General features: G+C 40.7%; 4 protein-coding genes across 6 annotated transcripts; 2 read left to right on the top strand and 2 right to left on the bottom strand.

The window, feature by feature from the left end:
• Positions 1–6,251: 6,251 nt before the first annotated feature.
• Positions 6,252–31,590, top strand: DNAJC15 (DnaJ heat shock protein family (Hsp40) member C15). 2 transcript variants are annotated; one of them, XM_065639722.1, is made up of 7 exons: positions 6,252–6,420; positions 12,820–12,871; positions 14,783–14,856; positions 21,752–21,828; positions 26,220–26,290; positions 29,349–29,390; positions 29,479–31,590. In XM_065639722.1, exons 1-6 carry the CDS (start codon positions 6,319–6,321, stop codon positions 29,354–29,356), a joined length of 384 nt encoding a protein of 127 aa, XP_065495794.1. In that variant the 5' UTR covers positions 6,252–6,318; the 3' UTR covers positions 29,357–29,390; positions 29,479–31,590. The 2 variants fall into 2 exon arrangements, with proteins under 2 accessions (XP_065495794.1, XP_065495784.1); XM_065639712.1 differs by lacking the exon at positions 29,349–29,390 and having other exon boundaries at positions 6,256–6,420.
• A 36,311-nt stretch (positions 31,591–67,901) lies between these two features.
• On the bottom strand, positions 67,902–433,215 carry ENOX1 (ecto-NOX disulfide-thiol exchanger 1). 2 transcript variants are annotated; one of them, XM_065637549.1, is made up of 17 exons: positions 433,157–433,215; positions 356,232–356,305; positions 316,925–317,002; positions 206,543–206,676; positions 205,535–205,672; positions 172,210–172,383; positions 170,204–170,410; positions 162,645–162,878; positions 150,291–150,503; positions 135,262–135,368; positions 131,885–132,002; positions 112,285–112,469; positions 95,650–95,757; positions 90,859–90,915; positions 74,854–74,956; positions 71,792–71,877; positions 67,902–68,626 (listed from the first exon to the last, which is right to left on the bottom strand). In XM_065637549.1, the coding sequence occupies exons 4-17, from the start codon at positions 206,550–206,552 to the stop codon at positions 68,495–68,497; spliced, it is 1,872 nt and encodes a 623-aa protein (XP_065493621.1). In that variant the 5' UTR covers positions 206,553–206,676; positions 316,925–317,002; positions 356,232–356,305; positions 433,157–433,215; the 3' UTR covers positions 67,902–68,494. The 2 variants fall into 2 exon arrangements, with proteins under 2 accessions (XP_065493621.1, XP_065493628.1); XM_065637556.1 differs by lacking the exon at positions 90,859–90,915.
• A 25,199-nt stretch (positions 433,216–458,414) lies between these two features.
• On the bottom strand, positions 458,415–465,033 carry CCDC122 (coiled-coil domain containing 122). The gene is made up of 4 exons (XM_065626757.1): positions 464,908–465,033; positions 462,240–462,638; positions 461,393–461,509; positions 458,415–458,579 (listed from the first exon to the last, which is right to left on the bottom strand). The coding sequence occupies exons 1-4, from the start codon at positions 465,019–465,021 to the stop codon at positions 458,415–458,417; spliced, it is 795 nt and encodes a 264-aa protein (XP_065482829.1). The 5' UTR covers positions 465,022–465,033.
• Positions 465,034–468,528: 3,495 nt separating this feature from the next.
• On the top strand, positions 468,529–477,919 carry LACC1 (laccase domain containing 1). The gene is made up of 6 exons (XM_065654560.1): positions 468,529–468,683; positions 471,993–472,597; positions 473,856–474,037; positions 474,493–474,658; positions 476,491–476,716; positions 477,493–477,919. Exons 2-6 carry the CDS (start codon positions 472,033–472,035, stop codon positions 477,665–477,667), a joined length of 1,314 nt encoding a protein of 437 aa, XP_065510632.1. The 5' UTR covers positions 468,529–468,683; positions 471,993–472,032; the 3' UTR covers positions 477,668–477,919.
• Positions 477,920–576,716: the final 98,797 nt, after the last annotated feature.

The raw sequence follows: 576,716 nt of genomic DNA on the forward strand, positions 1-576,716 counted from the left end.
ATTGAATCTTTATTTCCAACTCTGCAGCACCATGAACTATACCAAAAATGAGAGATAGCAGAGATCCTTTCTCACTTCAAAGGATACTCAGAGTCCTGGTCAGCCACCTCATCCTTTCTTTGGGAATATCAGATGAGATAAAATGATCTTCTACAAAACAAATACTATTTAAAAGGAGAAAGAAAATAAGTCTTTAAAACAATGTCATGTCCCCTGCCTCTCCTTCCCTGAAAACACCTGTTCATTCTTCATGATTTCACTGTTGGTTTACGGATTTTAAGGTTTTGCATTTTTAAGTTTTTTACACAACCACAGACACTTTTCATTAAAACCTAAGATTTTCATTTAATCCAAGGAGACTAGAAGCCTAAAGCCTGAAGAAAAGCATCAAACTGCAGGAGACTTTTGAGAAAGACAGCTAAGACAGCCTAGATTTCCTACAGCGTACTCTCGCTTTTTCCCAGGAGCCAGCAAATGGTATCAGACAGCCTTGACTGCTGGAGAACTGCTTTTTCCTTTGCTGTCAGCTAAAATACTTAGTGCTACAGCTGAGCATGATGCTCAAGGGCTCACATACATAGTTTTTTCCCTGGATATTCTGGCTGAGCAGGTAAGACAGACAGCTGAATACACTACAGAGCATATCTATGTAATTGATCATTGGGAACATCTCCCTCTATTTTAGGGCAATGACAAGGGATGTCAAATATACCTAGAAACATACCTATAATTAGCGCTGGGTTTATATCATCATGGCAAAGTGAAAATGGAATTTTTAAAGATGCATTTTACTTTACAAGGCTTTTTCTGGCTGAGTACTCTAGTCTGCTGTACAATTAGTTGTGAATGGAAAACCTTAAGCTGAACAATGCAGCAATGCTCAGCTCTACTTTTAAAATGCTTGTTCTGAAACATGCCTATGGAAAGTAAAATACCCAATCTCACTGTAGACCAAACCCATAAAACATTAATACGAACAAAAGCTGTAGTATCACTTTTAGATTTGTGCACTTCACATAAAAGGTTTTGTTAAGAGCAAGATTGCTCTGTTGCGAGGACACTGCATTCTGCAGGGCTGATTGCACGAATTGCTACAGCTCAGGATGCTGAAGAAAATAATATTCCCTGCTCCCTGGAAAGGTAGTCCTAGAAAGAGGGCGAAATGTCAACATCTGGCCAAGATTTACTCTTGTTTAGATTTAGGACTGGAATTTGTCTGGCTCAGCAGAAAGAATGCCATTAGCTTTGACAAGTGCGTGTGTGTGCCTGTGTTGGGTAATCTATTCAGGAGACGTAAAATGCTGCACGCACTTTCCATTTTATTGCAAAAAGCTGAAATTGACGGTACCTGTCAAAAACTATCATCTTCCACTCTTGAAAAGAAAATTGACCCTTGCTTTCTCTGCAGTATCCTTCAGCATTAGAGCAGGTCCACCTCTCCTTTAGCTAATACCACTTCAGTAAAAGGAAGTCGAGATTGAAAATATAATTGACCTGATGTCCAGAACTTGATATATTGAGGTCCTGAAGTAGTGCCTGAAAATTATTGCTAAATTTTAGTATTATTCTTCTGTCTGGAGACTGCTATGCATATCTATATTGCTATATAAATAATACTACATAATAAAGCAGGGCTATTTTAAAGGTCTAATGTTATAAAACCAATCAGGACTACCAATGAATGTTTTATACCATTAAAAATGCCTGCAACAAACCTGTTGGAAAAGACAGTTGCAAATTAACTGGTAAACTACACAAATGCTATCAGAAAGAAAGAATTCTTACAGGTATTGCTCCACCATTGTATCCAGAAAGAAAAAGTCCTTGAGAAGTTTGACAATATTAAAATAATATTTGTAAAATTCCCAAATATATCTTTTTCTTAACAGTTTTTTAAAGCAGATAAGATTTACTCGTGCATAAATTATTTCACCTCTCTTATTCACAAAAGATACCTGAGGGTCTTGCCATATATACCATCTTCAAGGAATTTGTACTCTTGTAATTCCTGAAGGCCATGATTAGTTCCAGTTTAGGATTTTCTATAATATACTTCCTTGTGGTACCTAGTCAACCAAAGGTGTCATACAGACAATTGTCACAGTATCTAGAAAGAACATTACATTCTTTATTGTTTAATGTTTCAGAATACGTTACTTACAGAAACTAGTAGAAGTCCACAGCTCATGCCTCTTTTTGCTTTTATAGTATATTGCGGTAATTAAAGAAACATACAAACACTTTTAGGAGCAATGAACTCTTCCAGCCTCTAATCCTGGTGCAGTGGCTGGGAAGATTTATTCTTTACTCATTTGTATGCACATGACAATTTGGCAAGGCTCAAGTACTGACTCTAGCAATTTTACATGATACGCCTTATGATTTCCTTGATAACTCTCCATTATTATACACTCTTCTCTGCCTGACCTCAGAAACTTTAATCTTTGCCATGAAACTCTAGTCACTGCCATTCTAATGCCATTGGTCAGGTGCTACACTTACAGGTACGTTGGAAATTCTCAGTGGTAAAGGGTAAATCCAAAAGGCCTCCCCCCTTTCTGGTTATCAATTTCACAAGCTTTAATCTGGCATCTGTTTCTAGATTCTCCTTCATTCCTGACAGAGATTATTGCCAGCATTGATCCTGACGGCAACATGGAATATTGTACCACAGTCTGTTTAGGAAAGTCATTTACAGGAAAAGTATGCAGACAATTAACTTAAATGGCATAACAAATATGGACAACATTGCTACACATTAATAGTGACAATATGCTGGAACATACCAGTGTTTAGGATTAAATTAAAATAGTAATGGACAGATTGTCTCTACCAGTTCCATCCTGCGTCTAGCATAGCACACAGCTGTGCCATGCTGAGAGGAGCTTCGGGAGAGAACCGTCACCAAAGACCACCTGCTTTCGTTCCTTCCCTCCCTCCTCCCATGGGAAACAATCTACAGCCCTTCACTTCCAGCACAAGATTTCTTCTCCTTGTGTTCATTATCTTCCTGAGTCTCACTGTCCACAAAGCAGTAGCAGTAGCATAGTTGGTAGTATGAGGAAGACATTCAGAACAATGTTTTCTCTCTCAGACCTCACCTAGATGTATTTGGATAGATCATAGTATGACCCAGTGTCTTTAAAGGTCAAATTTTGCTACTCTTACATGTTTCCTGAGTGGTTTGATGATAACTGCCTTGCAAAGGTGATCAAGGAGTTGAGAAGGGGAGATGCTCTTCTGGATCTGATACTTACAAATGAGGAAGAGCTTGACTGCAGTGACCACGAGACAGTGGAATCAAGGCAAAATAGCAGAATTGCAACCCTAGACTTAATGAGAGCAGACTCTGACCTGTTCAATGGCCACAGGGATCAGCTTGGAGGGATCCCAGGGGATACAGTACTAAAGAGGAGGCTGGGAGAGCCGTTTGATTTTCAAGGATCCCTAACTAAAAGCTTATGAGCAGCAGGAAGTCAAACAGGAGTGGCAGGAAGCCTGTGTGGATGAACAAGCTGCTCTTGACTAAACTCAAATATAAAAAGGAAGGGTACAAGAGATGGGAGCAGAAGCAGGTGACCCAGGAAAAATATACAAAACACCCTCTGAATGTACAAGGAGGAGAAACTTCTTTACTTTGAGGGTGCCAGAGCACTGGAACAGGCTGCCCAGAGAGGCTGTGGCATTTCCTTCTCTGGAGACATTCAAAACCCACATGGACACATTCCCGTGTGATCTGCTCCAGGTGAACCTGCTTTAGCAGGTGGGTTGGACTAGATGATCTCCAGAGGTCCCTTCCAACCCCAACCTGATCTGGGGAAATACAGGTTGTTCAGCCTCATCTTGATCCCAGAGAAGGTGGTGAAGCAAATAATTCCTGGTGGACAAGATGACCATAAGCCAGCAAAACATTTGGGATTCCTCACTCTCCTGTATTTCACATAGATTTTATATGATACCACTTAGGTTTTGTAAATTATGGTTGTATATTTGGATATTAGAGAAACTCTTCTAAACTACTTTGGGGTTTGGTGGTCTAGAATTGCAAAGCACTGTTAAAATTAATTATTGTTGATGATTTTTGTCCACTGAGTCTTTCAAGTTTTCAAAGCAATGCAGCTGTTCTTGTTTAGAGCCACTCGTGTATTTCCTAGAGTTGCCTGGCCAAGCACACATGGTGGCTAAAATCAGTAACTCTCATTCGCTTTTCCATCCCATTGGACTCAAGGATGCTACTTTTATGAGCAGGTACTTTTCAATATGAGTAAATGTTTCAGCAGCTGGAAAAAATTGATATTATTTTCTGCAGTCTTTCACTTCATCGATTCCCCTCTTACTTTCTTCCAGTCTTATTTTTTTTGGCTTCTTTTTATTTCTTGTCATTTCAGTTTTCTCCCCCAAACAAACACAATGTTTCTTCTCCTATGGCCGATTATCTTTTAACAAAGAGCATTATGTCAGCAGGAGAAGATCTAGATTTTTTTTAAACAAGTTGCAATAAAATGCAGAAGAGGGAAGTTAAGGAAAAAACCTAAATTCCAATACTTTCAATTTATTGTTTTTTAAACTGAGTTTGCTACTCTGCATTACTTCCATGCAAATTAATGAACAAAAAATGATTGAGGACATTTGTATAGATTTTAAAATAGGTTTTAAGATTACAAGAAATTCAATTTCACTGAATGTTTAAATAATTGATCATGTATGATAGTACATGTTCAATGAAGAAGTAAAAAGGAATGCATTTCTTCCCAAATGGACCATCATACAACTTCCAATGACTTCTGTGCTGCAGAAAGTTAAATTTATACATCTGTCTGAGATTAATGAAATGCTATATATGGTCAACTCGCCTTTATGGTTCATAGCAGCTGTAATTTAAAGAGATACTTGAGATGAGTTAAAGCAGTTGTCTTGTGGTGTTACAGGATTGATGAGTATCAATCAGATATACAAAACCACGGTATGTGCTCTGGAACGTTGCCTCAGAAGAGCAATTGATGTTTGAAATAGGAGATTAAAAGACTAAGTCTCCTTGTTGAGTTACACCACTTAGCATCTGCAGACAATTTCATTCCATTGCCAGTACTGCCAGCTAGGAGAGAAAACCAGCATAAGGGCAAAAGAAGAGCTGTTATGCTGTGGTACTGAAATAAGACTGAGCATTTCACATTTTGTGGTACAAGACTAATGGTGATTGCGACATTCTCCATATGAAGTACCACTTGAAGATTTTCAGAGGGTGAAGTATGATCCCAAGTGTCAGCATTTTCAGGAAATTATAAATATACTGAAACATATGCAGATATCTAACTAAGGTGCAAACATATAAAATCAAAAAGCATTTTTAATGCTTTTGCTTTTTTTTTCCAGATTAATTTCCCTTTATCCCTTCCATGTTTTCCCTCTTTTAATATTAAGATGCGCACAAATAATTTCTGTGTTGCCTTTCCTTCTCCCAAGTGCTTTCTCTCCTTCTTCTTATCGCAGAATCACAAAATGTCAGGGATTGAAAGGGACCTCAAAAGATCATCTAGTTCAATCCCCCTGCCGGAGCAGGAACACCCAGATGAGGTTACACAGAAGGCGTCCAGGCGGGTTTTGAATGTCTCCAGAGAAGGAGACTCCACAACCTCCCTGGGCAGCCTGTTCCAGTGCTCTGGCACCCTCACCGTGAAGAAGTTTCTTCTCATATTTAAGTGGAACCTCCTGTGTCCCAGTTTGTACCCATTGCCCCTTGTCCTGTCATTGGTTGTCACCGAGAAGAGTCTGGCTCCATCCTTGTGACACTCACCCTTTACATATTTATAAACATTGATGAGGTCAACCCTCAGTCTCCTCTTCTCCAAGCTAGAGAGACCCATCTCCCTCAGTCTTTCCTCATAAGGGAGATGCTCCACTCCCTTCATCATCTTCGTGGCTCTTATCCTATTTTTTAACGCATAAATTCTTATCCCTTCACCTCCTCTCCCCTGCTTCTTTCTTGGCTGCCCTGGGACTCAGCACAAGCAGCCACCTCCAGCCTTTCAGCTCCTCAAGCCCGTCAGGGGGACACATGGAGGAAAACAACCCAGCCCCTGGTCTCCCACCCCACGTTAAGCTCCTTCCCCCAGGAACCGCCTCCTCCTCGCCCCGAGGGCCCCACCGGTGACCGACTCCGCCGCCCGCCCGGCCCCGTCACACAGGGGCCATGACACACGGAGGAGGCGGCGGGGCGGGCACGGCGGATTGAAGATGGGAGGAGCTCCGGAGTCCGTCCTTCCCACTGGTTTGTCCCTCCGGCCGCCCTGTAGCGCTTCCACCTCCTCCCCCACCGCCATGGAAGGAGCCGCGGCCTCCTCCGAGGGCCTGCGCTACGCCGAGTACGCCAGGGTCCCTACGGGCGCCGGCAAGGGCCAAGCCGAGCTGGACCGAGGGCTGGTGAGCGCGCTGGGGGCGGGGAAGGGGGTGCAGCGCGTCCCGCGAGTGGCGGCCGAGGAGAGGGGAGAGCAACAGCCGGCTTGCCGGGGGATGGGGCTGCGGGGGGCAGGCGTGCTCCGGCTCCGCGCCGTGTCCTGGGTGCACCAAGCCCAGCATTGCCGGCCGGGCAGGGAGGGCATTGTCCCGCTCTGCCCCGCACTGGTGCGGCCTCATCTGGAGCACTGGGTGCAGCTCTGGACAACACAGGTTAAAAAGGATATAAAGCTACTGGAGAGTGTCCAGAACAGGGCTATGAGGTTGGTGAAGGGTTTGGAGGGGAAGCTGTCTGAGGAGCGGCTGAAGTCACTGGGTTTGTTCAGCCTGGAGAAGAGGAGACTGAGGGGAGACCTCATGGTGGAATGTAGAAATAAGCTTAACAGCAGAGTCAGTTATACTGTTAAGTGACATTCGTTATTTTATCAGCGCTGGGGAGCTCTGGGGATCATCCTTCATAAGTGCTTCAAAGACTGGATGCTCTTGCGTTGCTTATATTCACATAATCATTACATATGCATTACAATTTTTGAAAGTTTTGACATACAATACACCTATACTAAAAAATAATGGATGATGTTAGTTATAATTGTTTAGTTTCTTACTTACGATACATGTATTAATTAATAGTTAACTATAAACTAAGCACTCTGCTTCTAAACAATGTATTACTTAATCTTCTGTCTCCCTCTTGTCATGCAGAAGGATCTAAAACTTGAAAAATATCCCCTCGTTTTGCAGGTGGTCAGAAAGTATTTATCTCATGTTAACTGGTTAATGATGGGTATGTCTTTTATAACTTAATCACAGTATACATTAATTTGGCAGCGTCTCTTCAATGGCGGCTACAGCTTCCTTACAAGGGGAGGAGGAAGGGCAGGCGCTGATCTTTTCTCTTTAGTGACCAGTGACAGAACCCGAGGGAATGGCAGGAAGATGTGCCGAGGAGGTTTAGGTTGGACATCAGGAAAAGGTTCTTCCTTCAGAGTGTGGTGGACACTGGAACAGGCTCCCCAGGGAGGTGTCACGGCCCCAAGCCTGACAGTGTTCAAGAAGAGACTGGACAACACCCTCAGACACATGGTGTGACCTGTGGGGTTGTCCTGTGCAGGGACAGGAGTTGGACTCGATGGTCCTTGTGGGTCCCTTCCAACTCAGGACATCCTGTGATTCACATGGAGGTGGGCAGGGAGGTCGGGGTGGTGGTGCTTGGGATGAGAAGGTTTGTGCCCCTTCGCCCCAGGCCACGCGTGGGCCTGGTGGTGTGGGGGGAGCTGCAGCGTGGGCAGCGGGAGACACGGGAGCGCTTCGGCTTTCGCTTAAAGCGCTGCGCTGCTCCAGCATTCACAGGCATGAGCAGACACGGCCTCAAACTTCATTCCCCTGCTGTAAAGAGGGGGATACCTGTGGAATTTCCACGTGCTGTGTGAGTTTTGTTACCACAGCCTTGAGCGTTAATGGCTTTGTAGAGCTCCATTTCAGAAAAGTTAATTCTCACATGACAGTTCCTCGTGGGGGAGAGGCGGGATGGGCTTCGAAGTGGAGGTGAAATGCCTCCAAAGTTTCCTATGCAGTGCCATGCTTTAGTGGGAAGGGTGCTGGAACTTTATCCCACGCCTTCGTTCTGGTCACTTCGACTAGTTCATGGGACAGTGACTTCTCTTTGGAAAACAGTTGTGAAAAATACATGGATTGCTGCTTAAAGCACTGGATGGTGAAGATTTCATAGTTGTAAAATGGCTTTAAATATGTATTTGCCATACTTCATTGTGTGTATGCTGTTACATCTACAACATTTCTTTTTTTTAAAAAAAAGAACATTTAAAAAAATGTTTAGTTAAGCAAGCAGTTTACACTTGTATGCTTATTTCAATCTAAATATGTACTTTCTATTTTACTGATCCATGATTAAGCATGGACTGATAACTAAATGCTATCCAAATCGTCACGAGTTATTATTTTGCCTGTGCTTTTTATTCCATTACAATGTAGGTTTTTGAGGCAAAAGATGGTAGAGCTCTTGCTGTGTGTCTGAAAGCTAGTTGTGAGAAGAGCAAAATATTTTCCATTTGACTAAGAAAGGTGTTTTCACTGCTTGTGTTAGAAGAACCAGTGTATAAAATACAAATCCTATGCAAGCAGGTATATTTTCACATTCGTAAAGGTGGTTCTTGTAGCCAGATGTAATAGCGTTATGCTGAAATTTTAAAATCATGCTTTTTTTAAATTATTTATAAGTTTAACTTTTTTCTGCTTTATAGAAGGAGAAGCTTCAATGCTCAGAATTACAGATTTATTTATTTGTTTGTTTGTTTTAGTATGATTAAGTTGGCAGAGACCATGGATTAGAAATTTGCAGAAAGAATAACTCATTCTTCCCTGTGTCTTCTACTGAAAAATTTAGTCTACTGGAAAAATTACATGTTAAAGGATTAGGCTGTAGATCTCTGTATGCCAACAGCACATGATGTATACTTGTAAACATACTGTATATTAATTAATGTGCTTTATCCTCTTGTTTGCCAAACACTTTGGTGAGTCAAGTCTTACAGATCTCTTTCTAATGTGCGTGTTTTCTTATACACATTTCTGAAAATATTTTTTTTAAAAATCAGGTTTTGCAGATTTAGCAAGACTTTGTTTCATTATTTTCTGTATCTAAGAGGGTTTGTTGCAGAAAACTGAACTACATAGTAAAATTAAAATACTGAGATCAGCAGAATAGCATAGGGTTGATGACTAACCTTTAGGAGCTGATTCATTGAATAAAGAAAGGGACAGATGCTACTTTTTAATCTTTTATTTCTTTATTACCCCCTCTTGGATTTCATTGAAAACCCACATCTTAGAAATTTCTTAATGGCATTTTCGGTGGGGGAGGTGGAAGGTCAATTCTGTCATAATTCATAGTCAGTAAGTATCTATTTTTTTAGCCTTTATGAGTCTGAAAAAAAAATGCATCTTCAAGCAATGGGAGCTAAAAATGTTTGTGGTGGTAGTTGTATTAACATGCTGTAAATGAACTGATCCCTTCCACACTGATAGTGTATTGCTTTCATTTAGTATTGACTTGAAGGGAGTGCATTTAATTAAAACTTTATGCTCTAAATTTCAATGCAAAAGACTAGCATCGACTTATTCTTCTAATTAGTCACCTGAGATGAGTGAACGTGGAAGAGGAAACTGAGTCAAACCAGATTTAAAGCACTTATCGGTTAGTGCTTGAAGTTGCCACTGATTTTATGAGAGGCTGTCAGACAAAAACTAACCATGCAGTTGTTCTTATGTTGATTCAAATGAAGTGTTTGTCATGTGTATAGCTAGGATTTATTCACACCATAACAAACGTTCAGGGTGCTTTGGCATGACAAGTTATCGCTTCTTGGCTAGTAAGTGGCAAGTGACTCTTCTCTAACCTGCTCATAATGCAAATAAGGTGAATTGCCTTAAACCAAGGTAACTTTTCTTGTGGTTGTGCCTCACTTGAATACGTGGGCAGTCTTTCATGCCTCTCTGGCTTGAGTTTTCCATCACTTTTACCTAGTTTTCTGGCTTGTCTTCATATTTCTGTTGGTGTCAAGTACTGCTCCTATTCTATAGTTGCTGCCATGCTGCTTTTTTACCTGCTGTTTCCCCACTAGCTTTCCATTAACTGGTAGTGCTTTCCACTGAGTTTGAAATAATGCATCCCAGTGGACATGGCTGGCTATCAGAGGCCCTCAGGGGTGTCTACATCATGTTCCCAGACTACTGTGCAAAACCACTTTAAGCTGTTTCTGCACTGAACTGACAAGAGTCCAGGTATTATTTATTAGCTTGGTCTCTATGCTTGGCCTTACATGTGATGAGGTGTCTGCTGCTAATGCCTTGTAACTTGCATACTTTGTTGTAAACAGCTGACTTAAACCACCTCTTTGGTGGCAAAGCAAGTATAACTTAATTTGGACGAGCACAAGCTAATAAATATTACTTTTTGCCAGTGTGATCTATTTCACACATGGTTGCTCTCTTAATTGACTGTAGCCATTTAGTGAAAGATTCTCACTGTCATTCTAAACAAGTAAAGTCTCTATTGAATATAAACCCGTGGTCACAAACCACAGAATAGAATAATATAGAATTTCTACAGGGTTATGATATTTTCAGAAAAGATGTGGCTGTTTCTGGTTAGTGTCTAAACAGAGGAATTAGAATTTTTTAGAAGGTTTTGAATATTGAGAGCCTGGGAAAACCGATTTGTGAGAAGAAATGGAAAGAATTTTGGTTTAGTGAGGAGATGAGCAACATGCTTCGCTATTTTACATCTGCTACCATTTAAGGCAACATACTTTTATTTTTTCATGGTCTAAAGATGAAGGGAAATTTAGTGGAACTGAAAGGAACAACAGACATAAAACTACTACATTAGTTTTACATTCAGAAATGAATGCTAATATCGAGACTGAAGACTACACTGAGATGGAAGAGTGAGTTTACAAAAATGGAATAGACAGGCAGATTTTTAATGCCAGAACTCCCCTAGTCTTAACTTTGGAGCTCCGCTTTCAGCGTGTTTAGTGAGGTTTTTTATTTTTCTGCTAGAAACCTCTAGGTAACTGCAATATTATGTTATGCAAATAGTTGGAATAGCCCCATCCCAGTAGGTGGGAACTAGGTATTTAGTTAAAACACACAGGATCCAGAAGCTAGATATAGAAGAATACAGCTGCATACAGATGAGCTCAGAGCAGGCTCCTACTTTTTCTGCGCTGAGCTCAGTACTGCTGGCAGCAATCACGGACGCTTGCCTTCAGAGTCGAAGCCATAGGTGCCACTGGGCACGATGGCAATGCCCACGTCTTCTATGGCAACCTCTTTGCTGGGAAAGTTGTCAGAATCTGTTGTAGCCCCTACTAAGCCAGTTCCAGAAGACTTTAGAACTGATATTTTCCACTTCTTCCCCTACTCCCTTTCTTTCTAGAGATTGAGTGCAATCAAAGATACAGAATTTTAGCCCCAGGAGTCTCAGTTGCGAAGGCAACTTGGCCCCAAATCCAGTTATTGGGGCACTCACATTGAAATTTGGGCTTTAAGGCCTGCTGTCAAGTTTGTTGGTAGAAAATGTGTTAACCAGTTATTGGATAAATGCAGAAGTCAGTCGCATACAGAAGAGTCAGTTGGGTGATAAAAGCATTTTCAATGTAGTTATGTTTTGTATTCAAGCTGAACAGGCCTAATCTGATTTCTTATGTTTCCTGGGGGAAACTGACATATAACTAACATAGGATGAGACACAGCTAGTGCCACAGATTATTTCATTTGGTTCAAAGATTGTATGTAGGGTTTTCAGAAGTAGATCGATGCCCCCAGCACACATGCACGTCAGTGCTCATTTTCTTTTTTGCATTCTGCAAATGTGTGAGAAGTCAGTCCCTTCTTCAAGGTTTAGTATGTATCTTTCAGCAGCTTCTTGTTCAGCATGGAGATATTTCTTTTTGTCCTTCTGGAGATGCCTGACTTTCTTCAAGCACTGTAGGAAAACACACGTACCTCATCTGGGAGGTTTGAGTTAGCAAAAGGTAGGAGTTACTTTTGCTTAAATCAGATGTTCAAGTTTTTGTGCTTTTGAATTCGAGAGCCCAGTTAGGCTTAGAGCAAATTTTAGTTGCTAATGAACACTTCCTGGAATCTGTCAGAAGTCTGCCTGTTTACAAATATTTGTGCTATAAGATAGAGTCCAGCCAGTGACTGACACTCAATAATGAAAATAGGTTATTGGGCTTTATGTCTTTATCGGGGCTTCCATGAGTCAAAGTGTGAAAGATGGAAGACACTAATATACATTTGTGGCCGTAGCTGTGGGATGGGGCTTAGTCTTTGAAGAGAGTGCCAGGAGTCAGCTGGGACCCGGGGTCTTTCTTAGTTGGGTGAGCCTAAGTACAGTGTTAAGTTAGTATTCCAATACCACTTTCAAGCAGTGTCATGATGAGATTCCAAGTGAAGGACTTTGCAAAGCAATATTAATACTCTCTGTTATGGCAAGTGACATTTCAGACTGTGTTGAACTGGTGTGCACAAATAATTTTGAGTGATCCTGAATAGTTGTCTGACTTGTGTTTTTATCATTACATACTGTGAGCTCTTTGTCAGCATTCGTTCACTCATTTACTAACAGATAATTCCACGTTCAACCTAATACGTTGGCATGGGTTAATGGGGCTGAACTATAAAATCTAACAGAGCTGGTGCAATACAGAACTTTATTTAACCTTTCATATAACTTATACATGAAACACCAAGTCAGACATCAGAAATACTCACTGTTAAAGTGCTTATATTTCAAATTAGAGTTTGAATGTTATTCTGATTCCTGTTTTTCTGCTTTAGGCCAGAACTATGATCGCGGTTGGACTTGGTGTTGCAACTGTTGCGTTTGCAGGTGAGCTAAATCACCGAGTGGGGAACTGCCACTTGTCAGCTGCTGTTTCCAAAGGGTTGATGGAGTTTTAATGAATTTAAATAGTGGAAAGGTTGGTTGAGAGTGCTATGTAGAATCATGTCCAGTTGTAGTTCCTTTCCCTTCAAAATTCCTGACACATTTTTCAAAATTCTTTTTGAACGGTCACAGCTGGAGGAGCTAATTTTATGAGCAGCAGCTAAAAGGTTCTGTCTGCATTTTGTTTGTTTGCAAAATGTAATGTGAAAAGATTATTTATCAGCAAATTACAAAGTAGAGGACCTTTAGTACATAAGAGTGGAACAGGATCTTGTGGTGTGGAGGTGCTTTACAAATTCAGATAGAGAAAAATAGAAGGTTTTAGTGGCTACAGTGATTTATCATATTAAACTGTTCCCATAGTATATTGTTTGTTACCTGAACTCCTGCAGCTAGACTCTGCTATCTGAAAAACAGGTTCTAGTCTCAACACAAGGCAGGGGCTTAGCATGATTTACACTCTGGGTTACTCAGGGCAGATAAGTTTTTTCTGTTCTGATCTTGAAATACATAAATCAATTTCCATTATTTTCAGCACGTAAATTGACCATGGTCAGCTATGTGCAAATGCACACACCAGGAACAGATGCAATAGATGAACAAGCTGCACCAGATTTCAGCAGGCTTTTGCTGGGTACAGTTGTGTTAGGTTTTTATGATGAGGGCAAGGAAAGACAAGATCTTTGGTGAGGTACATCCATTAAGGAGTTGGTTTAGCTATGTGTTTGTACATAAGTAGAAGATGAATGCTCTTTGAATTTCTTCTGCTTGTTGAGCTGAAGAATTAATGATAGCTATCAAAGTAGTAGTAGTAACAGCATTAAGAAGGCGGCGAGGTAATATATTAGTACATCACAAATTTTCAGCAGTGATACTCTAACAGTGGTTTTAACTTCTGTGTTAACATAGGCACAGGCTTAGATGACTAAAATAACCAATGGACGCATCATGTATTTTAAGAATGAAAGTGAGATGCTATTTGAATGAAGAAGAGCCATATTTTATAAAACACTTTTCCGTTGTGCATAGTAGTAAGTTACACTGCTAATGAATAGTTAATCAAAACAATAATTGGCAAGAAGGGACTTACAGGGAAAAAATCCTTGGGTAATGTGGCACAAGTCTTAATTCTGAAGTTGCAGACCTGCTTTGTGCTTCCAAGAACACAGTCTAACAGCATTCCCTATGGCCTTCTCTAGCTATAGACACTCACTGCCAGTGGGGAATTGAATGGCTCTGAATCCCAGAAGATCCTCTCTTTGTAACAAAATTAAAAATGCAGTACTTACAAAATGTGTGATTAAGCATACAACATCACAGCAAGAAACATGCAGTACATAGTTTTATTTTTTTGAACACATAACCTTTGAACAGTGTTTAATAAATAATGTATATCCAAAGCTAATGTTTCATACTACCCTTTTTCTTAAAGTTCACAAGGCAGATATCTTCATTTATCATATTGAAATGCATTTAAATCTATTTGTTTTGTGAGCAAAGACAATGTATCTTTGCAGTCCGTTACTAGGTTTTTAGATGAAGTATATTAAACTTCTCCCACTTCCTCCCCCAGTAATACAAAGATAGAAAAGTGCAAGCCATAGCAAGTTTACTGTGGGACTTTGGCTGGGCAGGATTCAAAACCAGCTGTTGAGGGAACATTCGAAAGCAGTAAAGTGCAATGGCGCTGTACAGCAAATAAATGAGACAAAAAGGTTATCAAGGAAGGATTTTGATTTTATTTTTTAAACGAAAAATATTTCTGATGTAAGCCGATGAGCATAAGTTGGAGACTTTTTCTTTTCCTTTTAGTGAATGTTGGTTATAATGTCATTTAACTTCAATCTTTTCCAGGTCGTTACGCTTTCCACCTTTGGAAACCATTGGAGCAGGCAATTTCAGAGACAGCAAAGAGGATTTCAACTTCTGTAAGTTTAGAAGTTACTTTTTGATAAGTTTATGATTTTATATTTTCAAGTATTTAGAAAGGAGACATGTTATATACAGCAAGTGGCAGTTAGACTATTTTTTTCTAGGATACTTGTCTCTGTGTATGTTCTGGCATGTTATCTAGTATATTTTAAATCCCCATAGATGAAGCTATATGAAAAGATGTTTGTGAGTTTGATAAACAGTTCTGATTTTCCTGGTGATGTTTCAGAACTCTTTGCTGGTAAGCGTATGATAAATTGCTAAAGCACGCTGTGAGAAAATAGCTAATTCCTAGAGATTACAAAGCGATGACATGCAGTTTCCTTTCAAGAAGCTAAAAATGAAAGAATTCAGTAGTTTGTTTTTCAGATACAGTATTAAAAATGTAGAAGACAAATCGAGAAACTTCTAGGAAAGGTTACTATAGAGATGTGAGTTGCCTTTTCTTTCTTTCACGGCTAATTTTAACTTTTAACCAAGTTTTTGGTTTTTGTTTTGCCCTACATGTTTAAAAATATAATCATGAGGTAAAAAATGAAGAGGTAGATTGTTGTGAGAGGAGCATATGCAGGGAATATTTGAGAGCATTTACTTTTTGCTTCAGTGGCTACATTGTCCTCTGGTAAATAAATAAAAATGTTCTATTCCTGTTTGATTAAAGTGATTCCCCATAAAGTAGATGATGTCTTGTGGCAGTGCTTTCTTTCAGAGGTTGTAGTCTGTGAACACCTATCCACAGTGGGAGGAACACTTTTCCCCTTGCAATGCCAATGGGTGAGGGTGTTGAGGGAGTAGTTGTTGCAGATTATTATTTTCTGAAAAGTATATTAAAGGTAGGTTTTTGTTTAAAAGTGATCATTGGCATTGTACCTGTTTATGTGAGGCAAGTTGCAACACAGAGCTTGTCTATATACTGAATATGCAATATATAGACAAGATGTTAGGGTCCAAATTCATTTGCCATCTGTAGTTTCTGTTAGTGTGCTGAAGGTGGAGGCAAGCTTCCTGGGGAGGGAAAGACTCGAAACATGGGCTGTCCTATTGACAATCGTCCACACTTGTTCTTGATTGTGATGTCTGTCAGCCAGACAGTGTTCCTGTATCAATTTTTCTCTCTGTTCCTCTGTTGCATTGCTGTTGTGACACCACCACCATTTATTGTTTTGTTGGTGTTTTTTTTTTCTTTCTTTTCAAAGTAATTTTTTGGGAGATTCCCAAGTTGCCTTCAAAAGCAGCAGAGGGGACTTCAGGTACTGCAGATTAAATTGCTTTCATATGACGTGGTTACAGTCTGACTTGCAGGCTTGCTGGAAGTAGCTAGCAATAAGGACATGTGGCTTTGGAGTAGGGAGTGCTTCAATCTTCACTCTCCCTCCCCAGCAGTTTTACTCCAGCATTTCTTCATCTATCCATTTGTAGCTACAGGCTAGAGAATCTAAATTCAGACGTGTTCAGATAAGAAAGCAGGCAGTGACTCTTTTTAACACATTGAAATATGACATGCTATTGCACAGAGAGGTGTCTGTTCCTAGGAGACTGTACCCCTCAGTACCGATATACTGGCTGAACCAAGCTCATTACAAGCCTATCTCATTTTTACTATAGTGACTTTCAGAGGCCTGCAGAATTCATGAACAGCCATAAAGAGCAACCCTGGAGCTTCTGCATTCTCAGAGCTCCTAGTCCCTGGAGCTGCATCCTCTGTCTGCCTTTATATCCCACCTCACAGCCCAGAATTGGATGTGGATCTCCAGTAGAGTATCTTTTCTCTGATTCTATTTCTGAACTTGAAAATATGAGTTTTCAGTGTAACATGAGATCTGCTGAATACAGTAAAAACTCTCTTTTCTGGTTTGCCATTAACTGTGTATATTTGACAGCTTTATATTTGTAAGAGTAGTGATAATATTTTTCTTCTACAATCCTAGTCCAGATTTAAAACCCTTGTATAATTCTTAGCCAAGATTATTTGTTCTTTAATGCTCTACAGCTCCTACTTTCCTGGATTGTATTTTTTTCCAAGTTTTTTTTCTCCTCCCCTTAACAATCAATTATTTCCTATTTATAACTTTTCTTTGAAACAGCAGAGAAAACATTAGGTACAAAGATCCTATGTCAGTGCTTATTTTCCAAACTTATTTTGTTGCAAAATTTGAAGCTGCTGAGTATAAGCTGTGGATTAGCACTTTCATCACATTTCTTTACAACATACTGCCTTCTAAACTATGCTGACAAAAGAAATAAAGCAGTTAGTACTTCTACCTATGCTAACTGGAAATATGCCATTTAGTGTCTAGGCTTAGTCTTACTTAGCTGGTTTCCTGTGGTGTTAGGAGGTGCCTAACTTGGTCACTGTAGTTTTCAGTGTTTGTTCTAACTTTATAGAATCAAACTCTGTCCCTCATCACCTTTTTTTGAGAGACTGTAAAGCAGTGGCATATTTAAAAGTTAGCTTGTTCTCTCTGTAAGTCCTGACTCTTCCTCTCCCCCATTTGCAATAGAAATAACAATTCATGTTGGTCGCAGTCACACAGGTAATCCAGATGCTGTTTATCCTTCCTGCTCACTTCTAAATGACTTGGGTAAGGTCAAGTTGAGCAATTATGAAGCACTGATTTAAAATGCCTGCTTACTGTATCCTGAGTACTCGACACTTTCTATTTACTTATCTAAATAAATAAGAAGTACAGTCAACAACTGCACTCATCTTTAAGTTAAAAACAGTAAGTAAAGGCAAGTAAATGTGCTCTGTGTTTTTCTGAACTTGAGGCCATTTCCTCTCATCCTATCACTTGTTACTTGGGAGAAGAGACCAACACCCTCCATGCTACAACGTCCTTTCAGGTAGTTGTAGACAGTGATCAGGTCTCCCCTCAGCCTCCTTTTCTCCAGGCTGAACAGCCCCAGCTCCCTCAGCCGCTCCTCATCAGACTTGTTCGGTGACACAGCAGTGACACTGTGGTGTTTCTCTGTGTAGTGATGAGAGTCTGTTGCCAGTAGAAGGTGCATAGTGCTAAGCAGTCATTTAGCTTTTCTTCCTCAGGCAAACCTTAATGCTGTTAATTATAATCACAGAATGTTAGGGATTGGAAGGGACCTCGAAAGATCATCTAGTCCAATCCCCCTGCCGGAGCAGGAACACCTAGATGAGACTATTTCACATTTTAGGAAATATTAACATTATAAAAAAAGGAAGTATTCGTTACCTGTCTTTGTTGAATCAATGATATTGAAGATTGAAAGATACGTAGGAGATATTGAAGACAGAAACAGCAATTCTAGGCAAAATCAACTGTCAAAATACTCAAAGCCCACAATCCTGGAAGTTCTGTGTTCCAGAAGAAAAGGATGTCTTCCATAGCACTTCATTAGGGATTTTTGCACTGTGTTTCCCTTATTGGATCTGATTCTGCTCACTCTCAGAGTTCTCAATTGAGAGGGAAGGGTAATGACCGCCTCCTTTGTCCTTCACTGAAAATAAAACTTCCAGAGAATAATGCAATTTCCAGTCCATTTTATAGATTTTTTTTTTCCTAACTGAACTTAAGGAAGTTAAAGTTGATCTTAGCAAAATGTAGGTTATAACATAACACAGCTTCTAAATAGTTTGTTCTTGTAGGTTTGGTTTTGGTTGTTTTGTTTTCTTTTCTTCTTCCAGTGTTTGTTACCTGTGCAATGCAGGATTGTATTGGTGGTAGAACAACACATAGAGTTTTCTGAAAAATTCACTGCTTTATATAATATGATGAATGGTTTCAGTTATGGAGTTTTGAATCTCTTACCTTGGCATGGAAGGAGTGATTACACTTTCCCTGTGCTATGCCAGGAAAAATATCTTGAAGATGTCACGGTCCAAATGAATGGGATTTTCTTAGCTGACTGCCTTTTATGTGAATTTATAAGAGTGAATATGCATTTGCGAAGGAAGTCCAGCCATTTTCTGTTCTTCCCCCCTACCTATTAATGGCATTTGTTCAGGAAGCAGAATTTGCTTTGGTAAGTTGCTAAATAGTAACAACATACAAGGAAATTAAATAAATTAAATGTAACCCCTACTCTCACCTCAAATAGCACAAAGAAATGGAGAGCTCATTGTGGAGATTTTTCCAGTGCAGAATTTGTTTGCAGTAGCCAGGATTAAGAAATAATGAAGTACCTAGAACTGTCTGCTCATCAAGGAGTTTTCATACCAGAAAAATATCAGAGTATCGTTTCACTTCGTTGCGACCATTACTTAGAATTTAAAACGAGGAAAAAAATGCTTTAATTTGAATGGTGTGGAAAAGTTGTTTCATTAGGGTAACTAGATACCTGCCCAGGTATTTCTTCCCCTTATTCTAACCAATGGGAAAAATGGCTTTTATGTCTAACTTCCTTTTGCTTTAAATTCTGTTTAGGATCAAGATCTTATATTTAACAATTGATTATTCTTGCCATGTGCTTCACTTCTAAGAAGAAAATGGTTTTTTTCTTCATGACCAATTCAACAAACTGTTTTTGCTTATGTGCCAAAGGACGCAGACAACAGCACTTATTTTTCTTCATTCCTCTTGGAAATGAACCAAATCAAGGCTTTCCAAGGTTAGAACAGTGTCAAGGAAGCAGGCTTTAAAAAACATGAAAAAATATTTCTGAATTTAAGCCTATAGCCATCCCTTCTCATTCTCTTATTTCAAATAGTATTTTAGATTAAATCTACCAAGAACAGAGACGAGCTGTATTGGAGATAATTCAAATACTGCTCTTCTCTACATGAATAGTGTACCAATGTCCTCTTGTATTAGAGTTGTATGCCAGGGTCGAAGGGTGGAGAATTAACCTTTTCAGAAATCCATCTGCACCCAAGCTGCTTTGGGTGATGTTCTGGAAGATCTTTCAGAGGACGTTACAGTGTACTTTTCTCTCCTCACTGTACTAATTGTTCAGCATCATTACAAATTTCTGTGCAGCTCTGCCTCCTCAAGGGTGTTATCTGGTTGCCATTAAATCACGAGCATCATTTCCTCTCGAAGGACTGGAGAAGCCCCATGTGTTCCTTAGCGTTACGTACCTGAACCCCAGCGTCGGTGTGCGCTGTGACAGACCCATTTTGTGTCACCCTGTAGCTACAGCAGCGGTTCCTCAGAAGATTTTTGCTGTAGATGTGACACATCCACAGTTGCTTTGGCTTTGGTACATGTACTGTTACAATAGCAGTTATTTCATGTGTGATTTGGGGTGGGAAGAAGAAAGATAAGATTATTTTCAGATAATAGTAGTACGCCAAAAAAATAGCCTCTGTGGCTGCATGTGTGACTTCATGGTAGCAACAGGTGAAGTATTTCTGAACCTTGCTTTTGGGTGAATGTCACTCCTAAGCTTAATTGAAGACTTTGCTTAGATATCATAGACAGAGCCCTTTAAATGCATTAGTGCTTTTGAAATTACATAAGAGAGAGTTTGTGTAAACAGAAGGCAACATTCTCACTAAATATGAATGAATATATTTAGTGAGAAAAGTGTTTTATTAAAAGCCAGCACATTTTCACTTGGGGGTAAAAGGAACACTTAAAAATAATCTCAGCTCTCAGGACAGACTTCCCTTTGATAGCAACAAAAGAAGCTTATTTTCCCCCAGTTGATAGGTTTTGCATTGAGGAAAAAACTTCAATGTTTTTGAGTGATTTCTGTGTGCCAGTTCCCAAAGGCAGGCTGTCTTGGAGCTACATCTGCTGCCTCTGGGACTTGTGCAGCTTAGGCTATTATTTGTGTAGCAATGGGCTATTCTCTAATCTTTTTTCCAGAAACATTTACATTGAGGTCACTAACCATCAGTGGTGTTCAGTAACTTTTTTTTTTAAAATTTCTGATGTATTTATGGTTGACAAATATACTTTCAACCCATTTTCTATGACAATTAATTGTTGTAATGATTTACTCTTACCTCTGTCTCCTTTTTAATGTTCTTTTCCCACTCATGTTTTTTTCTCCCCTTAAAACAATGGCTAAAGTCTCACATGCCAATGAGTTTAAAAAAACTAACCCCAGATCCTGTATCTAATCATCATCAGTCATTGATGTCTAGGGAAGGATGTAAAGGCGTTTGTCAGAATTTCTCCATATACTCTGCTACTTTTCAGTGTTTTCTAGCTCAGTGATTTTTAAAATAGAGGTTATGGCTTTATGTTAAGCCTTTTTTTGATTTCTTTTTGTTTATTTTTCAAGCTTCCTTCAAAGAACTCTTGATATATATTTTTTAAAGTAACATTCCTTTATGTGAAAAAACATAATGACTCTTCATCAGTATATTATATTTATCTGTTCTTATCCTTTTGTTTTTGGTGGTTTTTTGTTTGGTGGTTGTTTTTCGTTTGGTGGTTGTTTTTCTTTTGGTTTGTTTGATTTTTTTTTTTTTTTTTTTTTTTTTTCTTTCTCTACCTTGTTTGTAGCAATATCTAGATTTCAGAGTGACTGTCCATAATTCCTTGGATGCCAAAATATTGTGATTTTTGCCGTTTTCCAGTGCGGCGGTACCAAGTCCATTCTAAACAAATTTCCCCCTTTCCCTCCCCTGCCCTCACCAACACACACACTGTACCACTCTGTGCTGGGGTATACTTTGATTCTGGACTCTTTTGCCTGAGGGCAGGTTTTTTATGGTTGTAGCTATTAATATCTCTTATTAGCAGTAGTTATTTTTAATAAATAACGCATAGTTATTTTTAAGTTGTTTTTCATATGCGTTAACACTCAGAAGTCCTTTCATATTGTCTGGTTTGTAGTTGTTCCATGCCTTCAAAATAAATTATAAATGAATGTAGTGCTGTGAATGAGGTCATAGAAACATGATTTAGGTCCTGGCACCTTGTACATGAAACTAATTATTGCTTGTTTTTCCTTTCTTCTTTTTAGAGCCTTTCATTGTACTATAAAGGAGGATTTGAACAGAAAATGAGTAGGCGAGAAGCTAGTCTTATTTTAGGTGTAAGGTAGGTATGTTGCATTAATATATATTTTTGTTTGGTAAGAATCGAATGAAGAAAATGCATATTGTGAAGACGTGGAATACTCTTGCCAAAACAGTAACTTTTTTTAAAAAGGCTTTTAATGGCTTATAAACCATTCTAATATTCTGCTTAAGCTAAAAAGCAAACAATAAAATGCTAATAAAACATGCGACTTGCGTTTGGCTTGAAGGCACGGTAACATTGCAGTAGAGAATTGGTGCTCTGGAAATAATCAGAGTAGCACATACTGTGCTAATTAGTGTGATCACATGGGCTGGTCTTCAAAAAACCCCTTGAGATAAGTAATATTGTAGATTATATTAATAAACGAGGAAAACAAATCAATTTTGCCTTTTTTTTTTTTCGGTAAGTCAGTATATTTTTTTTTTTCTTTCTTCACTCTTTGATTTGTTTGGATTTAAAAGGTTGTGGCATGTTCTAAACAAAAATACTTAGAGAGATTTGTCATTTAGAGTAGGTATGGGAAATCTTCTCCAGGCTGAGTAATCAATGGATTTTTCTGTGGATTTTTTTCAAAAACATTCGGGTGAATTTTAAAATTAAAGAAAAAAAGAGGATGGCTTTAATTATACCCAAAATAAACTATTCCAAATGGTGAAAACTGGGATTTAAATTCTGTTTTGGTGTGCTATTTGTGTTTACTTCTGACATAATGGAAGTTATAGAGATTTAGCATTCATTTTAAGGAACTGTAAAATGAAACATAACGTTTATTTGAAATATTTCATGCTTGCACACTGAAGAGGAGATTTATAGGAATACTCTTCAGAAATATTTCCTTTGACCTTTAAGGTTGATAATATATTAACATTTTCACTTTATAAGGGCAAATTCAGTGATATTTCAGAGTAGCATGCTGCAGCTTATTAAAGTGTGTTTACAGTGGCAAAGCCCAGCCTGAACACTGCTCATGTACACGTCTGAAGCTTCATCACATCTGAAATCAGTCTCTTTTAATAGCTTGAATCTGCAGCGGGAGCAATGACACTGCTTCGTGTGTTTGGACTCAGTTTTGCAAATACCATTATTGATCAGATTTGAGCAAAGTTCTTTTTAATGTTTAAAGGATTAAACCTTTAACTGTATAGAAGCATGGCTAACAAGTTTATAGGAAATTTTCAGTGTTTAAAAACACTTTTCTAGACCAGTTTTAACTCGCTGCTTACTGTAGAAATATATATATGCCACCTAAAAAAAAAATGCAAGTGAGTTTTAAAGTGTTGTGGAAAATGCCAGGATATGCACAAAGGCACAAACTAGATCTGTCTAGGCCCTGATCTTATTATTGTAACGCTTGTCCTCTGTCTCATCGCTTCTAAGTCATACTAAATTCTGAGGCAAAGTTTCTTCATTATTTCAAGTGCTGAGTATGCGTGGGAAATATAAATAATAAAGATGAGCCCTGATAAAGGTGGGCATTTAATGGTAGCTTTTAAATTTCAAATATATTGGCCATTATACATTCCAAATGTTATTCTCTAAGAACCATCTTGTAAAATTGCAGGGTTTTGGTAGAAACATGCATATGCATTATTTTTATTGAAGCTATGAAAAAGGTATTCAGAGCTACAAAGTACTGTATTGGAAATATTGACTAATTTCAAGTTTTATTTTTCTTGCATTAGTCGTTATGAAGCAGCACTGATTAATGAAATTCATTATAAACATAGCGATAATTTTAACAAGTATATGCTTTGTAGAAGTAGCTGCTGATGGGAGAAGTGTCTGAGATGACATGGGAGGTGAAAATGTTAGGAGTGTTTTCCAAACATTAGACAAAACAGATACTAGCAAAATATAGCTGTCCTAAGTATAATGGTTGACAGCTATCAAATCCCTAATGCTGGACTTCTCAAGTTAGAAAATATGTCTGAAAACCAGAAGTTAAAATTCTAGATAAAAATAAAGAAAATTTTCTGTATTGTACCATTTCCTCCATGAAACAAGATGCATACTTATTTTTTCCGTAGGAAATATGTTTGTTAATGTATTAAATATATATATGCATTAGTTAAAAATGTTTAATTCTTAAAACATAAATGACATAACAAAAAAAAAAGGCTATAATATTAAAAAAAAGTATAGTACATTGAATAAGTATACAAACATAAATGTATTTATGGTTTAATCACTCTGGCTTTTTTTTAAAAAAAAAAATATTTTATTTTACTTTTAAACAGAGCTTACTGCACAAGTATATGATATGATCATAAGACCACTCAAGCTGGGAGGGACCTCAGGAGGTCTTCAGTCCTTCCTCCTTCTCAAAGCAGGGCCACCAGTGGGTTCAGAGCTGGTTGCTCAGGACTTCATCCAGCAGGTCTTTCAATACTCCCAAGGATGGAGATGTGCAATCTGTCTGGGCAACTTGTGTCACTCCTGGACAGTCTTTGGAATGAAAAAGTATTATGTCCAGCCTGCACCTCTCTTTTCATCTTTTGCCCATTTTTCTCTCAACCTCCCACCATGCATGAGTGTGGAGATCCTGGACCCATGTTCTTTATGACCTCCCTGGAGATGCTGGGGGGCAGCTGTGAGGTCCACTGGCAGCCCTCTCTTCTCCAGGCTGAACAAGCCCCTCTCCCTCAGCCTCTCCTTAGCGGGTGAGTGCTCCAGCCCCCAACCATTGTGGTGGCCTTTGCTGGACCTCCTGCAGTTGGCCAATATCTTTCCTGTACAGAGGTCCCAAAACTGGATGCAGCAGCTGGATGTGGTTGGCCAAGTAGAGAAGCACAGCTGCTTCTGTCCACCTAGTGACCTGCTCCTGTTCATACAGGCCAGGAGGCTGATGTCCTCCTCTGCTGCCAGGACACTCTGCTGGCTCTTGCTCTGGCTGTGCCCCAGGTCCCTTCCAGCAGAGCCGCTCCCCAGCCTGCAGCTCTGCGAGGGGCTTCTCCTTCCCAAGTGCCGGGCTCTGCGTCTGCCCTTGTTGAGTTTTGTGAAGGGTTCCTGTCACCCCATTGCTGCAGCCTCTGCAGGTCCTCCTGAATGTCAGCCCTGCCCTCCAGCAGATTGACTGTTCCCACCAAGTTGATAGGATTCTCAGTCAGTGGGTCACGTTAGAAGGCAGCGTGACGTTGGTGTGACTTAGGTCGTGAGGCTCAACTGGTTCAACAAAAATGTGATTTTGACATTAAAGGGGTTTTTTTTATAGTGATTACGAATCTTTGGAGACCAGTCTGACTGTGGAATAGGGAGTGCAGTGGAGAGCCACAAAGATGGTGAGGGGTCTGGAGTATCTTTCTTATGAGGAGAGACTGAGAGAGCTGGTTCTGTTCAGCCTGGAGAAGAGAAGGCTGAGAGGGGTTCTTATCACAGCTTATCAATATCTCAAGGGTGGGTGTGAAGAAGACGTGACCAGACTCCTTTCAGTGGTGCCCAATGATAGGATGAGGGTCAACCAGCACAGACTGAAGTATTGAAGTAATCTTTTCCTATGCAGTTCTAGGAACTATTTTTGCAACATACCCTAATTTCCCTGTGACAGAATAATAATTAGAGGTTGTTTACCTTGGGAATGTAGTTAGGCTGATACCTTGCATTCAAACTGTATCTACAAAAAGATTAATTAATTGAATCATCACTGATTAAGAAGTCACCTGAAGTGGAAAACACTGCTTCATTTCTGCATGCTAACAAATTAGGGAAATCTAAACCATTCAGACTATCCTTTTGCATACAGTAGCCTTACTGCATCCATAAGTGGTTATTTGTCTGGTAAGGTACATATTTAATTTAGGCCAAGTACATATTTTATGTATCTGTATAGAAGGAAACAACATGATGTAGCACTTGTAAATCAGCGTGTCCCTGAATGTAACACACTGAACAGCTTTGCAAAAATAATAAATACAGGGTCGGGTTTTTTTCAGGCCCCAGCAGAAAGAAGAATTATTTATAGCAGCTATAAAAATATTTACAGTAGAACAAAATGTGATAATATTAAATATTTGTTGGTTTGTCATTGGTCATATAAATACTTTTCTAGGAGGGAAAAAAATATGTTTTCTGCATTTAATGATATGAATAACCAGCTAGATACACTCTAGAGCTGCTAGATTTTTTTCTTCTGTTTTTTTCTTCCCCAAATTGTTTATTTTAAATGAGTGGATTTATTGCATTAAAGAAATGAAATATATTTGTTTGTGTAAAATACACAGGCTTTTAAAAAATGTCCTCAGCATGTCTTACATGCCTTTGTTATTGTTACTTCCTCAGAGATGCAATTTTATGTTTTGTCCACAAGATGGTGAAAATCTCAAGTTTTAATTATTTTTGAATCCAGTGTAAACTGTTAATTTATATCTGAGTGCAATGGCATTTATGGTAAGCAATTCAATTTATTTTTGCAGCCCATCTGCTGACAAGGCCAGAATCAGAACAGCCCATAGAAGAATCATGATTTTGAATCATCCTGATAAAGGTAAATAATTATTACTTAACCAGAGCTGGAAAGGAAGCGGCTTAAATGTGATCCTTTAAGTTTACTGATTGTGTAAGTAACCATGCTAAGTGCCAATGTATGTTGTTTATTTACACACTTGAGCTTCTGTTTGCCATCTCCCAGATAAACTAGGCTTTATGAACCTCAGTTTTGCCCGTCTTTCTTTAATGTTGTTTCCTAGAGTTGTGCTGCTTCAGTTAAAACTATGAGGTTGGGGACCAGTCTTCCACACTTAAAACAACTTGTTCAAAATAAGAAAAAATGAGCTATAACATTTTTACATTAAACTGATATTCCTGCTTTGAACTGAGATGGACCAGTCACATGTATAAAAGTAACTTTCTGTGGGGAAATGTTCTGCAGTCACTAAATACATCACTGATGAATTTCAGACTTCCTGGAATTCACTTGGAAAAAATGTAAAGCTGGGCACTGTCGCTTTACTGGCCAGGTTTTTAATGTAAATTTATCTTCAGAAAGGCTATTATTATAACTTTAACTACACTACAGCTGGTTGAGAAAGAAAGCCCATATGTTCATTGCTGTTTCTACTTTAAAATAACAGATGGTGAAGAGTTGCACTGTATTTCAGAAGTCAAAAGGGGAAATCGGAGGGCTTTTATATCTTTTTGACAGAATTACAGGGCTCCCTGCCAGCACCCCCTTTTAAGAAAATGAAAAAAATAACTCTGAACCCTGGCCATGGGAAGTGTTTAGTTGATGCTTTTCTTTGCTGTCTTCACCCCTCAGTTTAATTCGAAGGACGTCCTGCTTATTCAATTTCACACTTTCATTTTTTTACACGTTTTATAATGTATAAGCTGCACAGACATAGAAAAGAAATTATCTTCTGCATTTCTAATATATCGTGATGGTCAAAGGCCTCTTAACCGCTACAGTATCTATTAGGCCAAAATTTTTTGATAATGAGCTTCTAAGTTGATTGTAGCAGTGCTTAGAGATGCGAGCCAGAACCGTGAATCTCCATGTGGATGTCGAGTAGACCTAAAGAGGCAGTTCCCGTGACGAAGATCATACATTTTAACTGCCCGCTCTTGCCGCTGTAATGTACCTGCAGCTGGGCACAGCGTAGTGCTGGCTGGATGGAGTGAGCCCTCCTGTGTGCTAGTACGGTGGAGCATTTTCTCAGTAGGAACACCAGTTGAAGGGATTTGTGCCTTTGTGCTGCTCCTGCAGCTCTTCTGGCATGGCCATAAAAAAAAATAATAAATAAAAAAAATTTTTAAAAAAAGCTTGTGTAATGTCTTCAGCTGCAGAGCGAGGGCCTGGAGTGATCCTGAACATGTGGCATCACAGGGAGACTTGTTTGCTCATGTATATGTCTTGATTTCTTCTGGCTGTGGGTAGCACAGATGTGCTTTTAAAAATAATATTCAACATTAGAGTGTTTATTTAAAATAATGTTTTGCCGGCTGCAGTTGACAGAACAAAGGGTAATAATTACAGATTTTTAAAAGTTATATATGTTATCTGAGATCCAAAATGTTGAAGAGGGGATTATTAGAAATAAAGATATAAGAAATATATAAAAGTTTGCATAATAACATCCCCAGTGAGCACTGCTGAAATGGTTGCTTATTAAAACTGCTTTACAGTTCAGTTTAAAAGTGTTTTTATATTGATACATTGTATGTTAATGTATTAGTTACTAATTTTATGAAAGAATATTTCCTCACAGGAAAAGAGGAAGAGAGAAGCCTTTTGGACTTGCCCTAATTATAAACAAACACTTAGGCAATCATGAGATTGCATTTTCTCTTGTTGGAGGGCTACAAAATTAATATGGCACTTCAAGATGTAAATATAGTGAAAACACTTCCAGCAGATTTGAATTTACTTTAAGATCCCGCACTCTAGACTTGTAGAAAATCAACACACATTCAAAAATTACTTAGGGTCCGTTGTTTATTGCAGTTTTTAGTCTTTACTGTTTGTTTGATCCTCTTGTCTACTCTTAGAAAGAAGCAATACTCAGTGTAGTAAATCCTGCCCCTGGCTAAAAAGGCAATTGGTTTAAAAAAAGAAAAAAAAGAATTTCTAGTAGCCGGCTCTCTGCTCTTCCCCTTCCCTCTCTCGCTTTCCTCCAGTGTGTCTTACCTATTAGAGCTACGTTCAAACAAAACCAAAACATGAACAACAGAGCTCTATTACTTTTTCCAGTGGTTTTATTACACCACAAAATGACTTTATAATTGTTTGGATTCCTGCAGGAATGTCCTAAAGAAGTCTCTAAGCAAACCTTGCCCTTTTTTTATTTACATGTGTCTACAACTAGTTCTGTGCACTTCTGTCATTATCTTTTCTGATGAAAAGAATGAATGAAACAATGAATGAAAAAATGATTTAACAGATGCCTCAGAAAAGGCTGTTCAGTGCACAGTACTGCCGGAAACACATTTTCATGCTAAAAATACAGGTGTATTATATTAAGTGTAAGTTACTGATACAGACCTTGTAATGTGTTTTGGTGAATGTAAATGTAGGCAGATGGTTGACACTCAAGGGGAGACTAAAAAAAAAAAAAAAAAACCAAAAAAACAAACACAAAAAGACCACTGAACTGTAATCAGATTGTTAGATGGAGCGTAAAGCAATGACAGTGTTCGGGACTAGAAGTTAGAAGGCGTACCGTGTTTAAATGGCTTTAATGTGATGGTTTCTGGCTGGTAATTCTGGGCACCTAGCACAGGAGAGGCTTGGTGTGTGTGTCTGTGCTTGCGCAGGCACTTAAATAATTTTGACAAAGAATCGTTATACGGTTTTACCTCTTAGTTTTTGGGGTGAGTGAAAATAATAGCTGTTAACCTTTGATGAATGTTCAAGACAGCTGACCTCGCATACATTTGCAACGGCACTGCGCTGCAAGTCTAAATCACACCAGTGTAAAGTGATTTCAGAATTCAGTCTTTGAGACAATTTGTTCAATGTTATTCTTGAGTGACTTCAGTTTTGATTAAATTTCTTATGTTTCCTTATCAATTAGTTTACTTCATACCGATGTAATTTTTTTAAGCAGTTGTATGAAAAGGATCTCGTTAGGAAGAAGGAGCTAATAAAAGTGAGTCATAAGGGGATACTGCAAGTGAAGTAGCTTGGTACTTAATACTGATGTTTAAATGGTATTCCTTTTCCCTTTTTCTTCTCAGGTGGATCACCTTACTTAGCAACAAAAATAAACGAAGCAAAAGACTTGTTGGAATCCAGTGCCAAAAACTGAAATCTGAAGCCTTGGGTCACAGGAGATTCATCAACATTGTGCAACAGCTTTCATATCTACTTGCTCTGCACAGTTTCTTAACCCTGCATTGATTGCTCCTATTTATTGCCATAATTAAAAATAAATAAGATTATTCAGAAGCAAACTGAAGTCTTTTACAGTTATGTGAAGTTATGTACAGTTATGCTCCTGGACGGAGCAGGGCGTTGAACTTGATGATCCTTATGCGTCCTTTCCAACTCGAGATACTCTACATTTCTACGTCTCAATTTTAGTGAATTTTTACTGAATTACAATCCATTACAAGCTCTGAAAATGTTCTCTTACTGTGTCTTTCTTTGGAAATAGTTACTTCTTTCGTTCAAGCTTTGGAGCTTTTTAAAATTTAAAAAATAGTCTTAAATAGAGTGGTTTTTTTCTTCATTGAGGAAGACCTGACCATTGCCAGAAAATCTGTGACAATGTATTGAGTCACAGGTAGTATAGGAGACCCCATATGGCAACTTTTCAGCATTACCTGACACTCGACTGTTCATTTGCGAAATAGTAGGGTTTATTTGTGAATGCAGTTTGAGAGGTGCAGCTCGGACCAAAATGACTAGCGGGACTGCAGACTGCAGTTTCCATTAGCTGTACGGAAATATGAGGGAAGGGTCTTGGTTTTGGTTATTTCTTTTGCATATTCAAAGATTGCTGAGATTGTCAGCCTGGCATAGGACTGAGATTGCAGGGAATGAACAGGACTGATGACGGTCGCTTTGCTAATGGCTCTGCGTGGACTTGCTGGGTTATTTCCTCGGTAGTTCTCCGTTATGCTTCATGTCCCGAAGTATCACATATAGCTCCCTATGTAGCAGCCTCGCAACCTCACGCTGGCTTCGGGGAAAACCGAAGCCGTGGATCTCTAACTTCAAAGAGAACAAGTTTTAATGCACAGCTGAGAGTAGGTGCTATTTGGGACACTTGGCTGCTGCAAATTCCTACTGGTAAGTTGGCTGCAGATGAATTAACTCTCCTAAGAGGAGGATGATGAGATGAGACAGGCCAGTGGATTCAGTGTAAGACTGAGAAACTTTCTAGTATCTGTTCAAACTCGTCTCATTTGAGGTACAACAAACAACTCGCTGAAGTGCTACAAATATATATAAATACATATAAAATATAAATCTCCCATTTCCTAGGTTATTTAGCCAGAGGACAGTGGCTAAGAGCAGTTAAATAATTAAAGCATCCGACCTCCTATTATCCAACAGAACATGCATTTATTTGTTCATTCAGTGGTCTGTGTCCAGATGAAAGGAAAAAAGCATATGATTTTTTTTTTTATCAGGTTCCTCCCACTTTGTCATGATTCCCTTATTTTTGTTAAAGACAGATGAAGTTTAAGTAGGCCCTGAAAGAAAATGCTAACTTTGGGTAATTTAGAGACTTCTTTACAATTAAAGTGGCAAGACATATGACACAGCTTGACTGGATAAAGTAAAAACAGACTGCAGGGAAAAACCTGCCTGGGAATAAGCATATGCTGTACAACACTTGCGTCATCTAACTAATGCTCTAATACAAGAAGCTTTAATTTAAAGATAATGAACTTTATTCCTACGCAGTAGCTGTAATGGTTTGTTGGGTTTTTTTATGTTAAAGGAGTAGCCACCAATTAATGCACATTTAAGGTTATTCCTTTCACTGGTATATTGCTATGTATTAGCAAAAAAAAAAAAAAGAAAATCATGAAGGTTTTCATTTTGGGAGGAGAAAAGTGAGATGGTGCAGTTCCTAATTTTCTTAAGTGAAGTCTGATCTGCATTATTGTTCAAAAGCAAAATTGATGTTTATGGTAGGTAGCAAAAACATTCTAATGATTTTGAACTGACTAGCTGTTGTTTTCATATGATTGCCTTTTTTTTTCCTGTGTAAAATGAGGTATGAAGAGATACTCTTATCAGTTGAAACAAATGCATTAAAGATGGCAGCTTGTTCTGTTCTTAAAAATTAACTTCCCATGTCTTTGTAGGAATGATGGCTTTTATTTTTGTGAGATTGTGTTGATAATTTTCTTCTGATCTAATTGTTTATATCTGATTTATTTCAGATGAAACACTTTTTTTTCTGACTTTCAGTTATGAGAGAGATTTTTCTTCTTAATAAAAAGGAATCAAACCAAATTCTATTTCTGCTTTCTCTCTCTTTTCAGAGCAGGCTACTAACCAATTAACAAATTTGACAAATTATCAAATTTTTTTAAATCAACAAATTAACCAGCCAGTCATATCTCTGCAAAATGCTGTAAAATGAGTGACGCTAATGAATAGCAGTTGTGAAGGCATCGTTATTGTATGTCCGGTGCCATAACATCAGACATACAGTAGCGTAACGATGTATCCGTGGAAGCAACTAATTTTTCTCGTCTGTTTGCTGGCAAAGCTTGCTTTACCTACTAAATGAGGTTTGGGAGGATGGAGATAGGACACCGAAAGGGAAGATGTAGTCAAGCAAATCATGTAAATACTGCTCAATTTGTTGTTGCTGATAGTCAACATTGCAGGCTAAGGAATGTCTTTGGAGACTGCCTTGCAGAACAGCACCTGGTTTGGTGCTCAGCTGGGCTAGGAAGAATAGGATACAACTTTTTTTTTAATAGCACAGCCTGTTAATTAAACCTTATAAATGTTCAGCCTCTTGAGACTGTCTGTTTGTCAGATGCAGAAGCTTTTTGTGTAAGAAAACTGCATAAAAGTTGATTTATTCTGGTGCAATTTCTGTCCATCCATAACGCCAGCACCATGCACACTCATTTTTGAGGGTGTGTGCTTTAATGTTTAGAAAGTGGTCGTCTGAAATGTCTTAGCTCAGGAATTCCCACGTGGTTTTCTATTTGCATGACAACCAGGCCCAGGTATCCTCTGTAACTTCACAAGTTGGGTAAGACTGAGTGCATTCATTTGGCATTGCTGGGGGGGATTCCCAGGTTATTTAATGAAGCACAGGTTGCTCATCTGCCCGGTTTTTGCTCTTAGTCTGTTGGAGTTTTCTTTGAAATTCCTTTCTTTACCTTTGCCACAGCAGACGGAGGCAAAAGTCCACAAAAAGATTCAGTGAAATCTGGTTATCTGCCTGCACGAGTGTAACTTGCAAAACCTTTGCTGACCTAGAATGGGACTTGGGTAGAACTGAGACATATAAATACAAGGGTACAATTCACAAAACCTTTGCCTGATCTCCTAGGTAATTTTAAAGGTAAAAATTCACTCTCCTATGTGCTTAGATTTCTGCATCTGCACAGGTGTGAAACTTTCTTCTTGCCAGGTCTTGGCTCAGTTTAACACTTTTCTCGTCCCTAAACCCACAGATTGGCTGTCTGGTGTCCTAAGTTCCCTGAAAATCCAGATTTGGGAGCTGTAGTTGTAGGGTGCTTCGTCAGCCTGGGTGTGATGGTTCTTGTGTCTGTCCTGGTTCTCAGATGAGGCTGCTGGTTAAGCTGGGATGAGGAGGTGACGGCACTTGCCCCACTTCTTGCTGCAGTTGTGCCTCACTGCAGAATGGAAGGTTCATAAAGCCCGGAAGATCCAAGGGCCAGGGTACTGAACTCTTGTCCCCACTTCTTGGTCAATTTAAGACATTAAATGGTGTCAAAACCACTTAAATAATTTCACCATCAAAGGAGTTGATGCCTGCTTCTTTAGGAGCATCGCTTTCACATGTTGGGCTTTAGGGTCTTTCCTTTGATTCACGCTCTTCTAGGAGCTTCTATCTGTCCTTGACAAGCAGGACACGTACACTAAATTGTCAGCTACATCTTCCAGAGCTTCAGCTGAATGGCGATAAAAGTAACATTTTCCTTGAGTCATCAACGGCAGCTTTTGGCAGGTAGGTTGCTACGACATATTTGTGAATTGGCATCGTCAGTGATGCCAGCACCATCTTGGGACTTTTGACCTTTGTCATTTCAGTGATTGCTGTCAAGCGACAGAATGTGTGTGTGTGTACATGTACGTATAAGCACATGTGTTTGTACACATACACTGCTTTTCAGGATCCTATGAGGAATTTTGCATCTGTACTGGGGAGCACTTTTAAAATAACGTTTTCCTTGAGTCTTTGACTTAATTTTCCAAATCAGATTATTACAATTTGAGAGCAAGAAGAACTTTCCTCTTCATGGGTATATGCAATTTCTGCCATATCTCCCATTCTTTCAAAGACAGAAAAAAGAATGCTAAAGTAAATTACAGGTCTTAGTTTAATTATTGTTGCATAAATAGGAAGCCAATTAAAACAAAACAACAAAACCAGAAAACAACAACAAAAAACCACAAACAACACACACCACCCAAACATCTCCGATTTATGCTCTTCATTGAGTTTATACCCATGTTTGCTCTGGTATGAGTCAATGTACATGAAATGTAGTTATGAGTCTTTTAAAGAAATAGTGCAACTGTACATTGGCATCATCACACTGTATTTGTACAAGCTATTTTTTACAGATCCACATGCCCAACTTTTTAAAATGAGGATAACATAAAACTTTAGGGAAAACAAAAAAATGCTGGAGCTCTTTGGGATGTTGCTCAAATAAGATTTTCTATTTGCAAATGATTAAAATTTCAGCTACATTTAAAATACGCTTTTGTATTTTACTTTCTCCTGTTTCATAAGTTTATTCATTTACTTGGGGCATTGAGTAGGACGGAAGGAATTTTAGATCATTATTTGATGTCTTACTGACTGTTGTTGATCCATGAACCACAGAGTGAGAAACTCCTCTCATGAATAACCTGAATTGTCAGCCTAGATAGCAATACACCTACTTCCTTTAATATTAGGAAATCACAAAACTATATTTAGAATGAGAAATATCATTTTGACAATGGTAACATCATCCAATTAATATTCCTAAGATTTTTCAATAGTTAGTCATGGTACACAAAATAATTACTGTACAGATTCGTGTGATATTGAAACACCCCTACTGTGCTGTTACAGTTTCCTACTAACTTATACAAGGAAAGGTTAATTAGGTTTTTTTAATGTAGCAGATACTGCATCTAATAAACTCTAGTTTTAAATTGTGGCAAAGTTCTTCTCCAAAACGGTTCCTCTCCAAAACAACTGTATGATTTAGCCATTGCATAGAGCCTGGTTCTGGGTTGAGTGATGTCTCCTGACTGTTGGGATTGATGTGGGCAACTTGGATGTTCCTTATATCTGGCAAGTAAGTGAACAGCTTGGGTTGCAAAGAATAGTAGGGGTCCTAAACATTGCAGTGAATACAGTTTAAATAGTACCATATAACAAAAGAAAACTAAACAAAATTCTAGTGGAAAACTAGTTTGGGGACCTCTGTACAAGAAAGACCTTGGCCAACAGCAGGAAGTCCAGCAAAGGCCACCACAATGGTTGGGGGCTGGAGCACTCACCCGCTAAGGAGAGGCTGAGGGAGAGGGGCTTGTTCAGCCTGGAGAAGAGAGGGCTGCCAGTGGACCTCACAGCTGCCCCCCAGCATCTCCAGGGAGGTCATAAAGAACATGGGCCCAGGATCTCCACACTCATGTGTGGTGAGAGATTGAGAGAAAATGGGCAAAAGATGAAAAGGGAGGTGCAGGCTGGACATAATACTTTTTCACTCCAAAGACTGTCCAGCAGTAACACAGGTTGCCCAGAGAGGGTGTGCATTCTCCATACTTCGGAGTCTCGAAAAACCTACTGGATGAAGCTCTGAGCAACCAGCCACACTGGTGGCCCTGCTTTGAGCAAGAAGAAGGACTGATGACCTCCCGATGTCCTTTCCAACCTGAATTGTCTTATGCTACAAGATTCAGTGGAGGAGACAGATGGCAGAGGTTTAATAGCAGAACAGTCATATCAGGCAAGTGTCTTGCAATAGTTTCTACGGGTGGTTTTTGTTTGTTTGCTTGCTTTTTTTAAAGTCTGAAGTACAGCTGAACTTAGAAGCACAGTTAAAATAGTCTTGAATGTTTGGAGAGCTGCACTATACAAAAGATTTGTATTTTACAATGTTGCTGCATGGTGATTTCCTGGAGCCAACGCTCCACAGGACTCTGAGTCCAGTCTTGGTGTCACTGGTCGGGTCAGTCCTTTGTTCTTAACGCCAGGTGGTGAGAAGCCTTCTGGTCTCCACTGGGCCCAGAGCAAAGACATTCTGCCTTTTAAAACTGTCAGTGGCCTAAAGAGACAGAAATATCTCCTCAAATCATGAGCACCTAGTTAGCAGGTTCAGCGGCCGGCCAGCCCGTAATTGTTTAGTGCTTCCCTTGCTGGCGTCAGTGGGAATTACTGCGGTAGGAATTGCTGTAGGGGACAAATTGATTAGCTAAGAGAGGCTTAAAGATCTGAGTGCTGAGGTTACTGACAGCTGTTCAGGTTTCCTGAATTAGTAGAGGGCTACAAGATTCCCAGTTAGATTTTCTTTACTCGCAGCTGGGGAAGAAGCAGTGGGATTCCCCTTCGAGAAAAAAAAAAAAGTCCTTTGCAAGCTCCTATTTTTTTATGTTTCTCCTGATCTCAGCATATTATTTACTACCAGCCAGCACTGCTCTGAACAGCACATAGATACCTTTTCTTCTGGTGCCTTATATACCTGGGAGAGCGAGCTGGAAGCCAGCTGCTGTGCCACGGAGCAACATCTGCACGTTGCTTACATGCTCGGTTGGCATCTCCATATGCTGATATTGCACAATTAAATATTGCAGTCTTTGGTGAGTCAGCTTTGGTCTTTTCTGCTGTCTCTTTCATTAAGAATACAATCCTGCAGATGTTTCTGGGGCTCCTGCCTTCCCTTCCAGCCATCTTCTCGGTAATGATGAAAATGTGCTCGCTGTGTGTCTTTTCCTCGGTGCAGCCACTCTACCTTCAGTCCTCCGTAATTTATAAACTTCCAGGAGGTGCACCAAAAAGATTTTAGCTACCTCCAACTTTTTTGGACAGAAGGATAGCAAAAACGACTTCGCAGTACCAAAAGTATGTCAGTTCATTGGTGAAAGCACTTAAACATAACTCATTAGCTATTCAGGAGTGAGGTTTCGCTAAAGGTACAGTGCATTTATGTATGAAAGTGCAGCTCAGCTCCTGAAAAAGGACTACGTAAATAAGCGCTTGTCACATGTTATTTTTGTTGACTTTTCCCTTCTCCTTCTAAATTTGTTTTCTGCTGTTAACTCTATTGCTGTCATGATTTTAACTGAAATAGCTGGGTCCTAGTCCTAGTGGACTTAATTACCAGTGAGTTGCACTTGTGTGTTGGCACTGATGAGGCGTTACTACAGGCATTCCTTCAAGATAGAAGGCACAAGTCAGTGTCACCCATGGCACAGTCTGGCCTCAGAAACCTTTTGAGTGTGATGTTTGAGATGAAAAGATCAGCCTGTGGTCCAGTTTTCTAAGTCTGGGGAAAAAATGGTTAACTGAGAATACTGAGATAAATCCACAAAATGTCTTAAACTTTTAATTTCCACTGAACTTAGCAGAGTAGGTGCCTGCATGTCCAGTGGTGGGTCCAGAATCACTTTGGCTCTAACAGCATCTGCCGCTTATCTAATTTCCTAGCTCATTGGTACCTGTTGGGTAAGGGGCAGTTAGCACTAATAGACTTAATTCTACCAATGTGCAGGGGCAAAACATAGTTTTGGGGAACCAGAGGCTAAATCAAACAAAAATATAGCTGCAGTACTTTTTGAAACTGAGGTGAAAAAGCAGCTGCAGAAGGGTTTCTAAGTACAAATCTGACTGCAGGCACTGGAATTCAAGTTACTTAAATGTTTGGCTCCTTTTATCTATTTTGGATCTAGCTGTTAGCACCTTGGTACTTGTATACAAAGAATACTTGATAGTGCAATCACAAAAGCAATAAACAGCCTTACAAAGGCATAGATCTAAGGTGACTCCTTCAAGTGGAATCTTACTTTAAGCGCGATTTCAATGTCACATATCATAATTGCATCTAATATTAGAGACGGACTTAATGCAACACAATGTCAATGACAATATAAATGCAATCATGAACAGAGAAGATAACTTTAAAATGTTTGGGGGGATGGAAGGATTACACTGTAATGAAGACTTCTCTGGACCTTACAAATCTTTTCAGCAACACTGAGGGATTCTTTTTTTTCTCTTAAGCTTCTGGACACTTTATCTGTGTTTCCATTTTGATACTGGAATCTGCCTGGAATCTCTAAATGTGATTTATTTGGGGTATTTCTTTTTTTCCCTTCCTCGCACTTGTGAATCTATCTACCGCTAAGCCCTGAAGTTGCATATGTAAAGCTGGTTAGCAAGTTGATTAGATTACCAGCTGCTGAGAATTAAATAGGAAAGGGTTCTCTTCTTCCCCCCAGCAACACTCCCTCCCCAAAGGGATACGGCTTGTAAGGTGTGAAACTAGACTATTTTGGCTCTGTCAGAGCCTGAAGGTGGAATGAAAATGCCAGATCTCTTCCTAAATGACTAAGAGTCTCCAATTTTTTTGCGGACCTGGGTTGCAGCAGCATGACTTGCTTATACCAATTTAATATCACGTAGCTACTGAAGGCCCCCTTGGCTTGCACGTGGTCCCCCCTTGCATTAGTGCTTGTGATGGGGTTGTAATCTCAATGAACCATGTAACCTCATGGTCTCTGGCTTGCACTGATGGGAATGAAGAAGGGCACACACAGATGCTGGAGACGAGCAGCCTTTGGCAGTGGCACAGTTTAGATCTTATGCCCATCATAAACTGGCATCTTCCCTGTGCTTCACGACAGTGGGTTATAGCTGTTTGGCTGGTGTATAATCTTGAGTCCCCCACCAGAGCGACGGATGCTTGCCTATTTATGTTCAGCTGAAATTTTGAAGTGACAAAACTAGAGATAGCACCTTGCAAGTGCCATGCAACCTAAGCAAATGAAGAACCTCTGCAGAGGTTAATGTGGCAGCAGAAGTGAGAAGAGTGTGAGGGGTTAGAGCCTGAATCACGGGAGCTTGCTTGGGCCTTTTCTACTCATTTACGCAGCTTCCCCCTTGACAAACAAAAAAAACAACTCAGAGATCCAGACACCATCAGTTGTACTCCAGTCTCATTGGTCTGTAAGGAAAGCCAGGTTGCTGGAGCTGAAGCTGAGGAAAGCTTTAAAGGTGACCCTACTGGAGTCTAACAATGCCTGAATTGTCAGGATCTCCTGCGATAGATATGAATTCCCTTTTTTGTTTCAGTGGGCTGCAATTCTAATAATGCTTTGAATGTCGGTAGTGATAACTATTCCTAATTAGTCCTTCCACTTCTGGGAGGAAGGAAGGAATCCATAATATGAAATGAATTCTAATGAGGGACGAAACTCTCCTCCTAAGAAAAAGTGCTCCAAGAGCTGCAGAGACTTGCCCCACTGGGACCTGGCTGACACTTTAGCTTAACACTTGAGAGTTTAAGTGACCCTACAGAATATAAATTAGATTATGCTACTTCAGCGTTAGCTGCTGAGCAGCCAGTGCTTGGGAAAGTTGACCTGTTTATTGATGTTGACTTGAAGCTTAGCTGGAAAAATCACCCTTTTTTTTGTTGGATTGGGAGTGGAGGTGGGGAGGGCACACAATTTTGTTCTATGCTGTTAAAGTCTCATTTCAAAAGCCTGCCTATGGATGACAAGGAAACAGAAAAAACAGAGAGTGCTGAGGTGTCCTTGCTGCCTGGTCAACTCATGGCTTCAGCTTGTCCCCAGTTGAGGAGGCTGAACTTGTAAGCAAACGACTTTACAGCCGTGAAAACGAGCCCACTGATACAAGCTGATGCTAGCAATAGCCCCTAATCAATGTGCAAGCATCTTTTAAAGTCCAATAATTTAAAAGTTCAAAGTACAATTACTTGAAAACTATTAATGATGCCAATTGTTAGCCTGTGTGATTTTTGGACAAAAGAAGAAAAAAGCCATAGGAAGTGAGCACTTATAAAAGGGTGGGGCAGGGGAGGGAGGCAACACCATTAGTTTACAATATTTCCTGAAATTTAGCAAAAAGTGTGAACATAAATGCTTTTGCATTTTTGAATGACTCAGAGTTTCATGGAAATGCAGAGGGGAAAATTATTTCACAAAAGACAAAGGCATCATTTCAATTAAATAACTCATCCATGCCTGGAAAAGCCACCCTGTGATTCACTTTTTCCTCTGCTGTATCAATCCAGCAGAGGTTGGTAACGAGTCTGATTGCAAGAATCTTCTTTTACTTTAGTCAGTAAAGTGAAGCACGCGTGGTTTTTTTTCCATCCGTCTTTGTGTCTGCTTTTGTATCCCTGCTTGGATTTGTGAAAAAAGTGTTGAACAGGCCTAAATGCTCTTCATCTCTGATACCTGGTAGCCTAGAGCGATACCAGTGCAGCCTGGTAGAAAGAAGGCTGCCTTGCTTTTGTTGCTTTATGAAATACTCTGCTTTTACTTTTAGTTTTTCTGCAACCACCAAATTGCTAATGCCTCTGACTGGCAGGCAGGGTTGCCTGATCCTCATTGCTGCAGTTCTGCTACCAACGCCCAGGGCTAAAAAGACTTTTTGACAGCATGAAAGACAGGCTGAATATGACCAGGTGGTAGAGTTGGGCTTGGATTATTTTTTTTTTTGAGGACTTCGTTTCACTTTCTTTCATGTCATAAATATTTCTAGGCTTGAGAGGGAGACAAAAATAAGTGTTTGTCGTTCTTTTGATTATTTTTCTTTAAAGAGAAATTCTTTTCTCCCTTCAAAAGGGATTGACATGGTGGTCCATGCTTCCAAGGGGGATGTGTCTTCAGTTTTCTGTTCTTCATCAGCCTGCTAGGCACCTTTGTGGAGGTTCAGAAACCTTTTGTTTCCAGTCAAGCAGCATGGCAACAGCTGCATGTATCTGGAAGTCCTAACAATCCAGCCCAAGTGGCAGTACAGAAAGCAAACCCCACAAAAATGTTCTGAGAATTGAAGCTGTGGTGTTGCCTGTATCTCATATCATTTGAATGTGAATAATGAAATCCAGTAACCATCACTCTTGGCTTCATTAAAAGTGTGCATGAGAAAGTAAGCACTTTAAACAAGAAATATAGTGCTGAAGTCATCTCTGCAGTAATGTCCTCGAATTCCCTGGAGTTATAGTAGGGATTAATTTGCTTCATAATGTTTGAAGACTGGAGAAAAAAAAGAGTTAAGACTTTCTGCCAGAAATTCCAATCAGTGTTGAAGAGGTGAACAAATACTACTAAACATAATTTTTATTTAAAAAACAAACCTTTTCTGACCTGCTTAAAGGTTTAAATGAATGTTTTTAATCCATTTTTCCTCTCCGTGCAATGGCTTTCCTTAGTGAAAGTTTTACCAGCACAACCAGTTTGGGAAAAATGAACTTTACATCTAGACACAAGGGTTAAGAGGAAATATTTTTAAAAATTATTTGTAAGTGAACATTTGCATGACCTGTGCAAATGTATATATCCACTGAGTGTCAATGGAAGAGATATTGTGTTTAAACTCAGCCGAGATATTCTGCAGTAACTACTTGTGCAACTATCGAGTAAAAAGAAATATTAGTGGAATAAATAGAGGAAAGGAAATTACAGTCTGCTTGTAGATGTATTTTTGAGAGCAAAAATAGAAACTAATTTATACACTTGAATTATTCACTGTGAATTACTCACTTAGATTTGGCCCACTATAATGGAATAAGATGAACTGATATACTGTTATAAAATGTGTGCTCTCATTTGAAACCTATTCTATTCAAAATTGAAATATTTTGAATTTTTCTAAACATGTCAATTACGAAATATGTGGCCAGTCGCCTGATGCTAAGAGAGAAATGGGAAACCTTGATGATTAAGCTGTTTGTGAGTACAGTACAATAAACTATTCAGCAAAACAGTTGCAACATCTATAAAGGCAACAAGCCTTAGCTTCTGGCCTGATGCTGTGATAAAGAATGTGCAATCTTCTGTATTGTCCATCTCCTACAGATTCCTTTTTCACAACCATAATTGAAAAAATTACTGGGAATTGCTTTAGTATTGTCTTTCTGGCACCGGGTTTTACCGATCTGCTGAATAATTTACACTGAAGTGAGTGGTTTCTCTAAATACTTTCGACCTTTAAGGTGAAATAACCCCATACATAGCTTTCAATGCAAATGTTTATAGCTGCTAAACAATTTTCCAATGCAGCTGACCATTTCTATATCTTGAAAAACTAGTAATGATACAAAGAGTTGATTATGGTTTACAATGGCAATAAACCTCTCAGTATTGGTTGTTACCAAAATAAACTGCCATTCTGTTAAATGTTAAATAACAAGTCATAAACTGCTGAAAACAACCAATTTCTTGTGGATTATTGCCTGAATAAATTTTAGTAGGAAGTGCAGATCGTGAAGTTGTGAGCGGCAGATCAGGCCTAACGAAATTTTATATATTTTAGAAAGCTGAAGGATCTCCAGAATATAATGCAAATGGTAACACACATTAAACAACAAAAAATTAAATTATCTGATACTTTTTTTTTTTGCAGGGCTTTTGTTACCTTCAGACACAAGCTATTGTCATTTTCCGTTGTCTCTTTAGGCGTTGAAAAACCCTATCGATACCTGCACGCTGTACCCACTGAGAAGGCAGAGAGGAGCCGGTTTAGATACAAAACATCTATACGAGAATCTGCACAGAAACAGGCGGGTTAGTATCTGTGTTGGAATAATTGCTATGGCTAATCTCAAAAGCAAAAATACTGTCAAGCATTCATAGCACAGGCGCCATCTTCCCAACAGTGAGTGACAGAAGACGTCTTTGCCATGGCAACGAGCGTTATCTCCTAAGAATAACATTAACCTCCCTCGTTACCAGTTTTAAATCTTTGAGTATAAACAGCAGTTGTGAGGCATTCGTGCCTTGATTGTGCATTTTCATTACTTAATGTGTACCGAGCATCTATTAGCTGAAGTAAGACTAAAAAAGACATCGCCAGAAGAGGAAGCAATTAAAGGGCTGGAAATACAACCATTAATAATCCAGGCCTGGAAACACGATCAGGGAGAGGTATCCTGTTCATTCTTATGAAAATCGGACCTCTCCACAGCAAAGCCTGGCAGAGAGGGCTCTTCAACAGCAGCATCCTCCCCCTTGACCCACTCGTTGATTTTGAACATTGGAGAGTGACGGGAAAAGAGAGCAAAAGGAGGAAAGGGAGAGAGGGTTATTTCTAATTCTCTCCCTTCTACACCTCCCTCCCCATATGCTCTTTTCCCACGCAGGGCTGAAAGCCAGCAAACTTGAACCAAATATTGTCGCTGTTTTAAATTGCTGCATTATGCATTTTTTCAGAATGTCACTAAAGCTTTTTTGAGTAAAGCAGATGAAATTCCCCCCATAATAGCCCTGTAGGATATGGTAATATCCTGGGAGTGCCATAAAGATGCCATTAAGAGACATTTCATTTTGGCCTCTGGAGTCACTACACTTATCTATTTTGACTTAAACTCTTTCTTCCATCTCTGCAAGAGAGGAACATGACACGGGAGTTGCACAAAATGAACTCAGATCAGGGAAGACAGATTGTAAATCGAGACTTGCTAGAGCTAAATCATGTTCTCTCTCTTGATCTACTATCTGATAACTGTTATCCAAAAGGGTATTGAGGAAGTTAATTGCAACTGCTAAGATGAATCTTTAGGAAATATCATTCTCCAGAGCCTTCTCTCCCCTGCTCCCCAGACCCTATGCTGCAGGTTGGTTTTTTTTTCAAGGCTTCAGGTATGAAATTGTTATCTTGTGAATTTTAACCTCCTAATACTTTCCTACAGAACTGTTCAGATGAGAAGAAAATGGTAACTTTTCATTTCTAAGATTTAGGAATCCAGAGAAGCAGAGCGCAAAGGGGGATGGAGGTAGTTTTCTAAATTCAAAGACTCACTGTACTCGGCAAGATAAAGACAAAAGTGAAAAAGGATGTTTTATGTTCAGAGACTGAAGTACCGTGGACAGTCTTGGATCAGAAACAGGCTGAAATTTGTGTTGTAAACTTTTAATTACCCTGTGTGGCCTGGCTTCTGGATACACTATCTTGCAAAAACAATTTTATATTTATGAAAGAAAGCTGATGTGGGTGGAGTTATCATGAGCCAGATAGCTTCTTTGAGAAAGTCACTCATGTTCTGTGTCATCAGCAACTCCTAGGTGGGGAGCTACGAGTACATGTTAAGACAGCTTTAGGCATATAAAGAACAGGTATGACTGTATTGCTAAAGAGAGTGGGAGACCTAGTTACTTTCTGGAAATAGGTATCATAAAACTCTTAACAGCAAAATATTGCTGCTTACCCCTTGCCAATATTCAATATTTCAATATTCTCTGGACACCAGTCATTAGAGTAGAGCCTGTTGTTATTTAGTTGAAAGAGCAGAGGCATCAGCTGACGTGTGAATGTTTGAAGAAAGACAAAAATGTAACCAATAGCTATTGGAAAATATCAGGTTATATCACACTCGGAAGGAGATCTCTTCCCTCCCAAGTAAGACAGATAGGTAGGAAGGACATTATAGTCCATGCAATGCATTGAAAATCCTATAAGGCTACTGCTGATTCAAATGTGAGCCAATGACTATACCTATAATATGGACACGTTGGACAACATTGAGAAAATCCAAGCTTGAATCCTAGAATCATAGAATAGTTTGGGTTGGAAGGGACCTTCAAAGGTCATCTAGTCCAACTCCCCTGCAATGAGCAGGTACATCTGCAACTAGATCAGGTTGCTCAAAGCCTCATCCAGCCAGGCCTTGGACGTTTCCAGGAATGGGGCATCTATCAGCTCTCTGGGCAAGCTGTTCCAATGTTTTACCACCCTCATTGTTAAAAATGTCTTCCTCATGTCTAGCCTGAATCCCTCCTCCTTTAGTTTAAAACCATTACCCCTTGTTCTATCACAACAGACCCTGCTAAAAAATCTGTCCCCATCTTTCTTATAGGCCCCTTTTAAGTATTGAAAGGCCACAATAAGGTCTCCCTGGAGCCACAATAAGGTCTCTTCTCCAGGCTGAACAACCCCAACTCAGCCGGTCCTCATAAGAAGAAACTTCTGCTCTTTTCCCACCCTGCTCTGCAACAGCCGCAAGGAGGTTGCATGCAGTGGGTTTCCAGCACTGAAGGTCTCCAGTGCTGGAGATGCTGTGTCCAGGCACAACCAGGATCACCTACACCCTGGGAGAGCATCACAGGTGAGCGCCAGCTCGTCAGTGGAAAGAAGAGTGGGTGGCCTCTAACCTTCCCCTCTTTGCCCCATGAATGGCCTCGTATCTGCAGTCATGCTGCTTCCTCTGCAAGTGATTAGACACCTCCTCTTTGCTCTGTCTGCTGTGAGGGAAGGGAAAATCCTGTAGAAAACCCAGCTCCGGGGCTGTAAGCTCCTGGCCAAACTTCGAGTACACATTAGGTGTTGTGTGATACCAAGGGTCATCACTGCTAGGTGTGCTCTGAGGATGCCTAGAGGATTGTGTGCTGCACAAAACATTTTGGCAGGTGTGTGTGTCTTTCAAAACAAAATGGGAAGTGTCTCTTTGTTCTTTTTGTGTTTAGCTCCTTTCCCTTGCAGGGGGACTCAAGCCCTGCACTTTCAGATCTTCGAAATGTCTCACAGAATATGTCCCATTTTGAGGAAAGAGATGGAAAGTCTTGGGTTTTGTTCTCTGCTCTGAAGACTTCTTAAACCACAATGATGACCAAAGGAAACTCTGCTTCCACCACTTGAGAAAAGACCTACCTCTCCTCTCTCTTTTGCTTTTGTTATCTGCACAACACGGTGGCATCTCTCTGCTTTGCAAGGACCTACCGGGAAGCCCTGCTTGACCTACCACGTGTGATGGAGTTCTCCACATATGTAGTGGTTGTGTTACACATAGTATGTGCCTGCAAAGTGCTTGATTGTGGCAAGGCACAAAGAATTTTGTGAAGTTAGTTTTGATTAACCAGCAATAGCAAACCCAAGCAATATGCAACGGGGTGGCTGGTGTGCATGCAATAAGGCGGGCTAAATACTGTTTGTAGGAAGCAAAAGGCCCCATCTGCTTTGACACCAAGGCAAGAGCAAACAGCTTCTAACATTTTGCACACTGAAAATCAAGTAAATTACCATCTTGCTGACAGCTTCAGCAGTGGCATCAAAGCTGATTGGATACAGCATCTGAATTTGTGTATTATCTACTTGAAGATCCAAGTGATTTTATATTTTAATGTGTCAGAGAAATGGGTGTGTAAGAATCTTGCTTGCTCAGGAATATGTTAGTTATGCACATATGGGGAGGGAAAGGCATTCCAAAACCATTTCTGTTATGTGGCACAGAGAGAGGGTAAAAAAGTATTCAGAAGTACAACTGGATTCAGTGATGTATTTTTTCCCTCTCACGTTGACACTGTGTGCAGTGAGGGGCAGCAGTTGCACAGGCAAGAATCAGAACTGGTGTGAGGCATGAGAACTGTGTAAATGTTCATACACATCACACCCATGGAGAGATGTGTTAACTGTCTACGTGGGGCAGCGCACCCATTGCATCCACCGATCCCGAATGGAGCTCTGTTAAAGTCATCATTTTTTCCTAGGTGCCACCGTAGTTTGTATTCACCTACAGTATTCATTTAATTTTTGGACTCTAGTTGTATCTGGCGTAGCTCCTGATGAGGCATTAGACAGAGTGTTATTTTCACAGCGCTGCTGACATCCGCGGTACTGTTGGGCAAAAGCATGTAATTGCTTGCAAGTCAAGTAAGATGGCTACTCCACAAAACCAGCAACAGGTAGGGAGGGTGTGCGGGAAGCAGAGGAGGGGGTGTAAAAAGTAATCAGTGTGAAGCAGCAGGAGAGAAAAAATTTTTTTCTGAAGACACGTTTTCTAAAGGAGAAAAGATTATCTAACCTTTATTACAAAGCGTTTTCCTTTTGGTGTTTTCCTTTTTGCTGAGCATGGCAGAGTAGAGATTCACTGTGAAATTTAGCAAAAGAAGCGAGCTTTGATGACAGATAAATGTAATATTTTGTCTGCTCAGTGTCTTAAGAGCTGCTTTAAGGCTAAGGTCAGAGGTCATTAAACAAAAGCATTCATCTTTTGTTTTGAAAACACTTAATGGCACATATATTTTGCACTGAAAGTTTCTTCATACAAAGCAATCAATACCTTGGTTGTGTGTTTCTTTACATGCAAGTACAACCAGGACAAAAACCAAAATCACAAAAAAAATGTTTTACAGAGTTATATTTTGCTGCAACACTGGCATAGCAAGTGGGAGATCTTTGGGAGGAAAGCACCAGATAGGTGTTAACATGACACCATTTTCTAACTGCAGTTTTCTTCTTACATTTTGAAGCAGCTAGATCTTGTTAAAAGGTGGGGTCCCTGAACCATCTACATTTTCCTCTATATCTGCAAGCAGACAATAGAAGGCATAGGCTGGAGGATCTGTGTTTCACATCACACGTTAGCATTTCTACTGGCCAGTTTGCATTCATCCTTTAGAGCCCACAACCCTCTCTGTAGGCAAGGATGCTCTGTGGTGTGTCATTGCCATGCCAGCAGCTCGTACAGTTGTAAATTTGTCTTTTTACACCCTATCCAAGGTAAGTGAGAACCCTTGGAAACTTGCACATCCACTTAGGGGCTCCTGAATTCATTAACACAGATGGCTCATAGCCCATAGTTTGGTGTCCCACCAAACTGAGACAGTGGTCCTGCCTACCCAGTCTCCGATAATGGTACATGTATATCCCACAACTATGTGCCAGGCAAAGAGGCATCAGATAATACACTTCCAGCAGGGTCACAGTAAGCTGAGAGCTGTGCTTTGGAAGCCAAACTTTATACCCTTTTTCTTTTTTTGTCCATTTGCTCTGTCTACAGCTGTTCTCATTATTTTCATGAATCCCAGAGCTCTGCTGGATTTCAGAGCGTGGCTGTAGAGGAGCTCTGACATGTCCTGTGACACACAGGACAGGAACAGAAATGTATCCTCAGGACCATTCACAAATTACCCTCATTTTGTGAAGCTGTCAGAAACCACAGTAATGGCCTAGCTGTGAAAGGAAGTTTTGAATGGCAGTTTGTTTTATGACTCTTAATTTATTTCTCCTTCAGTTGTTGGTCTCATGACTGACTCCTCCTTCCCTCTCCCACTCATACCGTGCAGTGTTGTTCTGCAACAGCTTTCCTTACATTTCACTGTATGCAGCCTCATAATTTTTACCACTGTGAAACACTTTGGCATATATGCAGTGAGGAAAAATCTGTGTAACAAGCCTGATGCCTTAAAAATATTTTGTATGTTCCTCTGCAGAGCATAGAAAGTGTTTTTAAGGGGAAAGTATTCAGTGGAAAAAATGTATTGCTGTATGTCACATGAATGCTATTTGAGAGTTACGGGTTCCTTCACAAAACATAATAAAACATAAGAAACGGCTCTCCTGCTAGCCACCTACACGAGAAGGCACAGCTCAGCTGCCATGAGGCTTGAAGATTGGTAGGAAAGGGACAGAGAGGAGGGAGGAAGAGAGAGAGAAGCCCTCAGACTCTTCTGAGCAGATGGCGTTCTGAGTTTCTCATTCACACTCTCGGACAGTGTGTGACACAGGTATCCCTGCAACCCCTGAACCTATGCTTGAGTGAAGCAGCAAGCTGTGATGGAGATGCTCCTGCTTGGCCCTTTCCCAGGGTTTGCTTGGAAAAGTCAGACAGAGCTGGTGCTGAGCCAAGGTGGGATGATACTTATCCTGCATTCCCTCTACCCAGTGCATGGCCTCCCTGATGGGGCTGCCACCTTGGGGTGAGGAAGGAGGCCTATCTCCTACCTCCCTTCTTGCTGTGACAAGGTACACACTTTTCTCTTCACCGTGCCTGCCCAAATAGCACTTTTCTCAGGTTAAAAAGGTGGTGTGGGCAATGGAAGTATCTGTGGGCTGCCTTCGAAGCATCCTGAAGCTCTTGCTTGGTGTGCATGCACGTTTTGCTCTTCCATCAAACGATGGGAAGGAAGGTCAAAAGAGCTCAGTTGGAAACAACTGCCAGGAATAGCAAAATCTTATAAATTAACGTGCCTTTTGGGAAGAAGGAAGGCAGTGCAATTTTGATGAGAAAGGCTGCTTTCCTTTTGGGCTTAATCATGCAAGGTGCTGAGTGCCTTCAGTCCTCATTCTTGTTGATGGGAACTGACTGTCCTCAGACTACCTGGCGGGCACAGTTGCCAGGTCAGTTCTCATTCCCCTCTCCCCTGCAGTCTGTCACTTCACTTCCTAAAGAATGTCTTATTTGATGTTATCTGTATCACAGGGAATTAATGAGGTATTTTTTTTTAGAGTCTTTCCATTTGTCCCCAGAAGATCAGAGGGACACATATTTCATTCTGTTACGTAACAAATCTCTAGGAAGATGAAGGAAAAGAGCTGTTTGGATGCTTTTACCATCGCTTTCCCAGAGTGGGGAGGGGTCTGGACCTCTTTTGGGTCTCTGCAAGCTTATGGGCTGCAGTTCTTTCCTGTTTCAAAGCATTGCTTACTCTCGGGGACCACCTCTGAGCAGTGACCATGCAGTTTCTCAAGAACTGGATGCAAGGCATGCTTAATGTCAAGGACCTCTTAATCACATGGTCTTTGAAAAGCGCAAAGGCCAAGACAAGTACTTCTGTTAGCACGAGAATGATAGTATTCGATAAATAGGGACTGCATGCATCTAGTTAAGATGCTCATATGCTAAGCTGTGCAGTTCACAAAATGTAAATGGGTTGCTTATCAGATGGATTATTTTCAAAAAGCACAGGCAAAATTACAGTAATTACTTTTCCTCCTGCAACATTATCTGCATTCCCAAGAAACTTTATAACTTCGTACAGAAAATAAATAAATATTTACTTAAAAGATCAGAACAGCTGAGTAAAGGTTCCCTTCACTTCCCACAAAATCAGCATTTCTCAAGCACAGAAAGCTGTTCTTGGCAGCATAAGCTTTTCAAGGGAGGAGGCGGGGAGGAACAGGCATCGTCAGTGGAAAGTTTTTTCAAGGAGATCACCAGATATTAATCTAGATTTTCATAAAGCTATAGTTTCCCTATGTTCCCACTTCTTTAGCATGACATTAGTTATCCCTACTCTTCTTCCCTCAACAACTGAGCACTTAGGCCTCGCTTCTTAGATACAACCATGAAGGTTATTGCCTGGTGATAGTCAATGTGAAGGACTCACCATTTTAATACGAAATATTCGTCTACTTTGTCAAGCCACAACATTTTTACTCCCTTAAGCCTGCCTATATACATGCATTTGTTTATATTTTGTGATTCACAGAGAATAAATCAGGACTGGCTTTAAAGTGTTAAAAAAAAAAAATCTGCCAGGGCTTGTTCATCTCATCAAACTGTGTAGATCATGGTGTAATTCTAACACCACCTGGTTCTACAGCATCTCAGAGCTCCGCAGACAAGTAATAAACAAGCCTTACAACACTCCCCCATCCATCCCAAATGTAAGCATTTTAACTTTAGTTGCTTTTTTATTCTCACATATGAAAACAAAAAAACTTCCTGGGCACTTGTGCCCTTTGTTACTCTAGCATGATAGAGCTCACAGTCTTTAATGTGTTTATTCCCAAAATTTCTACCAAATATGGTAGAAAGTGCTGTTTTGTTATCACGGAGAAACTGAAGTGCAGGGGAGTTAGAAGACTTTTCTCCTGGACACCTGGAAAAGTCAATAAGGGGTCAAGAACTTAAGCCATGAATTCAACTGGGACCTTCTCACTTCCTTTCAAGCTTGCTTTTAAGGAAAATGGATAATGGCAACTCTCACATCTCTGACCTGGGAATACTGCAGTGTCCTCATGGGGTATGTCTGGATCTAAAACAACCTGACAGACTGTACACTGAAACAGCCTCAGAGTGTTCACCCCATTCATCACACTGTTCACCACAAGCTGTGAAGATGGGAACAAGCGGCTGGGAGGTTCTACACACTTTAGCAAAAAACCCAGAAGGACAGCTATTTCCTTAGTGATAACACCAGGATCTGAGACTACCTCCAGTTCCTAGGACACTACTTCAGCCTCTGAACTAACCTTCTTCCCGTTAAATGCAAGCATGCACCACACATGAGTTAATATGCAGGTGCCTGGTAGCTGGGCAGAGACCTTATATGGGACCTATGTGATCCCCAAAACATCCATTTGAACCTCAGAAAGCAATCAACATGAAAATTCAACCTCATCCAGGCCAGTCCATGCCCTAAGTCCATGGAGGGTTCATGAGGAACATTGCTGTCCTGTAACACATGGGTTCAAATAGTTGGAAAATATGTCAAAAAGTATCGAGTAGATAATTGAACATCAGGACTGCAACACTGCATAAACTCCTCGAAAGAGCAGCAAAGAGTGAAAATTGCTGATGGCAGTTTCCACAGTAGAGTAATTTAGCTCAGAGGCAAAGAGAGTGGTGAAGGAGAGAGAGAATATATATGTCAGCGTGGGAGAGGGTGAATTCATACAAGGGGGAGTGCATTAGAGTATGTGTGAGTGCGGAGGAGGGTTAGAAGTGAGTTTTTCAGAATTAGGACGAATTCTGCATTCATAGTAGACCTTGCAGAGAAGCTGCATGTGTACATATGCACACATGTTTTGGCTTGGTCAGCTCAGGGTCCTTAGTGTTTTTTGGGACACATCTACTGAAATATATTTTCAGTTCTTGTAAGTGTAGGGGAAAAAAACCCCAGCAACTTGAAGGCAGGATTGAAGGCCAAATGAAGATGCAAAGCCCAGAAGTTGTAGCAGGTATCTGGAAAAAAAAAAACGTAAATAGGAAGATTCTTTCTTTTTTCAGTGAGTGGAAAGATGGAGAGGGGGAGATGGCAAGGGGGAACTGTTGCTATAACTGCCTGCTGAAAAGATGCTGCCTCATAGGCAATATTTTTCAGAAGAGGAAATACAGGGTGGTTATTCCAGCTCCGTCACTAGGCAGGGAGAGATATCTAGAGGGTCCTGTGTCACTGAGAATAAGGAGTAGGAGTTAAATTGGCACAGATTCCTCCTTCCTTCCTCTTTCACCATACCAGTGTGTTCAGGTAGGCAAAAAGAAGTGTTTGCTATAACTCAGGGCCGTTGGATGCATACAGGAGCATCCTACTTCTAAGAAATCAGAGGTTGAACCAGTGAGAAATTATGTTCTACAGCAATTTAGTAGAAAATATCTCTTTATTGAGATGTGCAGTGAAGTAAATCCAAGGTCTTTATGCACACTGCATCTCCTCAAAATATATTCCAGGCAAACAGAATCAGATGTTTAGGCTCTGGTTCCTACTCATTACTGGTTTCCCTGGTAATCCACTCTAGCAGTATTCCAGCTTTGAGACTGCTAAACACAAATTTTTGGGCTCATTTCCAGTCACTTATCTTTCCAGTGGGAATAGTCTATTTCTTACTTCTCCCACTTAGACACAGCAATTTATACTTCTGATTCACGCTGTGGAGGACTGAGGGGAAGATTTTATAGTGGTAATACCAATTGTCCCCTATTCCACAATAACTTTAAAGTGCTTAACAAAACCTTGGGAGGTGTGGGAATGTATGACAGGAAAATAAAGTGTTCATGTAAGTATCAGAAATGCCCTTTACATTTTCTTTTACTCCCCAAAATCAAGTTTACAAAACCAAGGTTTCTTCTAATTAAGAAAGCACTTCACAAGACAAGGATTTCACCTTTAAAGGTGTTTCCTTTGCCCCCATTTCTGAAAGCATCATAGAGTGCAGCAAATATATTCTCAGTGGTCATTGATCCTAATAAGTCATTGATCTCTTGGTCAGTAGCTAAAAGACTTGACTCTGACCACATTAACCTATGGGTGAATTTAACTATACATTAGGTTGTCTGTATTTTCTTTTCAGTGCTGTCTTGGCTAAGGATGAACAACATTTATTAGGGCAGTTTCTGTGGAACAGCTATATTCCCCAAATTTTCCACAGTTAGAAACTCCTAGCATCAGTAGTCTCTACAGCCAGTGTTAGGATCACGTAAACGATTAAGAAAGCACATCATTCCCTGATTTTGTCCTTTTGCATTACTTCTAGGTGGGAAATGGAATACAATCCTGAGATTTGGGCTGGCTGCATGCTGACCTTACAGGGCACAGCCGAACTATTGGAGATTAATATTTCTCTCAAGATACTGTATTCCATTATGGTCTTCTTTAGGAGTGGAAACCATCTGGGATTGACTGTTTGAATGAAACTCGATTTCTAGAAGCTTTACTACATGCATGTGGCAATAATTACTTGCAAAATAAAGGCTGTGTGGATTGTGTTTTACCAAATGATTTAGATATTTGTGATGGATTTCCACCTGTTCAATTTTTGATTGCCAATTGACTCTATGCAGAAAAAATATAGGAAAGGATCAACACTGTGTAAGTGAGGTAGACACCTCTTGATCTTCCAAAAGCTGCTTAATTGGTTCCCATTGCTGAATTTTCTTCTTGACTGTGCACTATCACAAACTCTACATATGAATTTTCAAACTGGTTCAAAGCACCAGGCCACAAGCCACCAGCATCTCTTTGGAATAATTTAATGGTAATGAAGTTAAAGATAGCACTCTAAATAACCCCTTTAACATGCCAAATCATTAACACATGCTTGCATAAATTCCACTTCGAAATGAAAGCTTTTACAAGATTCCAAAAAGTGTTGCATGTTGTAGCCCAAGTACATTCATACACAAGTCGGGGTGATACTGTATAAGGTAAAGAAGTGATTAAAAAGTCATCAAGGCTCATAGGCCAAAAGCTACAAGAACCTCAAAGCACTTCTTGACTATGGATTAAATTAGTATTTTTAGAGACTGGAGAATTAAATGGGAGTTCTGGGTCTCAGTTTCCACTTTGGCTCTGGCAGGCAGATACGGTCCATGTTAGACTGAGCTAAATCCCACACAAGTCAGCTTGTAGACTGTTCCAGCCTAGATTAGTGACTGGCTTTTCCACTACCTGTAATGGGAACATGGGCACTCTGCTCACACATGAACCTGCACATTTGAGTGCATAAACTGGGGCCTCATCCCTCTCAGAGCCTACACCTCTCTGAGCCAGGTAAGGAAAGACTTTTGTTGTGTCTCTGTGACCAGCTCCTTGTAGACATAGGTGGGTTTGCAGATCGCCTGAGAGACATTGCAGAGCGACAGAAACTGGATGCTGCGCCATGTAATCAATCCCCGTGGGCCTGACCGCTCCTGCGCAAAGAAGCACTGGGCATTAAGGTTCAGGTCCCGAGATCCCTTTCCAAGAACAAGTGAAGATACAGACCTGCAAGCCTCCAGTCTTTGTCTCAAGGCTGCTGAGCCACTTGGTGTTTATGTTGCAGTTCGGCTTAGGCAGGACAAGTTTATTGGCACACATTACTGAGCTGGGCTGCTGGGCAGTCCGTAGTCTAGCTCCAGCTCAGTGCTTCAGAAGAGAACTGAGGCCTTCAGAGGGCACTGTATCATTAAGATATTTCTGAGTTGCTCTGTGGCCCTAGGAAGAGCTTCATGAGTTTCTTCCACAATTCTCAGCCCACTCTTTAAATTTTCCTTGCTGAACTGAGATATTGGCTTTGCTATTGAGGGCAGTGGAGAAGGATATCAATTTATCTGGAGACTGAGGTCTGACCCTCATATGTGGATATATTGAAATCTTACAGAGCTGTTTGTTTTACAATTGATTGTATATTGATACTCTGAGAAAGGAAACATTCAGTCTTACACGTGGGGACTAGTTCAAACAAGTGTGTTGATAATGGTTAAGTTGTGATCAGCCTACTTAGGAGGCAGCAACTTGATACTGGAGCTAGTGCAACCAGCTCTAACAATTTTTTATATTGATCTACCATGTCTAGTAACATCCAGACTTGTCGTTAAAATCACATTCACTGATCAGACTACCATTACCTGGGATGACACTGGCTGTTGTTGGATGCAAGACGTCCTTATCCTCACAGGGATGAATCGTTGCTGGTTTATGTGTACTGGTATAGAAAGTATAACAACCTTTGGCCATGACTGAGTGGAGCAGAAGCTGCTGAAAGTGACTGAAGCCTCTCTGTAGCTTATATATGAGTGTTAAGATTCACCTCCAGACCATGTCTATTAATCTATTAATCCTCAGACTGCCTAATGAAGGGGCAGAGCTTGACTGACAGCCAGACTGATCAATAAGAGCATTCCATCCCATTAGCATCATGCTTCATATACAAAGAGAGTCAGGACCTTTCAGTTGGTTTTTTTCTTCCGCGCTCTCTCAGAGGTGTAGTCGGGGGAATTTCTGTCGGGACATTTAGTCCAGCTTTTTACTGTTTTGCAGAGGCCTCTGAGCCTTTCTGCCTTTTTCCTCGCTTTTCTCTCTCTGGGCTCAGCTTTGGGATGAGGTGCTGTTTCCTGAGTCTGGCTGCTCAGCGTGTTCATGAGGAATTGCCTTGAGTATCTTTTATTTCTCCCTTCCCTTTTGATACTCTCCCTTATTGGGTGGGGGTGGGGGAGGGGGTGAGTGAGCGGCTATCGTGGTTGTATTGCTAGCTTGGGTTAAACCACGACACCCGTATTTTGAAAATAGTATTGTCCATAAACGAAGCTACATTTTGGCCTGGAAAATTTTTACAAGATGCCGTTTTTCAATTTCCAGTGTAGAGAAAATGTAAACAAGGAGACACTGAAGACGAACAGTAGCTGCAGCACCACAAACCCATCACCGCAGGTACGGGCGAAGCAGATGCCAGGTCTATCACCATCACTGCCTGAGAATCAGAGGTATGGATGTGTATGTGGATCCTAGTCCTACACTCTTTCCTGGGATGACACGGAAGTGCAAAACTGCAACAACTAGTTTTTAAAAAAGCCTCACTAGATCTAAGTTTGTGTTCGAATTCCTGTCTAGCAAGGTGCACTGTTTTCTCAGGGTTTTTTTGTATTTCCTGACCTCCTCTGAGCAGGACAACCAAACACTGGCTGGCATTGTATCTTCATGTGCAAGTTTATTTATTTTTTTGTATGTCCAGGAACATCTTTGTGTATCTGTGACGTTTTGTTGTGGGACATGAAAGCTTCCTATGCCTCTTCCACAACAGTGCATCTCTCAGTGTGGCTGTGACTGGTCACTTGACATCTTTCTCTGCTTATCTTGCAGCAATCCTCTTTTTCTGTCAGTACTTGGAACAGGTCAATCACTTTGAAAAAAGGTTTTAGATTAAATCTAAGGAATGGGAGGGAGTTTACATGATTTGAGCTAGCACAGCACTATATAGGGTCATTAAACAACTATTTTTAGAAACTATTTTCTTTTAAGATGCATTTACGATTTGTATTGATATAGCCTTTTCCCTTAAGTGTCTGGGATTCGAAGCAGTATGAAAAGTTATCTCATGTTTAAAATACCACCACATTCTCCTGGCTGATGATAAATACAGAATCTGACACTAGGAAAATGTTCCTCTATTAATCTGATCGGCTTTATTTGTTAGTTTGTTTTTCAATTTGTCCCTTTAGAAACATTCTTGTAACCCCTTGGACATGACTTTTTCTTTTCCTCCTCAGAGATCCTGAGATGATATTGAGTTACTTGGGAAATTAGATTTGTCAGCTTTATTTCTGGTTGCTGTCTACATTAATTTTATAATTAAAACCTGGAGATGTGTGTCTAATATGTATGAATCTACAAAAAGCAGAAAGAGGAAGTATGCTTAAGCCCATACAAAAGAAGTAGTTTGACACGTGTCAGCATTACATTTCAGTGCAAGAAAGGAAATATTTTTTTGGCACAGAGCTCAGAAAACATGTAGGCAAACCAAGCAAAAACTCATAAATCTGAAAATTAGTTTGTGAAGTGTTTGTAGTCACAATCAGTTTTTGCTAAAACATTCAAACACGAATTATTGGATTGCAGATTGGGTGTGCAGTATGAGTTTTGCTTATTTATACATCTGTTACGTATGTTATACTTTCTTATTCAAAGCCGGGATAAAGAAGGAGAAAAAAGGTTAATCAGGGAACTTATTTTCTGTCCACATTCTCTCAACTACGTTTTCCCCTGATTCTGATTATTCATTAACGTTTAAGCAAGGGGAAAAACAGGTTTTCGTCTTCTCTATTCTATAATGTCTGGCATTGTTATTCACCACGTATGTTATAACGAGCTATTTGCTTTGTCTGCAGCACCACGACCTTTGTGTGAGTTGCCTCTTCTGGAGGTGTTGTGAATAAATCACTGCCTACGTGTGTCAGCAGCGGCAGCGTTTTCTGCTGACTGACACCTTCCCGGAGCGGTGGTTGGAAGCAGCAGCAAGGTGATGCTCTGCAGATGTAGGAGCACCCTGAGCAACAGCAATCGTGGTCCCCATCGCTGAAAACCCTGCTTCAAGTAGCAACATTTACCAGCTGTTCCCTTGTTTTACTAAAATTGGAAGGCTCTAAATGAGGCTGACAAGCTGTGGTCTAGCATTTCCAGTGAGCCACAGCTGCAGATGGGTCCATAAATTCAGGACCCCCTTAATGAGGTGGAAATGCAGTATCTTGGACTGGACTGAACACTAGATCTGTCTGCTTGAGCCTGAACTGGTATGAGATAAAATCACTGCCATAGACACGTTCCAGCCCTCTGTGTTTTGAATAAAGTGATCATTGGCTGGATATTGTAACCCTTGATTTTCTAGCAGCTATCTGTGGTGAAGACTAAGTGCACTTTCCTCATGCTTGTTCCCCTTCAGCTAACTTGTCATGATGCCTTAAAAGCAGAATGTTCTGAGTGAATGGTGAGAAGTCTTTCTCCTTTTACAGCATGGCTGGACTGTGAAGGCAAGGTCCAGCCCTTTTTCCATGGGACATATTGAGCCAAGGCTAGATTCTAGCCCTACCTGCCAAATGCCAGACTGAACTTTGTAGCTACTTCCCCAATCATATGGCAGAAGCCTCAAATCACGCTTGGTCTCTTGAATTTAGGTGTTGTAGTGGTGTCAGTGCCTGAAACTAGATACTAGTAATCCATGGTCTCAGTCAAGCACTATAGTTTGGGTTTCTTGTTTCTCATATTTGTATTAAAATTTAAGTAATAGGTAGCTTTTTGTCCATCAGGACAAAATGACTCTGAGACTTTCATCTTTCAAGACTAATTCATATTATGCATTTATATAAATCTTTATGAATTCTCAGTTGCAATTGCTGTTAAACGTAGATTTGCCCTATGCATGAGCTTGTCATTATATGTAATTTATTATGTGGCTTGGCAGATGTTTTTCCTTTGCAATTCCCCACTACCCATATGACTTCCAGTAAAATAAACAGAAATTACATAATGAACACATTAAAAGGTGTGATGTGCTGAGGAGATAAAAAGCTATAGTCCACATGAATGGTTTTGAGACCTCACACAGACATGCATACAGACCCACAAAAATCTGCAGACAAGATGAGCGATCAGGATTAAGGACGCCCAAAGAGAGGCCTCCTTAGAAGCCCAGGAAGGATGCCCTACCCATCCATGTGCTATATTTCAAAGCCTGGATTTCTTGTGTTTCCTTATGTTATGCAGAATGCAAGTGAGTGACCCTCAGAATTCAGAGGACCATGGCTGTCAGTCCTGGCTATATGAAGGTATGCCACAAAGGTATCTGAGAACTATCTGAAAACCCAGCAGTGAGGTGTGCACCTACGGCTGCAGCTGGAGATCAGTCTAGAAGATAGCCTTAGAACAGGCTGGATGGATAAAACCTTGCACAAAGTGACGGAAACTGGAACACTGTGACTTCTTGCTTATACAACAGTTCAGCAGATAAAGTGCATGTCTTGGCAAGGAAAAAATAGGCTCTGCTCTCTAGACTATAGCATGAAGTGGTGAGATCCTGCAATCACTTAAAAGTTTGTCTAGTGGCTAAAATCTTTCACATCTTTAGCTCTGTGACCACATTCCAGTTAAAATGCTGGTATTGATGGCTTTTAAAAGCAAATTCTTGATATGAAATATGCACTGTCTGGCTGGGTGTTGGAGTATTGCTGAGTAACTTTAATATCAGCTTCCCATGCTGGTGTATTTGTTTGGTGACAGCTCTCAGACATTCAGAGGTTCAGAAAGCCGTGGTTTAGTCCAAGTCTGTGTCTTGTCATGTAATACATCTGTGATTAGCAAGAACTTTTTAGCGGTGAGTTATACTTTTACGACATGGCACAAAGTGGTAATTTCCCAATATCTCTGCTGGGAGAAGAGCCTTAGTACGCATGTATAGCTTTAAACTTGTCCGTCTCCTGCTCAGCTGCAAAATCGAGACTTTGTGTATCAAGAGTTATTTTCTTTGTTACTCAGCTCTTGATGTGTGCTGTTTAGCTGGGCTCTAGTGGGATTTTTTTGTCCTTTTTTTTTTTTTCCAGCCTAAACTTTCTCATTTGGTTTGTTTCACAATGCATCAAATAAAGAGAGTCAATGAAACCTTATTTTAGATTAGTTACACAGAAGAACAGTGGCATTGATCTCGGGATTGTCCTCAAGGGACCTTTTTGTAACCTTCCCAAAGCTTTGAATCACTCCCATGACAAACTATGAACAGCTTTTGCTTTCCTTTGAACATTGTTTGTGCCTGGACTGGGGAACTTAGGACAGGTATGAGCCAAATGGGCCTGGGAGCTGGCGCCTTATTCTAGTTATTTCTGAAAACCTTTCTGCTGCTCTGTCTTCTTTGGAAATTGGCAAATGAAGTAATTTCAAGGCCTTTAGCGAATTTAGGAAGAAGTTGTCCAGGTTACTTTTTTCAATTAAGATCCACTGGCTCTTGCTGCAGATAATTCACAGTCTTCTGTTGACAATACAGCTTGTTAACTGCCTGAAACAAGGCTTGAATTACTTCAAAATAAACTTTTCAGAAGAAGAAACCATGTAGAAAGAAGAAGTCCAGAAGAAGATGGCTCGGATGGTACCATATCACTTAACCTGGGAGCAGTAAGAAGTGTGTACTGAGCTGGCTGGAAGCTGTACAAACACGGCTGAGATGTTTCCTGTGGCCGAAATAGCCTGTTCGGCCCCAGTGTGGACATCTGCACAGTGCTGTGTGACAGTCACATCACTAATTAGCCTTCGACCAGGGCTCTTTGCCCAGATCCATCCAGTTTACCCTCCACTGTCTTTCTCAAGACTGCGTATGACAGAAATCTCACCAGTCTTGAAAGAGAAACAAAAGTTTGAAGTCTGAATCCTGAATCTGTACAGTTTTCTTGCTGGTTGCATGACTAATACGTGTCATTGATCTTCTAACCATCTACCTGTGTTTTATTGCTGAAAATAAAAGGCTCTGCACTGCAGAAAAGCAACAGTTCTGTGTTGCGTAAATGACTGCCCAGTTCTATTTCACTCAAGCATGTACCTCCTTGCTTTTCTTCAGATGTTTGAACTGCACGGACCACAAAAATCCAACACAGGATTTAAATCCCATGTTATTCCTGCTCTTGACTGTAAACCTTTGGAACAACAGGGATTTCAATCTCCACATTGAAATCTCTTCAAAGAGGAATAGCAGTGAATTGCTCATAAAAGAGAATATTTTTTTTTGTTGCTGCTCAATTTCCCTGTACTAACCTCTGTTTTAAGAGGATCTCATGGCTATAAAATACAGGGAGGTTTTTTTAGACTTGAAAATAATCTCGAAACATTCTGCGCGAACATAACACGCTCTTTTTCTGTCTTTCTAATAAGATGAACTTCTTTGCCAGCCATGTGCTTCCAAATCTTTTTGCTCATTGTGAAGGTTGAGGGGGAAGAAGGGGGTCACCAGAGAATGCTGCTTCATTTGTACTTCAAGAAAGGCTGCCTTTCCCTCCTTGGTCATTGGATAACTTCCTACTAGGATCGTAGATACCCATTTTATAGATCAGAGATTCAAATCCAGCCCTGAAACAAAAATTTTAACTAGCAGAAGTTCTGTGGCCTGAAATCAGGGTCAAATGTGCATTCTGGAGATGTCTTCTTCCTCTGCAATTTGCAGGAATAAGGCAAGGACTTCATAGGGATAGAAATGAAATGGCAGGTGCTTTCTGTACACCTCTGCTGGGACAATATTAGATGCCTTCACTGTCCTACCCAGTGGACAAATAAAATACCTGTTTCCAGAGCTGTCAATCAAGAACCTCCCAGGGTAGGAAATATGTTTAAGAAAACTTCTGCTGTTGAGCCACCATCTGGTTTCCTTCTCTGTCAATATGTTTTATTGTGCAAAATAGGCTTCCAGTATCATCCTGCAAAGCAGTTCCTGACTTGCAACTCTTTATTAGACGAATCAGCCTTGGACTTGTGGCACGGTGTTTGTCCATAGCTGTTCATCTTCTGAAGACAAAAGTGAAAATTCCGCCCTGATGAGACTTCAGCTTTTTTGTCTCCATCTAACAAAGTGACAAGTTCCACAAAGGTGACAACCAGTCAGAGTGGCAGGGTAGAAATGATATGCGGAAATGAGTTCTGACTGCTTGGCAAATATTTGCTTTCCATGAGTAATATACGTCCTCACTAGCCTTCAAGGACAAGAAAAGTTTTTTCACTAACATCACCATTCTTTATCAACCAGTGAACTGTAGAGCTAGAGCTGCATATTTTTCATGCAAGGGGGCTCCTCTGCCATTGGAAGTTAGTATCTTTTGAGTAGCTTATTTTTGGGATAGAGTCAAGTGCAGAGTGATTTTAGAATCTCCTCATCAGAGAGTCTCAGACACAACACCTGCCCAAGCTGACTCCATGGGCAGAACCAGCTGAGGAAACTCACAAAACCTCATTTATTCAATATCACCATACTTTACAATGATTTTTACTGTAAAAGCTTATCTCTTTTTCCTCCCTTTTCCCCCTCTTAGTTTATAACCGGCTTTTGGGATGTTCTGGGATTTGTATTCTTTTTTTTGATGGAATGCCAGGTTCTAACAAAATCCCTCCCGTCTCTATTTTTAATCCTATTTTATGGTCTTGTGTTGCTCCACTCCCACTCCTCTCATAAGTGTACCATGTCCCCCCTCTGTGAAATGCAAGTCAGCTTTTGACGTCAGCAACCCGATCTGCAGAGTGTACAAGTTTTCCATCCTCCTCCCCAGACTCAAACAGCCTAATCAGCTCTATTCAGTAAGGAGCAGTGATGAAAACAGAAATGCACCAGAGGGTTAATTTTTAAATATGACACCTGTCACACGGGAACTGGTTTTTTTTTGTGGGGGAAGGTTTGAAAAAAAGAGAAAACTCAGCCAGGTAAGTGCATAATGCTATTATATTGAACTATTTCAGAGTAACTGCTTGAGAATTAATGTCTTTCTGGTTTTAGAGACCTGGAATAACTGTAGCCCTGTAAATTCATAGCCCATCTTCTCCCAAATTAACTGGTCTTTGCAGACAAGCCCTTGGCTAACTTGTTCTAAAACTCTAAAATAGACAAACCAGTGTTGACGCCAATGCCCAAGGGCCTAACTCAGCCAGCTTTTCACATTAAAGGCATTATGCCTTGTCTGCATCAGACTTTTAAAACATATCAGCTAATATGTGCTAATGACACGCATTTAAACCCTAGTCTAGACAAAGCCTGTGCGATTGCCCTCTGAATGCTTGATGCGATCAGCTAACATCTGACAGTAGATCTGATTACCCCATGTTAATCGTGTAAGGCTAGAAACATCATAGAATTATCCAGACTTTCCTCCTAGCAAAGAAGGAACCCTGAAGGCTCTGCATGGGATCTGAGCCCCAAAATACCCTCGTGGGGTGGGACCTTTGCCCTTGCACAAACAAGTCTATTGCTGGGGATGGAAAAGCCAGACTTCGACCTACAGAAACACATCTATGCAGAGGAAATCTGTTACATGAGAAAGCTGAAGAAGGTGACCTAACAGTGATTTACGAGGACTACTACTTTGACTTTTGTGATTAGTTAATAGTCCAATAGGAATAGAAGGCAGAGAGCTGAACTGGAGCAGAGATGTGACTTCATGACTGTATACATTATTGGTCACACTAATTCACGTAATAGCTTTCCTCTGCACATTTTAAAGCAGGTGTTGAACAATTGGAAAGGATATTGAAACAACGGATGCAATGATTTGAGGAAGAGAAGAGAAATACTTTATAGCAAAACACATAAACCCCCAATCTGTTTAGTTTATGAGAAAGAATACTGAGAAGTAAATAGACTACAATATATAAATATCTTCACGGGAAGAAAATATGCAGTACTAAAGGATTATGTAATCTTGCAGAGAAAAGCAAAACTGGCTAGAAGAAGCCACAAAAGATCAAGTTAGGAAGTAAGGACACCATTTTGATAATGCTAATCTCTTCTAACAAACTATCAAGCAAAAAAAAAATTTTCTATCATTTGATAACTTTGATTATGGCTGGATGTTTTTATGAGAGATGTGTTTTAATCCACCATGTGCTGTTGGGATCATAACAGAATTAACTGTGACATGGCTAAGATACAAGCAGTCAAAGCGGATGATTTTTTTTTTTGAGGTTTCAATGTTGTGTATATAAAAGCACATAAATTGGCAAGAAGTATTTAGTAGCCAGAAGTCTGAGAAATGTTTATAATATGGCTGTGGTAGGATCACAGGAGTGCTTTCTGCTAGGTTTAAAGGACTACATAACTTTTTCTGTTGCTGCCCCAAGATAATCCCTATTGAGAGGGAATCTGGCATTGGAGTCAGCCCATTAAGTATGAACAGGCACAATGTTTATTACGCAGTGTTAGGCAAAACACTTAATCAAAGGTAGTCCTGAGCTTATCCATTTGATTTTATTTACAAATTAGGATTTCCACGTATTCAATGTAACTGGTTTATGTAGACGGAAGACCTGCACCTTGCAAGCATAATTTCCTGATTTGGATACTTCTTCAGTTGACTTATTTGCTTTTGAAACATGCAGTTTTAACTCGGTAAGTAACTAGGCATGCTTTGCAGCCCAAACAGTCACACTGACTATGCCCTTAGGGAGTTTGGGAGAAGGAATGGCTTCCTTCCAATCTTGTCCTGCTTTATAGGCACTTAATGCCAATGAATGTAGGAGGATTTATTTTTTTTTCCTGAGCATCTCAGCAGTTGCTTCCAGAGGAGACTGACTACAGAAACAGAAGGAATTTGCTGCTGTTTCTACTTTCTATTTGAGGGGAAAATTTGGATAAAAGAGCTGCACATCTTATCAGGGTAACGGGAGTGACAAGTCAAGGGACAGGAAAACTTGTACCCTTTCACAGGGAAAAGATGACAAAAGCCTCACACTTCAAATGCTGAATCCTGAGATGCATTTGCTAAACTCTTCTTTCGGCAGGATGGACAGAATATGATGCAAAGTGGACACAGTCCTATATCTGAGCTAGCTACTACTGGAGGCGCAAAAGGAATATATCTCCCGAACCAAACAATTACTTTCCCTCTTCCCAAACCTCATTACCTAAATCAACTCACAGCAGCGCAGAACATTTTTGTCAGACTAATGCTGCCTGTCAAAGCCATTCTGATTTTAAATAAAAAAATGCTTGCAAGACCAGAATTTTGACTTAAACAAACCACCCAGAATGCTCTTGTGACAAATTTTCTGGCTTTATATTCCATAGCATTTACTGTACATGATGTGTAGCTAAATGTAGCATAGCTTGATGCAGGATTTTCTCTAAATCTCAATACAGCTATTCCTTAAGCAAATGTGACGCTCTGGCAGTTGTGAGCATGCAAGTTTTGCCTTAAACATGCACACTTCAATAAACAATTAGACTCCACTGTGTGCAATAGCATGAAGTGATATTAGAAATTTCCTTTTTAGTAATGGGGATAATACAGTGTTCACCAAATAATGTATCTCTTGTGGGTATAAAATGTAGTTTAACAGAGAAGTTACACTCATCTTCCCATGAATGTGCAAGGTGAAAAGTACATTTGTCCAAAACGTTTTGCACAGTGTATCTCTCAAGCCTTCAAATGGGAATCAAATACCGTGCAGTAAGAGGCTGGCCCTCTAAACTGATGAAAGCCACCACTCCAAGAAATTTCAAAGCCAAGGATGAGCTAAAGAGCTCTCCTGGGAGAACAAGGAGTTCAGGACAACTGAGCTTGTAACTCCCTGCAAAATACCCGCAGCATGTTTGGGCAGCTGGAAACCAAATCTTCTCCTATTCCACTGGTCCCTATTTGAGAAGAGGGGACACGGCTATAACTTTCCACCATTACTTGCAGTTGCAGGCTGTTGCAGTCTCACTTCTTGAGCTCATGGTCAGCCTGATGGTGTGGTGTTTCTTTGGCCTGTCCTTCCCGTGTTTTCTTTCCCACTGCTCCTGTGAGGTTCCTGCTAACTGTAAATGACTTTGAGTCTTTGCCAAATGTGGCTCCTCCTTCAATCTGACTCAGCTGGAGAAGTTTGCTTTAGGTCTTGCACTGCCTTATTTCACTAAGTACCCCTTGGCCACCTCAACATCTTCTTCTTTCTGGAGGAGAGCGTGCTGACTTCTGCTGCAGTTGACCAAGCCTCTGTTCCAGTCATCAGGATAAAGTGACACAAAGAAAGATTAGTCTTCTTTTCCATCATACTAACTTCTTCTTTTACTATAGTTAAGTGGTGTCACCTCATGCCATTTTCAAAAGTTGCTTTGCTGCAAGGCCCAACAGTGCTAAGAAGAGCACCGTCACTGATAGCCATGCCTACAGGGGTTTACAGACATTCTCCAGTGATATGCTTCATATGGAGCACATCTTTCTGGCTATGATAGCATCAAATTGACTGACGTTAGTGCTCAGACAAGCCAGCCAAAGGATGCATTGCCAGAATTTAAGGTTGGCTTGCAGAACATCACTGTCTTCTCCATATATGAGTGACATATATGCAAGAGATGTTTTTTCAAAGGTGGCTTCCTTGATATTCATCCCATCATGTCACTTCAAGACTGCCAGCTGGATCCCACAAGGGTCATCACAAGGACATTTCCACAGCTATGTTGTAGAGTATTTCAATTTAGTTTCCCCCAAAGCCAATGAGCTCACAATGTTAAAGGCAGTTCTGGGTCTTGGCCTTATGAGGATCCCCACAAGTTTCAAGGTCTCAGCTGATATGTTACAATACTGCAGGATGCTTACGTGCTTTTTGTACTTTAAGTGTAGATATTCTATGGTGGTATCTAAAGACCAGTGACGGAGGTTCCCTTTCAGCTGGTACCACACTCTCCTAAAGTATGGTATAAACAAACAGTAAAAACCCCAGAAGAAAAAAACACACACAGAGCAAATATAGTGATTAGGTTACAGGGTCCTGTCAGTTTTATGATGTTTTGTGGCTATAAGGGATGGGAGTTGTTTTGTGGGAGAGGAAATGAGCTAAAGGGAAAAAGGAGCACACAAGGGAAAAGGGAGGACAGAATATAATGAATAAGTACAGCATGAAGAAAGCTGAGGTGAAAGTTTTCCCACATCTCTTTTCCCCAGCCATAGTGCCATCCATACACATTTATGTTGCAGTACTTAAATAAGAGCTGTCAGACCTAACACATTTTTTGCTTGAATTATTCATAAATCTGTATGATCACAACAGAAGAGTTGCTATTTGTATTGAGCTAGTTAATTTTCATTAACATTACTAGCATCTAATTACTAGTTTCACCCAAGTAACTTACCTTAACACAGGTTCTGTAGAAACCATAATAGAGATGCATGTGCTTTAAAAAGATTTTTATGCTTACTGACGGAAAGCATAATTTTCTCCCATAATAGACCCGCTATGCCTCTTTCTTTTTCCCTTTTGTACACAATTAACGTTTCATTTAATATTTCTGTATTCCAGCTAGATGCCAGAAGAGAAACAGGTCCTGGAGCAGTAATCACTAACAGCCATGTGGGAGAGTTCCTTCATGACTAATTGCATTTGACACTAATTGCTGTTTATCAAAGAACTTGACACTCTGACACGTACCTGGCTACTCCCTGCATCTGTTGCAATTTGCCATATTTCCTGCTGTTGGTAACTTGCTCTATAGGGCCAGCTCTCTGGTGGCTGCCTACACAGAGGAGTGACTTGGAGGAGGCTGCTGTTTCTCATCCAGCACCATGCTACATGCTGTACTGATGTAATTCTTAAAGTAGGGCTCTTGGAGGAGCGATTCCTTCCACACTCTCCTGGCTTGGTTGATAGACACACTTCTTCAGCTTTCGCGGCCTGTTACAGGAGGGTGTCCAGAAGAGGGCTACAAAGTTGGTGAAGGGTTTGAAGGGGAAGCCATATGAGGAGCGGCTGAAGTCACTTGATTTGTTCAACCTGGAGAAGAACAGACCAAGAGGAGACCTCATGGCAGCTACGGCTTCCTCACAAGGCGAGGAGGAGAGGCAGGCACTGATCTCTTCTCTTTTATGACCAATGACGGAATCCGAGGGAATGGCAGGAAGATGTGCCAGGGGAGGTTCATGTTGGACATCAGGAAAAGGTTCTTCCCCTAGAGGGTGGTGGACACTGGAACAGGCTCCCCAGGGAGGTGTCACAGCCCCAAGCCTGACAGTGTTCAAGAAGAGACCGGACAACACCCTCAGACACATGGTGTGACCTGTGGGATTGTCCTGTGCAGGGACAGGAGTTGGACTCGATCATCCTCGTGGGTCCCTTCCAACTCAGAACATTCTATGATTCTAGGAGTGCTGGAGTACTGCGTGATTGACAGTAAATCCTACATTATAATTTACATCCGTGTGTCTACATAAGGGACACCACCAAAAGTGAGTTATTCCTTTCCTTGGCTGGCCAAAGGCCAGAAGCACTAGCTGGGAGTTAGAAGGAGGTACCAATTGGATGCATCGCAACTACACAACACAACACTTGAAAATGAGGAATTAGAAGGTGTTCATTTTTAACCTGGCTGCTTGTCTGAAAAAACAAATGAAATCTATTCAGCTAAACAGAGGTCTATGCAAGTGCTTCCGTTACCAGTATTTTTCATTATTTTAAACTTAGCTAATGTTGCAAACTCTTTTTTTTTTGATTCGTAATTAAGTTAACCAAGTTATCTGCAATTAATAGTTTAGGTAAGAGAAAGATAAGTGCCAAGAGACTCTTGCTGAATTGATAAAAATTCAAAAAACCTCAGAAGAAAAACTAGTACAAACAATATGGTAGAAGTCATATTTATTGATAAAAATTAATATATCTGCTATAAAATTTTAACAGTAATGCAACTGAATATTTATTTTGATGCATAAACCTGAATGTTACATACCAAATACAATACAGTAACACTGGTTTCCTCATTATTTACATGTTTATGAAAATTGATATGCAATCCATGTTAAAAGAACTTGTAATGGAGAATAGTTACATTAGAAAAATAATATTCTTGATAAAGCATTCTTGAGGACTCCAATCACATTTTCAGGCCTCTTTCAATAAGGCAAAAATCCCTGGTACAGCATATAACTTAATTTACAAAATACAATAACTTCAGACACATCTTCAAGTTTTCTTTTGGTATGCTTTTCCTCACTGTAAAATTACTCATTTTTCTTACTAAACAGAAAGAACTTTCAATAACGAAACTTAATGAGTTCTACTACATATTACATATACATCGCTGTAGCTTAGCGATCATAACTGGGCAATCTTTCTCCTTAACTGTTTGCTCAATGAGCTTTTCTTAGATGTAGGACATGTAGTATTTTGAAATCATTATGACTGTGGTATCTTTCTTCAGTTTTCATAGGAAACAGATCTGTCACATTTGGAAACTTTTTTTAAAAAAAATTATTTTATTTTATTTTAGGAACTGGTGCACAACTACATTTCCACTCACAAGAGAACGTCACAAATATAACTAAAATTAGCCTTGGATAACTTGGAAAACATACTACTATGTGCCCAACCCCAAATTTCTTACTTGAATATTTTATTACCCTGCCATGCTCTAGGAATTCTTCTTCTGCATAGCTTCATTACTAGTCACAGTCAGATAGTTTTAATTCCTTCAAAGGCACAAAACTTCCACCTCTTTTCCAGTGTTGCTCCTACACCAGTGAATTCTTGTTTAAACATGCGTGGCAGTCTCATCAAAAGCATTTCTATCTCACTTGCAGAGATCTGAGAAGGAGAGAAATATAAAATTAAAGTGAGAAAGCTGCCCTGTAGATTGGAAAGAGGAAATATGGAGAACAGAAATGAGGGAGGAGGTGGAAATCCAGGGCAGATTAAAACAAGCAATTATTTTTTTTTAACCTTAGTCCAACACGAATTTCCAGACTCCAAAACAAGTGCAGGTTCCTTGCAGGAATGATTCTGCTTTTGTAAGTGTAAAAGAGTGTCAACTGCTATGCCCGGGCTGCTGCTACAGTGTTGTATAAAGTCCACCTACGAACTATGATTGCATGTATACTTGTGAGGAGAAGGAAGCAAATGGGACCTTATTCTTTCTTTTCATCCCATGAGTTCTCAAATCCTTCTCCTCACAGCTCCATCAGTTTTTGCCTTGCAAAAAGCGAACACAGGGATTTTATTTTTAATTAGCTCACTTTTGTTACTTGGGGTTGACTGTCCGTGGAGATATCTTCTCCCAGTTTGGCCCAGTTCAGTAGCCCCAGATGACTAAACAGTGAAGTTCCTGACTCAGCATTCCTCAGGATATTTTTATGGTCTTGAAAACAATAGCTGTTCACCTTCTTAATGCGAAAGATGATGTCATTTCCGAAAACACTGTCACAAAGGCAAACTTTCTGGAATAATCAGTAGGGAAGTGAAGAAATCAAAAGTCATGGCAAATGAACCATTTTATCCTGCAGCTACTTCTTCTAAAGTGATAGTCATGAAAGGCACAGTAAAAATCTATGGGTGCTGTCTGTTATCCCCAGGTATCTCCGTGGTTTGTGTACCTCCATGGTTTGATAGGCTTCTCTGGAAATTACCAGATTTCTGCTTATTTGTATTAGTAGGAAACTTCCATGATGAAGTTTTATTTTTTAAAGCAGTGTATAAATGTAAAATATGCTAATTACACCTCATTCCACCAAGGGAGGCGAGAAAATATCTACCACCTCTTATTTTCCTGAAGAGGTTGGTGCAGCAGAGACATTTAATGATTTGTTAAAGGTGGCTCCGAAAATCAGTGTTGGAGGCGGTCTAAAGCCCCAAAGTAATCAGGTCCATCTTTTACATACTCTCATGACAGCAACAGATAGCTGGTTACCTTTGCGTAATGTGTGTGAGCTCTATACTGAGCCCTCAGCCTGCATGGGTATGCTGACCTTATCATTCTTGTTCAGATGAAGAATGACAGGCTAACCACGGCAAGTAATTGAAATTAATATCTGAGATTGCATCTCTGGATTGCGCTATTAAAAACTAATTTGTTGCTACAAGTAGTTACTTCCAAAATAAACCAACGAGGTCAAATTTTGCATCTCGTGTTTATTACACAGCAGGTAGGTCAAGTGGCAGCTGCAGGGGCTGGTGTGTTGGCACCTCGGTGAGATGGAGAAAATGCTCCTTCCATGAAGACTGTGTTTGCCAGTTCATGGTTTGATCCTGGCAGCCTTGCAGAAGCCAACAGGTTACTCATGTGCATAGAAATTCAAGGACAGAGCCCACAGACACACACAAGGAGGGACCGCAGCAGTGAAGGGGGAGAAATTTGAAGAGCTCAGTGGGCAAAACCAATGAGCAGCAGGGCAGCCCAGGGAGATGGTATCTTAACTGAGTGCTGTTGTCACTCAAGAGATACAGAGCTGGAGCGGTCAGCGAGGGGGAAAAGCAAGTGAAACTTAGCCGAACGTTGTGTGTTAAGGAAGGACTTGAAAGATGACTGAGGAGTTTGGGCAGACTGGGTGCTGCAGGAACTGAGGACAAGATGAAGGAAGGAGTACATGTGGCAGAAGCAGGGAGCAGGGAAGAGGAATGGTTGCAGGTGTGAAGCTCTGGATGTATCAGCTCTTGATAAAATTAGTTTTTTTGGGTTTTAATTGAAATTCATCAGTCTCTCATCTGTTTCTACTGTCCTCATCCCTTAGTACTTTGTCGTTGTGGGTAAAAGTGGACTGCAAAGCTCTAGCAAATCTGAGCTGTCATGGCCCAAATATAGTGCCTAAGAACTTCATCATCCTTCCTTATCTCCATGCAACCTGTTTTATTTCCAGTAGGCTTCTAGCTCGGGATCTCCTGTGCTTTTAGCTATGCATTTTTTTAATAGAAACAGAGGAAGAACCCCAGAGACATGAAACAGCCCATCAAAACAGTCCAACACAGCAGCTGGAAGGAGATTTTGGCAACAGGTGACATGGCTGGAGGAAATGTTTGGGCACAAAATATTACCAGGATCGAGGCACACCACACAAGGAGTGCTGCTCACATTCTTAGTCCAGATGCCTGACATAGCTGAATCCTGACTCCATGTTAAAAGAAGATGTGGCCAAGCACCATCATCCCCATGTTCAGTGGAAGCATTGGCAGATGTGGATCAGAGATATGTCCAACTGCAGTGTAGCATCCCGTGGAGCAGTTGTTTAGGACTTAGAGTGCCTTCACCTGATTGAAGGTGGCTATTTCACAGCTGAGCTTCTTACCCTTGACTTGCTTAATATTCAGTAGAGAGGAATAGGCACTTTTGGGCCTTGATTTCATCTTATCCTACAGTCGATATTTAAAAGTAAGTCAAAGAATCTTATCCTACAGGTATGTATTGACTATGGACTGTATGCACTGATGCATTAAAAACCACTTTGCACACTGTAGTGTGTTTCTGTCATTTTTGTGTTGGGCACACCTTCTCCGAATTTAGCAATAGGGTCAGCCAGTTCCTTTACCAGGCCATCTCTGCTTCCATGTGAAGACAAAGGGTATGCTTCATGGTCCATTCATGTGTTCATCAAAGTTCACGTTCAGTGTGACCCATAACTACAAACTTTTAAAAGGAATCTCCTAAAACTCTGCACATTTTAATGGCCATGGCTACACTTGCCTCTTGTTCTGCTTTGTTTCTTCTCAGCTGCATTTCAGGATCATGTATCATAAAGTCATCTGCTAGTCTTTGCCATTTAAAGCTCTGGTCTTCTTTGCCACAAAGAACAGCTAAATAGAGTGAGGCAAAGACCTTAACACAAGCACATGCACTGTAATTTGTGAATGAATAAAGACTGCAAACCCCCAAGCCCCATATCCCATTATCTTTCTAATGGAAACACACAAAGAGTTTAACCTGCAGTAAAGAATAATACAATATTTCTATAGAGAAAACAGATTTTGATTAAATTTTTTTACCCTAGAGTCCAACTGCTGCATATAAGACCAAAGATATTCTATATTGGCTCCAAAAGGGTGGACGTGAAGAAATGTGGATATGATACCTGTATTAAAAACAAAGGAACACATAGTGTTGAAATTACCTCAGACAATCTATCATTAAAATAAGCAAAATAAATCTGAATAGTCTGGTCTTGCAGGTTTTTCAGTATGAATTATGATTCTTATTTTTCTTACACAACCCAATAAACATAACAAAATGGCACATTTTTAATACAGTCATAATAACATGGTAAACACAATAGCTCGTCTTCAGGAATGACAGCAGTTAGCAAGTAAGTGACCAAGATAGTATACTGATGAATAAAGGAGTTTCTAAACAAAGACTTTCTGGAAGCATTTCGACTACCAATTTTATGCTTGATTTACCAATATAAAATTGTGGATATTGTAATGGTAAAATTATTACTTTTTTCCCCTTCACTGGATGCTTTGTTGTGAAAACATTTCATATAATTGTGTCAGAAACCTCACTCCCTCAAATTTTTCTAGTAATTATGCTGATGCCGGTTATGAAAAGTGTTTAATCCATATTACCCCTAACTGCTGCTGAAGAAAACATAAATCCTTTATGACATATTAACTTTCTCTTAAAAGAGAAACAGTTCTCTCTGTCTTCATTGTTATTTACAGGATCATTGTAAAAGGTATGGGAATAAAAGTGGTTTAGATGGAGTCAGAATCTAAGTCTAGAGATTTTTTCTGCAGTGGAAATCAACTGACAACATGATAACGATGACCACAGGAACAAGATTTAGGGCATCAAAATTGCTATTAAAAGCACTATCAAACTTCTCCTCTTCTAAACAAACAGTGAAAATACAAAATGGCATGTGTGTTATTTACTGTTTGGGGAGAGTTGAACTGTAAGAATCAGAGCAAATATTTTCAACTGTGTTTGGATGGGTTTCTTAGCTAAACCACCCTAGGGGAAGTTCCTTATACTTAAAGCATAAACACCAGGATTAAAAATGCTCACAAATGACAAAAATGGGTCACTGTATCTTGTGTACTGCAGGCCATACTGCTTTCTTGATGCTGAATGAATTAGGATAATCTTGGATTTCATTTTTCCCCATATACTAGCCATGGTTGAAAATGATAAGTAAAATTTAATTCATTTTAGACTGGCTTTGCAAAGAACACCTTTTTTCTTCCTCCCTCATTTTTCCAATAGCAATTACAAACTTGTAATCCTGCAAAGGGAGAGGCATGTGTTTAATTTTATGCTATGGTGAGTCCTAGCAGCAGTTGCTGCCCTTGTGCTGTGTGTGACCATAAGCACACACACAAGAGCTCTTGAAGCAAAATCCAAGACCATCACACTTGGATGGGGTGATTGGAAATTCAGTTTGTATTCATATCACATTTCGTCAGTGGCATTGTATTCGTTATTTGTGTTCCCAAGGCTTTTCAATTCAGGATGTTCAAAGCTAGCTCTTTCACACAATGTAAAGAAAAAGTCATTTGAAAATATTTTATAGGGATTGACTGGGGTTCCATGATACCTTTTTAGTAATTTTTTTTCTTTTATGCTTTTTTCTTCTGACAACATTGACTTTTGTGAAATATAGACAAATGTGGTAAATGGATGGAGACAGGGCCCATTCTACCCTTGCCATGACTGAACATGCCTCAGAGGAAGAGGTAACATGAAATCTATCTTGAACAATCTGTTGCTTTTGAACTGTAACAATGAGCCAGTTGAGGGGGTGTTATGACCAGTTATATCAGGACTGAGATTACACCATTTAACTGAGCGTGCCACTGGGCAGCTGGTGGATGGGACCCGCTTTGGGACACTGCCACTACTTGTTACAGTCAAATAATGGGTGACCTAGAAAAAAAAGTTATTTATTCTGTTCTTAAAATCCTATATTTTTTACCCTTCTCACAGAAGTTATCTTCGATCAGATCAAATACTGTCCAATACAATTAAAAGTTCCGAATTTTATTATAAAAAGCAAAATTAAATCAATGTATGCATTTCTGTACATCCTACTGTTCTGCATCTCACCAGTCACAGAAGTTTGTGTACTAAGCCCTTAAACATTTAAATTCATTCTTCACTTTTAAATGACCTTTTCAGTCTTGACCATCTGAATCCCTGCCCCAGCAATAAACCGGCAACTTCCCTGATACTTAGCAGATGCAAATGGGTTGCATTTAAACAAATTAAGGTAGTTTTGGAACTACCACCCACCAGGATGTCGCTGATTTTGTGAAAAGATCAAACCGAAGAAATTAAGTCTGGTCTTTCAGATCAGCATTCTGGTGAATGGCAACCATGCCGTAGGGAGCACTTCGGACCGTGGGCCTCCAGGCTCCTTGAAAACCTGCCCCACTGAAACCAAATGCCAAACATGTGTGGATATAAATGGGGCATCTTCCCTCCAAGGGCAGTACAGGTACAGCCGGCATTCCTGTGTGGCTAAATGCTGGGTACTGGTTAGCTGGCCCACTGCCTATAAGCTTTAGCTCTCAGGCACTCTTAAAGAGTTTACTTTAAAGATTCTATTCTAGGTAAAGGAGATGACAGTCCTTGTGGTATTCTTTATAAATATTCATATCGCTAATTCCCTCACCTAATGTCAAAAGCATAAATCTGGCTTGCTTAATACATCCAGTATGCATATTTTTTTGCTTGGTGGTTTGCTAATATTATTTCCATCCCCTTTTTCTTCACCATTTTGTCTAATAATCAGATAACAAGTTATGCAATTCTAGCCTGCTAAATCTTGATATGAATAAAGTCTTCATACATTCATGTTGCAAGTCCAAATGCAGATCCTGCAATTTCCTTCATACCTGAAATCCTTTCATTAAACTCTGCAGTATTTTTCAGAAAGTAAAAGTTCACTTATATTTTAGGATTTCTCTTACTAAAAGCTATTATGAATAGAGAAGAAAAATAAGATTTTTTTTTATTAGTAAAAAGATGCATGTAAACACATATGCAAAACAAAAGCTTGTTAAAAGGCATTGTATTCTACAAAAAATCTTCTTTGGGGTTATCTTACCTATTAATAGTGCCTCTTTCTCTGATTTTAGACCGGGGCTTCGTTTCTCTGAATTTTTTTCTCTGTCTTGGTTGACCAATGCTACCGTCAATACATTGATTTCCTATAAATTTTAAAAAACAAAACAGGTGGTCATGTAGATTTCATTTACTTCAATTAAACCTGTCTGCTTCCTTTCAACTCTATAAAAAAAGATCATTACTTTAATTCACATCTAAAGACAAGACAATTATAAATAATTGATTTGTTTGTAGAATATTAAGACACTTTTTGAAGTACCTCTATGCCAAGAGCTGCCAAGAAGAGAAATTTTGCTTGTGGAGTAAGTAACAACTTTGTTGCTAATGCTGCTTCATTATAACAGCTTGAAAGATATTCCATAAAGTGTGGGGATGGTCAGAAAACTCACATTTTCCAGCTCTAACAGCTGTAAACAAAGACCGCCTCTAGGGAACATGGATGGAAATATTCAGCTACAGCTATGAGAGTAAATTCGCCAGTCACTAGCAATGTTGGTACCTACTAGAACACAATTATCTACCCCGTTATGCCCTCCAACCAATGCCTGGCATGGCGTTGGCCCCTGCCCCAAACTATTCCCAGACATGTTTTGGGGGCAGCACATTTCAGGGACCATTCCTAACAGACGCTTGCGTATGGCTGCCTTGTTTTGAGGACTGAAAGAGAGCCAGGCTTAAGGGCAGACAAGTCAAGGCTCCTGCTTTGAGCTCCTTTTTCTGCAACCAGGTGGCCTGAAACATCTAAATCCCAACCAAGATATCACGTTAAATGTTCCATCAGAAGTACCCAGGCAGTTGGGTGCCACAGATTGCTCTTCTCCTGGGTATATGTGAAGTAAACAAATTATCTCTACTTTGGAGGCATGTAAGTGGCTTTGAAGTGCATTGCACAATATTCAGGCATGTACACGGGCTGTTTCCATGGAGCAACTGAAATGCAGCAACTAATTTCTTGGTGAGGCCGTGACTCACACTGCTGCATCTGCTCTGTGAGACGCTCAGCCCTTCCATGCAAAACTTCAGAGGCAGAGAGCATGGGGCTGGAGATATGGTGGCATGAGGTGGGATTGTGCAGGAATGGTGCTCTTGTTCTTGCTGGAGGAGTCAAGGTAAGCAGCTGGAGGCTGTGTGGGTCTGGCCAGACTTAAATGCAAGTAAATTTGCACTATTTGATGTAATGATGTAGCCCATCTAGAATGTACACTTGGGGCGGTGCCTTGCTCCAAAATTCTTGGCAAGCATTTTTGGCAATAAAAGAGAAACACTGGGTTTGGGTCACTCTAGGGCATTTCTGGAGGTGTGAATAACCCATGATAAAAAAAGGCAAAAACTCCAAAATATGTCAAATGTTCCTCTTTACAGATGAGTAAAGCCTGAGTAAAGGCTTCACAATTGATGAGACCGGTAAAAAGAAGCAGACACTTCCCCATTCTCAATTAAAAACAAATGTATACCAACACAAAAAACCCCAGTGATGTACTTCACAGGCTGGCTCCAAGGACCAACTGCCTGATAACGCAGAACCTGATGGCTCAGATGCATCATGGGTTCAAATGTTCCCTCGCATTGTGAAGAGGAACAAGTCGCCATGTGTCAGCTAAGAAACTGTATGTGCATTTGAGTGACATAGACACATACGTGTACCCTTAGCCCCCAGCAACAAAGGGCTCTGACAGACATTAGCCCACAGTGAAGGAAGAGTGAGATGCACGCCTGTGGTGTGCTGCAGTCGTAGCGGCCAGTCTCCTGGCCAGAGATATACGTGAAATTGTCTACATGTAAGCTAGTCAGCCTATACTGCCTTTTTAGTCAGTAGATATGAAACAATTTTTTTGTCATGTATTTTAGTTATTTACTTTAGGTTGAAATAAACTCAACCTTAGAGGTGCCTATTTTATTTTCCTCACTGGCTGCAAATGGAAACTTATAGCACAGATTTAGACACCTATAGGTAGGAGGGAGTCTGCAAATCAAGAGTTGCAGTGATCTCCTCTTAAAATACCGGTGTGCCTGAGCGCTCTGGCAGCTACATCACCTTGACACTAAGACTCCTGTAGTGTTGTAATGCACATAGCACATTACAGCAGCAGGGGTATGCTCCAAGTTGTCCAGTACTGTTGATTCCCCTCCTGACAGAGCCAAAGGCTAATGCAAATATTCATCCTCTGCTGGCCATGACATCCAAGAACAGTGAAAGAAAACCCAGACAAGAAACAGAAATAAGGGAAGTGTTTGCATTAATTTCTCCGTAAGGGCAGTAATGACAAGGGGGTGACAGATCAGAAGAACAGAGCTGGATGACAGATTTCATGATACTGCAGCAGAAGAGCAGAGCAGCATATGCCACCAGAGCTTGTATAGGTTAAGATGTAACTTTTGATTCCATCACAGATAGAAAAGCAGTCTAAAAATAACAATTCCTGAGAGGGGAAGGAGAGAGCAGAGAGATGTGGATTTGATGTAACAGGCCCCAAACACAACACACTAGCAGTTTCAGATGGGATTAGAAGTTTTGTCAGCAGTGATGCAAAGAAAGAAACTATATTCCCATTGGGAGCAAGGAACAGATGGATTCTCATTTAATGCCTAGATTTGAGCCTGTGAGGAACATTTTGTATGATTTATAGGACAGGATAAATGGATGCTAAAGGAAGTCACATCAAGCCTTCCTTAACTGTGTGTTGGTACAGAGGATAAAAGAGAAAAACGTTGTTTATGGGAGAGCCTGAGGAAACTAAGAGTGGCAAAGGTTACTACTCAGGAAACAACTGGCTTTAGAAGAAGGTTGCAGGTTCTTGGAGGTTTGAAAAGAGGAGGTTTCTGCCATTGCAAACTACCTACTTCACAGAGGATGATAAATTAGACAACTCTGATGTATTTAGCTGCCAAAATAAGCTTGCACAGGACATGAGAAAATCCAGGGTGTGCATGGTCACATAAAGGACTCAGCAGCAATGCTGCTAGGAACTAATATTGATTTAAGAGAAATGGGCATAATTTTGTCTGAAAAATGAGTGTGACATTCACCCAGAAACCAGGCTAATTACAGTCTAAGTGAAAACCTTCAGTATCTGACTATGCACTGCAGATGCAAATCTGGTACCTATGGAGACTCTGCAACAAGTCTTCAAATGGTTAATTCACACATTTTTAGAGGCACTACCTATGCCAACCCACAGAAACAAGACTTATATAGAGGTGAATGAGTATAAAGGTGAATGAGGCAATAACTAACTGGAAACAAACAGTTGGGTCACCTCTCTGACATGAGAAAATGCTACCAGATGCCTGAGGAAAATTACTTAATATATATACTACATTACAGTATTTCCTTTCTTTCCTGGAGACCATCTTTTATTTCACAAATTATATTTTCTGAGGCCCTAAGCAGTCTCCTTCAGCAGATTTCATTATAAAATGAGTATTTTTCTACCATCTGTCAGTTACTGCATTAAAGGACAAGAATACAGCGGAGCATGTGTAAAACCAGAAATTATTAGAAGCAAAATGACCTTGCAAGAACTAAATACAGTATGTGGAAGGCTTAATCCAGGTTAAATCACACCTGGAGATCATTAGGAGCCTGGCCCTATTCATTATTCACAAATTACATCAGGCATTGCAGAACATGGAGGTCTGATTTGATGATGACAACTCCAGAGCTGCTCAGCATGAATGCAACCATTCGGTATGATGCTCTCACCATTGCCAGCTTGGAGCTTTTCCCTGCAAATGACACTTTCATCCTTCAGCAGATGATGAAAAAACATGAATTTCACTCACGGGCTTGACAAACCTTATGATTCTGTAGACACACCTTGGGACCAGCATTTTAATTTGGGGCTCCCTGCTTTTGAACCAGCGAGGGAGAGGTGGAGAGAGAGAGTGTCTGTCTGGAAAAATTTCAGGAGAACTTGCTAGATGAAACAGACGATGGCATAATAATGATTTTCTCACATGGACGTCACTTCCACAGGCAGACCTCTGACACCACCACTGACACAGAGCTGATGGCTGTGGAGAGTTGTACATGGCAGTTTTCACACAGGGGTGTATACCTTAGCCATGTCCTGGCCATAAGGTGGGACAGAAGTTGGGTTTGTGTCATCCTCTCATGTACCCTGGCTTCTTTTGGAAGCAAAGGCAGAGACATGGGCAAATGGATTGCTGCAAAAGGTTCCTGGTCTCACTGTCCACCGTGACCCACCACAGAGCAGCTGGGTCCCACACTGTAGACACAGTAAAAAAGAGTGTGACTCCTGAGAAAGCTGTATTTGCTAGAGAGCAACACAGAAGTCCCGAAGAGTGGAAGAGATGTGGTGTCTCTCTACACCGGATAGTCACAGGTACCGTAAGAACAAAAGCCTAGCTCTGCACTCCAGGGGACTAGCAGATCAAAAAGCCCCAGATATTGGATCTTTCAGTCTTTCATTGGTTTCTTTTTTCCCCTGATGCAAAAGTATGATGTTAAATAAAAAGTTCTCAACCTAAACATCAGTCGTACTCTACAGGCCAGTCTTGCAGCAGTGCAAAAAATGCAGACAGAATATAAAACGTCTGCTCTTGTCTGGGTCTTCTGTCCTTAGCAAAAATGCTCCTCTTAGGCTAAAAAGTTCTGTGATTCTGAAAACATACGCCAGTTAGCATGCCTAAAAAAGGGGCGGGGGTGGGATGAGGACTTGTCATTCCCCATGAAAGTCGACCAAGAGCTGAGCAAGGCTTGAACAGTAGCTGCCCTACCTGGAAACTACTCCTGCCAAGTGCAGTTCCACATCACAGGACTCTGCTTGAAAGGCAGAATATGGGATTTAATGAATGTGACATTGAAGACATCTGGCATGTGATCAGGATGCAAATTACAAATATTCAAAGAGTTGAAAAGCTCCCTCCACTATCTGGGTAGTCCAAATATTTGATAATTACCTTTCAATCTAGGGGGAATGATGGCTGCTGGCATATAGGCTTCAAAGGCCACATTCCCTTTGTTGTAGTATATGGGATTCTGCAGGATTGTATGGTGAGGGATAATAAAAAAATCCTACCAGACTCTGGAAAAATTAGCAGGATATGTTGGTGTTCATACTATATGTACAAAGCCCATTGTCTGAGGCATTAAAACAGTAGCAGAAGGAAAGAGTAGATGTTGGACACAGCAAGCATAAGACAGAGCAACTGCTGAATGATGTTAGATGTAAGGGATACACCACACTTTCTCATCGCCCAGGGGATTTATGAGAGAAAATGAGTAGGAGGAGACAAAACTATATATCTGAAACATAAGCAAAGATCTTGCATGTTATTAGCAGCAAGCCAGAGAGATGCTGTGAGCTTGAAAAGGTAATTTTATGATTTTGATAGAATAAAGAGCTGTGAGCATGTGATACCAAATCTTCAGTCCTTAAGCTCTGAAAAGCATACAGGTACCTGCTCTGAGTCCACAGAACTTGTCTTAGATTTCAGATGTGTTTGCCCAAACTGCTTATTGATGTTCAGGCAGATTTGACGATTCCACTGCAAACATGGGTGGAAACTGGCCTGTGACATGAAGACTGCACATTTTTCATTTATTTTCATTTACCTGGGGATCTCCTTAAGTCTACTATAGTTGTGTTTGCATTGCTGGTCTTTCTTTAAAAGTACTTCGGTCCTACATAGGAAAATTTAATCTTGCTGTTTCAACCTGAATGAAGCCTAATTCAATTTCCAATCAAGTGAATGGGAGCCTTGCAATAGTTTCAATGCACATCAAGTCAAACATCTTGAATTTATGGGGACATGCAAGGTTGAGGTACAGGACAACTTTGGACAGCTTAACATGGTTGTCCGTTGAGAATGGGCTATTGTCCTTTCTATGTTCTTAATCATGGTGAATACAAAATTATTAAATCCAAGTTGAGCTAAACTACAACGAAAGAGCTTATTTAAATGTAACTTTACTCAAATTTCCTTGCAAGTGTGGCAATGTATGAGTACACTCACAGACAGTGATTGTGACTCAGATGATCACAGAACCACAAAATCATGCAGGTGACCTTGGGATGTCCTTACTCCAACCTCCTGCCCAAAGCAGAATCAGCCGCAGGGTCAGAACACATGGATGCACAACAAGGGGTAATACTCCAATGACTGGATAAGCCTCAGCAGTTTCTCTGCAGCATTCCAGTTCTGCACCCTCATCAAACAACATGTGGAATATGTCATCAACAGATGGGTGCTTCCATCCCCTGCAGAAGGGATTTTCCAGCCACCGTCACTTGCTGCTTGTGGTTACTTGTGATTAAAGTCTTATATCCATGAGCATAAAAAAGGACAGAGACACCATCACAGATGGGGAAAGCCTGATAACCCAATCAGAGAAATGAGAGTCCCCTGACCCAGCTCCTCCCAGGGCTGTCACAAGAGAGCATCAGCCCCAGGGGTCAAGCATGATGTCTCTCGAGATCAATCAGTGGAAATCCTCTCTGGATCATCTTACAGAGTGAGGGGGACACTGTCTATACGGGTATGTGACTTCTTATGGGACATAGGGAAAGAGCATCTTGGTATTGTACAACACTCAGCTGAGAGTCCTTAGTGAGGAAATAAAAGGCAGGAAAAGGGAGGGATCACGGTGGTTTGGGAAAGGGATAAAAGAGACTGGTTGCATGTAAATAGGTTGTTGGTCAGTACACTTGTCTGGCCATGCCCTGATCAGTGCATTACACTCATTGAACTCAATTTCTAACTCTTTTCCTGGGTGAGGGGCTCTCTATTTTGTGTCCATGGGGGTATATGCGGGGTCTGAGCGCAGCAGCTGGAGTGGGAGCAGGGGTCAGAGGGACATGTGTCTGAAATGCTGCAGTTAGAGAGACCAGAGTGCGTGCTTGTGCTGCTCTGTGATCACTGCTGAGCATCAAGCTAGACTAGCCACTGGGTAGGATCATAAGCTTGGAAGCCACGTACTGAAGTGGCCATAGGTCTGGAATGGATCCAGGAGAGACCAGAGAGACTGTGCATGACCTACTGGAGGGATCGGGGAGTCCAAGCCAGCAACTGGAGACAGCCTGGGGTCTGGGGCATGACTAAAAGACCTGTTTGTGTGTGTATGCAAGAGGCAGGGACCAGCTATGGGATAGACTGAGAGTCAAAGGCCAGTTACTGGAGGGATCCACATTGTATATATGTGTAAGTCTGTATATATATTTCCCACTAATGGACCTTTATCCTGTTCAGCCAGAAAGGGGAGCAAGATGAGGCCATCAGTACTTGTTGTGCTTATGAATGCTGAGTTTGTGCTGATCTGTGTGGCTGCCCATGTGTATATACATGCATGTGTTGTATACATGTTTGTGTACGTTGCCGTGGGGAACACATGCTCAGACTCACTGCAGGTTCGTCGCATGGAGCTACAACCACCTTGCCTCTCTGTTAGGGGGCAGGATTCAGCACCTCTCCACAGCAGCAATGCTTGGTTTGGGCCAAATGGCTCTAATTCTTCTTTAATGGAGCTCGTTCCCCTTGACAGGCTGCTACGGCCCTGTGCTATGCTGTGACACATGGAAATTTGATTGAGCATTTGAACTCTGAAAGTAACTCAAAATTCTCTAGGAACATGGTATGTGTTACACAGCTCTTCTTTCAGCATGTCCTCTTACAGTGACTGTTTCTGACTCTGCTGACTACTCCTCTAAAAATACTCTAATGACTAGAAAATTGCTCATAATCTTTGATTAATATAATTCTTTTGTTGCTGCAGATGAATTGATCTTGTGCTAGCAAATTAACTACTTCCTAGAAATACTATATTTTACGGAGTCCTGGTTTCTCACAGCCTAAGAGTTGATTTCGGTAAAGTGACTGACATCAATTTAGGTGGTCTTGCTCACACACTGTATGTAGAGAGGTTTTTTAGCCTTTTCCATATGCACTGGAATAACTCAGTTTACTGTAACAAATTACAGTGTTGCATCATGTATAGAAAGAATAAGGTAAAGCATGAGGCGTCCAACCATCTGCCCAAAATCAGAGCTCTCAACAGCAGCCTACGCTACTTTTACAGTTAGCACCAGGTCACCAATACAGTAAAAAACATGTTGGTTTTCAGTGTTTTTTCCAGAGTCTCAGAGGATTCTTCACCTCCTATCTACCTAGTGATGCAGAAGTACGTATTTGCCATATGCTACACTGCTGGTGAATGTTGTAACAGTTTTTGCTTTTGACTGGTCTGTCATTAGAAAGGATACAGACCAGGTGTTACCTTTTCATTCAGATCAAGCGTAAACTTGGTATCTTACTTTGTGCTATGCAAGAAACCCGTCCAGGTTTTGTCAGCCACAGCACATTGTAATTACTTTTATAGTACACTAATACAGAAATTTACTTTTAAAGTACACTAATGTAGAATTTACCATAACTGTAAATTTAAGAGTGCTCTGGTATTAACAAATAAACAGTTGACAACTGGGTTGAAAAATTATCCGGCATTAAAATTACGGCAACAACTACGAAGAAAAATTAGAACAGTGAATATAAGACCTTGCAAACGAAGCACTTCAAACACACCTTTATGCATCTAATATCAGTTTGTCTGATCTATCCTACATGATAGAAGTGTTTTCAGCAGTGAAGATTAATTGTATTATGGTGCTCTTGACATCCTATTTTTCTGATCCATTTGCCAGAGAGACGCTTTTAACTTTTTCATTACAAAGCTTTTACTATTATAACTTTCACCTGCTGAGTTAAGGCAACTAGCAATAATCTGAAAATGCTTTTCTCATTGAAGCTATCTCTTTATATTGTTCTCATTGTATTTGAGCACATCTATTTTATGGGAATGTACATGTGCAAAATACGGATGACTAATATGAAAGTTGCTTCATGCTTATTTTAAAAAACATGATCAGGTTGCTTCATTTTCTAAAGCTGGATTTATGTGTAGGTTCCTGATGACTTAACACAGATGTTTTATGTGATGTGAATGAGGTTGTTTTGCAAAGGAAAAGGTAATTGTCATTTTGCACACTTTGTGATAGGGAATTGCAGCAAACCAATGGTTGGCTGAATGAAAACATTGCCTGCCCACCAGCTCTGCTGAAGTCATTGTAGGAGGGAATACTTCATGCTTACTTGAGATTGAGAACTTTTGAAAGCCCTTTCAAATGGTCTTTAACACAAACATTGCTCTAACAATCTCCTTGAGAATGATGCACTTCTAAAAAAAGTTAAAGAGAGAAAAAAAAGGCAATTAATTTCTTTTCTGGGATGTGTAGAATTGTTTTGAAAATGTTTTTGTTGAAATAAAAGGAAGTAATTGGAGGGGAAAAAACCCAAACAAGCTTAAATGTTTTATGAGAGTAACTGGTTTTCAGCAAGGATTTGTATTTGAAAAAGAATTTTAGGTATCTGAAAACCCAGGTCAGCTCCCATATTCACAAGAATCTCCATATCTGAAGACATGAAAAGTACTTGAAACAAACATTTTGGAGCTCTCATTCCTTTGGATTGGATCTTGATTAGGATGATGAACTCTTCTTCCAAGAGGAGTATCTCCTGGGGATACTGAAGCTCCTTTCTCACTTCTGTCACTTTTTGCTATCCATTCCTTGAAGGACTTTAGCAGTTCGGAGGGAGTGTGAATATGGTTTACAGCCTCCAGGACTGCAGGAGCAAGTCTTGTGGCTCAAGCAGAGGTGGCCCATCACCCTTCAGGTGGCTGCGGGGGAGCCTGAGTGCTCTGACAAGCCAATCTGCCTCGTACACTGTGTGGGTTAAGCACACAGCTGCATATGTATAAGGCTGAATGTTATTCCTCACTAGAAATCACGGGATGACTCCTGTATACGTGTGCAGTATAAATACTCAGGGAAAATGCTTCAGGATGAAAGGCTGCGCAGAATGATCAGATTATTATTAAAATGTCAGGTAGCTTTGGGCATTGAAGAACTGTCTCCCTGTGGAGCTCATATGAAATTTAAAGTCAAAAAACTTCTGTGATTTGCTGAGTGGGTGGCTGAATAGGTTTTATCATTGTGTCTTAGAGTTCACTCTTCTCAGATGATGGGAATTCAGTCCAATCAAAAGCCAAGTTATGATGCCACTCTGACACTTTTAATTAGGGACAAGGGAAGCGGTGTGATTCCTTGCTGCACATTAACAAGGGGGTTATGGCTACAGCCCAGATCTGCTTCAGGTGGCACACACTGTGTCAGAATATACCTCGGTCTGCTGTAGCTGTTTGCTCCCTATAGGGTTAGATCGTAGCTGAAACCACAGATACTGTGATTCTGCCAGCAGAGATCTGCACCGTGCTAATGAAACTCTACTGCTGTCCTCTAACATGCTGAATGAGGGCTGGGGTGGTGAAGGGGGGAACTCAGGGGGACTCGATCTATCAGTGTGTAAGAAATTCTGAAGGCTGAGCAGGTTCTTTGATAACATGGTCCTAAACATTCAGTTAAACTCCTGTTATTTTCAGGCCTCGCGGTATTGAATTCATGAGGCGGTCATTCCTCATGCCTGCCGTGGTAACTAGGAAAGCTGCTGATCTGCGAATGGTCATAGCTGCTTGAATTTATCATACTCCACATGCCTTAAATTGAAGGGAATGAGAAATGAGTGATGGAAGGGCTACAAATAAACGCCTGGAATAGAAAAGGCAGGGAGTAGAAAGGGGCACAGCTACTCCTCACTCCCTGGTCCTGGGCCTACCAGGATGGAAGAACCTGAGTACAGACAGTAAATGGGTTTCTGTAATCTCTGAGGGCTTTACACCTTGCTCCAGTCAGGGTGCAGGGTCCTTGCACCTTCTTACAACATAACGAACCCATGATGAGAAAACAAATCCCGCATTTCTCTCTCCTCAAGGAGTTTTCCTGATCCATGCACTGCAACATTACCCTTGCTTGTTTTCTTTAGACAATTAACTACATTTGTTAAATGAGTTAGTCAACCAAATACAATCTTGCTGGGTGGAGCAGCTAAGACAGAGGGGTTGGAGAGTGCCCGTAGCCCACACTCTTTCTCAGGAAATGTAGCTTTGAACCTTCTCAGGTGGAAGAGAGAAGCAAATCCCAACTTCTGGCATCCCCTACGAGGGGCATAACCCTTGAGCTCTCAGGCGTGGAGAGGCTGCCAGCGCCATGTCCCTACTCTAAAATGGACCCAGTGGTCATCACCTCCCTTTTTGCAGAGCTCCCTAGCTCCCATATGCTCCAGAAATGCCTGCTGCAAGGCCACGGGACGTCAGCAAAGCCAAGGCAGCTACTCCCTTACTCGCCTCAGCTTGCTGAGGCTGAGGTTCACAGCTTATGAACCTGAGACACCCAGGAAGCTCAGAGAGAAAAGAAACATACCATTTCCTGACATACACAAGCCCTGAGTTGGGGTTTTCTGGCCTAAAACTTTAGGCCCAAATTGCTTTTATATTACCCACGTAGAGCACATTTTTTTGTCAGATGGCTGTGGTGTTCTGGGAAGAGCAAGCCTTTTGAAGAGTGGGCTAGCCAGGAAATGGCTGTTGCACTCACAAGGAAGTGAAGCAAAAGCATCAGCAATCACTAATCTTCACTAATAAAGGCGACCAACTTTTGTCCCATAGTCCCAAACCACTGGGACAATTTGAGCAGGCATTACATTCTCCTCTCCTCTCCTCTCCTCTCCTCTCCTCTCCTCTCCTCTCCTCTCCTCTCCTCTCCTCTCCTCTCCTCTCTCCCTGCATTCAAGGGCCCTTTTCATCTCACTAAATTTTCATCACACTGAACCTTTCATCACACTAAACCATGTCCCTAAGAACCTCATCTACATGTCTTTTAAACACCTCCAGGGATGGTGACTCAACCACTTCCCTGGGCAGTCTGTATGATTAACCATACCATGCGAAAAGAGAAGACTGGAGTGTAGTTAGGAATAAGATCACTTTCAGTGTAGCATAAAGTAAGCAATTTAGTAAAATGGTTCAAATATTTCACCTTGGGTATACTCCTCCTCAGCATCAGGGATCATCTGGTAACTGCTTGAAAAGCAGATATAGAGGGTAAGAATTAAAGGAAGAATCAACATCAAACGTAAGATGCTTGATGGTTGAACTTGAGAAATGCTCTGACAACAGCTTCAAGCATTCCAATGGAAAAATGTATGCCTACTTAATATTATTGATGCCATGTCTGGAAAAAACCCCACAGAATATTGTGTCCCAGCTGCAGGAGACCCTAACTGGAGGCAGACAGATAACTGAGGTCAAAGTCATTACTTTCTTCAAACAATGAAACTCAAACAGAATAAAAAAGCTGGTAAAAAAAGGTGTGATGAAATCAGTTTCGCTCTCTCAAATATATTCATTTTATTATGCCTTGGTGATAACAAAGTGACCCTGAAAGTCTTTTGGTGAAATCCTGGCTTTTTAACCTGATGCGAGTTTAACTATTTACTTCAGCAGGACTTTACCATGCGGTTGCAATCTGGGCATTCAAAATGCTTCTGCAACCATGACCCATCTCTCACTTTGGTCTGAACTTGGAGGACTGATATTCCTAACTACCGCTTTACAAAGGGTAGGAGTTATTCGCAGGAGCTATCTAAGGAAGGCAGCTGTCAAGGGAGAGTACCAAACTCCTGGAAGATCACTGACTACTTCTAAAATGAGGCTTGCATAAAAAAGTCTCGCTTTCTCCATTAACAATAGAGGGATACCATGGAAGTTAACCTTCCCACCCCCAAAAGAAGGATATATTAATCAAGGCTATATAGGTGCATTTGCATGCGGTACCCTATGTTTACTGAACTCAGTAGTGAGCAAAAGGAGGTCTTCGATCAAAACACAGAATTAACCTATATACAAGAAACTCCACAGAAAGGCACTGAACTTACAGAAACAGTGGAAGAATAAATTGCCTTTATAGAGTTAACCACAAAACGTGTGATTATCATTTTCAGGTTGCAAAATGTTCTCTACTCGAGCACATCTCCCAAGCAAGGTTTTTTTTTTCATATTGGCACTAATCAGGTCCCAAGAGTCTGGGAACATCCTGGAAGAGGATTATATCTGAAATTATAATTGTCCATTGGCCATTATTTTCTTTTCAGTTAAGACAGAGATGTGAACTAAATATCATTACATGCAGCAATGAAGGGGAAATTAAAAGGGGGGCAGATTAGAAGCAAGAAGCAATCTTTCCTAACTGCAGGGATGAAGGAAATGAATGCTCAGTGACAGCACTTCTGTCAGTCCTGGGTGTTGAAGTCTCTGTTAATACCAGGCGAGGATCTTGTAATGCTTGAGCCTGACATTTGGCCTTTCCTGACACAGAGTATGGCTGGGAAATATCAACAGCCATAACAAATATTACTGCATGTACCTGGCAAATCACTCATGAAACACCCTTATGACTGTTTACAGACCCTTGTAAGATGGTTTTGCTTTCTGAAAATAACAGATGTACTGACAATACACTAAAATTTCTTTTTCCGCCCCCCCAGATTTGTATGTGAACTGCTGTGGCAAGGAGGGTAACATTGCAATCGCTCCAGCCCCTTAATTAACTGTGTTCAATTCTCCTGCAAAAATAAGAGAAAAAACTGAAGATTGTTCCATTTATAGGTTGGGCGCATTTCAGGAGAGATATTTTTCTTTTTGCAAAGGTGTCAAGATCCCTGTTTCCCTTTCAGGATGGTCTCACATAACGGAAATGTAGAAGACACACCAGGATAGGTCTAAGTATAATTTTTCATCTGTATCTGGTTTTGCTAAGAAAAGTATTTCCAGGTTTTATTTTAAGAAACAATATTTCCTAATGTAAAATATGATGCGGACCAGTGTCATCAGCAGAAAGCCTGAGGACTGCAGAAAATAATATTTTTAAGATTACAGTATGGGCTTTCTTGATGTGTATGCAGTGTGCCTAAAATGTCTACTGTCCTTTCTAGGAGCCTGATTTTCTATAGACTAAGTAACCTAAATATGCCATAGTGTGAAGAATAGATTGTGTGCTCAGTGTATAGACATTCGTTGCCATTTTTCCTTACCAACACCTCCCACTATTGCTCTGCATGTAAAGGTATTTCATTTGCTGAATTCAACCCATCAACTGTAACAAATATGTCCTAATCCCATTATATGCATCACAGTTCACTAACAACCAAGCCTTTTTCTCTTTGATCATCCCAGATTTGCACACTGGCCAAGGGCAAGAACCATGAAGTCTGCTGAGAATAGATGTGGAGAGACAACCTGCAAGCCATAACACCTGAGCGCTGTATATTTGATATAAATGACAATTGTTTAAAAGGTACCTCAGCTTCCATTTTACAAAGTTCATTACTGTAGCAAATGCTTTAACATCAGTTCTTTCCCTCTATTTCTCTATTTCCATTTGTGCTGCTGTGCTTTCTCTGATTTCATGGTAGCATAATTATTGAATACATGGCTGCAACTATGACTCAATAATTGTAGCTGTCTAGTCTCTCTCTTCACCGTTAGTTTAGGTATTGACTTCTTTTCTTAGGAGTCTAATATTGCTATGAGATCATCATAGGAAGAGGTCATGGAAAAGAGGGACAGAAAACAGAGTTTCTAGCCTATAGAAAATTCAGGCATTTGAACAATTCCTACAATTACAAACTGGAACAAAATATTACATTTTGAAAAATTTACCATTAAACAAAAATTCAGAAATATTTCGGTTTAGATATCTGGGAACGATGCACTGAAACACTCTCTTTACACAACTGAAATGTTTAATTTTAATGCTATTCCAACCTTTATATTAAGTGAAAATATAACTTTCAGGCTCTTCTGTTTTATCCAGTTACATATGAAGTCTTACATTTCTAAACTCCTTTAGGAACCCTGCAACCAGCTGCTGTACAAAGACAAGTTTTTAGGTAGCTAACGTGAGCATTGCAAGATCATCAGTGGATTAATGTCTTTATTTTGGTTTGCAAACATAATCTTTCAAAGGGGCAATGAGACGCTGTGCAGACAGACTGCAATTGCAGATTTGTTGGAGCTATCAGACAATATTGAATGTCTCCTGTCCAAATGCTGAGAGCTATGAGGCTCTATCGACTTCACTGCGGAAACAGACCACAATGAATGAGATTCAGGAATGGATTAAAAAGGACAAAACAACATTTCCTTATCACAAAGCAGTCCACAAAATTTGAGCCTGACATTCACGTTTAAAATGAAACTGCTTTCCTGGCTGTGCCATTAGAGAATACACTGACCAAAATAGATGTTAAAATATATTAGTGTTCAGACTGTTGCTTGTTCTCTTGGCTTGGAGGAAGATATCGTATATAATCAGTTTTAATTTTCGTATGTTTATGACAAAGCACAAAGCTGCACAGTTTGGAAGATGAACATAGCAGGAAAGTTTTCCTTTTTAATCTCTCCCCTTATCCAAATTACTGTTTTGACTGCAATCATTAAGGGGATAACAGAAGCATTTTTTTTTTGGCAGCAGGTTTTAAAAAACATGACCTTAAGTCGTTTAGTGATTTTGGACAAAATAACAACTCAATGAATTAATTTAGTCCTTTTTGTGCAAATTAACTGTTTCCAAATTATACACGTGTACGTGAATCACTTCACTCAGAACTGAAATATGGGCACACTTGCTCAGCTGCAAGGTGGCAGCCACAGACACAAACGGTACAACTTTGTAGCTTGACTAATCCTGGACAGGACACTACAGCAAAGCATTTCTCTTGCAGTCGTTTCCATGGTATCTTTAACACCCACATACAGCAAGTAGGACATTGGTTGTTAAAGTCTCAGCCAAATAAATCCTACAAAGTAAATTGCATGGAACCCAATTTATCTACCTCGAAATGAAGTTTTCTGGGATTTGAACCTGTGATTCTGTGTGAAAAAAACCCAGGCACTTCAAACCTGATGTGCAAATCATCCAGCCATTCTATCAGCTTTAAGACATAAATAGTATATTTGAGACCATATGCATGCATATATATATCTCTAAAGCTATACATAGATAGCTGTACCTACATTTGCTTGAGATTCATCATGCCCATTGATTTCTGCTAATTCCTTGGCACTTTTTAACTGCAAAGAGTAAACAAAAAACAAAACAGAACAAAACAAGCACATTACTTGAGTATTTCACACAGTTATCTTTGATTTATTTGAAGGAGCATTTTATAAAGCTTCCAATGAGAAAAACAGATGGAGCATATAATTCTAATGAGTTTTTGCTCAAACCATTTTGAAACCAACATACTTAAGGCTTGATAGGTTGGCAAAAAAAAGGAAAATAATAAAACCGGGCCATTATTTTTTAAATAATAAGATTAGAAAGTAGTTTCAAGGCATAAAAAGTATATAGAATTGGCTCTCAAGAATAATAAATGATTTCATTTCCCATTCTTCTTACTATTAATTTAAACTTTACAATATTTGCAAGTTGCCACTAGCTAAATAGTGTTTTGCTAATGATTACTTTTGAGTGATATATTTTGAGCTGTTTAAGATGCCAAAGTGCTACTGTATGTTTCCTTCCTGAGGAAGCATCTAAATAACTGGCTCCTGGGTATGATGGAAAAGGAAGGGAAGAGAAGAACAACGCTTTTGTTCAGTCAGTGGCAGGAAGAACTGAAGAGACACTGCCAATTCCAAATATATAATCTGAACCAAACATTTTTTTTTCCCTCCTGAATTAGCTTTTTGGGGAAAATCCAGAATTATTCAGGTGATTGTAAAAATCACTCCCAAGAGAATTAAGGAATGTCTTAGCTCATGTCTTGAGCCACAGTGAAATATGTAGTCATTCATTCTGTGATTGAGCAAACACAGAAAGGAGACACCACAGATCTCCTAAGCCTATAAACCATGGAGGTTTGTACACTTAAATGAAGCACTCAGAACCTTTTCCTCTTTAGGTAAATCTCTGAAGAGTCATGCTTTTATTCTAACTTAATTCAAAGTAGATATTTGGGAGGTGGATCTGGGGTAGCAGGAAGTTGGGAACATTAAACAGAACTTTCCCCTACATTCCTTGTTTTTACCCAAAAAACTGGGGTTGATGTAACTGTTGACGATACAGCTGTGATCCTAAATGACAACAGTCCTAAAATCCAGGTGAATAGGAACACTATTATGTTTCAATTAGGTGCCTGACTCAGAAGCGTTGGCAGGCTACCACCCTAGGGAGGCTTGGTTACCTCCATCATCTTTTTGCCATGTAACAGCAACAGCTAAACCATGTGTGACTCAGTTCCTGGCCTCTCACAGTTTACAGTCTGACAGTTAAGGTAAGCGGGCCATGGTCTCTGTGTACCTTATTACGCAGGGCTGTAAACTGCATCGGTTCAGGAACTGCTGCTCAAACTAAACCCATTCTGATGGAGAGGGAAGGGGGCGGCAATGCCTGATAAAGCAGTACAAAAGATAGCTGGGGATGACAAACTCATCAGGTGTCCTGGTTCAATTCACTAATGCTCATCTTTCAATACCCTCGAAAAGTCTGCAATTTATACTGACAGCAGGGTGATGCATTTCCAATGAGTGCTACATGTTTTTTCCCTGCACTGAAAAAAACAACCATGTTGTCAAACCACCTCACTTTAAGGATGGCTGGTAGGAACGAGCCGAGAGGGCTACTTCCAGCCAAGCACCAAAGTTCGGTACTTCTGCATCCTGGTGCAACCAGAAGAGAAATTTCCCTATTCTGCCACCTCTTCATTTATAGAAATTCACTTCACATGAGCAGTCCTGTTGAGTTCAGCTGAATTTCTAATCTGAATATGAGGTCAGGAGAGCATGCTTGAGTATGTAAAACCTCTCTGCATGTTAATGCCATGTCCTGAGTACTCGGGGAGTGCTGTTCATTACTTACTTTTTGCTTCTCCTTTTACAGGCTGATAAAGCGCCATCACCCCTTGGCAACTGTCACCTTCTTGGGAAATGCTCCACAGACGTTCTGCTGGTGACATATCACTCCCCTGTCAGCCACATGTGCTTTTGATGGGAGACTGGGCTCAGCTTCTAGCTTGTGTAGGTATGGCAGGCTTCCACCTCACCATGGTTTCCCACCATGACTGCCCTGGCACTGCTCTACCTAACCCTAATGCAGACAGGATGTTTGAGCCTTTCCATCTCTTTTATTGCCTGCCGTGCTCTGAAAAGGATGCCAGAACTCAGGCAAGAAGGTGCTAGCATCCACATCTACACTAGGACCACTGCAGTAGGAGGTGGAGGTGAACCAGTGGAGATAATGGTGGAAAACTTGTGGGTAGAAAATGTGTGGCTGCATTCTCATGGGGTAAAGTCCCTTCTTTTCCAATATTTTTTTTTCTAAATTCAAATTTAAAATAGATTTTTCTCTCACATCCTAAGGAGTGAAAGGTTGAAATATGAACCTCAGAAAAACATACAATATTGGAAACACAGGACTTGCCTTACCCCCTAGGCAGGCTCCATCGCAGGTTGGTGGCGAGTGTGATGTTGTTACCAGCAGAGACCGTGCTGAGGCAACACACTGAACTAGTGCCAGTAACTACCAAGGGCCTGCCTGAAAGGAAAGGGGAAGGGTTGGGGAGTTAGAAGTCTCTGGCACATCTAATGCCATGGTGGGGTAGGTCTGACTCCAACCAGAGGGCATGAATCCCTCTGAGAAGCAGAGCTGGTGGCCATAGGCCAAATCTAATACAGAAGCCTTTTGGCTACAGTAATGCAATATGGTGCAGAAGCAAATGGGACCTCTCCCAGCAGGATGTTCCAGCCTGGATGCGGCTGGATTAGTGCAACTGGATCAGTGCGAGACGTGCTGAGCCAGCAGACGTGCTCGGACACAGCTGCACTTCTCCATGCAAACATGCCCATGGTGAGGCAAGGCGGGATCCCTCTGCCAGCTTGACATGAAAAGGCAGATTTCAGCAAATGTATCACAAAAATGAGCCATATAATCGAGGTGGGAGCCTGGTGATATTTATTTTTGAGAGAAATGTTCACATTTACTTGACTCTGCCAGATGATTTTCAATGTCCATTGTGGATAAAACACACGGATGAGCTGTGGTGCTTGTAAAAGAAAGCTGTGAGCCTTGGCAAGTAGGGGTCATTACTACTACGGCTTCTGCAATTCTGGAAAGTTTTGGAACTAGTTCAGGGTTGTCAGAGAAGCACACTGGCTGCATAGCACTCCTTAGGAATTCTGGCTACTTACAGTCTTGGCCTTAGGCATGTTTCAGAACTAATTCTCAAGAGAAATGCAGATCCATCCTGCCTTTCTTCCAGCTACTGTTTCGTCTGTCTGCCTAGCATGAGTGCACATTTGATTTGCAATTAGTAGGAGTCTGCACAGATTCAAAAGTCTGCCCTGGTGGTCCCTACTGAGGCCCAGTGTTGCAAGATCTTCTTATACATTTTTGTAGTATTTAATTGTTACCAAGATATAAAATAACTTCATGAAATGTCATTATTTCTTTTGTGGTTTTTTAAAAATATTTTATAACGTTATACCTTGAATGCCATGTAAAAATGTAAATGAGATGCAATTAACTGAAGAGATCTGGTGGGTTCGATGTTTATAAAAGTTCTGTCATTACCAAATCCATTCTTTGTCACGATGTTTTGTGTAACACAGTCTTGCATCAGCTCTCATTTAGAAGGTTTTCTTTGTAACCGTAAGTGCTAAGAATGCGTGTCTGAACATAAAAGCTTTATTTTTTCCAGAATCTAAATTATAAGTTTCTAGAATGTATTTGTCACTAGATATGTTCAAAGGCAAATCTTAGATGTGGAACAATGTCTCAGCTTTCATAAGGAGCATTAAAAACATCTGATATAAGCATAATTTACTTTTCCCAGTATGTACATTAAATGTATAAATCTGCAGGCATATTCAAACATACATGATGAAAAATCTTGAGCATAAGAGTCATCAGCATTTTGAATCTCTGCCATCTAAGAAATTCAGATCCCACAGTCTTTAAACTGCAAATACTTAATGAAGTCCCTAAATATTTTAGCTCAAAGTTTATATAGAAAGGATTAAAATAAGGTCTCAAAGCAGAGAATGTGACTGTGCAGCACAGTGGGGATTTGTGATTTCAGTATGTCCAGCTATGTGCTCTATACAGACAACATGTATTTGTCCACGCTGTGTTTGCACACAATGCACTGTTTAATCTCCAGATTTGCAAATTTAGCACCAGATTTTCTTTTTGTTGTGTAACTAACCATCTTACCATGCTTATAAAACTATACTATCAAATATTCTTGTCAGTGTCATAGAATGCCTTAGTATCAAAGGTGTGATAATCAGACTTGCTGAGGTTTGCTTTTCACTGCTTAAATAAGTGCATTGATCATCACTTTTTAAATGTTGTTATAATAAAGTTTTTTGTATACTTTTATCTGCATGAATAACACTGGAGATACCAAGCTCTCTCTTTTCAATACTAGTCTTAAAATAAAGAGCTCTTTTGTTTCAGGTATATTACCCTCTCCCAACATTTTTTTTTTTCAAATTCAGAGTGAAAGCACACATCACCGATACCTATGCAGAATAATGTAAGAAGAAATGTTACTCACGACATGAAATTCATTACTGAATAGGATAAAATAAGGGTCATTTTCACTCTGTTTTCTCATGCTCTGTGTTAGCCTCAGCTGCGTTCACAAATGCTAATCAGAGCAGACACATAGGCCACATAAGGTTATGCCTTGCTCACAGCGTATTCTGTGGTCAGACTCCTATGGAGTTTGGAGGTGAAGCCACGAGTCCTTCACCTCCTTAGCATGCCTAAGCCAGTATCTTTCTCCCACCAGAGACACTCACCTGTTCCTGCAGGACTTTAAGCATTGCTTGTGTATGTGTTTGTTCTTCCTTGGCTTGCTCCAGTTCAGATTTTTTGTTATTTAATTCTTCCTGTATGCTCAACAATTGCTGCACAAACAAAAGAAGTTTCTGGTTAGCATCGTCTGGATCCAAAGTGGTTTTAAATCCTTAGTTTGATAAATCCTGATTTCAAACAATGCTTTGCAGTCTGCTCCTACATTTAGTATTGTTGCATAATATGCTGTGTCTAAATGGACCAGAGGTAAATTATTCTCATCTGCATCTCCTCCTGCAGCAGTGCTCCGCAAGTAATATATCTGTTAATGTGTGTTAAGCTATTTGTTACATTAAAGTAGAGATTCTTGGTACAGTATATCACCCACAGAGTGACTGTCACATTCGTCTGAACCAAAATCTTATTTGTAGAAGTATATGTAGTGGTTTTAATAATACTAGGGTAAACACTATGGTACATAAATAATTTAAAAGCACAGCCCTTTAATATAATTAGTCATTGGCCGACAGCCATTTTCATTCTATGCAAAGCAATATTCTGGAAAGCTTTCGCACTGAGTTGCCAAGAAGACAAAAGCTTTTGCTTTTTTCCCTTGTGCTGTGATATTTTGTTAGATCAGGAAGACTGATGCCCTACAAATCAATGTATCAGCCAGGAAAGACTGCTGTTCCGAACTGTCAAAATAAAAAGCTATGATCAAACCCTATTTTTATGAAGAGAATTCTGGGATGTGGGAACATCTTTAAAAGCCTATGTCCTCTGGTCTTGGTTAGCTTTAGGTTCTGCAGAGATTTATTTTGACTATCAAGAGCAGGTCAGTAGATGCAGTTAACTGAAATAATTATATATTTTTGTATTGATGTGGTAAATGTTAGAGGCTGCTGAAGAACAAGAGGGGACAAACACAAGATGAAAAAGGGGTTAATGGTGCTTTCCCTTAGTGATCGAGAAAGGAAACTGATTTGCTGAGGCAACACATTGCTTGTAGGTACGCTTCTTTTAAGGACTACTTGAATGAGGAATTGCTTTACTACTGATCTAACCATGTATCTAAGCATCTAAAGCTCAGTTTATGCTTATGCTTAGAACTGGTAACTCCGACTCAGACTGATGTTGCAGGTGTTCAGCATCTTGGTAAGTTACAGAGAGCAAATCTAGAAATAGTCCCTGGCCTTGTTCCACTCCACCGCACTGGAAGTCCCAGGCATCGAAAGACTTGGTACCAGTATTGTTTTCAGAGCTGCTTGGAAACAGATGACATTTCAGGGACTGATGGAGCCATTGGTAGTGTATTTCTGTTGTGAATAAACACCAGTAGGATGGATCAGTTCAGCCACTGAAGTAAAAATACATGTTGGTATATGTCTGAATATATCTCACACACTCTACAGTCCAGCTGGGTTAGCTTTTTGATGGATCTTGCCGCATGGATTGCTCCCTGGGAGCCTTCAAGAGACATTTGGGTATGTGAATTCACTCTGCCACAGCACAAGAGCATTTCAAATCTCAAGATTTTACATGAAATAACAAGGTCTGTTCCACTGAGGCTCTTGCCCAACCAGCTTTTGTGTGGGAAGCTCTACTGTGGCGTTTCCCGACCAGGGATGGATGGCCACCTCAGGCCTGTGTTTATCTTGCCAGTTGGGTAATACTCCCTATATTATCTGAAGATACACTGAATTTGTGTATACTGTCATATGTCACACACTGATACCCATACAGGTCCTCAGCAGAGTTATAGCTTTCCAGATATTTTGTAACTTGTTAGCCCAGAAGAGACCATTTGGTCACCTTGTGTAACCTCCTGTTATTACGGACCATTAAGCTTCACCCAGGAAAGCTCTAGTGGATGTCTGCAATTTAGAAAGAAGTGACTCCAATCCTCCTAAGAGAAGCAGAGCATACAAGACACCACAAAGATAGCATAAGCCCATTCAAAGGTCACTTTACTGAGACATCTGAGGTTTGGTAAGCAGATATGTCACCTAATAGGGGCTGGTGAAATGTCCTCTCCTTCCCAGCTGCACACTGTTTGACCTTATACACCTGAACATGGCAATGGTTCTTAAGAGAAAGGAGTCTTTGTCCCCCATCTTGAAGTCTTCTCTGACCAATTAAGTCTCACCAGTGTGGCCAGCCTCTGATGATTCCAAGGGAGGAAACAAAATGAGTTAAATGATCCTCAGAAAAAGCCCGGAATGCATCCTGCCAATTATGTATTGGGGGAGGGAAGCCCTTGTTATCACCTCCAGTAATCAGCTGAAACTTTGAAGCACGGGATTTGATTATCGTCATTGCCTCAGTGCAGTGCTATAAGTACTAGGGAGTCTGAGGAGGACCTCACAAGAGATCTTGTTTGCTCCATAGCCTCTGAAGGAAGTGAATAGCCATGCATGTCCAAGGAGAACATCACCACCATCCAGACTGCACCTTCATCCTGGTCCAGCTACTGGGAGAAACCCTAGAGCACATGCTTCTGAACAATGTAAACTCCCATCTGGAATGTCTCAAGTGAGTTTTCAGACCATTTCTGCCCCTGGAAATCCTTTTCACTACTGAATGGCTGTTACAAATGGGAAACCAAGTTTCACTTATGGGTTGAACTTGTTACACTTTGACTAGAAGTGAAATCTTCTTCCCCATCCTACCCACCCCATGGCTCTTCCATGGCCAAGTCTTACATTCCATAGATCAGCTCACGAACTTCCACTGTTTCATTCTCACATCTCCCACTGTGATCTCCCACTGTGATTTAGTCTAATTATATCCCCTTTCCTTTGATCCTGACTTTTTCTGTTTTGTGTTTGAGGCATTTTTTTCCAAAACTGCCTAAGCATGGGAGGAAGTGCTGTGGAAGACATGCTCTGAGAGCACGAGAGAGATGCTCCCTGCTCTGCATCTTCGTACTTGGCTCTGGACCAGCCCAGAACAGGAATCCCAGGAAAACATCTGATATGCTCAGTTTCCCTGGGATTCGAGTGTGCATTCTGGTTGCAGTATGATCTGCAAAGCACTTTATATGAGATAAAAGCTTCCAGCAGTCTTAATGGTTAATCTGTCAACTACTGCAGGCTTACTGTGTGTGCACAGGCTTATATTTTCAAAGACAGCAAATGAGTCTTATTTGCATGGGGGTGGAAAAGAGAATATCTATAACTAAGGTACCATATTCCCAGTCACACATATGATTTTTCTTTCACAGAACTGGGACCTTCCTATTCAAGCCCCAAAGATGTCAGAATTGTTTAAACCTTGTAGCCATCCTTTGGGGGTTTAACTTTCTTTCTTTTTCTCTGCCTCATATTTATCTCTAAATGCTGCAGAACCTGCTTGGCTTGCATAGGTCAGGTTCTGAGATTTCTTTTTCCTGGGTGGTTGATGCTGCCACCAGGAAGCTGCAATAAGGAGTTATACTGCCAAACAGCATATTTTTACCTTCTAGTCTCATTTTGGAAAATGAAGAAATAGCTTTGAATGAAAAGAATATCAGCCTAAGACAGATGAACAGCCTACAAAATTTCAGCACAAACACGTGATGTTTGGCAAAATTAGAAGCAAATGGGAAGAGGATCTTATACTGGCAGGAATGAGGCAAGTTTCATAACAGAGACTGCTGTCGGGACTGCTGTTGTGCCTGCTTATTAACAGACAGCCTCTCCATAAAGATTTTAATGAAACGGTGCCAAGATGATGGTATTTGAATATTCAAAACTATTTTGTTTTTCACATAAATGTGGTTATTAAAAATCAATCCTATAGATATTTCTGCTGCCCTTCAGATTGCTTGCAAGCATACACCACAATGAATTAAAATTAAAAAAATTGGTTTGGTTTTAATGTTTGTGCTGTCTGATACTGTTCCACCTACTATGCCGTCTCATCTAGCGCTTCTGCCAGAGCTTCCACGCGTGCTCACCCACCCGTGCAGCATTTGCTACCCTGCTTCTACCTGTTATGTCCTGCTGGCTTGTCTCACAGCTACTGCCAGCACAGCTATCAAAGCATCCCATCCTTTAATCTTTTCTTACCTCTCTGGCCATTTCCTTTAAGCCCTGATGACCTCAACTTTGTGGCACAGTCATTGCATTCAAACAGCAGTTCACCAGTGTCCTCAGGCAAAGGAGTAACTTCTTGGTTACACAGCCAGGAAATATCTTGCTCATCCTTCTGTTGTCTTCCAGTGGTGCTCAGTGCACAATTCTTTGGGTCTCTGAGGGTCCCCTGCAAGTTATGCAAGGGTCTTTTCCCTGAGCCAAAATCTCAGTGTCAGGAAGCAGAAAAACACCTCATGGTGCTCATGGCAGCTTTGAGGACCCTGGAGAGAGACACCTGCACAGTCTAGACTCCACTAGCACCAGTTTGGAAGCTCAGCTGGTCTCTGTTCAACCAAAATCACTTGTCACCATGGCTGCCAGGTTGACCTTAGGAGATGAAGCCACCTAGCAAGTTCAGATCAGACTGGCAGACATCACGGATATCCTCTCACTGGCTTTTCCAGAGAGGAGACAGGAAAGGAGAAAGAATTAACCTGCAGGTTGTCTTTCCAGAGATCAATCAATGCATCTTAGACAAGAAAATGCAAGACAGATTGCTTATTGCCAGTGGCAGCTCTAGATCTGCTCTGTACAGAAAAGGTAAATATCACTTGCTGGTGTTAAGCTTCCTTTGTTCACGAGGACCAAATCCTCCCGGTACATGTGGGTAGCTGATTTCTTTATATGGGGGGGAAGGATGTGTGTGTGTGTTCTGTTTTGTTTTGTTTTTCCAAGCATTTCCACCTCCAATGCTGAATCTCTGTCAGAGACAGTTCAGTACCGCCCATATTGCATAGATCTCAAAAGTGCAGACAGAAAATTACCATCTTAAACCATTCTTCACAGCTTCTGAAACATTAAATATAGATGGCATTATCGAAGCCAGCTGAATTACTCAGACTGTGTAGAATGTGGCGCCAGTGTGGCCAAGAATGCTAACAACCAAACAGCACACAGTGCCTCAAAATATATGAGAAGCCCTAAAGGGAAAGTAATAGCTTGCTGTTGCGTACCACTGTGCAGCCATGAAATACTCCTTTTCTTTCCTCTCCTCCTCCCTGCTAGCAGTTCTTCATTGCTCCCCAAAAGGCAGTGTTACATGTGTACATTTAAATATAAATTATGGACATATCTGGAAGTGTGGTCACACACCGAGCCTAGCAGGACAGAGAAGGGTCTCTCAGAAGGAGAGCGCGGTTTCCAGCATGAAACCATCAACTTAGCACGCTAAGAAAAGGGAGGCAGATTAGAAGAGAACACAAGGCCCGAGGCTGTACTTAAGATACTGTAAGGCTGACAGAATAATGAAAAAAGGCAAACCAGTGTTTGCCACAAGTTTAGCAGTTATACTGCTGAATGGTCCTGCCCCTGCTATTTTGATGACGGTTTTCTGTACAGCTTCTTGAAATGAAGTACGAAAAGGTTACAAAGACCTTAAAGAAAGAGAAATAAAGAAGAACAGACAAAAGAACGCCTCTGAGGTGAGAGCGCTGACTTTGATCATGGGTTGCACAGGCAGTTTCAGCAAACCGAGCCTGTTCAGCCATGGGAAGGAGGTGCAGACTCGCCCTTCCGTTTCTGGAGTAGCTGCAGTGTGTCCAGAAAAGAGCTGTGGCAAACTCTTCTGAAATTAGTGCATCAGTCAAAGAGGGATGGTCGTACACAGCCTAACTGAGCCAACTCAGTTGAATGACCACCTTAGATATGCGGTGAACTCAGGCAAATGAAATTCTCCTATCCGTATAGTGTCTGGGGACAGGATATTACTCTCCACTTACTACCTATAGGGAATATATCCCTATACAGGGAAAACAGGGAGACCTGATTCACTAGGTGACTAAAATGAAGGCAAAACCCAGGTGCCTCAAATAGGCAGGCTGTATCCCAACCAAGGCTACCTTTTTCAGTCCCAATGAAACCAAGACTTGCACACTAAACAGTAACCTCAGGAAGAAATTTTCACTTGTGAAAAAGTGCAGCCATTTCCCCTAAAGTACAGTAGAATCAGAGATCTAAAAAGTATGATAACACAGACCTTGAAAGGACTGCAGAGTTCACCTGAAAATTAAAACACTCAGGCTAGAAATTTCAGAGATTTTATTATTTTTTTTTCCCCAAGTAAAACCTTGCTGCATGTTTTCTAACTTTATTTTATGGAAAGGAAAATATTAGTAAGTTAAAGTTTTCAAAATGGAAATGGACAAAAATTAGCAAGTGTTTCAAGTGTTTCTTAGACACTGTTCACAAATAAAAGAGGGGAAGGATGGTAAATATTTATTTTCAGAATCCTCCTTAAGTAGAAGGAAAAGAAATAACAATTCAAAATGAAATCTCAGGTACACAACCACTTGCAAAATAAAAATACAAATCCCTCTCCCAGTACTTTCACAGACCGTCTGGAAGAGTGTTTTTCTCTTTTTGTAAAACAGATGAGATTTCATATCACAAATGGCCAGCACATGGCAGGCTTGAATAATGAGAAAGTGACTTCCCAGCTGAGCAAATATGCATTAGTAACAAGACACTGATGAGGCCAGACAAATCACCAAGGAAACAGGAGAATGTGAAAGACAAGTCAAAGAAGCTTTAGAAAAGAGCCCTCAAGGAAGTTAGCCATGTTGTAGCAGTAAGGGCAAAATACATGCCACCCTAACATATGACAAAGCACTATTAAAATAAAGACTATGATTGTGAATTTTTTTAAGAGAGCTAAAAGAAACATGGTCTAATAGTTCAATGTTTCTCATCCCTCTCACCTTTCAGGGACCACCTGTGTCATATGAACTACCCAGATGGTGTTATTTGGATGGATCATGGGGTTTGCAATGACAAAAGAGTCCAAGCCCTGACACCCCTGCCCTGTGCTGGTGAAGACCTGCACTTGGATCAACAGCCCAGCTCCTGCTTGTGGGCATCCAACTGCAAAGTGAGCTTTCTTGTCTCTCCGGCCAGAAGCAAAGAACATGCTGAACATGTTAGCTTTACAGATTAACCACCTCAGAGAGGGCCAGGGAGCTGGACACACACCTCATGGGTGAGTGGGTATGGTTGCACTAATGAAGAACTGTCCAGCTGCTTCCTAAGGAGATGTTTGACATGTTCCCCTCCCCCTGCCATTCCATTGACTGCAGAGGTCCCACAGCTTTACAGCAGACTAGGAGCAGGTGGGACTGACCCTGAGAAGTTTGCCAAATGAGAAAACAGACAGATGGACACAGACACATCTAAACTACCTAAAGAGATGTTGCAGAGAAGATGGATTCAGGCTTTTCTTGAATAAGGGCTGAGAGTGAATAGAGGCATATTGAACAAAGAAGATTACTATTACGTATAAGGAAAATATTCCACAGTGTGAGTGGCCAACCAGTTGAACAAGGGCTCAGAGAAGCCGTTGACTCTCCATTCTTGGAAGTACTGAGAACACAGCTGGACAAGGTCCTGAGACAACTCCAGAGCCACTCCTACTTCAAGCAGAGGGATGGTGTATGTCACCTGCAGACATAACTTCTGACTTATATTCTTCTATGATTCTAAAGGGTACCTAATTGATATCAGATAATTAGCTCAGTTTCTTTTTTTCCTATGAGGCATAGTAATTCAATCAAGCCAATTACAAGAGGCAATGTTAAAGGTTGGACAGCAGATGAAAAGACAACATGGATGGTGCAATGAATGGCTGAAGAGCCAGTCTACAGCTTTCCTTTGCCAAGTAATCTTTAAGTATATATCTTACTCAAGAAACACAAGTTCTCTTCGGTCAGCTATGGAGCTTTCTGCAAATGAGCAATAGACCCAAGTCCTTAAGAACCTTACAGAATCAATCCCTCCTCTAAGAAGTTAAATTATACCAATTTACTAATAGATATTTAGTGCTAGTATCAGGGATCCCTCCCTGGGATCTAGCTTTCACAGCAAATTACACAAGGTCTTTGATTTTGACGGTGGAGGCGAGAAGTCTGACCAAAGCCCGTTGCACCTCATCAAAAAAGCTCCCTCCTACCTTTGCTAAGTGTATCAACATGTTACACAGCCCTTGGCTTTACTGGCAATAGGTGACTAGACAGATGGGCTTACAGTTTGCTCTGATCCTGGTCAAAGGAAGAGGGTTGATCCCCACATGATGGTCATATTCCCTCTTCCCTCATATCTACAAGACAACCAGTTCATGCCTGGTATGACATACAGTCAAAAGAAGACGTGATCATCCATTCATAACAACGTCATCTTCTCCAACCTTTCACCTGTACTCTTCCATTGTGGATACCTCCTTACCAGGCAATGGCACTTGAACTGTATGATCCCATCTCTTCTTTCATGGGACTGTAAATGAGCATGATACAGCATGCTCTTTCTCAACAGACCAAATTAGATTTTTTAAATTTTTATTTCCTATTCCAGAAGAAATATTTCATTCATTATGAAGAATAAAAAGACCTGACACATTTTAATTAGAAGAATGACACGAAGGAAGAGAATCAATTTACCCATTGTAATTTCCATTGAAACACAATTCCTAGTAGTGGAAGCAGAGTTCCTAGTAATGATAGCATCAAACATGTTTGAAAACTATGTAATCAGTAAGTGTCATGGTTTAACCCGAGCTAGCAATACAACAAGGATAGGTGCTCACTCACCACCCTCCCCACCCCCGAAACAGGGGAGAGAATCGAAAGGGGAGAAACTCGGATTGAGATAAACACAGTTTAATAAATAACAAAATGCTAATGTACTACTAGTAAAAAAAAAAATATATATATATATATAATAGATATAGAGTATAAAATAAGAGATACTCAATGCAATTCCTCAGTAACTCCATCCACACTGAGCTGCCAGTCTCAGGAAGCAGCACCTGGTCCCAACAGCCGATCCCGAAAAAAGAAAAGGAGGAAAAAGGCAGAAAGGCCCAGAGACCTCTGCAAAATGGCAAAAGGCTGAACTAACGGAAGTCCCAAACAGAACTCCCTCAAACAGGTCTCTGCGAGCAAAGAAGAGAGAGAGCGAGAGAGACTCAAAGATCCCGACTCTCCTTAAACATGAATCATGATGCCAATGGGATGAAACACTCTTATTGATCAGTCTGGATGTCAGTCAAGCTCTGCCCATCCATGCCCCCCTTCCTCGATGTCTCACACCTGTGGGCAGAGTGCTCAGAACGTCCTTGGCTCTCAGACCAGAGCAATTGAAAACATTAACTCTGTTGTTCTCAAACTAAGTCCAAATAATGACCATGCTAGCTATGAAAAAGAAAGGTTTCTAACTGCATGAAGAAAATTAATTCATTTTCAGTGAAACTAGCACAGTAAGCCAACACTAGTATTTAGGATCTTTTAAAGAATTCACATAAGATCACCAGACTGTAAAACTTAAGAGATCTGTTCTTCACCACCACTACACAAACATGTTAAAGAAGATATTAGTTGATTTCTTTCATATTTAAAATAAAATGTGTGCACCTGATTATTTCTCTCTGAAGTGTTTATTCTTGCTGCCAAACTCAGTTTAGCTTTACCAGTGGTAGCAGGCACAAAGATGCTACCCTGCACCATCTTACCACTAGAACAGCTATTGAGAATATCATGCTTAAAAGTGTCTGTGAGCCCTTATTTACACTTCCCCTAATATTGTTGAAGTGGTGGTGGCAGAAGTGGGAAATTAAACACTACTTTCAATAAGGAAAGGTTGTTAAACATAGAGGAGGATCCGTTTGGCTTGTCTGAGATCTGGTAAATAATTAGCACTTAATTGCCAGCTGCTCCTTTTTTTTTTTTTTGATATAAACAGAGTAAGAATTTTGTGGAAGTTTGTGGACAGCACTGTACAGAGCCCTGAAAAGCACGAGGGAACAGAGATAATACTTATGGGAACATCCATCTCTGTCCTGGGAGCAGACATATTTCTTAACCAGTTTCCAAATATCAACCATAGGGTGAGAGAAGAAGAGACAGGCCTGGAAGTGAACATCAGGACACTGGGTCCAGTCCCTTGCAGTTATCTTGTATCCATTCCCTATAAAATTATCAGTGTTGAACAAAATTGCCATTACTACTCCAGTGCCACTTTTATAGGAAACCAGAAAGATCTAACTGGAATTAATACTGTAAGAATAGTAAGAAAAAACATTTCCAGCTTAATTATTCTGGTCTGTTTATTCAGCAGGTACAATGCAAATACAAGGGGTAATGTTTATTATCTCTTTTATTTACTCTTCTCTTTAATACTGTATTTGGAGAAGAATCAGTTTATAGTTGTGCATAAGTACAGTGGCTGGGTTATACGCTGAATAAATGTTTGGTGAAGAAAAGGTAGGTCAATAAAAAAAGACTACACATCTCCTCTGCATTTAGGCTATATTAATAAATATAACCATAACATGCTTCATCTGATCAACAATAATGTTAATTTCAGTGCTAAACTGCTACTAGAACCTGTATATATTGTTACTAGAACCCATCTATTTAAAGGTAAATGGTTGTTATAATGGTCACAGCACTCACATGGTGCCAGATTTGGCAATTTTCAGCCAACAGCGTATGTGTCTGTGACTTCTAACATTTCAGAAAGTTTGTATGTGAGAGGAAGGAATGGCTGTGACAGTTATCATCATCTGTGAAGGATCTGAGAGCTGCAGACCTAAATGCCAGCAGAGGCTGATTGGAATTTAATAGGTGGTAGACTGGGTAGAAGAGTGATGTGGAAGAATAGCCCTATTCCACTAGCTGTTGAAACTTGGACAGAAATGTGCTTTTCCTCCCTGCTTCCACTGAAAGAGAGTGGACCATGGGAACAGTCAGTTCTTCCATTACTTGTATGAGAAAAAAGTACTTTTCATATAGGATAGGAGGAGAAAGACCTGAACAATGCCACCTTTGTTTGCAGAAAAAAAGTCTTGCTAGCTCATGAGAACATCTGAAAATGAGCTAGCTCTCCTCCAGTGGCAGGGAATGGTAGAAATCCAGTTCATTTCAAAGGCAGCACAGTGAGGTCAACACCAGCAACCACTGGCTTTTCTACTCAGAATGGTCACTATACATTAGAGGTACATCATCTTGCTTAAAAAGCTGAGAGATGACTCTTGTGCCATCTCACTTAGACAAAAGGGCCTAATCCAGCCCCCAGTGACCAAACTGTGGAAGCTGTGTGCACCCTACAGTCTCCGTCACCAAACATATACTGTGGCCAGAGAAGGGCCATAAAGATGATCAAAGGACTGGGAAGCTGCCATATGCGGAAAGGCTGAGAGAACTGGACTTGTTCAGCCTCGAGAAAAGAAGGCTTAGGAAAGACCTCATCACCACGTTCCAGTATTTGAAGGTGGTTACAAAAGAGATGGAGACTCCCTTTTTACACGGAGTCACATGGAGACGAAGAGGGGTAACGGATACAAGTTACTCCTAGGGAGATTCTAATTGGACACAAGAGGAAAAAATTTCACAATGAGGAAAAACAGCCATTGGAATAATCTCCCCAGGTAAGTGGCGGGTTCCCCAACGCTGGACACTTTTAAGACTCAGCTGAACAGGGTGCTGGGTTATCTTGTCTAGACAGTGCTTTTGCCAGGAAAAGTTGGACCAGATAATCCTTGTGGTCCTTTCCAACTTGGTGTTCTATGATTCTGTGATTCCTTTGAAGGAGCAGTGAGTGTAAGGAGGGACCTGCGATGCACCCCAGCAGCTCTTCTCATCATCCCGACCACAACAGTGAGGCATATCATAGACCAAACCATCTGTCCCTGGATGAACACTGAATGTCTGAAATGCTAGTCTGGCATTTACCAGAACCCTTTAAAAAAAGGTGTATAAGTCTCAGATGCACATGCTATTTATTTTACATGCTAAACGATTAGTAAAGTGCAAAAGATAGTCCTCAGGAGGTAGGAAATGCCAGGAGAATTTGGCCTTTGCAGTAAGACCATGAGTTGCATATTGAACAGCAAGGACAGGAAGATATTGAATAAGTGATGATTAACTGTGCAGTGTCTGCAGCACTGAACAGAGAAGGGTCTCTGAGGTACACAAAGCAAAATACACAGGTGTTAATTCTGGCACCTCCTGGCTTCTGAGTGCTCGGGTCTGCAATCTACATTGCTATTCCAGCAAAACTGATATTGTTTGGAGAAAAAAAGAAGACAAGGCAAAAAAAGACTTTCAGCATGCTGCATCAGAGTGAGACCCATGTGGGTCATCGACAGGTCCAGAATAGGTTCAGTCTCCTGCTGAGACAGCCCGAGGTAACAGAGTCAGTGGCACTCACTGCAGTGTATCAGCCTTTATGTCAGCCCTACGCCTACTACCCACCACTGTTCCTATTGTTCTTGCTTTCCACCCCCAGCACTAATTTCAGGAGAGGCACCCCTGTACGTCCCCTGCTCATGCGATAACCCCATGGCTAGGCTTTAATGCTTCACCACCACCAAAGTCGAGTTTGTGCTGTTGCTGTGTGTTAGGAGTATGAACCTGAGCTCGGCTAATGAATCAGTCCCTTTAGGGGACAGGGGCAATGAGGTGCCTCTTAAATGTCCCAGATACACCCAACTGTTGGCACTTGTATACATTTCCTAGAGAAAACACAGGTGGAAGCATGGTTTAAATGGGGATTTCTGGATGACATCCTTGCCTGCAGGAGCTTAAATTTAGCCCATGATGCTCAGGGAGTTGTGAGAGGAAAGAACATTATCATACATTTACATGATGCAATGAAGCACCGTGCAGAATTACCAGTCTATTGGAAAATGAACCAGTCCAGGAATCAGTACAGCTATGCATGCACAGTCCCATGCCTTGGCCAATTAAACCTGATGAAAAGTTGGAACTAACTTGTGCAATAAGAGAGCCATGCTAAAGGAGGTGTGCTCTGTAGACTTAGGACTAACTTGAGGAGTAAAATATGGCACCGATGACTGTGCTATGGAGGTTGTTCATGAACAACCCCAGAGGACTGGTAAAAATCTAAAATTTACTTGGATATGTGCTAATAAGTGCCATCTTCTATGTGGCAAACTGACATTTTTCCGAGTCTTGTAAGGTTATCAGTTTCAGGCAGATATTATAAAGGATATGGAAATCACATCATTAATTCAATAGTGACCCACTGTCAAATTCTGAGTCCTTGTTTAAAAGCATGAAGGTGGCAAGTGTATTTCCTCAAGAATTTCTTTTTGGTGGACAACAAACAAGAAAAGCATAGTTTTCATGCTTTGTTCTTATAATGACAGAAACATTTTGATGAGTATTTTTCAAAAGAATTCTGCTTGCTACTCCACATAGAATATGCTAACACAAATTGTTAAAATTTGGAGAAATAATATACCCACTGAAAACTGAGTCTTATCAAGCATTAAGCAACTAGGTGATATTTTCTACATTACCTATAGTCATGTATCTGGTAAAACATTTCAGGCGGAGACACAAGATATAAGAAATTGTTAAAACTGTTCTGTGAAGTATTGTGAAAATAGTTACAGCTAAAACATCCTTCCTTATGATCACAGACTTTGTTAGAGAATACCAAACACTGCTGGAAAAATAGAGCCACTCCAAAAGTGATCTGCTTAGTATGGGTGTTCTCATATAGAAACAGATTGAAGGCAATACCACCTATGCAGCAGTGACAAGTTAATTCAATTTCCATTTCAAAATCAGGTAAAGTGTATGTCATTTGTTACCATGGATACAAGACATTATTTCCATTTGTTTGAGATCTCACAGTAGGTATGAAATTAAACTGTGACACAGTTTTATGGAGGAAGTTGGCTAAAACCCCCATAAGTTCAATGTCAGTAGTGCAAAAGATTTTCTTTTTTAAACACAATAAATAAGCAGGTTGCTACTACTGTCCCTAAGGTATACTTCATAAGCAAACACCTGTCTGATTTTGCTGATGCTACTTTGAATCAGTAGGAGTGATGGAAGGGAAAATATACATTCATTTCATGAGTCCTACAAATGTTGGAAAGAATCCTGAAAAATGTCCAGATAGTGGAAGTACATTAAAAATACATATATATTGGGTTATATTTTATTGTTTGGCCCCAAATATGTTTACAAAAAATTCATTTATTCTGAAAGCGCATTCACTTTTCCTCAGACAAATCTGCTTTTCAGGCTGCAGCTCAAATCACTTATTCTCTAGTTTTCAAAGTCAGAAGAAGAGGTGTATGAAAAAGCAGGGGAGAATCAAGAGGAAAGAAGGAGAAGGAATACATTTTTTTTAATGCTGACATATATGTAGGGTTCAGGAATTCAATGGCATTCAGTTTACCTTGTCTGAAATTAATTTTAAAATATACAAAAAGATAAAAGGGAATACAGGTCTTCTTGTTAAATTATTACTACTCAAGTCCTGGCTATATGTTTAATATTTCATAGACTGATTTCCATAGATGCTGAGTACCTACCAGACTGACGGATTTCAGCTAAGGTTGTCATCTCTCAACATTTACAAAAACAAGCTGAGATGAAACAGAGTCCACCTAAATCAAAGGTTTATTTCTAAATATTCATGCATGAGCTGCATGAAAAGCACAGAGGTTATGGGATGTCATGACTATGGCTAATCATTGAAATCCAAAGCCATCATCCAGCTGCTTAATTGACTGATTATTTCCACCAAATATTCTGAATTCCACCTCCTGTGCTTCTGTGTTGCTGCCCTCCTCAGCATATTGTCAGACTGGATTATCTGCAATGTCTTCTCCAGCTCCTTGGGCCATCTCTAATTATATCCCATTGGGAGTTAGTAGGTCTGACCCCGAGATGGCAAACTAGAAAAATTCAGTACCTCACAGCAAAATTGTCACGAACACAGAAGCTCTCAGAGGAATAGGGACCACAGTGTCCTTTGCTAGCTGAACAAAGAGATAAGTAAGTCACTCTCTGTTATTGACTTGCATTATTAACATTTGCTTCAAGTTAGAATAGAAATCTATTTATATTTTACAGACTTGATTATCCTTCATCCAGACCCCAGGTAGGAAATTATAACAATGCAAAATGAGCATTAGGGCTCTAGAATTTTGATTTAGTAGCATTTTGCACTTTTCACTGATTTTAATAGAGAACTAGCACCAGGCTGAAATTTAGCACAATATTTATATATGCAGTTAAATTTAATGAAGCCAGTGATATTTAAGTATCCATTTATATAAGGATAAGATCATGAACAGACCTGAAGCATATCTAAAGTATACTGAAACCTCAAGTATTTCTGATTAATTACTTTATTCCTAGGTTCAGGAAAGATTTTATTCCTGAATGGTCAATGACTTTTTTTTTTTTTTAATTTTTTAAATATTTTGTTCAGAATTACTCCACTTTATCATTAATCATCCTAATTTGGTAAAACTCTGTGGGCTTCAAAGGGGTATATGTTCATATGAACATATGTGTAGGCTTGTCTTGTGCTCTGTTATTTGGTGTTAGGTGGAATCTGCAGACTTGTTGGATTCGATGGGTATCATGATAGCAGTGCAATTCCAACAAGCAGATCAAACGTAAATGACTGTCTCCTGGATTTGTCATAAAAAAGCAGTTTAGTACAATCTGAAAATGGGTACAGCTTGTCCCCTTCTGGAGTCTAATAACTGGGACTGATAGAGGAGTGCATGTGTTCCTTCGGGGTACAGATGGTGGAGGCAAAATTAACCTCTGCAGTGACATCTTGAGAAACTCCATTCTATATGGGAGCCCAGTTTAGTGTCTTGGTGAGCCACTGTCCTTTTGCTCTGTCATGTAGCAGCTGAATACAAGTGCCTGGGCAGAAATTAAGTTATACACATGTATGTTGAATGAGAGTTGCCCATATGTTAATGGCCATGTTAGACGAAGCAGTGGGAGCAGTCTGGATGTGCTTGCCAAGACTTGTGCTTCACAGTGTCAGGAGCACACTGACAAATAAGGGAGAATGGGTAAGATAAACTGACCCTCAGCTCTCCCTCCCCCAAGGACACATTGCAGTTTCTCTCTGACTGATGTCAGAGAAAAAGCTTTGTTGCTGCACTAAACCACTTAAAAATGCCTGAATGAAAATGTTACATCCATAGGTCAGCATAAATGATAAAAGCTCAAGAGACGGCATTAATGTTATATCCACTTGCAACTTAGCAGGAGAGTAGTCTGGACAAGCTGGAGATGTCTCAGTCATCCTCGAACGAGAGTCAGCAGAAAAAAGACAAAGCCAAGAAGTGGAGAAGCATCTAAAGATGCCGATGACTGCAAATGAAGGCACCACAGAGCCCTGGCCATGCTACACTGGATAAACTTTCTTGAACTTTAGTGCAGAACTAGGGACAGCTGGATTAAGTGAGGAGAACAATAAGGGATGTACTGAAGTAATATTCCCCTAAATAGAACATGCATGAGGGGTTTCCTTGAATGATCAATAGATTTACAGTTCATGAATTCCTAAAACTACTACCCCTAAATATGTTCCCATTTCCTCCTCCCTCTTTCCCTCACCTAAAATCTGCAAGACTTTGACTCTGAAAAGAAATCAGGACCTTCGTGGCTGACAGTCTTGAGTACAACACAGCCTCAGGGCACCACTTTCCTGAAAAAGAAGACCAGTGCTTTTCTTCCATAGCAATACCTGCTGCATGCCTTGCATTGTCTGCTGCAGGAACTGCAGCTGCTGATCCTTTGTAAGGCTTTCTTCTGTTCGGAAGAGCTGTCCTTTCTCCTGTTTCAGGAGCTCCACCTCATTCCTGTAAGCGTCCAGCTGCCATCGAAGACTATCATTCTCTTCCTTTAGCGCATACGCTTGGGCGGCTAGAGCTAAGAGAAAATGAAAATGTGAAGAAATCAGTAAAATGGATTGTTTCCTTACAAATAATGCAGAGGACATTGTCAAGGGAGATGATAATACAGCTGAAAGCCAGTGAGAGACATTTCGGAGCTGAGACAAGACCCAGCAGAGCTGAAAATGATTAGGTTCTGGCAAAGACTGTTGCTGGGAAGTTATTTCCTGGGATGGAAGGAGCCATAAAGGGACCCTGGATAATTCAAATGCTACTTGCAATCTGGCTGCTAAATTTAGGCTTATATTTTAGGAGGAAACTGGCATGCAGTCCAAGAGCGAAGAACCCACCAACTTTACACCATTTTTCCCAGTGATGTTCTAGGAACTGATAAAACTGTTTAATAATTATACCAGTGTAGTGCCCAGATAGCCCAATCAGATCTGTGCTAAGGAACTTTCACTACATAAAGTTGCTGGATTTAATCCCATGAGAGAGGAAGCAAAGAAATTCCTCTCCAATCTCGTAATGAACTACTTCGTAGCAATGGTTATGAGGAACCATTTAGACAGAAAAAAATGATGTAATAGAGTAAAATTATATAAAATGCAAATGCTCAAAAAAGTGTTGGCACTACAAGAACATTACTACATTAACGGCATTGAAAGACACTTAAGTCATTTCCTTAGGAAGCTCCATTTGGCCCCTTTTCAATTTAGAATGGCATTTTTATTATCATAACTGATAGCAGGTGTTTGTGAAGAAATCGATTAGTATGCAGGGTTGGAAATTACATTTGCCAAATGACTTGCACAGTCTGCAATATAAGCTAAAAGTTGTGTAGCAAAAGGCAGAAGGCTATAAAGCATGTACTAGGAACATTATTTAAATAAATTATTTGAACATGAATACATATAGGAAAGTGCGGCATTCATTATTTTAGGGATGTGGTTATCATCCTATAGAAGAATCCACTCCTGATAGTATTTATACTTGGCAGTAGCAGTGGTCATTTGGCACAGCAAACTGCCATACTATACTATTTTCCTTCTTGGAACCTGGTAACACGACAACATTACAGAGCAGCTGTAATTAAAAAACAACAATCTACCATAGCCAATTCTATCAACATTTGGTAACTGAAGCACAACCAATTTACATTCCTGATTAAATGATTTTAGGCTTGGTATCGCAGAATTCTTTCTTGCCCACCTACAACAGTAATATGGCTAAACTCCAAATTATAGGAAACTGTATATTAACTCCATTTAATATTAGGCCTCTCTTGACTAGACCTTCCACAGATGAAGAGTCCCCTGTTCCCCATGATAATATGATTCAACAAGTTTGTGAGATTATATCATCACTTAGATAGAATGTCACAATATTCATTACCAATAAAAATGTTTTATCTTTGGTAGGACAAATCTACCTTTTACTCAAATCATTTTTACTAATTTTAAAATAGTACAAATGCATTATTCATAACAAAGTACAGTTAGCTACTATTCAAATACAGACATGGATTGGTTATTTTGCTTATTTTGGATATTCTACAGAATTTCTCTGGAAGATTTAGCAACAGTTACAGTATTGTTACATCAAATTAAATTGTTCTGAAAAGCATGTAATCATCCTTCCATGACAAAATTTACCCTCAAGAAATGGCAATGATGAGTCCAATGGGTAAATACGAGGATGAAATCCTTTTTTTTTTTTTTTTCGTAAGAGCCAGCAAGCTATAATAAAAGGAAAAAAGGCAAAGAAAAACCTCAGTCCTCCAAAAACTCAAGTCAAAATTAAACAGTTTGGGTTGGAAGTTACCTCTAAAGATCATCTTGTCCAACCTTCTTGACATGGACATGGATATCTTTCATCAGATCAGATTGCTCAAAGCCCTGTCCAACCTAACCTTGAACGCTTTCAATGATGGGAACTTCTCTGGATGACCTGTTCCAATGTTTCACCACCCTTATCATAAAAAATGTCTTCCTTATGTCCAGTCTAAATCCCTTTTCTTTCATTGTAAAACCACTGCCCCTTATTCTGTCATTACAGGCCTTGGTAAAAAGTCTCTCTGTCATTTGCATTCTCTTACTGCTACCAGTTAGACTCTCCCCTAACGTAAACATCTTTTTTTTCAAATGTAATACTCAATTTTAGCCAGAAACTGCCCAGCCTTCTGCTCTCTGAGAGCATGAAAGAAGACCATCATGGGCACAGTCAAGTCTTACAGTGGCTTGGGAGCAGCAATTCATCTGCTGTTCATCACCTAATCTATCTCTTAAACTTCTGAGAGCTGCTGCATAAGTGGAGGGCATAAGACCTATGTACTTGTTAATCACTGTCCCCACTGATATGTGGGTTAGGACCCAGATTCAGCTGAGGTTCAGGCTGCCCGACCTGGAAAAGCTGCTGTCATGTATTTTTTGGGTCACACTACAGCCCAGTTGGAGATCTCCTTCTCCTTTTGTCCTCCCAGATGAGTTCAGATGAGTGGGGCTAGGGACAGAGAATTAGGGGAAATAGGAAGGGCTATGGCATATTGCAAAAGTAAGTAATACATAGGACATGAACCTGTTAGGATCTGAAAAACAACTCATTCAAATGGAGCAAGTCATATTCTATATGCGCAGTGAAGGTAACCACCCACTTTCCCTTTAGAAATAGAAACCAGCTGTTTTGCTGCTAAAAAATTCAGAGTGGGACTTCTGAGTACCATTATTTTATTTTATTAAGTTAAAATTAGCTTTTTTATACCATATTAAAACCTATATGACAGTAATTACATTGCAGTACTACCAAGAAGTCCCATCCAAATACGAGTGCCCCATTATTCTAGATTCCGGACACCAGAAGACATAGGCTGTGTTTGGAAGAGGTTACATTCCATTTTAAAATGGATTTTAAAATAGCCCAAACAACCTAAAGTGAGAGAATAAGAATAGAGTGGAGATAAGTTTGCAGGATCCCCAGAGGTGTGGAATTTGTCATCATTCTGGTGATCTTCCTAGCCATTCATAGCAAGCAAGAAAGAGCGGAGTCTAAGGTAGAAATATGTCCTTAAATAAGGAGGATGTAACACATATAGCAACGGTGTAACAATACTAACTTGTCATAAGCTTTAAAATGAGTTAATTATAGGTAAGACTACACAAACGATATGGTGTTAAATACACGTAGCTCTTTTGCTATTTAATTTAAAGCTACAAATAGCCAGTTCTTAATATGTGCTAACAGAGTGGTTAGCAGAAAAGTAGAGTAAGTCAAAGAGAGATGTCTGATGGGCTTCAGGGGCTCCAGCTCATTCAGCACTTGGTAACTGTTTTAAACAATATCAGAAACATTATTTGTGTTGACCTAACATAATTATAATTTTGAGATATTTACATTTTAGTGCACTTAAATAACTCTGGATTCAGACCAGCATCTCTTTTGATTCCAAACAGAATAGCTATTCTATAGAAAACTAATTATAATTTATTTTTAATTATACTTCATTTATAATGATTATATTTAATAATACGCAATTTTATTACATATTATATAAATAAAATAATTTCATTGAATGCTAAATTATAATTAGAGGAGAATTTTTTGGGAAAAGGGAATATGTATGTTAAAAAGTAACCATTTTTCAAATTTTTACAGAAATTTTTGCTTTGACTTCATCGACAAAGCCGATGAATGTATTTATAGTGGAAAAAAAATTTACTCTGCTCATCTCAATGCAACTTCTCATGCCATTTTAAGTTCAGTAGTTCAGATACTCATCTACGGAATCCCTCTCTGAGACATGCTAAAGAGCATCTTAGGATTAAAAGGCAACCAATGCTGAAAGCATTTTCAGAAGAACTATATACAAGGAAGCTATATCAAAAGAAAACTCTGATGAGAATCTCAAACAGCTGCCCGTGCTGCAAGCAGAAGAAAATATTCCTACTTAAGCAAACACAGCTGGAAACCAGCTCAATATACGCTTTACAGCATTTTCACTGAGGGATGCAAAATGGTACCTGCCAGTCTCAGAGAGGTGGCTGGAGGAAGATTAGACTTATGTAAGTGGGGGAAACCTTCACACTGATACTTTGAGGATATCTAAGAGGCTAGTGTGACTCCCTTGTGCTGAGGCAGAAGTGCTTTATACAATTTGGCAACAGCTTCAGTAGCAAAATAGACTCCATGTAGCGGACCCAGGCTAGACTCAAAGCAAAAAGAAACTTTCTAAAACAAAGTGAGTGGCTGATCAGAAATCCACTGAAATTTAAGGATATACTCATTGACTGATGACTCAGAACAAAGCAATTTTTATTTTTGTAGAGCATCTATCTTGGACCGTTAGGAGCATACCTTCTTTATGAGTAGTACTGATCTGTATCTTTTACTTTTAGCTGGTATTCTGTGATTATGTTTAAGCTAACACATAATAGTGCACACTGGAGCTAAGGCAGAGTAAGTCTTCACAGGTGATACAGGGTAATAATTGTATTTTATCACACCATGTCTTTGCAGCCAGGAAATAAAGTGAGCAACCCAAATCTCTGAATGTATTATATCTATCTATAAAGGAAATAAGGGATAATTTGAAATTTTCTACCAGTTCTACTAATGCACACCTGGGCTGTGCCTTTCCCATTAGATGATGCCCTAATAACATTACAGTTAACATCCATGGCAGATTACTACTTTGCATACTGGGAACACTTGAGCTGAAATGCAGAGGCAGTATCTTATCTCATCTCAAGAGTCTGAGGCATTCTGGAAAGAGTGACTGAAAAACAAGTGAGCAAATACTAACAACAAAACCAGAAAACCCTCTTGAAAATACAAGAGCACAGACTCCCCTTAAGTCCTACAAGCGGAACTTTTTCTATAGATTTTTTTTTTTGTAGATTCTTTTATACTTGTATAGAAATAGATCACAAAACTGACAACATCTGTACTTATTTGTCTGTCTTCAGACCTTTGGCTCTAGCCTCTTTAGCAGAATTTCTCAGGGTTTTGGAACTTTAGCCAATGTATCAATGCAGCGACATGGATGAAAGCAGACGAAGAGAACATTCCCAAACCTTCCTGCCATCTGAGTTCTACCTATGTCATTATTCTAATTTCTTGGCTTGAAAAGAAGGTTTAAAAATATCTAATGTTCCTTTTGATAACATCAACAAGAAAAACATCAAAAACTCTCAAAATGATGGCTGTTGTTATGGCAATTTTTCGCATCACTCTTATTGCAGAGCATTTACAATGTCAAAAAAGCCATCTTGCAAAACACAGCTACTTCTTCAAAGAGTTTTCGGCTTGAGGGACTGAACAAATGTGAGATGAGAGAAATAAGGACACAAAGTTCACAACTATAAATATAAACAATAAAAGTAATCCTTGGCCTCTAGCTAGCTTGCTTGTTTTTCAAATAAGTGAACTGTGAAGCAGTACAACCAGGGGAAAATCAGCGAGGAAAAGTGTTTCTGGAGGATCTGGAAGGGCATGAGCTATGTCTTGACGCTGTAGCAAACAGGGTAAGTTATACAATAATGGCATTTGTCAGTCGTAAAGAAGATGGTCTTATCAGAAGTATGGCTTGGATGGTCTTAGGTGATATGTTGTGGGATATCTTGATAAAGGGCTCAAGCGAGTGCCAAAGAAAAGGAACTCTTGGAAGAACATGAGGTCACAAGGTTTGGGTATGAATTTTGATAGAATAAAGGCAGAGGTCAGATTCTAGGATGAGCTAAATGGAAAAAAATAAAATTTTGGACGTGAATTGAATATGTGAAGGAAGAGAAAAGGAAGTGTGGTAGGACTTCTGATAGTGGCACTTTTAACAATTACTGGGTGTAAGGAGGAAGAGTTCAAAAGTGAGTAATAGTAATAATAATTTCAAGTTGAATAGAAAACTGTGAGAGAATACACTGAAATGTGCCTCCTGGCATGTCAGGAAAGTGCGACATGAAGATTGGGGGTTCCTTGAAGGAAAAAACTTTCAGTTTCATAGACTAGACAAGACTGCTGGACCCTCATTCATTTTTACCCTGGAAGGCTCTACTTAGTCCTCCAGCCCACAGGAAATTACATTTTGTGCTACAATCTGAGGATCCCGTCATGGTGACTCAGCGGTAGGGTGTGTGTGTGAGGTGATGCCAGTGAGTGACCCATGCCCTGAGGTGGATGGGAAGGTTGGATTTGCAGGAGGTCTGGCCCTCATTGCAGACAGAAAGCTGGATGGCCTCTGAGGTGGGGGAACACACTGAGCAACTAGAGAAACTTTAACTTACGTCTTCACTAGTGGTCACTTTCTGGTAGAATGAGTTGAAGTTGTCATTAGCCACAATTGCCCAGGTATAGATCCTCTTGTCTCACATCTGACTTTTGTAAACCCTACCATAAATACTGAGCTCTGAGAACAAGCCTCAGTTACACATGCTCTGTGTACAGTTCAAAGGTGTTTGGGAAAGTGAGTCTTCAATGGTGTCTCCAAGAAGCTTTCTGGAAGAGTAAGACTAAACTACACCTTGGTCACCCAGAGGCACCTTCTCAGCCCACTTTACAACAATATCAGGCTCCTGAGCCTTCTGATATCTAACATGGTTTTGATCCATTGCCTTGACTTCCTAGAGGACACTTCCTTTTCTTTATGGACATAAATAGTGCTCAGATGTCAATGTCAGGTGCATAGAAATACGTCTGACATTAGAAGATAAAAGCAACATTATTCCTATACCGCATTCTTTAATAAATGCTTCTTCCATTGTTCTCCCATGTTTCCACAAAAATAGACTATGTCTCTTGGCTTTTTAGAAAAAAAATCCTTCGGTTAAAGCTTGAAAGCAGCTAGCTAACTAGCCTCAATAAACTCTGAAAACAGAATTAGAATGGTATAAAAATAAATAATTTGGGGCAATTACAAGCCAATCTAGCTATGAACAGTTTTTTTCTTTCCTGCTTCATACATAATGTAACCAAACAATGAACCAATTTCCACATTTTTTTCTAATGTTAGGCACATTGTTGTTTGAACGTCTCGGTATCTGCAAATTTAAACTCTAAGGGCACTAATTATCCTATATGAGGAGGGGTTATTGTCATTAATGTTAGTGGGAGTTAGGGCCCACATACTGGGAGAGAGATTTACTCCTTTACAAAACCTGCTTTATTCAGGTGCATTTGCTTCAAAGCCCTTTATTCACCATGTAGCCTACGTTCAATGCAGAGAAGTTCATTATACCAGTTACATTCATGATGATACCAGATGTTCAAATTGAATACTCATGAGAATTATTTTCAGGCTTCTTATTCACACAAAACTTGCTGGCAAACAATTAGTAAATGGAAAGATGCTGCCAAATGAGAAAAAAAAAAGAAAGAAAAAAGAAAGAAAAAAGAACAGTTGCACCATCATTTAACTGCAATTTTATCCATCCCATCTAGTACAGACAGATGTAACATTTGAGAAACCAAAGCATTTCTCTGAAGAGAGATTTTCTCAGTTTACAAAACTTCTCCCTGCTTAGCAGACTTCAGCAATAGCACTTTCCTAGGTTTACTACACAAGGCTCACCAGTAATTTATGAAGGCTTATTATTTCTTGTGTAATGAAGCATAACTCTTTGCAAATAGCAAAGAAGGTGTAGGGAAAGGAAGGGAAGATTACAGTCCAGCTGGGCCTAATAACAAAAGGTAGCATGCAAATGCTGGCTCTGCAGTGGACTAAGAATGCCCCAGAGAGCTGAGCTGCCAGCTCCTGCGGTGTTATGATGAGTCTCATGATATCTGACATTTTATTTAAAGCCCCAGAGAGATCATTAACTGAAAATCCCTGCTTTAAGTTTCTGGACTAGTGGCTTCCAGACTTTCCAGACTGTGGATCAGTACTGGCTCTCTGCATTTCACCATGCTCTCACAGACACTGACTTTTAATTAAAAACACTAACAAGGCAATTTAATGTCACTGTTTTAGCCAGTCCTAGGAATAAGATGTGGATTACTTACTGCAGTCTTACAAGTGATCATTGGCTCAGGAGCTCAGTTTGGGATCATTGATCTAGACCTGATGGCTGCAGAAAACCCGCTTCAACAGCGAACCAACTTTCTCTAACAGGCTCAAAAGACAGAAGGCAAATCTTCCACTTTAAGCCAGTTTTTCTATCCCTCTCTTCATACCTTCCACTCTTTTTCCTCTGTACTTGTTCTGTTCCGTTCATTTCCTCATTCAGCTCCAAATGCATGAAGTCCATCACTTTCTTCCTTTGTAATTCCCACTTCCCTGACTTTCCCAGATGTTTATCTCTTCCATCACTCATACTTATTTTGCACTACGTTCTCCAGTCCCCTTTTACCCAGTTCTGTCCCAGGCAAATTGCAGCATTAAGTGTTTTGGACTTTTTCTACAAAGATGTCACATCATATTACTGAAACACATATTTAGAATTTGGAAGAGACCACCTTGTTACAATAATATCAAAGCCTGTCACATTTTAGGTCTATTTTACTTGACAACATCTCTTCGGAGAACAGGAATCCACACAGCTCGTAAATGATATTTTGACAGTGCTAGCTAATCTGCCCCATTGAGACTAGTTTCTCCAGGTCATCCCTTTAAAGCAAAGGACCCTCGTTTCCTCTCCTTTTTGGGTTGCATTTCTTCTACCACCACCCATGGTATGTACCAAGCCTGATTGATTTGGTTTATGCATAAGGGAGAGAGGAGAGGGAAGAGTTGCCTCTGCACAGACAGCTGCGATGGATGGACTGTTAGTTGGGTTAGTTGTTGTGTTGCCTTTCCTGCTTGGTTCTCCTCTTGAACGAGAGGTGCAGGAAGCAAGCCATCATAAAAAATAAATGTAGGGGTATGGCTTTGATCAAAAATAGTAGCCGTTCTCAGACATTTTCAAAATTCTGTAAAAATCACTCTCACTGCTTCTTAGAGTATTTGGTTTGTGATGAGATGATTTTTTCAGATACTTATGCTTTATGTTTACTAATAGCTGCTGCCTTAGTTAAATACAATTAATCAAGTACTGAATATCTTTCAGAGAGTCTGCTTTTTTCCCCTAATTGAGAAACAGAACTGTTGCAACACTTTTACAGAGACTGTGGTTTAAAGAAGCAAGCAAAGAAGTGACTTTTCATCTAATTGACATTAAAAAAAAATGACTGTATTCCTCTAATACTAAAAAATGATCAGAGGAGATTTAAGTCTCAAGGGAGAAGGAGTATAATCACTCAAGTAAGAAAAGCACTGGTTTCTGGGGAGATGTTAAGTGGCATTGATGACCCTCTCCCACATCTGTAGTGGAAAAACACTAGATTTATTAATGGTGCTTTGCAACTGAGGGTACAGACATTTGAACTCTGCAAAGCACAAGAGGTGTTGATGAATGCTCAGTGTTTCACATATGTTATGTTAACCTTATGTATATTGCACAAATGGATTGTATATATGTGTGTATACGTGGTACATAAATTATTTAGGATATTGAAACATTCTATATAGGTAAACCTCTGTATAGGTGGGTTACTGATGGTTACTTCTTAGGAGTCCAAGTAATTCCTATATTTTTATTCAAACTTAAACAATAAACATTGGCATTTGCAAGATGCATGGCCGCACTGCTATTGTTGGCATTTGAATTAGGAATTGCACTCAGGCCCAGCACCACTGTGACAACTTGAAAAGAATAATCTGTAGGACTTGAAAATGTGAAGAAACTGTCATTGCTACTTGGAAACAAGCTTGACAGTGTGCACGTGAATCCTTCAGTTTGTCACATTCCTTAGAGAAGGAAGGGCTGATCTGAATGTTCGAAGTGACTGTGGTGTTTTGCATTGTTCTGATCTATAATAGGGAAATTTTTCTCATAAATGTAAAGTGCTTTCTATAAATGTGAGGATAAACCACCTTTGTACAAAATTCTGTTGCACCTTAAATTGTAGGAGAGCATTTATCCAGCTGTCTCTCTGACCTTGTACTGGATTGGAGAGCTGAGCTAATTTTTCTTTTAAAATTTTATATAAGACTGAAATATTTGCAGTTACTTTGGCCTTAGATAACAATGGATCTTAAATATGGGAATATATTTTTACCCCTTTAGAAAGCATAAGTGAGTGGTCACATGAAGCTTGCAATTTCTTGACTCTCACATTCAGAGACAGCATTTCTTGAACCATGTATCCCCTCTGTGAATGGAAGGATCACTGTAAGACCTACATTTGCAAGCCCAAACCTCCTTTCTCCCCTCCATCCTGCCTTCAGCATACTTAGTATCTGCAAATAGAAGACACTGTGTTTCTCTGCAGTTTAACATGCTTAGTAAGTATTTTCTCAGATACTAAAAAATAAAATGTGTTGCAAACTTGCAGATGACAGGGTTCTATGGAGCTTAGTGGTATTTCCAGTCCTTTCAGAAACAGACAATTTATTGAAATTTGAAAAAAGCGTGTAACTTTGAAGACATAACTGTGAAATATTCCTTGCACCAGACTTTCTGGGTAAGCCACTGCTTAGGACTTTGTGTCTGTGGGTGTTGAGCAGAAGGTGAGTGCAAACACCCTGAGCAGCAGGCAATAGCTTGTGGGATCAGGGTCTGACAGCAGAGGCATCTCAAAATATATCAACAAAACATGATGAGACAGATGACTATCTGATAATAAAACAACTTGGAGAGAGGTACTGCTTTTTACTGTGTTTTTCCTTGACTGTTAAAAGTGCTCACTTGTCTCCAGAGCTCAGACAAATTTAAGAGGGATGACAGTCTGTATCTGACACATGACAAAGAAGCAACAAAGACACTGGTGTTGTGGACTAGCAACCACCCAAATCTCTTCAGATAGACCCCTGGTTGACATGTGAGGTGGGCACTTGGCAGTTGTAGAAGCAGCTCAGAAATCACTGGATACAAGACCTGTAAAGACATGCTTGGCACAGTTCTTGCGCTTGATGCAACTTGCTGTGCATCAAATATGGGGAGGGCTGAATAAATTAAAAAAAGGATTGCAAACTGTTTGCCCATAGAAAGGCAAAAAACCACAGCAATTTTAATTTCTAATTAAAAACACCAACAAAACAAACCACCTTTCTTTTAACACAGAAGAAACAAATTTTCCTCCTTTGGAGTTCTATATGCTCATGTTCAAAGAGTCACATGCTGGAATTAGTGGAGAAGTGTAATAAAATGGTATGGTTTTGGTATGGTATCCAGTTCTTCAGTTGGTCATTTCATATTCAAGAATGCTTTTTTTGTTTTCTCTTCCCTCTGCCATTAATCTAAACCCACATAAGACTGAAAGAAGATCACTCACCTCCAAGCAGTATTGAATCCGCTTGGCTTTCATCTTTGTGAACTAAATCCTTCAATATATTAGTCACAAAAATGCTATGCTATGGATATCTGTCATTAGTAAGAAATGTGAAGTAGTCTTAATCCAAAGCCAAAGAGCAGGACACCATGAAACGCCTCTGAATCTAAGATTCATTCACCAAAGTGAATGAACATCATAAACTAGTAGCAGTTTTGGGAACTGCTATCGCCATCCAGCTTCAAACATGAGCTCTGCTGGGTGGGTTTTTAACTCCCGGCATTCAGTCACACCACAGACTGCCAGTCAGCTGGATGCACAAGGACTGAGAAGCTGCATGCTTTGAAAAGGAAACCTTGAATGCTTTGGAAACTTCAACCAGCCTTGCATCTCTCATGACATAAGGAGGCTCCCCAAATCTGTAATTATGAGTCTAAAAGCTTGTACTGACATTGGAAAAGACTCTGCTTTCTGATCATTACCTCCTCTGACATCTTAGCAATGGCTGAAGTTTCCTGGTTTTAAGGGTGGATAAGAAGGTACCTAAATCTCTACCTCAGGCAATATCTGCAGGCTTCTCCAATGTGCTGGGGTGAAAAAGGTTTCTAAAACCAATAGGGCATGAAACGCGTCATAATTAAGAAAGCCTAAAACCAAGAGCTTAGTTTAAACAATAATAGAAATGATCTTTCATAGGAGGTCAGAAAGAGGGTTTAGGCTGAAGCTCCTCTTGAAGGAATCTGTTCTTTATGCTTTGTTCAGAATCAATCGTCTTCAGTGTTATAAATAGGGCTCATTCTCCTAAAGGCTAAATATGAGAGTAAGAGCACAAAAGCTTTATAGTGGAGAAGGCACTATAAGGAAGGTCACTTTATAGAAAGCATGAAGTGTAATTTGGAGAAGAATGCTAATACCAGCTATATCAGATTGAGAGGAAGCTGAAAACAGCATATGTTCTAATATTGTCTTTTATTGATTTTGCTGCCAACATCCCACTTCAACAATGTTACAGGTGCACTTCAGGATTCTTAATGGAGGGGGATGGAGAAAATCAATATACAGAGCTTGCTTCTGCTCCCATTGAAGTCAATATGAGCTTCATTATTAACTGCAATGAGCACAGGACGGAGTTCAGACTGTTTTGTCGCTTTGTGTTTATTTTTTCTTCCCCTTTTTATTTAACTTCCTAAGGGGCAATGTGTACTGCTATTTTATGTTTTAGAAAAGTCCCATTTAAATAGAGCAGGTCTATGCATTCAGAAATGATGCCCTGCTTTATGAAACCTAATGAAAAATTATAGCCTGTATCCTGAACTGGGAAAGTTATAATAAAAGATATAGGATTTGAAATACATTCTAATAACAAAATCATTTCTTTCTCAAAAATATTTTCATTCAGGTATAAAGAAAATAAAACCAGTTTAGATTTCACTGACTTCTAAAATATTACTTTCAGCGTGCATTGTTTGCTCTATCACAAAAAAAAGATGCATTCAAACTTCTTTTCACTACTATTTTAGTACTATTTACAGAAAATGAAATATGCCAAAATTATTTCAAAAAATTATAAGCACAATCTTCATTCCAACAACATGCTGTTAATTTTGTTCAAACATGAATGCAAAACATATTTTACCATGCTGTCAAAATGAGATACTAAGAATGTCAATAAAATGACACTAAAATAAATGTAAATTTAGATTGCTGTCACAAGTGGCTGCTTGGTTTTGTGAAGATGTTAGGTTGCTATAGCATTTTCCATAGCAACTTTGCATCTTATTACATAAATAATCCCTCGGTGTCCTTAAAGCTTACTAAAAACAGGATTAAATCTATTCTCGTATGTAATGAAGCTGCAGAAAACCTTATCAGTATGAAATAACCAGAAAACATGATAAAAAGTAATCTAGATAATAGTATTTCTGGCAGTCGAAAAGCATCAAAGCGCAACAGACTTGTTTTGTAGCAAACGGGACATCCTCCTAAAACCCATATTAGGAAAATGCCTTTGAAGTGTCTGTTTCCTCCAAAGATTGAAAGTTAGGTTAACTCCTTCAGCGCTGTGTCCACAAGACACGGCACAGACCTTCATTCTGAAACTGAGGAACCGGCCCAGTATCTGGGACAGGACAAGGCTGTCTTTATTCCCTAGGGAAGACAGGCTTGGCAGCTACCTTCACCCCTCATTCATCAAGGCATTTCTGCTAAATTCAGCTGCACAAAAAGCATTATTAGAGCCAAAGGGACTTAAAAGCAGGGCCATAAAATTAGGCCCCTGCCTACCTGCTTCCTGAATTTCAGCCTATATTTGTAAGAGCTGTGGGAAAAATGGAATGCATTTGAAGGCACAAAATTGGAGTCTGCCTGATGATAACAGCTCTGAACTGGTGTGCTGTGAAAGACACTAGAGCAGACTTTTCCCGGCGTAGAGGGAGTAATCATCTTGTGCTGCTTTCTAGTGATCATCCCTGATGGTCCCTGGGAGCAAAACTGATTGTCTGCTGTGTCCAGAGCATTTCCATTCAAAGGGAAGTTACTGCACTCGGAGACCTCAAAAGGGTTGCTCAGCTGTCTTCTCTAGCCAGAGAGGGGTCATGTCAGTACAATGAAAATTCAGAGATTCAGGTTTAAATATGTTCTCTTCTTCTAGGTTGCTTATAAAACCTGGTCAGTAGATTTTGTTAGCAGTGTTTAATTTCATCCACCTTTATATGTTTGTATACCGCAGGGCTGATTATGACACCCGCTGCTGATGGCTTTGAAATGGTATTGATTTATTTGAGGAAAAAAGCAAAGCTAGCCCATTAATTTTTAAAGTAAATATATCTTTGTTATTTTTTACATTATCTTTAGGAACAAGTGTTTAGAAGGAAAATAGGCAAATTATGGGCTTGTAAAATACCAGTATCACTTTCACAAAATCTGATGCCAAAAAGCTATGGAATGGAGTTAATGACAGGAAAATAAATCAGACTTTAGTTAAAATCTCCCATAAAACCTAAAAGATTAGATTTACAAGAAAGGAAAGGAGAAATCCCTGACCCTGGGATCAGTAGGAAGAAGAACATCTGACATGAGATCTGCCGTGACACTGGGCCAGTTGGAAGAAAAGGAAAAGCAAAGCTCAGCTCCACACAGCTAGGAGTCAGCAATTTCTATTCAAAGTTGTAACAAGCTATATAAAGCTTTCCTACCAGTTTAATCCAGCCATAAAACACAGTTTCCATTCCACGTGTGTATCTCTGCATTCACACAAGCCTTAGAGAAAGCAAAAAGAGGATTGAATTGCAGAGAAAAGATGAATAAGCATCACACAGATCGCTTTGGTGTTGTTTCACGCTTTCCTTGAAGACTTGCCAGGCTTGCAACTTTCAAGGTAGATTTAGGAACAATATCACAAAGCCTGTTTTATGCTGTGTGCACCAGGGTGCGATTTTCAAATGCTGACTTTCACAAGGACTTACACTCTTCTAGGGGACAGACTGTCCACTCTTCAGCCTGTCTCCTATGGCAAGTGACGGAGCTGATGCTGCAAACAGGACAGACCAGTTCAGGAGAGCATTTAAGATCCAGGCTACTGTTCAATACAGAAAGAGCTTCAATGTTTAAGTTTGGCTCCTACTTTAGGTATGTCTGAAAATCCTGCCATAGAGGATGTCTTTTCTGACTTGGAAAGCAGTGCCAGTCTTATGTGTTCAAACTGGGCTTGCATTACATACCTTGCAATTTATTATTTGCATGCAGTCCCTGAGATGTCATTCAGTTACTTCACCACAGGTAATACAATGGTGATGAAATGCTCCAGGGGACCAATGGATGGGCTATTGCAAATCTGTTGAGCTGAAGACAGCCCTATACCAAGGTGGTTATCATTCACATGGACAGAACAGACAGTGGCTGAATGAAAGGAAGCATCGTGGCCTCCATTTGGTAGTACGGAACTGAGACAGCACAAATCCATTGATCAGACCAAGCCGGGGGTATGTAGCAGAGCTGGGATTTGGTCAAGACTCTCGGATCCCAGTTAAAAGCCTTAATCACACGACCATCCTTCCCGTCTCCCTCTGCAAGCACTGTGCATTTCTCTCTTTTCCGCAGTGCCAGCTGCAGTCTCTCACTGAAGTCGGAGTTGCTGGAATTAATGGCACATCGTTGAGAACTGCAAGAGGAAGAGATTAACCCACCTCCCCTTAAAGTAAAATTACAGGTGCCTTCTAGGCATAAACCAAACTTCAGCTCTTTTCTACAACACGCAGCTTCACTTCACTAATTCTTAAAATTACTTTGGAGGCTTTTACATGTGGATCCTTACTCCCAGTGCCAGCAGGTGGGAGACAAAGCATCCATAAATCCTGATCATTCTGAAGATTTTCATATAACCTCTAGACTCCAGCGCTGAATCTCTTTTATTTTTCCCCTTGAGCTAATGCTTCAGTAGCTGCACCTTGACTTTCAAATGTATTAACTGAGTTGCCAATCATCATTATTATTTTTTTCTTAGCAATCTCCCAGCTTTACATCAGCAATCCTCTTGTCCCTTTCAAATGCTGAAATCCACATTGCAGAAAAATCACTGTTCAGAGGTTGAATTTTGAAAAAAAAAAAAGAAAAAATCATTTTAAAGGAATAACTGATCCTACAGGTGGGACTTGCTCAGTCTCAGGTCAACCCTTTGCCACCTTTCCCCATAATGCAAATGACCTTTCATCCGTGAAACCAGGAAGATTTCCTATAAACTAGGCATGTATGTTAGTTCAGCCAACTTACTGAATTCCCTGGGGGGTTCTTTGCGGGGCCCTTCCAGGTGTTTGAGATGCTTTCCATAGAAGAAGCAGGTAACGATGCCTTCCTTTTCCTTGAAGATTCAGCTTGCACACGATAAAGTAGGGTACTAACTAAGCCTGAGGAGAGTGACCTGTAAAACAACTGTAGGAGCAGAAGGTCTTTGTGCAAGAGGCAGTGTCCCAGCCCTGCAACGTGGACTAGAGGGTAGAAGACAGGTTCAGGAGACTGGAGGTCCCAATTCTTAGCTCTGCCACTGAATCACTGATATCAGTAAAGCAATTTCGTAATAAACAACTAAGAGAAGAGCAATGGGCAGATGAAAGGAGAGGATTTAAGTCTCGAATGGAGGGATGCACTTTCCAACAAGTCCCTCTGGAGCTGTTCTGCATCGTTGCAAGTAACAAACCCAAATCTTCCCCAAAAAATGGCTATTATAATAGTAGATTTCTAATATGGACCACGACCTGATCTCTTGCATGGCTTAATATCTTGCATGACTTGAGGAAAAAATTCAAACCATTCTTAGTAATAGCTTTTTCATCGTCCGCCCCAAACCCCCAGAACTTATTGTGTACAAGGGACTCAGCTCACTGTAACGCTCCTCTGAAATCCAAAGTTCCAGCAATTCTGGTTAAGTGTGCAGGCACTGAAGACATTTTGCACAACCTCAGAGCTTAAATGTGTTGCACTGTGTTTTCAAATGTTGGGGCTGGAATCCACCCTCTTTTTTTTCAGGGTGATGGATAGGTTTCTCTTCAGATGTCCTGGAGAAGTTTTTGTTCTAAGCAGTCCAGCTGTGAAGAAATGTGACACATTCAGCACCATACTACCTAGATGCTCACAGAGTAAGTCAAAAGGGCTTGACTACTAGAAGAAATTACACTGGAAGTCTCCTGAAACTACATTTTACCAAGACAGGATGAGGTCTTATAAACCACCCTAAATTGTTGAATTATTTAAGCCTTCTTGTACTAGGAGTGATTTGACTAGGTGAGCCAGTTAGAAAAGACCTGACACAGGAGTTGAAGCCTGGGGGAATCTCTGTCACCTTTTGTAGCTTTGGGGATGGTAACTTCCCAGGAGTCTTGTTCTCATTGTTGAGTAGTGCAGGCTGAAAAATAATGTCCTCAAGAAAATAATCGGGATGGCAGGATAGGCAGTCCAGAACTCTGGAACTATCCAAACCAATTTATCACATATCGTTGCTTCGACCACTTTTGGATTTAGACTCCTAAGCCTTATGTGTGCACGCTGTCCTTGAATTGAAGAGGCACAATATCTCCTTTGTGTTTTTCAAGCCTTGCCCTTCCCATGGTAAAGCATTTAGACAAACATCTTAAGAAAAAGGGTTAAAAATAAAGTGTCAATGTCTTGATACTATGCAGAATTGTTTCTTTGTGATAAAATATTCTTTAAAAGACATTCTATGTAGAGCAGAGGTTACTGTGAATACCAATATCCACTCCAGTGAGACAAAGAGATGGTTCTGGAATGACATACTCAAAAAGAAAGAAAAAAAAAGAGAAGGCAGCTAACACAAATAGTAATTTCAAAAAAATACTAAAAGAAGGAAGAATCACTTCTCTGTGCAGAAAAATGAAAAAATGAATGTCCTCCTCTCACTTTCTTTTCATTTACCAATGTTTTATATCCAATAACTTTTTTGGTTTAAGTCCAAGTTCCCTCCATTGTCAATGACAGAAGAATCAAATCCCCTTGCTTTAGCTGAGAGTGTAATGTTGGAAGAAGAAAGCTGTAAAATTAATTTTAGAACTGGACGACTCTATGCATGCAGCAGGCAGGATCAACTCCACTAAGATCAAGAGGATGATGAATGGTACAATGGACAGTGATGGACGAATGCTCATGTGGATTCATATTACTAAATTTTGATGTAGTATGTGGCACAGCATTGAGCTTGCTACTGTTATTGCTGAGACGACTCAAGTGCTCACATTCTAACAATACAAACTAAAGTTGTTTGGGATGGAACATTGTAGAAATCTCAGATATCAAAACATTTGATAGCAATGACCATTTTAATAGAAGAAAACCAAAGCTGCCTTCCCAGTTGTGATGTTCGTAATCAGAGGCAAAAAGAATGACCAGCGTAGCTTAGCCCTAAACATGAATATATTAAACCCAGCTGAATTGATAGGTATGACAGTTCAAAACATCATTACTCTTCTCCTGGAGTGCAGGCTGTGGGTATTTCTGGCTCTTCCTTCCTGTTGTTAATTCCAATGACTTCCCTCCGTAACACTGGACACACAGTCAAGGTAAAATGATTAGACATTTATAGAAATCTCTGATTGCTAGCAGTGCTCTGTCTGCGGAGACCCACTGTCTCAGCTCCAAAAATTTGCTAATGGCATCTAGAAAATTTAAACCCTCACCATTAGCCAAGCAAGAATTAAGACTGTGCTTTACAGGTTTTATTGTTTTGTTTTTCTTCCAAGAAAAACATTAAATCACCCCTCAAGAGAGATGCTGTAATAAAAATTTCTTTGCTAGAGTGACACTCCTTCCTTCAGTCTTTAATTTTGGAGTCATTCGATCTCACACAGCATCTTGTTGCAGGAGGAGACAAAGAGCTTTTTTCTGCGTAAGCTTGAATCCACGCTTTTGCGTGTCCATTTAATGGACGAAATTCTTTCCTTTCTTTATGTGGTGCCTGCATGAAAGGCTTAGATAAAAATTACCCTTATGATCAGACTCTCAGTTTCTTTCCATCTTGCTCCCTCCTTCTTTACCTCCCTTAAAGCTCACTGCTGGCTGGCAGTTTCCAGTCATGCTTTGGCTTCAGCTTCTGTAAACTTTCTTTCTGGAGTGTCTGAACAGGCAAACCCTTGTTAGCTACTCACAACTTTATCAGTCACTGTCAAAATATCAACTATATCACCCATCCCGATCATGTTACCAGTCAGTAATTCAGGCAGCTTCTGAGCCACCTCTTGGAGTGTCCGCCCTGGAGAGCAAAGTATTTGTAGAAGGCTGAAAAAGTTGCTTTTCTTTCCACATATTACAAGTACCCTTGTTCTTTCTTTCCTGATATCCACCTAATGAAAGTCAAATGAATGCAGTGCACAGTACCGTATTGTGACATATGCACCCTTAAAAGTTAATTCCACAGAACGCACAGTTAAAATAGGATAGCATATTTGTTAGGGTACCTATAGATCATAGCAGGTGACAGATACCTCCTAGAGACAGCTTGCATCATTCAAATAACTAATTTATGAGGGTGTAAAATAAGATACTGCCTTATATAATCAGCTATTAATACGTCACTTCTCATACGTAAGTTTTTGTTTGCTTTTAAAAAAACCAGTAGTTTAATACACTTGACATTATAGAGGGATTTGGATTTACCTGAATCATCTACTCTCAGCTTTTTACTGGGATTGTCACCACTGTCATCATCAGACATTTCCATCTCCTCTTCCCGGCGGATTCCCATGAGCTGTTCACTGTGAGCATTTCGGAGCTCCTAAAATCCAAAATGACCTTTTGTCAGTATTAACTTCCATGAAGTCATGATGTATTATTTAGTATCTGTTTTATATACTGCTCTGTTTCTATTTATACACCATTTATCATTGTAATCATATTTATTTGTATGTGAATATTTATAACAACAGTAGCACAGGAAATTCTTCCTGTGAAAGAACAGAGTTTGTCGAAGGTAACAATCAGGGAAAACAAGAGAAAAAGTGAGTCTCCATGTCAAGTGATCTTTAGTTCTGCTAAACATAGGAGAATGCTTCAACAGCAAGGATAATGCTTAAAATTGTATATAAAGCAAACTGATCAAGAGACTGTCAGTCTGCTTAAGGTGCAGAGAATTCTTGCTTCTCTCTGCCACTTGGGGTAAGATTCATCCAGCCAAGTGTAGGTGTCTCCAGTAAAACTAGTTCCTACGCAGGCACCTTTTGCAGAAATGCAAAGAAACAGGCACTTTAAGGTGATTCACATCCACAAAGTAACTCACCAAACAAAGTCATATTAACTACACCCTAAGAGTGCCTCATTCTCTCTGCTGATGGTAAAGGGAGCCAAGAGCAGCCAGTGCAGAGGGAGTGCTCTATATTGTAGGTCCCTAATGCTGGGCAAAAGAATCTCGCCCTCTGTGTCTATGCCCAGATCACCTCACATATAAAAAACTCAGCCCGGTAACGCTGTCCTGAAATTCTCTGGATCTTGATCCAAAACGAGTGCCAGCATGGACAGGGCGGTCTCTGGGCGACCGCCGCAAGGGCAGGCAGGCAGGGAGCCCGTGCACATGTCACTCGGTAAATGATGGGCAGGCACGCGGGCTTTGTGGGAGTCTAGACGGTCTTTGTTCTGGGTAGAAAAGCTGGCGCGGGTGTAGTGACTGGCTTTTTAATGGCAGAGCCGAGAAGATTGAGAGGACTCTATTTTGTCCTAATAATCCTGTCAGGTGTAACATGGGGATGCTGCACCGTGATTAGTGTCGGCCCTTTCAGTCCGCAGACAGCTAATTTTTCTGCCAACAAAAAGCCTAATTCCCAAAGAGGTGGTTTGAAATCTTTGAAACAAGGAAGAGTCGCACAGAAGGAGGAGACGGCATTGAGGAGCCCGACCGCTGCTCTGTGCAATTAACAATAAGCTGTCAGAGAGGGACTGGGCAAAAAAAGAGAAGGCGTTTCCCTTGAGCTGTACCCTTGGTTCATCGGCAGATCTCAAATATTGTGATAAATGTATATGTGCCCATTAATCCCAGCAAAAGCAAGGAGGCTAATTAGTGGGCGTTTTACATAAGAATAATTCCAAATGAAAAAAGTAAGTGATTAAAAAGGTAAATTGTCAACCAGTGTCTCACGCAATCAGAGGCACCTCTGAAAGAAATTAGCATGCTATTAATTCCTTATTGGAAAAGGCCACCTGCACTTCTTCTTGGGGAAGTATACTGCATACACGAGCAGACATCAGCTTACATTTTCTCCCTCTTTAGGGGATAAATGTCCTTGATGCATCAATGTCGACATTAGCAACAAAGCCAATAATCTTCCATGGAGAATGTGTATGTGCATGAGTATTTGCTTTGGGTTTGGGCTCCCAGCAAAGCTTTCTTAAATTCAGAGAAAAAAAAAAGGAGGGGAAGTGGTCAGGTAATTAAACAAATTAGCAGATAATTCCATAGTTAGGAAATATGATTTGAATCAAAGACGCCATTTTGTACATTTCCATCATATTTCACATCTGAAAAATCGGCATTTCTAAAATATACTGGTTCTTATCAAAGATTTAGAAGGCAGCAGATGAATAACATGCCACATCCCTTTGCAGAAAGTTAGTTTAAGAAGGGACAGTCTTTGTGCAACTGAAATAAGCTATTAGCAAATCATATTTTCATACTTCTGTAAAAGATAAGACAAACATCAATCCCCAACTTCCCAACTTTCAACTGAACAAAGGCTTTATCTACTACTTATATGAAATATTTGTGAATAAAATGAAAAATATAGTTTATACCAATAAATTATGCTAACATTCTATTTTAAGTGTCCCATTATTGTGAAGCCATTTGGTATTCACCATAATAGCACTGATAATAAAGAATTCATTTGGTATTCATGTGGATGTTACATTTAGTGCCATTGGTATTCAACTATAATTTAGCATTAGTTAATGGGCACTTAAAATGTTATCCAAATGATTTATATCACAGCACTTTAGTGTTTTTCAAGCTAAGTGTACAATGCTTATTTTACAAGTGTACTACAAAATAATTAAATAAGTGCGCCTTACCTTCTAAAGTTTTTATTCTGAGACAGAGAAAAATCATTTAGAGGACTGTGATACTAACAATAAACATACTGTACTACATGAAGGTAAAACAAGTGTATGTAAATTGCTCATATAAAAAAAAAAAGAAGAAAGAAAACAAAGAAGACAGCGGTACTTACTTTTTAAAATACAGGCTCATAGCGTATATACTGAATTAAAAACGAAAGCTGGATGACCATAACACAGGATGAGGTCTAGTGCTTCCTTTGCTGCCACTCGCAGCAAGGGGAGTTAAAATCCCATTTCCTCTGCTCAAGCTTATGACAGTCACACATGCATGGCCCCACATTGCTAACTCTCTGTGGTAGTGTGATTACATTTATACTGGTTTCTTTGCAAGCATAATACTTAGAATCAATACAAGTGATGTATGTACTTTTTCAAAGATAAACATAAAACAAACGGGAAGGAGTATGTAATAATTCTGGACTTAAATGCTTAAGTCATTACTTAGGAAAGAAATTGTTTATTTTATTTTCAGGCAAAGTCATCTTGTAATGACCATATAATGGCACAATGAGAAAAAAAAATCTGTGCTACAGAATACTTCTTTTTAAAACAGATCACGATGACTCCTAAGATCTTTTTCAGAAATAATTCTTAATTCTATCCTTAGTTGAAAATATTGTCCCTAATTTCAATACTTCAGTTCATTATTTTTAGCTAGTAAACATAATCCTCCAACGACTTCCCAAATTTTGCATGAAAAATAAAAACACATTGCTCTCTGTCTTAGTGTTATTTAATGACTATTAACATAATGAGAGCAATGGGAGCAATTCATACTGTAGATGAGACTGTATAATGGCCATTTGATTAAGAGCTAAAATGGTAGCCGTAAATATTGCTGCATACACTATGTCCAGCTACAATCACACTCGTTCTGTGTCAATCCAGCTGTGAGATGATGGATAGAAAGTAATAATAAAATCACCAACCTCAGAATGCTTTCGCCAAATGTCTATGTTCTTTCGCTGGGCTTTCGAGAAATGGTCCCAAGCTTTTTGTCTGGTAGAAGCGTTGAAAACGGCGACAATCTGCTCAACTTTGGTGAACAAGGAAGTCAAACAAGACAAGCAATTTATGTTGTGATCACTATAGAGAAGCAAAGCAAAGACACTAGGAGTCTATGGATGATGTCATTACTGAAACAACATCATCAATATCCGTCCAATGATGTGTCTTTTGTACTTACATTTTATCAATGTTGGAGATGTCTCCCTTCAAGTCTGTCTCCATAACTTTAGTCTACACAAGTTATAACTATGTACCAAAACACACGCATGCAGCTGCCTCCCCGTGATGTCCGTCATAACTCTGCAACCACGTGCCTTTGCATGGGTGGCTATAGGTGTGTGACTACAGAAATGACACTCCAGACATAAGCCTGAGGCACGTCCCCCTGCAGCAGCTGCGTACAGATGAGCAGGCTGTAGAAATGGAAGCGTGAAAGACAAGCAGGCTCTGCTTTGAAGGGTGGCTATCTGATAGCGGGAATTTGCCAGCAGATGGGAAGGGCTAAACTATACATTAATGATACATTCTGTAGCTGCAGCTTCTGCTTCTCTGTTGTTTAATATAAACAAGCTCACCTGTGGTAGATTATTCTGTCCTGTGTCCATGGCCTATGTATGTTTATGCATGTGAACAATCGCATTTTTGTGCATATAAGATGAAGAAGAGATGTGAAATGGGCTTCCCTTGTCGAACTCTGATGAAATTGTTCTGAAGCTAGACATCCATATTTAGGACAATTATCTACGACAATTAAGTTTTTAGCTACTTGCTCATCCTAAATCCAAAGCTTATCTCTCAACACTCTTTCTCTTCACATCAGTTACAAGCAATATTGTCCTTCCACAACAGTGACCTGCCTAGAAATGATTTGACCAGGATGTAAGTTGCTTTAATCCCAGCACAGCTAACTGCAAAATTACCAAGAAATCCAAATTTTCTGCAAATGACCTGGGCTGTACTCTTGAGTGAGCAGCAGTGCTGACCTATGAACTCAACCTGGAAAATGCTTCAAGTCTTTGACAAGGTGCTTGGCTATTTATCTCTTTAGATTCCTGGGCTGAAATGATGTCCACCGATTTGTAAAGATGCAGCTTGCAGCACCTCCCACCCACCTCTTTCATTGAAAAATGGTGGCAGGGGTGCTGTAATTCCCTCTGATCTGGTCTCTCATTGAGTTGATCCATGGCTGCTCTCCTCCACTCAAGTCTGAGTGAAGGATCTTATTATGCATAACAACCTTTCTTTCCCAAAGTAGTGAGCTCACCTAGTAAGTCAGTCATTTATCCTTCATGTCTAGATCTGAACGTTAACCCTACTTGCTTGAATAGGGGCACATTTCTTCTCCTTTTTACCACTATTGCAGGCTGCTTTCAGATTCGGGGAGACTACAACACTCTGAACCACATATGGAAATTTTTCTTTGCAATCATTAGCACTGGCTAATTAACTTGTAAAGCCATAGAAATAAATGTTGTCTTTTTAAATTAATACTTACACTTAGTTTATACTAAAGAAGATGCCTCAAAACTACTGGGATGATCCAATGTATTTGTGATCTGTTCAAGTTTTAAAAGCAGACATAATAATTTCAGCCTATTAGAACTTTCTTGGAGTGAAGGGTGGATGTATCCCTTGTGTATATTTATTCAATTAATTTGAAAAGAATGAAAATTCTAAAGTACTGTATTATTATGTGTACAGAAACTGAGGCTAGAATTTAATTACTATCATTGTGTTGATGACCCAGGTGCTCAGAAAATCTTGCTTAATTAACAATCTGTTTTTAGTTTGTAAGTGGAAATTCAAGTGGAAAAGTTTCACAAAGATATAAGGAAGAGCTGGTTTGCCATTTTCCACTAATAGGTATTAATAAGATCATCTGAATTTTGTAAAACATTTGAACTTTAAAGTGTTTAATTTCTACTCTGTGAACAGGTGCTGAGATTTATCAATAGCCATTATCTGATAATTTCAGAAACTCTCCTCAATGGAAACACAAGCTAGGAAGATGTCAAAGAGTTTTTCTTGTAGTAGACAAAGTGAGCAGAAAAAGGATCTCCTTCACTTACCTAATTTTCAGATAGTAAAAAACCTAAAAGAAGTAGGGTACTATGAGTACTAGATGCTAAAAATCAAGGCATTTAAAGAAACTTTATGCAATAAACAGCTAGGGATAATAAAAGAAGGAAAATGTAGGGGAGAGCATAAATTAGTACATATCAAAGACCAACATCCTAGTACTCTGTATTCAAAGTGTCAGTGTACACATAGCAATTTCAATGTACACAGCAATCTAGGCTATGAAGTGGTACAAACACCCACAGGTAATATCCAACATAAAAGGCCTCGAAGCATTTCATTAGAGCTAAAGAGCAGCCAAGGTCATGGTTTGACAGTAAAGTGGCTTCGCATCTTTTTGTGCTGCATCAAAATCCTTCATTCATGTCTTAGGAGATGACAATCCAACATAAACCCATTCTGCCAGTTCACATTTGTTTGTAGGTTAATGTAGGTTGCATCAGGATTGATTTGTTCTCCCACAGACAACCTGGAAGTCTAAAGCTGGCATAACTCCTGTGCTCTGGTTAATTACTAGAGAAGAGGTAATGTGCCCAACCCTGATCAGGATGAAATTTGTATGGGTGATCTAGTCACACACAACCCACTAAGATGGCAGATTCATCCCTAAGGGGAAGCTAAGAGAGTTTACATTAGCTGAAAACTCTCCAGTTAACTCACTTTTCCTCCATGTCTGGGTAAAATTTGGCCAAAGAGATTTTAGGCTGATATCTGCAGAAGCTGAGTGAAACAGTTGCTCCTGGTCTTGCTGCTCACCATGGTTTTCAGAGCATTTCCTGACCTCCAGAAAGAAATTACCAAAATGAAATAACAGGTCATTCCTATCTCTCTAAAGCACCTTGAACTCTAGGATGCACTGTACTGTCAACTGTGACTGGTAAGTAGAATTATTAAGTAACATGAAATATTCATTTTCAAACATCTGTTGGTAAGTTCTATGCTGTATCAAATTTTCATTGACCATATGCAAAGCTGTTTCCTTACTAAATTAGGGTTTAAAAACCCACATTGTTCTGGAAGGGTCCATACCATGTTGTTGTTTTTTCTATCAATATAACTTACAGGGTGTAAATAATTGCATCTTTCCTAATGACTTATTCTGCTGCTTGTAATTATGCAGCATGCTTCAGATAAAGGATTATTATCTTATTGTTTTTTCTGCTGAGTTATAAATAACTAAAAAGACCCAACAACTACACCTAGAGTGATATGTAAGTGTCAATGTCTAACAAATGCAGTGTAACAATAGTGCACTTTATTAGAGGTGCCTGTTCATACCAAGCATATGAAATAAAAGTTTAAACCTCAATTTCTGTTGCTATAAAACAGGCTACCAGAATAGTGTGTTGTTATAAAGTATAAATGTAAAAACAACCAGAAAAACTAGAAACAACAACAAAAATCCCTTAAATGATGCCTGGAGAAGTTGCATACAAGACTGGATTAAAGGGAAAGCTAGAATCATCTCCAGGAGAAGAGAATATTTGACATAGGATATTCGAAAATGATATAGAGAAGAACAGAAATAAATGAGAACCAAAGCATAGTCTCATCTGTAGATTAAGAGGTAGAACATTTTTACACTCCATTACATTTATCAAGCAGGCTATTTTAAATACATCGTTGAGTGAAGGCTGAAATTTCTCCTTGGGTTCAGGAGACAAATAAGTACTCAATTTTTCCTTTGCTTATTACATTACCAGCTACTGTGCATACATGATTATTTTTAATTTCTTGTATGTAAAAATAAAGAATACCGGCAACGAAATGTTTTATAATGCCTTATGATAAAAGAGACAAAATAAAAAACCTGAAACACAAAGTGTTAAAATAAAAACAAAACTCTTATCTGGCAGATAAAATAATCAGATTTCATGTAGAATTCCACTCCTAATTCCACCAGTTAGGGATACAGGATGAAAGGGGCTTTGCACTAAATTACTGTAAGTGCAAGAGTAGAATATATGGCAATTTAGCTCAGAAAAATTCTGTAAGAGAACGACAGTTGACACGCAGGGTAAAAGAAAAATTCCACCCATAAAATTACAGCGTAAAGGAAACTGTTACAGTCACTGTATAACATGCTTTTCAAATATAGATTTGCAGCACAGGGAGGATATAGAGTTGGCGTGGTTTAGGTCAGAAGCCTTGCTGCTGAATTCTGAGTAAGCTGGAATCTGCCAATCGATTTGGCTCCAAGCCCAGCAAACCAAGGAATTACAGCAGTTAAGGCTACATGCTGCGAGCGAATGAATTAAGAGTCTCCAGGTTCATTTTGAATAGGAAAGATAATATTTCTGGCAACAATACTGAAAGTCATTTGGTAACTTACTGAATAGATCTTAGCATTAAGAAGTACTGGGGCCTCCAACATAAGATGGTCATGGACCTGTTAAAGCGAGTCCAGAGGAGGACCATGAAGATGATCAGAGGGCTGGAGCACCTCTCCTATGAAGACAGGTTGAAAGAGTTGGGGTTGTTCAGGCTGGAGAAGGGAAGGCTCCAGGGAGACCTTCCAGTATCTAAACATGACCTACAGGAAAGCTGGAGAGGGACTTTTTACAAGGGCATGTAGTGATAGGACAAGGGGTAATGGCTTTAAACTGAAAGAGGGTAGATTTAGATTAGATATAAGGAAGAAATTCTTCACTGCGAGAGTGGAGAGGCACTGGAACAGGCTGTGGACTGTTGCAGATGCTCCATCCCTGGGAACGTTCAAGGCCAGGTTGGATGGGGCTTTGAGCAACCTGGTCTAGTGGACAGTGTCCTCCCTGATGGCATGGAGCATTGGAAATAGATGATCTTTAAGGTCCCTTCCAACCCAAACCAGTCTCTGATTCTGTGATTCTATGATAAAGTCCAAGGCTAAAATTGCACCTAGAAACATGACGTGTGATGTCAATAAAAGAAACAGTAGAGAGATCACAAAGAAAGAAACATTTTTTTAATTAATCTAGGTGAAACTCTCAGTCTTTTGGTCATGATACTGTTTACTTTGAGAAAAGAATTTGCCTCTCACACATTTACAGCTGGAAACGTGAAGGCCCTCTCTGTTACCCAACTCACACGTCACAGAGGGAAAAACACATGTGCCTGCCATTGACTGGCAGAAGCAGAAAACATAGATGTTGGAAATATCACCCTGGAGAAGGCTGCAGATAATACAAGGGATAGGGCCTAAAGTAAGACATACCGCTGGTCATCAGCTGGATACCTAAACAAATGCCATTATAGATTTCTATAATGAAGACATTGATTTTGACAGCTATGCAAAATCACTCATCTGCCACAATAAATGGTAGCTATGGTTTGTTTTTGCTTTCTTTCTGCTTTAAAAACAAAACAAAACAAAAAATCCCATAAAAAGTCAATGGGCATCAAAAAGAGGGTGAATCCCAGCTGTAACTCCATCAGAGAAGAGCAGGTTACTGTTGGGTCTGCTTGTTGTCTCGGTGGCTGTAGGTTACTTAAGACATAGTCTGGTCTTACGATATAGTGTGATAAAGGAGAAAACCATAGGGTTTATCTATCGTATACCCAAATTCCACCTTTTTGGACAGACCAAGAGAACGGTGCCTGCATTGATTTAGCTCCCAAATTGTTTTGCTGTGTTGCAAGTCAGCTTGCAAGGCTGCCATCCCTCAATTTGCCCTACTGCCAACCACTACATCTGTAACAGCAATCAAAATGAGCCAGGGACTATTCTCGTTCCTTGAAACCAACTGGCGCAACATGCTGAGTGTCCTTGCAGCAGCAACCTTTCTCTCTTCCCAGAAACATGCTTTTGGAGAAACTACTTGGCTTGCACCAAACCCTGAACTGTACCCGCATTGCGTGGGAAAATGCTAGCTGGCTGAGAGCAACAACATTCTTATGGCTGAACAGTATGGACAGACCTGCCCTAGCTCAGTTTAGTTTAATCCTATAGACAGAGTCAGTGGGATCACCTTTTACTGGCAGCCTCATCTTTTCTGCTCTTGTCCTGATGCAGGGTCTTGGTGTTGCAGAGAGCCATTACAAGTCTTACCAGAAGAAGAAGGATGTTTTCCTCTTCCGTCTACCCCGTTTCACTTACTTGAATACTAGAAAGACTAAGAAACTAAGTGTCCTCTCTCTAAATTACATGATATTATTTCTACATTTCCCTTTGATCTGGCCTACAATGTTTGAGACCAAAATAAGATTTGTCTGGGTTGATGGTTGATTCTACTTCCTCTTCCATCTGACTTCAGACTGGTCCTAGTCAACGTGGTTGCATGGATTACTAAGGGGCTGAGTGAATGTCAGTGGTCTATATCTGAGTGATACAGGAAGAAATATTTTTTCATAATACAATAAGCAGATTCCTCCACACAGATGAAGGAAAAAATAAAAACACCTATACCACATCACAAATTATAATCCCTGATCTTGTAAAAACATCAAACTTCAGTGTCAGCAGCTGTTGTTTTCCTTTCTTCTTTCAGCTAAGCTGTCCAGCAAGAAAGAGTGTGAAAGAGGCTTTATGGGAATACTGAAAACACCCCATTTTCAGGATTTATACTGAAACTTGCACAGTAACTTCTCTGAGGTATGTATATCAACAATTAATACTTCTGGAAATGGAAGAATACTCCATGTTAAACTTTGAAGTAAAAAAAACACAGTTTCATCAAAGAGGGCCCAGTTTGGTCTGCAAGATATTTATAGAAAATCTACCTACAAAATAAGCTTCGAAAATCTTTTAGGTTGTGAAATGTGGTTTACTTAGCAACAAAGAAACTGACAGCTTGATGTAACAGCAAGTGCTGGCCATGTGATAAATCACTTGGAGTCAACCAGACACTTCACCTCCATGTCATTTCTCAACAAACAAGAACCTGACATCAGGCCAGCACACCACAGTAGGGTAGCTACAAATGTACGGTATCCGCTCTTTTAATACTGTCATCTTATATTATAGAAAAGACTTCATGGATCTTATGTCGACTTCCAGAAACAAACTTAAAAAATCCCCCCACACACTCCCCTCCACACTAATTCAAAGAAAGATTGAATGCTACTTTCTTCATCAGCTTGACAAGATTATAAACCATCCTCAATGCACTGCATTTAATTATCTGTTCTCTTTGTTATTTATGGTTAGGCGGACCTCTTTTTCAGTTCTCAGATTTAAAAAAAGCAAAAGCAGGAACAACTATTTTTGTAAGCCCGTCCAAAAAAAGAACCCCAAGGGAACTCTGAGATGAAGGAATGTCATAAATGTGACTGAACTCCGGTTCAGGTCGCATTAAGGGAAGGGACTCTTTCTAAGCAACAATTGTCCAGGCATCTTGCAGATTAGAATGTTCCTAGGAGACCAAGCGGGCTATATTTGTTTTGGGCATGATATGGTTTCTTTTGCCGAAGAAAAATAATAGAGAGACAAATGAGGAGGCTTTAAAAGCTGAAGTCTCTTCTGGTAATCAAACAAAAAAATCATCTCACACTTCTTATGAGGGAACATTTACTTCTCCATTTGTTGCCTGCCTTACACTGCCCTGCTTGCCAAGACTCGTTCCCTTCTTTCTTTGTTTACTGCCTCCAGTCTTATCTTAATTCGGTATTTTTGTTTTCTCTTTCTGTGTGTGTCCATCTCTTTCCCTCCCACATACTCTATCCCTTTCCAAAATTCTTCTCCTGCCCCCATAACATCTTTATCATCATCACAAACTATACCATTTGGGACGAATCCAGTAATTTGACACGAAGCAGGAATAGTGCCTACTGAACGGAGTATTTTAACCAGTCATAGTTGCATAGGGTTATTCATTTTCGTATTTACATGTTTTTTTCATTCACTTATAAGCAGCCTGAACAGTTTTAGACGTGCAGGCAACATGATATATGTCCTCAGCCAATGCAGAATACCTTTTGCGTGAAACCTCCATCTTTCCTTCTTTGCTCCAATGCCTTACCCTCATTCTTTATTGTTCATTTCCATACAACATTTAGAGTTCATTTCTGTGAAGCATCAGGCCCTTATCTCCATCTCTACTCATCAAGGCAGCTCAAAGCCAAGCACAGATTTCCATGTGATTCAAGCACATGATTCTTTGCTTTGACCCTTGTTTCATCATCTAGGAGATCCTTCAGGATCCCTCAGGATCCAGGCAAGCGGCATGAGTTGTCAAAATGGGGCCTTAGACTGAAATCTCTTGGGAGGCAGTGCTTTTATTCAATGACCTACATTAAAAAAAAGACGACTTAAAAATAACGGTAGAAGAGCTTCTGTTGAAATTCTGGCCACGCTTAAATCGATACCAAGATTCGTATTGACTTTAGGTGGAGTGAAGGGTACAGACAATGGAAGGAATGAAGAAATTCAAAGAAAATGAAACACAAAGGAATGAGCTGACTGAAACACTACAGGCTGCGACCACAAAGGGTTGTACTGCCAGAAGGTGGGGAGGAATTATAAGAATGCAAGGTAAAATAGAAATGGAGACTTTCATCTCTATTCTCTGCCACTGCTGCAGCATCCTGGATAGAAAAGCTTTTGAGAATACGTGCACACGAGATGGAAAATGGAAGGACGAGTGAAAAAGAATAGAGATACCCAGCTGAGCTTTACTGGACAAATTATCAGTACAGAAGTAAGCAAAGAGTACACTGACTAAATGAGCTAATCAAAAGGGACTGAATGGATTGTGAAGATTATTTTCTATTTAATTTTTTTTCTTTTCTTTTCTTTTTTTTTCAGAAATACATCAAGGTAGAATGTAATAGTGGCAACTAATGACATGAATGATTAATGTTTTTATTTGTATTACAGTGGCATTCTATGACACCAACTGAGATCTGGGCTGCACTGTAAAAACACATTATATGACTCAATCTGTTTCACAAAGGGTTTAATGATGACCTAAAAATTACACACAAAGTAAGCTCATATTTTTGAATTAGTCACTGGCAAATGAAAGAAAGAATGTGAGACTGGACAATTAAGGAGCAGGAAAATCCTTTTAAAAGTTGTTATTAATGCAGAGCAATGGAAAGAATAATCAGAAAGCATGAATATATATAAAAAGTCTGACTGCTAAGAGAATTTTAACCAGCATGCTTTCAATATCTGTGGTGAAACTGGCTTCATTTTTAGTACTAAGAGAATATACTGAAAAGTGGAAGGCTTATTGGGAAAAAGGACTGCAGTACAGAATTTAAAGCAATTCAGATAAGATGATAATTTTAGTAATCACCATCATATCAACGTAAATTCTACCTTCTCTAAAGTAAGAGAGAAACTTTTGAAGTGAACCTGAAGTGAGAAGAACAAAACTGATCCAAATCCACTTCTGAAGAAAGCTCCAAAAGTATTTTTAACTTTTTTTCTTACTTCTTCTTTTTTATTAAAATTCAGATTCTATCTGTGAAGGCACTGATAATGTTAAAACAGATTAAATCAAATCCAGAGAGATCAGAGAATGAAAATGAACAAACCTGAAGAGAGGAGAATTTTATTCCGTCTGTTGAGAATGCACTTCCCTTCAGAATTATTTAACTTCAATTTATTTCGGGGGTTGAGGGTGGGGGAGGAGGGAAATGTATATCTAATACCTACCAGCTATTTGAAAAAACGAGTACTCTAATACACCACTAAAAGTCCTTCAGAAGGAAGGGAGAGACAACTCAAGGTGACAATCCTGATCTTCCCAAGGAGGGGAGCACAACACACAGTCTTCTCCTCAAACTTTTGATTCTTCTTAATGAACAGCCATACTGAATTGGCTCAAAGGTGTATCTAACTTCATATCTTGTGCCACAAATAAAAAGGCTAAGGATGCTTAGCAAAAAACTAAGTAGGTAAACTGCATAATCTCATAAATCCAGGTTTCTTTGGTTTCAGGACTTCTTGAAAGATGAGCATCTCTTTGGTTTCACTACCATGTACACCATTACATCCAATGCAAGAGCATAGGGAAGCAAACAAGCTTACTGGCAGCAGAAAGAAGTGGCAGGCACCCTGTATATTAAGCTGTGGAGTGAAAATTAGTTTCTCTCAACAGCACGATGAAAAGAATATCTACATGATGACTGGAACTGGACTATGCAGTTCAGATCTTGAGGTCATTTTCAAAAAATCAAAGCATGCAATGGCAGGTAGAGTTTTCATAAAATTGTGGCTGGAAAAAGAAAGGTGTCAGTATGCAGCTCATCCATGAGGTCTCCTGGAAACATCAGGATCTCCTACTGGTGTATACTGGTGTATACTGGCCCTGAATCCTGAGAATTGCTACACTGGATTGCCACTGACTTGACTAATGCCAACAGTAGGGTTGTCACTTAGCCATTGTGAGTGGAATTCAGGATGGCAACATTTAAACATGTTGAAGTGATTTAGGGGGTTCTGTTTGCAAAAATTGCTTACTGAGAGCCAATGAGCTAATTACTGCTTGCCAAGGTAGGGTGAGAACCTGCAGCACATCCATCTCTTCTCCCTGATGCTAGCTAATGCACAAAGGGATCTCAGGGTTGCTGGGAATTGCCTTCCCTTTTCCAGGGAACCTCACATCCACCAGAAGGTAAGGACATAGGAATAAATGACTCTGCAGGTTTATACTCCATCTTGCCCTGTAGGATGAACCATGTATCTTCTTACACCTTCAGACCCATGTTTTGACACTCAGGCCTTTTACACAGGTTCGAAGACCCTGGTGATTAGCTGTAATCAGCTGTGATGGGTTAAAGCTCAGGTGTCCGACAAAGTACAGAGGAAAGGCTTCACACTTAGGAATGCATATAAGGGCCCCTGCCTTAACTAGCTGATGGACAATGCATATGCATTGCCTGGGTGGGAATGTGCCCTAGATGTACGTAGCTGTTCTCTCTGTTCAGTGCCATGTTACAGGAGGCAGGAAAACACCTCCTTCCAGCTGACATTGTTCTGGATCAGGTGCCTAAAAGCCATCTGTCAGACACCCTAAGGAAGGTCAACATTGCCTTCTGAGCACCAGATCTTACCATTTAGAGTGCTCTTGGAAGGAGGGAAGTTTAGGTTCAGTTCCTTCATGGCATTCATATGGATACTTAAATATATCTTTCCAAAAGGTCATCCTGACTAGTAGGCACTGAAATTCCCTGAAGGCCAAAGAGAAAGTGAAGGCCACCAGGCGACAAGCAAATCATCTGGCCAGGGGTCTGCATGATAAAAATCACCCTCATACTGTTCCCCCACAGGCACATGAGAGACTGACTCATAGACCCTGATGGGGACCTAGTGCCTAAGTCCCTTGCAGATTCATCCATTAGTAAAATTAACAAAAATGACAAAATAAGTGAGTGTCACTAGCTGCTCAGTATCCAGGCGTGGGGCACTGCTGTTAATTACACTGTGTATCTACCTACCTGCAAGTTGGAATATTTCCACACCCTTGTGTGTCTGGCTCTTGAGATATTCAATTAATTTTTGAATACTGCATTTTGGATCTTCACTCATCTATAGACGTTTTTGAAAATGTCAAGGGACAGTGCACTAAAGAATCTAAAACCTCAATAAGAGGTAGACAAGATTTACAGTGCATGGAGGAGAAAGCCAGAGGAGAGAACTGCAGATTCAGTGTAGTCTAAAAAACAGGCCAACGTGGATGTCTCTAGGCCTTCGATATTTCTTAAACATGAGGATCAACATCTATAAGCCTTAGGCTGAAAAGGTGGGTTGGGAGGAAATGAAACAAAGATGCGTGGAAAGACAGGGAGCAGTGTCACGTGTAACTGTGCTGTGGAAGCAAAGTAGAATTTAGAAATCACACCACAAAGGCAGAACTATCCAAACTCCTGGAAAACGATCCGTATCTTAAGCACAGATTCAAATATAGAAAAAAATAAGTAATTTAATAAAAAAGAAGGAAGTGGACATTTTTCTCTCTTTATCCCTTAAATAACTGAAGAAGCACCATAGCAAGGCTAAGACTTGCTGTAGAACTTAAATCAGGGGCTGTAAATTGGTGGTGTGACAGCAGTAATGCACTTTATTTCACTGATTATCCTGGCACAGGTACTTTGGTCAGGTAATTAATTCATGTGCTGAACACCTGACCCAAATTTTTATGGGTAATCCGCTTGGTAATCTAAATACCTCCAGGCAGAAATTTGTAGAAGGGATTTAAATACCTGTACTTCTTTAGTAGCTGGGCCGTAAGCTGAAATGTTCTGACCACACTAATCCTCATTAATAAGAAAGCATTTTACACTGAGACCCACATAGATAGTGTGTGTGTTCCAGGTGGGTGCACTTGAAGCCCATTTTCTTAATGTATTTCTTCACTCCCCATAATATTCACTGATACGATGCTGGCTTTTTTATCTAAATCCAAGTTCTTCCCTTGTGCCACATCCTTCTGTATCAAGACTACACACAGTAAGTGGGATTAATCTGCTCTGAACAAGACTTGTAAAAGTGGGACATCTGGTTTTGAGCTAGACCCCTGCAAATCCACTATGGGCAGCAGAGAAAAAAATTACATCTCCTTCATCTCACTGGAAGAGCACCATGAGGTTGGTCTGATGACTCATTCCCTGGAGATATTTGTTTTTCTCTGCTGACTGCAAAGAAAGCCCAGAATGGTCAGCTCAGAGCTGGACGTCTGACCTAGTTCATAACAGAGGAATGCCACACAGTATTTTAAAAATACTGTAATATTTTTGTCAAATGGCCACACAGCTGCAGCATTACACTAGACTTTTGGATCCTTACTGCAGAACAGCAGACGTGGGGTTTTTGCCACTTTGCAAAATTTAATAGACCACACACACCTATTTTAGATGCCTAGTAATTTCAAATTCTTCTTCATAAAGCAAGTGACATTGTAACTGATTATACAGGGCTGTGCGAAAACAATGGAAAAGGATGCATGAAAAAAATTCCTCAGATCGACTCAAATACGGGAAAATTCTTGAAAAAGGGAAGCTCATTTCACAGTCTCCATATTTACCAATCTTAGGCATATACACGTCTAAAGCAAAACCATCGCCCATCTGTTCGTAGCAAGTTTGCAGAGAATTTTAATAAGACACACTAATGCTAATAATGGCCAATGTTTATGATGTTTATAAAATAACCAATATGGAACATCTGGAAAGCTCATAAAATTTGTTCTTATAAAATCCACAGAGTGTAACACCTTTCCCTGAGCCTGTTTTTTTTTTTTCTGACCTTGTCCTCCTATGCCAGACCTGTCAGAAACTCTCTTCTTCCAGGCATTGCTGTGACTGTGGCACTCTAAACATCACGTTTTGAAGTCAGACCTATTTCTGTTTCTCTAAGTTCAGCATTCAGCACATTACAGGAACAAACCAGATAGCCAAAACCGCAAGTTGCCACCTGAAACTACAGGGATCTCGATTTCCAAGTGACAGATGTTCTACAGCAGTTGGTGACAAATGGACTAATTTAGACTGATTTAACTAAAGTTCAGCCTGCTGACAATGGGGGAATTTTTTAAATGCAGCTGAAGAAGGCATTTCTGAATGCTAGGGCTGGCTGTTGTACACAAAACTAGAGGCCCTGGTGTGAACTGAACAGCATGGCCACGCATGGTGCCTGTGTCTCTGCTCCTCACACTGCCTTTTAGTTGCTGAGATGGAAGATGACGTTGCCTAGCAAATTACCAAGAGAATTAGCTGCTCTTTAAAATTTACTCAGTGAACATACATCCTCAGAAACCAAATACCTTTGGCCCAGAATCTTTCTTCCTAAGTTCAGGGATCTAAGCTCTTACATTAGAAGGACATGTGCCCTGGGATGAATTGGTCTGAGATGCTGAGCTTTCCATCACATATGCAGAAAGCTTCCAGGGGCTGCCCTCCTAACCCAGGCAAGTCCATCCAAGCTTCTGCCTTCAGCCCTAACTTCTGAAGGATGACCACTGAGGGACCAGAAAAGTATCACAGAAAAGCCTTTAAGACTTATTTTTAAATGTAAAGATTAGGGGTGTGATTCAGAAATTACAATATAACAACGGTGTTGTCCTCTGTCTGGTAAATTGTCTTGGTTTTTGTTTATAACCTGCATGTGAGAGCTGGCTTCAAGCTCTACCCTTCTGAGTTCCACAAAGTCTCTTCCTTGAGCAACCATGAGTAGACGTGTCAAAACCAGCAACAGTGAAATTAGTCTTCTCCTCTCCTCTCCTCTCCTCTCCTCTCCTCTCCTCTCCTCTCCTCTCCTCCCTTCTCTTTGAAGAACATTTCTAGACAAGTATTCCAATAATTGTTTTATGACGGAACCTCATTAAGGTAGCTTAATTTATTATATTTCTGAACTAAGAAATAGCTGCCAGTACTAAATATTTAAGGCAGTTTATCTGCCAAATTACTACTGGCATTGTAGCAGCCCAGCAGTCCCGATGCCAGCAGCAGTGCAGCACATTCTACTGTGGGGGTGGCCTGTATGCTGTGAATACATGTCTAAAAGTTGCTGAATCCTACTTCCTTTTACCTAAACCCAGGCTAAAAATATAACCTAATTGTCCTCTATTCTGTAATTGGCCTAGTTAACTAGCTTGCAATGCACAGGCTACATATCACTTCTCTCCACAAAAGTATGGTCTTTGCTCAGAGCAGGGACGCTTCTGTCTGGTACGTTCCTGAAGCGTTATGTCTACGCAACAGTAGACATTATGCCTAGAGCATGTCTTCATCTATTAATAAAAGAACTACTGAAACTTTGCTCACCTTGAGAAATAAGCTCTTAGGAATGGTCCTTGTTCCTCCAAATTGCCATAGAGTATGGAATAGGATGTGAAGTAAAATATGACTGCATTGCAACTACTTACCCCCAAACAAACAAAATGATAAAAAAACCACTACCACCACCACCACCATCACTACAACACTGGACAAAAAGGGAGTTACTTACATTGAGTGAGGATCCCCGTTAAGGCATTTTTGAAAGTCTCCTTGGCTTGCTCCATTTCTTGCTCGTGAGCGGCCTTCTCGTTCATGAGCCGGCGGACGTGGCTGTTGGCCGACTGCACCATCGAATAAAACTGGTTTGCGGAGCGACGATTCACCTCGCCTCGCTCAATCCAGGTAAGCAGCACTGTGATGGCCTCTGAAAACTTGCTATCATCTAGAACAATCAAAGCACAGGTTTTAAATTGCTGGCATAAATATCCTGCCAAGAACACATTTTCTGCTCCATGTCACATTAAAATCACCATAAATCCTTCTTGCAGTATATCATTTTGGGCAACTTTTGGATCCTTTGTTCTATGAGATGTAGGAAGCCAGTGCTTCTATGTGAAGCTACATAAATCTTCCTTCAAGACTTGTCTTCTGCTTATTTTAATAGCTTTTTCACAACAAAAAGCACCCCTCATCCCCACTCCCCTTCCTTGTGGCCTTATTCCTTGCTTTCACAGTGTCTCCCTTAAGCCGTTCAGTGATATGGAATGACCTTACAGCAGGGGTGAGGAGACCTCTGTGTTACTGGACCCACTGAGGAAACGAAATGTATACACGTTCATCTGCCCAGCCAAAAGCTCAGTCTTGGAGCTTGGGCTCAGCCGTATTTTGTCAACAGATTTCACTAACATCACATTCTTAATTAATGAACAATGACAAGGCTGAACAATTTCTCCTTAAAGCACTGATTAATTACAAGGAACTGCTTTGAACAGATGTATGATGTATCTGTGTTCATTTTGTATTTTGCATTTGTCTGTGCTTTTTTTTTTTTCTTTTTACAGAGCCCAGACATATCCAGGTAAACACCTGGATTACAGCTTTATGTTTACCACTCAGGTAAGTAAAGTTATATTTCTCTGCAGAAAGACCACCAAAACTGGTGGTTAGATTTTGTGCACTCCTTCCCCAAGTAATCTTCTTTTCTCAGACTGTGCTCTCAGCTTCCTCAGAAGGCTCTTAGTGCAGCATCCATTACACTTCTGGCTTCATCAGGATTAAGAGGACACATTTATTTCTAAGTCCCATTTAGGCTGAGCTGCAAGAAAATGTTATTACAAGAGAGTGTCTTCCTGTTGAACCGTTTTTGTGCAATTCTATCTCGTTTTTTCCCAGGATTTTATTCTATAAAACTTCCATTTCCTAACAAATCACTTTAAACATCTCATCTAGTCCTTGTTGGTTAGATCTCTGTGTATGTATTTTAGATGGTAGGTATACCTTTCTACAGGAGAAGGTATGCAGTTATGGTGGGGAGAAGTAGTATAGTTATAACAAAAAGATACTTAAAATGAAAATTGAAGAATATTAAACCCAACCAACTGTGTTACAGGATACAGAAATGTGGGGTATAGTTTGTAAGACTCTGCTTTCCATGTGCTAAGAGTAATGAAATACTAATACGTAAGTGATGATTTAGGCTTTTATTTTGAATTACTAATCACTTTCCTAAAAAGTGAGGAGTCTAAAGTACAGACAGGACAAGTGACATGTTCTGTGCTCAGAGCCTGTAAGAATAGATTTTACATTGCCTGATCTTTAGCATCTTATTAACTGAAACATGCTTTCAGCTACAGCAATAGGATTTGCACTCCGCAGCTGGACAGACATCACCCAAGATCCCAGAAAAAATTTGCAAAATAAGAGCATCATAACACTGTCCCTTTGTAGGATGATGTATCTGTGCGACTTCACGTTAACATATGATTCATCATCATTCATTAAGTAATTGTCTCTGGGGAGGAAGAATCAGTCAGGCATATTTTCTTTCAATTTTGTCCTCTTACATTAGACTCTGTGTCCTAGCTTTACTGGATATATAGGCAGCAGGTACGTATTAAGTGGCTCTGATGAGTGAGGTTGGCTGAATATGGGCCTCAGAAAAGCCAAATGTAAACCAGGCTCGTGCAAAGCATCTTCATTGCAAGAAATCACCAGGAAACGGTTTTCCAGGCTTGGGTAAAATCTTCAGCCTGCAAAATACGTGGGAGCTGGATGTCACGGATCCAATACAGCCAAGAAATCATCCCCGGAATGTAATGTTTATTATAATTACAGTAGTCAATAAGAATAACCTGTAATGGCTTCTGGCAATGTTAGCATGCAATTTCCAAGAGTCTGTACAGTCAGGTCAACCTGCAGATGGCACCGGCCTGTTAACACCAACGATGTGGCTGATTGTGAGTAGAGAGTAACTACAGCTGAATGTTCCTCTTTTTTCCTTGTAGACATCATTATCTATATCATCACACATAATTTATCACCCAACACTGAAGTATCATTTAGAGTAAATTATCCCATTCAATCTAGGTCAAGACGTGAACAGCAAAGTTGGGAGAAATGATACACAGAAGCATGTCTGAAGAAGTACACCATGACCTGTGAAGAAACTGTGTGCAGAACTGAGCAAAAATGTTTCATGGAGGTGCATGAGGTAAATCAGTGGCACATAACCATTCTCCCTTTCTCTTGCTTTAACATCTCCCCAGTACACAGACTTAGGTTGTTTTGCTATAGAGTCTGTACAAAACAAAAATACCCCTTTTGTTTTTATCAGGCACAGTTGGTGTCTGTGAGGAATGTTCATAAACGTGCTGTCCTTCTGCTACATAGATTCAACCCCTTTAGAAGGACATGCTGAAAACCTGCTTTCAACATACTATACTGCCAGGGAGCTGCAGAGGTCTGTGGGCCTGTCATAGTTAATTCATGGCTCTGTACCAGCAGGAAAAAATACTTTTGTTGGTAAACATCAGCATCTTCATTGATTATATAATTAGAAGATACATTAAAAAATGCTAGAGGGTAATATATGCAAAACAGGAGCACATCAGTAAATAAAATATTTTCTCTACAGTTTTAAAATTTCCTTATTTCACCTTCATTTCTAACTTTTCTATTCTTGAGCTGGCTGCTCAATGACTGGCATAAGGTAACTCACTGTGAGTTAATTTTCTTTATCCAGAATGCAGTGACTCTTTTTGGGCAATCAGAGGTTCACTTAGAAAACCAGATTTCTGTACGGGATTGTTCATTTATTTTTTATTTAGTAGATAAACAGTAGGAGAAATGCAGCAATGGAATCTAATTTAAGCAGAGCATGAACTGACTTATGATTGCAGTCATTCATTAAAAAGTAAAACAAAACTCCTAATTCTGTTCAAAATTATTCCCTTGCGGTAGAATGCACATAAATATACACTGTTTAGAAACACACTCTTAAAATAAATTCCTTTATGTAAGACATGCTTCCATATGTAATTGTTCTTTAAAAATGAGCATGCAGCATATTATTTCTCACACTTAAAGCTTTTTTCTCCTCCAAGTTACAACATGTTTTAAGCAAATAAGTTAGGATTCATCCCCCTTATGTCAATATCTGATTTAGTAACCCCGGGGTCCTGGTACAGTCAATGGAAAGAGATGGACACCAGTCAGACAGGCTTTGTCTTTCCTGTTTTAGCTGTGTATTTGAGGCGAACTGTGCCCCAGAAGTGCCTGCTTCAGGGAGCCTGGGATGACCTGCTCGATATAGAGACATCTCTGCAACAGACATCTACATTTGCTCAGAGAAATCACAACCGTTACACAAGCGCACCGGTTACAGAACACCTACCCAATATTTGTGTACCCGTGTCGGGTTCTCAGCAATACTACAAGCTGTGATGCACGTTACGTCATTTTAACATTACCCATCCTCTGGGGATCGCTTGCTGTGTGTCTGCCGATACTGATTTCCATGTGTTGCTACGGGCCTCTAGAGATAAGATATTTCGAATTCCTCCTGTATCAACTGAAGATATTTGGCACTTAAATCCTAGCTCACAACTTGGATGGAATGAAATATAAAGAAAAGAAAATGCATCCCTAGAGCTGTCTGGGAAATTGTTAACAGGGATATTTCTATGAAAAAAAAAGGAATAATTGTTGACAAATATTTTGCATTTTTCTGCTTGTAATTTGACCACATCTAAACAACTCCAACTGGCATAAGCTTTTCAATAGAAAAAGCTATGACAAGAGCTGCTACAAAATGGAATACTGGGAAAAAGTGTCAGAAACAAAAGATTTTACTCTCAGTTTATAGTTTCCCTGCTGTAACACAGGGCAGAACTCAGAGCAATCTGAAACATTGTAACTATTTGTCTCTCAATATTAAGTACCTCCATAAGGTGCTTTCACAACTCGGATGACAGTGTCTAAGATCTTAGACATTAGAAAGGAGATAGATTAATGCATCGCTCCGAAGCCAGGCATCCAAACACTCATTACTATTATTTTTACATTTATAGACACATTTCAAGTATAGCTAATTTTATATTTCTATATTTCGAGATTGACATTGTTTGCTGGACTTCTAGCTAGGACAAGATCAAACACCAAGCTATGGTTGCTTTTAGCCTCATTAGTATCTTCCCAGCCCTGGGAAGAAGTTTGAAAAGTATCTGAGGTAATTCACGCAACAGTTGGAGCCTGTCTAAATCACAGCAATCCTTTGTGTTGTCCTACAGGCCATGGTGCTGTCCAGAGTCAGCACATACTGTTTCTTGTCCCTAATCTTTCTCCCCGAATGCAATTTTCTAGACTTGCAAGGAGATGCTGAGAAGACAGAGCTGTTGTTCTTTATCCTAATGACTACAGCTAGAAAGTTCCTGTGCTGGCTGGGTATATTTTGGGTTGCATTAATGATCTCATTTTTCTCTGGTCCTTCTGTAAGATGGGAAGGAGCAGCTATGCCCTTATGCTAAGCTCCACCTGACCAGTAAAAATCCAGTTAACAAACACCCCTTGAAGGTATTCTTGTGAGCACTGAGAATGTGCTGCAGGGCATATAGTGAGGAGAAAAGAGTCATGGGATATGTCCTATCTATTTGCCTCTGATTGACAGCCTGTCCTCTGGCAGCTATAGCTGTGCCATAGGAAGATGTCCCATGCCCTCAGGTCTGCCTGGAGCTGCTTGTCTCATCACACTCCAGTTCCAAGTTTGTCAAACTGGGCCCAGTCCAGTTACTCCAGGAAAGTGGAGGGGACCACTTCAGCATGCAAACTTCTTCACTCCATATAACTGCAGCCAGGGGTGGATGTATGGCCAAGGTTACTGTTCATCTCACTTCTGATATGATAATTTATCAGACTATAACTAAGATTTCTAAACCGCGAAGACTGGATTCAACAAGAAAAATAATAAACCACAGCGGGTGACTGCTGTGCGTGAATCAGGTCAGGGAAAAGGTTTACTAACCTCTCTCAACAGCAGGTTCAGCCCAGCTCCCCTATGCATCAGGAACAATTTGCTTCCCATCACACGCTACTTTTGGTGCCACAATGACGACCTATTTTTCTCTTGGCTTAAGAGCTTCTCCTGCACAGAGTGTCTGCCACTGACCTAGAAACACAACTCTCCAGTCTACTACCCTCACCTTCGTTTTTTCCCCTGCTCAAATACCTTATATAATTGTGCCGTGCAACACACACATCAGTCTAGTACTTTTGGGATTAATAACATTTTTAACCCAATGGCACTGCATAATAAGTGAGAATCAAGGAATACAAATTCTTACTGCCAAAGGGTTCTTTTAAAGAATGATTAATATCCACCTTGCTGTTTCTTGAAAAAACCCTTAGCTGTATGCTATAACCAAGAAACTTTTCCAGTTATGTAATAAATGACTAACTGGAACTAGATTTAATAAAAATATGCATAAACTAAAAGATACCTTAAAAGGTACTCTCTCCCACCTGTATCATCAAACTCTTTCTTCCAAACTAAATCACACAAGATTCTTCCAGAGGTGGGTGTTTCATGTGAGACACAGAAATCCATTATCTTATCCTGCTGATGCCATTATTTCCAATAAAAAGTAATTATGAAGGTATTGAGTTTCCTCCCTATTTCTCAAAATCATACCACAAACTTTCACATAGGCGAGCTGCAATTTCCCAGTTCATAGTAATTAACTTGAGTCATTTTGCAGTGCGGTACATTTAATCAAGAGGGTTTATATTAAAAACCTTAAAATTTGCATTGATACAATACAGATTAGGTGAGGGAGAACACTTTTAGTAATACACTAAATAGCAAGTGTACTTCTTGCAGGTTTTCGGAGGAAGGTGCCCAGGGAATTGGGTCACCAGGCTGCCGACAGCTGAACCCACCTTACGCTCCCCTGCCAGCATACAGAAGCGCCCTCACACCGTGGCTGCTCACAGCCCCCGTGCGAGGCCCTCGGAGCCAGATGTATTGTGTCACGGCAGATGTCAGGAGCATATGGAAGAAGGAAGGAGAAAATGATGATCTAAAAATGGGAAGGGTGAGTGAACAGATTTGAAGCTAAAGCACCGAAACATGTCTGTGGTAGGGCTCTGTCTTGGTATACTAGTAATAAAAAAAGATTATGCTAAAAAAAAGGGTCTGGAGTATTTCAGCGGATATTAAATCTGGCGTTCATTGGATTCTTTTGGAGAATCTCGGCTTTACCTCCCCTTCTGACGTAGCCCTGCCCTGAATTCAATCCTTTCTGTGTGAGACTTGCCTCTCTGGATAACTGCGCCACTTCTGTAGCACTCCACAAGTCGGGCTCTCAAGTGCAGAGTGATAATGAAAACAGCGTGGTTTTCTTCTCAGTGAGATATCCTATTTCCCAAGCAATTAAATGTTGTTTATATTTCAAACAATGTGCAAGGGTTGACATTATCGGGCTTGATGTTACCTGAGTCTCGCACAAGATGCATCCCTGGTATAGTTCATTCTACTGTAGCTGCCATCTATTTATTTAAATTTCCAATCTGTTCTCTCTTCAGGGGATAATACAGCGCCTGGCAAAGAAGCAGTTTCTCAGTTTTTCAAATTATATTTTTCTTAAATGGAAAGCCACATGAATAACTTTCCTGTGCTCATAAAGGAACACTGTATTTAAAAGGGAGGTAAATTCCAGGGTATCGTATATAACTTACAGATATTTATGTCTCCTTCGCTCAAAATATTTAAAAAGCAGATAATCAGATATGAAGAGATGTCTTTGTTAGGTGGTGGAACTATGTGACTACCTGCAGCAAATAAGACAGATGTAGTATTTTAAAGGAGCTTATTTGCAAGAAGTGATTTCTGAAGATGATACCATTAGGTACAGATATGCTTGAATTTAGAATACTATAATGTTTGAAATTCTGCTTTGAAACGCAAATGTCATAAGCACGCAGATTAAAGTGTTTTGTTCCAATGCACCTGACAGAGCAGCGTTCCACTTAAGGATAAAATGTTCAGCCCATCTCCAGTTGTGTGATGTTCTGGGCACCACATTACTCAACCATTTATAAAGCACCCAGGAAAACAGATGTCAGAGTATGCAAATTTGATCCTAAATATCTACTGACACATCTCACTGTGCAGTAATAATGCATCTGATTTAACACTAAGGAACTAAAATCTCAAAGACACGCAAAAAACAAAATGCTGCAATGAACCGGGATACAAAAAGGCCACTTTTTTATAAGGTAATAGCAGAAGACACAATATCCTGCTGGTTTTGTCAGAACAAGAACTCAGCACTATTCTCAAAGGCTTTCTAACAAGGCAATTCACATTTACACTTCACTGTAAGAGACCTTGGTTACCCAGTACTAACATCTATGAATTTCTTGAGATATTTCCTTGAGGAAACACAGATTTTTACCTAAGGCAGGAGGATGTCAGAAAGGAGGCCAGAAGTTTCATTAACCTGAGTTATGCTTAGCTCTTATCTTATTCCATGGCAATCAGACAATGATTTGATGAAACTATGTGCAATGTTGTTAAAAATTTTGGAATATTTGGATCAAAAAGTACATGTGAAGAGTACCTTTTGAAAAAGTGAAATTTTACCACTTTAAAGAAATGGTGCCAAATTCTTGTTTCTCTTTTCCCCTTCAAACCTACTTTAGTGGTTTGGAAGATCAAAAAAAACCCCCAAATAAAATAACTTGTCATGCAAAATTAAATAGTGGTTTTATTTTCCCAACCAGCTTGCAAACCTAGAATGTGTAGTAGAAACCGAAAACTGATCAGTATAGCCCTGGTATGAGAAGCAGCTCATGTTCTTCCCTATTTTACCCACTGAATCTGAATGCTGGAACTCATTTAATTCTGATAATCCAGGCTCAGGTCTCTTCTGCCTTCCATATGCTGGAGCCATGGAGAGTGGGACTTTCTCATGGGAGTGCATGGGAGTGTAGGAAAAAAATTAAATCAAATATTTTGTGACAAGTCATCTTTCCAATGCAGGAAATCTCCCCTTTTATGAACTATCATCTCCTTGGCTTCTCCTCCTTTTGGCTCTGACTATGACCAGCAGAGAACATCACTAGCAAATTAACAACACAGGGCAAATGTTTAATCAATGATAGTCAGTAGTATAGGCCTGCGTTTGAGCTACAGGCTCAAATCCATGAGACCTACACCCAAGATACTGGCCATATGTCTGTTACAGAGCGAAAAGTGGCAATAACTAAGCACAATAGCTGGACAGGGAGAGGAACAACATCACAGCACATGGAGAAAAGAAAAGTGAATATTCTCTTGGCTAATAACACGAAAGGTGCAGAAAAAAAACGTCCACATGGCCAACAAGGAAAAAAGTTATGAAGGATTTCATTTGCAGGATCCCAAAGATCTTAATGGAGGAAAAAAGGATAAGGAGAAGGAGGAGAAGGAGAAGGAGAAGGAGGAGAAGGAGAAGGAGGAGAAGGAGAAGGAGGAGAAGGAGGAGAAGGTTGTCAGGCATTGGAACAGGCTGCCCAGGGAAGTGGTGGAGTCACCATCCCTGGAGGTGTTTAAAAGGCATTTAGATGAGGTGCTTAGGGACATGGTTTAGTACTAGAGTTAGGCTATGGTTGGACTTGATGATCCTGAGGGTGTCTTCGAACTGAAATGATTCTATGATTCTACGAGAAGGAGAGGGAGAAGGAGAAGGAAACAGAAAAGGAAAAGATACCCATAAACCAGCACTTGTCTGCCACAATCTAAATTAGAAAGTGGTGAAAAATTACACTAGTCCACAGTTTCACCTATTTCTGCAATAATCAAGTATCCAAACCAAGATCTTTGCAGATATGAAGGCATTTGGGATAGTCCACAGAGAGCAGGGAATGGAGAGCAAGTCATCAACCCTCATGCTTTTGCAGGTATGCAAGGCCTCACATGCAGTGAGTTCCCAGCCCCAGTCACCAGGCAGTGCATTTGGAGAAGTGCCTTCTTTTTTTTTTTTTTTGTGAAGCTCCATACTAGTAGAGACTACCCGGCTGAAATTTTATAACAGACTTTTGTGTCCAACTGGCACAAGAGATCCTCTATACTCTCTCACCCACTTTCCTCTACAGCAGCTACTGCTGTACCAAGTGACTCCAGCACATGAGAGGACAAGGAATATGCCGACAACACTGAGGTGAGAGTTTCCAGCTAAGTCTGGTACACAAAAACAATGATTTCTTTAAGTCTTATGCTGCAGTTTGCAGAAGGTGAAAAAAGATATTGCCACCTCTGTTATAGACTCAATAAATATCTAGACCACAACAGGGGACTGGCTGATGAACCTAGTTAATCTCTGCTCACCGTCAGGTTTCCTTGCTGTCAGGAATTTCCAAGGTTATTTTGACAATAAAAGTTGCTTGGATTCAGACCAAGTTGTCTACATCTGTGATTGCAAAGCAGTATCTTGGGATGACAGATGTTTAGCTATTTTGGCTTGCTTTTCAGCTAGTGTTGCTCAGTGAACTTTTGGAGGCACTGCAGGAGCTGAAACCTGCTTGTTGGGCACCTGCGACTCTGTCTCATGAGCTGGCAACAGAGCTCAGGCGTGTCCTGAAGTGGGTACCATGAGGAGGTCATGACTTTCCTTAAGAAAACAACTGCAAAGCGTATGCGCAAAACCTAGTCTTTCAAGGTAAATCATGCCAACAGCAAGTACATTTTGATCCTTCTTTTCTTTAGGATGAAATGTCCAGGCTTTTGCAGCAACATGAATCTGGTGATATCCAGAGGTCTGAGATTTTGACCCAAAGTTTTTATATCTATCTATCTGTCTATCTATCTATCTATCTATCTATCTATCTATCTATCTATCTCTACAGATGTGTGTGTGCATGTGTGTGTACATATATGTAACTTCTGTTAGCTTCGCTGAAGTCCATATTTAAATTGTCAAGGTATGATGGCATAAACTGCCCTTTGCCAGAGTTAAAGAAGTTTCTTTAGTGTAGTTTTACTTCTGTTTTTAGGAAGACACAAAGGGCTCATTTGGTGAATCTGTGTTGCCCAAGGGGAGCCACAATGTTCCACCGTACTGCCTTATAGATACTGGCTATGATGCTATAGGAAAGGGAAAGTAGACCAGCATAATGACTGAATCACACCTCTGCTTTCTAGACTACCTAATACAGGAAATAACTCATGAACAGTGAGAAGAAATGTGGCTTTGCATTCTCCATCCCCAACAATCTAGACAGATCCAGGGCTGGTGCCATTGATCTCGCTACAAGGAAATGGTTAATCAGCAAAGTTTTAAAAACTGCAATATATTATTTTGCTGGATTTTAGTGATTTTTTAACCAATAAAAAATAAAATTACCATTTTGGTTTCTTAATTTATTATATTTAATTCTAAAAATTTTGTTTCTAAAAATTTTATATTTATTTCCAGAGAAACAGTCACGTACATGGTGTTGGTCTACACCGTGCTCAAAATATTTCTATATTAAACTTGTGCTTATATGTCAAGCACTGGTCAAATGTCCCTCAGAATAACTAAAGATCTAAATGCTTGGAATAAGTCTTAATTAAGTATGGAAACTTCCCAGAATGAAAAGAAAACCCCTTCTAAACATAGACTTCTTAAACTTCTTGCAAAAACCCACATTCAGTTGCTCCAAGCAATGGCTAGCCATATGGAAGAAATTGTCCAGACTTCTCACATTGTCTGGCTTAGTTCAGGAAACCTCTAGGCCTTACTACATAAAGAAAAACTTCCTTATAAAAGATTAACTCCTAAAATATTCAATTCAAAACAGATTCTGGGAACAGATGGCTCTAAAACTCTGTATCGTATTGTATAACCTCTAGAGAAGCTGGACTGGAAGCTAGGTGAGAATTAAATATTCTTATAGTTGGTCCTCTTTCCTCCTTTTCTCGTGGTTTTCAAACTATCTGGGTTATTTTACCTATTTCCCAGTTACTTAATGAGTTATTTACCAGAGGACTGTATGTGGTGTGAATATCAGTCAGCAAAACCAGCGACAGAGCGACGTAGCAGTAACAACTAATGGTGAGCAATGCAGTACTCAGAGAGACAGTAGGGTGCATCTCTGCTCCATGCTCCAAGGATGCAACACTTTGCACTGTCCTTCTCTGGCTTCCCAAACATGTTTCATAGTTAGAACAGAGGCTGTTGTGTTGACAGCTAGATAGCCTAAGTCTAATCTGGATAATTCTGAAACAGTGGCAAGAATCACAGTTTCTTGTGACCTGGCACACAGTAAAGTAACATGCTTGGCCACCACGTGGGGAAAGAATGTCAAACACAGCTGCTAAACACTTTGTGAAAATAAATACAACTCTAAGGGGTATGAGGAGTTGCTTGTTTAATCTTTTTAAAAAATTTCTTTAACATGAATAATTCTATTTCTTTGCTTCTCACTTTCTATGTTAACTATCAAAGATGGGAATCTTCTAGCTGCACCATTGAAAAATATTAACTCGTTAAGCATGCCTAGAAAAAAAACAAGCAAGCAAGCAAACACATACCATAATAAGCTATCTTGCACAAGTTATTCTGCCCCTAAAGAGGGTATGAAAGAATGGGTGGTGCGTGTCAGAGATGAGGTGTACCACCACGTCGGAGGGGCATGTTGAAATGCAGCTCACAAGGGCAATTTAAATGCTAGGGATTGGGACAGTCACATGCATGTCATGTAGTCAAGGAATAAAGACAATTTAAGAATCGGGCCTTTAATATGAAGGATACTTTTAACAGGTTGTCTTATTATGAGAGCGTTTCTAAGGTAGACGATGACAGAAAATGGGCTGAAAAAAACCCACTGAAGTATTCTGAAGGTTGTGTTTCAGCTGTTAAAGCATAGGTGGATGGACAGACGTTATATATTTCTAGCAGGTGGGCGAGTATCATTGCCATTGGCATAGAAACGGCAGAGGAATAGGGGAAAGCAAACAGGGCAAGTGATGAAATACATCGGAGGGAAATCCGCTCCCCTGCTCTGACTTCTGGATGGCTCCTGCTTTTAAGGAATAATACACTGAAAAGCATCAAATGCTGCTTACCTTTCAATTTTTCAGCCAACAAAGCAGCTTCGTGTTCAGAATAATGCATTATTGCCGGAGGAGAAGGAGGGCGCAGTCTGTCTTCTTCCATTTTGCGTCTGTGGCGTTCCTCTCTGGCCAGCATTCTTTGTTTACATTCCCATTCATAAAAGTCATCTCTTGCCTGAGCAAAATCAACATGAAGGCGACCTGAATCCTTTTTGTCTGTGCTAGATCCTAATCTCATGCGGTAACCTGTAACCAACAAGCAGAACTAACTGTTGCAGAACTTTTTTGCTTATTTTTTTTTTCCTTATCACTCCCCCCCAAATGCAGTTAAGTAAAAATGTACATTAACAGATTCCCACGTATCTACCCAGTATCTATCGATTGTTGTGCTTTCACAGGAAAATACATATCCACCCACCCATTTTTGCTCACAATCTTCTGTATCATCTGCCAACACAATAGATGACCTGAAAAAGTTGACCCAAATGTACAGAATCTACATTCCTGTTTAGGAGTTTCTCAAAATGTGTAATTTTTCCACCTGATACTCCCAACCTTAATAGGTGCAAAGGCCAGCTAAACAAAAAACAACTACTAAAAAAGGATCTCTTTTGGTCTGAATGTAAAGTCTGTCTTCCCCTGATCCTGTTGAGTTCATGTGCAATTTGGTGGTTTTCTCCATCCTACCAAAGGAATTGGAAGTATGGAGAAAGGCTGAATTTTACAAAAATCATGACCAAAGACAAATTAGAAAATTGTGCTACATAAAGTCCTGGGCCACAAAGAGGGTGGTGGCATTGATGCTAGATCTCAAATTTTGAGGCTTTACAACTGCAAACACTACTTCCCAGTTCCCTATTGGAAATATTCTGGCAACAAATATAAACCACCTACAAATGAATTAAGTTCAGCATTCTTTAAAGTAATATTAAAAGCATGGATGGATGTATTTGTAAGACCCCTTTCAGATCAAATAATGAAACCTGTTGTGCCTCATCTTTAGAGATGTTCTACATATTCATAATTGAGTCAATGCATGGCTAGCTAAAGCTAGAAGACTGCAAAGGCTTTGTCAGGACTACACAGCAGTACAACAGGGCCCTGCTCTGAACTAAACCCCCTGACTCTTGTCAGAGGACAAACAAATCCTGCCAAAGCTATAAAAGGAGCTTTTTGCGACCATAATGGGGAAAAGCATATGCTGGGCACTTATCTTTTGCAAGTTTTATTTCCAAGGCCAAAGATGCTCGCTGAGCAGTTTCTCTAACTTTTAAAATGCTGATTCAGAGAAAGTGTGAGAAAACACTAAGTAGAAAGCTGCAAACAGAGCCCTCAGATATAGGTAAAATTAACCAGCCTGCACAGGACTAGCTCTAATTTCTTGGTGCCAACCCGCTGCTGTTGCCTCAGAAGCAGAGCAGCCCAGCAGAGACTTCTCAAATCCCAGGATGCTGCAGAGATGAACCTTGTGCTGAGCTGGCATATAGAAGGCTTTTCAGAAACACACACTGCTGCAACCACTGCGTAAGAACTCCAGAGGCAGAAAACTTCTGTTTGAAATGGCAGGAAAAGTGGTGTTTGCCGGTTTTAATAGCAAGTCAAGAGAACCTGCCTTTCAGTTTTGTGGTTTGCCTGTGGTTTGAAGAGCTTCAGTACCTCATCACCACAGTTAAAATTCAGTTTTGAACTCTCTCCAGCGACAGCAAAGCTAAACTTGTGTAGTCAATTAGGAGCATCTTTGCAAAAAAGCATATCTAGGTATAATCTGTTTGTTTTACTGCTGTAGAAACATCCTGCTGTATGAATACAAGGGACAGTCTGTACTACAGCACATATAAGACAATAGCTTCAAAGACATTAAATATCCATATGTGTAGTGACTCTTCCAAAAAATTAACACTGCAAGTGCATTTTGATTTGACATCTTCCTTTCAGACTTCTTGTGGAGTTCAGCTAAGTAGCCTGTCAGTAAGGAAGTGGTATGACTTTCATTTTCCAGTGAGGACTCCAAACCCAGATGAAAACTCAAGCTAACTGTTTACGAGGTCCCTCAAAGCCAGAAGGTATCAAAAATGTCCATGAAACCTACCAAATCTGCTCTCCAAGGTTCACAAACTTGGGGTGAAATAGGACTGAGTATTACAAGAGAGGAAAAAAAGGGGATTGTTTATTTTAAAGCCCCTCTATTTTGCTCTGCTTCCACTTGCACAGGGGAGTAAACACAACTTTTTCCTCCAGAAGGCTATTTGTGGTCATATAAGTAGCTCTAGTCACAAGGTGTTGAAGGGAAGAATTATAGATATGCTACATTCAGTGAGACACAGCAGAAAAAGAGTGTGAGTGACCTTTCAGAGCTGGCCCCTGAACTAATGAGAGAGTAATTATGTGGTTTTATCCACAGAGGTGTAGGCATGAAGGGGCCAGCCAAAAGGGGTCAGCTACCCTGATAATCGTGACAAATGTTAACCCCCTCCCAGCTCAGCTCACCAGCTGCATTCCTCAAATAGTGATTGCTCTGTGCCAAAATGGCATTATCAGCAATGTGAAAGGACACTGCCAAGGTGCCAGGTCTCGTGAACCTAAAATTAGATCTCCCAGCTGGGCTGTACTTTCCAGGAAGACACAGTTTCTCTTCCTCTTCCCCATCTTTCGCCTCCATTGATGACCGCATTGGGCATGGACAGACCGAGAAATGCAGCACTGCAGGATGCAAAGCTCTCACGGACCTCAAAGCCCCATTTAATCTGAATAAAGAGCTAAAGAACAGGTTGCATGTGCACTGGCAAAGCTGAGTTTTACTAAAGTGGCCCGCATTTTTGAAGTAAATGGGGATAATGGAAAAAAAAAAAATAGAATAAATTGCAGTCCAAGACCCAGAACCCTTTGTAGCACTGGACAAATCATAGAATCATAGAATGTTCTGAGTTGGAAGGGACCCACGAGGATCATCGAGTCCAGCTCCTGTCCCTGCACAGGACAACCCCACAGTTCACACCATGTGTCTGAGGGTGTTGTCCGGTCTCTTCTTGAACACTGTCAGGCTTGGGGCTGTGACACCTCCCTGGGGAGCCTGTTCCAGTGTCCACCACCCTCTGTGGGAAGAACCTTTTCCTAATGTCCAACCTGAATCTTCCCTGGCACATCTTCCAGCCATTCCCTCGGGTTCTATCATTGGTCACTAAAGAGAAGAGATCAGCACCTGTCCCTCCTCCTCCCCTTGTGAGGAAGCCGTAGACCGTAATGAGGTCTCCTTTTAGCCTCCTCTTCTCCAGGCTGACCAAACCAAGTGACTTTAGCAACTCCTCACAGAGCTTTCCTTTCTAAACCCTTCACCAACTTCGTGGTTCCCTTTAGGTAAACAGTTTAAGTGTCTCTGAATTAACAGATTTTTGAAATTGCCCATGAATCACACTGAAAATATCTCACCGCTTGCTTAACTCCTAAGACTGAATGTGACCAGCCAGCCAGGAGGTTTCCACCACCACGGAAACCTAGAATAACCTGGGATGGAAAGACCTTGCATGTCATCTAGTCCAAACCCCCTCTTAGAGCAGGGCCAACTTCAAAGTCAGATCAGATTGCTCAGGGCTTGGCATTTTTCCCCTAACAAAAAAAGCAAACGCTCCTGTCATGGCTTCTTGCATCCTCCTAAATCAGGCTTTGCAGACACTACAGGATCAATGGCCCGGTCAGTGAAGAACAGACTCTGTGATGGGTTAACAGCCAGCAAGATGCTGTGTAGCAAGGGGTGCACAACTGGCAGGTCCTATTTCATATGTGGGATCCTCAGGCAACCATTCGGGTTGGCAGCTCTGAGCTGCAGGGTCACTCGGAGGCTCGCTCTTTTCCAATACCCTGTCTCCTTATTGATGTTCAAGAGTATTTAAATGTATGAGAGAACCACCTGCCACTGCCTCCCCTTCACGTATGGGCAACGAATTGCCCTCACAGAGCCCTTTCCCCATCTCTTTGCTCAGGACTGCAGCTAGCACTGACTGCCTGCCAGGCTTGTCATTTTTAATTTCAGTTTCGTATACAATGGCAGAGGAAAAGACTTTGGGAACTTGCCAAGATCCTCACTTTAAAGGAGCAGCAACAGGAAGAATTAATGAGGGTGGTAAATAAAAATCAAACACAATATTTCCATATCACAGGTCTAGTCAAAACTCCATGGCTTGACTTACCTTTGAGTGTTGCTATATTGGGGGCCAGCTGATAGCTGATCTCTAACTGGGGATCTAGATCAGAGTGTTGATGATGATCATCGAGAACATAAAGAAAACCAGGGCATGGTACTAAATGGAAACTCACAGGGGAAAATATCAGCACAGGAAAAATGCATACAAAGGCTTTTGGGGTATAAAGAGATCTGTCTCAAGCCACCTGTTTGTCTCATATTTCCAAGTCCAGGGTCATCAATATTTGCAGGAGCTACTGAATCGTCAGCTACAAGAGTAAAGTACATACAGTTTGGAGAAAGAACTTTCTCATGGGCTGGTATGTTGATTTTAGAAGTCTTTTTCTCAGGAGATCAATATGTAACCTTCAGGGCTAAATGAAAACTGCCCTTCCTCAAGTCATCTCTTTTATCATCATAGTCTTCTACCCATCTCTACCCAGTCTCCTTTTCATACATGTTTACTTGGGAATAGAAAGGAAAAAAAATATCAGTGATTAAACTACTTGCTGTCTTTGCAATCACTTGCACTATTCTGATGATAAGCATGGTATAAATACAAAGTTTGATGAGATTAGATGGGGTAGACAGATAAAACTGATTAGGTAGACAAAATTATCATTATATAACAGACATCAAAGGCATGGCTTTCCCCTAATATAACACGCATACTATATTAACCACAAATTCTGTTTGTACATCTCTTTTGTCTCTTATGGGGAAAAGAAAATAAATTAATAATATCCTTTATCCCTACCATTTTAGAATACATTGTGTTCGAGAATAGAATAAAGACTGGTCAAAAAAATGCCAATATTTCAGCACAAATAAAATGTGCCCCTGCCTAGTGTCAGACCTCCTTGCCCTGCAGTGGTGGGGGACAGTCAGTGCTCCCTCTTCCACCTGCGGATTCCAGTGCTGATGGTAAAAAGAAGTGAAACTTGGCTGCAGCGTGCTCCTGTTTTTCTTCCTCCTCCCTAGCAGCTCTCCTGTTGTTTTTTTGTTTTTTCGTTTTTTTTTTTTTTCCCCTGATCTGGTCAGAGGCACTAAGTATAATGCTTTAAAAGACAGAAAAGGTGTGGAGGAAAAGATAGATGGGGAGAGAGGATGTGGAGCAGGCAGTAAGAGAAGCATAGACAGCCCTGCGACTGTGAGGAAACGGAAGAAGGAAGGGCGGATCAGGAGCTTCGAAATAAACTGGCAGAAAATTCAGGATGAGGAAGGGAATCTGCCACCTCTACCTCTACTTGTTTCCCTTATCCTGAATGCACACTCTAGTTCTTTATGAACGAGGGCACACGGCAGCACAGAGAATTTCTGACCTCTAATCATCAAATCTGGTCGTCCAGGATTTAAGGCATATAAAATTAAAACAAAACTTGGCTTGGAGTAAAGAAAAGGGTGCAGTCAACTGCTGAGAAGTGGGAAACTGAGCTAGAGAGACACTGGTTCTGGCCCAGGGTGGCAGCCCGTACATTTCTGAGCTTCTCTTTGCTCTTCTTGCCACTGTTTTGTTCATCATACACAGTAATACTAGCTCTGACTGAATCCAGTGTGCCCCTCCTCTGCTCCATTACTTGTGGAGATGGGCCCCTTAGACGGAAGTTGGAAGCTGGGAAATGTGCCGCGGCTTCCTACTACTATGATGCCTGTAATCTGTCCCAATGAACTACAGCGTTATGGAAGTAATAAGTGAATAAAGAAATAAATGAAAAGGATGGAAACTGGAAAGAGAAGATGATGAGGGAAGAAGAAATGAAGTGAAAATTAAAAACGAAAAAGAAAAAGAAAAAGAAAAAAACAGCATGGAATGAAGTTCTGGAAGAAACCTGAAAATACAGCAATATTTCAAAGCCATTTTGCATAGACCTTATAAAACTCATAATTTTCTGTAGCTTTTCAAACTGACACTTAAAGCAAGTGGCCAAGTTAGAAAAAACACCCCACAAACCCAAACACAAGAAGATTTGTAAAACAAAAGAGCTAGGTTTTTCCTGACCACATATTTTAAAAGTTCAGATCTTTCTTTTCTCTTTTCTCTTCTTTTCTTTTCTTTTCTTTTCTTTTCTTTTCTTTTCTTTTCTTCTCTTTTCTTTTTTCTTTTCCTTTTCTTTTCTTTTCTTTTCTGTTCTTTTTTCTTTTCTTTTCTGTTCTTTTTTCTTTCACTTCCTTCCCTTCCTTCCTTCCTTCCTTCCTCTCTCTCTTTCTCTCTCTCTCTCTTTCTCTCTCTCTCTTTCTCTCTTTCTCTCTTTCTTATCTTTCTGTTAATGGAAATTTGAGACGCCACTTGTTTCTACCTGTGTGAGCTTCCCATAGACACCTACAGGACACTGAAGTTATGTCCTTACTGCTAAAGAGAAGATGACCAGGGTGGGGGCTCAAACAAGGTATATCTAATCATTAGCTGCCTCCCAGGCTCCAGGTTGGATGGGCCCAGTGGGTCCCTTCAAGGTCACCCTACACAGGGTGGGTGGCTGTAAACCAGTCTATGTCAGCTTGTCTTGGCCAAGGAGCAGTCCCTGGCCCTTCTTTATTTAAGAATACCTTCCATGTGGGGCAAAACAACACTTGTGAGTCTCCCCAGTACCCAGAAAGAGAGGTGAACTAGCCTGTAGAGACAAATACGTGCAGGGGATGGGATTCAGCCCAGAAAGGTGAAGAAGAGCTCAGTTAGGAAGCCAACCGTCATGTGAAGGAGCCTGTAAACTTAAGAGGGCACTGACAGTCACTGAAGCCTGATATGTGAAAGCAGGATTGCTTTTTATCTTTTTTCTTCTTTTTTTTTCTTCTTTCTTTTTCCCTGTGAGTTAGAGTCTTTTTTTTTTTTTTTTCTTTTTTCCCCTGTTTCTTTATTGGAAAAGAAAACATCTGAGTTTCTGTGGCCCTCATTGTCCTGGGAGGCAACAGACATAGCCTACAGATGAGGCTCAGAATCCAACCCATGTGGTAGCTGAATATGTGCACGCATAAAGGCAGACTTTATTCAGGCTGCATTGCAAATCTATAAAAATATGCCAATGAAATTGCCAGCCTATCAGAGAAATTGGCACTGGAAAACAGCAGCATTCCTGGCCTAGTGCCCTTTTCTTTCTACAACCTGTGAGCAAAACTATATAAACCTGTGTAAATCGAAAATAAGATTGTTCTGTAGTGAATTTTAGGATCTGTTGCATTGTTGTGGGATGGCAGGAAATTGCTCCAGGGTAAGCAACACACAAAACCACGCACAAGCCTTGGCAGACAGAGAAATACAGAATTGCCCCTTGCCACTGGAAGTTACAGCCACTGAGCTCAAGAAAGACTTGCTGAGATAAAAGCTAAGAAAATAAGTGAACATTAGCATCACAAAATACAAATGAGAAGCAAGGAAAATCCATTAAAGAATGTGAAGTACCAGAAAGGTAAATGGCTTTATCAACCATGAACTCCTCTGCAAAACGAATGTGACAAAAATTCTTCTTGCTTTTCCGAATTGCTGTTATATCTCCACACTGCTCAAAGACTTCCTGAATAATTTCCTCCGTCGCATTTTCTGGTAATCCTCCAACAAACACTGTTTTACACCCAGGAGGTCTCTCTCTTGTCGAAGGTGGTGGAAGATCTAAGTCAAAACAGAAATCACATTGGAATACAAAATTTGTCTTTTGATCCATTGCCTCTATTCATTTCCCTAATCAGTTCTGGGCAGCAACAGTTATTTGACATAGCATGGAGGCGGGAGAAAAGGAGAAGCAAAATAATTGAACATTGCAGAGATTGTCCAAAATTGATTACTTGAATCTAAACCTTTTCAAGTTTTAGGTGGCGTTTCAGAGATTAATTCCTGCCACAGTGGGTTGTTTTCCAGGACAAACGGTAAAGTCTAAAAGTTTCTTTCTTTTCGCTACACCAAAAACCAGAAAATATTCTGTTTCAAAGCAAGGGAGCTTCTGCAACTGATTTGATCCCGAGCACAGATCTCAAGCACTGATCTTAATAATCTCTGGCTCATACCCATCACTCGCCACACTTGCCAAGTGTGTGGGCCCTCTGCAAGCCAGCCCGTGCTGCGTACACCTCGGGCACTTGGGCTGGATGGACACTTTTCCCTGGTCTTAGCATGATTTCATTTCTGTCTCAGAGTACAAGAGCGCAGCAAACAGAAAAACAAAGTGGGAAACACAACGAAGTGACAGCATGATGAAAATGCTCTACTGGTTATCTGTTTTGTCTTGTTGCCAGATAATGGAGCAGATGCCAGCACAAGGGAAGGATAACCTCGCTGTTTACAAGTGCTCATGAAGTGGAGTGGCTAGAAATGTTATTTTTATATATATATATATATACACACATAATATATACACACTTAAATCATGACAACTATTAAATTTTTGAAGGCTGTATAAAAATATACTGTCACAACACTTCACCTAGTTTATATGTAGATTACTAGAGCGTTCATCTAAAAGCAGTTATCTAAGAAGGAATCTGATTCATATAACAGTCTTTTGGCCCTTTAACACAGTAAATGGGGTTATGACCTTAAAATATACATATATATACATATTTACACACACAGCCAGTTTGATTAAACCATGATCTGGGTATGCTGCAAATCCAGAGCACCAGACTTTTTCCTTAATTTTCTCTTTTGTCATCAGAGTGATAGTGAAAGCCACTGGTCTGAGGGCTCTGAAACTAAACTCCTGGGGCTAACAAACACAAAATCAGGGTTTGTGCCTGAGCTCGTGGCTCAGAGGGAAGAGTCTTCCATTTGCACAACATCCCAGAAGGAGCAGAAGGAAGCCTGGTCCCTGATCTCAAACAGGAGAAGGAACTCATCTGCCATGCTGCCCCCCAAAAAATGTCAAGAGGGGGGACATAGTCCCTCTTTCATTCCATCTCCCTCAAGGAGGGACCAGAGTTAGTCAGCGTCTTGGTGCAAGGTGCTGTGTTCAGGGACATGAGCCCAGATTGGTCCCATCTAACTGCAGGCATCTGAAGGGGAGCACAGAGATGATCAGCACCATATATGCGTTATATTTTGTGGCATTCTAATCTAAAGGAAAGACAGATTTCTACTATGAGAAGTGTAGATCTTCAGGCTCTGTTAGCTTCGTTTAAGTAATTATTTTTCTTTTTTTGTGCAGGTTGTGTAGGTTGTTTTACATGACCTTACAGAGATGAATAAGCATGCTCTGATATACCATGCTTTACACACAGAATAGACCTTAGGAGGAAACAGCATAGAATCACAGAATCATCGAATCATTTAGGTTGGAAAAGATCTATAAGATCATCAGGTCCAACTGTTAAGCTACCTGCCTACACTTTGCTTAAAAAACTTAATTTTTATTAGATTAAAAAATATTTAATGCAGTATATTTAGGAAAATAACATTTTTTCATCAGATCCACTTACTTGGGTTTGGAGGGAAGAGTGTGCAGCTTTTGCAGTGAATTATTTCTTTGACTACAGGCACATCTGTTGGTGGTGGTGGCGGCACTAACCCCATGCCTGGTATCATTGGGTTAATCGGAGTGATTCCAGTCATCATGCTAAGGCTTGGATCAAAGCCTGGTACACAGATTGAATCTGTAAATATATAACATCAAATTCTGTCTTATAAATCTTGAAACTACTTGTTACTATTTTCTTCCAGAGACAGTTTTGCTTTAGGCTTTTTTTTTTTTTTCCTCCAATCATCACTGTTAAGAAAAGAAGGAAAAAGAAAAAAATGAAAATGGGGAAAAGGCAGAGCAACAGGGAGAGAGGGGGAGGTGGATTTTCAGTGAAAAAAAAAAAATCTATGCATAAAGAAGAGAATGTTACATAATTTAAAATATTAACATGACTGAGTAAAACATAGCACATTAAAGTGTAAAATCATGCACTGTGAATATCCATTATTATCTGGAATGCGATTTTCTGTTTTATAATGCTACTGCGATGTTTACATTGCCTTCTGACCAGAGTGTATGAAGACTATCATTTCATATCAATATGCCCTCTCCATCTAATTGTCAGAGAGATTTACCACAACACAGCCTTCTCACATAAGTGATCTTGATTTACGAACACTACAGAGAAAGATCCATTTCTGGCTGTTTTATAGAAGTGTAGTTAGCCAAGACTTCTAACCATTTTACCCTGGAATATAAAATTTCAGCTGCATAGAATGAGGTCTTTTTGAACCTTGGAATTAATTTCTACTTTTCCTGTTATTTAATCAGATTAGTAGACTCCCTTCAACACATGTATTATTAAAATATACCACCATAGCCCCATAAAGTAAAATGCATATTTGGCAAACATTACCCTTTCTTCCTTCCTGACTTCTTTGCCAAGACTTCCATACGTATTATTTAAAGCTGAAAGATTTACTGGGGAGCACCAGTGCTGTAACACCAAGAATTGTAATAAGCAGATGTTTCAGATGAACTGAGAGCCAACTTCTGAAATTTGCTTTCGTTAAAAACAAGGCTTTGGGTTTCTTGCGGCATAATGAATAAAATATTTTGAGAGACCGATCTCTTTGTTGGCATAACACTGCTGCTATTTGGCATCATCAATTATTTAAAAGAAGAGAGTTACTTTGGTGTTCTACAGGTTTTCTGCTGAGCTTTCTGGCTAGCAACTGGAAAGTATTTTATGATACATGTAAACATGGGATTTAGTAGCTTGGGAGCTTGCTTGTTTTGAAGAAGCAAAGGGCAAACAACTCCTTGTCTATGATTTTTGGTTTCTATTTATACTTAGGAAATTCAAGCTACCTTTGCTACAAGGCAGCATGATCAATAGAATGTGACCAGAGAGGCCTGTTTCTTCATCCTAAATCTGCTGCTGAGAAGTGACCCTGGGTCAGCCACTGACCTTTCTGTATCTTAATTTCTGCATCCGAAAAACAGGTACAATAATACTCACTTACTGGTGAGGATTAGCTCACATTTCCATAGCACTTTACAGGTGTTAAGCACTCTGTGGGGGCTGAAAATTAGCATTATGATTCCTGTAAAACATCCATAATCATCTTCTCTTGGAAAGACAACTGAGGATTGAGAACCTCTACTCCAACGGAGCTCATGTCTGCCTCGGCCGCATGCTCCCTGCGCTCTGCACACCGACTGAGCCTCCATCACTTTCTGGCAGCTCTGTACAACAAGCGTAGCAAGTGCACAGCAGGCAGGGATTTGCTTTAGGCCTACTGAAGACTAGTATTAATGAAAACTCATGATATTACATTACTTTTTTTTTTTTAATAAGTGGGCTTATGAAAAAGGATTTGCTCTCAGTGTGATGCTTTTTTTTTTCAATACCAATGTATATGCATTGTTTTTCAGATTAATCTTTGAAACTTTAAGCCTGTCAATTATTCGACAGGATGCAGTGGTGGCCGTATTAAATATTCATGGATAGTGAATGCTGAGAGATGAAGTCAGAGGTGAAAGGGCAACATATAATTCAAAGAAGTCCTTAGGCTATGCTAATTCGCTTGATCTCATATTTAACATCAGACTTCTGACAGTCACAGCAGGCCATCCTGTGCAGCATGCTCCTGCTGCGGGTGGAAGTCCATCATTGCTACTCGCTGCTAAAGCAGCCCACAGAGCTCCATGGGACACAAAGTGGAGCAACACAACAGTACTCAAAGCCTGGTGTCATACCGGTCCTCTCCCAGGATCAGAGCAAACCGGGAGTGGAAAGATGCCAAGGGAGGCATCTTGCCCACTCCTCTGAACAAATGTAGGATTAGCTACAGTCCCAGATAGATATGAAATTTCATATGAAATCCAACATCCGTAGTAGAACCACAGCATTCTGTGGTAAGGATGGACCAGTATAAGAAGGAGGACCAAAAGCCAAGTTCTGCCTGTCCTGCATGCATATTTCAGGTCCTATGTGACCACCAACGAAAAATAACATCATCCGGTGACTGCTACCACAAGTTGTATTTAACCATTGCTCTTCTCTCTTTGAAACAACCACTAGATACATTTCAGCTTCTCTACAGGAGTAGCAAACTGAAACATCAGCAAACTCTGCTCAAACCAGAGATATGTGGTCTCACCTAAAGCGAAGATGGCAGATTTCAATAAGGTACAGTTTTCCGAATATTCCTTTAGTAGCGGTGCAGATACAGAGAGAAACAAATCTAAGGGAGATGACAACAAAGAAACTCATGCCCCAAAACATTGTGAACATGGCTTTGCAAGAGAACTGGGAGGGAGAGTTTTTAGGTTGCATGTCAATCAAAGCAGGTTTGTGATTAAAGTGGAAGAAAATTATTTGCCACTAATTCCTGCCACATTCAAGGAAATGTGACTTTGTAACTAACTTTGCCTGTGTTAAATAAGTACATGGCTTTGTCATCAGTTTCTTTTATAACTGGAATCAATCTAAAAGAGCATGAGCAGGGTGCTCAGGGCTAACACTCCCGAAACGTCCTTCTAGGTGTGCTGGGACTCCGTGCCTCCAGAAGGTGACTGTACTGAGGTATATTGAAGAGGACTCAGTCAATAACTCTTGAAATCTAATTCTATATCTTCCAGGCACTAATCCAAACCCCGCTAAGGTCAATAGCAAGATTACTGAAGCCATGAACAGCTTTTAACCAGGCGCAGGTTTGCTTGCTCTGTCCTCTTGGATAAGTTGCTTCAGTTTCCCAATGTGTTAAATTGAGAATGAAATGCTTTCATACACCACATGAGCACTGAGAGGATGCACAGGTATCATTTGCAGAGCACCCTGGAAATGAAAATAATTTTCTGAATACTAAAAACTATTACTATGCATTGCAATGATGGAAAATTCAGCTGGATTTCTGAATAATGAAGATCTTGTCCAGACCCCCGAAGAGATTGACGGTGCTTATATCTACAGAGAAACTGATGCATGCAACCTGCATACTGCTGACAAATCATGAAGAGAGCCCACAGATGAGATGTCCAAAGGAAATACTGGTCTGGACTCTGAGATGCAGAGAAAAAGGAACTGATAAAGTCACCGGACAGGAAAGTCAATAAATTTGCCACATAGGATCCAGCAAATTCCCAAGTTTAACTATATTAATGCTACTGAGTGGTGCAATAATAGAAGCTGGATGTACAGCTCTTGTCTAGGGGTAGGGGACAATCATCCATCATCACCGCCACTGCAGTCTGCCCCAAGTCCTGGCATAATGCCTGTTTGGAGCAGGACCAGGGGAACACCAGAGTTAGAGCTGGAGACAACTTCGGTTGAACTTACTGGTAAGTTTGTTGGTATTCAGAATCAAAGATAATGACAGAGCTATACAAGATTACAAAAAACAGGAATCAACCCTGCCCACATATGTTTTTTTAACAGATCCATTTGGACATATGTTTATTAAGATACTGTAGACATGAATATGCTACATTAAACACAGAAATACATTAAATGTCTATACTACACATCTGAAGAGGTAAACAAGTGATATTTTATGCTTTCAGTGATCACAGCATTATTTTTAAAGGGTTCTATACATACATTTATGCAGCCAGATATGGGTTTATGATCTCTTGAAATTATAAATATCCACTTTGCAGAAAGGAGAAAATTTACATTCAAAAAATGTTAGTAAATAATTACTAAACTAAATTATTCAAATGGGAAGTAATCAGAGGTGATAAAGAACTTCAAGAATGGAAAAATATGTTGTTCAAATTTGATTTCTTGTGGCTAGTGTACATAAGGTTTGAATATTCAGACATTTGTACAAGAAAGTAAAAGCATTGAATGTCAATATTTTCAAGTCCATGTTCTGCCTATATTTGGCAAAATGACTTAATTCTTCTTTAATATAATAAGAAATTGGCACGGTGGAGAACAATGAAAACCTAGGAAGAACAAATATCTGGAACTGGAAGTCAAAGAGGCAAGAAGAAAAATCTTCTTGAACACTGGAAGTAGTTTTTAAAGCTCCCTTTTCTTTCAAGTATCATGTAGGAAGAACAAAATGTTCCACATGAAATCTTTGGGTCTGGAAAAATAGAAGGACAATAAAATCCCTTTAAGGATAACTATTCTAACACAGTACATAGTCTAAAACAATTACTTTTATTAGTCTCCATTTTGGGAGTGCAGGACCAACTTCGTCATCCTTAAAAATAGCTACACAATCTTGGAGAAGCATCCTTCTTTGGCAACGCTTGCTGTCTGAATCACCTTCTGTTTTTGTCACATTATTGCTCTGCCCAAATAACATGGCTGCATACTTCTGCCAACTGTGCTTTTGGGGATTGCACTCCATCACCATTATTAAGCTACCACCACATTTCCACCAGCCTTTACCACAAGTTATATATCTGCTCATATTGCTTTTTGAGGGTATAATCCCCTATATGATTTTCAGTATTAGCCCTTGGATGTGTCATTTTCTTTGCCTGCAACTGCCAATTGTTTCTGCGGTGTTTTATGAGAGCTGCCAAGTTGTACTTCTGTTGGATGCATAAGAAGACCCCATGTGCAAACACGGATTTGTCTGTGTGCCCCTACTCGCATGCATGGAAGGTTTCCACCAGGGACATCATCAGCCATGTGGCTCAGACCTGCTGGTTGAACACACAGAATGGTGGTGGGTGGTGAAAACAATGCCCTGAGAGCAAAATAGCTAACCAAAACAAAAAACACTACAAGGGTCCCCATGGCCTGGGAGTGATAATTTTTTATCTAAGAAAAAATTCTATTAAAAAATATCTGGTTCCAGGAAGGAAGTTGCCTGCCAACACGCACTGCAAGGATTAGGACAGTCCAGGCAGCAGCTGGTAATAAATGTACTAAGATGCCCATTAAACTTTGGTTTTTGTGAGAAAAATAAAATAAAAGCTTCTGGAGACTAGAGATTTGATTTTGTCCTTCAGAAATACCATTGCTGAGTATTCTGAGATGGAACACAGAGTTGATTTCTACAAGTTGAGATTTAAGTTTTGCTGAAAAAGGGCAAATCTAATACAGTGTCTCCTCCCTTAAAACAAATATATATATACATATATATATGTGTATATGTATTACTTGACAATAGCAAAGAAAGAGTAACTTTTTTCTCTCTGAAATCAAGAAAGACCCTTATTAGAATAAGATCACTATTCTAAAAACTTCTTCTATTTTTGTCTAAAATTCTCCCTCAAAACTCTACAGTCTGCCAGTGTCTTTATCCTCATGTCAGTGTCCTTTTTTTCTGTATCAGCAATTAAGAATAAATATTCAGCTGCAACCTAAAGATCAAGATTGGATCATTGTTTTCCCTGTTCATTCAAATATTACCATCGTCTCGGTTTCAGGAAGTTTTTGGTGGAAGTTACTAATTTCGTCAGTACTACAGGGCTTCTGACAATGTAACAAGTCTTCCTCAATAGAAAAAAAAAAAAAAAGACAGAAATGGCAGTAGGGAACCGACCACTGATGTTCCTAGGAGATGTACCAATTGAATTTGGTGTTGATCCAGCTGGAGTAGCTCGGTTGTGGAGCATCGCTATCAGCCCCTTTGGAACACAGCAGTGTGGCAGCCACCGGCACCTTCCAGCACCTGTCCGCGTCCAGCTTAGATGTCATTGACTGTCTAGACTTCTCTGCTTCTAAAATAGATGCTGGATTGTCTGGTAAACTTCCAGACGCATTCAAATAAACAAAGGCAGGGTGAAAAAAGTCTGACAGCTCTTCCATTTGACCATAACCACTATCATCCTGCCTCAGCACAAGGACCACCTGACTGTGGCCAGTAGCAGATGCCAGGGAATCAGAATAAGAAATAGGCAGATAAAGAGCAAACTATTTTTAGCTTGTATACATTGAGTGCTTACATATTGACAGTGGTAGAGATCACAACTGAACAATCCTTCCTAGCAGGCACCTATGACACATGACTTGATTTATACCTTTTCACTAAATCCTACTGTGCACCTATTTACATTTTGAATCTGTTGGAAGCTGTTTACATCTCTGGCTTTCACAGTGTGCTAGTATTAGGGTAGTAACAGAATGGAGAAATGTCCTTCCTTTGCTTTGCTAAAACAAGGTATCTGGCAGATCCAGGCACACCTTCTAGTTCCTGCATCCTGAGAAACTGCGAATAGCTGTTCCTTATTCACCTTATCTACAAGATTACAGATTTTATTTCTGCTTTTATACTTTGCCATCTGTTTGGCATGTGATCTTTGTCTCTGCAGAGCTGCTACAAAGAATATGGATATGGAACCTCTGACTGTGGCCTCTCTTAAAATCCTGAGAAGGTAACTGCAAGGGCAGAGACATCTTTGTAGGTGCTCATCTAGTCCCGAATTTTTCAAGAAGCGGATATTAAAGACATGGGCAGATGCCCTTAAATAAGTGCTGCATGTGGGCATAGGGCTCCTGCAGGAACAGGAGTGAGACACACAGCATCAAGGTGTGTGTCTGTGTATGTGTTTGCATGTGTATATTCGGAAGAGTGGAAAGGACTGAATGAAGGAGAGGCAGGAAATCACCTCCTTGACCTCCAGCTTTCACAGTTGGCCAGGGGATCCATCTTAACACTATTCAGCAAGAGCTATGTTTTGTGAAACAGAGCCTGGATTGTTGCAAAAACAAGTCTCTAAGGGAATTTTGGCGAAAACGGGGGGTGAGGAGGAATCTAGATGAATGTTTCTCATTAATAATCAACAAAGTAATAATTTATACACACTCTACAGTGTCTGCCAGACCCACTCCATAAACAAAGCCCTTGTAGCATCATCAAAACACTTGCCACTTGAAAATTACTTCTACGAGACATATATCACTGACAAAGCTTTAGGGCTGTATTGTTGTACTACTGTTGTTTTGAAGAAAGCACTGAGTCTGCACAGAGGAATAGTTTACAGCAGACAATCCTGAAACTTTAGATGCTGTTCCTCAGAGCTGGCTGTGCTGTAGCTGAAAACACTAAAAGCAAATCCGGCCTCCTCTTGATCCCTGCCCACAAAATCACACGACAAACACTATATTTGGAGCAATATACATGACAAAGACTAAATTAAAGAAAACCACCTTCTCTTTTTACAAGCAAATCACAGGGTGAATCACTCCTGGTTCATCCGTTATTGCTGCAGTGCTTGGCACAACAGGACCCCAATCTTGTTTAGGGCTTCTAATGCAATGCAAATAATAGGAGAGAATAGCAAATAATAATACTATAACAAAGTGTTACCACAATAGATGCCACTCCCCTGCTCAGATGCAACTCCAGTGCTGTTGTGTAAAGAAATCTACAGCGTCACTATAATGCTATTTCTATTACTCTTTCTGCACATGGATAGCCATCAGTGCCATTTTGACCTCAAAGGGGTCTTGAACGCTACCTGCCCATGCTGAATCTATTTGGTTTCCCCTTAGAAGAGCTCTGCACAGAAGCACCTGACAGGCAAGCCTGAGAATGAGCTGGAAAACTCAGGACTTGATGTTGAGGGAGTCTGGTGACAGTCTGTCAGTTTTTCATGGCTGACAGCTGCATGTGTAAGAAGCTAGAGTCAGAAAAAAATTGACTAATCTTAGTCTCCATCCACGATCAGCTGCTCTTCCATGTGTAAAACCCAATTGCCATTGCAGTGGAAACTTGTGGAGGTGAAAACAGAAGAGGGGAAAAAAAGAGAAGCGGGAAAATAGGGAAGAAAGAAGGCGGCAAAGAGAAAGATCAAAAGATATGCAAGGAAGGAGGTGAAGGAGAGAGAAAGATGAACAGACAACAGTATCATCTGGAAGCTTTGTGTCATGGGTCCATGCTCTATCCACAGGCTGTTTCGAGCAGTGCCAGAATTTTGAAGGATTCATGAGCTTATAGCACCTCCCGACATTCAGAGTGCTGACCTCCCCAAAGTCCCTGCTGCTTAGGATCTGCTCCATGCAGAAGGACCAATGGGCTTCTGCCATCTCCTCATCAATAAATCACTTCCTCATATGGGGTCAGTCACAAGTTCATTGTGAAGAAAATAACAAAATTGCAAATTCTGCAGGCTGCCACCTGATCCCCACTTAACAGTTCCAAAGTCGGTTTGTGAAAACGTAGGACTGGCCAATATGCGAGATGCAATGTCATATATTGCTTATGCAATGTAAAAATGTGTGAGGCTGTATTTCCTGACTTTCAAAAGTCTTTGTGCACTCAGTGTACACTGCTTGGGATAACCCTCTCCACTTTTGTACTTTTCTGTTCCATTTCTGCAGTTTTGGCCACTTCATGGAGGGTGATTCATTAAGGCTAGCCTTAGCCAAACGAAGTAGCCTCTTTAAGAACCTTCAATTGGAAGCTGTTCAATCTGTTTGCCCAATGAACCTCTTCCGAAAGTAAAACTTTGCTCTGTTCCTTGAAAATGAGATCGCCTTCCACCTCAGAGCTAGAGAAGATGAGAAAATAAATAAATAAAGTATGATTATACAGCCTAGGAACTGTTAACAGATTTTTTTTTTGCTTGCTGTCTAGGAAAGTGCTGTATTTGAGAAATTTGAGAGTAATTTGTATGGCACAAAAAGGTTATTGGAAGATATAAGGACCTAAGTAGCTGTAAATGAATACTGAAAAGAAGTTGGAGAAATAGGAAAAGATTTCAACTCCCAAGCTAGGCTAAGAGTGAAATAAAACTCTTGTAATGGATGAAACATAGAAAGCCTCCAATGTGTAAAAGATGGTAAAATACCATCTTCTGGATACTAATGTGACCTCAGAGAAGCAGAGGGGGAAATGAAATTCAGACATTCCAGTGGACATTTCCCAAATGAAAACAAAAGAGACTCATTTTCTCATGAATCATGAAAGAAGTTCTGGTTGTTTAATTGGCATTACTGTGTGGATCCTTGAATCTGTGGAATGCATATAAACTCTCTCCTTGCCTTTCCAGGGTCACAGGAGTAACAACAGCCTTGCTGCAACCAGAAAGAAGCTGCACAATCCAGAAAGGCGTAATCACCTGCATGAGCAAGTTGTTGCACAAACACAAGAAAAACTGGGTTCTGTCAGACTGAAGGAACCTTCTAGCCCAAAAACCTGCCTCTAGCAGCAAATCCCTAATTTTGTTTAGTACCAGAACAGGAGAATCCTGAAAAAAACCCTCCATATAATGTTCTCCAAATCTCCAACGCTCTGCAGCTCAGGGGTTTCCTAAGCCAGAGAAAAGTTCTGTGTCTCCTTCAGGTTTAGTTTTGGATGAAAGGACCAATGAGCTTTATTGCAAGGGATGTATTTCTCTTGGTGTCATTACTAGAGATGACAGAAAGTTGTCCTGTGAAATCAGCTGGAAAATCTTTAGTGACGATATTTCAGACTTTAAACCAAGTTATTCTATGTGCATGGTTCTCCTTTAAAAGCATGAATAAGCAGGCTTAAACTATAATGTTACATGATTGTTCCTGGTGCTATTTTCCTAGTTTCTTTCACGTTAAATCATTGAAATAGTAGAGTCCGAATTCCTAAAACCACTCTATCTTTAACCCAAAGAGTACTGGAAAGAGGGTAAGTATACTAGACGTAGTAAAGATTTGCTGGCTACAAATTAATGCAGTAAGAAATCTTGATGTTTTGTATTATCCTCTACTAGAACTGTTTGACCTCCATATAGTTTATGGCAGTAACTTGTAAGACAATATCTGAATGCTCTGTGCATGGGCAGAATACCTGTTGAACTTGAATTTGATTAACTAACTGTTGAGTAAGTAATAAAGTGGTACTTGGTGAATTAATAAACTGTTTATTACTTAATAATTAACCAAGAATCCTATCTTGAGAAATACTATGCAACATAAAACAGAAGCCAGAGTTGATAGCAGGAAGTAATGCTCCTCAGTGTCTATAAAAGAGCTGTCTTAATTAAATTCCAATGCACTATGACAAAGCTATTTTGTTAGATTTGGGCTTTAAAAGCCACCTAGCACCTCAGCAAACCGAAAACATCCCTGTGTCCTTAGCTCTCCTTGCAAATACAGAGCGTTACTATGGCTCTTCAGGACCATGAGAAACCATGAAGCTGCTTTACAGAAGCAGGTATCTTCGCTAATGGCAGGCTCGGGTCATGGGCAGTGTATCTCCGTACAAAACAGAAGGATTTGTGAGTTCACAGGTGTCTCAGGCAGATATGGCCTGACGAGTCAGTAGGCACATGGGGATGAAAAGAATGAGCTCTGGTGACTAGAGAGCTTGCACATAGATACAGATGACAAAGCACATAATATCAAACACAAGCGACTTAAAGAACAGGTATTTTTCATGGAGAAGTGTGGGATTAAAGCTGTATAAACAAAGAGAAGGGAACCTACCATCCAGCGTGTGATTCCCTCTACATTCAAAAGAGCAAAAATGGCAAAAGCCCCCCATGGAACGGAGGATCTGACTGAGCAGTGTGGCTTGGGCAATCACCTTTGCTTCAGCTTTGGATAACCTGCAACTCTCTCAGGTTTTGGCTAGACACCTTCCAGAAGGGAGGGTAGAAAAGTGTGCTAGAGAAGAACAAATTATGTTGCTTATGAAACCGGTGATTCTTTTTAATCTTTCCATTGTTACACCTGCAATTTGACCTGTGTTCTCAATCTCAAACAGATTAAATAAAGAAAAGATTAAACAGTTATGAGTTATAAGCTTCCACATGTTAGCATTGCCTTGACCTGCAGCTGGTAAGATCATGAATGTAATACTTTGCTTGAGCTAGAAGTATTCAGAATGGCAGCTTTTGAAACATCTCTTCATTACCTAAGGCTTCCTTTAACTACCACCCATTTTTTCAAAATTTACAGGGTTTTAAAATATCCTGATGCATTCACTGCAATTAAAGATGATGTTTACTTCCCTTTCCATCTATGAGTCTGATGGTTTTTAGATCCTGATTCTACAAGCACAAAGGCCCTCTCAGCTCTCTGAAGCACCTGTTTTAGGCAGCCAGACTCAATGATCAAACGGCTGGGCAATGGCGGTAACTGGAGTACTCTTCGTGGCTGGTAGAGAAATCCCAAATGGGATACTCCTAACTTCATAATAATAAAACAATTCTTCTTCAACATGTTGTTTGAGTACAGTAATTATTCCACTGAACAATTTAGAAGAGGCTTGCTATTGAAACAGCATCAGGAGAGTGTGTGTCACGCTAAGGTAAGTAAGGGTAGTCCATATGTCTGAAAGCTGTTATTTCAGTGTTTCAGCAGACTTAGACAGACATTTCTGCATCCTCTGACATCTGGGTCACAACTGTAAAGTTTTCCAGCACAAGTACAATAATTATAACATTATGACTAGCTTTTTCAGCTCCTCTTCACTTTTTTGCATCTCCCACAGAGCAGAAAACCCTTCTTTCTACCATCTGGGTATATCTCTAGTACAAGGAAGGCCAGCAGCAGCTAGAGATGCCAGAGTGGCCAGCTGCTCTGCAAGCCTCCCTCCCTGGGGCCTCAGTACTGGAGCCATTATCAATGGAACGGTGCGGACTAATAACCCTTGATTTTGGCAAATAGCCCAGGTGCAGCCACCTGGGATGGGTTAAAATTGTCCTGAGGTTCTTTTAAGTTACTCTGGGAACCGTGCAGGGCAGTGCACAGAACTGGGTTAATGCTTTTGGCCCCCAGTGACTCCTTCCATCTCTCCTGTCTCTCACAGCATGGGGAAATGCATGTCTCAACTAATAATAAACCAATGCTGAGCATGTGGAGAACACTGTGCCAAATATCAAACAGCTGGGGCTCTCTGGCCAGCCATTAGCTAGCCCAATCACAGCATCGCCTGAAGCCTTCAAGAGAAGAAGTGAAAATAAGGTGAGTTAAAAAGAAACTTCCAAATCAACAGGAAAAAAAAAAAAATCTCAGAACATTTTTATAAAGCTCTTGTCAAGGAGTTTATTATGACACAGCTCCTATTTCCTAACAAACAAAAACCTCTCATCATGTTCTTCACCAAAAAAGGGACTAAAAAGGTGACAAATGTTTATAGGAGGAAGAAGGAATCTCTCCAAGAACACTTGCATCTCTGTACCAACAAAATAGCTTAAAATACAGGCATTGCTCTTGGCTATCTTTCAATATTGAAAAAAAAAAAAAAGGTTATATTTTTCCTTGGAAAGCAGTAATCTTGACAACATTCTTACAATGTCATTTTTCATTATCCAGTTTAACAGGGAAAAGACCTTGTTTGAAAAGAAATCAGAAGTCATTATAAATGAACAGCATACTTCAGGAAGCAGAATGAGACACTGCGTGGATGAAATTAGTTCAACTTGTATCCCGATTAAGGAAGAATCCAGGCTTTGTATCACTTGCACACAACACATTTTAATTTAGATTATATTAGCGGTTGTGTGCAAAACTTGTAACTTTAAATTCTTGCTGCTAGAAGATTTCATCTGTAATTTCTGGCAGCCTGCACCAAGGATTCATCTGCTAATATTTCAGAGCAGCAAACTAAAGGCATAGCAATTTCACACACACTCACACAAAGAACCAACCCCACCATTCAGAAATGAAATTAGCCTTTTTGGTATTTGCAATTTGTTATCAGAACCCTCTACATGTGACTCAGAGAATGCTTTCAAGAAAGGTGCATGTTTAAAACCACCAAGAACAGAAAAGACATTCATTACTCTGAGAAGTACCCATTTTTTTTCAAATTAAAGATAAAACTAAATGATTTCAGACAGACTTTGTTTCAAATTATAATTCTTTATCCCATTTGCAAGGAAAATGCATTTCTTTGTAACATTTATGGGCTAGAAAATGTTATCCACATTAAGATGTTTCTTTTGCCTCACCATGTACATTTACACAGCTAGGGTTCTGTCAACAGTGTTATAATAAACCTTTTTTTTTTTTTTCAGAGGTTTGTACATCAACCATAGAAATATATTCCAGGATGAAAATTGGCACTGTGGATTCTCACTTCAAGGATACATTATAGTATTTTTCTTGATAAATTTTTAGCATCTTTTTCCAATACGAAAAAGTAACCCCAACCCAAACTTCCTTCAGAGGCTTTGCTAAGCGTTTTTTTAAAAGGTGTGAAACTGCAATCTCTAGTAGTGGGGCAATATAAAAATAACATATTAAACTTGCAGCATGCAAATATATTGGGGAAAAAGATGCCATTTTATTGGGCACTAAATGTACAATAAATGCAGCATAATCGAGGAATGCTCAATAAATAGTGTGCAATTACTTAAGCTTGCAAGTCTTTGATAAAGTCAAAGAGGCCTTCACAAGAGGTGGTCAAATAAACTGTGCAGGCATAAAGTGAGAGGTAAAGCCCTGTCATGACTGATAGAGATCAGAAGCTGGCCAAAGAGACAGGAAAACCAAGAATACAAACAAACAAGAACTTTCTATCTCAGATGAGCAGTGTGATTGGAGGTAATGTGTTGCTAATTGTATTGAAAAGAGCGTGAGTAATGGTGTAGCAAAACCCACAAAAGACATGTAATTATTTGCCTGAAAGATTGGACAAGGGCCGGCAATGTGCGCTCACAGCCCAGAAGGCCAGTTCTGGGCTGCATCAAAAGCAGCGTGGGCAGCAGGCCAAGGGAGGTGATTCTGCCCCTCTGCTCTGCTCAGGTGAGACCCCACCTGGAGTCCTGTGTCCAGCTCTGGGGCCCTCAGTACAGGAAAGACATGGACCTGCTGGAGAGGGGCCAGAGGAGGCCACAAAAATGATCAGAGGGCTGGAACAGCTCTGCTGTGAGGACAGCCTGAGAGAGTTGGGGTTGTTCAGCCTGGAGAACAGAAGGCTCTGGGGAGACCTTGTTGCGGCCTTCCAGTACTTAAAAGTGGCCTATAAGAAAGATGGGGACAGACTTTTTAGCAGGGCCTGTTGCGACAGGACGAGGGGTAATGGTTTTAAACTAAAGGAGCGGAAATTCAGGTTAGACACAAGGAAGAAATTTTTTACAGTGAAGGTAGTGAAACACTGGCCCAGGTTGCCCAGAGAGGTGGTAGATGCCCCATCCCTGGAAACATTCAAGACCAGACTGATGGTCCCTTTCAACCTGAACTATTCTATGATTCTATGATCGTCATTCTATGAAAAAATGTATATTTCAAGAGGCATTTTTGAGGAACCAAACACAAGGAAGTCAGTGGGGCATAAGGATGCCAGTGCTAACAAATCCCAAATGAGGCTGTTTGCAGAGGATGGGCTGAATGGCTCATGCAGAAAAGATCTGGCAGTGTGGCACTGCAGCAAAGAGGCCAGTGAAGACAATTAAAGGTTAGCCTGTAAGAGGGACAAAAGCATGGGAAAAATACTGCGAGCCTCTTAGGAAAGCCAGAGTCTCACCTGACATACCATGTTCTGAATTAGTCACCCCATCCTCCTCAAGCAATATAAAAGCACAGCAAAAATAAGACAATGAGTATCATCAGGAACATTATAAAGTAGCTCACAGGAACCATCGTAGAAAAGCTTGGATTGCTCACTGGGGAGAAGAGGCAGTTGTGTAGGAGCATTACGAAGCTCATGAAGTTTAGAGAGGGTAGGTGGGCAGGTTCTGTGGACTCCATGATACAAAATGGAAAGCATTTAGTGAAATAAATAAAGAGGCTGTAGATGAAGAACAGGTTGGCAGAAACGCTTCTTGGTTGCAAGAATTAATTGCTCCCATGGAGCTCCATGTTATGCAAAACTGAACTGAAGGTAGAACTTATCAGAATTAAAATATAAAGAAAGAAAGAAATACAGACAAAAACACAGAAACACATCATAGACCTTAGACAACAAAAATGTTCAAAATGATAAAACAGGAGGCAGGGCTGCTAAGGTCATCTATTATTTAAATGGTCTGACACTTCTTATTACAACACCCTGTTGTCAGTTGCTTTTAGCTTTGCCAATCATTAACAGTTTGGACTGAAATTTTACACGTCAAATATCTGCCTGAGGCTGATATACTCTGGAAAATTTTAGTCTGAACAATTCAACTAGTGCACAAATGGGGCTGGAGAAAAGTACTTGTTTTTTATTTTTTTATATCATGTTAAAAAATTTGACGTTCTGTCTTGGCAGTCATAGCCCCTCCAGACTTTGGAGGGAGGATGTAATATTTCAGAGGTGAAAAGCTTTCACACTGTAGCAGTGATATTTGCCATTCTCTTCAAACTCGACCTGAAAATTCAGGCAAATTATGCTTTTGAATAAAATTATGTTCACTCGTACTCTGAAAAATGGACCTATTTTTGGCTTTAACAGCTGAAATCACAAAGGATTATATCTTTCATGGATATACTAGATCATGTTCGAGCCTTTACTCTGCAACCAAGGAAAGAGTTAAAGCAGAAAGAGCTCAGCTATTGTCAACGTTTCAAATTATTTGTTCCAGCTTTTTAAAACTTGAAACCTAAAGTTACTCTCTACTTCTGTGCTGTTTTTCCTTCAGTCTGTGAAGTTTCAAGCTTAGCCAGCGAGGACAAATCTAACCTTGTGACTCTTGCTGAGATCAGAGTGGTTAAATCAGAACATTGTCTGAGCAGCTTGATTCTCCTAAAAGCCTGTCAGGTCTGGAGCAGCTAATTGGGTCTTGCCCCATATGTTCTGCCTGTGATTTTTCCTGCAACTGAAGACAGAGTGCAACAGAGCCAGCAGGCAGGTTTTTCCCAAGTTTTGCTATTTTTGTCTCTCTCCTCATTTATGGGGAAAAATATCTTTCATGCCTATCCTAGGAGACGTTTGCAAAGTTCTGAAATTTTGGCTTTTTTTCATTCTCTGGCCATTTCATTTGAAATATCTCCACTCTGCAGGAGTTTTGAAGGGAAGCAAACTTTTCAGCCTATAACTTGCAGTAGAACACATTATGACCAGGATGTATCTAGTCCACTCTGAACCAACTGCCAGCTCAACACCCAACACCAGTTTCACCAGGGCAGTAGAAAACAGCTTTTCAAGCAGTAAGTGAGGACCAAGCAGCTGATGGCAGCTTCTTGCAAGTGTCCCAGGACCAAAGAGAGAGCAGGTTAGAGGTGACCATAGCACCTACCCTCCTCTCTATCAGGAGCAGCTCAGCTCACCATATTGCTCTGTTATGGGCACCTGAGGGGCTGCTGGCAGAAGAGAGAAGGGATGGTGACTGGCGGTGCCATCAGCTTGGTTGGCAATGGGTAGATGGCATGAAATCTGGATGAGGCCCATGCAGCTGGGTTGGCTGAATTCACTATAGTCAGTAGATTTGGGTCTTTTTTTATTTATTTTTTTTTTTTCACCAGCAGAACTGTTTAGCTCTGCGGGTCATGTTCTCAGCTGTACTACAGCTGTATTCAGGGCAGCTCAGAGAAGAGGCTTTTAGCATCTGGGACTGCAAGTGGCTGCTTTGTCCTTCAATTTGTGCTGAAGTGGCCTCAGGACAGTTCTGAGTTTTGTAGGGCTGAGGTACTTAAAGAAGGCTGCTAATGGGCCACGTGCCCTGCTGCCCCACTCTGCATAATGCCAGCTCTCAACCACCTTTGCCATGCCGGTGAATTTTCAACCTTTCACATTTTAGGCAGCTTTATAGCTTCCTTGCACTGCTGAAATGGGACAGAAGGACCAGGTTAGGAAAGGTACTTCTTAAGTCTAGCATACGTGCTTTAAACTCAAACAATAAATTCGCTGTTCAGAGAGGTTTCCGACTGGCTCCTTTGGTCTCTGGGTTCCAGCACTGAGAGGATTTATGTTTCACACCATGTACTGCAGTTCCAGATATTTAAATCAAGAACACACTCGGCCAGGCTTCACAGGAAAGTATACTACTTCAGATTGAATTATAGCCAGCATCTTTATGTTTTGTTGTCACTAAAGCATTAAACAGCTCCATGCTGCCTTGTGTAATTCTCAAGTCAGGTTTCTCAGATTAAATGCCAGTCTCACATTATGAAACAGGTTGTGTTCCTGAGAACTAAATCACAAAATAACTATGGTCCTAGTCCAGGAATTCACATGTATTATTTTTGCACTCACCTTTTCCAGCATTTCCAGATTTTAAGTTTTATGTTACCATGAACAGCCATGGTCATGGTACACCTCAAAATGTAAATTGATATCATTCTGAATCACAGATGAGATATAGTCCATCCACCAAAAAACACCCAGTGTGGCAGAAGTAACGCAAAATCTTTCCCACCTTATCTGTCACTTTATAAATCTGACTGCACTTGTCTGAATCTTTTTCCCTAAGGCTTGTTAAATTTCAGCAGAATTCTCCTTCATGTTGTGAACTGAATATGAAAAAGCAAAGCGGCAAAACTGATACTCAGCAAAGCTAAAATGCATAGTAACACTGATTTGGGAGGTGAGCAAACCACATTTTATTAGCATAATTTTCTAAGCAAAGGAGGAGGGGGAAAAAGAAAAAAAAAAAGCCTCTTCAGGAGAGAAAGAAATAAAGAATGTCATACATCTTGAAAGGGAAGAAGAGGGATAAAAGAGAGATGACTGATATGAGCATAAATGAAAATGTAAAACACCCAGCAACTCCTTCTTTGACAGTCCCCTTTGAAGGCAGTCTACTGCAGAGCAGAATATTCTAAAATAAATATTTTGGACTGCACTTTGCATCCAGTTCCACCAGTGTGACTCCACTGCTACTAGCAGGGCTGTGCCAGGGTCCCAGGTGGCAAGGATGAAAACAGAAGCTCATTATGGAATGAGAAATGTAAGAATGCTTTGGTGAAAGCACATTCCCTGCAGAGTGCCGCGCAAATAATAAGAACATTTAAATAATACTGCCCCTTGATCCTCTCAAAAGCTGAGAGCACATCTATTCAGCTAGAAATCCAAAAACCCAGCCAGTTTATAAAATGTGCTTGATCCTTGTGTAGGTCCCTTTGGCATTTTCTTTCAGTGAAAAGATCTCCAGATGTTATTTTTACTGTTCATCTTAAGTAAATGTATGTGTTTAGCTAAACAGGCTTTAACGCAAGAGCCACCTAAGAGAACAATGATAAAATGCTTGACTTGATTTATGGACCAACTGTCAAACCCTTGTTTATGAACATCTGGCTGGGAAGGTGATTTGAAAAGTTTTTCTGTCAGTAAATATCAGCATAGTAAGCTCTTCTACTTACAGACAGCTTTAAATTGTGAATGTAATTAGTGGAGAAATGGCATCAGCATGTATGTCTAAAGTCACGTTCAGCTTATCCATGCACACAAAACATTCATTTTACAGCACTGCTAACATGTAATGTGTAATCATTCGCAACTTCTTAATTAACAAAATACACAAAATACTGGGTTCAGAACCCGAAAATTGCTTTCTTTGCAAGCTGCACAAGCAGGTGCAAGGCTGTCTCTCATGACAGCCCTTCAAAGTAAGCTTCATGTGCCACCCTGACAACTTCTCAGCAACCACTGTGGCCTGGATTCGGCAGCCCAGCTTTCTCCTACACCTCCATACCTGTTCCCTCTAGCTTTGTCACACAGGTCCAGCAAGAGCTCCTGGGAGAGAGGAACCTCACCCCTCCTCTGCCCACCTCCATCTGTTTCTTAGCACGGTTTCTGCAGTTTTCCATGAACACAACAGCTTGCAAGGGCCTAAATGCCACAGCAACATTCCTAATTCAAAGGCTGATATCATCTAAAACCTACAAAGCAAGGCTGATCCCAGGAAAATCGGATTTTTCTCTCCTTCTTCCCCTGTTTTGTGACAATATGACAACTTTGAGATGACACAATCCCCTTTCTGTAATTCAATTCTAGTTCTGAAGCAAAAGTCTACTTTGATCCCGGGTCTAATCTAATAACGGGGAATGAAGAGGTTTTTTTCTGAGGAATTTCTTTGTTCGCTGAGAAACAAAGCAGCAGCTTTATTGCAGAAATAAACTTTCAGCTGAAATGAAGATAATGCCGATCTGGGACCTCACTATAGATTCAGAGAGATTCATATCACCCGCACGATAACATATAACCATGGCACCTAGGACAGGATCCTTTTCACCTCCTCGGATGGTCCATGGAAAAGGTGGAAGATTGTGTAGAGTGACTCAGCCCACCCACAGGAATCTCTGCATCCCCTGATGGAGAATTCTCTTTCCAGAACCTATGACAGAAGCCTACTGTCATCACACTCCTTTCTTTGCCACTTCTGTTGCACACTGAGTATCAGGGAGGCAGAACCTTGTACATCATTCCTTGCTATAACGAAACCACTGGGAAATTACTGGAGTACCTCAGTAACTCAACAACAACAAAAAGGAATTAAATTTTGAACTCAGCCTTGGTGGAAAACTTACTGTGACCCAGAGAAGTGACTTAGAACAATGTTGTTTTGATTAAGTCACATTAAAAAAAAACTTGAGTGGCTATGCATACAAGCAACAGCCAACACATTTACTGAGAAGGATGGGATGTTCAGACATGCTTAAAACATTGAAGGGTTTCACCACATCAAAACTTCACAAAAACCATTGACTAGAAAACTGTTGCAAAAGGGGCTGTTGCAAAAGGGACAAGATGAAAAATGTGTCAGACTGAAGCAGAGTAGTAGTCCATTTTGAACGAGGCAAAAGGGATTTAGGAGATAGGGAGCACAGGAAGACAAGCTGCAGCTTTTTTTAAGACATTGTGGTTATAAATGATAAGAAAAATAAGTATGGAAGCAGCATATTTGTTTCAATTTCCAAAAGTATTTGACAAGTTTCCATAGGAGAGATTAATGACTAAGAGGCACAGAACAAGAATAAAGAAATAAAAAAGTCTTCTGTGTATAAAAACTACCTCAAATTGTTGTTTTGCCCTTAGAAGAAGACTACCTGTCTCACACAAGAGATCTTTTCCTTCCAGCCATAAATTGACCATTATCCTGTGGGTCTGGATGTAGAGGGCTATCTTAAGAATAATGTTACACATTTGTAATAGTATTGCTGTAGCTGTAATGGTCTAAAGTCATAAGCAAGACAAGGTTTATTGGCCAGTATAGTCAGAAAAAATAGAGAAGCCCATGTTCAGGTCGGAGATAGCAGCAGTGAACTTCTAAGCTAAATATAAGTAGAGAGCACATCCTTTGAGTTTAATTAGAGATATTAAGTCAGGTAGAAAAAAAGCTGGTTGGCACATGTAAAAGAGAAGGGAATATTAAAAAGGAAGTGGTGACATGGTGGTTATTCTGTAAGGAAATACATAGGCAAGCGTGTGGCAGATGAAAAGATTAATAAAAAGAAGAAAATTATAATGTGTTGCAAAACTACTCCTTTTTTTGAATTCACTTTTTTTTTTTTTCTTTTACTGTCTGCTGTAATTAAAGTTTTAATCCTCTGGTTGCCTCAGACCATCAGAGGGCTGGTGCAATTTTCTCCAAATTTTTCCAAGTTGGTCCAAGGAGCAATATAACTTTTACGTACAAATCTTGCTTTACACGGCAGGCACACAACTGTGCAGGCTCGCTGTACAGTGCTCGCTTCCTTGCTCGGTGAGCAAACGTATATTAGGGGGGCCCGTGGTCACTGGGTCTCTCCTCCTCCCCTTTGCAGCCACAAGACTGGATTTGTTATCGGCACACAGTCCCCGAGGTCAAGGCAGCGCAGGCTGTGAATAGGCCAGGGCATTAAACAAGGGGGTTAATTATATGTGATGGAAAAGACTTTTGTTTGTTTGTTTTCTGGGTTTTTCTAATCTAAAAGACAGATGAAGCCTGGTCTTTTATGGTCAGATTAGTTTTTCTTTATTTTACTGACACAATGGGAAAAAAAATTACATCTCTTATTCCTGCTGGCTCTGCAGACTTGCGTGAGTGGAAGAGGGAAACTGGGTCCTATTCTGGTCTGTTATCACTGACGTCGGGGCTCTCTCCACCTAACCCTGGGGTCACTCTCTTCTCTTATGTTCATCTCCAGAACTCCAGGGGGGACAATCAAGGCTTCAACCACAATATTTGGTCAGCAACATTTTACTACTGAATTTTACTGATGCCAGAGTGAAAACAGGTTTGTTACCCTTTAAATTCCCAAATGAGTTTGCAGAGCAAGCATTACTTGCAAACCTGTAAACTCTATTTATATGCAGCCATCAAGTAACATGGACTTTCCTGATATTTTCAATCTATAACATAATCGTAAAAGAAAACTATGACAGGTTGTCATCTTTTGATCATAAAAGTGTGGTGAGCAATAAAAAAAGTCCTCTGGAGGACTTCAGTTCATGCTTACTATATACATATGTGGATGAGACATTAAATACAGTATCTCAAAGCTACAGATGAAACATATCTTGGAAGAACAAGAAATAACAGGTCATATAATCAAGCCTAGTGAGATGTGGCTCTCATGCAATGTGGCCCACAGAGGGCAGATGACATTCTGCATCAGAAAATGTGAAATAATTGAGCTAGGATAAGGCAAGAAACCTAAGAAATGTGTGAAAACCCACACTGGTTTTGAATTCTATCAAGAAAACACTGAGAAAATATCACTAGATCCACAACCTGAAGCCTGTGAGCAATAAGAAAGGACAATTACAGTATACAGTAATAGTGGCTAGAACACGCAGACGTGATAATGTTTCTGTTACATGATTCTTAGAATAATGGGATCCCTCTTTTACTACTTGCAGTAGCTAAGAGACCTTAATGCCCATTTCTGTTGCATTACAGAGATCACATTCAAATCCACACCCACGCTTTGTCGATGGAAAACTAGAGATCAGGGGAAAGAGGAGGCAAGGAGGTAGGAATACAACTGTCTGTTAAAGGAGCTGTGGTAAAAAAGCCCTTCACTAGGAACTCAGGGCCTCAAATCCCTGAATGAATATTTGGAAGGATAGTTAACTCTCGTGTCCCTGGTGAGCTCAACTGCTGAGGTAAAACACTGGAAGAGAGGCAGTCCCTACGGGACACCAAATGGTGTATATGAGTCATTAGCTATCATCATTTTGTTTTCTTAGCACTGCACCTTTTTATTTCTAAGGTGTGCTCACGTGTAGAGGCACGTGCCACCCCATCAGCCGGTGCTGAAGCAGCTTGTTACAGGGAAATATATGCTGGGATCCTTTGTGGAGATAGATGTTCCCTCTTGAGGCCCACTGCTAGAAACTTCCATTCATTTATAATAGCCCCCTTGCTTTCAAGAGGACAATCTTTGTCATGATGATTACATGCAAGACTGTTTCTGCAGAATTGGATGGTCTGGGTTTGTTTTATTTTAATTCCACCTTAAATTCCACCAGATAACAACAACAAAAACCAACAGAAAAGTGGGCTGGTTGCTCTTTTTGAAGGGAAAAACGTAGGGCACATGTTCCAAACCACATTTAGATTTTAAAGATCAGAATGAACACCTTGAATTGATGCCAGGAATGATCTTAGTCTTGAGGCTGAAAGTCCTTAGTTTTGGGAGTGGATAAACCAGTCATGACAAGCCTGAACTGGCTATGGTTTATTATAAAATCAAGTTTGATGATCTACTTAAGGTAATTAGACAGACCAGAACAAAAGGACGTGAAACTAAAAGGCAACATATGTAGGAAGAACTGGAAGAGATATTTTACTTTACACAGGCTGGTGGATAGCAGATGAACTTGTACTTGGGATCTTTTAATATACTGAATTTGGCTTAATAACATAAAGGAACCCTGCAATATTTATCATAAGCAATTTATTAAATCAGCTACTCTTGGAGCTGCTCAGCTGCAGGTTCCCATTCCCTGCTGTCTGCACACAGCCCTGATATCCAGGTGCAGCATCTGAGCTCTCTCCTCTCACAACCCGTGATCCTTCTTTAAGTCCTTAGGGGGTTACAAAAGTATTAAAAGCACAGCAAAGAAAAAAAAAATGGTGCTATGACATTTATTACATTAAAGGACAGCAGCACTGTCTTTGGGTCTAAACACATTAAATATGAGGGAATTAAAAGAAAATAAAATCTGGACACTTCATGCTTTCCTGTCCTCTTGGTTTTGGAGAGTTTATTGTTATTTTTAAGGAATACTTAATTAATTTATGGTACTGGCTATTCTAGCAGATAAGGCTGTAGGACATTCTGCTGTGTCTTTAAAATACTTCTACGAAGCATGCCTAGAGTGCCAAAATTGTTATCAAAAGGCCTCAGAAAACAAGGTTTTGATGATTATTCCTGGAAGGGCTGAGTCACGCAAGTTCAAGTATAGATTACATCCTAAACCAGAGGGTTTCTAATAGAAGGGTTAAATAGATTTGACAGCTAGAGCTCAAAATAGGGAAAAACCTTGGCACTGCATTTGGTTATAATATTCCACATTTATCCCTAGTGAAATGAACCATTAGAAATACAACCGTCTCAGGGAGAACAAAAAGAGTTGAAGAAGCATAGAACTACTTGCCTTCTCCATCCACTGCAGTCTGGTTGTGTGTCTTCGGAAGCACAGCTCCTGCTGCCAGGTCTTTACAAAGAGGTGACAATAAGCACATCTGCACCTTCTCCCACGGTGCTGTCTCCTCTAAATGCTAACAAAGCCCTTTCACTTCCCTTGTCCCAATGCTTCTCTAAAAATCACAGCAGCATAGTCTGAGAGGCAGAGCAGGTAGGAATTGTCTGCCTGTTCCTAATGCGAGCAGTAGAGTTTGCCTCTTTCTCACTGCCTAACTCAGAATATCAGATAAAAATAGCTAAACCACTTTTTCACTTACCACCATATTACTGCTGTGCCAACATACCTATTAAGAAGCTACACAATAGGCACGCAGCTCCATAATCACTGCTGCTTTTCATGCCAATCAGTATTATCCCATTGTTTCCATGTGGTCCCTTACCTGCCTGGTTTATCTAAGTGAAAGAAAACAGACGATGTGCAATTTGGGCTGGGATTGACTCTTAAGGGTTCAGGCAGTGTTTAACTTACTGGAGCTCTCTATCTCTAAGCCTTTCCTGAACACAAATAACAAATAATTACTAAATAATGAAGGCATTGTGGTCAGAAGGAGGAGATTATTTATAAAGGAAAATCAGCTAGGGTCAAGAGAACCACTTTTTAAAGAATAAAAAAGCTGAATAAGAAAAGTGCACATACAAGAAAGGCAGATGAAGTTGTTCTTGTTACACTAACAGACCTATTAAATTTCTGAAGCCACAGTAACAGAATATCTTTAATATTCAGGCAGAACACAATCTAAATGCATGCTTCAGAATATTAGAGCATATTTTATGTATTAAGTTTAATTATCTTTCACCTACTCCAGTGACCAGCTGCTTACCATTACAGAGACATTACTCAGAGCTGGTGATGTCACGCACAGTGTTTGTCACCACTGGCACATGGGAAGGTGCAGTAAATCCACTGTTTATCTGAATGAAGTCAACATTAGTAAAGTATTATGTTATAAGCTCACTCACATGTCCAGGAGTTGGGCCTGCAGAAGCCCAACTTTCTTCTTCAATGTGGACCATCAAAAGACATTTTTCTGCACTGATTGCCTGTGCCGATATTTCTCAGACAGATTCCTGCAGCCAAGTGGATGGGCATCTTTACGCATTTTGTGAGACCCAATTGTCATGCAATAAGCAAAGGGCATTTGAAAGACAGGTGGCAGAAAGGAAAGAAAACCATGCATATGCACTTAATCCCAAGATAAAACATAGAAAGCAAGCTTATCTTGCTTGCTCTCCAGAGTCCAAGCTCTAAGCATCAACCTAGACTATACAGGCAAATGGAGAGCCTGACTAGGGAAGACAGAAGATTTTATAGTCCTTGATTTGGAATGGCTGCCTGGGGATTAATTCCTATTCAAGTCTTCCCCTCCCAAAGAAGTCTTGCATGGTGACTCTCCCAGGCAATGCCATCTGTGCCATCCTGATCACTGCACTCTCCTGAGAGCAAGGATTGAGCTAACAGTCCTCTTGGGACTGCTGTGCCCATCTCCTGCAGACCACCTGCATGCCCTGCTAACAGATTTGGCTTTAGGGCTTCAGGTAACACTGCCTTCACCCTGCACCTAGACGCTATGACTGTGCTCAGCAGGCCACCTTCAAACAGTCTGCTGTTAACAAGCCTTTATTTCCATGCAGATAGCTAATTTGTTATTCATACCTTGTCTTTGTTTAGTTAAAATGATCAATTTGCTCTTTCTGTTGATTTCTATTCAAAATAACTCAATTTTCCCATGAGAGAACTGTACACCACACAGGGGTTACACTGGATTCCCCATGTTGGCCAAGGAACCTGGGGTGCCTGGATGGGGAGCGATGTTTGAAAGAAGAGTGCTGCAAATAAACGGTGCTCCAGCAGAAAAGAACAGTCAGTAGCAAATGGTTCCCAATAGCCTCTTGGCTTACTTCATGCAGTGGGAAGCTCATAATTACTCATGGGATTTCTTGTCTAGAATAAATAAACACATGGAAAATAGTGGGAATGGAGGCTTTCCAAAGTGAAGATAGAAGATGGGAAAAACTTCTGCAGAAATAAAATGTTTCCTTATGTTACTTTACTGTAACTTCAAATAAAAACATGTCAAAAAGATTTTTGTTAGTATAATTACCAACAGTCAAGAATATAAATAAATAAATAAAGCCCAAACATCGTAACAGTATGGCTGGCATCATAAATTCCTTCTGGTATTTTGAGACAGTTAAGTAGACTTATGCCAAATAGTAATCAGTCTATTTTCCTAAACTGTTAACTGTCTTGGACAAGATTACAACAACAGAAAGAGAGACATCATATTCCAGAACAAACCCTCACCCCACATACAGTAGAAGCTTTGAACTTAGTAATTCCCTTTCTCTGCCCCAGCTCAGCTCTGAGTTTTGTTTATTTGGGCCATTCAGCCCCTCATCCCATGTTAAAAAGCACTATTTATCTTTAAGCGATGAGCAGATTTTAATAATTATCTTCATCCTTGGCCTCAATTAAGGTCTAATATAGAGGAGGCACTTGAATGACCTAAGAGGCACACTTAACCCTGTCAAAGGCACTTAAGTATTTCTGCCACATTTCCTTTGGCCATCAGATCTCTCCTTTTTCTGTTGTAACCTGACTTTATTTGTTCCTAGCACTTTAATATCCCCTGGTGTGAAGTCTCCTTGAGTAACACTGACACGATAGAAAGTGTGATTAACTCTGCAGGTGCTTTTCAGGCCAATGAAAAAAACCTACTTGTTACACTAATATATAATACTTCTTTAGAGATGTTCCCAGTGGCTCTACATATTGAGATTCCCACAATACCTATTATCTTTCACTTTTGCTGCTATCCTGTGTCTCAATAACAAAAATACATTGTTTCATCCGGGTACAAGCTTGACTAAGCCTTTTGAGTATGTTTCACAGCTCTTTAATTATTTGGACTGGTCATTCAGATAATTTAAATGGTAAATCTTTTCCTCTTGACTAAAATGTGATGTTTCTATAGTGAAGACTATAAAAATCAAGCAGGAAGGAACAAGAATAAAATTAGGAAAATTATATTATTTTCTTCAGAGCATGCCTTACTACATTTCTCTTGCTCCATAGGCTGGATTGTTATTGAAACACAATGTACAAAACAGGTTGGGAAGCCATCATAGCTGAAAAAATGCCTTCCGAAGATGCCTTGCAACCTCAAGAGCTTTGCAAAACCTATGGAAAACTCTGCAGATGTTGTTAAGACTTTCAATATCTTCTTTTACTGGCAGATATCAAGCCAATGCAACATTCAGAACAAGCCTAACCAAGATGTACGCTACCGTGCCGCTGGGATGATGAACCTTCCAGCAGCTACTCGCGGTCTGCATCTTATAGGGGCAGGGGAACAAGAGTGTGTGGAGCACCTTCCCCAGCTGCCTGTGCACTTCAAAATTCACATCTGGAGTGTGCTAAACTTTAGTCACAGTCACAGATCCTCGAGCATTTTTTCCCGAATAGAAAGGTTACTATCTTCAGGTCATAGTACAAGTGGCTCAGTTTAAAACTTTGTGGATAGACCCTGTAATCAATTGGAGTTCAGTGTTAATTAAAGAAAAGGAAGCTGTGTTTTGTTAGGCATGTCTTGGATGATTCGAGTTATGTGCTCATTGGCACGTTGGTTCAGCGGCTAAGCAATGAAGTGTAGAGAAAGGAAGCTTTAATAGGTAACAGGATAGCACGGGTAAAACAAAATGAGACTGCCAGATGGCAATCAGTGACTCCAAGGCTTCAGTAGTGGAGAGGCCACAGAAGAAGAAGTATACGCATGAGACTTGGCAGAGTCATCTGGCCAGATGACTTAAAGTCTTCAGCACTGCTTAATGTACTGTCTTGCTTTGCAGAACTGCTGAATATAATTAAATATACCTTGATTTCCTTCTTTATTGGATTTTTCTTCATTAACATTACAAAAATAGTACACAACCAGAACAATGAGGGATATGTTTACAATTTAGTCAGCATATTACAATGTGCAGTCAACAATAATTCACTGAACATGCCTCATCTATTTTATGGTGGAGAGACAGTGAAGCTTAAAGGACTTTTCCATAGCCAAGGCAGACTGGTGAAGGAATTATTAAGTCTCAGCCCACTCTTGATTTTTCTCAAATAATCCCTAGGTCTTCTCCTCTGCATAGGAACTGAGGAGCTCTTGAGACACTAGAATGAGCAGAAGAAGGAAAAGTCATCACACTAGTCCTTCCCCTGGTGTGTTCATCACATGGAAAAAAGCTTAAGATTAGTCAGAATGTGAATATAGTGCTTGCCTTTCATTACAGTCTTCACTCTGAAGAAACAGAGACTGAAAATTACATCTTCAAAGACTTGGAGGTCTTGAGCTAATAAAATTCTAGGAGGGATATTTAACCTCCTGTCTTGGGATTTGGCAGTCTGTAGATCAAAATTTCCCAGATTTTTCTGATATCAAAAAGTAAACATGGGGTTGTGGTTTCAGGATTGCAACAACTTATTGTCACAGGTGTTGCTTCCAAAAGAGAAGTTTTGCTGAGCTATGACTTGATTTAGAAATATAACCTCTAGTTTGGGGAACCCTGTTTTATGTATTAATCATTAAGAGGAGAGCCCATCAGAGGGAGAAGCACTTCTGTGCTGATTTGCCTTGAACTTCTCTCCCTGTGAAGTATCTGATACTCAACACTGTCAAAAGCACAATCCTGAATGAGGTGACCTGATTGGAACTGACAGCTCCTATGTTCCGCTAAAATCAGGTCAAAAGACAAGTGTGTGGGGAAAGCAAAGACAAATGGAAAACCAGTAAGGCTGATGTAAGTGTCTAATATTTCACAACCTCCAGTGTCTAAAAAATACACGCCTGAGGCCACAAAAGTCATGTATGTTTCTTCTATGCCTTTTGGTAAGCAAGACGTTAGGCTTCAAAGCTTCCTAGACTCTGATTTCAGGATTTTGTACAAGTGAACAAAGACGAACTTCAGCAAAAACAGGACTGGAGGCCACTGAAAATTTTAATATCTCAAGGCTGAGGCATGTTGGCTGTACTCAAACGGAAAAGCTTGCCTTAATAATTTTCCTGTAAATAAGTAGAAGGGATCAGTTTTCAGGCATACCCTTGACTTCTAGGCAGATCTATAGCTTTCATCTTGGATGTCTGCCCTTGTGGTTTGTTATATTTCTCTTTAAGAGTACAAATATGTGGCACAGGGCATGAGCTTAACTGCGTCTAAAAGAATTACCACTTATGTAGCACTCTTCTTGTTCATTTGTACCGAGGAACTTTTTGACACGCAACATTTTTGACTAACAAATGTTTAGGTCATCTAAGTAATTCTGGAGGAAAGCATCTCAAAATTGCTTCATGTTTTTCAGGGCAGTGGTTCATTAGTGAAATGAGAACCAAACTGAACTAGAGGAGTAAATAATTTTCCTGACTGGATGTCTTCCTTTAGAAAACAGGTGACCTGGTGCCATTTGCTGAAACAAATGAAAGCGTAAGAACACTAAATTCAGCAATGCTAAAATTGCCTTTAAAAAGTACCAATGCAAAAGCAAAATAAAACATTCTCAGGTGGCCCGAGGTTACTTAGTTTTTCTACCAGTCCTAAAATGTAACAAAACAGCAGACTTCAATGTACTTGAAAGATGTGCTTGAATCAGAGTTGCTGAGTGCACTAAGAGGATTCAGATCTCAAAACGGTGGAGTACAAACTAACCTTCTCCTCTCATCTGACCATTTTTCTCAAAGTCGCAAAGCAGAGAAAACAGCAATTTTAAGACCTGGATAATTCAAAAGCAGTTTAGCAGATTTTGTCCAGTCTGTCTGGGCTGAGACCAACCGTGAGAAATTTCAGCCCAAAAAGGCAATTTTTTGGAAAAAAAATTATAGTCTGTTGAAAACAGAGGTTTAGAATGAAAGTGCTTCTTGGCCATAACTATTCCACATCAATCTTTAACACTCTAGTTAATGCATTATTAAACTACAGTTTATTGTATTAATTATGTATACATACTGTATAAATGCATATATTAGTGTACATGTAACACAGTAGGCAAATATTATGGAAAAAGTAGCTTTCCAAATAGCAATAAATATAAGCAAAATACATGTAGAAACAGAAGAGATATTATAGAACTATTAACAAGAATCTATCTTTACAAAAGAATGGCTCTGACGTTTGCCCAGATCAAAAATCCAATTTTACAGCACCAGGAGATAAGGAATTAAATAGAGTGCAGATATCATCTAAACTGGTATTAAAAGGTTAGCAGCGCTTAAAATTGATTAGTTACCAAGACCAGACAGCCTGCATTGCAGGCAGGGAGAAGAGTATTGGCCAAATGTTGCAGAAGCTTTAGTTGCCATTTTAAGAAACTCTCGGGCTATGCAAGAGCTTCACAGATTGCAAAGTGGGGAGCATAACTTTGTTACAAGGCAGGCACCTCAGCATGTTACATGGCAGCAAAGTTAACAACATTTGGGGAAAAAAAAAAAATCATCAAAAACCTTCAAAAAGATCACAATGTCTCCATACCTAAAGGAACAAAACTGACCTGCAATTTAGGAATTAGGAACCAGTCAGTTTGGGGAAGGAAAGGCCATGAATAGATAAGTCATTTGGAAACTGAAAGAGAACTAAGAGATATGTCAGGATACAGATGAGCAGCATACACCAGATTTCAGACTATGGCAGGCTATATAAATCTATCCAGGAAAGATCACAGTCTCCCCAAGATTAATCTAAACTATTATACTTACTGCTTTTCCTAGCTGTCATCAAGGCAGGAAAAAAAAAGAATCCAATAATTTTTTAAAGACAGACAAAAAGTTAACACTGGGACACAGGTGTGCCATTTTCATCTCTGAGAAATGTCACAGATGACAGTAGCAAAAGCAATATATGACTGCTCACAAAGAGGAGTTCATTACTAGGATTAATAGTAAAAAAATGAAAAAAAGTCAGAAAAGGCTAAGGACTAGTTAGATATTGGGTAAACATGGGAATGCAAACTCCCACTGAATGCAGATACGGTAAATATATTATAGCAAATAAGTCTGTAAGTCTTTTAATGGTAAACTGTGGTTTCACTATTATGGATTTGCCATGAAGAAAATGTGTCCAAAACTTATGAATCATAAGGAAATATAATGAAGTGTCAAAGCACCTATTTGCCTTGAAAATACAAGAGTCTCAAACAAAGGAAAGCAAAAGGAAAGAAGTTATTCTGCACCCATAGAGAAATCAGGCGGCACTTCAGTAATTAATATTTATTACTAATGGCACCTTTCATAGATTGAAAATGCTGAACAAATACCAACTGACCTGTACAACACTCCTACAATACGTGATACACATAATTATGGAAATTACAGTAGGGAGCTGGCAATGAAATAAAGTCCTGGAGATCCTCCCTTGTGGGAAGAAGCATTGCACACGAGATGCGGCTGCCATGTAGGGACTGCACAGCACACCTGAGGACACAATTTATACCAAAACTGGAGAGGCAGAGGAAGAAGGGAAGACAAGAAAGTGGGCAAATCTCCATAGGATATGCAACTGAGATGCTTCTAAATGCAAGCAGCAGAAGCTGATTTTGACATGTGGCTATTTTCAGATTTGGAGGTAATTACATTCAAGTTGACCGCAGCATTTGTAGGCAAAAGCCTCACCAGAAAATGAAAAAACAGTTTCCTGGCCAGCATGTACAATTATAAAATGTCCTGAGTTGGAAGGGACTCACGACGATCACCATTCCCACGTGTCCTGTCACTGGATACCAGGGAGAAGAGATCAACACCTCCCACCCCATTTCCTGAGGAGGAGAAGCAGAGAGGGAGGTGCTGATCTTTCTCCTGGGTATCCAGTGGTAGGTCTCGTGGAAATGGTTCAAAGCTGCACCAGGGGAGGTTTAGACTGGACATTCAGAAGCATTTCTTTACCGAAAGGGTGGTCAAATCCTGGAACAGGCTTCCTAGATAGGTGGTTGATGCCCCAAGCCTGGCAGTGTTTGAGGCATTTGGACAATGCCCTTAACAACACGCTTTAACTTTTGGTCAGCCCTGAATTGCTCAGGCAGTTGGACTAGATGATCGATGTAGGTCTCTTCCAACTGAAATATGATATACTATCCTATTCAATTTAAACTATGCAGATCTCTTTCTTAGGCCTCTCTCCCTGTGAGGGAATCAATGGCTCCTCCTCACGTAGTATCATCAGCAAACTTCACGTGGACTCAACTCCTGCACCCAGGTCATTGATAAAAAACATTGAAGAGAACTGGCTCCCCAGAAGCAGATGGTTTTGCTTGTTTCTTTTAACCAGGAGCATGAGGTTAAAGCCAGAGAGAGAGAATCAGTTCACGGCCTCCACCAGCTAAACTCTCTGCTTGAGACCAATTCATTATAAATCAGCTTTCTTGCAGCTTAGTTTGCCCACCTGTAAAACTGGTAATTGAGAGCCAGGGCATCAGCTGTGAACTGGCACAGCTCCACTCGGTTCCCAGTTTCAGAAGGGGACATATTTGGCCAAAATTAAGCATCACGCATCCTGAGTGAGGCAGGCAGGGCGATTTACATCATGACCTGGCTCACCACATCCATGTCTATGAGGACAGGTGCAGATGTGACAGGATGCTGCTCTGATCCAGATGTTGCACAGCACTTCTTAAGCTGAAGTGTCAATGCAGCTTCCAGAGGGCACCTGTCACATGTCTGGCACGTGGCTTGTGTCTATAGGGCACACACCTATATAAAAATAATTTTTCTCTGCCTCACAGGAGCAATGAAGTTTTTTTAATCCCAACTAATTAGGCCTCTTGTGCTGACAATGAAGTCTGATACATCCAGGCTTGTCTGTGAAACACTGCTGGTTTCAAAATATTATTTTTATTATTATTAAAATAACAGATCCCCTACAAAGCTCCCCCCAACTGTGTGTGGGAAGTGAAATAAGAAAATCTAACAAGAACAACCTCTTGACATTCAATTTATGGAGTCAGGCAGAAAGTAAATAAGCATACACCTGATAGGAAAGCTTCACTTCGCTAGTATCAACTCAGTATATGAACTGAATGGGCTTCATGATTTTCTGCCCAATTAACATGACCTCAAAATCTTTCTCTGGTCAAGAGTTCCCAGACCAGGGTATTCCTTGGCAGAACCTCAAGACATCCTGCTTGAACAGAAAAACAGAAACAAGTGTTTCTTTTACGTGACCTGCTTCATAGTCTTGACCCAGCATTAGTTGTTTGATTTCCCTAAAGAGTTTTGGCTTTTCCACAAGGTTAAAATAGAATATGGATTATATACCTCCTACAAGAAGAGACTACACAGTACACAATACTAATCACGGGTAATGTTTTCAGAATATAAAAATATAATATCCTCAACAACCATTCCATATATTTTTAAAACAATCCAAAGAATGCATGGACGGTACAATAGATATCTTTAAAAAAGAAAAATCTTACCTGTCACAAGCTGTTGGCCAGCTAGTCCTACTGGAACCATCCCCAGGTTATTCATAGCTGTAGCCCAAGCTGTCGGATCAGTGACTGACATGTTAAGTTGTGTGGTATCTATAGCTATACTTCCCAAACCATCAGCCGCTGCAAAAAAAGAAACACACTGTAAGTAGAAAAGTCAACATACCACAATTTTTAACCGATACCTTCAGTCAAAACGAGATATCACAATCACTGATTATTTTGGGTTTGTTTTTTTTTCTTAATTGTGATTCACCTTTTAGACCATTAATGATAGTGCTCGATATTCTATAGCAAAACATAAAGACACTGAAAACATTCAAAAGACGTAATACAAAACAAGAGTGGTTCAGGCTGGTTATATGGAAAACTTTTTCACCACGAAGACAGTCAAGCAGTGGAACAGGCTGTGCAGTCGCCATCCTTGGCAGCTTTCAAGACTCAACTTGGTAAAGTCCTGAGCAACTGGTCTGACCCTAAGGCTGGCCTTGGTTTGAGCAGGAGGTTGAATTGGAGACCTCCTGAGGCCCCTCCCAACCTGAATGAGGCATGCTGTAATCCTCTGATATAATTTAATTATATATATATTCTCTGGCAACTTGTCAGAAAGCTGTAAGAACCAAACACCCTCCAATAAAAGACTTGTTTTCCATGTGATTAGCTTTTTTTTGGTAAAAGGTTTTAGAATGCATCAGCCCCTAATTAAAGAGAAGTCAAACCAAATTGACTCACTATGGGAAATACAAAGTTTTATTGTAAAACCAGAAGAGAATTGTCATTAATACAGTCAGAATAAGTTAAGCCCAGGTATGGATTTTCCCGGGCTGGGAAAGGAAGAATGGGTCACACAGCTAAAGGATGGTACCTTTCTGATGTCAAACCCCCAAACACAAGGTGTGGTCACACATTTGAGCTACCCCTCTCCCTGGTCACAGCTGAAATCAGCTCTTTCCACCTGCTTTCTTACAGCCTTTGCAGATCTAAGATACTTACCGGCAGCCATTGCTTTCCAAAGTTCCTTTTGTTCCTGTTCGACTTCTTCAGCTAGGAATAATTAACTACTGTATTAGCAGCATCTTGAGATGGGCTGTCACTGAACGCAGGGCCCACACGCAGCTCATTAGGCTCTGGAAGAGAAAAGACAAAATCAGCTATCAAGTGCCGCAGTCAGAGCACAGTTGCAAAACAACAGACCACTTTGGGAATCCTCTCGAAGCTCCTGCCTGTTCCCGCTGGATCGCCAGCCCCAGCCTCCTCGCACGTGTTTAGCAGCCACTACAGAGGCATTCCAGCCAACGCTCATCCTCACCCGCTGAACAAACACTACCACATATGAACCTGTCAGACCGCTGAAAAGCCCTTCACAAATTAGGTCTTATCAGTAGCTACACAGCCTCCTCAGCATGAAGGCATCAGCTGAAAGAACATATTAAAGGATGAATACGATTTTTTTTTTAACTGTTAACAATTAACTGATGTTGAAAGTTTCAAGGAAATAGCCTCCCGTTCTGAGATAAAAAGGGACAAAAAAATACTCTGCAATGACTTACAGAATGCAGCCCGCAGAGACGTGGAAAAGTAAGAAAACCTAACAAAGCGGAGGATGACGCCTGCTCCTTAACTAATGCTGTGCCTTTGGCTCACCAAGGTTAGTTAGCTCGAAACATCTGCTTCTGGCTAAACCACATTGCTTTCATCAGGTATCTGTCAGACCATGAATTTTGCATAAGGGTAACTTCTTGCTGTTGTTATTGCTGTTGTTATTGCTGTTTGTGAAGCTCACCACGTTAGCACATCGCTGATCAGAAGGGAGGCTGAATGAGCGAATGGGTAAGAGGTGCAACCAAAGGCTGTGAGCTCTCATTACTCACAGCAGAGGGAAAAAAATGCTGGGATGAAGATGATCACAGATATATGCCCATGTTGATCTTTTTCCATTAGTTACATGTGACTATAGGCAAAGGTGGGCTGCGGTATTTTTTTTGGCAGGCTAGCACCCTAAGGGGTCTTTGGTACTGGTGGCCAACAACTGACCAAGTACTTCCAAGTGTTCAGGAGAGTCATTAATGATGTCAGGTGCGTGTTAGTGACTTGTTCAGCCCTAAGATATTTGTGCTGTCTTTTTAAAAATAAGTACTTGAAAGACCTTAATTGAGAGGTTTCCAACATGCAAACCCTAAGAATTAATCTTTAGAAAAGACAAAATTAGCTTAGTACCTCCCACACTTTTCTTTTTTTCATGTGATGTGCATAAAGTGCAAGCTAGGAACTTTTATATCATAATTCCCTGAAGGTGTACAGATCCCTTCATAGGAGCATGACTACATCAATAGTTGCAAAATTGAAGAAAGAGCCAGGATCAGACAATGCTGTACATTTTGTACATGTTGTATTTTTCATATAATGAGTATACTAGGCTAAAAAGCATTTCGTTCAAATCTACAGAGGGTCTATTTAAAAGTCAATATTTATCAGCTCTTAATATTTGAATTTGCAATTCCAATTCTTATTTGATCTCCAGTATTCATTATACATAACATAAAATAATTTTATGATAAATTTAGCTTTTAAATAACATCTATAAACACCAAACAAACATTGAACGAAATCTTCTGCAGGGAATGTAGCTAGCATAAGGCAAACCACCCAAGATTTGTCAACTTTTTAAAAACTGGGTGTCTTCTGTTCAGCTCCTTAAACTTGTACTTAGCTCTTTCCACTCAGGTGATAACTTCGGACGACAAACATCTATTTCAAGGTTAGAGCTGGCTGAAATGCTTCTTGTCAATAAGCTATTTCTCACATAGTACAGCCCCCCTCGCCCTTTATGAATCACTCCCAAATCAATCCTGATTTACAAATATATGCTGAATAGCCCAGATGAGACTGCTTCACTTTTTTCCCTGACCGGGAGCCTTGTTGCCTTGATGTAGGAAGGCATGCCTGAAAACCAGTAGCGATGAAAAATGCCTCTTATACCTCGCTGTGTGCTAGATGCTTGTCCCCATAATGCACAACCCTGACTAATGGGGAGGAAGGAGGTGTTGCCCCATGGTTTTGGAAGATGACCTGCAAAGGTACGGATTACTGGGACAAGGGGCAGAAAAACAGGTGTTGGACTCCCTCTGCCACCTCCTCTCCCACCGTTTTACTCCTTGTGAAGTGTGCTCTGGGTGACACAACTAGGTCTGCTGCTGAACTCTACACTCTCTTCCCCCAAACCCACATTGCAGCTGTACCAGCACTGCCAGAAATGGGAACTGGTCCATACAGAATCAGACACTGGGGTAGACAAATGCACCTCAGCCAGCTGGGAATTAATAGGCAATTTTTTTAGTGTTTGCCTTCTATCAGGTTGTCCATGTATTTCAAATTTTGGTGTATTTTCTTGAGTTAGCCACAAGTATTCGTCAAAGTCCTTGCAGAGGAGGAAAACCTTATAACAACACTGTGAATATGAAATAAAGCAGAATCAGTGGGTTAGTTGGTGAAACTCCTGTTGACTAGGCCACCAGCTCTGCTCAGTGTGCCACTAAAGCCTTTACTTGAAACATAATCTCATAGCCCAGGCTGGCTCTGGGCAGTTTTGCTTCGTCTCTGTCCATCAGGTCTACTGTTTTATCATCAGGACCTGGATACAGTGCAGGCTGAACCAGAGGAAAAACCACAAAAGAGCACGTGAGGAGCCTTAAGTGGAACTAGTCCTATCTAACCAAGAACTGCTGCAGGCTATTTTGTCAGTGGAAGAGAGCTGAATAACAAGCATAAATGCACCTACGGACACTGAATAATTGGCAGCAAGCTGTAGGCAGAACTAATGCTACATCCTGAAGGACACAGCCTGTAGAAACTAGCTCTCTTAAAAAGAAAAATACTAATTACGAACATCCCTTGTACCGACAGCTCGCTGGTTATATTAACACAGAGCAACATAATATGGCTAAAATAATCTTACAGGCATTTTACACCTGATTTAGACTTAACCATTAGCTTTCATTTAAAAACTTTCAAAAATTCAGATGAAAGAAGGTTTTGTTAATGCTTAAATTAAAATCAGCTTTAGGCAAATTTCAACATTTCTTTGTATAGCTCAGACGCTGTACTATTATACCCTTCATGACACTGGAAACAAAACAAGTTAGAGAAACAAATAAATCTACTCACTAGTCATACAAACACCAAAATGCTGTGGATGATGAGAAATATACCTACTAGCAAAGATCCCTGCTTTCTGAAAAATAAAAGGAATCACTGTGATACTGGTTAAACAGGCAAGGAAGTGTAAGCTTATGCAGGGATCCTGTGTATCCTGAGCAGACATTAATCAACATCGTTTCACTGACATCACACCTTTAGAAAGCGTTCCTGGTTTATAACTCATCAGCATCTCTCAGCGTTGATGACCTGAAGATATATGTAAAAGAAATCTGTGTTTATAAACACTTGAGCATGAGAGTAGCTTCACTCCAGGGGAGTGACTTCAGAAGCAAAAGAAGCCGTAATCCCGATTTACAAGAGAAAATGTGTAAAGTCTTCTTGGTGCTGCTGTTCCTTGAGGTTTGGGAGGGGTAGGGATATTAATACAAACTTCCTTATTTGAGAGCTTCTGATTAACAAGATTTTAACACCAAACATTTTGTAAAGCGTCTCCACAGGACACTTTTTGTGATCTCTCTTTTTGCAGACACGCAACGCAAGTACCAGTCCTTGTATGGGGGGTTGTGGGAGACATTTAGACTTTCCTCAGACAGGTTGTCAGGAAGATAAAGCACCCTCAAGCCCATACCAATGAGCACTTCTCAGTCATGACAGTCATAGCAGATTGTACTTAGTACGCGTCTTTTATACCAAGCAATTAAATGCAGTTACCCAAATGAATACGGAAGTCGGTTATATATTGTGCATCAATTATCACAGGCAATGAATGCCATGAGACAAAGAAATTAACACAACGTAAAACTAATTCAATAACACAGCAGATTGCTAAGTTAAAATCCTACCCTTTAGATATCCACAACACCACAGTCAATGAATTACGACACGAAGCAAAGATGAATAAATGCACCATGGTAACGAGGTTCTGGGGAGTGCCCGGGACAGCGGCCAGCCCCGGGATGCAAGGAGGAGGTTCTCTGCCCAGTTCTGACACTGACCTGCTGGGTGATCTTCAGTCATTTCACCTCTTTGTCTAATTTTAGTGACCACTAAATCCTTCAAGGAAAAGGCTGATGCCATGACCCTTTTGAAACCTGGGACAAAGAGTCACAAAGACATTAAATGTTATTGGTGCCAGTTCTTGAGACAACACAGATGGGCAGGAGCGATGTGATATCTAGTAAACTCTTACATGTAGGCGGGTTTTGCAGTTCTTACAAGAACAGCATGTGCAAAGTGTTTGTTACTGTTCACTGTGATTCATAGGACAGCGGTCATTAGGTTGGTCACAGTCTACCTGACCTGCCAAATACAGGTCATTTACCAGACTAGCTCCAGCTGTCTTCTAAAATACATCAAGTTTTTTTGTACTGGTGCATCTTCCCAGTGTTTTTATTTCTCCAACTGAAGACGGGAGTCTCAGTAGAGAAGGAAGAAAAACAAAGAAAAGATAGACAAGGATCTGCTGTCAGTCACTATCCATTTCTTCGTGACCATCTTAAGATGAAGAAGAAAGTTGGGAGTAGCAACAATGAACATGATACTTTTGTGCTGTAGCCAGCCTACCTGGACTGCATGAAAAAAAGAGAACATCTACAGTGTGGCTCTGAAGATGGCTTTTATTAATAATATTGCATGTGCAGCATTTCAAGAAGAGGCATTGGCTCATATTTTTGCATGGTTAGTGGTATGGTAACACCTAGAAAATCTCACTTAAATTCTGAAATTCAAAAGGAATTGAAGGAAAGCACACATTTCTTGGAACAATTTGGGAAAAAAAAACCCAAACAAAAAACCAACCAACAAACCAACTAAATCAATTAAAAAAAAATATGAGGTAACAGAGCATTTTCAAAAAAGTGTCTGTTTTTCTGGGATAGGACCCTAACTCGGGCATCTAATGTACGCTTCATTCCCGCACAGCTCTGTTAAAGAGAAGCCAGTTGGTTTCAAGGGTCTCCAGAAAGTCACCCTGTCTACCTGGTTTGCTCTGTTACTTCTCCCTCTTACAGGTGGCCATTGAAACCAAAGGTTGATTCTGCAGGAACTGGCACTTTCCTTAAGAAAACTGCTTCATTAGGTACAAGCCAGAGAAGATAAGCAGGGTCCAACCCTTCGAGTTTAAATGAGAGCTCTGGTTATGTGTTCGTTTATATAATTCTTCTGATTTTTTTGTCTTCTGAATGAATCATAACACCTTTTCTCTTTCTAGATTATGCCATTAAAAAACTAGATCATTATCTTATAAACTCATAAAACATATGCTGCAGCATTAAGAGATTTTACTTCTTACTATGTACATTGAATATGTAGGTTTTTACACAGTTACAAAGGATCCTTTCCACCAATTTTCACTGAAAAACATTTAAGGACTAAATCACAGCCATACTGATAGGACTAAGAAAACATAGAGAAAAATCACAATGTATTTACAGTTTCCTTCTAAATTTAACAAAGTCAATTTGTACAAAACACATTTTCTGGAAGAACTGCTCATTTGAGATGCTGTTTTACTTAAATCCTCTCTGTCCTAGCACTTCTTGAAGATAACACGTGGTACACACAAAGGCCACATTTCCCTCAGAAATCAGAACACCGGAAGATTTCAACAGTGAAAAGAAAAATAAAACAAAGGCCTTCAAGATAAACAGGTATTCTTTTGTGATGCTCCTTGGAAGGTCACCCAGTAATATTTCATGCTAAATCCTAAACTTCACTGGCATCTCAGAGCAAATCCTTAACAGGTCACAAATGTCCTTTTTCTTTTTGTGTATATTTTAGCAGCTACAGTCTGAATATGCTGAAATCAATAAACAACAGAATCTGGAGGCACATTAAGCAAAGCATTATAGAAGTCCAGCTTAGTGATTGAAAAAGCATATGCAGTCCCAAAATCATCTGGAAGTGGAAAAAAAAAAAAAAAAGGCAACTTTGCAGGCTAGCAATGCAGCACAGCCTTAATAAAACCAGGTCTGATTATTCCTTGAACAGAAAACGCTGTTGTCAATTGATGATTGTGTCTCATTTTTTCACTCTGCCAAGACAGCTTGCAACTGTGAATCACTTGCTTCCCATTTAAGAGGGCAGTGTCTTTAACTAACTAATTTAGACCAATCCTTGTTTAAATTTCTGCATTTTAAGAATTTCTATTTAACAGCAAAAAAAAAAAATCTAAAATCTTATAATTACTTCCACCAGCATTTTAATAGTAGGTATCACAGTTTTCTACTAAAGGCCACTGGCTGCTTTAGAAACATGACATCCCACACCACTGTGTTTCAGACAATAAAGAAAGCACTCCAAGCAGGTCTTGAGCAAATGCCCTTCAGCAACTTCACTGGAAGGCTGAATATTGAAATGGGAGGTGTTGGAATAACCCCTTGATGCCATAAAGTACCTAGGCCAGTCAATATAAGTGGGCTATATATGCTATTTCTCATCTCTCTAGGCTTGAGGGAACACCTGTATAAATGCACCACACATAGCAAATATCTTCTCACGCTCTACTGTACAATGTCCTTCCCTCATGTTTAATAGAGCTACTTCAAGCAGCTGCAATACAAAGAGTTGCCTGATTGGTTTTGTTTGTGAAAAACAGACAAAGAAAAATTTTAAAAAAAGAAAAAAATATAAAGAAAAAAAAAAAAATGAGCTGGGACACATTTCCAGAAAGACCATTTTAGCTTCCTGGCTAACCTAAAGTGAAATCACTCCCGTGCCACCTCCTGAAAAAAACGAGCAGCTTGATGGGCAAGCCCTGTTTGTGGCAGAGCACTGGGAACACTATCATACAGTCCATCAGAGGGAGGGGGGGGCTTGTTATTTAATTTCCAAATGAACACAGTTTGCTCTCTTCTAGCCCCAAAAGACCAGGAAACAGTTCAGTTTCACATGGCAACATTATGTATGGAAAATTTATTTTAAGTAACTTTTTAGAAGTTTCTAAAATGCACTCATTATCATTTTTCTTCTCTTTCGAAGCCTGTATAATTGAAATCCTGGAGTTAAAGCAGCCTGTCTTTTCAGGCAGAGATTCATGGGGAAAAAATATCCTTGTCAATCAAACTATTTTCATATTTTTAAAATACGCTTTTATCATTGGACCAAATTGTGACGAGAGGTGACATCTAAGTGTCCTTGGTTAAGTGCCTGGGTGATCTGCAGAGCAGTTTTTTGCAGGGGACTGAAGCGATCTAAAGTCATATTGATCAAATTTTTATGCAAGACCATCAAGTATTTGCTCAGTGACAGCTGCAAAGTGAAACTCTGGAAAAGAGGTTCAGGCTTGTTTTGTTTGTTTCAATTCATGGTTTCTGGTGATAAATTCTGCTTAAGAGAAAAACTCACTATCTCTTCTATCAACTTACATCTGTCCTCACTCTGAATGCTGCCATCCCCTCTCCGCACATCACACTTAGGATCTTTTTTCCAGATACGAGCTCTAAATTGATAGCGTGTTCACTGGTCTCATTTATCTTGTATTCCTTTCATTCCTCTCAGTATATCTCCTGTTCTTCTCCATTTACCTCACAATGCTCTTTCTCGCTTTTCTTTGTATTTTTTTTGTTTCCATCCATTGACTCTACACTTTCTCTAGCAACAGAGGCACATTCCTTGCCACAGTCTGCCACAGGCCATTCGCTCATCCAAATACCTCTTCATAGCCAAGGCAGTATCATCTGTTATATTGTGTTGTTTTGTCAGAGGAGGGATTCATCTCGCCTAACTTCAGCTAACCCGGGCGTATAAGCCTGAGCTTTTCTTCTGCGCTTGTCACCAATTGGGAGAACCAGATACCTGTTTCAGACACCTGCCTCCCTAGGCAGTGAAACACACCTTGGAGGTACAGAGCTCACTTCTCTGGCTAGAAGTCTACATTCTGGATATGGGCATCAGCTTTGTCAGACACCCATGGGACAAGATGAGCTGGGCTGAGCAAATAGTGCCTTGGGAGTCCAACCACTGCTCAGCTACCTGCGTGCCATCTGAATCCCAACAAGATGCTCAGTCCCGAGGGACCTGGCTCCCATTCCTGTCTGCCTGATAACTCCAGCACAGCAAACTTCAGGAGAACAGAAATCATGAGTCAGTCTGTAATAACTCATGATAATGTCCCCAAATATAGATGAATATATGGATATTTATAGAGAGAGATGGTTTGCTTTCCGATTTATTTTCCTGCCCATCTCCAGTGAATATGCCAACATATGACTACTAGTGTTTGACAACGGGAGCTGCCCACTCAAACACATTTCCTACAACTGTGATGCCCTACCTCTGCCTGTTCTCTGGAGAGAGAATTCATCCTGGACCTTTTCTTCCTACTTCTAAATGAATCCTATCTCCTCGGCCCCATTTCTTTACCAAACACTGAACTCCCTTGCTCCTTGGAGCTCCTATTTTAAAGATCAGTGTGGACCACACAGACCTTTCAGCTACCACAGTCGTGTATTTCTGCCCATCAGCTTTGCCCAGGCTGCTACTGGCTTTCTTCATCCTTCATGCCATGCTTGGGGGCAGCACTTTATTTTGATTAGGAGATGAGGACAGCTACAGGGATTTTCCCTCTGTCCCTTCCCTTTTCCCAAATTGTTTGTTATGGGTAAATGAGGGGGACAAAGATTTCCCACCTCCCACAGGATGGAGCAGAGCTTCCAGGATCTTTGTGCTCCCTCATATCCATTGGCTTTCAGCAGAGGTTGAATTAAGCTGCTAAGCAGAGACAGGAATTTTGTCTATTTTCTGAGCAGTTGTGTATGAGATTACTAACAAGTAACTATGGGCTGCAAACTTAGGAATACCACATACTGTGTGAGTGTGATCTTCTTTACAGGACACTTGGACACCTTCTTTCTCTTCCACTGAGGGAGAAGCAATCCCATATTTAACATAGGTTAGATCAGGTGAATAGCAGTTACTGTGCATCTGGCAACAAAAATTATCCAAGGCTTCTCCCTCATAACTTGCTGTCAGGGGATCAGGGCTGAGGAGGCTTGGGCTGTAGATCATGGTGAATATAATGATGCTAAAAGTCCTCCCTCCCCCAGGTGGTTCTGCTGTACCTTTACCCAGTCAACAACCCTTTCCCCGAAACTCTTTCTGTATGTGCATTTGCTTTCTCCAATTTCAATTATAACTCTTCGGGGCAGGAAATCATGTGGATTTTCCCTCAGGCAGGGCTAAAACTTACTAGACACCTGGTGCTCCTTGTGCTGTAATTGGAATGATGGAGCTCCTTTAGCCAGGAGCCCCCTAGGCAGGGATGTCAGCAAGCCAGTGATGCTCCGAGATCCAGGGACCAGGCCATTCTCCTGCCAGGCTTCTGCACAGCACTTCGTGCAGCCAGGCTTTTGTCTCTTTTGAGACTTTTAAGATGTTACTGTGATGTGAAATTGGGAACGCTGATGATGATAGCATCCCCCTCCTTCCTCATGCAGGCCCTCCACCCCTTTCACATAGTTAATAATCCTTTGGCCCACTCTTTTCTGAAGAGTTGTAGGTTTGTTTGCCTTGTTGTATTTGAATTATAAGCTCTTCAGGGCAGAGAATTTGCCTTTATCTATGTTGGTAAAGTACAATGTAAATTTACTGCACTATATAAATACTTTCTAATAACAAGAATAATAACAAGAATAATGTATTTACTTTACTGTAATACAGTATTTCCAAGCTTCGAGATACAATCAGAAACAAACCGAAGTCAACAACAAGACCAAAAGATTTGCAGAACCTTTAACTGTGAAGCGGAAGCCATGAAGTTGCTGTGTGAAACTTTTGTAAATTAGTTACTTATATTCATAAACAGCAGTTGTTACTGCAGTAAAAATCCTTGCAAATTGGCCCTGTGGAAAATACAAGGCAGAAAGTAACCAGTGTAAACCAGTAGAACACTGATTCACATATGTATTATGAAGGTCACAAATAGCCTTCTAGTTACTTTTTAAACAAATGCAATGTTAATACTTTCACTGCAACATTATGAATAAAGCATTTGGCCTGTAGCTACAAATATGGTAAGTGATGGCTTTTGAATAGTTTGTTTATATTGTCACCCAGCAAACATCTGTACCATCGTCTCCTGGGACTAAATCTTGACTTCATCCATTGAAGGTGCAGAGGACACAGCCTGTGTAAAGGGCACTGGAGTGCAGCATTTTCCCTCAGCTTCCCCCAACGTAGCTTGACGGCCCCGGCTTGATACCCTCCCTGCAGCAGCACAGAGCTCTTCTGGCACACAGGAGGGAGAAGGGGGTGCCAGGGTCAGCGTCCATGCCTCTTTGGCACCATCTCTGCTCATGTTGTTAAGGGCTTGTTTGTTCGAGTTCCAAGGCACCTAATTAATCAAAATAGTTGTGATGATGCAAGGGATTAAACTGACAGGAGTATGAACTGCCCTTGTTTATCCAGGTGATACTACAGGAGGAGCAATGCAGATACATGTAGAAAAAACAAAGCCTTGAATTTACAGACTGAATAGAAAACACTTTGTGAGACTGGTGGGTTTTTGTCTATAATATATGGTTTAATTTAGGAGCATTCAGGTGACACTAGTGGCCTGTGATATATAAGTGGTCAGGTTAAAAGACCTCTCTGTACCTTCTTGCCTGAAGCTCAGAGCAACAGCAAGTGGAGCAGTTTGAATGGGTCCCATTTATTTTTCTTCTAATTGCCTGCTGATATTTCTTTCAGGAGGAAAGACTAATAGACCCCTTCTATCTCCAAATGTCTCCCAAACTATCCAAAATTGCAGTTCGGGCAAAACAAATCAGGGGTCTTCAGTTCTCTAGAAATGGAAAAGCAACTGGACGGGGATCCAGGAGATTCCTGCTCCTCATATAGCTCTGCAATACAGCTTGAGTAAGTAATTTAAACTGTCTATGCCTTGATCCCCCTCCCATGAAATGGTGTGATAATACTTTCTTTATTAGTTTTGCCTAGCTGTGCTGTTCTCTGCTTATGGGGTATGTCCAGCATCACAGGACCGTGACCTGGGCCTGCAGATAACACAGGATTGCACAAGGTCAAGAAATATTTTTTTTTCCTAGTAAAAATCAAAATCAAAGCAGAGTAGAATATACCAAAAAAAAGAGACAATAGTCACAGTTTCTTATGGAATCGTTGTCTATCTGTATGTGGAGAAAATAGCAAGTTTCCTTTAAAAGGACTCGCAATGAAAATCACACTCTGTCAGGTGTAAATTACAGCCTGTATCTCATCTGTTCTATCTACAGCTCCTTTCTTAGTCATGCATAGCAGCAGTGTACAAAAATATTTCCTGCGTGTGATCAAGCAAGTACGGGCACACAAGATGCAATAAAATATGGGACTTAAAAAAAATTGTTTACTAGTATCTTAAAAGAAAACGAAAAGTTTGTAATCATGTTGTTTCTCAATCTGATAACTGATACACTTGGGAACACAATTGTGCTTCAGAATACAATTTAAATAAACCTATGTAATATTTTCTTTAGGAAGTTACAGGGAACTGAAGTAGCTAAAAATAAATGACAAAAAAAAAAAAAATCCCAGGAACACAATTATATTGTGCAGTCACAGATACAGTAGATCCCTTAAATTAAGTCCTGAACATAATAGAGCTGTTCAGTGGAACTGCATGGGAGATATGCTTTTCATCTTTTTTTTTCCCAGTGTTTTACACAAGACCTTCTGATTGCATATGCTTTATGACATCTAATAGATTACTTCAGGCAAATAACTATACACCATACTAAACACTGCAGAAACCCAGTTTCATCTCTGCTCATCTTTGAAAGCGTGAACTCCTCCCCAAGTCCCCTGGGTTGGTGACACTGCAAAGTGCATCACTGGCACACAGTGAAGCATCACCAAGTTCAGGAGGAGTCACCAGATGGAGTTGCAGCACATAGTTACATTAGTCCATATTTCAGGGTACAAACAAGATTTCAGCACGAGTAGAAATTCAATACTGTCAATCTTCTTTAGGACAACTGTGGCTAGGGGCAAGGCAGCAGCATATTCTTTTTAATCACATGCCCAGAAATGACTGAGCTAGGAAATTCTCTTTTAAGCTGACAATTTCCTTTCATTCAGGAATAGTTTAAAAAGTCTTAATTGTTAAGCTACTTATACAAAGACTATATCTAAGCTGTACTACTGATTAGCTCTCCAAATGTTTATCAGTTGGTGACGCCTTGATGTCTGCCACAGCTCAGAGGAAAAGCAATAATTTTCTAGATGATAATCAAACCCCTTTGTTGGGCACTGAAGTTAAAAGTTTGCTTGTTCAAATAATGCATGAATAAAACAGCTTCATATTGTTTCGTAGTAAATGAAAAGAGATGCCATACCTGCTACGAATGCCAACAGATCCTCTGAAGAATCCACAGACAAGGTAATAGATTTTCGTGTCATTTCCAGGACACTTTTTGCACTTTCCAGCATAAGGCAATCAAGCTTTGACCCTTGGCTTCCTAGTGATCAACACCTGGGCTAGTAAATACAGCTAAATTGGGGTCCATGTGTGTTTCTAAGGGGGCTTTAACAGTGGAAAGACTCATGTTCCCTCTCATCTCTGAGGGAGTGAGATTCACGTATGCATATCCATCACTGAGAATGGCCTGGCCTCTGTTATTATTAATTGAAGCGTATTAAGAGACTTGGCAGAAAAAAAAATTCCAAATTTGAAATATCAAGAGACAGATCCATCTAGTTTCACATCCTGTTGTTATAATATACCTTAATTACAGTTAATTAGGAGATATTGTTCCTAGTGGAAGAGCATCTGACACAGCTTTCGTGGGTGATTAAACAGAGAACAGAATTGGATATATTCGTTGAATGAGGGATCTGTTTATTATGAATGTACAGCTCTATCTACTGTATCGTTCCTGTTACATAGCAAAACAAAAGAAAGTTAGAGGCCAAAAATATTTCATTTGTCTTATGATGCTTTAATATTCCCTGCTGTCGTCTTAAATTTTCTACTGCTGGCCCCTTGGGACTTCAGTGCATGATTCAGCTCCCACTGAAGTTAATCAGGGGCTTCTCAGTTGGCTTCAGCTGAGCCACATCGGATCCTAAATGAACAGCAGATAGAGGAAGGGGCTGCGTGAAAACGAATGCTACAGGGATTGACCTCTGTGGAAAAACAATGCAGCTGGATACAATGTCAATGAGAGCTCCGAAGCCATTTGTGAAAGAGTAATCTTTGTTCTATTGGAGGAGTGCTATTAGCTGGAATCATTTCCTCATACAGTATAAAATGTAAAAAGTGGAAACCCAGACTGAAGCCATGAGCTCAGCTTCTGCTGGGGTCAATACGGTTTGCACACACTCATTGATCTGTGGCTGTATGTGACCCTGATATATGGTTTGCTGGGCTGCCTGAGATCATTGCTCATGCTTAGAATAGAAATGGCAGGATTTGTTTTATCACAGGAAAGTAAGCAGTGCATGTCCTCTGCCTGAGAACTAACCAAATTACATTTGGGAAATAATCTTTTTTCTCAGGTTAAAAAAAAAAAAAAAAAAAAAAAAAAAGGAAAAAAAACCCCAAACAAAACAAAAGTAGAATTATTGGCTAGATTACTTGTACTAGAAAAAGTCTTGTTTTCCACAAACTCTATGCACACTGGTTTCCTAAATGCTCGTTTACTCTGAACTGCAACAATTGTAATAAATCATTTGCTATTTACTCTTTAGTGCAACTATATGCTTTGGGCAAAGATTTTTTTTCTTATTATTTATTTATTTTTAAAAGCAAAACCACTCTTTTGATGCATTTTTCCATTCCCAGTGATGGATTTTATCTTTGATATGTGATCCAGCTATTTAACTACCTCTCACCACTTCTCCCATGAATTGTTTATACAGCAACTTGGCAGCATAATTTGCATATCACAGGAAAGATCCCATTACATGTTCCCAGTGGTGCGTTTTCACCAGCTTTATCGCTTTCTGCCACCTATGCATATCCCTGAAGCAGAGTGTCTGGTTAATCCAGAAAGGTGCTTCTTGGCTGCCAATATCAATTAAACATTAGTGGTGCAGTTACAAAATTTTCAGTCACTCCAAAGTTATCTCCCCTTTGTCTTTGATAAATATAATACCTAAAAAAAGATATTTATCTTTTCATACAAATTTTCCTGCTGCAGGAAGATCACAGAGCACTACCTTTACTGTATAGTGTTCAGCTGTTGCAGACTCAACCTAAAATAATTAGGCAAGGAACAAATGCACAAAGAAAGAAAAGCTGAAAAGAAGGGAAACGTACTTGGAAGCAGATTAACTCAATGTACCATGGAAGAGCTGGAGAAGACTTGGAGCTGGGGATGGTATTTGCTCTCAGGACTCTTATTTTATGATGGAAGGGGACAATGTCTCTAACTGCAGGATTCTTAGTGATGAAAAGCCCATGTTTGGGTATATTCCAGATTATTCTTCACCCATTGTATGAAACATTAAAAAAATGACAGCAGCATAACTTTCACTGAGAGGAACACTTACTCCAAGAGCACTCTAGCAACATCAAAGCTTACAACCACTGGGGATCGGGACAGAAATAAAAGGGAAGCCTGATCCACACTATAGTAAAACAACAACAAATTTCCTTGCACAAAAAGCATTGCTACATCCAGATGTTCTCCAAATACACAGCCTTCAAATAGAGTCGCCCAACATACATTTGAGGGGAGCAAACATTGCAGGTAACAAACCTTGCTACCTTTGATTGTCCCTGTGCAAATCTGCCTTGCAATGAAAGGCTACGCATGTGAAATTTAAAAATGCTTACTCAGTTTGGGTGAAATTTGGAGTCTGAGATCTAGAGTAGACTCATTAACAAAACCAGACTCCTTAAAGAGTAGCCCAGGCAACCCTCGTAACACAACTCATCAGTTGCAGGCAGTGCAACAGCTGTCCCAGCACCTTTTTCTCCAGCAGTAAGATAAACCCACAAAATCCCTAATACTATAGAAGACTGGAAGACAGAGAAAAGGTTGATTCACTGGCAAAACTAAGGGGCTATTGAGTCAGTATCCTTTGAGTCTCAAGGTCAACCTCAGTGAACACTGAGCGAAACTTGTTATCTTCCCACAGCTCAAAAGCGCGTTATATAGTGCAATAGCCAGCAGTCATAGTGACGGAGCAAAAGGCAGATTAAGCACAGCTGTCCCCTCAGGTCCAGGGACAGCCTGGTGGGCAGGAAGGAAAACCTGAGCTGTTCCCACCTGTTTAAAAGAGAGCATTTAGTTTTCAAGCCTGTCAGCATGATCCTTTTGAATGCGTTATGTTTACTGACATGCCACTCTGACATTTTGGTTTAGTAGTACAAGAAAAAAAACCCACAAAAGAACAAAAGGCAAGGTTATAAAATCAAATATTATGTTTTCTGCATGTTAAAAGAAACATCGCTCCCACAGAGACCTGGATGCTCAAACCACTGCAGTGCTGTTGCCAGTACGTGAAAACCAAAAAATGGAACTGACCTGGGCTTCACAGTTCAAGTGTGCCGTGGCAGGGATCCTGGCACTGCTTCCAAATTCAACACTTGAATAAACACAGTTGTAGTTTCTTGAAGCGGATGCTTTTAATGCAATCTGAAAAGGGTGAGAGAAAGGGCATACTCCTGAAGCCTATATTTCTTAGGCAGAAATCATTCTGCCTGGAGAAGCCCGGCTCGTGACTGTTTGCTATTAAGACTGTACGGGAGAGAGGGAGCGTCTTTGAGTTCACATACTTAACGCTCAGTGGTGTGTCTGCAGAGTGGCAGGAAACAAACAGCAGCGAGCAGGGGTTAACCAGAGACCTGCTGGTTAAAATCTATACTCCTGGAAACAGAAGGGAGAGGGATGCAAGGTCAGATGTTGTTTTACTGTTTCTAATCGGAGAATCAGCCACAGGGCTACCAGGCACAAAGGTGCCTATCGCAAACTGTACGCACATCCCATCTCCCCCCCTAAACACAAAATACCAGTCGTGCATGTCATATCAGTCTTTCTGAACTGATCTAAATGTCCTCCTAGTCCCTAATAGAGCACCACTGCAAGCCCCTATACAATGACTAGAAAGAGAGAATAGAGATTAAATAAACCACCTATGCATAGATTATCATCAGAATACCTCAAAGCCATCAATCTCACCCCAAGATGTATTATCCATCTTATTTCCTAAAACAGCTGTGTGCCTTCTGGAGAAATGCCACCATTCTTCCATGATTGCAATGAGGGAACATCCATGCAGAAGGTCAGATGCAATTAAAAACGCCTCTAAGCCCGATATGAGATGGTAGAAGATCCCTTTACTTGGACTCTGCCTACAAAAAAATCACCACTGCTCCAATGGATTTCTCCTTTCATCACAATTGACACAGTAGGCAGGAAAGAGAAGTGCTTGTTGAAGTCATCAGCAGTGGTTGTAGACATTGGTCTAGAGTTGGGCATGGAATACAGCATGAGTCACAAAGTCCAGACATGGTGAGGGCTCCAGAGGAGGAGGGAGGGCAGCTGCCCATGACAATTGGACATGTGTAGAGGAAGAACAAGTAAATCTATACTTCAGAAGAGCTTGTTCAGCTGCAAGATGTAAAGGATACAGCAGACATTTTCCAGAAGAGGATCTGTCACAAGCACTGAAATTGGCAGAAATCAGATGCGGCTGAAGACATTTTGCTAATAGTCTTCTCAGTAACTTTCTCAAACAAAGACCTGGTCTACTGTCCCCCCTCCAAAAAAAACCCCAACTGTATAACAGAATTACTGGACGATAGTATTGAGGAAACCCCCATTGTAGTGGAGAAACATAGTGTAAAGTATAATGTAGTACCGTGGTTGCATATGTTTTTTGCTTACAGAGTATTTATAGATGCTAACCCGGACAATTTCATATCTCTAGGTATTCTATGTTTGTAAAACAAAATGGCATTTTTCATCACATCTTGACTGGAAGAGAGAATACATTTAGGTTATAAATTGTTTAGAATTACTTGTTAATGCTATCAGCTTTTCTGTATCTGCTTGTAGGAGGGACAGGAGGGAGACAGATAATGCCTTACACATAAAATCAGAGAAGAAAACCAGAAAGCAAGCTTTGTTTTCTACATGTTTAAACTGTTCAAATGACAGGAATCGGTTGCCTTGGAAGCAGATCCGCAGCTGAATGAAACCTTTCACCTGTCCGATATATGAAATATTTATTATCTGACGGTGACTAGAGATTCAGTAAAGCCAGACATACAATGCAGAAAGCAGATCCTAGCAGATCCTAGCTCATCACCTCCATGAATTTCACAGGTCCTGTGGTAGCCAGATAGATTTTACCACAGAGGGAAGTGGGCTGAATTGCAGTACTGGGTGTAAGGAGAAACAAAACAAGAGGAAGCAACATCTTAACTTTATAGTCAGATTAACCAGGTTGGTAAAGCAAAATGCCAATGCTCCTCCTATACTGTGTTTAGTAAGGCTGCAAAATGTTATCATTTCCAATTAGAGAGAAGAGCCCACTCCTCTTTCGATAATTACTTTGCCCATAAATTATTCTTGGCCATTTGTTTCCCCATAAAAATTGCCCAGGGCTTTTGACTTGTACAAGTCGTGAGTATTTTGCCCTCCTCCCCCCGTTCTCTTTTGTGTGGGTTGGAATTAATTTATTATAGGGCTGAAACTGGCAGAGATCCAGGCACAATGATCTGAAAAATGTTCATACTAAAATTCAATGATGGGATTCCTCCTTGTTTATTTTATCTCAGAGCCTCCCTGAAAATTTGGTCCTGCACAATGGAGCACACTTGATGCCCAAGTGGAAATGTAATCCAGTTCACTTTATTTTTCAGGAAAAATACTTTAGACATTTCTGTTGCTGCAGACACAACCTTGAGTATGAACAAAAGCCAGAACCATTATTTAAGAAACTGATATTCTGCACAGCTGCTTGGAGAAGCAAATCACACTTTGAAAGGACATTGACATTTTTGCCCTTTGACACATTCATTTTTTTTTTCTCAGAAAATCTGTATTTCCAAGGCCTAAACAGCTTTAACATCTGCATTCAAGAGGTGTTGAATTGTCTAATTAAGCTAAGAGGTAAAAATAAAGATTGAAGTCCAATGTCATCATATTCTAAATTGTACCAAAATAAAGTACAATATTTCTGCTAAATGTATGTGTGTGTGTGTGAAGTGACTGAAAAGTTGAAGTGAGATAGTACACAACACCAAAATACCATCAATCCTTTCAGTTCATGCCACTTCTTTATCACATTCCACTTGGCAATCACATGAAGATTTTAGCAGTAAATATTGGATCAGATAACATCATTTCAAGTCAGGATTGCAGGCTCTTGGGTGCTGCACAGAACTGATCCTGCCCTAACATTAAGATAGAAGTGAGGTATGAACAAGATGGGGAGGCGAGAAGAAAAGGAAGAAGAGCGTGAGAAAAGAGGCAGTGTGGTCTCTGAACGATGTCACTGTCCAAACTGTGCCACCACGGTTTGAAACGGATGCATACACTGCTGGAAAATGAGGATTCTTGGCTTCACAGTGGCAGGCAACATTTATCTCTATCCTCTTTCGCAACACAGTAGACCTTAAGATATGAACTGGTCCTCTGTTCTAGTTATGTTGTTCTGGCACTAGTCCTGTGTCTTAACAGAGTGCATCTCTGATCTCGGGTAGGAGCACTTCCCCAGCCCTGGCACATAATACTCAGTTACTCACTCAGGAGAGCAGTTTTTTTCTAGACTGGCTTCACTTTCATTGCTTCTGTGCAAATTATTTCCTCCACGTCTGTTACAGTCCCTTCACCCTCTCACAGAGCGATGTGCTTGTGCTTTCCAAGTTTGCCAGAGAGAGGTTTCTAGGCTCCAAGTGCACCAAAAAATGCAGAACATGCCTTCTTTCCTGCCTTTCCACATGCCTGGAATACCCCCCTCCTTTCCCACAGTGGTACATCAAGTACCTTCCCTTTCTTTCAGAAAGCTGAGAATCCATCTGTTCGGCAAAGTGCTCCATCTGTAACGACAGTGAGTCCAGTGATGTGCTGCCAACATTTCAACAAAGACCCCATTCCCTTGGGTTGGTAACACAGCCCACGTCCCCCGGGTGGGGATGCTCACAGACAGGAGGTGTGCGGGACTGGCGGGCTCTATTCATTTGGTTTTCCCATTTCAGCAAAATGCTTTCCCATATCCAAGGAAAGAGGCAGCAGAATTCGGTAAACATGTTTCTGTTACATGCCACCTACCAGAAACATTCATACTTGGGTCCTGGAAAGAAAAAGAATAATTCTACTTTGTTGGGAGAGTTGCAGAGTGTTCACCTGGAAAAAATACAAGGGATGAAGATGGTAGGGAGGGATCTGAATCCTTTTCAGGGACTGCTGTGTCAAGCAAGTTGAGGGAAGGCATTCAGTTACAAAGAAGGACACGATGCCAAATTTTCCTTTCAGCATGATGCTAGCAAAGGGCTGAGCATTGCAAATGTGACTGGTAAGTCTGAGGATGGGGATGAGCAAAGAAAGCTCAACAGTTCAGGAAGGCAGTTTTACAAAAGGCAGACGTACAGCACTTTTGCCATTCACACGTCTGTATTAGGTCTAGCTACATATCATAGAGTGTATGAATACATATATGTATGTATGCATATATGTATATACACATGTATGTATACATATTATTGGACAGGAGTTGCTTTTACGAACTTTGGCTGCTGCATTTGCTTCATACACTGTTCTGTCTCAAGCATTTCAGAAGCCCAGGCTTGGTAGTTTTCCATGTATGATTTATACAGGAGCTGATGCATGCAGGCTGGGATGCTTTGACTGTGTGTACTTTGGATCTCCCACTTTTTCTGTTGCTGTTTATCAGCTGCACAGCATTAGGTTTACGGCAAGTTGCAATCACATATAAATGACCATCTGTTAAATTACATTAAACTCTGAAAGTTTCAAAGGTGATAGTATAATACTTTATTTGCTATTTTTAAAATCAGCAATTTCTTAAATCATTAGAGGGTTTTCTTAAAAAAGCAGGAGAACTGTTTGCATTGGAACATGTAACCTATACCACTTCAACTCCCTTATTTTGACATGCTTCTTAAATTGTACTTAAGAAAAAAAAAATGGGTCAACAATACAGTGAAAGTAGCTTGCACTAAGCAGCAGGTTCTTCAGAGAAAGAACAGTTTAAAGCAGATGACTTTTGTCAGTTTTGAAGATAAAGAACACAAGTTTAGTGTCAGTGGTTGCCATCACATAGTTTAGCTTGATAGCATTAATCTATACTACATATGCAAATTATCACACTAAATAACCTGTTTTACATGTCAGGAAGCAACTTAAAAAAATACTTTCTGGTTTTGCCTATTTTGGCTGCCATATCCATAGCAAAATGTCAAGTCTCTTACCTAAAAATGCAGGCAGCACTAATGCATCTGTCCTATAATGAATTATTTCAGAGAGAAATATAGATCCTTATCTAACAAAGCACATGAACACATTTTGGAGCTCACTCATCTACGTTCAAACACTTTGGCACATGTTTATGTTTAAAGGATTTGTTGAATAGGCAGAGATTAAGCAGGTGCTCAACCAGCCTGTTGAACTCGGGTCTGTCTTAGGCTTCCGCAAGGTGACCTGAAATGCTCAGAACCCTCCTGCACAGCCACCAAGCTGGCTCCAGTGCCCCGGGTCTTCTACAAAATACATCTAAGAAAGATGCTATATGAAAAATAACACAAGACAAGTAAAGCCCAAATCCACACATCACTGGGAAATTTCTCTCCAAGTTAGGCAAGGCTAAAGCTTTTGAAACAGAGGGCTGATGTGGCCCAGGAGGGCTGGAGCACTGCTGACCCAAGGCACAGACACGACAGTCCCCGAAATCCTACTGGCTAAATCAGTAAGGGAGAGTGGTATGGGTGGAACACAAGGATCATTAATTCCTTTTTGCAGACAGTAAAATGCGGTACAAATTTAAAAAAAAGAAAAAAAAAAAAGAAAAAAAATCACCTGCTAAAGACTTGCTAAAGCAAAGTTATGACAGGAATTTGAAATGAATCCAGATATTCTGAATTCTAGTTTGATTCTCTATCCATCAAACCAACATCCTTCCTGCCTTAGAAATAAACATTCAAAGTATAATTAAAGTAATTTATATGTCCATCATGTTAGCCAGGCAAGGAATTAAAAATGCTTTGCAAAGAAATGTCCAAGTTATTTGTCACGACGGAGACGAGCTGAACTGGTGAAGGTGCTGCATGGAGCTCATCACTCACAAGAGCATTTTCCTCTTCCAAATAGGTGTAAGTTAATTGCCTCCCCATTTTTCTCAAAATCTCTTAAACTTCCAGCAACGTGTCCAGCCCAGTTTCACTTAGTTTTGATCTTGGCAAAGTATCCTATCAGTCTTCTTCCTACTCTTTGCCCCCAAAGAGATTGCATGGCACAGAAACCAGTTTGTTTTCGCAAGCCGAACTCTCTGTAATCTGTACAGCTCTCGTCTGGTTAAAAGCATACAAACAAGAATGCAACTTTCTGTTAAAAATGTCAGCCCATCTTTCCTTTTGGAAAGAAAAGCTCCTGACCCCACTGATATATGAGTGAGCAGGAACACAAAGCCACCAGCCCTGACTCGAAAACAGAGGGGGTTGTGTTGGGCTATAAGTGGGCCAATAAGCTTGAGAGTGGGATGGTTTACACCATGCCATTAGTCTGAAACATTCTGTATTTTCAGTTTTGTGAGTAGATATCCATCATATAAGCAAAGTTGGAAACTACACGACAGAGATGCCAGCTGAGTTGTGTTTCCTCTAGCATTCACACTTCAGCTCTGCTCTTCTGTGTATCTGCTGCTATGCCACTTTCTGGCTTGAGTGCACCGTGTCCCCACTAACCTCCTTGTGCTTCTTCTCTCCACGGATGCCGGAACCCACCACAGGAATGAAATCCAGTGATCTAGTCGTGAGTTTCTGCTGAGGCCCCACTGTGACATCTCTCTTTGCAAATGGTGCTTGTAAAAAGGAGGGAAGATGCCGTCCAAATGCAAGAGTGGATGTATCTTGTACTAAAACTGTGTGGTGATCATGCAAGTCTGATCCTTTAAGCTGACCACAAGCCTGCAAACCGAGAACCTAAGTGCTGCTGATAGGAGCAAGTCAGTAACACATGAAATATCCCAGTGTGAGCTCTGCCAACTAAAGTGTGTCAAACTTCTCTCCTCCCTTCCTCTCTCTGAGAAAAGACCTGTTTCCCAAAGGATGGATCTGTTTCCAAGAGCACACATTAGCACTGAAGCTGGATGCCAACACCGCATGCAGTTAAAGTGCTGGCTGCAGCACAATTTCATCTCCAACACACATCTGAAGGACCCAACCCCCTCATTTTTTCTGCGGTCCTTCAATATCCCATCACTCCAATGCAGTAGGTTTCAGTCAAGCCTATATAAACTGTCTCCTAATAAATACAGGCATGTCTGTGCACATACACACATAGCTAACAGATCAACCAACCAGCTAACCAGCAAGCTAACACTGTATATTTATACTTAGCCTTCGGACTGTCGGGTACCTTATTTTATTTCTTAAAATATTTTCTTCACATTCCCTCAAATTTTCTTACCACTTCAACTCTGTGTACAGCTGCTTCTTCATGAGGCAATTTTGTTGCTCAGTTAACTATCACATTAATCAGGTGAATGTGTCTCCCCAGTATATCTAGCAATTGCTCATTAAATCAGGTCTCCAATACTCTTGAAAAATAATTAAAAACCTTTTTCCAATAAACAAGCTATAAAGGCATTAAGGACAAAATAGTGTGTAGGAAATGTATTGGAAATGCAGGGACAGAAAATCCTGACCAGGCACAGGCTGTGCAGAATTAGCTGAATACCAAATTAATTGCTAGTAGTGTCAGGTAAACAGTAAAAAGAAAGTTATAAATATTCACTTCAAATTAACAATGAATGTATTATGGCTGAACACAAACTCCTTTTATGTTTGCTTCCTACAAATAGTCATGCAAAGCAAATTCGAAGCTTATACACTCCATGATTTGCTTCCAGAATAGGAGGTATAATTGATATGGGATTTACACAGCTTGACAAAGCAAGGGAGGCTGGGCTCCCAAAATCCTTTGGAGCCAACACACAAAGGTAATTAAATGAACCAGTGAAGGAACTGGCTCCCTGCACCTTCTTTAGCTAGCACGGTGCACAAGGATACCTAATTACAGTTCGTCAGCAACTGGAGTGATGAGCGAAATCTGCCATCAGGCAATTCAAACAAAAAATAAACCAGAGATAATAATACTTCCATTGGCAGAACAAGAGACTGAGTTTGTTGAGTAAATGATTCACTTTGCTTTAATTGCTACACACAGAGTGAAATGACACAGTGATATCTCAGTGACCAGATAAAATATGTCATCTTCTTCCCACCCAGCGAACCAAGCAGCAGTGAACAGATGAGTTGCCTTCCCTTGCCTGCATTATAGGAGAACAACTGGAAAAAAAAAAAATCTAAATCAAGCACTTTTACATCAGCTCCAAGTCAATCACCCCATCTCCAAGTCAGCCACTGACAGCAGAGCCAACATAGCAATAATGAGCATTTGTATTTTGCAGTTCTTCTATTTGTGTCTAGTTAGAATAGTGGTGGTTAATCTATGTTTCCACTTTATGAAATACTGTTAAATTTATACTTAAAGCATCACCTCACATCTTATGACTACAATTATAATTTATAACTCTCCATCTTGCATCAATCACTAATTTGCTGTCTGGCAGCATAATTTGTCATGATGCAGCATTCATCTTTAACAAGTCAAGGTGTGCCAAGTGCTCCTAATGCTACAGTGGCCACTTGCCCTAGTGAAACCATGAGCCCAGAATGAAGAAGTAGTAGCTATCTTCCTCTTGAAAACCCATGGCATGTGACAGAAGGCATATTTATCATATACATGTAGTCTTGGAAGGGTATTCCTAAAGCATGAGCATGCTGAGAAAGCGTGTGCTGAGGACACACTGTTATCCTGTGATGCAATTGGTGAACAAGCAGTGAAAACAATTTAACTACAGAGAGAAGCAATGACCAGACAATAGAGAGATGATTATCAGATCCACAGAGTTAGCAAACAGAAAAAGGGGGAAAACCCCACACTTGCTATAGCTGAACCTCCCCCCCTGCTCTAGAAAGCAGACGTTTCTTGTAAAATAGTGGAAAGAAAAGGGATTGGAGGACAGCCTGACAAGGAAGCCGTGGATAGAAGTGAGATTATTTATCTTGATTTTGTATCTTGCTGCAAGGCTTAGCTCTGCATTGCCCTCTGCTTACTCAACACTCCAGGTATCAGTAATTTCCCAGCCGCACAGTGATACTCCTACATCTGGCTGAGGTGCTCCTGTCTTCTCTGTCCTGTGTGTTAAATTAGACCGTTTTTTTTTTCCTAGGTATTGTTTTGTGTCTGCACTTCATGTGTAAGGATTCTCCCCCTGACTTTTGGATAATCCCGGCCTCTGTGGAAGGCATACGCATATATAAGCATTATTTAAACAAACATAGTATATGGTTTTATGTAAGCAAAAGCACGTGCAAGTGCGTCTCTTCTGAAGTAGTTTGCTCTTCAATAATATGGCAGAACAAACTTTTCAAAGGGGACCTACATCCCCTGCTTTTGGAAATCCCTTACGTCCTAATGATAAGTAAGTGCCAATCATCATCTGTCATAACCTGCAAGATCTTAAGAATATTGTAATTCTGTTAAATGGTTAGATTAAAGCATACAGATACATAGTAGAATAGACATTTCTAAAACAAAATAAAACAAAATAATTATTGTTGCCTGTTTTTTTTTTTTTTTCCAACAAGCAGGGAGAGGAAAAGCTATTGAAAATTAAATACAATTTAAAGCAGTCCTTGTCCAAGAGTAAGCTGTGTGTGTAAAACATCAACATTTTTGTCATGAAAATGCTTCAGAAAGGCTTCATGGGAGAAGACAAACTGTTTGTCTTGCCAAAATTGCAATCTTGGCTGCTTACAGTTAAACTATACAAACCACTTTGTTTAGTGAAGCCAAAGCTTTATTTCTCATAAGCTTTATTCAGAAGCCAAGAAAGCCAAGGTTCAGAACGAAAGTAAGAGTGAAACTTAACCAATCTGGTCACAATTATTTCATTATCTTTTATAAGCTTAGAATGATCTGTAATTGGTACTTATAAACAGCTTTGCTGGCTGAGTAAATAATACTGATGAAATCCTTTTGGCCTTTACTGTATATGTTTCTTGCAAGAAACATCAGTTTTCACAGGATTTTTTTTTCCTTCTCCCCAGGAGAACTTGTGGAACTGTGCAAGACCTGTCCCAAATGAATAAAATTACTACTTATAAAACAGATGTTCCAACAATAAGCACAGGATGATGTGGTAGGCAGAAGTAACCATGTACAGTATTTATGTTAAACTATTCTGGTTCTGTGCTAGTTTCTACTCTGTTCTTCAGAGAAGGGAACAAATGTTTATTCAGGTGCAACAAGCCTTGGAAAAAACATAGACTTCCTTTGCAGTTTGATGGTTTTTACCATCATTCCCTTCCCAGGTTGTTTTATATCTAGAGGTATAAAGACACTGGAGTGTCTGTTGTGATTGCAACCCACTTGAATCCACAGAATTAAGGAAATTTCAGCTTTCTTTTTTTCCAGAACACATCTATTGAAGTCCATTGTGCTGGTTTTGGCTCAGATAGAGTTGATTTTCTTCACAGTATCTTGATTAGTGCTAAGTTTTGGATTTGCGATGGAAACAGTGCTGATAACACAGGGATGTTTTAGCTGTTGCAGAGCAGTGGTTACAGAGTCAAGGCCTTTTCTGCTTCTCATCCTGCCCCACCAGTGACTGAGCTGGGAGTACACAAGAAATTGGGGGGGAGACACAGCAAGGACTCAACTAACCAAAGGGATATTCTGTACTGCATGACATTGTGCTCAGCATATAAAGCTGGAGGAAGAAGGAGGAATAGGGATGTTTAGAGTGATGGTGTTTGTCTTCTCAGGTAAACTTTACATGTGATGGAGCCCAGCTGTCCTGGAGATGGCTGAACACCTGCCGGACGATGGGAAGTCGTGAATTAATTCTTGATTTTGCTTTACATGTGTGTGCAGCTTTTGATTTACCTATTAAACAGCCTTTATCTCAGTCCAGGATTTTTTCACTTTTACCCTTCTGAATTTCTCCCCCATCCTACCAGGGGGAGTGAGTGAGTGGCTCTGAGGAGCTTGGCTGCCAGCCAGGGTTAAAACAAAACCTCCATTTGACACCTAGTGTTCATATTCTGTATGCACATACTCCACATCCGTACTCCAACTTTTGCTGCAGTATGTTATAAAACACATTTTGTGTTGGATAGGAGAACATTCTCCTATGCTATAAGAAATTCTGGTTTCTTTAACCACCCTAAATCAGGCCAAATTTGTCCACCATAATATTAAACATTTTGTTGAACTGCAAAGAGAATTTCAGTTAATACTTCATGTTGAATTTATTTTAAAAGTCTGTAAATTTTCTGGCTTAAATTTTAAAGAAATATTTCAAATAGAAATGTACAACTTTTTAATTTGCAAAACACTGCTATATATCAAACAACATCAGTTTTAATTTTCAGCTTTTGATAAAAGAGTTTTTAAAAGATCTGACTTTAATAAATTGCCAAAGAAAGTCTTCTGTGGGTAAGGTATTGCAGAAACTTGCTATGCAAAAGATGTATTTCCACTAAGATACAGACTAATCAAATAAGCAAAAAGAGATGCTTATATTTATATGGAAAAGCAGATCTATCTGTGGCAATAACAACATTTATTAGACTTCAGCTTACTTTCAATGTGAATGCAGGCATGTTTTAATATTCTAAACAACCATAGAATGCTTTTATTTGCTTTGTTCATTAAAAAAAAGAGAGAGAGAAGAAAACACTGCAAATATATATTATTCATGGATACTGATATCTCAGTTCATAAAAGCAGTGAGCTCTGAGAACATATTTTCTACCTGGTGTTATAAATTAAACGTATAAAATTCACGGTTCCAGAGAAAAGTACAGGATTTTGCAGTTCACTGAATTCTTCCTTTAACAACATTTCCATTTCTCATTTGTGTGAGCAAAATTTCTGAAAACACACAGAACATTTCAACTTTATTTAAGACTTAGATGAAAATAGAAAACTACATAAAAAGAACAGAATTTATAGAAGCAGAGTACCACAGACAACACAGGCTGGAGGGCACCTTTGGCAGTCGTTTGGTGCAATTCCTTGCTCTAAGTATGGCCAGTTTAGATCTGGTTGCTCAAGACTGCCAGGTTTGAATACCTCAAGAATGGAGATTTCAGTCACTTTGTGCAACCTGCTCCAATGCTTGAGCACGTTACTGTGATTTTTTTATTTTCCTAATATCCACCTGGGATTTCCCATGTTGCAATTTGTGTCCATTCCTTCTCCCCTTACAAGAAATGTCTGGTTTCATCTTCCTTGTATCCCCATTAGACAGCTGAAGATAACATTTAGATCTTCCCTCAGAATTCTTTTCCTAAGGCCAAACAGACTCATTTGTCTTAGTTTCTTCTTGGATATCATGTGCTCCATCAACACTCAAGAAACCCTCATAGTGTTTATAATAAAGTCAACATATCTGGGCACCGTCCAAACCCCAGGCAAGCCAGCTGACAGATTATCATCTATTTCAAAAGACTTTTGATCAGGTCCTTTTTTTCACATGTGCACTTGAATGAACAATAAGGATGGCAGGAGGTGGGCAAAGATTTATTATATCACAGAGTTGTTTAGTTTGGATATCTCTGTTTTCTTTTTAAAGATTTTTCATCAGAATTCATAACTGGAACTTAAGCATTTTAGTTCTTATTATATCAGAGGTTATACACTGATGGCTTCAAAGAGAAGTATTTGATTGTCCTGATGAATAGTTTGGTTTAAAATTAAATGGTACATTACACATATCTGTTCTACACTGTGTACAAATAGCTGGTGAGAGTGAGAGCACATTGCCACATCTGTGTCACAACACTGATTATTTGATTCTTATTAAAGTTCTAACATTTAGATATGTCTTAACTTTCAGCTCTCAGCACTAGAATTCATCTGTATTTCTGTGTACCTTTACTCTTTGGACATTTCATTATTTCCCTTGAGACTATAAGGAAAAAGAAGCTGTCTATACATACATTAGATCCAGAAATTGATTCACTTTCCCAATAGAAGCATGAAGTAATAGGGTGGTGAAATTGTGAATTGCCTATTCTGTGGCTTTAAGGCAAGCTGGTAAAGTCATAAAATGAAGCTCCCTAGAGACACTGAAACTCACCATAGCATATTACAGCATATTTTCTGAATAATTTCTTATTTTTTGACCAATGCAGTTTTGAGTCAAACTTAGAATAGCATGATTACTTCTGTCATCATCATGTAGTCATTTGACTGCTTTTTAAAAGAACAGCCACCAAGCAGGGAATTTGTGAGCATTTCTTCAGAAACACCACAAAGCCTTTCACCATCAAGTGAACTCCATGTTTCACTGTTCCATTCCCTTGAAGCAAGAAGCGCACTCACTAGCTATTAGATATGAAGTGGCTCTAAGTCATTAGTATTTCACTTTTTCAAGGATCTTTTTTTTCCCCAGTGTTTGAGGGCAGTCAGCCAGCAACATTTGCTGTGTGACAGACATCTGCAAGAAATGCGAACACACACAAAATTCCAGCTCTCAGACAACTCAAGCTAAATTACTAACTTGAAGTTTCAATACAAGCTTGCTGCTGTATGCAGCAAAGACATGCCACAAATAAAGGCAATTCTCTCAAGTCCTAGAGATCATATTAGACACAACCAAAACAAGCTACTGTTGAAGCAGGAAGTTCTCTTCTGCTGATTTCTCTCCTTCTTTGACTAATTATTCCTTTAGTTTGTTGCAACTTCTGCAATACTCTGATAAGAGTGAAAATTTCACAGAATCACAGAATGTTAGGGATTGGAAGGGACCTCGAAAGACCATCCAGTCCAATCCCCCTGCCAGAGCAGGAACACCCAGATGAGGTTACACAGGAAGGCGTCCAGGCGGGTTTTGAAAATCTCCAGGGAAGGAGACTCCACAATCTCCCTGGGCAGCCTGTTCCAGTGTTCTGTCACCCTCACTGTGAAGAAGTTTGTTCTCAAATTTAAGTGGAACCTCTTGTGTTCCAGCTTGAACCCATTACCCCTTGTCTTACTGTTAGTTGTCACTGAGAAAAGCCTGGCTCCATCCTCGTGACACCCACCCTTTATATATTTATAAACATTAATGAGGTCTCCCCTCAGTCTCCTCTTCTCCAAGCTAGAGCCCCAGCTCCCTCAGCCTTTCCTCATAAGGGAGATGCTCCACTCCCTTCATCATCTTCGTGGTCCTGTGCTGGACTCTCTCCAGCAGTTCCCTATCATTCTTGAACTGAGGGGCCCAGAACTGGACCCAATATTCCAGATGAGGTCTCACCAGGGCAGAGTAGAGGGGAAGGAGAACCTCTCTCGACCTACTAACCACTCCCCTTCTAATACACCCCAGGATGCCATTGGCCTTCTTGGCTGCAAGGGCACAGTGCTGGCTCATGGTCATCCTGCTGTCCACCAGGACCCCCAGCTCCCTTTCCCCTACACTGCTCTCTAATAGGTCATTCCCCAACCTGTACTGGAACCTGGGGTTGTTCCTGCCCAGATGCAAAACTCTACATTTTCCCTTGTTATATTTCATTAAATTTTTCCTGCCCAACTCTCTAACCCGTCCAGATCTCGCTGGATGGCAGCACAGCCTTCTGGCGTGTCATCCACTCCTCCCAGCTTGGTGTCATCAGCAAACTTGCTGATAGTACACTCAATTCCCTCATCCAAGTCCTTGATGAATATATTGAATAATACTGCTCCCAGTACCGACCCTTGAGGCACTCCACTAGATACAGGCCTCCAACCAGACTCCGCTTCATTGACCACGACTCTCTTGCTTCTTTCCTTCAGTCAGTTCACAGTCCACATCACTACCTGATCGTCCAGTCCACACTTCCTCAATTTAGCCATGATGATGCTATGGGAGACGGTGTCAAATGCTTTACTGAAGTCAAGGTAGACCACATCCACTGCTCTGCCTTCATCAATCCACCTTGTTATGTCTTCATAAAAGGCTATGAGGTTGGTCAAGCATGACTTCCCCTTGGTGAAGCCATGTTGACTGCCCCTGATGACCTTCTTATCCTTGATATGTCTTAAGATGGCACCAAGGATAAGGTGTTCCATCACTTTCCCAGGGATGGAGGTGAGGCTGACCGGTCTATAGTTGCCCGGGTCCTCCTTCTTGCCCTTTTTGAAGACCGGAGTGACATTTGCTTTCCTCCAGCCTCAGGCACCTCTCCCGTTTCCCAAGACTTGGCAAAGATGATGGAGAGTGGTCCAGCAATGACTTCGGCCAGCTCCCTCAGCACCCGCGGATGCATCCCATCCAGACCCATGGAGTTACGGATGTCCAGATTGCTTAATTGCTCCCTAACCCAGTCCTCATCAACCAAGGCAAACTCCTCCATTGCCCTGCCTTCCTCTGGGGCCTCAGGGGTACGGGGCTCCTCAGGACAGCCTCCGGCAGAGTAGACAGAGACAAAGAAGGCATTCAGTAACTCTGCCTTCTCTGTATCTTCTGTCACCAGGGCACCCACCCCATTCATCAGTGGGCCTACATTGCCTCTGGTGTTAGTTTTATCTGCCATGTATTTGAAGAAGCTCTTTCTGTTGTCCTTGACCCCTCTTGCCAGGTTTAACTCTAAGGAGGCCTTAGCTTTCCTAATTGCCTCCCTACATCCTTTAACAACAGCCTTATATTCTTCCCAAGTGGCTAGCCCCTCCTTCCATGATTTGTAAACTCTCCTCTTCCACTTGAGCTTACCCAGCAGTTCCCTGTTTAACCACGCAGGTGTCCTGGCTCCCTTCCTTGACTTCCTACGTGTCGGGATGCTCTGATTTTGTTTGGCTAACAAAAGGTCTCCTGTAAAAAGGAAAGAGTTTTTCTGTAAATAATTTTGATGCATTTAGATACAACGAGGGATAAAAAGTGGATTTATTTGAATTTTAGGAAATAAAGGCTCTGGCACTTGAGGCATGGAAATGACAACAGAAAAGGTGCACTGTGCTCTCTATTACTCTTTCTGGATGATTTGGATGAGGAGATCTCATAAACATCCAGATCAAAGGGGAGATAAGACCTTGAAAGTAAGGAAGAAAACTCTTAATGTGATTTCTCAGGAAGAGAGCTTCCACTCCAAGAGGAAGGTCTCAGAACGCTGAGGAATGTAATTAGAGTAGTTGCATCTTTGCTAGGCATGCAGAGCAAGACATATATGCACCCCTTTAAAAGTTCTTAAGACCTTTCTTAGTTACAGCTCCATGAACTTATAATTTTTTTGAAACAACTGGCTTTATGGGAAAGTTGACCTGGGAACTGGTCTATAGAAGAGCCCTGGACTTTATGTAGATGGGAGTTGCAAGCTGACACACTGAGAGCATGCCAAGCCAAAACAAGCAAGAAGGAATAAATTTTTGAGTTAAACATGCAGAGATTAACACAGGGGCTCTCCAAACAAATGAGGTCACCCATGCCGGAGGTATGGAGGGAGGATCCCATGTCCTGTGGGAGTTCAGCTGAAAGATGGAGTGGGAGGAGGAGACATCCCAAATGAGATGTAAGAATGATGAGAGAGGGAGGACACAACCGTAAAAGCAAAGGGAGGAAAAAGGGTCACTGAGACTGGAATAAAATTAAAGTGAGGTCCTTCTGGAAGTTGTTATGGTTATTATATAAATCACATATTTTATTTACCACTTACGGAGCTGTTTCACAAACAACTGCATTATTGAAATCAATAGAAAACTGCCGAGGTGCTCCACAAACACAAGCTTGGGTGATGTACCTGCCCTGCAACATTTACCATCAAAATGAGCTTGGTAAATCTCATCCATTCAGCCATAAATAATAACTGCCCAAACCTCTGCCAGATCGGCACTATTTCCAAACTTCAGCTATATTTACACACCCACAGTTAGCAGCTGACAAGTCATATATGAGGGAAATTGCCTCCCTCTAAAAAAGAGCTGCTGTCAGAACTGCTCTGTTTCACATGGAAATAATTCAAAGGACTTGTCACAAAAGAGCAGCTATACTCAGAATAGTTACCACAATGGACATTTTTACTCAGCACCTATTCCAGTACTTTTGCAGTACTTTTGTTCAGCTAATGAGTTAAGTACCAGAAATAAATGTGTTGGTTTTTTTTTTCTTAAACTTCTCATAACTCCATGAGGCTATCAGAAAAAGAGATTGAAAGAACCAGAATAGAGTCAATGGCTCTACTGTGAACCAAACTCTTTTCTGAGATCCAGGCAGTGTCATTAAGGTAGAGCTCCAGACACAGGCACGTAGACATTGCCCAGGGGTGGTCCCTGTCTAATTTATCAATGCCTGGTAAGTGTTGTCAATGCCTGAAAAGAATGGGGATGGGTCACTCTAACCTGAGAAGTCTTACTATATGCCTTGGCACTGCAAAACTGGTCTAGAAGGGTAGACATCTTCTTGCCTTTCAGTAGCCACAACCTTCACACCGAATTCTGGCAACACCTGCAGCTCCTCCTCTGGCAGTCTCTCTATATTTCCTTTTTCTGAGTTTTTTTTCCTTGGGAGGACCAAGAAGGTAGAGGAAGCGTCATTTGAGATCAATAGGGAACACAGGCTGCCTTTTATGAGCTGGAATGAAAATATGATGCTGGATGGTGACAAGACAAGTCTGCAAGTGCCAGGAGATGTGAGCTCAGAGACTGATGTCCCAAAGAGAGAAGGATGCAGAAGGAAAGGGATTTCCTTTGAGAAAAGAGAGAAAAAGCCCCAAACACTCACTAAAAGCCTCCTACAGCCTCCTGCACAGGAGGCTCCTCCTCCCCAGCCCCACTGCCTCTGCAAATCTCCTCACACCTTTTCCCCAGCTGCTCTTACCCACATTGCCCCATACATTCCCTTTCTCAACCCAGAGCTGACCTCTCATCTGCCTAGGGCATCTCCTGGAGCCTCGCTACCGCCTCAAACCCCTCGCCCTCCTTCTCCTCATCCAGAGCCCACCTTGCTACTGCAGAGTGTCAGGCTCTGCCTCCAGGTCCAGGAAACCTTGCACTGATCCCTCACAATGTTGGACATTCAAATGGCAAACCTGTCCCTTGTGTGGGCAGCACACCTCTTCAGCTGGGCATAGAGGCATGAGGTGGAGAAAAGATCGTATTTCTTCTGCATTCAGTTTGCAGGCCTTTGCAGCGACATGGCACTGGGCATGGGAGTTATCAAAATACAGTCATATCACCTGAAATGTCACTTTCTGTTTTGATTTTTTTCAACGTAAATACTGAAAGGAAATCTTTATAGTTTTGTTTGAAGGTAATTTAAGAAACTGCTTTATTCCCAAATCTAAGAAAAGGCAATACCACAAATGCCACAGTGATTTTAGTTACTTGCAAAAAACTTAGTAAAGATTTTGATATCATCTACTATATGTGAGCACTATCACCCTAAGTAAGTGAATCCATAAAGAACAAGTATTATTATAGGGTAATATTAACCTCAGTGAAATAATCAGTATTCCCGAATCACCTCCGGTTTGGTTAATGGAGATACTTCTTACAGATAAACCCAAGATAGAAAGACAATATGCAGCGTCAAAGACATTGTGTGAATTTGGGATACTTAATGTTTTTGGTGGATCCAAAATTCTCTACAATGAAATGAAATATAATACTTTCTTAGGTGCCAAATACTTTGTCTGGTTTTGTTTGGTTCACATAACAACCCAAAAATAAAGAAGTCATTCTTCTCAAAGCAGCACTGCATAATTTCAGATAATAAGCGTGAAAAACTGATGTTATACTTATATATACATGTTGCCACACCAGCTTTTGGACTGCGCTGTGCCACAAGTTATCATGGCTGTAAAACAGTCTGGATAAACTTGAAAAGAAAACATGGACAGAAATCCTGCTTTGCTGAACGGCATGCCCAGTAATGCTCTCAGCTCTAACATGATGCCAAAACTCACAGGACCTGCAAAATTCCCAACTCTCCACCATGACCACCAGCCAGAGGAGTTCTTGTCAATGTGCCATACCCAAACTGCTAGTGGGAGCTATCTTCTGTACATTAATTAAGCTGTCTACAAATTCGACACCTCTGTAGCCTTCATCTGACTATAGCAACCAAGTAGGTTTCTTTTTCTCTCTTCCAAATTTTCAGACTCAGAGCCATCACTTAAGGAGTTTGAGGACTCCCAGTTCATCTGCTTGTTATATAGGCAGTCAGAGTGGGAGAAAACAGGTGAGACAAATCTACTTTTTATCTATTTATTCTAGGCTGGCACCTCTCCTTCTGCAAAGCATCCAGTGCCTGCCTTGGCTCACTGTCACACGTTCCCCAAGCAATGATAGAATGATATGGACATAATCCTTGGCATTTTTTTACCGCTGTCCAAAATGTTCTCAACAGAAACAGTGAATATTGTCCAACATAATCAGACATTGAGTAATGTGAAGCTAAAATAAGACAGAGGGACCAAGCAATGATAGCCAAGGCTCCGCTCCCCAAACGGAGTCAGCCCATGAACCAAACCAGATGTACAAAACATTCCCACAACCAGCATCACACCTTAAATCCACAGCCTCCTACTCCAGAGCTCTGGTAGGATTTGTCTATTGTGCATTCAGCAACCTCTCCCCACACATTTAGCTCTCTTGTTCATTCTCTCCTTCAAATGTCAGCTAATAATGAGAAGGAAGTATGCCCACAAATTGTGGACAGGAGTGGCTTTCAGCCATCAGGACGAAGAGCGCTACTTCATTTTAATCTATTTGGCATGCTAAAATATGCACTTCTCTGCCTGTCTTGTTCTGACCACACCATACTCTCAGCCAAGATGTAAGCCAAGAAACACTCTTTGCAGGATACAATCAAAAAACAAACCACACAGCATCGTTAGCACCTGAATAAACAGCCATTAATTATTTAGGTGTGTGTGCCAGTCCTAGTCTGCCTGGCTTAGAGGAGGTGCTGAAAGGGGAGCCAGGACACGTATTCTGTGCGCTGCTCTAAATGGGAAGTGCTCAGTAATTTTACAGAGGGTGACACATGCAAGAGGCTTAAATGTCAATATTGAGGGCTACACCAAAGTCTTTGTCAAATTGTGAACACAGGGAGATCTGTGTCATAGCAGGGAAGCTTGTTCTGAGTGTTTTGGAGGGTAACAGATAAATGGTGTGCATTGCCTTACAGGACACCTACCATCGGAAAGATGCACAGTTTTAGCCAAGATAGTTCTCCTCACTGCAATAAGAGCACATTGACAAAACCTGAATATGATGGGGTACAGACTGCCGAAATACACTTGGTTGCATGTGGAAACTAGGAAAGAGCCATACACCCGAGCTCATACCCGCCATCAGATGAGCAGTGGTGAGACAGACATTCACATCTCTCAGGCCAGTGCTTCAACCTCTGTAGCTTTTGTGCTCGGTCTTTCACAGAGGCCAGGCACAGGCATGGAACTACTGACTTAGTCCTATTAAGGCTGACCTTTGCAGAGCAACACAGAAAAAAAAATACAAGTAGTCAACAAGTGTCTGCTTTTGAAACCTTTATGACGCTTTTTTTTTGTTCTTATTTCTTCCTTCCCCCCAGGCCCACTACTTTTGTAATAGGGACTGCTGCACCTACTGAATTTGTACAGCTGCACTACAAGTGAGCTTTATTTTCCATAAATTAGAAAACAGCAAGCAAGCAAATAGCTGCAGGTGGTTATTATTTTGTATCTCTATCCATTTTTCTAGTCTCTATTATCTGCACAAAATCTCTGTTGGAACTTTTTGATATTCTTTTTTTTTATTCTAGCAACTATTATAAAGTATGTGAGACAAGTTGCCTCTTTCACTTAGACATTACGTCAGTACACCCTCTCCAGAAAGGATAAAATATTTATTATGATTAATACAAAAGACATTACACATAGAACATTTCAGGAACATCAGAACAGATTAAAATTTAAAATAATAGCATACCTAATACCTTCCTCTACTTTGGGAGCTGGAGGACTGTACTGAGGGTCTTTTACCATCTTAGAAAAAACATTAAAATACAGCCTTCTAGAATATACATTTAGGCCTAGTGTGAAATCCCAGTGAAAAGCACACTAAATTCAGATTACAGTCTTTTTAAACTCACCATGGGCAGGAGAAGTTGATGCCACATTTCATACCAGCAAGCACTGCCTGGGTAACCTGGAGCTTTGCTTTTATTTTGTTGACATAATGAGAAGCAATAACCCTTTGGGAATGATGAGCAGTCATTTTTAGTCTTGCCTGATCAATGCCAGCTGAACTCGCTGTAGATCAGCTGCGGTGTGGGACGGGGCCATGAGTGGCCTGGCTGGGACCCTCTTCCCTCTCAGCTCAGCAGCTGCGTTTGCACTCAGGCCCTTCCCTCGCTCCCCGCCTGTGTTACAGACCACAGCCATGCTGGGCCTGGCCCTGCATCTTGCTGGTCCCAGCCCTGGCTGGGGCACAACAGGGCTGTGGCCATGCCGGGGGGGACACTGCCCTGCTTATCCTGCCATCTTCCTGGCTGCCCCAGCCCCGCAGAGCTGCACTGGCGCGGGGAGGTGTGGAGACATCCCATAGTTCCCATATTATTTCTGTAATGTCTTAGAAAGGCTCTACACTCATGTCTTATTTTCCCCTCACTAAAGGTCAGTGCTTTATCAGCCTAACACCTTATGTGAGGCCGGACTGAAAAGCACCAAATGTGCGTATTTCTTGAATTAAGCAGTTTTACATGCTGACCACAATCCGGTGAAATCTTTGATTTCCCCAGGCTGACTGAGCAATAAAGCCAGGCTTGCGGCCACGGCCCTTGGGATGGAGAAGTGTTTGCTGGACCAAAATGGCTGAGTCTTCCCCCACCTGTCCTAGTGCGACCGAAGGAGGAAGACAGAGCTTGGGCCATTTTGGAAGTACGATTGCGCAAGATAAACAAGGAAGATACCTGTTCCAGACCACAAACACACTGAGGAAAATGCTGACGAGGGATTCCTTGATCATCCATTTATACTGTGCAGGAGAGAAAGCTGAATTACCACTGAGGACTTCAGTTTCAGTAGCATACACTAGAGGCTTTGTGTTGCCTTGAAATAAATAAATAATAAAAACCCCACAAACAAACCAAAACCAAAACAAACACAGACAAACAAAAAACCAAAAACTACATAAGGACGTATTTTGAACGCAATAAGAACTGCATTTAGCTTTCAGGAATTTTATATTATACCTAATCTTGAAAGATTACATAAAATTTACTATGGAACTGATAATTAGCTGTTGCTTCTTTATGATTGACTCCATTTGCTCATTATGTTTCTTATTCACAAACAGGGTAACATGAAAACAAATATACCTGGTGCATTAAAAGGATTCATTTTGCAATCCAGAGAACAATTAGGAGCAAATTCAGCTGGGAGAAACAGTTTATTTGGGAAAAAGATGAAAGCTAGGACCTGTTTAAGAACATTTTACCAGAGACTAATGAAAATGTTAACAATGAGAAAAAAAATAAATACTTGCCTGAATCATCACACTGGCTTACTGAAGTAAATATAGCTATAAAATATAATCTACATCAGGGCACAAAGAAAATGGATTGCAATTAATATACATAAGGTAATTAGGAAAAAAATTCAAGAAGAAAGTAGAAAAAATCAATATTTTGCAGACTAAAGGACAGTAACAACTTTCTAAGCATGGCAAGCAGAAATATCAGTAACGACATTGGTCCTTTTCTGGACGGAAATGATAAAAATGCCAACAGAGATGCAGGAAAGCTAAACATGCTCAATAAATAGATGGGATCTGCCTTTGGGAGTGAGAAGAAATTCTCTTAAAGTTTAACCTTCCACATCAAATATGTCTCTCTGCCAAAGGCATTTCTTTATTCTAGTTTTGTGCTGGTCCATTTGTATTTTAAAGTGTTGTTTTGACGGTCAGTGTTTCCTTTTTTATTGTCCTATACAACATTTGCTTAGATTGAGCTTTTCTTCTCTGTGCTACCATTTGATAAGTGGACCTGAAAAGACTCTACGGAGAAGTCATGTTGGTGGCATTCTTAGGAGATACCTGGAATCCCTCCATCCTTGTCCTCGACTCACCCCCACCATGATACATAGGTGCAGTTTACTTAGCATCTTTGATGTTTTAATTCACACTCAGCTATGATAAATATCTTCTTTGTTGTCAGTAGCTTTGAAGCATATTAAACAGGAGCTGTATCAGCACTTTTGTATAAAAAGCTGGCTTAGGAGGTTTTGAACCACCAACATTGGTTTTCAATTAATCCTAGACTACGAGGCAAATCCTAGAGCAGTGGAAGAAAGCTGAAACTATGTCAGTTTTTATAAAAGGTAAATAGGATGACCAAGGTTGCACAGCTCTATCAGCTCATCATCAACCTGAAACAAAAAACCAGGGTGCTTGCTATCTGATGTCATGCTACAAAGCTATTGTTAATCTTGCCCAAACAAGCTTCAATGATGACAGGGGTTTCCTGAACAAGACCACAGAAAACCAATGGATTTAGCAGAAGCAAAACACATCCTGAAACTTGAATTAATTTGAAAAAAGGGAAGAAAACAATCATCAGGCATTTTAAAATAATTTAACCCCCCCACACGTAGTCTTATCCTTAACAATTTGTTTGTGTTTCATCTCCCACTCCCAACATTACAGTGCCCTTTTAATTTAAGTAAACTAAAACAATAGAGAAATTTAGCAGAATAATGACAAAGCAAAAAAACACCATTTGATGTATTAGGATATCTTCTGGAACACTATGTTTTTATGTTTAAAACATTTCTATATACACTAGGTCCTTTGTACATGTTTGGTATGCTTTTTTTTTCACATCAACAAGTAAAATTTTTAAAATGCATAGAAGAAAACATGCTGGTTTTGTTTGGTGAGTTGTTTTTAGTAAAAGGTGAAACAATCACTGTTGCAAGAAAGAAAGCTCCATAACAAGAAATATTTCAAGGAGTTTTACTCATAATGATAATGAAATTTTGTAACAAATAACTATATTAAGATAGACCATAACACAGTTTACTAATGTACAAGATGAGTTATCTTTCTGCTTCCTATGTTTTGTATGCTGAAATCATCTGGCTCCTGTTTATCAGTCATTCAAAAAGGTGACTGTCAACATGTTCACAGGCTGTGTTTAGGAAGCATTATTTGGCCGTAAGAGTTGCAGATCAACTAAGCATGTTTACAACCTTGTACAAAAGTTATCCTCGCTAGTCTTTGCTAAAGAGTAAGCTGAGTCTGATATGGCAGCTAAGCAGCTTTCAGTATTGTATTGAGTTACCTTTCATTGCTCATAGTGATGTTTTTTTCCGCTAAATGATCCATTTCAATTTAGAAACTGGGGGAAAAAGAAAGATGAAAGAGGACAGGGGGAAAGGTACCCTTAGTTGTCTCTCAGTCCTCTGTAAAGCACAAAAAATTCTTCACCCACCAATGGTTTCTGTGTGGAATTGCACTGCAGAGAAGTTCAAGACCCTTGCATGAGAAGAACTTGAACAGAAAAATTACTCTTGAGAATAATAGCATAATACATTAATAATTGGTACACTTCAAACCATCTAGAAGACTGCCCCGTAATTGTGAAAGTCACTGAAAATTTAGATTATTTGTAATAAAATATCTTAATATTTTTCTTTAATTATTCCTTCAAAATAAATTCCTCTTCTTACAGAAAAGAAATATGAAGCACCAGATTCTACCTGCCTGTCACCAAGTACACAGGATTTGTAGAAACAGGAAAAAGTTTCAGCATTGACTGGTCCCTAAATTGAATTACAGTCAGCCTATCAGGTGAAGAAGCTCAGACAACAAGTCTTAGTAAGATATTGAAAAAAAAAAAGAAGTGTTATTTTATCATTTTTAAAAGAATTCTGCTCCCTATAGAAGAAAATAAAATAAAATAAAATAAAATAAAATAAGTGGCCTCCCTACCCATAGTTGCTGAGGTAAAAGCTGGAGGATATGGAAGAAGCCTTCGCACCCATGGCAAACCTCAGCTCTCTCAAGCCAGTGAAGATGCAACTCCCAAAACAGAAAGTCCTTCCCAGTAACACCCAGTCTCCTGGTGCGAGCTGTACAGATCCAGGACCTGGCAGCAAGAGGGCAATCGGCTGCTTTGGAGTCTGCGTTAGCAATGCAGGGCAAGAGCGGCTATCTCTAAATAAGCTGCGGCACCACACTTTCAGGTCTCTCTGTATCACATTCAGCCCTGGGTTACACATGGAGGACTGTACAGAGCATGGAAAGAGGATGCGCTGTGTTGTCTCCAGGTGATGCTATCTAAACACTGAGCCTTGCCAGCTGTTTATAAGAATATCAGTCCCACCTCTGTTTGATGTGAAAAAGAGACACGCCAGTCCTTCCTGTGCTCAGTCATCAACTATTCTAGGCAAACACCAAGAGGAAAAGTTAACGTGATGTTGGTACTACAGTACAAATCTTGAAACCACCATAGCAGAAATTTTTATAGAAATATCATCTTTTGGCAATTGTTTACCACTGGAAACTTACTCTAAACAGTATAGCCACCATGCATTGAATTGCATTTGTACGTGCATCCTGACAGTCGTTGGTGGACCTGCCAAAGTCCTGTCCCCTCCGCTAGCATTTGACATGCTGTGAAGAGAGACCTTGAAATCAGAGCTGCTCTGCAGGTTGGCTTGCTGATAACCGATCTATATGAGATAGCATGACAAAATGGGAACAATAGTGCTTGACATCCCGCATGTTATCACACACCAGAAATGTTTGGAGGGTGGAACAGAATGACATAAAAATAAATTATGTGGAGCATACTTTTATTTCCACGTTAGGCAAGTGACATTGTTTTGGCAGCTCAGACTGACGCAGTAAGTACAGTATCCTATATATTGTCTAATTTGAAGAGATACACTAATCTGAGGGAGAAGCGCATTGACTTCCTTTTATTTCAGTTGGAGCTGTGTATATTGAAATGAAGTACATATAATTTAGGTGTCTTTGCTTATAAATAATCTCATAGACTAAACCCCAGACTATCACACTTGCTTCTTTAAACAAGGTAGAAGACTTCATTCCCTCCACCTGAATTTTCTCAGCAGATTTGAAATAAACATGTATTAAAACAAGAACATGTACAATTATGTTTTTTTCTTAAAAGCAACAATTGATGAACACAGAGCTTTTTCCAAACCAACAATTGATAGCACTTTGCAGCCTCTCAGAGAAACAAGTGGCTAAAGCACAGACATTGCAAACTCTCATTTCCCAGGGATCAACAGCCCTGGGATGTGGCTTACGCACAGAAAAAGCTTTGCTTCCCTCTCCAGGAGAGGCTTGCCTGCTCTAACAATTAGACCATAGAAAACAGTGGAGGGAAAACAGGAAACGGACCTCTTTTTTCTCTGGGGAAAAAGAAAAAAAAGCTTAGCTTTCTTTGGCAGAGTTATATTATCTTCCCCCTTCCCCCCTCAATTATCAGATTTTAATTGTTTGGGGTTTATGTTGTTCCTCCATACACAATTCTTGTCCAGGCCCAACCCCAGTCTGAGGAAAACCTAGTATTTCACCTAAATGGCTATTTTCCTATTTAAACATTCTCAGAATTGTCTTTCTCACAACTTTTTGTTACGTGTATTCCTCTCTGTGTTTTCCCAAGGAGTCCTGTTCCCCTTTGCACCTTGTAGGAAACAAATACTTCACGACAGAGAACATTTTGAGGGCTGATTCTCAGCTGATGCTGTCAATATATAGACTGTATGCCACCCCTGGGCTATGATGGTATTCCTTTTCAGCAGAAACAACAGTGATTTATCCCCTTGTCACGCATCTGCCTTTTTACCTACGCAATCTTACATCCCAACACCATACTAACTACATCGCAACGGATGAGCTGTGTACACACTAACTCAGGAAGTCATTTGGTAAAATTAACATTTAGAAGCAGGCACCAGTAGTTATTTCACACATTATTAACTTATATTACAATTCAAATAAGCTTACAGCTGGCAAAAAAAGTCTCTTCTGTAAAGTGATCTCAAACATAATAGGCTTAATCAGAGATAAATTAAATTAGTCAGTCATGCATACTACAGCATATTAACACTGAGTAGTTATTAAATACATTTTCTGTTATCAGTTGTGCAGGCAATATTGTAGGCAAACAAAGTGCATGAGAAACCAGTAAATAAACTTTATGTTTGGGAGGCTACATGTTTAACACTTCCTGGGTTTTATCAAAATGTTACACAATCTTTACTACTATAACTGGCACCAGGTTAAGTCCGCATAAATGATTCAACTTCACTCCCAGGCAATTAGCCAAAAGCAGAGCAGACAGAACTAATGAATACCTAGACAGCAGATGTTCAGCGTGGTTTTGTGTTTTGGAGGGGATTTCTTCCATGGCAATTTTCAGAAAGAAAAGAGCATGCACGAATGAGTCATAGCTGGTACACAATTGATAAAGAGGAGACAGGCAACATTTCTATTTGTTATAAAATTAATCTTTGTGTTTAGGGCTTTTCAAAATTTATTTTCTCCTTCACTTCCACTATTACAGTTTGAAAAGGTCTTGTAATTGTGTGCAAATATTGAAAAGCATTGCTCTTGCCTTGCTGCTATCATAACTTCCTTTTGTATTGCTCTTACAGCAGCTTGGCAGCATCACCTTCATCTCCAGCTAAAAATTTGTGTGAAAAAGAATACAACACAGAATCACTCACGCCTTACAAGAGGAATCGCTATTTCCTGATAGGATCCTAAAACCATACCTTGTTCTTTCATCCATCTTTCAGAAACCTATCAGTATAGTACCTGGAAACATCGTAAGTTGTTGAGCCTGACCCAGAAGACTTGGGAGCACATCTGACATTCTCTTACACTCTCCACATTTAGAACTCAATGTAAGGTGACAAGAACATTAAGCTGCCCACAGAGCAAAATGTGAAACTAATCAGTATCTGTTCTGAGCCACAGGTACAATAATTGGAAAATTAAAGTGCCTGTGAACTGCTAGGGCTGGCTGCATCAAAAAGCAACACCTTGAAATGATTAATGAAGACAAATGTATGCAACTATTTCTATTGACAACAACTTCAGACAATTGCAGGCTAAAAGAATAACACTATCGTTCTAATTTATGTTCCTCTAAAGCTTGCCCCTTCCAAGAATCTCCTGTCAAGAAGCCTGTAAGCACTCACTGGTTAAAAAAGAGTTTCAAGTGGAAGCACCTTTAACCCAGAGATGTGGAAAACACAGGTCCTTTGCTGCATTTATGGTAACCATCCTCTGTACCACCTGCGGCATGGAGGAAGCCAGCCGGGACAGAGGCATTCAGCATCAGGCCCTTCACCTGAAAATGCTAAGGTGACCTGTAAAAGTAAAGTGACTCAACTAATACGTGACGGCAGCGCTCAATGGACCTCTTAAGAAAGTCATTTGTGGCAATATTGTTTCAGAATGTACCTTTCTTTTTCAGTGCTCCCAGAGCATCCATCAGTGACAGGGTCAGTTCACTCGCCCGAACAGGCTGTCCTGTTGCGCCCCATCGCGGACGGGGCTGCTGCAGCGGCCCTGAGCCACACACGGGGAGAGGCTCCATTTCTTAGGCGTGAGAGGCGGAGTGGGATTAAATAAACTCCCTTAAAGAGTAAATGGTAGACGTACATATATACATATATGCATAAATCAATGTGAACTTTTCAGGGTTGCCCCTCCCCTTTAAAGTAGTGCTAAAAAAATAAAATTCTTTGAGTACTACAAGACATCAGAATTGAGTCCAAAACAGAAAAGATTAAACCGTATCTATTTTTAAAGGGAATTTATTAAAGCTTATTGAGAGAAACCTGACTCCCAAGGCAAGCAGAGTTCTGACAATATCTCTTTAGGTCAAGGAACGTCACGTGCTTGGGAGTCACTTTGGAAAGAAAATTAGCACTACAGGCAAGAAGTATCAGTCAGGCTTGGAGAAAAAGAAAGGTCTTTGTTTTGAAGGCAGTCTAAAATAGAAATGAAAAGTCCTGTATTCAGAGTATGTTATGACTATACAATTATACATATATTCAGAAGCTAGGAAATGCAACTAACCACCGTGCCTTTATCAGGCACGAGTATGTGCGGTGGTAATACCCATGCAGCTCTGTCCATTTCTATGTTCTCACCACACACAATTCCCACTGCCTTTTCTTAGCAAGGTTGTGCTCAGTCTGTTTCAGCCAAGTCCTCTCAGGCGAGGCTTTTAACAAAAGCAGTAAGAATGGTTTCTGACAGACAAGCAGAATTTCTTCAAGTTTGTTTATTTCTATTTCCATTAGAAGTGGTGTTTTGGATGAAAACACACTTGTGATGATGCAGCTGTCCGAAGGCAGGATGTTCTCACGCGTTACATTTTCTGTCCTTTTCAGTTACCCACAATGGAAAATTACAAATGATTATTTAAAAATCACACACACATTTAAAATACAGTTGGGAAAAAGATACTGTGACAAGGAAATGTTTCTGTGCAGACACAGGTCTACAGTATAATTCTGGCCAGTAAAGGAGACAGAAATGGGAAGTTTAATTTAACACCTAAAATATAGGAAATCTGGTTTTATTCTGTAGCTCTACAAGAATTTCTCGCATGACCTTTGACAATCTCTGAGGTAAAACAGACAAATCTTGTGATATTAGATACTATCACATATGGAGGGAAAACTTGAGTCACCGTGAGAAACTTCGCACAGGACTTCCAGGGGTGCTGGGAACAGAGTTTAAGAAGATCTGATGGACTGAAAGATGGCTGAACATCTGGGCCCAGAGGGCTGGGATCAGTGGCACAACTGTGGGCTGGTCCCTCCCGATGTGCTCCAGGGGTCAATATTTGGGCCAGTACTGTTAAGCATCTTCATTGAGGACACGGATGATAAGGCAAGATGTACCCTCGGCAAGTTCACAAATGATACAAAACTGGTGCACCGGAGGGTCATGCTGCCATCCGGAGGGACCTGGACAAGCTGGAGAAATGGACCAACAGAAAACTCATGCAGTTCAACAAAGGAAGATGTCAAATCCTACCGCTGGGGAGCAATAAGCCCAAGTACGAGCACATGCTGAGTGACAAATGGCTGGAAAGCAGCTTTGCAGAAAAGGACCTGGGTGAACCCAGGGGACAGGTTGACTGTGAGCCAGCAATGCCCCCTTGCAGCATAGGCCAACAGCCTCCTGCGTTGCATTAGTGAGAGAGTCACCAGCAGGTCAAGGGACGCGATCCTTCCCCTCTGCTTAGCACTAGTGAGGCACATCTGGAGTGCTGGGTCCAGTCCTGGGCTCCCCAGTACAAGACAGACATGGACATACTGGAGTGAGTCCAGAAAAATGCCATAAAGATGATGAAAGGACTGGACCATCTTTGAAACGAGAAGAGGCTGAGAGAGCTGGGACTGTTCAGTCTGGAGGAGAAGGCTCAGGGGATCTTACCAATGTGTAAAAATACCTCATGAGGAGGAGTAAAGACGAGTGAACAAGACTCACAAAAGACACAAACTGAAATACAGAAAACTCCATATAAGCCTAAGAAAAACTTTTTTTAACATGAGCGTGGTCAAAAACTGGCACAGATTGTCCAGAGCGGTTGTGGCATCTCCACCATCGGAGATATTCAGCATTTAACAGGACGTGGTAAATCTGCTGTAGCTGACCCTACTTTAAGCAAGGGTTGGACTAGATGATCTCCAGAGATGCCTGCCAGCCTTACCCTTTCTTTGGGGATCTGTAGGCAGCAAACATTTATGGAAACAAGGTCCAAGTGATTCCAGGTTGAAGGGTACAAAATGGATGTACTCTGACTTAGCTAACTTGAGTGTCCTCATCAGGCTACAAGAGATTACACAGTACTTATATATATCCTCTCTCCACCTTTCATGGCTGTCTTTACCTTGGCTTACATGTTTTCTTTGCCGTGAACTAAAAACAGCAGAAAACTATGTGACAGAAGAGAGGTAAAAACCAAAAATGAGGACATAGTGAAGGCAGGCATGGAAGGAACAAGATGAAAAGAACATGCTCAAAGCTAAAACATGCACTCCGACATCTCTTCCACTTAAAGAAAAGCATTAAGTAAAGAAAGACTGGTCAGTTTTTATCACACTCTTTTCTAGAGCATTCACATACCAAAGAGTTAGGTATTCTGAGGTGCAATTTCATAAGGTCTATCAAATGCACCAGATTCACAAAATCTTGATATACAATGTTTAAACTATAGATTGTTCCTTTTCCGAGCTCTGTAAAAATGGGCACCTTCACAAGTTCACGGACACAACCTCCCAGTCATCACTGCCACGTGAATTCCATGAATATAAATCTCACCATAGAAAAGGAAAACTTGATCCCTTAAAATTCATCCTGAAGCTCACATTGCATCAGCGCTACAGCTCTAATGTCCTACCCAGAACCGAATAACAAGTAATAGATTAAAAAGCTCTGAATACGTACTTATATCCTCCTCTTCCATTATTCTGCTGCAATCCCTCTGTTCCCATCCTTAGTCACAGGATAAGACTTACAGGAAGAGATTCATCTCCCACACAGATAATTGCAAACCTGATAGTCTGATTTCCATTATTCAGTTTGATTCCTGTCACCTCGCTTCATCCATCCTTGCTGAAATTTAAATTTCTTAACATCCATTCCCCAAATGTAACTCCCTCAGTATTCACAAGCATATTACTGACTTCATTTTGCACATGTTCTGTTTCTCCTAAACCTCTTTTAAAGAATACCTTCTTATTCCTTAATTTTTTTTCTTTACCCTGTAGGAGCATTTCTTGTTATTAATACGATACATTTTTCAAAATCACCTGAAATACTCCCCAAAACCTCACCTTCCACATTTTCTATTTTATGTCTGACATGCCTCTACTCTCAGATTCAAGAATTATAGAGTACCCCAGGGTTCAAATAAAAAGCAGTGAGTGAAACACTGTATGAAGACTGCAGAATAAAAAAACTCACTATATGAACAGGGCCTGGACAGTTCATCAAAACTATAACAATCATACATTCTATTAGCTTAAACAGTAAGTACACTACTCTATGTTTTATTGTCTGCTTCCAGTGACTTTATCTTATTTTCACTATCAATAAAAAATATGGATTTGGGGAGGCATAAAGTGAGTTTAATGAAGAATTTTTAGAACTCTCATAAAATGATGGATTTACTAAGCAAATACATTGATTTCAAATGCAGTAAAATAGTGAACACAACTGCATTGCCCATAGGTAGGCAAAGGTAATGCCAGGCTTTCCCCTAACAAACGCTGGTTTTCACTGGTTTCAGAATTTGGCCTGCAGACTCTCACATTTGACAAAGAACACTTCAGCCTGGGAGTATTTTCTTGCCACAAATAAATTTTCAAAACAGATTAAATCTGAGTCATTTTTATGTGGTTAACAGTGCAAAGGACATTTTCTATGCTTGTTAGTGGTCTTCAAAAAAAGGGCTTTGGTTTTTAAAAATATGAAACTTGGCAAGTGATGAATCCATAGAACTGTGCGGTTGCATTACTTGGGGTATTCTGAAGGCAAACTCAGTTAAAAATAAACAAAGAGAGTTTCACTTAGCCACTTTGTACTTTTTTAAGCAATATTCATGGTTATTTTTATATGTGAGGCTTTGCAAAGTTATCCCCATTCTCCAGTGGAGATTTAAAGTATATTTTAGCACACTTTTTAGCATACAGCCCTTTAGCAATGCAGAGGTTGTAAAGGTGCATTCAAGTGATGACACCAGAGAAAAATGACCCTCAACACCTCAGCCCACTGCTTTGCTAATCTGCATTTAGAAACTCAGTTTCAACACATATTTAGTACTGAGAAAGGAACACTTTAATGTCTATGTTTAGGCTCACCTCTGCTGTCCACCAGTGGCTTCACATGAATTGTCTCATGTTAAATGCAAAAAAATACTGAGAGGATTAATTCCAAGCTCTGAGTAATCACATTGGGATCTGGAAAGGACATGGACATTTCTCTACCTAAACCCTTACTAGTAATAAAAGACTTGCACATAAAATCAGGCCACTACTTATACTTCTGCTACCCTGCTGATTTCAAAACTTGTTGTCTCTCTGGCAGCTGTGCAGAGTTTCTGTCTTCAGCACATTTCCATAGGTGACAACGACTTAAATGTAATAAATGACTTTGTTGCTATTGCAGAAAAGGAAAAAGAATAGAGTTTTCTCTCCCATTGTTGCACTCCTCCTATGGTCTCAGTAGGGATAAAAAGCCTGAATTTACTATAGACACTGAAGCGGAGCGGATGTGACCCTACAGAAGCAGGGAAAGGACCTCTCATCAGATATGCCATTTTACCCGTTGGCATGTAAAACACAAATAGATACCCAAACTTCGAGCTCCTGCATGCAAAAGGTAAGTCGATTTCATATATTACTGCCTGGTTCTGTAGCAGAGGGGGACATGTGCCTATGCCATATTTACTCAATACCCATCCTACCCATAGTATCACATAGCCCCCTTCTCTCTTGGTACAAGCTAAAATGACAACCTCTGTGCTGGGGCTAATCAGGTATAAGCACATGATCCCTCTTCTGCTACCCTTCACTTCAAGGGCAGTGACCTCAGAGAATTATTGCTGAATTACCAAGAAATAATTCAATATTGCAAGGTCTTAAACCACTGCAAATTAGACCTACCAGAGCTCATCTGTCTGCAAGACCTGAACTCTGGAGCCTTTTGTAAGAACACCCTTCAGAAAGCATAATGGGGAGAGCCTGCAGCTATGGAAAGAGTATCCGGGTGCAGCTGTGTTTGCATTTAAGTTGATGGATGGGCATGTGCCAAACTGGTTGCCGTCAAGGGGAAAATGTGACACCAGAGACGGTTCTAGCAACCTGGAGAACCCACAACCACCACTAGACACCTGCAGTCCTTAAGATCTGTCCATTTGTTTGAATCTATAGTGCAGTTGTTGGATAGATGATGATGGATGGATGGACAGAAAAGAATTTTGTGAGATTCTGGGACAGCTCTGGGATTCTGGGACGTCTCTGGTGGCTGGAAGGACAGATGCACGTGTTTAAAGGAAAACACCTTGCACAAAAGATATTTGAAGCTCCAAGTGGATTCTCTGGTGGCTGACAGTGGAATATTTAGTTGGTGCCTTTAACGGTAAGAACTGTTAAGACTACTGGAAAAGGGGTCTTTCAGTACACAAACAAGGTACCTGAAGAGTATTTTAGAAGAGCTGGTGATCATGGCCTTTGAAAAAGCCAAGCTTCTAAGAGAGTGCCTGTGGCTGACTGATTTTCAGTGTGACATGAAGGATTAATCTTCCCGATGAGGCTGGACTGGATTAGGTGGTTTCTTCAGGGCTGACAGGAGTGTTTTCGCAACCCGTGCCAAGGCTGGAATAAACTGGAGCACAGCAACACTGAAATGAATTTAAATGCCCAGAAATTCAGGAGCTCCAACAGCCTGCTAAGGTTTGTGTTATCACAAAAAATTACTTCAGTAACAATTTTTCCAAGCATTAGGAAAAACAGCTTTGAGAATAGATCTTCCATGATGTGTATAAAAAAACATCATTTGAATGTTACATGCTATCTCTAGGCTGTATTGAGCTTTATTGCAACAGAAAGGGCTCATTTAAGAATGTGTTATTTCACTATGACAAGTGGTACAAACATACGAGGAATCACATGCAGTGCATGGAGTTACAGAAATCTACACCTCAACAGTAATACAGGGACTCTACAGTCTTCTGAGACTACAGTTTTTTCTACAGTTACTCTGCCTTTTTTTTTTTTAATTAATTCAGACTAACATAGTGCTTATAAATGTGTGGTTTGGTTCAGGACATAAACAGATGTATTAATTAGTGGGAATAATTTATCTAAATTTGTAGAATAAGTTAGTAGCAGGACCTTCAAAGGGGTGCCCATTAAGTGCAGCTCTCAACTTGAGTGTTGAGATGTGGAATTTAAACAGTTAAACACCTGCAGAAGGCAGGGAAAAGTGCTTTGGGCAATTACTTTTTGTGTTCATATATCCATACGAACTGCAAAATAAGAATAGACAACTAAGAATATCTTAATATGACACAGTGACAAAAACAATGACATAGAAACATTTTTCTGGTCAGATTACTTTACAGTCATTTAAAAGGAATAGTTTAAAAAGTAGAAGGAAATTAATGATTGCAGGCAGGTTACATTGCAAATGTGTTTTTCCCTAGCAAGTTGTCATTGTGTACAGAGGTGAAATATATACCTGCAAGTAAAGAAAATACGTGTCCATATTTTTAAATATAATGTTTATGTTTTATTATTTCCTGTTTTTCAAATGCTGTTAAAATCATCTAGCATAAAACTAATATTTATTCCTCTATTCTGAGTACTAAGCTACACTGCAAAACCAGGACTTGCAGCTATACAAACACATCTTATTTCATGAACACAAAGAGAAATATGTCTTCTCGATACCTGTTGGGAGTGCAGTCCAAGTGTGTGGTTATCAAGCTTTAAATCAGAGACTAACTTGAGGATATATGTAAACCATTTAATCTTCTGTTATTATTATTTCTTAAATTATTTGTCAGTAGCATTATTTTTTCACTTCTGTTATTCTGCCACTTGTGGAGGTGCATTGGTTTGTGCTCAGTTATTTTTTTAAGTAAATAAATAAGCAAATAAATAAATAGAAAACTCACTCTAGAAGTGGTGATTTGTTAAGGAGAGACAGAATATACCCAAGAGAACCAGACTGCAGAACATTCACCTTCTTCAGAATGAATCTCCAGATCCTAGGCAATTGCAATTACTGGACCCTTCCACAGCAGGAACTCCTGTTGTTATTGATACCTTTTACAGTCCATGTCATGTAAAGAAAGTCCCAGAAGGTTTGATATTGCAAGAGCAAATCAGCCTGGATGGAAAATAGAAGCAGGTTGAAAAGCCTGACATTTCTGCTTGCTTCCCCTTAGAAACAACCTCCAATACATCAAGATGGGGAAGGTAAGTTATGACAGCGAGCTGGTTAAACTGATAAAGACAATCCCATTTGAAAATATAAATTCTGTTTGTGCACCTTGAACTGTAGTGAAAGACAACTATACATGAAATATTGCACTTAAACCACTTTAGTGACATGTGTATTTATGTTTAGATAATGCTATAGAATTGTAACTGTAGTTCAGAACTCCACCAGCCACGAAGGCTGAAGTTTTCCATGTGAGGTGTCTGCCTTGGGCTGTTCTCCCTCACCTATCCTCTCCTGGCACCCTGCTCCCAGCAGATCAAAAATTAAAATCAACTTGTGCCAGTTCATCTAAACAATTAGGTTGTTTCTGAGAGAAAGTTTGACAGAGATTTTTTTTTTCTGTATATTTTCTTTTGTTAAAATGTTCCACTGTCTCCAGAAAAACATGCCTATTGAGCAGGGTCAAGCAAGGCTGCATTTGCTATGTTTGTCAGAGTCTGTTCATATTTGTCTGCATAGAACTGGGCTCTTGAGAAATGTTCTTCGCCTGTCTTCAGCAGAGAATTCATACATATTCAAACATACAGACTTTTGGTAGCACCAAATTCTCCATAGATGATGTCTACACTTGAGTGTGCCCCAGCCCGTTAAGTTCCAGTCCTCCAAATCTATCTCCACATATTAAGCTGACCGTATTCCAGGACCACTCCTGTTGATCATGGGCACTATCTCTAAGATCACGAAGAATCTTTTACTCTGTGCCCACTTTTTACCCTGCATTAATGTCCAGTTGTCATAGGAGAAAAGATCGCTCTAGATGGGATTCATGTGCCCTAGCTTTTGCTTCTTAAAAAGGAGACATTCAGATTTAGAATAGGCCTTTTACAGTCATTGGGAAAAAAAAGAGGTTCTTCTTGAGGGCCATCTGTTCTTAGGTGTATATTTTAGGTCTATCTGATCTTAGCTGTGTATTTTATGATGGTACGAGTTGTCCCTCAAAAGGCTTATTTCTCTTCAGATAATACAGAGGAAGCTCCAAGAAGCTAACTCAAATGTCAAGTCTACATTTCAGATGACTCAAATAGAGTAGACTAAACCTACTCATCCTGACAGTGTGAAAAGAAGTAAATAGCAGCTGGAAGAGGGACTAAGGTGAATATAAGATGTAAGAAGAGGCCAGGTGCAGAAAGGTTAAAAAAAAATGGGAGGACGGTGGAGAGGAAATGTTTGAGTGGCAGAATAACCATAAGCTTGGAAGGTATAAAAATCAAACCAGTCTGTAAGTAATGGTTACATGTCTCTCTGTGGAGCCTGGCATTGATCCTAGAGAGCCTGAGTTCTCACATTCCCCTGCTTTTACAAAACACCTCTGAAATTCACACAGAAAATTACTTTCTTAGTCCTCCATTAATGTCTGGTGTCCTTGGAGGGCAGACAGCTTATTATTACCATCAGTTCCTCCACTAACTCAAATGGGAGAGGTACAAACTGTGAATCCAGACATTTCAAGCTATGGTTAGCCTTTGAGTGGTAGTACGTAAAATACCTTTTCTTAGTTTGTATTTTAAAAGAAATCACACTAAAGGAGTCTTAAGTCAAGCTCTCAGGAGGCAAGCAAGACTCCAATCTAGGCATTTTTTCCTAGATTCATTATAATTCTGATACAGATTATACATAGGATTATATGTTAATGCAGGTTTAGGCTGTAAAGTGAAGATAACTCTATTTCCTGCAGAACTCACAGCTAGTTAGCTGCAGAAGAACAACGGTATTTTGGGAACAGGAGGTGGGACTATAACAAAATGGCATGTATGTAATACATTGTATGTAATGGCAGTGGGATTTCAGTAGGGAGAGCCAGCTTTTGCATTTGGCAGTTATGAGTTATCTATGGGGTGCTGAATGAGCTACAAAAATCTGATTACTTCATTTTGAGTTGGGGTGATGTGGCAGGAGCACAGCTGTAAATTGAAATCATCATCCATTGTGTTTGGAACATAGAAAGTGCTATGAAAACGTGCTGTACTCTAAAATATCAAAAATACCCTGAAAAATCAATATCCCGGTCTGGACACTAAAAATAGGTCAATGTATTTGGTAAAGCTCAGCTGGGACAGACATGTGATGGGAATTTCAGCCTTTCAGCCCTCCCGTTAACCTCAGAGATGGTTAATTTCCAGATGACTGAAAGTGGTTTAACCTCTGTTAACCATGCCTCTATTTCCCATCTGCAAAAGATAGATAAAATCTTGCCTTTGTTCCACTCTTTTTCTGCTGTGTCTGATCTAACAGTGATTTTTTTTTTTTAAGCAGGAACTTTGTAGCTCAGCAGCACTTAACACCTCTCCTATTGCTTAATATGCTTTGCTAATCAATAGCTGAGAGACAGTATGATTGTGGTTCATCTTGTTGAACATTGGACATGTGCAAAGCAGATATTTACATTCAAGGTACTTGTCCGAGGCTCTTTTTACAGACACAAGAGAGAAATAAGTGGGTTTTGGCAGTGAGTTCATTTCACCTATTTTAGACATGCCCATTTTTCTCCTCTAGCAAGTACTGCCATTGCAGACATATGCATTGGAGAGGTCCAAATGTGGGCAAAATGAAACCCGCCTGTCACCCTTTCAAACTGAGAGACCCAATTTACTAAAATTAAATGGTTTTACACCGAAGTGAATTTGTCTCAGGATTTTTAACATTTTCATATACCTTACAATTTTCTACTCTTTTTTCCTTGTTGTCCTTATCTTAGACAGATTTAGGATATTGAACATGCACAGATAAGCCTCCATGACTACCTACTTTGACAGGTACACAGATAAGAATGTACTGTTAAAGTGATTTAGCAAGGTTGAGGTATTTAGGAAAAGCTTTAAAGGTGCTTTGAAAGTGGTTTAGTGCCACAAAGGCATCATTAAAGCATTTATGCTTTTTTTCTGCTTCTTAAGAGGAGCCTGGGTTGGAGAAGAAAGAAAGGAAGCAAGCAAGCAAGAAAGGAGATATAAATATAAAACCTCAACATTAACTCAATGCCAATAATAAGAAAGGAAGCATGGGAGTATGCCCAGAAAATTCCAGTGTAATTATTATTAATACACGTCTGTAATTTCTATAATTATAATTTCCTTTTCTACTATAATTTATTTTTTCTCATTTTTCTTCTTAAATATAATCCATTGAACTTTCTGTTATTTTCTGTATACCATAAAGAGGTTTGTGTTAACCTAGAGAAGGAAATGTTGAGAAATACTTTTCTCCCCAGCTTCCTAACTGAGTGATCAGATTGTCACTACAACTGCTACATTAGTAAAGATTTGGGATCTTGAGGTGTTTTTAAGCAACACCTTTAAAGAAACAATGAATTTTCAGCATGCAGGAGCAATTAGGCAAGCCCAGAAGTGAGACAGAGCTTTGCAGATAAATATTATTTCCTTTTTTTTTTTTTTGAGAACAAAGTTGTTCTGATTTTGCAGTATCTCAATTTTGTTAAACTTCCAAGGACACACAAACTCTAAATATTCTCAGTATTTGACTTTACCCTCTGAATGAAGAAGGTCTCTTTCTCCTTGCTTGTGGTGGGCCACTTAAGGCCAAAGTTATGAAGCAGTTTTTCATACACCATTTAGTGCATTGTACTTTTTACTGAGCCTTATAATTTCAAACAGAGAACACTGTAAAATGCAAAACTGAAAAGAGACGTCCCTTTGTTTCTGCTGAACAGCACCCTCATGGCTTCTCCTGCTGCGTGACCTCTGCAAAGAGCTGCCATAAGAGATAGCCTGAAAAACATGTATAGCTTACCTACAACAGGAATATGTTTAGAGGGTGCTGGTACGACCGACGGAAACTTTATTTCATATATTTATAATTTTTTTTTAAGTCCTCTTTGTGGCAGAAGTCCTTCCCCAGACAAGAAATGAAAGAAGTCCAGTAAACTGGAAGTGCTTTAAATTTTCTGATATAATATCTTTCATTTTAGTCCACAGCAAACCTGCTGCTCAGCTGGAGATGGATCAGGTACTAAACACAATTATGTGATCAGCAACTGCTTGTGAACACTGAGGGTCTTTATTTTCTAAAGACACTCCCATCAGATTGTAGAAAATAGCTTTTTCCAATTTGATATTCGTTTTTAATTCTGATAGAAGTATTCTATTTGTTTTCACTTAGAAATTGCTCTTCTGTGAAGGACACCCAGCATTTGAAGCAGTAACTTCAAGTAATTGATACTCTGCTACATGTATACAAATTATTGTTACAAACTTGCAGGTGGCAAATTCCTAATCTAACCACTCTCAGTGTTTTAACTACAAAAGACTCAATGAGAATCGGTAAAATATTTTGTAATAAAAGCTGAAAACCTTCATAAACTTAAAAATGTGGGTTCCTGGGGTGAAACATAAATCTCATCGAACATCATAAGGCTTCATTGTGCTAATTTATAACTATGCTAACATGATGCACCTACATAAAAGACACTCATAAGAGGGAGGATCTTCTACTATCCCCAAACACATGTGAGTAATGTCACTACATGTATGATGTGATCGTGTGGTCAAGATTTCAATATTTTCTGTGACACTAGTCCAACTAACAACAGGTGATGCAAAAGTCACATTTATTTTTACAGGCTACCAGGAGTTGTATACTGATGCACATGTAGGGAATGTAAGAGATACACTTACAATTTATTTTTTTCACCATGAAAGTACAGCAAAATCCTATATTTTATTTGATGATGGAAGTGGGTTATTAATTTTTTTCTATAACATCGCAGAAAAAAGGTACATAGCAGACACAGTCCACAACAGTTTTATGAATACTCTTATTTACACTGTGCTTAAAAAGAAACAACATCTGTGACTGCTATATGTATTCTTTGTTTGCAGACTAAATTTATCTGGTTTACAGGTACCTCTGAAAAAGAGCTGAAACCTAAAATTCATCACAGCATTGTGTTCAGTATTTGCCCTTTTGCTGATAAATACCTGGTCAGGCTACAACAATTGAAGAGGATTGCAGTTCTTTGCAACAGTAATGGAGAAGCATGAAGGCAAGATTTAAAATGTGAGAAAATTAATTTCCACAACACAGCTGGCAGTAAAAGGTACTTGTGCAGTGGCTGCAGTTCCTACAGAAATATTGTGCGAGTAGCTCCTCGGTCGCTGTGCTGGAGGTCTCATACAAAGCATTGACCACTGCGGGTGGTGTCCTTCATGCTCCTGTGTTTCTAAACTGGTGGTGCACATGGCTGGACTAACAAACCTGTCTACACAAAATCCTAACGTTATCTAACTCCAGCACAGTGCAGGACTGAACTGAGAGGCCACCGAATACATACGTGTCCAGCATGGGTCAAAGAAACTGGGCCTGCTCGGCAAACCAGACAGTCTTCTGTGTGTCTGGGCATGTATATGCATGCATATACACATGCACACACCACAACAGGGGTGTCAAACTCATTTTCACCGGGGGCCACATCAGCCTCCCAGTTGCCTTCAAAGGGCAGAATATAATTTTAGGACTGTATAAATGGAACTACTCCTACGGTTCCGGTGAAAATGAGTTTGACACCCCTGCACTAGAGCTTGTAGCTTCCCAGCCGTAAATCCTTGCTAAAGACACCACTTAACATGGTGTTGGCACTACAGTTGGACCCCCTTCACTTCTTTCTTTGATGAAGTAACATAGTAATAGGTAAATGGGATGACTCTACTACATCAATACATGTGTTTTGAGAGGCACATTTCTGGGAGAAGCTACTTCAGGCTACACGAATCCTCATCAAACTTTCTCCTTGATGCTGGGATGTTACCAGTCAGCTCACAGAATACTTTGAATCACGAAGAAAGCCATTTTGTGTTATGTTTTTCAGTTGCCATCTTTACCCACACCTTAGGAAAGGTTTGGGAACATGTTGCAAAACTTGCAGGTGGCTGCAAAGCCTAAGAACAAGAAGCACCAACACATGATGACAGATGTATTTTCATGGAAGACTTGACATAGAGAGGAAAAGGGCAGCATACGTTGGGAAAAGGATAAATATAAAATGGCATAGCTCATCTTTGCATTTAGATGAGCAGTCAAATCTGATGCTCTGAAGCCATAGGGGACAGATGACAACATGAGGTCTGCTGCCCTGTAAAACTGACAGTGAGGTTTTTGGCCTTGATGAGCTTCTGGTGTATACGGTCTCTGTAAGAGAGCAGGTATATCTATATCCCCAAAAAACTGAAGGCTGCACTGAGATGAGTGAGATGCATTTCAGTCGCTTGCTTACCATGGAACAAACTCCAAGAGCAAAAATAGTCAGTTGTATTTCTTTCGGGGTTTCAGAGGAGTAAAGCCAAGACAATCTGTGCAGTGCAATGGATGTCGCTCAGGCCTGGGGCTGTGCTGCTGCATTCCAATCGCCCGCAGGGATGTTCTAGCTACAAAGTGACCTTGGGGACAAGGGACATGAACTCAGTATTCTGGCAAGTTTTCAATGGGTTTTGACAGGGAGTCCCAATTAATAAAATCATGTTCCACCATTAAGGCTGGTTCAATATCTTTATTTGTGGCTTCCAGTACAAATGTTGTTTTCCTGCCAATGGCCTTCAGTCCAGAAATCTCTTTACTCTTTCTATTGAGTTTTCTTCCTCTTGAAGACTGCCTTTATTCACCCCCATTAATGCAGGCTGGGTTAAAAACCTTTTATGCTTCTGGCACTGGTGACAGCATGTACCATCTTCTTGTTAGGACAACATCCAAAGACAATCCAGGAATTTGTGTAGCTGTATCCTGAAGATGGACTCCTCTGTCTTTGTCTGCCCCTAGAAATCTTCTTCAGTTGCCTCGGATGGATGTGATTGAGTGTAGCCTTCTTAGGAAGGGAAGAAGCAGTGTGAACTGGTGCTGGACACTCTTTTGTTTTGTTTCTTTATCCGATAGCAAGAAAACATTATTTAAACAGAATCAATACAATTACCTTGTGTGGACTTCAACTGAATGTATCAATTCAGCAGCTTCAGAAATACCAAAAAGCCTTCCTTACTTTCCTGTTTCTCAGGGACAAGGTGCTTCATATTCAGCATGTCAGGTTCTGCACCTTTGTTGTTCAACTCCCAAGTAAGTCCATGGCAATGTGACTAGTAAGTTTTCTAGAAAGATGCTTAAATTACTGGATGATTCCCATGTGTTGGTCCTCAGACATACTCATTGTATGGCTCTCTTTTAAACATACTCTTGATTTCAGACCACACACTGAGCTCAAAAGCTTTGGAACAAGTTGAGGTTTCCTTGGCTTCCATGTCTCTGTAATGGAGTCAGAAATCATGCTATATTTCTGAGTTCTTTGATTCTGTGCTTCCTGGCCAGGAAACATGGAAATCCTGCTACAGCCCACGGCACCACAGCCACAAACCAAGACAGAACTGATGTTCTCATTTTGACTGAGATTGTTGCCTTCCCTTACTTTTAAAGATGATCAAACCCCACACATTCCAGGTATAATAGTTCCAGTTCATCAAACTGGCATTTTCAAGACTGGTTGAAAAACTTCTGCCTAGTTCTGATAGTAAACAGTAATTGTGTGAGTCTGATTTGCCCATTCTTGTCCTTTCCAGCCTCTCAACCATCACCCTGCCTCAGCTGTGCAATGGCCAGTGCATTGGCATACATCGCTAAGGTTGATTTTGGCTTTGTAAAAAGAACACGCAGAACTATTCTATTGGCAGGTGAAAGAAATAGAGAGCTCACGTTTAGCGATGTTGACTCTGCTGCGCTAACACAAATAAAATACAAAAGAGAAAAAAAAACCACAACACAACACAAACCTTTATTTTTATTGTTAGCTTTGGAAGATAGCATACTGAATACTCTCTGGGATTAGATCTCCTGAGTCAAACAGCACTGTATTTGCCAACACTTTTCAGAGAAGAACGGCCTTTTAAGTGATGCTTAGCAACATACATCCTCCATTCTACTCTGTCTATTAGTTTTAACACTTTACATGTTTACCTTTCACTTTGAGTGCAAAATACACAAGAGAAAAATTTCATTCATACTCTGAATGCCAGCATGTTCAGATGTATGGCACTGGGCACAGGAAGCTCTTTGCAACTCTGACATTACATTCAAACTCTCTAGACAAAAACTCAAAGCCTCCCAACTCCCCAACAGACGCCAGTCATCTTTGTATGGATATGCTTACACTTCTTCCAGAAACAGACAGCTATAGGACTGCAGGATGGACAACCAGCTTCCAAAGACCAGGGTGAACCCACAGCCTATGAGATGTTATGCATCTGCATATCCCACAGAAATAGAGAGCTGTGCCGAGCAAAGCCTCTTAGGACTGAATTTGTACTCAATTAGACTTCAGAAACCCAACAAAGAACAAGAGACTTAATCTTGCAAAAGATAAACACATCCAGCCAATGCACTTTTACCTAGAAATGGAGGGAGCTCTGTACCTCAAAAGGCAGCTCAGAATAAAATAGATTTGGGCCATCAGTAAGTAAAATAGCAAGGAGTGAGCTATTGCTTATTATTCCAGATCTCTTCTATAGAGCATGAGTGGCCGAAATTCTAATCCCACCCTGTTTTTCCTACAAGTCTTCTGATTTAAATGTAGGTACTGAATATTTATGTGTGTATATGATATTGGATGTATAATGGAAAAGAATCAGAGAAGACAAGTAAACCTTTTCCTGTGTTCAGAGGCTAATCTACACACACAGTGGCAGAGACCACCATGGATCTGAACAGTAAAATCAAAGTTCTTCCTCCACTGAAGTTTCAAATATTTTCATTCTAATTCCTTACCATTTAACTGGACCTGTGTTATTATACAAACCATGTTTATTAGGACTGTCATATGAGTTTGCTGTGAGTTTTAATACAATTCTCTACCAGATAAACTAAAAAATCAACTACTTTGATCAGGATTAAACCATGGCATCAGAGTTCACATATAATACTTAACCTAAATAAAGAATTCATGGGAAACAGAATCTTGCTATCATAATATTTATTGGCAAGGTATACAGGAAGAAAAAATCCATACATGCTTCTCAGGAAAGCATAATTTCCCAACGGATAGCACTCTATTCAACTTGAATCTAAACTAACACTGTAGATTCTAATAGCATTTGGCAAGCTGCAGACACATCATTTTTTAACTGAGGCTTACATTTGAATTACCTGGAACTCAAATTTCCAATGTGACCTTTTCAGGGTTTTGTTTAGGAACAAAAAGAGTTCTCACTAGAGAGAGAAAATACGTTTTAGAGAACAAGATATATTGTTGAGGGTGGAGGCTAAAATAGTACAGTGCTGCTGCTAGTCTAGAATTAGAAAAAACAATGACTATGTATGTAAGCTTTGTTACCTTCAGCTGTCAAAAGGGAATATACATTTTTTACATTTAAAACCAAATTTCTGATCTTTTGTACTGTGCTTTCAGGTACATTTTTATTCCTCCTGTGCCTGAAGCTTATAAAATGCAGGAAGGTGGGTTTTTTCTGCCTACAATAATGGATACACTAAGGATGTACATGCCGAACAGAATGTTTTTGTTTGTGTGTTCAATTCTGCAAGGAGTTCTGCACCAAAGAACTTAATCAATGAGAGTCCAAGCATTTCGCACCTCTCAAAACAGACACTGGAGTCTTTCACGACCATGTAAAATTCAAGAATATGAAGATCTCTGGTCACTAGATTTCCCCCCACCCTCCATCCAGGTTTGCTTATACGAGAAGTGCAGAAAATCTGACTTGCAAAGTACAATATCCTGTTCTGCTCTGTAACCACATCTATACTGGAGCTACAGACTGTTCTTGTTCCTCATTTCCTTTATCCTCTGGTAAGCTGCGTAGTCTGGCTTTTAAACTGCCTTTTCACTGCCAACTTCAGAAATATACAACAGGAAATTTCAACTGCATATTTATATAGAAAAAAGTGGAGAGCATGGGAGAGCCAAATAAAGCTTTGAGTCTTTATGCAGTGTGCTCAAAGCCACATGTGGGGAAAAACCCAAAACAGATATGGTATCTACTTTCTAAATATTTACTTAGTGCAATCATAATTTATTGAGGAAGAAGAAGATGAAGAAGAGTTCAAATATTTACGGCAGATAATAGTCTTACTTAATACAGATGAGGTTTTGGGGAAGAAGTCTGCGGTTCCAGATAAAGATCAGTTTACGTTATTCGAACTGGTAATGCCCTTAATTTTCCATAAAGGCACATTTCAAAATACAACATAGGATTAAACAGTTTTTCTTCTGAGCCAGCCCCTTGCCTTTAGTTCTTCTTCTGCCTGTTTTATTTCTGTATAAAGTGCTTGAATGAGTGGTTTGCCATTCAACATGTGTCTTTCTGACCCAAATGACAAAAGACAAGCTAATATAGTCTTTACTGTAACAGCAGGCATATGCCAAAAGGGCAGAAAGAATCACTATGTTCATATTCAGCCCCTTACCACCTATAAGCCAGAAAACTGCTCTGCACACAGACAGAGCAAATAGAGGAGGAGATACTTATCTCTGGGCACCTGATGGACTCCAGTTGGAAATCCATGCAGGCAATAAAATCACCATCCTCAGAAAGAACGTGAATGATCCTTGACATTTTGAAAGTATATTTTTTTCAATCTACAGAGGCTTTGCCTGCAAAGGAAAAATTTGGGTCCGTGTACTATTTGAAATACAAGGTAGACAATATGGAAAAATTTTGAAAACGAAGAAGAGCTACCAGGATGTGCTCAGAATGGCCGCAGGAATTAGCCAACATGTCAGTTACTAGTGGATGTCTACAAAACACCACTTTTGTCCCGTTTAATGGATCTAATTTATATGAAGTGTATTCAAAACATCACTTAAGGTTATTACCACATCTCTGAAATAATTTCATTCAACTGAATAACTGAAACAATTTATGTACCTTTTATTAATGCATAAACATGATTAACTTGCACTTTACCCATCTGAAATATTAAAATGTTAAAAGGAGCATAAAACCAGAAAATTACTGGACATTTCCTGGTTGTTGCTGAGTGAGATAGGCAGGTAGAATGAACCATGACCAACCTGTGCCCCTTCCCTTCAATACTAATGCCTCTAATGAAATCTGATGTCAATCAGAAACCTTCATCAAAATAGCCTGATCATTTGCCATCGGCCCCTTAGAACATAACAATCTGAAAATTGAATAGGAAAGAAGTATTTTGTTAAAGATTGTCTCAGCAAAGTGGCTGCTTTTATTATTTATATTCCACTTATGTGGCTAATGCTGCATCTGCTTTTGGTTGACTATGGCCAGATTAAATTTAGGTCTAACATGAAGTACATAGTGCTATACAATCAACTCCAGCTGAGATTCCATGCAGCATTGTTAGAAATATATTATTTTTCCAAAGATGCAGCATGAAGGCAATGTTATAATGCTCTAATTCTATTGAAACTTCTCTTTCATAGAATCAGAGAATGGTTTAGGTTGGAAGGGACATTAAAGATCATGTAGTTCCAACCCCCTGACATGGGCAGGGACACCTTCCACTACACCAGGTTGCTCAAAGCCCCGTCCAATCTGGCCTTGAACACTTGCAGGGATGGGGCATCCACAGCTTCTCTGGGCAGCCTGTGCCAGTGCCTCACCACCCTCATGGGGAATAATTTCTTCTTTATATCTAATCTAAACCTTTCCTCTTTCAGTTTAAATTCATTACCCCCTGTCTTGTCACTACATGTACTTGTAAAAAGTCCCTCTCCAGCTTTCCTGTAGGTCCCCTTTAGGTACTGGAAGGCTGCTACAAGGTCTCCCTGAAGCCTCTTCCAGGCTGAACAACCTCAAATCTCTCAGCCTGTCCTCACAGGAGAGGTGTTTCCAGCCTCTGACCATCTTCATGGCCCTCCTCTGGACTTGCTCCAACAGGTCCATGTCTTTCTTATGTTGTGGGTCCCAGAGCTGAATGCAATACTCAATAATGTTTTCCAACGTATTTCCCAGTATTTACCAATAATATTTTCCAACACTGTGGTAACATGAATTACATTAATCCTCTCTGGGCCAGAACAGAGTGCTTGAAGAATGAACAGTATGAACTCGAGAACTGTGATTGGGATCATTGAAAAACAAAAACCAAAAAACAAACAAAACCCAAACAAACAAAAAACACAAAAAACCAAAGCAAAATTGTTTTTTTCTGAATAGCTTAACTAGGTAAGGAAAGATAAATGATAACAGCAGGAGAGAGGATAAAAACTGGAGAAGTAAAAAAATCTCCTTCAAACAATTAGGAAAAAAAAAAAAGAAGTGTAAACTTTATATTAGTATTCATGGGGCCACAATATGGCTAAAAGCAGGTCTGTACTATGTCCCATCTGGAGGGTCTAGGATTACATTTTCTCCATTTCTGTAGGCTTTTAACTGGCCCCTTGTCTGACTGCATGTAAATGCTCTTTGGTTTACTGTTGCTTCAATTCTTAAATGCTTTTCAGTACATGATACACAGCTAAAAGAAAACTCCTCACGAGCAGATCACATGGATGTGTTATTTGGCCATCTAAGTTCTTTTTTAATAATAATATAAATACATTTAAATTCTATATGCTACTCTATGCCAGTAAAACTCTTCAAATAGGACACACTAAGCACCTTTCATATTGCTAAAAAGAGAAGCTTTAGATTCAGTCTGATCACAGAAAACATCAACCGGTGTGCCAAGGGAATCCAGAGGCTGAAGATAAAAAATTCTGGGAAAGAAAGGAAAGTCGCTAATGTCAAAAACAACATATGAACTCATTTAGAGACATTTGTAGCTCCAAAATCTTGATCTGATGTTTTACCGATTTGCTGGTTCTTAGCCTTTCTCTGCTCTAATGCTTTGGGCAGTGCAAGACCAAGAGTCTCTGTCATTCCAGGCTCATTTCCACAAGAAAACAGCATCAGTTGCTTTCAGGTTGAGTAACAATCCCACAGACTTGCCTTCTTAAAAGAATAGGAAAAACATGGACATTTAATCTCAGGACAGCGTCTAGCAAATAGTACTTCTGTTTCACCAACTGCTGACTCAGAAGGCACCATGGGCTACCAGTGAAAAGTAACCACCAGTCTGCAAATGGATTTTGAAGTGTGGTTGTCTCTAGACTGCTCCTCGGCATCCCTGCCAGGAACCACTAAAGCAATGGACAAATCCTGCCACGTGCTAGCAGCAGATGGGACCGCTGTGCCTCCAAGGCTCTGCTTGGACATCCTGCAGTGAACTGAGGGGAGAGAACAGCAGACACAAAGACTCAGTTTCCCCGACCTATACTGAGCTAGAGCTACTCCTAATGCAAGTGAGGAATAAGCAGCAAGGTCTCTTTCATCGGCACCCCTAGCACAATAGTTATTTGAAGGGGTCAGAGACTCAGTGGAGTCCTGTCTCAACCACTCTGTTAATATCTACAAGAGGAACATGGAGAACAGCAGGTGCCTAACCCTGTTTGTGCGGCCAGAGAGACGCGGGGGGAGCACGTCTCCTGCCTGCTGGCAGCCCGGCTGCAATCCTCTTGCAGCACACGTCCCCTGAATTCTGTCCAAGCATTGCAGCATTGTCTTTGCAGCACAGACTTCAGTTTAAAAGTCGTCTTCTGGCACTCAATTTGCAGAATAGCTGGCGGTTTGGCACCCTCCGCACCAGATGTTATCTTGTAAACTAAATGCACAAATGCTTATTCCATTCTCACAATAAAAGAATAATCAGGGTTAGCACTTAATTCTGTGATTCAAAGTTAATAATATTTAAGATTTATAAATATGTAACAGAAGTATGTTAATTCCGTAACTGTACTAACAAAAAGGCACATAGCTCAGGAATGAAGCAAAATGTGTCATGAATATGCCTAACAATAAGGATTTAATTTATTAGCAGTTTTAGCAGAACAACTGCAAAGAATATTGCAGTTGTGAAGCACGTTTGTCATTTGACAAAGGAGAGGCTGTTATTCAATATAATAACAATAGTACGTTCATTTTGTTTTAAGTATTCAAAAAAAATCTGCCTGAAAAATTCTCCAGATTTGACTGTCTGTTTCTAATCTCAAGGTGAATTTCACATCATTAGTTAAAAGAGTTTAACAGATGAGACACTAAGGAGCACTGCATCACAGATCCTCTTATATTTATGTGGCCAGTTATGACTTCACAGTAATCAGAAGCTTCATAGAAGAAGGAGAAGTTCTCAGACCCCTCTTTGATAGAAGAATGGCTGGGGCACTTTATTTTGCTTTTTTTTTAATTCCTTCACTGTGGCTACTTCTATCCTAAGTGTGATAGATGGGGAAAACTAGGCATCAAAACAGCAAAAGATTAAATTAATCTTAAATCATTGCGCACCATCAGTTTATATATTTATCCTACTCTGCGTATCTAAAGTTGAATAAAGTGCATAGAGGTTTTTGGTTGAGCAGGCTGAAGTAATGAAAACAATTTCCTAAAATAAAATGTAAGCATTGTCAAGAGTTCTTAAATAGAAGTCCAGCAAGATTAGTTTCCATCTCAAAAAGAGCAGAAAATTGGTTCCTTCAGATCCCAAATCAAATGTGCCAATAAATGAAATTTTGCCTATTGAAATGGAAAAACAGAGCGCTGAGAAATGTGATAGTCCTGCAAGTTAAAAAGGCTTGATATCATAATCACAGCTGTCACCAGAAAGTTAGTGAGAGAATTTATATTAACCAGATCAGCTTGTTCATCAAAATCCTGTTCGTTCAAGACCAGTCCTTGTTTTTCTTTCCCACTAAATCAAATGTTGAAGATCAGTTATTTTTATGCCAATTTTCAAGGATGTACCATTCTCTCTAACTCATGTACTTCCTTACCTTCTACAAGGTACATTTTCACAACGAAAAGAGGTCACCAATGATGTTCAGAAGGGAGTGGTGCGGCAACCCCAGATATTGAACATATTTATTAGCGAAGCTGAAAGACAGTAACCCGTATGGTAACAAAGCTTGTAGATTACACTAATTTGCTCTGGATTGTAAAGATGAGGGCAACTGGAGAAGTACTGCAACAGGACTCAAAGCCATGTCAAAACTAGGAAGAAATGAGGATCAACAGAAGCAGATCTGTACAGTGAAGCAGTTGCTGCTGAAGACCACATATGAACCCCATTTCAGGATTGTTTGGGGTTCGTTTGTCCTTTTATTTTATTTGGGCTCATTCCAGTCTGCTCCTATTGATCGTTGAACATCTGGAGATGGGGCACTCAAGTTGTACTTCTGGAGCTTATCTTTTGGTTTAATTATATCTGAAAGGAGTCCAGTCCATGGGCTCTCAGATCATCTTCAGTGTGTACAAATGCACGGTAAGTGCAAATGATGAGGAGATGTGCTTCAAAGCGCCCTCCTGCTCCTACAACAATGGTACAGATGCATTCTATGAGGCTCAGGGACCAAGTAATAAAACAGAAGGTAAAAATGAAGACAGATAAATTTGGAGTGCTGTATGTGTGGTAAAAGCCAACAATCATGACTTTGTACACAGTGTGATGAAGTCTGGGTAGACTATTGTAAGGCTCAAATGAGACCTCAGAGTCACAATAGTCAACCCTATGAACAGCTCAGCTCAGTGCTCATGAAAGCAAATCAAATTACTAGGAAAGTAAAAGAAAACAAAGAGAAGTATTATCTCTCTTTGTAAAAATTTCAGCCTTATCTCCTGGTTTCTCCACTCTAAAAAGACAGGGTAAAATTGAATAAAATCAAGAGGAGGGTGGCAAGTACACTTAATGGCAGGTAGCAGCATCTAGGCAAAAAACAACTTTGCAGAGAGGGGCTTTTCAGTCTGGGAAAGAAATGACTGAGGATGGGATGTGACAGACATTCACAGAATCGTTACGGGAATGGAGAAGGTGGGAAGGAACTCTTCAGTCTGTCTAAAGTTGCAGAGAAGAATCAGGGCATATTGCATGAAACTAGCATGTGGTGAATTCAGAACTTGCAAGAAGATGTGGTTCTTCACACAAAACATCATTGTTAAATTGTGTGCAAGTCCTTGCCATGGGAAACTGTAACTGCTAGTTTAGTGCACAGGAAAGTTGACTGGACCAATTCATCAGAATGATAACCTGTCAAGGGCTATCACCTCTGGTTCAGCTAGTCTTTGAGCAATGAAGTGCGGCAATACAAAGCATTTTTTGGAAATAACCATACCTACCTGCCCTCTTCTTGTACTCTTTCTTAGGCATTAATTTCAGAGCTGAAGATCAAGTACTGGGTTAGGCTGACTTTTGATCTGACTCAGTGTGGCTATTTCTGCATTGGTATTAGCCTTTCAGTCACTAGTCAACGGGACTAGTCCACTAAAACAAAAAAAAACAGAATTTTACTCTGAACAGAAAAAAAGAGGTTGACTCAACAGAAATTCAATTTCTTTTTATTTACTCTGGAACATGAGATTGGAGACTTAGATTTATAACCTAAATTTGTGCTGGGAAAAGAGTTTACACATCACAGTCCTATATGAAGATGATGGAAAACTGTAAATGTCACAGAAAACACATTTCTGGAAGTCTGAAGTTGTCTTTCAGCATTCAGAATCATAATTTTTCAACATATTTATTCATTCCCAATGAAATTTCCTAGCAAATGATCATGCTTTTAGTATGCTAAGATCAATTTAATTAAAATTTCATATATATGATGGAAAAAGAAATATGTCAGTAAAGTATGTCAGTTATTAATGACAAACTCTAAATTATGGTAGGCTGAACATTCTCAGCAGGCTGGAGTATTTGATTGTAGTGTTTTAAGTCTGTCTTACAGAATTGCACATTTTGCCTTTTAGACAATATTTATTATACCTCAGAGAGTCAGAGAGCAAAACCAAATACTTTCACAAAAACAATCACTTAATAGTAGTTGCTCTTTTTTTTTTTTTTTTTTTCCTTTTTCTTCTTTACAAACGCTTCCCTGTTTCAGGTTTTTCCCTATTCTTTTCTCCTATCAAAGGTGAATTTGGAAACAGTTTTCAAAAGTCCTGTTTTTCCCCCGCCCCTTGAAACCTACATGGTAATTACCCTAATCTAAAATGATCAAGTTTTGTAATGTGTTCATTTACAGCTTCAAATAAAATATTGATACTTGGTGCCAGGGTTGAGCGATTATAAAAAACATTTGGTCCCTGTATTTTGCGAACTGTGATTTTTTCATATGTATAATGGAGTCCAAAAGACTGCAAATGTTGGCTGGGTGTCACTAATGATAATCACTATTGCTCCCAGCTGTTTTTTCTTTAAATACAGGACACAGCTGAAATAAGATATGCATCTGCCACCATTTGGCTTCCCTATTCTTGAAGAGGGATCATACACGTCCTGATTAACTGTGAACATGATTATTCAACAAATCCCATACACAAACCAGCAAAACAGAATTAAAAAATGATGACTGTATCTTGATGAAAGTGGTTATTTTGAGTAAATTGGGGCCTCCTGTGGTTTTTTGCCACCTTCTTTGACCATTACCAGAAACTAAAATTCCAGTTTCATAGAGTTGCTATGAACAAGCAGTTAATAAGACAGCTGTCTATGGCTTCAGCTGCTCTATGTAAACTAAGCTATTATTTTGGAAGTCATGACATAACTCACAAGGAAAAGGTGATTAATCCATCACATAAACTAGGACACCTCATACTATGACTATAAATATGCATTATTCATTTGATCCAATTATCATTCCAGGTATTGCTACAGCAGAGACTTTCGATTTTTTTTTTTTTTTTTGCCAATCTGGAATTTAAAACTTTACAGGGGAAAAAAAAAAAGTAAAAGATGGAAAAAATGGATCAGAGGTGTGGTTAGATTATCGAAAGTAACTCTGAAGTGGGATTATGAGTGCCACACAATGCTACGTCTGAGCAGCTTTGCCAGCTGTGGAAGATATTTGTAGCATCAAACGAGTGACAGTAACAAGTAGAGCTTAGATCTTGCTCAACCACAAACACTGAAAAGACCAAGTTATGCCCTGCATTAGACTCAGCTTTGCTAGTCCTAAGGTCAGGTTTTATACCTACCTCTGGGATACCCCGATCCCTCACTCAGTCGATACCCTGTCCTGACCAGGGTCTTGGACTACTACTGGGTTACAAATGCTGCTGTGGCAGCAGTTTTGGGCCCCAAAGGTGTCTTATGCCACAGTGAAGTCCCTTCCTTACACCCCAAGGCATCCCTTGGGCACAGCCTCTGCAGGGGGAGGCATCTGCCCTGCTCGTTGTAGCCTGCATAAGAAAATTACCATTATTTTATTATACCTTCAGCATGCCTCTTACCATTGACTAGGTGAAAAGACGTGGTTTGGGTCCAAACAACTGCTTGTGGTGACACTGTGTCAGTGATATAAGTGCTCTGCACCCCCAAAGCAAGAGCTGAGGAATAGTAATGTTTCTATATTCAGCTTATAGGTGCAAACACCTCACTGCTCTCTGGCCAAGACACAGTCTGCAATCATAACCGTGAAGCCCATCATCATGGCATAAAAGCTCTAAATGGTGGTAAATTAAACACAGGTTAGTTTAGAAGCTGTAATCACATGCAAGCAGGTTGCAATTGAGAGTTTGGAAATCTGGGCTGACAAAACCTCAGGAACGTGCAGTGCTGTACATATAGCACATACACAGATGCAAATATAGTGATAGCACTTAGAGATTTGCTGCAGTCTTCACATTATAGGATGGGTGAGCCTTATACAGCAGTGTTCTCTTCATTGCCATGACTTGATGTACTCTTCAGCAAGACAGACTTACATCCTAAAGTTTGCCACAGCCCAATATACTCCAGCAAACTGGAAATCCTATGTCATCTGGACTCCCTGTGTCATCCAGGTTGCTTTGCCAGAGTTATTATAATACTTTTCTATGAGACATTAAAAAGAGGCCCCTGAAGGAAGCAAACTAGAAGCCTGAATTGATCACTTTACCGCTTTAGAACAGCTAATCCTGTACTTATTTTGAAGCTGGAAACAATATCTCAGGCACAATCAAAAGTAAAGTATAGAAAATGAAAGAACTCTTTAAACAGAGACATTGCCCCAGCTTTTACTAAGCATCCAGTTGCAAAGAATTCATTGTTAACACATATGCAGTTCTTAAGTATACTTTCTATTTAAATTTCACAAAAAACTGATTTTGAGTTTTGTTCACATCAAAAGAATTACAACAAAGGAACAGCAGACTGAATTTATGATTAAGAAAAGCAGACACATTCATTTTCTTTTCCAAAGCCAAGCACCATAAGAAAACCACAGTACGGCTGCTGAAGTTATTCAGTGATGGAGAGTTTAGATTAGCATGCAAACAAGAAAATGTTTGACTACATAAAAGATAACCTGAGTACCAGGACCATATTTTATGCAGAAACTAGTTATAAAACTGTTGCATAAACGATCCCCATAGGGATAATTTAAGGAAAATAATCTAAGATATTTACGTACCTGACAAACATTCAAGATTCTGGGAGATTTTTCTGCTGTTTATATGCCTGTCGTCCAAACCCACAATGTTTGGCTGCAATACCCAAGGTGAGGCTGACCAGAGTAGCCAGCCTTGGCACTGGGAGCAGCCTGGCTATGTGAGAAGGGCTAATCGGCCCAGGTGGAATATCACACTAAAACAGCCCCGGCCAGGGTGTTCACACAGCTCAGGTGTTACTGCAGCCTGACATACAGACACATCCAAAGGTGCTAAAGCTAGTAGGACAACTGGCCTCCAGACTACGCATATTAACATTTCATCTCAGCAATAGTCTGTAAACCCATTGCAAAATGCTCACAGCCCAAAGGATATATCCCCCTACACCTGTCCAAAATTACTTATCGGCCTCTCCCCTTCTATTGCACATCTTCCCCACTGAAATGCCATGTCCTACCTTGTTCCTGCATCCTCAGTCAGGAGCTCCTGCCAGCACAGTGGAATACACAGCAGAGCTGGAAGTTGCTGCTTCATACTAGAAGCATCACACATATCAGAGCATTGAACAATGATCCTGTGCCTATTTATTCTATTTTCTTACCTTGTAGTGCTGGCAAGACACTTTTGCATTTTGGACAGCATCATTAACACTGGATAATCAGCAAAAGAGACACATTGCAAGAGCTTATGAGCCACAAGAATTTTGCAAACTGGAGTTTGGCCATTGTCGTCACAAAATGAAAATGGACCAGGTGTTGAAAAAGCTGCAAAAATCAGTTTGGAGAGTGCTTTTTTTTCCTTGAAGGGAGATTAGAGGACCTTAGATTGTTTAGTTTAGCAAAATGAAGAGGAACAGCTAAGGGGAAAGGTAAGGGAGGATATGTTTGCTTTCTATTAAATATTAATTAATACTCTATTAATTATTAATAAGTAACTATTCAAGATAGAAGGTAATGGTGTCACAAAACAAATGGATAAAGGTTGTTCATGAATATATTTAGGCTAGCAATGCAAATAAAGTTCCTAGCCATTAACTGGGTTTGGAATCAGCCTTCCATTGGGAAAAGTGGAAGGAAAAGGCCTCAACCACTTCTATAATGAAGCCTGTATGGAAAGACTATGTCCATGAACACCATGTACGAAGAGTTGGTTCAAGCCTTATATGCCAAATCTGTCTTTCTTTCATCTTCCTGCCAGGGCAAGATGCTAAGCCCTAGCTTTTAATGTCCTCTCCTAAATCTTGGGCAAAGACAAAGTCAGCATTTCCTTTTCATAACACAGGCAGAAAACAACATAGTCTCAGAAGATTTTGATAACTGCTATTCATGTTTTATGTGATTAAGTCCGCTTTCACTATGAGCTGAACAGAGATCTCTAAGTTGTCATCTGACCTGCTGTCAGATGGTTATGGCATTTCACAGCTGCCACCCCGGCCTGGCTTTGAATTAGCAAACTCTGAACCTTATTTGCAATCTTTGCACCTGCACAGTTCTCCTAAGATCCACCTCTAATACATGGATCCATCAGCAGAAACATAAAAAGAGATACACAATTACAGTGGCAGTGGTGAATGCTCCAAATGAAGTCTTCAAGAAGAAATTGTTTAAATTTCAGCTGTAGTACTACACTGACAAGCTTGCCTACTGAATTATACTGTGGTCAGTGCTCTGCTGTCAACATACAACTGATATCTGTAACACAGAGGTGACGTTTAATATTTACACAAAAAACACATTCACGACAAAAAGTTGTTTCCTGATACGAGTCATCCAGCACGAAGCAAGGATTTATTTTGAATGTTGGGTCAAATACACTGGGATTTATAATCACATCAAAATATACAGTTTTTACTTCTGCTGTGCTTTGTTGGAATAGTCTTCCTACGAATCTAATTTCTTTGTGAGAAGTAAGAGAGAGAAGAGAAGTCAAAGATAGTTGGAATAGAAGGGGAAAGTACACCAGGAAGATCAAAAAAGAGATCAAAAAGAAAAGTCAAGTTTTCACCAATAATTTTAAAGAAGAGTGTTAAGAAAATAAATGTGTGTATAGACACAGAGGAAATGGACTGTGATAGTTTACAGAATGCAAGGAATCTTTAAAGACTCAATCTTGGACTTAAACCCATTTAGAAAAAATATTTCTTTCTAATAGCAGTTTCATAAACCTCTTAGAAGTTTTAGTACAGTTCCCAGTGAGAAAAGAATCCACAGAATGAGCCAATATGTGGCATTTATGTGACAGCATTATCAAAAGGCTCACACACTTAGAGAGAGCCTTGCAATTGCAGTTACTCCATCCCCAGCAAGTGGTTCTTTCAAAATAGGGTAGAGGTTCACCATTTCGCAGTGAAGAATAATTTGCTGACCTCCTCCCTCTCCTTCAGTTGCATTTGTTTTCTGGTTCAGCAAGTGACTACGAATCATATGTAAAATGTAAAAGTGCTACAGAAACTCCTCAAACAAGTCCCAGCTTCCTAGGTTAGCCACACTGATCCTTTGCTCTTCAGTTGTTATGACTTAAATTCAGTTCAGTCACCCCACTTGCAAGTCAGTACAGTAGCCAAAAGGATTTCCACTTTTTTTTTTCTTTTTTTCTCACTAAAAGAGGTTCTTCCATATTTCCTTTGGTCTGTGGGCACATAAAAACAGTTATACAGGATCTCCAGCTGAGATTAGCAAGATACCAGTCACGTCTGTGAAAGCAGAACTGTCAGTCTCTCCATCTCCTGGTTCTGTGCCTGGCATCCAGCAATTTCAACAGCTCTAACTGGGAGTTTTATGGGATTACCAAAGAACATTAGGTAAGAAAAATAAATTGAAAGAAAACCAAACCCCACAATGCTAGAAAATGCACAAACTACTCCAATTTAATAATTGTCAAGGTTTTGGGTTTTTTTTTTGGTTTACATTTGTTCTGTGTACAGGTCCCATGACAGTATTACCCACTATAAATAAGAAAAACTAATCTCTGCTTCTAAACCAGCATTTCTGGACTGGGATTTCTGACTGGAAAAGATGATGGCTATACAAATGAATGTAGCAAGTTGCTAAACTCTGCTTACAAACCCATCCCCCATAGAAACCACAGATGTGTATTGAGATGCGCAGGTTCAGCAGGCAGGATAGAAACCCAGTGCTATGTAGAGCCTTCATATATTCTATCAATCATATTTACATGCAACTATCTGATGAAGTGTATTAGACTGTCTTAACCCTTTCAATACGTACCCTTGTTGAAGTCTGATTTCTTGCTACACAGAACAGGGTTATGAAGGATTTTTCACCCTGTGAAGAAAACTGATGTGACTACAACAGCTCTACTCCAGCAGCAGGGGATGTGCAACTGATTCCTGGAACCATCGATCGATTTAGGTTGGTTGTTTGTTTTAATTATCTTCCTTCAGATACCTGATTGTGATTTAATGTCAAGGTACTCAGAAATTAATGCAATGATCATGTCCTACTCTCACTTATATAGTTGTCAGCACTGGGAATGAGTTGAGAAACGAAAGAGAAAATGGGAAGAGAATAAGCAGCTGCAGTGAGATAAATGGAGCAGGTCCTGATCCTCAGAGGTGCTGAGCACCTCACAATGCCTCTTGGGACAAACTGGGAGCAGAGGCAGCTCACCGGATCAGCATCTACCCAAAACCAAAGAAGACAATTTATCCACCTGCCAGATATTACTGCCAGCCTACAGAAGGAACATTGCTCTCCCTTATTTACAAACTATAAGTTAAATTAAAATACTGTATCTAGAAGAGTTTCCAGTCAGGAATGAATGTAATTGCAAAGTGGCTACTGTTTGTTTTTAAATGACTAAAATATCAAAGTAATCTCAGGAAGTCCTCTGGAAAATTGAATTTATAATGAAAAATATTTGCTGACCCACAGAAAAATGAGAATACAGTTCATGTTCCCATTTGTCTTTTATGGTGCTTGACAAATTGACACACAATTGTTAATTATGGGCACGGAGCACCACACAATTATGCATAAAATATTCTAGCTGATTGGAGCATAAGTCCAATAATATTTGCAGGAAATTAAGTAGCATCCTTACAGATACTGAAGCCTGCAAATTTTGAATCATGACATAATTAAATTTCTGAAGCAGATATTTGAAATGTTCTTAATTTTTAGTTAGCATTTAACTGTATCGTAACCTGAGAGGGTTCTCTGAAGAAATGTTTGGAACACAGACTTTGACAGCCACTGCGTGAGACAAATCTGCAGATTACTGAAAATGATTCAAAAGAGTCTAACCTGTGACATTTATTTGTGTAGGGTATTTTCCAATTTTTTCTAGAAAAGCCCTTTAGGTATAAGAAGTATTCCTCCAGAAATGTGCACACTGGCTTCTTTGTCTGGTATAGCTCAGCTCTGAGAAGTGACTCTGCTAACAAAACATTTTCAAAGAGAACAAATACAGATAAGCTGCTCAACACAATCAAGGGCCTTATGTTCAGTGCAGTAGAAGTTTCTAGTTCAGGCTGAAGATAGAATTCAACAGTGTTAAGATAAACTCTCACATGGACACAAATATTTTAATATTCAACTGTAGATAATGCTTTGCCTTGAGAGAACTGCAAAGGACCCTCACCAGGTTCCCTTTGCACCAAACGCGGCCTATACCACCCATCAGCTACAGCCCCAAGGGCTTCATCTTGCTGAAGCAGAGATTGTCAGTGCACACCATGAGATGCCAGGAGACGTTCAGCTTTTTAGTACGACTGGAAATCCCCCAAAATAAACCATAGAGGCACAAATGTACCTCCACTTTATACTTCTCCCCTTCCATGGAGCCTTCACAATATTGATAAAGCATTTCACTACTCAGCATCATGTTCTCAGGTGCTTGGGACCCACAAGCCTGACTGGGTTTTCAAAAGAGCTCAGTTCCTTCCTCATTACGTTTTCCAAATGAAAGTAGCACCTTTCAACACAGTGAAGCTTCCTACAGCTCCCTCATCAATATTTATAGAGAAGATTTCTGGATAGCTTAACGTTCTTCACTGTATCCTTTTGAAACCCCCGGCTGTGTGCTAGGAGCTCAGGCTGGAATCCGAATCTTTCTGAAAAATGGCTCCTGCTGTGACCTCCAGGCATATTTGAAAACAGGCAGGTAATCAGACATCTCCTCATCAAAACCAGTGAAAGCACTGCCATCTCTTTCAGTTGAGGTAAGATATGGAAAGAAATAAGTGTTTGAGGTGGAAAAAAAAAACCATTCTACTTTCCAAAGAGTTTGGTTTTAGCAGATGACTGTAGGATTCTAACAGCTACCTGTAACCACTTTTGACATACCGTGTAAACCACTGGGTATATATAGATATTACAGAATGCGCAAAATGGACAAAAGCTGGGAGGACACGGGGGAAAGAAGAACCACCATGCTTGGAGATGGCTTAGCAGAGAAAGGTTGAGAAGGACAAAGGAAAGAGAGAAGATACATGAAAAATGGGTGAAGACACAAGACAGAACATGAATTTTGGTCAATAGTTCAGAAAAATTAAATAGTGCTAATGGCTGTTTTTTTCCCCTGCTATATTTAAGAACCTTGAACTACTAAAATAAATAGGCTTGTAAAAACACTTGTTCAGACTGCAGATGGTTTAGATCACTGCACGGTTCACCCATCCAGGGCCACAAAGGCAAGTGTTAATGGGCGGTTTGCAACATGCAGGGTCAACTTGTGACTATAGGTACAGAGAGAATACGGTTCAAGGATGACACGGACACCATGTGTGAACACCTGCCCAGTGGGCACTTCCACTCTGTCCTGCATCAAGAAAAATTCAATTCTGCTAATATTTAATCCATCAAATTTACTTTGTTAAAGTCAGATTTTTTTAATCTTTTGATATTTTTAAATTGCATATACACAGCTGAAGGAAATCTCAGCATGAAATACAAATATTTATAAACAAAAATCATGCTGTCTCCATGTCTCAGTTCATTTTTACTGCAATTTTTACAAACTGTGAGAAACATTTTCTCTGTTTCTAGCAAACCCAGAGACTTTTTTCTGTAGCCAGTTCAACTCCAGCTTCATTTTCTCTCATCCTATAGGGCTGGATTAAAACAAAATCCATCATTCCTCCATCTGCTGCAAGAGTAAAGGATAAAAAGACTCCAAAAATCCATCAGTCCTCAGCCCATTTCCAAGGATAGAGTTCTGTGATTCCTCTTCAATATGAGTGATCTCTTGATTTGGAGTTTGCAGACCCCTTTTTCCCCCAGCTAACACGAAGAGCTCTTCAGTGCTAGCCTGCAGAGCAGACCCTCAGGGTCTGAAGCCAAGGATAAGATTACCTTTTAGCTAAGCCCCCCTGGTCAGTCATGTAGACATGAGAGAAATAATTGCTCTGTGTGCAGAAGAAATCTCAGCAAATTGAAAGTGAAATAGATGAAGTACAGGGAAAAAACAAACAAAACAAACCAAAAACCCCACGATGTTTACAGAAGAGAATTTCACTTTTCTCTCTACCCTACTGGGTAAAATATCTCAAATAAGTTTGGGTTTAGATTTTAGCCTGTTTCCCCCTGAGGTTAACTATGTCCTTTACACATGAGGAAATACCTCAGCATCTCACATACTCATTTCCTCCTGTTGCTGACCAGACTGTCTCAAATGAACATTTGTCACCATGGGATCCACACACTCTTTGGCCCATCATGGGAAATGGCATTTATGAAAGACACTGTGGTGTTCCACCATGAAAATGTCTACAGCACTACATATGGTGGAATTATGACCTCTATAAAGAAAGGAAAAAAAATAACCCAGACAGAATATGGGGAACATCTGTTTATATGAACACCCATAGGATCCACAGTCTGAGCATGACAACCCACAATATATAGCAGGCAAAAGAGTAGGTAGGCACTTGTAGGGCAGATGAAGAAATGAGACCTGAAAAGTAACATTTTAAAATAAATGGTTTCTTCTTAGATCTGAATTAAACCAAGATGATCACTTTAAGATAATATAGCAACACTGTGGAAAAATGACTCATCCTTTAATTGCCACAATATCATCATCTACAAAAACTACAGATGATTGGTAAATTGGATTTTGTGTACATCCTGAACAAGCAAATTAGTACAGAGACTATCTCCTGCAATCACTCTCTCACCAATTCCTTCCCATCTCCTTTTTTTTGTAAAAATCGTCTGTACTCATGCTTCTTAATGAAGCAGGTAACTAGTTTTGCATTTTGGTAATTTGTTTCCTTCAGCTTGAAAAGTTTACACATTTCAGTTCACCCAATCTTCTGATGATTTACTCCCATGCGCATCAAAATATAAATTTTACTAAACTATGTTTATTGCTAGGAGAACAAGCACTTAATATGCACATGGCATTTAAACACGAGTAAAAAGTATAACACTGTTTACAGAGAGTATCAATAAAACCCTCTTGTTTTTAACTTTAAAACTGCTGTAAAGCATGATCATTACACTTGCAAACATATCTACTGCTAAGATGGCTAAATACTTAATAGAAATTATCAGAATAACCAACTTTCTCCACACATCTGTCTGAGAGCAGAGGAGCAAATTTATTTGGACTGTTTTGCTAATTTCTTTCCAGTCTGCTCCTCATTCCTCAAATCTTTGCAAAATAATTTTGTCGCTGGAATTCTAAAATGATTCTGCAAAAGTCTAATAGAAAATGCATTTTGATTTTTGCACATTAATTTATCCCAGAGGTCACTAAATCCTATACAGCTAGGTGACTGAAACCAGTACCACACATCCAATTAAAAGAGCGAAACCAATATGCTTTGAATATCTGGTTGTATAAGTGATTACAGTTCATGAGAAATTCAGCAGTCACATTTGTTTATATATGTTTTCGTCTGTCAAATTCTGAAAATAAACAGCACTGCTGAAATTGCGATCTGTTCACAGATAAATGACAACAAAGAAATGGGGCCAACCTAATAAATTATTTGTTCACTGCATATAATTCACCTTCTTCTGCCGTGTCCTTAAGCAAATATCCCATCACTTTCAGTCCACAGAACAGCTGTTGAACTGCCTCCTGGCTTTTTGCAGGAAGTTTGCTTGAATGACGAGCAAGAATTAAGGACAAATTTCAAAACAAGAGGAAAAAAAATGACTACTTCTCTCTTTAAAGAATCCTGGACTCATTTTAATAAACTACAATAAATCACTTTTTCTTTGCATGGTGAATCTTCAATTTATGAAGTGCCCCATTTAGCATTATTATGAAAATAGACTTCATGGCTTTTAATTGGTTTCCTTATCAGTCCCAGAAAAACAGTTTTTAATAAACTGGGAACTGACTAACTCATTCTGCTAATTTCAAATCCATGCTTTGCAGAGTAGAACTCAGATGTAACGTGGCTTCTTTCAGCTTAGACAGCAATGAGGGAGACAGAAGAGAGGGAAAATAAATGCAAAAAATAAAAAGGTGTTAGAGGAAAAGGATTCTTACCGAAAATACAAACTACCTGCAAAGGGGACAAAACTGTACCACCTCCTTCATCCAGAACAATGTCTCAGGGATGTTTGGGACTGTGGTTGGATTCCTAGAGGATGCAAGGCCACAAGCAGAGCTGGGGGTTTGTGGGCAGTTCCTCACCTCTGCTGAGGTGTGTGGGGACACAGAGATGAAATCTGGCTGAGGAGGAACAGCAGAGGCAGGAGAGATGTTACAGTTCCCTCCATCCCTGCCATGGCGTGCCTTGCACCAGAAGGGCCGACACTTCTGCCCTGTGATGTGCTGGACAGGGAAACGTAAGCGCTCATGCAGGCTGAGGCACTTTCGAGCAGGGATGGGGCTTTGCTCTTTGTGATCATGTCAAACCCACCTCCTCTCCCACCCATGCCCTCATGTAACCAAGGAGGTAAATGCAGCTCTTTGTTGGTTTTCCTCCCGGGTTGTAAGCTGTTTCTGGAGACCAGGACCTCTGTAGTCATTACACTGGGTCGTGTACCTTCAATCACATACCTGATCTTGGCATTTTGGGGAAAATGGGTCAGTAACACCACATGGATCCAGGCTTCGCTAAGTCTTACCTTGTGTTATTCAAGCTTGTCGGGAGGATCCGTGTCTGCATTCACGTTCAGGCTCTATGCAATCAGCTGTATAATGGCCAATTCCAGCTTTGAAAGTCTCACTGATTGATATATTATCTGGGCCCAAGCTGACCGGATTTTGTTGGGAGAGGATATGGCAGTGGGAAACCGAGCTTGCTGAATGTAATTTTTAAAAGCCACTACAAGAACCAGAGCACAGCAGCACGGTCCTGGCTCCAAGCACACGGCAAGCAGACCCTGGATAGGTCTGGCATGTAGAAGCTACAGTTCCGCAAACCTGGACCCTGAGGGTACTCCCTATATTGCCCAGGTATGACGATAAATGGCTTTTGCTGCAGCAATTACCCTTGACCTTTTCATTCATTCAAAAAAATCACATCAAAATACAAAAGATTTCTAAATGCACAGGAAGGGTCCCACTTGGCCAGCACCATTCCCTTGCACTGCATGGTTTTAAGATGCTTACCTGGGAATAGACAGCCCTTGTTAACACAGTTTAGGGCCCATGTTAACACAGTTGCAGTTTCACAAGTTAATTTCAACTCTGTTTTGAAAGTATAGAGTATAGGTTCCCGCCTTTGCTTAACCAAGGCATTAAATCAGTTGAAGACCAGGAAATTTATGAAATCTGTGATGCTTCTATCTATTCCACTAGATTTTAAATAAATACATATAAAGACTAGAGTGATTATTAATGAGAAGTTTCTGGGCTCTATACTCTTCAATAGAGTTTATTATATTTGGCTGGGTCACGAGTGTGGACTCAAAAGATAAGAACTCTAATCTGGCAGTCTTCTGGGTTTTGCAGGTGGTTTTTGTTTTATTTTGTTTTAAGTCATGCTTGGCTTTTAATGTTTATACTTCTTTCCTTCAGCTTGGAAAATGATCCTTAGCTAGGGACATACTACCACCTTTATACAAAGTATCTGCACTGGGCTAAATCTTTTTAAGAGAGTTCTACTCCTCTGAAAAGTCAACTTTCTATCGTTATGGTGGATCCCAAAAGACAGGTATACAGAGGGGGAACAGGTGTTGAAAAACTACTTGTGCTTCTCAGAAGAGACCTACAGTAGATTCCTACTCCGTTTCTGGCATCTTTCCACTAACAAAAGGCACATGGGTAGTGCAAGAGGGATCAGATACCTGTGGTGCTGGTGTTTAAGGTCCAATGGGATGGACCCACCACGCCAAGTCCTGCCAAGACTCAAGCAGCAGAGGACAGGGAATGCACTGGTGTAATTTAAAAGATATTTTGGGGCCTGGTTCCAGCAGACACCAATTAATTCCCCTGGAGAAACTCAAAACTGAGACAGCACATCACTTCCCAAATGGACCAAGGATGTCATGCTTTACCTAAGAGCTTCACCCACTCTTTCCATTCTTTCCTATTAACAAAATATCAAACCCGGCGAAAATATCAAAAGCAGTACAACAAATACACGTTTTACCAAGAATAGCATAGCAAATAAATTACATAATCCAGTCATCAAAATGTGTGCATGTGTAGGCCAACTATATACACTTCTTTTTGCTAGGTTGCTAAATGAAACCACATAGGGCAAGTCTAGCAGAATGAAATTTAATTTTTCTGACATGTAAAGCTGCCAGAGTCTAAGACAAATAATCCCAGTTGTTGATATCTGACTCTTATATTCAGAATGATACATTGCAAAGAATTTATCAGACTTCATCCTGTATTTGGGTTTTCCTTTTTTCTTTAAGACTTAGGGCAAAACCAAATGCTGCTGAGTCTTAGCTTTAAAAAATGAAAATGTCAAGGTTGGGACTAAAGTCTACATCTATTGACAAAGTTTCATAACTGTAGGGCAAAAAAGAAATGTAACAAATAAATGTAGAAACAATATCTTGAAGCAGAAACACCAAACACCTTCCCCATAAAAAACTATCCGCCAAAAGAGCTGAAGTCTCTTTGCTTTTAAAGCAGAAAGCCCTGCATTGGCTACATGCAAATTTCATTATAATACATTTATGTTATCAGTTGAAATTGTATCACCCCTGGAGAATGCACAGGTCAGGGATTAGAAATGGCTTTAATTGTGTGTTTCTTACAGGACAAACACTCTTCTAAGTATTGATGAGAAAAATTATTCGATGGCTATTTGGTGGCCTTTGTCCAGTTTTCATTGACATGTGCTTGTTCCACAGAAACAGATCACAGCTAAATAATTGAACAGCCAAGGGATCTGTTTATCCCTTATTAGAGGGAATTTCCCTGCACAAGATTTTAACACATTTCTGAGCAGTAATGCAAAACATGAACCGTGTCACCCACAGTGGACTAAAGCGTACAGCCTGACAAACTACCTGCTACCAGGATTTCTCTGCTTCAGTAAAAACCTTCCTGTCAGCATCAAGAAAACAGAGAAACTGGTTCATCCAAGGCCTTAAAACCAGAGGACATCTGTGATCCCACCCACCACTGGAAACATCCTTTCCCTAAGTCACCAACAAATGTTACTAATGTCACAGCAGATCAATTCAAGTTTAAATGTCATGGGTGACATTTCTCATGCTGCTGCATCCCTCTGCTCCCACTGATTTTTTTTTTTTTTCCTACTTGCTCACTTTGAAAGCTATTAGAGCACAAGCTTTATTATGGCTCCCTAGAAACTGTACTTAAAATACCAAGGTTAATTCAAAGTTTTCAGACTTCTTTGAAAAAAAATCCATGGCAGATGTAACAAAGAATTTCTAAATGGTGATTTTTCCCTATGAGTAATCCACTGTTTTATGTTTCTGAAGTTTCTACTTTTGTTTACGTGCGTGTGTCACATACATGCAGAAGAATGTAAACCAGTCTCATTCCTATGCCACTGTAAATAAAAACAACTATTAATCCCATGGCCATATTTATGACCTCTTGTAAGGCAGTACTTGTTCCTTAACAGATGCAGCTTTTCCCTGTTAGAGGAAGTTTGTGATTTCAGCTGGCCTGGTGGGTAAAGCTCAGCCCTGCGCACTTGGAAGCCAAATGACTTAAAGTCATTTGCAGAACTCCCGCTTTCAATACGAGAGGCTTGTGTCTCCCCGCAAAGCGCAGTGCTGCTCATGTGAAATGCAACGAATGGGCCTCAGGAAAGGGCATGTGACAAATATTAATGAGATAAGTGACTTGGAAAGAAGAGTTGGATCTAAATTATGGCTACTGAGAAACAGTGACTGTGTTAGGCTATACTGTTTTACCACTGCCTCCCAGTCTAACATCCTACAGGACTGTGATCGGTTTTCTACCTTTGGCAGTATTTTTGATTGATTTTATGTTTTGCCTTGGGGAGATCAGGTTGCTTGGGTTTTTCTTTTTAATTTTCTGCACACAGTTCTTCAATTCGCCAAATTCTGTTTTCTTCCAAAATTAGAAAATGTCCCTAATTTTTCAGTTTTCTTCGATATCTACCAGTGCCATACTAGTGACTTCAGTATTAAGAGAAAGAAAGGAAATCTGCAGGAAACAATGAGGTCTGAGAAACTGCCAAATCCTAGAAGCTTGAAGCTCCATCTATTCATGTGCACATGGGCCAAGGAGCTCAAAAGAAAAAAAAAATAGAAAAAAAAATAGATAGGAACAATTTTTTAGTGTTCTAGAAGTAATATTTTCCCCCAAAGAAATGTGGAGTACACAAGCAAAGGAGTAATGAAATCCAGTGGTGGCAGTATCAGGACTGAAAATAGCCCACAGTATAGCTAGACCACATCGAAGCCCACATCACTGCATCTTCACTGCTTCTGGTGGCTGGGCTGTCCAGAGTGAGCTTTCTGCAGGGTGGTCCCCACCAGCTGCACTCAGAGCCCTGCTTGCTCTATGGACGTACCCAGGATTTTGCAGATTCTTTCCCATTAACATCTCTCAGACACACCTCTCACTGCCAGCCAGGCTGTTAAATTCTTATCTAGGCTCTCATCACCTCATGTCTCAATTACTGCAACATTCTTTTCCTGGCCACTGACAAACTCAGTTGTGCCCTGATGATGTATTGATCCACAATGCTGCTGCAGAGATCACTCCCTAACCTCACACTTGGCTTTCTTTTTGCTCATCTTCCCAGCTCCTTTTCCCTGTCATACTGAACAATCAACTGGCCTTCAATTTGAAGGACTCTTCTACCTTATTGCTCATTTTATTCAGCATCGAAAGGTCAACTCGCTCACCTGAACAGTCCATAGTCCCTGCTGCCACTCACCACTTGCCAACTTTGCAATTAGGTATCTTTGTAGTGTCTCTTGAGACTCTTTGCTACATTTGTGGGAAAGTGTCTGTAAAACTGTAATACTACCTCACTGCAGCCACTCAGCCTCTCTTCAGAAGTAACTTCTGGCCAAAAAAAGTCTTGCCAACAGTTATGCTGCAGGTGGGCTCAAGTGTCTGTCTGCAATATCCTTTCGTTAAGGCTAATTTTAGCAGAAAGGAGGTGCCATAACATCACAAACCTTTAGAAACACCATAAGAAGTCGCTTCCCAAAGTAACCAGGAACAGGTTGAAGTATGCTGACCCACAGCATTTAGTCTCAAAATGGAGCTCTTTGTGAGGTCTTTCAGATGGTTAGCAACTTTCCATTCTCTGTTTTTGTAGGATCTACCAGCATCTTTTCCTTGTCTGTGCCCGAGACCCTACAATAATGAAGCAGACAATCTACAACGGGTCTCTGATGAGTTGTCATACAAGAAGCTATTAGAGAAGCTAACCAGCCATGAATGAGTGAAAAGTAATGTCATAGATGAAAAATAGGCAGGAGGAGACAGGAAAAAAAAAAAAGTTTAATTGCTAGCTTCCATCTTAGGAAAAAAGTTAGCAGTTTTTCTAAGATTTCCTCCTGTCTTATGACTTTCCATAAATATATGATGGAACAGAAAGCATGTGTGGGGTGAGAGCTGCAAGATAATGAAAGTTGCACATAACTTGTGTTTATCATCTGAGAGTTTCATGATAAACTGTAGAGAGACCTAAACTAAGGCAACACAGTAAAAAGAAGAAATGATGATGCTAGTAAATATGTACTGGAGGACACAGTGGAAACGCCAACACACATTACACGGTTCAGCATTAAGTGGGGCAGCTCTCAGACCAAGGAAAGTGGTTGTTCTTCTCTACTCAGCCCTGCTTTGAGTAGGGAGGTTGGATTAGACGATCTGCAGAGGTTCTTCCACCCTCCACCCTTCTGTGTTTCTATGATGTTGTGATTCTGTATTTATTAGAGAATAAGACTGTGAAGATTATATGATTACATGATTACAACAAATTTTGAAACAGGAATATAAAAAACCTCATGATTCCAGGGGTCACAACGAAATCTAATGGGAAATTTCTGAGTTCCTTTCTGACTTGTGGCCCTTTTTCTCGGCCACTTTTCCAGTCAGGACAGAACTCAAGGACACTCAAATTACGTGTCAGTTCCTGTGATTCTACAAAAATCCTTTCCTTTTTCCCTCTCCAGATAGTTGTCTGAGGTTCAGCCTGGGCAGGCAGACATTTGGGATCCAGAGAGGTTTCCCACCAGCAGGATTCCCAAAGATGTGGACAACATTATAACAGAGAACCTTTCATCATCTCTTCATAGTCATGCAGCTTTCTGCCTCTCCCATCCTTGTCACAGCAGCCACTCACAGGGAAAAACAGCATTCAGAGAAGAACATAAGTTCAGATAAATATATAGCTGCACATTCAAGGTCAGAACAGCATTCTCAGCCATCTCTCCATCCTCTCCCATGAAGTGCTTCATGCACCAGGAAAAAACACGGCAAGATTGCACATGCCTGAGTTAGTAGATTATGATAGGAAATGCCGTCTTATCTTCTGCTTTACAGCAACACACATTACAAATTGTCTGGCAGCCATTCACTCATTCACTTTCTCTGTAAATAACTATTCAATACAATCTGATGGAACTGTGCGAGTTAGCAAAGTCTCACTGGGACTTGTGGCACACAACTGCCAGGCTGCAAAATCGTCGGGTCTCAAGGGCAAATACTGCACAGCTGGGGAGAGGCTGGTGGGTCCTCCTAAAGGTCTGCTGAATTTTGGTCAAGTACAATTTGTTTGCTTGCTTAGTGCTTGTGCTTCACTATTATTATTATGTCCCCTTAGGTGACTGCTATGCCTGTGTCTCTGACACAGAAACCAGCTCTGCATCTCCTGGACCGCTGTGCGGTAGGAGAACAGGTCAGGACTGCACCGAGGGAGGGATTTGTGGCTCTTCTTCTAAAATCTTGGCTCCGCTCCAGACCTGCGAGAGCTCCTCGCCCAGTCGCTGGGAATGCTGGTGCCCCCTGAGACTGCAAAGAAATCTCTGCCTTTTTTGCTGGCTTTCATACAGAGAAGTCATTTGTCCCAAAGCCCAGAACCTGGGGAGATCTCTGGTGTATTCAGTTCTATTAGAGAATGTGTTAATTACGGTAATAACGCAACTAATATGGCTTAGAGAAGCGAGTCTCAAATGGTGCTTATGATTTCCTGCTTTTCCTTTGTATGCTGCCTAAACAGATGGTTGATTAGAAATCAGCAGAAATTTAGGTATTTATGTATTTAATTTTTGTTAAGTGGCCATTTACATGTCATGTGTCTGCAATTTTTTCTCTCTTGCATGGATCCACTTTCTCTACCTGGAAAAGGGGAAAAGGTAATCTGACACCTGCAATTTTCTGTGTTTACTGAAGCTTTTCAGATTGTGCCATAATTACCTATATTTTCTAATTATGAAATCAAAATTTGGGAAAAGACCTCTTAGGGTAGAAAAACTACTGGATGTCTAAAGTTGTCTGTCACTTTTAAAAACAATAATAGAGTCATTCCCTCTTTCTTAAATCACCATTCTGTGCTGCTGACCCAGAGGTGACATCTATTGCTTTTTCTCACCTTCAAGAAACAATTTTTTTGTCAAGATTTTTCTCACTTTTCCATTCTCATCTGCTTTTCTACGTAGCCAGAGGAAGAGGCAGAAGACAGTTACAGTTATAGCAGTGAGAAAGCAACTGTGTCTGTAGTCACCGCCGGCAAACACAAAGCCCCACTGCCGTAGACAAAACAGGACTAAGAATAGATCTCATGCTGGAAAATTAAGCTTTGCCATCATGATCTCTTAGGCTCCCCTGTCTGAGGCCGGGGCTTGGAAAGCATGAGCTTGACACAATGTTTCTTGGTGGCTGAAAGGGTAAGAACTGACAAGAAGCTACAGGAGTTTAGAATTAATGTCCACACAGTGCAAGGGTGTGAAGAGATGCTAAGAATGAGAAAAAGAGCAATTCAGCCTCTCAGGAAAGGATAACTCCCCCAGCAGAACAATATATTTCTTAATCACTGACATCCATTGACCTCCTTCTTTTTAGCCTATAAATCTTGCCAACTATCCTGACTCACTGAGACCTTTGACGGAAATACAGTAATTTAATTCAGACGTAATCCGTTCTTTAATGATAGAGCATGCAGGAAAAGCTTACATGGGCTTGCCTGTACATGTAATTAGTAGATCAGAAGAATAAAACAATTAATTTCTCTCTGACCAGTTTGAGGAGATAAATGTTTATTTAATCAAATTAAAATGTTCCTTTTTTTTAATTTATTTTTTTTCGTTCCTTCTTCTAGCCCAAATAATGGCATATGATTACAGCTGGGCAAGAAGCAGCATTTTTATACCACAAAAGCCTACTAATTAGAAGAGAACTAAAGGAATCTGCAGTAGGATGAAATTACAGATTTTAGTTGTTGAAGATTTTTGTGAAGAGGCTTTTGTTGAAGTCTGCAACCTGTCAGTTGTGATCACACATCTCAGATGAGTGGTGTGTACCTAAGTACAAATTAGCCCAAGTTCTCAGGTCAAGCATTGACTCACAGGTTGTGACCAGAAATTCCACCCTGGATTAGACAGATCTTTCCACAATGGAAATTTCATGGCAGCTGCTATGTTTTTTCATCTCCTTTTCCTGTCCTCTGAAGAAAATACCTGTTTCTAACAAATTGAGAGGTGAATACAGCTCCCAGCTGGACAAGAGGACTGGGCAGCTGTGATTATGTCAGGCAGTACAAGACTGTCCCCCTTACCAGACAGTGCTGAACCGGAATGCAGGAGGAGACAAAATCCTGCTGGAATCTGGTAAATACATGTCAAAATTGAATTTTCTCTGATGAGAAACTCATTCTTCACACTGACCAGCTCTAAAAGTCACCTCTAAATGTTAAGAGATAAAGCAATGCCATTGGGAGTTACAGTCTCTCCATTTTGCATGAATCTTAAATTTGTTCTTCTTCCAGCAAAAATAAAACTGAGGGAATAAAAAATCCACATTCAGCAATTAAAGCATTGTGTCAGAAATCTGTGCCATGCATTGCAGGGATTTTAGAACTGGTGTGAATGGCAGGGAAGAAATGAGGGAGATGATGATTTTAAAGGCAGAACGCTTTAAAAAAGATAGCACAAAGCAGTTCTGAACATAAAAAGTCTTAGCCTGTGTTGCACATGGAAAGCCCCACTGCAGGTGAAATGCAAAGAAATATCTTCTAGCCATTTTGGGCAGCAATTGACAGGTAAGATTTCCTGTAAAAGGGATGACAACACTGACCTTTAGAAAATTATGACCAGACAGTAGAGAAAAGCTTTCCTCTGTTTATCCTTGGGGGACTAGGAGCTGCACACTGACATGATGCCCAAACAAGACAAAAACCTTTTGGTATTTTTGAGTGTGCTGGGGAGCTACACGCACCCTGAGACAACCAGCTTGGAAATAAAGCTTTAGGAACACAGAAATAACACGCTCATGAAATGTCCTGATTATTACAAACATCAGCACTTTGAGCTGACCCTTGCCTACAGAAAGGGCTCCATTAATTCCTGTTAATGGAGTTGCCTCTCTCCAAAGGTGATTTTCAGGCAGACTGAAAAATTAAAAGGGAGATTTGTCCCCTGACACCAGGAACCTTTGCTGCCTGCACACACAGAAATCAGGAGAGAAGTGTCCTAAAATTATAACTTGTGGCAACCTCTTTTAACAATAGGCAGGCAGGCATATGGATTTCAGGAGAAATTATATTAATTACTCATACAGATTCTACTTCACAGATGAATTAACAATTTCCTGCTATGCTGTCTGTAGCTCTAGCAATCCTCACGGCCATCAAAAAGCAGGTTCTGGAGCAATGTCAGCCAAGCATCCCATCAGCAGAGAGTGGTGAAGTCCTGACTCAGACAGGAATGGCACAAACGAACTTCTGACTTTTGGCATCTGGCAATCTGACTACTGAAAGGAAAGTAGTTCTTAAAAGGATTCTCATTTATCTGCTTGCCCCTTTTCTTTGTAGATATATTCTAAAGAATAAGAACTCCTTTTTATTTTTTTTTTCTCCTTTTGATGAGACGCTTGTCCAAACCTACCCTTTATAGAAGCACGGCAGAAACTAGTGGCTCTGTGGACTGGTACCAGTGACCCCTTGTGGAAGCAGATTATCTTCTCTTGGTTCATAAATCTACCTGTCAGCCCTACCTGGAGAGCAGACAACTCATCAGTATGGATTACTGAAACCACTTGCTGCAGAAATAAAGCTACAGCAAGATAGATTAAAAAAATAAACCACAGATTCCCCTTGGGATGTGACAATACCTTAACCTCAGCCTCAGAAAAAAATACAACCTTGAAATGGAGAAAAGTGATCTGTAAGACCAGATGCTGAGAAGAGCAACACAAACAAATGGCAAAGGAGCTTCTGCAATGATGCTTGATTCAATCTGGTTCAGAGCACAGGTTTACTTTACGTCTCATATTTATCACAGCCAATAATGCTGAAACTGTACATTTCAAGGTTGCATCTGTATTTCAATTTACAGATCCTTATGGTTAGGGGATTTAAAATTCCACCATAAAAACTTGGTCAATGTGACCACAGGCCAAGGGCACTTTTCTTCCTTTAGTGTAATAATGTAATAATAATAATGTAATAATTTTGCTTATGACATTGGTCACACATAAGTGGATTCTAAGTAAGAACCTCAGAAAGAAGAAAAAAAAAAACAAAAAAACCCAAACAAACAAAACCCAAAATGAACAAACCACAGAGCAGTAGTTTTCAGTGACATCTACAAATTCAAAACTGTTTGCAGAAATGATCCATTATATGGTGTGGTGACTGGCAACAGAGGGGTTTTGTGTCAGTTTAGAGGCATCTTTAATTTAGTGCTACTTTGGTTTTAGTTCCTGCACAGTAAGTTTTTCATATTACAGCTCATAGCACATAGCTCTGTAGTCCTCTAATGGAGAAATTAATCTAGTCCTGCTCAGCTAGAAGGACAATGGCCAGTTAAAGAGGGAAAGATAAGAGATTTATGAAGAGAAGGGTTGGTCCAGGTATGTGGCCTGGGCATATCTGGTAGGCCCGGCCTGTCCACCTAAGGCAGGCGGGCACAGAAGCTCAGCTTGTACCTGACTTTTCACGTCACTAGGAAGGCTCCATTCTCCTTGTATGCTCAAGCTGATATTTCCCCAGCAGCACATGTCCAAAAATGAAATTTCAGTGTATTAATTAACAGAGAATGGTTAAATATATGGCTCCAAGGATGTACATGCTAAGTCAGCACAAGTCCATCGCCTTCCATAGGCTGGTTAATTCACCTGAGCCAGCATTACAGCCTGTAACATTACAGATGATCTCGAATTTCCTGACCTTTTCAGTCAGTGTGATAATGTTAACATAAACTTAAAGGAACTGTCATTTCTCTTTCTGAAAACCCTTTTTCTCCTCAGATTGCAAGATCCTGAATCACAGGGAAAAGAGGGCAAATTTCTCAATTGCCTGAAAGAAAATGACACCTGAGGCCAGACTGATGTATGCAGGGACATCTTCTATTATATCCAAAGGGAAGTATATTACTTCAAGGGCTGATATATTACAAGTTTAGCTTAATAAAGCTGAAACATTGCTTTTACTTGTACTCTTCTTATACTTAAAATAAAATGTTTGGAAGCGGTTTCTCTTTTAAACAAAAATTGGTGTCATTTAGACTGTTTTCAATACCTTAGGTGTCATTGTCCATGACTCTTAAGGAGCTCCCTAAAGTCAATAAATTCATGCCTGGGTTAAGTCTGTTTGGTGGACAGTAATCGTTTTGCCTCATTTTACAGAACTGGAGTACATCAGGGGTTAAACCACTTGCGAGGGAACACAAGTCAAAACAACAAACTGAAAAATGCAACCAAATGTTGCTGAGCTCCACTAACCCCTGTTTACATGATATCAGCATCTCTGCAAAAATCCTAAACACACAGACTCCTGAATGACAGTACTAAATGACTGGTGATTATGCAGAGAGCAGGGATATAAATAAACCTCGTTAGGGAAAGTTAGGTTGAGAATCAGCTGTGCATCAGCTGCTGTGGTACCAGCTCAGAGTATGTTCTTGCCCCACAGTAAAGAAAACCCCAAACCTTTTGTTGTTTCACTGAGGAATCAACTGCCCCAAACTCCTTTCATTCACTGGGGGGTAATGGTGTGCACAGATCATCTCTTACTCCATAGACGTGTGATTGCTGAAATACATTCAGCAATGGTAACTGTTTGCCACTACAACAATGTAAATGCCACCTTGTAGGTCTTTTCCTTTTGAAAAAAATAAATTTAATTGAAATAGTGCACAGTATAATTTAATCACCTTTGATTAATTTTTAAGCAGTTGACCGTAAATTCAGATCAAGCCCAAAATAAAAGTCCTCTGGCAGAGATGTTTGAACTGTGTTTCACACAAAGGAAGGAACATATAAGTCAACAATGGCAAAACAGAGCTCAACAGGATACTCTTGCTTTGAAAATTTCATCCCTGATGTGCACTGATGCACTTTCATCTACAGTCATCTTTTTTAAGGGATCCAATCTTAAAAAGCTTTCCTCTTACAAGCACTCTGACAAGCTCATTGGAAAACCCCATGAATATAAAGATATCTTATGAGAAGAGGTTGGAAGACGGGGTGTTTATATATTATGAGCTCAGTCTATAAGCACAGCAGTGCACATCAGATTTATCTTAACTCCTATGCTAATACCAGCCCAATAACATGGCCAGATAAGTGAGGGGACTGACACCCACAAACCAGCACATCTCAAGTCCAGAATTTCTCCCACAAGGTCCAAACTGGGACAGCTTTATTTGCATCTGGTGGTACTTTGCACCAGCATGAGCAGGGCATCTTGTGAAAGAGCAGGGCATCTTGTGAATGAGCAGGGCTGTCAGAAACCAGGTCCACGTGGGAGAGCTGGTCACCCCAACTGAGATCCACATGATGAGGGATTAGGGCCACTGAGCAATGCATTAAAGCCAGCACTGCCACCTCTGCGGGCCAAATGTACCATGTCCTGCCTAAAAGCCTTCATGGCTGCCTGAGTCCATTTAAAATAAAAGAAGTAAGCGTAACAACCACTTTTTGCTTTACAAAAGAAACCAAGAAATCTCTCCAGGTCAATTCTGAACGACAGAGAATAACCTCATTTTACCCGAATGTGAGCAGCACCTCCAGACTTCCCTGCGGTTCTCTCCCCATTACTTACAGCATATAAAAAGGGCAATTTAACTGGAGGAGTTTATATTTAGGGCTTTTTTCAGCACTGTTTCCAGAAAATAGCAGATGTTGGTTAATGATCTTTAGACAATAGATCATAAACCACACTCATTTCAAACACTGCAATCGGAGTGATTATTTGTATATCATTAAGCAACATCCTCAGAGCAAGCTCAGTATATTTCCTTATTGTCTCATTTAAAAACAAAAATATCAGATAGCTTTTTATTTTCTATTTTTAAATTTACAGGCTACCGGCAAGGTTCTTACCATCCCTTCATTCCCTCTTTTCAGCAAAGCAATATATAAACACAGTGCCATTACAAAGTGCAACATTTCTTCAACTTCACAACACACAGACACAAAGCAGATGACATTTGTCCGCAGTGACACATCAGATGAGCATTAAAACTGAATCTTATGAGTTTCCTTCTTCCCAGAGTTACACAGCACAGTGGTCCCCACAAGGCGAATGATTTATTTTAAATTCCAGAAATAGTATCAGGTTGTTTATTTGAAAGTGAAGATAGATGGGTTTGAGTTAGACTAGTCTGGGTTTACCTCGGTTTACTTAGTAATATAGCAAATGTCTTTATTTTCAGACACATAAAATCTGTATATACATATGCACCACATATATATGGAGACAGTGAGTCTTACATGCACTTAGACATACATATATATTTAGCATATCTATCTGTATATGCCTATCTATGCATAGATATCTATAATTGCTTATACATACAATAGAACATGTTAAATACTACAATATTAACACATATACAGTAAAATTCTACCTCATAACATGAACTCAGATTCAGTTTTATCTAAATATCAATTAGAAATATTAGCTAGGCCTCTAATTCGCTAGAACTACACTTAAAAAATTAATCACATAATATATGCTGAGAAATGCCTAGATACATGACAGATAAACGAGTTTCATTTCAACACATGTGGTGTATGAAATAAATTAATTCAATAAACATTGCGACTCTCATCCCACAAAAGTGTATGAGTCCCAGAGAGTTCAGTTGTAATAACTAAAATTATTCATGGGCAAAAGTGTTCTCAGATCAAGGCTATATATGTGATTTGGTTGTTCCATTATGCTAATTTGGGATCTACTATTTCACCATAAAATCTGACAAGGCGGAGCCATTTATGAGACATAAATATAGAGAATTGAATTATAGAGTCCTCTACATACATAACAAGATCAATTATTAATTAACATTCAGAGATGCAGATACGTTGTCGCAGATAAATTACTTCAGGGCATCTATTGACAACGCTGACCACGGGCTAGGATCCTTTCTGTTCACTCCACATGTGCCACTGTGATATAACAACAGCAGCCCAGGAACAGCCATGCCTGGGGTTCCTGCTGAAGGGCCCCCCCTGCCCCCTGTTGGAGCCTTTGTTTCCATCACTGTTCCAGCAATTTACAGTAGCTGGAACAAGGCAAACCCATGCATCACGTTGGCCTGTTTAAAGGAAGATACCTCATCCCCTGGATGGTATTGTAATTCAAGTAGAGAATTACCTTTCCGCCAGTCAGATCCTGCGCTGAAGTAGTCAGCAGAGCTCCGTTGGCATTAATGGAGCCACACAGGTTTACATCCACGAAAGCTCCTTCTCCTACACTCAAATCAGAACCACACCAGCAGTGACCTGGCACATTGGACATGTAGAGTAGACCTCAGCCAACTTCAATAATTTAAGAAAATCGGGATTGCATTTGAGCATGCTATCTAGGATTTCTCAGCAGCATCTTTTCTCCTTTGGAGACTTTGAGAAGGTAATTCATCCCACCTACCACTTCATCATAGGTTCATCTCACTGAACAGTGGACACCTCCCTCTGAGCTAGTCACTCCCAGCTCCCTTCACTGTTAACAGTGGGAAACAGTTTTAGGGTGCAACGAATCTGATTTATTTTGCATGTCTATTTAAAGCTGATTCCTGTCCTAGAAATGCCTGCTTGTCTCCATTGACTGTGCAAGGTGACTAGCTCAGATGTGGATGACAAAAGTCATGTCACCTACATGACAGCTTCATTAGCAACAGTGCTTACACTGAGCAGAACAAAACACAAGTACCAAATGTTAACTAAAACCAAATTTTGAACAGAGTAATATTAGCATAATTAGAGATACAAGTCTCAATACAAAGCAACATTAATAGTGTCCCCTTCTGTGCTTTTTGGCCAGAGTTTTGGGGGTATGTAATCGCACAGAAGCAAGGGACATTTCTGAACAGCAGCAAAACTTTCTCTGTGTCCTGTCTTTAACAGTCTTTGCTGGACGAAATTTTTCAAAGGACTACACAAAAACAATTGCTGACAATCTTTCCCCCACAGGCAAAGTATTTCTGACTCCTGAGTAGTCTGAAATTAGCTCTAACCATAAAGTGTAAATATTAATATACCTCTACTAATATGTTTTTACTGTTGTAACTCTGGAACACAAATCTGTGGAAACCTCAACCTTATCTGAATCTAGATAGTCAAGATATTGACTAAACAAAACTTTGAAGCAGTGAGCGCCCCAGTCTTATGAAGAAGAATTTCCTTTAAATTAGCATTACGCATATGACTTAGGTTTGCCATACCCCAGACTGAGACTTCATGCCTGAATTAAAGGAAGGAAAATGAAGACAGGATGAAACAGAGGAAACTATTTCCCTCAACACTGTGTCTACAACCATTGGATACATGGGCGATCTGGTCTGGAGGTGACCAGGACATGTCCATCTCCATTTGCCTTCTTTTTGGTGAACACAACTGTGCCCCTTAAAAGCATTGTTCTGTATTTTTCATATAGCTGTCCTTTATTCTCTTTCAGCATTTGTGGCTACCATAGGAATAAGGCACTTCCAGAGTGGCTAACAAAAACTACAGAAGGAATCAGCTCTAGTTGTGTTACAGAATTGATGCCTTCACTACCACCTTGCAGGCATTAATATTAGAAAGCTTTCTCAACAAAGAGAAGGTTAGAATAGACAAAGAAGAACACAGTGGGAAATACCACTAAAATGTAAGCATAAGTGCCATTAATAAATCACAGGTCCAGCACATAACTCCATATAGTAATTCCCAAAAAGACAGCCCTAATCAATAATATATACATAATTTCTCTGAATTTGCTATTGGTTTTTTTTAATAGTATGGAACCACTCCCTAATTTGAAAGCACTGCCCAATGACTCTCTGTATTATGTAAAGTACACGATTTGGACATGTTGACTTCTCTAATTAGTCTATAAATACTTGACTTTTACCCACTGCTTTGGTAAGTGTGATAATTGCTGGGGAAAGGCCAAAGCATTTATGGTCAATCAGATGATGAGAAAAGGAATATGGCCCTTTCAGTGAGTAAAATGTAAGGCATTTTGTGGCAAGGCAGAAGCTATTAGCAGGATCAATATTTCTCCTAGTACCTTAATAAATCATTATATCAAAGAACAGTTGCAGGATGAAGAAAACCTCATTGTACCAACAAGGACGCTTCCAAATCAGCAAATAAAACATCATTTAAATTACAAAGACCTAATTGGTGTACAAAGGCAAATGGTAAGCATAGAATACAGCCCTCTGATGCTAGATATGTGAGCATTTTGAATCATTAGTGAAGGAAGAAAAGCAGAAAGACAAAGAGACAGCTATGCTAAGAGCTCCACACGCATTATTTGCAATTTGGTAAATATGCATGAACCCACCATGCAGTAGCTGACTGATGACACCATGTTTGGTATATATATCATAGGTGGCAGAAACAGAAGAGCACCTGGAAAACAGGATGGCCTTTGGTATCTTTATTATTGTACTGAAAATAATCCCTTTGCTATTATTTGCACCGACGCTTTTTCTTCTTCTTCACCTTAGCTAGCTAAGAAAAAGCCAAGATTTGTAAACATTAGAGTGAGGGAAGGTAAGAAGTATTCGAATTACTACTTTCAAGCAAGGGAACTTTTTCTCTTGGCAGACACAGCACTTCACTGCTTTCCTGATGCAGCTACCATCATGTAGCCATGTAGGCCTCTTGGCCATAAAACAAGAAGTAAACTCTGAGTAGAACTAATTGGAGTTCTGTCCACATAAGCATTGAGGGACCACGATCACGTACACATGCCACAGAGTAGGTAACCCTCCTGTTATACATATATGGCTGTGAGAAGATAAGGCATGCCAAGCTACTTCACTGGTGTTGCAAACCTATATGTTGCTATGGAGCACACTAGTGTACCACTTGTGAGCAGCCACCACTGCGATTTTCAGAAATACCAACTCACAGCACTTTTAATTTATAGTGTTACCTTTCAATCTAATAGAGAAATGATGAAAACTGGTGAGGAAAGAGTCACTAGAGTACTAGCCATATGAGTTCCCACCAGGGGACAAATGTAATTTACTGTTGTAACCAGTGTTTGGGTTTATTCTTTTGTTTGAATAGTCTGGACTTAGCTCTACTGAAGAGTTATTATAGAAAAGCAAATGTTTCTCAGTTGTTTAGTCACTACTTTTCATCCCTGTCAGAGCCTTGAAAGCTTGTTCCTAATTTATCCAGAGGCAACAATTGTTGATTTTATGAAGGAAAGTCAACTGTAGAAGGAATTTCATTGTGGAAGTCAAAGTGGGTACTCTTTGGGTCTCTAGTTCGTATTTCATACTCTTATTCCATGTAGCTGACACTTTAGAAGGTCAACTGTCATATGGCTAGAAAGCTGACGTCTCAAGAAAGTAAACAAAGCCTGAAGAGGACAGAAGACGACGCATCCTGTTGCTATGTGATAGCTCCTCTCCCCACTCTGAGCCGGCAGAGATCTTGCCTGTCTATCAAAATTTCCTGGAAAAGTAGAGTTTTGGCCATATGTCAATTGACCTTACAGGGTGCTGACCATATGCGTTTTCGCCATATGTCTGGATATTTGAGTTAAATGCATACATAAAAATGAACAATGCCCAAATGTTTTATGCTCTAAACTGTCTGTATAGATGTATCTATTTTCTCAAACTGTAATTTATTCCAAAAAGTAAAGCGGATCAGTCTTTCCATAAGTAACTCCTTGAATCAGTTTGTTGGCTGGTCCTTCTGTGGTAGAAAACATATCAATCCTGCTTTACAGAGCATAATATGCCAACTTCAGTAGTAAGGAAACTGCTGTAGTTTATATACTTAACTGCCTATAGGTCTCCCAAGGGTTCTTCCTCTCTTCCCAGGGAGATTATGTATTCTTCCCCTCATCTCATGCCCACTAACACATATCAACATAATATCTCTTCTAGCATCCCAGAACTATTTTAAAAAGCAATTGGAAATACCCTTTTTGCCTATATCCCAAAGTATTACTTTTGGCTTGGTATGTATCAGCTTTGGAGACTGCAAACCACTCAGGGCAAGGACTACTATTTGTTTATGTCCTCAGTGGCCTAAAGGCATTATCAGCTTTATTCATCAAATTATCAGCAGTAGAGGGAATCATTGTGAGCATGACCCAAACTTTAGCGATCATGTCCAATGGGATCACAGTGGGAAGGCTAATGGAGTACATGCGCTCCTTCAGTTCTATTATCATAAACCTCTTTTTTCCCAGTGCAGTAAAAAGACACACTAACTCTTCAAACAAATAACCAAGAGCTATTGGGATGGTAGTAAATGGATTCAGCAAAGATTCAGGATTTTCTTATTCTAGTCAGCCTGAACAATTAATTAACAGCCTCCTTCTTTGTCATTAATTTTGTTGCCATAGTAGCTTCTATAAATGGTTTCTAACAAACAAGGAAGATTCATCTTTTTCACTCTAAATCGATCAGAAAATGGATGATTTCACATTCATTTTTGTTTCGTGACAGGTAAAGCACAGTGAATCATCACAACAGGGTCTTCTGAGAAGGACAAGGTGTCAGTTATCTTAAAAAACAATCTTAAAAAACAGACCTAGACATTAAAAGGAAAGTGCCACTTCCATGTAAACAAAAATACTGGCTCCATAAGGAATATTAAAAAAATGACAACAATTTATGAATAATAAATAGAAGAAAGTTTCTAGCTTTTTTTATTTTAATCCAATTGAGCATATTTTGCTTGGGTATAAATGCTTCCATGAACTATTTTTTGCTCAAAATTCACAGCTGGTGAGATACGAAGGAGGAAAAAAAAATGTAAGAGAATTTCCTAAAGAACAGAGTTAAAATTAATTAGTTGAAACAGAGGAATTTTTCAACCACTTTATATAGCTTGGATTGTAAAGAGAACAGCATCCCACAAGGGAGAAGAGAGGGGGAGGCACATATCTGCAGACTAAATGCGGAGTAAGTTCTGGCCATCATCATGTGCTAAAGGTTTGGACATGTTTAGAGAAGTACAGGCTGCAACCTGCAAATTGGATCAATATGTTTCTTGCCTGATAAATTCCAGGAGGGAGATAACGGGTCCATTATTGGAAAAGATTGTTGTTGCCTTTCTTTTAGAGGACAAGGTGACAGATTCTCTTAAAGCAGTAACTGCTCTTTGCTTCTCTACAAAACCATGCTTTGAAAATAAAGAGTTATTTCAAACCTTGTCCAATCAATAATAGTCTCAGTTGGACTGGGGAGCAGGGAAGAGTTAGAGCATGGCAACGTAGCCAAAGTACTCAGACTTCCTTGATTAAGAAGCTAGTAATAAACCCAGGTACAAAATGCTCTAGTCACATCGGTCAACTCCATCCAACAAAGAAAACGAAACAAACATGAAGGCAATGGGACTTGTGTTTCTCATTATATTAGTCATTTCCTACAGCCAAATGCAATTATACATGAATATTTTCTTACAGTACTGATAACCAAAGTAATCGACTCAGCTATGCTGCATAGCACAGTTAAATGTTATTGAGATCAAATTGTTTTATTCTTTACCTCACCTCTTAAAAGATCTGAAGAGTAAGCTTTTGGCCATTTCCCATGCTGCCTAAGGAATGTGAACACCAAAGTGCTAAGGAGATCATGCAACCATGAAAGCCACATTGCCACAAATACAGAATGACATCAAGAATGAAAGAGGAAGGGAGAGGAGAGGAGAGGAGAGGAGAGGAGAGGAGAGGAGAGGAAAGAGAAGAGAAGAGAAGAGAAGAGAAGAGAAGAGAAGAGAAGAGAAGAGAAGAGAAGAGAAGAGAAGAGAAGAGAAGAGAAGAGAAGAGAAGAGAAGAGAAGAGAAGAGAAGAGAAGAGAAGAGAAGAGAAGAGAAGAGAAGAGGAGAAGAGAATAAATTTCCATTGGAAAGGACCTATGACAACCATCTAGTCCAACTGCTGAGCAATTCAGGGCTGACCGAAAGTTAAAGCATGTTGTTAAGTGCATTGTCCAAATGCCTCTTGAACATTGCCAGGCTTGGGGCATCAACCACCTCTCTAGGAAGCCTGTTCCAGTGTTTGACCACTCTCTCAGTAAAGTGCTTCCTACTGTCCAGTCTAAATCTCCCATAGTGCAGCTTTGAGCCATTCCCACATGTCCTGTCACTGGATACCAAAGTGAATATGCAAAATTCTTGATATTTTTTTTTTAGTAAAAATGTTTCTTATAATTTACACAGTCAAATTTTTATTGTTCACTTTTGGGCTGATAGGGCAGTTTCTTTCCTGGGACAGGGTTCTATAAGCTAGCAAATTGTAGAGATAAAACACATAGAGATAAGAAGACTAGTGAGCAGGGATTTGCCCTTATGATAACAGCACTGCAGTGAGGGATATAAAGCCGGAGATGTTGGTGAGTAGACCAGGGCCTTGTTCTTGACCCATTCTCCCTTCCACCACATCCCCTCAGCTGCCTCAGCTCAAGCGTTCATGTGGTCACACCCCAAACCATACTGGAGTCATTAAAAACAAACAGACAAATAAGTAAGAAAGTAAGTAAGTAAATAAATAAATAAATAAATGGGGAAGTGGTTCTTTTAACATGAATCATTTCTCAGATCCAGTGTAGAAACAAACTGCCGAACCACTAAGTGCAGCCAAAGGGAGAGTAACCTCTGGTGATGAGTGTGGAAATGAGAGCTTGAAGGCAGTGTGCTCTGAGATCAGATCTGTATAACATAGTATCAAAATAATACAAAAATGCAGCCTAAGAGCAAAGAGCAGGTACTATTTTCGTTCTCTCTGGTGGTTTTTAACTGAACCTCTGCCTTTACACCTTTACTGGCAGAGCTGGGGCAGTAGCAAATTTGAACCCGCTTTCGAGCCAGCGTAAAAGTTGGAGAGAAGTCACAGAAGGTAATTTCATTACCAGAAGTTTAATGAAAACCAGCAGCCGGATAGCAAAGCAGCACACAAATTGCTGCCTACAGAGAGGAAGGCAGGTAGAGCACCCAGCAAAAACTCTGCCTGGGAGAATCTGATGGGCAGGTGCGGGTAGACCTGCTGGCTGGCCTGGATGTGTCTCCACAGCACAGTCTGCCCCTTGTCTGCAGGGACACCAGGGGAAGCTCAGAAACTGAGGTGGGAGTTTTGGGGGACATTCATCCACCTAACTTTTTTGCTTTTCCTTTAAGTGTTGGGCAAAGCCTATGGTAGCACATGCCTGCATGGTCTGGGTGTTGACATCAGCCTGCTCAGCCCACACTGAGCAAATTCAAGATTGTTCTGCTCAGGGTCGGAGGCAACTGGCAGTCACATAAACTTACTAGCAGCACTGAGGCCAAGTTTACTGTACTGAGTCAGGGCTAATAAACACTGCCAATGATGGCAATTTATTAGTATGTACTCAGCATTATGCTAACTGTGCTATACAGCTTCTGATTGGCTTGGAAAATGGGCAGAGGGAACTGTACCAGTAGAGGGTTGTGTACATGTAAACCCTTAGCTATATGTCTGTGGACTCTCACTGAGCACCTGAATCCTGGTGAACTGAAATATAAACCAATCATTTCAAACTTTCAAGGAAATTTTGCAGGAGGGAGTACAGAAGGGGAACTAGGAGAGTGAAGAATGGACTCTGGACCAAGACTGTTGGCTGCTGAGTTCCAGATTTCTACTGGAGGTGCCAGGCAAAAAGCCTGTAGTCTGAGCATATGTCTGGAGGGCCTGGGATTGCAGAACAGGGTCTTAGATTTGATCCAGGCTCCATAATTTTAAGCACCTCATGCATTCAGTGGTGAGACTGTCAGCAGTCCACTGAATGGTCAGCACGTGCAGTAAAACCTCTTCATAGAAGCAAACAAAATAAATGCTGCCACAAAGGTCACCCATGTAGACTTGTTTGGTTTTTTTTTTTATTCTAACTTAAAGACCTTATAATAGTATGTTGCATTTGGCTATCAAACACTGATTTATTTTTTTCTGAAAGCCTGTCCTGTGGCACTGCAAGCTGTCTGCTGGCTGTATGGCTCTTAACAGAAACTTCCCAACAGAAAATTCAACTCACTTGAACCTACAGAAGGAGTTACAAAGGTGGAAAAATCAAAGATGCATTAACGGAGGAAGGATTACGGGACTTACCGCTATAAAATCTGGAAGCAAAGGTCTCCAGCATTAAAGGGGTATGCTCCTGGAGGGATTATAGAAAGATCAGAAGCTCAGAATGCTCCATGCCCCAGAAAAAGTGGACAACCAGTTCTGTCTGTATACCTACATTTCACTGGGGGAGAGAGTGCATTTGATTGATTTCACTCATGTGTGACTGACATGAGAACCTGAAAGCAAGTGGTCTACAGAACTTTGGCCAGGATTTTGGAAAGACTGCTAAATAGGTCACACGCACACACACACACACACAAGCTTTGTCCTTAACCTATTACTCTGTCATCATCTCCTTTCCCTTCTCCCCTTGTTTCTTTGCCACCTCAAAACAGTAAAAAGGCTGAGTGAAGAGAGATGAATAAAATATAAGGACACTTGGGGTGTTTTCATGGAGTCAAAGAAACAGAACATTGTGATTAACTACATAAGAGAATTAGTGGCCTTCAAACATTAAAATAACAGCATTATGAAGAAATTATTTCTCCTCCAAGCATGCCACATGATGTCAGTTAATTTTATGAACCAGGTGCCATATTTCAGACTCAGCCCTCTCCTGGATTTAACATATGAGCTTTGCTTTCAAGATCTTTGGTCACTCTGAAATGTTTTCCTTCATTCTCTTTGATGTTGGTTCATTGTTATTAGTTAGATCAAGTCAGGTTTCCAATGAGGCTGTAAGAATAGTGACACCTGTGTGTTACCTGTCAAGTACTGTCATAACTGCCTTCAATTGCTCTTGTAAATCTAGTGCCTCTGTGGAATCCCATGTTATGAAAATTTTACGCTGTCTTTCAAAGCCCTTCCTCTAGTCTGCGTTAACATTGCAGTGCACTTTGGGTAGGGGGATATAAAAGTAGAAAATCTTCCTAAGGAAACCACTAAGTGCAATAGTAGGAATATCGCTATTAGCAATAGTGAGAAGAGAGAGTTGGTTTGCTACTCAACGGGAGGAAAAGCTGTTAGAAGGATCAGCTGCGACCAGAAAACCACAACAATTAGCACTAAAGGCAAAGGAGTAGAAATTCAGGTCATAGTAGAAAAAAGTAGATTAGAGGAAACCGAAATAGCATTTTTCAAATTGGCTGGGCCTTATGAATTTCACCCTAGAAAATGTAGATAACTGACTGAGGGAATCTTAGAGCTGCTGGCAAATATGTCTGAGAGGTGAGGTCAGAAACAGTCTACTCAGGAAACACTCAACAGGAGGTAACCAAATAGGTTTGGTCTTGCTAAGAAGGACATGAAGTTATCCAGTGGATCACAAGCTTAACCAGAGTCAGTGTCACCTAAGTACAAATGTCAGATTGGAGGTATAAGTGAGAATGTTATCTACAAGACACATGAGGAAATTCTTCTTTATTACTTCGCTTTGGATAGATTTCAACCATAACCTTATGTGCAGTGCTGGATGCCGCATTTTAAGGAGGATGTGACCAATTGACAGTGAGTACTCTACAAAACATGACAAAAAACTGAAGGAACAAATTGTTGTTTAATGTTAAAAAGTAAAGACTTGGGGAAAACATGACAGAAGACCCTAAAAATATTAAAGATGGTGGCAAGGAAAAAGGGAATAACCCATTCTTGTTCATTGCAGGTAGGACAGAAGTAACTTGCAGGTTAAGAAAAGCCAAAAATTATTTTCTAATTGTAAGGAAAGTTAGGCCTTGAAATGAATTTCTCAGACAATCTCCATTAGTGGTGGCCCTCAGAAATGAAACAGGTCAGACACAGCTCTAATGGGAAGTGTCAGCACAGCTGACGCAGCTGCAGGGCCCTCAAGCTACTTGCTGATTTTCTATGATTCTAGGAAAAAAAAACCTGTGGATAGTGAGCTGGAGAATATTTTTTGAGTTCTAGGAGATTTTTGGCTATAGTATGTATTACCTTTTCCTTAGTTAATTTTTAATAGTGCTCTGAAAGCTCAAAGTTAAAGAGTGGCTTGAGCCACTCTTGAGCCAAGTGTCTTGAGCCAAGACATTCTTTCATCTTTCTATTTTCAGTTTTGCTGTTTGAGCAAACTGCTTGGCCAAGCTTTCCTCTGATCCTTGTAAAACCTTCTCAACACAATATTCAGTGGGGTTTTTTGGTTGTTTTTTGTTTGGTTGGTTTGGTTTTGGTTTTGGTTTTTTTCCAAATGTGGGATCAAATCCGTTAATTAGGAACGCGTTATTTCCTGCGTGGTTGCCTATAGCCATTATTAGATGATTTCTTCTATAGAGCCAACCAACTCACATTAATGTTGATGTGGTTTTCTTTAAGTTTTGCTTTTTGTTTTTTCACTTTTGGCATCTCATGATCAATTTCAATTTCTTTATTTTCTCCCTTTTCTGAAACAATAATTGGCCCTAGAAATCTGAGTCATTCTGAAGCAGCATATTTTAGGACTTTCAGTCCCAAAGTGATATGTGTACTACACTTCAGCCTAGAAAGAAGGCTGAAACTTTATCAAAATGAAGGCTTTGCTTAAATATTACTTATACTATTGATTTAAATTTGCTCGGTTGTGAGTCGTAAGGATGGACCAAGGTTGCTCCTGAATTAAGATAGTGTCAAAGAGGTTTTACAAGGCTGCCAAGAAAGAGATGAATAATCATCACAGGCAGATTCTAATGGTGGTAGCATTGCAAATATGTTCATTGCAGAAACAAACTCATCATCATTCAGAACTAGCGTGGCCAGCAGAACTAGGGCAGTGATCATGCCCCTGTACTCAGCACTGGGGAGGCTTCACCTCGAATCCTGTGTTCAGTTTTGGGCCCCTCACTACAAGAAAGACATTGAGGTACTGGGGAGAGCACAGAGAAGGGCAACAAACCTGGTCATGGGTCTGGAGCACAAGTCTGATGAGGAGCAGCTGAGGGAACTGGGGCTGTTTAGCGTGGAGAAAAGGAGGCTGAGGGGAGACCTGATCGCTGTCTACAGCTACCTGAAAGGAGGTTGGAGCATGGAGGGTGTTGGTCTCTTCTCCTGAGTAGCAAGCGATAGGGCAAGAGGAAATGGCCTCAAGTTGTGTCAGCGGAGGTTTAGATTGGATATTAGGAAAAGTTTATTCTTGGAAGCAGAGGCTGAGCATTGGAATAGGCTGCCCAGGGAAGTCACCAACCTTGGAGGTGTTTAGAAGACCTGTAGACGTGGTGCTTAAGGACAAGCTTTAATGGCGGATTTGGCAGTGTTAGGTTACGGGTTGGTTTCTATGATCTTAATGGTCCTTTCCAACCTAAATTATTCTATGATTCTCATGTACACAAATTTTTAAAAAAAATCCTTCAATTTTTACTATTTGAACTGGTAGCCTTTCTGCATATCTTAGCTAAAAAGCAAGAGAGAAGGGACACAAGTCTGCCAGCATTGTGCTGGGCTGTGGTGGAAAAAAGAAAGGATTTTTTTGTAACTGTTCGTTTTGGTTGGCACTTGGCCATCTGAACACTCCTTGGTTTTTTTTTTAAGTAAGAAGCTTTGCAAGTTTCACTGCTATTTCTGGTGACTTGGACAGTAGCAGTGACAGTGGATTTCTCCTTCTCTCAACTGGAGATGTTTTAACTGCCTTTCAGAAGAGAAATCAATTAATATCTTTCTGTTTATGGCAACAGACTCTCACTGGAGCTGCAGCTTATGACTTTTATCTTGTTGTGACACCTGCTTTGGTCAAGGGGATTACTGATTACTCCTCCTGGAAGGTGTCAATACTGATGATGTTCAGTTCAGCAGCTGTCCTCCCTCTTCTATTATTATTATTCATGACGTGAGATTGATTCTTCTGAAGGTCTTATTGATAGAAAACTTAGCAGTGCTTTACTGTCTTTTTTTTAAAGGGACCTGAGTGGACAACTATTATTTCTGAAATATGCTATGGCCACCATTTCACCTCATCTGTTGTTCAGATATCTATGTGCAGACAGAATGTGGGCAGTGAAAAGGTGCAAGATGTGTCATTATCCATACGCTGAGCGCTATCAGTTGCACACTTGTCTCTCCAACAATGCCATTCATTACCCAGTATCATACTGAGAAGAGTTTAAAGGGCAGAGAGAGAGAAGACACTAGCAGTCATTCCACCTGAAGCTGAAGTATGATATGGACTGGAGTCATTTTAATGGAGGGTATACCCCCATAATAATTATAGACCTAAATTTTGGGCTTCTTTTATGGAATTTGTATCCGTCTGGAAGTCATATTGACTATATTCAGCTTCTGAATGCTGACACTTGAATCAAGAAGTTAACAATACATGTAAGGGTGAAGGTACATGGGAGGAAGACAGGAAAAAATGTTTTGGAATGGGACCTGTAGGATCTGCAAACGCTTATTCTGAAAAATAGATAAACAAATGAAATCAACTACAATGTTAAGTCATTTTTCCTTCTGATATTTGACAGCTTACCATAAAGTTATGTTCAACTGTTCTCTATCTTCTCTAGAAACAAGATACCAAATGGCTTCCTATGCAGCAAATGAAGCATAACTTGGATTTTAGAAATACCATCTAAGTGTTGTGTAGTTCTGGAAGAGACTACACGGGGTGGCGCTGAAATCTTTCTCACTGGAAGATTAGATAAATATCTCTTACAGAGTATCTAGACATCTTTGCTTTTGTTGGTAATGCAGCTGAACAAGCCAAATTATTTTTGGTGCCTCTAAGCTGTTCTTGACTGTTGACACTGAAGATCTTCCTTCTTTTAAGTAGTGCCCCAGGAGTTAAGATCAGCAAAGATCATCCTATAATTGCCACTTTGAAACAGAGGATGATGGGCACTGGAGTAAGGCTAATAAAGAGCCTTACTCCTGATCTGAGTCTACAGACACTTTGCGTAGTTTGCAGGAGTCTCTCAACTGTTTTCCCATTTTTCTGGGAAGTAGCTGTGATTAAACAACAGGGAGGTATTTAAGGATGCTTTCAGGCTGTTCCCCCCAGCAGAGGAAGCACTCATCACCATTCCTTGAAATTCCTTGGAAACAATTCAAAACATAGAAGCCAATGGAAGGTCAGTCTGCCTCTTGCAGAACTCCTGCTCTGGCCATTGCTCTTACTCAGGTGAGCAAATGGTCATTTTCTTTTTTCTAGTAATCACTTGCTCCTTTTTGTGCTGTGGGCAATAAGAAACCTAAGTGGATGGTCACAGATCCTCTGAACCATTATTCAAAAATAAAAAATGCATATATGTGTTTATATTAGCTTGCACATACAACCCATGGTTTGGACACAATAGTCTTTACAAACTCACAATCTTAATTTCTGTTCTAATAAAATGCAACTGTCCCTCCATGGCAGCTTTGTGAGGTTTACTTCCCCCACCCTCCCATTTTATCCTGCCACATTTCCTTTGAGCATATAGCTTATAGATTTCCTCCAGCTACCAGGCTATTTGGTTTCCCTCTGTTCAATAATTCAAATATATGCATCAAATGCACACATGGCATATTTCCAGGTAGTAACATCCCCTTTCTTTTCCACCTTTTCCTAGCCAGGTAATTTGCATACAAGTTGCATGAAGATAACACGCTCCCATTTGCCTCGACGGTTCTGGTTTGTGCATTAGCTCCAGGTCCATGTGCAGCACTGCTACGGAGATCAAACGTATGGTTGCTGTGCTTACATGCTCGTATGGAAAAGCACTCTCCCTAGGCTCTTCCCCTCCTTCCTCTCTCCCCTCCATGACTTTTGACAGATAGATTGGTATTTTCCCAGTTGTGTTTTCATTACAGAAGGAGCAGTAAGACAATGGAATAGCACTCTCCACACAAAACACTCCCTAGGAGCAAGCACCAGCTGACCATGTGCCCAGACCATGTGTTACAGACAGGAGGACGGGGCAGAGGAGCCCAGCTCCAGGAGATGGGGGCTTCCCATCCCACATGGCACCGTGAACTGTTTTCACTGCCTTTGTTTTAATCTGCTGCCCCTAAAACCAAGACACTTGTTTTGCTGTGCCAAGAGCAAAGGTTTGAAGACACTCCGATGCATCATTTAGTGACCCCAACAGAAAAATTTAAGAAACTCCAGCAATAAATGAATAAAACTCCAACAAAGAAAGAACAAGGAACAAATATATCAGAGACAAAGAGACTTCTCTGGAGAATGGGTGAGGAAATGAAAGAGAGAGTAAGAAAACAAGAACTGTACGAGGGGAAGAGATACTGATGAGAAAAAAAAAAAATTTGCAGTGAAAGACATGGGATAAATGGAAAAACCTGACCTGGATTAAAGAAATTATTTGGCCAGACCAGTATCCTCTTTTCCTTTAATGTCAATACCAGATGCTACACAGAAGTAGTACAAGAGATACCTACTTAAGCTGCAAAAGAAGCTTCACCCAATCCCCAGGTTGAGGACCAATGAGTTCAGTCCTCATCCAGGCAACTGCTGTATAATTGCTTTATAACTGTGTAATATGAAAAATACATCAATGATGGCATTCTAATTGATGTAAATATCTATTTCTTGCAAAGGTTCAATGCAATACCTTTTGACAATATCTTGGGGCAATACTTTCCAACGGAAAATTACATCTTGTCTATCCTTTTCAGTAGAAATGTCTTGCCTTTCAGTTTAATTGGTTTTCCTTTGCTTCTGCATTATAATGTAGGTGCAGCACAGTCATACAAAGAACATTTTATGCCATTTAGTATACATATACCTAGTATGTATATATATCAAATTAATATAATATTTATCCTCTTTTCAAACAACACAATACTAATTTGTATGTATATCACAAAGCCATTATTCTTCAGGAATCAGGCTTGTGAACAAGGAAACTTTTAAAACATGTTTTAGACAAATTACTTGCCTAAGCTTTCTTTGCATAGCAGCTATTGACTGTGTTTGTATCAAATTCATTAGGACACAGGCCCAACCACACTTTGCTTCAGCAAATTTAGCAGCAGCTCTTGGAAGTCTTTGGTGAGCCATGACTCAAATAACGCTCGTAGATAGGTCTAGAAACAAATATTTTATAAAGCTGTTGCTGCTCGTAAAGGGTTTACAACCCAAATACCAACACGTGCAACAAGTTTTCTCCCTTTATGCTAAATGTCTTCAGTATTTGCACTTCTTTCTCCCGCCGCCAAAGAAAAACACAAATTTTTTGTCCTACGGAGTATCATCATTAAAGAAAGAAACTGTGCAGTCATAAAGCTTTAGCATGACATAGATCATTCAACGGTTGTGCAATCAGTCTGAAAAGCTACTTACTTTTGAACACAGACCTTTCACTTAACACAGGCCCGAGGCATCGTGATCAGATCTGTAATCTGCAGTATTTCAACCAGTTTGATCTGGGGCTTTTGCTCATTATGGAAGCTGTAGCCATGCGTGAGGTTTATATCTAGGTTCAAATAGTTTCTAAAGCACTTTGGAGCTGAGGTGGCTTTGAAAGATATTACCAAATCATAACATTTTCCAAGAATGAATTAAAAATTGTTTTGGATACATCTCATGCCCTAAATCCACCTGCATTTGGTTTTGTTTAAGGTTTACAAGCCACTTTCCCAACAGAATTCATACAGACTAATGGCATAGTAAGTGCCTACACAGGCAACAAAGAAAGCAATAATACCTTAAGTCCTCTCAGATAAACCAAGTGAATGAAATAGAACATATTCCAAACATGAACATTTTTAAAAATTATTATTTAGGGCCAGATACAACTCCCAGAGACCCTGAGTGTGCTCTGATAGGGGGGTGTGACCAAACAGATGGAAAAGTTGATTCCTTTTTTTTTTTTCTGACCAAATTTCTATAAAAATGCTGTTCAGTACTACCTTTGAAAACAGCACAAAATCAATTTTTTCTCTGTTATATAGCTGCATAGGAAAACATATTGAAATGCAGGGCAGTGTTTTCGACCCTCTAAATCATTGTGATTGCGGACCACAGTGCTTATAACACTTATAACACCATCATTCTGGCTGACAAGGACACAGCATCAGCTACAGGCTCCTCACTGTTCCTTGCCACGCTGACACTATAGGAGTCAAGGCATTATTATTCTGCTCTTTTTACAGTCTCTTAAATATCAACATTTTTTTCCATTTCATTAGTTTCTTAAACTTTCCATGAACCTGAGCTCCTCCTGACCTGAAAGCCCCAGTAATTCTGCTGACCCTTTGCTATCTGTGCTTCTGGAAACATCCACAGCTATAGCGGTGGGACAGCCGCTCACATATTAGCAACCTGGGTGGGGGCAATCGATTGCAGAGCCTTTTAGGGTAATGCAGTTTCAACACATACCGAAAGACATAGTGGTGAGGTGAAAATTACTTACAGGCCCAATTCCTTTCTGCAGTTCAACTCTGTAAACTGCAATAATTCACTTCAAAGGAAAGATGATGTGTTACTCTACATATATACAATGGTAACAGAACCTAAACATGTCCCAAACATTTTGCAAGAAACAGAAATATTTTTTCACACTTGCTCCAGAATAAAATTGGGTTTTAATTTGCTTTGCATGCATTTGAAATAAAAATGATAACAAGTCATCACAGGAGTCTACATGCTGAAACAGTGAGAATGCAATAGTTTACAGACCTGTAGGAACTAAGGTAACTTCCCAGAGGCCCCATCACGGTATTTCCAAAGCAATGTTGCAAATTCTCATGGCCAACCCTGCAAGAAGTGGAAAGTATGCTTAAAACTAGAAGGTTTACAAAGGAAAAGCAAATAAGATCAGCTGTCTCCTTGGATACATAATGCTAAAAGTCAGTTTAGAATTGGTTTAGAGGATGTTAAACATTTTAAAGTACAGAAGCAGAAAGATCATAACAATTACTTAAATATAACAAAGTCTAAGTTAAATAAAATAAAAAATGGTAGGTTGTTTTTAAAGACGTGTTATTGAAAACAGTCTTGATAAAAATACAATGAATGTGTGGGATTGGACTGGAAAGAAAAGAGAGAGAATACTGCACCAATTTGTATTCCCTTTGAACTGTCTGTAATACAGACCTTAAAGTGCATTTTCAAACATATAGCATATCAAAGAAGCAGACATTTATTTCTAGCCATGGCACTTCTAGGCTTTTGGTAAATGAAACCAGAAATAGTCTAGTGGAACTGTGCTGTGTGATAAAGCATGTACTGATGGGTTCTGCCCAACATCAGTAAACAATTGTTTTTTCCTTTAACCGAAGGAAAGAATTTCAGCAGTAAAAAAATGCCTCGCATCTTGCATGAATTCTTCAACAGAATCAAAGTAAACATGTCTTTTCACACCTCCTGTATGTGCTATTTCAAGTCAAAATACAAGTTATTTTCCCTGAGATCTATCAGTTGCTATGTTTTCAATTGTGACAACCATGATACACAAGGGTAAATCCACTACATGATAGTTTTCTGCTATAATCCTCCTGGAATCCACACCCGTTGTTGTAAGGATAATTATCTGGGTATCCCCGAGGCCAATTTTTGCAGTTTTCATATAAAAATCACCTCTTGCATAAGACATGAAATTTAAAATCATCCCCTTCACAGATATCATTGAGTCACTCCATTACCTCTGGGACAGATATAAATTATGCATTCTTTGATTCTCTTTAAAATTTTAGATGCACAGGGGGACAGAGAAGCATCTAAACGGTACTAAAAATATAAGGCATTCAAGAAAGAAACAATAACTTGTATGGCATTAACTGCTACAGTGCTCCGAAGGCTCCCTGCCTGGTCAAGAAAAGCACATAAAGCACTGAAACATAACAGCAGGCTTGCATGCTAATGGCTGCTAGTGACAAGGACTCATTGAATGTCACTGCTTCACATACTGCGTACTGTTCATTTTTCTTATCTATGTGACCTCTCCTTTGAAATGACTGATGAAACTCCCGTGAATTAGCATCTCCGCTTCTGGGCATTTGCCATCAAGAAGGCACTCAGTAACATCTCTACTAAAATGTAAAAATAAAGCAAGGGGGGGAAAAATATAATCTTAACAAAAAATAGTCACTATGTCTGTTAAAGGGTACTTAGTGTGTACTGCAAAGGGACTGCTTCTCTGAAGCCTTCTCGTTAGGTTAGTTTTTACCTTGATGCCCTTTAAGAGCATTGGCTTGTCACGATACATGCATCCACATTTCAGACTCGGCTAACATTTTCATAATTGGTGCGAATAAAAAGGAATAGCTGTTACTGCAAGGAAAAAAAAAAAAAAAAAAAAAAGAAATATCTCTGTTCTGATGCCCTGCTGCTATGATGACCTATTTCACACTAGCATCTGTTCTCTTCTGATGAACCACTCCAGATGTAAGCTGGCAAAACAGTACTGCAAGTGTGTTACCCAGACGTCCACTGAGTGCTGCAGATGTTTTCTTCCATGCTTCACATTAATGTGCGCCTGATTAATTTTTTCTTTATTATTTCAGCTACTTGGCCTGCAGAGTTTCCTATAAAGTTTGCAGAATTCAGGATCCAATCTGCAGCCATATAGAGCAGCTCCCTTTGTGTGAGCAGGTTCATTAACGTCTGGAATAACGAGCCAAAAGATCCTGCTCTGAATTGCCAAAAGAAATGCAAACTTCAGTAATCTATTATGCCTTAATATTATTTTCCTGAGGATTTAACACAGTGCTCGTTTCAGTTTCAAAATCACAGATGTTTGTAATATTCAGATGCATCAGTCTGACCAAAAATATTATGCCTGTTCTCTGCCTCAAGCCCTTGACCTGAATGAGATTAGTGACAGGGATATGAACGACTTGAGCAGAAAACGAAACACAAAAGTAGTTTTATCGTGAAGTACAATATTTCTTCTGTCACTTAACCATTTTTTTTTCCCTCTCAAAATTACAGGGTAGACTGCAAATCTTCAAGGCTAGCAGCCACTACGACAGCCTAAGTGCCATTTAAAAGAATAATAATTTATGAGGCGCCTTGCTAGAATAGCAAAGGTCACAGAGAAGACTCCCCAGGGAGGAGAGAATGACAAAGGTTACAAAGATAACTAAAGACTCGCCTACAGGAAGGATTTTCTTGGGAAGAAGATGTTTTGTTGCAACAGCTTCATCCTACCTAACACACAGTCGCCTCATCCAAATCATCAGTTCACCTTTAAGTCACCTATAAGGAATTGTTTACGAAATTTGCTTCTGAAATTCGTGGCTTAGCAGCTTGACCACGTACCCAGGGCCCATGGGGCTGCTGCCAGACAGAGAACGCTATGGGTCTGTCCCACAGGGCACAAGAAGATGCCTGGTGACAGATTTGATCCCACCTGAGGGATCAAACTTGAAAAATCTCTGGAGTCTTTGCAAGCCAGTCCCCAAACAGAGGCCACTTCTGGGGCACTCAGTACCATTTGCAGACCTCAAACAGGCCACAACCAACTGGTGCAGTTGCTCTTAGAAGAAATGTGAAGAGCTGGTATACAAGGAGCCTCAGACACATGGCTGACACATTGCTCCCAGGCAGTTGTAAATTTGCACACCCATCATCACGCTACACAGCAGTTTGGGATGCTTTCTCTTGCCACAGCTACAGCACTCCCCTCCTTCAGCTGCCGCAAGTATAGAAAAAAAAAAAGACAAGGATGAAGACAAGCAGGAACAACTCTTCTTGGCACAGCTCCACTCTCCGCAGCATCATCTCTGGGCTCATAAAATACACATTAACTGGTGGGAGAAGCTGGCGCTGCAAACCTGGGGGTAACCGGCAGTGTCTGCGGAACATCACAGCGATAAAGAAAAGTTTAACCTGAAGCCAGCATGCAATACAAGACAACTCTTATCTCTTCAGAAATGTGCAGCCATAACCGTTTAGAAAACTGACAGTTTCCAACTACTCCCGATCGGTTGTGGGAAGCTTCTGCAGCCAGATCGATGGCTGGCACTTGCAGAGGAGGTCTGCATGGGTCTGAAGGGTACAGATGTAATATTTGCCGGTCAAGAAGAGGCTACTGATTGCTTTGAGTACAAAGGATTATGTGCAATTGCTGCAGGACAACTACTAGAGCCCATCTTCCTGGTGTTTGATCTCCACGCCAGACCTTCCAGTTCATAGACGGGTACCCAAGGGCCAGGTAACCATTCAGGTAGATTTACCCAAGGCAATCTTTGGGGACTCTCATATATTTTCTGTACTGAAATATGGCAATTAACTGAAGGGGACTAATGCAGTGGACGTTAATAGCATCTGCATTCCCTTGCTCCAGCAGTCCCTGGCCTATCACCATGGCCAATGAAGCCTTTGGCTGGTTGTTCAGATCACAGAGCATTTTTACAGTCCCATAACCGCATGCCGACAACAGCAGAATGTGTCTTTGGGAGAGGGAAGGGCAGAAGGCAAGTAGAAGGTGGGACGCAGCCCAGCAAGCCCCGGATTGTAACAGCATCTTTTATCTTGCACATCACCTGCAGAAAGAAGGCAACAGCACAGGAATGTTGTGAACAAAAATAACCCAGGTGATGCCCACTCCCAGGTGACAAATCCACTGGACATGCTGCCAGGGAGCCCTCCTGAGACTGGCTGAGAAAGGGAACCAGCATATCTAGCTCATGCTTTGCCTAACACTTAGCATCACCAGCTCCAGCACAGCAGCTCGCTCACGGTGCCAGACCTTGATGGGCTCTACATGTGGGGCTTTATACTCTCCTGTGTTGGTTTTGTGTGCTCCGTTTTCCTTTATTAATTTTAAACAGAAGGGGGGGGGATGTAAATTCACCATTGGGGATATGTCAGTGTTTGCTCAACATGCTCTCCACACCTTTATTAATTTTGTATTGAATGGTGGATGTGATTTCAGTCTGGGGGGAAATCCAGGACAGCGAAATGCCTTTCCCACAGCAAGGCAGCAGTGGGGAAGGGGAGGTTATTTCTCTGTGGGTTTGTTTTGAGTGATTTGTATGCTGTAATGGGCCTGTAAAGCTGAGGAACTTATGCTTTCATGGACAGGCAGTTTCAGTGCCATGACCTACTGGTCTGAAGAGGTTGATTAGCTCAATGTAGCATTTTTTATGCAAGTCTTACAGCTTACAGTACATTTTAAAAGCAGTAGATGATGCCATTTTATAGTGTAAGAACACTATATAAAGGGGAAAATCAAAAAGCTTTCAAAATTAAGACTCATTTCCAAAAGAGACTTATTTTTTAACAGTGCAAATGCATAAAAAAACCCACATGGACTACAAAACATTTAGGTTTTTTGACACGGGTTTGCAAGGTTTAACTCTTGGCCACAAAGTCTAACTCTTGCCTCATTGCAAAAGTTGCCACAATCAGTGTGACCAGCTTGGCAGCCTGTCAATTCCACCCCTGCAATTCCCAGCCCCCCAACAAGCCGACACTTGGCTTGGAGAACACAGGGACACTCAATGCCCTGGACTGCTGTTCCCTTAGGCTTGATCGAGATGTTGCAGAGAGTACTTCACTTGTAGATAGCTCTTTGCTATCTACTTTTAATTCACACAGCAAGGTTACACTCCATCATAGCACATCCCTGTGTTTCCAGACTCTTGGTCCCAGTATAGACCAGTGAGACCGCATCTAGAATATTGTGTCCAGTTCTGGGCCCCTCAGTTCAAGAAGGACAGGGAACTGCTGGAGAGAGTCCAGCGCAGGGCCACGAAGATGATTAAGGGAGTGGAGCATCTCCCGTATGAGGAAAGCCTGAGGGAGCTGGGGCTCTTTAGCTTGGAGAAGAGCAGACTGAGGGGTGACCTCATTAGTGGTTATAAATATGTAAAGGGTGAGTGTCATGAGGATGGAGCCAGGCTCTTCTCAGTGACAACCAATGATAAGACAAGGGGCAATGGGTACAAACTGAAACACAGGAGGTTCCACTTAAATTTGAGAAGAAACTTCTTCATAGTGAGGGTGCCAGAGCACTGGAACAGGCTGCCCAGGGAGGTTGTGGAGTCTCCTTCTCTGGAGACATTCAAAACCCGCCTGGACGCCTTCTGTGTAACCTCATCTGGGTGTTCCTGCTCCGGCGGGGGGATTGGACTGGATGATCTTTTGAGGTCCCTTCCAATCCCTAACATTCTGTGATTCTGTGATTCTGTTATATCATTATTCACCAGTATCATGATAATGAAAGGAATGTCCCCTTACTGTCCTATCTACTTTTCTGGAGAAAATTCCAAGAGGAAAAAAATAATCATGCCTCTCTCAATTTCCAGAGGGTCTCAGGTTGCAACTTTTGCCAATATTTTGCCAAATGCTGGGAAATAGTAAACAGTGCTGCCCTGATGGGTCTGGATCTTTCACATACAATAGCCGAAAGGCAAGGAAAGTACAGGTGCTGTTCATCGTTTAGTTTTTCACTGCAAAAAACAGGTATTTTTTCACCCACGATTCTGCAATGCCAGGTACAGAGCCTGCTCCCACTTTTGAAAACCTCTGCAGATCATAGGTCTCTTTTTCTCTTCTCCTACTGACTTTCAGAGCACAAAGTCTGGCAGTTTGTAGCTCCTCTCCAGCTTCTCCAGTGTTCAGAGGATGGAAGCCAACCCTATGTTTACTGCATGGGGCAATCCGGATTGGGATTCCTCTGTACAGTTGACTCCTCTGTGACTCCTCGGTCCAGGGACCTGTTGTGGGAAGGGGGCCATGGGGCAAATGTATCAATGAACAGCAATTTGGGGACAGTTTGCTGTGCGGAGAAGGGAGGTGAATATTCATGTGGGCAGTTTAATCCTTTTGTTTGCCATTCCCTAGGCAGCTGTGACATGGAGGACACCTGACCAGACAGCAAAAGACCTATTTTAGTGTTCAGAAGATGCCAACATAAGATTTATACTTATAAATAAGGATTTCCTAGGATTTATACTGCTGAACAGTCCCTTACTGAGATTACTGCTCGTAACAAATTTGAAATGGTGAACTGAATTAATTACTTGTTTGAGAAAAACATGTTACAGACTTGAAAAGTGAATAATGGACTAGCTGGCTCTCACTGCACACGTTTATGGTCTAAGTCATTCTTTTCCTAACCTGCTGCAGCTGGCACATGAACTCCTTGCGTGACTGATGGAAGGGGCAGAAAGTTTCTGCACTGAGAAGCACTGTTCCCATTTGGAGCATCAGAGGGAGCGGAACCACTTCAATTGAAAAATGAGGGAGGAAAACAAGAAAGGAAGGGGCTGGGGAACTGCAGCTGGCTGTCACGGGCTCTGTAGGTCAGCGCTTTTATACTTGCTGAATACAGCTGGATTTTGAACAAGCAAGAGGGAAAGAGGAAGGGCAGGATTTGGAAACTGGCTCACATGCATCCAAGACGATAACATGCAGCCCAGGGAAAAAGGAATAAATCCCAGGTACATGTCACAGCACACAATGCTAATGGCCTTTAATAAAGGCTAATGCAACGATACTCGTGATCCTCCTTGCTGTGCTGCCAGCAGCCTGGGTGCTCCCAGAGACTGAAGGCAGGCAGGGGGCTGGGAGCACAGGGAGTCAGGCAGCCCTGCCTAGCTGTGGGCACCTTGTTCAGCATCCTGCTTACTGCACCCATCTAGGAGGACGTGAATTGGCCAGGGCTCCACATCCTTTGTCTATTAGCTGCGTTCTAGAAAAAACGCCAGTCAATAGTGGTATTCTGTGCCCAGTTCCTCTCCAAGTCCCCTAAATATACAGTGAGAGCTGGAGTTCTGGTTTCTGTCCTTTGCCTTCCTGCAAGCCATCCTGCTCTCCTGTCTTTCAGTGTCATTGTTTATGAAATTCTGGAGAGTAATTTCATTCAGCCATTGCCTCTCTTCACCCTGGAGAAGAGAGGGCTCAGTGGGGTCCTAATCACAGTATTCCAGTACTTAAAGGGTGGCTACAAAGAGGATGGAGGCTCTCTCTTCATGAGGAGCCACATGGAAAAGACAAAGGGCAACAGGTACGAGTTGCACCAGGAGAGGTTTCACCTCAATATAAGAAATAATTCTTTTTATAGTGAGAAAAATCAGTCACTGGAGCAACCTCCCCAGGGATGTGGTAAAGTCCCCGTCACTAGAGGTTTTCAAGATGCAATTGGACAGGGTGCTAGATAATCTCATCTATGCTCCCTTTCCCACAAAATGTTGGACACATGACCTTTCAAGGTCTCTTCCAATGTGGGTTGTTCTATGATTCTGTGGTTAGCTATCCCCTCAAAATCCTACTACTCTGAGTCTGATTTCCAGAGCTTCCCATCCAGACCTCCAAAGCTGCCAATATAGTCTACTCTCTTCCTCTGAGGATAAGGTTATCACAGAATAATTTACATTGGAAGAGACCCTTGGGGGTCATCTGGTCCAGGCTGTTGCTCAAAACAGCATGCTCAGGGGCTTCTCCAGTCAAGTTTTTAATATCTTTGAGGACGGAAATTTCACAGTCTCTCTGGGCAATTTGTGTTGGTGTTTCATCACACCCATGGTGATTTTTTTTCCCTAATATATGTACTCGGAATTTCGTATGTTCCAAATTGTGTCTGTTACTTCTTCTCATACTGCTGTGTTCCTTTGAAAAGAGTCTGGCTCTGACTTGTCTGCCCCCTCCCAGTAGGTAGCCCTAGACAGCAGTAAGATCCCCCAATGGCCTTCTCTTCATTTAAACAGTCTCAGATCTCTCCACTTCTCATACAACCTGTGCTGCACCACGTTGTGCATCTTGGTCTCCCTCCATGGGACTTCCTTCAGTGTGTTCATGCCTTTTTTGAACTGGGGAGCCCAAAACCAGACACAGTACTTCAGAAGTGGCCTCACCAGGGCAACAATCCCTTCCTGCTAAGCCAGGTCCAGCTGAAAGCATCCAGAAGGCTGCAGAGCACAGAGCTAGAACAAAATGCCCTAGAAATGCATGCCCAAATGTGAGCAAAATACACAGATGTTTGCTATGAGTGGACTAGGACCAAAACAAGGGGATGAGAGTTGGCCACCTGAGCCCAGAGTAGCTGCAGGCACACAGGTAAGACAGAACAGCCAATTGAGAGAAACTGCACAGAAATTAGGGAAAAAAGGTAAGGAACACCATAATATTTCAGAGCACATAACCACTTGAATATTAGTATGAAGCAGCTACAACTGAGCTTAAAATACTGCTGATCCTAACAGGAATAAAAACAGCAGTAATTTTCCTGGTATAACATAATAAGAAACTGTATCACGCAAACACAGATTTTCTTAGTATCAGTGTAGTCTTGTTAAATGTTGTATAGCACCAGCACAAACAGATCATAAAATGGGCTAAAGGTGGTCTAAACTGCTTGACTGCAAAGGCATATCTGTAACCCAGTATAAAAAAAACCAAAGCAAACCAAAACAAAAACAACCAAAAAAATCCTGTGATCCATTCAGTCTTTGTCAAGAGATGACATATGACATATTTGTGTCTTCTGTCCAGACCCACAGTGTCCTGCAAACAAAATTATTCATTGTTCTGCAAAGCTGCATCTCCAATACACAATCCTGCAACCTGCATATACCTAGAAGTAAGACCACTAATAACAGGAGAAACAAATTTCTAATGAATACCATGAAAGAAGCACACATGCATGTGAGAGGAAATATAGTAACTCCATCAGTAAAGAGCCATTTTAGTATTAAGACCATGAAGTCTACCTGAAACATGGTAGCACTGGTAAGTCTAGAGAAAACGACAACCTATAGGAGAATGCTTTTGTCAGGACTGCAAATACTTGCTCTATTAATGAAAAAGCAACTTTGCATTATTACAGGTTTTTTATGGTGGCAACAGCAGTATGAATTGAGTTCATACCCAGAGCTGATCATAAGGAGCAATGAAGAGCAAAAGTTGGGTTTCTTCTTACTTCATTAGGAAGGAAAAGAACAAGAATGAAGGAGGCTCTTGTGTCAGGAATAGTGCTCAAAGCACTGGAGCAGCTGGCAAAAGTTCCTAATCAGTGCAATGGTTTGAGAAATCTGCACATGAAATACAAATTCTGCTAAATATTTAAGATAATATTCAGATAAGTAGCACCCTGTCATGGATACTTTTCTGCCAACATGGATTTATTATGTGGACAAGACTTTCAACAAGTCTCTTCTAGATCAGAAACATCATCCACTTGTTCCGTTTTCCTGTAGAGAAGTCACTGAAAATCAGAAGTTAATGAGTTATACAAACTTACTCTCTTTTTTTGTTCCTTCAACTTTACCCACTCTCGCAAAAGGCTTATTCTGATTTCTTTTCATACTGGTTTCTTATAGAGCTTTACTTAAAATAAAGTCTTGTCATTGACTCAGCAAAATTTATGCACTGATGGTATCAGAGAATCAGTTTTATGCAGGGAGGGAAGTGGTGTTTTGGACTGAACAGCCTTCTCTAAAATCAAGGTTCGTGACTTTAAACACAGTCACAAAATACTTCCAGCAGGGGTATAAGCACTTGCCACATCTGTATTTATTCAAAATTATCTGATGAGAGTGGGGCCACAAAGTGATTGTTGTGGTTAGAAGAGGTTAACAGCACAAATAAGGTTGAAAACTGCTATCTTAAACTATTTAGAGAAGAGCAAAGCCAGGATTGGGAATACATTATTTTTTAGACTACAAGAGTAGAGGAGTGAGCAGTGCTTGTGGGGGTTCCCAAAGGCTATTTCTAACTAGATAAACTGTTGGGATGGAGATTTGCTGGAGCTTCTTGCTGGCCTCCACTTTCACTCCCAGTCATTGTGTACCACATAATTAATTCTGGAGGGGATACGTGTGTGTCCTGACATGCCAACATTCACACAGGACAGGTTCTGCTTGAGATGAGATGAGATGAGATAAGGCTTTCTGGTTATCTATGAGCAAGAATCAATGAGGACACCTAAGGGATTCTGCGACTCCATGCCGTTGCAGTAACCAGCAGGCAGATGCCTTTGATGGAAGGAAGGGTCATTATTTTTCTGAACGTTTTCCCTACCTGCATCACCAGCCTGCTTGCCTCCAGTTCAGCAAGCTACTCTTTAGGCAGAAATCAGCCTGACAGAGACTTTGAGAAAAAAAAGTATAATTAGGACTTGTTAAATTTGGGATGTTCCTTCGCTACATTACCACTAACTTTGGAGCCTGCAACTACTGGCAAAAAGCTTTCAGCAAAGAAAAACTTGAATGAAATAAAAATAACCACCACCACCCCCACCCAAAAAACCAGCAATCATATATCACGGGGTGTCTTCCAAAGGAAAATCTTAGTGGCATCCTTTCACATCTCTATAGCTTTGCATGGTGAAAGTTTCTGCAAAACCATCCTGTGTCCAGTGAACACCAAAGAGCAGTAAGAATTTTCTATCGGACTAAATTCTTAAAGCACTTGTTCCTGCACAAACACTGAAATTGCAAAGTGTCTGAACTCAAGCAACTACAGCCATGCAAATTAAGGTCATGTTTTGAACAAAACAGATTCCTCCTGTGCCTGCAAGTGACTCGTACACGTATTTGTAATGTGCCCATCACTAAAGCATCTGTGCCATGAGCCAATAATGGAAATAATAACAGAATAATGGAAAAGCTGCATGCGCAGACAGGTCTTATACTGAAGATTGTGTAAGTACAAACAGAGGTCACCTCTGGAAAAGATGGAGACAGGGCCCACAGTAGCCTCGTCCTTAGAGCCATACTTTCAAAGAACAGCAGCTATTAGTGCAATTGAAATTCTGTGTTTGCAAGTACACATGCATACTAAAGATGATAAAAGCAACAAATTAGTGAGGGAAGAAATGTCTTATAAAGCATTTCTGAAAACAGCGATGGTCTGCATGTGTGCTAGCATATAATATATTTTGCACCCTACAAACATAAGTGGGCCACTTCTCTGATATACAAACTTCTACTTTCATACATGTTCTCCAGTTAGACTGAAATATTTCAGTTTATTTTTTAAACTTTTGAACATAGAAGCTGTTAGAAAAATTAGAAATGGATTTCCACCAGGGTAAAGGGGTCACAGAGAAAGCCTGAGACTGTTTTGAGTTTGTTCAACAAAATAAATCCTTACAAATTCTTGACTACAAGTTTGCAAAGACAATTATCCAGATTTCTGCAAAGGTCATTTCAGGTAAAGCTTTGAAATTTAGACTGCTTCTTTAGATATACAGGTGTATATTCAACAGTAATTAGAATAAGAAGAAAATCTGGTTTGTTTTGTTTGCTTGGAAGCTGTCACCTTTAAAATCAACTTGTTAAAAACACTAGTCACCATCTGCCAACGGCACTGCAGCGTACATATAGTGCTTTAAGTGCAGAAGAGGATACCAAGTCCCTCAGAAAACCCATGCTGTGCTGTTTAGGAGATATTTTGATGATGTTTCCTACAAGTTTCCAAGCAATGGCTGGGTCAGCAAGCTCTGGCATAAAACAGCACACAGCTGGGTGTGGACTAGGCAGTGTGTGGATGGGAGTCAGGCTAAAGACACCACTTGAGCCAGAACGGTTGTTTCTGCAGTGGAAATAAGGCTCTAATTTCTAAAGCATCTTCAGGATACTCCCCCTCAAAAAAAAAAAAAAAACAAACAAAAAACCCACAGTCTTAAAACTACATTACTTAAAGTTACATTATAAGAGGATTTATGACTAAGATGGGAAGAAAAAAAAAAGCTTCTAAGTTATTACTTGTAATTTTGAGGAAGATACCGTAGAAATCTAAACTGTTCTGCACAGCTCAGTAGCACCCACTTTCACGAGTAAGGATACGTGGCTAGAGACAGGCTTGCAGGTTTAAACGGTTTGCTTTATTTGTGACATAAATTTCCTTCTACTAGTCAGGGAGCTGGAAATGTCCTGCTTCAAATAAAACACAAGATCATATAACGGTTAATTTATATTTGTAGGGCAGCTTGAAAAACTCTTAGGAAAAACTGTTTTTTCAAAATATTTTTCCCCACTGAACAGCTCAGAGGAGTGTGTCCCTGACAAAGGCCCATAAGGGGCCAAACACTGGTTATTTGTTCCCTTTTGCTCTTTACAAATGAAGCAAAATACAGTTAATACATTATGCATGTCTTTGAGCATATTTTTATTTAGCCTGTTTTGGTTTGTTGCGCCTTGGGAACTTTCACTTCGCTTTGTTCTGCTTTGGGAACTTTGATTTGATTTTGTTTTTCTGGTCAATAATAAAATTGAGATATTAGGTCAGGACATCAACCGATCTACAGCGTGTGAGATTTGTTTAAGTTTCAATGAAATGGCCTCTCAACTTCTTTTTTTTACTCCCTTATCAGTCACCGAGCCACTCTCAACAAGCTGGCCTGTCACGGGAGCAACGCAGACCGGTTGCTATCAGTCATTTCATTTCCAGTTAAGATGATCTGTTGTTTCACTTGCAGGAATAAGATAGACTTTTCCAGTAACATGCTATAGCATCTCAGTACCATACAGTTTGGGTACAGAAACTATTCCGTGCCTTATTGCACAGAATAGTTATTGGAGATGTTACTGCGGCCTTTCAGTACTTAAAGGGGCCTATAAAAAAGATGGGGACAGACTTTATAGCAGGGTGTGTTATGACAGGACAAGGGGTAATGGTTTTAAACTAAAGGAGGGGAGAGTCAGGCTAGACAATGAGGAAGAATTTTTTTACAGTAAGGGTGGTAAAACACTGGCCCAGGTTGCCCAGAGAGGTGGTGGATGCCCCATCCCTGGAGACATTCCAGGCCAGGCTGGACGGGGCTCTGAGCAACCTGATCTAGTTGAAGATGTTCCTGTTCATGGCAGGGGGGTTGGACTAGATGAGCTTTGAAGGTCCCTTCCAACCCAAACTGTTCTATGACTCTATGGTTATACTTTTTGAATTGTCACTAAGGTAGTGCTTAAAACAGGTAAGTACATTAAGCAAGAAAAAGGCGATCTTCTGTTGCGAGGAATTTACTCCTATTGCAGAAGTGAAAGAGAGAGATAACAGGAAAGCCTAAGGGAGAAAGAAGAGGAAGAGAGGACCATTGTCATGAGATTAGACAGTTAATTCACATCTCAATATTGCTTTTTTATTTTATTTTGGGATGGAGGGTATCTTTTGGCATGTAGCAGCAATTTGTGTTCTCCTGGGAACATAAGGGAAAGGTGAGTAGTAAGAATAGATTAAGCAAAGTAGGACCAAAGTGGTGAGTAACAGGGTGGTAGTCGAAGGGTTTTGATGGGGCTGAAAGCCAAGTTCAGAACAAGTGACAAACCGAGTGAGGCAGAGAGGGGAAAAAGCCATTAGAAATGAAGATTTGCAAAGGCAGGAGTACAGGAGTGAGGAGTCACACAGCAGGGCTGGGGCTTTCCCTCAGCAGCGTTCAGCTCTGCTCTGTTCTACCCAGCTGGCTGCAGGGCAGCATCCATACACCACCGCTACAATAAATGGTATTCTTGGGATGCTGTTTTCCCCCTTCCTCTTATCCCAAGGGGATATCCTCAGTCAGTCCCTGACTGTCCCGAAAAACTTCCAATCTGAGGCAAAGAAGGATGCCTACATGGACACTCTCCTGGACAGTCACTTTTTATTTTTGCTGCAGGATGCACAGAAACTGTCAGTCTGCTTGTGTATCTCTAGACAGCAGTCTAGAAATGTGCTGCCTCTCCTTCTTACACAGCTGCAAGACAATTTGGACTGAACCAGCCCTGTTCCTGGCTCTTCAAAGGCTTCAAGTCTGTAGGTCCCATGCAGCAAAACAAGTTAGTCTGAAACTCTCAGTGGAGAGACTGTCCCAGTCCTTCACAGGGTGCTGGAAGACTGTTCCAGGATGCCATCCTCCTCTGTCCTCTTGTTTAAGCACCACATCAATGGAGCTTCTCTATTGTGAACAGCATCCAGGGTGGAAATTATCTGTCATGGAGCAAGAAATTTGCAGTCTTTTCTATATGTGACCAACTTACAACCAAGCTCTCCTTATTACCACTGATTCTGTTTTTCTGTTGGTGACTTCAGTTTGTTTCATTTGCTAGGAGTTTTTTATGTATGTATGTGCTCATTTAATTTATTTATTTCCCCTGGGTCTGGTGGGACCCTGAAAAGGTGCAAATTAAGTGCTGAAGAGAAGCTCCTCAGATGCAAGCTGAAGGGACTGTCTGGCTGCCCAGGTGAGGGAGAAGGGAAAGACTTCAGTGTCTCACAATTAAACTGTCTAATCCTGCCAGTTCCTATTCTCCTCCTCTCCCTGCACTCTTCTCAACTGTACCTAGTTGTACAGTCATACCCTTACTGTCAGGCATCCTCCGTACACAGATAACATATCTGGGGATCATGCTCTGGCATGCTTCAACTGAGCAGGAATTTTCCTGGCTCACAGCCTGAGAATAAGCTGAGAAGGTCTGGGAAGCTGGAACGGAAACCCTCAGTGAAAATTCCCACTGGCATCTTGGTATCCCTCCTCCAATAAAGTTTCCCAGGGTACCTCATATGGCTCCTACAAGATCCACAGCCAATTTAAGAGGCAATTGCTAAAGATGGACTGAAGTGAAGCCTCTGAAGCGCCTTTTTTATGATGTTACTTGTTCTTGGGACTGATAATTCTCAGTAGCAGGGACCGCAAATGCTGACAGCTGAGATCAGGCTGGTAAAGCCAGGTCTAAAAGACAGCCGGCAGAATGGCTCAGGTTAACCCCAGGCTACCCACCATTGTGCAGATCTTCAAGTGGGGATTTCAAGTGTCTGCCAGGCATAGAGCAACAGCAAAAAGGTGAACCCAGAATTAACTGCCCTGGTTCTGCTGCTCTTCCACTTCTTCCCTTACACCACAATGTATAGTCTTTTGCCTTAGTGGAGTAAAATCCAGCTCAAACTTTCCAGGCTATTCTACCAGGGGAAAAGAAAATCCTGTTAAAAAGTGATATTCCATAAAACATTACTGTGTATTACACTTTCATCAGCTTTAACTTCGTACACTCAGTACTCCTCAGCATTCTCTCTTCAAGCAAGTAACACAACCATCACATGCTTATGCTAATAAAGTACATGTCAGATCCTCTTCCTCTCTGTTTTCTTTTCTGTCAGGGGTCCATATATTAGAAAAGTTATTCTTTAAAAGGTGCTTAGAAAAGCCTCCAACTATTTCTGTTTGCTTTCCTTTATCACTGTGCTGAGGTTGCACCCAAATGATACAGAGGTTCCATTTTTCCAGCTGGGAATCAGACCAAGACACAGCAGTAAAAGCAGCAGTCAGATCCCACCGGCAAGACACAGATTTTCAAAGCTGTTGTGAGTATGAACTCATTTAAAAATCATTTAAGAACCATCTAAATTAATTACAAAAAAAAGAGTAAGAAAGCTTACCTTACTAATAGCTTTAGGGTCTGTACTATATCTCATCTCTCAGCCTGGATCCCAGATGGTCATAGCACCAAATTGCTATTTGAGTTTTAATTATTCTTGTTATTATATTCAAGATATGTTTGGAGGCAAACTGTGAAGCTCCTTATGAGTGGCCAGGAAGTAGGCACACACGAAGACCATCAAAAGGCCTTGTCATATCTTGTGTTGTGGCAAGGCTCAGGTCACCGAACTGTCCCATGCAGATCTGCTGTGATTAGAAAAGCTGCAGGCAAACAAAGTGTCCAAAAAGTGTTTGCCCAGTTAATATCCATGCATCATGCTCCCTATCAGAGATGCTTCTGGGTTTCTGGGATCTGTGTTTGCTTGCAACACTTTTCAAAGAGTTGCAGAGGTGCTCAAGCTGGCCATCTAACGCCTTAGATGAAGCTGACTATCGAGCTGATTAGAGGTGCTGGCTTGAGTCTTAGGACCGTTCTACTTCACCCATACAGAGAGAGCAAAGTGTCGAATGATTTTCCCACAGACGGCATACGGGATGAAATGCTGGTTCCTGGCATTCCTCGATTCCCTGATCTCCATCCCACATTCACAGCAGCATTGAGATGGTTCGCACACCAGGCTGGGAGTCCTGACTAGCTCCAGGATGCATCAGGGCCAGCAAAATCAGTCACTCCTGAGCAAACAGCAGCTTGAACTGTCAGTCTCAGGCAGGGGTGAGCAAACCAGCAGACAGGCACTCACATCAAAATCTTGTTTGGCTGGTACATCTGAGGTATTTCAGTTGCCTTTGCCATATTATTAATTCATACCCTCTTCACGCATCATTGCCCAACTTAGAGTCACATAGAACCTAAACATATATTAAAAACACTATCACTGCATAAACAGCTCATTAAAATGGATTTAAAATGGAGTCTATAAAAATAAAATAAACAAATCTAAACCAAGGGTAGAATGCCCTTAAAATTAGGGATTTATGCTTGACTGGAGAAAACAAACGAGAGACAGTTCTTTCATTTCAGCCCTACAAATGTGCCTACCCAACTGTATATCCTGTAACAACTTAAAAGGCAGATCCAACGTGATTCCTCTCTAGGTAAACACTAATCTCCTTACCTTCAGAGACAACTGAAAATAAATGGAAGTTGAATTCTTGGTAGTTTAGCTAGATTATTCCAAACAGACTCTATTTTCTCTAATTCCACAAAATAGATCCCTTTAAGGATATGCGTATGCGCCCAGCAGTTGTCCTGTGCTTCATCTGCCCATTATCTGAGCTGCAAACTATGAGACAGAGACAGCTTCACTCTATGAAAAGAGACCAGTTCGATACCTTACTGTAAGACCATGCCCATGCTAAGAAAGCCTGCCTTGAGGAAACCGATTTTTATACCTCAGTGGGCACATATATTACCAAAAAACCTCCGAGACCGTGTTTCAGCTTTAGTGCAACTAAACCGACCTGGATTTCACAGCAGTATTCACCTCAAAGTGCAGAGATGTAGAAGCATTTTCAAGTGGTCAGGATCTCACAACAAGACAAGAGACTGACCTGCTTCTCTGCCCGTACGGAATGCAAATACAGGATCTGATTTTCTGACAGTATTTAAAAAATATTTGTAACTAGTCTCACAGATCACAATTAACAGATAAGCGACCTAGCCAAAATAAAGATAGACCATTTAATACAGCAAGTTCAATATTACATTTAGTGCTTTGGAAATCTTCCCTTATATCAGACTGCCAGGGTCTACATCTGTCTATTCATCTTTTAAGAACAAAAACCACATCACTCTTTGGCATCATATTATATTATTATGGGACTGGTTATCAAAAGGTATGTGGCAACAATAAGAACTCCGAGTATTTACTGCTTAATATGCTTGAGATCCAGCACTTTCCAGCTTGATGCATTATTACTAGGAACATTAGTTTCAACATCTAATTTCCAAAGGACATGAAATGTTCAAACCCAAGTAGAAGAGAAAATGAACACGTCCAAAACATGAGATTTTGAACAACAGTTTTAAATAGAAATTTTGCCATTCTAATCTATAATACCTAATGCGCAATATCCATGATTCTGAAACAAACTTACACATTTTGCCTTCTGCTTTCTTACTCATTTTGGAAAGTATGCATCACAAAAATCTTTTCTATGGTGTTTTAAGAAATAAGCCATTTTCAGAGATTTTAATAGTGCCACAATAAAAGTCATAGCGTCTATGATATGAGAAGTCACCATTTGATTCTTCCTCCCTCTTTCCCTTTTTTTTTTTTAACCTTCTTTTCCACTGGGACCCTTAGCAAACCACAGCTCTTCCCATTCAAGGGTGAGACACCAAACATAACAAGAGAAAGAGCCAGTTTCCCAGCTCTGCAGCACTGGCGTGATTCACAAGGGGAATTTTCTGCCTCCCTCTAAACAGATGTCATGGCAGAAGAAGCAGACACGCCCTCAGCAGATGGGTCTTCAAATGTCTTGATGCTGACAAAACATGTTTCCATTAAATTTTATGTCCAGAGTGACCTGGTTCCACTTCTTATACAACTGATGCAGCGTCCCAGTAAAGGCTGTTGATCTTTTCCCTTAACTGTTGTCAGCTTTGCAGAATTGGGAAAGGTCTTGCTAGGACAAAAGGACCTCAGAAATGATCTACTAGTTCAGTGTTCTTCCCTGAAGAAATGTTTTGAACACCACTACTGCGAAAAAGGAAGTTTTCATGCTTGTGTACTGCTTTCAGTCTGAACTATCTGTGGCAGATAACAGAAGAATATCTGTTACTATAGTCAGTGTTATTAATATCATTAGGAAATATACTACTCTGAACATCACAAGCTTTTTCTCCCAAACAGCGCCTTTTGGTTTTGTGTTTCTTCATTGGAGATCATAAACAAAACTACCCTCAGTTAGAGACTCTCTTGGAAATCTGCCATAAGTCTCTTGAAGTCATGTAATACTTGAATGCCACATAACTCATACCACTGCTGGCAAAAAGGGGAGCAAGTCCGTTGATATCGGTGGTGTTTCATCCTTTTAATGCTGAAGAGAAACTGGCAAGTGGTGGAGACACTGAATGACCGCATTGTATCATTTTATTGCTCTGTCATGTCCACCCTCCATCTTCAGCACAGGGTTTTATCCAATTTTGGAGGTGGTTGGTGTTTGTAGTGTTGACTTAGCACACCATGGAAAAACAATATCCATGGTACATGTGATAAGTGTGCTATAATGTCTGCCTCAGCTTCTCACAAACTTGATCCACTGTGGCTACTGTCTTCAGAAGACCTGAGACCTTGCAGTGCAGCTCATATGTAAAAATTTCGTGAGGTCCTTCCAGTTAATAAAACAGCACCATAAAAATTAAATTGCTTCTGGCTGCCTGTGGATATTTTGACAACAAAATGGAAAAAAATATCCTTCAGCTCACCTGTGAGTGACCCATGTTTGCTCTGTTGATAACAGCCTGTCTTCTGCCATTCTTGCAGAGCTCGAGAAGATTTATGCCACTCTTACTGCCTAAATTCCTTTTGAAGAAAAATACTACTCAGGTTGCATGAGTTAAAAACCATCAGCTTTAAGATAAGCCAATTTACTTTTAATCTCTGTGTGTGCCAAACCACACGCTTGGTAGTACGATGTTAAGTGTACCAAGCTAATTAAAAGCCAATGCTTCTTCTCCACAGCTTCTACTAAAGGAAAATTCATATTCTATCAGATACAGGTTACTGTGGGAGAGGGAGACAAAACAAAACAAAACAAACACCTGTCATAATGGTTGTACAAGTTATTCAATAATTATGCTCTCACTTGGTACAAAACCCCCAAATATTCAGAAAATTGTGATCAACTTCTACTTCATGTAATACATCTGCTGCATAATCTGTTGGCTAGGTCTTTGATGTTCTGAAAAACACCAGTAACTGTCATAATTAAATCCTCTCTAGTTATTCAGCTGCATAGCTCAAGTAGTATTTCACACAATACCATCAGTATGAAAGCCCACTGATTCTCTGACCTGCTAGTATAATTGGATTAAAATAATTATTTTTGAATGGAACCAAAGCTTGAAGTTTGGTATATCGTGGGGATTTCCATCTTTCCTTTCCATCAGCAAACAGCTCTGCTGCACAGCCTGAGAAACACTTGTCTTTACTGACAAAGCCCCATCCACATTATAATCTTGCATAGTAATCTCATGCGATGTCAGAAGTGTTGCTTTACATCTGGGGAATAATTTGTCTGGATAAATAGAAACCATAAAGCAATATGGAGAAACATTTTATCAAGGACAAATGTCTTCTTGTGGATTTTTTTAGAGTAGGACTAATTACTTCCATGTTCTTTTCTTCCGTGGCCCCAAAAGAGGAGTTTTAAATGATGTTATTAAGTTGATACATTTGTGCTCAGACGGAAGAAGTCAGAAGCCACTGTTACACATCTGCTGTTTTTCGTTTTGTGGTTTCCAATCCCAGGGCTTCTTACCAACTGCGAGGCACCCAGCCCCTCCTGCTTTCTCTTCCCTTCCTCTCTACCCAGCCAACCCACATCAATCCATGTTAAAATATATTTAATTTGTGCTACTTTGCAAATACTGCTTAAAATTCTCAAAGCTCTTTAAACATTTCAAAAGTTTGTGCCTTTTTTTTTCTTTTTGTTTTCTAATAAGCCCCTGCAGACAATACACTGAAATGTACAGTTATTTTTTAAAGAACTCTCTGTTGTTGGTAGTAAATATTTAAACATCGTCTTTTGCCAGATTCTCTGCCAATGTGAACTGCTTGGCTCGTTCCCATGGGGTTTACAGCCTCAGAAGCATGCTCGCCCACAAATGCTGGGGGGGGAAAGGAAGTTAATGTAATTGATAAGTTAAAAAGTAAACATGCAAGATCAATATCGCTTCTGGTATAGCAAGCATCCTTCAGTATGACTCACATTAATCCAATACAGACCATACACAGTACTTTCATCTTGAAGAAGCTACAGCATCTTGCAGTCCTAACAACTTTTATAGCATGTCCTTGAAGTGTCCTGTTCCTTTCATCACTGCTGAGAAAATATCACAATCCCTTTACTTTTTCTACCCATAATGATAGGGTGAGCAGTGCCGAGAAAAAAAAATGCAATCACAATAACAGAGAAAAAAACATGATTCATGGGCATAGAAAGTAAATCACTGGGAAAGCCTGTCTTGTCCTCCTTTTTATTTTGCTCATAGGTCAAGCAATCTTAATGAAGCCTCCTCCACATGCGCTTTATTGTTTGCTCTTATATACAGCATGGTTATTTCAAACTCCTTAGTTATTTTTAAAAGGTATACTGAAAGCTCTGCGTGGGTTATACAGGATGTTTGCTGAAGAACTGCTACAAGTATCAAAGCCAGAGGACGGCACCGTTTTCTGCTCTGGGATTTACCTGCTGGTATCGGGTAAGTTTGCCGGTGGAATACTGTGAATGATGATTACTCCCATCTGAGTAACCAATGTTAGATAAGGAAAGGTCTTGCTATCTACCTGCCTAACTTCCCTCTGACTTCCTGCATACAAATGAAGGTTGCTAGCTGCCTGCAATTTAATCTGTTTACCTGAATAAAGGTGATAAATTACTCTATTACTTCTTCATATACAAATTTGAGGCTGGATTGAAGTCAAGTCAAGAATCTGCTTCAGCTTCCTTGCTACATATTTTGCTACATATTTAGACAGGGGCTCTTATCTAGTAGAATAAGCAGGGAAGAAAAAGCCTTTGGGCAATGGGAAGGAAAGGGGAGAAGGAAGGAGAGAACAAAGGTGCATTTGCAGCAGGGAGACGTTACTGTGCTACCTTAATCTGTCTTTCCCGTTTGGTAACTGTTTTTGAAACAAAGTAAACGCAGATATCAGCATGACAGCATCCGAAATACATTCCTAGGGTCCCTGAACAGTCAAGCTGAAGTCTTTGCCATTGCATCTTCATTGCTACCTGGAGCTCCCCAAACCAGCCAGACGTATTTGCTAGCCTGGAGAAAGCTGCCTTTAAGTGCAGCGCAGACTTAGGCAGTGCCTGGCAGGGGCTTTACCACGATTCCTTTGGCCTTTTTCTCCAGCTCTTGGCAGGCTCGTTCCACCTGTTCTCCCTACTTTGTTCCACGCTGTGCTTTTCTGCTTTTTCCCACAGTTTCTTTCTTCCTCTGAGTGACGTTTCTTCCTGTTCTGCTGCTCTTTACTCACAGCATAATGGTGATGGAGAGGAAACGACTGCTGCTTCTGAACATCATTTACAAACTCATTCCCTCCTTCAGTTTATTGACAACTTTAAAGCCATCCCCTCCCCGTCACTCCAAATATTTGTTCTTCTCCTTTTAGGTAAAAAAGTTCTCTCAGGCAGAGTCTCAAATTCCTGAAATGCTGGTATTGACTGGGGAGCCCACTTACAGCCATATATGAACAGAATACATCAGCAAAGAAATGTGGGGTATTGAAATATAAACCACTAACATTGATCAGTCAGCAATTTTTTCAGATCACAGTACAGAGATAGCTCAGACTTCCCAAAAATAAGAGGTCAGTATGCAAATCTGACCAAGATGCAAATTTAGGTCAAATCCTATCCCAAAATAGGCATACCCATTTCCCACTGAGTCACAGTGTCTGGATGAAAAAATAATGCAACTTTTAACCTTGTTTAATACTCTGAACAGGGGTAGTCTAATAATGACCAGCAAACTCTTTTTGCCTGATGTCCAAAGCAAATGAGCAGTGGGGATTCTCTGCTGGAAACCGTGTCTTTGCTCAACATCTTCTCCAGGGATGTTGAAACTCTTGGTGTCGTGAAAGGTGTATAACAGAAGTAGCTTATACTAACCCAGAAGATCTACGAAGTGAATGGACACAGTAAAAACCCTAACAGCTGAATCTGAATTGCTTAAGTGTATCAATTTTATGTAGACCTGTGGTGGTGTAATTCCTATAGAAGCTATAGTACTCAGCGCTATTTTTTCAGACTTGTTCTTATATCTTTTCCTGTTTATGGAGCCATCCATTGAAGGTGGGCAGGCATAGTCCATTACAGTTTTATTTTACTTTTTTTCTGAAATATGTGTTTATTATAACAAAAAAACCCTTATCTCTGGATTTATCTGGCTGTTTTGGAAAGTAGATGTGGAACTAAAAGAACAACAGGCCCTTCTATGATATCTTCAGACTTGCTCCTGGAAAACTGAGTTTTGTTTTGTCTATTCAATCCGTCTCCATCCTGATCACCCTAAAGAAATTCAAAACAATGATTTCTTCCTTCCATCCACACAATGTACCTTCATTTCTACAATACTACTGAAAAAAATAGTAATTTCACATATTTCGCTTTCAGATCAAAAACCTTGGAATATCTTTTTAAGACATGCAAAATGCAGAAGTGACCCCAAAACAAATATATACTAGAACATTAATAGCAGAGAGAGTTATGGTGGCAGCTTCTCAGACAATATCAGTTACATTAATAGGAATAGAGCACTGTGGTAATTCTCCAGAATTCTGTTATAAAGCCCATTGGCATTTAGAACCATTCAAAGATCTTTGTTGATAGATACAATACTTTCTATATAAACCCTGCAAAATTTCCAACAGCAGTAGACAAGAAACAGATCTGTTTTCTTTGAACCTGTAAAAAACAGATGCCTTAAGGTAAATAATTGCACCTCTGTTTTTTCTTTCAAATCTTCCTGTAATCTTGAGATTGGATTAATATCTGATTCATACTTCCCTGGAACTACATTTCAAATAAACTCTCACTGACATCTCTTGCCAAGTCTCTCCGGACTATTAAGGACACACCAAGTATTTCTGGACTTCTTTGGAAAGGAAAGATGTGGGTGACACACCCAGAATCACCAAGGGCTTGCATCATTGCTCTGAGCACATTTCCATCACCTCTGGAAAAGATGAGTTTGTTTGTTGCTATTTTTTTATCTCTTGAGTCCCTGCTTGTTCCATTCTTGGCAAAAGGAGCTTTATAACACACAGGCTTTTGCAGACAGGATTCTTCTTGTTTTAAACTTACTTTCGACTATATTTCATTTGAGAGTCTTAGCCATTTTCCAAACTCCTGCCATCAGCAGGACCATGCTTTAGCAATCTGCTACTATTCGCTTTGCAAAACAAGACAGTTTCCAGCAGCATGAAGCTTTGCCCAGAGTCTTACAGGCTCAACCTCTGGCACTTATCTACTCTTTGTCTGCAGCAATGCACTATGTCTTTCCAGATCATTACTTCAGATTACAATAGACAGACTACAAGTTGTTTCAAATTTCACAGAGATTTTAGCATGATTTTCCATTTAATTTTATTTTTATTCTCCTTATGTCCATTTAAGAAATTGTATTTCTTAGGTAGGGTGGGTCTAAGAAACCCTAGAAACCTAGCTTGCTTTCTGTAATTGCCTGCAGGCAGCTGGAATGGGTGCCAGTTGCATTTGGAAGTATTGTTATAGGCAGCAATAGGTTCAGAGAAAACGAGGCCCACATCCAGTCAAAGCAAAGGGCTCTCGGGAGAAAGAATGCTATTTTTCCATCCTCAGAAAGACTCCAGCTCTCTGGTCTCCTTGCTGTGTAATGCCACTCCTGCCATTTCTGACAGCTCCAGGGTTCCTTTCACACCCTGTCCCGCAATCTTCCTGAGCCGTGGGTTTGGGATTTCATTTCAATTCACTTGTACTCTCTTCTTTAAAAGTATCATTAAAGAACCTACGTGGGAGAAGCCCTATTTAAATCCATCTACGCTGAACAATGGCAATAAAAAATGATTGCATGGTTAAGCTTATAGAAAGCCAAGCATAAGACCTGGGCCAGTATTCTTTTAATCAAATAATTGCTATTGAGGCGAGACTTTCTGTGCAACAATTATTTCTTTTAAAAAGCCCAAAAAATACTTGAATGAACTCAAGCACTTGAATGACTTTATTTAATGCCCATCATAATATTATATTATAAATATATTGGAATATTTCTTTAGCTTTGTATATATTTTCTTTTCTAATCATACCACTAGAAAAATAATACCACGCTCTGGGATAAAAGAAAAACACTGTTATTGGAAAGAAGCTTCTTCTTTAGCTTGCCAAGTAGCTACCAGCCTTCCAAGCAGCAGAAACAGCATACAGTAGGGTTGCTATACAATATAATCAGTGGGACTTGGAGAATTGCTTTGCCATTTCTGAATGTATAATGACTGTTCTGAAATGACCATGTTTTGCATGAGGAGGATTTGAAGGGAAGCAGGTGGCTACTAACAACAGTAAACATCGTGCTGCTCTTAGGGATGGAGTAGGAGGAGGGCAGGAGTATTTCATTTCCTCGTCAGCATCTCAGACAAGGACTTGGAGGGGGAAAAGGCAACTCTGCTGTGACACATCATCAATCCACTGAAACTCTAGTCTCCGAAGGTTTTTACCTTTTTAAAACATGGTAATAACTATCTGGCCGGACTGATTTCTCGTTTTCCCCTGATGATTTCATTGTAATAAAATTTCACGCAGAGTGGTGCTACGTGTGAAGGGTCACCAAAGACTTAGTGTAAGAACTCATTGTTAAAATTCAGGCATTACAGAGGAAAGAAAAGAAGACAGAGAGGAAGAGAGGAAGAGAGGAAGGAAGAGAGGAAGGAAGAGAGGAAGGAAGAGAGGAAGGAAGGAAAGAAGGAAGGAAAGAAGGAAGGAAAGAAGGAAGGAAAGAAGGAAGGAAAGAAGGAAGGAAAGAAAGACGGAAAGAAAGACGGAAAGAAAGACGGAAAGACAGAAAGACAGAAAGAAAGACAGAAAGACAGAAAGAAAGACAGAAAGACAGAAAGACAGAAAGAGAAATTTGAGGTTATTTACTTGTTTCTAACAGGCTTGGTTTACTTTGTGAGTATAAGGAAATTCATCATGCCATCTAGACACGACAGTGTCTACACTTCATCAAAATATTTGTAAACAGCAGACTCTTTTATCTATAGAATGGATCAAATTCTGCTCCCCACGAGATAATTTCAGGAAGATTTTCCAGAAGGGGGATGCTCTCAGACTCCACAAAATACAGCTTGCCTGCTCCACTCACATTTCAAAATACTAAACACTACCAATAAAATCAAATATATGTACACAAACATACGTATTTCCTTTGGGAAGAAAAAATTGCAGCAGCCTGTCTCTGTTAACTGGGAGGGTATTTCCTGGCAAAATCCCACTAATTCTAACTCCTACCAAGAAAACCCTGCCCTCACCAACGAGAAGGACTGCAGGGCTGGGAGATAATTCACAAAGAAAGTCAACCACACCATTGGCAGGAGGAGAGCTGCGTGCTCTCCTCTTCTACCAACATACCCACACGGTTCTTTTGTTTAATTAGCTGATGCCTGCTGTTATTTTTCTGGGGATTGTGCCCATTTGTGTAGACCACCAAGATTACAGAATAGCACAAACGCATCCAGTAAAGTGCCCTTAACCAGCATTTGCCTGCCAAAAGAGAACTACCTCTATTCTCAGAACAAAGCCCTTGTGTTTAAACGAAAAAAACTATTAATAGCTTCCCTGTTTCTTCCCCTCTGAAGGCTAATGCACTCCCCAAAACAGATTTTTTTTCAAAAGGGTAGGAATATATCTGGAAGATCTCCTTGTTAAGCTACTGGCTACACACAGATAATACCATCCTGGGGACAATTTTCTCCCGCTACTTTTAATGTGAAGTAGCTTTTTCAAAATCACTTTGTCAGACAGCTCTTCTGCATGGAAAGGGCTTTGAATTCTGATGGCCCCAAAGTAACAGTAATATTGCCTCTGCTGTAGAGCTAGCTCTGCAAGACACTAAATGTCCTTGACTTCCATTATTTAAAAGTGCACCTTTTCTGGTAGGATTTTACACCGAAGACAATCCCTTTATGAATGCCAAGGACCTTGTTGGAATCCAGAAATAATAATAGTAATGATGTTAATTATAATTCTAATAGTGAGTAGTTTATTGAGCTTAGCAGAATTCTACCTTACAAAAGAAGATGTCCCGCATCTCAACTTACATAGCTCAGTAGCTACATTCCAGTCCTGAAGTGGCTGGGTAGTTGGACTACATGATCGTTGTAGGTCCCTTCCAATGGAGCTATTCCATTCTAGTAAATGAGCAACCATCATTATCAGTGTTCCCATTTAAGAGACAGCGAAACCAGAACGCAGGCCAGCACCATCAGGGCACAGTGGAAAGTCAGAGGATGAGGTGGTGGCAGAGCAAGTAAAAAATGCCCAAACATTTGAGCTGTGGGCTTTAGTTGGCAGACCAGTGCATCTCTATACAGAAACACAAGACTCCTAATGTTTTGAGCAAGAGTTAAGAAAGAGGGTCTCAGTCATAATCCATACCAGAAGGTAGCATGAAAAGAAAAGCAGTGACAGAAATAATGGTACAAAACTGCTCTGGAGAAAACTTAGCCTATCAAAAGAACAACTAGCAGGCAGGAATCTCTGGATCCACTGAGTTGGACTCATCAGATAAAACATCACTGTCCACATCAAACCCCGTCAGCTCAGGCTCCTGTCATACTCATCAGATAGAAACTGGCACATGTTGATGTTCAGTGCTTGGTCAAGTGCACATGTTTGTTCATCCCAGGGCAGGAAATCCTCCTTCTAAAGCAGTGTGAGAAACTTAATCTCCTTCACAAGCAGACGTCTACAGTTCTTCAGTGATCAGCCAATATGGACCAACTAAAATGTAGATGAAGATACAGACCTCAGGACTCAGCTGGAATATAGGGCATCTCTTATTTGAAGACCAGTGTCGCTATTTTGTAAATAACAAATATTCTATCGACTGATGCAAGGTAAAGATTAGCAAAGGAGGGAGGATTTCCCAGTTACTTTCTCTTACACATTCAAACATGCTAATATAGCTAACTTATGGCATGTTGCCTTTTAGCTTTTTAAACTGTTTTGCTACTCTTCTAGTTTTGTATGCTCCCACTGTGCCTTGCATAAGGATCACTTATTCAGTGAGGAGAAGGCGGGGGAGACTGATGAACCTTCATTAAAATGGAAAACACGAGCCTGGAATACTTTGCGTTAAGCATAGAGAGAAATTTGTTTTCTGATGAGAAATAAAACAGACCCTTGAACTTAAAAGTCAATGACAGAAAAAAAAAACCCTGAAGATATGATTTATAGTAGTAAAAGAAAGTTATTCAGGAGTCAATAATTTTTCAAAAGGATTAACAAGGCATATGCAGCATTGCCCATAATGAGATAGGATGAGTATGGGAAGCTCAATTTGCATGCTATTTAATTCAACAGATAGTTACACTGTTGATATCTAAAGTGCTGTTGTTGTGACAGTAAAGGTAGAAGGTCCTGTACATCCTCTGAAAATTAATACAGTTCAAAGAAAACGGTAAAAATTGCAATCCTTTTGGTATCTAGTGGGGTTTAAAGTATAAAAGAAGGGTGATCCTTTAAATGACTAAACTTCCTTTTCACCCTCAGGTCATGGGGGTTGGCTAAAAAAGGTATCTAGGTAACTTTTTGAATTCAGATCTACCTGCCTCTGTGATTCAACCAGGAATTTAGCGACAAATGGAAACACTAGGTATGCATGAAAGCTGAAATAATTTATCACTGCTATCTTTTCAACAGATAAGCATTTCTTTGTTTGAACAAATACACATTACAGTATAAGAAAACAAAAATGTTTTGAACAGCACAGCTTCCACAGTGCTTCTAAGTAAGGAAATTTCAGAAAACATTCAGTATACAAGTTTTGGTGCACAAAGATTATTAATTTTCCTTCCACATGACAAATAGATAAATACCTCTATGCGAAACACAATTTTAAGTACCATACACTATTCAAGTTCATATTTTTCAATGCTTCAGAAAGCACAAAAAGGTGTAGTTAAATTATTAATTTCTCAGCATAGAAAGTTTAAAATGCCCAAACAATTCAATTGAAAACCAGTTCAGTTGATAAATAATAGCATTTGTTTTTCCCTAGACTGTCACTTACAAACCCAACGTTGATTCTGTCTCATACGTCATTACCAGTCATAATGATTCCTCAGATCCTCCTGCTGCAGCCTCACTGTCTTGTATTTGTGCTGTCAGCAGCAGCTGTTTTACCAGCCTATGTTTTCTTTTAGGTCATCTCAGTGACTAATCAACTGGAATTTAGTGTACAGCCCTTTGGATGGTGCATGCCCCGTTCTAACTGTTTTGGCTCAGCAAAGTAAATGAGAATTAAGAGCTATACAGTCCTTTCTCCTCCCCCAATGCATATAAGGGAAAAAGACAATTACAAATGACATACAAAATCCTACTACCATAAATAACAAGAAGTAGAAAGTGGTTGTATTTGTACCTATCAGATAAAATGTATGAGATTCTTATACATAGTGAGATGGTTTTTAAAAGCTGATAAAGAAGATTGGAATCTGGAAGCATTAGTATTAGAGGAAATAAATTATTATGTGCATTTTCTCTTCTATGTGATTAATTAAAGGGAGCCAGGTATCCATTGTGTTTTGACACTAGTGTCAGATGTGACTGCTGATACGGTGATCCAACAGTCTATAAAAATGGAGGAAGAAAAAAAAGATGCTCTAAGTACAACTAGAGTTTATAGCAAATCAAAATCACTGTACCAAAAGTTTACATGAACCTGACGAATTTGCAGAAAGATAGAAAGGAGGTAGCCTGATCAACCCCTTGTCTGTCACAGCTTGTGGCTATTGGAAGGAAAAGGAGAGATGGCTTCTCTCAGGAGTAAAAGCAAGCACAGACAATAAGGAAAAAGAACTAGAAGATGCTGCAGACAATCTACCAAAGAAGAAGAAAAGTCAACAGAAAGGATCCTAGAGATTCTTCACTCTGTTGTTGAATCTTCGAGGAAGAGAAAGAACTTACAAAAGAACAAAGAAAATGCCTTTTGGAGAAAGGGTGGATTTTCAACGGGAAGGAAGCCCCAGGGAGCAGTGGGAGCTACATGTGGAAGCCAGACACAAATGCGGCTAAATCAGCGAGAGGAGAGAGAAGCTGCAGAAATGCACAGTATCTGCCCTGGTTCATTTCCATGTTCACAAAAGCAACATAGAAAGTCACTTTGCTTTAAAAAACTGAAGATCTAGTCCAGGCTAGCAGCCCTTGTACATCTCATATGGTGCTAACATCCCTTCTGTCCTAGGCCTCCAAACCACTTAGTGCTAGTATTCAAACTTTAGGGTAGAAACAGATCACTGAGGAAGACCATTCTTCTTCCAGTCCTCTTAACTTTAACCAGTACTCTTGACCAGAGAACATCTTCCCTGCGTGCTTAAAATGTTATAATGATTCATAATTGAGCTTTTAGCTAATGTCCTTCAGAACAGGCAGGATTCAAGAAGCTCTACCCGTGGACTGGCAAGTTTGTCACATGCTTCTTGAGATATTCAGTCCTTACAAGTGTGGTGAAGTGAACATTCTTCCATGGATGATAGTTCCTTGCTCCTCTGGGAAAGACAGTGAGAAGACAGTTTCTGGCCTAATGTGATACAGTTCTGCACATCTGGGCTGGCAAAGCCTGGCACAATCCCAAACCAGCCTGCAAAAAGGCGAGAACAGTGCCGTAGAGAAGCCTTCACCAAAGAGCAATCTAGGAATGACAGGTGGATGGATGGATGGATCTATAGCTGGGTCATATCCACACTAGAAGCAAGAAGTTCTCAACATTTTTTTTCCCTTTCAGATTTTCAAAAGAATAATGTAAAAATTAATGTCTGCTGAACTGGAGGCAAGGAGAACTGCAAGAAAGATGATGATGTGGCATAATGAGGTTACAAACCAGACAACAATATGTCTGCGGCGTAAGAAAGTTATAGCGTAATTTTCTGAGTTGCCTGTATCAACTCAGAAAGAAATGTAGTCTCTACCAAAAGAATGTATTGCAGCAAGTCTTCTTGCTGATTTGGGATGGTAGCATTTACCTTTCCTTACAAGCCATCAGAAAGACAATTGTATATTGTGTAAATACAGTGGGGACATGGATTAATTTCAAACCTATCACATAATCTGATGAGATTTCCCTTGAGATCTCCTAACTCTTTGCAGCACGGTGAGCCGTTATTTCCATACTTATTGGAAATAATGTCTGAGCCCAGGCAAGGCATAATATTTCCACTGAGACTTGTCATGACGGGAGTGGAATTAATTCTTATTGTCACTGTACACATCGAGGGTCTTTTTGGCATTATCAGCATGTAACCCCAACAGTATTTAAATCCATGATGATACAGTATACCATACAACAGTATCATCTGGGGCCTCCTAAATTTGGACCTGTGTTCCTTGCTACATATACTGAACACAAGTCAGATTTCACCTGCATCTACATAAGCCCAGTGCAATTCCATCATCTTCACTGGTCAAGCTCCTGGTTCACACCAGTATGGAATCCAAACTGGATCTGTGATATAACGGAAGTACTCAACATCCTTTTAAGATGCAAATTATTAAGAAAACAGACATTAATCACAATAAGCTGTGATGCAAGTTGTCATAGGTTAGAGGATGAGCAAGAAGCTTAATTTTTTTTCTTGCAGTCAAATTCATTCCCTCTCATTATGGAGTTACTTGTCTATCTTAAGTGTTCTCCAGCTGGTTGCTGTTACCAGATGTGGAGAGATCCCTTTGTGCTTCACTATGAAACTGGCTGTGCTGGCATCTTTGGCTGTACAGAAGACTCAGATACATTAAAATATTTTTTAGATTTCCAAGCCATTCTCCTGCAAACTTTTACCAAATATTTCTGGTCTATTTTTGCAAGCAAACTTTTTCTGGTTTTAATTGATCTGTTTCTCTTACCTGATTCATTCAAGGATGCTTGTAACGCTGCAATTTGTCACCACGGAAACAACTGTTTGGTCACTACAGTTGATGTCACTGAATGAATCAAGTAAGAAAATCATGGAAATGATTAAAACAGCCCATAGAAAAATCAAACAACCAAACTAATTCAGTAACAATTTGGAGCAACCCGGGAAGAAATTCAATTGAATGTGATGACTTAATTTCAGCTTTCAAAATTGCAGGGTTTTTTAAACTTTTTATGTTTCTCTGTGGGTGGCAGCCACTGAGTAAAATCCAGTAAAATGGGTTCTAGCAAGCTCATCTCATACCCAGCACCACATCTCACAATGAGATTGCTGCAGCTTCAAACCTGTCTCAGCCAAAACTTTCATGGGAAGCTGAGGCACAGCAGTCTTCTCCCTGAGGGCACGCTGAGACCTGACTTGTCCACTTAATTAGCCACTTAACCATTCCAGCCAAAAAGGCTGAACATGCAGATGTCTGCAAACAGCCTGCCGTTGCCCAGCAGCTTTAAATATTACATATATATATCCTTCTCCAGCTCCATTTTCCTGACAGAAGCAACCGTAGGCCAGAAATCTCTTCAGCTGTTGTTCCCTTCATATGTCAATGCTACAGTAATGCCTGTTGTATGGATTGATGTTGATTTTCATCCAGGATTCTGTAAAGTTTTGGGGGAAAAATCTTGTAAAGGGAAGATACCATTTCATAATCCAGGGCAGCCTTTTGGAGACTTACCCATAACTCAAGTACAAATGCAGGATAACCATATTTTTTTAAAGTAACATATTTCTGTTTTTAGCAGGAATTTAGACAAAACCATTTAAGATTTTGGCTAATTTAAAAATGTCTTACATATTTCTTACAGCTACTGGTAACACACAGCTAAAAAATGCCATTCCAAGGTGGTTCTAACTTTAGAAATAATAATAAATCCTATTTACTTATTATCTTAATGTCTTTATAATATTGTATTAAAAGATAACCTCACCGTATTTCTTATATAATATGATTGATGATGACTTAGAAGCAGTGACTTTCATCACTATCACATGTGAAATCTCTGGAGGATTAAACTTTAGGAGAGACTCTCACAAAAAGAATCACCTCTTTTATAGCCTTACTAATTAAATGTAATTAATTTACTAGTGCCCTGGAATTGCAGGTATTAAAAAAATAATAAAATCCCTGAGCACTTTTGTTTTGCATGTGATAAATGCTACAATCAATCTTTCCTTTTAAGGAAAATACAGAGGAAATAATATTAGCTGACAGTGAAGTTCATCGCAGCAGGTCGATTGAGATTGTCAGGATTCATTAGCATGCGTGTGACTGGTAAATCATTGAGTTAATTTTAGGTTGAGTGACATATTTAGAAAACTACGAATCACCTTATTTTGTGAATTTAATCAACCTTTGCTCTTCCCTGGATAGTTCACCGTACATCTGCAATATTAAGTCAGAACTGGCTCTTCACACTGCAGCCCTCACAAATACCAGCAGTGTGCAAACTTTCAAAACCATCACCTCTATTAAATTCTGGCCTCTAGCAAGGAGTTTGACACAAATAAAGGATCACAATTACCGAGAAAACAAAAATATTGAGATTTATGCTGAAATCTCAATTTGCTTTGTTACTAAGAATAAAAATGCTAAAGTCCAAAAAATACCAACGCAGAAAGATTACTTCTCTGGAAACTTTGCAAAAAAATAGCTTCTGTTCAAACAATATAGTCTATCCTTAAATGCTTCTTTCTGACGCTCTGTTAGCCCAATTAAATTACATTACAAAAACAAGAATTGCACTACATGTGGATCTTCCTGCTCTGGCTTGTAATAAAGGCTGTTTTCAAAGGTAGGCAGCATCTTTTTCGAAGCTTAGATTTATTTGGAAATAAGTCACAATTCCTAGCTAATGTGAGCTATTCATTTATTTTTCATCTGATGTCTTCTGATCTCTTAGCACAAAGTTTCTCTTCATTTCCAAAAGACATTCTATTAGCACCAGATTTGATATTGAACATGACAATATTTAGGTAACACAGTGGGCTCCCCTATGTAAAATTTAAGCTGTGAAGATATGCACTTGCAAAAAATGGCAATTACTCTTCAGTTTCGTCTTTTGAATATGCAAGCAAATCGCTTGTGGATTACTGGCAGCTACAGCCTGGGCTCTGACACTTAACTGTTTGTTATTAATACGCAAAGCAATTAATGTAATTATAAATATGAAAAAGAAAAATATCAACACTATTTACATTAGTTAGTTACTAGGAGGTAAAATACTTTGTCAGCTATAACACAATACAAATTGCTGCAAAGCGTTTAATACAATTATAACAGGCATATATATTCAAAGCACTACAGTTTATATTCTGGGTCTGTTCTCCTGGGATCAATTTATGATACTCTGTGCTGAGTATCTTGTCTTGACAAAATAATGATACTTGGTTCCCGTGTTGCTCCATTTGGCTACCACACACTTTATGTACGTGTAGGACTACAGACCCAAGCACTGTGCAGCAAATAGCACATCTCCGGGATGCACAGGGCTGGGAAGCAGCGGGAGTCATTAGTATCTATACAGAAAACACCACACACGAGTGTGCACCTGCCTCTCCTCAAACATCTTCCTCAAGCAAACATGGTAAAAAAAGCAGAATAGAATCAACAGCAGTTCATATACACTTCTTCACTATTGGCATTGGTTTCTTGAGTGTTCACATTAAGAAAACTACTTGGACATTTACCATCTTCACTCCATTCATGCGTGGCATGCAGTGACAGGCAGCAACTCTGCAATGGAGGTTCAGGAGGTCTAAAGAAATGATTCTTAGAGATGACAGCCAGCTAGGAGAGTACTGTAAGGTGGGCAAAACACACATCATGAAGTGACTTTCACTTTATCAAATACTCAAAGTCATCAAGCCATTTAAACAGAAAGACTGCCCTCATTTTCCTTAATTTTCTTGCATTTGGAATTAAATCTGTGTTCAGAATTACTGGTCTTATGAATAGTAACCAATCTTAAACAAGACTATTTCAAAGCTCCTTATTAGTGCTTTAATTTTAAAGTCTGACAGTTGTGTAACACAGAATCATAGAATCATAGAATGTCCCGAGTTGGAAGGGATCCACAAGGATCATGGAGTCCAGCTCCTGTCCCTGCACAGGACAACCCCACAGCTCACACCATGTGTCTGAGGGTGTTGTCCGGTCTCTTCTTGAACACTGTCAGGCTTGGGGCAGTGACACCTCCCTGGGGAGCCTGTTCCCGTGCTCCACCAACCTCTGGGGGAAGAACCTTTTCCTGATGTCCAACCTAAACCTCCCCTGGCACATCTTCCTGCCATTCCCTCGGGTTCTGTCACTGGTCACTAAAGAGAAGAGATCAGTGCCTGCTCCTCCTCCTCCCCTTGTGAGGAAGCTGTAGCCACCATGAGGTCTCCCCTCAGTCTCCTCTTCTCCAAGCCAAACAAACCAAGTGACTTTAGCCTCTCCTCATACGGCTTCCTCTCCAAACCCTTCACCAACTTCGTAGCCCTCTTCTGGACACTCTCTAGCAGCCTAATATCTTTTTTGTACTGTACACAGTATTGACATCCTTAATTAACCACGCCCTGTGTTACTTGCTAACATACAGCACGTTCAGCAGCGTGATTCAGCCATGACTGTTCACATGAATCAGAAGATGTTGGTTCCCAGGTACCAAAGTGGCACTCTTGTAATCAGCTGTTGCAAACACACATTTTCTAGCACTGCAAAGTGGGACAAATGGAGACAAAGGGAGACAAACGGTGGCAATGGCTAGCCAATTCAGAAATTGGAAAGGTTTTAACACATAATTTCTTTGCATAACTTTGATAAATAGAAGGGACAATATAGCAGAGATGCACATTACTAAATACGATGCAGTGCCTAGATGGGGAAGCAAGTTAAAAATGAACAGGGAACTGCTCAAAGCTGACACTTCTAACCAAACCAAATTGCTACTGTCCAGTCAATAGCGGCTGGTGCATAGTCCTGTTTTGTTTCCCAGCTGCTCCATGGGGTTGCTCCAAAGCTCATCAAGAGCAACAGTCCTTTTTGGGTGAAGCTCTAGGTGAAAACACGAACAGACAAAGCATCTATATGCAAGTCCTGGCTCAGGGCTGGCTGAGGGCTGTTACAACTCCAGCTTTTTGCTGGAGCAGCCTTAAGGCTACTCTGACTGCCTTCCCTGCAGGCCATGGCCCCGAGGAGAGAACACAGTGGTTAGAGACCGCTGTTTCATCCGTGTTCTCTCCTCCTTTGAACGGAGCTCCCTTGCTCAAGTGCTCCAGCAAGGAGCTGTTTGAGGAAACAGCCATCCAAACCCAGCACTGTCTGCAGCGGCCTACAAACTTTGTGGTTGTAAGGGGAGGAAAACAGCCACCCTGCACCTCCAAGGGGGTCTTGTTAGCCATACACACCTGCAAGACTACCAGACACCGTCCTCCCTGCTACATCAGGCCATGCAACACCTCGGGTGACCCAGATGCAGGGACAATCAGGGGACTGCCTGCCTTGTGGGTGACCACCAGCTATTAATCCACAAAATTGCCCGTACAGCAGCACCAAAGGACTCCGTGCCCTGCACAGGAGGTTTGCTGTTTGGGTGGAGAACGCACAACCCTTCCAGCAGAACTTCACAGCGTGTGCCTGGTTGTCACAATTCACCGTTACTTTCCGTGTTTAATGTTTCAGATTTGTGTGTAGTTTTAAAAAAAATAAGTTGGAGTGTGCCAGTTACTTCTCCAAGGTTTCAGAACACAAACTTTGCAGTTCTTCTGCGGTTTGGCACAGGCTGCCACAGATGGAAGACAGATATCTATCCGCCAACATTTAAAGAGGACCAGATTTTTTTGTTTAGAAATTTTGCTGTTACCGCTCCCAGTATTGCAATCAGCCAGACCAACCCTTCCCTCCGTAACAAGTGCACACATGAACAAATGCGGGAGACCCTTGCCTGTAGAGGATTCACATGCAGAGACATCTGCAGTGCATTGGGACTACCTTGGTGGTTAGTTTTGGAAAGAAAGGGGCAACTTTTTCAAACCTGGCTTGGAAAGCTCTGAAACTCAGATATCATTTACGAAAGAGGAAGGAAAACAAGGTTGCCCAGTAGCCATTTCAGCTAATGTCAGTCAAAAAGATTTGCTGTTTTGGAGTCCTTCCAACCCAAACAGCTGAGGGAAGTTTTTTAATTGGTGCACAGTCTTGCTAAATTGGCTGCGCTCCTTTCCCAGCTGACGGCTGCCAATTTAGACTGACCTCAAATCCTGCAGCTTCCTCCCCTCAGAGTTACAGTCGTTCTCTGTCGTCGCACCTGATCCTTCGCAAAAGTTTCCGCACCTTCCAGGCTCATCACGACAACCCTTCGAGTATAAGCCAAAGCCAACTTAACACAACAGATTTTGTTTTTCTCTCAGAGGCACACATATGCCACAAAGATTGCAGTTCATCACCTATGCTTTTCCAACATTTCTTAGCACGCTCAAGTGGGATAGTGCTCCTGCAAACAGGGCAGTGCTGATGCTTCTTTTTCTTTACCTTTTTTTTCCTCTTCTAAAGTAAAAAAAGTTGCTTAAAGCAAGTCTGTTTGGAGTTAAGTTCATGGTTTATGCTCAATGAGCTGTCTTGTGCTGTATCTAAAACCGCCATAAAAACATTGTCACCTTTTCCTGGAATCCAGTGCACAGTCTGGGGAGTGGGGCTTCCTCTTCTGCTCCAGCATCCCTTGAGCCTGAATACTTCAGAATTTGAAGATTTCTTCCTTATGCAGAAGGGTATTGCTACTGGGTGGTGCCTGCATGACTGTGTGCACGCATGGATAATTTTCCAGGAGCAACAGAGAGTAAGATATGCCATAAAAGTCCTACAGCGCTTACTGCTTTCTTCCTTTCTGCATGTCGTCTTGGGAAAAATTCAGGGAGAAAATGAATGCTGACAACCGACAGGCATCGGGCAGTGTCTCGAGGAAAGCAGGGAAATGTGCTGCCCCTCAGACAAGGGCACCGGTGGTGGGAAGGGAGAGGACAGACGGCTGGTTCGCTCCCAGACAGGGATTAGGAGTCACAGGTGAATCGAGGCCACGTGCCCTACTAATAGCAGCAGCTTCCTGCTCAAAATAAGAAGCAGGTTCACACATTTGTTCTCCAGTTGGGTTCAGACATAAGCTGCAACACAGATGTTCACAGGGCACGAAGGGGACACCCAGCAGAGCTGGCTGCAAAAGAAAATTTACAGGAATGACAGCAAGTTGCCTTTTACAGCAGGCTCTCTAGAGAGGCAGTAAAAGGGAAACTCATTCTGCTATGTTGGTTTTTTTTCTGATACTCCTCCTTGTGTAAGATGCTACTGCTGCTAATCTCCAGAGACTGAATATGAATTGAAAAGAGGAGGAAAAAGAGGAGAGGGGGAGAAACAAAGAAACAAAGAAACAAACAAAACCAACGACAACAAAAACAACCAGTCAACCAAACAAAAACCCCAAACAAACATGGGAAAGCAAAATAAAGGAGCGAAGGAGAAAACAAAGCAGAATGAATAAGACTGAAGAAATGTGCCACAAAGAGGGAATAGATGAAAAGGAGAGAAGTAAAGGCACATCGATAGGTTTGAAAAATAATAAGGAAATGTAATAATCAGAAACACTACTGAGACCTTCTGCACACACTCTGAAAGCACCATTAGACATAAGATCCTCTGACTGGCTTGGACTCGGGTCTGAACATCCAGGAAATCCAGTAATAGGACAATCATATATTAAGTGATCCAGGCAGGTACCTGATCCATAAAATGGATCTCCACAAAATTGAGACAATCATTCTTCTCCAGCCTTTGCGAGACATCTTTGGACCTACAGATGATGCACGCTATGAAAGTATTTTGCATTCTGATTTTTACAGAACAAGCAACTTACTGGGAAAACCTGTTTTTGTAGTGGGGTCCTCTACACCAAAAACTGGTCATGGATTTTATTCATAAGAAGCATTCAACCTCTCCTCCATTATAAATCTCTTCAAAGTTTCTCATATAGATCAAGGTAAGTTCAATTGTTACATCCATCTGTTCAAGAAACCTTTTCCTCTTTAGAGTTAAGACTTAAAAGTTTGCCTAGGTCTATAAACCCTTTAGAAAGAATAAAATCTTCTAAATCTTGTTTCCCTTTCTCCATTGCTAGTTTCAAGCATCATAAAGTGTGACCAGACTCTTGAAAAAGAAATCACCTAAAAATTGCTTCGTTATATGCACGAAAGTATTTCTGAAACTGTCTGAATATTTTCTGTAAATGTTCCAAGTGAGATACTAGCTTCACTGAAACACTTGAGAAAATTTCCAGCAACTTTAACATACCAAAGATTTCAATCTTTATGGCCATTTTTTTCCCAGTATTTAGTCACATATGTGTCTTTAATACCTTTAGCAGCTGCAAAGAAAACCAAAGGAAACACAGACGAAAAGCCAGTTAAAGCACAGCCCCAAGTATGGGGCAATCAAGAGTAGAACTACTTCTCATGATCCACTGATTTTACCTTCAAAAGTTCTTACTTGCTCATGGAGACTTAACTTTTTGTTCAGTCTGAAGTTAAATTTGTAAGTTTGACTACACATTTCTCTCTGAGAAACTGTGAGCATCATACCCTTCCCAATTTCTGCCATACAAATACCATATGTGCTACTGAAAATTCAGCCAGCAAAATCCACCATACTGACCCTTTCATGGCACCTGAGATTTATCAAGAGCTGTAAGAAGTTCAGCATTAAACTGTCAACAAAATTCACACACACTCCAAATTATCCAACACAAAACATGAATGTATCCATTACACATACCTATTTATTCCAGATATTCTCCAAGTTTCAAGAAGCGTATAACCAAGAATTGCTTCAAGTTCAGAGTCCAAGATCTGAAAACAAGATAATGTATTTTTTTAGAAGTCACTAAAAGCATATGGCTTAAGCATACAAAAGAAAACAAACAAACAAACAAACAAAATAAAACACATTGTGCAAAATTACTGTTTGGAAATGAGTTTATGAGCTAGTCCTTCTAACACTCTGCATCACATGAAATGTGTTGTGGGTGGTCAAAACAATGGTATGATAATGTATAGGCTATTAAATTCAAGATATATATGTATCATACTGTGTAGATTCTTAAGCAGCTTCTACATATGAGTTCCAAATTAGTAGAAAACTCTGAAAACACATGAAATTTTCAAACAGCAATTTTGCTACAACTATCTGCCATGAAAGAACAAACCCAACATATTGAATATGCAAAACCGCCAGTGGCATAGAAGAAAATACAAATGTATAAGGAAACCATAAACATCCCTATGTATATTTAAGCAATATTCTGCCTTTAGTTTGCAGCAAGACAGCACTATAAATAAGGTAACCACATGAAAAATCAAGGATATCATTATGTGCATTACCTCTTTCTTGTTTAAATATGCTGAACGTGGCATTTCTGCTACAGGTGTAAAATTCTACATGTACTTTTTTGTAAGCATACGTATAACACCTAATCACAAATAGTCTTAGAGTCCGTGACCCTAGGCATAATGTGTTTGACAAGTCTAATGTGCTTAAGAAAGCAAAAAAGAGGAGGAGGATGCATTATGAGAAAGAAACAGGCCCAGAAGACCAAGGAAAGACACAAAGTAGGAAAACAAAGAGGAAAAAATTGTTCATATGTCCAAATGCACTTGGTCCAATCTTTGTTCTGGACAAAGACTTCTGAGATGACCACATCAGCTTCACCATTATGAGTAGATGCTGTATTTAGATACTTCAGTGGCACCATTAGCACCTTTGAATTCTGCAGCAGGACAGACTATTTCACACAGTGCTGCTAGACAGCCACAGCTCTTAAAAAACTAGTTAAGATCCCTCATTAGAAGAAGCCTTACCTCCTCCTTTTCCCCACAATTTTGCCTGAGATTTTGCCTGCAGCTGCACCACTGAGACCCACTGCATGATTCCCAGTGTAGACAAACCAAATCATCCCAGCGGAGTTCAGACGAATCAGTTATAGAATAGCCTATACCCACTAGGCATCAATGGTCACCTGGCCAGGAGCACCTATGTGCTCCAGCTGAAGAGCAGGCATTTCCTTCTCCAAAGGCTTGGCCCACCAAAGGAGTCCTAGACTTCCTCTGTTCCCTTCTGTGAGCCAGTAATTTTCAAGCAGAGAGACACAATGTAAATATCAGCATGGATAATTATTTCACTGCTCATTTTTTTTGAAAGATAATCAGACAGAAAGATAAGGCTCGCTCTGAGAAACAGAAGCAGCAGAATTTTTTATCCAGCAACTGCATGAAGGATTCCGCCAATTCTTCTTACAAAAGCAACAGTTCATTGATGTGTAGCTGCTGCCTACCTTCATGGGCAAGAACAACTACAGAAATCCCTCACTGGTCTTCTCTACATATTTTCAGGCAATCTCTATAAAAATGACAACTTCCAGCTTTATTTATTCTATGCATTACGTTGTCATGCCTGCTGTTGATGTCAACTGCAGACGAGCCAGGCTCAGATGCTCAGGTTCCATCATAGAGGCACAAGTAACACCAGATCTCTGCCCTTTGCACCTCCTACTCAATTCCCAAAAAGAAATTTGGACAATAAGGTGTAGAGAAATCACACTGAGAATGCCATTAAAGTTAATGTGAAAATCAGCCAAATCTCACCTCTAATAGAAGCTGGAGCTATTTACTAGGCAATACTGATAAAAATCCGCAAGATCAGAGGATGGCCAAAGTTTACCCTTTATTTTCTGCAGTAATGTCCTCTGTTTTTTCTGCAATTCGTTCTCCATCAATTAGCCTTGTAGCACTTTTTCCATATACATTCATGCCCCTTGCTTTGTTTTTTCCTCTTACTTATCTCCCCCATCTCTTACCACTGCATGTTTTATTTTCATTTGCAAGGTCTCTACAGTTGACTACAAGCACTCATGTTACCACACCTTGACCAGGAGTTACCACCTGTAAGCTGAAGCACACTGACCACCTAAATACATGCTGTTCCTTAGCTGTGACATCTTCAGCCAAGTGACCTTCATGCTGTGTAGTAGATTCCAGGGGCTGAACTGTCAGGTCCAACAAAACTTGTGTCGTAAAGGCAGCCTTCAAAACACCAACTGGGTGTAAGATTTTACTAATGTGGTAATGCATGAAACAATATTGCTTAAAGACACGTCTCAAGGGATTGTTGACCTGAGAATTTCCTATGACATATTTATAGAGAAACAGTATGAATTATTGCGTGGCTGAGATAGCTCTGTGACAGAACATTTGCAGCCAAAGAGAAGAACAATTATATTTAAGTATAAGCACATGATTTGCTATGCATAACAACAGTGGTGTTTATTTTAGAAGTGGTTCCCCATCTGACAGTTCCAAAAAACCTCATAGAGTTAGTAAAAGATGCCGAGGAAAGTTTTTACTTGTAGTACACTCTCTATCTTTAATAACACCAGCTGTTGCTTTTACAAACACATTATGCCCTTCACAGTTATCCCATATTCTGCAAACACCGAAAACCCCCCAAACCCTCCCACAGTTATTAACATCTGCTTCATTTACTAATTCTGACAAACTGAAGGACAAAGGCATGATTTAACAGATTGCTCTGCTTAAAGAAACAATGCAGTTCATGAAAGGATTCATCAAATGCCCCTGTCAGAAAGCTTTACAAAGCACAGCTTAATGAACGTATGCAAATTGCTATAATATATAAAATGCCTGATACCACTTCAACGAGTAATGTGCTTATGAAATCTATAGAGAATGGTAAGATAGACCAATCTAATTTGTCTTGGAAATAAAGTGATTTGGTTTCCTCCGGATAATTCCAATCTCTTTTTTTTTTTTTACACCTGGTAGCATGACAGCAATGCATTACCTATAATAAACCACTGCTTTAGACCCTAGAAGATGTGATTATTCAATAGAAAAAGCATCCAGCAACAGACAAACTGGAAGCACACTTCAATATTTTCCTTCAATGTTTTGACATGCTGGCATTCTTTAAAAATGTTATTTCCAAGCCTTGCTGCATTTAAGCAGCCCCTATTTTTTTTTTATTTTTTTGTTTGGTTGGTTTTTTTGGTTTTTGTGGGGTTTTTTTGCCATTGCTTGATGTGAGGTTGAAGCCTGAATGTAAGTTAGGCTGATATTTACAGCATGAGGAACTGCTCAGGTCTGAAGCACATCAGAAAACAACATGTATCCGGGATGATCACTGCTGTTGCTGGTTTCAACATTATTGATCTAGAGATCTGATCGTTTTCTTTTCATCAAGATAAGGAAAGAATGGCTTATGAGCCAAAATGATTTTTGATGAAAAAAACCCACACATTTTCTAGAGCTTCTTTCCCCTTACAACTGGAAGTTCTTTTCACAAACTTACTTTGAAAAAATATAATGCATTTTCAGTGTTTTGTCAAAGAAACTAAAACCCACAATCACCTTTTATAAATTGATGGAAAATAAATAGAACTTCTCTAATTTTTTACTTGGAAAAAAGTACATACAAAAGAACACAGCATAGTAATTGCCTCAGAAACTAGCAGGTGCAGAGTTTCTAGATCTTGGCTTTACTATTTAGGACTAGGCAAGCATGGAAGAGAAAGAGTGCCACGTGATACCATGATTATCTCATTGTAAAGATCTTTTTTTCTCTGAAAACTTCTGTCAGAGGACCCTAGGTCCAGGTAGTGATGCCTTGAGACTGAGATAGCTTATATCCCTGTTTCTCTACTTCTTATTTTTCAACACATGTGCTACCCATCCTTTAGAATCACAGAATCACGGAATGTCCTGAGCTGGAAGGGACCCACAAGGATCATCGAGTCCAACTCCTGCCCTGCACAGGACAACCCCACAGTTCACACCATGTGTCTGAGGGTGTTGTCCAGTCTCTTCTTGAACACTGTCAGGCTTGGGGCCGTGACACCTCCCTGGGGAGCCTGTTCCAGTGCTCCACCACCCTTTGTGTGATGACTTTGAAAGAAAAGTCTCCAGACCATCCTGCGTACTAACATAAAAGTAATTCCTGATAGTTTATAATTTTCAGTCCCCTTCTTACACCTTCAGCTTCCCCAGTCATCCACAGACTACAGATACAGAACACAAATCAGCGTCTTCATCTTCCCTTCAGTCACATTCCTCTGGAGTCTGTGATGGACAAGGTCCAGGGTGCAGTTGGGCAACTCTTTTACGTGCTATTTATTAAGTCTACAGCTCTCCAGCTGGAGGGTGTCCACCCCATTCTACAGAATTCAAATTTTCCTAGGAAATAAAAGGAACACTTGTGCTGGAACCACAAAAGGAACACAAACTAACACACTCTAAGTAACACTTTGAGTGGTTCCTATGCTAGGAGAAGAATCCCTGATGTGAATATGGTGCGAATGCTAGAAAAGTCATACAAGGAAAATTTTCCCCTCTACAGCACAATAGTCTAATAAATAAGCCATTTCAATTCTTATTTTACATCATCCATTAGATGTTTCACATTACTACAGAAGTAATTACTGTTGCTATCAAAGCTAGACACAAGTTTTGCTCAGTGCCTCAGGCAAAATGACTAAGTTGGGCAGTACTCAGTGCAGGATTCTCAAACCTCCGCATCACAGCACCGCAGCTTCTGCATTGGGAATTAACTAAACTATAAAATAAGAGTCCAGGTTGAAACACGATGTCAGAAATGTATTGTCATCTCCTTATTTTAAAGGCATTAACTTGTAAAATCCCTTCCATTCTGTAACAATGAATATTCAGTCTGTGTCAGGCACTGTGGAAAAGGTTTCTATTTCTCTGCAAATGAGTATACATTTAAGTGAGTATTTATAACATTTTTATAGAATTGGGTTTGTGTCACTGACCATTAAGGGGTGATAACTCTAACACTGTATCACTTTTAGATACCAGGCAGCAATATATAACAAAGCAGGCAGTTCTCATTTTTACATTTTTTTTTAATTCAAATTTGCAAGATGGTGGGTTCTCCAGCTTCTCATTCAGTTAAAGACTGAAGTCTGGGAATAGAAGAACATGCCAAGCCCTTTTTTATTGTATCTCATTTCTCAGAGTAACTTTTTCAGGTGCCATCATTACCATCCCTATTTTAAATTTGTTCTTTTTAACATAAATCTACAAGTACGGAAAAATGTCTCCCCTTTTGAATGTACATTGAGGCCAACAGATTTGCAGTTGATACAGTTAATAAAGGCAAATTAAGGAAGCACCATCTCACACCTCCTCTTTTATCTCCTGAACTCATATTAAATTATACTAATCATCGTAAGTAAAATTAAACTTTTTAACTTTTCCTTGAAATAGGAAGGAAATGATTTATTCCTGGGAGTCAGTCTTGTTACAGCTCCCCTAAGATGCAACATCTAATAGATTTCAGGGTAAAAAAAAGAGCCTCCTGTACAGATTTCAGTTTCAGTCTAATAAAGCAGCTTCAATAAATTATATTAACCTGCACAACCATCATTGACAAAATTACATTCATGCTGTGTGCAATGGAGTGTGCTACGTGATAATGCAATAAAACATTTTTTTTAACCTGTTACTTTGTTGTTTTTCGGTTTGTTTGTTCGTGTTTGGATTTTTTTGTTTTTCCATCACGGGACACTAGTGTTTAAAGTCAGGGCGCACTGCTTTAACTAAATAGGTGAGAAGTGGAACCAGTCCACCCAGTTCCATGTCCCTACCCACTCGCAGACTTCTACCACCCATTGCAGTGAGAGTATTCACCCATCGCTGTTACGGACAAAGTACCTACACTGGATCTCAATGTAATCAATAACAGCAAACAGTCCTGGGACTATCCTGAACTGACACTAAAGTAGACTAGGAAGTGAAATCATTTCTTTGATAATCATATTGGCAAACTAGTACAAACCCATGTTTCCTGTTGAAAAAAAATTTAAAAAAAAAAAAAAGAGAAGGTTTGTAAGAAGGCAGACTTTTTTCTACTCAAAGAAAGCTAATTTTTAATGGATGAAAATGTCCTCTTTCCCTAATCTGTGGGAAAATGTAAGAAAGTACTCACTGCTCTAGAGTCTGTCTCAAAAGTAGCATCCAAGGTGCAAAGACTCCGAACCCAAAATGTTGCTGTGAAAGTACAAAGTGTTGAACAACTTTAGTGTGGCGGGTACTTCTGAGGGGCAAGGATCCTCACCTGTCCCAGCACAGGCAGAAGAGGGGCACAACACGGCCACTGCTTTTGGTTTGACAATGTGGAGCCTAAGCTGCCTTGCTGCATCTCTACAGAAGGTCTGAGATATGCAGAAATGTGCTGCCAACATTACAGTCTAGAGGTTGGAATAGAAACTCTGTAAGAAGATACATCCTACTTTATTTTTTTTTTCTTTTATAAGAAAGGCAGAAGCATCAAGCTGCACTATTTCATCCCAGTGAAAGACTGGGTCAGCAGCCAAATGCAATAGATGCAATAAATCTCTAACCCTTCCCTTCTTTAACTACAGTGACAGCTGCTGGGAAAACCCAGTTCAGATAAGCACAAGGAATGTAAAAAGGGGTTCCAGTAAGTTGAATATAGATCATATTTTTCAAGAGTAAGACCTGTTGAGGACATCATGGGTAAGTTCAGCATGCCCATGACATTCAGTTGTCCTGGAAGGTCCTTAAACAACACAATATCTGAAGATTATGACACCTCATTCCTACATAAAAGGAGGAACCATTCAGAACTAGCCACCAGTAAAGTCCAGTCTCAGAAGTCACAGATGGGTCAAAAAATCCATAAAAGAAACAAGATGTCCTCCCTCACATAGACGCCTATTTTAACAGGGGCCAGCTGCAATTCACAGGTGTTTGCTCATATTATTTTTAGTATTACAGAAAAAAAAGGTCAATGTTTCCTCTTGTCTTGGTGAAAATATGGAAGCTGGAGCTGTGAAGAGGTGCAGGATCAAGCAACTCGAGAGGAGTCTTGGAAGCCTTTCTAAGCAGTCACTCGTGCCTCCAGCTAAAAGTGGAGGAGAGGCACCAAGATGTCATTCTACAAAAAGTCAGAAATAATGAGGAATAGCTTATCAAGATAAGGACTGTTAGCAGACAGGCTAGTGGCAGAGTTAGTTCACCACGGTGATGATAGAACATTAGGAAGGCAGAGCAATTTTAAGGAAAGGTAGCTAAAAATACCTGCCCAACACACACTCTTCCAAGTCCTTCTCATCTCCAGTACAATGATGCTTCAAAGTTAACGGTCCCAACAGACAACCCTATACTCTGTCTACCAGCATCAAGATGAAGCATTGCACGCTGTGGTAGGCCTGCAGTCTCTGAGGATTGCGTGTCTGTATGAATGACGAGGATAGCTGTGTTTTGTTCCAGTTACCGTGAATTAGGAGCAGAACCCCGTTGCCTGGCAAGTTTTCAGCACAGGCTTCAGCTGCAAAAAGTCTGGGTACAGGGCTGGGCTGTAGCATTGAAGGAAGATACTAATCTGAAGGACAAACCGTGTTGTCTAGTTTTCTGATCTTGCTTTTCTCCAGGAGGACCACACAGGATCCATTCCACAGAGACATGCTCACACTGCTCAATCTTTTCCTAACACCACCAAGAAAAGACCAAGACCAGTGTCCCAATTTTTTTTTTTGGAAGGCAGCTGACAATCCCAACCCCAAAGGTCTGGCAAAAGCAAGGAATTTCTTACACTGACCTCAGACTGGGACCTTCTGGCATCTGTTAGGAAACAGCAGAATCCACCAACCACTGGATTAAACATAAAACAGGTGATAGTGCAAACATATGAGCAGCGGTCAGTCTCCTTTCTAGATCCTTTGTTAACACTATAACTTCATACTGTGTATTTAATTATATATATATATATTTTTTTTAACCTCTCTAAATGCTCCTATGCATTCTCACAAAACCTTCCCTAAATTTACCAAATTCTGTCTTCAAATTATTTTGGTTTTCTACTTGACTAGCATATTTGGAGTTATTATTCCAGAATTTCATCTCTTGGGATGTTTGAAAAATTTATTTTAATTTTCAGTCTAAATTCCTTCAGGACTAATTAATGAACATATTATCTTGTGCTGCTATTATCCGTCAACTTCAACAGGTCTCCTCCCTACCTTGTTGCCCTCCAAAAGTCTTTAGAACAGTTTCTTCCTGAATATTACATATAAATTATAGGGAATGGAGGCTTAACATACTTTGTCAGACAGAAGGGAACCATCGTCTGGGAAAACATATTTATTTTTTTTACTAATGAACAAAAGGCAGACACTAATTTCTTTTCCTAGTTACTCCAGTACAAACTGGTAATAATGCCAGTGTGAAGAGCAAACTATAACCTATGGTTAACCGAGAGGCAAGAATTGTATCTGAGTAGTCATCTGCCTAGGGCTGCAGTTGGGATTTGGAGCACCAAGCTGTCAGTGGAGAACAAATACCTATAATGAGGAGAAGAAAGCAGCAGGGATCTGCCATATAAGAGCCACCCTTTTAGAGGCCTTGAAAAGCGAAAGACGTTGACCATAGACTTCCTCCAGCCTGAAGAGGCTTGAAACCAAACATATCTGTCATCTACATCTCCTCCTCTCTAGGTAAATGCTGCACCTGCTTCAGGTCAGACTGGACATTAGGAAAAGCTTCTTCACTGAGAGGGTGGTTGGTCACTGGAACAGGCTCCCCAGGGAAGTGGTCATGACACCAGCCTGTCAGAGTTCAAGGAGCATCTGGATGATGATCTTAGTCATATGGGTTAGTTTTAGGTAGTCCTGTGAGGAGCAGGGAGTTGGATTCGAGGATCCTTAGAGGTCCCTTCCAACTTGAGATCTTCTGTGATTCTGTGTCTATGCAAAAGGCAATTTTATCTGCTCTCGCATTTTTTAGTGTAACTACCACACTTATGTGTTGAATTTGGTGCCATTCATATGCATTAGGAATGGTCTCAGCACACATAATGCATCAGGTCTCTCCGAGTGGCAAAGCGTCTCACTGCTGTCTCCAAGCTGTGGAGGCATTGCCAGCCATGGAGAACACTGAGACTTCTCACTTCAACCATAAGGCCTGAACATGCACAGATGCTACCTTTAAAGACCAAAGAAGGTCCACGGTTCAGGACAGAGGGACTGATTGCTGTAAAACAGGTGGCCCTCCAGCACAGCTGCTCTGTATTGATCTCGACTTCAGCACCTGGGAAGGTTTGTCTCACCAGCTGCAGATGTCAATATCTGAGCTCATCACCTTGGGCTACCCTTAACTGAGAGAGAGAAATAGGTGCCTCTAGGGCTCAGTTCCTCTAGTCCTAGTGCAGATATCTAAAACAGCTTAGATGAATTGCACCCAGCTATAGGGTCCAATGATCACAAAAGGAATCTCGAGGTAGTTGAGACAAATCTTACTGCTGAAGCCTGCCTAAGGAGAGCTGTCATTCAGACAGATCTGAAGTCACAAATAGGGGTTCAAAAGATGCGTTTTCAACGACACCATGATCTAATCTGTAATTCTTTATTCAGTCCAGCCTTTGCTTGTTGAATTTTAAATAGAATAATTTGAGATTTGGCTCAATGATAGCAGTAATAAAAGTCATCATTAATCTAGGAAGACTGATTTATGAGAAAATATTAAAATAACTAAATATGTATAGCTTAACTAAAGCCACTATTGAAAGAGAAATATGATAATTATCTACAAGCTCTGGAAGGATGCACACACTGAGGATTTTTTTAATAGGGATTTCCAGGAAACTATAGCTAAAAGTAATGTGATTATACTGAGCAAAGTAAAATTTAGGCTGACAGGGAAAAAATTCCTAATAATGAAGTGTATTCCATTGTAAAATAATCTTCCAAAGGAAATTGGCTGAAGTCCAATTACATCTAAAGCCAACTGGATGAGGATCCGCAGAGAACAATCCTATATTAGGCGCAAGATGGACTAGATGACTCAACAGCACTTTTTCATTTTTAAATTCCTATCATTCCACTGTATGAAATAATCCAATAAGCCAAAGGGAAGAGGGAAATAGGCTTAGCAACAACGGCACAGCCGTCTCTTCTCCAAGGTCTGCGTGCTGCAATCAGTGTGTCTTGCACTGATTGCACTGGGGGAGGAAACATCTGCACGTGGTGAGAGCACTGTGTTAATTCAGTGCTAAAAAGTCATATGCCTGATGTCCCCTTCTCCCCCTTGCTCCACTCCTTAATAAAATAACATTACCAGAGGAATTGACCCTGTGTTATAAATGTATCAATCATTATTTTTGCTGCACCAACTACTCATAATTGGTTTAAGCTTTCTTGATCTCAAATGCCAAGTGGTGTCAAACAAAACACAAAAAATAAATAGCCTGTAGGCACATATTTCCGCTGAAATAATCTTTCCACATGTTGATCTACAAGTAGTAGGGTAACAATGTTTTCCTAAAATTATGATACTCATCTTTAAAGCTGTGCAATAGTTTACTCTTCAATTTTGAAGAGGCTTTGACATTTTATAACTAAAAAATCTTGCTGACAGTCTATGTTACTATATTCTCTGTTTTCTGTCACATTTAAGCTGTGAACAACAGAAGTCTTCTTGAAGAATGACTATTCAATTGAATTGTGGATTTGGTTTTCCTCTCTAGGGAATATTAGATGGTCTTAACAATACATATATATAAAATATTTTCTGAAGAAAGAGCTTTAAAGTGTAATAGTAGCTTTCTACAACCCATTGCAACGCCACTTTTCCCACAGCAGTCACAGTCTGTAATGCAGCCTAAACCTCTTCTACCCACTTCATGGAGAGGTCTGAGAGTTCAGAGAGCGTACTGGGGGTGTATAACAGGAGACAAGTTTTCTTAAAAAATATTTTTCAATAACATCATTACCTGAAGAATAGATCCGAATGCCATAGGGCTTTTTGGTTGGTTTGTTGTTGTTGTTTTGTTTGGGTTTTCTTTTCTTGGTGTGGGTGTTTTTTTGCCTCAAGTGCTCAATTAAGCATACAACAGCAGAGACGGTATTTCTGTTTTTCAAAAGAAGGAATATTAATGGAAACCTATGACTGCATAATAAAACAGTGATCAACAGCTCCTAGCTTACACCACTGACCGAATTATTCACATAATTTCTTCTTGATTTCTTCCCCTTCTCCAACAAACTTTCCAAATCAGAACTCAAGTTACTATTTTCTTACCTTCTTTCCTTTATCAGAGTTAAGAGAAAACAAATATTAGAATCTTAACACCTGCAATCCTCCTAAATGCTTATACATTTGAGATTTTTCCTTCTCTCTTGTCTTAAGGTAATAAGAGACATAAAACATGAATTACCCTTTAATCGATACAGCTGCTTTTTCCCACTCCAGGCGATGAGCTAAGGCAATAAAGTGGCAGCTGTGTCCCTGCACTCTACCGGCATCTGAAACTGAGGTTTCCTTAGTAGAAGCATCCCACCACTTTTACTAGGTCTGAACGTATGTCGAGAGGAAAACTGGCTGCCACATTACAGTTCAAAAGGGTTGGACATACACTGCTGCAGGACACTGTTCAAAGTGCAGCCTGAGATGATGAAAAATGGAAGGTAACCAGCGGGACGGTCCTGGGGACCAAGAGGAAGGTCTATATGGACCACAGGGGTGCAGGTACATGAGAGGGGCAGCAGGCAGGGGGTAGGAAAAGGAGCAGATGGGGAAGGAGCCCACATAAAGCACTATTTTATCACCTCCAAAATCACCACAAGGCAGAAGATCCTGCTGATCAGAAAGCCCTAAAGATGTGAGAAGCTCCTTTTATCCTGCAGTTTTCTGGGCAACCTGGGCAGCGTTCTGGATGCAAAGCTGGCAACAAAGTCTCTGTGGTAGCCTTTGGGCTTCTCTTTCGCTTGATGTCTAAGCAAAGAAAAAAAATACCAAGACTGGGGTATGATGAGACATAGGAACGGAAAAGCTGATTAAAGTGTTTTCCGAGCCTCACACAGAGGGACAGATCAAGGAAGAAGTGGAAGGAATATTTTAAAATTATTTTTAGGAAATTATCACTAGGAAACTGGTTGTATTATACTTAACTCAGACAGCTATTTTTAATGATGATATTTTAACCTAAAGCTAACCTTGCTACAATATTTCACTGATTCACAATGTTGAAATAATTATGAAAAAACTGAGAAGAAATACTGTATTTCTGTTTTAAGTAAGTGGGTTGGAATCAACCATTGAAAAACAAACACGTGAGGACTTCATAAAACTCAGCTTGAAGGATGGCTTTTTCCAGCAGTTAGCAGGACTGTCAACATAGCAAAGATACTATGACATGAAAATACCTTTCATAGCTTTACAGCAGAGTAACTACTTGAATTTTCTGTCCAGTTTTGCTTTGCTCTCTTAGGAGACGTGGTCAGGCAGCAGCCGTGAAGGCTACGTAATTTCCTGCTGCAGGTTTCTGCACCTACATGGAAATATCTGGAGAGAGGGATGATTTAATGATGGAGCATGTTCAGACACGGGGAGTTTCTTAAGGATGGGTAGGAGAGAGAGAGAGTGGCCATTCCTGTACAGATGAGTGCGGAGCAAACTCACAGTAAGGCTCCAGAGGTGACAGAAAGAAAGGGACTTTGCTCATGGAGATCTTCCAGTGAGGATTTCAGAGCATCTGTAGCTAAACTTGAGAGCTGCAGGCTGGAAAGAGTGACCAAAGGAAAGCACTATCCCAAGGAAACTATCTGCAGGGCGGGCAGACTTGGTTTTATTCCCTTTATTTCAGGCTGTCTCTCATAAAAGGCCACAGTTTTCTCTATTAAGCAGAATTTGGCTCTAGTTTCATGTCATGCACTGTAACACTCAGCATTAGGAACCAGAAGCTTTTGGGGTCATTGATTCAGTGTGCTCACTTTTAGGAAACCAAAAGTGCCTGACCTGAAGTCCTGCCACAAGCTCAGATTATTATTGAAATGATAATGGAAAATGGAAAGAGACTGCAAAAAATAATACATTTTTATTCAACTTAAATGAATAATTTGAAAGCTGGGAAAAACATTTTGGAGTTTTGGATTTTATACCTTAGCATTTAATAGTCCCATGACAGCAGGGACTCCAGGGGACCACGTGATAAAATAGGAAGGAAGAAGCAGGACAGTGACAAGCGTGGAGCAGTTGTGCTGCTTTTAGGAAAAGCAAAAAGAAACAGTCTCACCTAGAGAAAGCAGAGAAGCCTGTGAACTAAAGGTGCACTTTTCAACAACAAATTATTTCCCACACCCTCATATGCACAGTGAGAGAAGTCATGGGAAATTAAAATGCATTAAGATTGAGAAAAAAGTTTTCCTTACTCTTAAAATCTCCTAATTTGGGAGTCTGAGTCTTGACTTTTAAGCTTAGTGTGCTATCATTGGCATCTCTCTTGTTTTGCTTTGAGATGCACTTTTTAAGCTACTGTTCTGAGGATTTCTTGCAAGTTTTTGTTTGGAGGGTTTTGAGTTTAGGGGATGAGGGGGACAAAAGGGAGTAGAAGGACATTATAATCTTTAAAAAGTATGAATATATTTCTCCAGTGTGTCACAAGAGTTTTTAGGGACTAAGGACAGATCCTCGCAAAGCTGAAATGCTCTTGGGCTCCCTTTCCGCTGCGTAACATTATGCTCAGCAAATTACAAGGCTTCTTAAAACTAGAAACACTTACAAAAAGATACCAAAATATGCTTGGCATTCTGAATTAGAAGAAAATGAGACTAATTCATTACAAATGAGATTCTTAAATACTATAACTACACACAAAAATCCAGCAAGTTTACATGCATTAATTGTTGCCACAATATTGAAGTGTCTGTGAGTGCAATTGCATTACCCAATTAAGACCCAAATTGTCAAATTTATTCATGCAGTGCAGGCATATCATATTTTAAAATTATCCCAATCAGTTAGATAATGCTCCCTTTCTGCACATGAAACCATTCAACATTTAGAAGAAAAATACCTTTCCAGTTTTCCTTTAGATCCTAGGCGGGTTGGATTTTTCAGCTTATGCCTCCCTAAAACAAAGAAGACTAAATATCGAAAGCATTGTACAGATTTTGTAATTCAGAAAATGGGCATTTTGAGGCACATATCACACAACTTTATTAAGAGCAAAGGCCTAAGTTCTTTAATCACAATCCCCACTGCAATCTTAAGATATCATATCACAGTCCTCCCGCAATAGATTCCTCTGTGTGTTCAGGTAAAGGGAAACCACTTGTCCACAAACTATGAAATTTAAAATACGTGTAACTAATTAAGACTAATCATATATATGGAGGACTAAAGACTGCCATCTTCCACTTAGGAAAGAAAGGCACACTGTGGCACACCAGCTTTTGAAGGATTTACATCCCAAGCACAGGATCATGAGGTCTGCCATTTACACAGTGTTTTCACATGACTGAAAGAGATTTTCTAGGCACTAATAACACCGTTTTAAATTTTAATGGGGCTGTTCTGAAGAAAAATAATTAACATATGGTTGACTTCCCCTATGTTAGAGAAAATAATAATAGTGACTAAGTCAGTATCTTCTGTAGCATAGCATAATTTCAGCTGTCTTGGTCGTGATGAGTTGTGCGGCTGACTCATCTCACAGACACGCATCACATAATGAGAACAAACACAAATCGTTTGCAATGTCAAGCATTAGTTTTTACCTAAGACGGAGGACATAGGACCATATTATGAGAGACTACCTAGAAAGCAGCGGCCAGCCAGCTAGGCATTACCTCTTTGAGGCACAGAAAATCCCTGACAGGTGGTTAATTGATAATACTGTATCATGAGTCAATCTCTATACTGTCGGCTTGACGGCTATGCTTCAAGTGAGAGCACGTAATCTTGGCTTTTCACAGCCCCGGAGTTCAAGGTGTCATTCTGAATGCGTGGTTTACAAGCCCCAGATGCCTGCAGAGTTAAGTTCTTATTAGAAATATGTATGTGCTATAAAAGGGGCTGAAGGCAATCTCAATGGCAAAGTCGTAGAGAACTTATTGGGATGCTCTGTCCTACCAATTATGGCCACCAACCCAGCACTAGTAGATGTCAAATAGAAATCAGGACACTCAATCTACCCAAGAAGCTCTTGTTAGAGCCTGTTGTAGAACCTGCTAGGTGATGTCTAAAGATGTTAGCCGAAGTAAACAAAATAGGGAAATGATTAATAGCATCGAGTCTGGCAGGTGGGTTCTTATCCTGGCAGACACTCAGCAGACTGTGGGTTTGACTTAGTCACAAAAAGAGGATGTGGAGAAGCCGGATCAGATAACAAAAAAAGTCTGCAAAACACATGTCGCTACTTGAGATCAGAATTATTAACACAGCCATTCAGGCAGTCTTATTCTCAGAACAAGAACTAAAATAAACAAAACAACCCCAGCTGTCAAGAGTACCACCAATTAATCATGAGTTTTCCTATATTTCAAGAAAAATAGAGAGGCGTCTAAACTACCACCCACTCCTTGTCTAGGTTCCCCTCTGTATTCAGTGGAGTAAAATTAGGAGCTTATAGCAATTGGACTCCTGACTGAGATAGCTGGTTAAGGACCTAGGAATGGATGGAGTAAATCCAAGCTGTCCCTATATCACATTTTCATACAGTGTGGAGAGAGATAGGTAATGTCAAAATACAAAGCAAAACATAGCTGGGCTGAATCACTCACTGAAGCTGCTTCCTCAGCTGCATGAGGAGAACAGGCACCTAACTAACATCTGTAGGATCTGATCTGGATTCATCCCACCTCCAGCTTGGCACAGCAGACTCCCTACACAAATTCAGCATGCCAAAGGATGTTCATGAAATGATTGCTGGGGTTCAGAAAATATGAGTGGCGTGGTAGACAAACTCCTGCTTCCATCAATCAGCTTTTCATTAACATCATTCATCCTGTTCTCTTTATTCTGAATAAAATCTGCATTCTCTCTTTACCATGCAAATACCTCTTACATAATAAATACTGCAACACAATGAATCCTTCAGTGTCCCTTTTTCCTTGCTGAAAAACTGTCTCTACACTGCTTTATGCTGAAAAGGTTCTTCAGACCTCAGCACCCACATTATTTGTAATATTTCTTTCCTGTGCAAGCACATCCAAAGATTGTCTTTTCTATTTTCTCCCTGGTAAGGAAAGGCATTGACATCCAAGATCTTCAGCTCTACTCATTGAGCTGTGAATCTTTGCACGCATGAAAGCTCCTCCTAGGACTGTCCTAGTTAGGAGAAGCCTAACTTAGACCTTTCTTCAAAATGAATGAGGTGTGAACAGTGGGTTCTTTTGGTTTTGTTTTGGTTTTTTTTTTGGTTTCTTTGCTCTCATGTTTGGTTCGCAAAAGGATTTTCAGATATCATTTAAGGAAAGACAAAAAAAAAATTGAAAATGGCTTTTAGCCATAGAAACAAGGTACAAAAAGAAAATAACCTTGTATTGTTTTCTTCTAGAAGTTCTGCCACATCCCAGAAATATGATTCTCCCTTCTCCTCCTGGAAAATGGGTGAAGTTCAGAAATAAAATCCAAGCTTGGACCTATCTCTAATTTTCATTCATCCATTCTCAAACAATTTATCTGTACACTGAAGAAAACACCAAAAATCTCTGTGCGCATGTGAAGACAACCCTCTGTAAGCAAAAGGATATTTTCTGAGTGTAACAAAGAAAAGGCAACAGGAAGATCTGCTCCCGTAGTAATTACTGTCTGCTGTAACAATATCATTTCAAGTTGTCAAAACTTGGGACCTGAAGTAACCTCCTCCATGTTTTCTTCAAGGCTTTCCTGTGTCCAACTACTGCTCTTCTGAATCGTCTTCATCAATTCTGATTCCTCCACAACCTGTTACTGACCTTCAGGGAAAATACTCTATGCTAGAGAGCCAGATTTTCATATGCAGCTCCAAGACTGTTCCTAATCCTGCATTATTACCTCCTCTACTGCAAGAACACTGCTTCTGCTGGGAAGAATATTATTTCCTCACTTATCAACACCTTCCCCTCCACATTAGCCTGTTTCCTCTCACCTTCCTTCAGTCACATTGTGCAAAAATCCTAGAAAAGGCGAAGTGTTGTATGTGTTAATGAGAGGCTGATTAGGAACTGAATGCTAATGGCATAGATGCTGCATTCCATATTGCCATGGGATTTTCTACCAACTATCAAGCTGGAACACGTGTGCACAGGTAGCAAATATACCATGGAGAGGCACTTGTGCACCTTGCTATTAGCCTGAAACAGATTTTGCAGCTTCTGAGCAGTGACCCGTTAATAGCGTACATAATGAAAAACAGCACTGAAATGAGTCAGCACGCTTGGCAAATTCAGATCATTAACCATGAGAAAGTGCTTCAAGTGGATCAAGGGAGAAACACATACCCCAGAGAACATTAAATAGAGAAGTCTTATTAGTGACGAGTAAACAGGTGCAGCATTGCTCTAGAAATGGTGGGATGGACACCTTCATTTCCGATAGACAACTCCTCTCTGAAAGACGAGGACCCACCGTTCACAACAGAATACATGCTGGGCTCTTGACATCCCTTCTCAGGTATCTACTCACCAAAAGGGAACTCTGGAAAAAAATAAGTAGGAAGAGAAAGCACATGGCTCCTACAACTGCGATTCACCACTGTACAAACACAGCAGGAAAAGGCAGAGATTAAGAGCAATCAATATGCAGATCCATACTGTACATGATGTGATAAGGAAAGACTGGGGCCCTCTGGAAGGGCTGCAAGGCAACTGGTCTTCACTAGGTGGTGGCCACAGTGCTTTTCTGCAGGAAGTTTGACCGAAAGTAAAGCAGGCAAATGAGTTTTTCACTAGGAAAGAAAAAAAGCATCCTGAAGCTATAGGCAAATCATTCCAGTTAACAGCATCACCAGAAAGAAACTGAGACACAAAATTCGTAAAAGTCTACACTAGGGCTGCAGCTGCTCCTCTTGGACATTTTCTCCATGAATGGTGACAACTGGTTATTGCACTGTTGGTCTTTTACCAGCTTGAAATATTCAGAGAGGTACTTACACCACCATTTCAGAAAGCCTGGTCTAAACATTTTGACCATCTTAAAAAGATATTTCAAACACTTTTTTTAAATAGATTTTTTTAAAGGGTGAATAAATGCAAGATAAAAATGCAGTTTCCACTGACCCAAATCAGTATTTATTATGTTCTACATGAAAATGTAAATCAATGTAGATTGCATGTTAACTCAAAATGGTTTTGTGCTTTTTTTTGTGTGTTCTTTTGTTTGTTTCTTTGTTTGTTCATTTTAAAGCATGGTTTAATAAGCTTTTTGGAAAGTTAATTGCTTGCATTGCAGTATAAAGGATCAGAGCGCATGAACAGCATACTTTGTCCTATGTGAAATACCTTAAATCTTAGGCTTTCCAGAGACACAGTCACCAGGATATAGCGAAGCTACCTGAAGAACTCACGTTTCACACTTTCAGTAATCCTCCACTTCTGTTCAGGATTCTTGGCCTTTATCCTTGGCCATATCCTAGAGATATGACGTATACTCAGCAGTTCCCCATATTTCATTTTTATGAAATCAGACTGACTCCTTTGATGTAAAATACGTAATTTCTTCTCATAAAAGACCAATACGGGGGCCATTTGACAGGATAGGATGTTGCACTACTGCTTGCGATGCCTATCTCTGCAAGCGAGTCTGACGCTACACACAATGCTCACTTGGCTTCATTTCCTTATCTATTTTATGTGCATGAACAGCTGGAGATGGACGTATAGAGGCTTTAACCTTTTGCGGCACATCTGAAAAAGTACATAACCAAAATCTATGCAGCTGTGAATGCCAGAAAGCCATCTGTATACAAGTTAATTGCTTTTGGTTTGAATAGTTTCCATTTTTATCCTGCCATCTACATTTGCACCTATTCAGTGGTTCATTTTGGATGCAGCCAGGGAACACAAACCACATTCCAACCCAGCTCTTCCATCTTCCAGGCCTGCTTCGCTGCAAGCCTTCCTTCAAAATCATTCCCTCCTTTCAGCACTTTTTTCTCTATTTGTCTCAGAAACCAACGGAGCAAACTTAAGGAGTGCTATTTTCACCAACACTTCTGTGGAGTGAATTACCAGGCTGAGTGTATGATAGGAGCAAAGCACGGGTTTATTTTCTTGTTTCCCAACCTCACTTACTTTGTGGTGACAAAATCAGGCTGTCCAGAAGCAGCAAATTCAGCCCTGAGCAGAAGGACTAGCAATGTCAGACTACAAAGCACCTTTAACCAATTGCTTTGAAAAACAACCAGCTGTTCTTTTTGTTCATTAAGTCTGTAGATACACATACGTATGCATGTATAGTAAATTAACAATGCAAATCATACTCCAAAAAAATCTCCAACATCTACTTAAAATCTTGCTACTAATTACAGCTGTGATTCAGACCAGTGATGTATTTCTAATTATTAATAACAAAAATAATCAGTCCTGTTTTCCTTGGAGGAAACAAGTGTGGCCTAAATAGCAAAAATAAAACTAAAGTTAACACTAAACACTCATTCTTTGTACCCTCTAAACAGTTTTTGTTAGCTCTGGCAGATCTTCATTAATGACCCTATAAAAGCATCAATATTATCTAAGCAAATCCACTATTTTCTTCAAGCATCATCATCTGTAGATCTCATCTCGGAATGCAGTTTCTGTCGGAGATTGCTTATGAAGATGGAAGTTGTTTTATAGTTGGGCTTAAGCTTGCAATATTTACTGAGACCAAAATAAGAAAGTCTTCTGAGTTAAGTACATGGAAATACTACTAAAGAAACATGCACAGCATACTACTAAAGAAACATGCACAGCAACTTTTCTGTATTTACAGAAGGCATCACTGAAAACACTGGAGCTGGGTCATCCAAATCTGTCCCTTTATAAATATATAGAATAAGCCTTTTAAACATTGTTTGCTAGCTGTAAGAACAACAAAAATCCCTGCAGTGAGTCACTGTGGTTTTCCAAGAACAATTAATCTAAAACACTATTTATAGTGACCTTTCCTGTTTACTTCATAGTTACTGGTCAAAAGTACAGTGTCACCCTGTGGACACGCATAATCAATTCTATTTTCCATTCTAATTGAGAAATGGAGCTGCTAGTGTCAAGAAACATTAGAAAGAAGCTGCTCCACTGAACTTGCTTTGTCTAGCTAGCTGGTGTTAGACTTTGTGATAAAAAAACACTCTGCAGGCACCCAAAGGAGCACAGGGGATCAATGGTTTAGGGGACCCAAATAATCTCCTGTCCTACTCCCCCCAAGCCCATCACCAGAGGCATCTCATCTGCAGCACACAGGGAGGCTGGAGGCACTGTGGCAGCTGGAGGAGCCCAGATAACCCCTGGCAGACACAAAACCTGACCCAGACACCCCAAGAGAGCCTCCGTCTTGGGGACTGGTGGGGACATCCGTGATGAGGAGTCCATGGGAGGGGCACTTTAGGTCACCGGGGTCACAGCCCGCAGGGGAAGGACATTTTGTAATTGCCTAAGACCTAAAAGTCTAGAGGAGGAATGAAAGGTGGGGAGAGGCAGCAATCAAGATGAGTTGGGGAGGAACAGCCATGGGAAAGCAGAGGGATAAGGGGATAAAAGAGGCTGGTCATGTGTGAACAGGTGGGTGGTCACTGCACTTGTCTGGCCATGCCCTGCCTTGATCAGCACGATGTGTCCCATCTCCTCACGGAACACCATTTCTAACTCTTCCTCTGAGCGAGGGGCTCTCTCCAGTGCACAGGGTGGGGGCTCCAAATGCAGCAGCTGGACCAGGACCAGGGGTTGCAGGGCACCCTGTGCCTGGGGTTCCAGCACCTGGAGCGAATGAGGGTGTGTGCATCACCATACGAGCACTAACGAAGACCAAGACGGATGAGCTGGCAAGCTGCTGAACTGGCCTGGGAGCCAGCTGTGTCCCCACAGGTGAGGCCACCAGAGGAGATGGCTATCACAGGGACCAGGGGAGTCCCATCCAGATGCCAGAGATGCTGGGGGACCAGGGGGTGGATTTGGAGACCTGTGTGTGTGTATGCATGTGTCTGGATGTGAGGCACCAGGGGAGAGAGAAGATCCAAGACCAGTTTCTGGATGAATGGCCTGTGCAAGGCCAGCTGCTGGGGGTCTGCAGTGTGCACGTGTGTCTGTGTGTCAGGGAGTCAGTACCAGCAGCTGGACTGGAGCAGAGGCTTTGGCAGCTTGTATGTCCAGGTGCCAGCACAAGGCGAGACTGTATATCAAAGCCAGGTGCTGGGGACAGTGACAGTCCAAGTCCAGCAACTGGAGGGATCCACACTGTACATACATATACATTACATACGCCCCACTAATGGGCCTTCATCTTGGGTAGCCAGTAAGTGGAGGCGGATGTGGTCACTGTCATAGAATCATAGAACGTCCCAGGTTGGGAGGGACTGTTTGCATGAGTACTGAGTGTGTCTGTTCATGCTGATCTGTGTGGCTGGCCGTGTATATCATGTGTATACACATATATGTATTTCTGTGTGTCTGCATGTGTGCCTGCTAGCACACTACCGTAGGAACATAGCCTGGCCTCACTACTCTTTGGACCTGAGGACACGGAGCTGCTGCAGCCTCCTCTTGACCAGGCTGCTGGATTCAGCCTCCCCATAACATTTGGAAGTTCTGAAGAGAGGCGTTATCCGTCATGGACGAACTAACATCTATTTGGAAATAAAGTGGTGTGACAGAACCTGTAATTCACAGCCAACTGCCACGGTCGTGATCTTCTCACAGTAGCTGTGGCATAGACAGAAAGCCCGGACGGGAAGATTGTTGTGGCAATCTCAGAAGCGTCTTTTGTTTAGAAATATCCAAATGATTTTAGGGGGGTTGAAAAGAATAGTAACTGCCTAGTGTCTGCTCTTGCAGTATTGTGTCATTTACCTTGTCTACCCACAACAGTGCATTCTTCTAATCAGCACCATAAAATAAAGTAAAGATTCGGGTCATACCACTGCGCCACAGCACTGGCTTGTACTTTACATATTTTTCTCAGTTAAAATTACACTTCAATCTATACAGATATATAAGGAAATATGCTCTCCTATGTAAGAATACTTGACTGTTTTAACATAAAGTATGTCCTCTTCCATCTCTCCTGCCTCTTATCTGCGGTAACAAGGACCTTTAAGGGCCACAGGTCATCAGAGTTTAATATTTAGGGACAACTCAAAAGGAGATAGTCTGATCCACCTCACAACAGCCTTACACTTCACCTACTTCAACAGAGCTACCTCTAATTTACACCAAAACAAGATCAGCATCAGGGCCCTGGTTTCCAGTAGAAAATTGTCCCACAGCACCAAGACAATGTTAGAAAGTGTCTATACCACAGACACTTGAGGCCATCAAAGTCCTTCTGCTAAGTAAACAATAAATGACCAGAGAGGATTACAGATGTTTGCCTCATGCTCAGCACTTCCACTGTATGGAAGAAACATCTTTTTTTGGAATGTGGACAGTACCTGATACACGTCCCCCCAGGACAGGAGGGGAGATATTCCCACACCGTGGAAAACAACAGCATGGCCTCAATAAGGAGAGTCTTACAAAGACATCATGAATTAGCAGAAAACTAGTTTGGAAAGATAAGACATTAAACAATTTCTGTGGGGAATAAGAACACTGGAGATTATTTACTTTGCTTTAATTACTTTGGTACATTGCTAGATTAGTTTTTGTACGCTACTAGATTTTCATACCATCATTTTACAAATGCAAAGAAGCGAGTTCATGTTCTGAATATTTAAAGTTCACCATATCCCTGTTATCTTGTCCTGTGCTGGAGTTCCTGCCACTCAATTCACAAATAAATGAGAGGGTTACAGCTTCAGTTTAAAAATTATTATTATTATTATTATGCTGATGCAAGCAGCAACCTTAATTTCTAGGTATGTCTTTCTGACTTGCCTTGCATCTATCTACATGTGTTTTGACAAGAATCCACAGTTAACATACACAATATCAAAACAAGGATAATTATCAAGTTTCACTGATGCTTTTTGATCTAGATCACATTAGGTCATCCTCTACTCTCCTGGAACACTTTCCTTTGATGGAAAACTGATAATAAGCCAATTTTCAGGGGGTTATAACTTATAAAAACACAGTATAATGTTTGAAATAAGTTTCCCTGAAGGCTTTATGAAGTGTTTAATAGGCTCTATAGTTATGGACCATATTACTGCACAACACTAATAAAATAGCAGTTTTAGACTCTGTATCAAATAGAGCACAAAGAAAAGTGTGATTAAAAATAAAATTAAAAATCCACTTGTCCCACTGTTTTGATACTAATATGGGATTTATGAGAGTCTGTGCAAAATATTTAATTGGCTGAAATAAAGTTCCTGTCTTCTCCTGCACTCTTTCCTGTTACAAACTATTTTAAGAATTACATTTACAAGAAATCCAAAATTTTCTTGCCTTGAAAAGAGCTGTCTGTACCTAAAAAACCCACAAATAATAAAATTTCAATACATATAAACAAGCAACAGTCTATTCAAGAAAAAAGCTCTGTTAACAACAGGATTTTGATCTGAAATTTCAGCTATTTCGGCTATTACGGCTCCTCCACAAACATGAAAACCCCCAAACTACTGAATATTATGATAACAGTAAAATAAACACTGACCAAACAGTAAATACCCATGCACTCATAAACAATTTAAATTGTAGCATAGCCCACAGATGCTTGAAGGATTACTCCACGCCACATGACAACAGAGTTAATTTAAAGCCAACTGGGAGAAATTAAAAGGCTCAGGTTAATTATTGCGTTACAGCTGGGCTGGAGGCACAAAACACCGAGCAACCGAGAAGAGTTCAGAGATAAGCAACGACAGTTTGAGCCTCTCTCCTCCCTACTCCTCATCTTCTCTCAGGCAGGGCACCACAACAGGGCTCTTCAGCAAGCAAAGAGGCCACTTGAGAAGTCCTTCTCTTGTGATAGCTCGACTCTCTGCCCCGCTCATCACTGGACTTCCCATGCCCGATTCCCAACCTGCCCGTCCGTCATGGCACAGAATGAAGAGGTGGGGGGGTCTCATCACACGAGCTGCTGAGACCCTTCGCTGAAGCTGCTGTCAAAGTGATGGAGAATGTCAAACTAGGTAAAACTAGTAAAACTACGCAGCGTTACGCAAGTGGCAACTTGTAAAGAGGATGCTGAGGAAGGTGGTTCATTGTCAAGGGAAAGGAAAACAGCACAGGTAGACAAAAGCTCTGGATAACAGGCATTTGTGGGGCTTTTCAAAAATGTGAGTTTTGCAGCATTCGGTGACAGAAATATGAAACAAAACTACAAATTTAACAGGCTACAGCAAGCAAAGTGGGAAAGAATGATCTCAGAAAGATGGTCATATATGTAGTTTTTAGATATATTCCTGTACATTTGAGTATCAAGACCCTGAAAAGAATAGTTACAGTTAATATCTAGTTACATATTACTAAGGAGATAATATTTGCTGTAAACATGTAAATACTTGTTTAACCTGATATGTAGGAAACAGGTGTCTTACCAGAGACATGTTTAAATTGTGATGTAAAAGGATACAAAATCTTCACATGGAAAGGATCCACATTTGGACACCATGACATGGTATACTCTCCAGCAAACCTGAAGAGCTCGGGATAGGATTAGAAATACTGTTTTTCTTTTTTTTCTTTTTTTTTTTTGAGGGAGAGCTAGAAGACAAAGAGAATCTAATATGCATAAAGTTGCTTCCAGGTAGGGGGAAAAAAAAAAAAAAATCTGTAAATGGACAGGTCTTCCGGAAGAAATTAGATCAGATACTAAGATACTTCCTTGCTAACAGAGTGTACGAGCCAGTTACTAGTCAGGCATCTCTTAAATGGCTGTGATCCACAATAGGGACCAAACCTTGGCAGATGTACTAGTACCTGGTCCCATGACTATCCATATGTACATATATATATGTCTATCTACACTTAATATCTCCTGGCAAGCATGTGTATTCTGGACCTCACCCAGTCAGGGGCTCAGAGGAAAAACAGACAAGTCAAAGACCAGTGAAAAAATAAGAGGAATATCCTTTTCCAGGAACTCAGAAAGAACAGAAGGAAAAGGTCTCTGGAGCTGGCCATCTGCTAAGACCAGGGATCTGCAAGATTGTGTGCTAATTCCTGCCTTTTTCATATTTGAGTAATAAAACCTGTGCCAAAATCAAGGGCTTGCAGCAGCTCAAGGACAGCATCAACTACTGTCTTCTCTGACAAGCCATTAGTTTGCAAGGCTTTACAGAAGGCAGCTTAAAGGTTCTGGGTACCTGCAACTTCATCACTTAGAAAACAGCAGCATCTATGTTTAAGGTAAAATTTAAGTCTCTATAATCTTTAATTTAAACTTGCAAACCTGGGTGCCAAAGGGGGTTAGTTTGGTCAGCTCCAGAGTCCTTGAATATGCACCTCAGCCAGCCGGCTCCTCAACTTTTCAGCAGAGCTGCGCGATGCTTTAGTGGGATGGTCTCCTGTCTGCCATCAGGTTCAGTGGTGGAGGCAAAATTCAGTCTTTCTGTTGACAACATGTGATCCAGAGTTGGGCAAGAGTTGCCAAGGAGAGCACAGCAATTTCTCATCTCTAATCCCAGCAGTAGCACTGACTCTGATTAGCTCTCAGAGGAATCCAGTTAAAGATCATGTATTCCAAGCTGAGTAGATGAAAGCATCAACAGGTGATGCAGTACTTTTGGTGAGATAAAACTTCAAGGACAGGGCTCTATTCCCTCTCTCTTATGTCATACTGTTGTAGATATATAGACGGATATAAAACAGTACTGTAGATTTCTATTTGATATTATTTTCATGTTTATTAAAAAATTTAAAAATTCCTGTTGCATTAATTATAAAGTTTTAAGTATAGTAATCTAGAGAATCTTCAAAATCATACCATAACATGGTATGCTCTACAGAAAAAAAACCCCACTCTATCGACAGCAATCTACAATTCTCAACCAAACTATTCCACAAAAGTCTATCTCTCAAAGTAAATATGTTACATTTGAGGATTTCTTTTGCACTTTTTTTTAAAAAAATAATTTTTTTAAGTTGCATTATATTATACTTTTGTCTCAGACACAAATGAGTTTCTGGAGAAAATGACATACAAGATGAGACTGACGAACTCTTTATTTTCCAGCCTTAGGAAGAGAACACTAAGGAGAGATTTTACTGCTGTCTATAGCTACCTAACTAGAGGGTACAGAGAAGACAAACCCAAACTCTTCCCAAAGATGCAGAGTGATAACACAAAAGGCAACAAACACAATTTACAGTAAGGGACATTCTGACTGAATATAAGGGAGGAGGGGTAATTACCACAGGAGTGGTCATGCAGTGGAACGTGTACCCACAGAAATTGAGATCTCCATCCCTGGAGATGCTCAAAATCCAACTGGATAAAGCTCTGAGCAACTTGATCTAGTTGGTCCTACTTTGAACAGTGGTCAGACCAAATGGCCTTCAGAGATCCATTCCAGCCTAAAATAGTTCTGATTCTATAATTCTGTGAGCAGAAAAAAGAAACTTGTTGAAAAAAGGCTGTTCAAAGTGCCTGATCTTTGTGATATTTCTTTTTATCACTGAAAAAAAAACCCGTAAAAACACAGCATTTTATTGCTGCCATTATCCTTCTGCATCTAATATAATAGAAATGCACCTCTGTTGCATAAATCATACATGACAGAACATTAGGGCTTTAAATAATATAGTGAACACCAGAGATCACGCAGGAAAGTCATCCTTCAGGCTGTTATTAATGGGAATCCAACCCGCAATGTGCATCCTCCCACTAATTCCCTTTGATTAGGCATTTCATAAGCATACCCAGGACCTCTGAGCCATGAAAAGGGAAGGGCCGCACTTTGCACATCTGTTCCTAACATTGGTCAGCTAAGCAGTTCAAAGAGAAAAATGACACCATTTCACAACTTGAGACTCCCAACTGATGGCCAACACCCAAGACTGAGATGGAGCCTTTGGAGCTAAAAGCCGGTGTGCTACAAATGAGCTAAAGGCCAGGACTTTACATACATGAGAAAGGAGATAAAAGTGGTTTAAAATTATGTGGGCGTCAGGTTCAGGAGAGAACATGAAATCTATATTTGCCCATAGTTTACAATTTCACTTCTGCTTTATCCAGCTTTCAACACACATCCTCCACCTAAAGTAACTTGGCACTCTACAAAGGGCCTGAACGCCACTGAGTCTGGCTGTGGTCCCACCTTGCTGTCACGGAGGTCCATGCTCAAGGCCCTGCTCCCCTCTTTAGACGGTAACATCAGAGAAGTAACTCCAGCTGTTTTAAACGTCAGGATTGTTAACTATTTCATTGCTATTCACAATAGATACTGTGGTATTTCCCATATGTCTGCTGGCAGGACAAAAGTCGGTTGACAGAACTGCGAGGTTCAAACGCATTGCAGTGGAATTTTGTTAGCTTAACACCCTCTTCTGTCATCAAGCAAACCTTAAGTCTGGCACCATGACCTTATCAGAACAATGTAAAATCAATTTGTTCAAATGGAAAATACGTACTCAGAGATCAAGTATCCTAGCTGTAACACCATATCTTACATTTATGAAACCCTGGTAACATAAAATTCTAAAATGAGATGCAATTCTCAGTCTGCCATATCAAAGCGTGGCTGATTTCTAAACCCTTGATGAGAAAACCAGTTTGAGCACAAGGAGTAAAGAGATGCAGGGCTCTTATTTGTGCTGCCGTGAGTGCTGACTGAAATTACATGTGCTGAAATGGAACTGAAAGATCAAAGAAATAAGTTTTACAGTGAAATCTGAAAGATGGCATTCCAGTCCCATGCAATACACAAAGTGGCTGGGAAAGTCTCATCTCCAACACAAACAGGCTCCAGCTTAGGAGGACTAAGGACGGGAGACACATGATGCCAACTTACCATTACCACAACTGCTGTCAGTGCCACCGCTGCAGCAAACACTGAAAGAACTTTCTAGGTCTATAAAAAAGATACTTTTAACTCTTCCTATTTCTGATGAGACATTTTACTATTTTAGACTTCGAAGATACTGAAGAATTTGGCTTCCTTAGCAAGTGGGCAGAGCTGTATAAACAAACTGATAGGCATGGGGTTTATCTCATGAAAAAGGGGGAAGCATCTTTACACACTGACTGATTACATTAACCAAGTTTAAGTCAGAATTGGTGTGGGACAGAGAAAAATAACAAAATCCTGTGAGGATATATGAAGAGGAATGACATGGAGAAGGGTCTAAAAGCTACTTGAAATAAACTAATTAAGAAGAACAGCATGAAAGAATAGTGAATGAGTCTAGTGAAGTTCTATGCACCTACAATGTAGTATTGGAAAAAAAACTGGAGACGCCAGATATGTAATGAAACTACTGTTTAATTGGAGTAACAGAGACCTGGATAACACGTATCTGAAATATTAATATAAACAGGTACTGTGCTTTCAAAAGGACTGGCAGTGGGAAAAGGGTACTGCATTGTGCATCAAGAACATATACAACTGATGTAGTTCCAGGCTATAAGGAAAATTCAGATCTTGGGAAAACTTCCATGTAATGATTTCAAAGTTAGAAAAGAAAAAAGCAGGAACACTCCCATGGTAGGAATCTATTGCAAAACACCAAGTAAAGGAAATTAGGGAGAAAAGAGTTTTTGAAACAACTGGCAGAATCATCCGGAGTACAGGACTGGAATAACATGTATTTTAACTGCTCTCATATCTGGCAGTAGTTGTGTAAGGAATACATCAGGACATTTTGTTCAGCAAAAATTCAGAATAAACTGGAGCCAGCTTTTGATATCGAAGGTAAAGAGAGCAGATAGTAAAGGGAGGAGGGGAACAGGTTGGCTCTTCTAATGTCACTGTAAAGTAACAGAGCTCATAATCCTGAGCATGCAAAACCACAAAATAGCAAAGCATTTTTCAACAGCAGGCTTAAATAAATTATTAAAATACCAACCTGGGTGCTGTCTAGTTGAAGAAACACTCAGAAAACAATTGCTGCAATCACAGTGGAGCAGCATATAGAACAGGGCTCCACAGGGTTGTGTTTTGGGTCCAATGCCATTCAATATTTATATCAGTGGCTTCAGCAGTGGAATAGAAGGTATGTTTATGAAAGTCAAAGATGATACTGAGCTCTAAGAGACTGCAAGTATCTTGGAAAGCAGGATTAGAATTCAAAATTATATGGGTAAACTGGAGACATGGAATGGGATTCAGGTCCAGATTGTTAACAAATTATTTTTACAGTTAATGGAGGACAACTCAATACAGTTATTGGTGTTTGGGGACTCTAATGACACTCTTCAGCTGACCCTCAGTAAGACATGTGCAATTGGCCAAGCTCCATTGACTAAATTGGGAATTTAGTGACCCAGCTAACATACGATGTACATTTAGGCACCTACATTCAGATGTTTATAATCTGAGGTTGAATCCAATCTACAATTTGAGGGCAGCATACGAGTCAATTAGAACACATGCAAGATACTTGGGTATCTTGATAATTAACTGTATAATGAACTGTATAAATAATGAACTGTATAAATGCAGGAGGAGGAACCACTTTTTCCTGCTCTGGCTGGGGGGTTGGACTAGATGATCTTCTGAGGTCCCTTCCAATCCCTAACATTCTGTGATTCTGTGATTCAGTTGAATTTCTGTAGGAGAGGATCTCCAGTAAAGAATACCATTCTTATTGTTCCATAAATATAAAGCACTGTAACAGAATTATGGCATTCTAGGCAGTGACACCTGTGAAGCAATCTTCTCTAAACAGAGCTGTCTTATGTTCAGTTTTGAGTATCACACTCCAAGAAAGATGCAGAACAACTGGAGAGACAGACTTCTAGAAGACGTAACCTCTGAGGAAACCAGCACAGAGTGAGGATTGTTTAATATATGACAAAGAACACCAAGAAGTAGCTCTGTAAAAAGTCATACTATATCAAAATGGCTGCTGAAAATAGATGTCTCCTCCTTACTTATCACAGGGTAATAAGTAATTTCTTCGAATTGCAGCAAGGAAGATTTTTACTTTCTAACAGTAAGAACAGTGCAGCACTGGAATAGAAAGTTTTTAAGAACAAACCAGAGCTCTACCAGCATATAACTGATCTGGTTTGGGCTACCAGGACAGCCCAGGAGACCTCTGAATATGCTTTTTGCATGAGTGTTCCCACAGGCCAACAAAATTCAGAGTTACTGATCCGTGGGTCAGCTGCACATTCGTTTGTGCCAATGATGTTCAGTAATTCGCAGGACCAGCTCACAAAGGAACATCTGTCACATTGACTTTTTTCCCAGAAATTTGTAAGAGTTAGAACTTGTGGCAGACACGCAGTGACAGCCACATCTCCACACAGTATGCCCTCTTGGTGGTATCTTACCTCCAGATCCATTAGTAACAGCAAAGGAGATGGGTGGAGCTCCAGTGAGCTCCATTAGGCCTTCTGGCAAAGTTAGAGACGAAATGAGATGAGTACTGGTCAAAACCATACCCACATGGTAGGACCTTTCTTCCTACTCATAGAATCTTAGAATAGTTTGGGTTGGAAGGAACCTTCAAAAGTCATCTTGACCAACTCCCCTGCAATGAGCAGGGACATCTGCAACTGGATCCTGAGTAACTCTGAAGTGAGACCAACAATTAAATAGCAAGATCCTGGACCAAACACCTTGCTGGTGCAGTTCACTTCCTTCACTAAAGCTACAGTTACTGAATAACCTAGCTCACCTTATTTTAAGGCAGACGCTGTTATTAATACAGTGGTAATGGTTACCTTTCAGATATCTTTTATTAGATGGATGCACAAGAAAGACTGAAGTATCAAATCTAACTCAGGCATTGCACCAATGTACATACCCTTCACGTTTCTGTGATTCCCACAGTTATATATCTTGGTCTACTGCCACCAGGTGATGCATGTGAGACAAGTGAGAAATCTCTTACAGAGTTCTCACAATAATCATACTTTATTGACAAACAAAAGCTGTCAAAAGACGAAGTTTGTTTAAGTGTTTTCATGACACACCAAAAAAAAAATAGGCAAATGATCTTTTATGTGGTATCCGCTATATGTATTTTTAATTGTACTGCAGATATCCAAACTATGCTTGCATGGGTAATAAAGATTTCAGAAAGAAATCAAGTCCAATTAGCCAGAGTTACTATATTTGCCAAATACCTGACCTGAACTAAAACTGTAGAACAAACTCACCTATTTAACAGTAGAGAATGCAAATATAACCATAAAAATTTTACTTATTCCTGAAGCCAAAGGCAATGCTGGAATCGGAAATAACAGCTTTAATAATGCTTTTAAAAGGTGTCATATTTTACACAGACTGCTTCTGAGGAAACCATCCTAACAAACCTCATCTGGTCTTCATAAACCCTCTTGGATGCACTTTCAAGAACATAAAAAAAGAAAAAAAAACTAAAACCAAAAAACAGTTAAATTTTTACATAATAAAGATAGATGACCACATGCTGAAAAATCTAGATCAAACAGAGTGCTGAGATAACTGAACTTGTCCTCACCCCAATGGTTTATAAAAAGCAGGACCTAATAATTTACTCTCTTTTTTTCTGTATGAGCAAAAACTTTAAAGGGTCTTCAAAATTTACATTACAGACTGGCAAACAGGGTCTTTTTCATTAACCTTATTTATTTTAAATTATTCACCACACTTCAAACGCTCCAGGATATTCCTGCTCAAGTTAAGTGGCTGAAATTTATACAGCTCCATATAAAGACATTGAAATGCCTCATTAACTGTTTTTCCTCCCCAGGAATGTTCTCTCCAACAGCTATATATGCATCTATACATATCTCTCTATCTATATATAGTTGAGACTTTATTTCCAGTTTTCTTAGAATTAATTCAGTTCATTAACTTCTGAACAGCTCACACAAGCCCCTGCAAGCCACATTAAGTCCTTGCTTAGCCAGTTTGATGGAACTCATGCACTAAGAACACAGCAGGAGGTCACTGTGTTCAGGGGAATTTCATCGCCTTGTCATAGCGTCATGGGCTGGCTGTGAAAATGTGAAGTAACATTTCAATCTGAATCAACCACCCGGTGTAGTTCCTTCTTCATTCCCCAGTCCTGTGTTTCCAGATAGGAGATACTGGATGATCTCAGATGAAGATGAAGGTCCTGGTAAAAGATGAAGAATTCTCTCAGCCTGTCTTCACAGGCAAGGTGCTCCAGCCCTCTTATCATCTTCACGGCCCTCCTCTGGGCTCACTCTAACAGGTCCATGTCCTTCTTATGGTAGGGGCGCCAGAGCTGAATGCAGTATTGCAGGTGGGATTTTACAAGGAGATCCCTTCTTGTCTAACCCTGAGGTGAGTCACACAGAGGGAAAGGTCTGCAAGAAAGCCAGAAATGCCAGCTTTAGCCCACTGATGGACCCTTGCAAACTGAGCTTTCAGCTCTCCTTTCAGACCATATTCAAAGGGCTCTTTCTTATTGTTCTGCAATACTGAACAGAGTCTGGCCTGTTACAGCATTCACTAATAATTCACAATCCCTGGTACAAAAAACAAAACAAAACAAAAAAAAACCCCAAAACCAAATATGTACAATAAAATAAACATCTCTGCACAACCCTTCTGACTCAAAGACTCCAGTTATGCAACTTTTTTGTAACTAAAATTATCATAGAATGTCCTCAGTTGGAAGGGACCCACAAGGATCTTCCCTATCCTTTGAAGTTCGCATCTCAGAAATGATTGTTCAAGAGAGGAAAGAACAAGTCCTCATCACCTCTAAATAAACTAATATATTTACTTAGCTACCAATATGATTTATGCAAAAGTTCTGATCTACGGTTATATGCAGTACAGGATAATCTGGAGAGATTTTTTTTTTCTCATGGTTTTCTTCAAAAAGTTAGATCTTGCTGTCATCTAAAATACAGCACCCTCACAAGTTTGTAATTTTCCAATAGAGCTGTCATTGTTCCCTAAAGCACATGCTACACCAAATCAGCTTTCAGCAGTCTTTTAAAAGTTTCCCCAATCCAAATGTTTTTGGTGATAAAGTCAGCTGTCTTTGCAAATTATGTCCAAATATCCTATATTCTAGGGTCTTGCATTGTAGATACATGATAACAGGTAAGTGAAACCTGAAAGTTCTTCTTAACCAAGAAAATGCCAAATTTCAAGTGGCCTCCTCCTTCTGCATCAACTTCCTGTGGGGAATTCAAAGCAGATCTGTCCATAATCTTCTTCCATCCATATCTTATCTCTGCACAATATCAGCAAACAGAAATTCCCAGTGGACAATCCATAAATCCACGATTTCTGCTCTTGGCTTGCCTTATATTGTCCCCATTACATCCTCTTCCTCCAACGCTACCATACCCTTTGCAGTCCTTCTCCCTCTTCCTCTCCCGTGAGATGTCCTGCTCCAAACCAGGATGACTACAATAAAGCAGATAACATCTTCCCCTTTCTCAGCTCTCTATATCCTCCTCTAATCACTCTGGAAAATATCAGTCTTGCCTGTCATGCAAACCACAACATGGATGACATCTTCAACTCGGATAGTCTCTCAAATCCCAATTATGTGTTAGTTTAGAGGATTTGTCTTACATAACCTGTCTATGATACAGCTTTTCCTATCCATTCACACAGTTCGTGTTCCTGGCCAAAGCTCTCACCAGGTCCATCACTATAGGCATCCTCTTCTCTATACTTGACATACACAATCTTGCCTGTTGTAAAGGTTGGTTTACTTTGTCATTCACTCCAACCATGTTGCTTCTTTTTGCCTTTGGCTCATCCAATATAATTTGTTCTCACTTTTAAGGCTCTTTACTGCTCATCTCACATCTGATGTATTTTCTCACTTTTTACGGTGATGTCAGCTCTGCCAACAATGCCAGCTTCCACTCTCTACTAACTAAACATTTCCAAGTCCACTAAAATATGTTTTGTCGAGATGCCTCCAAAATACTTTTTTTCTCAATGTTCTAAAAACTGTTGCTTATCATGCTGGTCAATACTGTCTCATCATTCCCTTGTTCTCCAATCTGTCTACCACCATCTGTTACTTCTTACCTCATATTCCTTTGGTTACTTTCCTAAAAGGCTTATATACATCCTTGTTTTGTGTCCGCATAAAGAGAGGTCCCTCAATTATGACTCAGGTTCCTAGATACTAAGGCAGTAAATACTATTGGTAGTCTATAAGATTTCATGCACAGGAGTAAGAAAATGAGGATTACTATGTTTGAGACACCGCAAAGCAACCAGCTGATAATGATAATGATGAAGGTCAACCAAATAGTTTTCTTGGTGACATGAAAAGAAACACATCCCTGAAATTCAGACCAGAGCAAGGAAGGTACATAATAGCTATACTGTACATGCAAAGTATTTTGTAAAATATATATACTGTACATATATACCTACATATATACATAAATTTTTGTGGGTGCATATATATATGTAATCTCAGAAAAGCAAAACCTCATTTATTTAAAGTATACTCTTGCTTTACATTTCAGCATATATTTTTTAAAGATTGCAACACATTTGCAAATCTCAGAAAATGGAAAATCAGTTCTACATTTAGTACAATTTCAGATAAGCTCCATTCCAGCTTAAGGATATACCAGCAGTGATTCACCACTTATGAACCAGCAGAAGTTGTAGGGAGGTGAAAGAAATTTATACCACAATTTCATACACGACTAATTTTAAAACATTCTTTACTGGAATAAGTCTCATTAATTGCCAGCTTGGTAGTTCTCTCTTAAGGCAAGTAGTTTAATGACTGGTCAAGTACCCTGCAAGAACTACCAGACCTGATTTTTATCTGCTTGCGAATGATGAGCAGACAATATGATCTTTAACTTCACCTTACTATCTTGGTTTTAACAATCCTGTCTTACACCTGTGTGTATCTGTAGGTCTTCTTCCCTCACTGTCAGGTTGCACTGAACATGTCGCAGCCTGAGCCCAGGTCACCAAGCAAGAAAGACATAGGCTACCAACATAAATTGCATTTAACTGCACCAGGGCATGCATGCACAGTAAAAGTCAGCATACGCTTAATTAGCTGTGTAAGGCAGTTTAACTCTTTGCTTCGCAAAGTAAGTTCTCCTTCTAGGAGGCATTAGGAAACTTACCCATCTCTCCTTGCTAGTTCCTTCTAAATCACTATTCTATATAGCAGGAGGGGAAAGAAGGTTGCAGAATGGCAAGCGTCTAAGGGAAATGCAAACAGTCTGGAACAATAATGGAAATTAAAAGAGTGAGAACAGAAAAAAATGCTTGCAGGTTTGTGTTCTCCCTGGAGAACATCCAGCACAGAGCTAGAGTATTTGCAATACAAGGCTAAATCCTGCACTAAAAGCCTTTAATGTTGTAGAGGTTACAGGTCACTTTCTGCTGTGGTGTGCACTGCACGCCTACACGCACTGCGTGTATGCTCAAGTGAACTACTATGAAAAATTCAAAACGTTGCTCCAAAAATACATAACCACCACATATAAGTGCCTCTGGTCAGACAGATGCATCCTCAGCATTTAGAGACCTACTCAAACATGCGGGTAGTTGTTTCACTTCCCTATGTTTTTTTGGAATCCCGAGAGAATGCCAGAAGGCAAACGGCTTTCAGGCATAAAGTGTTTCTTTTTGTTAAATCATTTTTATCATGTTAAGCACAGTTTTTTGGAATAAAGTACATTGGCCACATTTATAAACAGAAAACAGAGATCAATTATATGTATTCTCAAAACTGGCTGATAATATCAACGTAGCAAGGTACAGGCACAGGAAGAATACTGAAGTTCAATTTCTTTTGAAATAAATTACTTTGCCAATCTCTGAAATTTAGCAAAGTGCTCTGCTCCACCGAGTATATATCTAGATATGAAGTAGTTAAACATATTGGAAAGCATGACATTTAAGATTATTGTCTAGTATAAAGATGACCTTTATGGAACGGTTACACAATAGAAGGTAGAGTTACTGAACAGAAAAAGATATATATTTTTCACCATACAATAGCAATCTAATTAATAACAGATATTACCAGCATTTACAAAAGGGATGCAAATAGTTGAATTTGTACCACTCATTTTTACATGCTGTTTTCTTTAAAGAAGAATCAAAACTGGAGACAAACTGCATTTAACAGCAAACATTTCTGCTATTGAAAATGACAGGGAAATAAAGCATGCAAAGAAGGGGTTTTTTAAAAAAAAAAAAAGTCACCAAGTCAAAGAAAAATCTACATTCAAGTATTAATAGTTCAAAACAAATCCACAACAGCATGCAACTAAGCAAATGAAAGGTAATGACAAACACTACATCTGACACTCTGTCCTCAACTAACCCTGTTATGCCTAAGGACTATAGCATGTATAATATATAAGATCACACATTTTCTTGGACACTAATGTAATCATGACCAACAAAATAAGCTGAACAGTTAATTATGAGACCCGATTTTCAACTTTAACTCCAACTTTTCTGAGTTTAGTCAAAGCTGCAATGTTGGTTATAACTGCTTTTTCTGACTACATTTTTCTTTAGACCAGAATAAAACCAAAAAAAAAAAAATAGAGAGAAAAGCAATACTGTACACATTAAAAAAAGTGTCCTATTGTAATCAACTGTGGGTTTGTGGACTTTCAATGAATATTGAGCACACTCACAATAGATAGATGTACAGAAAAGAGAAGGAGATGCAAAGATAGACGTATTTTGGAGAGGTTTCTGGAAGACATGCACACCTTACTTAGTAGACATCTGGGACCCAGTAACTTGGTTTTGGAACCTCGTGGTTCCTTACTCTCCACTTTAATCACCAGACTGTTTCTGTACAGAGTACCGTTCGCTATAAAAAGGGACAGAAAACCTACCAGTGAGGACAGAGAAAAACACCATCCTAAGCAAGAAGAAATGTTTGCGGCAGAGACTGGAACTGCCTGTGCCTGTTCTTGACCACACTCCTGCCAGCTGAACTACAGAAGGATCTGGTTGCTCTACTCAAGGTCTTCAATAAACCCACATCTCCGAGGCACCATGAAAATAGTCAGCTGCCGGCTGAAAAACTTTCTAAGGTGCAACTTCATGTGAAGCTCATTCAAGCCAAAAGATTGTGTGATTAAAAAATGGCCTAAAATCTCTAATAGGACCTTATAAAATATACTTGAGGTAGTTTGCAGCCTGAGGTACCAGAAATACACCTACACGTTTGCTGAACTGAGCTCCAAGTCATACAAACCACCTAAACAAAAGAGGAAACGTGACCTTATTAATCCTTCGAACTCCTCACAAAAGCAGGTTTGAGCTTTGGTCTTCACAGAAAAACAACCAGAAAAATAAAAGTAAGATAATATATAGACCAGCCCCGAGAATCTCAGACTCAGGAGGCCAGATGCAAGAATCTGAGGGGTTTCTTTTGCTTGTCTACAGATGAGGTCTGCTGGGCTTGCTCTCCCCTCATCCCTCCTTCTCATGCTCTAGCTGTGGTAGAAGAAACATTTCTGAATAACTGGATCCACACATCGGGCTTTCACCAGCTTCCCACTAAACCCACAGCTATGAACCACATTGGTTAAAGTAGCTAATTCCTCAGATTCTTTCCTAACATTTCATGGACAGTTTTTTCTTTATCTTTGTGAAACACGGCAGCATTTTCAAACTTACACCAACTAATATGGAGGAAACACTATGTTCACCCCTCCTGGCAGTCACAAATATATTACGTTTGCAATCAGCCACGTAGCAGTGGCAGAAGCCACGAGGTTCTTTAGCTCCTCTAGAGAAAGGAACACGAGAACAAGGTGAGATGAACTTTCCCTGGCACAACCTCTTTCAGGAAACTGCTGCTTCCAGGTTGAGGAAACCCAAGCTGAGTGTTGAGAAACAATACAGTTTGCATTTGACTTCTCTGTCGGCAGCTGTTTATTGAAGCCAAAATTAATTTGGAAGGCTGGAAGGTAAATGATAGAGATAAGTAACACACTGCAGAATAACCACTTCTAGTTGTCTGTGCAGATCTGACCTCAAAAATGTGGTGGGAGGCGGGGAATTATCTTCCAATACGGACAAATGTATTTCTGTAAAAGCTTTCTGCTCCTCTCTCTGGCAGTCATGCCATGTCAGTAGCTACCCAGCCTGGTGTTGAAACTGTTCTCCCAAAGACATCATTTGCAGTAAAGAAAATGTCACTGCCACTAGTTTCAAAATTGGCAAAAAAAAAAAAAAGTTCTTGGAGAATCCATGGGGAGAGGACAGGGAGAGGTTTCTGATTATGTTGAGATGGCTGATGTTCCATGAGATGGTTCCTGTGACCAACACTGCAAGTGACTGTTCATAAATATAAGTTGTTTCTCACCAGCATGCTTACTACACTAGGTTCTCCCACATTTTCACAGGCTGAACTCGTCCACTGCTAGGATTTTTTTTTTCCAAAAAACCCTCTAAATGGTTATCAGGACAGGTATACATGCAACCCCTCACTTTTAGAATACTTAATTTATCCCTCCTTCTGAATTTTAGTGGGACCATTTGCTAAGTTTTTGGATAAAAGAAAAAAAAAATCTGGATTCTACTTGATATTCACATCTACCCCAGGCAGCCACAGTGACATATGAGCACATCTGCAAAGCTGAGAAGGAAATGATGCAGCCTTGTAAAATCAGCAGCTGCTGACCCATAACTAATTTGCAATAGCAGTATTTTTCAACCTCATTAATGAAGTAGGATATAGAAGTACGAGATGCTGTGCAAAAAAAAAAAAAAACCAAACAAAAAATTAAATAAAGCAAATTATCAGGGCCCTGTTATGGATGCTCTGTCTAAAAACTTTGCAACAGACTGAAAGAATGAAAATGAAAACTTGTGTTATGAAGCCTGGTAGATTTTCATTACTTTCTGTGTAGATCCTTTCAGCAGTAACTTACTAAAAGGGCATTTTATTATAAGTTGATGGGTCATTTTATGAAACTGTGGCACTTCAGTCAAAAAGAAGTCACTGAAGAAACCACATGGGTAATAGAGCCAGTTACCGCACAAATAAAAACAAGCAAATTTTTCCTGTAGTAACTAACCATGCCACAGAATAGTTAAAACTCTTTTCCACATATACACGGTATCACATTTGAAAATGTTGCTCATGTTTGTGCTGTTTAATCACAAGAATCTACAAGTGCAGGATTTTTAATTGCCGTATTTTCTTTAGGGTGGCGAACAGTACTATCAGGAGCCACCATTGTTAATTGCAGAAGTTTAAGTCTTGGAATTTAAAGTCATTACTAGCTCTGGGCATCAGATGTTGAAAGTATTGCACGTCTACTGAAAACTTGGAACAGTGGTTGATTTCTTTTAAAAATCACTGAATGAAGAGTGCAGGACATAGCTATACTAGTGCTTGCCTGCTCATCACTACTACTGTCCTCTGCGCAACTCCACAAGCTGCTTCTGTGCTCTGACACCTCTTTGGTACCATTCCTGCTGTTTTCTGTCTTAGCGATGACAGCTTCTCTGTCCTTTTCCCTCTTCCTGGAAGGATTTCTTTCCTTTCTGTATTGAGTCTGGCTGGTATGGAGTTAACTCTCCCCATAGCACCCCCCCATAGTGCTGTGCTTTGCACTTGTGGCTAGGACAGTGTTGATAACCCACCCGTGCACTGGCCGCTGCTGAGCAGCACCCACACAGCACCAAGGCTGTCTCTTCAACACCCGACCCCAGGGCTGGTAGCCTGGGGGTGGGCAAGAGTTTGGGAGGGGACACAGCCAGGATAGCTGACCCCAAATGACCAGATCATTTGCCCACATCATATGATGTCATGCTCAGCAATAAAAGTTAAGAGAAAGGAGGAGGAGAGGAGGCATTCATTATTGAGGCGTTTGTCTTCTGAAGCAGCCACTATGCATACTGGGGTTCTGCTTCCCCCAAAGTGGCTTGACATCGCCTGCTCATGAGAAGTAGAGAATTCATCTTTTTGCTTTGCTTTAACATGCAGCCTTTGCTTTTTCTTCATTACACTCATTATACAAACCCATAATTTTTCCATCTTATTTTTTTCCCTTGTCATGTTGAGGAGAGGGAGTAAGAGAGCAGCTGGGTGGGCACATGGATGCCAGCCAAGGCCAACCCACCACAACTTTCCTTTCCTTTGTCTTTACAGAGGAGATTGAGGCCCCACCTGGAGTACTATGTGCAGATCTGGAGCCCTCAGTCCAGGAAAGACATGGACCTGCTGGAGAGGATCCAGAGGAGGCCACCAAGATGGTCAGAGGGCGGGAACAGCTCTGCTGTGAGGACAGGCTGAGAGAGTTGGGGTTGTTCAGCCTGGAGAAGAGAAGGACCGGGGAGACCTTATTGTGGCCTTTCAGTACTCAGAAAGGCGCCTATAAAAAAGATGGGAACAGACTTTTTAGCAGAGTCTGTTGTGATAGAACAAGGGGTAATGGTTTTAAACTAAAAGAGGGGAGATTCAGGCTAGACGTGAGGAAGAAATATTTTACGATGCGGGTGGTAAAACACTGGCCCAGGTTGCCCAGAGAGGTGGTGGATGCCCCATCCCTGGAGACATTCCAGGCCGGGCCGGACAGGGCTCTGAGCAACCTGATCTAGTTACAGATGTCCCTGCTTATTGCAGGGGGTTGGACTAGATGACCTTTAAAGGTCCTTTCCAACTCAAACTATTCTGTGATTCTATGATTCTATGATTACAGTGCAGGAAGGCTCCTCCTGTAATGTCACCAAGAGGCTACTAAACATTTAATCATTGGAGCTTCTCTGCTTGTCCCAGAGATATGCCACACATTTTACAGTTGATAATGTTCTCTCCCCTGTGTGATCCGGCTGTTAAGTGTAAAGACCGAGGAAAAGGGTAAATAGCTGCAGCTGCTGTACTGATGCCAGTGGCAACATTGATAAAGTACTCATTTCCTAAACAGTTCTGGAAGACTCATTACTTTGTTCTCCATGTTGCATACACTTGGAAATCCTGAGGCACGGCCTACTATACCTCTGCATTGCATACACAGAATCATAGAATCATTTCGGTTGGAAGAGACTCTCAGGATCATCGAGTCCAACCATAACCTAACTCTAGCACTAAACCGTGCTCCTAAGAACCTCGTCTAAATGCCTTTTAAACACCTCCAGGGATGGTGACTCCACCACTTCCCTGGGCAAATTCCAGTTCTTTTTAATCCTAGGATGTTACTGACAGACAGGCAGGCTAATATCTCACATACTTTTATGACAGTCCTCTGGCAGCACGTGTTACCAGGAAACAAGGAACTTGTTCAAAGAATTTACCAGACAGACCAGATATGTACCTATTGATTTACTTCTGCAGAGATTATGAAAGTATTGATGGCTGAATACAGGCTGCTTGGAGAAAGCTTCTGCACCTTGCAACATTCATTACTGCTTATTACTAATATGTCTTATTATCTCAGTGTATTTTTTTAAAAAAGAAACATGTAATACTGGAAAATGTCCCCCACAATCAGATGATCAAATTTGGTCTGCTTCCCTCCCCTTTACTTGATGATTCAAATTTATGTTTTTTAACAATTTTAAACATAATAACATTCCATTCAAACAAAAAAATAAGACAACTGTGGTACCATAGTCTGACCTTGTGAAATAGGAGGGACAGGTTTCTCAGCAGGTAGGGGGTTGGGATGCAAAACAAGATTAAAAGAGGAAGCTGCAATAGTTCTTTCATGAAGACAATCCGAAATTTTCAAAGAAACAATTGTCACTGTGCTGAAATTGCCTGGCCCAGATGTGTCACCTGGAGAATGTAGAGGGTGGGAAGAGCAGAAGGACCCCAGGAAAACAAAAAAAATTGTCTTTCTTTCTGTGCAAATAGGCAGTTCCCCTGGGTATTTGAAACAAAATTTTGTTAGTCCTCTCCATACAGTCCTACTGCTTTATCATGTACAAGGGCTTTGCTTGCAGTAGTGTCCTTTACAGCGCTGCTGTATTTTGTTCCTGCTGGGTCTCCGGATCTCTGTGTTCCCCAAAGTGGAGGCAGGGGAACTCTTGGCTTTGCCGCGACACGACAATCTCGTCTGTTTGATGGTGCTTATGGACCATTGCATCTTTAGTGCTTTCACAGTATGAACAACATCCTGATCTTTACTAGTGCTTCTACTTAGTAGAAGTTCTTGCCAGCTCCCCAAACAAGGGAAGTTCTTGGGGCTTTAGAAGGGACTACAAAGATTCTGCTCTGTTCAACGTAGCCATTACAGTGCTAACAAAGGTATGTAGTACCAGGGGCATCATTTTCACTTTTTCAGTGAAAGAAACTTTTTGCAAGAAATAAGTCTTCTCCTGCATGAACATGGCATTCCTGGGTGGAAGTACTGTAGACAAGAAAAATCCTTGCTAAACTGTGTTTTTCCATTGTAAGAAAACTCAATCAAAACCAACAAAAATGCCCCAAATTCCATTACGATATGAAGAAAACATTGCTTTTGCAGACATTTCTTAGGGCTCCTTGTATAAATTCCTTGGCAATGCACAGGAGTTTGCTTTATTTCATTATTTCCTTTCTCTTCCCACTTCATCATAGTCTTTTTTTTTTCCCCATCTAATGTATGGGTATTTTCATTCCCTGAGCTCTGTTAAGTGTTCACCTTGATTTTCAACGTTGCTATTTTGTTTCTCTACTTTCTCCCCGAACAACCCAACTCTTCTTTACTTTTTAATGTCTTTGCTTCCCAAAACACCCAGAACCCCTACTAAAAGGAGCTCCAAGCTATTTGTAAAATGGAAGCAACAGCACTCCCAATTCTCTGTTGAAATTAATAAATCTTCCATAGGGATAAAAGGAGATGGGGGTGGGGAATCACCTTTCCAGGAGAAAATTTTCAGTAATTAGTAAGAAAGTTTAATGGGCAATATTATAATTTAATAGTTACACCAGATAGCTATTAAAATATAGTATCATATATTAAAACCTCTTATTAGCTAGTGCAATTTAATAACAACAACAAAAAGAAAGCTGATCGCTACAGATGAACCATCAAATTTAAACAGCAAGATTTTGTTGTTCTGCTGCTGCTGTCAGCTGTGGATAGAAAGGGCATCAGCTATAGAATGGACCACACACAGCATCTTTCAAAATGTCAGTGCATGCTGCTGGGAGACCTTGCTTCCCTCTAATTTTTTTTCCTATTAGTTCAGTTAGTAGAAAATACTTCCATACTTTAGTAAAGCCACATTCTGGTAATAATGAATTGCAGACACAAGTGAGGGTCTGTGCACTTACTGCTTAGAAACTCCCATTCGTTCCTCTAACTTTGAAAAAAGACTCATCAAGTTTAGCAGAATCGCATCCATGCTTAAAATATCTCTCGATGTGTTGATAGATCTAAACTATGTAGTGCTTTCAGGGTAATCAAACCTGATGTACGACGAATCTTTTCTACACTTATTTAATGTTCTGACTTCCCAGGAAATGTGCTAAATGAAATGACAAAGCCCAAACTGCAACAAGAACAAATTCACTACTGTGCAGTGATACAAATGATTAAAATAAAACTGTTCAATTAAGAGCATATGGAATAATGAACACATAAAAATAAATGAGGAAAGAATCACCCTGGAAACAAAGTTATTTCAATTACAGTTTATTTTGATCCCTTCATGATGCATATACATTTTAAGTAAAAATGACTTGCAAATTCCCAGCTAAAGTTATATCAAAGGATTTTTTCCATCCCTACTAAGTGACCAAAATCACGTTTATAACATAGCACCGTTCTATTAATTTAAAAGAAAAACTTCATTAAAATAATAATTATAATATTATAATTCCAATTCATTAGAGAATCTTTTGAAATATAAAGTAAAATTAGTATCAAATAGTCTTTTACTAAAAACAATAAACAGTTTTATAAGTGTATTCTGTACACAAACCTGCAAGCCCACTTCAAGGTCCATTACCTATTTATTTTCTAGTATTCAGAAGTTTTTCATTCTGGGGTGGCATTCAGAAGTGTTCATTCTAGGATGGCAAGGGCTGTCAAAGAGCATATTTTAACTAAGTTTGCAGCACTTTAAATGAGATCTCATGCCTCTTGGTGCATGTTCAAATTCATACCTCTACACTTGGACACCTCACTTGTGAATAGCGGTCAGAAATACCTTTTCTCCATTGCTACCTGGCAGAATTTCACCTGCTCCACCCAAATGCAGACTTGACCACAGTGATTCATCCCACTGACACTTCCATAATGTTTCCTTCTAACAGCTGACAATGGAAGCTACAGCTTGTAAAACATGCAGCTATACGTCTGCAAACTGGAGCTAGTGGATATGGAATGAGTAAAAATAGATGTATTACATATTTATATAAATATATATATATATAAAAAATCACCTTTATGTCTGTAACTAGTAGAGAATTAGGGTCTGACTCTCCCACAAGAAATTGTCTTCACACAGCACTAAACCTAGTGTTAATCACACTGATAAAACAGTCTAAAATCCCTAATCTCAAGCAGTTGAGCTGGGACACTTCTACTGTCGGCAGACAGAAAATCTGAGTACAGACTTCCCTTTATCAAGAAGCGACATGAGATACTTATTTACCACAACAGAAGCCACAATCCGATAATTAGAAAGTTCACTTCCTTCTGCAACTGATCTCTAGATGAGGAAACACGACCAGTGCATGAGGGTTTCTGCATAGGGAGCAGAGAGCATGGCCCTAAAGGAAAGCCTCATGTATACACCATTTAGATCAACACACTAAAGACACACATATAGACAGACCTTACATGTCATGAATGCACGTCTGAACGCTAGCCATAAGTCACATATAAAGCTACATTATTCTATGTAAAGCCCCTTGAATTCAAGCCAGCAGTGAAAATAAATCTAGAGCTTGCTTTAAACCACAGACATAAATGTGTTCATGCCAGCCAGTCCAAATCAGTAACTGGCAGTCGACTGCCGGCAACAGCTGACATTTCTTCCTCTCTCTTTTCTTAAGCGGTTTGCAAAGATATACTCGTGGGCAAACCACTGCAACGAGCCAGACTGCACCAAATGGAAATATGTGCAATGATAGTAAGATCCATCTCCACAAGAAACACTTGTAATAATGAAAAAAAAAACATGTGGAAATGGGCATTCATGACCAGTGTCCATGGGGACTCCAAAGAGCACCCACAAAGTGAACGCTCTCTTGGTGAACAGTGGGAAAAGTTGGAAAGCGGACTGGAAGGGTGAGATGAGATAGAAAGAAACTCCCTCTTTCTCTGCCAAGCCCTCTACTTGTTTTAACAAACGAGCCATTAGCATCTCCAAATTATCTGGCCCAAGCTACGGCCAGCTCACTTTCATCCAAGCCCAGGCCCCAGCCAAACATTAGGAAATTACCAGCTGGGTCCAGTGCGAAGGCAGCAGGCCTGCATCTCATCAGCACCACAGCATCAATGAATCCCAAGCTGCGCTCTCCTTCACCGCCTTTGTCTATACATTAAGTGCACATGGCCATGGAAAGGAACCTACTTAACTTGAACCACTCACTACAAAGCCTGAAGGTATAAATCATTACCCACTGGGATTTCTCTGAAGGAACAGGGGAGCAGAAAGAAATAGAGGTTCTTAAATATAATTCTAAGTACCCTTGCAAGAATTGTACAAGGACATTGAAGGAGAGAGCTGCATTACCTCTTGAATTAGTGCGAACATTAGTGTGGTCTTTTCTAAGCTCTCAAAATAGGCAAGAACTGTCTCTATGGTTGCACCACACAGAGGTGTGAACTTGTCTAGCACAGAATAAAGAAATGAAACTTCCCAAATATTGACAAATCTGTCACTGTCACTTCTTAATCTCTTTGTCCCAGAAGGAGAAAGTAGAGACAGGACAATTAATTCTAATGGTACATTAGTTTACCTGTTAACTAAGTGATGGTAATAACCAATGAGGCATATAAGAAATTCATTTTTCCAAAGACCAAAAGTACTGAATATGAAAATAGATCTTTTTGTGCTCCTTAAGCTTCTGCTTACTTAGCTAACCTCTTAGACATCTTGGTGAGATCTCATAGACGTTAAATGTGGTGACTTCCTACATTTCAGGAAAGTAAGAGAAGAAAATTGACATATTCATAAGCAGTGCAATATTCCAACTGAGAACCTCAGATTTCTTAAGCGAGAAGGCAGTCATCATTACTTAGCTGTAAAGTGGTATACTTTTTATGACATTGCAGACTACATAGGACCCAGGGCAAAAGAAGCCCTCACATTAAAAACAATCAGATTAGCATAATAAAAGCAGAAAGCAAAGCTGAGGGAACATTTGGGGAGCTTTTAATTTTTTTTTTCTTCAAAGCGTTTCAACTCCTTCAGCCAAAGTAAACACATCACAGATTAGTTCTCAGAAGTGCCCTCAGCCACAAAATAAGTTATTGTAATATGAGGGAGGAGTGATACTGGGAACTAAGCTAAGCTCCATGACATATAATAAATGGGGAGGGCTCAGAAAACAGGCTGAAACAAGCACATGTTTAATTTTTCAGACCTAATCAAGACATTCAACATACAGTGAGCTAGCTAGAATACCACTAATGCAGACTTCTCTTACTGCAATTCCAGAATTAAGAATGTATTTTGCTAGTTTTCACTCACACATCCCTGTTGTAGAAAAGACCCCACACAAAACACAGCATCCCTTGAACCCACTCGACTCCCTCTGTTGATGAACCGACACGAAAATGCAGCATGTCAAAATCTTGGGATACTCATCACACCCAGGCAGCATCCTGCCATCTACCAATGATCAAAAAATTACACACCCCAGCCATTGAAAAATAGTGGCTTCTTTACAGAGAGATTTACAGGAGGGGAAAACAGGAAAAAGCTCTCTCAAATTCATTTTCGTTTGGAACAAAGCTCAATATTTCATTTCTTAATATTGATTCTTAAAGAGATTTTCCAGTTCTGCATCTTAACAATGCACCAGAATTGCTGTACGGGACTAGACCAATATCCCACTGCCAGAAATCAAACAACAAAGGAAAATAGATGAAACAGTTAAAGAATAATCTGTCTGCCTGAAGTTAAGAGGAAACTCTTTTTAGATGTGACACCCTCAGGCGCAGTCCGAGTCTGATCCTGGTGGCTCCCTGATCTCAGGGCACCCCTGTCCCCCTAGCCCATCCCTCCTGGGTCCTGGACCTCACCTGAGTGAGCTACCCCTGACCGCAGGGCAGCTTGACAGCATCAGCCCCATTCTGCCTCTTTCAGACTTCTACACTTCTCCCAGGCCAGAGGAAAAGATGAACCTGATTTCTAGAAAGGTCTTGCTCAGTTTGTGACTAGGACAGCAGAAACTCCTATCAGATATAAAGTACATTGTAGAAAAGGCACTCACTGAGCTCCAATTGTGTGAGAATGGCCTTCAAAGTCATTACTAAATTTCAGTGTAAGATGTATCCCAGAGGCGATTTTCTGCACCTTAAATTAAGATAGTTGAAACTACAACTACCTCCTAGCTTCCTACATTCATCAAAGAGTTCTGGGCCAGCAGTGTTTGTTTTCTGATCAATTTATTTTTCTTTATGATTTTCTCTAATGAACTCTAATTTACTCAGAAATAAACTTGAGGTGATTTAAAGCCTGCTAGCAAATACAACGGAGGCCAGACATTTTAGAGAAAGATCTAGCAGAGGGTCTGAACTTGTGGACATAAGCTGCTTGGAGTTTGTCTCTGGGAGGTGCTCCAGAGATATGGGGCCCTATGAATGTTATTAATTGTAGTTAAACAATTTCCATTTCCATACCTGATATTACTTAGGAGGAACAGAAAGATAGGTGAGAAGCATGTAAGGTATGTGTACTGATCGTATACCAATAGCCTCATGCTTGGCAAACTTCACACACTAAAGTAATCCTTATTCTGGGTTTTATGCAGTGATTATATGAATTAATTGTTAATCATATATAAGTACTGCCCAGTGCATTTATACTTAGTGAATAATGTTCTTCAATAAAATATTAGTAGTTAAAAGATCAGAAGTGTAATTTGCTTAACTTACTATAATAAGGTTGCTAATTAGCTTCTTTTAAAAAATTCTAACTCTCTGCAATATGAAGTACATGCACAGTACTGATCCCTCCATAGAGGGATCTCAAATTCTCAAATTCTTAGCTGTACACCCAGCAGAGGTACCCCTTTTTTCATGCATTCCCCTCTACAGTGCACCTTTCAGTGCACTCAAAAGGTAAGTTACCTCTTTGGACTGAAAGAAATCAGTGACGTCTTTCCTTACTTTTCCTCAAAATGGAGTCATCATCTCTTTCACTGGAGTTGGGCAGACCTAAAGCACCTGAACAAGAGGATATCATTCTTCAGTCCTTAAAGTCACTCTCCAAAGTTGCCTAGCAAGTTTACTGGGAAGTAGTCACTTCATTGCTCAGATCTCAGCTGTCTTCTCTGCTCTGTACTTTCAGAGATGGTCAGAAAGCACAAATTAGTTACAGCCGATCACTTTTCTTTCTGGCTTCTGCTTGCAATAGGCCCTGGACAGTTGGCATTTCTTCTAGATCCCTACCTGCTCCTTTCGTCAACGCAGCTGAAAGTCAATCATTAGCTACCTCAGTTGTATAGGTAGTCCATCTATTTTCAAATTATTGCACAGCAGTATATAACTGGTGAAGTAAATCTGGAAAGAAGCTGCTGTTCACCACCCCCATAGTATCAGAGTTTATACTTAAATACTGTTTCCAGCTGAAGGACCTGAACTGAGGACAAAACCACCTTAGATTCTTTGTGTAGCTGATGCAGAGAAATAGGTGTCTTCAGAAGATCTCAGACATGCGAAGACCAAAATCTATACCTATAGATATAGGCCTATAAGAGGAGGCCTCTCTTCGTCCCAAGGAAAGTTATCTATGCTTCTAGAATAGATGGCCTTGTTAAATACTTTAAAAGTTACCTGGGATGAATTGAGACTACTTGTTCCTAAGATCCAATCTACCTCCGCATTTTCTCAGAGACATCAAAGCCATCTAGGACACAGGACAGTTTTGGCCATGTAGTTTACCAGACACCTGAGAAACTGACACATACAACAGTTTAAAAAAAAAAAAAAAAAAGTCTGCAATGACATCCTCCCACACAGAGGCTCTCAATAAATACACTGCCTCTTTTGCTACCTCCCCTAGTTCCAAAAAACGGCAGTCTAGATTTTCATGCCCTGTTGGCTCTGCTGCACGCTGCAGATATAAAAGCAGATGATTGATGGGTTTTGCACTATGGAAGCCCTACTTGTTGGCAAATGCACACTTGAGAAAGGATTCCAGATCTCTGAGCCACAGCAGGAACTAACAGGGTCTGTAGACCAGTTGTTTCAGATTTATATTTAGTATTTGACAAACACGAATATCCTTCTATCTGGTTCTTGGTTAGAAGAATAGCTTTGGATTACTCGTAAAGAAAGTATTTATTCTAATTCTTGGTGAAGCAGGTATTCAGGACTAGGCAATGTGAGCATGGATTCTGTATCATTAAAGACAGAATTTGGAGTGAAACTCCCTACCTTTTTCTAAAGGAATAGATCTGAATTGAACAGTGTATTTTCACACATTTTCAAAAAGCTCGGGTGGAGTTTCCCAGCTAGAGGTTCAGTAAGTTGACTTCCAACACATTCAGCCAGGGTGTCCCTACGCAACCTTCAGTAGGCAGTGCTTGCTCTTTACCTGGCCTGTGTGGCACACAATTTTTTGGATAGCCCTCCCATCCTTTATCTCTTCAAAGAAATCTGATCCAAGCACATAAAGACCCCATGCTAGCTAAATCATAGTGTTTTCCAGGACTACGTTCTTATACACACTCAGGATTTATAGTTCAGAGCTAACACTGTCGGTTTTACCTTACCTAGACTTGTATTTCTCTGTTTCCCTTGCCTGAAATATGTTTACACTGAAACCAGAAACCTAACAGGAACATGGGATCATTTTTTCCCCCACATATGACCCCTCTACTGAACAACATCATGTTGCCCTATCAACCATACAAGGCATTTCCTTCCTCCTACACTGGACAGTCAAGCAAAGCAAACTTATTTCCTGCAGAAGTCAGCCCAGCTTTCTGAAGCTCAGCAAGTTCCCAAGGGTTTTATTTACAAACTTCCCTTGTTCTGCTTCTGGAAAAATACTGAATGTTCTTGCTGCTTTCCTTGAAGAGTATTTTGACTGCAGCCTCTTTTCCTAAGACTCCAGCTCCAGTTGCTCCCGCTTCAGTGGGCAGCATCGAGGCTAACGGTCACCTATCACTCCCGCTCCCAGCCCCAACAGCATATTGCCCGAGGCATCCCATGACAAAGCAACTGGACCAGAATACATAAACTGGATGCTAATATTCCATGAGTACAACAGTTTACAAACCAAATCTCATTCCTTGCTCAAGGAGCTTTCAAAAAACCAAGCAAGTCCATCAGCGAATCCAGAAATCAGCAACTCCAACATGAAAAAAGGCTTGTTTTCTTGGCATGTAATCGTATCAAAAGGAGAGGAAGCTGGCATCAAAACCACTCACTTTCGTGTAACAGGACATTCATTCTTGGGTTTTACACCGCGCATGAAGTTAATGGCCAAATAAACACAGAAACTGAGCAAAACAGGAGGAGTAATTACATCACCAGACCTCCTTCTACTCTGTATGGAAAAAGTTTCTAACTCGGCATTCCGTACATTCAGTCTAACCTTGAAATCAAACACAACAGAGCCTGTCTTTCCTTCAGTTCTTCCTAAATCCCCCTCAAATTAAGAGACCCAACCTATTTTCAAACTTCCTGCACACAATCCTAATGGCATTATACAGAAATATGATGACGCATAAAATGAAACCAACTATGCTGGTCTTCAGGAAGGATTTTTTTACTCCTTGCTCTGAAGTGACCTAAAATTCCTGTCAGATGCCACAATAAGATCTACACTTCTTTCTGAGAAGAAATTTCCCTGCACTGAGGCACAATAATCTTTCATGATATGTATATGACATACAAGTTTGTGCAGCCAAAAAATCTGACTGGAAATCAAACTGTAGTCAGAATTATACTTTTATCGCAATATAGCAGTCTGAAGATACAAACTACACTTTATTTTCCTTCGCCTTGTACGTATTTTTCTAAGAGCTTGTAAAAACCAAATATCAACGTTTTTGATGTAAAGAACATCGAAAGGGTGTTGGCCCCCTGTCCCAAGTAACAAGCCATAGGACAAGAGGAAACGGTCTCAAGTTGCACCAGGGGAGGTTTAGATCGGATATTAGGAAAAGTTTCTTCACAGAAAGGGTTCTCAGGCATTGGAACAGGCTGCCCAGGGAAGTGGTGGAGTCACCATCCCTGGAGGTGTTTAAAAGATGGGTAGATGAGGTTATTAGGGACATGGTTTAAAGGTGGACTTGACAGTGCTGAGTTGACAGTTAGACTCGATGATCTTAAAGATCTTTTCTAACCAAAATGATTCTATTATGTGAGTCTATAAAAATTCAGTCAAAACACCTAAAAACTGACAACAAATTGTTTAAACAGGAAAAAAAAAAAAAAGGTACTCTACTGCATACTAAGGAAAATACTTGAACTGCAAAGTTCTTATGAATGCTATTGAACTTTCCTCAACTTTCACCAAATGAAAGGAGCTCTTGTCCCTAACCAGGACTGGGAGAACAGAGGGACAGAGATTGAGGTTTTGAGGCTAGAACTAAAGAGCCGAAGTCGGGAAAAGCATCATGAGAAAGGACTTTCCCTCTTCTTTCCTTCCTTCCTTCACTTATAAAATGCTGAAAATTGCTTTTGTGCAAACAGTTATTTTCTAACATGCTTTCTTTCTGTTGTCACTTTTAAGTCCCCTAGACATAAATCTATGGAAAGTGAATACTCAAGATATATTTGAACAAATCCTCTCCAAAATGATAAACAGCAATTATCAATGACCTTTCCAGAGAGAAGGATCATAACAGATATCCACTGGGATAATTCTCCCATTCATATCATTTAAGGGAATGACACCACATACAGCACATTGAAGTGAAGTCTCACTATACATCTCTTTTCTGTCATCGTAATGACAACCCAGAGGAGTGTGTTGATCCTGCAGATGTTCTTATCCTGATCTTGTTATTTCTGAAATGGAAGCTCAAATGTAGAAAAAGTAAGAACATTTTCCAACATTAACTCCAACACTACCATACTTGTAGCTTAAACAAATAGTTTTGTGGCATAAGCAGAAGAACAAAAACATCAAACAAGGTTTCACAAACTAAATAACGAAGCTAAACGAAGACAACTTCACTAACCCCAGACAAGCTTCTTCGCAAAGAAAATGCTATATATTTTAGAACCCGAGCCTGTATTTTGACTTATACTCAAAAACGGCAGAAGGAACTGTATCACACAAAATTAAGCACTACCCATCTTGAAAACTACGAATCTGTTCTGGTTAGATACGTAGAGTCAACATTTTAGGACATTTTATTTGGGAATATTTGGTGTGACCTTCAGACTGGCTGAAGGCTCCTCAAGGACCAATTTTTTCTCCAATTGCACTAGACTTGTCTTCTGCCAGGAGCACAGGCTTGGCTTAAAGTAGCTTCACACTTATTCTGAATAAGCTCACTCTTTGCAAAGAGTGGTCTGATGGTTCATGTACAGCAGAGAGGTTCTTACTACATCTTTTTTCCTCATCCCAGGTCCTGAATTAGTTTTTCCCGTTGCAGAAGACAGCCAAAGCACATCTAAACCTCCCTATGATGGAAATTCTCAACTGGTCAGTTAATCTGCCTTAGGTCCTTTTACACTGCCTGTGGGCCAGGCTCTAGCTTAGGCAGGTTGTGTACATCATGTATGATTTTATGTATGAATACCGATGTTTGTTAGAGGTGCCAATCCAAGTTTACAGTTAGAGTTTAAAAAAAATTATGGAACCATTTTTCAAATACAGCAGAAGCCTTTATGGCATCCACTGGACAAAAAACATAGTCGCAGTCAAAGTCATTGCTTTGCCAGAATATTACAGATCAAACTTAAATTGAAATACCTGCCTAGAGAACGGAGGAAGGCACACACACATACACACAAACCCTGCCTTTTCTTCTCCTTCCACCTGAGCCTCATCGCTGCCAAGTGCCTCACAAGCTTTTGTAGGGATAGTCCTTAACAAAGTCTCTCAGAATTGGAAAGGCAGTACAGAATCACAGAATCACAGAATCACAGAATGTTAGGGATTGGAAGGGACCTCAAAAGATCATCTAGTCCAATCCCCCTGCCAGAGCAGGAAAACTTAGGTGAGGTTACACAGGAAGGCGTCCAGGCGGGTTTTGAATGTCTCCAGAGAAGGAGAATCCACAACCCCCCTGGGCAGCCTGTTCCAGTGTTCCGTCACCCTCACTGAGAAGAAGTTTCTTCTCACATTTAAGTGGAACCTCTTGTGTTCCAGCTTGGACCCATTACCCCTTGTCTTACTGTTGGTTGTCACCGAGAAGAGCCTAGCTCCATCCTCGTGACACCCACCCTTTATATATTTATAAACATTAATGAGGTCACCCCTCAGTCTCCTCTTCTCCAAGCTAAAGAGACCCAGCTCCCTCAGCCTTTCCTCATAAGGGAGATGCTCCACTCCCTTAATCATCTTTGTGGCCCTCCGCTGGACTCTCTCCAGCAGTTCCCTGTCCTTCTTGAACTGAGGGGCCCAGAACTGGACACAATATTCCAGATGAGGTCTCACCAGGGCAGAGTAGAGGGGAAGGAGAACCTCTCTGGACCTACTAACCACCCCCCTTCTAATACACCCCAGGATGCCATTGGCCTTCTTGGCCACAAGGGCACAGTGCTGGCTCATGGTCATCCTGCTGTCCACCAGGACCCCCAGGTCCCTTTCCCCTACACTGCTCTCTAATAGGTCATTCCCCAACCTGTACTGGAACCTGGGGTTGTTCCTGCCCAGATGCAAGACTCTACATTTCCCCTTGTTATATTTCATTAAATTTTTCCCCGCCCAACTCTCCAGCCTGTCCAGATCTCGCTGGATGGCAGCACAGCCCTCTGGCGTGTCAGCCACTCCTCCCAGCTTGGTGTCATCAGCAAACTTGCTGATAGTACACTCAATTCCCTCATCCAAGTCATTGATGAATATATTGAACAGTATTGGTCCCAGAACTGACCCTTGAGGCACTCCACTAGATACAGGCCTCCAACCAGACTCCGCCCCATTGATCACAACTCTCTGGCTTCTCTCCTTCAGCCAGTTTGCAGTCCACCTCACTACCCGATCATCCAGTCCACTCTTCCTCAGTTTTGCCGTGAGGATGCTGTGGGAGACGGTGTCAAATGCTTTGCTGAAGTCAAGGTAGACCACATCCACTGCTCTGCCATCGTCAATCCACCTTGTTACGTCTTCATAAAAGGCTATGAGGTTGGTCAAACACGACTTCCCCTTGGTGAAGCCATGTTGACTGTCCCTGATGACCCTCTTATCCTTGATATGTCTTAAGATGGCACCAAGGATAAGGTGTTCCATCACTTTCCCAGGGATGGAGGTGAGGCTGACCGGTCTATAGTTGCCCGGGTCCTCCTTCTTGCCCTTTTTGAAGACCGGAGTGATATTTGCTTTCCTCCAGTCCTCAGGCACCTCTCCCGTTTCCCAAGACTTGGCAAAGATGATGGAGAGCGGTCCAGCAATGACTTCAGCCAGCTCCCTCAGCACCCTCGGGTGCATCCCATCTGGACCCATGGATTTATGGATGTCCAGATTGCTTAATTGCTCCCTAACCCAGTCCTCATCAACTGAGGCAGACTCCTCCATTGCCCTGCCTTCCTCTGGGGCCTCAGGGGTACGGGGCTCCTCAGGACAGCCTCCGGCAGAGTAGACAGAGACAAAGAAGGCATTCAGTAATTCTGCCTTCTCTGTATCTTCTGTCACCAGGGCACCCACCCCGTTCATCAGTGGGCCTACATTGCCTCTGGTGTTAGTTTTATCTGCCATGTATTTGAAGAACCTCTTCCTGTTGTCCTTGACCCCTCTCGCCAGGTTTAACTCTAAGGAGGCCTTAGCTTTCCTAGTTGCCTCCCTACATCCTCTGACAACAGCCTTATATTCTTCCCAAGTGGCCAGCCCCTCCTTCCATGATTTGTAAACCCTCCTCTTCCACTTGAGTTTGCCCAGCAGTTCCCTGTTTAACCACGCAGGTCTCCTGGCTCCCTTCCTTGACTTCCTGCGCGTCGGGATGCACTGGTCTTGAGCTTGGTAGAAGCAGTCCCTGAAAGTTAACCAACTATCTTGGGCGCCTTTACCCTCAAGCAGCCTTGCCCACGGGATTTCCTCCAGCAACTGTTTGAAAAGGCCAAAGTCGGCCCTGCTGAAGTCCAGGGTTGCAATTCTGCTCGGTATTCTGCTCCCACCACAGGAGATTCTGAACTCCACCATCTCATGGTCACTGCAACCAAGGCAGCCCCCCACCTTTACTGCTTCGACCAGACCCTCCTTGTTAGCGAGGACGAGATCCAGCAGCGCACCTCTTCTAGTCGGCTCCTCCACCATTTGCATCAGAAAGTTATCGTCAATGCACTGGAGGAACCTCCTAGACTGAGGCTGACTGGCTGAGCAGTCCTTCCAGCAAACATCAGGGTAGTTAAAATCCCCCATAACAACCAGAGCCTGTGACTGTGAGGCCACGCTCAGCTGCCCGTAGAAGGCCTCATCAACTTCCTCACCCTGATCTGGTGGCCTGTAATAGACTCCCACAACAGTATCAGCCCTGCCAGCCTGCCCCTTAATTCTCACCCACAGACTCTCAACTTGCTCCTCAACCGCACCTGGACAGTACTCTATACATTGCAGTTGCTCTCTCACGTAAAGAGCAACTCCACCACCACGCTTGGCTGGCCTGTCTTTCCTGAAAAGGGCATAGCCATCCATGACCACATTCCAGTCATGTGAGCTGTCCCACCATGTCTCTGTAATTGCCACCAGATCATAATCTCCTGACCGAACGCAGGTTTCTAACTCCTCCTGCTTATTCCCCATGCTGCGCGCATTGGTGTACAGGCATTTCAGGGAGCGAGCCGAGTACACCGATTTCACCCTAGGGGCCTGGGGGGCCTCCCGGTCTTTATTGATTCCCGTGTGCTGCCCCACTGATGCAAGCCCAGCTACAACCCCATCCCCCTTCAAATCTAGTTTAAAGCCCTGCAAATGAGCCCTGCTAATTCCTGTCCCAGCATCTTTTTACCCCTGTGGGATAAACCTTTCCCACATATCACTGACCGGACTGGTGTCTTATAAAACCAGCCGTTATCAAAGAACCCAAAGCCCTGCCTGTAGCACCAGTCCTGAAGCCAATCATTTACGGACTCAATTTTTCTATTCCGTCCCACATCATCATCCGAAAATGGAAGGAGGGAAGAGAAGATAACTTGAGCCCCAGACTCTTTCACCATTTGTCCCAAGGCCTTGAAGTCTCTCTTCATTCCCCTCAGACTACGGGATGCCGCTTCCTCCCCATCTGTCTGAAAGATCAGTAGGGGGTAATAGTCCGTTGGGCGCACCAGTTTGGGGAGGGCTCTGGCGATGTCCCTGATCCGAGCTCCTGGTAGGCTACAAACTTCCCGATGCTGAGGGTCAGCTCTGCATATCGGGCCCTCCGTCCCTCTCAGAAGGGAATTGCCTACCACAATTACCCTTCTTTCTTTTTTATCGGAGGCAGTCTTGAGGCGTGGAGTCGATCGCCTCTTCCTATGTGACTTCGTAGGTGGCCCTTGCACCACATCCCCACCTACATCTTCTTCAATATCCAGGGCCTCAAACCTATTATGGAGGGGCACCTGGGGAAGCAAAGCAGGTAGGGAGGGGGGTTGCCCGCGACGCCTAACTGGAACTCGCTTCCAACCCTCCTCAGCTGTTTGGCCCCCTACTTCTGCCCGACAGCGACAGGGCAGGGGCTCTCTCAAATCCTCCCACACATGCCTTTGCACAGAAAGGCCAGAGACCAAGCAATAACCTTCTATAATTTCTCTTTTCAGTTATAAACGGAGGCAGATGTGATGACAAATACATGTTTCAGAAAGCTGAATGTGTTGTTATAGTAGAATACTATGGGATATCAAATATTTCCCTTTCCACCCCAGATTATATAAAAATACCAATACTCAGGATTTCTCTCATAAATGGCCTGTTTCATTTTTAAAAGTCTGATTTTTTTTACCCTTTGTGTGGGTTTATATTTTTTTTCCCCTATTGATTTTCACTGTTTCCTCCTGGTGTTCTGCCTATACTGGGATACACTCATTTTTTTCACCTTGGAGGTGAAAATTGTTCTCTCTGAACAATTCCTAGCAGGGTATTGAAGCAAAGAAGGGTAAAATCTGTTTCATGGGAAAATGGAAAGAGGACTGTTAGCTGGATTGGACACATGGCTGGCAGTCAAACGGCATATGGCAAACACCAAGCCACTGCACTGGTTTGGTTTTGGCTCCTTGCTTATGCACGTACATAGCAGCAACCACTCCCACCTCAAACCACAAAATAAGGACTTATTACAATCATTTCCAGTTGGGGGAAGCAAGATACAAGTTCTCACTGAGCTAAGTCAAGCTTTTTTTCTTTCCCCCCTCCCAAGGAACACACTGAAAAGCCTTTCTTGTCATGGTAAGCAATGGCAAGGCTCTAATTATCTGGCAATTCTCATCAAGTACTTATAGAGATGGTGGATTCGTAGTGCACCCCGGCGTGTGCATTCCAATTGGGGTGTACCTCCATGAGAGCTACAAGCACAGCACTCTTCAGGATCCTGTCTCCACAGACCACACAAAAATTTACACATGTTCTTTAAAATCTGTGTTCTCATTATTAAGAGCAAATGTGTTAGGTGTAGTAATGTTTTGAAAACTGTTTTATACAGTTAAATGATGAGACTGGAGGGGTTTATATTCATTTTACAGAGATTTTCCATGTCATGTTCTATTACTGCCTGATATGCTAAAAAATCCCGAGCTACCTCCTCCAAAAACATGCATTTATAAATTTTCAGAAACTCATAGGTGATACATGTGAATTGATTTTAAGGTAGAAAGAAAGCTATCCAAGCCACAACTACAAATAATTTCTACTACTGTGCAAACCTAAGCAAGACAATGCTTGCATAAATCTTCCTACTATGTTCATCACTCTGCTGCAGTTACATGCATCCTGGTCTTACCATTATTGGGATTTAGAATTAATGACCCACTGAGATTTACAGGGCCAATTACACCTCCCAGTATTACCATTTTGGGGGCCTCTACAGCTTTAAACAGACATTAGAAGGTCACTCAGAAAACTCTCATTAAGTTCAAGAGATTTGAAATAAGGCCCTTTGCCAAAAAAAAAAAAAGAGAGAATTCTAAATAGGAGAGGCTTTAAAAATATTCCACCTTTATCAGTATTTCCATAAAACTCACTGTGCATTTTTGAGGGAACTACTTAGCTGCATTTGCTGGTTGCATCCAGTTGAGTCCATTTGGGTTTTTTGCCATCTCTTCCAAAACAAAATACTTTATGTGTATTAATGCAAGCGTGACAGATATGACTATTGAATGACGTCTAGAGGGATTGCTTGGTGTTTGTGGAGCTGTGAGGAATTCACTTGGCAGCATCCCTAGTAAGTGAGAAGTCCCTAAATTGATATTGCCCAGTTGCAGTAACTGAGGCGACTGAAATTATCTTTGCTCGCAGACAGCATTGCACACAGATTGCTCAACGTAGACAATTCCATATGTTCCTGTGTTTCCCCCTTTTCACAGGCATGGCTTTCTTTGAGCAACCCAAAGTGCTGAGAGGGATGCAAGTCATTGAACAGTAACCGCATATATGCCGCACCACGGAAGAAAGTTTTGAAAGGAAGAAAAAGCATAGATGTTTTGAAAGAAACAGGCTGATAAACAAACAGATAAGATCAAAGAAATTCAGAACTCAAAACTGGCTTCTTCACTTAAGGATTTTCAATAAAGGGGAAAAAATGCCTAAGTAGATAGCTAGATAGTAGGTCAAACTTCTGGCTGGCATGAATTAAGCCATTCAAGTACACACAATTTATAACAGAAACACCATCAAGCACCTTTAACTACAGCACCACTAACAAATGCCAAATGCCATCATAATTAGGCTAGAAATGCTGTGCTTTGAGTCATGAATAGGATGTGCTCAGCTTTATTTGCTATATAGGATCATGCCATTCAAGTGCAGGCAGCAACATTTACTGAGAAACTCACTGAAAGATAACAACTGATTTAAAAGGGGTTCATGTAAGTTTAGTTAAGGAGCAACTTCAGAGATTATTTTCAATTACTGAGATAAAATCATGGCTTCTCTCAGGAGGAAAAAATGAAAGTTGTTTTGTGTTGTGGGTTTTTTTTTTTTGTCTATACACTACACTGAGCATATGAAAGCTTTAAGAATAGCGTGATTTCACAATGTCACCCTCCCTCCTACTAATATTCCTTAACTCTGCCTTTCCCTCCCTCAAGTCATCTTTCCTATTATTTTCAACATTTTCTTTGATCGATTAATAAAAAGCAGCTTTCCTGCTGCAGATAACAGGTTACAGAATTCCCTTTTACATTGACTGGGTTTACCCTGCTCTCAAAAATACCAACTGATGTTCATTCACCAAATCCGCAGGGCTCTGGTTGAGCATTGACTTTTTCCGCACAGAACTCCTCATTGATTTCAGAGAGCACGAGGATGACAGCAGAACATAAGCAATAAGTTGCAGTCCTTCTAAACTTGCATGAGGATCTGCTGTTAATAAACCAGAAGGCCTCTGTTAAGTAGGATAAAAAAACCCACAACAAACAAAACCACCACCACAACAACAACAAAACAACAACAACAAAAAAAAAACAACCCACAACCAAAACCAACCAACCAAAAAACCCCACAGCTTTACCAGCTTGCCTTGAAAGGCTGCAGACCTGGAAAAAAAAAAAAAAGCCCCATCTTCAGCTCCTCCAAATTCGCTACCAAACAGGTCAGCATCCCTGTTTAATAAGTAACACAGGGCATCCTCATCTGATGCAGAGAGGACACATGTACACTGTTTATTTTAGACATTTAACTTTGCTGTGTCTTAAAACTTGTACTTGCAGGTTCCTGTACACTCAGCAGAGATATTCAGACACCTGGAGCAGGCAATTCAGAGCCCAAGGGGCTGCACTACACACACTGTGTAAGCTCTTAATTCGAGCACTTACGTTACATGCCCAGAGCGAGTCTGTGCAGTCCCTCCACACATGTCAGCACAGTGCTACGCTCCATGCACGCTGTATATGTGAACCTGAGTCCCTTTGCTACTTCAGCCTTGCCGCCTCATTTCATTACCTGCATCTCCATGAATAAGAAAAAAAGAAATCTACATATGCAATAGGCGCCTTTGGGCAACAGAAGACCTTAGGAGTTAAAGGGCAGGATGTACACAGGAATTAAAAAAAAAAAAAAAAAGAGATTTATTTTCTTTGGCACAGAAACCTAGAGACATGTCATGAACATATATTAGTCCTCTTATGACAAGTACTCAAGATATTGATGGAGTTGACAGCGCAATCTCATCGCACTCCCATCAAACAAACATCGGACTCGTGCACGGCAGACTTACAGCTCCAGAGCAGTTCAGCCCTTCTATAGTAAAATATGTCAACCATCTTACAAGATATTATTTTTTTCTTAAACTGATGGAGTATAATAATCTATATTCTAAATAGTAGAGTCACTGACAAGACACAGGTCTTTTGGAGGTAAAACAGGAAAGTATATATGGCACAACATTTAAGTCCCTACCCAACTGGGAAAAAAGCCCAGCTTTGTAGAGAAAGTACTGCAATCCGTATACCTTTAAAGAAAAAAACAAAGGTTTTGTAGTCATCAGCCATCACAAAATTATTGACTGATCTCCTGCTGTCTTGCATGCACATCAAGCTGTTTTTCCAGCTAGATTTGTTCACTTACATTGCTCAAATGAATGTCTCTCTTAAAATAAAAAAATAAAATAATTAGCCCATTGAAAATAACTCCCTAACCTGCTATCCTTTCAATAGAACTGAAGTGCTCTTAACACACATAGTACACAAGCATCTTGAATTAGCTGGGAACTATTTTTAAATACATGAAGGATAAGATATGAAATTAGTTTCATGGGGAATGAGAACCTTAGAGATTATTTACTTTCCCTTAATTACTTTGACTCACCACTCATTTAGCTTTCTGATAGTACTACCTATTGTACACTCAAATTTTTATATTAAAGACGTGGTTTTTTTGAAAATTTGAGATTATGGACCTTAATGATACATAACCACATTTCTCAAATCGACTCATGCACCTAAAAGCTAAATAAAGAAACCATATGGTACAAATATTCTTTTCTTTGGAACAACTTCTTCAAAGTAAGGATTGCCACATAAAAGCAAGTACCTTTCTTTGAGCAAACACATGAAAATTCTGACAACTGTACAGAACTATTACACTGGGCACAGGTCGCCTGTTACATGACTCATATAGTGCAAGGAGCAAAACAAAATTATTATTTAAAAATTAATTTTGAGAGCGAGGAACTCAGGTGACAGGACAACCTATGAAGTCCTGAGCCTGAGAGAAGCTCAAGTTTCTAAGACTTCGAACACAAAGAAATTAAGTGTGGTCCTACAACACTGCTGGGCTACATCCACTACCCATCTTTACTTTGTATGACACAGGCACATTTCTGTCACTCACACAGGATAATAAAAAAAGTTAGAGTAGATGAAATGGTATTCCAAAAAGAGAGCACTTGTGACAAATTTCAAATATAAACCTAAAGAAAAATAGTAATTAAAAAATAAGGTCTACAATCTTATCCCTGTATAAATAAATTAATTAGGATCTTTATGACAGAGCCTCATAATCTTAAAAAAAAAAAGGGGAAAGTAAACAGAAAGGATGAAGAGAGAAAAAAAAAAGGAAAGTAACAAAGAGGACAATGCATTAAACAGAAAATAGCAAGTCTGTTATGTAAAGGAAAAGAAGGAAATGGAGGCCACAGCAAAAAGACGAGACAGACAGACACAAAGGAGTAAGGAGGGTTTAAAAAATGAAAGGAAAGAAGGCAAGACAAAAAGAGCTAGGGAGATAGACATACAGAAAGGATGGCTTAAAATTAAAGGAAAAAAAAAAAACCAAATCTGCAAACACCACAGCTCTACATTCATACCCAAAAAATTACTCTAGAAACCAGAGCTGGAAGGAGAGTGAAATTCATGTCCTTAGCTAACGACGCTTCATTCAATGCTGACAGCTCAGGGTCCAGTCCTGTCTCTGTCAAGCAGTGGGACTTTTTGCCAGAACTTCTCATCTCCTGTGGGATTAAGGCTGAGCTGAAGCAATGCATGAGTGATTTTCTGCACTTAGGACACCTGAGACACTGCATGCCAGAGCATCAGTTCTGGATCTTTTAGGATGACTAGTCTTAGTTACTAAGTAACAGAATTAAGAGGTACAAAACCCATCACCGTGCAACATGCAGAAGCGCATACTACTGCCACCATGTATTTGAAATTATGAATTCTCTCATTAAGCAGAGTTATCAAACTATTTGTTATGTTATAAAGTCCTAATAATTTTAATATCAGCTGTCAATGACTAATTTAACAGAAAAAAAAATCACGGGCTGTTAAAGCAATCAGCAAAGGAATCCATATCAAATAAAGTGGATTTTCTGAAGGCTTTCCAGAATGAGATGGTAAGAAAGAAGCTTCGGGTTCCACTTTCCACCAGTTAATATTTAACTGTTCCAACAAAACAACCACAGTAGTTGAGAGAAAGAAGGAGGAGAAACCCTGAAAAGAATTTCTCAAATCACTTATTAGAATATAATGAATATTAACAATAGAGAGTACAAATTCTCTTGTGAATTGAGTATTGCTAGGTTTTGGAACCCTTCTTCTAGGCTGCTAAGGTTGCTAGGGAATTTCACAGTTAATAGTGTATTTCCATATGAATGTTTGAAGAAGGGGGAAGGGTTTGGAAAACTGAATCTTAAGCGTTTCCTTTGTGCTTTGGATAGAAAATTCCGATGTTCTTGTAGAGCTGAAGCAAGACACTTTCAAACTCAGCTATACATTATTAAAGATTTTTAGAACAAAATTATATATAGGAAATGTTTAAAGTAGCATTGTGAAGGAGAACTTTTGCTTCTCTTACTGTGGCCAGTAGGAATGCACCAGACTTGCCATTATGCACTTATGCACATTCTAAGGGTAACAAGCATCTACAAACCACAGCAGCTTTGTTTTGCTTTAACAGATAAAAGCAACAAGTTTATTTTGTTTTAAACAGATTGTATGTCCATTTTTCATAGACCATTTAGAAAGCACATTGCTGTGGGCTTCCCAGTGACAAATACACTGAGGCATCAGCAAGTGGCAACACACTTTGTACTCCTTGACATGGATGAAAGAATTCAATTCAACTTTTCTTTTTTCTATCTGGAAAGAGAAATGCCTGAGAAAAATATTTTTAGCCCTACTTCCTGAGAAAAAAGCTTAAATGATGCTCTGTCTGCATCTTCATCTGTTTCTCCTCCCTTCGCTAACTTTGGGTGACACTGGTCAACAAAAACTGATAGAGGGCAGAGTCCCTTCATTTTCATGAAAATAAATGGCTGAATAAAGGAGAAAAATAATAAACATCCCATGGTTTGAGTGGAAGGTACTCGACCTTGTACCAGAAAATCCACAATCACCACTGAAGGAAAACCTGCAGAAAAAAAGGTGAGGTGGGCTCCATGCTCACTCTGCCACATTTATCTGGTTATCCTCCCTGTCCTTCAGAATTCAAAACATCCCACCTCAGGCAACTCTTATTTACCGCAAGTATACGTGAAATACAGACACACTTTCACTGGCAACTCCTGTGACTGCTCCTCTTCACACCACCATATTATCTTAATAAACTGTCTCTCAGTCCCAGGGTCTTTGTTCTCATGTAAGTGACCTACAGTTGGTCACCCTGGATCTTACACAAAGCATGATGAGCACAGAGGTTATATGAGTTAATTGCATAGTGACTGCAAAAATAGCGTGCTTTCTTCCTTTCAGCAACGTGGTCTTTCTCTATTGAAAACAATTGGAGTTACACTGTAATTCAAGTTAACGATAGAACTGTATATCTGGATAACTCTATCATTAGTTAATGTTACCACCAAATGAGCTTGTCTGTATGGTATTTGACAAAAAAATTCAAGTTAAACAACCTCCTCCAGAATGAAGACAATATTGGATTAATTAGGTAACTTGCTGCACATTTAGAAAATGAAGATGAATATCCCTTTTATAACCATATTCAAATCCTGCAAAATAAGAACCAGATTGTAATCTGTTATTGTAGCATAACTTATGAATATTTCTTGAATTACTCGAAATTTAAATCATTGGAGATCAGAATCTGGCCCCATGCATCTTAGAAGATACATGTGGCTCATGTAAAAAAGACGCAATCTCCATCAACACATAATGCACAGGAACCAATTTATTTCCTAGGAGACTTCAAAATTCTCTGCCAAAAGTACTTGCATTCTGGTACTCCTTACATATTTTTTTTATTTCTATTGGTCTACATGCTGCTTTTGCTACTAGCTATGGAGTGAATATCTGGAGAAAAGCAGAAACTGGAGTCCATTACTCCAGTACTCTTTTCCCCACACACTTCCCAGAACTCAGGCAACTTTCTTCCTCTGCCCAAAGACAGCCACTGGAAATACTGTAAGAAGTCCATAAAGCTTTTACTAGCTAAAATGCAAACCACAGACTGCTGAATTCATTTTGTAACATGATTATTCCTCCAATGCGGTCCAAAACTGAAAGCATGCAGCTCTAAATAAGATACACAAAAATGTCATAGCTGAGTCTCAAGTCTCTAAACAGTCTGGTCTACCATCCTTTTAGTCTATTTTTAGTTGTGCTTTAACAACTTGGGATGTGTCTAGATGAGTTTATTGAAGATAGATTAGTTTTCTCTCTACCTATACTTTATGATGCTTCTGCACCAGTCAGCCCTGAACCTGAAGTTGTCTTAGCAAGGGATCATGTGTGAAAAAGTTAATTTATCAAATGTTTCAAGCCTAACAGTGTAACATATCAAAGTGCTCCACATTGGGTTGGGCAGGGAAGAAAATATTTTCAAGGCTGAAACACCCGTGTTTAACAGCCAGTGTCTCCTGTAACTTGATGGCTGCATTTTCCACTGTTCTGACACAAACCGGGATAAACTGAAATCCAGATGATCAGTCTGTTAAGTTATGAAACCACACTCCTTCTGACTGTCCCATTTCCTTTTATCCCACTCACTGTAAGGCTTGGTGAGAATCACAGACAAGTAAGAGCTGGAAACAACTATACAACATGATCAATTGTGTTATGTAAAGATAACACAGCTGTATTTACTGTGTTCTTGAAGAGTTCAACTGGTAAAGCCCCACAATCCATTCCAGGACCCTTCTGCATCCTTGCAACTAGAAAAAAATTCCTAAACTTGTTATTTCTTGCAAAATATTCAGCCTAATACTTCTACTCACTGTGGACATTGCAGATTTTTTTCCTCATATGTCAGACTTCTTCCTGTTCTTCATCTTCACGCAAAGCATTAATCTTGTCATTCAGCTTCTACAGATGCTGAGGCCTCCTTCAATATTTTTCTCAAATATTAGGTGTCATTTATTTGCAAGCTAGAGGAAGAAAGTTTCGACTTGAACTGGAGTGTCATCAGGCTGTAGCTGGCCAAAATCTTTCTGAAACTATCTGTGCTGGTTTTGCTGGGATTGAGTTAATTTTCTTCATAGTAGTTAGAATCTTTTCTTTTTAGTAGCTAGCACAATCTTTTGGTTTGGATTCAGTATGAGAACAATGTAATAACACACTGAACTTCCCATGCCTTTGCCTGGGACAGTTAATTTTTTCTTTACAGTAGCTAGGCTGTGTTTTGAAGCTGGTATGAAAATAATGTGAGAACCTACTGATGTTTTGGCTGTTCACAAGGAGATCAAGGACTTTTTCAACTTTCTAGGTGCAGATGCACATAGAAGTTGGGAAGGAGCATAACAGGACAGCACCTAGATTGACATCCAGGCTGGTCAATGAGCTATTCCCTACCATTAGCATCATGTTCCATCTATAGCTAGAGCTGGATTTCCAGCTCAGTCTTTTCTTCTGGGATCAGCTGTTCAAGATTGGGGCACGCTCTTTTCCAGGACTGACTGTTTGGTGCAATTATGTTTGAGCACGAACTGCTGTCCAGGTCTTCGTTCTTCTGGGATCAGCTGTACGGGACCAGAGTTTGCAATCACTGCTCAGGGACAAGCTGGGTGTCACTGGGTGCTGAGCAACTGCATTGTGTATCACTTATTATGTATACATATTACTATTATTATCATCTCTTCTTTTGCTATCCTACTAAACTGTTCTTATCTCAACCTATGAGCTTCTCCCTTCCCTTTCAAATCTCTCTCCCATCCCATGTGGTGAGATGAGCGAGTAGCTGCATGGTCCTAGTTGCCAGCTGAGGTTAAACCATGACACCAGCATTAGTTGCCTTCCTAAGATTATCAGTTCTCTGAGGAGCATCTTGCTATATAATTTTTTTTTAGAAAAGTCGAGTTCAATTTCAAGAAACTCGCATTATTGAGAACCACAGAGTAGAGGCAAAAACAAAGATCTTCCTTAGAGGATGTCTAAGAGAAACTGAAGGAAGGGAGCATAAAGTCTTTTTTCCAGCCAACTCCTAATTACACAGATGGCTCTTACTCACTGAGATGAACTCAGCATCAGGACAAACCTACTTCAGAAGTTCTCATTTCAATTTGTTTCTGCCACTCCTACGTTTGCTCCTCAGGCACTTACAGAACACCTCCTTGTCACACAGTCATTCCATGGCATCCCTTAGAAACATGACGGAGAGCGTTACAAAGGTCTGCATCCCTCCTTGCATGGCTGCTTAGAGCCACTATCTGAACACTTCTCACATCCACTGAACCAACTTGCATTAATAGAAGTGCTGTTTATTTTATAATAGGTTTGGGGTTTTAGCTCTGCATTTCCCTTTTCCTTCATCCATTTAACAGTGAATTTAAATATCTGTTAAAGGGCAGTACACACAGGCTTACATCTCACCCTATATTGCCCATTTTTTGTTATGCTGACAGCAATGTTAGTGCAAAAGGAAGTTTCTCACAAAATTTGAAGTCTTCATTTTCCTAGTGTTTAAGATAGGAGTGGTTATTGCTCTTTGTTCTCCCCGATAACAAAGACAAACTGATTCCTCTAGAATGAAGTGACATTGAAGAGCCACTAAAGCAACTAGCACAGTGACTTCAGTGATCATCACAGCCATATTTCAATGATGACAGGGTTGTCAAAGCATGGCATTTTCAGGATTATCAAATTCAATCTTCTCCTTCCAATTCAATACTCAGTTTCATCTGGCAGCTCATCTGACATTGAAGAACCAAAAGAAACGGATTTTCTGCACGATTTCAAGATGACCACTAGACTTTTCTGTTTAGCTACTCGGGTAACATTTATACTTTAGGTAGAGAAGAATTGTTTGATTACAGTGGGTTGACTGACTCGCTTCACACTACTCCGTTTGTTCTTGGGCAAGATGACCCTGAAAATTATTACTTTTACCGTTTCTATTTTATTTGTAGTATATAGTACCGCACAGAATCAACTTTGTCATAATGGAAAAGGTAAACTTAGGTGAGGGACTGGCAAGCTGGCCTTATACAAAGCTGCTCTGTCAGATGCGCTGCCTGTTTCCAGATTCAAACAAATGAAGCCCACTTTGACTGCACAGTTCTCCATTCTCTTCCTTCTCATCACTACACATGGAGAGTGGATTACATTAAGCAGCTGCTCCCTTCTTTTATTGTCAGTGAGCCTTCTCTTTCATTTTCCCCAGAGACTTTATGCAGTTACATAATCTCCCTTAATATTTTCCAAGAAACTTAAAAATAATTCAAATTTTTCAGCCTTTCTCTTTTACTTTAAAAATGTTAATAGTTTCCTTCCCAGGCTGAAATTACAGACGCCTTCTATTTAGCAAAGAAAACAACATAAACTACACATTACATATGTTCTGTAAAATGATACACAAGTTAAACAAATGCATCATGAAAAATAAAACTGCAAAACCCAACTAATGATACACGCACAGCACCTGGTTTCACATGTTTCTTCTGTAATAGTATTAACCTTACAGAATTGGCAAGAAACTGGATAGCTAAGTAGATTGGCAGCAGTACACCAAGCCCGTCACCTGGAGTGCATCAGCTCAAGTTTAGCCCAGCTCCCTCTAGGGACTGGAAATGCACGTTCTCTCACAGCTCTGTCAGTGAAATGAAATGGTAATAGCTATCTGGTTCATACAAAATGGGAGATTACATTGCAGAAAAAGAGTCATCAGCATAAACAGTGTTTCTGTGTACTGTTAAGATTATTAATAATCTTGAACCAAGCAACTGGCCAAGGGTGCCTTCATTTGCTAAAATAAAATTAATCTAAGAGATGCTCATTTTAGGGCAGCTAATGGAAAGGCAACACAAAGATTCTAAATCAAACACCCTTTCCAGGACTTTTAAGTCTTTGGCTTTCACACGTAACAGCCTGCCACCAACAACTCTGTTTATGCTCTGTGTGAAGACGGTGGAAGCCAGATGTGCAGGTGCAGAGGAGGCATGAGGATGCATGAACCTATTTACAGCCAGTAAATCCACACAGTAAATCCAAACTGATGCTTGTTTGCATCCAGGTTCCCATCATCTGTATTAGCCAGCAGCAGACCATAAACACACACTTTTTTGATGCATCTATAACTCTACTAGCCTGAGCTGTGATCTCCACAGCTTTCACTGCTAAGCAAGGGTCACACCTGCAAGGAAAACTCTCAATAAACTAAGTGGATCACTTATTTGGTAAATGCAACTCTTTCTTCTGAGTCAGTGTTGAAGTAATGCCAACATCCATCGTAAGTCATCAGAAGAGATTAGTATGTGGATCATTGCCACCACAATACAGGCCACTATCACTGTGGAATGAGAAGGACCTGCTTCACTTGGTAGAAAATAGTAAGCTCTTATTCTATATGCAGAGGAGCAACTGAATTAGGATATAACACAATTTCACAGAATGTCAGAGCAGCAAAATATTAGGAAGCAATCTGCTACTTTCAGATCAAACAAACTTATTTGTCATTGCTGGAAGTCTTCCTGACTCTCCTCACAAGGGCACGAGTACCAGTGCTCGTTCTAAGAGCACGCTCTCATTCTCGTTATTACATTCCACCTCCCTAAGTTCACTCCATGCTTTTATCAGCTACTGCTATTTCATGTCTTCTTTGCTTCTCTGGCAAAGTGCTTCCTAACAGGTATGGGTAAGTCTAAACAGAGCTGTAAAATATACTGTTAAACTCTCACTGTATTCTACCCCAGTCAGAGCTGCTACATCCTCATGCATTTTTACGCTGTATGTAGGGCACAGACCCCTTTAAAATCTACATAAAGCCATCCTGTCATACCAAAACAGTTGTATGTTACCCGCTTTGGCCAGGGAGGGACTGTTCCTCACCATATGTTGGTGAGATCTAGTATACCAAACCCTACATCCTAAATGCTAACACTATATTTAAAATACCCGTATAAAAAAATGGTTTAAAGCCTCATTTAACTTAACTCTAAAAATATCTAAAAATCTATTAAGAAAAACAAATTGTAATTAAGATTGTTGTTGACCTAGCTTCTCTCTGCAAAAGTGACAGAATAACTATCTCACATTTACGCAGTATCTTTCAGTCTAAAGGATTCCATCCAACAACTCTGATCTTAAACACACACAGAAAAGTGCTATTAATATACAAAAGTAATGCTAGATATAAACCGATCTACCCAATTTCATTGCCAGCAACTACTGAGCTTGATCCACTCAGTTGTATGGGTTCCTTTTATCTACCTTATCCATCCATCAACAAATTATCTGCCCATCAACAAACTGTCCCTCTAACATCAGCAATGCATTGACAACAACTTCAGTCTTAATCCTTATGTTCTGCTGAAAAAAAACAACCTTTCCCCAGCCTCATTCAACCTCCTCTCTGATCTCTATCACCAACATTATCAACCAGTCCCTAGACACAAACTCCAGCAAGGGCTGAATCTGGCTTACCTGTCAGAGTTTTTGTTTTTAAGCAGTCACTTGGGGTGTATTTGGAGTCTACTGGTTTTTAATAAACAGACCAACTTTTTCCGTCCTATCCTGCACACAGAAAACCTAGATGAAACCTAAACTTGTCTTTTACAATTTCAAAACACCCCTTTCTTGCACCATCAAGTACTTAAACCAAAGGTCAGTCTCACCAAGCAGCTCGACCCTGGATCAGCTTTCACCTGTGTGTGGTGCTCCTGCAAGATCCCTGTTTTAATCATTATCACTCAAGGAAGAGTTATTATGAATTACTTGTTTTTACCTTGTGGCTACCAAAATAGGCCCTGTTTAAACAGTTGGCTGTCAGGTATCCACAAAGCATGGCAAAGAGAAATCCACCTCCTCCTCTGCAACTGGCATGGCTGTTGGAAAACATTCCCTGATGATATCAAGTCTGCACAATGATTTTTTTTTTTTTCTGAATACTTGCTTGAAGTAAAATGAATTGCAAGAAACCCGTGTAATATCATTATTCCAGGAAAGAGTTCCTCAAAGAAACTGCCACTACACCTTGAATCTGCATCTTCCCTGGCTGACCTGTCTCCCAGTCTGAATAAATGAGGGAGTAACGCACCTTGGGAAAGGTCATCCATATGTTTCAGCCTCTTCCCAAAACCACATCACTGATGGCAGCAGTCATCAGGACTCACACCGCACACAGACCAGCCAGATCACAGGGGACAGTTGTTGCGAGATCAGGGCATCATGATGTGGGCACTGGAAGGAAGCAGTAGTACCCGCTCTCCATCACTGCTACCTGACAGCGGTAAGCATCCTTAGGTGATGAAAGAAAATGCTGCAGAAACTGTCAACAAACAAGAAGCTGTCACCTCTGTGCCCTCTACACCACCCCAGGATGTTCATTGTTTTCAAAAGGGAAAACAAACAAATAAAAAAAAAAACAGAGCTGTTTACTAAAAAATCTACTGTAGCCAAGCCTTGCACATCCACCATCCCAGCATTGGCACAACCTGAGCCCATAGGATGGCCCTGTCCTGATTTATGCATTTATAAAAGCATCAAACCCAACTTTCTTCTCACTGGAAGCTGCTTGACCAAAGCACAAACACTCCAGTTTGAGAAAAGTTGGCCCACTATCTGACCTAGTTTCTCTTGTAACCTTCAGCTAAAGCTAGAGTGAAACAGAGACATGAAAAAGGGCTGCTACATCTTGTACTCTGTCTCCCTGAAAACACAGAATTGTCTCCTTCAGTACATTTGCTAGTGACTTGCCTACTCTTATTTTAGACATCTGAAGAGGGATGGGGGGCTCTCACTACACCTGGACTGGTATAGGCTCCAGCACATTTTTCTGTCGTTAAGTTTTTGCCTAGAATTCATCATACAGTTTTATTTCCTTGATTTCTCAATTTATTCCTAGGTATTCTTCCCAATAAGGACAAAAGAACCCCAGATTCCTTTGACTACAATATATTTCAAATATCTACATGTAGTTAACTTATCTTCCCGCATTCAGTGCCAGCCTAGAAATATGTCTATTTTCTAATATTTCTCTTCTTCTAGTTCTTCCAGATCCTCAAGTATTACATTGCTCTCTCTAAGCTTCCTTCAACCTGTAAATATCTTCCTGTTGGTACAATATTCAGAATTTTCAGATGGGTTCATAGCAGATTCTTCTAAAAAGGGAATCCCACCTCTTTGTTCATGGACACAGTACCGTTTTCTTGTCAGCTTAACCACAAACCGTGCTGTTCTGTAATCAAGTCACACTACAGACTCATGTATTAATTCCTGCTGGGTCTTAATTCTAGATCCCTTCCAGCATTGCTATTACCCATCAGTACATTCCCAATTTGAGACCCCTATGAACTTGCCTTTCCCTAAATTTGTTTCCTTCACTCTACTATCCTGTAGGAATTCTCCTTAAGTTCTGTTTACTCGAAAGCAAAGATGTTCATTTCAAAGGTTATAGGTTTTGCTCAAGGCCCCTATTCAACAAAGCATTTAATTAGATGTCTAACTTTAAACACATGCTTAAATCCAGTTGATCTCAGCAAGCAGAGAGGAGCTTAAGCATACGTTTAAAAAAAAAAAAAAAAAAGTTAGGCATGTCAGTGCTTTGCTGAACCAAATTCTCAGTTTCTGTAATCACTTGGATGGTTTATTTTCCTTATTTGGCAAGAATTGACAGCTTAATGCTTTTATGTTACAGGATTTAAAAATGAAACTTCAATAGAGTCCAAAATTGACATCATGCTTTTGTTCCTTTCTTCAAGTAAGAATAAGAAATAAATACCTAAGTAAATATGCAACAGTAGAGAAACCATTAAGTCTATAGGATTTAAACATGCAGTAAGTAACTCTACATTCTCATTGCTGCAGTTCCCTCTTGAAAAAAAAAGAAAAAGCCCTGTGAAATTTTGACAAAGTACGTGTATCTCAGTAAGATATGCAGCACATTCCCTGTCAGCTCATTGGCCACTACCATCATTATGCAGTTAAACGGAGAGAACAAAGCTGCCCATTTCTTAATTTGTGTCTACCAAAAGCATTTAAATGCAATGAACTTAACTCACTGTTCCTCAAAAGGTGGATTTTTAATGGGGACCCATCAGTTACCAACTCACATGCCAGCAGATATAAGATTTTACATTCATCACCAGCAATGAATGCAGTTGGCATAACAGGAATTTCGTGGACAGTATTTAAAAATCACTTCCAAATGTCTTCCATTGTTTACACACAGAATACTTCACGGCCTTTCTCTCCTCTTTGTTTTTTGTTTGTACTTTTTGTTTTCTTTGCCTTCCTTCATTCTGCTGCCTGGTAAACACAGACACAGGCTAAGTGGGGACTGCAATTAGGCAGCCATACCAAGCTTAATCTGTGGACTACCTAATTGTAAGATTTGAGGTTTGGGAGGCGTGCCATTTGAGAAAGAAGTGGAGAAGAAAAATTGGAAAATAACTACTTCCTCTCAATCCATAAAGCCTTCCAAAATTCAATTAACATGTTCTGAACTAAACCATCCACACATGCTATGGCACTAAAACGTGTGATTTCAAATATAGTCAAGAAAGTAGCTGGTCATTGATATTTATGAGAATTATTCTCTGACCATTCCACTTCCATCTCTTTTACGGAAGTGGTGTCTGTTCTAACACTTTTGTACCTCAGTACTTGAGATGAACCAGAAAAATACCTATAGGCAATATAAATAAATTGTACATGACTGCATATTGGATCAGTTAAATATCGTCATGAACCCCAAAGTCACTCAAAGACTGCCATTCCCACGCCTAGCACAAATACCGTTATTTAATAATGCATACACAATTAAGGTTGCCGTCTTCCCCACAGCAAATTTTTCTTGTGATTTTATAGTTTCCCAGATGGAAATAATACCTTCACTTTCACAGATTCACTGGTGCAACCAATAGGAAAACCACCACTGTTTTTATTTACAGTGTGACCGCTGTAAATACTGCTGGGTAGCAGAAAACTGTGGGCAACTTTCTGCTACTTTCTCTTACAAAGAAAAGAAAGTTGGCAAAGAGGCAATAGCATAGAAACTCTTCTGATACATTGTACACCCAGCTACTCATCTGTGCCGACCGCAGTTTTCTTTCCCTGCTGCATTTCAGCATCTCCAGCAGCCTCTGAAGCACCAACACCTGCCGGGAGTCTACAACCCAACAGGTAGCGAGCAAAGATCCCGGCTTAAATCCACACCTTGCACTAATGGATTTTTTCAGATAGATGGCAGTGCACAAAGTGCATCTGAGACTGGTCCAGGGTCGAGATGCCATTTCAACGCTCAGACACTTAACTAAGGGAATTACTGCGTTGTCAAAAGCACTTTTAGAAAGATTCTGCCTTAGGACCTGATCCCGCTGCACTGGGACAGCTCTGGCTCTTTTGAAGGGGTGAACTGGGTGCCAAGAACATAAACATTGCAAAGCAGCACTTAGAATTTTACTTCACATTCCTGTGAGTGGCAAAGGATTTTTCTTTCGATACATTCCACCAAATGTAGTTTTAAAACACAAACCTAAAGGATGATTAATGAGGCAAAGTCCAAAAAGATACTGCATACTAGATACAGGAGATGATAAATCTGATTTTCAAGGGTCTGTAATAGCATAGATTTAGAAATAGTCCAGCAATAAGAACAGAGTATTTCAAATCATTCCTATTGGCAAAAATTCCAGAGTTACTACTTAATTTTGTGCCCACTTCATTCTAACAGACATTGTTAATAAGCTGAGAGAGCATAGTGAAATTTTAACTATTTAACTGCATTTACCCTGGCAAATTCCTTTCTTACAAAAGGAAAGTATTAACAAAGCAGCTGAAATGAACAGGAGCAAATCTCACAGCACAATTAGCCATTCTCTACCTACTACTTGGAGGTTTCAACACAGAGCTATCATGATGTAGAAGCATCCACCATTGTTTTGTTTTCTGTTCGCAGTAGGGGGTTGCTAGGAAACAAAATACTATTGTCTGATTTCATGATCTATCGCCTGGTTTGCCTGGCAATAGACTCTTCTAAATCTATTACTGGATTATTTTATATTTTACAGAGAGATTAAGGCTAACATTAAAATGAATGCACACAGAGAGGAACAGTGAAAAATGCCTCAAAATTCAGGGGAAAGGATGTGTATATTCCAGGTTGAAGAAGAGAAACTATCCTGAGGAAAAATGAACTTAAGCAGTCTGGTGATATTTATATACACACGCACTCACACATGTATCAGCGTTCCTCAACTGTATCTACAGTTTTGCCGGCTTGTCAAAGACTCTCTTGCTTCTGAGGATACAAAACGTTCTCTTACTACTCAAGAGCTACTGTACGCTGCAAGTTCTGTAAATACCACATGCTGCAGAACGCCTGGTGTGGGTGAGCACACACACCAGAGTCATTTTTGTTCTTGGAATTCAGCTCGGGGTCGTTTCAGTGCCTTAATTTATTTATGTAATCATTTTTTGCACATTCAGATGGACAGAAGAGTCAGAGGCAATTCCTTACTCTCTTTCTTCCCCTCCCCCCTTCGGTTGTAACATAAATATATAAATAAACTGGTAAATAAATAAATAAATGCATCAGGAAAAGATCTCTAAAATTGAAAGCCGCAGTAACAAATCTCACATATTTTTTACAGTAGCAAGTCTTTGTAAAATGAGAGATTAAAAGGTTATTACAACCAAATAAATGTGGGTGCCTATCAAGGCATCCCCATAACATGACGGGAGAACTCAACAGCAAAAAACAATCTATCATGCTTGAAAGCTGAGAGTCAGATGAAGAGACTTCAGCACAAAGCCAGAGAAGAAAAGACTTTAAATAAAACCTGCCGAGTAATTATTACTCTTTTATGTATATCTGCAATTTCACACCATGCACAACATGCACTATTTCAAAGTCCTTTCAACTTATTTATTAATGTCTATGCATTTTATCATTCCTTTTTACATTTGAGAAAAAAAATGAATGAGGTACATTGCAAAGGACATCAAAGCTTTTGACATATTACAGCAGAACTTCCAGTGATTTAAAAAAAAAAAAAAGTAATAACACGCAACATAGAAAACACACAATTCTCAGGAAGGATCTGAGAGCTTCTTGTCTCTCCCGCCCAGAGATGGATTTATTCAGCCTCTAACCTTCCTTTCAGAAATCCGGAGCCTTCGCCAAAAACAAATTTAGAATTAAAGAACAAGAGAGTAAAATGCAGCTGCTTCTCACCCCAGACAACAGCAAGCTACTTCTAGCGATCAGATCAAAGCAACAAGAGATGGAGAGATGGACACGACCCACAACCAATCCCTCTCCTCGCCAGGGTAGGATTCGGCTGTTCCCCAGCTGGTAACCCACTACAATAACAGGGCTAGTGACAAAACGGTGCCCAGCGTTTCCCCTGTCCCCCGCCGCTCGCACACCGAGATCCTGTCACCTAAAGCTTCGCTGAAACCTCTTTTAAAGCACTCACTCAAGGAAGGGGGAGAAAGACGAAAAGAGGGATGGGACAGTCACCTCCTAAGCTCGCCACCAAAAACTGTTCTGCAAACTGCTGCGAGGGCTGCCGGGGTCCTGGCAGCCGCAGCCACTTAACTCTCTAGGGGAGAGCAGGGCTTGCAAGCGGGAGGGACCCCGGCGTCCGACCCCGGCTGCCCAGAGTCCGCTGCCCGCCCGCCCACGCCCGTGCCCCGGGGAAGGCTGCGGGGCTGTCCCCGGCGGGGGCAGCGGCAGGAGAGGGAGCCCCGTCCTCCGTCCTTCCCGCCGCTGCAGCAGCAACTGCAATTAAAAAAAAAAAAAAAAAAAAAAAAAAAAGAGAGAGAGAAAATCTAAATAAATAAATAAATAGCCCGCTAGCGGGAAAGGGAAAATAAAAACCCACCCTAAACAGGCGGACCCCAAACAACAACAAAAACCGGGCGCCCAGGAGAGCAAACTTTCAGACTCACCGGGGAGAGGCAGTGCCCGGGGGTGCGGCGGGCAGCGGCGGGGGCGGCGCACGGCCCCGCGGCGCCGGGCGAGCGGAGCCGGAGCCGGAGCCGGAGCCGGGCGAGGCGGCCGCTGCCGGCGGGGCTGCGGCGGGGCCGGGGCAGCGCCTGCTCCCGCCGCCCTCTCCTCCCTCCCCGCCCGCTCCGTCCCTCCGCAGCGCCTCCCACGCCGGGAGCCACCCGGGCAGGGCTACCACCGCGGGACCGCCGTACCTACCGGCTGCCGGTGCGGGGCCGCGGAGCAGCGGGAGCCGCCGCCGCCACCGCCGCCCCCCTTCGGCGGCTGCCGGGTCCGGCGGCGCTGCAGCAGGCGGAGGACGCCCCGCGGCGGCGGGGAGCGCGGGGCCGGCGGCGCGGGGGTCCGGAGAGGCGGCGGCCGCCGATGCACAGGCAGCGCGGTGCCGCTGTCTGTGTGCGTGTGTCTGTGTGTGTGAGTGTGTGTGTGTGTGCCGGGGAGGGATGCTGCAAGGGACCGAGGGAAAATTCTCCCCTCCTAGCAAAGCCGCCGACAAATGGCAAGGCAGGTGTGCAGGGGAGGCAAGGCTCCCGGAGGACGAGGAGGAGGAGGAAGGGGGAGAGAGGCGGTGAGCAGGGCGGGGAGCGCACGGCCCAGCGGCGGGAGCAGCCGCGGGGCGCCACGGCGTCCTGGGGGCAGCGGCCCCGCCGAGGAGGCGGCAGCCGGGCCGGGTTCCCCGTCCCGCCCGGCTGCGGCCCCTGGAGCGGACGCCCAACAAGCTGAGAGTGCTCCTGGAAACCCCGGCAGAGAATCCTGCAGCAAAGTTTTCCCCGAGGCCTCTCGTCAAACACAACTGAGTGCTGTTCACAGCACTCTGGACACGGTTTGGGAGATACACACCATCCGATGGGATTGGTGCTTCCTCTGGAAATCCTCCTGTGAAAAGTGGTTGCGTGTCTTGTCTGCAGAGGTTCACACTGCCCAGTTAGCCGTGGCTTAAAACTAGCACCCATCAGGGGAAACCCTTGCTACAGCATCTGATTTTTTTGCTTATTCATCTCCCAGACAGAAGTTAAGCCCCAAGTGTGGCGAGAGTACCTGCCCTCACCCGAAGCCATGGGGCAGGTGGCCAAGGACAGCTGTCCCTGGACAAGGTGCTGGGCCCAGAGAGGCTGGTGGCAACAAGTGCTTCCCTAAAGCCAAGAGCTGCTCCTAAAGACACCACCGAACATCTCATCTTGATCAGAGAGTTAACAAAGCCTTTTGTGGCTCCATCTCGGCTACCGCAGAAGGCGTTTGCTAATCTGAACCCTTCCCACTATATGAATAGGAAAATCCTGTTCTTCTCCTGGCCTGAATTACCATGCAGGGATGCTGTAAGCAGTCCCTTTCCCCTGTAGAGACGGTTGTGATTTAGTGCCAGAGAAAGCCTTTGTATGCCCATTTATAATACGTTTCAGCACACTTCTAGGTGACTATTAGTTGGTAAGTGAAAAGTGGCTGTGTCTGAAAGGCAGAAAGTAACATCAGATATTAAATATTGCACACAGCAGCTATGATTTCTAGTGGTAGGAAGAAAATCTGATAGAAAAAATCACCTGCCTCTCTTTTTCCACAGTGCTTCTTTCACCAATGTGGTACGGAGTTACATCCACAGGTATTTGGTTAATTATATATGCTCACCAGCCCATCGGTTTGGGTTTACCAGCAAGCACACTTACGCAACAGAAGCGATTTCCACACCACTGGGCTCATCTGATTTAAACCATACTGGCTTGTGTTGCCTCCGTGTGTGGCTTTTTCCCTTGGCTGGCAGGGTTAGCATCACAGCTTCAGTCTGAGAAGTGACAACAAATAATACTGACATAAATTATACCGAGCAACACAAGGACACACGTGGAGAATGAAACGTGGAAATTAATGCACGGGTTTAGGTAAGTGTTAACTATCTCTGCTGAGGAGCAGGAACCACTCTTGGCCCAGCTGTGCAGATGTGGATTGCTTATTACCTGGCTGGTTCTTGCATTGCTTTTTAGTGGCAATACTGATAGCTGAAAAAAGGAAAAGTTGCTGGAGGCATTTCTGTTAGTTGTAGTTGTGATGAAAGTAAGACATGATTATAACTTAGGCATCCTCTTTTATCTTATTTACAGTAAACCACATCTTTTCAGTCATTTAAAGCACAGGCCCTGAGCCTGTTCGTGCTTAAGGAAGCACCTTTTAAAAAGCACCCAGAAAGCTCATGGAGAAGTTTAGGCACAACGCATATGTCACCTGTCGTGTAAATTAGCTTGCAAAATCAAGGACTAGTTAAAAAAATCACACAGGCTCCAGTGTCTGAATATATTTCTTAAGTTTGTTGCCTTTATCTGTTTTAAATTTGCTTCTTCATCTCTTTCTTTCTCATAACACTGAATGCAACTGTACTTAGAAATACACACATACAACAGCACAGACATTTTAAACACACCCTTCTTGACTGTTGCATAAGTCTTTGTTGATATAAAACAGAGGTAAAAGAAAATATCTCTGCCAATGTTGGTCTTGTTTAACATAGCTGACTGAAGTGTGAAACCACTAGATAAGGTTATTTCATTACGGCAATTTAAGGTTGTCCTCTCCTTCCTTTTCACAGAACTGCCTGGAAAAGTATGTGCACACGAACACACATGCACAAATCTGCAGATACAGCCATTACATTCTTTGCATGATTTTCACTAACACTTTCAGCATTGATTTGCTATTTGTAGGCTGGTACAATGCCTGGTTCTAACCAAGACCTCACTTTGTTACATTCTGAATAGCTCTTGGGAAGTTGCTGGCTTGACCCTGAAGACTTTACAGTCTAATTTTTTAATAAGTGAAGGATCTTTTTTTTTTTAATTTAAAAAGGGATTCATTTTAGCACTCTTTCATAAGCATGCATTGTATCCCAAGACTTCAATTGGAGCTGCACAGGTATATCTGAAAGCACAATTAGGCCCTCTGGACCTTTTAAAGCTTAAAAAATAGTCATGTGTAATTCCTTCTTCTGTGAATCCTGCAAGCTTTAAGAGAATTTTTGAAAGCTGTAAATTCCTATTTATCCACTAAGAGGCTCACAGGCAATCTTCCCCTAATGGAAATAGAACTGTAAAGCCGAAACATTAATATACACAATATGATACATTATGCAGGGATAGACATGTCAGCGCCAACGAGAGGGCACGGCAGCCGTGCCGCTACAGAGGCAGAGCCAAACAGGTTCACTTCTTTGCCTCGCATTCCTGCACATGGGTTTCACTATCTGATTTATATTAGTACTGTATGGTTCTCAAAAAGAAAAATAAAAAACCTTCTGACCTTTGAATCCCTCATCTGCATTGGCTGGCAGCTGGTACTGGCGATTCGGAAGGCACAGTTTGCTCTAAATACAAGAGAGCTATTCTTCAATAACCGCACTGTTAATATGCAAATCTCAGTCCTCCGTCGACTGTAATCTCCTGTCTCTGATTGGCTTCAGTAATGAAAAAAAAAATCAGGTTATTCGTTAGCAGGCAAAAGATGCTCTTCAGGTTCCCCCTTAAGATGAAGCATTGTAAAGCCTCAGGAATGCACATGCTAGAGACAAACAAAAACAAAGCAAGACAAAAAGCAGCAAAGAAAATGGGATTAGAAACATGATAAAAGGGGAAATTGTGCATTTAAAAATTGTCTTGATTCCCATTCTTTTTCCTGGCTTTCTCTCAGGAGTTTTGCCAGTGACTGTAGATGGGCCATTTTTGTTCATTTCTTTTTCAGCTTTTGCCTTCCACAGACGAGGTTGTGCTTGAGTTCACAGGAAAAGACTTGAATTTGTACTGAGAATGTCATTTCTCTATTGGAAGACAAGCACATGTCTGTCTTCATGGGTCAGCTTTGCTGGTCTACAAACAGAATGCCAGGAAGAAATATATCAATATGTATTGATAAATATCTTTATATCAAAAAGGTGGATGCAGTAATTGAGCAAGAGGCAACGGACGGTTCAACTCTTTAAAAGCCTTTGCAAAAAAACAACCACCAATATCAGCACCATTATTGGTGTATTCTTCATAGAAGGCCAGGCTTGGCTAACCACCGAACTTAGCAGGATCTTTTCTGCAAGACAGTGAGCTGATGGGAATATTCATGCCAACTCAGCTGTCGAGATAAACATTTCATTTTCTTTCCATCAGAGTCAAATATGGCATAAAAGGGTAAGATATGTTCTATGTTACATGATATGAAAATGAAATAGTTCTACCAACTCTGGTAGTGCATGTTCTGAGGAACCCTCACAGAGCTGAGTTGGGCCTGAGGATCTCCAAAGTGGAAGTGCAGCCACACCGTTCCTCCTTTTTTGGCTTTATTTTGTAAATTTTCTTTCACTCTTGCAATTCACCTTTCCTGAAACATAGCACCTGACAACTACACTGTCTCCGCTCCTGTACAGATGCGGCCAGCTCTCCTGATTCTCCCTCTGAAGTAGCAGATGAGATCAAGATAGTATTTACTTAGATCTCTGTATCTGGGCGGAAATCATGGTCCCGGTGAAATCAGTATGAATCTTATCATTACTTTTGTCACAGACATGATTTTGCTTCTCTGAATTGGCTGCAGAGTATTTTTGGAGGACTGGACATTAATTTCCAAATGAGACAAAGATGGCCAGCTGCAATAGCATACGGTTAGTGACCCTTCTCTTTCCTAGGGCTTTTTGCCAAGAAGGTGCTAGGTTATTTCGAGAGGGTGGGCAACCCCTCTGGTTAAAAATAAGCAGAGTTCTGACAAGTAAGGTAATCTTGCTTGTGTTTCCTACAAAGCATATAACGCAGCTCCTTGAACAAATTACTACACAAAGAGTGAAGCACACGCACCCGTGAGGAACTTGCATTAAGAGCGTGACGGGGTTACCCAACCACAAGTCCTCGGATGCCTTGGAAGGACGGAGGGCTGAGCTCAGAGGGGACTTCACAAAGGGCTTTTGATTAACTTGCCACAAAGAGAGAAGTGATTAAAAAAAGATAGCTGTGCCACAGAGGTGATTTCCTTTTCTGTCTCACGCATTTCAGTACAAAGATAATGAGAAAAGCACAAACAGAAATGCAGGCAGGTACCTGAAACTAAAGGTTAGAAGGAAAAATTTTGACAAGAACCACATAGACTTCGCACAGCAAAGGTCAAACAGTCACCTTCACTCATTAATACAACTTCAGTTACTATAACAGAATTTTAATATTTCAGTGTCAGCAAAAAGCCTGAAAAATGCTTTATGCAATCCATTTATTCTGCTAGGTTTTTTTCCCCATGCGGTATGAGCATCTCTTTCAAATATATATAAGGATTCTAATTTAATAAATAATAATAAAACTAGGTAGTAATTAACTCGTAAATGTGTTATCCCTGGTCTTGCTCTGGGGAAAAAAAAAAAAAGTCCACAAGCTTCAGCAGCCAGAGCTACAAGCACATCCAACCAGATAATTGACACAGCCGTTGAGCGAGCACAGTGTTAACTCTGTTTTAAGCTTCCTCAAATCGTCTAGCTTTAGAAAGCATGTAACTTAATTGGATTGGTACAGACCTGACAGCTCCCTGTGTAGGGTACGCTAACGAATTGCATCGTTACCGTACGATTGGATATATACACTAATGCTGTCAGTCTGAGAACTGTCACCAGCCCTGAAGCTCGCCTTCCGTCTTCCGATCGCCATCAGAAAATGAAAACAACTGTGTTCTCCCCCTAAGTCTGAAAAATAAAACTTGGGAGAATGTAAACCCACCATGTATTGGAAGTGCAAGATTTGGGCCAAACTTCACATCCTTCGTCGCATGTGGCCTGTCCCACTGAAACTCTGGTTAACTCAAGCAGGGTCATCAAAATAATCACTCTTACTTAGATGAGGAAAAATCTGCTGAACAAGGTCTTTACAATCCCAAAGAAGAAAATACGAAGATGGTTTACAAGGCAACACTAGATATGCTCAGTAAACACAGATAGACGGTGTGGATAATACAAGCTGAATAGCAGACTGACAAATTCTAAAATGCAGTTTCAGTTTCCACCTTAATAAAGTAAAAGCTAACAATATTTGTAAGCTGAAGATGTCCCCAAGGCACAAGTGACAGGTAGGTGCCAAATCATCATCAAAAGTCTGTGAGAATTAGATATGTCTCTGCCATTTGAGTCAGCACACACCTTCCTGGCTTCAGAGGTCTTTTGGAAGCAAAGGCTGGTGTTTCGACCTTTATGCTGTCTCTTTGCTGCCGGTTTCCTGAATGCCCATTGTGCTTTATCGCTATTTTGCTCATTTGTTAACGGAAGTTTCATTTTTGTTTAGAAGTCACCCAAAGCAAGTATAATCCTTGTTCTTAACACTTACATGGGATATGCACATCTTATCACTCCATTTCAGGGGTAGGGAGACACGTTGAAAACACAGAGTTGCTCAGCCTTTCTCATGTTAATATCAATAAATGCTGACTTAAACTGCTACTGACTATTTTGTAGACGAATGTGTGTTTTTTCAACACCACCATGGGCAATTTTCAAAACAGACAGAAGTAAACATTCTAGAAGAACCCATCCCTAGTCCTACCTACTTTTTTTTTTTTTTTGGGGGGGGGGAGGTGTATGTGTCTTTTTTTTTTTTAAAAAAAAAACATTCATAACAACAGCAATGCAGAAAATTATGTACAAAATCACCTTTTCGTCTTCTCTGTGGGCACTATCACTATTTTTTCAGCAACTGCCCCTCTTCTTTTTGCCTTAGGTGATAAGAAGTCCTTGTGCAAACCTATTGGTTAGGCTGTTGAAGCTAAACCATTCTTTAAGTCAAAGACTCAGCCTGAACTACCTTGCTTGTGAAGATCTTCCTGAGTGATACTACAAAATCCTTCCACTGTTCTTTGTCATAACCACATCACTGTGCAAAGTTTCCACAAACCATTAACTATACAGTCCATCCATACTTTCCATGCATACTTTCAGCAAGTAATCCTTAATTCAAGTGACTCTGACCTCCCACATTGCACTTCGATGTTGCAAATAGTCTAGAATTTTACAAGAAAGAGAGATACTGATTTTTTTTTTTTTCCTGCTTAGTTCAGCAATCACTAAAATGCAGCCACATTTGGAGTGGCTCTTTAGCAATACACAGAAGTGCTATACAACATGACGACCAGGAATGGAAATAAAGACGAATGTATTCAGCCGAAATGGCGACTGAAATTTCCATAGGCAGAATATAATTACCTGAGCTGGCATTTTGCCAGAACACTGGGGTTAACATTATTACTCCTACAATACTCCTATTTATGGGCAATATGGAAAAAAAAGTAACGACAGGATTTTTTAATTGAACCACTGTGAACCCAACTACAGTAGGTTGCAGTCCAATTAAAATTGACAGCCCAGCGAAGCGGATACACATAACACACAGATAAATATAGAAAATCCAAGTTGTTCTCTTCTTCTTTGTCTTCTCCTCTTGGTGTTTTTTTTCAGCTGGATATTTCATTTCATTTTCTAAATCTTTGGATGCCAGGAAACTATCATTGACTGGAAACACTTACTAGCTTTTTGCAGACAGTTTTCATAACTTAAAATAAAGATGGAAAATATATCCTGTTAAATGTTTCAGCATTGCATTTCTTTCCTTTTCTACATCACACAGTATTAAAATTACATTGGCTGTGCAGCAGGAGATTAGAAAGAACAACTGCTTTTTACCTTTAATAGTAAATGACACTGAAGTCACTAAATCCATCTTTGAAGCACACACAGTGCATGTGCTACCAACTGGAAGCCTGTAGGTAGCCTACAAGCAAGCAGTGTGATCCCCCACCAAAAATGCCGCAGAGGCTAACTCCTGAAAAGCAAAACTCTTTTCTTTTTTTTTTTTTTTTTTGGTCCACAGAGGTGTGAAATATATGCTTGAAATGGCATAAAATACGTTACACTGTTTACTCCTGGTTGTGTAGTCTTTACTCACATGAGTATCTCTTTCTCAGACACGCAGAACCACGCAAGCACCCACTGACCCACTGAGGTCAACGGGACTCTTGGGGAATTAATATTCCCTATCTGACAGAGGTGTTGCGAGGCGTACTTCATTAGTGTTCTGAACCACTCCGAGAGCCCTAGGTAACAGCTGTTACATGTTGTAAGAAAATAGTACTATTCATTATTACAGAAGAGCTAAACCATGTTTGTAATTGACCATTGCCTGAATCTCTTCCAAAGTTATTGGGTTTGGAGATATGCCTCAAAGCAAATCTGTTATTTAATAGAATGGAAAAAGCAAAGAAGCAACGGGGTATGTTTTAAGAGCAAAACAGAAGAAAGCTCCCCAGGGCTGTATCCTATTGACCTTTAGTTCCATTATTGTTTCTGAAATGTTTTTCCATTTAAGGCATTGCCACTGAATCCTTCCCAGGAAGCCCTGGGAAAGGATATAAAGTGAGGTCTCTACTAAGCTTGTAAGTAACATCTCTAAAAATGGAGGGTTGATTTATGTTTTACTGACAGCTAGGTTTAGGGAAAAACCCTCCAGGCTTTGGTTATGAATCTTCTATAACATAATAAATGGTGCCATCTACTGGCTTGCTTTCCTTTTCATCAGTGTCAGGGCTTGACTACACAGTATAGCTACCGCATTGGAACACCAAAGAAATCAAGCCAACATGACTGTAGCTAGCATACTTCCTGACAATGGATCTTGGAATGATTTATAGGGGTTTCCATAAAGCAAAAAAGCCTAAAATGAAATAAGAGTAGTAGAAGAAACAAAAAAAGGCAAGATGCAAGCGAGGGAGAAAAGGCAGCGTTCAAGCAGACATGTGAAACTGGATGAAGGGTCAATACTGAAGACAGATACAGCTAAACTGAACCAGATGCAGCCATCCCATAGGAAAAATCAGTGATGAGACTCCTCAGAGAGCAGAGGAGAGCTTCTCCAATCCCTCCCAATTAATTTTCTGTTAGAAAAAGAATAGCCAATCATGCTTGATTTTTCCCTTCCACCCACTCCAGTTTTTACTATTAAACTAAGAAGAAAATGTAAACAGCCCTGACAGAAGAAATATACAGACAGACAGAGAAGTTACAGGTCGATTTCTTTCTCAGAGCTCAGTATTCTTCCTGATTTATACCAGGAACAAATTTTGACTTTCAGACTAATGCCTCAGAAAACTACACGAACTGTGCCATTTTCTACTCTTAGGGGCACTAAGCAGTCTTGGCATCTCTTCTGGGGCTAAACTGGACCCCCTGAGTAAAGGAACTGCTACAGAATATGTTTTTAAATTGTTTTTGTTACTTTTAATGTGTCTAGATAATATGCTTGTAAAAGCAAAATCAGCCGTAGAGCTATTTCAGTCTGATTTCCTGAGAAAAAGAAACTAGTGCAGTCACAGCATCTGGCAAAGGGGAAACAGTCTCAAAAATACCCAGTTTTGTCAAGTGTTTCACAGAAAGCAGAGTGACTGTTAGTGCCCCTTTGGAGGAAAAAGCACAAGCCAAAGCTCTTCTTAGACAGCAGACACCCCGTCAGATGCAAATCCTTAGGAACGTGCTCTCCTTCAGTTTTGCTTCTCGTAAAAGATGTGTTTGTCAAGATAGTCTTCAACTGGTAAGAAACATATAAGCAGGACACGATGGAAATTCACGTTATCAGGACTTTTATTGCTACAAATGGAACCTGCATCAGAGCAAGTTGCAGCTTCTTGGGCTCCAGCTTCATCTCCTATCAATGAAGATCATGTTTATCTGTGCCTCATGGAGTGCTTTTAGACTTTAAAAGTAGAGATCATGGAAACCATATCTTGATGGAGATGTAGATTTCTCCATACCTGACTCAGAACTGCAAAGACAGCAGCTATCACAGCAGCGCCCCATTTCCACTCCCTGACCCCAAGTTAAGATTTTTATGTAGCCCTCAGGAGTATGAGTTTTGGCAGCAGCCACACACTGAGGAATTTAAGGCAATACGACTCCATTTGGAGTTGTGCTGGAAAGGACCGGGAACACTGGAGTTATTGTGGAAAGCCTTTCACACAGCCCTTAAAATAAGGGGTTTCTGGACAGTAAAATCGTAGAACACAGGTTGTGAACCCTATTACCACATGCGTAATCAGGACTTTCCAAAGGGGGTAACTGGAGGCCACAAGGAAGCTTATGACAATAAAAGTGGTATACATTTTGTGGTTAGCATGCAGACCCAGTATAACAGACTGTCTTCATGTCAATGCGTGCAAACACTTTCTTCTCGCTTTATTTAGTTTACTCAGTAGTTAATGGCCTGATATTGCAAACCTGAAGTTATGTAGATTTGGTATCCTGCTAGATACAGGATCACTAGTCTCCCTTTTCATTTTTCATCAGTCTCAGATTGCTGGAAGATTTTAATCTAATGAAAAGGATATTCAGCACACTGATGCCTTTCACTAGGCAGGGCAGTTTCTGTCCCAGCGCAGGTGTGAAAGGGTAAGAGCTCTCTTTTTGGCACCAACTCTAACCTGTCTTAACTGGACCCCAACCAGTCTGTAGTCATCTCTCGAACAGCATTAAGTTTTAAGAGAAGAGGCCTAGCTCCTGTAGGAGAGGTGCTGGCCATACTTCCATTCTCCAGCTCCTTTCTCCAGAAGTTCTCCGGACAATTTGTAACATTGGAGAAAGTGGCCACTGCTGCTGCTCATGAAACCCATGGCTTCCAGTTCAATTCTTGGCTCCAGGAACAGGCAGGGAGCAAGTATGAGTCCAGGCAGCATATGGGGACATTGCTAATTGGTCCGTTTTGATGCTGGGCCATCAGACGACAGACACTTCACACTTCTCTCTTAGCACTGATTTGCCATGTCAAAGAGCTACACATTTGGGAATGAGAACAAAGAAAGTGAAAACAACAATCATTTGAGTGCAGAAAAACATTTTTCCTCGACTGTGCTAACCAAATTTGCTGCAGAATGTTGTGAGGCAACTTGGACTTGGCAAACTCTTTGCAGATCAAAAGACGCAATTTGTCCTTCTTGCAGTGTCGAGTGGCAATGACGTTATGTCAGTGCCATCATTTCTAAAGCATTTTTGCTGCTTTCTTAAAAAGCCTGATGATCATTGTAGGAGAAGGAAAGATGAATGGCCCACCATATGTGCAAAAAAATACACTGGATGAAAACTACCATGAGAGCAGTGGTTCACAGAACTCAGTAAGGGTTGTGGGTGTGACAGAAGCTTTATTGCAAAAGCAAGATTTACAACCTGGAATAAAAGACTGCGGTTGCAACTGGAAGAGAATTCAAGACCGTGACAGGACCAGTGGAAAAGTATGGGAGCTGTTTCACCAGACCGTTCCAGTTTAAAGAATGGCAGGAGATTATAATCTTTATAATAAGTAAAACTTCAACTTTCACATTTTCTTCTTCTCCAGAGATTACTGGCTACAAATCTTAGTATTTTTGTGGTAACAATTGTGGCTTTGTCTTCTGTAATGTCTTTATCATATTTTACATGCTCTGGGAAAGTAAATGACTGTAATTATACTCATTTAGGGGAGGTACAATATCAGAGATTCTGTCTGCCTTACACTTCTGAGCAGAGTTGTTAAGTTCTCTGTGTTTATTAAAGATTTTTTCTGGTTTTCATTGAAACAAAATAAAATTAAACTACTGCACTGATTACAGATCAGCCATTTACAGTGCAGTAAAACACATTTTTCGAATGGAAGGGATATAAAATGTCTTCTCAAACCACCAGTGCCTAAAAAGAAGGAATTTTACTGTCCATATGGATCTGTTTAATTATCTCACATGGAAAAATATCACCTTCTAGTCTCGAGGGCCAAGTCCTATTCTTTTGTTGTTGATGGAGCTGTATATTTCTAAATATAGGAGATCATAATGGGAAATGCTGGCAGAACCATCAGTGGAGTACCTCAACACAAAACGTAATCTATAATTTAAAAGCAACTATTTTGCCTTGACTTTTCTGAATGTCACCACCTCTGTCTCTGACAAACACAAGAAAAAAGACTGTTTGCTGTGGTATTTTTGACAGTAAGTGACCAGAAGCTACCTAAAACAAGTGGCAAAAATAGGCTAGGTGAAAACAGTGTCCTCATTTAAACCAGGCGCCCAGATTTTACATGGTCTAGAGTAAGGGAGTTGCATCTATGCTGTATTTCAGCTGCAAGAATCTGAAGTCCAGCTGAAGCCAATTGTGTTCTGTAGCACATGGAAAAAGAGTCACAGCCACAGGGTGAACCATGCTACCTCTAGCCGGCATCAGTTTTAGCATGCATACGGGATATGCTCCTCAGTCCAAGAGGCCTAGATGATTAGCTTATATTAGCTAACACTTAAATGGCTGAATATTAAACAAGACAAATTCCAACAGAGCTAAAGAGAACATCTCTAGTGAAGTACACCACAGCAAGGCAATTCTGCTTTCTTAGAGCAATTAATTTCACCAAAACATTTACATGAAGGTGAATCACCTTCCTAAGGTACCTCTCTTTCACATAGGAAATTTAGCTTATTCATTTACACGCTTGGTGTGGCTAAGGTTAGGCCAGAAAATCCCACACAGATTCAGCAAGCTTCACTGCAAGCGATCTTCTGCCTTGCTGTCCATTCCACTATTAAAAGTCTCTTTGCCTTGCTGGAGAGGGGGCTGATCAGTTAACACAACATCCAAGTGCAGGCTGTGGAGCAAGATGTTTTGCAGATAAATTACGAGGAATTCCAGCACTGAAGAACTGCGCTAATGTACCTAGTAAGGAACATCATTCCCAGTTGGAGTTTATTAGGCACATCTGCAAAAGTTAAGAGAATTAACTGCCGTGAAACAGACCATTCGCTTTCACGATCGCTAAATCCCCACCGAAAAGGTACTCCCACTTGGCTAGTGATTCAAACCAACTGTTAGGTTAAACAAACATGTCCTGAACTCTGCCCTAAAGATGATTGCCACGTATGAATAAGGAAGAGATAAAGTGGACATGTATTTCACACTGGTAATTTGGACTCAATAGCCAAAATTTCCGTCTTGTTATCTCTAATAAGAATGCCTTATTTTCCCTCCAGGAGAGGAAAAAAATCTCAGCAAGTGCATTTCCAATCGAATGTTTCAACAGAATTCTCTGCTTTTTTATTGCACGTTTCTAAATTTCTAATTTTAGTATACTAGCACAGGTTCTCTATTAACAGATCTTCTCTTTCTCATTCATACTCGACCTTCTATACATCATTAATTAGTTGTTAGCATCACAATATGTCAGCTCTTCTTGTGTTCCATTTCTTCTAAAAACAATGTTGCTTTTTTTCTTATCAACCGCTCTTTCATGTTTTTATGACAGCTTTTGTGTTGTTTGTTTCCCAATGTACATTATTTTCCACACTTGCACATTAAAAGGAACCACATTTATACTAAATGGTATCAGAAAATTAAAGCATTTTGGAAATACACTAATGAAAGTTCAATACTCTCTTTGTATGAGAAAATTATCACTCTCGAAGGTCTAATAAGAATGGTTAAGAATGTCTCTGGTGCCAATAACCTAAAAAGTAGTCAAAATCCCCTCTGCCATCAGCTAGTAATATAATGTAACACTAAGAAAAAAAGAAAAAAAAAATAGAAGTACCAGGGAAATAACCTTAACATCACAAAAGCATTCAAATGGAAAAAAAGCCATCTGCAGCTGCCTGGGAAATGTGAAGGCAAAGTGAGTTAAATTACGTTTTAAAAGTGACAACTAAACTACCTACAGGTGTTACTGCCAACATATGGTTTCTTTTTCAACTCTAGACTTATCAAAATGAGTGAAGTTAGACTAGACAAAAGCTGCAGTAAATCAGCAACTGATGTATTAGCTCCTACTTTCAACAGAAAAGCAAAAAGGCTTTGAAATTCTTAATTATTATCTTTCTGAAAATGGAATAAGCATGCTCTCTAACTTCTTTTTAGGTATAATCCTTAAGCACCAAAGGAGTCAAAACCACAAAACATCATGATTGCTACTGTAAGGACTGAAGTGGTGTTACAACAATTGTAATGAGTTACTTTTGATTTCATACTTTGATCCCTCTTTGAGTAGTGAGGTGTTTCTTTGTTGTTTTGTGAGTGCTAATTACAATAGTGCTGTGTTAAATCATTGTTATGCTGGTTTTCTTCAGCAGCAGAATGGATAATTGAGTAATTATAAAGGAGAAGTCCATTAAAATGGGTATGGCTATAGAAATGAGATTTTCCAGCAATTCAGTAAGGGGTTGTGTACAGTTATGCAAACAATATGTTGAAAACCTACTTTTTCCTACCTAGATGTTAAAGTCTTTGTGCACACAGTTTCTCTCAGAAGCAGACCAGGAAATGACAACTGCACTGGGCTGATTTTCTTCTCTACATGCTACTGTGAGTATCCTTAATTTTGATATGATTCAAAGTTCAGCCATACAATTCCACTGTTATGGGTAACTCACTGAAACTCAAATTTGGCAGGTAAAAACAGATTTCAGATGTGTTGAAGGTGGAGGAGCTACCATACACCACTGAAAAGCCTGCAGAATAACACAGAATGTCAATGAGAAAACTCTCTTCCACTTTGGACTTTCAAGCCATCTCCTCTCTAGTGCAGAGGTGGCAAAATGCTGGGTTCCATGGTGGTTGAATACACCTGAGCCACTAGGTCGCACAGTGAAGGAGCAGCTGCAGTGTTGAGCTGCAACAGGATCTCAATGCTACCTCTCCAGCTGCCATACTTACTGCCTTCAAATATTAAAGCACCTATTGTACCCTGTGAAGAAGCACTGGAGGTGCCATGAGGGAGAGAAAGAGGTTCCATGGGAAACTGAACATGTAAATCAAACAAATATCACAGCTTGGTTCAAAGAATGAATTAATAAAAATTAACCTTGTGAGATTCTGCTGATATTCATAGGGTCAACAGCTTTAGATGTTTTGCACAGGTCTCTGTCACATGTGTTGATGGATACTGACAATAAGAATAGGCTGTGATTCCCCAGCAGCTGGAGCAAGATGAGATTATCTGCTGATTGTGGAGGATTTTTCAGATTTAGGAACTTCAGGTTCCACTGTGGGCTCTGCAGTACAGAATCAACACAGGCTTATTTACTACTGTTTTCCCTATGCTGGTTTGTTCTACTTTCACTCATTCTAGCCTGTGTCTGTCTCCCATTCACCTCCCCCTGCTATAGTTGTCTAAGTTTATTACCCAAGTTTCCAGTTCCATCCTCGTTTTCAAGAGGCTGCTCATCGTTTTGCTGGTCATTAAGCACTAATTTTAAAAGTCTAGGTTGCAAAGAAGAGACTGGAAATTCTCACTGATGCAAGTATTATTGGCAGCTGGTGAGATCATTCATGACTGGAATACTAAAGCTCTTTAGATAAAAATTGTGTAGGGTAAGAGGTGAAAGTAATGAATGATATAGTGGCAGTACTACAAAGACACTGCTAGCTGGTCTGTATATCCTGATAATTCAGAAGCTAATTCTCAGTGTGCTAAAACCCCAAAGACAAGAAGAGAATACAGCAGAGTGGAAAGGAGGGAGAGTCTTTATAGACCGTGAAAACGTACCAGAATTATTTCTTATGACTTGTCTGCAGTGAGAGGCAGACTGTGGGGGAGCAATTGTCTTGCCATGGGAGAATTCAATTTCAGAACTGTAGCATGGAGGTCACACAACTTATTAGAGTTTCTAAAATTATTTCTTGTGATCCTTTAACACAGAAAGTATTACTACTCTCAATACAGGGTAACTCAATTATGGTTTCACTACGATGGATAGAGCTGTATTAATTCCTGGCCTGGAGTAGGTGAGGGATGACTGGAGATGACGGACAGGATTTATGTCATGTAGTTCTAATCATCTACCATGCGTTTAGAGCTAGTTGCTCCTTCTGCAGGCAACAGAGGGAAATGGGCACTTCCAGAAGGCAAGTCGTGCCACCTGTCTCAGAGCCCTAGGGTATTTCATCTCACCTCATGGTAGTTATCAAAAAAGTAGACTTCTTCCCATCTACAACCCCTCCACAGTCAATGCAAAGTGCGAGGCACCACCAGAATGTGACTAAATTCTAAATAGGTGTCCAAGATAGAGAAGGTGAATCCCCTGCACAGTAGCTCATGCTGCAAAATGGCTAATTTCACATGTCTGATGCAAAGTGTGAGTAAAGTCAGCTGGGAAGAATCAGATAGGAAAAAAAAGCAAATAAAACAGGAGTTCTATGACAGAAACTGGAAAGGTGCTTAAAAAGCAAAGAGTACTCCACCAAGAAAGAGGAAATATTTAGCTAAAAGCCTACTTGGGTTCACTGGCAAATGGAAATAGCTGTTAGAACCAATCTCCCACTGCTCCCCAGTGTAACATATGGAAAACATGATGTCGAATGTAATATATAAATAAGAAGCTTACAGCCCAAGGAATCAATAGAGAAAACTAGAGAAATACAAATAAAAATAAGCGGCCAGCAATAAGACAATAAAGGAGAAAAAGAAAAGGGCATTTATTAATATTGCTGCTATGGCTGTAGCGGCTTAAGGATATAGGGCTTGGATACATCTTACCTAACTTTAGACATCAGAATGTAGTTATTTACATCTGAGCTATTGACTCTTCACTCCCTTCACAGTCAATTGAGAGAAATAGGATTTTTAGCGCACAATTTCTGTCATCCTAATGCAACTATATAAAGCAGTTCAGATGAAACATCCCCTAGAAGTGTTCCTTTCCCTCCAGGACTATAAAGGAAAAATAAACAGATAAAACTAGGAGAAAACTTGAGATACTCAAGGTCTTGTCTGTCAAAATATTTGGTTGCTTTTATAACTGCATCAGTTAACCTACTGCAAATGCATTAGCAATTTAAAAAGTTTTAGCAACAGTATGAACTTAGAATTTGAGAGATTGTAATGATTCTAGTAGAGATGCACAAAAGATAGCATATTTGTACTGCACAGGAACAGGGCATTCCAATCCTTTAGTAACTGTGACAGGTATGGCAAAACCTGAGGGTAAAATTTTAATCATGGCACCCAGATAACTTTTATCCAAGTTGGTTGAGAAGGTCTGCTGAGGTAAATTTTATATGGATGTAATAAGGTCAGGATTCAATAGATTAGAATTCTCTGTCAATACTGAAAAAAGAGGCAGATGATAAAACAGGTAATTACATGATTGTTAGTCTGAGACTGTCCTTCCTCTTCCCACAAAAGCCCCTGCCAAAGTTTGATGCCTTGCTCTGAAGCACGTAGCTATAAAAGAAACTTTTAAATAGGGGTAAACAACAGACTGGCTGTACTATTTCTGGGCTTACCTCACACAAAATAGGCATTTAATTGAGTCTTTTAAATGAAGGGTAGTAGCTCTAAGATTCCTTGGTAGCGACTGGGAAGAGCCAGGCTCTGCCATAAGGCACGCAAGAGCTGGGTCAGCTGCAGGATGCCTTTCTCTTGTCAAGGATATTGGGAGCCTCAAGCGATGATGTTCATACCTGAGGTTTAAGTGTTCCAGAACACTGACCTTGAGACAGAACCGCAGTTTCAGGCCAAAAGTTTCAGCCCAGGCAGGGTTGTTTATGAAGCCTGAAAACACAGGTTTACATAATATGTTGTAAAACCCTAACTACCAGCTATAGTCAGTTTGAGTCAGCTACAAGTCTGACTTAATCTTTTTGAAATATATTTTTCTGCAACAAGCAGGAAGCCAATTATCTTAAACAGAATAGTTCTTACTAAGAAGAAAGTGACCTAAGGAAAAGTTTATCGACGACTGCTTTAAGCTCACAAACAAACAAACAAACAAAAGAAATTACTTTTAAGAAAAAATGTGAAGTCCTTCCATTTGTAGTTGACTTGGCATTATAACTTAGATTAAAACAGCAAGTTTGAGGAAATTTGCCAAAGTCTTCCTCTTTTAAAAGCAGATCAATAATTAAGAATAAATAAATCGAATCCTCCAGCTGTTGTTTGCAGTTGGAGGAGGTAGAATACTCAGCATCTCCTTTTCACCCTGCCTTTTTAAAAAGAATATTCACCGTGTTCTGTAGAAACATTAGCTATTTTCACAGTGAACACTGGCCTTCAAATGGAAACAAATATGAAATGTGCCTTTACTATGTAAAAACTCATTTCACCACTAGAGGGAACTATTAGACTTTATTGTCAGTAGCGGGGAAAAAAAAAAAAAAGCAACTGCATTTCAAACTGTCGGTGCTATTTCCAACTCCAGAAAAGGCCTCATAACTTTGTTGAAAACACTGCAAGTGATGTATTATGTTAATTAATATAATGTGTAGATGATAAAAAAAACATTTAAGCTTTTACGTCAATAAACATTTAGCATTTAGTCAGTAAGTATTGAATATATGGTATATGACATTTATAACAAAATGAGATCTTAAGAAGTTTGTTGCTCTTAGAAAGTTTTAGAGATAATTTTACTGAATTATGTAAAACTAGACTATGGTAAATTACAAAGCTACTGTTAAATGTAGAAACACTCATGCGATTTCCTAACAGGAGAAATCTCTGTTCAACACAGAGCACCGTCCTTTCCTCATTATGGTAGCAACCATTTTCAACCAGAGCTACTTACATGATGTCTCCTCTGTCTGCTTTCATGCAGATGGGGAATGTGCAGTGCAATTATCTTTATTTTGGAGGAAGGGAGGGTAGAGATTTTGTCTGTTTTCTTGCTTTGTCCTTTGCAGCTTATGGGTTGGTTTTTTGTTTGTGTATTTGTTTGGTTTACATTTTCTTAGGTCACTACATGTTGCTTCCTCTAAATGCTAGAAAAAAGCCAAGTGAAAGCCTTGAGTGTGGTACTTTGAGCAGACTGTGAATTGCTTTTGCTTGATCTATATTTCTGTGGCAGTTCATTGCACTGCCTTAACCCTTCTCCTGAAAAAGTGTTTGCCTCCTGCAAAGCCGACAATTAAAAGAAAAATATTCCAGTACTGCTTGGAATTCCTCAAGAAGTCACTGCCTCAACACGACTCAGAGCTACATGCTGCAGCCACATTTTAACAAAGGATTTAGTAACTACTTTGATAACGATATATTCATGCATTTCACGAAATTGTGTAAGAGTTCTGAAATTTTTTTCCACCTTCAGCAGTACCACATCTTCATAAATGTCTTGGATGAAGGACTTGAAGGAATATTAACTAAGTTCACCAATGACACAAAATTGGGAGGAGTAGTTGATACTCTTAAGGGCAGAGAGGCCCTGCGGAGGGCTCTGAACAAATTGGAGAACTGGGCAATCACCAACTCCATGAAGTTCAACAAGGACTTTACACCTGGGACATGGCAACTCTGGCTGTACATACAGACTAGGGGATGAGATGCTGGAGAGCAGCTCCATGGAGAAGTATCTGGGGGTTCTGGTCAACGTCAAGTCGAACATGAGCCAATAGTGTCCCTGGCAGCCAAGAGGGCCACCCATGTCCTGGAGTGCACCAAGCCCAGCATCGCCAGCCGGGCAGGGAGGTGATTGTCCCACTCTGCTCTGCACTGGTGTGGCCTCACCTGGAGCACTGTGTGCAGTTCTGGGCAACACAGGATAAAAAGGATATAAAGCTGCTAGAGAGTGTCCAGAAGAGGGCTATGAAGTTGGTGAAGGGTTTGGAGGGGAAGCCATATGAAGAGCTGCTAAAGTCACTTGGTTTGTTCAGCCTGGAGAAGAACAAGACTAAGGGGAGACCTCATGGTGGCTACAGCTTCCTCACAAGGGGAGAAGAAGGGGCAGGCACCAAACTCATCTCTCTGGTGACCAATGAGAGAACCTGAGGGAATGGCAGGAAGACGTGCCAGGGGAGGTTCAGGTTGGACATCAGGAAAAGGTTCTTCACCCAGGGGGTGGTGGACCACTGGAACAGGCTCCCCAGGGAGGTGTCACGGCCCCAAGCCTGACAGTGTTCAAGAAGAGACTGGACAACACCCTCAGACACATGGTGTGAACTGTGAGGTTGTCCTGTGCAGGGACAGGAGTTGGACTGAATGATCCTTGTGGGTCCCTTCCACCTCAGGACATTCTGTGATTCTATGATATGCCATCAATGCATGGTGTAGCCATGATTTCTTCTTCCTCTGAAGCCCCATGTACGAACCATAGCAGAGTAGGATGTATTACTTACTCTCACACTCAGGCACACAGCTCTCTGCAAGTGACTCTCTTCAGGGCCAAAGCAAACCCTGTACCAGAGGCAAAGGAGCTTAACATTGGCATCTGCCTCCAGCCCACCTTTCCTCTTCTGTTGTGTATTGCATGTAGCCTTGATGAGAGCAAAGATCTTTGTAGGTTTGTCTGTATTATCTGACATATTTATTTTGGTTCAGCATCTGAGGTCATTGGTTCACATGTGAAAGTGTTTCATGTGGAGCATCAGCTTACAGAGTGGGGAAATCCTGCCCTTTAGCACTCACCAGTACATTTGCTGCACCACATGACGTGATCCAATGGCTGTATTGTTTCCCTGTCGAGTCTCGAGTTCCCACAACATGTTCCTACTCATTTACAGTATATTTTTAGAATCAATCCAGTTTCCTGTGCTTGAAACTTTTGCTAAGCAGTGGGTAGGACTTGTTGGTTGTAATTTGCCACACTCTTGACCTGTCCGTTCCTGCTTGCTGTCTGTTTGGCGGTTCAGAGTGGGTAGTCGCCCCTTTTGTCATTGCCTGCAGGGTGCTGAAGCCAGAAGATCCTCCCTTAGCCCCACACCCATTCTCAGAAATGACTGATAGGGATTGAGCAGCACGCTTCTTCACCAGGACCTGGGAGAGCCTCTTGTAATAAGAATACAAAGCACATTCACTGAGTTATTGCCTGAAAATCAGAAATCATTCTCCTGCTGTCTGTGCTTGCTTGCTAAAGGAAAAAAAAATGCTCTGAGATCAACCTACTGCTGTTCAACATTGTACCAAGAAAAATCCACCTCAGCAGGTTGCCAGAATTTGTTGGAATTAGACATTTTTATTAAAAAATTACATACATTTCTTTTTTTACATGTTGTACAGAATGCTAAGAGTTTAGAGAACACGGCGATTTATATTTCCTTTTTTTCAGCTGAATTTTTTCCCAGATGAAGGTTTCTCTCAATTAACTGCAATTCACTAGTAAAATGTTTATGCCTTTCTTATGTTTATTATCTATTAAATATTGAATGCTAAACTTGAAGTGCTGCACCTGGGGAAATATGTAAATATTGCATGATACAAAGTTCTGTTTCATGAGAAGTGTGCAAAATGTATTTTATATCCCCCTCAGTTCAAGAAGGACAGGGAACTGCTGGAGAGAGTCCAGCGCAGGGCCACAAAGATGCTGAAGGGAGTGGAGCATCTCCCTTATGAGGAAAGGCTGAGGGAGCTGGGGCTCTTTAGCTTGGAGGAGACTGAGGGGAGACCTCATCAATGTTTATAAATATATAAAGGCTGGGTGTCATGAGGATGGAGCCAGGCTCTTCTCAGTAACAACCAACAGTAAGACAAGGGATAATGGGTTCAAGCTGGAACACAAGAGGTTCCACTTAAATATGAGAAGAAACAACTTCTCAGTGAGGGTGCCGGAACACTGGAACAGGCTGCCCAGGGAGGTTGTGGAGTCTCCTTCTCTGGAGACATTCAAAACCCGCCTGGACGCCTTCTGTGTAACCTCATCTGGGTGTTCCTGCTCTGACAGGGGGATTGGACTGGATGATCTTTTGAGGTTCCTTCCAATCCCTAACATTCTGTGATTCTGTGATTCTGTGTGTATTTGATCCTGTACAATGTGGTGTTCAGCACATGAAACAACTGAATAGAGATTTCCAGTCTACTCAGTGACTAAACTTCTACAAGTTTGGTGGGGACAGGACAATTAAAGCTTGAAAGATTAGATATGAATCAATTCAAGTGTCAAGGCAGTTGAGTTAAACACATGGATATATTTATGTGGGATGAGAGACCATAATTGTGGCATTTAGCTAGGATGGTGATACAGCATGACATTAGCAGTCGGAGTCCAGACCTTCTAACAAGTTATTTCAGAGCCGAAACTGACTTCTTGCAACATGGTGGACTTTGTACTAAACAACATTTCTATTAAAAAGTTCATATTCCATAATCAGTAAGGCATAAGTAAAATGCATTAAGGACTAGCTAAGACATTTCCACAGACAATTATTAAAGAAACTTCTATGTATGAAAGGGATATTCATAGTATAATTCTGCAGGTATTGGTATTATGACCAGCACTAGTATTTTTCTTTGACATGGAATTAAAGATAAACTTAGTTCTAGCATAATTCTTAATCAAATGAGAGTAGAACAGTTATATGTAGCACAGACACACCTTAAATACTTGAACTATAGATACTTTCTGTAGTAGACAAGCTGAGAAGCTGAGGTGTACATTAATTTCCAAAGCACTGTACATATGGGGATACAGCTAAACCATGCAGCAGCTCCTTTCTGGCCTGCACAGCTGAGTTTCTTCTTGGGAAAACCAGGATGCGAATTTGAGGGAATCACAAATGGCCAGGGCTCTTTTTGGTATGGAGTTCAGCTATTACTAGGTGTAGGGAATCTTCTGTAGTTTTACTAGAATAGTTAAGACACACTTGAGACAAGCTTAGTCTATTTAAATATGTATAATGAAAAAAAAGTTTTACACTGAGGAAAAAAGAGGAATACACTTTTGATAGCTGAGATCCCTTCAAGGGGAAAGGGCCCCAGCAGGCAAGAATATGAGCTCTTTTGTGAAGTACAGAGCAAAAAGGAGTATTAGACAGCTTGGGCTTTAGATGATAGCAAAGCCTCTGCATAGAAGGGAACATTTCCTCTGCATATATCACTAACAGGAGTATTACAGACAGCTCTTGTATTCACTTTTGTTAAATTATGTTAAACAACATAAAAACACATATAAAGGAACCATCAAAGTACTGAAGATACTGAAACTTACTGAAATTTATGAAAAGGATCAAGGAAAACACAGGCCCAAGGTATTTACTTGATATGAGTGAATCAGGTTGTACGTGTGTCAATGTGTAGAAACTGCCCTAATACTCAGAGAAGTAATAATGAACGTCTTCATTGGTCAAAAAGAAAAACGAAGGTTAGTTTTTGATAAGTTAGAAGGTTTGGATTGTTTGCTAGAGTTGTTTTCAACTAGTAATAAAGTGCAAGGTTAAACTGTGATATCATAACAATTGTAATAAGCGTCAGAATAAATTTGGTTGAAGTGATTTGTGCTGCTGAGAAGAAACATATCTTGATGCACTGATCGTTCTGGTTCAGAAATGATTGGAAACTAAATATGAAAACAAGACAAGGCTTGATCTCTTTAATTCTGCAAGAAGACCATGCATAAGTATTTTTATGGAGAGAAACTAGCTGATATAAAGTACATTCATTTCACTAGATGGCTGAATAAATCCAAATTAAAAATGATGCAAAACGAAGAGCAGTTCATCACTGAATCACTACCAATAAGACAGTAAATTCTCAAATTTTTCAATTCTGAATCCCTTTCTAGAAGATATACATTAATCAAATGCAAGGTGTTTTGCTGTGTATAGGGATAAACACTTGTAATGTTACAGTAACGTACTAAATACTTAATAAGACTCAATTTTCTGTTGGTGCCTTCAGGACTTGTCAGCAATGACTGTGTGAGTAACTTCTGAACAGAAAGGCAATTAAGGTTAGCAGTTAGTTTTAAGAAGTATTTCTTTGTCTTCTTTTAAAATAAATTAGGTTAGAAAAGTTTTAAACCAGCAAATTATCCATATCACATTACTGTTACTATAGCATAGGATATTGTGGTTTGCATTTCTACCTTATTGTTTTAATGGAAGTACCCTGGCTGATAATACTGAAAAAGAAAAAGACCAAGCCAAACAACCTTAAGAGTCTAACAACATTGAGAGAGAGCCTTCATGAGTCAGCATATTGCTTAAAATAACTTTATATAAAGTTAAATAACATATTAAGGGAAATGTAAATATACAGAAACATATGATTGTTCTAACACAAGCAATAATATTGCATTTTAAACTTTGCTTTCCTAAGCTAACAATATATACGCAGTTTAACATTTTCCACAGTAAATACTCAGTTTGCTTAAATCTTCATGTTATATTCAGGAGTAAAGGTAAATCTAAATTATTCAAGACAACACCTCAAATAAAAAGCTACTTCCGTAGAAAAGTTACAGGTTATGTCCAGTCAGAACTATTACCTTAAGTGTTAGAGAAAGTACTGTAAATTCTTCAAATGCTGAGCACAGAATAAAAAGAAGGCAAAGAAAAACATCTGCTATTGACTACTATTTTAACAAGAATTTTTAACAGGTCGCCATTTATCGTAAGAATCATCTTACCAAACATTAAGCACTTATAATTTAGATGGTTAGTACTAGTTAGTTAAGATCCACTACATAGTAAATTCCTCTGTATTCAATCATCTCTAATGCATTTCTATTTCTAGAGTGTGAGGTTTTCAATTTTAAAAGCTGTCCAGATGTAGTACTCTCTTTACCTGCTCATTTGTCTTTGCTAACATATATTAGACTAGTTGAAGTCAGAATATTTGAAGTCCAGTTCTGAGCATACTTTTTCCTAAGCCTGTTATAGCTGGACAGCCTATGTTCTCCTTGTCCCCCATGCTGGGACATCCTGGCAGATATAGGGCAAATAAGCTGTAACATCATCTATATGAATTTCCCACACAGCAAAATACAGGCCATTGGAGCTTTCAGAGTTCCTTACTAGGCTGCAATAATAAGGGATGTGAATAAAAGATCTGGAATTCTGGTATCTCAAAAATGCAAACATACGCTGATATTCATTTATCTGTAGGAAAAACAATGTAGATCTCAATCTTCAAAGATCTAGTTAAATAAAAAGGAACTCCTCTAATCTTATTTGGTTGACTTCAAATGACTTTTTAGATAAAATTGGCATATATTTTGGAAACACCTGGAGATGTTAATAACTTTCTTCCTGACCAGCCTCTGGCTACAGTAAAAAAAAAAAAAAAAGCGAACTTATTCCAAAACATTACAGATTGAACACAACCTATTTTAGGCCAGAGAATGAAAGGGAGAAAAAAAATTAAAAAGAAAGAAATCAATGTGTAGCTATTAGGCTACTTACTATTTGTAGCATTTCCAGAAAAAAACAAAACAAAACAAAACAAAACAAACAAAAAACCAAAACGCTCCTCTGTTTGGAAAAAATTACCCACATTGTAACTTTGTTGATTGGTTTTATTTTTACATGCTGCTTTGTAACTCCACTACTCCAAGACATTTCCTTAGTTCTGCTGCCTTCTTCTCTAACTGCTGAATGTTCCAGTGCCATTGTCTTTTATTTGAACGGAGTTTGTTCAGTTGGCAATGCAAACGTTTCAGAATAGCATCATATCTTTTATTCTGTACCTAATAAAATAGAACACAATTCACTTTAAAATTTCTTTCAAGTAAAACAGTATTTCTGGAGAAAGGTTCTGCTCGCCTAAGTGTAGATTCTGACATTTGACCAAGTTGTTCCATGTTCACTTTATGGCTACTGAAGAGACGCAGACATCTAAGAAGCAATTAATCTGACTTATTTCAGGTATCTGCTTTAGAACAATATGAATCACACCTATCTTTCCCACTAAGGGAAGAAAAGCTCTGTCTCACTAAGAGCTTAAGTGATGAGTTCAATGTGGATGTCTGCTCCGCAGATGTCTAAAATTTAACAAAGTAAATCCCATCCAAAGAACGAGCACCGCACAGCCGTGGCAACACTTTGTACATGGAAGACTTCAGGCTCCAGAGTGAGAGGTGCAAAAGGAAGAAATTTTCATTCTTTGACAAGTGTTTTGGGGTATAAATTAGAATTAAAACGGTATACTCTAGGCGGCTGTAGTAACACCTTCACTGTTGCCCTGCACGTAAAAAGTATGTTTTTCTTAGCAAGGCAACACTGTGGCAGTGCAGTACTGCATCAATTTTCCCATCATTGCTGCCTTATGTGAATAATGGCTGCTGCAGACGACCCTCTGAAGATTTGCATTCTGAAGTGTAAAAGCATGAAACATTCATTATAATAAAAATGGAAATAATAGGTATTCATTTAATGAAAATTTGGGCTTATTTACCCTACTTTGAATGGCATATGAGTGGTAGTGTGTAATTATTCTTGCATCTGTTTATAGAAACATTATTACACTGTATTTAACATCCACATGCTGGTGTACAGCTGCATCAGAACTACAGCATTGCCAGGGACTTCCTGTGAGTCTCACTACCTAAATTTCATGTATAACTAACTCCCTCCCTTGCTAATGTTTTATAAATTACGCTGCTTTCTTTCACTGGTGATGGGTTGCCTTTATGTTGCCTGGCTTTCCATTATAATACTTCACAACTTTTCGGGGGATGCTGTCAGATTTACTAATCTGAAGGAGTGCTTGCAGGATCTGAACATCATTAGGACACTGAAACCTCTGTGATCAATATTATCTGCTTTTCTTAGAACTGTGTCTCTAGCACCGTTATTGGGAACTGTCTGGCACATCTGCCAAGGCACAGAGCACTAATATGCTTAGTGGACAGAGAGGAGGGGGAACATTGCTCTTTTTACTGGCCTTGTGTATCTACAAGTTAACTATCAAAAAAAAAAAAGTCTGGGCACTTGTGGAATCTCCACCACTAGGGTTCTTCTAGAACAGGACAGACAAGCATATGTCAAGAATAATGTAGCTACACACTGATGTGGGGGAAAGAGTGCACAGGGGAATAGACAATCTTTCGAGCTTGCTTTTTCCTATTATTTTTACATAACAACATGTTTCCTATTATTTGTGGATGTCTTGAATTATTCTTTATGACTGAAGCCTTGTTCCCACACAGGTAACCACCCTAATTTATTGTTGACATCCCTGACCCAGGCTGGAAACAGGCTCTGACTTTCAAGAGGTGAGTGGTGGGGCTGGTGATCAAGAAAGGGAGTGGGACATCTGCAAGCTGCCTTAAAAGTCCATCAGTACCCTGCCTGATAAGCAGCATCCCAGTTATGAATTAATTTATCAATTAACAATGTCAGATCACTGCCTTTCCTTGAAAAAAACAAAACCAAAAAACAAAAAAACCACCCTGGGCACAAATTTCCTTGCTGAAAGACATTTCATCAATGATTTTTAACTTTCCAAAATTCAGCTGCTTTAGAAAGGCATGCTGATTTACATTCCTGCACAATAGGTTAAGTTGAGGAAATCTTTGTGGGAAACTCGAAATAATACTGAGGCAAAGTGGAAGCACCAGAGCTGTGAAAGTCAATCCATTCTGCCTGAGTGCCAGCATAGCCATTAAAAAGGCTTGAGCAGGAATTCCGTAGGCATTTAAGTATAGGGCTGTATAAGGGCAGACTTAGATGAATGCTTAAAAGCTACGCAGAATCAAGGCTCCAGAAGTCCTATAGCAACAGCAAGCTCATTAATAAGATGCAATGATTTGCTTGTATCTGGAGGCTCAGAAACCTGGGAGCTCACATACTCTGTAAATTTATTAATCATAGAATCACAGAACCCTTTGGTTTGGAAGAGACCTTGAAAGGTCATCTACTTCCAAGCCCATGCCATGAGCAGCGACATCTTTCACTAGATCAGGTTGCTCAAAGCCTCATCCAACCTGACCCTGCACACTTCCAATGATGACAACTACTCTGGGCAATCTGTTGAAGTCTTACCACCCTCACTGAGTTACCTGACAGCAATGTTAAAAGAATGCTGTGCTTTTACATGAAAAATGATTATTTTTTCCTCCTACATTTTACAATGGGCAATAGAGCTAACCTTAGATCCGTTATCTTTATATTATCAGCTTGTGCTCATTAAATTTTGTGGCATTTATTTGAACTACCAAGATAAATTATGTGAAAATTCCAAACTAAAAACTATCTAGGTATAGAAAGTATTTTAGTAAGGAACGAACCATAAAATATATTTCAATTATTTAAAAAAAGAGGGTTTTGACTGTTTATCAGAATTTTATCTTGGCAGACAACTAGGAGCTGCTGTGTTATCCTTAATTTAATGTCATCACAAATTTGGGAGATTCAGTATCAAAAATTTAAAATAGCATGGTTACTGAATATAGTTGAATAAAGTATGGCCAGCAATGGTGTATAAAGTATGTCAAACTTCATTTGCACTATCTACATTCTCTCAGGAGAACTGTAATTTTATTTTATTTAAATTACTCACCTCAATTTCTTTTCTAAGCTTAGCATGCATTTTTTTCTCTTCTTCCAGCAAATCTGTTTTTTTATCGATGAGCTCTTTTAATCTTGTGATTTCCCTTTTTAAAAGTGTAATTTCTTCCTGCAGATGTAGGTCAAGATACAGAAATCCTCTCTTTAAAAAGTTGCACAGTACATCTATTAAACTTATTAATAATTTCACATTTGAACAGTGTCAACTAATAGAAATGAGATAAAGATCTATCATAAACAATTTCATATTAAAATAATGAATAATATTTAAATGAAAAATAATTTAACAACTATAATTAAAATTGATCATTAGAATAATTGATATCATGGCTTTAGGTACTTAAGATCATATATTCTTGATCTGAAATATGCAAACAGCTACAATAATACAGGAATTTGAACTCAGTTTGGTGAGTTACCTGACAGCAAAGTTAAAAGAATGCTGTGCTTTTACATGAAAAATACAACATGGCAATGTTCCACAGAATTCTGAAAAGTGTCCATGTAAGTTTATTCATGACCCAAAGAAGCCCACAAATTGTTCGGCAATGATACAGTTTAATTTACAGCTCTGTATTTTTTCTCATAGCTGAGTTCATTCAACTCCATAGAATGAACCTGACTTTCACAATAACACACAGATAACAACGGCTGATGTTTTTTCTACTGCATAATGAAGTCAAAATTTCTTCAATTAATGTAGTATTGTAAGTTGTCTACATTTCCCATAATCAATCCCTCATGAAACATAAGCATATTAGAAAAAATAAGCAGATTACTTAAACTCTGCCAGAATTATTTCACATAAGAGGAAAAGAATCAAAGAGGAAATATAGTACCTGCACTTGTTTTATAACAGATCCTTCTGGATTCTGGAGATCACGCATTAACTCCTCTTTCTTTGTCTTTAATTCTTCCACAACAGCTTTCTTTTTAGCAAGCTCAATCATAACTGGCATTTTACTTTCCGTTTCCCAAACGAGATGCTTATAAGCCTTTATTTTTTCCCGATATTCATTATTTCTTGCAAATATCATCTCAAACTCTTCTTGTATTGTTTCTGCATCATGCATTAGCTTTAAATTTTCAGAATACAGATCTCTGACTTGGGCCTCCAGATTTTCACAGTGATATTTTGTCACTTCTATGGCATCATCTTGCAGATATATTTCCCTTTCTGTTGTCTTTGTTTCTAACAGAATAGAATCCATTTCTTTTTCTAGTTCCTGAAACTTTGCCTGTAAAATATTTCAGTGTTTGCTTAAGAATATTTTTCAGATGATACTAGATATCTAGTTGAACACTGTAATTTATATTTATCCAACAGTCATCTTTTTCACTTGTTGAATGTGGTTTCAATGGAAGACACTTAGGGTTCCATTTTGTAAAATCATCACCTTAGAGGCACAATGCAAGAATACTATCTTAGACCTCTCCCCTTAAATTGAGCCTAAAATATGAAATAAGGTACCCTTGAAATTACTTTAATTCCTCATATTTGCAAGATACATAGGACGTGACAGATCAAACCAAATCCTAGTATTTGTTTAGAGCCTAAATCTGGCTAAGTCCAAATTAGACTAAAAATAATTAATGATACCAGAAATCACTTATAGACACATAGAAATAGATACATGGGGGTTTGGGGTGACAGAGCTTAACCAGACTTGTTCTACTGAAGTTTTTAATCATGCCTTCATCATGGTAGTATTTAACAGTAGGATTAATCCCAGCTATTAATATTTTAACCTCCTAAGGAATATGCATCTAGTTCTAAAAAGGCCTCTACCTCTTCTCACTTATGAGGGGTGAACAACTCCAGGAAATAGCTCTTCAACCCATTACAAGAAATCTAAGATGGGAGGGCTGAATTGCTGCCTCAGAAATGTTTCTCTTTCTTTGCTGACTAACAACGGAGCTTAGATGACTAACACAGGCTTAACATCTGACTTGCAGGTGATGTAAGCTAGCTGTGATGAATCCCACCCAAAGTAACAGCCAACAGCAGCACATTAAGTGAGAGAATAAGCATCATGATTTATTTTACTTATTATCTTTTCCCTAATTGAAGCATTACGAGTGCTATGAAATCTCTTACTCATTGTCTTGAACAGATTAAGACATTATTAACTGTTAAGAACAAAAGGTTTCTGCATAACTTTTAATTTAAAATCTTGGGCTTCGGTTTTAGCAGGATTTGTATCAGTGGCAGTCACCATTAACTGAGGACAGGAAAGCAAAAGATCTTAATGGCAAAGATCTTCAATTTTGGGAAGGAAATTACTGTTTTACATGTCTTCTGTGACATGTACACGTAGGAAGAGATGTAAAGATGAAAAAGCAGCTCTGCAGCCTGACTTTAAGTTCCTAATTATTTACCTTTGCTCTTCTGCTAACATTAATGTTTGTATGGAATTTCCTACTGTTTGGGTTTTTTTGAAAGAAAAAAGGAAAAGGTGTGGAAGAGAAAGAAAATAAATGAGCTAACTTAATTATCCAGGACTCTAAAGTTCAGTGTTTTGCTTTTTGGTTTTTGTTTTTTTTTTTTTTTGAAAACAGATGCCCTTGTTTAAATTGCTTGGTAACAAATTGTTGCAACATCATCATACTATATTATGGACAGTTTATCATTAGGAGAAAGCTTATTGCAAGATATGGCCAGTCAATTGACATTCCTAAGCAATACAAGTTTTCACTGCTCCTTCAGAGAAGTTATCTTTGTGCAAAATTTCAAACCTCAATTATATCAATTGTAGGGCTATTCACAGTTATTATAATTGGAACTACTTCCATTTGCATTTTCCCATGCTCAAAAATGGCTGAATGCTTTTGTGTCTTTCCTCAGACTTAAATGTAAGTCTCTCAATAGAAATTTGATTTCAAAGTTTAAATAATAATTTAAAGCTTAATAAATTCTGTGAGAGATTAGAACACAAATAGTTACACTTTATTCATGGAAGCCACATGTATCTAGAGTTCTAAAAAACATTACTAAATAAAACTAGTATTTAATGGCAATTTAGGACACCCACTTTAAAGACGTAGGAAAAAGTATTTTGTATCAAAAAAGATGTTAAGAAAAAGTTACAGTCTGGTAAAATCTGCCCCCGAGGATGCTTTTAAAATCCTTTTTTTCCATTAATTTCTTAGGAAATCACTATACAACATTCAAAGAGCTCTAAGTATGCATTGAGTTTTTGGGGGTTTGCTCTCTCAGTGCTTTGGGGGGGTTGTTTTGTTTTGTTTTCCAAATAAAAAATAAAAGCTTCTCGTATAACCTGCTCTAATGAAGTCGTAGCTATGTTGCAGCCTTACAAATAATGATACACATACACAGTTTTGGCTAAGCCTAAGTGCCACACACAACAACAGAATAGCTGCCTTACACTTTAAATGCAAACACTCAGAAAAAAATGAAGTACCCTCAGCTTCTCTTGTTCATAGGAATACTTCCTCATCTAATGAAAAAACTAAATGAATTTAACTACTCTAAACCAAGTTTATTACCTGCAAATGGAAAAGAACCATTTTGCTTTTTTCCATCTCCGATACTTGCGAATGCTGCTGCTCTGCAACTTGTTTTACAACTTCAATTAGTGATGGAGAATTTTGCTTGGCCATTTTAGGCAGAAGTGCAGAACTGTAAGGACATTAAAAAAAAAAAAAGGTTATTTTTTTAATTACCATTCTATTTAATTCCAAACTGTTAATGAAAGAGAACAATATTAAGGCCTTTTCTATGGGATCCCAGATCCATACGTTATTTCATTTTGTTCATTCTTTATTAATAAGAACAGGTTACTGATGAGTGGAGGCTCAAAGCAAATGATCAAGAACTAGAACCCTTTCCTGCAGAGTTTTATAAAATAAAGTATTGCAATGTTCTTCTGGCTTCTCCACAGGTCAGATCCTCAGTTTGTGAACAGTCATAGCTCTCAAAAGCACCTTAAGAGCATCTTAAATGTATGAGAGTGTGCCCTCATATTTAGCCTGAATATTTACATTGTTGTAGTTACGATACTGCAACTGTCTACTATATTAACTATTAAACTATCCTTAATGTCACTGTAAATATTCCCTCAGGTGATTAGAAAATATTTAGTATGATTTTTGTATCTCTGCAGATGGTATAAGTTAGTGAAGAAAATCTGTATTGTTACACAGAGTGACATCAAATTCTCAAGAAAATGCATTGAGCCTGGCACAGGTGCATCCTCAGGCCCAATATACTAAATGGCACACAGATGATACACAAACTGTGCCTGAAGGTTGGCAGCCTTGACTAGGAAACCACATCTAACAGTTTATCTAACACTTTATGTTTAGGGCTGTTGCACTGGTTGTCCCCACACCCCTCACTTCTTGCCTCTATCCCACCCAAGCACCACACACCTCCCAACACCAAGCAGGCCTGTCCCTGAGGCACATAGTCCCAAACTCTCATAGAATCACAGAACATGGCAGATAAAACTAACACTAGAAGCAATGTAGGCCCACTGATGAATGGGGTAGGTGCCCTGGTGACAGAAGATACAGAGAAGGCAGAGTTACTGAATGCCTTCTTTGTCTCTGTCTACTCTGCCGGAGGCTGTCCTGAGGAGCCCCTTACCCCTGAGGCCCCAGAGGAAGGCAGGACAATGGAGGAGTTTGCCTTGGTTGATGAGGACTGGGCTAGGGACCAATTAAGCAATCTGGACACCCATAACTCCATGGATCCAGATGGGAGGCACCCACGGGTGCTGAGGGAGCTGGCTGAGGCACGAGGATGGAGCCAGGCTCTTCTCGGTGACAACCAATGATAAGACAAGGGATAATGGGTATAAACTGGAACACAGGAGGTTCCATTTAAATTTGAGATGGTGCCTGAGCACTGGAACAGGCTGCCCAGGGAGGTTGTGGAGTCTCCTTCTCTGGAGACATTCAACCCGCCTGGACACCTTCCTGTGTAACCTCATCCAGGTGTTCCTGCTCCAGCAGAAGAATTGGACTAGATGATCTTTCGAGGTCCCTTGCAATCCCTGACATTCTGTGGTTCTGTGTGTGATTCTGTGAATAGTTTGAGTTGGAAGGGACCTTCAAAGCTCATCTAGTCCAACCCCCTGCCATGAGCAGGAACATCTTCACCTAGATCAGGTTGCTCAGAGCCCCGTCCAGCCTGGCCTGGAATGTCTCCAGGGATGGGGCATCTACCACCTCTCTGGGCAACCTGGGCCAGTGTTTTACCACCCTCATTGTAAAAAACTTGTTCCTCGTGCCTAGCCTGAATCTCCCCTCCTTTAGTTTAAAACCATTACTCCTTGTGCTGTCGCAACAGGCCCTGCTAAAAAGTGCCTCCAAAGGCAAGGAGTGGAGAAGAGAGCAGAGCCAGGAGCTCTGAAACGATGATGCGACCTCCAGCTCGCGGTGGCTGGACAGGGAGGGCGGGAAGGGCAGGGAGGTGAGGGGAAGGGAGAGGAGGGCGAGCAGCACCGGCCGCCCCCTCGCACACTCGCTCCCCCTCAGAGGCTCCCGCCAACAGCCAGGGAGCATCGGCCAAGGGCTGGGTGCTTCGTGGTGGGACCCATAGCCGTAGTGCAGCCCAGCTTGTCCTGCCGCAGGGGCAAGTTTGCTCAGCTTTTTTTTTCTTTTTTGCATCTAAGTCCCCCGAGTTGCCTGATTCGTTGTATTAAACTGCATTTTTTTTTGGTCACAATTTGTGCATGTTCGACACACGCTGCAGAGAACACAAGTTTTAACTGAGCACCATTGGGTTATGAGGAAGAGGAACTGTGTTCCAGTGTCTCCTGCTCCGCTCCGAGCCCTGGTTTATGGCCACAGACTTGTCTTGCACCCACTCGTGTTCCTCTGGACCCCAAGTTGAGGAAATTTAACCCTAAATCCCACAATTGTTATAATTTAACTGCTTATCTCAGCATACAATCTGTTTATTTCATCCTTTTTTTTTTTTTTAAATGGCAGAAGCCGAATATAATACTTCAGCTGGAGACATAATATCAGTTTGCCATTCTTCAATATTGTTTTGTATCCCGGATATTTTCTGATCTTTTCCTTATCCTTTCTCAGCATTTTTCACCAAAAAAGGAACTCCAGTAATTTTTTTTTTTCTTCCTTAGTCTGGTTGAAGATAAGAAAATGGTTGTGTTGGTTTCTCTCTGTCAAGTCTTCCTGTTAATTTTTAAGGACCTTGTCCAGCTGTATTTGACAGTGGGGCAGAAAGCCTCGGAGATAACAAATTTTTGCAGGCTTTATGAAAATTGGTGTCTGGGTGGAGGAAAGACAAGATGGGTTCGCTTTGGGAGGGACAGGCTGAAATATTCAGTTCTAATCCCTCTGCCCAGCCTCTGCTGGAAGGAAAAGCAGGAGAGAAATGGGGGGGCACTCCTAAGGTGTGTTCTGGACCTGGCAGAAGTGTAGGTTTACTGCAGTTGCAGGGAAGGAATGAACAGTGGACATAGGACAGTAATTCAGGAAATCAGATTTTATTAATTCCTCTATTCATTAAAAAAAAAAAAAATCTTGTCCCTTTCTTCAGTTGTTATATACTTATCTATTATGCCTACAATTTTAGCACAGCTGAGAAACCATATTTATGATCATACGATTCTTCAACAAAGCCTGATACAAATCCCTCATTCCCTCACTTGCCTTTTGACGTTTGCATTGTCCTGTCAAAACATTTAGACTTTTTTGCAAAGCTCTGCGAAATTTCTGACCACTCTGAGGAGAAATTGCCGTCCTCATTTTGAGCCTGCAGCCCTGAAGAGTGACCTCTCGTAACCTCCCTATCTGGGTCCTTTTGAATGTGCCTTTTCTTGACCGATTGCCAAATTCCGCACTGGAACATGCGGTTACAGCTCAGAAAAGGAAACTCTTTCAGTCTGCGCAAGTGTTCCTTAAAATTCTTCTTGTTCTTGTTCTGTTTTTCTATGCCGTGTGCTTCTGAATCGGTTTGAGATTGTGCAAAGCCGGTGCATTAGCACGTTCGGATTGCAGCAGCGAGCTCCATGTCAGGGTTAATGCTGCTTCCGGGTTTAGTGTTACCCAGGCACTTAATCATGTTGGTGCCTTTCAGGACAGTTTATTTCCTGTGGCTACTGACAATAACAAAGCAGGGGCTCATCATAAAGAAGAAATACAGGTTCCCGCTCCAGTCTTACCTAGAATAGGAATTTCCATCTTGTTCAGCTGCAGGACTGGCAGTGAGAAGTGAGTTATATAAAGCTAGCAGTGTGTGTCTGTATCAGATGATATCTTCCAAGAGTTTAAAAGGATTGTCTACCTGTGTAAGTAAATTCCTGTGCTTTAAACTTCGAGTTTGTTTATGAGAACTGCATGTACTTCAAAATTTTCATTGTTAGTGCTGATTTCTGTTTCTTCAACCTTGTCTAAACAGCCCTGAGTTAAGAGAGGCAGAATGTTTTATTTTAGTCCACTTTAAGAGGTTTTTACTTATTTTTTTCTTTTTTCCCCTCTTTTTTTTGTCTTTGCTATTGTTGAAATTTTATTAGACGTGCTCTCATGGCTGTTTATTTAGGATGCTTTAATGGTTTGTTTTCTTTTTCTGGGCATCTCACTCTGGCAGATTTTAAATATTTCTTCCCTTTTAAATTTTCCCAAAATGATGTCTGTTCTCTGTGTTCCTGTAAGAAGATAAAGTGACCAAAAGGATGCAAAGGTGCAGGAAATTGCCAGCAATCCTGTCTCAAACAGAAAAGAGATTTTAGAATTAGATTTCTGGGGTTTTGGAAAGTTGCTTTTTAGATGTATTTTTTTATTTTTTTATTTTTTTTAGCATGAACTCTTTTTCTCTACTGTTTGGTTGTATTTCCTTTGTTGTTTCTGTTCCATATTCACTTTGTCTTTCTCCTTTTCACTCTTGTTACCGTCTTCACCTCTCCTCTCTACTTATTATCGATTGTTTTCTTTGATTTTTCTTTTTCTACGAATCTTTGTAATGTCAGAGTTTCAGAGAGTGAAACAGCTAGTGGGTGGCCTTGGCTTCAAGCTTGTGCAAGTATTTGTCTTGCATTGTGTACTGAAATGAGCAACTCCTTAATAAATACACTTAATCTTTCCTGATGTGGTTATGTGCAGCGAGACTTTCCATGGGACACTGGGACTGTAGAATGCGTTACTTAAAACCTGAATAACCATGAATGCATTTCTCTTAAGCTAAAGCATTGCTATGCTTGGCAAGCCTGTATTTTGAGAAGAGTTTTACTTAGAGGACTTAGAAAGCAGTGAAAAAATTTTATTATGACTGTAAGCAAGTTTACTTCTGACACCACTGACCTCAGCAGGACTCTGTGATGCAAAACTGGAAAGATACAAGAGTGAATCAGCCCCATAGTTTCTTTGTGTACATGCCAATAATTGCCCCTTCTTGCATTATACACACAACTTAATAACAATGCAGGCAATTACCTCTCCCGCTGAAAACACTTTCCTTCCACCCTTTCTTTGGTGGTATTTTTCTGGGGAGGAATGAGGACAGCAATGATCTCTACCTACCTTACACTATTGACACGTCTGAAGTGGAGCAATAATCTGTTTTTCCACTACAACCCTCTGTTGTGCTGTCTTTGGTGGGGCTATTAACTACACCTAGATTGGGGCCATGTCATACTCTTACAGGCCTCCCACAAAGAGTGTCAGGGTAGGGAAGGAAATATCCTGATTTCCCAAGTCATTGTGTTTGACATGAGTCTGTTTTGACACTGTTTTCTTAGCAGGCTGTTTTCTCTAAATTCTCTTATCAGCTGTGTGTAAATGATACTCTGAGCAAAATCAAGAGTCATAAATTCCTTGGCACATTTCGATACTTTTAGTTCACCTGTTTTGATAGTCACTAATTAATCTTTGTAAGCATTCAACTTGCAGAAAGTAAAACATCATTTTCAGTCAAGATTGTTTTTCTTCCAGTCTGGGGGAAAGAACGATGAAGAAAACGGAGAATGTTTTCTGTAAAACCTACACTGAATAAACAATCCATCAAAACCAGAAAGGCCTTTGACCTCTCATTTGAGTGTAGAAACTCTGGGAATCCATTGTCAGCCATAAAATGTGAAGGAGGACACCAAGTCCAGCATAGTGGTAGGCCTCAAGTATACACAGAAGCAATATTTTTTCAAGATAATGAAGTGTTGTGAAGCCAGAGCATGGGTGTAGTTACACGAGAATGAGGACTCGGGGCAGGAAAATAATGCCAGGCATCATCTGATACGATTAGCTCTAGTAGCAGAGCATTGATTTCAAAGACTTAAAAGATTCTGAAGTACTTTGTTAAGGAATTAATATTTATGCACAATTTGCTACTGTGCAAAAAAAAAAATGATGGTGTTAAGGAATACTCTAGATTATTATAGGATCTTACGACTGGTGATGAAGCTGTATGTACTTCTTCTAGACCAATCACAGAGCTTAGTCATGAAATCTGAATAGCCATCTGTTCAAGGTTGCCAAAGCAAAGTGATCTAGTCTTTTGTTGCAGACTTCTGGAGGCTTGCACTGGAAACTGAAAAACTGTCAGAGACAGAGAAAATAAGGCACTTCTGAGAGGATCTGTAAAATAAGCTCTTACAGCAACAGAGAGGAAGAGATGGGTGGACAAGTTTCCACACGTAGGCAGCCTAGCCGGGCTCAGATCAACAAAGAGCAGAAAATGAAAACCAAACCAAACCAAACCAAACCAAAACACCAATAACAGCAAAACACCAAAACTGGAATTATACCATGGGCTACAAGACAAGCCATGAACTGTGAGATGATTTTGGATAAGCTTAACATGTCTTGATTTCAGAGCAGAGTGTAGCCAGCATAGTGAAAAAGCCAAGGTAGTAGGTCGTGCACAATATTAAATCGTTTTCATTTAGTTCTGTGTACTTCTTGCCTTACTAGGTAAAGTTTCAGTAACCTGTGCTGAGTTCCTGTGCGTGTTGAAAAGAAGAACTATACCGATCATGTGCCCCTCCACACAGAAGTCAGAAATTAGCAAGTCAATACTTTTGATAACACAAAAGGGAGAAGATCAGAAGGTCTTGTGAAGGCCTGTGGGAGACATGTGATGGCGCTCCCAGCACAGCAACCCTGCTGCCAGGACGGGTAGCAGACATGAGCTCCACCTCAGCCAAAACCGTGTAAAATGCCTCCAAAAAGTTGTTACAGAAACTCCCTCAGCAAGCTGAGGGACCTCTGTGTTTGGTTCCCCTCATGGGAATTTGAGAAGGGCAGAAGGGCCCAGTAGTCAGAGGTCAAGAAGGCGCATTAAGCTAATGTGGGTTAATTGAGTCAATAAATCTGTTATGTACTAACCTTTTATCATCCTTGATCTAGGGAAAACCCGAGGTAGGCGGGGTGGTAGGGAAATCCCTAAGTATTTAAATACATAATAATTCCCATTTCTGCCACTTTGCTTTTGCTGCAATTTCTTTTGATGCAGTAAGGATATCCTAAGATAGTAGTTTCTTCTATGCCACTTTCTCTACACAGTGTCACTGAATGCATTAACTTAACAACATAAGTTTGGACTAATAACATGTTTGGACTAATGGTGCCATTTTACCTTTTTGATTGTTTTTCATGTTTTGTCACAGGCTATTTGCCAGCTGTGGGAATCTCTAAATATCCTTAAATATGGTGGAAGCCGTACTGATAGATCTGTTCAGCCTCCCAGCCAATTTGGAGAACATTCAAGGATTACTATGTGACACACTGCAAACTATTGAGAAATGCTCTTCTATCCCTGCTCCATTTGTTTATGTCATCTGCCGCCAGAGGCAGGGGAGTGAAAGGAAGAGTGAACATGAGTCCTTGCTTCCAGCTCTGGGAGATTTTCAGAGTCTGAAGAAAAGGCTGGAGGTGGTATGTGCTCTGACTACAGCTGCTGCTTTATACACCATCAAACAACAACTAGATGAAAAAGACATAAGCATAATCAAAATTATACTCCCTACCTTAAGAAAAGACTTAATGAAAGTATATATAGACCATCTCTTTACAGCAGTCTACCAGTTTGAATTTGAGGATTTACAGGTGGCATCTGATTGTAAAAACCTGCAGACAGCTGAACCTCGAAGTGAAGAGCAAACGCTTCCTACACAGGACGTGGAACTCATCCGAAGTGAGATTCAGATGTACTTGGAAAGCCTGCCGAGCCTGAAAGGGGAGCTCACCATCCTCAGGTCTTCCCTCATCCCAGGTAAAGAGAATCCCAGTTAACAGATTTTAGAGTCTGTTCCTAAACATTCTTCTTCAAGCAAATTACAAAATGGGTAAGATTTGGAAATATGCTCAGGCAGCAAATAACTCTATATGATGTTGCAATAGTGTCTATATGATGTCTGTAAGAGGGCTAAGTGTCAATAGAGATACATCAAAAGGCTGGCAAGTCTATTCCAAGCCAGTGGCATGATCAGAGTGAAGTGAGGCCCAGGTTTAGTGAGAGCATTACTGCAAACAGTAAAATCTCCTTGCCTCTCTGTGGGAATTACACACTTTGTAAGTTACCACCATCTTCTGGAAAGGCAGATCAGGAGTTTCTCCTGGTCTGCAGCCTAAAGTATGTCTGGTTAATCAGACTGATGTCTCAGTGTCCCTGCCATGGCATGACCCAGTTTACTGCAGCATGTCTCTCAAGTGGTGTGATTATGGGGTCTCAGGATTCAGAGAACAACTGAGAGGTTTGCTACCGCAAAAATTTCTCTTTCCCTAAAAATGTGTCTGAAATGACCCAGAACCTGAAAGGAACATGAGTTACTTAAAGCCATCTTTGTCATCATTGTGCTTCAAGATTTTGACAGTGATTTCGAAAGGATCACATGACACAAAAGAGATTTTGAATCTGAACTCTGATTAAGTCACTGAGCTTGTCAGCTGTTAAGGCAGCAAAAATACCAGTTATGGGACTGTCTTTCTGTGTTCAACCTTGCCACACAGAAACCCATCCCCTGCCACCTCCCAAAACACTGATTGCATTTGGTGAATGAGGCCACAATGAAGGATCCATGTGGTAAAAACAGAGGATTTTTTAATAATGCTAGAAATTCTCAGTGCTTTCAGTGTAGAGAAATGTTTGAGATTCTGCGAAGTCTTGAGGACTAGTACTTAATTTGCCAAAAGAGCTTAGGAGATGCCACCTTAGAATGTTGCTTTAAAAATCTGCTCTCATTTTCCTCAGAGAGTTCCCTCTTTTCTAGGGTTTGAACTACAATTTTGCAAAAATTCAGACTAAGTCTGCCAGGACTCTTTCTTGCTCAAACTCATTGACCTCAGAGGATTATAATTACGAGCAAGAAGAAAACTTAGAGTCCTTAAATTTAAATACCACAGCTAAATATGAGGTAAAGCAATATTCAACTTGATTGGCTGACTCCAGGTCTCTTCAGTATAAAACAACATAATATTTGGACTGGTCTTGTATTTAAAGCAATTATTTGTTGTCTTTTTTGCTTTGCCAGATGATATCTTCCTACATGGGTTCACCACAAGGACAGGTGGGATCTCCTACATACCAACTCTAAGCTCCTGCAACCTCTTCAGCAGTTCCAAGCGGAGGGACCCACAAGTTGTTGTGAAAGAAAACCTCCGCCGGCTAGCTAACGCTGCAGGATTTAACCCAGAGGCTTTTCACAGAGTCAAGGTATCTTATAAAACAATATATCTATGTAAACAGATCAGATCTTCATTCATGTGTCACTGGCTAAAACTGTAGGAATTATTCTTACCATTCTCAGCAAGAACTTGTGAGAAGCAGGAAAATTAAATCATTTATGGTGGCAGTTTATCGGTGGGAACAGTCACCCAAACTATGAGTCATTTGGCACTTTGTGGAGAATAAGCACCAAGAATATTCTAACATTTAACTTTCCACAGAAGAGAGTAATCGGATAAGTGATCAGAGCAGTTTATCTTAAAAGAAACATACACCATGTCTGTGGTGGCTTTCTACATGGCATTTGAGCAAGGGAGGGCCTGATTTCCATGCATGAGCAGTTGGTGCAGAAGTGTTTCATGCCAAAGAAAAAGCCTTGCATTAGTCAGAACTGAGTATTTTGCTGTCATATCACTGTCCATTTTCTGTTTTTTTCTTGACAGGTTGATCATGCCAGTGCTGTGTATGTTATGGGAAAGACAGAGCCCGACAGCTATGATGGGATAGTTACAAATCAGAAAGGTGTGACGATAGCAGCGCCAGGGGCTGACTGCATACCCGTGCTGTTTGCTGATCCTGTCAGAAAAGCCTGTGGTGCTGCTCATTCTGGTAGGAATTTTAAATCACGGAGATCAAAATAACTAGGAGACCACTGGAAAGTGTGTTTTGGACTAACAGTTATAAATTAGCAACCAAAGGAGCACTGAGTGAGAATGAATAAATGCAAGATCACATAACAAAGTAGATCCTGACCTGTTAAATTTGTATCCTGCTAAAACAAGATTAGTCTTGAGAACAGTTTGTTTCCCAAGCTATTTTTAAAAATTTTATAACTACAATAATTATTAGTTATGTATTTGGACATTTATTTTTCTGATCTGTCAGCAAACTCCCCCTACCTTTTTTTTTTTTTTTTGTGCCTAACTTCATATTTAAAAACTTGCTATAAAGCCAATGCCTCCAACAATCATTTTGGATCAGAAGAAATATTTGTCCGACCCAAACCAAATGAGAAAAAAACAGAAGCAGGTATGGTTAACACAACCTGGGATTATGTCTAGCTTCAGAAGATGTCCCAAATGTTAGCTTAGAATACATATCTCGTGGTGACATTTTCCTGCTGGGGTTGTTTCATTTTATTAAAAAGTCTGTATTTATGAGATCAAGGGTAATATACACCTGAGAGTTTCTCCTGAGCTTTCATGCTAGTACATCCCTTGATATGGTAGGAAGCCCCTCTGCCTAGAGCTTGTGAATATCACCTAATTCATACAATTCTTCATGTATTCAATAAATTAGCCAAAATAAATTCAAATTTGTGAGTCATCACAAGATCATCAAAACTTTGGCTGTCCTTCAATAAAGTTGTTGTGCCCCTTCCCTCTCCTGCCCTAGCAAGCTTGGGTTATAGAAAGCAAGAGAAATGAGAATTGTGGTGTATCTGTTTGGGAGGAGAGGGGAATGTTGTGGTTTTTAATGGGGAAAAGGGATGGAGATAATTTTATCCGGTCTTGAAAGTTTTAAGAGTTTTACGTTGTAAGTGTTCAAACCTAATTATTGGAAAATATTTAAATCTGTAGTTGTTTCTTTCTCTGCTGCTTCTTCATTTATCTAGTCCCTGACACACCACATTGTTCCCCCGATGACACTGCTTCCTTCTCCAAGATACCTCCCAGCTCGAGCCTGAACTCCTACTTTCCATCTCCCAAGTTTTGGCTTCGATTGTCACATGATGGTCCTTGCCAGGCTTCCAACTGTCTTTTCCTAAATTCTTTCCTTCCTGCCCAATGCCACCTCAGTTCATTTTTAACTTGAACACGTGTTGCTGTGTATACAAATAAAGACAATTAGGTATAAGGTCATCTCAGCCTTTGGATATAGAAAACCAGAGGAAAATTATTAGTGTATTCTGTCCTTTGGTGTGATGCACTCCCTGTGCAATGCAAAGGTTTCTTGGGATTCAAACTGAGATACGAGAACTCAAAGCTAGACTTTCTTCTATCTATTCCAAACAATGTCTCTATCTTCAGCTTCTTTTTTCTTTTTCTAAAATAACATGAAAACCATTTTCACCATATTATAAAAATCCACTTCTGACTGTAACATATTTCTGTTGTCATATTCCCATTTAAATGCTTCAAGCACAGAGGAGCTGTAAGGTATGCTCTAGTTACCCAAACCAGGACACTGGGAAAAAGGAATTCTGGAATCCTAATCTAAACTCTTCTATCTGGTTTCCATCTCCACAAAATGATCTCAGCAAAGTGATAGTTGTTAATGTGTTGGGTTTTTTAAAAAATAATTCACTATTATGTATAATTCTTTATTTTTAAATGTAAGTATATCTATTAATTTGTACCTTTGATAATAACACATTTTTAGCTACTGTAAAAACAAAGAGACAGTTTATACTTTTTTTTTCTATCTCTCATTTCTGACAGGATGGAAAGGCACATTGTTAGGAGTTTCTATGGCCACAGTAAATGCCATGGTATCTGAATATGGCTGTAACATGAAAGATATCCTTGTGGTGCTGGGTCCATCTGTAGGACCTTGTTGTTATAAACTTCCTCATGAATCAGCGAAAGAATTTCACAGAATTGATCCAAAGTGTGTGAGACTATTTGACTCTGCGAGTCCTTACATTGATATTAGAAGAGCAACACGGTAAGCCTACTGAGTGAACAAAAAGTTAATTCCACATTAGTTATCAATAATTTTATTGATATTTCATTATCCAGCACAATTATGGTGAGGGTCCTCACCATCTTAAAGTACTCTCTAGTACTTTGCACATCAACAAATGATACCTTTGAATAAATGGTATTCATCTGCCCACTTTTACTGGATTTCAACTATTGTTTTACAGTTATACTGTTCATGGATTATAGACAAATGTTCAAATTAAATGTGTTTTTACTGGTTGCAAGCAATTATTTTAGTCTAATACTGGAAGAAAGAAAGAAAGAAAGAAAGAAAGAAAGAAAGAAAGAAAGAAAGAAAGAAAGAAAGAAAGAAAGAAAGAAAGAAAGAAAGAAAGAAAGAATGAAAGAAAGAAAGAGAAAGGAAGAAAGGAAGAAAGGAAGAAAGGAAGGAAGGAAGGAAGGAAGGAAGGAAGAAAGAAAGAAAGAAAGAAAGAAAGAAAGAAAGAAAGAAAGAAAGAAAGAAAGAAAGAAGGAAAGAAGGAAAGAAAGAAGGACGGAAAGAAAGAAAGAGAAAGAAAGAAAGAAAGAGAAAGAAGGAGAGAGAGAAAGAGAGAGAGAAAGAGAGAAAGAGAGAGGAAGGAAGGAAGGAAGGCAGGAAGGAAGGAAGGCAGGCAGGCAGGCAAATATTGGTACAATTTGTTTGATTGGTACTTGAGGTGCTGTCTGAATTATAGTATCTTAAGGAATGTGAGGATGTACAAAAAAATATTGCTTTCTGTTTCTCTTTTTTTCTTTAAGGATTCTTCTTGAGAGTGGTGGGATTCTTCCCGAGAACATCCAAGATGATTCTGTCACAGACCAAGACCAAAACGTCACTTTCTGTACTGCATGCCACCCTGATAAATTTTACTCTAACTTCCGTGATGGCACTAACTTTGGGACACAGATTGGCTTCATATCAATCAAAGACTGAGATAGTATCTCTTAGTCTCCAATAGTATTTAGACAATAAGTCTGGTGCCTTTTTTGGCATCCTGCTGTCCTCATAGAATTTCTTCCTCCTTCCTTTCACAGGTTTGCAACAGGGAATTCACAGGTCTTGCGATCTCCTGCTTCTTCCCTTCCCTGACATTCCAAGGCAAGAATAAATGCCTAGTGTGTGGGGCCCATAATTCTTGTGTGAGACAGGGTGCAAAGAAAACAAGGACAACCCACACTAGCAACAAAGCCCTTCTGCAAGAGCAGATCACAGAATCACAGAATCACAGAATGTTAGGGATTGGAAGGGACCTCGAAAGATCATCTAGTCCAATCCCCCTGCCGGAGCAGGAACACCTAGGTGAGGTTACACAGGAAGGCGTCCAGGCGGGTTTTGAATGTCTCCAGAGAAGAAGACTCCACAACCTCCCTGGGCAGCCTGTTCCAGTGTTCCATCACCCTCATTGAGAAGAAGTTTCTTCTCAAATTTAAGTGGAACCTCTTGTGTTCCAGCTTGAACCCATTACCCCTTGTCTTACTGTTGGTTGTCACCGAGAAGAGCCTGGCTCCATCCTTGTGACACCCACCCTTTATATATTTATAAACATTGATAAGGTCACCCCTCAGTCTCCTCTTCTCCAAGCTAAAGAGACCCAGCTCCCTCAGCCTTTCCTCATAAGGGAGATGCTCCACTCCCTTAATCATCTTCGTGGCCCTGCGCTGGACTCTCTCCAGCAGTTCCCTGTCCTTCTTGAACTGAGGGGCCCAGAACTGGACACAATATTCCAGATGAGGTCTCACCAGGGCAGAGTAGAGGGGAAGGAGAACCTCTCTCGACCTACTAACCACCCCCCTTCTGATACACCCCAGGATGCCATTGGCCTTCTTGGCCACAAGGGCACAGTGCTGGCTCATGGTCATCCTGCTGTCCACCAGGACCCCCAGGTCCCTTTCCCCTACGCTGCTCTCTAATAGGTCATTCCCCAACCTGTACTGGAACCTGGGGCTGTTCCTGCCCAGATGCAAGACTCTACGTTTCCCCTTGTTATATTTCATTAAATTTTTCCCCGCCCAACTCTCCAGCCTGTCCAGATCTCGCTGGATGGCAGCACAGCCTTCTGGCATGTCAGCCACTCCTCCCAGCTTGGTGTCATCAGCAAACTTGCTGATAGTACACTCAATTCCCTCATCCAAGTCATTGATGAATATATTGAACAGTATTGGTCCCAGAACTGACCCTTGCGGCACTCCACTAGATACAGGCCTCCAACCAGACTCTGCCCCATTGACCACGACTCTCTGGCTTCTCTCCTTCAGCCAGTTTGCAGTCCACCTCACTACCCAATCATCCAGTCCACACTTCCTCAGTTTTGCCGTGAGGATGCTGTGGGAGATGGTGTCAAATGCTTTGCTGAAGTCAAGGTAGACCACATCCACTGCTCTGCCATCGTCAATCCACCTTGTTACGTCTTCATAAAAGGCTACGAGGTTGGTCAAGCACGACTTCCCCTTGGTGAAGCCATGTTGACTGTCCCTGATGACCCTCTTATCCTTGATATGTCTTAAGATGGCACCAAGGATAAGGTGTTCCATCACTTTCCCAGGGATGGAGGTGAGGCTGACCGGTCTATAGTTGCCCGGGTCCTCCTTCTTGCCCTTTTTGAAGACCGGAGTGACATTTGCTTTCCTCCAGTCCTCAGGCACCTCTCCCGTTTCCCAAGACTTGGCAAAGATGATGGAGAGTGGTCCAGCAATGACTTCAGCCAGCTCCCTCAGCACCCGCAGGTGCATCCCATCTGGACCCATGGATTTATGGACGTCCAGATTGCTTAGCTGGTCCCTAACCCAGTCCTCATCAACTGAGGCAAACTCCTCCAGATGCAGATGCAAGCTCTGATTTTTTACACTTCTCGACCAAATGTTTCCCAGAAACCACATTGTCTTAAGGTGATGAAAGCTTCTGGGTGAGACTTCTGAATGAAGTACGACTTTACTAATATAGGAAGGGAAGCCTGTTCCGCACACTAACTGTTTGAGAACACCCAACTTTGGCAGTTTCAGCTGAAGGTAAGCCTTGTGGTATTATGTGCCTGACATTGTTTTTCTTTTTTGGATTAGTTTAAAGAAGACCTTCAAAACACCTACAGGACTTTTCCTATGGAAAACAACTCGAAAGTGAGAAAGAAGCAAGCTTCTTTGGGGCAGACATCGAAAATATATGAACTCTCACCATTCTGTATTTTTTTGATTATAGAAAAAGTAGGACTAAGACTCTTAAGACGGTGTGACATTTATATTCATGTTTCCTTTGGATTTTCTTCTTTGAACTATTGGTGCACTTGTTAATGTCCATTGAGGTTACCTCAACAGAGCCAAGTTATTTAATAAATATGTAAAAAGAGGAGTGAATTTAGCATCAGTTGGTTTTACTGACCAGCAGCTGACTGATCTGTCTTACTAAGCAAATTCTAAGTGTGCACTGTTTTCTGCTGACCATAAAAAAATTGCCTTTAGACTTTACAATAGACATAGTAGTTCCTGACACACAGACAGTGAGAGATTCCTAATAGTAAAACTATGCTGACTGTAGCTTGCGGAGTTGCCAAGCACAAGCCTCGGGACAACGGTCCGTATGACGTATTGTGTATTTTGAATTCAACGATCTTTCCCAGTTCTGTACTTCTATGTCCACTAGGCGTCAGTGCTCGCTCACGCTGCACTTCCATCCCTGGCTGCACTGGATATACATGTTTTCAAACCGTGCATTTTGGAAAGCACTGTATGGCATAAGCTGCTACTTTTGCCTATATAATCATCTGCCAAGTTATTCTAGTATCTGTGGTGCTTGAAGAGTAAGCTATTTTTCATTTTGTTGGACTGTGATTCAGGGTTGGCCAAATGAGAACTTTCCTTGTCCTCCGGGAGAACATACTCTTTAAAAAACTTTCTTTTAGCTATGAATGGTATTTCTCAGAGAAGAGCCTGGCTCTGAGTATGTAACCCTCTGACTGTAACCATCTACCAAAAAAATACTTCTTCCAACTCTCCCACTTCTTCTTTAGAAATATTATTCCTCTTCTGCTGTAGCACTGCAGTCCTTGACAATAAAAATTGGTACATTTTCGGTTACCTTTTAAAAACCTCACCATTGCTTTCATCATTCTCAGTTTGTTTTGTATACACTGTGGTGGTGTTCACAGATAGGTTCAAACTGGAGCTTCAGGTTCCAACAGAGGCAACACTCACACTCCTCTACTGAATCATAGAATGATAGAATCATTTTGGTTGGAAGAGACCCCCAAGATCATTGAGTCCAACCATAACCTAACTCTGGCACTAAACCATGACCCTAAGAACCTCATCTACACGTCTTTTAAAGACCTCCAGGGATGGCAACTCCACCACTTCCCTGGGCAGCCTGCTCGAGTGTTTCACAAGCTTTTCCATGAAGGACTTTTTCCTAATACGCAATCTGAAGTTTCCCTGGTGCAACTTGAGGCCATTTCCTCTTGTCTTGTTATTTGTCAGAAGAGACCAACACCCTCCATGCTGCAACCTCCTTTCAGGTAGTTGTAGAGAGTGATAAGGTCTCCTCTCAGCCTCCTTTTCTCCAGGCTAAACAGCCCTGGTTCCCTCAGCTGCTTAATGCTGCCAAGCATGTTACTGCACACTAACTGATGGCGTGAATGGTTTGTATATGTTTTATGTGCATGTGCATTATCAACTTATTCCAAATATAGAATAAAATATAGACACTGACAGGCTTGTTTTGCTGCATTAGGTAAAAAAACCACAACAACCTACCTTCATCTTTTAGTTCTGTCCTTTTGCCCTGGTCCCTAAGCATGAGCCACTTTACGGGCACTAATTGAGGTAGCAGTGGTGTGAGAAAGGTGTCTTTCCTTCTGCTGTAAGGGCAGTAGCACCATGTAATCTTCAGTCCCTGCACCTGAAGCTCAGCCAAAGCTTGTCTGTCAATGCCCTTCGCTTAACCCTCTTCCCTTGTGGATTAAATGCATGCCGTCAAAAGCAGCTGAGCTACTTGGTTTTGCAAGGTACTGCTTGACACTGTAGCGTCATAGGTGTCCATGTGCCTGCTCTTAGTCCATCTCACCGCGAAGATGGTTTTAAACTAATGAATTTAACTTTGCAGTAAGTAGAAAGACCTTGCAGCCATGCTACTTAACACAGTTCAAATGCTCAACAATATATTAAGTCATGGTAACATGATACTGATAGTAAGCCCTGGCTTGCTCATACCTGCTCAAGAACGACAGCAGAGACTTTCTTTCTGTTTAGAAAAATACCATTAACAGGTCACAGTAGGACTGTGCAAGCTGGAGAGCATGTCAGAATGAACAGAAACTCCAAAGGCTTGATCTTTTAGAAGACAAATTGTTACCACAATTGTTGTTCATTTCTTTTACATTGAATTACCTAGTCTGTAAACCTGTCAAGACAGGAAGCAACCTTTTTTACAGGGATTACTGAGGTGGAGAACTCCATGACCAGTAACAAAATAATAATAGTAATAATGTTGAGTCCCCAAACAGGTTGGGCTCTGTATCATACAGAGTGTCTTTCAAGAGTCCTTGCTAAAAAGACATTTTAGTTTTGTTATTTAAAAAAAAAAGAAAGTTTAGAGGAAGGGAATGATAAAAAGGAGGCAAGGCTGTTTTACATCTCTATGTGGAGACTTTATTATTTACTTTTCATTCCTGTTGCTCACTTAAGGAGCCAAGCAGATCAGCCTTGATTCACCACCTCGAGGGAAGCTCTTAAAATACTTCATAAATAGTTCAGCTGTACCTATCTAGTCATCAGATCTCATTTATTAACCTTGCCCATTAATTTATAAGCTGCATCTGCCCTGTTATTGTTATTAAACAACATTATTAATTGTTATCATGGTATGCCCTGAGGATAGCGCAAGGTATGATCACATTGAATATAGTTTTTCATAACTATTACTGTGCAATTAAGGTTTGTTGCTATTGTAAATTCTGAATATGAGCTTCTTCATTTACATTTATATATTTGAATGGAGTGTACCAAAGTATGTCTGGGAAAAACTTTAGTCACTATTCCAGTAAAACAGGGCAGCTCCAACACAGACTTCTGGTTCCAGTGCCTGGGGAAACTGTGTGCAACTTCAGAGGCATAGATCAAAGCCTGAGATAATTAGTGAAATGTTTACCCAAACTGAGATTTATTGCCCCAGGCATGGCAAAGGTGAAAAATATCAAGTGAATTAGATTTAAAATGTCTTTAATTAATTTATAGAGGTTAGGTCCATTAGTGACTGCTAGTGTCTTTCCACTGACAACCCGAGGAGACAGGATGGGGTCTAGGTAGTTGTTTGGTCTGAGTTTGTCATTGGATGACTGTGTTTGTGAGTGGCAGCAAACCTGGAAGCCATGGGCCTGGACCTTCAGAGAAACACTTGGGCCCATCTCCACTCACAGAACATATACCATTTCTCCCAAATTACAAGCAATCAATTAGAGGAAAATGTCTCCTTTCCCCAGCAGTGATGTAGTTTGCAAGGTGTTTGTTTTTGCCTCCAGTCTTATTTTCCTCAGCTTATATCTTGTGCATTGCAGTCTTTCTGTCCAGCACCACTCACAATCACTGTACAAGGCTTGTGAATCCAGTCTCAGGGTGCTGGAGGAAACAGATACCATTCTGCTCAGAGCAGCACCAGTGTTGCTTTCTTTTGTATGCATGTGCCTTTTTTTTAGCAGCAATGTGAAACTTTTTGGCCTCAGCACACAATCTTTATCAGTACCCTCCAACCCATTCCCTTTTTACAGGCCCACAAAACCTCCCAGCTGCCAGCCTAAATGGCAAAGAAGTCGATATTCCTAGATTCCCTCATCACTGTCCTCATTTCCACTCCATGCTCAATTTGCTGCTGGGTGATGCAAAGAGGGAGATGAGCTGCACTCATTTGTCCCGAGGCTCGGAGGGGATGCACAGCGTGTGCTCGCCTTGATGTCATCTGTGCCAGGCTTTTGTTCTCTGAGCACCAAAGTCCTCCCTGAACTCCAGCCTCTTGTGCAACAATAGAACAGGACAGTGCACTGACGGGGGCAGTAAATCCTATATGTGACAGACGAAATAATGTATTGACCTGCTGAGGGATTTACATACCTCTGAAGACTGACAGCAAGCTCTGCCTGTAAGGCTGACTTGTTCTACTTTCCATTTCCAGCAGATACTATCCAGTGTTTCCTGATGAATGATTCAGATAGAAATGTATGTGGATTTAAGAACCCTAATATACCCTAGTCGGGTATATTCTTATATCCGGGATGTTACTGATTGCTATTTGCTGTCACACCTTTTAATAAGACTAAGACATTTTGCTGCTCTGCTTGGTTTAAATATACAGTGCCTGTGGCTGTGCTGCTAAAAAGCATGATTATGTATTTCCCAAAGGCACACAGAGAAACAGGAAGCTCACTTTTTAAAGTGATCCCTCTGATCTTTCATTAGTAAGCGTTCCATTTACAGTAGCATCTCACATTACAAATACTTGGCTGTCTCTCTTTGTCCTTGAGTTCTTGGGGGTCAAAGGAGGCCCAAAGAAGAATTTTGGGAGCGTGGTCCCGGGAGGAAAGCAGGGCTGAGGTCTCTCTCTTCCCTTTCTGTGAATGAGGCATCGTGTCTCCAGGGCAACCTGAATTCTGACAGTCACAGGAGCAAGGACATAGCATGGATTTCCATTTGATTCCTGCAACAGAAAAGAGATTGGAGAGAAAAATCAATATGCGGCTTAACTATGAGAGTCCATTTTCAGGATTAATTTTACCTAAGGGATCATTTCCTCTCTTCTTGTGCAAATGCAGTTCACAATCAGTAACTACTCTATTTGTTTTTCTGGAGTTGCCTCTTCTACCTGTAGCAAAGGCCTAACCATCTTAAATAAATAGGTTGCAATATAAAAATTTGGAATATACCTACCATAAAACCAACCAAGCTTTTTATAAGGGAGGCTGAAAGCGTAGTTCGCATTTCTAGATGTATAACTTTACTTTTTCTCATGATGCGATATTTTTAGGCAGCAATTCATAGTTCTGGTCAGATGTTTCAGTTCAAATTGATTTTATCAGGGACAACTATGGAAAGCCCTGCCTATCTGAAATAAATATTTTAGCATTTCTCTTTGAGACACTGAGCTCTATCCTAAAGGAATATTCAAGCGTATATTGCTACTAAAGGAAAACATTTCTGTTCTGCTTTGGTTTTCTTTGCTTGAAAGCTGTAAGCCTGATTTTCCTGCACAAGAATGAATCACAAAAAACTCAGTTGTAAAAACAAAGTTGTGACAGGTAGCTCAAGCTCTTTCGGTTGTTCTTAATAGGTGTTTTTAGTAAGCGCTTGATAAAATTAATATTAAATAAAGTAGGGTTATGCAAACAATTTTATTCTGGCTGTCTGCTTTCTTCTTTATGTCATCCCCATAAAAACCTTTCAGAACATGAAAGGTGAGCAGAGCAAGAAGCATGTTAGAGAGGCTTATGGATGTTTCTTGCTATATTTGATGCTCAGATCTTCCTCAGTTCCCTCAGTTACCCTGCAACTTTGATCCTTAAGTGCCCCCAGCGCTGAAACATCCCCACTCATTTAATTTCATGCTTGCAGTGGCAAAAATGCAGATCTAGACTTGATAGTGATATTTACATCGGAGCTCTTCTTCAGCCTATCTGGTACTGGCATAGATGACATTGTAATAAAAATATTATACCACAATGGTGATATATTTTGAGGAAAATCTCCTGAGCAGCCCCGCATTTACTTGAGATTTTAGGGATGTAAGTCAGTAACCAGTTTTTGCTTTTCTTGTACCTGTCTTCATCAGAGCAACATGGTTTAAGTTTTCGAGTCTTGTTGGGTGTACAATTATATTTCTATAATTTCCTTTAAGAATGGCTTCTTAAGAAGAGACCAACTGCATATAAACATTGGACAGGAAGTGAAATATTCATCTAACTTCTCTTAATTAATTTATATCACCATTTAATATAAAAGTCTTCTGTGAGAAAATGCAGGCTCTGCAAAATGGTGAAGTCAGAGTGCTTGAGCTAAAATGTTCTTGTAGGAGAAAGGGTAAAGATTCAGATAAAGCTAATGTCTAGTTTCAGCATCTTCAGGATGCCACGTTTCAATCTGTCTTTCAGAACAACACTTCATTTCCTGTTTTGAATATTAAGGGCCATCTGAAATAAGCCATTTAAAACTGAAGAAGTGCCATAGCAAATTAAAACAAATATTGAAATCTCATTTCATGTTGAAAAGAGAGATTCTGTCTTCCATAGAGCTCATCTTACTATTTATGTATATCTATCTGCAGGAGCCAATCCTCTTATTTCTTCAGTAAATATTTCCTTCATAGATTGTAGATTGTTATTTTCTCTTCAGTAAATGTTTAGCTAAGTTTTACATGCAATATTTAGCTTCATTAGCCTTTCCTAAGATGGTCCTTCCAGCTCTCAGTTCTCTAAATTCTGCCCTATTTATGTCAATTAGGTGATAATCAATTTTCAGGTATATGCTCTTTTAGAAGCAGATTGACATTTGAGCTTTGTAAAGGAATTGTTTTTTTCCCTCTGGTAGGCTTGCAAAGTTGTGCTTCCCAGTGCAGAAAAAAAAAAAAAAAAAAAAGCTTGAAGCAGCCTTAATTGAATAACCTTGGTCTCCCTCTATTCCCTCTTTTTCAAAAGTGTCATAGCCTATTGCTCTTCAATTAGGATTTATTTTAGGCTTCCTAGCTATAACTCATAATTCTTCACATTGTTCCAGAAGCAATCTTCATGAAGGAGGCTCGACTCAGAAAGTGAAATATAGTTGGTACTTTTGAGGCTGACACAGGATTTATGGTAGGAGAACATTTTTAACTTAACCAAAAACTTCTTCAAAATCTAGTGTTGGAAAGCTCACACAAGGAAACTAAAGTACAGATATAATTTCATAGTTTTTGCAAGGGGAAAAAAAGTTTAACAATGTGTGAAACAGAATATTCATTCCTTGAATTATATTCACAGCAGGACCGGACGCCTTTGCACATACTGATTTATCCCCAGTAAACTGGGCTGGGCCTGGAAAAAAAGGGTGAAGTTGCTTGCCCGCTGTAATAAATGATATCAGAAAAGAGAGATACAGCAGCATTCCTTTTAGCAAGTGAGTTAAAGAGTGCTTGGGCTAATGATGAACCACTTTGTACTGAGCCAATATCTGAGACTGAAAAAACAGCCAGTCATTCCTTGGCTCTGCAGCAGTCTTGGAGCCTGTTATAAACAAACAGAAGCAGGGAACAAAACTCTCCTTTGGGATGCAGCTAGCCTGAGACAGATATCCACGGTGAGACACAGTTGGATCGAAGGGGCATAAAAAGACAGGATCATGATGATGAAGACATTTCTACACCTGCTCATTAAAGGTTTAGTGCAAGAAGAGTTTGTCCATGTGGAAACATGGCCCCCTACCATATTGTCTGAGTGCAGAGCAGCGCTGCCCAGGATCTTCCTGTGTGTAGTTATTTGTCACAGTCACTATGGATATCAAGGCTTCTTTGTGTAGTCAGGTTTTTTGCCCAGAACCTGGAAAGGTTGGAGTATTGAATGCTTATAGACATGTCTCCTCTCCCTTTGTCCCTAATTTAAAATCTGCTATAGGCATATCATGCACTCACAAGCTTCCCATCTATGCAAGCAGGGGGAGGAGCAAAGTTAGTTGTGGGAGGCAGATAATGACCATTCTATATATTATCTATGTGCTGGACTTCACTGTGTCCAGAATAATTGCAATGATGGGCAAATCTGCCCTCACCCACTGCAGCTGTATTTCTAGACTGAAAATATGGAAGAGAAGCTGCTTTTTGAAATTTCACTGGGCTTGGCTAACAGCCCAGTTCTGCAGACTTGGAAGATTTTCTATCATAATATTTCTCTGAAGCTAGCTGTGAGAATAAATGGCATGAGGTATGTTTGGCTCAAGAGCTGAGAGTTTAAAATTTTTGAAGAATCGTTTCTTGTTTGTTATGGAGCAAATCCCAAACTTCTTGCTTAGAAGTTCAGGTTCCCTGCTGCTATGGGGCCCCATCTGAACATCTTGACTAAAGAGAAGTGCCCTCCTGTGTGAGTACTTACCACTAACATTTCTACTCTCAGCTGTACTAATTACTATGGCAGAAGTCATTTCACAGTGGACGAGGCAGACTGACTTCCTGGTCAGTCTTCCCTAGGAGGGAAGAGAGGACAAACATGATAAAAATGGTGAAACTACTCCTCTTATGGCAGGAACCTAAGACTCTGGGCAAGGTTGCAGTGCTGAGAAGCAACAGCTCATGAAGAGGAATGAACCAGTTATCTTGGATTCTCCCAGAAATACATGGTCAAAGTAGATTCTTTGCACAGTATGTACTGTATATTTTGCTCCAGTCTGCCCAGTGGGAAGTTACCAAGCATCTTGAGCACTACCTTTTTTAGAGCAATAGAAATTTCTGGTATACTTGATCCTACATAGCTCTTGGGAAGAGGCTCAGATGTATTGGGATGACTAGATCCTTCAAGGATTGGAGTGGGCAGTTGAATATCCTGTTACTACTACACTTCTCATAAGAAAGCATTACAGGAAAACTTCTAATCTGTGAATTTACAGTGGTTTTATTCTTCCTTGTGGGGAATGCCACTAGTAGAGACAGCAATGTCATTACCATAGCTCACAAGATGGACAATTCTGCAGATATAGCACAAAGATCTGAAGGGCTCCTCCTCTAGATATGTCTGATTTATAGATCAAGAGGCCTACAGGGTTGTGTCAGACTTCCAGGCCTTGAAAGTACCATCCCAAAATTTCAGAGCTGTGAGACATACCAGATGCTCTCAAAAGTGAGGAAGGAGAAGGGGAGATTTCTAGGAGACACCCAAGGAACGGAAATCCCACGGCTTTGCCTAAGGTGTGTTTGGGTGGCATCTGCAGCTGCATTTGGGTCTGGCATAGGGCATCCCAAAAGCACAGCATCTGCAACGAAGAAACAGCCCCTTTTCATGAGTCATGGGACACAGGGCTTGTTTGGGAGTTGCACTGCAAGAGCTTGTGACCCTCATGCCTCTCCAAAGTCACAGTTGTCTACCCTTGGAGATCATCATGCCCTTTCATGTTTTCAGACTGTCTCTGGCTGCTGTTAGAACACCCATTGTGTGAAGTGCACATTTTTTTAAGGGATAAGAATGTCAGGATACCTTTTTGTTCTAACAACAAGCACACTATAAAAATTTTCCTCTGTAAGCAGTCAAAATTCCCAGCCATATGTAAGGCCCTGTGTTTCAATAAAAATCAGTGCTGCTGCAATAATGAAGTAACTACATTCTGAATTACCATTTTCGCAAATCATCGGGTTTAATGAACAAAGCAAAACCAACTTTGACCATTTTGTTCTCAAATTCTGTCTGAGTACGCAGTTTCTACAGACCATCTCAGGAAATTTTGGACTGTTTCCTACTTCCTGCCTTATCCACTGTGGGAAGCAGCATTTTTGTTCTTATTTATTTATCAAGCGAGCAGAAAGAACAATTTGAAATTGCTGTAGTATTTTTTCTCATGTTTGCAGATTGCACTTCTCATAGATGTGTTTGGAGTTGGAGAGTATTTAAAATGTTTGGCTTTGAGGACAGATCACAAGCAAATCTTTCATCAAGGTTGTTTGTGTTTTAAATTTACTGATCATGTGATTGATCAGATTAGTTCTTTGACTGGAGGAGTGTGAATTACCTTTCCTCATGTAAAGCTGCTTGGGAACTGAAAGTGTGGCTATGGACATGACTTCAAAATTCTCTTGATGGGAGAATAAGTGCCAACAAAAAATGAATAAAAGCTTGTGAAAACAAGAATATGAAGAGCAAAAACATTACCAAAGAGAGTGTGTTTAAATATTGAAGTGAATAATCCCAGATAATTTGGAGTGGAAAATTTACTTTGTTTATAGAGAGTGCAACGCCTCCCATAAAATCAGGAGGATGGAGTATTGTTGGCCAGTAGCCTAATGGTGACCTGAGGACCTCACAGGGTAAGGGTAGTGCTGTGCCTTATTCCTGTGTGGGTTTGCAAAAACCCCAAAGACCACGGGATGCAAAGGGCCATTTCATTTCTCCCTCCATGCAGAGCCTCATCTTACTGCAAGAGGTGAAAGAGAGAACACTTCATCCAAAAAGTGTTGGGGGTAGAATGCATTCTGGTCTAAGTTGGAGGGCACCATACAACTTGTTAAGGTATCCAGGCCTGCCCAGTGCTGCCTCCTTCTACAGAAAACACAGAGACTTGCTGTGACCCCTCAGGTAGGTGCTGCAAATATGGCATTAGTTTTACGAAATGGGGAAAAATTGAATTATATTGGACAAAAGGCTGATAGTTCATCTTGACTGCAAAGCCTTATCATTAAGTGAACCATGCTCTGGTCTTTCAGCTGCCATACAGGATACATACTCGGAAGTTTTTTGGTGCATTGGCTGAAGACTGGAGTTCATCACTTCCCGTGGGAGACCTAATTAGACTAACGGTCATGAGGGACTTGTAAAAGCATGAGAGGAGGGCAAGCTGCAAAATGAAGTGTGGATTAACAGATGAAAGCCACCTCCTGAGTTTGGCTGGTGATCTATGGGAGAAGGAGAGAACTCGGATGCTTGCAAGACAAGATCCCTTTTAAACACTCTCTTCTACCCTCACAGGTTATCCAGGATGATTCACAGACTGAGCTGACTATTAGAGATGATATTCTCATAAAAGCTTACCCTGATTTATCAGATGTACTGTAGGACAGTGTCCCTGTACATGCCTGTTTTCACATTTTAGCCTGCAAAACTGACAATAAAAATTACAACATTTTATTCACACTTGAGCATTACCAGTGGTTATGATCTTTTCTTACCAGAAACTGTAGCACATCAGTCTATTAAATTTCCTTGACATTTTCAGAGCGATCATATTTTTTCCAGCAAGTGATCACAAAGAAATCTCCCATAGCTTCTCTCTTGCTATTTCTTTCCTTAATGATGTGCATTGCACTCTTCATTCTCCATTATCTAATATTATTTTATCATTTTTTCAGCATATCTGGTATAAACTGAGATGCTACTGGTTGTCACTGACGATGCTGATAGTACTATTCAAGCCACTACACTACAAACTAGATCTGGATTTTGAAGAGTCATCTGTGAGCTGCACCTGGAAAACACGGAATTTTATCTCTCGGTAAGGGGACATCTTCAAGAGGCCGAACTCTACTCCACAGTGATTACCATCGTTTCTTGATACAAAAAATTAATCCTGAATTAAAACAAGCATTAGTACTGTTGTGGAAGGATATGATGGTAAAATCAATATAAGAAAGTCTCACATGGGAAGAGAGAGAGCACAGAAATATTGGCAGAAAATGTGAAACACAGCAACGAAGTTGAAAGCACCCAGTATTGTGCTTGAGAATATGCAGACAAGTCCAGGAAGAAAGATTCTTGGAATTTAAAGAGAAATCATGGAACATACAAATATCTCTGTTCTTTGAATAGAGGTGCCAACTCATTTGAATGCGTATGCTTCCACCCATATTTTTATCGCTTATTTACATGCATAGGCACACACTTGCAACATGCATCTATGTTTAAAAATATGCACAAGAGCCATGTACTGCTCTGAGCTTGTTTTTGTTAATATATATATATATCAGGCCAAACAGACAAATAGCAATAATATTTCTCCCACTTGTTCATTCTTGGATGTCTCATTTACATATTTATGCAGCTCCTATTTTCTTTTTAAAATAAAGCCCGATGAAATGATCTGCCTAGGCTTTCACAAGGACACAAATCACCAAGCTTCTGAATTTTTGATTAATTCTATCCACTTCATTTTTGCAATTCTGGACTTCCCTGACAAGGAGGCTATCCCATCATTCATTCGCCTGAAGGAAAGGCACTATGGCTCCAGAATGAACTCTTAATTATGGTCAGCATTTATGTCAACAACATCCATAATGAAACAAAAATCAATAGAATATCATTTTTTGATATTTATCTCATAGAGCTGATTTACTGTACTACCATATTAAGTTACCTAACAGAAACAGGAATAAAATAGGAACAGTTTTGCATTGTTTTTATTTGTTTATTAGTTTTCTTTAAAACAACAGACAGATCACAACGCTGCTAGAAGAAGAAAATAAATTGAACTAATCAAAATGGCCTGTAACCTAAAACCCACAAATGCATTCACAGGATTCACTGCAGCCACATAGCTGTGCAGTTGTGACCTATGTGCTCTTTCTATCTGCTTTGTACTCAGTTATGCTGTGCTTTATATAGACTGAAAGACCTACAAGGAAAAAGCTATATCCTGGATTGTGGGATGGCCTCTGTGCTCTGCTTCCAACAGCAAAACACATGCTTGTACCAACATCAGATTATACCAAGAGGTGTAAATCCAGCTCAGCTATCAAAGGCAGGATGAACCCAAAATAGAAAATAAATTAGTGCCCTAGCATAAATCTTCCCACTTCAGCACCAGTACTGGATATAAATTTTCTGATGGAGAAAAAAGCTTTCCTGGAAAATCCCAGCATTTGAGCATGCAGTACTTAATGTGAAACCTCTTGGAGTTTTCTGAGTTTTTAAAGAATCCACGGATTATTGTTGCCTCATGACCAGGGAACCAAGGACGAGATTTACTCCTGCCTTTATAACCCTCCCTAATGGAGGATTATAGAGAAAGACAGAGCCAGACTAACCCCGAGTGAAAGGATCTCATTCATGCAGCACAGTGAAGGGACGGGGGCAGCAGTTAGCAGTTGTATCAAGGGAAATTCTGATTGCATATAAAGGTGTTTGTTTTGTGGTTTTGTTTGAGATTTTTTGCTTTTTCTTCCCAGTGTGGATGTTGCCCACATAGGCAGTGAAATCTCCAGCCATTGATATTGCAAAACTCGGCTGAACAAGGCCCTGACCAGCCTGATCTAACTTTGAAGTTAGACCTGCTCTGAGTGCAGTGTCGGACCAGATGAGCTCTGGACTAGCTTAAATTATTCTGTGACTCGTTGACTTCAGACAGATGAAATACTGATACTTCCACTTGATTTAGTCAACCAAGACCTCCTTTGTAGTCAGTAGAGAAAAGTTGAGTGCTGCTCGTTTTCATCCTAAGCTATTTATGTCTGGTGAGTTGTACCTCTAAGGGCCTGTTTCTTTCCTTTGGCTACAAAAGGCACCTAAGCCACCTGGCTCAGGTGTGGGCATCTACATGACAGAAAAGTGCTTTTGAATAAGAAGAACAACAGTTATGTTACCTCCTGAAAAGATGTTTTGGCAATGGGCTTCCAGAACTCACAGGCTGCATGGCCTCAGAGGAACTTGGTGGGAAGACTTCATCAGATGCCCAGTGAAACTCATATTCTCACAGATTCTGAATATTCATTTTTTATATCTGTATCACGATAGACCCTGAAGGGCTCTGCAAATGTTCTTTTATTGAATGAATTCAGCTAAAACTGGTGTTCTAACAATTTGAGTGAGCTAGTGCATCAGCTGGGGAGTTTCCAGTTTGGTTTCAGTTTCATTTAAAAAAAAAAGTTTTAGAATAGAGTTCTTAAGAAACTCTACTTTTTTGGAAACTCACAGTGCCCAAATAAGGGTCAAATGCTGAAAACAGGTTCTTGAAGCTGTTGAATTCATATTCGAGTGAGATGATAACTATGTCAGTCCTGCTGCAAGGTCTGCAAGCAAGAGAAACAGAATGAGAAATATTTACATCACAGTCAATATATGAGCCTGACTGAGAAAGCAATAGCTAGCGTAGAAGGATAACCCTGATTTGTGCATGGCTCAGAAAAGTAATTGTATTTAAAGACATATTTCCATTGTAGTTAAAAGAAAGGTAGGGGGTAAGTACCTAACAGATACCATGCTGAATGTGTGACCTACATCTGTTACCTCTGAAATGCCGACTAGAGGGACTTTCTCACCAAGCTGGTTATGAAGGATAAGGTTATTTTCTCCAGTCAAGGGACACTCTGCCAAGAGGGGACAGAGACCTTTTATTGCCTTTCCTCTGGACTCTCTTTTGACACTGACAAACGAAGACTCGGAATTCACCAAGGCAATGACAGTAACAGGCATTTCTTGTCAGCACCTGGGAGCAAAGCCTTTTTTTTTTTTTCTTTTTTCTAGGAGGTACTGGGATGTCTCCCACAACTGTACACACAGTTTTAATTAAGATGTGACATTTACTACCATCCTTCTGAGCCAGAACAGATGTTGCGCTCTAGCAAAAGGCTCTTCCAAGACAACTGGAGAATTCAGTGACATATGGAAATTAATGGGATTTTTGTGGTCAAATTTACCTCAGCATTGCTCGCCGCGAGGAAGTCTTGATTCATGAGTGCAGCCTTTGGGGCTCTTCCACCACATCAGTCCAATGGTATTACTAAAAGTAGTGATAAAACCACTTCTCTCAAGGTGCTTAGAAGCATTAGTGACTACAAATAACACCTCTGAGTGGTGCAAAAAACATCTTCATGCCAATAAGTGAACTCTCTTTCTCCTAGGTAAAGAGAAGCTAACTTGCCGTAGGTGCTGGAACAAACCAGTAGGGGCAATGAGAATAGATTCAACCAGAATTCGAGTGTGGGCGAATGCCATACTTCCCACTGGTGGATGGGCTGAGGCCTCCATGAGAGGCCAAGGCACCGTGCTGTGCCATGCTCTGTATACTTTGCTCCCTACATGGTGATCCTGCACCAGAAAGCGTAGCCTTAGCTCAGCCTGGCAGCCTCTGTGCTGGCAGGACCAGCGCCAGCTGTGATCTAAGGGCTGGGGACTGCATCCACGTGGTGCTGAGCCCCAGCTCCATCCACCAGCAGGACTCCTTGGGGTGCTCCTGCCCCAAATATGTGGGCTGGGGTCTCCCAGAGCACAAGCAGCATTGGCACGTGTGCACAACACACCGTGCACCCGTGTCTTGGGAAACCTGCCAAAATCAGGGAGAATGTGGCCTCTTCTCTGTGTGGACTCCATGCTGAAGAAGGAAACATTTTATGGTATTAATAAGAACAGAGTTTGGTCTTGTGGTTCTGAAACAAACAAATGTCAAATGTGTAAAACTAAAGGAGCACTTGTTTTGAAGACCAGATCAGCTGCAAAAATGAATTGGCTTTGCTTTCCAGATCCTCCCACGAGTCCCCAGAATAGTTGATGTGGTTTGCAGTTACACCAGCCTATTTCTGAGCATATTTTCCTTTCTTTTGTGCTAGGAAAAGGAAAAAAAAAAAAAAAAAGGCCTTCTCTGCAACAAGAGAAACAAGAGAATCCCTACATTTCGTGTGGGTAAAATGAAAAGGGGAGTATATGCAGGTACGACTATTTTCACAGCTATGTGCATCTCAGTCACAGGATAAAGAGGGTTTTCGTAGATAGCCTGGTGTTCCTGTACTGACATTTCCTCCGCGGGCAGCTCTCCGGCTTTGTGAGGGCACCTGGCACTTGCACACAGCTCCGCTCTGTTATGGAAAACCAGGCATGCGTGAGCTGATCGCTGGAGACAAGTGAGGAAAAGGGGGGACCTTGGCGAAGACGAGTCAGCTGGGGACAGGGAACACTGCGTCTTTTATGAAGCGATGTGCAGAGGGAGAGGGAGGCGAGAGAGATGCTTGCGCGGCATCCCCAGGGTCCCCCCCGCCTCGCTCCCCAAACCAGCTACTAGCAAAAGGCAGAGCTGCCAGAGCATGGCAAAATTGCACAGCAGGAAAATGGAAGCCGTGGGGTGAAATATAACTCTCCTGTGCAATTGTGGAATATAAGTCCTGGGGAGAAAGCGGGAGTGCAGGGCTGAGCGGGGGGAACATCATGCTGTTGCTGCTATGGAAACCAAATCCTCCCCATCACAGGGAGGAGATGTGCCAAAATCCTGGCCAGCCTGGCTGCTGCTCACATCACGCCCACTCCCCACCTCTCTGCACTCTCCTAAGACCTTAGCAGTTGCAAGGCCTTGCATACAGAAATGAGGGTTTAGGAAGCTGCAACAGTGCTCAAACAACCTTCCTGGCAAAATGTATTAAGGTCTTTCTCTGATAAATACCACAGCCTTTCTAGTTATTATTTACTGTTACAGGAATGTGCAGAATTTTTTTCTTACCGCTGAATCAGATTGAGGGGAAAGAAGCGGTTTAGAGGGATCACCTGTGTTTCATGTCTCCCTCTTGTTTTTTTTCCACTGCTGAGGTTGGATGAGAGGTACTGACTGGAGAATTAATTTTTGAGAGGGGGCTCCTGGGTTCGAGTAATCTTGTGGAGGAAAATATGCTTCCTACCCGTGTTATTTCTGGGGAAATGAGAGCAGGTTTTACTGGCAGAGGCAAGGGCGAGCAAGGACCGAGGAGGAAAAAGGAAAAAGCATGATAAGGGCTGAGCAGGCCTCTCATTAACTTCTCTTGGTCTTTGCCTGTGCCAAGCTGTGGAGTATGAAAACTCATTGCTCTCCAAGCGCTGGATAGAGAAATATCTTTCTTTTAAGAAAACAAAACAAAACAAGACAAAACAAACCCCAACAACAGCTGCGTTCATTACAGTGTTTATGTTCATGGCAGTTTTGTATTCATCAGTTTTCTTACACCAGAACCAGAGGCATGTTGCTCAGTGGGTTACTGCAGATAGGAAAAGCTGGTAGCCATGTATTTACCTGCACCATCCACATATAAACCCTGTGTTTCAGAGAAACCTCTTAAACAGGCTTATGTGCACGTATAGGTGAAGTAGAGCCCATGGCATAAAGTGATCATGGCCCAGCTTGAGACTCCTGCTCAGAGGGAGTCCTGGTACCTGCTAGGATGAGGACAGGAGTATCTGCTGAATTCCTCGGGAGGTAACAGGACATTCCCTGTGTTAGGAACCAAAAAGCCAGGTATTGTGCCAGTGGCATAGGATGTTACTGGAAAAGCACACCAGGGAGGTATTTCTACCCTATTCTTTTACTATTCCCTTTGTATCCATAATTAGCTGCTGTTGGAAAGCCCGAGTGTGACAGACTTGCTGTAGCTGAGTACAGCTATTCTGCTGGTCTGACACAGTTCACTCTGCGAGGAATGGTCCCACTGAACTAAATAGCACCAGTCATGGGTATATTATTATAAACTACCCACAGGTATTTGCAGGATTTTGACTTCACTGAGGTTTACAGGGCTTCTACATTGGTCTAGCTCTTTGGATATGAGCAGAGATAACCCACATACATGGTTGTGAATGTCATTGTAAACCCTGCTTGCTGCTACCAAAAGCTTCTAGGGGCATGCTGGCAGGCCTGTGGTACATGTGATAAGGCTGCAACATATTTTAACCATAGCTAAAAGAGAAAAAACAAAACAAAACAAACAAACAAAAAACCCAACAAAGCAAAAAACCAACAACATATGAAGACAGAGAGACCTGGCGGAGTCCCAAGTGAGAGGCTGGAGCTGGGAGGAATTTCACTGCTCTAATGATCAACATCTCCTGTGAAGAAGGGAGCAGGAAGAATGTGAAGCATTTGTAGTATCTGCATCATTCTGTGACAAGAGATTCACCCTCTGTTATGAGCCCTTTTTGGTTACAGTAAAACTCCTTTGTGCTTCACTTCGATGGTTTTCAGTGAAAGGTCAGGAGGGGGTGGGCACTGGAGCAGTTAATTCAGCAATTGTACAGTACCCGCTCTTAGATTCTTGAGGTTTTATTCTGTATTAAAAATAAGAAGCTGTTGTTTACTCCGGGATTACTGAATGGCCTCTGTTCCCGTGATACCTAGAGGAGGCTGACAATTATTCTCCCTGGGTTCTCCCCGGAGCTATTTTATTTGCTGGCAGGGAGGAAATTGTTCATGTTTCATTTGCGCTACCGTTGTTCCAGCTGCCAGAGCAGGAATGCTTGTCCGCCAGCCTGCATCGGTGGCAGCGGCTCCCCTTCAGACCTGCCATCTGTTAGCGTTATTCCTATAATCATCTGCGTGATGGCAGCGCCTAGCTGGATGTCCCTCTGTGCTAGGCACTGCTCCAGCATGTCAGAACCACAGAGGGGCCACCGTGGAGTCAGGTGAGGGACACAAGAGGCTGAAGAGAGGGACTTGTCTGCTCCAGTCCTCTGCGTAAGCTAGAAACAGGGCCTTCAACTGCATCCTCCTGCCTCTGGCCCCTCTTGGACTCTTATTGAAACACCTCCTTAAATATCCACTGTAAACACCAGCTGCAGCACAACATAAGGGTCTGCTAGTCCCCGGTTTACAAAACAAGGCTTCTTATAAACATCCTCATTCCAAATCCTTACATTATCCCGCAAAAGAAAAAAAGGAGAGGAATTTTCATTTCATTTCACCCGGCTCTTAGTCACCTGGGATCCTCTGTAACATGGGATCCTCAGTACTCTGGAAGGTATTTTTTGGTTGACTCGCGAGGTGCCACAATGAGCCGTTTCAAGGCTGTATTTTTGGATGCTGCAGGCTCAGCTTGGGCCCCACCTTGCTGAGCCCCAGTTGTAAAAAACAAAACCCATCCCAGCCCTGACCACCCACCCCTGGGCACCTTGCGAGACTGCGCTCGCAACCTTCGAGCCCGGCCATGCTGAAATCCCCGTCCGCAGACAACACCCATCATTTCACCTCCCAACCTTTCCCCCTTCCCTTTGTCCGGAGCTGGGGAGGCTGCCAGGGCCGGCTTCACCCCGCGGAGCCTGCAGTGCCGGCGCGGTACCGCTGAGCGGCACCGTCCGCCCGGAGACGCGGGGCCCGCCCGGGGACCCCACCCGCGCCCCCCGGGACCCCACTGCATCCCCCCGGGGAGCATCACTGGGCTGCTCCGAGCGGGAGGACAGGTGGCCCCACACGTCGCTTTGGGGTCACATACACGCACGAAACGAGCATTTTCCCCCTAAAGCTCAGCCCCAAAGGTCAAGGGGCTTTGCACGCAAGTCTACAAAACGCAAGCGTTTGCTTCACCGGTGCTTGTGAAGGGTGAGCTGATAACTCAAAAAGCTGCTACGCCAGCCGGGGTTGCGTCCAAACAAGACGCCAACTGCCAAGGAGTTTTTAATCATTTATAGCATTTTGACTTGGTAGGAAGTGGGTCATTTATTTATTTGTTTGTTTGTTTGTTTGTTTGTTTGTTTATTTATTTATTTATTTATTTATTTATTTATTTATTTATTTTTATTATTATTATTTTTCCCTCTCCTGGCTTGTTTTTGTTTCTGAAATGACATTTGTGCCTCCAGATGTTCAAATGATTCCATATTAAAATGTTCTCAGCAACCTTGTATTTTCTTTTTCTTTTCCTTTTTTTTTTTTTTTTCTTCTTTTTTTTGGGGGGAGGCAGGAGGGTGTGGAATGAAACTTAGCAGCAAAAGTTTTCAACTTTAAAATAATTCAGTGTTTGTTCTTTGCCGTGCTCTGAATGATATTTCTAGCAAACGGCTTTGTACAGGTCAATATCTAAAACATGTCTATTTTCACTTTCTTAAAACTATGACTATTATTTACCTGGAAATCTGGGTATTTGATGATTAGCAGTTATGTTTTTAAGCTAATTAAGTAATTCCTAGGAAGGATATAAAAATAAACCTGTAAAAAAGGAAATGTTTCAAACCCTGTCAAACAGAAATGGGACCTGCACTTTCCATTAGTTCAGTTCCTTGATTTTTTCGACAGTGCATCATCCCAAAAGTCCGCCTAGTCCTGATTTGGGCACAGCGGTGGCTGCTGTGGGGCTATGTAGGAAGACATGCTGGTGTCCTGTCTCCCCATTCGTGCAGACTAGGGACCCACCTGCAGGATGCCACATCTCCTTTCCAGAGGAGACCGAGGTGATGGGAATGACTGCAGGCGAGCATCTCCATGTCACCCTGGTCACGATATGTGCCTTCGGCTTCAGGAACTGGAAGTCTCCCAGGCTTACCAGTTTCCATGTGGCCACTCTGTCTGTTTTGCCTGGTAGAGCCACTTCCCTCCTCTACCTTTCTCGGCCCAGAACTGCAGTTTCTGTCCTCATTTCTGTGTGTGTTTTGGGGAAGTTAGTCAGGCATGACATTTTGCCATTTTGGAAAGCAGACTTGCTCCTGCAGCCTAGCTCAGCGCTTGTGCATTTTTAAATAAAGTATTGTAAGTGCTTCAAGCTAGAGGGGGGAGGGTTTACCAGTCCTTTTGTAACAAAATGGTTTTAGTTTACATACATTTGAAGAAGACAGTTTTGTGGTTGACAGCCAGAGCTAGAAAAAGTCTGAGGATTGTGTATTTTTTGTTGCCAGACGACTTGATATATGACACAAACACATGCCAGTAATCAATAGCTCTAAGTCAGACACAGTGTTTGGAGGAGAGACTCAGAGCTACAGCATCTGCAGAGATCCTCAAGCCCAGCTTCCTGAAGATATGTAGAGTACCTAAATCCCACTGAAGTCAGTAGCCCTACATAATCTGTGGGGACCTTGCATGAAGATCAACTGCAGTGTTTTCATTCTCTGTTTCAGCAAGTTAAACTGGGCAAGGCTGACCCCAGCAGTCACAAGCTGGATGGACATCCCACCAGCATTTATGGGACTCCATGGCTGCACAACCCTGCTGTATAAAAATGTATATTATTTTCTCTGTCATATATATTTTAAGAAAAAAAAAATAAAAAGAAAGAGATCGTGGTCTGCTTTCCCTCTCCTCCCCAGACCAGAGTAAAATTCTTGTAGCTCTACCCTTCCTCCCTCAAATGCTTTTGCCCCAAAACTTGGTCACATAATAAACAAGGCTTCTCTAAAGAAATACAGTCAGCAGAGAGTCCTTTTGCCAGTCCCATCCTTTCACTGGCTTTGAATCCAGAAGGGCTGCTCCCTGACGGTTGTCCTGCCAAGCCTAAACGAGCTGTGTCAGCTCGGGTTTGGACGCTTTCCCTCTCAGTCACGGACATTTTCTTCTGCAGTCTTTGTAAGGTGCAGGCAAACCAGGCAGCTGCCAAGGGGAGCTGAGGGACAGACCTGCAAAATGGCCCATCACCACTTTGCCAAGGCTGCAGAGCCAGGTGGCCCATTGTGGCCAAGGCCAAGGCTGTGGCGGTGAGGGCTGTGTTTGCACCTGGAAGAAGAGGCAGCCTCTCCCCATACAGCCCCTCATGCCCCATGGGGCTCTCAGGACCAGTGACCACCCACCCTCCCCTCTCTGTGGCAGAAGCAGACCCACCAGCTGTGCTCCTTGTTTTTCACTGTCAGAAAGGCCAAACGAAGCCTTGTCTATCTTCTGACCAGCCTTGTGCTTGATGTCCCAGCCAGGGTATCCTCCCTGTGATGCACCAGACTGTCTCTGAAAGAGCATCGTGCCTCCCGGCACCTCTCTCCTGCCCTGGCGTGCTGGGTGGAGGATGAAGACGGTGGTAGAAAGGACAAAAAAATTGAATGAACAATGTAAATGCAGCCCCACAACACTTTGTTTAGGAAAACAGCTGCCTTTTTTCCTGTGTGGTCTGAGCAATACGAAAACAAGGAGCAAAGCACTTGCGTGCCGTGGTGCTGGTATGAAAACAGCAACTGGCTGCCGATTGCACAGGGATGCAAGAGCTGAGGAGGCAGAGCCAGCTGTGTCCACCCCAAGGCTCCCTGCCCTCCTCATGCTCCAGCTCTCCATGGGGAAGGCGTGGAATCACCTCCCACACCCGAGCAGGTTACTTACTGGTAATGTACATGACACATTTGTCCTTTCTGCCCTTGTATCCTGCATCTCAAGGGCTTCTTCTCAGCTGAAAATAGAGGGCATGGGAATGACCCAGCTGTCTGACCAAAATTACTTGGGAGAGGAAAAGCCCTTTGGGTGTACTGTGTTTTTTTAGGATTTCTTTGCATTTGTGTTTCTACCATGGCTGGAGGGCCCATTTGAGGCTGTGTTAAGGGCTGTGCCAGCACTTTATAAAAAGGTGGATATGTTCTAAGGACCCTCCCAGAAGGGGAGCAGTACAAATCAGCAAGAGCATAGACGCCATATCTACTAAAATACACTAAAATGAACATCTACTTTTTGGCAGGGTTTTATGTAAATAAAGGAAGAATTGGTTATCTCTAATTTCTGCAAAGTCATTGTTTATTTCACATATCACAACTGAGAAGGCAATTTGAGATGGGAAGAAGAGCTCACTTCTAGCACTGTGGCTGAGTCCCAGCAGTAATAGCAGAAATGGATTTTCTGTCTTCTTAAATTTTCAGATTAGGACTCGCTGTCTTCTCAAAAGTCCAATGCAAGTCATTGGGCTCACCTGGAATTGCATGATCATGGGATAATTTAGGTTGAGACTGACCTCATCAGGTCATCTAGGCCAACCCACTGATCAAAGCGGCACCAGCTACATCAGATGGTTCAGAGCTGAGTCCAGTCAAGTTCTGAGTATCTCAAAAGGTGGAGGTACCACAGCTTCTTTGGGACACCTATGCCAATATTTTACCATCCTCAGAATGATTTTTTTTTCCTGACATATAGTCAGAATGTAACATATTGCAGCGTGTCTTTTTCCTGATTTTGTGCAGCTCTGAGAAGAAAGTCTTTATACCTTCTGCTTAGGTAGTTGTAGTCAACCATAACAATAATTTATCCTCAACAAATCTCAGCCTTTTCTCATATGCAATGTGCTCCAGCCCCTGACCATGTTGGTTGCCCTCCTCTGTGCTCATTCTCATACATCCAATACTGGAGACAATTCTCTAGATGTGGTCTCCCCAGGCTCTGAGCAGAGGGCAGTGGTCACTGCCACTGACCTACTGGCTGTCTTGACAGAGCCCAGGATGTGGCTGGCCCTCTTTGCAAAAACGGCAAACTGTTGGCTCACATTCAACCTGCCCTCCAACTAATCAGCCAAATCATTCTATGCAAAGTTGCTTTCCATCCAGCTGACTCCCAGCCTATACTGGTGCATGGAGTCACTCTGTCCCAGATGCAGCACTTTGCTTTCACCTTTGTTGAAGCCTGCGGTTCTTCTCAGCTTATTTCTCCAGCCTGTTGTTCTCCTTCCAAACAGCAGCCCTGCCCTTCAATTTATCAACTGCTCTCCCTAATTTGGTATCATCCATGAATTTGCTGAGAGTGCACTCCATCCTGTCATTCAGATCATTGATTAAACAGTGCTGTCTAGCCCAGAGAGGCACCATTGTTCCATGACCTGGTTGCCAACTGGACTTTGTACTGCTCTTCACAATACTTTTAACCCAAAGGTCCAGCCAAATTTTAGCCCCCCTTACTGTCCACTCGTGCAGCCAATATCTGACCAATTCGGCTGAAAGGATACTATTGGAGACTGTGTCAAAAGTCTTCCTAAATTCAACATCTGCTGTTTTCCCATTATCTGCTGAGCCAATCATCTCATCATAGGGGAAAATCAGGATGAGGCATGATCTGCCCTTGGTAAATCCATGCTGGATGTTCCAAATCACCCTCGTGTCCTTTGTATGCTGGGCAATGTTCTCCATAACCTTTCCAGGGACTGAAAGATGAGACCTGCTGGCTTGTAACTCCCTGGATCCTCCTTCTTGATTTTCTTCAATAACACTTTTGTGACATTTGCTTTTTTCCAATCATCAGGAACCTTCCCTGATTACCATGACCTCTCAAAGATGATAGGGAATGGACTTGCAGTGACATTGGACACCTCTCTCAGTCCCGTCTGATAAATTACCTCTTGTCTTATGGACTTTTGCATGTTTGATTGACTTAGGTGCTCCCCCTTGCCAAAGGTCCTGCTGCAGCAACTTTGCCAAATTTGTTGACTTCATAGACTAAAACCAGCAACTGCTGCCTACCCAAGCCACAGTAATACTAGCAGGCCATTAAAATCAATGGGATTCCTTCCTTTGCTTTCACATTGTTTGGACAAAACTTCGTGGCTTTCAAGTTTTTTGATGTCTAATCAGGAGTAAAAGTTCGATTATGGACATCAGTGAGGAGTGTTTGAATTTTTGCCTCCCAAAACTACTCTATGGCCCAGTTTTCATTTTTTGTTAACTGATGGTTGCTTGTTTGTTTGTGTTTGATTTTGTTTGTTTGTTTGTCATCCATGTCCCACTCTCTCCCCTCCCCCCGCCAAAACCCCAGAAAACGGATTAAATTTCTTCGAACCAAGGGATGCAAAATACATTCAATTACTGGCTGAGTAAGGAGCCTTTTTGTCAGCTCCGGGCCTTCTATCATGTCATTCAGATGCTCTGTGGAAGTGTCCACAACCTTCATTGTTCTATCATCCTGAAGATCACATCATTCTGATGCCAATATGCTGGTATTGAATTACTGTGTGATGATGGCTGGCAACTAGGAGCAAATGTCTGCTAAAACTGGAGATATAGCCAGGAAAAGAAATTAGTTGTGAGCTGTTAGAAAACATACACACACACAGATACAAGGTCACTTTGAATGGTCAAAAGAATACATGTCACTTTCCTCAGAGCAGAAGTGAGGTTGAACAGTTCTTGAATCCATACAGGATAGGATTTGGTAACACCATATGGTCTTGGTTAAAATTATTTTATATTGTAACAAAAGCAAAACCATCTCACTGAAAGCAGACCTTGAACCAGTTATCGGAGTGCTGCTGAGAAAGTGAGAAACCTGAATTTGATTTCCTGACCCACCATAATGCAAGTCACTTTGTCAAGATACCTTATCGGTGTCCTTTGATAGCTTTGAGAATTTGGACCTCCATTTCTTCGTCTGTGAAATTATGTTGTTGATAATAACACCTCTGTGTGATACTGTGAGTACACTTCTGTGTAACTACTTGGGTAGTGTGCTACAGGTAATTCTATCAATATTGTAGTATAAATTAAATAGAAATGAAATTGCTTTACTGAAGACTGCTTTATCCTAGTCTAAATGCAGCCCTTAAGATCAATAGCTATTTTTGCTCCTTTTTAATATACAGTTTCCTGTTCTTTAGTTGTTTATTTTTTTCCTTCTTCCAGTAAATACTGCCAGAAGGGTCACACCTTAGAACCAGTCTCTTTGAGGAAAACAGGACTTATCCTGCCACTCCCTGATTTCTTCCACTTTAAAAAGAACTACTCTGACTACATCTGTGTAGGACAATACAGCTTTCTGAGACACGCTAAAGAAATATTATGTCAATTTATATCACAGCTCAATGTCTTGGCTGTATTTTACTATCAGGAGCATAAGACTTTGTTCTGAAAATGAATTTCCAAAATTATAGCCATGGTACTGTTGCCAATGGTTGGCTATTAGCCATGACCATTGCTTGGCTTTTGAACAGGTTGGAAATTATGCCAGGGAAATAATTATTCCAAGTAAAGAAGAACATGACTGTTTAGAAGAACAATTTATATTGTAAAACTGCATTTATTATTTCTATGTGACTGTAATAACGTAATTTAAAAGCAATGACATGGGATAGATGGAATAGGGAACCAGTGGTCAGAACATCTGGCTTCTGTTCCTGGGTGTGGTGTCCTTTACTTCAGCTCTAGCATGGGCAATCACTGTTAGCTCGTCTCCTTGGAAGAACAGTTTTTGATTAGCTGAGAGTGATGTTTATGGTGATGTGTGGAATCAGTGCTGAAGTACTTGATAAAAACCAGCCATTTTTTATCTTCTTGAGGCCTGTTTCAATCTTCGCAAAACCAAAGATCTACCTTGAAGCATGGTTTGTGACCAAAGTTCAAACATTGCTTGATTAGACAAGTTGGAGAGTTATTCCTGTTATTAAAAGTGGATTCAGAAGCCGCTCCCAAACCTAAATCCACTCCTAATATGGGGCTCCGTGCTTCTGAGGGAAGTACACCAAGATTAATAAGGCATTATGAAGTCTATTTTTCATTCTCAGTCATTACTTCAGTGTAAACAGATTGCAGTGCTTTGCATGGGGAGGAGCATGAGCTTCAAGAGCTGGTGAGCCAGAGAGATGATAATTGGAGTTTCTGGCTGTGGATAGAGACACACACACACAAATCCCCACTGCAAACAGAGTACAGCCTGAGCTGCAAATATGAATGTCATTGCTCCGTGCTCATTTTCATTTCTAGTCAGTAAAATAATTCACTATGTCAATAGTACATGAGAGGCATGGATGCTAATTTACATTTCTTTGTAAAGGGTTTCAGATTATTATAATTCCCTCACAGCCAATCCTATGCTAATGAGAACTCTCTGATTCCAAAACACTGCCAGGATTAATGTTCGTGGACTCTGCACCAGGGTAAATGACCTGTGGCATAGCTTTAATTAAGGAAGACGGCCACATAATTAGAATAACAACAGCTTACTATCAATTTCTGCAGCAAGTCTCAGCCCCCGGGTGATACATCATTTGTGTGCAACACCTGCATGTGGGTGGACTACTACATAAAGGGCCCAGAAAAGAAAGCTTTGTCATTTCTAAATGGATATTACATAAACTGCACCCTTTGTAGAATCCCTGAAGCAGCAGTTGCAGCTTGTTATTGCACGAAGAGGAACAGAAACCTGCATTGCACAACACAGACCTGAGGAGATATTCGTATGAACTGATCCCTGCTCTTTTGGTGTGCCTTTTTGAGTAGATGTAGCAAAAGATTTGGTGGTGTTTCAGCCTAGGAGCTGACAGCTCTCTGGAGACTGGACTACATGTCAAAATATCTGGGTGCCTGGCCCCACTCTCCTCCTTCATACTTTGTATGGCATGTTTTTTAGTGGCAGAGCCTACTTTGGGTATTTTAGGCTCAGTTTTTACTTGCCAACTCTAAAAATTCCTGTGTGAGCAGGGAGATGGTTAGAAAAACAAGTCACCATTATCTATTAACCATTGTACTTTCCAGATAAAGCTTTGTATGAGCATGATCGACTCTCAACAGCCTGGTACTGAAGAAATTGGATGTGGACTCATGTCTGGCAGTGACTAGCTTCCTCTTGTGTGTTTGCAGGGCACCATAGTCAGATAAAGACCTGCTTTTCAAACATAGCCTGTGAACTCAAGTTCTTTTACAACACAGATTCTTTAAAACTGCATTTTAGAACCCCCCTCCAGCCCCAAATCCAGTCCTATAGTAGCTCCTGTGGGCCTTTGCTCTCACCAAAGCTCTCCTGAGAGGTCATGACTACAGTGTCCTGCCAGGTCCTGTGCCAGTGACCCAAGACTACTGTTCTTCTGACCCTCGCCCATCACCTCAGAATATGTCTCTTTCATTGCCTTGACAGCCTGCCCAGTTGTCCCATACAGTCATAAAGCAGAAGGAACCTTCAGGAGTCATTTAATCTTATCCCACAGCAGCATCCAGAAGAATAGCAAATGTCTAATTTCCTCAGAGAAAACAATATCTACAACCTTCCCAGAAAGTCTATTCCACTGCTTACTGTCCTTCAAATTAGAAAGTTTTTTCCTCATTTTTCAATGAAATCTTCATTGTTGCAATTTTAATCTTGTCCTATCTAGCACAAATACTGAAAGGAAGATTAATTCCTTTGTTATTTGCAGCAAACTCTTGCGTGCTAGAAAACAGTTACCATGTCCCTTCTCAGACATTTGGTCATTCTATTTGATCTCCCTCATGTCTCTACAACTGATTCTTATCTTTTCTAAAGTGGACTCTATCTGCTTTTGTTGCTTTTGAATTCAGCTTCAAGTTTCCCTGGATTTTAGATTTTTTTTCTCTGTATGCACAGACCCTACAGAAATAAAAATAAAATGTTGTTATAATTATAGTATGTAACAGGAACAAAGACAAAAATAATTATCGCATCATCTTAGCTGTATAATAACACTTCAGTGAATAAGGTGGTACAGAGATAAATGAAAGCACTCAGGCTTTTCATATGATATCCAGATGAGTTGCCTCATTGTCAGGCCTTCGAACTCTAAAAAATAACATTTCAGAGATCTGGTTACAACATGACACAAGACTGACTGGTGTTCTAATTAGTCTGGTGAACAACAAACGTGTTCCTACAGAACAGGAAGCTAATTATTTTTGCGTATAATAAACTCTTCAGATTTCACTATTAACATCTGCTCTTTAGCATTGGCACAAGCACAACACACAGACAATGAATAATTATGTTAACACCCCAATGTTACCAGAAGCGGGGTTTTATTCTAAAGTAAGACTTCGTTAGTCAACACTGTAATAAAGAACAGAGAATTAAGTGCAGTAAACTCAATTATGAGTTGTGTAACTGTGATTGCTTCATACAGAAGTTCAGGGAGCCTGTAGTTGTTTTTCCTGATCCTCTGTGACTGGGACAGTGTTCCTGTGTAAGTAAGACAGGTCTATACTACAGGGCCAGCACAAACTCTTCATCTCTTCTTGGCTTGTCTGTCTACCTAATGTGTAGAAAACAAAACTTTACTAAGAGCATGGCTATCCTATGTCACTGATACAGGTTGGCAAATAAGTTTTTTCTAAGTGGCATATTATTGTATATAAGCCGCCTAGTACCTACTACCCTGTGTTGTGTGGTTACTCCAAAGCAGAGTCAGCAGTTTCATGATCTCAAGACAGTCTTCTGTGCAGTGCTGGGTAAGAGAAATGATACAGAGGAGTAACACAGGGGGCAGTGTGCCTGTCCCCTTGCTTGTACGTCCATAATGGAAATTAAGATTACTTTACATGACAGTTAAAGCCAGAGATCTACTTTGGCTTAGTTGAACTCACCTCCATTTCAGATCACTTAGGTGATGACAGCCCTGTTTGTTCTCTCCAACAAAGGGTGCCAGAGCACTGGAACAGGCTGCCCAGAGAGGTTGTGGAGTCTCCTTCTCTGGACACATTCAAGACCTGCCTGGACACATTCCTGTGCAATATAGTCTAGGTGAACCTGCTTTAGCAGGTGGGTTGGACTAGATGATCTCCAGAGGTTCCTTCCAACCCCAACCATTCTGTGATTCTGTGAAAGGACAGACAGCTTCTCCCACGATTGCCTGAGGAGGACTCCTACATGAGTGGTTTCCCAATGGTTGGACCAGCAGGTCACCAGTGACTTTCAAACATCCCATGAGTCTGTGGCCTATCCAATATGAATATTAACAATATTTACTGTTTAACATCATTCAGCAGATCAGTTATTATACATGCCCTATAGGCTGTGTGCCATCCGCTCAGTTTGTGAGCAGCACCCCTAACTTCTCAGGACACAAATATGTGGGATGTGCCCTGCACACACACGTGCAAACACAGAAGCAGTGAGGATAACAGAGGGAAGGCTGTTTGCCATAGCCACACTCACCTCTGCATTGGGCTGTATCAGATATGAGGACCCATTCCACCAGTTAAGTGGGAAATAAAAACATGCATGCACTTTTGTTATGGGAAAAAAGGTAAATATGGCATTCACGGATGTTCAGTTGTTTGTGTACTTCTGCTTATGCCAAAGCAAGCTGCCCATCCCAAAGTGAAGTTTGGGGTTTTCTTTAGTGGGGGATTCCCCACCTTTCATCTCTGTTTCTTCCTTGCTTTAGGCCATATGCATGACTAACCTGTCCTTCCAGCTCAGATACACACAACTCCTCCCTGAAACCATCAGCTGCAGTCCTCAGACCTGCCGGGTCCTGTGTGTTTTAATGTGAAGCTCCCAGCTGGTTCCCTCTCTGTCCGCCTTTGCTTTGTGCATTTATCATGCAGAATGGCAGTGTCTCTCCCACCCCAGGATGTGCCATGCGGGTAGAGCTGGTCAAGGGATGCTCTGGTCTGCTGACAGCTGGGGGAGGTAAGGCAGGTCTCCCAGGCTCTGTTCTGTTGTCTCAATTGCACCTTCTTCACAGGAGCCCTCTTAGAGTGTATGTGATCCAGCAAAAGCATTTGGAGCTCCTCATCATCCTGTGATACATGGGCTGCGATGCTGTCTCAGCTTTCTGAAATTCAGATATGTGACAAGTCAGACTTTGGGGAGGGAGGGGGTGGGACATTGAGAGGCAAACATACTCAGTCACTTTGGTAGTCAGAGTTCTCTGCTCCTGCACTGCTTCTGGGCAGTGATAGCAATGTGGATGGGGATTTGGGTGGGATATCCAAGTGTGGTTCTCATCTATTGACTTATGACCCTGCCAGCAGGCTCCTTTAGTGCTAATTGTGGTGCAGGATATTCAGGATGTTCAAGAGATTGCCTACGAAGTGTTGCTTAGTGAAAGAATCTCTCTAATAAAGTAAAAATTATCTTACCTTTATGAAAATACTTTCTAGGAGGTTGCATTTATTGGAGGTTCACTACAGGTCTATCAAATGTTTTACCTCATGAGGATTAAAGAACAATCACTGCTGGTAAAAGACAGTAAAAGTTCGATTTGTCTCAGCCTGTGGAAATCTTTTACAATAGATCAGGTGAATGATGGCTTGGAAATGCCAATTTCTTTCCATTGACTGTAAAGGGAGCTCAGTCTGACTAGCTCACATGTATATGTCAGAAGTTAAATAAACTGAATTCCCCAGTAAAAGCAGAATAATCAAACCTAAATCCAGGATATGGACATTCCTACATTTCCCATCCTTGAATGAAGTGATATGATCCTTGTGTTGTGGGGTACGTCTATAAATACAGATTATTTTTCGGTACAGGATTTTTAATCTGCTCTGAATGAGAAATCTATACTCCTTTATTCCTCCACCTCCAGATTCTCTGAGTTGTCATGAAGCAGTGTACCAGGGACCTGCTCTTCCTTCTCTCTGACCTCATGTGAAAGCAGAAGGTTCCCGCACATGACAAACACATTTCCCAAGCAGATGACTTGCTCGGCCTCAAACCAACCAGCCAGAGGACCCTTGTTTTGCTCAGTTCCTGAGAAACTTGCTGTGGACAGGCAAAAGCAAAGGGAAACACCATTAGGGCTCCTCCTACCTCCCCACAGAAGGGAAGGCATCAAGACAAATGAGTTTGTGGCACCCATTTTAGAGATACTAAAACTAAATTAAAAAGCCTTGCTTGTTTGTACATTTTAGAGCCAGGACCATGTCTATTTGAACGTGTTTGTAGTGTATTTGCTGTTGGCTTCTGTTCTCAGGTCCCTATGGAGTCCAGTCACAGCACAGGCTGCTGTCAAATGTCACTGGATCACGGTGGGGAGTGTTTCACCCCCACTTTGTGCTGCAGTGGACGATTGCCCTGGGAGAAGGAAGGGCCCCTCAGGCTTTTGCACTGCTCCTGCGCCTGAATCTGCTCTCTGCCAGCAGAACAAAACACAGGTGCGCTCGAATGTATGAAGTGAACTGACTGACCCTCACCATGAGATGAGACATCTCTGTATTTCCCAAAGCCTGGCAGGAGACTGTTTATTCTGAATCAGGGAAGATTTTGGTCTGATGTAATTGCTTCGTAGGACACAGCAAAAACAGATGAGGAATACACGTTACCAAAGGAAGAAGATAAACTGTGCTAGTATAGATTATGTTTGCCCTCATTTCGTTGATTCAAAATAAGATGAATTACCTACCACATCAGTAAGAAAATCGTTCTCCCTTTCCCTGAAAAAAGTTAATCTGAAATTATGCTATGTGTGTATCAGAATCTGTGCTGAGATAACATTGGAGAGGAATGTTGGACTTCATGATTTGTTAATCAGCATTTGATACCTGGTGCCTTATTTAAAACAGGCACTTTTAGGAAACATACCTGTGTCTATATTTTCTTCTACCCACAAATAGAAAAAGACAGTGGGAAAGAAAAAAAAATAAGAATACGACAACATCAATCCTTAGGAGCACGAAAAAGCTAAATATAAGCAGCTGGAACTGATCCTTGTACCTATTCCCTGTCACTACTCTACCATTGCCCAAAGACACCATTTCAACCACCCAGTCCAGAGAAATGTGGTGGGAAGAGTTTCAGGGTTTTTTTCCTTCACAATGTGACGTGGCCTCACTTGTGCATAGAGTGGTCAGGAATAAAAGCCTCTGTGAAGTGGCAACCAATGTAGGCTGTTTTGAGGATGTGTGCTGTTGCCCTGAGATGGAGCTGAGCAAACCCCCTTCTTCCTCAGTGGCTCCTTTTGTCTCAGCTGAACTGGCAGTGATTAGAATGATAAGACAGGACAAAACTGGAGATAAACTGAACGGAGGCTTTTTAAAGTTTCTGTCATTGCCAAGATGCTTGAATACTTTCTGCCTTGTGTTTTATTGTACAGAATAGTGCAAAGGCCTCTGAAAACAGGTAGGAACTCTGTCAAACCAGAATGACCTTTTTTTCTCTCTCATCCACTCTGAAATAAATCAGTCCACACAGAAACAGAACAACAAAGAAGCAGGCCCACTTTCTAAAAATAGTGGTTTGTCCCCTTTATCTTGTATTACAACACTGAATGAGAAGCAATCGTGCTGCCTTTCAGGATGGTAAGAGTGGTGGTGGGATTAGCCTTCAGTTTAGCACCCTCCTGGTTTTTCTCTTTCCTTGGAACAGGATACAGTGCCGAAGTCATCTCTGTTTGAACAATAAAGGACAGGATGATAAGCAATTTATGTTAGGAGTACTTTTGCAATGCTTTCTCATCCCAGTTCCCGACATCCCCACATGACTCATTCTGTCTTCCTGCTGGGAGTGCTACTGGTCCTACATTTGAAATCAAACTCTGGAAAGCGTTTCACAGCAAGAAGGGTTTGCTCTTTGACTTCAAGCTCTTCCTTTTTTTTAGGAGGCATGTGTTTAGTTTGTGTTTAAAGGCTAACTGGTTTCACTTGCTAAACCTGCTCTTATTTATAAGCAAAGCTGCTCTTGCAAAATATGAATCATCAAAGCTCAGAGACTGAAAGGGTAGCTGAGGTTACCCACTGCACTTCTTTGCCAGGGCAAGCTCGTACGCAGCCGTCTGTTCTGTGTCCGGTGTAGTAAACATTGGAAGCAATAGGATATCCAGCACTTCTTTGGGAGACTTTCGGCTGAAGAAGAAAATTATGACTTCTGTCGCATTTCTTGTGATGTCTTTTCAGATGCTGTAGCATCTGCATACACAAATCTTAAAAATACGAAGCTCACAAAGAGGAGAAAACAAATGGCTCAACAAGCCACAGGTGCTGTGTTAAGTGTAATGAAATGACTGAAAATGCTGGTTTTTTCTGGAGTCTACACTAACCTGTTATCCACTTAGACCTCCTTGTCATTCTTCCATCAGCAACATTCACTGTAGTTTGTTAAAATTAAATCAGGTTTTTTGTTCCTGTGGTCTATCCGTGAGGTTTTTTCCTTCTTTTAAATCAAAGCTAACAGAGAACTCATTTTACTTGTACTCAGATCAAGTTTTCCTTTAGAAAAAACTGCCCATTTTTCAGTACCACTAATGTGGGCTTCAATTTACTTTTGTCCTGCTCCACTTTGGATGCATTGGATTCACTCTCTTTCAATACAGCTGATTTAATCTCCTTCTCTTCCCTGCTCGAGGCATCTGGGAGCACTTGGAATGAATGTATACTCCTCTTCAGTTTCACACTTTTGCCTCATTTTCTGATGTTAGCTAGATGGGCAGAGAGTTTTCTATTTTCTTTTCTAGAGCTCTTACCACAGTGACAGCTTCAACTTTTGTGTGTGCTGTTGGTGTGATTTAGGAATTTTGTATTTTTCCCCTATTAGCTGTCAGTGTCAATCTTCTCCCCATGCCAGAAATGTTCCTTTCCTCCTATGACATTAGCTGTAATATATGTCACAGTTTGCATATTGCTTAGAACTGTGTTACAGTTTGATTCTGACTTGCTATCAAAACATAGTTATCACATTTTGCTTTACAACTTCATTGAGCCAAGCTCTTATGTGTAGATATAGATTTAAATACATGGTTACATTTGGATAAAACAAATAATCTTAAACATACATTTAAATATACAGATAAAGAAGCTTTGTGGAATTGAGACTATACACTATAATGACAATAAATGATTTAAAACACAGGACCACAAGCCTCATTTCTATTTTTGTTCATCCCAAGGCCCTTTCGCAAAACAGGGTCACTGCAAATTAGAATTTGAAATCCCTCTATTTATCCTGAGCATAATCAAAAGACTCAGAACAATAAAATCAACCTCAGACATCCTGGGCAATAGAGATGTAGAAAGCCACATTGGTGAAGCAACACCAGGTGGAGTTTATTAAACTGTGACTTCTCATTGAGCTCTGGAGCAATTAGATGCTCTCAGCAGAATGGCAGGGCTGGAGGGGGTTTTTTAGCTGATTTTTTTCCCTGTGCTGTTTATTAAATCATAAATCTACTGACTGAGATCATCAAAACATGTACTGCTTTCATCACGTTCATTTCATCTTGGTTTGTAAGGGAAGGTCACCAATGATTCTTACATACAGAACTGCATTGTACAGGAATATGTGTTATTAAATGTAGTCTGAGAGCATTTTAAAGCAATTTGCATTAAGAAAAAACATGCCTACAGTAACTTAACTACAGAAATACATATATGCAGTAAACATATGCAAGCATATATACAAGTCTCATAATGCATTGAGAGAGTCAGTCTGTATCCCTCTGTTCTGTTGATGGATAGGAAATATAACTCATATTTAAAAAAGGCTGATGTGTCCATTTTTGGCCATGCTGGATTCCATAGCATCCTGCAGACATAGATGGATTAGTGTTTGATCTCATTCTGTTTTCTAGATGGCACTGGCAATCTGTGCTATAAATTCATGTGGTGCCTGGAGGGTCTCTTTCATTTTATTCATTTGAATTTCCCACTAGCCGTTCTGGTTCAAGCTACAAACCTGCAAAGCAAACCAATTCGTAATCCAGACAAATTGTACAACTGACATCCCACAAAAGGAGCCCAGGAGGTGGTGAATATATTCTGAAATCTTGAAATTATAAGAAGAGCAAAGAAAGAAAATACATATTTTTTTTAAGTAAAAGTATTTAATTTCTTTTAAAATTGAACCATCCCACAGCCAAACCAAAACTGTTAGAAAGAATGTTCCACAACAAAGTATACCATTTACCTGCAACTGTTTAAAGTTAGGAACACTGCCTCTGTCTTGTAAGAGATTGGGACAGAACTGTGATATTCATTGGGAGATTGTGTATGTATATAAGTACATACATGCACACACATATGTGTATGAGGGAAAATGGATGTGTGTGTATGCACGAATTTGTAAGAGTACATGATTCAGGTGTGTCTTGACATGCATGTTTATATATCTAGGTTAAATAAAATAAATTTGTGTGTGCACATGTGTGCATATGAAATCCAAATATATAATTGCATATCTCCTCTTATTCTCCCTGTGGACATTTCTACACCTATTTTCCAAGATACAGTGTCAGTTAAAATGATAAGAGCTGGCTCCTCTTCCCTGAGGAGTAGGAACAATGGCTTAATGCTGGCTGTGATCCCCTATGACAAATGTGGTGGTGTATCTGTGAAGTACTCTCAATGCTGGAGTATGCAAAAAGAACAAAGAAAGATAATAAAGATGCACTTAGATACTAAAACTGCATCCACTTTTCTAAAACAAAGAGCTCAGCAAATTACCATCCAATCAACCCATCCAATGTACCACCAACTGGTGGCAACTCAGAACAGACATAGCTCTTTGTCCATCCATCACTGTGCCTGTACAGCTGGGTAAGCAAAACAAAAGCTGCGTAACACAAATGATGCTCCCTTCACTACTGCCACCCTGCGTAGCTGCCCAGACCAGCTTAGTCCTGCTTGGAGGACTTCCCACCCCTCCAAAGGCACAACTGCTTCTCAAAGTCACCCTTCTCTGCATTCTTCTGCCATTCACAGGGTAAGGAGGTCCACACTCCCAGCCCCATCTTCATGATCATTAGTAAAGACATGTTTGCCAGGCTTACTCAGTCGTACAGGAGAGACCTTGGTCAGATGCTGATAGCAGAATTACCAGCAACTTTCAGAATATCTGTTTAATTAAAGGTTTACACCTGAGTTTACAGGGCTTCAGGCACTGAGGGAGTTGTTCTCTATAACATCAACTAGCTTTTTGTCATAATGCTTACCTGGAAATACAGCGAGAGCATAGATGCAACCAGGAGCTAATAAAAGATTAGCAATAGCTTACACACAGCCTCAAACTGCCTCTGCAAGTAAAAACCCTGGCTGCAGGAGATAACACTAGCAATATTTTTCATTTTAAAATGGCCTTGGTGGCGTGATAGAAGTTCTCACTGGTAGATAATGCTGGTGCATGATGCACTTTCTGGCATTACTAGTGGGAACTGGATGGGCAAAAAGGCCACTCATTTTGAAGCACTGTCATTAATCTCCTAACTGTAAGTGCCCATCCAATGCTTAATCTCTCAGCTGAAGTTGCTATGTGAGGGTGAACTCACTACTGTAATCGTTCAGCTTGGCTCAGCTCCATTCAGATTCTGGATGAACATCAGGATATTGGAAGGAGCACCTGGCTGATGTAATAATTCAACAAAAGAGGATTTTCTGCTGTGACAAACTAGGCTTCAGGATAAGCTGAATAGTGTATTTAAAAAACTAGAATCAGGGGAAAGCAAGCCAGCCAGGTGAAAGTCTCAAACTCTTGAATGCAGATCAAGTCTTAGAAAATGAGAAGAAATAGTGGCAGAGCTGTAATCTGCGAGGGATGGTCAGTATGGTAATTGTGTGGATAATAGATGGATAGCTGCATTCTGAAACAATATTTTTCTAGTAAATACCCTTTCTTAACACTGGGAGAAAATCCATTAAGATCAATGGAGAAATTCCTGTTGACCAAATGAGCCTCAGAACAGGCTTATCATTACCATCTATGGACAAGAATTCAAGCCCACACTAATAATAGAGAGATAGTACAGTCACCCACGCTGATGTAAATAGGTACGTGATATCAGATGTCTAAGGGTCCAAAGAACCATCAATTCTTTGCAATGGGTGTGTGTCCCGTCAGCAATTAGTTTCAATTCATCAGATATCCTTCAGAGAGAGAATCCCAGGGGTGTATTTAATCAGGTCTCTTGAGTTTCCAGGATAGATGAAACTACGGGGAAGACACAATAGTCTTGCAAATGGCTTCTAGCACATAAACCAAAGGATAAGCCCTGCTGAATGCTAGCAGGACTCTGTACCAAACCATTCTGGATGTTGGGGTTGTGCAGCGAGCTGCTCCATTGCCATTGGACTGAGGGTGTGCAAAAATGAGAAGGGCAATCCCAGTTCCTCCTCAGTAAAAGTTCAGCCCTTTGGTTTGCATCTTTATCTTCAAGTATTCCATCCACCTTCCTTGCCTTTTGGCAGCCCTGCTTTCAGGAAATGAAAATGGAAGCTGCTGTCTCTTTTGAGAGAGCCCATTGGTGACTCTTTGTAAACAGTTCCTTCTCCCAGTGCCAAATATCATAAGAACAGGCTATTGTGAAAGAGCAAGTCAAGGTGAGATCAGACGCTCTGGCTTAATTGCTGCTCCAGCTTTGCAAAGGCTCTCCTTACAATCAGAAGATTCGTTTTTAAAGCAGGACGGTAGCTAGGAGGAAGGACTCCCTGCTTTATTTTCAGGAAACAGATGGAAGACTGGGCTTATACTGTAGCCTTTGATAAATTGTACAGGATACTGCTGAAAGCTCAGTTCGTGAACTGCATTAGCCTTGACAGATTGCTCTTTCCATCATATGATAATGCAGTGTTTAGCATCTCTGCTCTGTTTTGCTAGATCACTTGCTCGGGAGAGGCTGAAACCCAGGAGAGCTGGCAGCAAGTTCCTGATGGCCAAGGAGTTCCCACGGCTGCCATGCACACAACTGCACAACCTCTCTGTGCTGAAGGAAGGCCAAGGGCGGGCACTTCATCTTGTCCACGCAGCGAGGGCCCGAGAGGATCAGTAGTACGTGTGTCATCCCCATCCTCATCTGGGTCGTTTCTTCCTGTGGTTATAGAGGACTATTGTATCTTTTATCGTGACAGAGGGCGGAGACACTTTTGAGATAAGCAGGAGGTTATTGTTCTTTAGGTTGAATAAGAGGTCCAAATTGCATCCAGGCCCCTGTACACGGTATCAGCACAAAGAGACAAGACAGCACTTGCCCCAAAGAGTTTACGGTATTTGTGATGGTTAGAGGCTGGGTGGAAGAAAGGCTGGCGAGCAAAGGCACAAAGATCTGCTGGGATCCTCACACTCAAGGTTTCCTTTCGTTGGAAACTGGGTAGGGGAGTGGAGAGATGGAGAAGGAAGTGGGGGCCTGTGCCTCACTGGGAAGCGGTGCACAGCTGGGGGCACACCTGTCGTGAGGAACCAGAAGCCCTCCAAGGTCTTCTACAGAAACAGCCAGAGGATGAGGGAGCTGCCTCAGGGGGCTGGGAACCGACCCAGCTGGCTATACCCACTTAGCGGTGCCCAGCCCTTGTACTGGTGTTTCCAGAGGTTCCCCATAGTTGCTACAGGGATGTGCCCTTTGCTGCTCATCTGCCTCATCTTGCCAGGTGCTTAAAAATGCTCTGATCCAGCGTGGAAGTGATGTAGTATATCCTTATCCCATTATCAGGATATCTGAGAGTTTCAGCCCCTCTTTTGGCACTATATGTGACAATTTAATAAAATACTCTGGGTTTGTTTGGTTTGGTTTGGCTTGGCTTTTTTTGTTTGTTTGTTGGTTGTTTTTTTTGTTTTATTTTCTTAGTGCTTCTCTTACTGTAATGCTGAGCACAACTGAGAGAACCAAGACATGAACTCAAAAGAAAAATTCAGAGGCTAAGAGCAGCTTTTAAGCCTTAGGAAATGCTGAAATGGAAAAAAAAAAAAGCAGGTATTGTCAAAAATGTAGGACATAATTTCTGCGTCAAATTCATTGAAGACGTTGGAATCACTCCAAAGAGGAGCTGGTCCATTAAATCACGTAAGAGTGGCTGCACTGAGTCAAATCAAAAGCCCATCAGGACAGTATCCTGTCTTTGACAGTTATCGGTAGCAGCTGCTGAAAAAGAATAAAAGAAAGAGGACAAGGAGGTGGGACCTACCTACTCTAATAAAATATGTACATTAGGAACTTCTAGGGCTATTCTCCACAGTGAGTCCACCTTATCCTTTCAGGCCCAATGTTCACAGTCTCTTCCATTGACTTCTTTGTACTTTTGCCATTCCAAAAGTTTATGGCAGTGAATTTATGGCAGTGGAAAATTTATGGCAGTGACTCTTCTGGCTGAGTTATCAGCTGTGTGAAAGACTTTTCCCTTTAATTTTCTTGCAATGTTCTACCTGATCATTTAATTCAGTGTCCCCTGCTCCTCCTCTGCAGTGAGCAATTGCACACTTTCTAACCTATCTGGAAAGATAATTTTAGATTTCACCTCATTTTCTTTTCCAGACTGAAGATTTCCAGCCTATATACTTCATCCATAAATAGGAGCTGATCACCTTTTTGTGTCCATCTATGCCTTTCTTATAATTCAACTGTAATTTCCTCAAGGATAAAACAGAATCATGCCTCATCTGTTTAAAGTGCCTTGCATATGAGTGTTGCCTTCTTCTGACACAGCTGGCATTAGAGACAGTCAGGAGGAAAGCTCAAAATGCAGAATTTCTGTACAAAGAATTTATGCAAATGGGTACAATTTCTGCATTGCAGACTGGAAAAAAAAAAAAAGAAAAAAGAAAAAAAAAAGAAAGACAATTTTGCCCTTTCTGCCACTCCACTAGTGATATAATCTATTTTTAGTTACCCCAGGCAATGCAGCAGCCTGGTGACATTGCATTGTTTGAGGTTGGACAGGACAGAATTAATAGCGGGAGACACTTTAATGAAAACAGAGCACCAGGAAGAGAGTGATGTGTTTGGATTTGCTTTATAGCCTAAGACGCAAAGTGGGTAGGAATACCATGGACTGATTCCAGCTATATTGCATATTGGCGTCCAAAGATATCTGTGCTAAAGAGCTCCTTTTATTTTCTGAGCCATGCCTCAGTAGTCAGGAGAACTTGCTCAGGTGGGCCTGAAGCCAAAAGGCCCAACCGTCTGACTTTCTGAAGCTGGTGTTTACTGTCCCTTGTATCACAAAGCTGGTGCCTGGAGAGCAGCTGGCCTGAGGTGTCTGGAACAATCCCAGCCACGGTTTCATAAGAAACTCTTTCTATGTCTCTGCTTTCCCACAAAGGCTCATATTTTATGATTGCTGGTAGGCAAGAGGCTGATGAAATGCATAGCTGATCTGAAAACATAAAAAGGCAAGAGGCAAGATTCAAAAATTATACCAGTCATGGTTAGGCCTGTGAAATAAATAAGACACACAGTCATTGTGCAAGGAGGAACAACAAATTCACAGCCCCCTCCACCGGCTGGTTTCCTGTCTGTGATGTAATGAGTGGGAGTCTGGGTGGTAAATTTACACCTCACTAAAAGCCAGATTATAAATTCGTTGTCCTCTCCCTTCCTTGCCCTCTTGCACGTCTTCTCCAAAATTAAGAGCTGCATTGTACGGGAATCACTTTAATTACACATATATGTTTAAAAAGCCTCAAGCTTTTTTGTGCCTGAAAATTAAGATTTTCTGGAACAGAATCCCACTTTGAATCGGAAATGGGGTGAAATGCAGTAGTATCAGCTTTGACACCATGGAAACTGTGAACTCTACCTCTTTCCTGATCATCTTTTTCAGTTCTGGTGGAGTAGCTGAGGAGTGAAACCAAATGAGCCAACACCTTTTTGGTTCCCATTCCCTGTGGAGAAACGCAGGATTTGGATCTCCCAGGCTCTCAGCCTGGCAGACAAACACCCTCCCAAGAACAAACTGAAAAGCAATGAAAGCTGGTGAGTCATTAATCACTCATCTCCATCAACATTAGCCACGTAAGTGCTGTCATCTTTGTGCCACCTCCTTTGCCCTCAGGTCACAGGACGGGGAACCTCTTGGAAGGCTATGGACCTGCTGTGTGGCCTTTTCACCTCCGCTGATGGTAGCCACCATCGTACATGCTCTATAGACCACCTGCATGGATTTGCCTGGGGATAAATGCTGTGGCTGCTCCTTCTGTCCACAACATGTTGGTAACCTTGCCTGGGGGTCACTAGTGCTCAGGCATATCTTGACACTGACCTGAAAGAAAGCAGAGATTACAAAGGTGATTTCAGAAAGCATGTTGTGAGTGAAAGGCCAACTCCTTTCCGTGTGACTGTCTTCTGATGTTCACACCCCAGGCCAGCAAAAAGAAAAGTATTCCTTAGGGTCTGAGGCCCAGATGTACAAAGGCCAGTTTATCCCAATATGTTTGTTGAGGATGCCTCACTTTGCCATGATCTGAACACAAAAAAATCTCTAAATGCTTGAAAGCCATAGATTGCCTAAAGCATTTCTTGGAGAGCCATCAGAAAAGGAAATGGCTGGTAGAGGTCTCATTTAGTTTTTGTCACACTGGGGATGGTGCAGGTGGAACACAGAGATGTTAGACTTTCTGGCTCACATTCTTCACCACAAGAGATACAGAAGGTCCAACAGCCCTGAACCATCACAGGGTGAAGGTTATATGCAGCAGACTCTGCTTGGGAGGTAGGTCAGAGCCACTTGTGAGCCACCCTCACCTGTTGACCATCTTCTAACAGATGAGAAATGGACTTCAGCATAAACAAGACCAGGGTCCCATTTTGCTAGAAGGATTTCCTCAAAACTTCCCAGATATGAGGAAATAGTTCAAGTGAGGAAAAGACAGTGATTTAGAAGAACTCCAGCCTCATGGGGCTGGCTCAGATACCTGAACATTGCTGTGCATTGCAAGGGCAAGACGATCGTCACTAGGGTTGCTCTTCAGAAACAAACAGAAGCAACACTGCTTATTTCAGTGGTTACGGGGGTGGTCTGTATATATGATTCATGACAGATATGCTTATCTACTGTGAACGTCTTTGAGTAGCTAAAATTTTCGTTCCAGTTGATACATTCACTGGTGATGATAAACGTAAAGGGAAACCAAGCGCACTATTTTTATTCCTGTCTGAGTACTTGTATTTTCCACATAAAGAGACATGAAGATACTGCTTTGCAACCTTCTCTCCTCTCAGGGACAGAAGAGTATGGTTGCTTTTAATCGAGTAAACCGCTGTCAGCACACAGGCCAGCTACCCTGGCAAGCAGCCAGACAAACAAGATTGCTCCAGTTTGAGCCTCAAGTGTCATTGAAGTGTGACATATTAGAAAGAGTAGCCTTGGATGGAAAATCTACCTTGACCTGTGACTCAGCAAGCAGGGGAGCAGAAGCGTCTCGCTCTGTCTTCTAATTTTTACAGTCTGGCAGAATCTGTATTTCTGATAGCGTGGACCTCATCTCAGTAGCAAAATTACTCTCTGAGCAACCTTCCTAATTACATCACATACAGCCCTCTGCTCTGTTTCACTGATAATCACCCAAGCACCTTGTGGCTAACAAGCACATGCAGCTTTTGCTTCTGTGAGAAGTACTGTTAGAGAAGTATTAAAGTACTTTGGCTTTCCGTAACATAATGAGGGGGTTTATTGTTCTTTGTATAAAATTGACCATGGATGTCTGCTCTCATTTTGTATTTCATTCCAGCCCACCCATCTGTTCTCCTTCTCTGAGGTGGAAATAAAGGGGGTAGGTTGTTATCCGATTTGCCAGCACTTTACAGACCAGCACTGGCTCATCTCCAGTTTCAAGATTCTTGTTGCTGTACACAGCCTTTGGATCTGTTTGAGGCTCTGCTATGTTACATTATTCTATTCTATTCTATTCTATTCTATTCTATTCTATTCTATTCTATTCTATTCTATTCTATTCTATTCCAATTTTATCTCTATTACTTGGATGTCAGATTAAATGACATGTGCTTCCACTTCAGACACTGTACATCAGATATTCCACAGACGTGTTCACCATGGCAAAAGGCCTCCTCTTCTTCCCCACCTCCTGATGAAGGCCTCATCTGGAATGCTGGGTGCCACCGTGGGGACGCAGGCAGAGTTCCTTCCAGCTGGTGTGCTGCTGGTTCAGTGCTACTTACAGGAGCTGCACAACCCATTGCCAACTGTTCTGCGGATTAGGTACACAGGAGTTGCCATGCCGAAACAGGCTGTTAGTCCATCTACTGGCTAATGTAAAATATTTTTAGAGAAAGACATGAAAGGCTTATAATGAATCCAATTAGTCAATATTATACCAATGGGGGATATTTCTCCCTGACCTCAGCTGGTTATCAGATTATGTACCCTGAAGCATGAGGATTGATAACCCTTGTCATTTCAGTGTATCTGGAGTAGCTGCAGATGCTCTGTTTATTCATATTTATATTTAGGAACAAATTAAACTTATATGCAAGAGCAAGCAACTTCTCTAGTTTCAGTGGTGTCAAACTAGCAGTGAATCAGATAAATCTATTGATTAAAGACATGTCTTTGAACATGGAAGAATAATGTCAAGCTTTGATTTTTTTTCTCTACACTAGAAAATAGATCTGTTCCTACAGAACAGCATTGCTAACGCTGCAATATTCTTAAGCAGATTTTTTCAACATGGGCACAGCAGTTTAAAAAAAAATCAAAACTGAACAGCTGGCATTTACTGAGGCAGACTTTACACAGGAGCAAGATCAATCTTAGGAAAGTAAACCTCAAGTGCTTACTGTAATATTGATATGCACCTTAATGCATTTTTAATGAAGAAATGCTTTTTAGAAACACAGTGTGCCCCTTCAAAATATTGCCATGATATTTTCTGCTGAATTCACCTCTCTAAAAAGTAATGCAACAGCAATGAAGGTAAGTATAGATTGCTCCCCCAAATACCAGTATTTATGATAAATGTGACTTTCATTTGTGAGTGTGTGTTTGTGCATTTATGGGTCCAGCATCAACCTGTTCTGCTATTTTCGGTGAGAGGCTGCTGAGATCTGTACACAGAGACCAGTTCCTCTGATGACTTTAACCACTCATTTTTATGGTGTTCAGGGTGACTCACTGGCTGGTGTGTGGGAACATAATTCATCCTACATATTTCTCCTAATTTTGGCTGTGATTATTACTTTGAATATCCCCTGATTTATAAATCGAGTCCTGCACTGATCACCTAAACTACATGGCTTTATTTCTACTCCCTGATGGGGATTGCCCTAAGTAATTTAGGGGCTTTCAGGAGAAGCACATGTACAATGTCTGCTGCTATTTTGGGAGAATATCCATTTATAAAAGTTATGCATAGTATGTTTTTTGTATTACTGACACATTCATTTTTTAAAAGGTAGACAAGCAACAGGAGAGGTGCTATATGAATCAGAAGATGGAGTGTTTGCTATAGAAACTACCTGTCATGCAATTAATAGTGAAACATTTGTTAATATCTGGTGAACACCTGCATATACTATTCCTAAGAATAACATTTAATTCCAGTTTCTCCAGGAGAAAAATTACAGAACCATGCCTCTTTCCTATGATGTGGTACATTTGAAAATAAAACACGAGCCTGGTGCTTGGAAGAGTTCCTAAAGCTTTTCCAATCCATCATTTGTCCTTCTTTAATGTCTCTGACTTCACTCCCCAATATGTCATTGTGTTGCAATGCTTTTCTGCAGCTGTCCCTCCCGCCTTCATGCAGGGTTTAAGTGACACCTTTCTTCTAAGGCCCCTTGCAGGGTTTCAGATGGTCATTCAGACTTGTGCCAAGGGGATGCACAGAGTGGGTATTCATATCGCCTGCCATTAACACGTAGGAGCACAGAGTCCTCAGAATCCCCTTCCCTTCTGGAGGAGGAGGAGAAGCTATTCCAGAGACCAGCCCCGAGGCCAGACCTGTCCAAGGGTGCATGGCGTGGCATGCCCTGATTACATCCATCCAGCATCATCACCGGGGGCCCGTTCAGAGCAGACTGTTGCTACCATCTGGTTTGGGTTGCCTCTCTGTGGAAAGCTGGGGGGCAGAAATGTGCAGAGTTTGGTGAGCACCTGGACGAGGACATGTCTGGAGTGTGCCTCCAGATGAGGAACTTGGACCTGTGCCCAAGTACAGTAATATAGATACAACTGTAGAGTATCTGAGTTAAGCTCCTCTTCTGAACTACTATTTGGAAGGAAGTATCTTCTTCTGCACTGCAAATTAAGCCTAAAAGCCAGAGACAAACAGTCACAACCCACTATAACCTAGCCATGTGGAGAAGTGGAGCATTTTGATTTGCTGGAGTTTTGGACACACTTTCCATTGCTGTCGTGCTGGGATAAAAATGTCTGGGATGCCCTTCCAGCTTATGATTCAGCTGTGCTGAATCCTTCTACTCTAAACTGAATGAACAATCAAAATGTGGACTGAAAATCAAAGATGATGCAGGATGGTGTCTATCTCCTCCTCATAAGTATTCATCTTTATATGCTTTCTGAATATTTCAAAGTGTTTTGGCACGTATCGTCCTGAAATGTTTGTTTCAGCTTTCACAGTTAATGAAAACTCATCGAATGCAATATTATATTGACTCTTAGATGCATGTGAACTCTACTAGTAGTTCTTCTCTATTCATTTTCATGAACACAAAAGCCGAGGAGTTGAACCTTGGTTTCTGATTTATGTACTGCCTGTTCCTAGCACAAGGATTTTGGTAGAGGACGAACTGCAGCAAATGAATCCTGAGCAGAGCCACAGTGAAGCTACCGGAGTAACCACAGACACAAATTTGTCCCCCTGTATCTACTTCAACTTTTTGCCTTTTTACAAAGGATTTGGCTGAAAAAGCCCTTGGCTTCAATATGTCTAAAGTTCAGTTTATTTTTACTGACTCAGGTCCTGCAGGACTCCTAAGGATTTCAGGCACCAGACAGCTGTGTTTAGCCTTTTCTCTTACAGTAATGACAAAGAAACCTATCATAACTGGCAAGCCTTCTAAAAACATGAGGGCTCATGGATTACAAAAGGAGAAAACAGTCAGACTAAAATAAACTGTTACCAGACAAAAAGACATCCACCCTTTCCCCCTGTAACTTCTTAAAAAACAGGGAATTTGCTTTGATCAGACTTTAAGGTGAGAGCAGATCTCCTGGAAGTTATCTTCAAGCTAACAAAACAGTGATAAGCAAGGAAGGAAATGGAGCCAAGATACGGCATGTTTGCTAAAAGACAAAAATCTGGCCACTGTAACAATCTCCTCCAAGATCTCCCAGAGAGGACATTACAGAAAGAACTTAGCTGAGCCTTGAACAGGATTTCCATTCTTGCACAGTTGGTCTGTTTGCATGGCTTTGGGATCACATGGAAATATTCTTCAGAGAAGACACAGAGACACTTGATAATTCAACCACTTCTAGTTTTCTTTCCCTTTGCTGGGGTGAAGTCAAAGTATAGAGTACAAGTGGGAAAAAAAAAAACAACACTAAACAAAGCAACCAAAAAAAACCCAAACCAAAGCAAGTACAACACCACCAAAAAACCTCAATCCAACCAACTAAAAAAACCCCAACACAACAAAAAAAACCCACTAAAACCCCTCTCTCACTATTAGTCTCTATTGAGGAATTGAGCCACTGAGGGATTTCCGAGCCAACACGTACTCATGCCCAAACTTCTTGAGACACCATAAGGATGAGCTTCCCAAGGAAACGCTTCATGCCATGGAAACAAGACTATGAAAAATAAAAGGCTGTGGAGAACTTGGCCCACTCAATCAATGCTGTGCTACTATGAATTGCTTTACCGGGTCAGGATGGATGATCTGCTCCTCTGGAGACAGGCTGCTGTAAACCCAGTTTCACCAGCCAGTTGACAGAGGGTTTGTGTTAAACAGCTGGGAGAGTGCTGTGAAAATGAGCCTTTGATTTTCATGGAGTCGTTCCAGGTTTAAAATGAAATGAGTGAGACGAGAATTTGCAGTGAAAGAACATGGCTCCATCAGCCTGCAGCCAGCAGGAGAGATGGAAAGTCTCCCTGCCACGGGATGAGCAGTGGGGTCTGTCACCAAAGGGGTAGGCACCTCCAAGAGTGAGTAACCCCATCCCTGAAAAAAGTGGGATGAATCACCCTTGTGGAGTACCTCCCTCTTTCCATTGACTGCAAGGGAAGCACAAGCAAGGTTTTTGACTGTTTGCTCAGCTTTTATACCCCTAAAATCTGAGTCTGGCGGAACAACTCCACAAATATGGCTTATTGCCCCCTCAGGTGCCAGGGTCGCCGTGCAGATAAGCAGAGGACTCCACTATGTTATTGGTCAGGGTTCCTCCACCCAGCTATATTTAGAGTGAAGAAGCCCAACAGCACAAACAGGATTTATGTGTGTGGTTATCTTGTTTGTCTGGATTTTGAGTAGCAGCAAATTGCTTGACAGGACATTCAGAAGAAGGTGAAAACAAACAGCCTTCCATCTGGAGTTTCTCTAACAGTATAGATGTTTTAACCTGAGAACCCAGCATAACCTAAAGTCACACAGAGAAAAGGTCAGAAATGGTCATGGCTCTGAAGGAAATCAGACACTTGTAAGCTACTCATCAGCAAGGACTTCTGCTTCATCACATGATTTCCACAGTGCAGTTTTGTCCCAGCTGTGTTAGATATAATGCTTAGATGAGAGTTATGAAATGTAGGCAGTAAAATATCTTTCTGTTTGAACTTGTGGTGTATACAAGACACATCTTACCTGGTGTATTCAGGATAAGGGAGAGAGTGAATGCCAAAAAGGAGTGTGCCTTGCACATCTGCTCAGAACATTTTGATCGTATGTGCTGCTGGCCAGTGTCTAATGACACTGTCCTGAAACCATTTAAAAGACAGGGAGACATTCCTGCAGATAGTTTGCCATGTGTCCTGAGCATCAGAATCCCTTTGGATGCTGTTGGTGTTCAGGAGATGACCTGGCCCTTTCAAAGCCTGCTGTTTATTCAGTCTGATGCCTACCTGTAATTATGAATTAAGATGTTGACTATTAGTCACTCCTACTCTTGCTTAAAAGGTGTTTTTCTCAAATTCCACACAATGTCTTGCAGCTCATGGATCTTGGGATAAGGTAAAGAAGGACGTTTTAAGAGTGCCATTTATGTACTCTTTGAATGTTATATCAATATTTGGCTTTGCTTTTCTCGGCTTGGTAGGAGGACTGTTTTGCTTCATTACTACTTTCTCCCAAGGCTTTATCAGGCACTGAGTCTGCACTGTCAAGGAAGGCAGGAGGGGAAAGTCACTGAGAGTTGTTGTTGTCCTTGTCATGGTGCACCATAGATCCATCACTGCTTCAGAGCAGGAGCAAAAAGGCAGCATGGGCAGCATATGTACTGGAAGGAGTGAAATGGGGCCCTTCATCCAGCTAAGCACCACAGCTAAGTTAGGAAACCAGAGTAGTCCTCGCTTTCCTTCGCAATCCAATGGCCTGCCCAGACATCTTGCAGCTCTTCCTTCCCATGGTTTTCCAGTTGTATGTTCCTCCTCACATTGCCACTTCCTTGCCCTTCAGACCTTCACTAATCCCATCCTATCCCATCCCATCCTATTCCAGCCCTTCCCTTCCCTGCCAGCTGACCTCCAGGCAACTCAGATGACAGGCCTGAGGAGGATAACCTCTCCCTATCCAGGTGCAAAGCATTTGCTGTTCCCTCACCTTTCCTAGCCAGCCATCACACCCACATCCAACTGCTGCTAAGCAAAGCAGCATGAAGCCAGCACATTTGCATACATCTGTGCAAGCTTTCTGAGAGGGCTGAGTTTCACTTTGGATTTCAGGTTTATGTGGAGCCAGGTAGTGGTCGATATCAGCAAGTGATGTGTTTTGTCACTCCTGCCTCCCAGGCTGGGTATTCTGCTGTTGGATAGTTCACTGGCTACTTATACAGATGTCCAAAGGTTCCCTTTAGTGGGACTAAAATTGTCAAGACTTTGCTGGTTTTGGCCCTGGTACCTGGGAGGGAAGTATCTGGGATTGTTTAATGTATGGAAGAAATTACCAAGGCGGTGGTGAGGGTTGTGGTAGTGGGGAAACAGTAACAATTTTCAAATAGAATAAATATCGCCAGCTAGGAGGGGGACATGCTCTCCATATCCTTGGAGAACTTGACAAAATGGAAGAGGTTTAAATTATCAAAAGAGAGATTTTGCTTAGGTACCACAGAAAGCTTTCTCATGGTAAAGATGACAGTGCAGCCATGGAATGGGTTGTCAGGGAAAATTGTGTAGCCTCTATTCTGGTGCCAGTGCAGGAGGTGACAGAGTTCCAGCACGGATTAGATCAGTATTTTATTCTATTGATCAACTGTGGAAGAGGCAGTTGGACCAGGTGACCTCTAAAATTCTCTTCTAGCCCTGTTTTCTCTGACTCCTTTATAATAAGTAGCACCAAGTGTAGTTTTGGAGGCTGTATTAAGATGGGTAAGAGAGGACCCCTATCCAGAAGAACCTAGAGTCAGCAGAGAAGAGACAAAATGTGCCTGGTGGGGAGGGAGGCAGAGAGAGGGGAGCGTGGTTTCCCAAAGCTGCCCAGCGGCAAGGCGGTGGGGAGGAATCTGTGATTCTGGAGCCACCATCTAGTGGCTGTCTGACTAGAGGCTGTCCAGAAACATTAACTTTCTGTATTGCCAGTGAGTCTGAAGTTTAGAGAGTTTTATATTGCTTTCAAGTGCTTTGAATATTTTTCAGCCCCTATGAGAAGACTACAGAACTTCCCGTTCTACTTTTCAGAAGCCCCATCCCTGGAAACATTCAAGACCAGGCTAGATAGGTTCTGAGCAACCTGATCTAGTTGAAGATGTCTCTGCTCATTGCAAGGGGTTGGACTAGATGACCTTTGAAGGTCTCTTCCAACCAAAACAATTCTATGATTCTGTGATTTTGTGATTCTATGATTCTAATGCTCTGATGTACCTTAAACCCCTTATCAAACCTGTAACACATTAGATTTTGCTCAGATACCCCAATGTTGGATTTCTAAGTGATATTTATCTGCAAGGGAGCCCAAAAGCTGAGGCAGACATCAATTTGGTTTGGTGAAATCACGAATTTCCCTCTCCGCCCTTCTTCCCTTTTCACCATGGGAAAGGAACTGGCTGGTCATCTGTGAGCTGAAATCCCAAACCATGTAGGATACTGGTTTCACTGTGAAGGGGCTGCTGAAGAACCAGGCTGTACCAGCAGCTGCAAAATGACTAAAGCTACTCTTTCATCTTAATTTGTGGAGCTGTGAGCATTTAAAAAATTAGGGAAAATAATATTTATATTAGTTGTTTCCTCTTGATCTTCTTGTGCTTTAAGTCACAGTTACTACCCAAAGGACTTTCACGGGCTCAGCTGGAGCTGTCACATTTGACACTTGAGTTTGGAGCACAAAAATCCAACACACACGCTCACAGGCACGTGCACGGAGGCAGGAACGCCTACCCCTCGTCATTCCCTGTCAGCAGGAGCGGTGGCTCCCAGAGTGTTGTTATCTCCTGGGAAGATGGAGAAGGAGCTGGCAGGGAACCTGGCCCTGGTCTTTTTATTTCCCCATTCACAAGACAAGCAGTGTCCAGCCCTGTGATTACCAGAGGGGAGTCAGAGGTGAGCCACGTTTCTGGCTGTGGCAGAAACCCTCAGCAACGTGGGCAGCAGGAGGGCTGCAGCACGCTCGGCGTTGGCATCTGCTCTGCCAGAGTGCTGGGAGGAAGGTGCTGGCAGGTAGCATGGCACGGCTGACACGGCACACCAAGCCCTCGCAGCCCGGCAGGTGGATGGGCTCTGCCAGATTGCCTGAGAGCCAGCAAACAACTCAAGTGGAGTCAATGGAGCCTCCAGGCAGCTCGGATCCCACAAGTGTTTTAATTTCCCATGTCAGAGGGGTGATACTGAGACTCTACAGTGGGAGGAGAGGGTATCTGGCCTTTGTTCACTCTGATTTCTCGTACAGACACCAAAACAGCCTTTCCTAACACTGGCTTAATTGCCTTCTGCATGAAGAAAGCAAAAGCTGCCTAATTAAGGAGTCATGTCAATAGATTTTTAGCTTTTTTTTCTTTCTAAGAATTAATCTGACTCACCCAACGTGCTGTACGGTCACGCATTCCTTACAGAGCAGCTTGTTTCTGTTTACGTGTTGCGGCGCACAGCCCTGCACTCTCTTCTGGCTGCGAAACCACAGCACTGAGCTGGTCCTCTGTGATTTCCCAGTGGCTCTGCCAGCCATCCCAGAGCTTCCACCTTGCAGGGCCACGCTCCCTCCCCAGCAGGCTGACTGTGAGGTACTCACTGATCTCAGCCTGGCTGCTCTGCGTGCACACAGAGAATCCCAGGACAGCTGAAATAAACTCTTTTCGACAACAACTGGTATTTCCGCTTTAGTGGGCAGTGGTGGCATTCTCTGGGGGATCTTACAATCTGCAGAAGGGCAGTGTATCCTGCAGTCTAGCTGCTGTTTGCCATTTGGTATTTATTAGTGACAATGAATAACAGGGAGAACTAAGTCCATCCTCTCCCCTGGGAGCCATTGACATTATTTAAAATAGCAGAATAACCAAACCAAAACCAGGAGCAGACTCTTGGGGATATCATCTCTCTCCACAGTCATCCTCAAGCCTTGAAAATTACTTCAGCACCATACATCAGCCTGTTTCAATGAACAGCCACATTTGCAGAATGTCCCGAAGAGCAATAATGTCTGGTTACTTCCAACACAAAAATCGTCTGGTGAAAGTGCCCTCTACACTAAGTGGATCTTGCAGATACAGTATCTTTGGGCTAGAAATTAATCTAGCTGGGAAGCCTTAGACCCACAACAAGGTTCTGGACAAATCGGCTTCCAATGATATGACAACGGGTTGCGTCCCAGAAGCTCCCACAAGTACCTTTGTGCAGTGGAGTGAAATGAACCATCCCACAAACTCATGTGGCCTCAAAATGGGAGCTGCTATTGGTATAATAAAACTGCATGGTATGTGTAAATATCCCACCTCTGCTGCTCTGCTAGCCAAGGTTTTCATGTGATGGAGAACAAGAGAAGGCCCTATCAAGGACAGTTTGATGATGTGAGTAAGATGGATCTTGCAGAACACCACTGACAATTTATAGGAAACACACAAGGCTTGACCTGAAGTCTCTTATGGAAGAAGAGCAATAACACCTGTTGGCCTTTTCCCTAACTAGTGTATACAGACCCTGCATACAACTCAGAGACCGTCAGATGTGGCCAGTCATGGCTACAGACTAAGCACTAAGTGCTTTGGATGGCTCCCACTTGAATGCTGAGTGAAATGCATGCAACAGCCTGTGGGGTGAAGCCATGCCCCATCGCAGTTCTCAACAGGCTATCAATGGGCAATTACTTCAGACGTGACCTGCACCATGGCAGACCTGTGCAGGGCAGCTGGGTACCTGCTGATAACCACCGATGGATGAATGTCCATGTGCAGCACCATCTGGCATAGCTGGAGCTGGTTCCAGCCATTTGTTACTCTGAAGGAAACCTCAGGAAAATGTGGACTCCTTCATGTTTCACCCATCCATCAGGAAAGATGAATTGACAAGCTCAGGGCATCTTGGCTATAGGCGGAACAAAACAACTTCTGGGTCAATGGTTTCACGGCTAAGGTTGTTACCCTTGGACGTAACTTTAGAAAGGTGGGGGTTTTTTAAGTGACCAAAGTGACAAAGAACTTTGTTACCTTTGTTATTACCTGGCTGCATCAGTCTAAGAAGTCATCTAAGTGCTAGCTGCACTAATTTCAGATCTAGGAATTAGTGATAATTATGATACACTGATGTGAAAATTGAAGTCATTGAGATGTGACCCAATTTCAGGCCTCCATGTTGGGCACAATTCACATTATTTGAGTCTAATTGAAGATATTTACTTGGCTACAGATGAAAAGGAAATGATCAGATGATAGTATTGACACAGATACTTTAAGAAGAGGTAGGAGGTAGGACCAGTTTAAGCTGGCATCCACTGCAGAGAAATATCTGTTAAATCTCCACCTAAGTATTTGTTAGTGTCGGGCCAGTTGCTGCTGTGGCAACATCTTCTTGAGGGGTGTTAATAGAAGTTATTAAAATATAAAGTAAATATTTACAAACGACATTTTCATAAACGGGCACAATGGATGCACAAGCAAAAACTTGTTTGGGTGAAAGCAAAGAGTAGTTGCAGATGCAGAGCAGCTGCTGGTACACGTGAGAAGCTGCTGGAATTTACCTTGAACACAAAAATGTTCATTTGCATAGTTAAATGTTGGCTTCAAGCAAGCACCTGGATTTGATGCAATTAATAGATGTGGTGGGTGCTATTTCAGTCACCCAAACACTCATGAGACAGACCTACAAAGTAACTGAAAAGGCTTAGTAAAGGGTTTTCTTCTGAGTAAGATTTATGGTTTTATTTATCATCTCATTTTAAAACTTTTCTGCCCGATTTGGCCATATCTCTAGCTCTTCAATAAACCCGCAGAAGTTCTGAATTCTTCCCTCTTTTGGTAAGTACAGTTTGAAATTCCGTAGTAATAATTTACTTGTAGGAACTAGGGTTTCAGGAGTGCTTGGTTCAGGATCTGATGAGGATGGAGAAGGTCAGCAACCAACACATTATCACTTCTTTGGGAAACGTTTGGATTGAAGAGAAGCAGGACAGTCCCTTCCTCCACTCCCACGGTGTCAGGAGACCTGACCAGCTGCCTGTATATCTCAGGATGGGAATCTACTGTCTGACCAGGGACCATGCTTCGCCCTGGCTCTTCAGGATACCAGGTTATTCCACTCTGTTAGAGGCTTCATCTTAAAAACCAATAAAACCGTGATATTAACTTCCTGCCTTGCTATACTGGTTTCCACACACTCCACACACCTTTGCAATTAACAGTTGTAAAGAAACAAAATGAGATTCTGAGAAATAAACTCCTTTCCTCAGGTCTAACTTGCCTGGCAGAGATTGTGTTTATTATGTTCTGAGAGGCAATTACCAGCCAGAGAAACAAGTTACTACACATCTTGCTTAAGAACTAAGAACTACTAGTTAGAAAACAAAATTACCCCCACCATCCAAGGATTTTCAGGTAAACAGTTTGTACTTCCCATCTGAAAAGAAATCAGTCAGTCAGAAGCATAGATTTCCTTGGAAAAAGAGGACATTTCATAAGAAAACCAATCACGATGCTTAGCATGGTGTTAGGGGAATCTCTTAAAATCACAAATACAAACAAATACTATTCAGTGAACCCAGCAGCAAACTAAGTCCCCATTTATTCCTCAAAACCAAGTTGCCATTGCAAGAGTTTTGAATTCCTGGCAGGATCGCCTGAACCCATATACACAGGGGCCACAACAGTAAACACGCTCAGATCTGCCAAGCCTACCGACTTTCCCAAAGGAGCACTGGTTTTGATCCTGTCTGTGAGTATATTGGACCAACTTACTTCTTTTCCAAGAGGAGCTCCAGGTTTCATGTGGGTATTTCACAAAAGCAATGTGCTTCTTATATGTGTGAGTGGTGACTAGCAAAAGAAAAACTATAATTTTCTGCTCTTGCTTGCATTTTAAGGTGTTTGAAGATAAGCCAAAAATGGGTGCTTTTATTTATTTATTTTTTAATATTTACTTATCTGTATATTATACCTTCCAAAATAACCTGTTCTTTCAATGGGTATATTAAGAGCTGGGGAGATGCTTTTTCACCTACAGGGCTAAAGGTTGTGTTTGAATACTCGTTCCATTTAGTGTTAACGTAAGTTTTCTCAGTCGGGGAACTCTGCGTTACCTTGCCAGCTGCTAGGCTGACTCCTGCCCTTCACACCCTCTGCACACAGACCTTTTTTTACCAGGTGCCCTTCAGATATTTAGCCCAAATCAGTGGGAGTACTCCCCAGTCCTCTCACCTCATCATCCAAGAAAAGAGTGGCCCATCTCTCACCCTTCTATTTCCGCCTGTGCCATTGAAGATGTAACGCTGGTGTAGCCTCCTTTGCACACCACTGCCCTTACCGTCTCTAAGGTCAGAGATGTCCCTCTGCACAGCTATAGCAAGGGAAATATCAATTGTGCTACACATTTAAAAAGTGATGGCTCAAGACTGTAAGTGTGAGGACTAGAAACTGGGGAGAGGCATCTCAGATAAATCAGGGAGTTGGTTAGAAGCTGCTGTTGTGGTCAGGGGCAAAAGCAAAATTCATCAACAAGTATGAGCTTCCTCGAAGCCAGAGGATTTGGGGCAGTGATGGAGTTCCATCTCTAGGATAAGCACAGCTTTCTGTTTTTGTCATCTTTCTTACAACCCAGTAGATCCAAATCCATTTTCTCTCTACTTTCTCTCCAAAGAAATACAGATTTGCTCATTCTGCTCAATTATCTTCAGTGCTTATCATGCTCAAGGTTCCTATTTTGCTCCAGTAAAGAGGCAAACAGTCTGGGAAATGTCTTAGAAGCAGTACTGGGCTTTAACAACTTGCTCCCTTGTAATGTGCACAAAAAGTTTTGAAGAGCAAAAAGTAGTAGTGGTAGAAAAAGATGAAAAATAATAATAAGAAAAAGGTCAGAGTCCCACAAATGGTTTTTAAATGTTTAAAACAAGGGGGTCTTCTGGGGCACAAAGGAGCCAAGAGTTGAAAATGGATTGACATTTCTGCGTTTCTTTTTTGACACTGCTGGGGTTGATTAAGTGATAATTAGGCTAGAGAGTGTGCCAACAGTCACTGCATCATCCTACTCCTTCACGCCCTCAGGACTTGTCACCACTAAATAAAGGGTAAAAATGATATTAGAAATGCCTGCAGTTTTGAGACTGTGTAAATTAAGAAGCTTGTGCTTTTTAATGTTTTATGGCTGATTTGAGGCAAATCAAATTTCCAGACTGTTTTCTTTTCTTTTTTTTTTCTTTTTTTTTTTAAATTTTTATTTTTATATTTTTATTTTCCTCCAAAAATGAAAGGAGATTGGGTTACATACTCTTTATTAGTAGAATGGAGAGTCTCCAGACCTGGTACATGGACCATACTTGTGTCTGCATTTCTGTAGACTTAATAGTGGAAGTACACAGGTGTTCTCCACACACAGAGTGCAAAACAAGGACAAATTTCAGTGTATAATACCAGCTCTCCCATAGGACAGACGATGAATAATACAATGCTAACAACTACCTAAATTATTTTTCAATGTATCTTCTGCTGCAGAGCTGGCATTTCCAATCCGGGGCCGGGGGGGGTCATATTTTATCTTTTTTGTTCTGATTCAGAAAAACAAATAGTTTTTCGTAAAAATCTCGCAAAAATAAAATTCTATTAAAGATATTCCCCACTTGTTGGAGAAGTATATAGTTTAGGAAAATTTTAAATATCCATTTAAAAATTCCCTAACCAATTCATTTGATTTCTAAATGAATTTAATTTTATTTTAACATTTGTACTTAATTTTAGATCCTTTTACGAGGTTTTTAGCATATAATTTCTAATTTTGTAACATTTTATATGCAAAACTAATCCTTATTTAGAAAACAATTTTTTCTGTAGTAGTCAAAATATTATAAAACGTTGAGAGTGTAAATAACTATGACTGAATAAAAAAAGTTTAAATTCTGGAAGTTAGTGCCTCCTGTTGATTTGCAAATAACTAATTTATTGCATTGCTCAGGGAAAGATGAGCTCTGAGCATATAATCTACAGGGGTTTAAACTTCTTATTTAATTAAAATATACACTAGGTGCATGAATATTAATTATGTGAGCTGCTAGCAGCTGTTTCCACTTTCCTAGCGTTTGCTTGCTAGCATTAGCCATATAGCTTAGATAATGTCATAAGCTCTTAGGCCATTTTTATCCTGGGTTTTTCAGGTAAACTGTATGAAAAAATTAAAATTGATGATCCTTCCACAGCTTCTGGGAGAGAAGAGCATGGGAATGGCAAACAGAGCAGAGTATGAGTGTAGCCTAACTAAAGGCATGATAGAATTTGAGTGAATATTTGATGAAAGTGGCTGGTGTACTTACCTAACTCTATTTATGCCCCATCCCTGGAGACATTCCAGGCCAGGCTGGACAGGGCTCTGAGCAACCTGATCTAGGTGAAGATGTTCCTGCTCATTGCAGGGGGGTTGGACTAGATGAGCTTTGAAGGTCCCTTCCAACCCAAACCATTCTGTGATTCATTCTATTTGAAAACATGGTAAAATCACCACTCTTTTTAATATATATATATACACATACTATATATATATATACAGATTGATTATCAAACCTATAGCAATTTATACTCTGACACACAAAGATTAAGCTAATTTCCTATCTCCCTTCTGAAATGACCATAGCCTAATACCAAAGCGTTCCCTCTGTCCCGGATTGCACATGCAGTCCTCCTCAGGAGGAAAAAGAGTTAATATATATTATATTTAAAGACTATGGTCAAAAAGATGCAGGCTACATTCACATGATACAAGCTCAGAAATACTTTTTTAAAAACAAGACAACAGTACCAGGAGCCTGACTCCTCTTTATCCTGGAGCACAAGTCTTATGAGGAACAGCCGAGGGAGCTGGGGCTGTTTAGTCTGGAGAAAAGGAGGCTGAGGGGAGACCTGATCGCTGTCTACAACTTCCTGAAAGGAGGTTGTAGCATGGAGGGTGTTGGTCTCTTCTCCCAAGTAACAAGTGATAGGACGAGAGGAAACATCCTCAAGTTGCACCAGAGGAGGTATTGGGTATTAGGAAAGATTTCTTCACAGAAAGGGTTGTCAGGCATTGGAACAGGCTGCCCAGGGAAGTGTTTGCGTCACCATCCCTGGAGGTGTTTAAAAGGCATTTAGACGAGGTTCTTAGGGACATGGTTTAATGCAACAGTTAGGTTGTGGTTGGATTCGATGATCCTGAGGTCTCTCTCTATGATTCTATGGTCCCTTTGATATTCTCATTGATTTTGAATCATCAGTTTTCAAGGGCCAACTTAAAGCTGACCTTTGCTTGTATTGACACATTGTCCATGAACAGCTGGAGTGGGACTCATCTCACCTGATGCCTGATGTCTATAGTACAGGATTTTATCTCCAGGATCACCAGTGAGTTTTCTTAGATATGATGGAGAAAAGCAGGTATGCCTGCAGTGCACTTTGGCTCATACTCTCCTGCCTGCATTTGCATTCCCCTGTTCTTCATGTGTTTTGTTCCCTGAAGAACAAATGTAAAACACAGAAGTGCAGATGTTGCATGTACCTCCCTGCCAGTTCAGATGAAATGGGTCATATGGCCCCAGCTACAGACCCTTGGCTGCTACCCCCAACTGTATTATTTGAGGTCTTTTTGTCTGAGAGGTTGTCTGATTTGATCTCTTATGTGTTGGGCAGGACAACAGCCCACAAGTGCCCTGAGTATAGTGCTTGGTGCTGGATGCTGCTCCAGCAGGCCAGCAGAAGTTCTGAGGTGGAAAGAGACATGGTGCTTTAGGAGGGTCCTAAAAGTGCCTCCAGCTACCAAAGGAAATGCACAGCAGCTGATGACACTGCTTTCTTTACTTAACTGTGATAAGGACAGGACTTGTAACTCAGGAGACCATCAGGAGGCATTTTCATTAAATTCTCCAACTCTTTTCAATCGTGAATTTCAGTGTTAAGCTATTGCCCTGCTGAAATATGAAAAATATAGCCAAGAGGTACTCTTCAGCTGTTGTAACTGTTGGCTCACTCCTGGGAGAGGCAGGACTGCATGATTTATCTGATGTTTCTCCTGGGTAGGAAGAACATATTTTCAAAATCAAAACTCAAGATAGGTTTGTGGTAACGATGTTGAGATTCCTGAGATAGTTCTGTGCTAGTGCCCTGGCTGTCGATCTGATAAACCCTGCTAATGTTGCTCTTGGCACCCTCTGGCTGGCTGGCAACTGGGCATATTCCTCTCAATGGAGCGTTTTTCCAGTACTAGAGCTGAACTGGGAAAGGAACCTGGGGGCACAATTCAGCAGCTGAGCGCCTGTGGAATGCAAAAGGAATCCAGACATTTAATTCCCTGGTAGCTCTCAGGAAAATCCCTGCCTTGCTGCTCTCAGTAGCTTCAGCACATAACCCTGAGCAGTCAGCATCACCAACGAGCATCAGAAAGCTGGAAGAGTGCACGCTCATGGAGCATTTCTCTTTGCAAATGCTTTGTCATGCAGCACAGATGCTGTTCCAGGGACCTGCTATTTTCCTGACAAATCTGTCATGAATGCCACTGATGTTAGAATTTACAAAAAAACAAGCAAACAAACGAATACAAAAACCAAAACAAAAAACTCAAAACAAACAAAAAAAAACAACAACCAACTAAACCAATAATAACAACAGCAACAATAATAATAGTAATAAAAGGAGGGTTATGGTTGATGAAATCCTCTGTAAAAAAATCCTGGCCATTTTAGCAGGCAGGGCATGCTGGGTTTTGATTCTTCCTGTTGATAACCTGGAAAAAGGGCAAAAAGGCACACGCCTCTGTGAGTATTTTTCTCTCTAACCTTTTCAGTGAGACCCCCTCTACAACCCTAGGGCACCCCTAAATTGCAGTTCACCCCATCCTGGCATAGTATCCAGGAGCAGCAGACAGCGTCGCTCTCTACAGAACCCTGTCTTAGATGCCGACATAGAAGGAGCCAACAAGTGACTTTAAATGACCACATTTAGGTGAGACGAACCCACCTTCCCATGTATATAAACATTTAGCTCATATGGCTGAAGTATATGGACTGTTGTGTTTATAACTTCAGTACTCACTGTACACCAAAGAAGGTAAGTCTAGTTAAAATATACAGAGACAAAAAGGGATCTTTTTCCCCATGTCACCACCCCTCTCCAGCACCACTGTAAACAGCACAGATATTGCCACATACAAGTAGCTCAAGTGGTCTCAAGGTGTCACAGATTTACTCTCACCTCCAGCCACAGAGTGTTCAATCAACAGCTGTGCCTCTGAAGTGAAAGCCATCACTCAGCAAGCTCCTGATGGGATGCCGGTGGCTTCCACATGAGTTTCTCTAAAGCAAAAAAAACTCTTCTAGGAACAAGCAGCTCCCATGTCAGCTGAAGCTCAGCCAGTACACAGGCAGATGTTAATGACTTCCAGCAGGGAGAAGGGTCAAATACAAAAATCCCCTAAGTTTCCTGACCTAGATGAGACCAGTCTCAGCATGGGTGAGAATGGTATCACCATTAACACCCCAAAATAACCATTATTATCATGTCTAGAATTGGTAACGAGACACGTCCATTGAGGATGTTTATGGGTTTTTTGTGTAAAGAGTGATTGTCGGTGTGCATGGTGTAGGAAATGCCTTATTTATTGAACAGTTTGCAATATGAGATTGGAGTATGCTTTCACCAGGTGGGAAAGCGTTTTACCCTAATGAAGGTTAATGACTTGCTGGCATTTCAGCCATGTCATTATCGGCCATATCTGTTTGCTACCAGGATAGGAGAGGACGGCCTCTGCCCACCAAAAAACCATCAGCATCCCTAGGGATGTGAAGGCAGACACTAGCCTTGGGGCAGGAGTGTGGAAAATGTTTCACGAATAAATTAATACCAATAATCCAGGGAGTGAAGAGTGACTTGAAGCTGAAAAGAAGCCCAAGCGACCCCAAGGAAGAGGAAGCAAATGAACTGAGGTTTTCTGTCAGGAAAGAGTATTAAAGACATGAAGCTTAGGTAATAAGTGGGTCCTTACATATGGCTCATTAGGTGAGAGTGAGAGTGAGAGAAGTCTTCTTGGAGCTGATCTTAAGATAAGTAAATAAGTGCTTGTGTTTTTGTCGTCTTCTCCAACTCTAGGTCCTTTCAGGGTTTCGTTTGCATTTAGGCTCTGTAAACAAGCACAAGCATCTGCTATGTGTTAGGCTGGTGTTCAGGATGATAAGAACGTGTCTGAGGCACCTGGTAAGCAGCAAGCTATGCCTTGTTGCATGGCCGTCACAATCCTTAACCTTAAACACCGGCGCCTCAGCTGTGTGCTGAAGTTCACGTCTATGGGAATTTAGATGTAAAAAGAGGGCTTCACCATGTAAATGCTGAGGCTGCTTTAGGGATGAGAAGGAGGAGGATCTGCTTGGAAGAAAAGTTTTCCCATGGCCTGTATTATCCAGGAAAGTGAATAGCATTCCAGCAAAACAGTAACAGGGTTTTAGTAACAAACACATACTAGCAAATAACATATTACATTTCTAGTAACAGGATTCCAACAAAATGAGTAATCATGTAAAAGTGGAAGCTTGGCTGATTTCCTTTCTCTACAGCAGTTTTACAGACAACAATTCTGCATGATGCCATGGTTTACTTCATTAAGTGTATGACAACATCTTTAAGCTGGGCATAACTTCCTAAGTCTGCAAGAATGTCTCTAAATATAAGTACTCTCATTTGCAGACGTGAGGAGTACATACAGCTCACATGGAAATGCCTCTGAAAATAACCAGCTGTTCATATCTGTGCTGTGAGGTTGTGCGCACACAGAGTAAGATATTACACTGACATCATGATTCTAGCCAGTCAAAACTCCAAATTAATGCAGAGTCTTTCCGTCTTTTTTGGCAAAGACACATCAACACACGTCAGATGAAGTTGTGCCGCACGATGTAATCCATGAGACCCAGGTAGTGGGTCTGGCTGGGATGTAGTTAACTTTCCTCATAGCAGTCCGTATTGTGCTGTGCTTTGCACTTGTGGCTAGGGCAGTGTTGTGAACCCACCCACGCGTTGGCCATTGCTGAGCAGCACCAGCACAGCACCAAGGCTGTCTCTCCAACACCCTATCCAAGGGCAAGAGGTTGCAAGGGGACACCACCGGGACAGCTGACCCCAAATGACCAAAGAGATATCCCATACCATATAACATATGCTTTGCTTCCCCACACAGCTTTTGCTTGTTTTCATCATAATTCCTTCATCTTGACCCATGAGTTTTTTACATCTTATTTCCCCTCCCTGTCCTGCTGAGGAGGAAGAGTGAGAGAGTGGCTGGGTGAGCACTTCACAGCCAGCCAAGGTCAGCCCACCACACCAACTGTGGTGCATTTGGTCTTGGATGAATGAGACCAGTGTTCAATATGTTCCCCAATGAGTGACAGGGAACAGTCTTAGTTCAGAAAGCCAATTTACAATCCTTCAAAACTTAAAGCGAATGCATGGAAGAGAGAGAACTGACATCCTGTCTATGTAGGATTGTACCGAAGTGACACTTGCCTGTACTACCCGCTGATTTCTTCTCCTCATGGCAACAGTGTGAGTAGCCACATGTGCTAAGAGGGCAGCCAGAAGAGTGATGTGAGGGTGAGCCATCCCTTTCTGAAGAGCTCTTCTTGTGACCTCATGGGAATTCTCAAGCACCCACCTATGCCCATGTGCCCTGACCAAATATATGAAGAGCATAATGGGGTACATTTTTAGCTCAGTGCAACTGAAGCTATGAAAATCTAATACTGTCAGTGGCAGTATTAGTACAGTGAATTAAAAACCCAATCCAAATTTGTCAATTTTTTATGGGTTATTTTGGATTTTTTTTTCTTTTTACAATGTAGCTTCTTAAACCCAGAAGATGAATTGTTATGTGATTAAGGGACTTGCTCAGAGACAGGACATGAGAACTTTGCCAACCCCATAGAGAGCTGATGTGCAATTAACTGAGTAATTTTAGCATCTTAGTGCCTCAGGTCCTTTGTTTATTCAGAGATGGTACTTTCCCCTTCCTTTTTCAGAGGAGGTTGCATAGAATGCAGAGAACACCTGCAATGGATTTTGATTATTTCAGCTGCTATAAAACTCAAAGTATTAATGGACCCCCAAAACTTTGGCTTGATGGAATGAATGTCTTAGAAAAATTAACATTAGGAAGTGCATGTTTTAGGCTCTAAGCTGTACTTAAGGTCTGTATTAAAGACTCTGTTACGGTCCTGTTGGTCTTACTGGTGATTTTTCTTTTCATGCAGTGGGATTGACTCCATATGCCATGTATTCTTTTAGCTATTATCCCAGGCTAGAGGAGTTGCTGCTCTTTCTTCTTTGCCATAAATATGTAGTTGGAGCCTACTTGTGAGGTCCTTGGCTGCCTGGCAGGCCTTCGAAATGAGGAGACCAAACTGGAGGGGTTTAATTTCTTCCTTGCTCTTCTTGTGTTACGTTGTCTGTTTGGATTCCCACAGTAGAACTGCTCATGGTCACTGAGTTTTTCTGTAGTACAGTGGTCCTCACACACACTGAAAGATGCCAGCTGACTGCCCATCTGTCTGAGGTGTTAAACCTCACCCTCAAACTTATGGGTGCTTCCCCGACTCCCTAGACCTTTCATGATTCATAGATGCTCATGGAGAGTAAAACCCTAAACGCAACAGCATTTTGGAGAGCAGGTTTCAAATCTGCAGCTGCAAAAACTAACTGGCTTTGTCTTCTTAAAAGGCAGCAGAAACACTGAGTTAGCTCTCGTCTCAGTCCTTGCATCTCAGGCTCACTGTGGTGCGGTAAATCACCTGAACACGTACAGCCTTGGAGTAACTAAGTGGGTGTGAGATGTCTGCGGCTCCTGGGCACCTGTTGTTTTCAATGTCAGAACCAGAAAAAGCTTATTAAAAGACATGACGTAGCCCATTTATTTTGGTCAAGAGTTTTCAGCCATGCAATTTTATTTGCCTGTGGGTGACAGTTTATAATGGACAGGTCCTTATTCAGCCTCAGCCTTCTAATGTTGTAGATCACAACCTTATCTTGTTCATTCCACAGCCTTTCTCCCAGCTCACTCTCCTGCACCAAAATACAGTTGCTTTATTTTTAGATAATTAACCTTTTCTTTTGCCAGCAGTAGTTGAAGTATAGGGCTTCATAACTGGTGTGCTGTTGTCTCTGACTTCTCTGCACCCCCATGGGGCCTTTCAATCATTGTTAGGTCTGGAGCCTCTATCTGAATCCATGACACAGAGCTGCCTTATTGTTTACCCTGAGTAGGAATGCAGCAGAAATCAATGAAACGAATGATTATTATTACCCAGAACTGACTGGAATTCAGATGCTGAACGATGCACTCAAGTGATTTTTTTAAAAGTCAGAGGTGCACAGTGGCTGCCTAACACCAAGTTACACTTGAAGGCACAGACCTTGTTAGGAGATGAACATCTGACTGTCACTGGATTTTCAGTGCCTAGCTGGTAGGAAAACGCAAGAGATTTTATTGAGTAAAAAATTTCTCAGAAGGCATGTTGATTAAAGCAGCACTCAAATACTGAAATAAAAGGCAGTACACACATATTCAAGTAGAGCAAAGAAGATAAGCCATATCCTAGGGATGTCAGGTCCTGCAAGCCTAATTTCAACAAGCAGGCATTAGAAATCAATTTAAAGTGCTGCCCGTGTGGGGGTTGTTCAGCCTGGAGAAAAGAAGGCTCCAGGGAGACCTTATTGCAGCCTTTCAGTACTTAAAAGGGGCATGTAAGAAATATGGGGACAGACTTTTTAGCAGGGCTTGTTGTGATAGGGCAAGGGGTAGTGGTTTTAAACTAAAAGAGAGGAGATTCAGGCTAGACAGGAGGAAGAAATTTTTTTTACAATGAGGTTGGTGAAACACTAGCACAGGTTGCCCAGAGAGGTGGTGGATGCCCCATCCCTGGAGACATTCAAGGCCAGAATAGACAGGGCTCTGAGCAACCTGATCTAGGTGAATATGTCCCTGCCTATGGCAGGGGGTTGGACTAAGTGACCTTTGAAGGTCCCTTCCAACCCAAACTATTCTACGATTATATGATTCTATATTGTCTGAATACAACTTTTATCCTTGGGCACAGGGGCATTTAATGTTCAGATCATTGAAAGGTTGGGTTTTTATGACAACTGTGAGTAGGATGTGATTCGTGAATGCACATCATCACTTCTTAGCACTCGTGAACTTGTGGAAAGTCAGCATAACCTAGGATGCATCTGATTTTTCTAGAAAACAAGGTTCTGTACTACAGCTATCTGAGTCTAGCATTCCAGCTGTAATGTAGTCGTAAAATCATAGAATCATACCATAAGATTTTGTGCTGATCGTGTTCCCTTAATTTGAGTTAAGCTACATTTTGCTTAGGAGTAAACAAACAATATGTGGGAGAGAGAGGAAAGTCCTTTCCTTTCTTCAGTCATGGACAGGGGATTTCATAGGCTCTCCCCAGATTTCTTTTCAAACCCATCATCTCTCCCAGTCCTCTGGACAAATACATAACTTCAATGCAGTAGTAAGGAACTGTGTAAGCTTACAGTCTTGGTCTACAGGAAAACCAAGGCGAGATTATGTCAGAGCAGTTGCTGATGCCCAAGGGACCTAAAAGCAGTCCTGTGTTTCTGCTGCATGAAAGATGGTCATTCCTTAACATAGGCATGAGGACTGTGGCCATTGGGCTGATCCTATAATGCAGCTGAGCCCTCGTGCCTCGCCCATAAACTCCAACACCCTTCACTCCTGCTCTCCGTTGTGCCTCTGCAGAGTATGAGTTCATCGGCAGCCACAGTGATGCAGCCCAGCAAAGACACCAGATGGGAAAGCGAGCAGCTATGTGATCTGCTCTCCATCACCTCTGAGTCTCACCATCTTCATCCCCCTGTCCATGCCAGCCACATCTCAGCAACAATGTGTGGGGACAGGGAGCAACCGTGAGAACAGGAAGGGGGACAGAGACACTTCCCGCCTCAGCCTGGGTCTGCACAGCCCCATCTGGGCTTTTACTGAGCCATCCAGGAGCACGTCTGCCTACACTGAGTAATTGCATTTTGTTGTGGCTGTTATAAAATACATTGGAAACATGTGTGGCTAGAAGGGCACATTAAGCTCCTGCATCTTCTCAGTGTGCATTTTTTTCTCTTTTTTGTTTATATTTAACAGGCCAAAAGAGACATTTCAATGAGGAACTGTGGCGCTCTCTAGTTTTCTGTTTTCTTCAATGGGCTGCAGGCATATGCATCATGGAGGGAGCAAACTCAGAGCTGCTACATGTTCAAAGAGAAGGTTTTGATATGGCTAAGTCACCCCAGATGGCAACCCAGGGTGGTGTCCCCTCCCTCTGTGATGTTTTCCAGTGGCTCATGAAAAGGGGGTTCATCTCTAGGGGAGCATTTGGTGTCAGGGCAATACCTGATGAGAAGCAGCAGTCTTTCTCAGCTGTGTTTTGTGGATATTGTGTCTGTCAGAGTCACATTCCCATTGGTACAAATGGGACAAGTTTGCTGCATTGCCCAGGGCTCCTGGCTATCTATCTGAGTGGGTTATCTCTTTGTGATTGTCAGTGGCACTCAGGGTCTGATTCTGTATAAAGCACCTAGGAGCTACCTGAGGTTTTGCAGGATCAGTCCCTGGGTTTATGGACAGGTCCCATTTCACCTTTGTTGGCTTCCTCTTTGTGCAGCCCTGCAATCAGGAGCTGATCAAGGAAAGTAGTATGATATGTCAGGTTTCATTATCACCCGAGCTCATGATAATGAATGAGGATTGAGCAGCCCAGTTCTCACAGTTTTCAGCTTTCATCAGCCTTTGTGCACAAAGCAGTGTTTAAAATGTTGCTACCATTCTCCCCTGCAAATAACCCAAGTCTGTGCCTCCGGCAGAAGGTATGAAGTATTCTGTTTATTCAAGGAAAGATAGCAATCATGAGCATTAGGGTGGATTTAAAAGCCTTGGACTTTATTAGGGAAATTGACTTCAATTTAATAGGAAAGAAGGGGAGGCATAAGGGGGGTGAAAGGAATGAGAAGGAAATTTCAAACAAAAATGTTCCAAGACCTCTTATTCATGAGTTTAGCTTTTGCCCGTTGAGCTTAAACAACTTTCCATTAACATTCCTTATTGAGTACTGTAAATGGAAAAAGCAAATAAACATTAGTCTGTGACCTGATGTGTTGTCGGTGATGCTGTTCATGAAATTTTTTTTGCTCTGTCAGTGAAAGGGAAGGTGCCAGCAGCACTGCTACTTGCCAGCCTGGTCAGACTCTGTGTCTATATCTCTGTACAAAGCAGGTGAGAGAAAAAGCTTTGTTTAATCTTCATGCTACTCAGACTGGGGTCTGATGTGGGATGTTAAAATGCACCCTAAAATAAATTAACGCTTGTCAAAGACGAGGCTTCTGCCATCACATCCTACACTCCTTTTCCTGAGCTGGCCAAGCTCTGCTTTGCAAAGTCAATAGGGTTTTTGAGAGTCTACCATTCTCATCTGAAGACCTCACAGCTATAATGACCAAGGATATCTCTTTCTTTTCCAGTCTATATTTCATTGACCTTTTTGTTCTTATGCCAGGATTCTCCATAGTAGTTGGCCTCCCATGTTTGCCCCCTCTATCTCCTCATTGGCTTGAAAATACATAGACACCAGTCATATCCTGTTCCAAGAACACACAATGAACTAGCTAAACTCTTGTAGGCCCTTCTTACAGAAGAATGTCTCATCACCACACCCAGCTCCTCAGCAGGATTCAGCAGACTCATTTCACTAGGTGCTTTACCACCTTTCTCATAAATACCTGCAGTCTTCATCTCTTGGCTGGTTATTCCTCCTACCACTGACATTGCTTTTTCCATTGCTGATCTTCCTTTGCCTTGCAATCTGCTCAAAATTAAGTGTAGGAAAGACGTTTTGACACTTCCAATCTTGCTCTTTCATTTCTTAGTTTACATTTCTTCTTATCAGAAACAACAGCTGAAGCTGAGTGAAAGAAACTTTCTTATGCAGAAAAGATCATATTTTAGGGACATCCCTGACTTGTTTCAGCACACAAGTGTTTTAGAACCACCTCTTCTTCAGGCTCCCATAAGCCTTCTTTTCCTTCTGTCTGCACAGACCAGAAGAATTCCTGAGGGTGTTTGAGATCTTTTCCTCTTTGGGTGGACCTCACGAATCCCAAACCTCTTGGTAAGAAGTATTATCAGTTTCATGAATTGGCCTAACTTCTCTTTTCATACAAGCTCTACCACAGGCTAAAATCTTATCATACTAATCAGCTTTACCAAACAACATCCATCTTTGGCTAAACTGAGTGACAAATATTGTGGAGGAAGAGGGAGAAAAGGCCACTCACCTTATCCTTATGCTTCTTCCGTGTCAGGCTGACTGGAGGGAACTCTCGTCTCAGCATAGACTGGGAACATCATATCAGAGCTGACTGGAGTCAATGCAAGATCAGTTACATGCTGTACTATTACTTGGGTACAGAACACAATGTCCTGCCATGGGCTGAGGCCAGAAGAGCTGAGGCTTGCATGAAAGTGCATCACCAGGTCTCTGATGATCTTTCCATATCTCTTCTCAAATTCCAACACAGAACCGACCAGGCAGACGAGCACATCTCTCTATACTATTGTGATTTTCATTTGATTTTTCGTTCCTATCTAGTAATGTACTCTCATAATGGGTTCACACAGAAGTTTCCTTCTGATGAAACTCTTGCCTCAGATTTAGGACAGGAGAGGCAAAGAACAAGAGAATCTCTCTGTTCCTGATCATAACCCAAGGAAGCCAGAATACTCAGTGAGTAAAGAAAGTGTGCCTTTGCTGGAAAATATTATATTTTTACTTAAAATTTCTATTTGAATTGTTTCTATCCAGTGGGGAAATACAACATCTTCTGAATTCAGGCTTCTTAATTGGAGGGAGGAGTCTTCTCTAGACTCTTGACATAAAAAATTAAGCATATGAATGTAGGTGTCTTTATGAGAACAAGGTGACAAAGCTTCCCATATATTTAATGGAAAGCTGGAGCTTGATTCAGTTGCTTAAGTGTAGGTGTCTGATACTCTTTATGTTGCCAGAGGTCATCTAAGACATCTACAATAAGCTTGCAGATATGACACAGGAACTACAAGACACACCTTTCTGGAAACACATCTCAAAAGTAGGTGGTATCCTGAAGGGCATTTCAGTGACCCTGGATGTCTACGCTTCAGTAACAGATTCGGAGCAACAGAACGCAGAGCTATTCAGGTCACCTAGACTAAGCACCTACACCTGCAGCAACAGGGGTTGTTGTATTGGTGACAGTAGGAGCTCTGACAACCAGCTCCTATGTGTGCCTGCACATTGAAGGTCCCTAAATAACCCATGCCTGGGGCTGAATGTCAGTGTACGTGCTTAGCTCAGGATGGAGGGCTTTGAGGGGGTGGTTTGGGGCATCCATTAACTGGATATGGAATCTCTGCTGTTGAAATCAGATGCTCTCAGTGGGATGGTGTTTCTATGGAGGAGTGAATGAGGAGGGGAGGAAGACAGAGAAGAAAGAAGGAATGGAGCTATTGTACAGGATCTTGGATTATTATAAAACAGCTGGTCGTAGCAAGAGTTTGTGGAGCGATGGATTACGGGTCAGATATATTTCAATTAAAAGACAGTATAGACAGAGGTAGGCTGATGAGTAAGATTATTATTTTTTATTTCAAAAGTGGAAGCTTTGCTGAATTGAAGGCATCAAAGACAGCTGATCTCAGGATTTGAATGTGTGTGTGTGCAAATTTTAACAACTGCAGAAAATATCTTAGACTTCTATTCTAAGAAAGAAGAGAGAAAAACAAGGAGAGAAGGACTATGAACATAACTGGGTGAATAACCCAAGGGTAAATAATCCTAGAAACAATGACGGAACAGAGAAAGAAAAATGGAGAAATGGAAGCAAGGAAATCTCTTTAAAGTTATAGAGGTAAGGGGAGAATTTGCAAGCTCCAAGTGAACCACAAGCTTCAAAGTTTGTGAGAAAAGGATGAAACATTTGCTGGTTATATAAAAAATGAAGAAGTAAGAAAGTTGAGCACTATGGAGTGAAAATTAAAGATCTTATAACTTTGTTCCCAAAACCTAAGTGAATATGCTGACTCTGCTTTCAAGAACATGGGGAAAAAGGCCATGGTTCATGCAAATTAGGTTGTCTACATGGAGCTCAGGTGCTTATGAAACCATGAACAGACAACCTCCATCACAGGACTTTAAAAGAACTGGCAGATGACACAAGGCTTGGTAGCAAAGTTTTTCTATAAAATTCTCAAGTTAAAGGTGATATTACAAAAATGGAGACTAACAAAGGTAATACCTGTGTTTTAGAAATATAAAAAACATGACACAGGAAACCACAGGCTTGTTAATCTGATCCTAATCAGTCACAGGTCCTTAGAATTAAATAAAAGAATAAGCATAAAATATAAATGAGAGAAATGCATCATACCAGACTAAACTGACCTTCACTTGATAGGACAAATAATTTTCTGAGACAAAGGAAATTAAGTCAGTCATACTTATCTAGACTTAAGTGGAGCATTTGAGAGGGGAATACACGGGCCGTTATTAGGTGAGCTGGAGAAGGGGATTAGCAGAAGAAATGCTATGGAGAACTGGCTAAAAAGAATACAAAAATGAGCTAGTAATGAAAGTAGAGGCATTTTAAGGGAGGCACTCTCTCTGATGTGGTTGGTGATTTTAATACTGTTTGCCAATGCAGAGGGAAGTATCTTAATAAAATGGGATGTGATTCAAGAATACTTAGGCTCTAGTAACAGAGTTTCTGCTGTCACCTGAGAGCTTTTCTGAAGCAAACAGCTGAGAGAAAGGCTGAGTGACTAGAAGCCACTGAAGAAGCTATGAAAAAGACAAATGTGATCTTAGAAATATGGGTATGTCTAACAAAAATAGGAAAGAAAGTATACCATTGTAAAAGACATTGATGATATTTTAGGTGCAATATCTTAGTTAGCTATAGGTAAGATTTTTTTTTTTTCACTTAGAGCAGGTGACCAGGATGCTTTACAGCATATTATATTTGTTTGTTCAACCAATAGTGGTTTTGCTCACTCTGTTTTTTTTCACATAACTCAGATTGTCTCCTTCACACACATGTCCCAGTAAGTCCTGCCAGCACCACCTGGCAATAGTCTCTTACTTTTGTCCCATCTCTGCTTTCTGCATGATTTTATGTCCCAGATGCCAACCATGACTTGGCTGGGTGAAAATGAATCATAGCTGTGGAGTGACACTTCATAATTGCAGTAAAAGTTATTTTAAAAGCATCCCTGCCTCTCCTACTTTTTGCATTACAGAGAGTGTGCAGATTGCAGTGTACCTGAGCTATGCTAGCAACACTGGGCTTGCCTGGATTCCACTCAGGATTTTGTCTTTCTCCTTTTCTCTCATTCATCCATCATATCCTGATATGACACTGAAGGAAAAAAAAAATCCACCTTGGCTGGCTTTGCAGGGTGTTTGACTTGACGATATGTCATCATAAAACTATCCTAAAACCTTTGCTACCATAGGTTAGTTCATGAATTTGTGTTAGCTGTTCTTGGATAACTTTGTAGAAGAAAAAAAGACAAAGGATGTTTTCAGGTTTTAGACCTTGAACTGAGACTCTTGAGATCAGTCCAGAAATAGCTATGAAATCACTACCTACGAAATTAAAGGCTGGCACAAAGTTTGGTGTAAAGTTAAATCACAGGATACTTATCTGCACAGATCTGGCTCTCATGGAACATCATGCTTCTTAAAACAAAAAACATTAGAATAGAAGCCAAGAGCAAACCCTGGCAAAATCTAGCTACTAGAAACACAAGTCCCACCTAAAAAATGGAGGACAGTCTCTTGGAAGCAGTGACGAGCTTCCGTTACAAGTAAAGAGACCTAAAAACGTATTTCTTGCTTGTATAAACAGGTGGGTGATGAGTAATGAACATGATTTCCCCCGTGAAAGTATATCTTGTGCTGGTAGTCACAGCTGCAGAGTGTATGTCATAAGGGTGGAGTCAATAAAGAAAAGCAATACAAAATTACTCAAGGGCTGGGAAAAATGCCTACAAATGAGAGGCTGAAAGTTTAGCAAAGAAAGGACTGGGAAGTGACTGGGCTAGAGTATGCAATTCCACGGAGTCAGTCAAAGGTGCTTCCATCTAGTTGTGACACGAGATGGGAAGAGATACTTGAGGTAATTCCAGGTCCCTGACCCCAGTACCAGCATATATGGGTGAACTGGTATATGTGGTTCACAGGTGGCCCGACTATATGATCTAATTATTCCTCTTGTTCCTAAATTCCATGAGTCTTTGAATCATTCTGCAAAGAACTTTCTCCATCCAGAGTTCCCATGCCTCACCAGAAAATGGAGAAAAGTCCTCTGGAAGACTTTCCACTGACTTCTGAGGCTGTGGGCCAAGGCCACAACATGGCTGTGACACACAGAGGGAAGTAATAAATCTTTAGAGAAGTATCAAGTAACAGTAGTGGCCTGAAAAGTATCTGTACTTCTAAGGCTGAGAAACTGAGATCACGAAAGTCAGATCGGTTCTGTCTTTCCAAACAAGAAAGATTTGGGAAACCTCACCCCACCTATGGCAACTCTTACAGATGGCTGGATGGCATCCTGGGGCTCTGCTGACAAGACTATGAGCAGCTCTAAGGGAATTAGCACTTCACCCTAATTTTCTGGCAGGCAGCTTAGGACCAACCTTTTTTATACATTACCTTTGATCTGCAATTTTTTTTTTTTTTTCCCAGGGCTTATCTTGCTGCATTGCCATTTCCTCAGGTAAAACCGTGTGGGCTTTGTTGTGCTGCACAGCTGGGGAGATGTGCTTCCCCTCTCGGCCCTTGCACAAAGCCCGAAGGTCGAAGCAGTTATGAGCTCCTCACTGCGACTGACTTGCTAATTATCAGCTTCAATTTCATGCACTGTTTTTATCCATTTAGCTTCTAAAGAAAGACTTTCATGCTGTATTTAACAGCGAAATTCCAGTTCACGCTCACTCACTCTTCAAATCGGCTTTGCCACAAGAGAAGAGATGCATTTTTCAGGAGGCTGAGACACCTCTCTGTGCTGAGCTGTTACATACACTGTTAGGTGCTGTAGCAGCAAGAGTATATCGCATCTTTCACCGTCAGGGCTTTAAAGCCGTTAGATGCTTCTACCTACTATAACGCATATGTGCCACAGAAAAAGATGAGAGTGAGGAGAGACGCAAGCCCAGATTTGTCCGTCCAAGTCCCAGACCGCAGTAGGACACCAAAAGTGGGCAAGTTGGTGTGCAGCCCCTGCTGTGATCAGTGGTGGGAGATGACAAGGGAGGATGCCTTCTGGAGGTCTCTCGCTCTCCACAGCCATCGAGGAGAGTGTAAGCTGCTGTGTTTTTAAATGACATGCCATGTCAGAGGTAACTTGATAAATCCCGCAAGGACAAGACCAGAGACAGCATTAGGAGTCTAGTGCATCCTTACCCCATAAATTACACCAGAATTTCATCAGACTTGCTTCTCTGAAGATCGTCTTTTTAGGACTATGAATATGACATGACAGACTCTCTAATCTTAATTATGTAGATGTTTTAGCCCTGTTCCCTGGGTGCACTGAGGAGAGGGAACTGATTCCCTGCAGCACTCTGGTGGATGTGGCCAAGAAAGATTATGGGTAACCTCTGTCTGGCAGCAATCACCATCCAGGCTTGCGACCCTGATTTTCCTCCATTATGTCATCAGAATGATTATTCTTCCCCCATTCTGCCTGAAGACACATTTCAGGTCCAATCTGTCCGAGACGAAATAGCTCAGCTTGGTCTGGCAAAGAGCAGCCAGAGGATTTCATTACCCTGGATGTTTAACTCTGATGTTGAGTATCTGAATGAACACTTTATTTCTCTTTATGTTGGCAAACATAGTGCAGCCTCATTCATACCATCCTCCTCTACCTCCTCACCACAGCACTGCAGAAGGAGCCCTTGCCAACAGCATCATCAGCCAATAGTGGGAAAATCTCCATGGGATTTCTCCAGATCAAGAATTTGAAAGGGAACAGGAGCTCCTGCTACTCCCAGGAAGAGCTTCTTGGGTGCTAGTGCATCCAGAGGCTGAGATGTCCAGGTGCCAGCATGGGATGGAGGGGCTTGGAGCAGGGTTGTGTCTGCACGTGCGGCACAATGCTGCCTGTCTCTGGTGGGTGGTCTTTACTACGGGCTCTTCCCAAAGAAACTTCAAACAGAAAGCATCAAGGTTTTGGCCTTTTCTGTCCCTCGCTGCAGGGAAAAGGGTCAAACAGCACAGAGAGATTAATTAGCTCAATATCAAGGCCTCCGTGGTTTCTTATTTTTTAGCTAAACCTCCAGACTTTGGATGCTTTAGTAAATCCTCCTATTTCAGCACCATTTCAAAGCAAAAGTAAGAGTCCTAAGACTTACCTATGACCTAACTGCTCAAAAGTGCAATTTTTTTCCCCTTAAAATTCAGACTGAGCAGTTTCAAGCCTCCAGAGAATTTACCTAAGCTTTTCCAGGTTCTGAATTTATCATATGGAAAAGAGGTAAATAATCTTTACTAAAATGACTGCCCATCCTGGTACCTGGAAGTGAGGTGTTACAAGGGGTAGCTAAAAGCAGACACATAATTGCTTTGCGGTAGGTACTCCGTTGACACCCCACGGAGTGCCTTTCCCCTCCCCTCTCAGTAACACTAGTTGACAGTCTATTGCATTCTCATTTTCTGTGTACACTACTGGGGAATAAAGGAAGAAAGAGAGGCAAAGTGTGACAACCTGCTCTTGAAGATGACAGTTGAAAACTGCAGTCAATCTGATGCGGTCCACCTTCCTCCCAGACCTTCAGCAAGGGTTAATGAAATCAGAGTCGATCACAACAGTCCCCTGGAGTTGAGTTTATGTGTGCTACCATTCAGCAGCTGTGGCCCGTGAAAGAAAGGTTTCAAGCTTTAACTGCAACAAGAAAACCTCTCCTACAAAGAAAACACAGAAGCAGAAAGGTGAGAGCTTAAACTCTGACACCCGTGACTCCTGACCATGTTTCAATAAGGATGGCAGATTGTCTGGCCAGCATGCTATTCAGAGGTGATATCAAGTATTGATTTATTTCCAAGAAACCTTAATTACGTTGTTCAAAGTCTTGAAAAAGCAGGACTGTCTTGGAGTTATCAGCAATCTGAGACCAGGCAGTAAATAACAAAACCCATCAGTGATTCTGAGCTGTTTTAATACACTTCTTCATGTGTTCCTCAGGAAAACAAAAACAAGAAACAACAACAAAAACCCACACAAACAACAACAACAAAAAAACCAAAGAAACAACAAACAAACATACAAAAACCAACCACCAAAACCCCAGAAAACTATTATAACCACATATGGTCTTTTAATCTAACTAACCAAAGCTGTATGCTGGCATCAACTTATTCCATTACCTCCTCACATTGTTGAGGCTTTATGCTTCACTTATCTGAACAGATGAGCAGAGAGCCTCTATGTCCAGAGCATCCTTTGGATTCTTATGGTGTTTTGAATTAGTGGTGCAAATCTAATTTTGCTGAAACAGACCTGTACTCCATTACTGAATGAGCATTTTCTATTTGGATTAACAAGGCTGCATTGTGTCACTGCCTGATGTAAGGTGCAGAAGTGCCCAATTTATCAGAATATTAAAGGCGAGAGACTGTTGTGGTTTCTCTTTAGCCTACAGAATGTACATTTGCAGGTCTGCAGCTGAACTCCCTTCATCAAACACCTCATTACCTTGGCAAAGTGAAGGGAAACAGCAACTTAAATACTTCAGGAATATACTGACTATACATTAACCCATGAGTCTGTAGCTGTAGGAATCAGACAAGCACCATAGCGTATCTTTTGTTTAACAGAAAATCAAACCAGGAAAAAATACAGTCCTGTCAAGTCTGGGATGTTGCTCCTGGCAGAAATGAGCGTGAGAGAGAAGGAATGGTGTTGGCAAATAATTCAACCTATATCTGTATATCTATATCTATATCTATATCCTGGGGTACCCAGGAGCATTTCCAAGGTGTGTGCTCCCACTCTGTGCTGAAATAAGACACGAGCATGTGTCTCCCACCCCCTCCAGGGTCCGGTGTCCTCAGTGGGTGTGTGGGTTGGACAAACGCTCTGGCATAGTCTGAAAAACTCTCTCATCTGCACTTCCAAGGGAATATGATCCCATAGTATCCTACACACTATCCCACTGGTCAATTTAAACAAAGACCAAGAAATCAAGGTTTCCTTTCTGGCTGAGTAAAAGGCTTTCTGCGTGACCTTGTAGAGTTACTTGTTCCTTAGTGGCTTGTCTACTCTGTATAAAGCAATGTGGATAATTTTTATCTACTTAGCAAACATGTTTGAGGTGGAATGAACATTGGAAATTGCAGATGGATACTTCAATAGAAGGAAGCACCTAACTACACAGGAGCAATCTTTGAGGTCTTTCAAACCAACATGCCATCCCTTATGAGGCTCTGGCCATTTGCAGTGGGATTGCCAAAGAAGAGAGAACTAAATTACTAAATATCTCTATGCAGCAGGGAAAATGCATAATCTGCTTGACACAGGGCAACAGGAAAAAGGACACAGGTCTATTGAGGCTTCAGAACTGATATTTTAGCTGTAAACCACTCCTGTTCCTCAGAGGAGTCACTACACAGAAATTCTGCACATCTCAAAACAGAAAATGCTCCCAAGTTCATGCAGAAAGCCTTGGTCATTGTTAACATTTTAGCTGCTACCAGCAGGGAATGGTTGCCAAGAATCAGCTGAGCAGCTGCCCCACTGAATGAAGAAGCTGGGTGGGATGGCAAACTCTGAATTTGTGGATCGCATGCTGTAAAGCTCTGTTGTGTTCAGGATCAGTATAACTGCCACAATGTATAGGAAATAACAATGCAGTGACTGTGTGCAAACCCAGAGCTGTTATGCAAGACTTACTTTCCACAGAACTGTAAACTTCAGTGAACTGTGTGTCATCTCTGTCTGTTGTTGTTGATCTGCTCATTGATTTATCTATCCATCCATCCGCCCACAAGTAACTCACAGCTAGAGACTTCTCAAATGCTGTACAAGTGTTTCATGTCCCTATTTCCATTCTCCCAGGAGTAATTATTCTGGCAATTCACAAAACTGCTTGTCAGTCTCTATAAAATAAAGAACCTAATTGTGCAGAACAGATAGCTGTTGGCTGGGTGCACTCTGCCTACCGGTTATGAAGTTGGCCAAAAATTACCAGCAACTTACTTTTGGGGTAAAGTTTGCAACATAAACTGTGGATTTTGATTTCACTGGAACAAAAGTCACTGCATTTTCAAAATGTGTCTTCATTTGTATGTACTGCTAATCACCCACGTAACCAAAGAGGAGAGTTACTGCAGCAAACCACATGGGGCTATAAACAGGAAAGCAAATGGTCTTCTAGTTACAGAACTGATGGGAGTTGGTATAGTTCAAGGCCCTTTGTTGCTCCTACAACAGATTCCATAGGGGTGCAACGAGCAGAGGGGATCCTCAAAGATACCCAAATCCCTGTTTAAATTCTTTAGAAGTTCTTTACCAGTGCAGAAAAATTTTAGCATCCCAGGAAGTCCTGCCTGCTCCAGTGAGCTTTGAAGACCTTTGAGGGTCCTTGGCCTAAATCCTTAGACACATACAACTCCCACTCAAATGGGACTAAAAGAGGGTTAGTGAAGTGATGAAGTAGTCCTCTGGTGTTTGTTCCTCATCTTTACTGTCTAACTCAAAAAGGTATGGGGTCATAAAATTGAGGCACTACCAGTTGCAAATCATTATGTAGGATCAGCACTGGAGGCCAAACCTAAGGCAGGCAGACCTAAGGATGCATCACTCAGAGAGTGGACAATAAAATGTTCTTGAGCTCCAAAGATATTATATGCTCACACACTTGCATAAATTAGTGTCTTCAAGGGGCTGCAATTATTTTAATGATGTCGGTAAACTGGCTCTGGGTAGGTGCAAGTGGCAAGCTGCACTTCTGCAAGTGCTTCAGACCTTTCAAAATAATATATTTTTGGAATTTGTGATTATCCTGAGAACATTAACTCAGTTGGCATCCTGGCAGATCAGGCCTGAGTAGAATAACATCTAGTGACTGTGGAGGTCAAACAAAGCAGTTAGTAATTTCTGCTTGAAGAAAGGAGCCTTGGAAAGATGCAGCCTTTTTTTTTTTGATGGTGGCTAAAGATGAATTTGATCCTTAGCCAGGTTTAATCTGTCTGTGTGAGGAATTTCCCTCAAGACCAGCTTGTATTATGCAGAATTGACTAAGTGTGAGCTGCTCCTCTTCTTTCTTGTACCTGGTGTGATTTCCATTTGTAACTCTCCTGGGCAGAGGTACTAGAGCATCCAAGCAGGAACACAGCTTTTCTTCACTCATTTGGTCTAAGTGCAAATGACTATGAAATAAAAAATCAGAAGAGTTAGGCCATACATCATACTTTGTTCACAGTCCTAAGGCTCTGAAGAATAAATAAAAATTATGTTTTCTGAAACCATGACTCTTATCTCAAATGCCCAAGTTGAATTTCTCTGTTCCCTTCCTTCCTCCCCTACAGCCTTTTGGGCTTAACTGCCTGAAAAGTTTCTTATCTCTGTTCCTAAAATGGGCTGTATCTGCTTCCCACCTCCTCTTTCTCACAAGCACTCCCACGGTTCTCCCTCTCCATGGCAGGAAGCCCCAGAGGGGTCTGGTCTCACGATGATTGTCAGAAGAATCAAGTTGTTTGATTTCTGGTCTGTACTGGCCTGTACTGCTGACCCTGCTTTGACGATCTCTTGAGGTCCCTTCCAACCTGAATGGCTCTCTGGGATGACGATTCGTGTGCCCTGAGCCACTGACCAGTCTGTCTGCAGAGAAGCAGTCACTTAACAGCTTATCTGCAATCACAATCCAGCATTAACTGAAAATGCGCACGCAGATCGTTGCACACAGAAAGTACGGGCAGAGGCACAGCTGCCTAAAATCTGCTTTTTGAAAAGGCAATAGTGTCAGCCCTGGGAGAAATGTTGCACGGCACCTTGTTCTTGTCAGTTCTTTCAACACGGGGAGAGCTGCCTCCATTGGAGTCCTGGGAGGGCTGCAAGATGGGAAGACGTGCAGGGCTTCTATGAAAACAGCGACATGTGGACTTCATCGCAGTACAAAAACCGGGGAGTCGTACTGGGTGCTGTAGCAGGCACGCTAGAAAATAAAAGTGCCTGAAGGAAACAGTCCACTTGTAAACACTCATAACACTCCTGCGTCGTCAGGAACACATGCACAGAAACCACTGACGCAGTGGTAAGGAAAACAAGGAAAACAAATAGCCTCAGGTCTTGTTTTCATGCAGTTCAGAAACAGACTTCCTGTGCGATAAAGGAAACTACTGTGAAGTTTATAATTTGATCCTGACCTCCTCATACCTCCAGGTTCCCAGGGACCTCAGCGGTGATTTGCAGAAGGGACCAGTCCCCCCGTCACGGCCCGGGTGCCTGCATTTGCACTATGCTAATTAACACATTCAACACCGAGACATTTTTCAATCACCTCTTCTGCTGATGGTGTTAATATTAAGTTAGAAGTGGGAAGGCACAAAATTAGCTAAGTGGTTCCCTTCATTTAAGGATGACCTGTGATTCCCACTCCTGTGAGAAAACATGTCATTCTATAGAAGACTATTAAATAAGGTCGTATCAAGTCACTTTCTAAAATCTTTTTAAACTCCTGCTAATACTTGGAACTCAGAAGCCAAATTAAATTCATCCCATTTCACCCATTGCTAATTTTATTTATGCTGCAATACTTTCAAATAATATTTAACCAGCATGCAGTCAACAGATGCGCAGATGGTAGGTGGATAGAAGGAGAATTTATGACCCAGAGCAAGCTATAAGCCAGCTTTACCAGTTGTAAATGATGCCCTATGTGTTTCAGACCTTTGACATTTTAAACTCCAGTTAACATATATGATGGTTTAGCACACAAACGAATCCCACCCTGAAACAATGCATTTCCTTGATTAAAGGGTTTCTTAAGGGAATATTTAATGTATTGTATAACAGTAAAATCCTTTTACTTAGTAAATGATTCCAGATTTCCAAAACTGCACCAAACCAAGGTTGTACTGGCAATCCCACATCTGTTTTATAGGAACCATATTTCTCCGCTTTAAACTAGATTTTTAAAAAGTAATAATAAAATACTAGAAATGACAAGAGTACATAGAATAAAAATATTCACTTCTTTTTTTGAAAAATAAAAAGACTGCATAGGTAGCTGGACATATTTTCAGGTATGTGGATGCATGCCATTATTTCATGGAAACCAGGATATGCAACACTGGAAGGGATCTCAAGATGTTTTCTGGACTGGGTGTTCCCAGGCTGTGGGACATTTATCACTGATGATATATAAAGCAATTTCTAGGATGTTCATGAGAACTTATTCTTGAGATAAACATATCCATGCAGGCAGTTGTAACAAAATCGCTAGGCAATGCCAAAAAAATGGGCAACACTAAAGATACCAGGAGTCTGAGAGAGTGATGGGAAACTAGAGAGCATGGCACTGGGAACTTGATTTGAATTGGGTGGGTATTTGTGATAAGAGGATAATAAAAGGCCAGAGGTGATTCCCTTGTTCATGACACTGTTGTGACAACAGCAAGCTCACCCAAAAATCTTTTAGGAGGCTAGTCTGTCACCAGTTCTTAGAAAACTCAGTGAGGGTGATTGCTGTACTACTTCAGTGTTTTTCCAACATATGTTCCTGCTGATGCCCTATTTCTTAAAGCTTGATGTAGAAGTGTGGTGCAGGGAGTTCGAACAAGTTTCTCTGCAAGATCCTGCCTGGATTGCCTCAATTTTCCTGGCTTCGCTCGTGCATCTGTAAGCAACTGAGTGCAGCAGGTTCAGTCTCTGTGCCATGACAGAAATGGAGGTCTCCTGTCCAGCCCACATCACGGCTCTCCCCTGCTCTCCCTCTTCCCCAGGCTCCCGTGGGCTCTGCTTCAGCCTTGTCACCAGATTCAATACCTATACTTCTCAGGGATGGAAAACCAACTGAGGTCAGTGTGTTTGCCAGAGGTGCTTCAATTTACATCTGAGTATAGTGATATTTAAACAGAATTATAGAATCATTTTGGTTGAAAAAGATCTTCAAGATCATAGAGTCCAACCATTAACCTGACTTTGGCACTAAACCATGTCCCTAAGAACCTCATCTACGCATCATCAACACCACCAGGAATGGTGACTCCGCCACTGTCCTGGGCAGCCTGTTCCAATGCCTGACAACACTTTCCATGAAGAAATGTTTCCTAATATCCAATCTAAACCTCCCCTGGTGCAACTTGAGGCCATTTCCTCTTGCCCTATCACTTGCTACTTGAGAGAAGAGACCAACACCCTCCATGCTACAACCTCCTTTCAGGTAGTTGTAGACAGCGATCAGGTCTCCCCTCAGCCTCCTTTTCTCCAGGCTAAACAGCCCCCATTCCCTCAGCTGCTCCTCATCAGACTTGTGCTCCAGATTCCTCACCAGCTTCGTTGCCCTTCTCTGAACTCTGTTACATGAAACAGCAGCTCTGTGCAGTGGCTGTGCTTGCAGAGGAGGTACCAGGCAGTGGGAAGCTCAGTGAAGTCTTTGCCACGTGTCTGCAACAGCAGCAACAACCCTCAGCCTCAGCAGGTGCTTCGGGGAACTCGTGACACGTTACCTTCGCTCCCAGAAAGCTGTGAGATATGATGCATGTCCATGTGGAGGGACAGGACCAACCACCATAAAGACAGACAGAGCAAGAGGCCAACTTGGTCATACAAATCAGATGCAAATGTTTTCTACCCACTGCCTCTTCTTCATTCTACTCTTCTTGCATTTACAAACTTCGGATGTCCCTTTCTGTTATTTTAGTCACTATCTATATCTATATTTTTTTAAGTGCGTAATAGTGGTTTTTTCTTTCTTTAAAGAAAACGGAGTTGATATCCAAGCCTACACGAGGTTTTTTTTCTGAATTTATTTTCTTTCAGTGGCTTTTAATTATAAGCCTCAGTCTCACTTCCTCCTTTGTATTCCCATTTCATTCTCCAACTCTGATGTTTTCAGTCATTTATAATTTTTTGCCATCAACATTTTGTGTTGCGTCTATGCATACTAAACTGGAGTCTGCTGGCAGTATAGCTACATTTCTTAACTACCTTTTGCAGACTGTGTAATATTAGTTTATGAGCCATAAGCTGAAAGCTGCTGCACTACCCTCTTCCCTCTGTTTTATTAACAGCAAAATTTGACTCATTTGCACCTTAGATTGTGTGTGTTACAAAACACCATGGTAGCAGAACTTGCCAGAAAATGCCTGGAGAATCCAGAAATTATATGGAACAGTATTATTAAAAAAAAAAAAAAAAGTTATTTCCAGTCAGTTTTGGTGCTGTGAAGGCTTTACTCAATTTACTCTGTGCACCCACTATTTCACTCAGACCTACACATTTTCAAAAAGCCCCATTCACAGAAATTCAGGGATGGGAATGCAGGGATTGGTGCTGGGTGCTCCTTGGACCCCAAAGAGCTCAATGGCAGCTCTCAGAATGAGTCAGGCTTGCTGGAAATGATGGCCAGGCTCTTGCCTTGTCCTACCCATGACACAGCAATCCAGGAGGCAGAAAATCCAACGTCACTCATAAACCCGTGTTCACTGTGCCCATCCTCAAGTGGCTGGTGGAGATGAGCTTGCTCAGCTCAGCAGCTGCCTGGTTTTTCCTGCCAAGTGGAAACAGGCCCTATGTCTTTCTTGCGAGCAGGCTTTGCGTTGGCTATGTCCCTTTAAATCAAAGCATTTGCAATTCAGTAAAAGCAAAGTAGAAGTACAATGAAAGCCAGGAGTTCCTTTCAATATGGAAATGTTTCCCCAAGTGACTCAAATTAAATTTCATAAGAAGAAATCCATAGTTCCATGAGATTTATAGATGCATTATAAAAAAGAGGTATATTGCAGGTTACTTGATTTACTGTCGATTCTTTGGGCAACACTCAGCAGAGCAAAGGAGGAATGTGATTTGGAAATACACTGGAGGGGATTCAGCAGTACGCTGGCAGCATCAAGTTTCATCCAATTTGAGGGGATTTTCACTCTCCTTGGATACTGTAACTGGCTGGGCTTACTATCAAATTACATTTTGCTGGATCTCCTGTAAATCTGAAAACTAGAGAAAATAAATGCAAATATAGTGACTTTTGCCACATTTGTGCTCCCATTAAGCTTTCAGTTATTCTGACATAATTTGTTTCTCTTTCACTGTCTCTGTTTTTATGGGTTGTGTACAGAGAACAAAGCTTCTGTACTGCAGAAGGACATACACGGGAACAGTCCACAGGGGAGTAATCAGGACAGTGATTTGGATTTCAAATCAAACCTTTTGTCTGTGACCAGTTACCGGATCTGTGCATGCACGGAGGTGAAGCTGGCCCTACACGTCAGGACTAAAGCAAGGCTATGGGAGTTTTGAGTATATCGAGGGCCGTGGTCAACACCTTGTGTTTGAAACCAGGACACCCCCATCTCGGAGCTACAGGAGGTTCACATGTCCTGTGTGCTGGGCACAGCATCAACACAGGTACCAGCAGGTTACACAGTAGGTATTGCTGTCCCGTGTGGTGTAAACTGGCATTAAAGGCAAGTGGGAGCCTAGTTGACTCTTCCTGCCCACTGTGGTGGTTGCATTCAGGAAAAAAAAAAAAACAAAACACAAAAAAAGAGAAAAAGTATTGCTTCATGGAGGGTACCAGAAGGAAATCTGTGTGTGAAGAATGAGAACTGTGGAGGTAAGGTCCTTAAGAACTGGTACTATCTCAAGTTATGTCTATAAAAATGGTGCAGATACTGGAGTATTTGCCCATTCTATAATACAGAGTGGATGGACTCATGCTTCTTGCGAGCTTACTGTCACACTGATATGTACGTGAACATCCGCCACCCTGTACCACACTTGTGTTGGCTAGCTTGAGTAGAGTGAGCAAGTGACCATCTTTGTTTGTCTGACCAGATATGTCATCCAGCATCCTTTAATTTTTACCAATGCCAGAGGTTTCTCCAAGCCTTGCAAGCCAAGCCAAGCTCACTAAAGGCAGTCTGAATGGACCCTGGCCACAAGGATCAAGGCAGTATATAATATTGTCCCTCTTCTCCCTCCTCCTCCACTCTGCAGGTTTTGTAACAGTGCTGTTTTGCATAGACACTTGGACCATCTCTGCTCCACACCCACAGCCAGACCTGTGGGCAGCTGTCAAACTGGTGGGAAAGACATTGTCAGTAAAAAAGCTGTGGTTACAGTCTCACTATTTCTTGGATCTTTGTATTATTCATTCTACTTTCTCTTCCATCATTCAGATGGGAAAATATTGCTTTGGAGGCAACGGCAGCCACAGGAGTGCCAGCTTCCATTTTGCCTCTACAGAGGCAAATGAGCCTCAGATTTACCTGGGCTCCTTGCTGGGAGAATAAATACAGATCTGTCTGTAATCCATTTTCATTAAAAAAAAGTCCTGCCATGTCATCTGCAAACAGAGAATGTGTGATAAATTGCACTGTAGAGTTTCAAAACAAATGGTCAGCTGTGGCAGACAGGAGCACGTGAAGGGAAAGTAACAGGAAGGCTCTAAGAGATGGCGAGACCATGAAACCAGCAGCCTGCCGTTGCTATTATAGAAAGGTTGGCTCCCTCAGAGCCAATGGAGTCTTATCCTAGTAATCACATACTGCTATGCTTGCTTAAGATAACATGCAAAAAACGTGCAAAAGCAAACCATGAAGCCTGCTGCAGAGATATTGGTAAGCAGACACTTGAAAAGGCTGGGTCGTTGTTAATGTTTAACAAGCGAGTCCTCATCTGACTCAGTGGTGTTGAGGTCTATTTATCTAATCTCTAAATTCACCAAGGGAAAAAGAAAGCTCTTTATTAGCCTACGATAAATAAGTAAAGAGGGGAACCTGGAAGAATCTTCCTGAATTTATTCTGTTTAACAGTAAAGGAGCCAGTTCTACACAGCCTTCCTTTTATGAGATGAAGCAATATTTTAGAGTGTTTTAAACAAATCTTCTTACCTCAAATATGATGGTGAAAGAGGTAGAATTTGTCTATCCTGGGGTTTGCCACTGAGTTTGAGAACTGTCTTCAAATTACCATTTCTGCCAGACTCATCTGTGGTGGAACCCGGCAACAAGTAAAGAGGCAACTTTTTGAGCCAGAGTTACTTTAATTTTACGCAGGGACTCATAGTTCAAATCTAAGGCCAAACCATGCGTTAACAGAGTATTGCTGTGGGAAATTTGTAGCTTTTCTAGCTACTGTTTAATAACCAGACTTCTGTCCTATTCTGTGGAAAATATAGGCTTATCCCTTCTACTGAAAATAATTTTTGTGTAATTCTACTGGTTTGTTCTCCCAATTTAGGCGGCAAGGCAAAGATACTCCCCATGTGGGATGACACTAAAATCCTGGCTGACCGAAGAGTTTCTTCCAAGCTGAGTTAGATGATGAGTCTCAACCAAGTCACAGGAGCAGGATCCAAAGTGTCGTATTCAGAGCTCAGATTTAAAGGTTTATTTGAAGTCTCACTTTCACAGACCAGTTCAGACTAAGTGAGTGTCACAGCTGTTCATAGCCATGTTGAATAAAAACCATGTCAAAAGTGGGATCATGAATGGTCTTGCTTGTAAGCAGTCTCTGCTGTGGGACACGATCCCCTGAGAAGCAGAATGGAGAAACTTCACCCTCATCAGAGGGAGAATCCTCCTTTCCTGATATCTGCTTTAATGGGGGTTTATAAAAGCCATTGCACTTAATGAAGCTAGTAGTGCTATTTTTAGGCTACGGCACTAGGAATTCTGCTAGGTTTGTTTAATAAAGAACAGTCATTTCCTTTAGAAGTCTGTGCGTGGTTTTACAATCTGACTGCCCATCCATACCTCAGCTAACATTGGGGTTTTTTTCTAGTTCTGACTTTCATCTTTTCTGGTTGCCATGGTGACAGCAACACAAACACCTCCGAAGGATGAGCTACTTCCCTTGGAAGAAGAAGGTCTTACTGCATGCACCAGGACTGCAGAAATGTTTAAAGTAATTTTGACCACATGGTAAGCTAGTTTGGTGGGTCATAAAGCAGAAAACGCCATCTGGGGCCAGGGTCATGTTAGCTCCATCAAGGGAACATTTTATTTCACTCTCTTCCATGCTGAAGATCACATTTTGTTTCTCACTCAGGCCAAATCAGGGATATAACTTATGAAGAGCATTTTTCAATCTAAATAGCTATTTATAGACTAAGCAAGTGAAATATTTACTGCCAAAAGAAGTTTCTCCTCAGATTCAAATCTAAATCACCTTGATTATATACTTTCAGAAAAGTGTTCCAGAGCTTTATCCTCCTGTTCATAGTGTTTTCCACATAGGAGGGTGAACAATACATCTCAGCCCCTCTGGAGAGGACTGATTATAGCTGTTAGCACACACCATAAATGCGATTCCACATCAAATGAAACCGAGACTGCGAAAATAACTTGATCAGAGACGAGTGCCAGAGCCCAGAGAGGGCCCCTGCATGGACCGCACAGTATCCAGTCCTGTGCTTAGGCTGCTTGAACACAACAGTCTTTGGAAGCATGTATGTTATACAAAATGCTGGTCTCCAAAGCAGCTCTAATATGATCAAAAAAGAACCTGCAATGTCCCTGGCTGGGAATAGTGTGCCAGTGCTGGATGGTGCAACAGCAACATGCCCACCCCTGGAGTCTTTGCAGTGTTAAAAAAATCTCAAACCCTGCTTGAGAGTGGGTTTCTTCTGGAGCTTCTGTATTACTTTTCTGTGAGAGGGAATTGTTGGACTATAGTTGTACCTGGAAAAAAAATATGCTTACTGTAAATGAAAATTTAAGTTGGAGTCAGGAGAAAAATCCTTGCAATATGAAGAGAGGCAGCCCCATCCGTTGTAATTTAGAGTCAAATCCAGGATACTGTAATTGCTTTTTTTCAGCCTGTAAAGAGTTACAGCAATGTGTCTTCAAATGCCCCTAGCTGCAGTCTCACCTCCTCACACTCTGGGTCCCTGCCCTATATTCTGGCACTGCAACTGATGATGGAAGACTCTGCAGGAAAACAGAAAGAGCAGTATTATTAGCATTTGGAAAATGTAAGAATAAACTTTGTTCCCTTAGGGAATTCCTTGACTGACACAATGGAAAAAAGCCTGGGGGCATGTCTTCCTGCACCCTCTGTCCTCACCACAAGTGCAAAGGCCTCTGGGCTTCCAATGGAATTAAGTCTATATTTCATGTTGCACAAGAGGGGCATGTCTGAAGACATCTTTCTTAGCCATGAATATGTCCCAAATCTACCTGATTGTCTGATTTTGTTCAGTAACAGAGAATTAAGTTCATCCTGTGTCCAGTTTGGCAGCAAATATTCTCCATTTATCTTTGCAGTTCTGAGATTTATAATTTTATAATAAATTCTAAAAAAAAACCCTAACAAGTGAAATGTTTTATTCAATATTGTCTCCAAGACAGAAACAACAACATCAACCAAAACAAACAAACAAACAAACACACACATACACTCACCCCCTTCCCCCTCCCAAACAACCTAACAAACAAAAGCTGAAACAACATGCTTGGATATATGTACATGCAAACAATATATTACTAATATATTTACTGTCTGTATTACATTGAGGCAGATATATAGGGTAAAAATGAACATGCTACTCAAAGGTTTAGAATATTTTGAAAGTAACTCTAAAGGTAGCTCCAAGAAGGTTTCAGGTTGGCATTGAAATACCTGTAAATCTCCTTATATATTTGTGAAAATGGTAGTTAGAAGGTGTCTTTTTAAAATTTCCTTGGCAAAAGTTTTAATAGCAGCAGCTGTCCAAACACACTGCAAGACCCCTCTGCGCAAATATACGGCATCTACTGCATTTTTGGATTGGTATTTTATTTACAAGCAAATCCAGCTGCTCTTGCACTCCCATCACATACTGCATTTTACAGACAGTTGGAGTTTTTGTTTTAAAGAGCTTTTGTGGTTTCTGAGAGGGAAAATGGCAAGACTGAAGTAAAAAAGAGAAAAATTGATGTGTCAGTGCTCAACATAGAAGTTTTATAATTACCATGAGTTAACTGATTTTTAAAGAACCACAAGAAAGCTAATGCAGACTGTGCATAGCAGTTCAAGGTAGAGAAGTAACTCTGATTTTGTATGCAGGCAAATATTTGAGAGCCGTGTTACAGCAGTACACCTGGTGACTGTCCCCAGGTTAACCACACCAAAGACCACCTTTGCCATCAGTCTCTGCACAGTGGTCCTCATCAGCTCGCATGGACCCAACCCCAGAAAGCAGCAACCCATGTCCCAGGGCATCACACTGGCATGGCACTGAGACAGCCCTGCATAGAGTCATAGAATCATAGAATAGTCTGGGTTGGAAGGCACCTCTGAAGGCCATCTAGTCCAAAGCCCCTGCAATTAGCAGGGAGATTTTCTACTAGATCAGGTTGTTCGGAGCCCCGTCCAGCCTGGCCTTGAATGTCTCCAGGGATGGGGCATCCACCACCCCTCTGGGCAACTTATTACAGTATTTTACCATCCTGCACGGGCACTCCTGCTGCATGCACATCTCTGGTACAGACCCACCTTTCTCTTTCTCTGGCCAATTCTGTCACACATAACCACTAATTTGGAGGAGGTGAGAGGGGCCGAGCCACTGGCATGCTTTCTTTGATGGGCTCCTGAGTGGCTTTGCCAATGGGAAACACGAGGCAGGTTGGAGGTAACTAACTCAGATGATATCTAGAACTATTCAGGAGTTATTTTATCTTTGTGAGCCTTCTAGGACAGACAGGATCTTTATTTAATCAGTGCTTGAAAAAGGCCTTGTGATCTGCCTGGTTGTATCTGAGTGTTGAAATAGTTGTTACTTAGACTGTGTCCTTCACACTGCTCCTGGGACGTATTGAAGCAAGTCAGACCACCACCAGCTCAGAAGTATTGTGTACTCACACTGGCTAGAAAGGGCTGCAGGCTGTTTTGAGAAACTGGGTCTGGGAATCAGCTAGTTTTGGCACATAACACTGATTAAAATAATTCCTTCTGATATTCGCATTTCTGTCTCTCAAAAACTGGCTTTAGCAAAATTTTTTCAGACCTTAACCTTTCATCTCAGTAAGATGTACGAAGGCGGTGGGAACATTTTGCACCTGCTGGGGTAAGCCATGACTAACACCAGCCGCACTGCAAATACGCACCATGCAAAAATCCCTTCTGCCATTCTGCTGCTGTTATTGGCTCCTCTATTTCTTACAACCTCTTCACTATCCAGTCATGTCACACATCTGCTTTACTAGCCAGTCATATCATGCAACCTCTGTGCTGCTCTAGCCTAGGCCTTCAATAATTGCTGTACTCAGGAATCTTCCAGAACTGAGAGGACCTAGAGCCAGGTGGCTACCCTGGGAGCTTTATGGTTCTACTGGATGGAAACGGACAGAGTGGGTGACCGTGTCCTTTCACAAATAAGGGCCCTTAAGTTTCCATGGTGTGACCCTTTGGCAGCACTGCTTCAGTGGTCCCTCCCTCACAGAGCAGCCTTTGTGCGTCCCACCTGGAAATGCTCTGTTTCTCACAGCCTTTTGTACAATGGTCTGGTGAATCACCCCAGATCTCTTTTTAGGAGGGCTGGCTGGTGTACAGTTACTCTTATGCACGCAAAAGGAGGGCTCACACTCAGGCATCTCCCAGGGGATCCGTGGAGTGAGATGAGGCTAGAAAGAGACTCTGGTTCTTGGGCAAATGTAATAAGAAAATAACCAGCCTGTTCTCTCATTTTCTGAGGGGCTCCACTGAATCAGCAAGACCATATCCAACTCTTCTGATAACCACTAAGAATATAACTGCTTTAGGAATAACAGAAAAAATGAACTTAAATAGAGAAAGAGGGAAGCAGAAATGCTCCCAGAAAAAAAAAACATAAAGAGAACTAAACAGTGAACTCTGGAAAGAGAACACGAAACAAGTGAGCCAAAGTCATACAAATATCAACACTAGTCAGTCTGTTGCTGAGAACCTAAGAATACGTCTGGTCTAACTCCCACTAGACATGAGTGGTGGGTTTCACAGCAGGAGAGAAAGCTCAGAAAGGAGCAACATTAAGTTTAAGAGTAAATTTTCAGATGGAATTAAAATTATGACGTTGAATCGTCTCCCAAAATGGCATTTTGACCCCAGCCCACCTCATTCGCCACACCATCGTCCAAGGTTTCTCTGATATGAAAATAAGAGCCGTCTGAAGACCATCAAGTAGTCAGCTTTGTAGCATTTGAGCCCAGACTAAATGTAGGCCTTCACATATTTTTCTTATCCATGGAAATGAGACTCCACACTTCCAAGGAAATAAAAAGATTTACAGATTAGACATCCGTGCATGTTCCCACTCAGGTAGCCCCATGTTCTCTCTCCATCACGTCTTGCCTCAGACACCTTGGAGAACAGCATCAAGGTAACTATGGTGACAAGTGCCTTAAAATGGTTACAGTCATGATCATTTAAAACAAACAACTGAGTAAGGCTGGCCTATTCCTAATGAAATCCTCCCAAGTCTGGCAACCTAAAAATAGAAGAACAAAAAAAAGAATAAACAACAAAAAAAAAAGCCATCCACCTACTCAAAATGAGTTCTGCCTCAAAGAGAGAAGAATTCGTGCTAATTCTAAATTCTGCTTCTCCAGGAGACAGGGCCTTTGTGTCACAAGTTCATTGTTTTATTTTTAGACCCAGACACTAAAAGGTGGGGCCTGAATATAGACCTTATTGTACTTTGGCAGCAAACAAGGAAGCAAATGATACCTTACAGAGGTCAAGCTCAATTTGAGTTCTCTAGAAGGCTGGGATTTGTTCGTTTGTTTGTTTGTTTTGTTTTTCCCAGACGTTATAGTTTTCTCATTACCTTCCTTCACGGGAAGTTTTTAATAGCTTTTCATGTGGCTTTTATGGTAGTCACAGTGTGGAGGGATTTAAAGGCTTTAAGTAACTTCTTGGAAGAGCATCAAGGTTGGGTTAAATAATAACCACTCTGCTGTTTTAACCTGGGTCTTCTGCTACTGCAAGCCCGAAGTCATCCTTTGTGGGTCAAGATGTCAATACCTGCAGCTGCGCTTTGCTTTTGAGAAAGGTGCTTGCACGCCTGTCAGCACTTGCTGTTATGAATAAAATAGAGCTTTATGGTACAAAGACAAAAAGGAGATATTATGCAAGGTCCGGATCGGGAGTTTGTGTGCAGGACCAGCTCCTCCCAACCATGTTCTGGCAGTACGTGCCTCTGGCTATCTAAGGAGCTGTGTTTGTGAGAGGACAGTGTTTTTTCTTGTGCTCCTAGGATCCCACCTGAATCCATCCTCTTTCCACCTCCCTGCTCCATTTATCTATTTCTTATGTCTAAGCGTACAAGAGGACCTTCAACTTCCCATATGTGAAAAACAGCCGTCGTAGTGAGGCATTGATATGTTTGGAACGCTACCCGCTACTATAATGGAAATGATTAACAGTGATAGATAATTTTCCACACCTACATGGATAATAGCTTCTCTCCTGGGATGGCTGACAGCCTAATTGTGGCAGAATGCAGGGAGGCCTGAAGCACATTTCATTAGCAGTTATTGACTGGGGTACTCTTGTCTCGTCCTTCAGAAAAAAAAAAATACAAAAACCACCTGACAGGAAAAAGGAAAAGCGTGTGCAGTACTTTTTAAAAATCAGCACAGATATAATTAAGGATAACAATGTAACAGCAAGCTGGTGCAACCGATCAGCATTCTCTTGTTCCACCACGCACGACAACATATATTCCCCAAGAGACATTTTTGGGGATGCAAAAGTTCACCTGCAGTCTGGTAATTCAATTTGAGACGGGACTGTGATAACTTAATGGACTCTTCTCGTGCTGGCTGCTATGGTAACTGCTGCATCACGCTCTCCACAGGCTTGTTTTCAGAGAAGAGTGTGAGAGCAAATCTCAGATGGGTTTGTTACTGGAATTGAAATCCCAGGGTGGGTTTGCAAGTCTACACGTGGTCTTGGCCCGCTGTGCTCTCCTTTTATGGACATGTTTGCTCATTTGGCTTAGCTTTAAACCCAGTCCTTCAGCATTGTGTGCTCAAAAACACTTCCTAGAAATTGAAGTCTTCTGGGTTTGGTCTAGGTTGGAAGCACATTTAAGAAATGTAAAAAAAAAAAAAAAGCCTGAAAGGTGAGATAAACAGACAGCAAAGATTGGGTTGAAACGCTCAGCCCATCTTTCCTGGTCATCAAGCTCAAAGGCTGCAGAAGCAAAGCCCTCTCCAAAACCAAGGACGGAAACGCCCTCAGGAGCTAGGAAAAAGAGATACCAGGTCTTAACCAAAGCAGGAGTGAATAGGCAAACAGTCTGGAGCAATGATGCAGAGACCTGGGAGTGGAGATTTCTTATCCATCTCTTTGGTGCGAGCTTTACCATGAAAGGTGACATTGCCATCCCCTGACTGATCTGTCTGCAGAGAGGGGCAAGGCTGGCTGTCAGGTCATGAGGCAGGATGGAGGTTCACAGCAAGTGGGAAGAAGGAAAGTGCAGGGGAAAAGAAAGGGAAAAAGGCAATGAGGGAAGGGACAAGGGAAAGAGAAGGGGCAGAAAACTTGAAGTGGATTTCAGTGATTTGCTAGAAGGTGGCAAACATGTTCCCACAAAAGGATGGGTGAGTCTGGGCTGAGGTCAGACTGTGGGAGACACGCAGGACAGGGGTGACAGCAGAGGATGCAGGTCCGTGTCTGGGCAGGAAGCAGACCTGAGAGCTGGAAGGGACCTCAAGAAATCAAGAAGGCTCTTCCTCTGCCCACAGCAGGACCCTCCCTGTCAGGGTCATTTCTCACAGATGCATGCCTGACCCATTCTTGAAGATCTTCAGCAGCAGATACTGCAGGACCCTCCCACACCTTCTAGTGGTTCATCCTCCTCTTGATTAACATGCTTTCCTCAGAGCTAGTGTTGAACCTTTCTATTCTTTCCCAGATGGATGAGGAGAACAAATTGATCGCATGTTATTTTCAGCAGTGTTTGAAGACAATTTAGTCTATTTCCTGGCTTTCTTCTCTAGGATTTCTTAAAATATAATGCTGACATATTCCAGCTGGTGTCTTACCAATGTGCTTCAGAAGGATTATTTCATGCAAACTATATTCATCTCAGGTGATTTCAGTATCATGCCACCCCTTTTTGTAACTAGATAGTGTTCCTGATCTGCCGTCAGCTTGTGATCCATCATTACATTAATATATTCCTATCCAAAATTGTTACCAACCAATTTTCCGCCACTATATGATCATATAGTTGATTATGCCAACCTGTATATAGTACCTTTTGTACCTGCTGAATACCATTTAGATTTTTCTTTTCGAACGGTTTCTTCAATTTATTAAGGTAATTTTGAATGTTGACTCTTTCCTTTAAAAATATTTGCCATCACTGTGATCTCCAAATTTAACGTGTGGCCTTTCTAGTCTCATACATTTTGTTAATGAAAGTACTGATCAGACATGATTCAAAACAGATGCTTACAAAACCCTATTGAATCCTTCCATTTTAACATGGATCTGTGGATAACACCTTCCTGGAGAAATGCAGAAGAAGAGATAGGAGAATGAAGAAGAAGGTGGGAGTAGGTCAATTAGGATGAAAAATCAGAGTGGGGTGGAGATGGTAGAGTTAAATATGTAGGGAAATGGACCATAGTGGGGTACTACTCCTTAAAGCCATAGGTGAGATACAGAAGTGAGTGAAAGAACTAAACCAAACAGGCTGAAAATCCAGTGGGCCGTACTTGAACTAGTGGATCCACAAAGCATTTGATAAGATCAGTTAATCACATCATTTTTTTTTAAATCAATACAACAATCAACAAATAAACCAACAAAACAAAAATCAGGACTTACATGTGGTGACTGTTAAACCAATAGAAAGGAAAACACTGTTTAAGAATCAGCAGGCAGGTGGTGGTGCGCTAGTCCTACAACCAAATCAAAGTGATCTGGCAAGGGTAATAGAGCTGAAGCAGCAGTTGATGAAGGACTGGGTTGTGCTGTTCTCTGGTGACTGCATCTGCAAACCACTCCAGTTAATGTCCACGGGACAAGCCCAAGGAGAAGGTGACATGGTATGAGTAAGCATCCAGTAGAGCAGAGAGCAGGAGACTGAATGACTGGAAGTCATCTGATATTAGCTGTCACGAGAAAATGATGGAGAAATGTTTTTCTCCCAGCTGCTGCATCTCTGCAGCCTGCCATGTGTAAGAGCAGGGCTTTCAGAACAGAACCAGTGTGCACAGTCCCAAGGAAGACACGCAATGGAGAGAAAAGGTGGTAAATCTCATGTGCTGCCCTCCCCTGCTGCCCCTTTCCCAGCTGAGGCTGTCAGCTCCTGGGTCTGTTGTGGGTTTGACCATCAGGCCTTAGTAAAGCTGCAGTAGCCAGGACATCCTGACTGTCCTCATCACATGCCATGAGCTATTTAGGATTTCCACCCTCTGCCCTGTATGATGACTCCTGAGGTGGCAAGAGCAGCCCTGTGCAAGTGGCAGGGCTGGCAGGCTGGCAGGGATGGACCGCCACAATGAGGTCTTTCTGGGGGTGCATCACCGCATCTGTCACTGGGAGGGTGTAATGACAGAGCACCAGGCAGGCATTAAGGTCATGGGTGGGGAAATGACCATCCCAGTGTTCCCAGTAACATGCACCTGCTCCTGATGGTCCCAAAATGTGTGATAACTCAGCCAGCACAGACCTCAGCCGCTTGGGCTTGGCCCCACACCATGGTCACTGATGGCAATTCACATGCTGAGCTCATCTTGCTCATCACACATGTGGGTCTTGTTCTGACGCACATAACCCAAAACAGAAAGTCCTTTCTAGCAACATAGTTGTCTCTGGAGTCACGTTTGTGCCTCACTCAACTCAGCTCCTCAGATACTAGGCTCAGCCTCCTTGGAGACACAGAGCTCCTCTTTCTCAGCCTACAGGCACTGCCAGCATCCCAGGAAGCTTGCAGCCATACAGAGCAGACAAGCTGTGATAACACACTCTTCCCTTCTATTTTGCCAGTCAGCAGCTCTTCCCAGGTGCCACCAGCAATGTTCTTGCTGCCGTGTTGTCCATCCATGAAAGCTGTCCTTGTGGAACAGAGTAGGAGACATGCCTGAGCCCTGGTCTGCAGCTGCAGAGAAATCTGTGGGTACAAGAGGTTGTACACAGGGGTGAAGAACACGAGAATGATGCTAAGCAGGCATCTTCTGTGTTAGCGAAAGATATCAGCCTGGCACTGCAGTGCTTCAGGGACTCTGCTGCTTTGCATCCTTCCAGATGAACATATAGAAATGGACCCCTTCGCTGTGGATTATGCTGGCAACTGCCCACTACCAAAAAGAAATCCCATACCTGTTGTTTCAGAGACCTTGGACTTTCTAACATCCACTGTCTTCCAAAATAAAGAGCATATACAGTTATGCAAACAAGAAGGCCTAGGCTTTTTCCGCCTGTGTTTTATGCTTTTATGCATGAAGTACATCTCAATGTACCAAAAAGAAAGAGACAGATTAGCCTGAAGCATTCATTTTTCAGGGTACCTGGGTATGGTTTTCTGCAAGAGAAATATGAGCCTGAAGCCATCTGTTATTTCCTGTGAAATATCTCCCCTGTCTGACAGGGCTGACTGCTGCACTTCTTACTTCCTTTACAGATGCAGAGGAAAAAAAAGGCAGCTCGACCACCCGAACTTTCAGCTCTGTTTACTGATCTCCACAGCTTCCTCACGAGACGCTGCCAGAAAGGCAGTTTAGCTGACGACAGGCAGTTCTCATTAATCCCTCCTAGCTAAACAAGGTGCAGAATGGAAAAGTGCAAAGTAGAAAAGCCAGCAAATTGCATCCAAGCAGCATTTTAGAAAAGCTAAGAAAGACACTTTTTGCAGCACACCCCCTTTGATGAGCAGTTGTTTCTAACAAATTGCTTTTTACCAGTCCAAAGCCCACACATTTGTATGCTTGTAAGGCCTTTTGTAATGTCTCTGGAAGGGCATTTCCTTCCTCCTGTGTCCCAGCTGCTTTTTGATAAAGTCTTCAGTGCATTCAAAACATCATTAATCAGCTGACTGAGGGCCTTGATCCTTCTTCTTTCTGCCTTATTTAAATTGTTTGCATTTCAGAGGAGCTAATAAAAGGCCACAGTGGCAACGCTGTAAGCAGGGGTGAAGCCATGGTATTGTTACTGCACTTCTTATTGCCTCCTTCGGGCTGCTCTTGTGTTTGAAAGCATGGCAAGAGTGATAGAAGGCCCTTTTTTCCTCTCCATTCCCCTTAACCAACACTGCTATGGGGGAATCCTTCATCTTGGCCAGCTGGGTGGCTGGTTCATCTACCTGTTCGTGTAGTTTACGGGTGAGATAACACAGGAGGAAGCACGTTGTGTCTGCTATGTTGCACAGGCAGCCTGGAGAGCAGGCTGGGCTTCTGACCTGCGGGATGCAGAGGAACAGGCAGACCCTTGGCAGGTATCCCCAACATGGCCCTGGTCCACTGGGTCCCACAGAAAATAGGACTCTCCCCTCTGTGGAGGGGCGACAGAAAAGTGTGAGGTGCGCAAGCTCCAGTTTGGCTCAGTTTCGTGGGATCTCAGGACAACAGCTGAGGTTGGCAGGGACCTCTGCTCAGGGCAGAGACAGCTACAGCAGGTATCAAATCAGATTTAGAATATCTCCAAAGCTGGAGACACCACAACGTTTCTGGGCAATCTCTGTCATTGTTAAACCACCTTCATAGTAAAAATAATGCAGTACCCACAGAGTTTCCTCTGTTTTGGTTTGTGCCCATTGACTCTTGTCCTGTCACTAAGCACTGCTGGGGACACCCTGGTCCTGCCTTCTTTACTCCACCATCAGGTATTTATGCATATAGATAAGACTCCCCTCCCCCTAAGCCTTCCCTCCTGTGGGCAGAGCAGTCCCAGCTCTCTCAGCCTCTCTTTGTATGAGAGATGCTCCAGTGCTTTCATCATCTTCGTGGCCCTTCACGAGGCATTGCTGAAGAGGCTGCCAGTGACTGGCAGTTCAGAGCTCTCTGTATTCTGCCTTCTGATCAGCTCCTCTTTTGCTGTAACGACTCTGCCAGGCTGGAGGAGCCAGCCTGAAAATTGCTCATATGTTGATGCCTGTATGAAAGATCTCCCAGCCCATGCACGTGACGCTTCCCTGACAGCATGCCAGAGGCAGATCGCTCAACTTGCTTTCTGTTTTCCTTTCTCTGCCAAACTCACAGACTCCACAGCCACAAAAATATAACCTCTCCAGCATGAAGTCAGGTTTTTGGTAAAGACACAGAAATTAGTGTTCATTTCTTTATTCTTGTTTTGGCAAGTGACGTTACTCATTGCTCATATCCC

The sequence above is a fragment of the Caloenas nicobarica genome, chromosome 1, assembly GCF_036013445.1.
Source record: "Caloenas nicobarica isolate bCalNic1 chromosome 1, bCalNic1.hap1, whole genome shotgun sequence".
Classification (NCBI taxonomy): domain Eukaryota; kingdom Metazoa; phylum Chordata; class Aves; order Columbiformes; family Columbidae; genus Caloenas; species Caloenas nicobarica.

What these genes read in the sequence shown, in the direction of transcription:
- LACC1 (XM_065654560.1), top strand. Translation starts at nt 472,033, where the DNA reads ATGGTGGAAGCCGTACTGATAGATCTGTTCAGCCTCCCAGCCAATTTG. An exon ending in AGGCTTTTCACAGAGTCAAG is followed by an intron (nt 474,038 to 474,492) that starts GTATCTTATAAA and finishes TTTTCTTGACAG; the next exon opens with GTTGATCATGCCAGTGCTGT. An exon ending in GATATTAGAAGAGCAACACG is followed by an intron (nt 476,717 to 477,492) that starts GTAAGCCTACTG and finishes TTTTTCTTTAAG; the next exon opens with GATTCTTCTTGAGAGTGGTG.
- ENOX1 (XM_065637549.1), bottom strand. An exon ending in TTTGGCGAAAGCATTCTGAG is followed by an intron (nt 132,003 to 135,261) that starts GTTGGTGATTTT and finishes TTTGGATTTTAG; the next exon opens with GAGCTCCGAAATGCTCACAG. An exon ending in TGCAGCAGTTGGACTCTAGG is followed by an intron (nt 68,627 to 71,791) that starts GTAAAAAAATTT and finishes TCTCCTTCTCAG; the next exon opens with ATCTCTGCAAGTGAGATAGA.
- CCDC122 (XM_065626757.1), bottom strand. Translation starts at nt 465,021, where the DNA reads ATGGCCAAGCAAAATTCTCCATCACTAATTGAAGTTGTAAAACAAGTT. An exon ending in CTGTTATAAAACAAGTGCAG is followed by an intron (nt 461,510 to 462,239) that starts GTACTATATTTC and finishes CTACATCTGCAG; the next exon opens with GAAGAAATTACACTTTTAAA. An exon ending in AGCTTAGAAAAGAAATTGAG is followed by an intron (nt 458,580 to 461,392) that starts GTGAGTAATTTA and finishes CTATTTTATTAG; the next exon opens with GTACAGAATAAAAGATATGA.
- DNAJC15 (XM_065639712.1), top strand. Translation starts at nt 6,319, where the DNA reads ATGGAAGGAGCCGCGGCCTCCTCCGAGGGCCTGCGCTACGCCGAGTAC. An exon ending in CCGAGCTGGACCGAGGGCTG is followed by an intron (nt 6,421 to 12,819) that starts GTGAGCGCGCTG and finishes TTTCTGCTTTAG; the next exon opens with GCCAGAACTATGATCGCGGT. An exon ending in CAAAGAGGATTTCAACTTCT is followed by an intron (nt 14,857 to 21,751) that starts GTAAGTTTAGAA and finishes TCTTCTTTTTAG; the next exon opens with AGCCTTTCATTGTACTATAA.